The sequence below is a fragment of the Pongo abelii genome, chromosome 15 (genome assembly GCF_028885655.2).
Source record: "Pongo abelii isolate AG06213 chromosome 15, NHGRI_mPonAbe1-v2.0_pri, whole genome shotgun sequence".
NCBI lineage: Eukaryota > Metazoa > Chordata > Mammalia > Primates > Hominidae > Pongo > Pongo abelii.
In genome coordinates this window covers 95,234,027-95,810,742 of record NC_072000.2, presented here as the reverse complement: position 1 = coordinate 95,810,742, position 576,716 = coordinate 95,234,027, and the positions used below count along the sequence as shown (strand labels likewise).

The 576,716-nt window shown below is 45.3% G+C and overlaps 4 protein-coding genes, 2 long non-coding RNA genes and 2 other non-coding genes across 39 annotated transcripts; 4 read left to right on the top strand and 4 right to left on the bottom strand.

Moving 5' to 3' along the window:
* The first annotated feature begins 25,344 nt into the window (after positions 1–25,344).
* On the top strand, positions 25,345–170,912 carry CCDC88C (coiled-coil domain containing 88C). 4 transcript variants are annotated; one of them, XM_054530411.2, is made up of 30 exons: positions 25,345–25,577; positions 26,370–26,470; positions 34,471–34,579; positions 83,005–83,074; positions 98,995–99,053; positions 100,181–100,264; positions 102,615–102,755; positions 103,177–103,361; positions 104,069–104,150; positions 104,476–104,634; positions 116,532–116,678; positions 117,663–117,807; positions 121,282–121,466; positions 126,770–126,907; positions 128,421–129,491; positions 132,589–132,716; positions 134,083–134,224; positions 135,335–135,523; positions 136,634–136,795; positions 138,577–138,854; positions 142,622–142,765; positions 145,221–145,407; positions 148,408–148,553; positions 151,385–151,474; positions 153,123–153,361; positions 159,104–159,292; positions 161,098–161,166; positions 163,333–163,401; positions 164,377–164,666; positions 168,589–170,912. In XM_054530411.2, exons 1-30 carry the CDS (start codon positions 25,518–25,520, stop codon positions 169,615–169,617), a joined length of 6,087 nt encoding a protein of 2,028 aa, XP_054386386.1. In that variant the 5' UTR covers positions 25,345–25,517; the 3' UTR covers positions 169,618–170,912. The 4 variants fall into 4 exon arrangements, with proteins under 4 accessions (XP_054386386.1, XP_054386389.1, XP_054386387.1 ...); XM_054530412.2 differs by lacking the exon at positions 100,181–100,264 and having other exon boundaries at positions 25,376–25,577; XM_054530413.2 differs by lacking the exons at positions 25,345–25,577; positions 34,471–34,579 and having other exon boundaries at positions 26,401–26,470.
* An 18,829-nt stretch (positions 170,913–189,741) lies between these two features.
* On the bottom strand, positions 189,742–196,944 carry LOC129049819 (uncharacterized). Its single transcript, XR_008513176.2, has 3 exons — positions 196,814–196,944; positions 193,622–193,789; positions 189,742–190,520 (listed from the first exon to the last, which is right to left on the bottom strand). It is a non-coding gene; the product is annotated as an uncharacterized LOC129049819 (long non-coding RNA).
* On the top strand, positions 196,063–208,625 carry GPR68 (G protein-coupled receptor 68). Of its 4 annotated transcripts, none has more exons than XM_063715702.1 (3): positions 196,063–196,878; positions 202,420–202,521; positions 205,953–208,625. In XM_063715702.1, the coding sequence occupies exon 3, from the start codon at positions 206,052–206,054 to the stop codon at positions 207,177–207,179; it is 1,128 nt and encodes a 375-aa protein (XP_063571772.1). In that variant the 5' UTR covers positions 196,063–196,878; positions 202,420–202,521; positions 205,953–206,051; the 3' UTR covers positions 207,180–208,625. The 4 variants fall into 4 exon arrangements, with proteins under 4 accessions (XP_063571772.1, XP_009247675.1, XP_063571773.1 ...); XM_063715703.1 differs by having other exon boundaries at positions 196,418–197,016; XM_009249400.4 differs by lacking the exon at positions 202,420–202,521 and having other exon boundaries at positions 196,394–196,878.
* A 7,525-nt stretch (positions 208,626–216,150) lies between these two features.
* On the bottom strand, positions 216,151–379,955 carry DGLUCY (D-glutamate cyclase). Of its 21 annotated transcripts, none has more exons than XM_063715150.1 (16): positions 325,748–325,971; positions 308,917–309,017; positions 282,615–282,666; positions 281,328–281,444; positions 279,911–280,042; positions 272,935–273,088; positions 270,114–270,312; positions 266,860–267,010; positions 264,362–264,484; positions 258,808–259,011; positions 251,691–251,951; positions 244,410–244,509; positions 241,135–241,283; positions 236,234–236,353; positions 225,563–225,714; positions 216,151–216,815 (listed from the first exon to the last, which is right to left on the bottom strand). In XM_063715150.1, the coding sequence occupies exons 5-16, from the start codon at positions 280,011–280,013 to the stop codon at positions 216,666–216,668; spliced, it is 1,866 nt and encodes a 621-aa protein (XP_063571220.1). In that variant the 5' UTR covers positions 280,014–280,042; positions 281,328–281,444; positions 282,615–282,666; positions 308,917–309,017; positions 325,748–325,971; the 3' UTR covers positions 216,151–216,665.
* On the top strand, positions 311,582–317,851 carry LOC129049820 (uncharacterized). The gene is made up of 3 exons (XR_008513177.2): positions 311,582–311,916; positions 315,251–315,316; positions 317,585–317,851. It is a non-coding gene; the product is annotated as an uncharacterized LOC129049820 (long non-coding RNA).
* LOC112128939 (small nucleolar RNA SNORA11) lies at positions 313,451–313,579 on the bottom strand. Its single transcript, XR_002911383.1, has one exon. It is a non-coding gene; the product is annotated as a small nucleolar RNA SNORA11 (small nucleolar RNA).
* Positions 348,952–349,013, bottom strand: LOC112128866 (U7 small nuclear RNA). The gene has a single exon (XR_002911317.1). It is a non-coding gene; the product is annotated as a U7 small nuclear RNA (small nuclear RNA).
* RPS6KA5 (ribosomal protein S6 kinase A5) lies at positions 379,517–570,479 on the top strand. Of its 6 annotated transcripts, none has more exons than XM_024231295.3 (17): positions 379,517–379,912; positions 438,856–438,927; positions 461,737–461,955; positions 492,775–492,890; positions 497,116–497,223; positions 517,105–517,188; positions 519,994–520,097; positions 534,081–534,231; positions 537,359–537,520; positions 539,594–539,719; positions 540,089–540,222; positions 540,906–540,999; positions 545,691–545,861; positions 549,629–549,820; positions 564,821–564,959; positions 566,369–566,532; positions 567,840–570,479. In XM_024231295.3, exons 1-17 carry the CDS (start codon positions 379,528–379,530, stop codon positions 568,086–568,088), a joined length of 2,670 nt encoding a protein of 889 aa, XP_024087063.2. In that variant the 5' UTR covers positions 379,517–379,527; the 3' UTR covers positions 568,089–570,479.
* Positions 570,480–576,716: the final 6,237 nt, after the last annotated feature.

Below are 576,716 nucleotides of genomic sequence, written 5' to 3'. Positions count from 1 at the left end.
ATGTTGAAAAGCTGCTTCTAGAATTCATCTGGAACTGCAAAAGGTCTCAAAATAGCTGAAACAATCTTAAAAAAAAAAAAAAAAAAAAAAGAAGTAGGAGGACCCACACTTCCAAATTTCAAAATTTACTACAAAACAAGAGTAACCAAGACAGTGTCGTACTAGCATATAAAATAGAGATCAATTGAAATGGAAGAGAGAGTTCAGAAATAAAACCATGTGTCTATGGTCAACTGATTTGCAACATGGATATTGTTACAAGCTGAATTGAGCACACCTAAAATTCGTATGTTGAAGTCCTAACCCCCAGTCCCTCAGAATGTGATGGTATTTGGAGACAGGGTCTTTAAAGAGGTAACTAGTGGCGTGTGCCTGTAGTCCCAGCTACTCGGGAGGCTGAGGCAGGAGAATCGCTTGAACCCAGGAGGCAGAGGTTGCAGTGAGCCAAGATTGCGCCACTGCACTCCAGCCTGGCGAAAGAGCAAGACTCCGTCTCAAAAAAAAAAAAAAAAAGGTAACTAAGTTAAAATGAGTCATTGGGGTATACTTTTAAGAAGAGGAAATTAGGACACAGACAGACACAGAAGGAAGATTATGTGAAGACATAGGGAGGAGAAGCCGACCATCTAGAAGCCAACGAGAAAAGTCTCAGAAGAAACCAATCCTGGTAACACCTTGATCTTGGACTTCCAGACTCCAGATTTGTGAAGAAATACATTTCTGTTGTTTAACCCACCCAGTCTGTGGTATTTTGTTATGGTAGCTCTAGTAAACTAATACCTTTTTTTTTTTTTTTTTTTTGAGACAGAGTCTCACTCTGTCGCCCAAGCTGGAGTGCAGTGGCGCAATCTCGGCTCACTGTAAGCTCCGCCTCCCGGGTTCACGCCATTCTCCTGCCTCAGCCTCCCGAGGAGCTGGGACTACAGGCGCCCGCCACCACGCCCGGCTAATTTTTTGTATTTTTAGTAGAGATGGGGTTTCACCGTGTTAGCCAGGATGGTCTCGATCTCCTGACCTCGTGATCCGCCCGCCTCGGCCTCCCAAAGTGCTGGCATTACAGGCGTGAGACACCGCGCCCAGCCACTAATACCTATTTTAATACCAAGAGTAGATCTAGAGAACAGAATCTTTTTTTAAATTTTTAATTGTTATAGGTACATAGTAGGTATATATATTTATAGGGTATATGCAGGTATTTTGACACTGGCATAAAATATGTAATAATCACATCAGGGTAAATGGGGTATCATCACTTCAAACATTTATCCTTTGCGTTACAAACTATAGTCTTTTAGTTATTTTTAAATGTACAATTAAATTCATATTGAGTACGTCATCAAATGTTGTGCCATCAAATACTAGATCTTAGATCTTATTTTTTTTTTTGAGACAGGGTCTTGCTCTGTCACCCAGGCTGGAGTACAGTGGCGTGATCACAGTTCACTGCAGCCTCAATTTCTCGGGCTTAAGTGATCCTTCCACTTCAACCTCCCAAGTGGCTGGGACTAGAGGCGTGTGCCACCGTGCCCAACTAATTTTATGTTTTGTAGAGAGGGAGTCTCACTGTGTTGCCCAGGCTGGTCTTAAACTCCTGGGCTCAAGTGATTCTCCCACCTTGGCCTCCCAAAGTGCTAGGATTACAGGCATGAGCCACTGCACCCAGCCCCTAATTTTTTGTACCCATTAACCATCTCCACCCTCCCCACCCCGACCCCCTTACTACCCTTCCCAGCCTCTGGTAACCATCCTTCTACTCTCTTATCCATGTTCAAATGTTTTAATTCTTAGCTCCCACAAATAAGTGAGAACACGTGAAGTTTCTCTTTCCCTGCCTGGCTTATTTCACTTAATGACCTCCAGTTCCATCCATGTTGTTGCAAATGACAGGATCTCATTCCTTTTTACGACTGAAGAGTGCTCCATTGTGTATATGTATAGCACACTTTGCTTATCCATTTGTCTGTTGATGGACACTTAGGTTGCTTCCAAATCTTGGCTATTGTGAACACAGCTGCAACAAACATGGGAGTGCAGAGATCTCTTCATTATGCAAATTTCCTTTCTTTTGGGTATATACCCAGCAGTGGGATTGCCGGATCATATGCTAGCTCTATTTTTTGGTTTTAGGTTTTGTTTTGTTTTGAGACGGAGTTTCACTCTTGTCGCCCAGGCTGGAGTGCAGTGGCGCCGTCTCGGCTCACTGCAACTTCTGCCTCCTGGATTCAAGTGATTCTCCTGCCTCAGCCTCCTGAGTAGCTGGGATTACAGGTATGTGCCACCATGCCCAGCTAATTTTGTATTTTTAGTAGAGATGGGGTTTCACCATGTTGGCCAGGCTGGTCTTGAACTCCTGACGTCAGGTGATCCACACGCCTCGGCCTCCCAAAGTGCTAGATTACAGGTGGACCCACCACGCCTGGCCTTATTTTTAGTTTTTTGAGAAACCTCCAAACTGTCCTTCATAGTGTTTGCATGAATTTACAATCCCACCAACAGTGTACAAGGATTCCCATTTCTCCACATCCTTGCCAGCATTCATTATTGCCTGTCTTTTGGATAAAAGCCATTTTAACTGGGGTGAGATTATATCTCACTGCAGTTTAATTTGCATTTCTCTGATGATCAGTGATGTTGAACACCATATGTATATACGTAGAGAGAGACAGAGAAAGAGACTGGCTCTGTCACCCAGGCTGGAGTGCAGTGGTGTGATCATGGGTCACTGCAGCCTCCACCTCCCAGCTCAAGCGATCAGCTAGGACTACAGGCATGCACCACTATGCCCAACTAATGTTTTTTGTTTTCTTGTAGAGTTGGGAGTCTCACCATGTTGCCCAGACTGGTCTTGAACTCCTGGGCTCAAGTGATCTTCCTGCCTCGGCCTCCCAAAGTGTTGGTATTATAGGCATGAGCCACCATGCCCTGCCAAGCACCATTTCATATAACTGCTTACCATTTGTATGTCTTCTTTTGAGATACGTCTATTCAAATCTTTTGCCTATTTTTAAATTGGATTATTGGATTTTTTTTCCTATGGAGTTGTTTGAGCTCCTTATATATTCTGGTTATTAATCTCTTGTCAGATGTGTAGTTTGCAAATGTTTTCTCCCATTCTGTGTGTTGTCTCTTCACTTTGTTGTTTCTTTTGCTGTGCAGAAGCTCTTTAACTTGATGTGATCCTATTTGTCCATTTTTGCTTTGGTTGCCTGTACTTGTGGGTATTATTCAAGACATCTTTGCACAGTCCAATGTTTTGGAGAGTTTCCTCAATTTTGTTTTGCAGTAGTTTCATAGTTTGAGGCCTTAGATTTAAATCTTTAATCCATTTTGATTTTTGTACATGGCAAGAGATAGGGATCTAGTTTCATTCTTCTGCACATAGATAGCCAGTTTTCCCAGCATCATTTATTGAAGACTCTCTTTTCCCCAGTGTATGTTCTTGGCACCTTTGTAAAAAATGAGTTCACTTTGGATTTATGGATTTGTTTCTGGGTTCTCTATTCTGTTCCATTGGTCTATGTGTCTGTTTTTATGCCAGTACCATGCTGTTTGGTTATTATAGCTCTGTAGTATAATTTGAAGTCAGGTAATGTGATTCCTTCAGTTTTGTTCTTTTTGCTTAGAATAGCTTTGGCTATTCTGGGTCTTTGTAGTTCCATATAGATTTTAGGATTTTTTTTTCTACTTCTGCAGAGAATGTTGGTATTTTGATAGAGATTGCATTTAATATGTAGGTTGCTTTGCATAGTATGAACATTTTAACAATATTGATCCTTCCAATCTATGAATATGAAATATCTTTCCATTTTTTTTGCATCCTCTTTAATTTCTTCCATCACTGTTTTATAGTTTTCATTGTAGAGATCTTTCACTTCTTTGGTTAATTTCTAGATGTTTAATTTTATTTGTAGCTATTGTAAATGGAATTACTTTCTTGATTTCTTTTTCAGATTGTTTATTGTTGGCATATAGAAATGCTACTGATTTTTGTACATTGATTTTGTATCCTGTAGCTTTATTTATCAGTTTTAATAGCTTTTTAGTGGAGTCTTTAGGTTTTTCCAAATATAAGATCATATCATCTGCAAACAAGGATAATTTGACTTCTTCCTTTCCAATTTGCATGCTCATTATTTCTTTCTCTTGTCTGATTGCTCTAGCTGGGACTTCCAGTACTATGTTGAATAGCAGTGGTGACAGTGGTCATCCTTGTCATGTTCCAGATCTTAGAGAAAAGGCTTTAAGTTTTTCCCCATTCAGTATGATACTAGCTGTGGGTCAGTCATGTGTGGCTTCATTATATTAAAGTATGTTCCTCCTATACCCAGTTTTTTGAGGGTTTTTTTTAATCAGGAAGGGATGTTGAATTTTATCAAATGCTTTTTCAGCATCAATTAAAATGATCCTATGGTTTTTGTTCTTCATTCTGTTGATACGCTGTATCGTATTGACTGATTTGCGTATGTTGAACCATCTTCGCATCACTGGGGTAAATCCCATTTGGTCAGGATGAATGATCTTTTTAATCTGTTGTTGAATTCAGTCCTAGTATTTTGTTGAGGATTTTTGCATCAGTGTTCATCAGGGGTATTGGCCTGTAGTTGTCTTTCTTTCTTCTTTCTTCCTTCCTTCTTTTTTCTTCCTTTCTTTTTTTTTTTTAATGAGTCTTTGTCTGCTTTTGGTATCATGGTAATACTGGCCTCTTAGAATGAGTTTGGAAGTATTCCCTCCTCCTGTATTTTTCAGAATAGTTTGAGTGGTTGGTATCAGTTCTTCAAATGTTTGGTAAAATTTAACCGTGAAGCCACTGGGTTCTGGGCTTTTCTTTGCTGGGAGACTTTACTGCAGCTTTGATCTTGTTACTTGTTATTGGTGACCTGTTCACGTTTTGGATGTCTTCATGGTTCAGTCTTTGTAGGTTGTATGTATCTAGGAATTTATCCATTTCTTTTAGGTTTTCCAATTTATTGGCATATAGTCGATTATAGTAGCCTCTAATAATCCTGTGAATTTCTGCAGTATTAGTTGTAATGTCTCCTTTTTCATCTCTGATTTTATTTATTTGGATCTTCTCTCTTTTTTTCTTAGTCTGGTTAAAGGTTTGTCAAGTTTATCTTTTCAAAAAAATCAGCTTTTTGTTTCATTGATCTTTTGTGTTGTTTTCTTTGTTTCAATTCCATTTATTTCTGCTCTGATCTTTATTATTTCTTTCCTTCTCCCAACTTTGGGTTTGGTTTGCTCTTGCTCTTCTAGTTCTTTAAGATGCATCATTGGGTTGTGAAGTTTTTCTTCTTTTTTGATGTAGGCGCTCATAGCTATAAACTTCTCTCTTAACACTGCTTTTGCTGTATTGCATAGGTTTTGGTATGTTGTGTTTCCATTATCATTTGTTTCAAGAAATTTTTCAATTTCCTTCCTAATCTCTTCATTGACCCATTGGTCATTCAGGAACATATTGTTTAATTTTCACGTATTTGTATAGTTTCCTTAATTTCTTGTCATTGATTTCTATTTTTATCCTATTGTGGTCAGAGAAAATTGATATCATTTCAATTTTTTTGAATTTTTGTTGTTGTTATTGTTGTTTTTTGAGACAGAGTCTTGCTCTGCTGCCCAGGCTCTGGTATTTTGATAGAGATTGCATTTAATATGTAGGTTGCTTTGGATAGCATGAACATTTTAACAATATTGATCCTTCCAATCTATGAATATGAACTATCTGGAGTGCAATGGCGTGGTCTCAGCTCACTGCTACCTCCACCTCCCAGGTTCAAGCGATTCTCCTGCCTCAGCCTCCCAAGTAGCTGGGATTACAGGCACCTGCCACCACGCCTGGCTAATTTTTGTATTTTTAGTAGAGATGGGGTTTCGCCATGTTGTCCAGGCTGGTCTCAAATTCCTGACCTCGTTATCCACTCACCTCGGCCTCCCAAAGTGCTGGGATTACAGTCGTGAGCCACCACGCCCAGCCTTGAATGTTTTAAGACTTGTTTTGTGGCCTAACATATGGTATACTCTTGAGAATGATCCATGTGCTGAGAAGAATGTGTTCTGCAGCCACTGGATGAAATGTTCTCTGAATGTCTGTTAGGTCCATTGGTTCTACAGTGCAGATTCAGTTTGATGTTTCTTTGTTGATCGTTTCTGGCAGATTTATCCAATGGTGAAGGTGGAGCGTTGAAGTCTCTAGCTATTACTGTATTGGGGTCTATCTCTCTCTTTAGCTCTAACAACATTTGCTTTACATATCTGGGTGCTCCAGTGTTGGGTGCATATAATTAAAATTGTTATATCCTCTTGCTGAATTGATCCTTTTATCATTATATAATGATATATATATATATAATGATAAGGAGATAAAGGATAGACCTCCTTTGTCTCTTTTTATAGTTTCTGTCTTGAACTCTATTTTGCCTGATATAAGTATAGCTACTCCTGCTTTTTTTGTTGCTTCTGTTTTCATGGAATATATTTCTCCATCCCTTTATTTTCAGTCTGTGTGTGTATTAGAGGTGAAGTGTGTTTCTTGTAGGCAATAGATTATTGTGTCTTTTTTAAAAATCCTTTTAGCCACTCTATGTCTTTTGATTGGAGAGTTTAGTCCTTTTACATTCAATGTTATTATCAATAAGTAACAACTTAACTCCTGCCATTTAGTTATTTGTTTTCTGATAGTTTTGTGATCTTCTCTTCCTTCTTTCCTTCCTTCCAGTCTTGCTTTTAGTGAAGGTGATTTTCTCTGGTAATATGTTTTAATATTCTGCTTTTTATTTTTTGTCTATCATTGTATGTTTTTAGATTTGAGGCTATCATGAGGCTTGCAAGTATAACCCATTATTTTAAACTAATGACAAGTTAACACCAATTGCATAAACAAGCAAAAAGAAAAGTAATGAAACCTCTACACTTTTTTTTTTAAAACAGGGTCTCACTGTGTTGCCCAGGCTGGAATGCAGTGGTGCAATCCCAGCTCACTGCAGTCTCAAACTCCTGGGCTCAGGTAATTCTCTTGCCTCAGCTTCCCAAGTAGCTGCGACCACAGGTGTGCACCACCATGCCTGGCTAATTCTTGTATTTTTTGTAGAGACAGGGTTTTGCCATGCTGCCTGGGCTGGTCTCAAACTGCTAGGCTCAAGTGATCCACCTGCCTTGGCCTCCCAAAGTGCTAAGATTATAGATGTGAGTCACTGCACCTGACTTCTTGTTTTCTAACTTTTTGTTGTTTCTATTTATATATTATTGTACTAGCTATGTCTCAAAAAGTTGTTTAGTTATTATTTTTTGATTAGCTCATCTTTTCATCTTACTACGATTAACAGTGTTATAATATTCTGTGTTTTTCTGTGTACTTACTAATACTAGTGAGTTTTGTACCTTCAGATGATTTCTTATTGTTCATTAATGTCCTTTTCTCTGAGACTGGTGAACTCTTTTTAGCATTTCTTGTGATACAGGTCTGGTGTTGATGAAATCCCTTAGCTTTTGTTTGTCTGGGAAAGTCTTTATTTCTCCTTTACGTTTGAAGGATATATTTACTGGATATACTATTCGAGGATAAAAGTTTTTTTTCCGGCCAGGAGTGGTGGCTCATGCCTGTAATCCCAGAAATTTGGGAGGCTGAGGCGGGCGGATCACCTGAGGTCAGGAGTTCAAGACCAGCCTGGCCAACATGGTAAAACCCCATCTCTACAAAAATACAAAAATTAGCTGGGCATGATGGCGGGTGCCTGCAATCCCAGCTACTCGAGAGGCTGAGGCAGGAGAATCACTTGAACCCAGGAGGCAGAGGTTGCAGTGAGCCAAGATCACGCCACTGCATTCCAGCCTGGGTGATAGAGCAAGACTCTGTCTCAAAAAAAAAAAAAAAGGTTTTTTCCTTCAGCACTTTAAATATGTCAGAGAGTGGCCTATAAGGTTTCACTGAAAAGTCTGCTGCGACTACAGGTGCCTGCCACCACACCTGGTTAATTTTGTATTTTTAGTAGAGATGGAGTTTCACCATGTTGGCCAGGCTGGTCTTGAACTCCTGATCCCAGGTGATCCACCCTCCTCAGCCTCCCAAAGTGCTGGGATTACAAGCGTGAGCCACCACACCTGGCCAAAGTGTACACTTTAAATGTGTGAACTGTATAATATGTGATTGAGACAGAGTCTCACTCTGTTTCCCAGGGTGGAGTGCAGTGGTGCTATCTTGGCTCACTGCAGCCTCTGCCTCCTGGGTTCCAGTGATTCTCGTGCCTCAGCCTCCTGAGTAGCTAGGATTACAGGGGTACACCACCACACCTAGTTTGTGTATTTTTGGTAGAGACTGGGTTTTTCCATGTTGCCCAGGCTGTTCTCAAACCCCTGACCTCAGGTGATCCACCCACCTCGGCCTCCTAAAGTGCTAGGATTACAGGCATGAGCCACTGCACCCAGCCTTGAATTATATTTCAAAAAAGGTGTCTAAAAAAAACTAAAAGAAAGGTCTCAAAACAATTATATAAGTTTCCACTTTAAGAAACTAGAAGCCTAGGCAACATAGTAAGACCTCATCTCTAATACAAAGAATTTTAAAAATTAGCTGGGTGTGGTGGTGTGCACCTGTAGTCCCAACTATCTGTGAGGCTGAGGCAGGAGGATCACTTGAGCCTGGGAGATTGAGGCAGTAGTGAGCCATGAATGCACCACTGCACTCCAGCCTAGGTGACAGAGTGAGACTCTGTCTAAAAAAATAAAAAATAAAATAAATAAATTTAAAAGTAAGAAAGAAAGAAACTAGAAAAAGAAGAAATTAAACCAAACTCAGATAGAAGAAAATAAAGAACACAAATCAATGAAATTAAGAACAGAAAAATTAATAGAAACATCAATACACACTCTAAAGACATTAAAAGGACAATAAGGCAATGGTAGGAACAACTCTATGCCCATAAATTTGGATTTAGATAAAGGGGAGAAATTCCTGGAAAGACACAAGCTACCAAAGTGTTTTAGTCTGTTCTCACATTGCTATAAAGAACTACCCAAGACTGGGTAATTTATGAAGAAAAGAGGTCTAATTGACTCAGTTCTGCAGGCTGTACAAGAAGCATGGCTGGGAAGCCTCAGGAAACTTAAAATTGTGGCAGAAGGCAAAGGGGAATTAGGCACATCTTCACATGGTGGAGAAGGAGAGAGAGCAAAGGGGAAGGTGCCACACACTTTTAAACAATCAGATTTCACAAGAACTCACTCACTATCATGAGAACAGCAAGGGCGAAATCTGCCCCTGTGACACAAACACTTCCTACCGGATTCCTCCCCCAACACTGAGGATTACAATTCAACATGAGATTTAGGTAGGGACACAGAGCCAAACCATGTCATTCCACCCCAGAGCCCTCCCAAATCTCATGTCCTTCTCACATTTCAAAACACAATCATGCCTTTCAAACAGTCCATCAGTCTTAACTCATTCCATCAGTAACTCAAAAGTCCAAGTCCATAGTCTCATCTGAGACAAGGCAAGTCCCTTCTGCCTATGAGCCTGTAAAATCAAAAACAAGTTACTTCCAAGATACAATGGGTGTACCAACATTGGCTAAATGCTTCCATTTCAAATGGGATAAATTGGCCAAAACAAAGGGCCTACAGGCCCCATGCAAGTCTGAAACACAGCAGGGCAATCATTAGGTCTTAAAGCTCCAAAATAATCTTCTTTGACTCCATGTCTCACATCCAGGCCACACTGATGCAATGGGTGGGCTCCTAAGCCCTTGGGCAGCTCTGCCCCAGTGGCTGTGCAGAGTACAGCTACTGCATCTGCTTCCACAGGCTGGCATTGAGTGCCTGAAGCTTTTCAAGGTGCATGGTGCAAGCTGTCAGTGGATCTGCCATTCGGAGGTCTGGAGGGCAGTGGCCCTCTTCTCACAGCTCCACTAGACAGTGCCCCAGTGGGGACTCTGTGTGTGGGTTCCTACTCCACATTTCCCCTCTGCACTGCCCTAGTAAAGGTTCTACATGAGGGCTCTGCCCCTGTAACAGACTTCTGCCTGGACGTCCAGGTGTTTCCATACAACCTCTGAAACCTAGGCAGAGGCTCCCAAGCCTCAATTCTTGCCCTCTGTGCACCCTCAGGCTTAACACCATGTGGAAACCTTGGTGGTTTCCAGCTTGCACTCTCTGGAGCAGTGACCTGAGCCATATCTGGGGCCCTTTTAGCCACAGCTGAAGCTGGAGTGGCTGGGATGCAGGGCACCATGTCCTGAGTCTGCACAGAGCAGCAGGGCCCTCGGCCTGGCCCATGAAACCATTCTTCCCTCCTAGGCCTCCAGGCCTGTGATGGGAAGAGCTGCCATAAAGGTCTCTGAAATGGCTTTGAGGCATTTTCCCTATTGTCTTGGCTATTAACATTTGGCTCTTCTTTTCTTATGTGAATTTCTGCAGCTGGCTTGAATTCCTCCACAGAAAATAAGTTTTCTTTTCTATCACATGGTCAGGCTGCAAATTTTTCAAACTTCTCTGCTCTGCTTCCCCTTTTAAATATAAGTTTCAGTTTTAGACCATCTCTTTGCTCATGAATATAAGTATACACTGTTAGAAGCAGCCAGGCAGGGCCAGGTGCAGTGGCTCACGCCTGTAATTCCAGCACTTTGGGAGGCCAATGCAGGCAGATCATGAGATCAGGGGTTCGAGAGCAGTCTGGCCAACATAGTGAAACCTTGTCTCTACTAAAAATACAAAAAAATTAGCCAGGTGTGGTAGTGTGCACCTGTAATTCCAACTACTTGGGAGGTTATGGCAGGAGAATCATGTGAACCCGTGAGGCAGAGTTTGCAGTGAGCCGAGATCATGCCATTTTACTCCAGACCGGGCAATAGTGCGAGACTCTGTCTCAAAAAAAAAAAAAAGCAGCCAGGCCACATCTTGAAAGCTTTGCTGCTTAGATGTTTCTTCTGCCGGATACCCTAAATCATCTTTCTCAAGTTCAAAGTTCCACAGATACCTAGAGCAGGGGCACAATGCTCCATTCTATTTACTAAAGCATAGCAAGAGTGACCTTTACTCCAGTTCCCAATAAGCTCCTCATCTCCATCTAAGACCACCTCAGCCTGGACTTCATTTTCTATATCACTATCGGCATTTTGGTCACAACAATTTAATAAGTCTCTAGGAGGTTCCAAACTTTCTCTCATCATCCCTTTTCTTCTGAGCCCTCAAAAGTGTTCCAACCTCTGCTCATGACCCAACTTCAAAACTTCTTCCACATTTTCAGGTATCTTTATAGCAATGTCCCACTTCTCTGGTACCAATTTTCTTTTTCTTTTTTTTTTTTCCTGAGAAGGAGTCTCGCTCCGTTGCCCAGGCTGGAGTGCAGTGGCATGATCTTGGCTTACTGCAAGTCCCACCTCCTGGGTTCACACCATTCTCCTGTCTCAGCCTCCCGAGTAGCTGGGACTACAGGTGCCCGCCACCACACCTGGCTATTTTTTTTTTTTTTGTATTTTTAGTAGAGACGGGGTTTCACCATGTTAGCCAGGATGGTCTCGATCTCCTGACCTCATGATCCACCTGCCTTGGCCTCCCAAAGTGCTGGAATTACAGGCATGAGCCACCGCACCCGGCCCTCTGGTACCAATTTTCTGTATTAGTTCGTTCTCACGTTGCTACAAATAACTACCTGACTGGGTAATTTATGAAGAAAAGAGGTTTAATTGACTCACATTTCCACAGGCTGTATAAGAAGCACGGCTGGGGAGGCCTCAAGTAACTTACAACCATGGTGGTATGTGAAGCGGAGGCAGGCACATCTTCACACGGCGGAGCAGGACAGAGAGCAAAGGGGAAGGTGACACACACTTTTAAACAACAAGATCTTATGAGAACTCACTCACTATCATGAGAACAGCAAGGGGGAAGTCTGCCCCTGTGATCCAATTACCTCCCACTAGGCCCCTCCCCCAACACTGGGAATTACAATTCAACATGAGTTTTGGGTGGGGACACAGAGCCAAATCATATTATATAGCTTAAGAAAGATGAAATAACCTGGTTAGTTTGTATCTATTATAGAAATTGAATTTATAATTTAAAACCTTTTAGCAATAAAAACTACAGGTGCAGATATCTTCACTGGCAAATTCTACCAATTATTTAAGGAAAAATATCAAGTCTACACAAACTCTTTTAGGCTATAAAGAAGAAGAAACACTTCCCAATTCATTTGCTAAGGTCATCATTACCTGACACCAAGACCAAAAACATTACAGAAAAAGAAAACTAGAGGCCAATATCCCTCATAAATATAGATGTGAAAATTCTCAACGAATTACTAGAAAATTGAATCTAATTATACATGAAAAGAATAAATCGTCATGGCCAACTAAGGTTTATCCCAAGAATGTAAGGCTGGTTCAGCCTTTGAAAAGTCAATCAGTGTAATCCACCATATTGACAGGTATAAATATATAACAATACATTTTTGTAGCAAAAACAAAGTCAAAAGAAAAATGATAAACTGGCAGAAAATATGTGTGACATACATCACCAAGGGACAAAAATCCTAATTTATATGAAGAACTCTTTAAAATGTTGACAATGTCCAAAAATCCTACAGATAAATGGAAAAAAGATATTTGAACAGACAGTTCACAAATAGATTTTTTTTTTTTTTTTGAGACAGAGTTTCATTTGTCACTCAGGCTGCAGTGTAGTGGCATGATCTCAGCTCACTGCAACCTCCGCCTCCCAGGTTCAAGCAATTCTCCTGCCTCACCCTCCTGAGTACTGGGATTACAGGTGCCTGCCACCACATCCCACTAATTTTTGTGTTTTTAGTAGAGACACAGTTTTGCCATGTTGACCAGGCTGTTCTCAAACTGCTTACCTCAGATGATCTGCCCACATTGGCCTCCCAAAGTGCTGGGATTACAGGCATGAGCCACCACACCTGGCTGAGATATTAAAAGATGTACTAGAAACATGATGTTCAAGTTCACTTGCAATAAGAGAAAAGGCAAATTAAAACTACAATGAGACTCCATTTCTAATTGATCACATTGCAAAGATTCAAAAGTTTGACCGTCCCCTCTGGTGGTACAGTGGTGGGATAGAGAAACAAGCACTTTCACATATTGTTGGTGGTTCACTTAGGTCTTTTTTTTTTTGAGACAGAGTGTCACTCTGTTGCCCAGGCTGCAGTGCAGTAGCACGATCTTGGCTCACTGCAACCTCCACCTCCTGGGTTCAAGTGATTCTCCTGCCTCAGCCTCCTGAGTAGCTGGGATTATAGGCGTGGGCCACCATGCCTGGCTCATTTTTGTATTTTTAGTAGAGACGGGTATTCACTATATTGGTCAGGCTGGTCTCAAACTCCTGACCTCAAGTCATCCACCTGCCTTGGCCTCCCAAAGTGCTGGGATTACAGGTGTGAGCCACTGTGGCTGGCCTGGTCTTAACATTTAATCATAAAAAGGTGTTTTCAGAACCCCAGAGTTACAACACCCGTTCAAAGGCTGCATCGGGTCCTAAAAATGCTTTGTCCTGTTCTGCCTCAGTTACATGAGCAAAGATTATAGGAAACTTTTCAGTGACAAGGTCTCAAAGTCATTTCCCTGTTGATTTTTTAAAAATACCCTTAAACAAGTAAGCCATTGTTGAAAATGTGCTCACTCTTAGGTATTAAACAATAAATATTAGTCTTGCTTATTGACTGTTACACATGAAAACATGCTACAAGTTTAGAATTTGGAAACGAACCAGCAGAGTCTGGGGCTCAAAGAAATCTCCCTCTGCTTCCTCCTGCCAGCTATCCACTCTGTGTCACTTGGCTAGTCCTGTACATTTCAAACCTGTTTCTCTTCCATTACCCAGATACTTCTGGTGCCAGATGCTATTGAACACGGATATATTGTGATACGTCCTTTAATCCTGCACCTTTACAGTAAATCTATCTTTACCAAATTGAGGCTCCTGCTGGAGGCCAGCTGGCTGTGAAAGAGTGAATGAAAGCAATGCTTTCTTGAGCTCTGCTTCTTCAACTTAAAGGCGCCTAGGAATCAACTAGGGACCTTGTTCAAATGCAGATTCTTTTTTTTTCTTTTTGAGATGGACTCTCGCTCTGTTGCTCAGGCTGGAGTGCAGTGGCACAATCTTGGCTCACTCCCAAGTTCAAGCAATTCTCGTGCCTCAGCCTCCCAAGTAGCTGGGATGCCTGCCACCAAGCCTGGCTAATTTTATTTATTTATTTATTTATTTGTAGAGATGGGGTTTTACCATGTTGGCCAGACTGGTCTCAAACCCCTGACCTCAAATGATCTGCCTGCATTGGCCTCCCAAAGTGCTGGGATTACAGGCATGAGCCACTGCGCCCAGCCTCAAATGCAGATTCTGATTCAAGTAGGCCTTGGGAGGGTTCTGAGACTGCATTTTTACCAAGCTTGTGGCGGATCCACTGACTAGGCTTTGCCAAGCAAGGGGCCATGAAAGAAACTTGGGTAGGCTCCCCAAGGTTGGTGACACAACTCAGTCTTCCTACCCCATCCAAATTCCCCAAACCCTCCACATTCAATCACCAACCCTCCTCTCCACCTCCCCTGCTCTAGTTTGGACCCTGATCACCCTCACAGGAATTATTGCAAAACTCTCCTGATTTATCTCCTTGCCTTTTTTCCTCTTTAATCCTGTATTTGAGGTTGCACAGAGATCTTTCTAAGATGCAAACCTTGGCCAGGCATGGTGGCTCATGCCTGTAACCCCAGCACTTTGGGAGGCTGAGGTGGGTGGATCACCTGAGGCCAGGAGTTCGAGACCAGCCTGGCCAACATGGTACAACCCCTTCTAGTAAAAATACAAAAATTAGCCAGGTATGGTGACACACACCTGTAATCCCAGCTACTTGGGAGGCTGAGGCACGAGAATCACTTGAACCTGGGAGGTAGAGTATATTAGTCTGTTCTCACGCTGCTAATAAAGACATACCCAAGACTGGGTAATTTATACAGAAAAGAGGTTTAATTGACTTACAGTTCCACATGGTTGGGGAGGCCTCACAATCATGGAAGGTGAATGAGGAACAAAGTCACATCTTATATGGTGGCAGGCAAGAGAGCTTGTGCAGGGGAACTCCCATTTACAAAACCATCAGATCTCATGAGATTTATTCACTACTGTGAGAAGAGTATCGGGGGAACCAACCCCATGATTCAATTATCTCCACCTAGTCCTGCCCTTGACAAACATGGGAATTATTACAGTTCAAGGTGAGATTTGGGTGGGGACACAGAGCCAAACCATATCATTTTGCCCCGGCCCCTCCCAAATCTCATGTCTTCATATTTCAAAATTAATCATGCCTTCCCAACAGTCCTCCAAAGTCTTAACTCATTTTAGCATTAACCCAAAAGTCCAAGTCCAAAGTCTTATCTGAGACAAGGCAAGTTCCTTCTGTCTATGAGCCTGTAAAATCAAAAGCAAGTTAGTTACTTCCTAGATACGATGGGGGTACAGGCATTGGGTAGATACACCTGTTCCAAATGGGAGAAATTGGCCAAAATCAAGGCGCCATGCAAGTCCAAACTCCAGCAGGGCAGTCATTAAATCTTAAAGCTCCAAAATGATCTCCTTTGACTCCATGTCTCACATCCAGGTCACACTGATACAAGAGGTGGGTTTTTATGGTCTTAGGCAGCTCCACCCTGTGGCTTTGCAGGGTACAGCCCCACTCCTGGCTGCTTTCATTGGCTGGTGTTGAGTATATGTGGCTTTTCCAGGCCCACAGTCCAAGCTGTTGGTAGGTCGACCATTCTGTGATCTGGAGGACAGTGGCCCTCTTCTCACAGCTCCACTAGGTGGTGCCCTAGTGGGGACTCTGTGTGGGGACTCTGACCCCACGTTTCCCTTCCACACTGCACTAGCAGAGGTTCTTCATGAAGGCACCGCCTCTGCAGCACACCTCTACCTGGACATCCTGGCATTTCCATACATCCTCTGAAATCTAAGCAGAGGTTCCCAAACCTCAATTATTGACTCCTGTGCACCCACAGGCCTAATACCAGGTTGAAGCTGCCAAGGTTTGGGGCTTCACCCTCTGAAGCAATGGCTTGAGTTCTACATTGGCCCCTTTTAGCCACGGCTGGGATACAGGGCACTAAGTCTCCAGATTACACAAAGCAACGGGGCCCTGAATCTGGCCCAGGAAACCATGTTTTCCTCCTAGGCCTCCAGGCTTGTGATGGGAGGGGCTGCCATGAAGACCTCTGACATGTTCTGGAGACATTTTCTCCATTGCCTTAATGATTAACATTTGGCTCCTAGTTACTTACGCAAATTTCTGCAGTGGGTTGAATTTTCCCCTCAGAAAATGGGTTTTTCTTTTCTGTGGCATCATCAGGCTGCAAATTTTCCTAACTTTTATGCTCTGCTTCCCTTTTAAACAGAAGTTCCAATTCCAAACCATGTCTTTGTGAATACATAAAACTGAATTTTTTTTTTTCTGAGATGCTCACTTTTTTTAAATCTCACTTTTTTTTTTTTTTCCGAGACTGAGTCTCACCCAGGCTGGAGTGGCACAATCTCTGCTCACTGCAACCTCTGCCTCCCAGGTTCAAGCAATTCTTGTGCCTCAGCCTCCCACGTAGCTGGAATTACAGGTGCACACCACCTCACCTGGCTAATCTTTGTATTTTTAATAGAGACAGGATTTTGCTATGTTGGCCAGGCTGGTCTCGAATTCCTGACCTCAACTGATCACTTGGCCTCCCAAAGTGCTGAGATTACAGGTGTGAGCCACCACACCTAGCCAAGACTGAATGCTTTTAACGGCACTTAAATCACCTCTTGAATGCTTTGCTGCTTAGAAATTTCTTCTGAACAGATACCCTAAATCATCTCTCTCAAGTTCAAAGTTTCACAGATCTCTAGGGCAGGAGCAAAATGCTGCCAGTCTCTTAGTGCTAAAGTAACAAGAGTGACCTTTACTCCAGTTCCCAACAAGTTCCTCATCTGCGTCTGAGACCACCACAGCCTGGACCTTATTGTCCTTATCACTATCAGCATTTTGGTCAAAGCCATTCAGCAACTCTCTAGGAGTTCCAAACTTTCCCACATCTTCCTGTCTTCTGAGCCCTCCAACTCTCCAGGAAGTTCCAAACTTTCCCATATTTTCCTGTCTTCTTCTGAGATGTCCAAACTGTTCCAACCTCTATCTATTACCCAGTTCCAAAGTTGCTTCCAAATTTTTGAGTATCTTTACTGTAGCACCCCACTACCTGGTACCAATTTACTGTATTAGTCTGTTCTCACACTGCTAATAAAGACATACCCGAGACTGGGGAATTTATAAAGGAAAGAGGTTTAATGGACTCACAGTTCTACATGGCTGGGAGGTGGCACAATCGTGGCAGAAGGCAAGTGAGGAACAAAGCCACATCTCACATGGCAGGAGGCAAGAGAACTTGTGCGCAGGAACTCCCATTTATAAAACCATCAGATCTCGTGAGACTTCTTCACTACCATGAGAACTGTATGGGTGAAACCGCCTCCACGATTCAACTATCTCCACCTGGCCCCACCCTTGACATGTGGGGATTATTACAATTCAAGGTGATCATTTGGGCGGGGACACAAAGCCAAACCATACCATGGAGGTTGCAGTGAGCCAAGACTGCACCACTGCACTCCAGCCTGGGTGACAGAGTCTTTGTCTCAAAAAAAAAGAAAAAGAAAAGAAAGAAAGAAAAGCAAACCTAGTCAAGGCCCATTCCAGCTTTAGCCCTTTTGCTGGCTCCCACCTTTCCTTAAGATAAAGTCCAAACTCCTGGACTGGCCCATTGGCCCTCTCACAAGCTGGCCCCTGCCCACCTCCCCCATATCCCGGTAACATCACCTCCCTCTGTGTCTCGGCAATGTTGTGGTTCCCATATGCCTTTCCACACGGTGTGCCCTCTGCCTAGGATGTCCTTACTGTGAGTCCTAGTGAGGGAAAAGGAGCTAGGCTTGGCAGGACCAGGGGAAAGCAAAAAGAGAAAGCAGATAAGCTGTAAGTCAGTCTTTGTTTATGGTCCAGGACACACAGCCCTCCTTCACGAATAACTCATAATCTTCCTGCACCCAACTTATCAGCAGACCCTCGGCTAATAGAAAAATGCAAGTTAGCTCACTGCAACCTTGGCATTACCAGCACTGCACAAAGCTCTCTTCAGCACACAGTACAAGCAGCATACCGTAAAATCCCCAGCAAGCCTTCGTCTCTTTGCAGTCAGCTCTTCTCTTGCTGACCTGCCCATTGCTTCCTTGCAACAGGTTTTCCTAGTTTCTCTAATAAATCTGCCTTTCCTTACCTACAACTATCTTAGTAAAATTTTGTTATCACCCTCATAACAGCGGCCCCAGAAAATCGCCACGTGCAACATTTCCCAGCTATCTGCAGGACGAGCTTTTATTCAGCCTTAAGTACTCTGGCCAAATATCACATCCTCAGCGAAGCCTTTCACAATTCCCCAAAAGAAGTTAAGGTGTAAACACACTCTCCATTGTACTATTTCTGTACCTTATACATGCTTTCCAAGATGCTGTCCCTCCTATGCACGATCAAGCTCTTAAAGTCAAGGGTCACATCTAGTCTTCATTATGTTGTCACTGAAGACACAGTTCTGAGCTGACACATAGCTTTACAATACAGCTTATGTCTTCAGCGCCTGTGATCAGGAAGAGAGAGCATGGAACCATTCAGGATGCCTGGCTCTTAGTCCCAAATCTAAATTTGCTCAGCCAATTTAGGCAGATCACATTAATTAGACTCTCTTTTCCATTGAGATTTATGACAAATGACAGTATAAGTGAAAATGCTTTGAAAAATATCAAGTGCTATAAATGTAACAATTTAATAATTTCAACGATCAAAAAAGCCACTTTTCATTGAACACTTAGGCTATACCAGGCGCTTTACATAGATTGTTCCTCATTCTGACGGCATTCCTGGGAGGCAGGTAGCAGGAGCCACACTGTGTAGACAAGAAAACCTTTGCTAAGAGACATTAAGAATCTGTTTCAAGTCACACCGCTAGTAGATGGCACAGCCAGGACTCAAACCCATATCTCTGGTGACCCCAAATTTATGCATTTTCTAGAAAGGTTTCAGGCAAGGTTGTCTTATGACATAAAACTATATTGTATGGCCAGGCATGGTGGCTCACACCTGTAATCCCAGCACTTTGGGAGGCCAAGGCAGGTGTGTCAATTGAAGTCAGGAGTTCGAGACCAGCCTGGCCAACATGGTGAAACCCTGTCTCTACTAAAAATACAAAAATTAGCCGGGTGTGGTGGTGTATGCCTGTAGTCCCAGCTACTCAGACGGCTGAGGCAGAATTGCTTGAACCTGGAGTCTGAGGTTGCAGCAAGCTGAGATCACGCTAGAGCGAGACTCTGTCCTAAGAAAAAAAAAACAAAAAACTATATTGTATTATCCAGTTTCAGATGCATCTAGCATCATAATAAATGATTGAACTTTTATTATTTTTACTTGTCTGCACATAACTTCTAAAAATGCAAAAGGTTTAAATTTATCTGTGACTATTTCTTACTCCTTTTTTTTTTTTTTGAGACAGTGTCTTGCTGTGTTGCCCAGGCTGGAGTGCAATGGCATGATCATGGCTCACTGCAGCCTTGACGTCTTGAGCTCAAGTGATCCTCCCACCTCAGCCTCCCAAGTAGCTGGGACTACAGGTGCACACCACCACACCCAGCTAATTTTTAGATTTTTTGTAGAGATGGGGTCTCACTATATTTGCTCAGTCTGGTTTTGAACTGGGCTCAAGCAATCTCCTGCCTTGGCCTCCCAAAGTATTGGGATTACAAGCATGAGACACCACATCTGGCACTCTTACTATTTCTTGAGAGCAGGTTCATGTCTTGTTTAAAGTGCTTATCATAATGTTTAGCACTTAGCAGAAATTCTATAATGTTTATTTTTTAATTTTTAAATATTGTTAGTCTTTAGTTCCAACCATATGAAATTGCCATTTCTGTAGGCCCGAATTTGACAAATATCAGCAATTTCATAAGATTTAAGCTATATCTTTAAGAAAAAGTTAAAGGAAAAATAAATCAGTTGAAAATATGTTTACTTGAGCATCCTGGTTTCCAATATTACACGTATACTTTAGCATTTCCATGTTTTTTTTTTTTTTTTTTTTTTGAGATGAGGTCTCGCTCTGTTGCCCAGGCTGGAGTGCAATGGCGCGATCTCAGCTCACTGCAACCTCTGCCTCCTGGGTTCAAACAATTCTCCTGCCTCAGCCTCCCGAGTAGCTGGGACTACAGGTGTGTGCCACCACGCTTGGCTAATTTTTTTTGTATTTTTACTAGAAACGGAGTTTCAACGTGTTAGCCAAGATGGTCTTGAACTCCTGGCCTCGTGATCTGCCTGCCTTGGTCTCCCAAAGTGTTGGGATTACAGGCGTGAGACCACCACGCTCAGCTGCATTCCATGTTTTAGTGTATTGTTTCCTATTCTCTGAAAAAAAAATCTTTGAAATAGGTTGAAATTTTTCCCAAAATATCAGTCTCACATTAACAAGCAGCAGGTAGAAACACAGATACTCTCCTACGCTTTGCATCCCAAAGGACCCCAAATCCTTTATGTTTTTCCTGAATTTGACAATAATATTAATTCCCAATTTTTTTTTCTTTATTTTTAGATGGAGTCTCACTCTGTCACCCAGGCTGGAGTGCAGTGGCGCAATCTCAGTTCACTACAACCTCCGCCCCCAGGGTTCAAGCGATTCTCCTGCCTCAGCCTCCTGAGTAGATGGGATTACAGGTACACACCACCACACCTGGCTAAGTTTTGTATTTTTAGTAGAAATGAGGTTTCATCATGTTGGTCAGGCTGGTCTCGAACTCCTGACCTTGTGGTCTGCCCGCCTTGACCTCTCAAAGTGCTGGATTACAGGTGTGAGCCACCTCGCCCAGTCTAATTTCCAATATTTTAAGAATGTTCCAGCCCAGCATGGTGGCTCACACCTGTAATCCCAGCATTTTGGGAGGCCGAGGCAGGAGGATCACTTCAGATCAGGAGTTTGAGACCAGCCTGGGCAACATAGCAACCTCATCTCTATTAAGATTTAAAAAATTTAAAAAAAAATTATCCGGGCATGGTGGGGCTCACCTGTAGTCCCAGCTACTAAGAAGCCTGAGGCAGGAGGATCACTTGAGCCCAGGAGACTGAGGCTGCAGTGAGCTATGATTGCTCAGCCATTACACTTCTAGCCTGGGCAACAGAGCGAGAATCTGTCTCAAAAATAAATAAATAAATAAATAAATAAATAAAGTAAATAAAAGAATGTTCCAAAATGTCAGATCTGTGACAGAATATAAAACTATCATAGAATATAGTATTTTGTGGCCAGCCATGGTGGCTCACACCTGCAATCCCAGCGCTTTGGGAGGCCGAGGCGGGCAGATCACCTGAGGTCAGGAGTTTGAGAACAGCCTGGCCAACATGGCGAAACCTTGTCTCTACTAACAATACAAAAATTAGCTCAGCATGGTAGTGAGCTGAGGTAGCTTGACCCCTGGGAGACAGAAGTTGCAGTGAGCCAAGATTGCGCCACTGCACTCCAACCTGGGTGACAGAGCAAGACTCAGTCTCGAAAAGAAAAAAAAATAGCCATTCCCTCTCCCAACCCCAAATTGTAGGAACAATTTAAGCTACTGCTTCTATCAGGTGAAGTAGAAATGCCATTAGCTAACACTGCTGAGTCAGTATTTTCTGAGAGGGTAGAAAATTCCTTTATCAGAAGAACACAAAATACTGCTTCTATCCAGAAAGCAATGTATTAAGCAATAAATACATTTATATCCAGAGATTAACAAGGAAAAACTTAAAAATAAAGAGTTAAGGCTCAGATGGATGGAGTGAAAGCCAAAGGTGTTCTGGAAGGATGGAGGAAGGGCATTGGGACTCTCTGTGTAGTGGTCAGTGGAGGGTCTGTGTGTTTGCTCCTTGAAGCTTATGTCCCAGCCCAACGGAGACTTCGGGGAAGCGATTTTTATTAAAGCAAGGGTAGCAGAATGGGGCAGGAGACGAGGAAGAGAGTGATTATGTATCTCTATAAAGCTTTATGGCTTCCACAATCTTTTTACATGCATCACCTTGAGCTTTAATATTGTCAAGTCACATGGGGAAAATGGTCTTATCTTGATTTTGCAGATTAAGTGACTTCTAGGAGGAAACTTGTCCAGGCCACCCGGTCCTTTGAAGCCTTCCAACCTTGCTACACCTGGGGCACCATCCAGTTTGCCTGCCCCATTGCCTCCTAGGGAACAAGGGAGCTGAGTTAGTTCCTTTTAATCCCAGTGGCGTAGTCAAGCCAAGGCATGGTAGCAGATACGTCAATGATTATGAACCGACACAGCAGCTAACTGACCCCAAAGCAAACATTCCTGACATGGCTGTGGCCCAGGGCCTTGTCAATGTCCCCAGGGGAAAATTCCCTCGCCAGGATGGGAAAAGTCTCACAACTGTCAGAAGGAATTTGTTCACTGTATTTCTTAGTGTGAGAGAATAAGCTTACTCAATAAATGTTTTTTTTTTTTTTTTATACAGAGTCTTGCTCTGTCACCCAGGCTGGAGTACATTGGTGCAATAGCAGCTCCCTGAAACCTTCACCTCCTGGGTTCGAGTGATTCTCAGCCTCCAGAGTAGCTGGGATCACAGGTGTGCACCACCACACCCAGCTCATTTTTCTATTTTTTTTGGCCAGGCTGGTCTTAAACTCTTGGGCTGAAGTGATCCACCCACTTAGGCCTCCCAAAGTGCTGGGATTACAGGTGTGAGGCACTGCACCTGGCCTCAATAAATAACTTTAAAGATCCCCCATCCTTGTCTTTCCAAAAAAATTAGAAAAACAAATTTGGCCGCATCTGCATCCCTTACTTTTCAGAGGAGAGGCTTCCAAGCGAAGAGCGGTGTGTGTACACATACCTATTTTTGAACTAACTTACATTATGAGCAATTAAGGAATTTTTTTTAAATAAAAAATTCTTAGCTGGGCGCGATGGCTCACGCCTGTAATCCCAGCACTTTGGTAGGCCGAGGCAGGCGGATCACGAGGTCAGGAGATGGAGACCATCCTGGCTAACACGGTGAAACTCCGTCTCTACTAAAAAATACAAAAAATTAGCCGGGCGTGGTGGCGGGCGCCTGTAGTCCCAGCTACTCTGGAGGCTGAGGCAGGAGAATGGCGCGAATCCGGGAGGCGGAGCTTACAGTGAGCCGAGATCACGCCACTGCACTCCAGCCTGGGCAACAGAGCGAGGCTCTGTCTCAAAAAAAAAAAAAAGAAGAAAGAAAAGATTTTTATTTCAGATAAAATTAATATTTCCATAATTAGGATACACACATAATTAGCTAACACACATTCTTGAGTCCATTATTTAAGGTTTATTCTATAAACGACTTCCATGAATATTAGAGATCCTGAATGTCATCTGAATATTTGTCTACACACTTGTGGGTAGCTTCTTTTCTTTGTAGAAGTTCCAGTTTTTCTGAATTCTTCCTTTTCCTTCAGGTATTCCACTTTGCATTATTCATAAAAGGCTGGGTCATTATAGTGAGCTGTTAGACATTCTTTCAATGCAGAATTTTCTTTCCAGCATTTTACTATCATAAGGATTCCAGAGTTCTTGCAACATTTGGTAAAATCTTGAACTTGTCAGAAGACCTCTCTCTGGCCTTTTCTCTCATTATTTGAGGGATCAAAACATCTTTTCCGACACGTCTGAGATGCTGCTCCAAAAACCTGTAGTGTCTTCCCATTGTTTTTGGTATAAAAATCAAACTCCTTGAAATGGTTTACAGGACATTTCATGATTCACAACTGAAACTCCTCCACAGCGATGGCACACACTCCTCTTGGATCTCAAGTCTCCTTTCTTGTGGTCTTTGCTTAAACCACTGTTCTTCAAATTTCACAGAGCAACCATCAGAGTTGTTAAATTAATCCGCAGGGTCGAGTGCCATCGCGGCGGGCGGAGAAGCAATTAAGGAACTTTTCTAATGAACTTCTGGTGCACAACAAAACCATGTAGTCTCGAAATTTTAGTTCCTCTGCAGTCCCCCATTGTGTTTTATGCTACCCCGCCTTCCACAGTCTCTAGGGACCCCTAACCGCCCCCGTTGGCTCTCAGGCCATAATCTCACAACCCTCCCCAGCCCAACAGGGTCCGCCAGCGCTGGGCTGTAATACCACTCGCCACCAGCAGATGCCGCAGCCCCAACACTGCACAGAGCCAACTTTCAAAATTACCACCGAGCCTCTCGGCAGCCATTTAGTGCCTGCTGTATACTTGCCAAGCGCTACGCAGGGCGCTTCGGGTCAACCCTGTACCAGTTGGCCCAGCTGGGAAATGCGGCCATCGTTAGGGTTAAATTAGTAAAATGGTCTACAGTGCTTTGAACAATGACCGGCTGGTGGTGTGAAATTATTAGCAGGCCGAGACCAGCCTGGAGCCGACTCCTGCCTCGTGCCGTCCCGCACGGAGGTCCTGCCCCCGGGCTTGCCTTCCAGCCAGTTGGGGCCTTTGCCCTTTTTCCTGTCGCCTGCCACTAAGCTGCCGCTAGGAACCCCGGCTGGAATTTAGCTCGCCTCCGGCAAAGTGGTGGGGGCGGGCCGGGGTCGGGGAGGCCACATCACCTGCTTCCTGCAGGAACTTTTAGAAGGCAGGCAGCCCGGAACATGGCACGGTGGGGCACGGTAGGGCGCGAGGGGCCGCGCCCCTAAGGCCTAAACTCAACATAAAGTTTCTTCTTTGCCCTCCAGCCCGGCCCCAGGGTCGGGGCGCGTTTATCGCGCCGGGCACAACCGTGAGGAGTGGGGGTTTGCGGGGCCTCTTGACTGTACCTGGGGCTGCACCTGCCAGGAGTCCGGAAAGGCGCAGGGCCGAGCTCCCCAAGCCCAGAGCGGGCGGCGGCCTGCGGGCGACCTCGGAGGGCAGAGCAACCTCGGAGAGCAGGGCGTCCCACCTCCCGGCACGCACCAGTGCCCGCGCACCCCAGCTCGCACGTGGCCCTCGGGCCCCGGCTGCAGGCGCACGCGCGCAGGGATGCGCCACGTGCTGAGGCCCCACACGCGGGGAGGCTGCGCTCGGCGAGGGCGCGCGATCCCACGGGCGGGGAGCCAGGCCCCGCGACCCACCCGCCGCGGGCCACCAGTCCCCTCCCAGCGCCCCGCGTAGCCGCGTCCCGCGCCCGGGCTCCCGGGCTCCCGGGCTGGCACCGCGAGGCGGCGCGCCGGTCGCCCAGGGCCGCCGAGGGGCGGGGCCGCCCGCATTGTTCCTCCCCAAGCGGCGGGCCCTCCCCTTCCCCCAGACCCGGGCGGGGCGCGGGGCCGCCGAAGCTGCGGAACGTGGGCTCGCGCGCCCCGCCTTTGTCTCCCGGGCGCGAGCCGCCGCAGCCCCGCGCCCGCTGCTCGCTGCGGAGCCGTTTTGTGCCGCGGCGCGGGGGAACCGGGACGCGGGGCGGGGGGCGCGGAGCCGGCGGGCGCAGCCTCAGCATGGACGTGACAGTCTCGGAGCTCCTGGAGCTCTTCCTGCAGAGCCCGCTGGTGACCTGGGTGAGTGCGCCTGGCTCCCCGCCCCTTTGTTGGTGCACCGGCTCTTCTCTAGCCCGGCGAGGGGACGCCGCAGACCCGACCCAGCCGGGGCCCCGGGTGGCTCCGGGGCGCGAGGGACGCAGCAAGTGGCTCCCGGCCGGGGTTGGGGCCGCGTCCTGGAGTCCGGAGCTTTGTAACTCTGGAGCCGGCGCCCTCGTTGTGCGTCCGGCGCGGGACTCCGCCGCGCTTTCGGCCGGGCCAGGAGCCGGGCGGGTACACCTGTTCCCGCTGGGGCTCTAGGCTGGCGGCCTCGGGGCGGACCGGGTCCCAGTGGTCACTCCTGTCCCTGGGGTTTAGCCACTCCCGAAAAGGACCCCATTCTTCCCAACCAAGTATTTCATGTAGTTTTTCTGAATCCCTGAGACCAGCCGGTGGATGGCGGTGACGGGTGGGGAATGGGGGGCGCCGAATGGGAACGTGAACAGACTGGGGTGGGCGCACTGATTTACAATGTATTTGAGACGTGAGCCATTTATTGAAAAGTCCTTTTTATTTTTATTTTTTCCGCTCTGGAACGCGGGAGAAAAGTGGCGAGGAAGTTTTTCCTCCTGTCTCGTGTCTGTTGCCCGGCGCGGGGAGGGGAGAGAGGCCCTAGGAGAAGGCCGGGCTTGGTGCCTGCTGAAGGGTGGTGTGGGAGTGGGTGACCCCCTTGTGCTCACACTGACCCGGCCAGTCTCTGCCTGGGAGAGCTTTGGACCGTTTGTGCGCATGAGGTGACTTCCTGTCTTTCTCTCCTCGTCCCCCTCCCCGCAGGTGAAAACTTTTGGCCCGTTTGGAAGCGGCAACCAGGACAACCTGACTATGTACATGGATTTAGTGGACGGCATCTTTTTGAACCAAATCATGCTGCAAATGTAAGTTACCTTCTTCTCGGAGGAAGGAAAGAATGGTGCGTTAGAAAGTTTGAGAGTAGAAATGGAGTGGAAGGTTGCATGGCGGGGTGTGTGTGGGGTGGGGGGTAGTTCTCTGAAGGTGGAGACGCTGGTATCTCAGTATTAACATGCCTGTTGGACATTCGTAGGTGTTTGAAGAACTCCAGGACAGTGAGTCGGGCAGTTGGTTTGATGAAGGAAATTTGGAATTGAATGACTGTCATTTACGTGGTGTAGATAGTGCAATTGACTTCAAACTCAAGGACTTAATTGTGGTTTGAGCAGTGAAATGAAAAAGTCCCGTTTTGGAGGGCAGGGAACATGTAACGGAGAGTGTCTGGTTACAGGAAGTGTCGGGGTGGGCCCAGGCATCCGAGGGTTACTGTAAAGTTTCATTTTAGATGAGGTTGCCTGTGTTTCTGAGCTCCTTTACATTTCATCTTCCTTTTTCAGTTGCCCCAGAGCGAGTGCAATTGATTAAGTCCCACTGTATGGACTGAGTTTAAAGTCACAGTGTTAAGAGGGGCCCAGGGAGTCAGAGGCCGTGGTGCTGTTTGTTTGGAAGCATGCAGCCTGAACAGGGTCTTGGTAGAAGTTACTCTTGCCAGCGAGTACATCTGACCACATCCTTTCCTGTTGCTGAGCTCTGCACGGCCTGATTGACAGCTTGCCACAATGTAGGTGTTGGCTTCTACCTTTGCATTCTGTTTTTAACTCAGAAACTGCAGGGAACATTGGAACTGAGTGTCGGGATGATTCACAGGCACTTGAAGCAAAATAAAACATCCTAATGTTCTCTGTGGATCAGCCTCGTGTGCGCGCCTATTCACCTACGACTGAGCAAGTTGTCATACTGGAGCATAAATCTATTAGCTAATGAGAGATCAGCTTCGTTTGTGGCTCACAAAGGCAGAGGAGCAGTTTGCTTTGGCATATCCGGAAAGTGGCTTATATAGATTGCCTTAAACAGCCTGTTTAGAAAAAAGTAATTCAAGAACCTTGCTCTTTTTTTTTTTTTTTTTTTTTTTTTGGAGACGGAGTTTCCCTCTTGTTGCCCAGGCTGGAGTGCAATGGTGTGATCTTAGCTCACCACAACCTCCGCCTCCCGGGTTCAAGCGATTCTCCTACCTCAGCCTCCCTAGTAGCTGGGATTGCAGGCATGTGCCACCACGCCCAGCTAATTTTGTATTTTTAGTAGAGATGGGGTTTCTCCATGTTAGGCTGGTCTCGAACTCCCAACCTCAGGTGATCCGCCCACCTTGGCCTCCCAAAGTGCTGGGATTACAGGCATGAGCCACTGTGGTGCCCGGCCTCCTTTTATTTTAATAAGTCGTTTGATGTCATGCTGTTTAATGGTTTTTGCTTTTTTTTTTTGAAGGTTCACAGCTGTGGGTGTAGGGAAAAAAGTCACTACCAATCTTACCAATCTTCAGTGTCTGATTAGATTCAAAAACAGAAATTTGTTGCCAGCTTTGACAGCACTTCTTAGATAACTTTGTTGAAACTGAGTTTTCTGGGAGCTGTCTGGTGGCATATTCGAGTTCTGGCCACTCTCCCCTTATTCTGTTAGACCCTGAAAATTACTGGATTCCATTGGCGCAATGACCGGTGAAACTTCAACCTGTCCTTACCCAAGCCCAAGACTGTTTAATTAAAAAAACCAGCAGTATCCCCAGCCTTTTCATTCAGCTCCTACACCCAGGCAGAGGGGGGAACAAAAGCACTGGGACTGTTTCTCTTTCTTCCCTGACCTTTGGAATTCCTGAAGCGTTTCCCACTTGCTTGTAAATCAGGAAAGCCTGTTGGACCGTTCCTTTGAGAAACGCCAGCTCATCACTTGTTCTCATTTGGCCCGTGGCTAAATTCGGCTGGGGTGGTGGGGAGTGGGAGGGCTTCTCCCCTTCCCTGGGCAATTTTAGATGTTCTGTCTGTGGTATGCCAAGGTAATCATTCCAGAAGTGGGAACTGGTAAATTGTGGCTCTTAAGACTTCAAGAAGTGCTTCTGGGTCCCTCTGGATGGGTTGGGCACAGAGGAAGGGAGTGTGGGGAGGCTGAATGGCTGGCTTTCCAGAATGAGGAAAGAGAAGAGAGAGTGGGTGGGCATGATTTCCTGCATGGGTGATCAGAATCACCCAGTTCCAGGTGATAGAAGTCAGAATAGTATTTTTGCATCTGGAAGTGGTGAGGATTGACTGGAAAGGACCCGGGGGACCTTTTCAGGGTAGTTGAAATGTCCTGCAGAGTGGCTGGAGTATGTTTCATTTTCCAAAACTCCTCAAATTATAACTTTATGCATTTCATGCTATGTAGAATTACCTCAACTAAACAATGAACCGTGGCCCGTATCGGACAGCCTGCATAGCCAGCTGGGATTCAAACCCTTGGCCTCCCTCTTACCAGCAGTGTGACACTGGGCACGTCGCTCAGTGCCTTAGTTTCCTCATTTGTAAAATGGGGCGTAAAGTACCTTCCTTAAGAGATGGTTGTGAGGACAGAATGAAACTGTGTGTTCACATTTAGCTGTTTGCCTATGTAGGTGCCATCTTAATCCAGAAAGGATTTGAGGCACCAAGTAAAAGTTCTTTTTTTTCTGGGCTACCTTTTCCCCCACATTCTTCGATCCTTGGATTACCCCACAGTACTCAGCCCTTAGCCCTCTACCAATGAGGTCTAGGGCAACATTGGACCCTGGGACCCAAGTCCTAGCCCCCCATTTAGACTGTACTGCACGTAAGCCTCTGTTTTCACTCCTACCAAATGGCAACATGTCACTAGCCCGCAGGTAAGGGGTAAGGCTGTTCTGCCTCATCTCCCATGCCAGTAGCTCCTAGACTGTGCTATTTGCCTGTTTTGATTCCTTCACCCCAAGTTCGTAGGACCTGAGGAAATCGCGTTGCGCAGTACTGCTAACAGAGCTCAGATAAGAGGCTGTTACCTAACACCTGGGAGCCTTGTGGAGGTTCGCCGGGGGTCACGTGACTGCACCTGGCCATTGTCTCCGGCAACCGGAGAAGGCTGTTAGTAGTCTCTTGGCCCTGGTCTCCTTGTGACATCAGCACCTGGAAGCCGGGAAGCCCCACAGGTTCAGCTTTCTGGGGAGGCCCAGGGCTAGGAGAATTCATGAATGAAACTGAGGCTTTGAGTGGCCTGGATGGAGAGGCCTGGGAATGCCTGCTCAATAGCTCCTCTGTCAACATGGTGTCTCGGGTACCTACTAGCACCCAAGAGAAAACAAAGTTTGCTCTGGTTAACTTTGGACACGTTTTTCATTCTCTTGTAGGAAAATTATTTAAGAGCCTTAACCCTAGCATCAGACAGACAAGTTCAAATCCCCACTCTGCCACTTCCTAGTGTTATTATGTTGGGCAAATGACTGAAACTCTCTAAGCCTTGATTTCCTGATCTGTAATAAGGGGATGGTATTTTACCAATTTGGGGGAGGTTTAAATAAAACTGTATATAGAAAAAGCCTAACATACGTCTATCATTGTGCAGATGAGGCCCAGATCTGAGTTTGTGTGTGTACATACGTACGTGTACCCATGCCTTTAGTGCTGTACATCTGTACTTGTGAGAGTAAACCATCCGGTTTGACGCAGTGGCTGAAGTTGGAACTTGGTACTAGGGCTGAGAGCTCGTGCCCTTTAAGTTCAACCGTATTTGTTCAGGCTCCTTTGTGACCCCTGGTGCTAGCTGCAAAATTCAGGATACTGTGTTAATTATTCATAGGTTAGAAACATCCTCAGGGAAATAGAGTTTCTTTACCTCCCAAAAAGCATTTGAAGGATAACTTTTCCCCCAGTGCACTTGAAGGAGAGTTTATGTTTCCCTTTTGCAGATGTAGAAGCTTAGGATAAAAAGGGAACTTTTACTTGTTGGTTGAATGAATTTGTATTGGCGCAAAAATCTTGGGAAAAAACAATTTTTACCTGTGAACTTCAGTAATTTCCATCTTTTGGCTGCAGTATATGACACATGGGGGCTTTGAGTCCTTAAAAATTACACAAACAGGCTGGGCGCGGTGGCTCATGACTGTAAGCCCAGCACTTTGGGAGGCCGAGGTGGGCGGATCACGAGATCAGGAGGTCAAAACCATCCTGGCTAACGCGGTGAAACCCCGTCTCTACTAAAAATACAAAAAAATTAGCCGGGCGTGGTGGCGGGCGCCTGTAGTCCCAGCTACTGAGGAGGCTGAGGCAGGAGAATGGCGTGAACCCGGGAGGCGGAGCTTGCAGTGAGCCAAGATTGTGCCACTGCACTCCAGCCTGGGCGACAGAGCAAGACTCCATCTCAAAAAAAAAAAAAAATACGCAAACAATTTATGTTCATCCTAGGAGGATAGGAACATAGACAGATGAGCAAAATAAAAACTTGCCTGGGATTTTACCATGTGGAGGTAGCAATGTCAATATTCTAGTGCCTTCTGAATGTTATCTGTGATATATATTAATATGTGTCCTTAATGTATTAATATTTTTTTACAAATATGGACTCTTGCTATTGTTTTTTAGCATGGGTCCATATTTGTATAAAAATGCATTAAACATGTATAAAAACATTTAACATGTTTTTTAACCTGTGATAAATGAGGGACATCACTCTGTGTCAATACATAGTTTCTTGATTTAGCTTTAAATTTAGGAAGTTTTTGGAATATGACCAAAAGTTGGGGGCTGGCTTTCCCAAAGGAGGGGGGCAAGGTTACTGTAAGCCTAAATTATAACTCTCTTTAAAAGTCTAGCAAGAATTGGTTTCCTTTCTTCTTCTTCTTTTTTTTTTTTTTTTTTGAGACGGAGTCTCACTCTGTTGCACAGGCTGGAGTGTAGTGGCTTGATCTCAGCTCACTGCAACCTCTGCCTCCCAGGTTCAGGTGATTCTCCTGCCTCAGCCTCCCGATTAGCTAGGATTACAGGCTCATGCCACCATGTCTGGCTAATTTTTGTATTTTTAGTAGAGACAGGGTTTCACCATGTTGGCCAGGCTGGTCTCGAACTCCTGACCTCAAGTGATCCTCTCACTTCGGCCTCCCAAAGTGCTGGGGTTACAGGCATGAGCCACTGTGCTTGGCCAGTTTCTTTTTTTCTAGTTGGAAGTTTTTATGAAAAGGAATCCCTGGGGGCCCACACCTTAGACTTGGAACTTTTGGAACTCTCCAAGTTCCGACCAGCTACCATGTTTGTGTCCTGTCCTCTGAGATCCTGATACTAGAGTGTCGGCCTTTTATGTTTTAAGACTATCATGTAAAGATGATTGTTGTTCTGAATGACAACTTTTGGGGAAGTGCAGTTGTTTAACAGTTATAATAACATCTTCCTGTGGTACAGAAGCAAGTACAGTCCAAGTTTGCTAACGCAGATGTGGGCTTCATGGAACCATATAGCCTTTGAAGGCTGGGAGGATCCTGTAGCCATTTTGCAGATGAGCACACTGAAGCCTAGTGAACTTTGGCTAGGCTTGGGACCTGGACTAGAACCCATGTCTCCTGACTCCCATTTCCTACAGCATAGAAAGGTCGGAGTTACAGGGGTGCTGGGCAAAGTGGAGATTGAGATGTGCCTTCCTTAACTGTAGTTGAGGCTTTGTTTTGATTAGTGTCCTGATAGCCTCTCTACCCAGAGAGGCTTAGTTAAAGGAGGGAGTCCTAATAATCACGGTAAGTAGCTTAATTACTCATACAGTAAATGTCAGGGTTCTTTTAGAGTGTTGTTGCAGTGAGCTATTTCTTGCAAGAACTAGGGAGAACAATAGCAGGGATGGTCAGAGGCTTCTATGCTGTGATGTGAGGGGACTCCCAGGTTCCCGACCCTGAGTGTATGCTGTGCTTTTGCACGTGCTGGAGATGTCCACGATGTATACTGAGGCTTTCGGCTCCTGGCCACTCCTGGGGTGGTCCCGTCTGACTTCAATGAAAGATGGGACTACAATGACAAAGATGAAAGAAAGAAGAAACAAAAAACAAAACAGAAAAAGCGCTGCATGTTCTCTGAGTTCTGCTATTTTAAGAAGTGCATTTGTCACTGTGAAATTGATTTTCATCTTTTAAGGTATCTGCAGTAAAGGGAGGAGAATTGTACCTTTAAGTTAAATTACTTTATGCTGCTGGGAACACTTCTGTAGCTAAAAATGCCTTTGCAGTTTAAATTCTGAATGCCTCTTCTTTTCCTGAATTAATTTCCACAGAACTCTTAACCTTTATTTTCTCAGTTATGCACGACTCCAAGAGAAACATGTAACATGTAAATGACTTGGCCACACTCCATCACTGTACTTCCAGAAACATTTGAAACGATTTCGATTTGTAGGGTTTTTTTTTTTCTTTGTCAATTTTCTACTAATTATTGGCTTTGAATGAGCCAGATGGCATTGAGATTGATTTCCTTAACTCCCCACGCTAACCCCCAAGAGGCTTAGCACCTTCATCACGGGGTCTGGATGACAGAAGAAACTGTGAAGACAGGCCCTCCTTTGAATTAGCCATCCTTTGCGGTGTCTTGGGACTGTCAGATGGAAGGGAGGCCTTTGTTATGAAAAGCAGCGCACAGTCTGTGGAAGGGTGGAAGCGAACTCAGTAATGCTGAGTGCTCTCGTCTAATGGGGAACGTTTTCTGACACTGAGCATTTTGAGAAATGTCCTGTATATAGATGAGGGAGGGACATGATACATCACTTGATGTAGATTTCTAGTTTCATCACAACCAGACCTGACTTTTGACTGAGGTTGGAAAATAAATGACACTTTGGGGATTTCCCACATGAATTAATTGTGTCTCTTAGCATTTCTTACAGGGTGCATTGTACACCATAGAGTGTCATAGATTGATTATGCCAGTTTCTCAGGATTTTTGTCCCTGGAATTTGTAAATCACAGGGAGGACCAGCCCAAGACCAATTCGCATGACAGAGGGAGACCTGTGTTTAATGGAACATTATGATTTTATTGGCGTATTAAGTCAGAAAATGTACCATTTTGGCCTGGCACAGTGGCTCACACCTGTAATCCCAGCACTTTGGGAGGCCGAGGCGGGTGGATCACTTGAGGTCAAGAGTTCGAGACCAGCCTGGCGAACATGGTGAAACCCTGTCTTTACTAAAAATACAAAAATTAGCCGGGCATGGTGGCACGCACCTATAATCCCAGCTACTTGGGAGGCTGAGGTGGGAGAATCGCTTGAACCCAGGAGGCAAAGGTTGCAGTGAGCTGAGATTGCGCCACTGCACTCCAGCCTGGGCGAAAGAGCAAGACGCCGTCTCAAAAACAACAACAACAAAAAATACCATTTTAGGCTGGGCACAGTGGCTCACACCTGTCATCCCAGTGTTTTGGGAGTCTGAGGCAGGAGGATGGCTTGAGGAGTTCGAGACCAGCCTGGGCAACATAGTGAGACCCTGTCTCTATAAAAAATAAAAAAAAATTAGCTGGGCCTGTAGTCCTAGCTGCCTGGGAGGCTGAGACAGGAAGATCCCTTGAGCTTAGGAGTTCGAGGCTGTAGTGATCTGTGATGGTACCACTGCACGCCAGACTGGGTGACAAGAGTGAGACCTGTCTCTATTTAAAAAAAAAAAAACTACCATTTTTCTCCTTCTTTCTTGATATTTCACATATTTTTCTTTGTTCAGCTTTTAATTCTTCTAATCTTGAAATATATTTGGCTGGGTTAGTTTTATACAATATAACATTTGGGGTCTGCACTGATATGTGGTTGTTTTTTGTGGGTGCTAGGAATGGTGGGAATGGAAACAGCACTGACTGAGGGCCTGCAGTGAGCCAGGTGCTCGGGTCAAGGAGCAGAAAGGCTATGTGGCCCACCTGAGGTCCTGGCTTAGCAGTGGCAGGATTGGGATTTGACTTGAACCACAATTGCTGCAGCACAGCCTCATGGTCACCTAGGGACTGGAGGACAAGATGCTGGGTCGTGGCTGGGAAAGGAAGTGTGGCAGCTGCTGGGAGATGCAATTTCTGTTCTCGTGTTTCTTCCCCTAGAGATCCCAGGCCCACAAATCAACGCATCAATAAGCACGTCAACAATGATGTGAACCTTCGCATTCAGAATTTGACCATCTTGGTGAGAAACATTAAGACCTACTACCAGGTAAGGGCGGTTTTGCTGTCGGGAATTCTGATGTGTGTCCATCAGTATCGTCACTGTCACGGTTTTCCCACAGGAGGCCGGGAGGAAACGGTGCTTACGTTTAGGCCTCTACTTGTTGACAGTTGGTCTGCTTTCATGTGAACCCTTTGTTGGGGCATGTGTGAGGATGAGATGGTGCATTGATTTCCTTTGTTCAGTGAATGTTCTTTGAGCTGTGTGTAGCATTGTGCTGTATACTGTGAAGGTCCCAGAGAGGAGCCTCAGTTTGCAGCCTCTGCCCCGAGAATGCAGTTGAGTGGGGACTGGCTGGAATGGGCTTCCCGAAAGTGACCCTGATGTGGTTGTCCCCAGTCCCTGGCTCAGTGGCTCTTTATACAGGAGCCATTCAAGGGTTGAGGGAGAGGAGGAACCACTGGAGGGTTATGAAGATGAGACCAAGAACGTAATTAGCCCACCTCTAGCTGCAAGCAGGAGCACTGGGCTTAGGGAGTGTCTGTCTTTCAAGTGTTTACCGCATTTGCCATGTGTGGTCAATGGGACAGTCAAGCCAGCCTGATGGGAACTTGCTCTTTAATATCCCAGGCTGGGCGTGGTGACTCACGCCTGTAATCCCAGCACTTTGGGAGGTCGAGGTGGGCGGATCACGAGGTCAAGAGATCAAGACCATCCTGGCCAACGCGATGAAACCCCACCTCTACTAAAAATACAAAAATTAGCTGGGCGTGGTGCACGCCTGTAGTCCCAGCTACTCAGGAGGCTGAGGCAGGAGAATCGCTTGAACCTGGAAGGTGGAGGTTGCAGTGAGCCAAGGTCATGCCACTGTACTCCAGCCTGGTGACAGAGCACGACTCCGTCTCAAAAACAAACAAACAAAACCAAACCCAAAACCCATACCAGCCTTGGGAAGGCCAGTTGAGTCTTTGATGGTGTTAGTGATATCTGTATGGCCAACACGGATGGATATGGACTGAAACTGTGTACCTTGGAGCCCTGGTTTTCAAACCTTTTCTTAGCAGTGAAACTTTCCCCCCATATGATTTTTCTCGAGACCCCAGATGAAGCCCAGTGCACTGTGCTCAGCCGTCTCCTCGGCCTCCAGGGCATCTGTCTGGGTTCCTGGGACTCCAGGGGACACAGATTGGGAACTGCTCAAGAACAACTGCCTCCCAGATTCACGCCAGCGTTTCACTAAACATGTGACCAGACTCCGCCTGAGACCTGTGCCTCGCACTCGGCTTCCTGGGCTGTAACTTAGTCTTGGTTCTGGGATTCGGGAGCATCTTTGGATGTTGTGAGGCCTCTGTTGACATGAGGAAGCCAGCCGTCTGGCCAGCCGTGACTCCCCTTCTGCCCTTGTGCAGTGGTTGCTGGTTCTGGGGTCCGCTGAGGGCCTGCTGAGTGGGCTGCCAGGCGGAATGTGTGCTGTGGCATTGGGCTTTGTGCTGGGCCCAGTTCCTGTCGAGAGCTGTGGTTGCTGCAGGAGCCCTTGCTTCTGTTTCAACATGAATTTGAAACTGAACGTGAGAGGGAGGGAGTGGACAATGGCCTGGGTTTTCTGAGATAGTTGTTTCCATCCTCCTCCCGTTGGGTGGGGGGCTGTTGTGGTTTGCCTGTGTGGGCCAGTTCAGTGAGCCATCTGTGCTCAGTCCAGAGACCACTGGGAGAGGGGCACCGTGGGCTCTCTGGACATTGCATCTGGGAAGCTTAGAACCAGTCCCATCCCTTTAGTTCCAGATGTCTGAGGAGGGGGCCGAGGGTCAGGGAGAGGCCTGGAGGGCTGGTGTGGGAGCCTGTGAGAGTTGGCTCTGGGGAGTTGAAGGGGACCCACACTCACCATGGTGTATGCTATAGGCAGGGGCATTTCTGCTGGCGTCTCCCTCACGACAGCCATGCACGGGGCAGTGGGGTAAAAGCAATGGTGCTGTCAATGACCTGGACATCTGTGATGAGGGCCTGGTGGCTGTGCCGGCTGCTCAGCAGGTATGCAGGGCATGGGCCTTGTCTGAAGGTGCCATTTGTGACAGGCAGGTGCTTTCAGGACTGTGTGCTAAGTGCTAGGGGAAGCACATAGTGCTGAAAGTTCAAGAGGCAAGACCCCCTAACCCAGCCTGCATGCGGGGAGCTGGGGAAGGCTTCTTGGAGGAGGTGATACCTGAGTGGAGTTTCAGTTTCAATGGGCAACTGAGTTTCTAGTTTGGAGGGTCATGGGAGGGAATGGGCAGGTCTGGCCAGAGCCAATGGTATAGCACTGGGCAGATGTCTGCATCCCTGTCCTCTCTCCTCCTGCACTGTGAGCTCTTGGTCAGCTTGGATGTGATGAAGGTCTCAAATGGAGGTGAGGTTTCTGCAGGACTTTGTGAGTAGCATGGGGCAGTGAGGCCATAGAGATGCCATCCTCTGGCACTGCCAGTCCAGGAGGACTTCTGCTGTTGGTGACCAGCCACTCTGAGGGTCCATTCAGCTCTGGGCCGGGCAAAATGGACTTGACACTCACTTGAGACTGTGTGGGTTTGAGAAGCAGTTTGCTGTTCTTGGGGTACTGTGCAGAGTTCCAGAAGATGGGAAGTGGCCACACAAAGTAAAAGATGGCCAGCCCGCCCTCAGGGTCCAGAAGGACTTCCAGGTGGAAAGAGGACCCTGCATCCCTGCTCTCCCTCCTTTTGTGCTGGGAGCTCCTGGAGGACTGGGCTGGTGTGTGCTGGCAGTCTTGGCCCAGCTCAGAGCAAATGGTCAGTCAGTGTATGCTGACAGCACTTGCTGCTGACCAGGGAGTGGTCACTGCCTCTCAGTCCTGCCCGCTTGAAGGAAGCTGACAAGACGCTTGTGTTCAGGGCTGGCGCATTCCGTGTGGACGGTGTTCTGCTGTGTTTTTTTTTTCTTCCGATTTATGACAAAATAAAGTTCTTGTCATACAGGTTGTACTGTACGTGCTCTTTGTAAACAGCTTAGAAAACAGACAAGTAGCAAGAGAAAAGACCCACCCATCAGCCCAGCATCCAGCGACAATCGCTGTTAACGTTTGTAGTATTTCCTTTCAGTTCTTGAGTGAATAGTTTTTGTTTTATGCCATTGTGGTTGTGGCCATATATACAATTGCGTATCCTGCCTTTTTTCCCTCCCACCTAACATTATAGCACAAACACAACCGGTTATTATAGTAAAGCAGTATTCCAGAACGTTTCCGTAAAGCAGCCGCCCGGCCTTTTCTTGGGAAAGTAGCCCCGAAGGTCCTGAGGGCTTGGAATGAAGTGGGACAAACGTCGTTCCTTACTCTGACTGGGTTGCTGCGTGGGTGGGCCTCCGTCTCACCTGTGGCTTTTTGGTAGACACATCAAGGTCGCGCATTCCGGCTCTGGGTTTTGTTTGCCAGGAGATGGCTCTGTGCCCCTAACTGTCCCCTTCTTCTCTGCGGCACACTGGAGCAGTGACAGTCTGGAAGGCCAGGCCTTTCCTAAAGAGCATGGGCCGTGTCACTAGGACGTTCAAGTTGACCTCTGAACACCTGGGGAGGCATGTGGCTGAGATCTCATCCCACCACCGGCATCTAAGGCAGATTCTCCACCTTCCTGGCTTACTGCATTGGATTCTTCTGGGATTTGGGCCCTGGAATCTGCATTTTCAAAAGTTTCCCAACTGCTTGAGTCTCACCATTCCAACAGGATTGAGAATCAGTGGGTGAGAATGGTGGTTCTCAAAAGTGTGGTCCCCAGATCTGCAGCCTCGCTGGGAGCTTGTTAGAGATGCAGATTGTTGGGCCTGCGTGTAAGTCAGGAGTCTGTATTTTAACAGGCCCCCAGGTGCTTCTGACGCACATGCCCATGGGAACCACTGGAACCAATGGGTTAGAACATTTCTGGTGATTTCTAGAAGAGTCACGTTGAGCTGGATCTCCTGGGCAGAAGGAGCTCAGTCCTCACCAGGTGACCTTTCTCCATCACATACACCAGGTGCACGTCTCATCGCCCCAGGACAGAAAGGCAGGGTCTCAGACTGGAGGAGGGGAAGGAGAGGATGCGGTGACCAGGAGGTTACCAGAGGGAGCAGGCGGTGTTGAGGGAGTAGCTGGGAAGGGGCAGAGAAAGCCAGAGTAGGACAAAGCCTTGGACAGAGAGCACCTGGGTCAGTCTCTGCATTTTGGAGAAGAAAAGGCTGGCCTGTCCAAGGTGGGGATACTGGCTTTAGGACAGCACCCTCAAATGGGACATCTGCTGAGCAGCCTGAAGCTGCCTCGGCCTGGCTAGGCAGGGTTACCCTGTGTCCTCCGATGCTTGTTTTACTCATTCAACAGCCAACCTCCTTTTCATCTGGCTTTTTAAAAATTTAATTTAATTTTTTGAGACAGGGTCTCTCTCTGTCGCCCAGGCTAGAGTGCAGTGGCGTAGTCTTAGCTCACTGCAACCTCCCCCTCCACTGGGCTCAGGCGATCCTCCTACCTCAGCCTCCTGAGTAGCTGGGACCACCAGTGGGCACCACCACGCCTGGCTACTTTTTGTATTTTTAGTAGAGACAGGGTTTCACTATGTTGGCCAGGCTGGTCTCAAACTTGGGAGCTCAAGCAGTCCTCCTGCCTTGGCCTCCCAAAGTGCTGGGCTTATAGGCACGAGCCTGTAAGACTCACGGTGTCTGGCCCGTCTTTTGTTAAAATTAAATTTTGGATTTATGTAATGGTTCATTTTTTTCATTAAGAACCTTGAATATTTACATTAAATGCAGATAGTGGAGTCAGGCTGAAAGTGAGGCTGTTCCAGCAGAAGTCCGCCCTGTGCAGCAGCGGCTGGCCTGTCTGTGCTCCGGGGTTGTGCCTGGCATCCCATCCCCATTCCCTGCCCTGGACACCTTCAGTCCGGCGCCTTGTCTGGAAAGGGCCTCATTGTCATGTGAAGTTTCTGAGGTTTCTTTGGCTTTGTGTGGCGGGAAGCACTTCAGATGGTGGCCTGGATACATTCCCTGTGTGTTGTTGGAGACGTATGTCTTTGTCATCGAGTCCACATGTGGATATCTCACCCAGTTAGATCGGGACCCTTGGATGGATGTGGGGACTTACCCATAGGACTCACTCTGAAATGAGGAATTTGCTGTTTCTTCACGTGCCTCTCCTCGCCAGGTGCAGAGGCAGCAAGGCTGGGGTCCCGCCGTCTCTCTGGGTAGGCTGCTCTCCTTCTGAGCCTCCTGAGTGCCCTCCTTCAAACAAAGGCGGTGGGCCTGAAATGCTACAGTTGCATGGTGACCAGAAACTGCGAGATTTAGAGGCGATTTAGAGTTTACGATCCGCTCAAGGAAGTTTAGATTTCTGGGTTCCTTGAGCTCGGCTCTCTGACTTCTGGCCTCTAGCATGGGCACAAGGCCAGAAGTTTCCTTATCTCGAGTGAAACAGCAGAATAAATACAGCCCGGGTGCCTTAGCTTCTCCCAGCCCTTTTCTTTTTCCTTTATTGTTTTGAAGAATTAAAAATAAAACAGTACAAGTGGTCATAACGAACACTCACTTTTCCTTTTTTTAAGAAATAAAAATTTTCTGTTGAGATAGATGTTCTCAGCAGCCACTACTAAGCCCTGTTGTCCTTCTCTCCCTTCCTGGGGTTAACACCTCTCATTAATTGGGTGGTATCTACTTAACACTTTTATCCTCTTGCTGTGTATATGTGTGTGTGTTGTATATATATGCGTGTGTGCACACTATACACACTTGTGTACACACACACAGAGCTTTGTGTGATCTTTAGACGAGACTTTCATAAATGGCAGCACACTGCCTGTAACTTCTTCCTCTGCTCAGCCTTGTTTCTGAGATGTCAGCCTCTGTGGTAGTTGTATTAGATAAGTATGGTCTGTTTACTAAAAATTAGGATTATCTTTAAGAAATGTGGACATTTTGTTTGAAGAAGGAAAATCTTTTAATTTGTGTTTTTTTGCTTTTTGTTGTTGTTGCTGTTTGAGACAGAGTCTTGCTCTGTTTCCCAGGCCGAAGTGCAGTGGTATGATCATAGCTCACTGCAGCCTCAACCTCAAAGGCTCAAGCAGTTCTCCCACCTCAGCCTCCTGAGTAGCTGGGATCACAGGTGTGCACCACCATGTCTGGCTGCTTTTTTTGATTTTTAGTAGAAGCAAGGTCTCGCTAAGTTGCCCAGGCTGGTCTCAAACTCCTGGGCTCAAGCAATCCTCCCGCCTCAGCCTCTCAAAGTGCTGGGATTACAGGCATGATCCACCATGGAAAATCTTTTGTCAAAAGCAGGAATAGAAGGAAATGTCCATTTGACATTGTTGGTGGAAAGAATACATTAAACTTGTGGCTCTGTCTCATTTGTGTGGTCTAGAGGGTTTAGTCCACTTAACTGCTTTGATGGGCAGGGACAGGATTCAAGGGAACCTAGAGTCCACTCAGGCAATGGCTTCTGGTACAAGAGGCATTTGCTTTAGGAGTAATAATACGTTGTACAGAATTTGCAGAGGAGAAATTAGTTTCTCCACTTTTGACTTCAAAGGTTAAAGAGAAGGGCCATATTTTTTATTTTGTAGCTCATGTCCACATTGTGAGGAAATTAAAAATAACATTTTTGTTTATAAAAATATTTTCTGGCCGGGTGCGGTGGCTCACGCCTGTAATCCCAGCACTTTGGGAGGCCAAGGCAGACGGATCATAAGGTCAGGAGATAGAGACCATTCTGGCTAACATGGTGAAACCCTGTCTGTACTAAAAATACAAAAAATTAGCGTGGTGTGGTGGTGGGCGACTGTAGTCCCAGCTACTCAGGAGGTTGAGGCAGGAGAATGGCGTGATCCTGGGAGGCAGAGGTTGCGGTGAGCCGAGATTGCGCCACTACACTCCAGCCTGTGCGACAGAGTAAGACTCCATCTCAAAAAAAAAAAAAAAAAAAAAAATTTCTTACTATGGATTAGGAAATAGAAAGAAACTTAAGTTCACCTGTTATCTCAACACCTAGGTATACCACTGCCAGCATTTTGGTACTTGTGCTTGCTTTGTGTGTGTGTGTGTGTTTCTAAAGTATGGCTCGTATCATTATACTGTTTGTAACCTGCCTTTTTTTCATTTACCATGCAGTGAGCAAGCTTTTCCCCGCCATTAATTTTGGTGTCTGTGTAACATTTTATCGTGTGGGTGTAACTACTATCATTGTCTCAGAATTATAAACCATACCACTGTGAACATACTTGGTACATAAGTCATTCAACAAATGTTCTTATTTCCTTAGCAGGGAGTTCATAGGTCAAAGGACATGAATACTTTGAGAATTTTTGCTACTTACTGCCAAAATAGCCTTATTTATAGGTTTTTTCCTTTTTCTTTGGTCAGTTGCCCGTGTGTGTTTTCTTCACCCTTTGTGATTGTGTTGGTTAAAATGCAGCTATTTTAACAAATTGCTATTGCATGCTGAAGATTCTCGAGTTCCTGCCAGGCGGTGAGGCCCTGAGGTTGTGTTTGCGATGTCTGGGTGGGTGGACTTCGTTTGTGTTGGAAGATCTTGAGTGCCTTTTGGGGATCTCTCCAGCAGGACTGCCTGAGGGAATCGTAGAGGGGGTTAGAGAACAAGGCAGCCATTAGGGGCAGGGCCTGGCTGTGGCCAGGAGTCCAGCTCAGGCCTGGGCTCTGTCCCCATGTCGGCAGCGGGAGCTTTTGTGGACCCAGCCATCCAGAGGTCACAGTCAGCTTCCGTGTGAAGGTTTGCAGTCCGTTCAGTATTCAAGAGCGAACCTTCCAGACTGCTGGGAGATGTGCCTGAGGAGGGCAGTGGTCTGCGGGGGTCCCCTGTCCTCCTCCCGTTCCCCATTCCCTAGCTAGAGTTTGTATAATGGAAGAAGGAAATGCAGGATGTGGAAGCTCTGGTGGCCCAGAGGTGGGTGGGACTTGCCAGGTTACCAGCTCTTCCTCTTTCTGTTTCTCTTTCTTGTCCTCTCCATGCCCGAGATGCTCACGTTTTGTGGGGTGGGAGAGTGGCCAGGTAAATCAGCTGCAATAACACCTATGTACGCAGGACATGGGGATATGGCCAGACACAGGCCCGGGGAGCAGGGATCCTGGAGAGCTTTCTCGGGGGAAATGTCTGCCTGTGGCTGGCGGGGTTGACTGGCAGGGAAGGAGTGTCCTCTGGGAAGAGCGGCACCTGCAGAGCTTTGGAGACATAAAGCAGCCTGAAGGTTGGGGCGTCTCTTGGGGGTATGGGGGTGAGGCTCCAGGCTGTGCTTAGGTGCTTAGGAACCTGAACTTCTTTTTTTTTTTTTGAGACAGAGTCTCACTCTGTCGCCCAGGCTGGAGTGCAGTGGCTGATCTCAGCTCGCTGCAACCTCTGCCTCCCAGGTTCACGTGATGCCCCTGCCTCAGCCTCCTGAGTAGCTGGAATTACAGGCACCCGCCATCATGCCCGGCAAATATTTTGTATTTTTAGTAGAGATGGGGTTTCACCGTGTTGGCCAGGCTGGTCTTGAACTCCTGACCTCAGGTGATCCGCCCACCTCGGCCTCCCAAAGTGCTGGGATTACAGGCGTGAGCCACTGAGCCTGGCCTAGGAACCTGAACTTCTAAAAGAGAGACCTTAGGAAAGAAAACTCCTGCTCACATTTGGAGAATGCACAGGTTTTGGGAGGGGTTGGCAGGTCGCAGGGCCCTGGACTGAGGCCACAGCAGCAGAGAGAAGGATGAGCTCTAGGAGACTCCATGGAGATCCAGCCCGGATGTGGGAATCCAGGGGTGAGGGGTCCCTGGGTTCCTGGTGTGACTTGGGGGGTGGGGCATTGGTGCAGCTCTCTGGGTGGACCTGGGGCTCTGGGTGTGGAGAAGTGGGCTTAGTGGGGAGCAAGCCGGCTTGGTGTCACCGGTGTCGGGCAGGTGGATCTGAGCGTTCCCGGCTGGGAATGCAGATGGGAGCCATGGGGAAGTTGACTCGAGAGTCACAAGCAGGTGCGGGGGATGAGAACTGCCCACGGCCGAGGAGGTGGGAGCAGGCCCCAGGGTTAGGGCTGGGCAGAGCACATGGGACTCCCCAAGATGACAGTGAGGAGTCCCTCAAGTGGGAGGACCAGAGGGAGAGCGGGCCGCAGAGAGGAGGACCCCTGAGGAAAGAGGGCACCAGCACACAGGGCTGCCCGCAGCCCAGCAGACCACTCAGCTGTGGGCAGCTCAGTGCCCACCTGGAGCAAGCACCCTAGAGGAGCAGGAACGGCCGTCTGGGCCCAGGAAAGACGTGCTCTGCAGCAGACCTGTGCGCCCCTAGGGCTACAGGCTGGTGGCGGTAGCTTCCTGATCAGCCAGATAAGAGGGCTGCAACTCTCAGGGCCACTAGAATCCCCTTTTCCACACTTAACAAAAGGCCTGCACTCCCAGCCCATGGTGCTCCCTGTCCTGCTGGCTCCTGCTGCTTGTATTTCTTTCAATTATTTATTTTACCTTTTTATTTATTTTTGAGACAGAGTCTCACTCTGTCACCCACACTGGAGTGCAGTGGTGCGATCATGGCTCATTGTAACCTCAAACTCCTGGGCTGAAGCGATCCTCCGGCCTCAATCTACCAAGTAGCTAGGGCTACAGGTGCGCACCACCATGCCCAGCTAATTATTTTTGAATTTTTTGTTGAGATGGGGTCTCACTGTGTTGGCCAGGCTACTCAAACTCCTGGGCTCAAGCGTTGCTCCTGCGTTGGCCTCCCAAGGTTGGGGTTACAGGCGTGAGCCACCATGCCAGCCAGTGTTGGTGTTACAAGCTCAGTGGTTCGGCTGTTGGCCAGGGGTGGAGCAAACGGCCTGAGGACCTGGTGGTGTGCTGAACGCCCAAACCTCTTGGGAGGCAGGTTTGGTTTCTGTAAGCTGTTAGAGTGCCAGTTGGACTTGTTTTCCTTTCTTTTCTCTCCTTTTTGTTGTTAGAAGAAATGCTGTCCAGGCATATCAGATAGCAGCGAGGAACTGTGGGACTCAGATCTATGCCCAAATCAAAAGGCTGAGAGATGAATGGGAGGGAGCTTAACCTTTACTGAGTGCCTGTGCTGGGGGCTTTAGAGCCTCGTCATTTTTCACTGTTACTTCGGTATTATAAAGAAGAAATTACTGTCTCCATCCTACAGATTAGGAAACCAAGGCTCATCGAGCAAGATCAGGAAACAGCCCCAGAAAGCTGCAAGTTTTCTTCATCATCAGCTGCTTGGAGAAGCTTCTTTCTAAAAGCCAGGCTTTCTAGAATCATGTAGGCAGGTAACTTGCTGCAGGTGGACCTGCTGCCCTGTAAAGCCTGGCAGGGCCAGTCAGGATCTGCACCCGCAGTGGGGTGGGGGTGCTGCGTGTGGTGTGCCCCCCAGCTGGGAGTGTGGGTTCCCATGATAACCCGACTTCACACCAGCCTGGAGCCCAGAGGAAGGGACTGGGTTGCTTCAGGCACCTCTGAAACTTCCGGGGTTGGGCGGAGGGTGGAACAGGGAGCAGCTGGCCTCAGACTTCACCCCTCACCCCAGAGCTGCAGGAAGCAGAGATTCAGGGCTAATTGCAGGGGTTGCAGAGGGCGAAAGGTGGGTTTGATGTAATTAGCAGAGTTGGAGTTCAGCCAGGGCAAGGAGATGGAGAGAATGTGTGTGTGTGTTTGAGTATGAGTGTGAGAGTGTGTGTGTGTGAGAGAGTGTGTGTGTGTGTACACAGTCTTTCTATTCTCTGAGGGTTCCTTCTCTAGGACTTGAGTCAAGACCTTGATTTGCTGGGGCTTTTCTCCTATTTCAGGAGCGGCCATCCTTTCCTCAGCCTTTGCGGGAAGGAGGTTTGGCTCAGGAGTCTTGCTTTCGCTCTTGGTGTTGGGGATGCCACCCAGGCCCCTGTGGCTGTCCCCTTGCCTGGGCCTGTTGGGCACAGCACCAAGCCCAGATGCTCAGAACGTGCAGCCTCACAGGGTCTGCTCAGAGACCTGCCCACCTCTGGATATTGACACATCGGGACTTCCCCCAGGCCCCTCTCCCTCCACTATTGGTGTTTGTTCCAGAATCATGTTTCTGATACAGGTTATCTTACCATGTCAAGTATTGACTGTTTCACTGTTTGCTCAAGTTTTTTTCTTTCTTTCTTTCTTTCTTTTTTTTTTTTTTTTTTTTTTTTGGTGACAGGGTCTTGCTCTGTATAGCCCAGGCTGGAGTGTAGTGGTGCGATCACGGCTCACTGCAGCCTCGACCTTGATCTACCAGGCTCAAGCAATCCTCCTGCCTCAGCCCCTCAAGTAGCTGGGACTACAAGCATGCACCACCACTTCTGGCTAATTTATGTTTCTGATTTTTTGTAGAGACAGAGTCTCCCGTGTTGCCCAGGCTGGTCTCGAACTCCTGAAGTTGTTTCTTAATTCATGGCCATTTATTTACAGAGATGTGTGTTTATGAGCCCATCTTGGGAGCACAAAGTAAGCAATAAAGCTTCTGGGAGTGGAAGCTGAGTGATCCCCTGATCGGAGGGCAAGGGGTCTGAATTTGTGCTTCCAGAAAAATTATGGCTGAAACGATGAATGTTAAGCTTGCAGAAGCCACGAGTGAGCCGTGCTTGGTGTTCCGGTGCTTGTCGGGCTCATTCTTAGTTAGGTCTTGTTCAGCTCCGACTGAAAGCTGCGCTTGTGGGTGATGAGTGTTGTGGGAATCGAGTGATGCGGGCGTGAATGAAGGTTGGAAACACAGCTCACTTTATGGACATACCCTAAACGCCAGAGTGGGAGGAAGTGGCAGGAGGAACCAGTTCCTTTTGTGACAGAAAGGAGAGAAATGGATTTCTCAAGTCGTTAAAAAGAAAAAACAGAGGTTTCTCCTTTGCCTTGGGTTTGGTGTTAAATGCCAGGATCAGCATGTTTGATGTTCTCACTGGTTTGTCAAAAGGAGTTTCTGAAGAAGAACTTGCCCAGGCAGGCTCTGCCTCTCCATGAAGCCGGCTGCGTGGCTCCCCTCCAGGGCTCATAGCAGTTTTTGTTATTCAGCTCTTCTTTTGGGAACGGCAGAGATTCTCTGCTGCTTCGCCTTGGCATCCAGGGCCCCTCGATCCTTCGCGATATAATTGTCGTCTTATTTTTCTAGTAATGAGAGGAATGTCGAGGGAAGGAGGATGAGGAAGTGCTGGTCTTAAATTGGTGGTTTCAGCCAGTACTGTAAAAGTTGAAGGGGCCACACTCTGTACCCCCAGTTCTGAGTTGGTGGTATTTGGGGGGGGGGGGGCAGAGATTTCAGATAAAGAGTCAAGGCTGCCATGTTCCACTGCGAGGGTTCTATTGGTTTGGGACTGGGTTTTGGGGAGGCTAAGTGTTGAGGGGTGGTAATTCTACATGTAGGGGCATTCTGTAGGGGAAGAGATGGGGCACACTGCAGCTCCAGGGAGAAGCCTCCTGTTGCTTCCCTTAGCTGCAGCTGGGCAATCCTGGCTTGGGGTCTGGTGGCCTGGGGAGGGAGCAGGCAGGTTTGCCTTCTCGGTGGGGGGATGAGGTTAGCCACTGCCTGGTGGAAGTGGGTGAGCCAGCTCTGTGTGGTGACTTACTTGGTTACCCGAAGGCCAGAAAAGTGAAGCCAGAGAACAAGGTGGGATGGGAGGTGGGAAGGCAGGAATGACGAGAGCTCTGCCATTGTGTCAGCTTGGGTCCCTGAACGCTTTCCCTGGTCCAGAAGCTTGTGTTCACTGTTCCCAGCAGTGTGACTTAAGGTGCATCGTCCAACCTCACCTGTAGAGCAGGGGTAAAAATTACCTTATAGGTGGTTGTGAGGCTCAAATGAGATCACAAAACGTTTCTTGAATCAGTGAATAATAATAGCGACAGCTCTGGGTCCCAGGCTGACTCTGCAGGGGACGCACTTGTTCACCTGTATTCTGCAGGCGGAGGGGGCAGTTACTTGCAGATAGGGGTCTTGGGAGGCAGGAGACACAAATCCAAATAGAAATGGAAAAACAACCATGAGCCTCACCATCTGCAGAGGCACAAGGTTGAATGGTGGGTTCCTTTGAGTGCACCCCTCAGATTTGTGGCCTTGGGTAAGTTACTTCATCTCTGAGAGTCTTTCTTATTTGAAAAGTGGAGATATTAATAGTGCCAGCCTGGGAGGGTTGTAGGAGGGGTTCTACAAAGGCCTTGTACTTGGGGGACACGTGAGTGGGAGGGGAGGATGCCCACCCATCTGGCAGAGGGGTGGCAGGCAGGCCCCCCACCCAAGCCCCCTCCCCTGGCCACTCTGTGTTCATCTGTTACTGAGCGGATTATCCAAGGACCCCTCCCGGAGTAATGCACTCTGATTCATTTGGATTAATCTCACGCGTGTGCACGTGTGCCTGTCTCTAGCCCTGCGTGTTTTTCTCCTGTGTGATCGTTTTATTTTAAGCTGAGTGACTTACACATATTATCTCATCAAAGGAAGCCTCACGATTTTATCCCTCACCAGCAATAGAATTCCTTAAAAGCAGGCACTGAATCTTTTTGTCTGTCACTGCACCGGCATGGAAATGTGTCTGCCGTCAGTGAGCATGTGTTAATGACAAGATACATAACGATAGAGGCCACCATTCAGTGGAGTAAATAATTCAGAGAATAAGTCATTACAATCAGTGAACACGGTGTCACACCAGGCCTGGGCCCGGAATCCTGTCTCTAGGTTAAAATGACCCTGCAAAGTGGCCCCGACCTGCTGCCCTTTCTAGACTGTTGAGTAATTAGAGGATGGGACCTGCCTTGTTCCTCTGTGTCCCTGACACATGGCAGGGACCCAGGCCCTGACTGTTTAGGGGGTAAACCAGTATGGAGGTGCAATGCAGTGAGGGGGCTGGGCTGGAGCTTAGGGCTCCCCTACTGTTTTCACGCAGACCTGTAGGCTTTTCATGTGGTGTTTGCTTTGTTGATGGAAATGCCATATGTCAGGTACCGCGAGGCTCAGTCCCTGGGGGGTGGAAATTAAATTGATTGTTTTCAACTTTGTCTAGCCAGCTTGGCTCCCCTGAGCGTTCTAAGGTTTAGGCTGAATGACTTTAAAATTTTAAGACTAAAATTTTTGCCTTCTTTCCAAACCTTAATAACCAGACAGGCTCACCTTCTGCCCAGCAAGTCAGATTTACGTGCCTTTAAAGTGTGGAATTGTGACTACTTAAAGGACAGAAACTCCGGAGCAGCTGGCACTTTTTGTGCTCAGTTGGTCTTCTAGCACCCTGTTTTTAGGTGAGAATTTGTGGCATTCAAATTTTATGGAGTAGAACTCATGAAGTTGATTTCTTTTCTTTTTTTGAGACGGAGTTTCGCTCTGTCACCCAGGCTGGAGTGCAGTGGCGCGATCTCGGCTCACTGCAACCTCCGTCTCCCAGGTTCAAGCAATTCTCCTGCCTCAGCCTCCTGAGTAGCTGGGATTACAGGCATGGGCCACCATGCCCGGCTAATTTTGTATTTTTTAGTAGAGACGGGGTTTCACCATGTTGGTCAGGCTCGGAAGTTGAATATTTCAGATGGAAATGGACTAAGTTGCAGAGGCGAGTATCCCAAGCTTAGATGCCAGAAGAAAGAAGTGTTGGTGGTTTCTGAGAACTCTGGGCTATTTTGATAACCACCTGGGGCAGTTAATCCAAAACAGGTTGTCCATACCTTCGGAGGGAGCCAGATGGGGGCTGAGGCCATCTGGGAAGGCGCTTCTGTCTGTACCCCTTCTCCTACCTTACCCTTGTTTCTTCCTTCGGGAGGTAGAATTCACTCAGGTTGCCTCTGCCTCATCTGCCCTTCTGCCTGCAGGGCTGGGGGGTTAGGGGTTGGGGGGGCACTCCCATCCCACTTGCAGACGGAACAGCTGGCACCTGGACCTGTCATCTCCCAGCTCAGCCTCTCCCAGGGGCGGCTCCTCTTGTCCTCCAGGGCCGCCCTGACACTGGTGTGACCTGGGGCAAGTGGCCCAGCCCCTCCTAGCCTGTTCCTCTTTTGTCAGATGGGGGTGATGACTGCACTCCCCTCCCTGGGTTGCAGTGATTCCAAGAGAGCCAGTGAGCGATTGGTGCCTGGGAAATGCCCAGCCCAGTGCCCGGTGCCCATGGGCCGTTTCTGGGAGCGGACTCCGGTACTGTCTGTCCCTCTCCTGCTCCCTCACACGTCCTGTCCTTGCAGTTTCTCCTGCCCCAGCACCTTTCCTTTTTCCCTATGTGAGGCCTTGAGGACTCTCTGGAATTTAACATCATTATCGCCATCATCACACCCCTGGCCCTGACTTGTTTTCTCTGTGTCCCACCCCACATTGCAGACTCACTCAGGGCGGGGACTCCGGCAGCCTCTGCCTCTCCCGGGAAGCACAGTGAGGGGGCTCAGTGAGAGTGAGAGGTGCAGTGAGAGTGAGGGGCACGGTGAGAGTGAGGGGGTTGCAGTGAGGGGCCGCCCTTGCTGGGGTCCCTGGTGCTGCCTCCAAGAACTCCAAAGGGCCAGCTCCTCTGGCTGGGCTGGGCTTTAAAGTGTTCCTCCTTTTATGCATTGCTGGTGTGGAAACCCTGGGTCATTATCGGCTCTGGGTTTAAAAGATGAGGTAAATTGATTTCTAAAGGCAAAGCCACTTTGACAAGCCTTTTGATCTCATTCCTTTTGAACAGAAAGGAATTGGAAATGTGACCAGCTGAAGCCTCTCTCCTTTCTCTTTCCCCTTGAAAAGGTTCTCCTCCTCTAGTCCTAATTGAGGTGTCCTTCCCTGCTCTGGGTGGTTGAGGCCAGCCCCTCGGAGCTCCATGTCCATCGACTCCCACCTCTAGGTTTCCTGGATAGGGATTTTTGTTGTTGCTGTTGTTTTGTTTTGTTTTGGCAGGGTTGGGGGTGGCATGTGGTAGGAAAGGGTGGTCTGAAGCCAGAGTTTATAGAGCATGTTAAGTTCTGGGTCTGTTTGAACCCCTCCTAGGTACAGGTTCAGGAAGGGAGAGCTGGAACCACTGGAGGTGGCCGTGTTGTGGGAACAGGGTCAGTGGGAGCAGCTGTCATGGTGAGCCTGGGGGCTGCTACCCTGGAGGCCCCAGAGGCACCAGAGAGTCAGGAACAGCCAAATGGATCCTGGGAGTGAACTCATGAGGCAACTTTGAGATCCAAGTGTATGTTCAGATTTAGTTGGAAAGAGTTTAGAAAGTAGCTGGATTGTGTCACTGCACTCCAGCCTGGGTGACAGAGCAAGACTCCATCTCCAAAAAAAAAAAGAAACTAGCTGGAAAGCAGACTTTCAGCTCCAGAGTAGAGTAAAAATTTTAAAAACAAGGAAAAGGAATATAGTACACTCAGGAACATGTAACTTCTGGTCTTTTAGGAAGCTGCCTTGTTTTTTTTTTTCTTTTTGAGACAGAGTTGCTCTGTCACCCAGGCTGGAGTACAGTGGCATGATCTCAGCTCACTGCAGCCTCAGCCTCCTGGGATCAAGCGATTCTCCTGCCTCAGCCTCCCAAGTAGCTGGGATTACAGGCACACGCCACCACACCTGGATAATTTTTGTATTTTTGGTAGAGACGGGGTTTCACCATGTTGGCCAGGCTGGTCTCAAACTCCTGACCTCAAGTGATCTGCCCGCCTCGGCCTCCCAAAGTGCTGGGATTACAGGTGTGAGCCACTGTGCCCGGCCTACTTCTGGCTTTTAAAAAGCAAGAAACACAGGGAGTTATTTGTGTAAGGGGTACAGAATTTCATTTCTGCAAGATGAAAAGAATTCTAGAAATGGATGGTGGGGATGGTTGCACGACAGCATAAATGTATTTAATGCCGCTGAACTATACACTTAAAACTGAACCATTTTAAGCTTTTTTTTTTAGGTTATGCATATTTTACCACAATTAAAAACGGGCACCCAGTGGGTTTTTGTTTGTTTGTTTGTTTTTGGTTTTTTTTTTTTTTTTTTTTTTTTTTTTGCAGGAAGAGAGTTTGTACTGTGAGGATGATGGTAAACTAAAAGAACTGTGTTCTGCATTCCCTGGGTCCAGCATGAGGCTCAACACACAGGTGCCAGTGAATGGGCAAGCTTCTCAGGCTTCTAGAACATTCTGGTTTGTGGCTGCCATTGTGTTAAGCGCTTGGTGTTGAAGGCAGTGGGTGTTGGGACTGCTGCTAAGAATCCTTACTTCCTTCCCATTTCAGTCTTCACCTTCACTAGGTGGCATTTATTCTCATCTCAAAGATGAGGAGACGAAAGTTCAGAGAAACCAAGGACCCTGGGAACCTTGTCCCAGAGCCCAAGACCTTAAAACAAGGAAGTGGTGAGCCTGAGGACCGAATCCGTGTTCTTCCTTTCTGGAGACCCCTGTCCTCTGCGCTGTCTGGTTCTGATAGGTGATGGGAGAACAGGAGAAGGAAGTAGGATGTTTCCACCCCATTCTCTGGGCTTTGGAATCTGTTGTTTGGGTTTTTTTTTCTTTGTAACTCCCTTAGGCTCCGGGAATCCTGTAATAGAATGGGACCAGCCACTGGCTTTTCTTATGTATACCTGGAAGGCGACTTTGGTACGGCCACCGGCCACTGGGAGGGTGCAGTGGGCTGGCCATGGACTTTGCCTCCTGGTGACCCACAACACTGACTTGGAACAGTTAGTTAGAAAACCCAGAGGCTGGATGGGTGAGGGCCCTGTGGCAGCCTGTGCGTCACCGCCCCAGTGTTCTCTGTGATGGGAGGCTTTAGTGAACAGGAGCGCCTCTGAGATGCCAGCTTGGTTTTTCTTCATTTAGCACAGAGCACGGGGCATGCTTTCGGTGTTGCACTGAGTGAGAAGGGTCCCCACCCTCTCCAGTCTGATAACGAGGTGGAGATGCCAAAAGCATAAATTAAGCGGATGGAGGGTTTCTGTGGAACATATGGCTATGTGCCAGACGCCGTGCTTAAATCTGTGTCAAGGAGCAGAATCGGGCATTTACTAAGAATGTGTGTGATAGTCATCATAAGGGGTTTGGAACCCCAGCCCAGCCTTGAAAGTAGCAACTTGCTGCCCCACTGAGGGGGCAAAGTAACCATGGCTAGTTGAGCAGGACTTGTCAGCATTTCTTATGTTTTCTCTTTCTTTTTATCCTTTTTCTTTTTCCTTTTTTTGAAACAGAGTCTCACCCTGTTGCCCAGGCTGGAGTGCAGTGGCACAATCTCGGCTCACTGCAAGCTCCGCCTCCCAGGTTCATGCCATTCTCCTGCCTCAGCCTCCCGAGTAGCTGGGACTACAGGCACCTGCCACCACGCCCGGCTAATTTTTTGTATTTTTAGTAGAGACGGGGTTTCACTGTGTTAGCCAGGATGGTCTCGATCTCCTGACCTTGTGATCCACCCGCCTCGGCCTCCCAAAGTGCTGGGATTACAGCCGAGAAAAAGCTTTTCTCTTTTTTTTCTTTCTTTCGTTCTTTTTCTTTTTTATTTATTTTTATTTTTTAAATAGAGCCAGGGTCTTGCTGTGTTGCCTAGGCTAGTCTCGAACTCCTGTGCTCAAGTGATCCTCCTGCCTCAGCCTCTCAAAGTGCTGGGATTACAGGTGTGAGCCACCACGCCCGGCCAAAAACCTTTTTTCACTTGGAGTCAGCGAAGGGGTTTTTCCACATCAAAGCAATTCCTCTTAAGCCCCAGCAGCCAAGGTACTCCTGTTGATGATGGATAGTCCTAGGATAGCAAGGCTTTTTAGAAGCTCATGCTTAAATCAAGCAGGACTAAACTGTCAGACACGGAAGCATCCCTTTCTGCTTGAAGCCTTTGGGGTCAGTGACCTTGACTTTGAACTTGGAATCACATCTTCAAGAGCAGTTGTTGACTTTCCCCTGGGGAAGCCGGGAAGGCCAGGAGGAGGATGGAGCAGAGGTCAGAGCCCATGACCCTCTCTTCTCTTTTAACATTTGGACTCGGAGGAAGCCTGGATGGAGCCATTTTCCCTCCTCACTGTACCTGTCCCTCCCTGATTTGTAAACTACCCCCACTCCACTTGACTAGTAGCTGCTGAGGCCATAAGGGCCAGGCAGGTCTTCAGATGAACTAATTGGCTCCTCATTCAGGGGGGGACAGGAGCGTCTCTGTGTACTTCAGTTTCACTTGAACCTCGTGTTGGGCTGGCATGCAGACTAATATTCTGACAGGCTGAGCAGAATCAGGACCCTCGGTGCTTTATTTTCTGTCTTTTGTTTTTGTCACATGAATGATAGGGGTCTGAAGAAGACAGAGACTCATGCACCATCCTGTTACCTCAGCACGTTCAGGTGCTTCAGGGTTCCCTGCGGAGCCTGTGGCCCTTCCCTGGGAAGGGAATCTGTGGCTTTCGTGGGGACAGCTGAGGGCTATTAATACCCAGGGAAGCCCTTTCCACCAGCCCCAAAGGGAGAAGTTCACATCCCTCGCTGCAAGTGTGCTTGAATCATGGCCCACAGTTAGAGCGGATCTCAGTCTGTGTTTGGTTGAAACGTCACGTGTTTGAGTGTTTCGATCCTTTTTAAGTCATTCTCTGTGTTTTGCGAGTGGCTGACAGCTCGCTGTGTGTGTTTCTTGTTTATACATCAGTTTGAGAGCTTACTGTGAGCGTCTGAGTTAAGCCCTGGGCAGCAGACGTGGTCACTGTCTGCTCAAGGCTGCTATAGTTCAGATCACTCAGGAAAAGAGGGATCTAGTGTTGCTGTGGCAGACACCTTAGCCCTGGACATTTCCAGAACAGGCGCTACCTGGTACCTGCCTGGGCCTTGAGCGCCTGAGGCCTGGAGGCTGTAGCATCAGTGTCAAGAACGTTGAGAAGCTGGGCTGAGGCAGCCTAGAGCCAGGAGGCCCAGTCCCCTCATTTTACATGGGAGGTGGAGTCGGGGGGGTGGCTGAGGCCACATGGTGAGTTAATAGCAGAGCTGGAGCTCACTCCTGTGTGACAGATGACAGAAATCTGGTCATACATTGGTTAGGGCCCTTCACACCCTGGCTGTCTCCCACTTGCTGGCCACAGCACAGTGGGGATATCACTGGGGCGTGGTAACTGCTCCTCTGTGTTTAGGCTAATGGTGACTCTAAGGGAGGTGGTTTCAGAGCAAGTCCTGATGGTGTGTGGCTTCACTCAGCAGTGGAATGTTCAAGCTTGCAGGGACCTGAATCCCCAGCCGCAAGGCAGAACCAATGGGGAGCCCTTAAAATGCATTGTCCGGACCCCACCCCTTGTAGAGTGAGGGTTTCTGATTTAACTGGCCCAAGTGGGCTTGGCTGTCAGTATTATTTAAAAGCCGTTGTCTTAGATGATTCCCATGTGCAGCCAGGGTTGGGCACTGCTGATCCTGCCCAGGCTGCTCCTCGTTTAGCCAACAAGAAAACTGAAACATGGGCCATTAAGTGGTTTTTGTCCATGCCATCAGCATCTTGGATCTTGTCTCTCAGGGTGCTGCCTTGCCTCCTTTCCTTGTTTCCCTGTCAGGCATCAGCCAGGAATCTTCCTGCGGCTGCATAAAGCCTTGTGGAAAGTCCCTGGAGTGGCGACAGCTGGCCCGTGCACTTCTTATGGTCAGAGCAACAGGAGGAGGCCTGTCTAGTCTGCCTCCTAGTGCCTTTGTCCAGGGCCTAACCTAGCAGGCAAGAGAGTTCAGGTTTGTCAGTTTCCATCTGGCTTTGGAAATCTGGGGGCAACAGAAAGAGAGCTCTTATAGGCGGCAACTGTCATTGCCTTCCTGGGAGCAGTTTTGTCTATATCGTGTGTGGTTCCCGCCACACATGCTGCGGAGGTGGCTTGGCCTGACTGGGCCTTTGGAAGAAGACGCAGCGGAGTGTAACTGTCATCTGAGCCAATTCGCCAAACCTCCATGGCCCGGACGTTGGCACTCTCCATGACAACCCGTAGAGGTTCTGTGGTTGTGGGAACGGAGCTGAGACGTTCAGTAACACAGCTCAGCCCCTTGAAACTGACTGTCAGTTCTACAAAGGAGTTAAATTATCTTTGCATAAACATTGTGTGTTTAGAGCCCCATGGTTGATTTTCTTTTCCCAGAACAAGTCCTTGCGTTAGGCTGTGCATTTTGGATGTGGACAGTTGCGCCAAAAGCTGATTCCACTTTGAGCGAGTCACTCTGCATCTTTATGCCTCATTTTCCACATTCATAAAGTGGGAATCACAAAAAGGTTAGGTTAGACTGAGGATAAATAAGTTAATATATTTAAAATACTTAGAATGGTGCTGGGCGCTTAGTACACAAATATTAACAATTACCACCACTTTTGCATTTCATCACAGAGGATGCCCAGTACTACCTCATTGTAGTGGGTCCTGGCTACCTTCTCTGGCAGAGATGACTTAGTTGGTCCCAAGCCCCTAAAGTGGGGCTAGCCTGGGTCATAGGCTGTGAACGCAGATCCCAGGGTTGTTTTGTCGCTGGGCATGAGGAGAAAGTGTGCTGGCCTCTAAGATGGAATCCACAAGGCTTCCCTCCCATTTGAACAATCACGTCCAACACTGGGCTTGGCCATGGTGGAAAGTCTAAAAGGTGGCATGCAAGCTGCATGAGCAGAAAACACACAGATTGGCCCGAGCATGGAGACTGTCAGGTTCCAGAGCAGGGTCACACATCGGGGTGGCAAATGAGCCATGGCCACCGTGGCAGGTGTGTGTGTGGCATGCGCAGATGTGCACAGGCCCTGTCGGTTCTACCATTGGTCTGCTCTACTATTTATTTGTTTATTTATTTAGAGATGGAGTTTCACTCTTGTTGCCTGGGCTGGACTGCAAAGGTGTGATCTCGGCTTACTGCAACCTCTGCCTTCTGGGTTTGAGTGATTCTCCTGCCTCAGCCTCGTGAGTAGCTGGGATTACAGGCACCCACCACCATGCCCGGCTAGGTTTTTTTTTTTTTTTCGTATTTTTAGTAGAGACAGGGTTTCACCATGTTGGCCAGGCTGGTCTCGAACTCCTGTCCTCAAGTGATCCACCCACCTCGGCCTCCGAAAGTGCTGGGATTATAAGCGTGAGCCACCGCGCCCGGCCTGCTCTACTTCTTAAATTGTTGACTCATCATAGAAAGAGCTCAGTCATCACAGGATCTATAAAGAGTATGAAGTAGATGGTTCAGGAAGTATTGTCCCCATTTTACAGATAGGTAATGAGGCCCTGGGATGTTAACTGGCTTGCTCAGGGTCACACATGGCTAGTGAGTGTCAGACCTGAAATTGGAATACAGGCCTTTCTGCTCCTGGCCCAATGTTTTTCTCTGTACTGTGTGGCCTCTGATATAAAAATGCATGTGGACAATTCTCCTAGGAGGTGGAGATGTGTCATAGGCAGCAAGCCCTATGCCCCACCCAGGACAAAAGCAGGCTTTTAGTTTTAATTAATTAATTTTTTTTTTTAAAGAGGCAGGGTCTTGCTATGTTGCCCAGGCTGGTCTCGATCTTCTAGTTTCAAGCAGTCCTCCCACCTTGGCCTCCCAAAGTGCTAGGATTACAGGCGTGAGCCACCACGCCTGGTCAAAAGCAGGCTTTTAAAACCCTGGAATATCTAGCCCTCTGTTCAGCACACCCTGGACTACCAAAGAGGGGCAACCAGCTTTTGGTGTCCGAGTTTGGCCTTACCGCCCACCTTGTGACCTGAGGCCCTTCTCCAAACACAGGTTTTCTGTGGGCCAAGTGGGCCCTCCCAGGGCTGGGCAAGCTGTGAGACATCTGGCACTGTGTTAGCTCCTTCTCCTGGGAACCTTCTCACTGAGGCTGTAGGAGGCTCCCACGTTCGTAATATGTGTCAGGGTGCTGCTGTCTGTCAGAACCGAGGCCTGATGGGGTGGGGGTGGTGGGGAGTAGATGCCGTGAGGGCATTTCTTGTGCTAAAGTTACTTGTGGGGTGAGAGAACCCTGAGTCTGGGGTAGAGATGGAAAGGGGCCCTGGCTGTGGTGGGCTGGCATTCATTGGTAGACTTCTTAGGTAAACCTCCTGGCCAGTGGGTGACACTTTCCACGTGGGCTCCGTGTGCTTTGGGGTCTTGCAGAGCAGCACACCCAAACCTCAAAGCAGAACTACCTGAGCGTGCTGTGTCCTGGTGGACCTTGTCTGTCTTAGAAAAGGATTGGTAGTGCCGGTCTCACCATGTGGCTCATTAGAAAAGGCTTCCAGGGATCTAAGGGATCACACTGCATTTCTTCATGGGGAGAATGTGCTTTGAAAGGAGAAAGTTTGTCATCTTTAGAGGATAGGAACTGTAGTATCCTTTGCTGCTGGGTGGATGGTGCCCTAAGAACCACCCCCGAGCTGTGGATTTGAGGGTCAGGGTTTGGGGCATCACCAGTGGGCCTCATCCACCCTTAGGGCTGTCTATGGCCAGGAAGGGAGTGGGGGAGGACCCCAGGATCCGGAGTCCAGCAGCACACTGGGCTTGTTCACAGCACATTGACAAGCCTGGTTCCCCAACTGGCCCTGCACCATGGAGCAGCCACAAGTGTAGGAGAGAGCAGCTGATGGACGTCCCAGCTGTGCAGTTGAGGGTAGGCCGGCCACCCTTTCCTCCTGTGCCAGTGTGTAGTGTGCAGCACAATAGTGAAGGTCATAGTCTTTCCACCTGAGAATTTTTGGTTTATTATTATTATTTCTAAGAGATGGGGTGATGATTAATGATGAAGAAGGTGAAGAAGCAGATGACGAAGGGGAAGAAGAAGGAGATGAGGGAAATGATCCAGACTATGACCCAAAGAAGGATCAAAACCCAGCAGAGTGCAAGCAGCAGTGAAGCAGGATGCTCTACCTTCTGCTTCCCTGGAAAGGATGAATTTACATCATTTGACAAGCCTATTTTCAAGTTATTTGTCGTTTGTTTGCTTGTTTTTGTTTTTGCAGCCTAAAATAAAAATTTCAAATACACACACAAAAAAAGAGAGAGAGATGGGGGTCTCGCTATGTTGATCAGGCTGGTCTCGAACTCCTAGGCTCAAACGATCCTCCCACCTCAGCCTCCCAAAGTGCTAGGATTACAGGTGTGAGCCATCACGCCTAGCCTGCACCTGAGAGTTTTTGGATAATCTTCATGGCTTGGATGTTGATGCATTGGCTTTTGCACCTCGGTCTAATTGGATGCACCAGTCCTCTTGGTATCCAGGTGTGGTGCCCTAGGAACATCTTCCCGGCATGCACCAGTGTGCTGTGGTACCCAGGTGTGGCACTCCAGAAGGCGGTGCCCTCACACTGCCTGCAGAATGGGCCTTTATAGTAGAAACAGAGGGAGGCTGCTTTCTGCAGGTGTCACAGCATCACCCATTACTGGAAAAGTTTACATACAGATAAATTTGTTTCTGCCTCACGGTGAGAAAGAAGCCTCTTCTCTTCTGGGGCTATCACCTTCCAGTGCTAGGTCCTCTTCGTTGGAGACCCTCTCCATATCACAGCACAATGTGGGTAATAAAATGGTTTGTGGCCTGCGGGAGCGCTTGTGTCTTTTCCCAGGGCTTCCTTTCCCCAGGAATGGGGCTGTTCCCAGGGGTGTCTGGTTTCCAACCGGCCATTCAGCCGGCCCCACACTATTAAGCAGCAAGAACTGGTTTTGCAAAGTAAACCGATACCTCTATGGAGTATCCTCAGCCAGCAAGGAAGAGACGGTTTAATAAGTGCCTGGCGACCTCTGAGGAGGCAGAGTGTCCCTGGCTCCCCGCTTTCTCCTCCCCCTTCTCCTGCCTCCCGGACACCTGAGTGCCCAAGCAGAAAGAGGGAGGGGTTTTCTCATTCCTTGGTGCTGGGGAGGAGGCCTTGATCAAAGTAGTGGTGTTTGGTGGAAGCAAAGACAGTCTTGCTTGGGGGGTCCGTTCATGGCCCCCTGAGATTCCTGGCTGGACCCCTCACTGCAGCATGGCCAGCCTGGGCTTTGGGCAGTCTCCTTGGGAGATGAGCCTTTCTGTGGAATGGATTGCCCTGGGCACTCCAGGCCTGGCAGAGCCAGGGTGCGAGGGGGTGACTCTCTTACCTTTAAGAAGCAGCTTCCCCAGCTCCAAGTCTGCAGATGGTGAGAATAGGGCTCTATAAGAAAGCTGGAGGCTGCAGTGATGCAGGAAGGCACTGGGCTGGAAGGTGCTGGGAAGGGGTGCACTGGAGCTCTGGGGTCCTTCAGTAGGATCCGGCTTTAAGATGAGGCTTTGAGGGAGGCAGGAGCAACCCCAGCCTTGGAGGATGGAGGGAGGGATAGTGACTGACAGGCCCGTGCTTTGTGGCCTCCTGGGTAAGTAGGATGAGGGTCACAGCCCAGGGCTTTTCAGATTTCCGGGGCCTGTGGCACTGGTTGTTAAAGAGTCAGAATCAGATGACACCTGGGCTCTGAGAGGCCCTAGTCTTTATGTTGCAGGAGATAAAGCAGAGAATTTTAAAGCCTGGGTTTGGAGTGTTTGCTTGAGTCTGTGCCAAAAGTCCAAGAAGACAAGGTCATCCCTTGAATTTTCTGTAGGAGGCCAGGTAGTCCTTGGGAGCATCTATGCATGCCTGTACCTACTTCTTGGGCTGAGGTCAGATTTAATTTCATCCCCAGCTTTGGTGGTTGTGTATTTCTCCCTCTTCTCTGGGTCATCTCTGCCTCACCTGCTGGATGGTGTCTATAGGACCCATGTCCTATAGAACAAAGGGAAACACGCTGAGCTGGAGATGGAACAGCTTTGTTAGGGACCTGACTTTGAAGAACCTTTCAGGGTCTGTTATTCCTGACAAAGAAGGCCAATTTAGAGTCCAGATAAGCTGGGGAAAGATTGTGTTCTCATGTTTTGCATAATCTCCAAGGTGCTGTGTCATGGGGCCCGCCATGTTGAAAGGGTCCCTGGAAACCATCTGCTCCAGGGAGTGGCAGATAGGTTTAATCTTGAGTTGATTGGTTGTGGCTGCCCAGAGGGCTGTGTTGAGAAGGATTATGAGGCCTCCGCCTTGAGATTTGTGGAAAAGAGTGCTTCATCAATTAGTGATGTCTGCTGTGGGGGCAGGAGGTGGACAGTAACGCTCCATACACAGTGTTTGCTATCTCTCATCTTACAGATGAGAAAACCAGGGCCCAGAGAAATTGTGACTTGTCTCAGTATTTAATGGCAGGTCTGAAACTAAAACCTAAGGCTGAGATCCAACCCAGTGTTCTTTCTACTGCCCTGACATTACAGAACCCATCCTAGTAGAGGATGAGACAAAGTGTGAAACAATGAAGACAAGATGTCATGATAAAATGGGCTGTTCAGAAAATACACAGTGGAAGGCATCAGGAAGGAGGCAGGGAGGTGGGCTCGGACTGGAGAGAGGAGTGAGCTGAGTCTCGCAAGAAAAGGCCGGTTTTTTGTTGTTGTTGTTTTTGTTTTTTGAGACAGAGTCTTGCTCTGTTGCCCTGGCTGGCACGATCTTGGCTCACTGCAACCTCTGCCTCCTGGGTTCAAGCGATTCTCCTGCCTCAGCCTCCCAAGTACCTGGAATTACATGCACGCGCCACCATGCCCAGATAATTGTATTTTTAGTAGAGACGGGGTTTCACCAAGTTGGCCAGGCTGGTCTCAAACTCCTGACCTCAATTGATCCACCCAACTTGGCCTCCCAAAGTGCTGGGATTACAGGCATGAGCCACCGCACCCGGCCAAAAGGCCCGGTTTGGATGGAAGACAGGTCTGCAGTCCCCTGCAGGGGCCGCCTGGGGCAGAAAGTGTTGCTGCCCTCTCTCTTCTTGGGTCAAGTTTGAAAGCATTTTTCTTCAGTAGCAGGAAGAGGATGCAACTTCGTGGGCGTAGAGAATGTAGAGAAGATCACATCCTAAACCCAAAAAATTCCTCCCCAAGTTTGTGGGCTGGTTGGTCACATCTGTGTTCCCAGTACCCTGTGCTCAGGTTGTTTAAGATTTGGAGTTTCACCCCCGCAGAGGCATGAAGAGTCTGGTGGGTCACAGTCTCCTTCAGAGGACAAGCTGGGGGACAGAAGACTCAGACCGCACCAGGAAAGCCCCACACCTTTCAATTCTGCCCACCCACAGGTGCTTCTCTGGGAGCCCCTGAGTGATGGAGGTAACCTTTCCCATGATGGGACCAGTGGCTTTCAGTGGGTTAAACAGAGGGTGGACCAGGGCACACACTACTTCACAGCCCTGTGTGTAGCTCATTTTTCTTGCAGGAAGGGGCATCAGTTTGGCACTTAGAAGAGTTACTTAAATTTTTCCACCAGCAATGCTATTACACCCTTACCAGATTGGTGGGCCACGTTGTCAGCCTTCCAAGTTCCCATTCTCCTTGGCTGGTGGTTAGTGGTTATAGTCACAGAAGGGAGGACACGGGGTGTGCAAATCACAAACCCTCCCTGGGGGCTGCAGCTTCCACCAACACAGTTCTCTCTCCATGGTCTCCCCCGCCCCTTCCCTCTGTCCCCTACTTCTGGGCTGGCCTCCAAACACATACAGAGGCCTTCATTTTAAGAGGCACATAAGGGAAAAAAAAACAACTTCAGAGCATGTAATTGTGGTTATGTAAGAAAATGCCAATATTCTTTAGAGGCGCATTCTGATGGAGAAGTGGAATGACACGATGCTAGAGTTTGCTTTAAAATTCTTTCCCTTTACAGCAAAGGGAAAAAAGATAGATGGAGCCAATCTTGCTTGTTGTTGAATTGGAGGGTATACAGGGGCTTATTGTACTGTCTGCTTTTATTTGCATTTGAGACTTTTCACAATAAAAATGTTTTTAAAGTGTATAGAATTCTAATGACAACTTTTTGGCTTGCATGTAATTTTTGGCACTCTTTTAAAAACTGATTTACCTATTTAGAGATGCGGGCCTGACTCCTACACCAGCACTTTGTTCTTGGGACTTTGCTGCCGCCGCCTCCTAGCTGAACACTGGTGTGCTTTATGTAAGGTTTTCTGAAAAGCTGCAGTATGTCCAGCCGCCCCAAGATAGCTGAATCCTATTATTAACAGTTTTACAAAGGTTATTTGTACTCTTGCATAAATAGTAATGTGAGTTTTGTTTTTACTAGACAAATATTGATTGAGCATATATGTGTGAAAACAAATATGAGGAAATGAATGAGGTGGGGGAGGGACCCTGACTGTCTCAGGACCCTGCACCGGAAGCTGGCAAGGGAGACCCCTGTAAGGAGAAAGGACCTTCAGCGTGGAGGTGGTTCTCACGATGGGCTCGCCCAGTTCCCAACAGTTTTACCCCTTTTGATATCCCATAGTGAGCCTGTATTCAGCCCCCAAACCCCTTTTCCTTTAGTAAAATCTTCTCATCCTGTTTTCAGGATAGACCCTTTTTCCGGTAACTAAACTTGTTGCGGGCAGACACAGCGTTTGATTTTTCGCATTGGCTTCAAGCAAACCCGGTGGAAGTGGACAGTGAACAAGACACCCCCGCGGGAGGCCCGGGCACAGGATGTGGCTGCCAGGCCTGGCCATGGAAGGCCATCACTGTGGGCTATTCTGGGAGTGGCACTGACAGCCAGCAAGGAGAATGGGTGCTGGGGCGGAGGGGAAGGAGGCGAGCCCGAGGCCGGAGTTCCTTCCCCAGGAGACACCCTCAGCGTCCCGCTTCTGCTCTTGTGATCCCCTGGAGGCACGTGAATCAGGCAGTAAACATGGAGTGAGAAACACCGGAGTAGAAGACCTTGCAACAGCACATGTGTGGGCCTAGTTCCTAGCTGCCCCGGGTGGCCAAGGCCACATCCTGTACACACTGGTCTGGGAGTGTCTGCATTTCAGCCCTTGACCGTGAACTTGACCCTCTGGAGGTGTCCATCTTGATGTGATCCTCTGACTGCAACCTCATCCTCTGCCTCTCAGAGCTGCCTCCCCCTGTGGCTTCTTGCCCTGAGGCATGGGAGGCGTTGGTGCCAGGAGCTTGGGGTTTGAGTCAGGTTGGCTCGGGGACAAGACCCAGCCCTTCCACACATTAGTTTGTGATGCCGGGTCATAATGCGTCTGTTTGCTCCCTGTCAAGGGACCAGTAACACGAGGGGTCGGAGAAGGGATCAGAACTCTCGTGGGCCTCCAGTGTGTCGCAAGTTTTTGCTGTTCTGCTTTTCATCAGCTGCTGGTGGGAATGCAAATTGCTGTGCTCAATTTGGAAAAACTCTCCGGCAGTAATGCCTAAAGTTCCACATCCACACACCGTACTGTGGCCCAGCTGATTTCTCTCCTAGGGGTATCCTGGAGTAACTTCTGCACATGGATGCCCAGGACTTCACAGCCCTTCTGCGCACAATAACAGAAACCTGGAAGCTGCCCAGATGCCCATCAGTGGGAGAAGGGATGAATACACGAAGACACAGTCACACAATGGAATATTATACAGCTGTCCAAACAAATTAACTGCAGCATAACTCAGTGATGTAGGTGGATTCTGGCAATATCATAAATATTAGTAAAAATAGCATGTTCCCAATGATGACGTACAGCACTGTGCCTTTTAAAAATAAAGTTAAAAGCAACTACAATGACTGTACTCTCTAGGAAAATTTACAGATGCAATAAAACTGCGTAAAAAAGAGCATGGGAATGTGTACTTCTCATTTCGGTTTTGGTGTCTGGGGTGGGAGGAGGTGGCGGTGTGCTGGGGGCGCCATCTGGTTGGCTGTAGGTTATTGTCAAGGCCCTAGCCTTTGTTTCAGCTGGTGGGTGTGCAGGTGGTTATTACATTGTGAAAAGTGACTAAGTGGAAGTGGGCCATGTGCAAACCAAAGATGAGTGTCCCGAGCCAAGGACTGCCATGAACAATTAACCCAGTTCCGTGCGTGTCAGGCCCAGCGCTCCCCCGGCCCCGAGCTGGTTTAGCTGAGGCTGTGATGGCCTGGCGTTCACTGGGGGAGGGGGTGGAGTCTGCTTTTCTAGTTACTCTTTCCCCTGCTTCTCTTGTCACCCCCTGTCCCTCTATCTCAGGGCTCCCCACTTCAGGATGCCTGCTGGCTGTAGTGACCTCTGCCAGCTTGTGGCTTTGCACTTCCTCAACTACTGTTTCCTATCTGTGTCACACAATTAGTGCCTTGTTATAGATGGCCTCACCCACTAATAATTTCCACATGTGCGTGTGTCTTTTAATGAGCTGGTAATCTCCACAGGGCCAGAGGTCATGTTTTATCTCCTCTAATGTGGCAGATTTCTGCCCAATTCTGTACCTACTCTCCTCGTCTTCCTTACTTAAAGAACCCCCAGTCTCCCCTCAGCTAGGCACGGCCATGTGGCTGCATGGCATGTATGGAGCAGCGTCACGTGCTCCTGGGAAGCCTTCCTAGAAGGAGAAGGCAGCGCGCCTCCCTTCCCCCTTCCTCCTCCCTGCTGCACGCACTGCAGTGTAATGGCTGGAGGTCCAGTCCCCACAGAGGGGCAACCAGACAGAGACTGGTCCCTGACACCCGGCACTGGGGGGCTCGTATAGCAGCTTTGGGCTGCCTCCTGAGAAACTTCAATCTTGTGTAAGTCACAATTTTTAAGGTCTTTGTTACTCACAGATGAACATAATTCTCAGGGGTGCATCTTGTAACCCTCCCCACCATGGTTCTTAGCACTTCTGGGTACATAATGATTATACTGTGAATCCTGTGGGTTAAAAAAGTCAGAACCTTGAAGTGGCACTGAGGGGGACCATCTGCATTTAGCAAGAGATCTGGACTCTCAAGAACCGATGATGAGTCTCACGATGCGTCCCATGCTCGGGTGACCGGGGTGCATCCCTTAACCCCCTGAACTCCACTTGCTTGCTGGTTAAGGGAGTGAATAACCACGCTTGCCGACATCAGAGCTAAGTGGCATAGATCGTCAGCCATTCAGCACCATCACTCCGGCTCTCATGCGCGTGAACTGTCTGTCATCTTCACGGCAGGCCTCGGGCTGGGAGCTCCGCTATGGAAGAGTAAGCTCATTTCTCAGCCTGCCACACAGGAATAGGTTGAAGGGCTCCCGTGACACCCATGCCCTGTCCCTGGCAACTGATGCTGCCAGCCCTCAGTGGCCACTGCCACCCCCTCCTCCTGAGAAAAGCTCAGGGCAGACAGTCTGAGGTGGGATGAGCTTGTTTGTTCAGGTGAGGGTGCTTTTTCATGGCTTCGGTTTCTCTTCATTTTTTCTCCTTTCTTCAAGACAAGTGTCTCAGTGGACACAGGGTGGGAGCCACTTTGTGATAGTGGGCGGGGGGGGGGGCAGCGTTGCTCAGGTGGGTGTGGAGTGGCCAGTCTGCCCACCTGGAGCAGTTCTTCACGATGTACTGGGGCCAGCCCCGCTTTCCCAGGTCTGGGTGGCCGGGGCTGTGGCAGTCACTTTGGGATATTAACCTCAGGGGCTCGGCAGTGTGACTGAGGGACAGACATCCTTTCCTACCTCGGCAGGCCTGGGTGTCGTGGGCAGCCAGCTAGGGACTGAGCCAACACTGGGCTTACCTGGGGGTGCATGGCCCCTGTGGGAGGGCACCATCCAGGGGACTCCTGGGCCTCCCCACAGACAGCACCAGCCACTCTTCCGCATCTCTGCTCTCTGCCTCTGCTGCCAGGTGGGTCTCAGGATGCCCAGCTGCAGGCTTCCCGGCATTCCTTCTCACCTCTGCGTTCATGCAGGGAATGTTTGTTTAGAGCCTCCCTGTGCCGCACCAGGGCTGTGTTCCCACCTGCGGGCTCTCCAGAGACAGCGGTGGATAAAAGCCCCTCGCTACCTTGACCTTGACTATGGTCCCTGGGGGGGCGGGAGTCCTCTCTGCTTCCATTCACCATCACGTCCTGGCTCCTAGCACATGCCTTGAGGGGACGGGGGCTCAGTAAACGCTTGTTGGGTGAGTGAATGAACACATGAGTGGATATAAAATCGAGGCAGTCATGAGTGTGCAAAGCACAGAAGATGGCGACCAAGGTCGGGGAGCAGGAGCGGACAGCGCCCCCACCACCAGCCAGACATGCATACGCCCTGCGAGGAGCAGCTGGGTGTTTCAGGAGGCACTGAGCTCACAGGAGAGAAGCCTGGCCTGTGATTGTCACCCTGTCCTGGGGGCAGCAGTGGGAGTGACAAGTGTGGCCTTTCCTGGCCGCCACAGCCTAAAGAGTGCTCTGCACCTCCCAGTTCCTCAGGTCTCCTCTGCAGATACGTTTGGGCTGCTGGCTGTTGGCTGACTGGGTTCAAGCCTCTTCTCCTGTGAACTCACGGGGCTGGAAGGTCTACGTTTCCAGCCCCAGCCTTGCCACTTCTAGTCATGTGACCCCAGGACACATCCTTACTCTCTGTATCTCAGTTTATTCCTCTGTAAAATGGGCACAGTTACGGCACCTGCCCCATTGAATGCAAGAAGTTGCATGCCAGCTGGAAAGGGTCAGATCAGAAGGAGACATTTGCCCCCAACTCGTCCTGAGGAGCCTCGCACAGGGAAGGTGCTCCGGGCACGGACAGGGTTGAGTCTCCCCTCATCTCGTGGCTTGGGCTGGAAGAGTCCACTTGCTGCCGAGGCAGCGCTGGCACAGACTGCCATCCTGCTTGGCTTGGGCATGGGAACAGCTGGTGAGGGTGCTTTTATTTGCCTGAAGTGTGGGCTCTCGGCTGGCCCTGCGGTGAAGCCAGAGCAGCTGGTCTGCCTCGTGAGCAGGTGCCGGGGCGGGTCTGTGCGCCTGCCCTTCCCTACTTCCCCGAGAACGCTCTTTGATTCCACTGCCCACCCCCCTCTTCCCCACCTCACTCGCATCTGAAGAAAAGCTTCCCTACTTAAAGGAAAAAGGAAGGAAGAAAAAGCTTCATTTGATTTGATTTGATTTTTTTTGGAGTCCTCAGTTCGGAGCCTCACACAGCAGGGGTCCAGTTGGTCTAATTGAAGGGCATTGTTTCTGTCCCAGTCCTTTAGATTCAGGCTGTTCACACAGCCTGTCTCTCTCTCTCCCACATGCGCGCGCACACGCACACACACACACACACACACACACACACGCATGCTAACCCTGGGGCCTGTGGCCCTTCATTAGCTCGTTTGGCAAATGATGGCTGAGCCCTGCTGTGTGCCAGGCCCTGGGAGAGCCCTGGGGAGCGAGACCATCTAGATCGCCACCCTCAGGAGCCCACAGCCCAGGAAGGAGACTCAAAGGGTAAGGCTGGTTTAGCAGAGGACGTTTAGTCCGTAGCTTCGTAACTAGTGGAGAGAGTTCCTGGTGTTTTGCCCACATCCCCTCGGCATGTTGTATACCACATACGTGTTACAGCGCCTGTCCCATTGGGCTCTATAAGGGAGTGTCACCACATCTTCATTGCTGGCTCTGACAGGCACCATTGACCAATGTTGGCCCTCTTTGTCTCTGAGCCCAGATCTGCCCTCAGAATCCTTCTCAACACAGAACTCTAGGTAACCACTACCAGTCATCTGTGCCTAGGACCCATGCTTAAACTACCCCTGGGATCACAGTGAGTTACTTGTGTGAGAGCTCCTTGTGCCTCCTGAGGCTTCGGAATGAGCCTGACCGCAGAGACCACTGCAGACACTGCCAGACTGTTGGAATGGCCTCAAAGGTCAGCTGGGCCACCCCAGGCTCTGTGCCCAGCAGGACTGCACAGCCTGTCCTGGCTGCAACCCCTTGCCTCTGGCTGTTCCCTCTGCCTGGGATTCTCCAGTTCCACCTGTCCGCCTGGCTCACACCCTCCCTACACTCGCGTTTTGCTCAGCTGACGATTCATCGAGGGCCCTCTTTGACCACCTGTCTGTAAGAGCTATGTTTTCTGTCACTTCCTCCTATGTTCCTTTATTTTGCTTCTTAACACACACGTGACATATATTTACCTCTTTAGCCCTCTCATTTACTCCAATATCCCAAGCAATCAAAAATACCTGTTGATCAAGTGGACCTTGCATTAGCAGATACCTGGTGGGCTTAGCCCTGCTACTGCCTGCCAGAGTTAGGATGAGAGGTAATAGACACAGTGTGTCTAGCCGAGCTCCTGGTTTATGCAGCATGCTGATTTATTGCTGTTCGAAATAAAGTGTTCTTTACACTGTAGATGGGGGAGGGTGCATTTAGTTGGCGGTCCCAAAGCCTCTGTTCTCACCAGGGCCTTCCTCCCCGCAGCCAGTTCCATTTACCAGTAGCTGGCAGGCATCTGCTGTGGGCCACACTGTGCAGAGCCCTGGGGGGATTCAGAGGTGAGCATGTTCCAGCATCTGCCCCGAGGACCCTGAGGATCTCAGTTCCCTGTGTGGGACTCAGGCGGGGACACGAGAGAGGGGCCCGGGAGCACTGATTGCTGAGGAAGTGATCATTGCCGGCGGAGGGGTTTGAGGAAGGCATTGGAGGCAAGTGTTGCTGGACAGAGAGGATTTTGTCAGTGCGGGTGGGCAGGGGACCGGCTGGGCTGCCAGGTCACCTCCAACCCCTGCCCACCCCCGAACTTGGACAGCTGCTGCAAAGTCGATAACATCTTTTGAGATTTTCACTTCCTGCCGAGATATTAGTCATTAGAAACTTGTCGTTTCTGAACCTTCCCCCTCCCCGGCTTTTCAACTGTGTCCCGATGTGCCCTCCCCCAGTTTCCTGCTATAGAATACATTCTTGGTGATAGAATAGAGAGTTTCTTGCTCTCTAGATGAAGTCTGATCTTTTACTGTAAACTCCTGTAACGAAAAGTGACCAGTTTGCATGAAATGTCTGCTCTACTGTCTGTTTCCTCCAGAAAACTTTTTTGGAGGGGCGAATGGGGGCTAAGGAGGGGTAATTACAGTCTTAATTATCCACACTGGAGAGTCTTGGTTCCCGTGTGTGTAGAATTTCTCCTTCTCTTCATCCTTTGCCATTTGCCCAGCACAAGTTCTGCTTGGCCCCAGGCAGATGTCACTGATGAACCATGGCACACTTGCTCCCGGGGCCAGACCTGCCCCTAATGTTCTTAGCGTAGCGTCCAAGCCAGCGCTTGTGAGTCCAGACCACCATAGACCACCAGTATCGTGTGTGTTTTTCTTGGCCCTCCTGAGGCCAGAGGGAGAAGAGAGAAGGTGGCCCCAGCAGATGTCCTGGCTCAGTTCTTCCTCCTTGGTCCTGAGCCCGGGGGCTGGGGAGGGTTTGTGTGTTCCTGGGGATCTCTAGAATGGACCCCACTCCTCACACACACAGGTAGCTGGGACCATCTTCCTTTATGGGCTCACTGTGTTGACTGTGGCTTCCTGTGTTTGCCCCCTGCAGAGCTGCCCTGTGTTGAAGCAGGAGGGAGGACGGTGTGTCGCCCCTGAGCATGTTGAGAGCATAGTGCCCAGCAAAACCTGACGGTGTAGGAAAGGCCTCAGGTTCAGCCAGCACCTCTGGGGGCCTGATTTCATGCCAGGCACAGGCTTGATTGTCACTGGGTTAAGTGATGCCTGCCTGCCTGGCCACCTGGCAGGGGTTGATGCTGAGGCCCAGCAGTAACGTGGTGGTGGAGCTGGCAGAGGGGACTCCAAAGCTGCTGCTGTCACCGTTTAGATACGTGCAGACGGGGCTGGGTCTAGACTCCCTGAACGGTGGTTCCGTGCACATCTGGTTCTCAATTGTCCTTCATCGTGGGACTGTAGCCGGAGACACAAGGTGGGGGCACCTTCTGTGTCTTCCTTTTCCTTTATTCCTAGCCCTCCTTGAACTAACACATGCCCCCCGCCACCACTGCCATCTACCTGGATGGCACCTGCTCCTCGTTCTTTCCCATTTCAGCTTCCAGCCACCTCCTCCTTGGAGCTTTTCTGGATTCCCCGCTCTCCTCTGCTCCCAGTCCCCTAGTTCAGGTGCCTGCCATCCCTCTGTTAGGGTGCCAGACTTGCTGGTGGGATTTGCTGGTGGGATCAGGCTGTGAGCTCCCCAGGACAGGACCTGGCCCTGTAGCAAACACCCTGGGCCCCTCACTGTCCGCCATCCCACAGGCTTTGTCCTCCTTGTCTTTGTTTCCTGGCTCTGAGGGCAGCAGTCTTGGCTTCATACCCTCCACCTCCCAACTGGCATGCCATCAGACACCCAGCAGGTGCCCGGGAAATGTGGCATAAATGAGAGAGGGAATGGCTGCCCTTCCTCAAGGAGCTCTCCCTGCCCTCCAGATGCCTGCCCTGGGACACTGGACAAGGAGGCCTGGTCACTCGGGAATGCTGGTGCCTCTTGTGCTGTGGTGCTCGTGCCCTGAGGCCTGGGCTCAGGTTGGGGCATGGGGTTGGGGGCTGGCTGCCCCCACTGCCTGCCTTTCCCACCCGGCAGGCTGGGGTGGTCTGGGCTGCCATCTACTGCTGGAGGCTCCTAGGTGCCCTCCACCATCCCGCTCCAACTTGTGCCTAGGAGTGCAGCGGCATTGTCAGGCCACCGGGTGAGGGCTGCCAGGGTGTGGCGTGGCCCCAGCCCTGCCCTGGCATAGGTGCCTGTGGGCCTGGGTGGGTGAGCGGTGGAGTGGGACATGGGACACTGTGTGGGCAGGCGCCACGTTCCCCCAGCCCAGCTACTTGCTGGGACGAGGAAGGCCTTGCTTCTGCTGAGCTGGGGAGGGTGTGCCCAGGACAGATAGGTGCCCGCCCAGGAAATCAGCTAGAGCCACCTCTGACTGGAGGGTGCGGGAGGCAGTCTTGGTCCCAGTCTGTGACTCCACAGGCTCCTCGGGACCAAGACTGTGGTCTTGGTCTGTGCTGTACTCCTGCCACCGCCGGCCTCTGTACTTCTGCCACCGGCGGGGTGAGGCCGGCTGGGCCTGGACAGCACATAGCTCCTCCCATGGGACGGCTACACTCACTCTGGCTGGGGGGGGGTCATGCCTGTCCCAGCCCACCCTGCATGCATACCGTAGTTGCCTCTGGCCACACTTTCTCTGCCCCTTTCTTACTTATCCATCAGCAGAACTACTGACTTTTCCAGCCATCAGCAAAAATACTGACTTTGCCAAGAAGCTTAAAAAAAAAAAGGACTCTACCACCACGAAGTCACAGTCATACGATCCCTCACAGCCATAAAATCAGGGCCCTTATATCAACTCCAAGCACTGGAGCACCGATGCTGTCATTTTAGCCAGGAGGGGTGGACTTAGGGACAGAGGACAGGGCAGCCCAGAACTGCTGCAGATGCTGTCCTGTGGGGACAGGGCCCTGCTCTCCATCCCTAGCCTAATCCTTGAAGTCCTTCTGCCTCACCCCAAACACACACCTTAGGGCATGGCATGCACTCAGCAGACACCACTGAGTGGATACAAGCTTCCTGGTGTGGCATAAGGAGCCCTAGGGCAGAGTCCAAGGAGACCTGGGTTTCCAGACCCGAATGTGGGGCTACGCCTCTGTCATTTTTTGCTCCGGGCCTCAGTTTCCTGACTCTATGGATAATCTTGATGGTTCTTTTGGTTTTAAAATGCAGATTCTCAGCATCCCTCTGCTGTTGGGGTCTGTATGCACGGATGTGTCCACCTGCTGACCCGCCTTCCCCTCCCCTACCATCCACACCTGTGGTTGCTGAGGCATCACTGCAGCAGGTCATTCCTAAAGCCCGATGCAGAGACCCGGCTTGCATTCCTCTTGTAAAATGATTCCTGAACTACCGTTTATGGGCAAAGGTTCTCTTCCAAGGAGTCGAATGCCGTGTTCTGCCCGTGTTTCTGGGGCTGCCCCCCGCCCCCTTCTTTGGCTTGGGCTCAGAACAGGCCCTTCCTGGCATCAGATAAGACAAGTCGGCCCACAGAGCAATCCAGGGCATCACACAGCCCTAAAGGGAAGGTGGCAGGAGCTCCTGGGGGTACTTGAAACATCCTCTGGTTCCCTCCCTCCCGGGTTCCCTGAGTTCTTCTGGACGCGTGGGCACTTGCCTGCTGGTGAGAGCTGGCAGCCGAGTTAACGCCATAAAGATGTGCTGTGCCTCTCTTGCCAGCAGCGTCTCTTTTTCCAGCCCCTCCCTTCCCCCTTCTGAAGGAGACTGAAGTCCTTTAGAGACTGTGGAGTCCTGATCCTGGTACAGATGAGGGTGTGGCTCAGAGAGGGACTGTGACTTGCCTGAGGCCACACAGTAGGTTACAGGCAGAGGCAGGACTTAGTGGCTCTGCCCTCACATGGTAGTGTTTGAGTTTCTAGGTGCTCCTTCCCAGCGGTTCTCCTCCTCCTGGGTCAGCTCAAAGGAAATATTTGTTTTCCTTTCTGTGAACAAAGAACGGACTTATGTTTGTTTCTGTGAACACGGCCACGAGGACAGGCAGTTAGGAAGTGTTCCATGGGAGGGGGTTTTCTGATGACATGGTGGCCTCGGCCGGGCCGAGTTGGTCGCTGGGTATGGAGACACGGGTGGCCTTGTTAGGGGAGCCGGCGCTCCTGGGCTTGTGCAGATTGCAGTTGGTTTCAGGCCCTAGGGATCCCAGGATTAATCGAAATGAGGTGGAACAGATGGATTGAATCTATCAGCAGCTTTACATGACAGCCTCGTAACATAAAAGCACTTCATTGCCACTCGTTTTGCCAGGACTCCCCGCCCTGAAGAGGGACTGGGTGGAGAGGAGAACCTCTTGTGCAGATGGAGTTACAAGCATGTGGGCCCGGGCTTTGTGCAGGCAGCGAGGACAAACCACTGCTTGGGTTTTCCTCTCAGTGGCTATGTTAGAAAATGTGCTGTGTTCCAGAGGTTAAAAAAAAGAAAAATAATAATGAATAAAAAATAAGAAAATTGGCCGGGCGCGGTGGCTCACACCTGTGATCCCAGCACTTTGGGAGGCTGAGGCGGGTGGATCACCTGAGGTCAGGAGTTCAAGACCAGCCTGGCCAACATGATGAAACCCCGTCTCTACAAAAATACAAAAATCAGCCGGACATGATGGCAGGCGCCTGTAATCCCAGCTACTTGGGAAGCTGAGGCAGGAGAATTGCTTGAACCCAGGAGGTGGAGGTTGCAGTGAGCCGAGATTGCGCCATTGCACTCTAGCCTGGGTGACAGAACAAGACTCCATCTCAAAAAATAAGAAAGAAAAGAAAAAGAAAATTGTACTCCAGCTGTAGTTAGCAGCCCAGCCCAGACAGTGTTGGTTTTGGGGTCAAGTCCCTGTTGCCCTCCGATGGGGTGACACCGTGGCGGGTGTGATTGGCTGGGGTTGGGCCACAGGCTGTGTCGTGGGTTGTTATTGAAGGTTTGGGGCGGGCCTGTGCTGTAGAAAGTGCCCTGGCTTTGGGCATCAGGTGATGAAGACGGTGTCTATGAGGGAAGCTCTCCAGGCCTGAGGTTCCAACCCTGGTCTTGCTCCAGGCCCTGCTGGCAAACAATCAGCGACATTGTGCTGCGGCTGTTCCCTCCCACTGGAAATGCTCATAATTCTTGTCCTGGCCACCTCGCATGAATGTCAGGGAGGAAGGAGGAGAAAGGAGATGGAACCTCTTCACTGTCTGGTGTTTCTGCTAACAGAGCCTGAGGTTGGCTGGTTGCCAGTGCCAGGTCGTCAGGTGGCTTTTGTTTTGGCCATCAAGTTGTTGCGATGCATTCAGGGGCTGCTTCTGGCCAAATCCAGGAAGAGGTTGTGAGATGTGTCCTGCGGAGAGTTAATCAGTGGCATGAGCGTGGATGTTCCAACACCTGCAAAGGAGATCTGTGGAATATCCCTCCTGACTACAGGGTTCTCTTGGGGGCCCTCAAAAAGCATCCCGCCTGCCTGAAGCACAGCCAGCACCATGCCGTTTCTGGAAGTGTTAAATCGATGCAGGGTTTCGACACCCCTCCTAGAGCACTGGACTAGACATTGGGAACACTGGAATACGTGCGGGGCCTTTCCTGTCTGAAGTCACTTCTGTAGTTTAGGAATTTAAAATTAATTTAGTTTTGCTTAGTTTGCTCATAAAACTATTGCATTTGGGATTTTACAGTTTGAAAGCATGGTCTATTCAAGCCAGCATTACCAGTTCACTTTGGAATGTTTTTAAAAATCTATATTCAATCTTCCACTTATACAAGTTCTAATGGAAAATTCTAAAACAAATTCGAAGCTTTTTTTCCCACTCTGAAATGTTTTTAACTTTTGTTAACAGCTACAGGCTGTGAATCTTAAGGAATATGGTGTCAGATTTTCCAGGTTTCAAGGCACGGGAATTAGCTGAGAAACCACCCTCATTGCAGTGATAGAGCAGAACAGTCGGTTTTCAGATCTTGGTTCCCTTGTCAACATGGAAGAGACAGAGAAGACACCTCCTCCACAAAAGAGGTTTTTAAAAACTGTGTACTCAATATATATTTTGAGGAATATTTTCTGATTTAATTTTCCCAACTGTCACTATTAGCAGCTTTTTGCCACTTCGGAGTGGGGAGTTGATTGACATGGCACAGTGTAGAAAGTGCTACAGAAGGGGGCTGATGAAGCATTAGGAGTTCGGGGGAGAAAAAAATCATCAGGCATCAGGTGGCTGCCTAGAGGAGGGGGCGTTTTAGCTGAGCTTTGGAGGGCAAGTAGGGTCTGGCAGGTGGTAATCTGGTGGTGATGGGGCTGTGGGAGGAAGGGCACCCTCGTGGGAAGCGCAGAGAATGTAGATAGTTCAGTTTGATGCTTAGGGTAGCCGAAGGGTTGACTTGCTGCCGACACTTAGCAGTTAATACATTTCCTGGCTCTGTCCCTCACATGTCAGACTCTTAAGCATTCTCTACAGCCCAGCTCAGAAGCTGCCTCCTCTGGGAAGCCTTCCCAGACTTGCCTGGGCAGTTTGGCAGTACTCCCTGTGCTGTGCTGCCACTGTCTACCTCCCTCCCAGACAGGCCGAGAGTTCTCAGCTCGCTGCAAGGTGTACACAGTGCGTGTCTTCTGAATATCTGAACCCCAGACCAGACCTAAAGGTGTAGAAAATCCCCTGGCTTTGGGCACCAGAGAAGACGGTGTCTAGAGGTGTGCTGGGTGCACCTGCGAAGCCAACGTCACTCATGCTTCCGCTGTTTCAGTCTTGACTGTTAGCGTGTGTGGGTCAACAGTGGCATTCTTTGTGGTTTTGCTTTGGCTGTGTGGAAGGCTCTCTTTGCTGTTTGGACCATTTTGGTCTCCTTGGCAACCGTGAGCGTCACCTTCATCCTGGATGCCTGTGCCGGGCGTTCGTCTTAACTTTTCTGGGATTTCCCTCTCTTTTATTCTGCATTAGCAGCTCCCATTCATAGCCACATGGGGGGCATCCCCTGGGCCTAAACGCTTGGCTTTCGGCAGCGTTTATTCTTCCTTCTTGGTAAAATATCAAGCTGCGAGATTCAGTTTTACTTAGAAGGAGAAAAATAATTCTTCCCATTTCTTCGTGAAATCATTGTTCTTGGTCCAACCGTCCTAGTGTTTTCAGTGGATACTGAAGCTAACCTCTGCCACATGCACAGAACGGTGTTTCCACCTGCATCTTTCCCAGGACTGTAATGTTTCTCCCACCTGCGGAGAAAATAACCTTTTTGTTGGAGCAGGCACAGAGGTTGAGATGGCCCTGGCAGGATGTTAAGTCTTTTCAGGAGGCCCTTACTTTGCCTCAGGTGTTGAGTGGGCCTTTTCTGGGACCTCCGAGGCTCTGTCTTCACAGGGCTTGTACCCTGAGAGTCAGCCTTTCGCCCAGGACCCTGTCCCCCTTCACTGGTTACAGACCCCTTGGGTGCTCCTGGCTCCCATCCGTTCTTCCCAATCAAGAGGCTTTGCTTCTCCTGATGAGAAGATGCTTGAAGGTGCAGCTTGCTTTTCATGGCTGTTATTTAAAATGGCAATCTACTTTCATTCCTCATCTTGGATAGTTGGTGAATTGTCTCAGAGGAAAGAGTGGATATAGATATATAGATATAGATACAGATACATGTTTTTTGTTTGTTTCTTGTTTTTTTTTATTTATTTATTTTTTTAGACCGTCTCGCTCTGTTGCCGAGGCTGGAGGGCAGTGGTGCAATCTCGGCTCACTGCAATCTCTGCGTCCCAGGTTCAAGCAATTCTCCTGCCTCAGCCTCCCAAGTAGCTGGGATTACAGGCGCATGCCACTGTGCCTGGCTAGTTTTTGTATTTTTAGTAGAGGTGGGGCTTTGCCATGTTGGCCAGGCTGGTCTTGAACTCCTGACCTCAGGTGACCCACCTGCCTCGGCCTCCCAAAGTGCTGGGATTACAGGCGTGAGCCATCATGCCCAGCCCTGTGTGTGTGTGTGTGTGTGTGTGTGTGTGTGTGTGTGTATTTTTTAAGTGGGTCTGTCATGTTCACAGCTGAAATACCTAGTAAATAGATGCCTCTGACTATACGGTCTCTGTGAGAACCTTTACAGAATATTTAGAAAATGTTGAGGAAACTTGCTCTTGTCCTAATCACTCTAATAAAGAAAATTCTGTCATTTTAGTGTAATATAGTTCCTTTGAGGTTTTGTTTTCTTTTTTCAACATCCATTTCCTACTGTACATACAATTATGTATCTTTTTACACCTTTGAGCACTCTTTGCTGCCTTCCTAAATGGGATGAGTGGCCATAGCGTCCTGAACCGTTCCCCAGCGTTAGTTTGCAGCAAGACTGTTAAGAGTACTGTTCTCTAATCTCACACCTCTTTCATGCTTCCGTTTGAAGTTTTGGGGAAGTTTAGGGCCTTTAATAGTCTGTGGTTGACAGATTGCATAGTAGATGGTTGACTCAGAGTTGGGGTCTACATACTTGTTCTCAGAGTGGGGCTAAGGATGTCATTTAAGGTACTTGAGCTGAGTACCTTGTTGCCAAACCAAGGGAGGAGGTCCCAAAAGAAAGCACAGGCTCAGTTCAGGGCCTCCAAGACATTGAGCCCATGAGGAACATGGCTGAGTGGATGCACTATTTCTAAGTCCCAGACAGAGACTGGCTGAAAAGGAATGAGGCGGCCTGTCCCCCTAACAGTTTAATGGCCTCAACTGGACAAAACAGAAAATGAACCTCATCTACAAGCCCCAGAAGCCATACAGGATCATGTGGGGCGTGAGGGGCCATCATAGGTGGAGAAGGGAGGCGCTCAGGCCCCTTTCCTTGGGTCCTTCCCATCCCAGTCCCTTCCCGTCCTGATCCCTACCTGCTTGGAGGTGTCCTGATCCCTACCTGCTTGGAGGTGGATCCCGTCCTGATCCCTACCTGCTTGGAGGTGTCGGGCTCCAGACACCTGCCTGTCACTCATTCTGTCCTTCTGCCTCTCAGGAGGGCAGAAGCCCCAGCAAAGTGAACCCTGCCTGGGAGGGGTGAGGGGTGAGGGAGTTGGAGGAGAGGAGGAGAGCACTTAGGCTGGAGGGGACCATAGGGTGCCTGTGGCCTCCTGGAGCCAGCAGTGACAAGTGCTTAGCGTCAGACCATTGGTCTGGACGCTGGTCTTGTTTGCAGTGGCCCCACCACCCAGCATGGGTGTCACTCCCTAACCAGGCGCCTCTGTGATCTGATGTTGTCCTCCCCCGTCAGAGCTTCATCGCCTATGGAGCCTGGAGTGGGACACCTGTATCCTGTGCTTTGGGGACAGTCCCGGTTTCTCAACAGGTACATTCATGTTTGTCCCCAGCAGGTTCTAATAGAATCAGCTTTCTCTTTGGTTCTGTTCTTAGAACTCTATGCCTGTGACCTTGGAAAGCCACCGCTACAGGCTTTGAGATGCAGCATGCTCTGGGCCACCCTCAGTTTGCTTCCTGTGATCTGGGTCGGGAGCTGGGAATGGAGGCTTGTTGACACTGTGTGCAGACACAACTGCTGCCCCTGCCACCTTCCTGCCGGGGTGCCAGATGCTTCCTGAGGGGGTCCTGGCCCACCGCAACCCTCCCCCATGGGGTGACTGATAAGAGCCTAGATTTTAGATTTGAGGCCAGGGTAGTGTCAGGTGGGTGGGCCCTCTCCCCTTGTGAGATTACAAAGTGCTTTTCAGCCTTGCTCTCCCCCAACCCCTAGGGACTCCAGTGGCCCCTGCAGTATCCAAAACACAAATGCACCTGCCTCTGACCCTTTGTTCATTGACTTTTCTTTTTGTTTGTCTAAAGCATTTAATTGGCCGAGGAGTCATTCCAGGATGCAGTTGAAAAGCAAGTCATTTATGAAAAGCAAAATCTTATTTTAGGATCCGAAAGCAAACCTAAAGGAGAAGTGGGGAGGAGTGGGGAGGAGTGCAATCTACCCTGGATTGCGATGCCGCACCCCCACCATGTGCTCTGTGGAAGGGAGTTCCCTTGGAGGGCTGTGCGCCAAGCCTGACCCTCTTCTTCCCTGTCCATCTGACCACAAGGACCGGTGACAAGACAGAGGCCTCAGCGAGGCTGGTGTGTGTCGTTTGTCCCTCAAGCCTGCCTTGGCACTTGTTTCTGCCATTGCAAAGGCTAGAGTGGCACAAGGAGGACTCGCTGGCAAATGTGGGGGCCTGTCCGGAGCACCACTGGGCTTGCACTCTCCAGCCTGGTGTGGTCCTGCCTCACAGGTGGCTGGCTGGGGTGTGACCAGTTGCCCTGGCAGGACAGCATCAGCTGCAGCCTCCAAGTGAGCGGCTTTCTGTTCTGATGCCACGTGGGAGGGTCCCCTCGTCAGCAGCCTCCTCACGTCCCTGTCAGACTGAGGGCCAGCCCAGAGGCCCCTCACCCCACCACATTCCCCGAAGGGGAGGGCAAAGGTCTGGTGTTGGGGCCCGGTAGCCACCAGTCACATGTGGCCTTCAGGGCCTGGAGATACCTCAGTCTGACTGTGGAAATGAATTTTTTGTTTTAGTTCATTTAAATTTAAAAACTGGTACTCAGTTCAGTTGTAGGAAAACTTTTAAATGTGTTTGGAACAACCTGGGAATACAAGTCTATTTTTTCTTTCTTAAAAATTTTTTTTATTATTTTTTCTTAATCTCAGCATATTATACCTCCAACAAATGAACTTTTTCAACTCTAGATTTTGTGAAATCTGGAAACAGTCAAGTATTTCCAGTGAAAATTTAGCATCTGAATTGGGATGTGCTGTAAGTGTAACTAACATACACACTGATTTCAAAGACTGTATGGAAAAAGAATGCAAAGGCCAGGCGAGGTGACTCACACCTGTGATCCTAGCACTTTGGGAGGCCGAGGTGGGGGGATTGCCTGAGTCCAGGAGTTCAACACTAGCCTGGGCAACATGGTGAAACCCCCTCTCTACAAAAAAAAAAAAAAAGTAAAATATCTCAATACATTTTTATGTCAATTATGGGCTGAAATGATTATATTTTGATTATATTGGCTTAATTAAAGTTGAATATTTTCACCTGTTTCTTTTTACTTTTTTAAAGATTGCTAATAGAAAATTTGAAATTAATGTGTCTCAATTATGTATATTGCTGGACAGCCCTAGCATCTGAGCCAGTTTTTGCTGGAAATGTGATTGATGGTTCTTTAAGAGGACCAGTTAATGGCTTGAGAGTAGCTTTGGCCATAGGATTACATCTTAGGAGAACCATGGTGTTTTGAAAGGAACAACTCAGAAAGATATTGTCTGTTCTTAAAACATTATTTCTTTTTTTTTTTTTTTCTGAGACGGAGTCTCGCTCTGTTACCCAGGCTGGAGTGCAGTGGCACAATCTCGGCTCACTGCAAGCTCCACCTCCCGGGTTCACGCCATTCTCCTGCCTCAGCCTCCTGAGTAGCTGGGACTACAGGCACCCGCCACCACGCCCAGCTTATTTTTTGTATATTTAGTAGAGGCGGGGTTTCACCGTGTTAGCCAGGATGGTCTCGATCTCCTGACCTCATGATCCGCCCGCCTCGGCCTCCCAAAGTGCTGGGATTACAGGCATGAGCCACCGCGCCCGGCAAAACGTTATTTCTTAATTGCAGAAATGACACGTTTCTTGTGGGAAAACTAGAAAGTACTGATTAGACAAAATTAAACATCCTGTTTTGGAAGGAGAACACATACATTTTCTAGCAATATTTCCAGCAGTGTTTTGCTTAGATTAACATTCGCATAAAAATAACAATTTGCATCTTTTGCAGTGACCTTCAGATTATTTCAAAAAACAAAACAACAAAACAAGATGATTTCACATATTGCATCTCGCTTATAAACACATTCACCCTGATACAGGGCTGAGCTTGGACAAATGGCAGAAGAAAGCTAGCCAAGAGTTGGAAAGGGGACTGTGGCTGGTTTGCTGGTGATGACCTTTGTTTTTTGGGTTGACTGGAACACTGGAGTGTAGTCTTTTTTTTCTTTTTTTCTTTTTTTTGAGACGGAGTCTTGCTCTGTTGCCCAGGCTGGAGTGCAGTGGCGTGATCTCGGCTCCCTGCGACCTTTGCCTCCTGGGTTCAAGCAATTCTCCTGCCTCAGCCTCCCAAATAGCTGACATTACAGGCATGCGTCACCAGGCCTGGCTAATTTTTGTATTTTTAGTAGAGACGGGATTTCACCATGTTGGCCAGGCTGGTGTTGAACCCCTGACCTCAGGTGATCCGCCCACCTTGGCCTCCCAGAGTGCTAGGATTACAGGCGTGAGCCTCTGCGCCCAGCCTGGAGTGTAGTCTTGAGGCTGGGAGGGAGCTGTGTGATGGACAGGCTCATGTCGTTGGGCACTCTCCTTTCACTGAGTAAATTAGCTGGAAAGCAGATTTCACTGATTTTACTGGTATATTTTGCCGGGGGTGGTAGGGCAAGGGTGTTGGACCCCTTTGGCGAACTCATGCATTGAAGAGACAATTTTTTCACATTGACTTTTCCCAAGCCCTAAAGGAGGGCTGAGGCTGTTAAACAACTCACACTATTGTCCAACACGTACAGATATTTGCCAGCTGAGACATGTTTGAGAAAGCATTAGCTGACACGGTGACATGTGACCCTGGATAATGGAGAAATATGATTTCCAGCACTGAGTGGAGGGGGGCTGGTGTGTTCAGGAGTGGGGTACACCTCACGGTTTAACATCCCCTCCTGCAGTGTAGATAGGAGCATAGAAAGACAATAAGGAGGGACGAGAAAACCATCTTCTATGTTCTCTGCAGGTGCTGGCCTCTCCCGGCATGCGGCCTCGGCCCCCGTTCTAATCTGACTCAGAGATGGTCTGAGATACGCACCCAGGCCATGTGGGTTGTGTAATTATCCTCCTCTTCTTCTCGAGTGCTAGTTAGCGGCATACTGGATATAGAGATTCCGCATGTTATGCAATAGAGCGACTTACGAAACTAGTTGTGTCTCAACAGAAACACATTTTTAAAGGCCTAAGAGGAGCTTTCTTGGTGAAGAATTTCTATAGTGGCCACTTTTAGAGTAGTTATGAAACCCACCCTCTTTTTTGTCTTCCATAAAATTGGATTTTTTTTTTTTTTTTATAGACAGGGCTTTACTCTGTCACCCAGGCTGGAGTGCACTTGTGCAACATAGCTCACTGCAGCCTGGAACTCCTGGGCTCAAGCAATCCCCCCAGGTAGCTGGGACCACAAGGCCTCAGTGCCACACCTAGCTGATTCTTAATTTTTGTAGATCCGAGTTTTTTCTGTGTTGCCCAGGCTTGTCTTGAACTCCAGGCTCAAGCCTCCCACCTCAGCCTCTCAAAGTGCTGGGATTACAAGCGTGTCCACCGTGCCCCGCCAGAATTGGAATTTTAAAATCTCCTTATTTGTGAACGACGTGGTGCATCTAGGCACAGAAGACTGATCTGCCCCGAGAAATATTTAGGGGGATGTAAGTGGTAGGCTGGGCTGTGAGCCGGCACGCTGAGGAGAGCCTGTACCCAGACGAGCGGGCATGACTGATAGCTGATGCCTGGGCCTTCTCTCCAAGCCTGCTGGTGTGAGGGCAGGAAGGCAGCTCATCGCCTGTGGCCCACCTCTGGCTGGGCAGGGCAGCTCTGATGTATCCCTCGCTTAGGAAGCCCATGCTATAAATGAGAGAAGTCTCCTCATTTATAACTTGTACCAAAGACCTGCTTAGTGCTGGATCCTGAACCATCAGATTAGAAAGGCTCAGTAGCATCTCTTTAATCTTTATTTCTTCTTATTATTATTTTCTTTTTTGGAGACAGGATCTCCATCTGTTCCCCAGGCTGGAGTGCAGTGGTGTGATAGCTCACTGTATCCTCGACCACCCAGGTTCAAGCAATTGTTCCACCTCAGCCTCCCGAGTAGCAGGGATCCCAGGCACATACCACTATACCTGGCTAATTTAAGAGTGTGTGTGTGTGTGTGTGTGAAGATGGGGTCTTGCTATGTTGCCAGGCTTGGTCTCAAAATCCTGGCCTCAAGCTATCCTCTTGCCTCAGCCACCCAAAGCGTTGAGACTACAGGCATTAACCACTGTGCCTGGCCTCCTTATTTTTTAATTGCACAAGCCATACAATAAAAATAAGGGTATCTTTTAAAAAAGGAACATCATACTGCTGTCCTAGCATATCATCTATTGCCTTTTTTTCCAAGGCCTCTCTACCTATGCAGACATAACTTTAGCTTTCATTTTATTTTTTAAATATGCTTTTTCTTTTTTCATAACCCCATTAAATCTCTTGTAGACATACTTTTTATTTGCTAACCATCAAGACAGAAATACAGTTAGGCTTTGGCTTTCATGTTTGTTTGCATCTTACATGCTCCTTGCTGTCATTATTAGCACCTTCGTAGTCACCACGGGATGGCTGTGCACCCATCCGGGGGCTTCATTACTTGTAATTTACTTAATCCCTCTTTATTTTTGTTTCCGGTTCTTAATGGTATCTTTTCCCCCTTTGTTTCTGCAGGAAGTTCTCCAGCAGCTGATTGTAATGAATTTGCCCAATGTTTTGATGATTGGCAGAGATCCACTGTCTGGTGAGTGAAAGCCGCTCCCTTCTCCCCTGCGGTGCCCAGCCAGTGCCATGGCGTTGGGCAGCTGCTGGCCATCAAGCTCTGGCTGCCAGCTTGGGCCAGCACAGTGAAAACGTGTGATCGTTTTGGTGAGATTTTAAAGAGTGGGTTCATTACCCTGAGGCATTCAGCCAAGGGCACATTTCTTCCTTAAGAATGAAGCCTCCCAGGCCGGGCGTGGTGGCTCACGCCTGTAATCCCAGCACTTTGGGAGGCCGAGGCGGGCGGATCATGAGGTCAGGAGATCGAGACCATCCTGGCTAACACGGTGAAACCCCATCTCTACTAAAAATACAAAAAATTAGCTGGGTGTGGTGGCGGGCGCCTGTAGTCCCAGCTACTCAGGAGGCTGAGGCAGGAGAATGGCGTGAACCCGGGAGGTGGAGCTTGCAGTGAGCCGAGATTGTGCCACTGCACTCCAGCCTGGGTAACAGAGCGAGACTCTGTCTCAAAAAAAAAAAAGAAAAAGAATGAAGCCTCCCAACCGCTCAGATGTGTGTGCAGTGGCCGGCAAGGCCACCGCCTTGTTCCTCCTGGGAAGATGAGTCTGGGTTTAGGTATGTGAGTCATACCATCTGGTGGACTCACCTCCTCAGTAAGTGTGGAATCAGCTGACACCATCAGGGAGTGTGGTACCTTAGACAAGAGAGTAAGAATCTCTTTAGAGAACTGACATCTGTCTTCACGGGGGTCCTGTAAGGCTTCATTCATGCTCGGTGACGGAGCTTATTGATCTGTCTTATGTCTCCCTGCTGGACTCACCTCTCCTGGCAGGCACGGATTCTAGGTCCCCGCAGACTCTGATGCTCAGTGTGAGTTTGAAAGACTCAATGAGGCCGAGCGCAGTGGCTCATTCCTATAACCCCAAAACTTTGGGAGGCCGAGGCAGGAGGATTGCTTGAGCCCAAGAGTTTAAGACCAGCCTGGGCAACATAGTGAGACCTCATCTCTAATTATAAAATGAAAAAGACCAAATTAAATGTCCTCCTGGCATCTTACAGAAAGTCAGAACTTAATCTCTGCCTGTCAGATAACTTCCTGGGTGCATTAAATGGAGTGATGCTTTGTGTCCCTTTCACCTGTGTGTGTTTACCTGCACCCATAGCTCGTGGACAGAAGTCACAGGCCCCAGGGACAGACTTACTCGCTGGCTAGGACTTCCCTTGTTCTGATGGAAACCTTGTCATCATTTTGGAACCTTAGGTCTGGGGCCTCCTGGAGTAGGTGAGGGGTCAAGGAACACAGGAAAATCCACACCTGTAGGATGGTAATAGACCGTGAATCCTAAACATTAGAGACATTTCCAAAAGGGACTCAGGCTTCCCTCTGTTGGCGTCTCCTCAGCCTGGTCTCACTGCAGCCTGGCCATCCCCTCTCCTGTCCGTATGACAGTAGCTAGTGGCCTTGAGACTTTAGAAGAGTTCACTGAGTAACCAGGCGAGGACAAAGCTGGTGGGAGAGCAGTCTTCTTTTAGTGCCACCGCCCTGAGAACATGAGCAGCGGCTTCCTTGTTCTGTGGGGACGCTCTTTCTGGGCTCCAGCTGGCTGAGGTGTCCGCCTTTTCTCTGCATGAGCCAGAAGGAAGAGCATCCCTGGAACCCTGATAGTCTTCAGTGCTCTGGCCTGTGGGCACTCACCGCTTTACATGGAGACCCTGCAGAGGCCACCCCTGGTCCTCCTGGTGGCCCCTGGCAGCAAGCGCCCTCCCCTACTTCACGTGTTAGTAGCAGGGAGCCTTTGGTTCTGCTCCCTTGCTAGCTCTGCCATGGGGTCATGTGTGTTCCGGCTTTATTTTATGGCTCCCCCAGGGAACGGCGGGGACGCCAGATGCCGTCCATGCTGGCCACAGCCCTGGGCTCCGGGGACAGGGGGACTCTCATGATTTCTGGTAACTTCAGGGAAGTGGAGCCTGTTTTGCTGAGCAGAACTCTGCCGCCTTGCTAGTTTATTTGGGACTGGTTACGGGAGGAGATGAGAGTGATGTCTGTAGAGGTTGGCGGTAGCTTAGTCCTGTTGTTCCGTCTGCCCTGGAGACAGCGGAGGAGCAAGAGAGGGGGACAGCCACTCCTTAGCAAGCCCACCCTGTGCATAGCACTGAACATGCATTACAAATGGAATGAAAGACCGAGCGTGGTGGCGAGACACTAGCTCTACAAAAAATAAAAAAGTTAGCCAGGCATGGTGACACGCACTCATAGTCCTAGCTACTTTAGGAGGCTGAGGCAGAAGGATTGCTTAAGCCCAGGAGGTCGAGGCTGCAGTGAGCTGTGATTGTGCCACTGCACTCCAGCCTGGATGACAGGCAAGACTCCATCTTTAATTAGTTAATTAAAATTTGTATTTAAAGGAATGAAAACGTGCTTCTGTGGTGTGGCTGCGCCCATTTCTGTTTATAGGGAGAGAACTGAGGCTCCGAGGGCTTGGGTGCCATGCCCTTGACCAGTTGGCCTGTAAGCAGAGGGGCTGATTGGAAAGCTGCTCTGTCCGCCCCCAAACCTGAGCCTCTTCATCTGTCACACATGGACATCTAAGGGTTAGGTTTAACTGTAGGCGATTGCCAATATCTAGCCTTTTTTGACCTATAAAAATGGCATATGGTTGAACCTAATATTAAAGACATCCTTCTCCCCGCCTTTTCTCACCCCTCCCCTTTAGCTCCGATGTCACCTGCGTAGCTTGCCCACGTTCCTGCTGGTGCTCCCCCTCTTCTCATCCCTGCAGGTGTCTCCCCTTCCACTACCATCTGGAAGCCTGCCCTCTCTGCCCCGCTGCCATCAGGCACCTCCCAACACCACAGAGATTGTCCATGGGCAGAGAACATAGGTCCCCATCTCAGGTCTGCTGCCAAACAGAAACATCTGTAAAGATGTGGATGCTGATTTTTTTTTAACAGCTTTATTGAGGTATCATTTGCATGCTATGAAATACACCCATTGTAAGTGTATATTCAGTGATTTTTTTTCATAAATATACAAAGTTGTACAACCCTAACCACAATTCAGTTTTTAGAATGTTAAGGGGAAGCTGGTTTTAGACTGTTGACAGGTGAATTGAATGTCCCTGGGGCTCCCATGGTATATAATCAGCCCACATGGATCAGCTGGTCCCAGCTCTGAAGGTGGAGTTGGAGAAACTGGACAGTGAGCACTGGGAAAGTGAAGGACGGGAATAACCCTACCCATCACCGAGGGCTCAGGGGGCCCCGGGCCTCGCTGACTGACATGCTAGATGGTGGCCTCAGCAGGCTGCACGCAGAGGGCAATGTGTCAGGGCTGGGGGACCGGGAGCTGGGTGCACGGATGAGTAGGTTTGACAGGGGTCCCAGGGTGCTCTGAGAGCAGAGGAGGCTGGCAGGGGACATCCACCAGCAGGAAGATGCAGACACCAGTGCTGGGGGCAGAGAGATGTATTTATAAAATAGCATTTTCAGTTTTAAATTGTAAAAATAGATGTGTGAAGCTTTTTTCGTTTCTTTTTAAATAAAGAACAAAGTTGGTGTTTTTTTAATTTGTATGGTTGCCCGGGGTGGGGCGTGTGTGTGTTTTTTAACTAAATCTATCCCCCTCATGTGTGAGGGGCTTGCTTTGTACCCTTTTTTTGATGGATGCTGACACTGTACTGTTATTTATAACATTTTATAGTTTGGGGTAACTTTTCTGTTTTGGGCACATAGCATCACAAGCTCCCAGATTCCAGATCCCAACAGAACATCTGGTCCACCCGCTGTTCCCCAACACAATGATACTAAAAGACCCTGAGAGTCTACGCATTTGTCCCCTTTCTCTGACCTAAAAAAGGGAGGTGCCACAACTTACAGTTTTTCTGTATGTCTCACTTAACCCCCCACACCCATCAGACAGAAGGGTGTTCACTCTCTTCCTATCCTGGGTGGAAGTCAACGACAGTGCAGTGACTGTGAAACAGTACTTCGTATACTGAAAATTGCATTTGAAATCACTCCTCAGCATCTGCCCGTCCCGGCCCAAACTCCTCACTCCCTTACACTGTGTCCGCCCCAGGACCGTCTCTGGATTTCTGCTCTGATGGTGTTGTGGTTTTGCAGCTCACTCTCAGCTGCACTCACGTGCCTGGGGAGGGGAGGGTCTGTCTGGTGCTCACTGCTGTAGTCTCTGCATCTCCGAGCACAGCCTGAGCTCTGGCTGGACCCTGCTTGAACCCCGCCTCACTTTTATATGACAGCTCTTATAAGAGCTGGCCCCCATAGTGAGGCAGTGTGCAGGCTTCTGGGGCCTGAGTGCCGTAGAGCGTCCTTTGCTTTGTTTCCCCTCAGCCATCCTTATCCTTCCCTCTTACCCATGTCTGCACCATCGCCTGGCGTCCTGGGTCTACCCTCAGTGCACCCCCAGAAGCCGAGCTCTCCCCTGCAGCCCTCCTCACCACCACCAGCTACCCTGCTTCCGCCTGGCTGCTCCCCAGGGCAGTGTCCTCACCTCTGCCCCCTGCAGTCTGCTCCCAGCATGGCAGCCCGAGCAGCCCACTCCTCAGGTCAGCCGACTGTGACTTTGCAGCCCGCTCTGGGCACTAGAGCCTGTGCACCTGCCGGTCCCTCTGCCAGCGAGCTGTGTAAACACCTCCTGTGAGCCCCCGTTCAGTGTGGCCCCACCTGTCTCTCCTGCCACACACCCTGTCTTCTTTGTTCTGCTCTGCTTTCCCTTCTCCATACCTTTTGGCACCTGTGAATAGACTATACTGTTCATTTATTTTTTCCCCTCTGTGTCATTGCATACTTTTCCCCCGCTAGGGTGCACGCTCTCATGACAGCAGGAATCCTGGGGTTTTTTTTGTTGTTGTTGTCAGTGTATTTGAACGCCTAGATCAGTGCCTGGCATGTAGTAGGTGCTCAGTAAATACAGCATCCATGCAGGGGGCCCACCTTTCTCTCTTCCTCTCTCCACTTTGCTCTCCCGTCAAGCTGGGGCCCACGACAGGTGTTACCCACTTGCTCTCACAGATAAGAAGGCCAGTTGTCCGTGGTCAGGGTCAAGTGAGATTCATTCTCTGCCTAGTACCACATGTCTGTCTCCCCTGGGCCTGAGATGACTCCCTGAAAACCGCCTTCACCATCTTGCCAGCTGCACAGCTATTAAACATCTTCCGCGGTTACTGATGAGTGTTTTCTACAAGAAGCCTGTGAGAAGCAAGAGCTCACGTCTGTGCTGTCTGAGCAGTGAGGGAGGATGCTGGATGGAGCTAGACTAGCTCCGGGGTCCCTCCAGCTCTGGCTTCTCCGCATCTTCCTCAGCAGCCAGGCCTGTCACTGTGCCACACGCGCAAATAAAGACTAGATTTGTCTGACGGGAAGCCAGGGTGTTAGCAAATTACTTTCTGCGATGAATCACAGGACAGTTGCGCTGGAAGAGAGCATTGTTTTTTCTTCCAGGGTTTGTATCCAAGTATAGTAGTGGTTTCCAGACTCACACATGGCTGATCCCACCGAAGCCATTTAGAATGGAAGGGAACGAGCCATTTAGGTGCAGAAGCCCAGCCCAGAGAGCGGAGGAGCTCATTCAGAGGCACACAGCATGGAGGTCTCCATAGGTGCAAGACAGATTTCTCACCATAAATTGCACAGATGGTTACTTTTGTGGATAGTCAGCCACTGGTTCCAAGCAAGAAGGTTACCGTCACCGGTCTGCCCTGATGTTTCTTACATTCTAAATGCCAAGCAGGATTCCTGGGAGCCCTGGAGGAGCTGCGACTCCATATGCACACCCTACAGAGTCCTGTCTGAATACCCCTGGAACCTTTGAGAAGAGCCTTGGGGTTTTATTAATTGCTGTTCAGTGGCCTGGCCCTCTGTCCTATGTTTTCTCTCTCTTATGATGGTTACAGAGGGTGCGCATTCCAGCAGCAGAGGAAGCACCCCGAAGAGACAGGGTTCTGTGCACACAAAATGCTGTGACCGACCTTCCTTCTCAGCTGAGTGCAGGACTCTGCTCTATCTACTGCACCAGCTGAGGAAGCCAGAAGGCCCGACTTCTGACCTCCGCAAATAAAAGACTGGAGCACCTTTTCATCCTTCCTCATCTAAGCTGGCTGCCCCTCAGCCAGAGGCTCACAAAAGGAGCTCAGCCCAAGCCCCTTCTTTAGATCCTCTGTTGGTGAGATGAACAGGCCGCCTCTGCTCAGGAAGCCCCCAGTCTGGGCAGGAAGGGAATACAGAGTCCACTGCAACATTTATTCTAGGACAGAAGATGGTGCAAGAATGTGCTTCACAGCCAGTGCAAGGGGGCTGATGAGTTCTGCTTGGGCAGGCCAGGAAGGCTTCCTGGAGGAGGCAATATCTGGGTAAGCCACGGACAGAGAAAGCGAGGAAAGGTGTTCAGGTGGAACGAGCTCAGGGGAGTGCAAGCTGCTAGGAGTCTCATGAGGGGCAGCAAGCCTGGGGCAAGGAGGAGGCCTTCTGTGACAGCTGAGGTTTAGGTTTCATGGGCCAGAGGAAATAGACCTCCTGAAACTCCTTGGAATTTAATATTTAACCCTCTCAGTATTGATTTGCTCTCCTGCCAGTGTGTCCTTGGAGTGCTTTTCAGATGCCATGGAAACCTCTCTCTCATAGCCCACACGGCACAGCCCTGCCTTCCTTCAGGGGGCTCCCGGGAACTTGTGAGGGCTGGGTGTGCCCGAGGCTTGCTGACCTCCACCCTGGCAACCCAGGCACAGGCTCAGAGTCCGGCTTGTGGGGAGCAGTCCTCCTGCTGCAGAGATGGTGCTTTTAAAAATCAAAAGCCCTGTCTTCCCAGCCCTGCGGCCCTCCCAGTCCTGCGCCTGGCTCCATGCCTGCTCACCGTGTGGTGTGCAGGCTGAGGGTCAGCCACTCAGGCTTCATGAGCCATTCTTGTGTTCTTTTCCCCTACCCCCGTTGTTTTTATTTTATTTCTCCTGGCCATAATTCTCTAATCCTGTGTATAAATGTGTGTGTGTGTGTGTGTGTGTGTGTGTGTGTGTGTGTGTGTGTGTGTGTATATAATTTTCATATTTGCAAAAAGTTTTGGGCCTTTGAATGGGAGGGAAGAAATAAGAAAAAGCTAATCTTGCAGGCATTTCGATTGTTCTAAAATTTCCTCTTTCATCCTTGAGAGAGAAGGTTCAGAAAAGCAACCAAATGCTCTTTTAAACTACGCCGTTTCTATCCTCTTCTTTGCTTCTGTGCTGCTTGTTGGATCCAGAAATGAGGTCTCCAGTCCATGTGCAGTGCTGGGGCACTTGAGCCAGGAGCCGAGGCTTTCCTTTCCTAGGAAGGTGCAGAGTTTGGCTGACACCAAGCCCAGCCGAGCGTCACAGCGCGGCCCACATGCCGGCCTCCGAGCACCCGCGGATCTGCCTGGAGACCAGACTTTGTTAGTAAACTTCCTAGCGATGGCCCGGGCACACAGAGAACACGCCGCTGGCTGCAACAGCCACACCATGGCTTCCAGCAGCCCTACTCTCTGTGGCCGCCACTGTCTGCGGAGGAGGGAAGAGATGCTATTTGTCAAAGGTCTTTATGTTTGAGTTTTCCACCTGGTGGTTGGGAGGGACCCTTTCCCAGAGCGTCCCCTGCCTGCCCTAGCTCCTTGCCCCCTCCCAGGGCAAACTCGGGTCTCAAGCTGCAGGCTTGTGGCTGATTCTGCTTTTCTGGTCTTCAGTTGTTTGGTGCTGGGAAATGAATTTGCTCTCAGCTTCTGCAGTCGTGGCAGGCAGGTGGGGTAGGAGGTCATTTTTGGGGTGAGGGTGCTCCGAGGGGCTGATATTTCAGAGTGTTCTACATGACCTGGGGGCAGCTGTCATCTGTTGTGCGTGGTGGTGCTGGGGTATCTGTGGGGGTGGGACCGACTTGACACAGGCCGCAGAGAGACACTAGAGTAAAGGGCCACGAGTCAGAGTGCCCCCGGGAGGCTCCTGCACCATTCCACACAGGCATGCAGCTTAGTGCCTGCCAGAGTCCACGTTTGATAAATGTGTGTGCCTGGTTACGTTAATGCTGGGGGGCAGGGGCACGTGGTGACATGAGGATTCCACAGGGGCCGCTCCCCAGAATGTGAGCCCGTGCATAGAGGTGCCTGTCTCCTTCCCTGTGGGTGGGGACACATATAATGGAGCATCCCCGTGTGCCCACCCACGGGGAACTCTCCACCTCGAGTATTCCTCGGCAGTGCCTGGGAAGTACCCCAACTGTTAAAATAATAATAAACAGCTCTTCTCGTTGTAAGCTGAGCCCTCAGGAGGGCCCTCAGAGCCGTGCCCATGTGAGTGAGTGTTGGGATGTGCCTGTGTACTGAGGAGAGACAACAGGGTCGTGTTCAGTGCACTGCTGTTTTCAAATCACGTGACAGCCTCGTGAGCATCCTTATGAAATAACTGGTTTTTAAGTACAAAACCAGGGAAAGCAGTTAGTGGTTCACACCAGCATATAAGCCAGAAGAGAAGAGAATGTAGAATGAGTAAGCACACATATGTGCCGTAGAAGAGAGAAACTGAAACTGCTCTCTTTGCGGTTCTAATCCAGGTACTTGATGCTAACAGTTAACCTCACTCAGTCAGCAAACATGGTTAAACAACCTGCATGGGACCACCGGCATCAGAAGCGAAACCACATAGCTCCCTGCTTTGGAAGGAAACATAAATAAGTTGGTAGTAGGTGGTGGTGGACCCGGGAACAGATCTTAGTTCTGTGACTCAGCCTTTCTGAGCTGCATCCTTCTATTTCTAAGATGGAGTCATCATGCCATCTTCGGGGGATTGCTTTTGGAATTAAGTCACATGGTAGCATGCCGTGTATTAAGGTGCAGTAATGGTGGTCTATAGGAGGGAAGGGCAGAATTACTCTATGGAATATGGTCAGTCTTTCCAGGTTGTGAGGATTAAACCCTGAGCCTGGCTGGTCATTTGCAGGTGCTGTGCCTCTGTGGTTGTGGGGAGCTGAGTTAGCAAGACAGAGGAATCAGTTTCACTGCTTTATCTCTGACCCCTGTTCATCTATGGAGAGGCATCACTGTGCCTTTGACCCCAGCAAGGGCAGAGAGTGTGCAGTTTGGGGCAGGAAGGGCTGCCTCTTGGAAAGGGATGCTTACCTGCCATTGCTTAAATCCCCCGCTTCACACCTCAGTCATTGTTTATACACAACAAGATTTAGTTCCTGCATCCAGAAATCAGAAAGTGTCTTCTGTCTGCGCGTGGTGGCTCATACATGTAATCCCAGCACTTTGGGAGGCCAAGACGGATGAATCACTTGAGGTCAGGAGCTCGAGACCGGCCTGGCCAACATGGTGAAACCCTGTCTCTACTAAAAAATACAAAAATTAGCTAGGCCTGGTGGTGGGTGCCTGTAGTCCCAGCTACTTGGGAGGCTGAGGCAGAAGAATCGCTTGAACCCGGGAGGCGGAGCTTGCAGTGAGCCGAAATTGCACCACTGCACTCCAACCTGGGTGACAGAGTGAGACTCTGTCTCAAAAAAAAAAAAAAGGAAGTGTCTTCTGAACATGTGCACGACTACATCTTAAAGAACCAAAGAGTGGAGTCAAAAAGGACTCTACACATTATGTACCAGTCATGGAAGGAAGACAGGTTTTGTTCCATGTGTTAATTTCCATTAACTGGTAGTCTGTGGAGTGCTGTGTTCAGAAGGATTCTGAGGCCTAGTTCCACCCTAAGTCAGAAAGTGCTGTGATTGACTAATCATGTCTGCCATGGACTCAGAGCTAGCAAGTTGGGGAATTTTCAAACCTTGATATAATGCACATTTTAGAGGATGGTGTATTTTAATTGTGCAACTACTTTTCTATCCTCACCTCTGCCCTTAGAAACATGTGCTGTCAGGCAGTTTCCCTTCTGTTTTGGAAGCTATGACTGTTAACATCTGCAGCTTTCTATATAGCTTATGTTGGCCTGCCTGCATTGCATTTCTGCTAAGAAAGGCTGGGGTGAATTTCTTTGTGTCAAGACTCCAGGAAGCAGGTAGTAAGGTAAGGTTTTTCTTAGACTCAGCTATTGACTCAGGCCGTCCTGGGATTCCCCCGGGGGTTCTCCTATTCTCGACAGAGTGTAGTTGTGGTAAGTGTAGAGTGTGTCCGGTCTGATGTTTCTCGATCCCCACCCCCAGTGGTTGCTTGTGAGTTTTTTGGTGTAGAAATCCACGTCGTTTTATAACCTGCCCCCGTTTCTCCGTCTGAACAGCAGCTCAAGTAAGTGTAACCATAAAGCACTTATACTTTGACAAGCAGCGTGCTTTCTTACCTCTTGGCCTTCACACGTACTGTTCCCTGGGCCCAGAAAGCCCACACTTGCCTACCCAATAAGTCTGTCTCCTCCTCATCTGTGGAACTCAGCTCAAAGGTTATTCCCTTTAGAGTCCTTGCCCTGGGCCTTGCTGCAAATTAGAAGTTCCTTTCCCGGGTTCCCGTAGCATTTATCAGCTTTCAGATTGCTGGTTTGGCTCCCAGCACATAGTAGGTACTTGGCAGGGAGCTGTCTGTAGGTTTGTTTGATCTTGGCCTGCTTGACTATGTCACTGAGCCAGTCGTACTGGCAAGGACCCAGGAGGGAATCTTCTGCTGTGTTTTGAAACTATTCAAAACCCGCAATCTGGTAGATTTATGGAAATAGCGGTTTTTCTTACGACTGAAATCCTGAAAGAAATTGGGCATCGGCTTCTCATGAGAAATGAGGGAACTTTTGCTTCCCGCCCTGGGTGCTTTTTAAAAAAAAAAAAATTTGTAGGAATCCGTAGGGGTGGGGATCACAGGATGCTTTTGTTATAAGCAAATGTTTCTATTCACTCAGCCTGGTGACAGCGAGCATCGCTCTGCTTCATTTGAATGAGGGCAGAGGTGAATTTCTTAGTAACCTGTTCATCACCAAAGAGTTTATTTTTTTCATGAATATTTTTCTAAACGTAATTCTCTACCTTTAAAGCCTTTTTCCCTCCTGTTACAAACCTTAGCAAACAGGAATCCATACTCTTCTAACCTGTGCTGTGGGTCAGATTGAGTGTTTTCTTGATATCTGATGGGTGTTGGGATGAATGAGGGAATGAACGAACTCAGGGTTGTCATTGTGTGTGATTGCAGGGTGCTGAGGGAGTAGAACCCTTTGCTCTGTCACCGAACAGCCTCGGAGTGTTGTTTGTTTTTGTGGTGTTTTTTGTTTATTTGCTTGTTTTGGAGACAGGGTCTTGCTCTGTCACTCAGGCTGGAGTGCAGTAGCACAATCAAAGCTCACTGCAGCTTCACCCTCCCAGGCTCAGGCGATCCTCCTACCTCAGCCTCACAAATAGTGCACCACCAGGCCAGGCTAATTTTTTTTTTTTTTTTTTTAAATAGAGATAGGGTCTTGGCTGGGCACAGTGGCTCACACCTGTAATCCCAGCACTTTGGGAGGCCAAGGCAAGCAGATCACTTGAGGTCAGCAGTTCAAAACAAGCCTGGTCAACATGGCGAAACCCCATCTCTAATGAAAATACAAAAATTAGCTGGGCATGGTGGCATGCGCCTGTAATCCCAGCTACTCAGGAGGCTGAGGCAGGAGAATCTCTTGACCCCAGGAGGTAGAGGTTGCAGTGAGCTGAGCTTGCACCATTGCACTCTAGCCTGGGCGACAGAGCGAGACTCCATTTCAAAAAAAAAAAAAGACTCAGCACAAGTGGCTTTACGCCCGTAATCCCAGCACTTTGGGAGGCTGAGACGGGCAGATCACGAGGTCAAGAGATCAAGACCATCCTGGTCAACATGGTGAAACCCCATCTCTACTAAAAATACAAAAAGTAGCTGGGCATGGTGGTGCATGCCTATAGTCCCAGCTACTCGGGAGGCTGAGGCAGGAGAATTGCTTGAACCCGGGAGGCGGAGGTTGCAGTGAGCCAAGAGTGAGCCACTGCACTCCAGCCTGGCAACAGAGCGAAGACTCCATCTCAAAAAAAACAAAAACAAAAAACAAACAAACAAAAAAACAAAAAACAAGGATGATGGCTCCCTATGTTGCCCAGGCTGGTCTTGAACTCCTGAATGTAAGTGATCCTCCTGCCTCAGCCTCCCACAGTGCTGGGATTACAGGTGTGGGCCACTCACCTGGACTCAGAGTGTAGTTTTGAGCCCTCTGGTGTGTGTGCAAGGTTTCTGGTCTCTTCCTTGTTCTCAGAACACCATCAGTGAGCCTCTCCAGCACTTTCCTGCCTTTTAATTTGCTGTTGTAATCTGCTTTGGGCTGGGGAAATGGATCACCAGAGTTGTCTAAATGATTCTACAGTGTGATGTAATTAGTTCCTTTGGGGCCTTTGCTGTGAATAGGGTACATAAAGATTTTCTGTGCAAACCCTGACTTCTGTTTGGGCTGATCTCAGGCCCTTAAGTGCTTTCTTAGTGTTTCAGCTCCTCTGGTGGGTACAGTACCAGGTGAGTGGCCTTTCAAAGAGTGAGTCTTATTGTAGGAAGACAAGCCAGTGATGGCTGGGAAGGGTCTGTGCCTCTTATATCCAGCATGGGCATGCGATGAGCACTTGCCAGTGATCTGTGGGCCGACAAAAGGGAAAGGGGGAGGTGGGTGACTTGGGCTGAGCCGGCAAGCACTGTCAGAAAGACTGATTGGAGGCTTTGTTAACACTCATGTGGGGCATTCCCTTTTCTCTCTCTTTTTTTGAGACAGAGTCTTCCTTTGTCGCCCAGGCTGGAGTGCAGTGGAGCGATTTCAGCTCACTGCAACCTCTGCTTCCTGGGTTCAAGTGATTCTCCTGCCTCAACCTCCCAAGTAGCTGGGATTACAGACGCATGCCACCACGCCCGGCTAATTTTTGTACCTTTAGTAGAGTCGAGGTTTCACCATGTTGGCCAGGCTGGTCTCGAACCCCTGACCTCACCTCCCAGCTCGGCCTCCCAAAGTGCTGGGATTACAGGCATGAGCCACCGTGCCCAGCCCCTTTTCTCTTTATCGAAACTAAAATTAAGTGGCTGATGAGTAGCTCCATGTTAATAGGGAAGTGAGTCACTGTGGTGATATTTATTCTATGGATTAGAGTATCTTGGGCCAAATAAAAGATCTCAAGTAAAAAAAAAAATCCTAAGATTTTGAGAATTTTTCCATTTCAAATATTGACACATTTCTACACTTACTAGCAAAAGAAGGATTTAACCTTAGAAGATTGCTTTGCAACGCTGAGCCTTATTCTCAGGTGTGTCCTCCAGAGCAGGAAAGTGGCCTTAGACCCTGTGGTCCAGCCCACCAGTCTCTCCCTGCCCTGGCTTCAGGCTGGGGGGCGGGGTGTGTTTCTGGTTCAGTGAACCTCCAGTCCCAGTTCTGAGGCTTGACAGTGATGTCATTATCTCAAGGAAAGCCAATTTTAGCTATTTCTCAGTTGAGGGGTCTTAGGAGGAGGTCGCATATTCATTCACTACTTATACCCAGGGATCTGAAATGAACCGCAGCATTGGTTCTCAGGACGGCGGTTTGGTTTTTTCATCCCAGCAGTCTTTGACACTTTGGGCCACTGTAGCCCAGTGTGTGAGTTGGTTAAGTTTTTTAAGAGAAGAAAGCTATTTCTGGCATGTCCTTTCTTCCTCAATACAATAGAATATAACGAAAAAGACAGAACACATAGATTTTTTTTTTTTAAACCTCAAAGGGAACCCTGCACATTACCCAGGCCATTTTATAGATGTGGAAACTGAGGCTTGGACAGAGTATGGCTTGTCTGGGACACACAGTTCCTGGGTGACCAAGCCCATCGTCTAGGCCCAGGTGTTCTGCTGCTGTTTAAGTGTTTGAGATAGATAAACAGGTGAAGATGCATTCAGCCACAAGCACAATCAAAGAGACACAGCTCAGAATGACAAAATAGGATTTTTGGCCTGATTGACAAAGTTGGGAAAGAGTGGTGGGGTAAATGTTGGTCAAGGGTAGGAAAATGGGAATTACCACATATTTCCCAGGGTGAAATGGCAGAGCCTGTCTGCAGGGCAGTTTGTCAATTTGAAAAGCTTAAAAAGGGAATGCATAAAGAATTAGCTACCATGATATTCTTTATAACATTGTTTAGATTGAAATATTTTAAGGCCGGGCACAGTGGCTCACGTCTGTAATCCCAGCACTTTGGGAGGCTGAGGCAAGCAGATCACGAGGTCAGGAGTTCAAGACCAGCCTGGCCAACATGGTGAAACCCCATCCCTACTAAAAATTCAAAAATAGCAGAGCGTGGTGGCGAGCGCCTGTAATCCCAGCTCCTTGGGAGGCTGAGGCAGGATAATCGCTTGAACCCAGGAGACAGAGGTGGAAGTGAGCCAAAATTGTGCCACTGCACTCCAGCCTGGGTGACGGAGTGAGACTGTCTCAAAAAAAAAAAAAAAAAAAAAAAAAATATATATATATATATATATAAATTGAACCTCTGGAAGGGGATTGGTTAAATAAGTTAGTGGCCTTGATTTACAAAGTAAGTATGCAACCATCAAAAAGGTGCGGTGGCTCACACCTGTGATCCCAACACTTTGGGAGGCTGAGGCGAGAGGATCGCTTGAGCCCAGGAGTTCAAGACCAACCTGGGCAATATTATGAGACCCTGTCTACAAAAAATACAAAAGTTAGCCAGGTGTGGTGGTGTGCACCTGTAGTCTCAGCTACTCGGGAGGCTGAGGTGGAAGGATCACTTGAACCCAGGAGGTAGAAGCTGCAGTGAACTATGATTGCACCACTACACCCCAACCTGGGCAATAGAGTGGGAACCTGTATCAAAAAAAAAAAAGGTGGGGGCCGGGCACGGTGGTTCAAGCCTGTAATCCCAGCACTTTGGGAGGCCGAGGCGGGCGGATCACGAGGTCAGGAGATTGAGACCATGGTGAAACCCCGTCTCTACTAAAAATACAAAAAATTAGCCAGGCACGGTGGCGGGCCCCTGTAGTCCCAGCTACTCGGGAGGCTGAGGCAGGAGAATGGCGTGAATCTGGGAGGTGGAGCTTGCAGTGAGCCCAGATTGTGCCACTGCATGCCAGCCTGGGCGACAGAGCGAGACTCCATCTCAAAAAAAAAAAAAAGGATGGCTTTATGTTCTTATGGAATTTACTTGAGAATACTCCAGCCAAACAAACTTAAAAGGGGGAAGGAGGAGGCAGGTAGAGTGAGAGGTGCAGAATGTTGATAATGTGAGGCTGAGTGTATTGTGGAGGTTCATTATACTGTCCTCCCGTGTCTGTTTGGAATTTTGCATAATAAAAAGGGGAAGGTTGTATACAGCCTTATTTTAGCGTCAACTCAGTATTTCCTATGGGAGTTGTTCTCTCCCATTGTGTACTTTGCTTACCTGATGCGCTAAAAAGGGATGCTGATGTTATGGTTTGTTAATTTTCATGGGGAGATATTTATGACATATTTGAATGGAAGGGGCTTCAAATAGTTATGTACAGAATTCTCATTTGGTTTAAAAAGTAAATAAGGCTGGGTGTGGTGGCTCACACCTGTAATTCCAGCACCCTGGGAGGCTGAGGCGGGCGGATCACTTGAGTCCAGGAGTTTGAGACCAGCCTGGGCAACATGGCAAAAACCCATCTCTTCAAAAAATACAAAAATTAGCTGGGCATGGTGGTATGTGTCTATAGTCCCAGCTACTAGGGAGGCTGAGGTGAGAGGATCGCTTGAGCCTTAGGAGGTCAAGGCTGCAGTGAGCTGTGGGCCTGCCACTGCACTCCAGCCTGGGTGACAGAAGGAGACCCTGTCTCAAAATAAAATAAAAAGTAAATAAAGCCACCCACGGAAGATCGATGGAGTGTGTATACCTAAGTGAATGTCACAGAGTGGAGAGATGATTTTTTTGTTTATCTGATTTTTTTTCCCTACGGTAAACATGTCACTGAAATTATATCAGCAGTTGAGCTGAGTTAAATGTGTTGCTCTCTTGATCTAGGGAAGAGCATGGAGGAAATCAAGAAGGTGCTGCTGCTGGTGCTGGGCTGTGCCGTCCAGGTAGGGATTGGGCAGGGCTGCAGCAGAGGGACATACCCCAGCCATCTCATATTGGGTTTGTGGGACTCGAACGAGCCCTTAGCTTAGGTGGGAGGATGCTCCTTTCAGTCCAATATGACAGAAGGCCGCTGGGTTCCTGGAAGAGAGTGGCCATTGTTCTACGTGGCAGCTGTTTCTAGTACCAGGGCACCTTGGGCAGGAGGCGAGATGGGGATCCCTCAGGCCAGGGTACCATTAGCAAATTGTCCCCAGTGTAGGAACCACTAGAACAAGGATCTGCAAACTACAGCTTGTGGGCCAGATCTGACTTGCTGCCTATATTTGTAAATAAAGTTTTATTGGGCCGAGTGCAGTGGCTCATGCCTGTAATCTCAGCACTTTGGGAGGCTGAGGTGGGGGAGGATCGCTTGAGGTCGGGAGTTCAAGACCAGCCTGGGCAACATAATGAGACCTCGTCTTTACAAAAAATAGAAAACATTAGCTGGGTGTGGTGGCGCATGCCTGTGGTCCTGGCTACTTGGGAGGCTGAGGCGAGAGGATCACTTGAGTGCAGGAGTTTGAGGCTGCAGTGAGCCACAATCATGCCACTGCACTCCAGCCTGGGTGACAGCGAGACCCTCTCTCAAATAAAGTTTTATTGGAACACAGCCTCATGCCCGCCTTTACATATTGTCTGTGGCTGGTTTCCCACTACAACGACAGAGCTGAGTAGTTGTGACGGAGGCCAAATGGCCCACAGAGTCTAAAATATTTACCATCTGGCTTTTTACACATGAAGTTTGCCGCCCCTGGCCTAAACCAGGTGTCCCCCATCTTTACGTATTTAAGAATCACCTGGAGAGCTTGTTTAAAGCGTTCTGTGTTCCATCCTGGTCTTTTCAATCTGGGTGGGGGCTTACGGATTGGAGTTTTAAGAACAAGCTCCCCAGGTGATTCTGATGTAGGTGGTTCTGGCAACCACTAGAGACACATCAGCGTAAGGCTGGTAGGAGGACAAGAGCATTCTTAGTTATGAAGGAGAAGCCCGGGGTGGGTGGTTCCTTTTGAAACTCATTCCGTGGCCGTGGTGGACTCAGCTTTGCCCTCACTTGAACAGTGCTTCCATTAACACATGTAACCCTCCACAGTGTGAGAGGAAAGAGGAGTTCATTGAAAGAATCAAACAGCTGGACATTGAGACCCAGGCTGGCATCGTGGCCCATATCCAGGAGGTAGGTGCGTGGCCTCGTGGAGGGCTCAGCCGTGGACTGCTGCTCCCGTGGTAGCCAGGAGGCAAAACTTCTCTATGAATGGAAACGTTTAAAGAATACATCACCCATTACGATTTTGCTAATCTTAGGTTTCAGACACCACAGACACATTGATTCTATTTGGAAAGATAGCCATCAATCAGCCAGCTAAAATAAAGTGAGGGTAAAAATAAAAATTTAAAAAAAAAAAAAAACACCTCAATCAAGTCATCTTTTGTCTCCTTCTTTTTGCCTAATATGGACTCAGACTATTTTTAAGAGCTGTCAAGTGGTTGAGGCCCAGAATTTGATTTACAGGCCCTGAAAATGTATTCTGGCAAATGTCACCCTGCTTTGAATGGTTGATCTTTATAGAATAGAGAGATTCTCTGCTTCTGTCAGTGACATGGCAGAGACAAGCTGACACCACTTGGGAATCAAAACCAGCGAGTCCCACAAAGACCGCCTTGGGAGACTTGGCCCAGCCCCAACTCAAGCCCCCCAGTGAGGGGTCGGGAGGGCTCTGCACTGAGCGTCAGCAGAGTGGAGGAGGAGGAGCCCCTGGCCTTTGAGGCCTGACCTTCCCGGCCCTTTGCCATTGACGTTGGCAGAGGTGGTATCAGCTAAGGAGGCGGCCACCCTGGGGGGCAGTATCCAGGTGGAAATGTACTTTCCTGACCCTCCACTTCCACACTCCTTCTAAAATAAGCATTGTGTGCTTTAATTACCTTAGGGGTTATGGGTTCAGCAGTCAGTGTCATTGGACAGATGAGATAAATGCATGAAGATTTGCACGCATAGGAGCTGGTGTGTGATTGGCAGAGGCAGCTGAGCACAGGACTCCCTGGGTTGATATTGGGGAGAAGCTGTAGCTGGGCCTACCAGCTTCCATAGCTGGCTGGGGCTGTCGGGCCTGGGCTTCAGAATTCCCTGGGTGCTTTTTTAAAATTTGGGTGCTGGGCCCCATGAGAGACCCACTGAGTCAGACTCGGGGGAGGAGGGGGCATAAGCATTTCAATAAAAGCTCAGCAAGTGGCCATGGTGCAGCCAGGCTGAGCCCCTGAAGCCCAGCCACACCACCCTTTACAGAGGCCCCGAGATGTCCAAGGAGTTTCCCCAGCATTGGGTCTGGACCAGGCCTAGAACTGGCCTCTCAATCCTGTGCCCTCAGGGTGCTCTGAATCATGGGATACGATTTCTCCTAATTCTCAGATCACCTGTATCCAAACTTGGCCTTTTAAGGTGGGGAGAGGTAAGAAGGTGGTGTCTCTTCAAATTTTGAGAAATTGAAGGGCCTTTGTTGACACGGTTCTGTCTGCTTTTTATTTTATGGGTTTGTCTTTTTTTTTTTAGAGACAGGGTCTGTCCCTGTCACCCAGGCTGGAGTGCAGTGGTGTGATCATAGCTCACTGCAACCTCAAACTCCTGGCCTCAAGTGGTCCTCCTGCCCCAGCCTCCCAAGTAGCTGGGACCACAGGTGCATGCCACCTCGCCCGGCTAATTTTTAAATTTTTTGTAGAGATGGGGTCTTACTATGTTGCTCAAGCTTAGTTTTTTTGTTTTCTCTACCTCTGTTGATTGAATAAATACTTCTTTGGGTGTGTTTCAGAGTAGATACCCCTGATTTCATTGTTTTGTTTTCCTCTTTTGAGGCCTGAGCACTATGGTATCTTTCTTCCAAAACTGAGAGGAGAAGAGCTCGAAATAGATCCTGTCTCCTGTGGCAGATCTGGGGGTGTGCATCGAGAGGCTGTTTCACGTAGACAGCTGTGTATCTCCGCTCCCAGGCCAGGGAAAGGGGCACAAAGAGGCTGTCTTCTGTGGCCTGTGGGAATGAGATGCACCCTTACCTGAAAATTGTTTGATTATGAATAGTTCCAGAAAACAACCCAAGATTGCTTTGTACACAACATTCTGACATAAGATTAATATTTTTGCTCTGTTCGCATAGATTTTAAGAAGTAACATATAGTCCCTTTCCTCACTCTGTCACCCTGAAGCTTTCCTTCTTTGTGTTCTACATTGATGTATCTCCAATGAAGATATCTTATCCCAGTACCTTACAGGGAAATAATTGTAAGGCGTGCTTTCTGGTCCCCTTTGAAAATCAGCGTCCTCTTTGACCCAGTTCTGAAAGCAGAAGTGGTTTGTATGAACAGGGCTCTGCAGAAGAGTTTGGCCGCACTTGCGTAGGGCACCCTTTTGCTGGCCACAGTAAATTTGTCACTGAGGGATTGGTAAGGTTGATTGGAAGGAGATGCTGTTTGCAGTGTGAGGGAAGTAGGTGCCCGTCTCTGCCGCCCCTGCAGTGCCCTGCCATGTGTGCCCACAGGTGACTCACAACCAAGAGAACGTGTTTGACCTGCAGTGGCTGGAGCTGCCCGACGTGGCTCCGGAGGAGCTGGAGGCCCTGTCGAGGAGCATGGTGCTCCACCTGCGGAGGCTCATCGACCAGCGGGACGAGTGCACCGAGGTGCGTCTGCGGGTTGGCGGCCCGGTCAGCCTGGGAAGGGGCTCAGGCCCCTTCATCTCCTCTCCCTTCATCTTCAGCCTAGACGCCTCAGTCCTGCTGCTGAGGTTCTGGTTGGGGTGGGACGTGCGTGCTTTCCCTGGTTATGGCCCCTGCAGTGCATTCTCACCTCGGGCCTGTGGGAGGATACAGGGAATCAGGATGCGGAGCTTGGGGCCCTCCTCCTTTGTACACTCCCTTTTGTTTCACTAAATATTTCACCTCTTTTCAAAACCTACGCCAGCCTTCTCCCACCTTCCTCCTCGTTTCTTAGTCTCCGCTGAAATATCTGTCTTTTGGTGGTTTCTTCACCGTGTTCAAGCTCAGGTGTTGTGCTGGTTAACCCCATTTGTTCTCCTCCATCCCCCTCTCTGCCCGGCTGCAGCTGATCGTGGACCTCACTCAGGAACGGGACTACCTGCAGGCACAGCATCCACCCAGCCCCGTCAAGTCCTCCAGTGCTGACTCCACTCCCAGCCCCACCAGCAGCCTCTCCAGCGAAGACAAGCAGCACCTGGCCGTAGAGCTGGCCGACACCAAGGCCAGGCTGCGGCGCGTCAGGCAGGAGCTGTGAGTCCCCGGCTGCTTCTCCTACCTTTGTGTGTGTTGCAGACATGTTTCTGGTGTGGCGCCGACTCACATGTGTGGTGCTGCCAATGGCACAGCTCTGACGTGTGCCCCGGAGTCAGCTGGGGTCTGCCCTGAGCTTACTCTTTGACCTCGGACTAGCTGCCTCCCCTTCTGAGGCCTGCACAGGGATGGGGGCGGGGGTTCTTCCCGGTCTTCAGGGTTTCCTCCCGTCCAGACGGTGCAAGTTGTCCACAGAAGCAGCCTCCAGTCCACGCTCAGCTCCAGCTTGGGGCCAGGACGACCACACCTGATGTGTTTTCTTGGCTGGAGGGAGGAGGTGCCCCTCCTTCCCTCCAATCTGGTGGGCCTGTTCTCCCAGGTTTCCTGCAGCTGATGGATGTCACCTGTGGAGCCTGGCTGTGGGGTGGTACAGCTGCCGCTGGGGTCTCCTTACCTGCCCCACACACTTGAAGGGAGACCTGAGTGGCAGATGGACATAGTTTAAGGGCCGGTGTTGCAAACTTACGAAAAGAAAAGAATTTTGAGTCGGTAACATTTTTGCAGGCCTCATAAGCAGATCGCCTCCCCACCGCCCAAATCCCGGGTCCTTTCCTTTTCCCACTGGTCTTAGGAAGTGGCAGCCTGCTCCCAGGGCTGCTTGTTGAGGAAGCTGCCTCCCACACTCTTTCTCCTTACTGCCTCTGCAGGGAGGATAAGACAGAGCAGCTTGTAGATACCAGACATGAGGTGGACCAGCTGGTGCTGGAACTGCAGAAAGTTAAGCAGGAGGTGAGTCGGGGGCCTGAGCCTGTGTGTCCTGGGGGTGGCAGGGCTGGAGTGTCCAGTAATGGGGCCCGGAGGGTCAGGAGTGCAACAGCAGCGCTTTTAAGCCACACAAGAGCCACTTGTCCTGAGCACAGCTATGGGGATGACCCTGTTTCTTAGTGACAGCAGGTGGAGATCCTGTGTGGTGGTGGCACATGGAGGCCCCCAGCCACCAGGAGCTGGCTTGTCCTGAGCTGTCATGGAGACACCATGCAGGAGGGCAATGGCCTTTCTGCCCTTCCTAGAGGCTGCCCTAAGCTAGGTTCTCCTGCCTTTGTCCACCTTCCAGAACATCCAGCTAGCGGCAGACGCCCGGTCTGCTCGTGCCTATCGAGACGAGCTGGATTCCCTGCGGGAGAAGGCAAACCGCGTGGAGAGGCTGGAGCTAGAGCTGACCCGCTGCAAGGAGAAGCTGCACGATGTGGACTTCTACAAGGCCCGCATGGAGGTAGGCAGCCTTGCTGTGAGGCCCCTGGATGGGGCTGCTGGAAATTCCTCAGAAGCAGATTCAGACTGACCTGTCCTTGGGGGCTTGGGGGAGCGGAGCCACAGCTGTCTCAGCAGATGCTTCCCTGGCACCTCAGCCTGGGCTTCCCGGTGCCCCCCTCTTGCTCCTCATCATCCCCCAGTCAGTAGGGGAGGGGAAGGAGTGTCATTGATTGATGTAAGGCAGTGATTCCTTTCAGGGTTTCTCTTGCCCCCACCTCATGGCATTATGATCACCTTCTATCCATGTGCATCTTTTAAAAGACTTCTTGCAGTTTCTGTGGCTAATTTGCTAGGACTATTTCCTCATCTGTGGGAATAACGGGCAACCGGGCGCATCGGCTCATGCCTATATTCCCAGCACTTTGGGAGACCAAGGTGGGAGGATCGCTTGAGGCCAGGAGTTCAAGATTAGCTTGGGCAACATAGGAAGACTGTCTCTACAAAAAATAAATTTAGCCAGGCATAGTGCCACATGCCTGTAGTCCCAGCTACTCAGGAGGCTGAGGCAGGAGGATTGCTTGAACCTGGGATGCTGAGGCTGCAATGAGCTATGATTGCACTGCTGCCCTCCAGACTAGGTGGCAGAGAGGAACCCTGTCTCTAAAAATAAAATAGGAATTACTATTATGGCTCTATAAGGTTTCAAAGATGTAACTGGTGTTGGGCAAGCCCCATAGTAAGCCATCAGCCAGTGGAGGCTACTCTAACCATCTTCATTTTAAATCTTATCAACGTTCTGGGAAAAATGCAGGTGAAAGGGTCAAGGCTACATGGAGACCGAGACCCAGGTGAGGTCTCTGATGCTTTGACCACTCACCCTGACAACCTCATGTCAGTAGCAGCTTCCGGGACCCTCTTTTCTGAGGATTTAGGAATTTTCTCATGGCCTATTCCAACGGGGGCTGGAAGTGGTTAGAAAGCGTGAGCTGAGTGAAATCAGAATACTGGCACACATTGAGTGGACTTGTTCAAGGCTAAGAAATAATCCCAACGTCTCTCCTACCAGCCAGAAGGCTTCTTAGGCCACGGAGGGCAGAGCACCGTATTGCCCTCTCCCTGCCGTGGAGCTGTCGGGCTTGCTGGGGAAGGCTGTGGGCCCAGGATCTCCATGTGCTCTGTGCTGCAGCCGGGCCCTGGAGGCCCTGGGACTGGGCAAGGTGGGTTGGCTAGGCTATGGCGAGGGCCTGTCTGTTCCTCATACCCACTCAGGGAGTGTCCCCTGAGGAATGTGAGCCACACGCTAAGGCTCCTTACCTCCTGCTGAGGAGGCATTCTGGAGGCTGTGCAAAGCCAGCCCGCGCCTGGGTGAGGGGTGGGGAGGGTAGACCATTTCTCAGCTTTGTCCTGGAGATGGGCCACTGGCTCTGGGTTATGGGAGGCACGAATCCCCGGCACAGATGCATTCCGGGACATGGGCAGCTTCTGATGGCTGCACTGCTTACTGGAAATGCCCCGGGTGGGAGGGCTGGGGATTGTCAAGCACAAACCACCACCTCAGCAGCTCCTCCTGCACGTGGGATTATGGATGGAACGTGACTCCCACATCTCACCCCGTACCCTGATTTATGGAGGAGGGTGGGTTTGGGGATCCCGTCTCCGTGTTCATTCCTGGCCTTGTGGGAACATCCTTGCTCAGTCACATAGACGCGTCTGCCCAGCACCTGCCTGCATGGTAGCTGAGCCCTGCACCAGGAGCAGAGGATCTAGAAACACACGAGCTGTGCCCTCTGCATCAGGGAGTTCTTGGAGTTGTAGAGAGATTTCCATAGTCTCCAGTGTCATGCCTCTGTGAAGTGACAGAAGTATTTTTCACATTAACGACTTTCATAGTGGAAAATTACCATGAGATTTATAATGCCTTAGATTTCGTATTCATTTTATTAATCACAAGAGAAAGAGAAATAGTGTCTATCTGCATGAGACATTTACTCAGGGATAGGTAGTGACACAAATGTGGGTTTGCAGCCACTGAGCCGCCAACACAGGTGATGAACTGGGCATGGTCAGTTGAGTCCAGGCCACTGTTGAGAGGAGTGAGCTGTACTCCCTTCGGATGCCCATAGTGTCACGACTCAGATAAATGGTGGAGGATGCCAGTCCTCAGATTGGAATAGTTACAACAGCCTAGCAAACTGTCTTCAGTCCTCATAGGATGCTTAGAACAATTTGGGATTCCCTCCCTTGTCCCTCTTCCAGACTTGAAACCTTTCCAATTGTGAGTGACTTTGCCTTCTTTATGCAGTGACGTTAATTGAGCAGCATGGATATAGTCATGGAAGAGACAGCTGGACCCACAGGGCTTAGCCTCTGGGGAGGGAAGCAGGCGGGCAGCACATTGTTAGGACGCAGCACCATCAGTGCTGTGCTGGGGGTCACAGAGGAGGGCGCCTCACCCAAACATGGCTGGGGCCAGGGGTGGGGGTGCTGTTGAAAGTGAGGCCTGAAATAGCTAGGAGTTAACCAAGCAGGGAGAGCCAGGCAGCGGGAGGAGCAAAGGCCTGGAAGCCCGAGAAAGCAGCATGCAGGAGGGACACCTGAGGTCAGGGCCACAAGGTCCTGGTGTGTCCGGGTGGACGGTGAGAGGTGAGGCTGGAGGGGCTCTCAGGGCCCAGCCATGGAAGATGTGCAGCGTGCATCGTGCCCATCAAGCATTTTCACGAGGCGGGTGGTGTGGGGTGTTTCAGAACATTTAAGCACTCAGGCTACGTGGCCCTAAGTCTGCCTGATGTACGAGCCCTGCTTTCTACCACTGCTTCCCCGAGTCCCACCAGACGAGGAACCCTGGCCCAGGAGTTTGGTTTGTGTCTTCATGGGCATGTTCTCAGCATGTAGAGCAGTTCTGGCCCCTGGGAGGTGTTGGAGAGACGCTTGCTTAGTGAATCTGGAGCTGGCTTTGGGCAGTACTGCATTTGCAGAGCTGGTGGCTGCTCTGCTGCATTGGAGCCCCCACCTTCTCAGATACCTGCAGAAGCCGAGTATGGGAGCACAGGGCTCTTGGGGCGGGCCTCCCACCCGAGCACTCAGGTGTGTATTGGACTTAACTTGGAATGCAGCTCAGAAGCCTGGAGCTGAGCTGCTTTGAGATGGGAGCCAGGTACCATCTGAGCCCTGCTGGGGTTGAGGTGAACCCTTGCCCCCAGTGGCAGATGCCTGGGCCAGTCACTCCCTCCAGTGCTGAGTGGGCTTCATGTCAAGGCCCAGCGCTACCTTAATGCACAGGTGACTTTGATGGCCCGTGTTTGCTTTTAATAAATAAGCGTGTGCCCAGCTTTATATGAAAATCCATGGTTTTCAGAGTGTAGCGATGCACATTTCCAGGGAATTTGCCCTGAGATTCCTTAAGAACAGTTCCTATGCAATTAAAAGCAGACAGCACCATGAAGAAATGCATCTGTGGCCCAGGCATGGTGGCCTATGCCTATAATCTCAACACTTTGGGAGGACAAGGCAGGCAGATCTCTTGAGCCCAGGAATTCAAGACCAGCCTGGGCAACATGGTGAAACCCCATCTCTACAAGGAAATGCCAAAAATGTTAGCTGGCTCTGGTGGCAGGCAGCTGTGGTCCCAACTCTCGGGAGTCTGAAGTGGGAGGATTGCTTGAACCTTGGAGGAGGCTGAGGTTGTGGTGAGCCGAGATTGTGCCACTGCACTCCAGCCTGGGCGACAGAGTGAGAACCTCTCTCTCAAAAAAAAGAAATGCATCTGTGAATTGAGGTTGACCCGCAGGTGGTAAAGCCTTAGATTAGAAAAGACCCAAGTACGAGGTATGTTTACCCAGAAAATAAAAATGAAGTGGTTAGAGAGATGGATAGATGGATGGATATGTGATAAAGCACATATAGCAAAAATTCTAATTGTAGAATCTAGGTGGTGTGTGTATGGGTGTGTGTGATACAATTATTTCGACCTTTCAGGAAATTTTATATTTATTTTTTTTTCTTTTATTATTATTATTATTATTATTATTATACTTTTACGAGAAAATGTTAGTGTTAGAAGAGGTATTCCAAATAAAAGGTCAGTGGGACAACAGGCACTTTGCCTCAGCTCACACCTGGTCAACCATATCCATTGTGAAACAGTTAAAAATATTGATCAGTTTAAAGCTGTGAAGCAGCTTCCCATAAGTCTCAGCTCTTCATTTCTCAGTTTCTCAAGATGTGGTCTGTGTCTGCCTATATCAGGATCAGCCGAGGGTTTGTGTTTAAAATGCAGATTTCTGGGTCCCACCCTAGACCCTAGGGAGTAAGGGCAGGCCCTAGAAATCTGCATTTTACAGGCCCTCTCCCAGGCCATCTTGCCCCCCTTAAAAAAATAACCTTTACTTTTAAAAAATTAATATGTGCGTTATAGGAAACTGAAAAAGACAAGCAAAGAACAAAGTCCTCCAGAATCACAAGCAGTTTACAGTTTGCCGTGTCCTTCTGTGTCCTGTGTGTGCACACAGCATCGTTTTACATGGTTGAGAGCGTGCAGTATATGTCATGCTTTTTCACACATCATGAATATTTACCAATTCGAAATCCCAAAGCTGTATGAGTATTTTGATAACCAAGAATACACTACACCAACTCAATCTGTTAGGAAAAAATGTAATCTTGCCTTTCTTTGGACATAAATTTCACAGACGGCAAAAATGGCAACAGGCTTCTAGATAAAATTGTTGGCAGAGTTAATGTTAAAATACTATATTCCCTTAAGGCTCAGTTTAAAATAAGACATAAAGCAACAGGGTACACTAAGTATATGTTTCGAAGAGAATTCATTAGCATATCTATACCATTAAAATATTAGCAAGAAGGTTCTATTGAATTACTTAATGTATTCCTATAGTACAGCCAAAAGAGATGCACATACGTCAGTGGCCGTCATCCAAATGGAAATAGGAACACATCTGCGTGTGTCTCTCTCTTTATACTTCTTGGATTCCTCCCAAGCTGGAGGAATATGGTTGCAGATGAAGAGAGTCTTTTTTTTCCCCCCGAGGCTCTTCACTCGTGGATTCCCTCCGGAAAGGCAGGGTTTGCAGAGCCAAGGGCCAGTCTGTGGGTGGAGTGTGGCCAGAGGCTTTTTGTGTGGACCTTGAGCCCCAGCAGGCGGGACTCTCTTACTTGACTGCGTGTACACAGAGCCTGGCACACACAAGGCACTTGGTAATCACGCCACTCTTTGCTCTGCAGTTAAAAGGCTTGCAGTCTGGGGAGGAGGGAAGGGGAGGAATCATGAGTTTTTCGACTCCGTGGGATTGGAGACAGGGCTGTTAGGTGAGATGGGCAGGAGAGCAGAGAGGTTATTGCATTCGTGCCAGCTCGAATTGGTGCAGCACTTGCAGGTACAGTGGGAGAGACTGGTGGCCGGGTCTGCCCAGACAGGCTGTCCCGTCTAACCCGGAAAGCACATCGGTGTGCATCACCGAAGGGAGAGCGCGTCCTGCTGTGTGGTAGGACAAGATAAAGGACCCAGGCTTCAGGGCAAGGGCAGATTAATTTTGGTTACAAAAACATGGAACACAAATGTACATGGTTTGTTTTCAAAAGTCTGGCAGCTATTTTTGCTCCTAGCCTAGCTTACATAAGAGGTGAAAAAACAAAATGAACAGCAGAGTAGGTGTCCCTCGGTCCAGAAGGAAGCATGCAGGCGGGCGTGGGGTGTCCCTGACTTCCCTTTGTAAACAGTAGTTCTGCTCAGTGCTGTCCAGGGCACAGGGGTTGCCCTCAGGGCTGCAAGGGAGGAGGACGAAGGCAGAGAACTGGAAGGTTCTCTTTCCCCGTATTTTAAAATTGGCTGAAAGTTTCTACTGCAGGCAAAGAGCAGATGCATAGATGCTGTGTGCATCCTGAGCGGAGTGATGTGGCGCCTCTCTGCTCCTGTGTGATTTACGGCTCTCTAGGCAGCGCTGGCTCCCAAAGAGCCCGAGGGGCAGATACCTAGCTGGGCAGAGTCTACACCCAGGGGCAGAGACCTAGTTGGGCAGAGTCTGCACCCAGGGGCAGAGACCTAGCTGGGCAGAGTCTGCACCCAAGGGTAGAGACCTAGCTGGGCACAGTCTACACCCAGGGGCAGAGACCTAGCTGGGCACAGTCTATACCCAGCTTGCCAGGTGTTGGGCAAGTCTTGTCCCCATCTGTCAAAGTAGGGGGTGCTCTCGGGCATGTCTGTGATATAGGAGCATCCTGTGATATAGGAGCATGTTTGCAGTGGGCTTATCCTGGGGTGCACCTGTCCATGGGGAGCCTCCCCGACAGGGAGCTGCCCCAAGGAGGTGGGGACCGTGGAATAGATCTCTGCAGTGAGGGGTCAGCCAGAGGGACAGAAAGCGTTGTTGGCCAGCACCGGCCAGTGAGGAACTGGGCTAATGATCATTCTCAGAATGTGTGTCTTGTCTTTCTGTCTCCTCTCTCACATGCACACCCCCCACCCCCCACCCCACCATGGAGACCAGGAACGGGGTGGGGCGGGAGCTCTGCTGTGGCCTGGTCTGCCTTGGCCATGGGGCCTGGAGATAGGGCCCCAGCTCCTCTGCCCTCCTCCACCCTCCTCGGGCCCCAGGCAGCGTCTCCTGCAGCTCTCAGAGGTCTCAGTCATCTTCAGGAGGAAAAGGTGCTTGGGACATGTTTGTTGATTTGAGTCCAGTGTCTTAGGGCCCCTGAGGCTCTCCCATCTTTAACTTAAAACAGACCTTTCTACTTTCCTCTGATTCTCTCCAGCTGCCTCTCCTTGGGCTCAAAGACAGACCTGTGTGAAAGCAGTGTCAGCTGTGGGCCCATTTCCCCCAGTCTGGGGCCACCTGCCGTGCCTGTACCCTCCCCCACTCCACTTACCAAAGCCACTCTTGCCAGTGAAGGGCGCTCCTGACATGGACATATCCAGCAAGCACTCCTCAGCCCCAGCCCCTCCTACCACTTCCTCCCTGAGCTTCCACTCTCCCCACTCCTGGACTCACCCTCCCCTTGCAGGCCCACCCCTCAGTATCAGGGCCCTCATTCACCCCTCACCCTCTGCTCCTCCTCTGGGTTTTCTCCAGGGATGGCTCACCTGCCCTGCCGCCTTCCCTTAGCCCACTTGCATAGACCCTTGAGTCCCAGATCTTAATCCTTGGCTGAGGCTCTGTCTTGTGCTCCAGGCTTCAGGGTACCCGGGTTGTCTAGAGACATCTCAAGGCCAGTGTGTTCAGAGTCATTGTCTTTCCCTCCACACCTGCCTGTCCTGTCTCTGGTCTGGAGTCACATCCACTCGGGTGCTCAAGCCAGAGCACAGGGCCACCTTGGTTCTTTGTCTTCCTCCCCATCTCCCCCGTCCCAGGTCCAGGTGCCCCTCCTGTTTGTAAGCCTGTTTCTCACCTCCCAGCATGTCCTTGTCCGGAGGCGGGTGTTGAAGAGTGTGCCTCAGCCTCACTGGCATCCTCGCTCATATCACGCCAGAGTCGGCCCACGGAGTGCCTCCCTAATGGTCTGGACTGGCCAGTCTGCCTCTGTCTGTCCTGCTGCAGAGGCCTTTGCAGTCACTCTCCATGGCTCCTGGGTAAAATCCACACTGTACCCTCGTCTGCCACTCCCCCCTTTGGCTCCCCCAGGACTCCTGGTGCTTTTGCACAAGTGCTTCCTCAGCCCAGCCCCGCTCTCTCCTCCCAGCTCACTCCTCAGACTCTGGGGCCAGGTCAAGGGTGGGGCGCTGAGCTGTGCAGGCTGCGTCTCCCAGCCTCCTGCTCCAGGCTTCCTTGAAACCCCTCCTGACTGCAGGCAGTGCTCATCACGTGGCACTTTCCTGTCTGTTTCCCAACCAGAGTGGGAGCTCTTTGAACACAGGGTCTGTGCCTTACTGACCCCTGGTCCTCTGTGCCCCATGCACCTTCTGGCTCAGGGGTCAGCAGATGGCAGTCCCTGGGCAAACCCGGCCCCCGTGAGTTTTTATGAACACAGTTGTGTTGGAACACAGCTAACAACCATTTGTTGTCTCTTTTCGTGCTCCCTCTGTGGAGTTGAGTAGTTGTGATAGAGACTTAAAACCTGCAGAGCTGAAAACATTGCCTGACTGGGCCTTCACATTCTCAGGGTCTGGCCCAAATGAGGTACACAATCAGGTCTTTCAGTGAGTGGTAACGACCTTGTGTATCTGTGGAGTTTTCTCCGCCTGCTAGGAATGGTGTCAGGCCCTAACTGCATCCATGCACCAAAGCCTCATGGTGGCCCTGCAAGTTTAGCAGCCACTGTCAGTTCCTCCCCTCTTTTCAGATGAGGAAACTGACCATTGATTAATTAATAACTTGCCCAGCATGGCAGTTGCTAAGCAGGGGGACCTGGGATAGGAATGACTGCCTGCCTCCAGACCTTGATGCTTGCCTGTGAATGAACGTGAGCTTCAGCCTTCACAGGAAGGAAGAAATAAAGGGGGTGTGGGAAGTGCTGAAAGAGGGGTACTCCTAGGAGGGGTGAGGGGCTGCCACTGTCTCAGAGGCCGTGGAGGCCTGAGGAAGGGCCCCGGCCTCCAGCAGCTCACGTTAGAGCTGACATGTCACGTCATACTTAATCAGGGAATGTCAAGATTCAGGGCACTTACTAAGGACACCCTGAACACAGGGAAGTCTTCTGTTCCCACCTGGGACTTTGTGTCTCCCTTGTTCCTTAATAACTGCTGAGGAGTTGTGATGAGGTTCAGCACACTAAGACATTGAATAGGACAGACCTGACGTTTGGTTTAAGGTTTAAGTCCCCCATGCTTCTCAAAGTGGGTGAAGTTTAAAAACAGGCAGGTCTTCGGTGAAGTTCAAGGGATGTCCATGAAGCTGGATGAGCAGGTAGAGTTCAGAGCGGGGGTGATGTTTCCTGGGTGGGTAGGAGGTCTGCCTGCCCTGAGTCAGCTGACCCAGACCCTCCCCACTGAGGATGCCCTGGGCCAGCCTCCTGCTGCTGTGGCCCCCTTAGGGAACCATACGGCATCGTGGTTGCTACCGAGCTCCCTGGCGGAAGACTGCCTGTTTGTTTGATTCCGCACCCCCTCTGGTGCTGTGTGCTCCTCAGGGGTCAGGAGGCACCCTAGAAGCCAGTTTTTTCTGTTAACATGATAGGTGCTCCGCGGGGAGTGCTGGGGGTGCTCTGTTGGTGTGAGTTGGCGGTGATGGCAGCTGGCGAGTTTGTAGGTCTCAGGCACTGCGCGTGGAGTATTTCACACGTATCATCCGAGCTCCGCGTCACCCTGTCTTCAGGCCCATCGTGTAAAGGAGGACTCCGGGTTGAGAGTGTATGTAGCAGCCCTGGGAATCGGGGCCCGTTAGCTCCCATGCCTAATCACTGCCCCAAGTCGCAGTGGCAGATTAGAAGTGAGCTCTCGAGCCTCCTGGACCAGCCCTCAGGCCTGGCCTGTGACTTCATGAGTGTGGTCCCCTCAGCTGTTTGCTGGGCTGGGTCGGGCCTTTAAATAGCCTCCTAGGTCACTTGTGGTCAGGGCCATGGTGGGGCGTTCTGGCCTTGGACAGCTACCCAGAGGTGTGGAATCAGGCTTCCCACTCCTCACCAGGTGCCCGGGGGAGCTCTGGGCTGGCTTTTGGAGCTTGGACGCAGCTTCTGGATCTGGCTTCTCATTTCAGAGGTGGTGGTGGGGTGTGCAGGGCACTCGAGATGTTTCTGTTACCTTATATATAGTGGAGGTTGAAATGGCCAGAAAACCACGGCATGTTTGAGTAGCAGTTAGAAATCTTCTGTTCCATGCCATTTCCCACTCCTGGCCATCTCCATTCATTCCAGGAAGTCTCTGAGTTCTTTAAGGTCCACCTCACATGCCGCCTTTGATTCCTCCCTCCTTGTGGCATGATTTGGCCAAGTGGTGTTATTGAACACTTATGTGAGGCTCACAAGAGCAAAAGCACAACAGTCCTGCCTGGGGTTCCTGGTCTGGGGGAGGAACAGGCCGGCCTGCTGTGGCCTCAGAGCAGACCCAGAACACTAGGAGCCCAGAAGCCTGACTTGGGTGGGACACAGTGAATTCTCAAGCACTTCTCCTAGGGGACAACTCAGGCTGGGTCTTGAAGGCTGAATAGGAGTTGGTTGTGAGGGTGAAGCAGCGGGCAGCCTGTGCGGTGGTTGCCCAGGGCCTGAGGGTAGTGATGCTGGGGAGTGCTGGCGGTGGACCCTGCTGGAACGCTTGTCGGAACAGTGGGGGCAGTAGCCAGAGAGAAAAGGCCGGGCCTTCTTTCTGCTTTGAAGCCGGTCATTGTGCTCTGGCTCGTGTCATTAGTACAATAAGGGCCTCTCACCCACACAAGCCCCTCGAGGGTGGGCTTCAGGGAGCTGAGGGCAGTGAGGAGAGCACAGGGTCTGCAGCCTGTCAGGCCCCAGCTTTGTACCTCACTACGTTCGTGGCTTTGAGCTCATTTCTTATTTTTTCTGAGTTGATCTTTCATCTGCAGGAAGGGACTGTCCCTGCCTCCCTCTGAGGGCCACTGTGAGTAAGGCAGGACATGGATTGCCTGGGGCAGGGCCAGCCACATAGTAGATGTGGTCTCTGCTGGGGACAGGCCGAGAGAGGGCACGCAGGTGAATCCAGAGACTTAATGGCCAAGCCCCTTACCGCCTGCCAGGCTTTGATCAAAGCTGTGTCCGCTGGCCGGAAAGTGTGTGGCTTCCCCTCCACCAGGAGTCTTGGATTCTGGCCCACATAGGAAGATGAGCACATGGTGGATAAGCAGAAACTCCCAGCCTGGTTTCCAGTGTGACTCGTGAGTGGGACAAACCTCAGACAGCTCTGCCCACCGAAAGAAGCATACAGGCTCCTGGCGTGTGCTGTTTGTAACCTGTGAAGGCATTTGGGGGAAGCTCAGTTCCCCGCCAGATACCGAGCGGTGCTTGGAAGGGCCCAGGAGAAGAGAAACCAAGAAAGCCCTTAGCAAAGGAACAGTGGAGATGTGCACCCTGGACCGACTTCTTCCCTTGTGCACATCACTGCCTGTGTCAAAAATAGATCCAGCGGACCCCTCAACTGTATATATTTGTGGAGCTCATATTTATGTGGTTTGCTGTGCTGAAACTTAACTGTCTTAAAGACCCCCATTTCCAGGAAACTGCCAAGAACTTTTGTTATCTAAGAGTGTTTGTAAGATACTCAGATAGGAGCAGTGTATTGAATGAAAGTTTATCTGAATAGCTGCTTTTTTCCAGGCCCCACATCTGTAGAATGAATGTTGAATTAAGAGGTCTACTAGACTCAGACCTGGAACCCAGGATTGACTCTCGACCCCACTTCTTCCTTGTTAAGGAAATGGGCTCAGGGTCCCCTTGTCCATCCAGATGAGATTAGGCATGTCAAAGCCTTGGCACTATTCCCAGCCTATCTTGATTCATGGATTTTTTTTTTTTTTCTTATAGCAGAGAAAGTCCATTGACCTTGCCCGATTAAAAAGGGTGAAGATGGGCTGGGTGCAGTGGCTCACACCTGTAATCCCAGCACTTTAGGAGGCCAAGGCAGGTGGATCACCTGAGGTCAGGAATTCGAGACCAGCCTGGATGACATGATGAAAAGATACAAAAATTAGCTGGGCACAGTAGCAGGCGCCTGTAATCACAGCTACTTGGGAGGCTTAAGGCAGGAGAATTGCTGAACCCAGGAGGTGGAGGTTGCAGTGAGCTGAGATCGCGCCACTGCACCCCACCCTCGGCGACAGAGTGACATTCCATCTCAAAAAAAAAAAAAGCTGAAGATAATTAAAAAAAAAAAAAAGTAGAGGGAAAAACTTCCTGCCTCAGACTTCCCTCTAGATTGTTTGCTTGGGTCCAGATGCCTGAAAGAGTTTTGGTTTTAGAATTCCATCCTAATGACCCAGGTGCCTTTATCTGATGGTTCTCATGTATGTTTTTGCTAACCAGGAGCTGAGAGAAGATAATATCATTTTAATTGAAACCAAGGCCATGCTGGAGGAACAGCTGACTGCTGCTCGGGCCCGGGGCGATAGAGTCCATGAGCTGGAAAAGGAGAACCTGCAGCTGAAATCCAAGCTTCACGACCTGGAATTGGTACTGCAGGCTGTGTTGTTACTACATTGAAAACAGATTGGGCTCGCGCACAGTGGCTCATGCCTGTAATCCCAGCACTTTGGGAGGCTAAGGTGGGAGGATCCCTTGAGCCCAGGAGTTCTAGCCCTGGCAACCTAGCAAGGCCCCATCTCTACAAAAACTAAATAATTGGGCATGGTGGTGTGAGCCTGTAGTTCCATCTACTTGGGAGAGACTGAGGCAGGAGGGTTGCTTGAGCCTGGGAGGTTGAGGCTGCAATGAGCCGTGATCACACCATTGCATTCCATCCTGGGTGATAGAGCAAGACCCTGTCTCAGAAAAAAAAAAAAAGAAAAGAAAACTGATTGGGGCAGGTTCAGGTTTATGCTGTGCCCTTCTCTGATAGTTTAACTACTGAGTTTGTTGCTGCTACTGCCGCTGCTGCTGCCACTGCTACCACCAATGACTTGTTGACTGTGGGGAGTAGCTTGCTAAAATCAGCAGGCTTGAGTGGGTGCCACTTAACACCCACAAACAGAGAGCACTTGACTTCTGTATTGCTTTTCTGTAGGAATGAGTGTATGTGTGTGTCTTTTGCAAGAAAGGTCTTTGCTGGTGTTGATGGTGTGGGGTGAGCTGTGATTTGTTAGCCTCTTAACAGCTTTAGAGGCCTGTTAGGGCTTCACTAGAGCCACGAAGCTACCCATCACTGCACACTTGCTTTAAAGCCCTGTGCAATATGTCACTTTGTTCAGACAGCATTCAGTTAGGGACCTCGGGTCTCTCTTCATAACCTAGGTAGCCAGGTCAGGGTACCTTTGAGTGGCTTTACCTCTCATAGCAGGGCCCTGTGTTGGGATGTTTCTGTGCAGCTCTGTTTATTTGGAAGTGAGCCAGTACATCTTCATCCACAGCACATGACGGTAGCTGTACAGGGGCTGAGGCTTGTCCAGAGGGATCCCCAGCTGTGCAGCCTCACTTCTTGCCTCTTCTTGCTTGCCCCAGGACCGGGACACAGATAAGAAACGAATTGAGGAGCTGCTGGAAGAAAACATGGTCCTTGAGATTGCACAGAAGCAGAGCATGAACGAATCTGCCCACCTTGGCTGGGAGCTGGAGCAGCTGTCCAAGAACGCAGACTTGTCAGACGGTAGGTAGCGCCTGGTGCCGGGGAGCCCACCTGGCCGTGGCCACTGCTGCCTCCAGGGAGCTGAGTCCTGGGCTCTGAATCTGCCATGTTAGCCCATCCATTCATCCCAGGCAAACATGATTTCCTTCAGGCTCCACTTGGAACTGTTTCATTACAGTTCTCCCCAGGGAAGACACGAGAGGTCTGGCAGCCTTGATGTCAGGACGCAAAACACAAATTAAGTGTTGCCAGTTTTCCGAATTCCCATATGGACATTCCCAGGAGCTTCCAGATTATAGTGCACTGACACCCAGAGGCTCTCTTAGGCCATCTGTGGATGGCTGAAAGCCCTGGATGGCAGGAGCCATCACCAGTGGCCACGAATCCCTGCTATAAATGTACCCAGGGCGTCATTTCCTCCATTCATTTGCATAATCGGGCAAGATGGAGGCAGCCTGTTTTCTGTCTCCTGGGTGAGGAAGGTGCTGAGTGGCTGCTGCCCCCGAGACCCAGGTTCTCAGCGCCTCTGCCGGGCCTCTCCCTTTCCCTCTTCCCTCCTGGGCTTGCTCTGCTGCCCACTGCTCCGCGCCCCGAGAGGAGGTGTCGATCATGGGAAGCGTGGGCGGGGCCGCACTCAACCCCCCTGCGCAGGAAGCCTCAGCCCCGGCAAACAATGAGCCAGTTCCTGTGTTTGAAAATAGCACACGCTCACCGTTCCCGTGCACGTGATAGTGCAAGTTCATAGTTACTTAGACTTTCCAGGGTGTGATGGGGCTTTTGGCTTGTTTAGGGCGTGGCTTTAAAAAAATTCTGATAGACATCTAAGCATTCTGGAAAGGTTATTGCAAACAGGTGAATATTTCTTGTATTTGGGGGTTCCTATCAGTTCCGAACCTAAAACCAGTTTCACTGTGAATCTGTGTGAGAAGTTAGCTGTCTGTGCTTTGATATCTGTGCGTAGCTCTGGGGCCTGAGGGCTGCACAAGGGGGATCCCCCAAATCCCTTGCCTCTGGACGTCCAGGTTGGGGGCGCCCCCTGGTGGAGCAGAGAGGTGGTACAAGCAGCTAGGATGGTCTCCCATCAACTAAATATTTGTTAGAGACCATGGTGGCTGGTGAGAAGGCCTCACCGATTTAGACCATTTTGTATAATGTGTGAGCTCTTTAAAGTTAATACCTTGATTTATTCTTAGTGTTGTCAACTCCTAGTGCCTAGCTAGGAACTGACATCATTCTAGTGTTTGCTAGAATGATGGCATCGTGCAAGCAAAGCCTGAGTATATGGGGCAGTGGCTTCGAGAGCCAGAAAGACCTGGCATAAAGCCTTGGCTCCTCCGCTGGTTAGCTGGGTGACCTAGGGCAAGTACTTAACCTCTTAAAACTTTAGTTTCCTTACCTGCAAAATAGGGGTAATGAACCTGCCTCACAAGATGACTGTGAGGATGGGTGAGAGAAAACAGTGGAGCATGAACCCCAGCTCTGGCCCTTCGTGTGTTCTGTACAGCGCGGTCCTTCTTGTCTGTCTTACTAAGATATACCCAGTTACTCTGGTTGCTGAGGGGTGCTGACGAGATTTGCACTAGTAAAGAGACACTGGGCCGGGCGCAGCGGCTCATGCCTGCAATCCCAGCACTTTGGGAGATTAAGGCGGATAGATCACTTGAGGTCAGGAGTTCGAGACCAGCCTGACCAACATGGAGAAACCCCGCCTCTACTAAAAGTACAAAAATTAGCCAGGCGTGGTGGTGCATGCCTGTAATCCCAGCTACTCGGGAGGCTGAGGCAGGAGAATCGCTTGAACCTGAGAGGTGGAGGTTGCAGCGAGCCAAGATCACACCACTGCACTCCAGCCTGGGTGAGAGATTGAGACTCTGTCTCAAAAAAAAGAAAAAGAGAAACACTGGCATTTTAGTAGTAAACCATTGTGTCGTTTTAATAGTCTTCAAGGCACTGACTTTAATGGAAGAGGAAATGAAACATCGATTCCATTGTTTAACTCATAGAACCTTAAAAATTATTCTCTGTGGTCAGTTTGGGAAGGTGAAAAGGGATGGTGGTGATGGTTGCAGAAAAGTGTGCTGTACCTAATGCCACAGATCCAAACACTTTAAAATGGCTAAAATGGTACTTTTAAAATATATTTTTCTGTAATTTAAAAAATGGGATCCCCCCCATGAATTCTGCAGAGGCACTGTCCAGATGACCGCAGGTTGTGAAATAATGGAGGCTCATTATTTGAGGCTTGATGTTGAAGTTAGGTTAGTTTCATTTACAGCTTAGTTAGGACAGAGCCCTCCAAGCATCCTTGTATGTGGAGTGCGTGTGTGTTTATGTGTGTGTCAGCGCTGGGCTGGGGCCAGGGACACACTGTCCCCTCCACTTCTCGCCTGTTGTTGGTTTGGGTCTTTAGGGCGTGTTCTGGCCTGTTCGGTGGTCCGTGTCGTTATCCTTGGTAGAGGATGAAGACTCAGAGGGAAACGAGATGCTGTTCAGTCTTTATGATCACCCGAGGGATCTGAACACACACATTTGCAGATTTATGTGTTTGCTGTGAAAGCCATCTCCCCCCTGTACCCACAGCCCCTGGGGTGAAGAGGTGGGGGGAGGAATAGCTGTATTAGCAACAGTGTGGAAAGGCCCCAAGAGATGAGGACATGGCACTGGGTTGGGTAAATGACAGGGGGAAGAACCGGGCTCCCTTCTTAAGAGGGCTTTTGCATACCTTTTTTTTTTCCCCCTTCCCAAAACAACCCCATGACTTACCTAAAATCATGCACCTGCTTGTGGCAGGAGGGGGCCAGGAACTCCCATTCCTGACTCAAGACTGTTCCCTTCTCCATTTGCATCTGAGCTGTTTACAAGCAGAGTAGATAGTCTGCCTTTTACTATTTTTAGCTTATTTTTCATCTCACTTAGAATTTTAAAAGCAATTTGTGTATACTATCACAGTTTTCTTCAACATAATTGTGAAGTTACAGAAAGAAATCTCTGCATAGCGTCTTATCCAGGCTGACAAGTGCCCGACACATGTTCTGGTGTAGGATTCTGCCATCCGTGGCCAACGGGAGTGGTCAGTTACGTGCCCCTGCCTGCTGAGCAGCCGAGATGTCCACTCTGCTCTGGGGAGTATGGAAAATGTCACTTATGTGTCATATCTGTTAGCCTCTAAAATCCTTGATTGGACAGTTAGAATAGCAGCCTGATAGCCAAATGGTTCCCATAAGTGACACAGCCCTTGCATTGGCTCCTGGACTGTAACCTGCCGCCTTCTTGAGCCCTGGATTGCTGCCCTGACAGACCCCAGCAAAGCCTGCAGAGGAACCCTCGGGCACTGGGAGTGGAGGGGCAGGAGGAAGGGTCCCCAGCTGACCTGTGGGAGTTCTTCCCCAGCCCCTTAGACCCTGGACTCCAAGACTGATGACCGTCTCAGAGCTTGGGGCAGAGTGGAAGTGGAGGTCCACAGAACACTGGGCTCTGACTGGACTTTGTCTTCAGCCTCCAGGAAGTCGTTTGTGTTTGAGCTGAACGAATGTGCGTCCAGCCGCATCCTGAAGCTGGAGAAGGAGAACCAGAGCCTCCAGAGCACCATCCAGGGGCTGCGGGACGCATCCCTGGTGTTGGAGGAGAGCGGCCTCAAGTGCGGGGAGCTGGAGAAGGAGAACCACCAGCTCAGCAAGAAGGTACCTCAGCCTCCTTAGGTCACCGGGGAGGCACAGAGCCCTCGGGCATCCTCCCATCCTCCCCAGTGCTTGTCTGGAGCACAGACAAGGAGGGGGCCAGGTAGAGCATGCAGGTGTCAGGCAGTGGGCAGAATCCAGGCACAGTCACCACTGATTATAATAGGAACGGGAGTGAGGACTGGGGAGAGCCAGAGGGGGCGTGGCCCTGTCCCTGCTCCGCTGCCATTAGAGGATGACCCGGACATGTGACTTTCTTGTGCCTCGTTGTCTTCATCTGTGAAATGGGGTTGATGGGGTACCTGCCTGTAAAAAGAAAACTCCCTCGTTCTCTTCCACGCCACTGCTCCCAGTACCTCACTGCTTATACCAGGGGTGTGGGGTTTTCCCTATATCAAGCAGTTCTCAAGTTCTCGGGGGACACCAGCTGGGTATCCTACAATTTAACTCAATTCTGACACTACAGACCCCGCAGCCTAAGGGCTCGGTCCCACCAGACTGCCTCCCACTTCAGGTGCCAATCCAAGTCCGGATTGTCACCTGTGCTTCTGACCGACTGGCTGCAGATCAGAGGTTCCCACCGCCCCCTTCGTGGGCTCCGCTATTGCCTAGATGGCTTAGTATTCCTTGTTTATTACGAAGTATACAACGCACAGGCGGAACAGATGCACAGGGCGGTGGGTGCGGGGAGTGGTGCCACGCTACCCTGCCCTCTGCGGGTGCCCCTCCAGTACCTCCACATGTTCACCAGCCTGGACGCTTTTTGACCGAGTCCTTTTGGGTTTTTACGGAGGTTTCATTATATAGGCATGATTGATTACATCATTTGCCATTTGATTAGCTCAACCTCCAGGCCCTGTCTCCTCCCTGGAGGTAGGAGAGGCCTGAAAGTTTCAACTCTCTAATAACATGGTTGGTTCCCTTGGCAACCAGCCCCCATCCTGAGGCTCTCCAGGAGCCCCCAGTCCTCATTCATCTTACCATACAAGAAAGACAGCTATCCCTTTGGAGATTCCAAGGGTTTTTGAAACTTGTGCCAGGAAATTTAGCAGCAACCAAACACACATTTCTTTCCTTTTTTTTTTTGAGACTGAGTTTTGTTCTTGTTGCCCAGGCTGGAGTGCAATGGCACAATCTTGGCTCACTGCAACTCCGCCTCCCAGGTTCAAGTGATTCTCCTGCCTCAGCCTCCCGAGCAGCTGGGATTACAGGCACCTACCACCACGCCCAGCTAATTTTGTATTTTTAATAGAGACAGGGTTTCACCATGTTGGCCAGGCTGGTCTCGAACTCCCGACCTCAGGTGGCCCACCTGCCTTGGCTTCCCAAAGTGCTGGGATTACAAGTGTGAGCCACCATGCCCGGCCCCAAACACACATTTCTTATGCTGGCTGTTGTGGGGATTAGAAGAGGTAGTGTGTGTGACAGATTTGCCACATAGTGCTCAATAAAAAGAGAGCAGTGCACTGTTATAAAGCATGCAATCGGGACCCAGGGAGAAGAACCAGTAAGGTACTGAATACCAGACGTTGAGTTGTTGACTAAAGTGGTAATGAACATCCTTGGGGCTGCAAAGCCTAGGTATGTATGTGTGAGGCCACTGATGGAACACCTTAGGGTCTTGCTGTGGTAAAACAAGCAGGTCAGTGCTTTCTCCCTCCTCTGGGTTTATGGGATGGGGAAGAAGACATAGCTGAACTGTGTTCTGTTTTAATGACAGCTGTTAGGTCTTCCTGGGAGCAGAGTAGAAGCCAAACATCTGGGTGAACAGATGAGGGTTTGCAAGCCAGTCTTGTTCTACAGTTAAAAGGATCCCTGTCACATGGCAGATTCCATCTCAGGTGCAGGACAGGTCTTGCTCATTCCAGGTCAGAGGACCTCTCATCCACCTGCCTCAGACTGTGGAGGCACTGGTGTGTTGGGGGCTCTGAATGCACCAGCTGTCAGATTCCAGTCAAGGGAGGAGGCCAGAGTGTTCTTGCAGGCTGACTGCCATGCGGGATGGGCAACCCTCAGCCAGCTCAGCTCATCCTGAATTTCCCTCTCCAACCTCAGCCATCCAGCTGTGAGTCCTGGCAGTGTCATTTACTGAGGCATCACTGTGGCGGGAGACCTGGGTCCCCTGGCTCTGCAGGTTCTTTTTTTTTTTTTTGGACGGAGTCTCGCTCTGTTGTCCAGGCTGGAGTGCAGTGGTGCAATCTCAGCTTCCTTGCTATCTCCACCTCCTGGGTTCAAGCGATGCTCCTGTCTCAGCCTCCCAAGTAGCTGGGATTACAGGTATGTGCCACCATGCCCAGCTAATTTTTGTGTTTTTAGTGGAGATGAGGTTTCGCCATGTTGGCCAGGCTGGTCTCCTGACCTCAGGTGATCCTCCCACCTCAGCCTCCCAATGTGAGCCACTGCACCCAGCCACTCTGCAGGTTCATGATCTCTGAGGCTGGGAACAGGTCCCCCACTTCTGGGAACTGGTCCCTTGAGTTCCCTCATGGGACGTCTCCTACGTGGCTCCTCACTCTTGTCCCTTTGAACTTTGTGTGCCTTGCAGCATTTGAGCTGCCAGGTGGTTTTTCCTCTCTTTGTAGGACAACAGAAAACACCCCCATCTCATGCCACGTCTTCCGGTGCAGGGCAGCATGGGAAAGTGACTTGGTCTTTTGAGATAGGGTCTCGCTCTGTCATCCAGGCAGGAGTGCGGTGGTGTGACCATGGCTCACTGCAGCCTCGACCTCCAGAGCTCAAGTAATCCTCCCACATCAGCCTCCCGCATAGCTGGGACCACAGGCACGTACCACCATGCCCAGCTATTTTTTTTTTTTTTTTTTTGGAACTGGGGTCTCTTTGTGTTGCCCAGGCTGGTCTCAAACTCCTGGGCTCAAGCAGTCCTTCTGCCTCAGCCTCCCAAAGTGCTAGGATCACAGGTGTGAGCCACCACAGCTGGCTCAGTGTTTTGGTTTCTTAGATTCATGTGGGCCTAGCACGGGAAATGTCTTCATAAGTGGCAGCCCCACCTTGGCCATGATAAAAAAAAAAATTGCCCTTTAGGAAGATGAAAACCTCCAGCTCTGCAGGTCCTCACGATGCTGCCCCAGAAAGCCTGCAGTATTATCTCGCTGGTCTAGTGATATTTTGGGGCCCCTCCTGGCAGGTCACCAGGGTAGTGCCCAGGCATCTCTCTGCCCTGTCCTGTCTGCTGTGGCCCCTCGTCTATACAAACAGGACCTGGCGGGGGCGCCGCCCACCCATCACAACTCCTTATGCTGATCTTTCGGGCCCTATACCCACTGTCTCCCTGGCCCGACGCCAGCCTCTCCTGCCATGGCCCTAGGGAGGCCCTGTCTTGGCACACACTCTCTGGTCGCGGGGGGCGCCGGAAGGGAGGGGCTGCTGTTTGCAGGCAGAGCTGTCCTGTGTCTGAAGCCTGGAGCTCTCTCCTCCCTCTCGTCCTTGGCCTGCCCTGAGCCTGGCTGGAATCTGGCCCGACCCTGCAGGGTGGTTCTCCCTTCACCCTCTGTCCATGTCTCACTGACTGTTTTATTGGCCCCAGTGCCCAGCCCGGAGTCTGACACGTAAGGGGTGCCCGCCAGCGTTTGACAGGTGAACCCTTCAGCACCAGCAGGAGATAGGCTGTGCTTCGGGCCTGGCAACCCTCAGCCAGCTCAGCTCATCCCGAATTTCTCTCTCCAACCTCAGCCATCCAGCTGGCATTTCCTAGTCAGTAAGCAAGTCTGTTGGCCCTGCTGAGGCCCACAGGGGGGGCCCATACTGCCAACCTGGCTCTTCACCCCACCCTGAATGTAGCCCAGGCTGCATGCTTGCTTTGGTCTGGGACTTCTGGAAACAATAGTTCCCTGAAGTTAAAACATCTTTCTCTCTAACTCAAGGCACCTCCATGGGTCCTAGAGAAGCCCCCTCCCTCGTCTGTGTCTGTAGCTTTGTATTGAAGTCATAAGAGTTCATTCGTTGAGTCAAGAAGGAAAAAGAATCCTTATTTTTAGAGGAAGAGGGGCAGCCCTTTGGGGGCCTGTCATGAGAGGCAGGAGCAGCTCATGTGAAGACATGCAGCCTGGGGGCTGAGGGGCAGGGTCCTGGCACCCAGAACTCCCGGGAAAACCTAATGCTGCACCACATGAGACCGTTGCCCAAGCCAGCAGCTGCAGGGAGGACAGGAAACCCTCTGGGGGCCAGAAAGTCTGCAGCCATCCCATGTCTCAGCCCAGCAGGTCCATCAGGGGCATGGGTGTTCTTCGGGGATGGACTGGAGTATAGGACAAAGAACCACAGTACGAGAAAGAAGAGGGGTCCAGCAGGGGTAGGTAGGACCCAGGCAATCACACCTTTAGACCAGAAGCAACAGCAATCAGAAATGCAAAGGTTGGCTGGGTGCAGTAGCTCATGCCTGTAACCCCAGCACTTTGGGAGGCCGAGGCAGGTGGATCACCTGAAGTCAGGAGTTTGAGACCAGCCTGGCCAACACGGTGAAACCCCGTCTCTACTAAAAATATAAAAATTAGCTGGGCGTGGTGGCGGGATCCTGTAGTCCTAGTTACTCAGGAGGCTGAGGCAGGAAAATTGCCTGAATCTGGGAGGTGGAGGTTGCAATGAGCCGAGATCTTGCCATTGTACTCCATCCTGGGCGACAAGAGCAAACTCCATCTCAAAAAAAAAAGGTTGAGTCAGAATCTGCATTTCAGCAAGTCGGGCACTTGTGTGCAACGGGGAGCATGAGGACCTCTGTTTAGGTAGTTCATGTTTAGGAGGGCTGCGAACAGGTGGGTTCTGGCATAAGACCTTGATGTCAAGGAGATCACTGGGTGGCTGTCCAGGTCAGACAAAATGTGGCCTGGCCTGTGATGGAGATGGTGGAAGTGTGGAAGGGGCAGGAAGGACAGGGCTTGGTGACAAATGTCCATGGAGGTGAAAGAAGAAGAGATATAACAGAGGGCCACTTGAGCAGCCAGGTGACATCACCAGCTGAGGCAGGAAGTCTCTGGGAGGACAGGAAGATGGGTGCATTTGAAGCCCCCAAGGGCACCCAGCGGTGGTGGCCCAAGGCAGTGGAGCACATGGCAGCAAGGATGGGGCAGAGGGACACTGGGGGGATGGTGATGGGTTGCTGCCTGGTGACTTTCTGTCTTAAGAGTGACAGCTGTGGAGTGGGGAGGTTGCTACAGAATGATGCCAGGAGGTCTTCCCTTGAGAAAAGACCCATTAGTGCATTCTGTGGGGGCGGTTTCTGTTTTGTTTTAAATCATGGTTCACTTCGTAGGACTGACGTCTGCACTGGGCTGGGTCTTTTGGTTCTGCAGATTGAAAAGTTACAAACCCAGCTGGAGAGAGAAAAGCAGAGCAGCCAAGACCTGGAGACCCTCAGTGAGGAGCTGATCAGAGAGAAGGAGCAGCTGCAGAGTGACATGGAGACCCTGAAGGCTGACAAAGCCAGGCAGGTAGGTGCCTGCACCACTAACTCCTCTCCCAGAACCCCTGCCTGCAAGACAGAGAGCCAGGATTACAGCCATTCCTGGTACTGTATTGTGGATGCATGGATTATCCGTTACCTAGCTTAGCCGCAGCTTAAATCAGCAATTCTCAGTTTCCCAACTGGCAGTGGGAAAAGGTGGGGTGAATTTTGTCTCCCAAGGGACATTTGGCAATGTCTCAAGACATTTTTGATTGTCGTGACCCCGGGGGAAGAGAGGGGGTGGTGCTCCTGGCATGGAGTGGGTGGAGGCCAAGGATGTTGCTACACATTCTTCAGTGCGCAGGGCAGGAACAGTCCATCTGCAAATGTTTGTAGTGCCCCAGCTGAGAACCCTGGCAGACCCGTGTGGTTTTATTTGCCTCACACTACAGGCAGCCCCAGGGCAGGCAATCCAGGGCTGATGTAGTGGCTCAAGGATGCCATCAGAAACCAGACCTCTTGCCTATAGCTCTGACAGCCTTAGCAGTGGCTGCTGCACATCCCTAAGGTACAAGCAGGAGAAAGGTGGAGGGCTTAGCGGTGCTGGGAAACCCTCCCAAGGACGCTCCGTAGATGTCACGTTGGCCAGAACTAACGTTGTGACTACCTCAGCCTGCAAAGAATGCCAGGGTACCAAGTATTTTAGTTTTTTGTTTTTGTTTTGTTTTGTTTGTTTAATTTAATAGAGATGGGATCTTGCGATGTTGCCCAGGCTGGTCTCGAACTCCTGGGCTCAAGTGATCCTCCTGTCTTAGCTTCCCAAGGTGTTGGGATTATAGGCATGAGCCACCATTACCGGCCCCAAGTATTTTAGCTTTTTGGCATCTGTAGTAGAGGAATAAAAAGCCCGGAGAAGATGGTTGGAATGGCGCATGGTAAACAGACGGACAGGGCCCTGCCCAGATGTTGCTCACAGCCGGAAGGCACACTTCCAGGTGACAGGCAAGATGATCTCAGGAGGGTGCTACTGAGAGAATAGGGTGCTGAGGGAGAGAATACTGGGATACACGGCCACCTTAGAATCATCATGCCAGGATGTTTTGGGGAGCTGACCCCAAGTATGGGAAGGAGCCAGTGAGGCTGATAGCCAGAGGAAAGTACTCCAGGCAGAGGGATCAGCATATGCAAAGTGTTCACAGTCAGCTGGGCTAGGAGCAGTGAGCAGGAGGTGGAGAGTAATGTAAGCAGAGGCTGCAGAGGTGGGCAGGGCCCGGCCACCAGAGACCAAGAGAAACCACTGAAACTTAGGGAGAGAGATGTAGTTACATTTTAAAATCATTGTGGCTGCTCTCAGTGTATTCTGACTTGAACCATCTAAGTGGTGGTGTCCGTGCCCACTCATCCGTGTCTGTCAGGCCTCTGGGGAACACACAGGCAGTATCTGAGCACAGGTCGGACAGCCATTCAAGGCCTTCTCTCTCCCATCCCCAGTGTGAGCCCACGTCACTGAAATAGGTTCCTGCAGCAGCCTGGGTTGTGCCTGTTGTGTTTTCCCATAGATCAAGGACCTTGAGCAGGAAAAGGACCACCTCAACCGAGCCATGTGGTCGCTGCGGGAGAGGTCGCAGGTCAGCAGCGAGGCCCGCATGAAAGACGTGGAGAAGGAGAACAAAGCCCTCCACCAGACGGTGACGGAGGCCAATGGCAAGCTCAGCCAGTTGGAGTTTGAGAAGCGGCAGCTGCACAGGGACTTGGAGCAGGCCAAGGAGAAGGGGGAGCAGGCGGAGAAGCTGGAGAGGGAGCTGCAGCGACTCCAGGAGGAGAACGGGAGGCTGGCCAGGAAGGTGACCTCCCTGGAGACAGCCACCGAGAAAGTCGAGGCCCTGGAGCATGAGAGCCAGGGCCTGCAGCTGGAGAACCGGACGCTGAGGAAGTCTCTGGACACCTTGCAGAACGTGTCCCTGCAGCTTGAGGGCCTGGAGCGTGACAACAAGCAGCTGGACGCAGAGAACCTGGAGCTGCGCAGGCTGGTGGAGACCATGCGCTTCACCAGCACCAAGCTGGCACAGATGGAGAGGGAGAACCAGCAGCTGGAGCGTGAGAAGGAGGAGCTGAGGAAGAACGTGGAGCTGCTCAAGGCGCTGGGCAAGAAGTCAGAGCGCCTGGAGCTTAGCTACCAGAGTGTGAGCGCTGAGAACCTCAGGCTGCAGCAGAGCCTGGAGAGCAGCAGCCACAAGACACAGACCCTGGAGAGTGAGCTGGGCGAGCTGGAGGCCGAGCGCCAGGCGCTGCGGCGGGACCTGGAGGCCCTCCGGCTGGCCAATGCACAGCTGGAGGGGGCCGAGAAGGACAGGAAGGCCCTGGAGCAGGAGGTGGCCCAGCTCGAGAAGGATAAGAAGCTGCTGGAGAAGGAGACCAAGCGGCTGTGGCAGCAGGTGGAGCTCAAGGACGCGGTCTTGGATGATAGCACTGCCAAACTGTCCGCTGTCGAGAAGGAGAGCCGCGCACTGGACAAGGAGCTGGCCCGCTGCCGGGACGCGGCCGGCAAGCTGAAGGAGCTGGAGAAGGACAACCGGGACCTCACCAAGCAAGTCACCGTGCATGCGAGGACACTGACGACTCTGAGGGAGGTGAGTGGACACAGGCGGCCCCTGTAAGGGGATTGGCAGGTGGTGGTGGTGGTGGGTTCTGTGGTGCATGGTTTCAGGAGACAAGTAAGACTCTGTGTTCTCCTTAAATGCTTTATCTAATTCTAAACAGCAATACCTAAGGTCTAAGAACCCAGTAAATACCACGTATTACAATCTTACGACCCAGAGATAACGCTCCTCATAGTTTGGGTTGTTTCGTTTCATCATTTTCGCTTGTGTATACAGACACGTGCTTGATGTCATACACGCAGGTGAGCTGTTGTGGTTTTTATTTATTATGTTGTGGTTTTTGTTATTTTAGATTTCAAAGCCACAAATTCCCAATGGCTGTAAGATATTTGTTTATTTATTTGTTTTATTTATTTATTTATTTTTGAGACGGAGTCTCACTGTCGCCCAGGCTGGAGTGTTGTTGCGTGATCTTGGCTCATTGCAACCTCTGCCTCCCGGATTCAAGTGATTCTCGTGCCTCAGCATCCCATGTAGCTGGGACTACAGATGCACGCTACCACACCCATCTAATCTTTTTGTATTTTTAGTAGAGATGGGTTTTCACCATGTTGGCCAGGCTGGTCTCGAACGCCTGACCTCAGGTGACCCACCCGCCTCGGCCTCCCAAAGTCCTGGGATTACAGGCATGAGCCACCACACCCGACCCTTACTTATTTTTGAGACAGAATCTCGCTTTGTCGCCCAGGCTGGAGTGCAGTGGTGTCATCCCAGCTCACTGCAGGCTCCACCTCCTGGGTTCAAGCAATTCTCCTGCCTCAGCCTCCTGAGTACTGGGATTACAGACATGCACCACCACGCCTGGCTAATTTTTGTATTTTTAGTAGAGACGGGGTTTCGCCATCTTGGCCAGGCTGGTCTTGAACTCTTGACCTCAGGGGATCCATCCGCCTCAGCCTCCCAAAGTGCTGAGATTACAGGTATGGGCCACTGCACCTGGCCAAGATATTTAATCCTATAGGTTTACTGTAATTATTTTTTAGATGTTTAGATTGTCTTAGTGTTTTCCACTATTTTATTTTTATTTATTATTTTTTAAATTTTATTACTTTTTTTTTCCTAGAATCCTTTCCTGAAGTTTTTTTTTTAATTTATTTTTTAAATTTTATTACCTTTTTTCCTAGAATCCTATTTTCCACTATTTTAAATAATACTAGACATCTTGTATACACAGACCTTCATGAATCAAACTATTTTTAGGATATATTCTCAGAAATGGAATTACAGGGTCAAAGAGAGTGAATGTGTTAATCTCTTGAGGGATATAAAATCCTCCAGAATTCCATGTTGTCCTTACCCTGGTAAGTGTTGTTGGGCCACCTGGGCATTTGTTTAGTATGCTGGGGTGAGTAGATGGCTGCTCTGGGAAATGGCTACAGCAGCTGAGCGGCCCAGCACCGTTTATCTCACTCGTGAAGGGGTCTAGTGTGGGGGCCCTGCCCACATGGGAGAAGCCAGGCGCTGGAGTCACTGCACTTAAGGCCCAGTTCAGGCGCCTGGCTTCTGCCATCTTGAGGCTTGGGCACCCCCAGTGGAGTCCTCTTCTGGTTCCTCGGCGTGTGGTGGGTAGAGGAGGAAAAGAGAGAGTGAGGAAGATCACGCTGTATGGGTGGGGCTCAGCAGCACAGCCACACCCAACCACAGGGTGCACATGCCACATAAGAGAAGGAAATGGGTTTGGTGAACACTGAGCAGTCTCCACACTGGAAAGAGATGACTGACCATCCATGCAGGCAATTCCATGTGCTGTGGGGGAGAGATCCAAAATATGAACACAGGCAGAGCCCCGGCTTGTTAGCGTAGGTTAGTTAGGCTGTGCTACGATAGCCAACCCCAGCATCCCTGCAGCTCATCACAGCCAAGGCTTACCTCTTGCTCACCAGAGTCCAGGAGACCCTTCAGGCAGTCTGTCCTCTGCTTGACCCAGCAGTCCAGGCTGTTTTGATCTTATGGCTCCACCGTCTCAACACCAGGCTTGGGCGGTTGCCATGGCAGGCGAAAGAGCAGCTGAATGTCACACATAGGCTCTTCTGTGCTCCAGTCAGGAAGTCACCCACGTCACTCCCACCTACAGCCCCTTTGCCAGAGCTGGTGACTTGGCTTCAGCTGATACAGGGTGGCTGGGAAATTTGGGGAGTAGGTGGTGAGCATCACTGTCTCTGTCACACTGCCCTTCAGGTCTGAGGATTCGGTAGGAGGGTTAAGCATGCATGTGAATGACTGTGACACCAGGCAGAAAACGGTCACTACCTTGAGAGCTACAAAGAGGTGCTGACGTAAACTGGGGTGGAAGAAGTGAACCACCGACATGCATTCAACACCCATGTTTTGAAAAGTAGACCAAGGCTGGGTGCAGTGGCTCACGCCTGTAATCCCAGCACTTTGGAAGACCAATGTAGAAAGATTGCTTGAGGCCAGGAGTTCAAGACCAACCTGGCAATATAGCAAGACCCCCTCTCTACAAAAAATTTAAAAATTGGCCAGGTGTGCTGGTGCACACCTGTAATTCCAGCTACTGAGGAGGCTGAGGTGGAGGATCACTTGAGCCAGGAGTTCAAGGCTGCAGTGAGCTGTGATCACACCACTGCACTTCAGCCTGGGCAACCAAGCAAGACGCTGTCTCTAAAAAATGGAAAGTAAACCAGATCCAGCGTTTAAAATAAAATCTTTCCCCTCTTTACACATTTTCTGTTTCAAAGTGTCTACAAGGGCCCTTTAATTACTTGTTGCTTTGTTGAAAAGGCAGCCATATTATCAGAAATCAAACGTACTACTTAAAGGTCAACATAAGTGGCATTTCAAATACATGACTTAGAGAAGTGGCATATTAGATCCATCCTGACATGTAGCCACCTGGTCTGGTTGTTTTCAGCACCAGGAGGGCTGGACAAGTGCATCCATTGGCTTTCCTTGGGAAGAGCATCCCTGGGGTTCAGAGTCCCGTCGCTCCACACAGAGGCAGCCGTGGCCTGGGAGGACAGTTGCTCACACCCGGGCGGGACTGGCACCTGGCCTCCCTGCGTGTTTTGCTGAGCTCCTATCCCGTGCTCTCTCCCCATCATTCCAGGACCTGGTGCTCGAGAAGCTGAAGAGCCAGCAGCTCAGCAGTGAGCTGGACAAGCTGAGCCAGGAACTGGAGAAGGTCGGCCTCAACAGGGAGCTGCTGCTGCAGGAGGACGACAGCGGCAGTGACACGTGAGGGCCTCCTCTCCCTCTCCCCATCGTGGGAGCACTTCCTCTGCTGTTCAGTCTGCAGGCTCCTCACCCTCCCCTGAGACCTCCATGAACTCTCTACTGCCGAGGGCTGTGACCTGTGACCTCACGCGGTTCCTTGAACCCAGTGTTCCTTGGTCGTTTCTGTTCCAGCTCTTGTTCCTTGAGGTTCTCAGATAGGTGTGGAAGATTTTGTCGATGAAAAAGCTTCTTAATTTTTTTTTTTTTTTTTTTTTTTTGAGACAGGGTCTGGCTCTGTTGTCCAGGCTGGAGTGTAGTGTTATGATCTCGGCTTACCTCTATGTCCACCTCCCAGGTTCAAGCGATCCTCCAGCCCCAGCTGGAGACCACTACCTAGCTGGGACCACAGGCATGCACTGCCACACCTGGCTAATCTTTGTATTTTTTGTAGAGAGGGGGTTTCGCCATATTAGCCAGGCTGGTTTTGAACTCCTGAGCTCAAAGCGATCTGCCCACCTCAGCCTCCCAAAATGCTGGGATTACAGGTGTGAGCCACTGCTCCCAGCCACGCTTCTTAATTTTTTTAAAAAATTGGACTGTTACAGTTTTTCCCTGCAATGCTTGCTTAAATGATAATGGGTTTTGTTGTTGTTTTGAGACGAAGTGTCACTCTGTCACCCAGGCAGGAGTGCAGTGGCGCGATCCCGGCTCAGTGCAACCTCTGCTTCCTGGTTTTAAGTGATTCTCACACCTCAGCCTCCTGAGTAGCTGAGATTACAGACATGCACCACCATGCCCAGCTAATTTTTGTGTTTTTTTAGTAGAGACGGGGTTTCACCATGTTGGCCAGACTGGTCTCGAACGCCTGACCTCAAGTGATCCTCCCGCCTTGGCCTCCCAAAGTGCTGGGATTACAGGCATGAGCCACTGTGCTCAGCCTGATCTTGTTTTTTGGGAAATCGAACATCTTGGACTTTTCCTGGACTTATAACAGAGAAGATCCACATGTCTTATAGTAGGAGTCGTCTCTGGTGGAAAGGCCTTAGACTTACCACTTAACCTAGCACTGTGATCTTGGACAAATTGCTTAACCTTTCTGAGACTCAGTTACCCCTTCGGTAAAATAGCAATAATAATTCCTGCCTCAGACAGTGACTGTAAAACTGTAGCCGTGGTGTTGCCTTTGAAGGTGTCACAGGTGTTTCTACCCAGGGAACCCCCAAAGGGTTCTGGGAAGATGAGTTTTGGCTCGTGAGTTCTTCTGGACCAAAAGCTGCAGCTCCGTAACCCAGCCTAATGGAAGGAGTGGTGTGTTGGCAGCAAGGACACTGGGAAGTTGTGGAGAAGAAGTAGATAAGCGATACTATTGTATCTTTGTGTTTTCCAGAAAATACAAGATTTCGGAGGGCAGACATGAATCAGCATTAAAAACAACACTGGCCGTGAAAGAAGAAAAGATCGTGCTCTTGGAAGCACAGATGGAAGAGAAAGCAAGCCGAAATCGCCAGTTAGAGAGTGAGCTGCAGACGGTGAGCATAGAGGTTGCACTGTGGGCCCAGCTGCCCATTCTCAGCCTCACCCTTTCCAGCCCCTCACCTGTGTAGCAGTGGGGTGGCCTGGATACCCATTTTCTAGGGCAGGTGTAGATGCGCCACAGAGTGACTGAGGGAGCCACCCTCAGAATCACATGCACTGGGGCCAAACAGAACCAGAGTAAGAGCCACAGGCCTGCAGGTAGGCGGGCAGTGGCCTAGAGCAGCACCAAGTCCTCCAGGCAAGATATGGGAACACCCCTGAGAGCCCTCCATGAAACTGCATGTTGGGCACTGAGCAACGGCCTGCAGAGTCTCACGGGCACCCTCCAGTGAGACAGATGGGTGCACAGGGACTCGTGAGGACATGCACACGTCTACTTCTGGGTGCATGCATGCACACGTATTTGCCACGTGTTAACACACATTCCACACGCATATAGATGTGTGTTCTCCACACATACACACATATGTACATGCTCCTTACACGTACATGCATGCTCTCTACACACGTATTATACATGTGCCCACCACGTGTGTGCACACTCCACACACAAACACATGCTCCTCACACACAGGTGTACACACCCAACACGTGCTCTCAATGTGCACACTCTCACAGATGATCAGGTGTGCACACTCCCCCCTTCCACACATGCACTCGTCCAGCCTCAGTTTTGAACACATGCCATGCTTCTTGGCTACAGGATTGAATAGGAATCTGGATGAAGCTGCTCCAGTGCCAGCAGGGGCTTTGAGATCTCGTCCCTGTTCACCTCCTGTATCCTCAGCCTCACCTCTGTTTGAGGGAGTGGATAACTGAGGCTCAGGAAAGCAGGAAGCCACATAGCTAAAGCAGGGACTGAGGCAGGAACGGGTTGCAGGCCCCCGCCTCCCTGTCCTCTCTGGAAGGGAAGGGAAAATGTAGGGCAGAGGGTTGGTGCCTTCCCCTCAAAAGAGAAGGAGCGCGTCTGGCTTACACGGACCAGGGCTGGCGAGTATGGGGAGTGTGGAGGGTGTGGTGCAGGCTGCCCTCAGCCACTCACTTGGGGCTCCAGGCCAGGCTGCTTCCGCCTAAAGCCTCCTTGGTCATTGTCACACCTGTAGCTGAAGAAGGAGTGTGAGACCCTCAGGCAGAACCAGGAAGAGGGACAGCACTTGCAGAACTCTTTCAAGCACCCTGCGGGGAAGACAGCCACCAGTCACCAGGGGAAGGAGGCCTGGGGGCCCGGCCACAAGGAAGCCACCATGGAGCTTCTCCGAGTGAAGGACCGGGCCATCGAGCTGGAGCGGAATGTGAGTGGGCTGGCCTGGGCATGGTCCATTGGGGACAGAGAGAGAGACTGCCTTATCAGTAGTCCCATTGATGACTTGTTATTGCTGCAAAGAACACAGGAGATTTAGCCAGATCTAGTTGGACACGTCTTGAGTTGCAGGTCCCGTGGGCCCCTCTTCATTCGAGGTCCCTTCAGTGATTCTCACATCAGGGGTACACACAGTCTTCATGGCAATTCAGCCTTTTCCTGTAGTGTTGTGTCTTTCAGTGCCCAGTACCAGGGATTGGCAAACTCCAGCCCCCACCTGCTTTTGTAAATAAAGTTTTATTAGCAGACAGTCATGCCCATTGTTTACAGGTTGTCTGGGGCTGCTTCCCCTACAGTGACAGTGATTCTTTAGGTTGAGATGGAAACCCCATGGCTGGCAAACCCAAAAGTATTTCCTATCTGGCCCTTTCTAGAAAAAGTCTGCTGATGCATGTCCGTACCTCTGACTTTGATTCTCAACAATGACTTTATGAAGTTCAGAGTGGTGATTTTCATTATTTGATCGATGATAAAGCTAAAACAGAATTTCAGAGATTTGACCCAAAGCCACATGCTAATAAGGGATAGTAAAAGACTATGGGTCCTGGCCCTTAGCCCAGTTGGTGGCAAACTTTAACATGGTCTTTATTAGTCTCACGTAATGTAAAGTGCCTTATTCTACTTGCTGTCACCTCTGAGTAAGGCTGTAGCCTAAGGCTTTGACTCCCTGTCCTGTGAGATACTCAGGGCTGGAGTCAATGGGAGATGGAACCAGCTCACAGAAATGCACTCTTAGGGTGTTCAACAGAAAACAAAGGAAAGCATTAAAGAGACAAAGGAAGCGGCTTTAACTCCAGCATGCATTCACCTCCCACTCACATATGCAGGTCTCAGGCAGTGTCCCCATGATGTGTAGCCTTTTAAAAAAATCCTGCTGATTATCTTTTTCAAAGAGAGAAAATATACTGCCCTCATCCAGTGGACCCCTCGCTTTGGCCCCCAAAACATCAACTTCTGAGGGTTCATTACAACCCAAGTACCTGTGGCCAGTTAGCATTTACCCAGTTGGAGTTTGATTCGCTCATACCTCCCGATCTTCTAGAACGCAGCTCTGCAGGCTGAGAAGCAGCTGCTCAAGGAACAGCTGCAGCACCTGGAGACCCAGAACGTGACCTTCAGCAGCCAGATCTTGACTCTGCAGAAACAGAGCGCCTTCCTGCAGGAGCACAACACCACGCTGCAGACCCAGACTGCCAAGCTGCAGGTGAGCGGGGCTCCCAGCACCAGTGGTCACAAGCCCGGCGGGATGTTTATCTGTGGCTCCTGGGGACCAACTGGGGGCATTAGGACTCCTCAAAAGCAGCAGATCAAAACACAAAGCAGTTTGGGATTTTATTAATAGACTCGCTGTAAACAGTGATCAGTGAAGGGGGGTGATAGTTTTTAAGCCATTTTCAGTGATTGAGAAAATGGCTGCATGGGCAATTTTCATTTTATTTCTCTCCTTTTACTTGCATTCCTGTCCGTGTTTTCCAGTCTTTTCCTTGAGGTGTTACTAGGACTGACTTGGAAAAGAAGTTTCAGGATTAAGCTTGGTTTAACAAAGTTAACCAGGTTTCTTTACTGTAGAACCTGGCAGAACTCTTTCTTTTTAAGCTAATGTAAATTTTTAATTTCCAAGAGGGAAGTGTAGGATATTAAGTGGCTCCCAGACTGTTGAGAGCATCAAGCAGAACTAGGTTGTGTGCCACTTTGGATGCTTGTTTTCATTTATCGCCTATAGACTGTGGGGAAATAAATTATTTATTGCAGTTTTTGTTTGTTTTGAGATGGAGTCTCACTCTGTCACCCAGGCTGGAGTGCAGTGGTGCGATCTCGGCTCACTGCAAGCTCGACCTCCCCGGTTCAAGTGATTCTTGTGCCTTGGCTAATTTTTGTATTTTTAGTAGAGATAGGATTTCACTAAGTTAGCCAGGCTGGTCTTGAACTCCTGACCTCAAATGATCCACACCCGCCTCACCTCCCAAAGTGCTGGGATTACAGGTGTGTGAGCCACCACACCTGGCTTTTTATTGCAATTTCTGAGAAAAGTTTGAAAATATGTAACTTATGGGGTGAGGACAATCAACAGGAAACTGTTTGGCAAAGAAATTGGAATTTGTTCTGCTAACAAGAAAATAGTATATTGACTATTTTGAATTTTTCTTACAGTCTTAATCTGGTTTTAATATCAGGGTAATTCTGGCTTCATAAAATGATTTGGGAAGTATTCCCTCCTCTTCAGTTTTCTGATGATTTTGGATGTTGTTGGATGGAGAGGTATACAAATATCAATTATGTTAAGTAGGTTGATAGTATTGTTCAGGTATTCTATATCCTTATTTACAGATATTCTGTCTACTTGTTCTAGAAAATAGGTTTTGTTTTCATTGCAAGAGACAGGGTTTCACTCTGTCACCCAGGCTGGAGTGCAGTGCTGCAATCATAGCTCACTATAACCTCCAACTCCTGGGCTCAAGCAATCCTCCTGCCTCAGCCTCCCAAGTAGCTGGGACTATAGGCATACAACACCATGCCCAGCTAAGTTAAAAATACTTTTTTTTTGTAGAGATGGGGTCTCACTGTGTTGCTCAGGCTGGTCTTGAATTCTTTGGCTCAAGTGACCCTCCTGCTTCTGCTTCCTGAAGTCCTGAGATTACAAGTCTGAGACACCACGGTCAGCTGAAAAGAGGTTTTTAAAAAATAGTCAAAGAGGGCACAGCACACAAGGGAGTTATCCAGGGAAAGGACATCATCTGCCCCAGCAGCTCACATTTGTGGCAAGTGGCTCAGGACTGAAGCACCCTCTGAGTGCCCGTCTATGCGGTTTAGTCCCCTTCCCACAGCAGTTCCTTAAGTTCTGGAACAGCCATCCTGGGTACCCTCTGGGTCTTCTGCCCTGAGGGTCCCGGCTGTTTTCGTGTCTGCTCGAGCACTTGACCTGCTCCCCAGCCCTCCTCGCTGACTGTGGGGCCTGCGCCACGCCGCGCTTCTCCCTCTCGGCAGGTGGAGAACTCCACACTGAGCTCCCAGAGCGCCGCACTCACCGCGCAGTACACGCTGCTGCAGAACCACCACACGGCCAAGGAGACGGAGAACGAAAGCCTGCAGAGGCAGCAGGAGCAGCTTACGGCGGCCTACGAGGCCCTGCTGCAGGACCACGAGCACCTGGGCACGCTGCACGAGCGGCAATCGGCCGAGTACGAGGCCCTCATCCGCCAGCACAGCTGCCTGAAGACACTGCATCGGAACCTGGAGCTGGAGCACAAGGAGCTCGGGGAGAGGTGGGGCCTGGGGAAGGAAGGGGATCTGGGGAGGGGTAGAGTCCAGAGGAGAGGCTGGGCCCAGGGGGAAAGGTGGGGCCTGGGTAGATGGGTGGGACCTGGGGGAGAGGCAGGGCCTGGGGAAGATGGGTGGAGCCTGGAGGAGATGGGTGGGACCTGGGGGAGAGTGATGGAGCCTGGAGGAGAGGTGGGACCTGGGGAGAGGGGTGGAGCCTGGAGGAGAGGCAGGGTCTGGGGGAGATGGGTGGGACCTGTGGGAAAGGCGGGGCCTGGGGGAGATGAGTGGAGCCTGGAGGAGAGGCGGGGGCCTCATGAGAGGGGTGGAGCATGGAGAAGAGGTGGGGCCTGGGGAGAGGGGTGGAGCCCGGAGGAGAGGCAGAGCCTGGGGGGAGAGGTAGAGCCTGGAGAGAGGCGGGGTCTGGGGGAGATGGGTAGGACCTGTGGGAAAGGCAGGGTCTGGGGGAGATGGGTGGAGCCCGGATGAGAGGCGGGGGGGGGGGGGCTCGTGAGAGGGGTGGAGCCTGGAGGAGAGGCGGGATCTCAGGAGAGGGGTAGAGCCTGGAGGAGAGGCAGGGCTTTGGGGAAGTGGGCAGGGCTCGGGGGAGAGGCAGGGTGTGTGGGGAGGGGAGGTGAAGGAGGGTGGAGGTGGGGCCCCTGGGTAGGCCTGCAGCAGGGCCTGGGGCCAGGCCTGGGGAGTCTGTCAGGCTGCGCGGAGGACTGGGACTTCCCCGGCCCTCCCCTGCAGGAAATCTCTTGGCCAGCTGCTTCCCATTGTTGGGGCACCTGAGCTTTCCCAAAGGGAAGGAAATAAACATTACCTTCAGCAATTTGGAATTCGTGCAACTGGAGACAGTAGCAAGAGGGGGTCCTGTGTGGAGAAGGGGGTGCCTCTGCTACTTCCAGTGGGCCTTTGGGGCCCTGATCCCTAGGGGTTCTCTTCTCTCTCTTCTCCCCAAAGCAGAAATAAGGAGGGAATTCTCCACGGCTCCGTTTGTAGGGGTGTGCCTTCTCTGGCCTCCCAGCTCTTCTCTTTCATATCAAAGTCTCACTTGCTTTCTTTCATTTTTAACCTTTAATTATGGAATCTTATAGAAAGTAAGCAGAATCATATAGTGAAACTCTTGTGTATGCGTCATGCACTCTCGACAGTCATTTATGTCCTGCCGTTCTCATTTCATGTGCACCTCCCACTCTCCACCCCCTCACCCCATTTTTTACAGGTAAAACTTACTTACATTGAAATGCACACATCTTAACTTTGCACTCTTGACAGTTCATGGTCTTGGGTTTTGTATTCATTAAGTCAGCCAATCTGTGCTGGGATTGTCTCCTGCTAATCAGTGATGGTACCAGGCACCTGCGCAGGGCATGGCAGGATCCAGGGAGGGCTAGGAGAGGTAGGATGCTGCTCTCCAGAGTCTGAGGGGCAGGTGTGATGTGCACCTGAATCTGATGCATGAGAGAGACATGGCTAAAGAGAGGCTCTCAGATACTTGGAGTACAACAGAGGGAGCAAGTTCTACTTCCTTTGCCTGGGAAATGGCCCCGCTGATGGTATTTCCTTTGGAGCAGCCTCAACAACATGGCTGAGCGATCCTTGGTTCTTCAAGGTGGGAGTGGGGAGCATATCTCCACGGTCAGGAGCCACAAATGTCATTGAATCACAAAAGCCTTGTGTGGGCGCTGATGATGCTTGTGGGTTCATAGGTGGTGATGACATTCATTTATTCACTTACCAAGTGCTTCCTTTTTGTCTCTATCTGGAGTTCTTCACCCCTTTTATCCATCCAGATCTCCATCCTTCAGGGGCTGTTGAGGCATATGAAACTATAAAACTACTCCTTCTGGCCTAAAGTAGCATCTTCTGCCTCTTGGCACTTTGATCTCTCCCTCGTCTTCCCCCACCCATCTTGTTATTTGTGTGACATTTATTGTGTACGTGGTGCTGTGTCTAGACGTGGTAGGAGTTGCACCCAGCTGACAAACTAATGAAGCATTCGTGTAAGTCTGATACTAGCATGATGCCCAGCACTCACCAGGCACTCGCGTGCCTTATTCTTAGTGTTATGTTATGTCGTATTAAATAATGCCGTAGTGTATTCTTTCTTTCTTTCTTTCTTTTGAGATGGAGTCTCACTCTGTCGCCCAGGCTGGAGTGCAGTGGAGCAATCTTGGCTCACAGCAGCCTCCACCTCCTGGGTTCAAGCAATCCTCCTACCTCAGCCTCCCAAGTAGCTGAGACTACAGGCATGCACCACCACACCCGGCTAATTTTTGTATTTTTTAGTAGAGATGGGGTTTCACCATGTTGACCAGGCTGGTTTTGAACTCCCGACCTCAAGTGATCCACCTGTCTCAGCCTCCCAAAATGCTGGGATTATAGGCGTGAGCCACCGCACCTGGCCCCTTATTGTATTCTTAATGTGCATTCAGAGGGCAAAGGTTTTGGCAGGTGGAGTTTGGACTGTTGTTTTCTCTGCAGGTCCTTGCTCAGTACAGCTTGTGGTAGTTACTCAGTGCTTTTTGCTGGTTGGACAGATGACTAGAGGCTCCCTTGCTGTGTCTGCAGCAGGGCTACAGGTTTAGGAGTGTAGGTACATGGCACACAAGGATGATGGTTTTCTCTTCTTCTCATTTGACACTTAAATCGGAGACACTCACTCACTTATTGCTCTAACAAGCATTCACTACGTGTCATTCCTCACACGGGGATTCAGTGGTGAGTAAGAGTTATAAAGTTTCCGCCCTATAGTTGGGTCATTGCTAATGGTTAGAGACATGCTTGATGAATGTGCTTTTCCAACAAGGTGCACTGGAGTCCTGAAGAGAAAGGCCTGAAACCCCAGGGACACTGGCTAGCCTCTGTCAGATTGTCTTTGGGTGTGAGACACTCAGAAAGGGGTCTGTAGAGAAGAATTTGCCTGAATGGGGACGATCAGGAGACTGTGCCTCAGACTTCTCAACACTTCCAGTCTGCTAGGAGATCCTGGGTCACCCGTGAACACACGAGGTTGAAACAGGCTGGGAGGGGGAGGGGCCGGGGCCTATGGAGCTACATCATTGTACTCTGCCCCCCAGAGACGGCCAGTGCAGCTGACAAAGATAGATTAGAGCCTGGAAAACATTAGAGCCTTGAGGGTAAGGAGAAAGTTGTGGGGACGGTGAGGGCTGTGGCTAAGGGGCCAGAGGAGAGCTGCTGTGTGTATGTGACAACAGCTAGTCCCTGGCAGCTCCTGGGTGAGCCTCTGTCCCCTGGGGAAGGCCAGACTAAGAACAAGTGGATGCGGGCTCCTAAGGGGAGAGGGAGAGGCTTCTCCAGCCCTTGGAGGGTGGGATTAGCTGTGATTTGCAGTGGAATTCCACTGTTTGTTTTGTGGTTTCTCTTAGATTTATTTGTGCTTAGTGAACTACGTAGTAGCTTATTTATAATTCCCTAAAAGAGAAGGGCATGGAGCTCAGAAAATGTAGTCATCGCATTGTCAGGTGGCTAAAGGAAGAGCGACTGCTTTATCGGGGCATGGAGGGACTATGGAGACAGATCGGGCTGGAGGAAGAGGATTCTGGGCTCCGGGGCTTGGTGCTGGCCTTGACATGGCTCCCAGCGGCCACGCTCCCTGCCTGCTCCCTTCCCCACGCCCCTCACTCCTGCAGAGACTCTCCAGAGGAATCCCATTTTCTCACAGGAGGCACGCAGATCCTCTGGGGTGTGTTACCTGTAGGAAAAGAAGGCCCTGGCCAGACTCACAGCAGGTGTTTCCCTCCAACAGGCACGGTGACATGCTGAAGCGCAAGGCGGAGCTGGAGGAGCGGGAGAAGGTCTTGACCACTGAGCGAGAGGCGCTGCAGCAGGAGCAGAGGACAAATGCCCTTGCCATGGGTGAGAACCAGAGGCTGCGGGGCGAGCTGGACAGGTGAGCGCCGGCACCCAGCCCTGCACACAGCAGCACCCCGGATTCTGTTCAGACCCTCCTTGCATAGCAACCACCAAAAAGGTCGAGTCCCCCGCAATCGTGGATTTTTATCCCTTGCTATGCGAACAGCTGGGTGGGTAAAATAAGCTAAAGGGTAACTCTAGCTGGTTGCTGGCATGCGAGGACTCAGTTGACACCTGGGGATGGCGCGTCTTCTGAGTTAGGTGGTTCTCCCCTCCCTCCCTTGTGGTGAGGATTGCATCAGGCACAGGTGCATTCATCATCTGGCATAAGCCTGCCTCGTGCTCATGAAGGAGAAACTGCACATTCCTCATGATTCACAGAACCCCTATTTGTGAATCCACCTACTTGCTAAAGTTTTATTTACCGCCCCAAGACCAGTCTCCGTGGGGCTTTTGTGGACACGCACAGAATGGTGAATTGCGGGAGTCGCTGGATGCGCACCTTCCCAGCTGAGGGCACACACGACAACACACTGCCTTCTTGTTTCAGCTCCTACTGCAAACAAATGTCCCTTTCAGAATCTCTTCAGTACCACGGTTTTCATATTTTGTGCTTTCGGGAAGTGACTTTGCTGTTTAAAATGACCCACAATTGTAGTACTGAAGTGCTGTTTCATGTCCCTAAGCAGAAGGTGGCTGTGATGTGCCTTACAGAGAAAAAAGTCTTAGATAAGCTTTGTTCAGGCATGAGTTATAGTGCTGTTGGCTGTGAATATGTTACATAAGGTATCTTTAAACAGAAACCCACAGAAAACAAGGTTATGTATTGATCAAGTAACAAAAATGTGACCAGAGGCTCCCGGGAACCTAATTCTGTATTTTTTCCCTAGGCTGGATGCTTCGCTGTTCACTAATTCAGTGTTTACAGCAACTTTATAGAATGTGACTACCACACGTAATGAGAATCGATTATACGATTATTATCTTTTCGGCTTTTTTAAAAACAGATGAGGAAACAGGTTGCGAGAGATTAAATAACTTGTTCCAAGTCAGTGTTTCTAGTGAATAGCAGAGTCAGGATGGAATCCAGGTCCTGTCTCATTGCAAAGGCTTGACCATACGAAATTCTTCTTCCTCCCACATACTCGAGTTCGTGTATACAGGGGGTTAGAAACTCAGATACCGTGGCTCCCCAGGCAAATAAAGCACGTGGGTAAAACAGTACCAGACATAGACCACAGACCGTAGAACGGAGAATGCACATTGTCTGAAAGGGCAGCAGAGAATCCGCTCCAGCAAAGGCCACCAGCTGGAGGCAGGCCCGGGACTGCCTGGGCAGCCTTTTGTTTTTTATATTTTAAGAGAACCTGAATGTTTGGGTATTGATGTAAACTTCAAATTTTTTAATGCTGGCAACTACATTTTTTTTTTTTTTTTTTTTTGAGATGGGATTTTGCTCAGCCACTGAGGCTGGAGTGGCATGATCATGGCTCACTGCAGCCTCAACTCCCTGGGCCTAAGTGATCCTCCCAGCCCAGCCTCCCAAGTAGCTGGGAGCACAGGTGTGCATCACTATGCCCGGCAATGGTTTTTTTTTTTTTTTTTTTGAGACGGAGTCTCGCTTTGTCACCAGGCTGGAGTGCGGTGGCATGATCTCGGCTCACTGCAAGCTCCACCTCCCGGGTGCCTGGCAACTTTTTTCTACTTTTTGCAGAGATGGGGGTCTCACTATGTTGCCTAGGCTGGTGTAGAACTGGCCTCAAGCGATCCTCCCTCCTCAGCCTCCCAGAGTGCTGGGATTACAGGCGTGAGCCACCATACCTGGTCAACTAATTTGTTTTTAAAAAGTAAAATTGTACAGGCCAAATAAGACACGTCTGTGTCCAAATCAAGTCCACAAGACCCTGGTAATTTGAGCTTTCTGATACAAATCTCCAGAGAACTCCCAGTTGGATAATAGTTGTTTTGATGATAGCAATTTTAGTAGATTTACACAATACACACCATCTCACACTTTATCTCAGGAGCTGAAATTAGAAAGGGGCTTGGAATTGGGAAGAAGAGCTGGGCAGAGACATAGAATTTTAGAGCAAAAATGGTCTAGTTAGTAGTTTAAACATTTTTTTAAACAGCAGAATCCTGTTTTTCAAGTGTACACAGATACCAAAGCTGTAGCATAGAAGTGATCGTAGCAGTGATGCTGTGTTGAAACAGGTGTCTGAGCTTGCCTGCTCAGTCTCCCTGGAGGCTCAGTGTGGTGGCATCAGGGGTGCCCTCATGCATCCCCAAAGAACATAGTTTGCTGATGGACAGTTTTGTTCAAGCTCCTTATTTTATGCATGGAAGAAAAAAAAAAGCCCAGAGAGGTTGTGATTTTGTCTAAGGTTGCACAGCCTGCCACTGTCAGAGCTGGGACGTAGCCCAGGTCTCTGGGCCGTTACCTGTTTGGCAGGCTCTTCAGCTCCTTTGCCCTGTGACTCTTCTCCCTCCAGGGTCAATTTCCTGCACCACCAGCTGAAGGGGGAGTACGAGGAGCTGCACGCCCACACCAAGGAGCTGAAAACCTCACTGAACAACGCGCAGCTGGAGCTCAACCGCTGGCAGGCCCGCTTCGACGAGCTGAAGGAGCAGCACCAGACCATGGACATCTCGCTGACCAAGCTGGACAACCACTGCGAGGTGAGGCCCGCGCCAGGGGAGCCTCGGGAGACAGGGATGAGTCCCCCAAGGGGACAGCCCAGGGCTCAGCCAGGCTGTGAGGGGTCCTCATGGGCATTTGTGCTCGAAGACACAAATGTGTTGAGGTGGCACAGAGGCTGCGGTGAAGCTGGAGGTGCTGACGGGGGTCATTGTGGCTTCTGGTGGGATTGTATACGAAAACACCCCTGTCTGACCGTCACCTTTTGCAGGGTCAGGAGAGGCACGGTGGGGACGGTTGATGATGTTTTATCTCGATCCTCTTAGCTGTGTCTATACCGTCTTCCTGCATCTCTTCAGTTCGGTAGTCACACTGTCCTAGAGAAGTGGTGTGAATTTGCTCCATTTTGGGGTGTGGCTGCCTCTGGGACGGAGCTCACTCAGGAGTCCCCGGCTTCCAGAGCCGTCCCTTCTAGTACACAAGGTTGGAAATGGCCTCAAGCAGCAAGACCCTCTCCAGATGAGATCTTAACAGACCCCAGCACATGGAAGGCTGGTGAGGCAGGTGTGGCAGGGAGGAGCACGTAGGACTCACTCCACCTCCTAGACAGCCCCAGGGACAGCCGGCACCTCAGGACAAGGTTTGCTCTTTTATTGAGAAACAGTCTCAGACACCTTTTGCCCAGACCCCTCAGTAGCCCTGTAAGACATCACAAATGAGGAAACTGAGGTGCAGGGTGCCAAGATGCCTTGTCATGGCCACCCACCCAGATCTCGTGATGCCCCCTGAGAATGAGAGACCCTGGGACCCTGAGGGCCCCACCAGGGGTGGAGGCAGGATGGAGGCAAAGGCCACGGCACTGCCTGTGGAATCCTCGCCCCCAGAGGCTGTGCTGTCACAGGCAGGTGCGTCAGGATCTTCCAGGAGGTTTCAGGTCAGGGGCTGCAGCGGAGGCCCCGTGGAAAAGGTCACACTTACGAAGTGAAGGACTGGCAAGAGCTGGACATGTGTGGTAGGCTTTGCATGGGAAGGACTGATTTGCACAGAAATGGACGGGGGTACTTTTTGGAAGATGCTGATGATTCACTCAGGGTGGAACACAGGTCATGAGAGGGGACGAGGGAAGGGCTGTGGCCGGGATGGTGGCTTTTGGGGAGGGATTCAGCGGAACTCCAGGTCCAGCACAAACCAGTCCCCCCAAACAGGCCACACATGGAAGCCACGTTTGTCTCCCTGGGCTGGAGGAGCAAAAGACCTCAAGCCGGGTGGCTTAAGCAGCAGAAGTGGGTTTCTCCCGGTTGGGAGGCTGGACGTCCATGATCCGTGAACCGGCTGGGCTGTTTTCTCCTAAGGCCTCTCCCTGGCTCGCAGGCAGTGCTCTTTTCTCTGTGCGGGCTCATTCCCAGTATCTGTGTCGAAATTTCCTTTTCTTCAAAGGACATCAGTCAGATTGGATCAGAGCCCCACCTCACGGCAGCTTTATTTTAACTTAATGGCCTCTTTATGGACCCTGTCTCCAAATGCAGTCCCATGCTAGGGACTGGGGCTTAGGGCTTCACTGTATGAATTTTGGGGACGTGGTTCACCCTGTGGCAGAAGCAAAGCAGCATGAGCGAAGTGATGAGAGGGGGTGGCTGTGCTCGGAGCCGTGCTCGCCGCCCCTCCCACCCCACCTCTCTCCAGGAGCCCATATGCCTTACATTGGGTTGGTTTGTTGCCTGGCATCTAATGAGGTGGAAGAGCAGCTCCCCCATCGTTCCTGGGATGCACTGGCCCTCAGGATCATGGACTTGGGCTGAAGGGCGGGGCCTAGCCGGCTTGGTTCCCTGGGACCCCCTCCTCTGGCCACACAGGGTCTTTCCATTGGGCCAAAGCTGAGTTTCCAGGGATGGCCTTTCACCCTGCAGACCGCTGACTTGCCACGTTTGTGACGTGCCTGACTCCCAAGCCTCGTGCAGTTCTCTACACTGGGGAGACTAATGCTTTATTATGGTATTTGTTTTAATTGTTGCCCAAGCAATATAGCGGTGGCAATCACAGAAGTATTTTTAGTGAAAAAATGCCACAGCTTCACCTCCTTTTCCCTTCCAGTTCTTCTCACTGTATGCATAAATTATGTATAATTATATTAAAAACAGGTAGAATTTTGGTTTTTCTCTTAATGTTGAAGTCAAAGTTAGAATTGCTAATGGGGTGAAGAGGAGGAGACAGCCTGTGTTTCCCACCTCCGGTGTACCAGGCATTTTGCTGTGTTCTCCTCTATGTTACTCAATCCTTACGGTGGCCCCACGAGCCCATCCTCCTTTCTCATAGTTGCGCATTGGAATCCAAAGCCTGTGATTTTCCCATTGTACCCCAGTCATACTCTATAACAGAAGTTGGCAGACTTCAGGCCAGGCGCAGTGGCTCACGCCTGTAATCCCAGCACTTTGGGAGGCTGAAGTGATTGGATCACCTGAGGTCAGGAGTTCGAGACCAGCCTGGCCAACATGATGAAACCCCCGTCTCTACTAAAAATACAAAAAAACAGCTGGGTGTGGTGGCAGGCACCTGTAATCCCAGCTGAGACTCAGGAGGCTGAGGCAGGAGAACTGGTTGAACCCGGGAGGTGGAGGTTGCAGTGAGCCGAGATCATGCCACTCCACTCCAGCCTGGGCAACAAGAGCAAAACTCCGTCTCAAAACAAACAGAGGAAAACATTATTGATGAGATTTTTCATATTCTTTTTATTTGTATTAAGCCTTCAAAATCTGTTGTGTATTTTGCACTTGTGCATCATGATTGGTACTAGCTGCATTTTACTGCTCAGTAGCCACGTTGCCAGGGACATCTGGAACATCTGGATTGGACAGTGCAGCTGCAAAGGGAACTCAGCCATTCCCACGTTTTTGGCCGTTTGGCCCTTTCCGAGTTTCCACTGGCATAGACTATACTGCGTTGAACATCTTTGTGCAGTGGCTTTCTTCCTTTGGGAGCTAGGTTCCCAGCAGTGGGAACACCGGGTCACGTGGTGTCTGAGACGCTGTTGGTCTGTGTTCTAGCTGCTCTCCCGTCTCAAGGGGAACTTGGAGGAAGAAAATCATCACCTCCTGAGCCAGATCCAGCTGTTGAGCCAGCAGAACCAGATGCTTCTGGAGCAGAACATGGAGAACAAGGAGCAGTACCATGAGGAGCAGAAGCAGTACATGTAAGCAGGGAGTCCCTGAACCCCTCTCCGCACCCTCACCACAGCTGCAGGTCCTCAGTCTCTGGAGGTCCTGGCTTCCCATGCAGAGAGGAGCCCCTGTGCCCATTGGGATCCTGAGGGCAGGGCACAGACTGATCACCAACACGGACTGCCCTTAGTTTCCTGGAATGTTCTCAGTTTCTAGAATTCTCAGTTGGCTTTTGTTTGCTCTTTCAGAGGTGCTTTCCACCACCAGAAGCTTCTTTTCTCTGCTTCTAGAATTAAATTCACTTGAAAAAATCATGAGAACACTGAAGTATCTCAAGGGGGAGAATTCAAACTGAAGGCTGGGAATGAGTGCTGTGCACCTGCCTGTGTCCCCCTGGATGGAGGGAAGTGGGCTTGGTGGGCCCTGTGAGGTGCACAGAACAAGTTCCCTGGTAGCCAGGAACCAGTAGGGGGAGGTAAGATGTGAACAGAGCTTTGTCCATTACCAGCCAGATGTGAATGGTTACATGAAGCATGGAAAAAAACATAGAGGGAGTTGAAGTCCACAGCTACCCTGGGGGGTCTGGGGGAGGCCCACAGGAGGTGGGCCATGGCAGGCGAGGGGACAGGAGGTGGGCTGTGGCAGGCGAGGGGACAGGAAGGTGGACCGTGGCAGGTGAGGGGACAGGAAGGTGGACCGTGGCAGGTGAGGGGACAGGAAGGTGAGCTGTGGCAGGCAAGGGGACAGGAAGGTGGGCCGTGGCAGGCGAGGGGACAGGAAGGTGAGCTGTGGCAGGTGAGGACGGGAAGGTGGGCCATGGCAGGTGAGGGGACAGGAAGGTTGGCCGTGGCAGGTGAGGATGGGAAGGTGGGCTGTGGCAGGTGAGGGGACAAGAAGGTGAGCCGTGGCAGGTGAGGACGGGAAGGTGAGCTGTGGCAGGTGGTCTAAGTGCGGGGAATGTGCAGGGGGCATCCAGAGAGAAGGCTGGAAAAGGAGGTGGGCGCTCAGCTGTGGTAGCTTCCATGTCCAGCTAAAGATGTTGGATTCCTGGAGTTGTTTTGGAAGGGATACTAGTCTGGCGGGGCCAGGGAAGCTTCCAGAAATAGAAGGCAAGAGGACGAACCTTGGTGCCAGGAATCTCGTGGTTCAGAAGTCGAGGAATCAAGAATCTAGTGTGGTTTCTGGATCCTAGCCATGGTGGTTGGGCTGTCCTTCCACGTGATCGGGAATGGCTGGTATTGGCGTCCGGGCAGGCATTGGTGTGCTGGCATCAGTGTGGGGAAGGCAAGAAGGGACGTGCTTGTGGTGGGACGTGGTCACTGTGGCCACAGTGAACACTGGTGTGCTGTCCCAGCTCTCTGATGTAACGATGCTCCTTTGTTATTCTGTCGGCTTCACCTACGTGTCTAGGGCTGGCGTGCCACCTTGGGGAGGATGGTTTGTATGTAAAAGCACGCTATAATTATGGGGTGGAAATGACCCTGAAGTTGGCCCTCTATAATCCCAGTGATAAAAATCACCAGCAGAGGTTGGGCAGGTGCTAACTGGAAGAAGTATAGGAGCACTCAGGGGGATTATTTGATGACGTTTTTGCATTAGACAGTGTCTACTCCAGGCCAGCGGGTTGGCAGGCTTCCTGGGGCCTGCTCTGGGCCCTGGAGTTTGTGTGAGTCTGTGGGGCCAACCCCAGCCATGAAGTACTCAAGGCTTAAGGCTCAGCAGCACGGCCGTGAGCACAGAACACCAGCACACAGATGTCAAGTCAGGGGACTGGGAGCGGAGCGTGGCTGGGGTCACTTGTTACAGGGGCTCACCTCATCGTGAGCTCTTGGGATAGCCCTCATCTGGGGCAGGACCTTGGCAGCTTCGAGAATGAGCTGTTACCTCTCATGTAAGGCCTCGTTTTCAGACGAGGAAGCCAAGGGTCTGGGCTCTCAAGACCACCCAGCGCTGAGGCATGAGTGGGCAACAGAACTCAGTACCATGGGCAGCGTGGCTCCGAAGGCACTGTGGATGCAGCCCCGTGACTCCCTAAGTGCAAACAGAAACTTTCTGTTTGTATGAGGAAGGCCAAGGTCTCCCCGGTAAGCAGAGGTGCCTGAGCCCGCCCAAGATTCAAGAGATACCTCTTTGGTCCCTGGCAGAGTTTTTGAAAAGTGGCCCAATTTCCAATATTTAGAAATCAGGAAATTTGGCTTCATCATCTGGGCATCTGGTGTCTTGGGAAGTCCGCCCCGCCGTGCCCTGGTTCAGTCCCCTGCGGCAGTGGGGTCTGCCGGAGTTGGCAGCACAGGAGCTCACTGCAGTCCCCACCAGGGCCCCTGGTTTCTCCAGCCCTGCTGTGCTCATTAACTTCTCTTTCTGGCCCCTGAAAGCTTCTCAGTTTGCTTCTGAGTGGGAATGGGCCTGAGTCAGGCATCTGACTTTGCTGAGCTGACTTTTTCAACCTCACTGCCCAGGTGTTGTTAATATGTACCCCCCGAACCCCGCCCCCTCACCACTGCGGGGTAGGTTCTCCCTGACCCCGGGAGCATCCCACGTCTTGAACAACCTGGAAGGAGAATCCTTGCGTCTTCCGAGCATGAGTTTTCAGATTGTTAGAAGTTGGCTGCCTTGAGCTCGCTCACGGCTGGGTCCCAGGGGCTTCAGTAAATCTCAGGGTCATAGAGCTCCCCGAACCCATGGCACATGCCTCCATTCACATGTTCCAAACTCAGTGGCCATGACAGTGATGAGCACCCTCATCTCAATCCTGGAAAAATACCAGCCCCGGGTACACAAGGTTGCAGGCTGGGCCGATGAGTAAATTCACTTGTTTGATTTAAAACTGGATGGATAGGTTTTCTTTCTCCTGTATTCACAGAGACAAATTAAATGCCTTACGAAGACACAAGGAAAAGCTGGAAGAAAAAATCATGGATCAATACAAGTTCTATGATCCTCCTCCAAAGAAGTGAGTTGATTTAAGTGTAGTGACATAAAGACAGAACTTAAAAGCTTCCTTTTCTGTGCACAGGGTGAAAGCAGTCATCTAGGGCAGGCCCCGCACCATCCACTGTGTAGCGGATCACCTGTGCACAGATGTCTCCCACATCAGAGAGAGTTTAGAATCCTTTCAGCCTGCCTCTGTACTCTAGCTTGTCCTGTGAGGGGTGGCCAATGTCTGGTGACCCCGGTGAGACACAGGCTTCATTTAGCTATGAGCCTTTTTAAGGGGGCAGAGCATCCGTGGTCCTGGAGTCACTCAAGCAGGATGGCAGGGCTGTCTTGTCAGGTTTTTGTCTCAGGATTAAACATGACGTGGACACCCATGTTCCTGTTTTGGAGAGGATGCTTGGGCAGCACACTTGACCCAGCCCCCATGGTCTTCAAATGTGGGAACCTTTTGACCTTATGCAGATTTTTATGGATCCACAGAACCTCAGGGTGGCTTCATGGACATGTCTCTTCCCAGAGAGCAGCAGCTCCCGCCGAGTGGAGCTGGCCCAGCCTAGCAGTGCTGCCCCTTGTCCATGGCCTGAGCCCCAGGAATTGTCCCTTCAGATTGTCCTGGCCCAGCCTTGAAGTCAGAATCACTGCAAATCCCTTGAGGTGTCTGGGAATCCAGAACCACAGAATTTCCGAACCTCAGTCTGTTTTTGGTTTTTGTGTGTGTGCTTATTGTTTTGTTTTGTTTTGTTTTCTGAGACGGAGTCTCACTGTGACATGCAGGTTGGAGTGCAATGGCACAGTCTCAGTTCACTGCAACCTCCGTTTCTCAGGTTGAAGCCGTCCTCCTGCCTCATCCTCCCAAGTAGCTGGGATTACAGGCATGCGCCACCACGCCCAGCTAATTTTCGTATTTTTAGTAGAGATGGGGTTTCACCATGTTGGCCAGGCTGGTCTCGACCTCCTGACCTCAAGTGATCCACCCACCTCAGCCTCCCAAAGTGCTGGGGTTACAGGCGTGAACCACCATGCCTGGCCCAGAAGCTCGGTCTGAATCGTCTGTTTGACACAGTAATTGAAGCCAAGATGAGAAACTGGAGTGATAATATAAATAGGTGCTGTAGTTGGGGTGAGAGCCCAGGCGGGGTTCTCTTCATGTCACACCAGGATGCCCTCGGTGTCCAGCTCGCTGTGATGTTATTGCTTACTCTTTAAATGCACTGATTTTTAATCAAACAGCCTGCTCTCCTCTGCCCTCTCCCCCTCACCCAGATTACTCAGTGCCAGGGAGGAGTCAAGGGAATGCCAGCTTATTTCACTGATTATTAACTTTAGCAGAAAATGAGATTCATGGAAATGGCTTTTTGACAGAAAAATTGCCAACTAAATTAAGCATGGCATCACTTCCTTCATCCTGGGAAGCTAGAGTCGAGTTCTGTCACGATGCACGTGCTTCTACCATCCCCAGCCCTGTGCCAAACTGAGAATTAGGTTCTAGCTCCTGAGCCCCAAATATGATTACCATGGTCATGAGCGTCACTGTCCTGAACCCCACGTGAGTGGCCGAGCTTCCCAGACTGGGGAAGAACATCCCAGCCCATGTTAGGGAACCAGGGACCCCCTGGGGTTGTGTGGGAGGGCTGGCTATGTCCTAAACATCTACTTCTAACCAGGAAGAACCACTGGATTGGAGCCAAAGCCTTAGTCAAACTCATCAAACCAAAGAAAGAGGGTTCGAGGGAACGCTTAAAATCCACCGTGGACAGCCCTCCCTGGCAGCTGGAGTCTTCAGACCCCGCCTCGCCGGCGGCCTCTCAGCCGCTCAGATCACAGGCCGAGAACCCCGACACCCCCGCACTTGGCTCCAACTGTGCAGAAGAGCGCGACGCCCACAACGGGTCTGCGGGGAAAGGTAGGGGCGGCCGCCCTGGCCGTGGTCGGGTGAGGAAGGGGGTGTCCTGAAGGGTCCCGCGCTGGTGGCTGTGCACACGTGTGCAGGAACATGCCGGGGGTGGGTGACTGCACGTGCGCCTTCTGCTTAGGTGTGTTACGAGCCAAGTAGAAATTCAGCGTGGTGACCGTTTTGTCCCATAATGCTTTTGTTATTTTATTTTTTATATATATATATATATTTTTTTTTGAGACAGAGTTTCATTCTTGTTGCCCAGGCTGGAGTGCAGTGGCGTGATCTCAGCTCACTGCAAGCTCTGCCTCCCGGGTTCAAGTGATTCTCCTGCCTCAGCCTCCTACGTAGCTGGGATTATAGGCGCCCACCACCAGGTCTGGCTAATTTTTTGTATTTTTAGTAGAGACGGGGTTTCACCACGTTGGCCAGGCTGGTCTCGAACTCCTAACCTCAAGTGATCCACCCGCCTCAGCCTCCCAAACTGTTGGGATTACAGGCGTGAGCCACCACGCCCAGCCACTTTTGTTATTTTAGAACGAAAAGCATCGTTCATCACATAGCTGGGCAGATACTGGAATATCCAAAGCTGACATTCGTGCAGGTACCACAGAGACAAGTGAGGTAGCTTATTTTGGGCTCCCTCATATGTGCCAAAGATTTGTAGTAAGCTGCTTTGTGCAGGGAGATCCCAGGTGCACTCAACACGTTCTCCATGTATATAAGACCTCCCGAAAGCCTTGGGTGGTTTCATCTGTTACCACTTTGAAAGGTGGGTTAGGACTTCTTCAGCCTGATCTGGCCTTGTGTCCCACCAGCCATAGGACACACTGTGCCTTTTCCCTCAGGGCTGTCCTTTGGAGTTTGGCAGAGGTTCTGAGACAAGAACAGGATTTCTCGTCGTGTATGCTGTATTTCATCAACTCTCAGGAGCCGTGAAAGCTGCACAGTTACTTTATATACCACGAGGCAATCAAACGGTACAGGGCCCCCACTTCGAATTTTTATTACGCTCTTGTTGAAAGAGCTTTTCTAAATAAGAATTTGATTTTTGTACACACACGTAAGGAAACTAGGAGCAAGATGAGTTGGTTATGACCATGTCAGTTTTGTCACCGTGGCCACCTGGCCAGTGGTGACTGAGACATCATTGAAATTGCCTCCTAATTTCCAGGATGTTAAAGGTGTCTTAGAATCGATTAGACACAGCATTTACCTTACACATTGTTAAATTTTCAGCTTTACCTTTAAATATCATTTTGGGGAGATTATTTATCCCAGGCCTGCACCCCGAGTCATTTAAATTTTTACAAAGGACACCAGGACTTTCTGAAAACCCAGCCTATGCCTGAGACCCATGGGGTGTTGGAGGCGGAGGATATAACACTGAAGACCAGCGACAGGCTACCCTCTGAGTGTGGTGTGTGCACAAGCCTTTCAGGGGGCACATTCACAAGTACCTGTTGTGTCCCCTTCAGATGCAAAAAAAAGACCTGGTGCAGTGGCTCATGCCTATAATCCCAGCACTTTGAGGGGCCAAGGCAGGAGGATCACTTGAGGCCAGGAGTTTGGGACCAGCCTGGGCAACACAAGGAAACCCCCATCTCTACCAAAAAAAAAATATTTTTTTTATTTAGCCAGGTGTGGTGGCATGTACCTGTAGTCTCAGCTGCTCAGTAGACTTGAGTCCAGGAGGTCGCGGCTGCAGTGAGCTATGGTCATATCACTGTACTTCAGCCTGGGCGATAGAGTGACACCCCATCTCTAACAAAAATAATGTTCACGCACATTGTTCAGGGACTAACACACTGTCATTCTTTATGGGGATAAGATTAGATAGAGTCAGCACCGTAAGACAGGGTGAGAAAAAGAAAAAAATTAGAGGCCTGACATGCAAGTAAATGAGAAGCTTAACTTTTTTTAATCTAGAGGGGTTCTGTTGCCTCAGGTTTTTATATTGGCTCCTGTTTAATTTTTGAACATTTGTCATCTCAACTTGTATTACTCTTTAAGTGGAATTAATTAACTATAATCAGTCTGAGTTAGGAAAACTTTCAGAGAAAAAAATGCTTGACTGGTCCAAAGTGATCCGTGAGCCAGCAGGTCCATAACCATGATCACGATCACTAGCAGCCACCATGTCTTGGGTGCTCTCTCTGGGCCCAGCACCCTTTAACTACTTTATGTGCTTTATGCATCTCATTGAATCCTAACGACCCTGTTGAGGCAGGTGGAAGTGGCCTACCCTGTGTAGAGGTGAGAAAGTGAGGCTCAGCAGTGGGAAACACTTGCTTTGGGTAAGTGGGACCTAAACGCAGGTCAACCGCACTCTGGAGCCTGAGCTCTTTTTTTTTTTTTTGGTCATTGAGTTCTCACTTTAATGTTGTACATTAATTAAGTATATAAAGGTTAGTAAAGTGGGCAAGTTAAACCTGAGCTCTTAACTGCATGCACTTAACTGCACGGACTGTCTCCAGTTAAAGCTCTTTGGGTCCCTGAAGATGCCGAACAAGAGCTTAGCCCTGAAACGGCCACAAGGACACCAACCTTGAAGAAGTTGGTCCCTTATTCTCTGGTGTGAGCCACTGTGGCCACCAGGTGGTGCTGTGGAGGAAGAAATAATGGAAATCCTGGTATCAACTTTAATCTTACATCAGAAATCGGTTAGGTCGATTAATGTTACTATAAGACATGTTTAGGAAGTTAGCCCAATTGTCTGCTTTGTTAAGACACTAAAGGCTAAGGAGTGGAGGATTGGAGTGGAGGATGTATATAGAAGATCTAAAAGGAAATCATGGTTCTTGGTGTTGAAGGGTTTTTTTTAGTATGCAAAGGAGGTATTTAAATTATTTTAAAACTCATCCTGCCAAAAGATTATTTTAGAGATACAAAATCATTAGTGAATATTTCAGGTAGAGTATTTGATTACAGTGCCCTGAAACGGATCATTGAGTGTTCCCAAGGTCTTTGAGTGGAAACGGGAGGATTGTGTGAGCTGAGCTGTTAGGGACCCCGTCATTAAAATGGATGAGTAAGAGAAGTTGAGCCCTAAATTAATAAGCTTTCGTGTTTGATAATTTGGCACACTGAAACTGAAAAATCATCTAGACCATTGGCTCCTTGGGCAGTATGTAATTCTCCTCACACGCTGAGGAAATAAATTGTTGGCGTTCAGGTGCCTTTAAATTAATTGAGTCAGAGCACAGATGATTACCGAGCCCTGATTCTGGTCTTGAGTACTGTGTACTGTTTTCATCTTTCCTGGGCAAGACGGGATTCTGATTTCTTAAGTACATTTAGCTAATTTCGATTCATTTGTCATTATTGTTCATTTCATTTATTTGTGTTTTCTTTTTCCTTCCTCCTTTGGGTTATCCGATTGATAACAATTTAGCACCTCCGCGCAAAAAGAGTCCCTTTTTGAAAAGCAAAAACAAGGACAAAGACAAGTCTCCAACGACCCACCCAGCTCTCTCTAAACGCCTGCGGTTCTGGTCTTCCTCCGACATCCCATCCTCTCCTAACGAGCCTCTCTCTTTCTCTGACATTGGAGATTTCTAATCCCTTTCCTTTATCATGTGTCTGCATTGTGTACCCTCCTTCATTTCCGAAACTCAAACAAACAAAAAAAGCCAGCGTCTAAAAGGCCAGATGGCCGATAGCGGACCCCTCCTCCTGCCCCCAATTTCAAGCTTAAAGTAGCCATCGTGGATTCCGATTTCAAAATAGAAGATGAGTTGTCACACTCCCTGGACTGTTTCTTCAGCACAACACAGTTTTAGGGGGAGCCTCAGGATATACGTGCACATGTCCTTGGGCCAGGATGTCCGTACTAAGTAAGTCGAGTGGCCGTGCCCCTCTCCCGTCTCTTGCACCTGCGAGCTTATGTTTTGCCCGTGTGTCAAGCAGCACTGGCGGGTGGTTGCTGCACTTCCTAAAATGTACAGCCTCTGTCAAGTGAGGGTTTTTTTTAAGACTCATTTTTAAGCAGCTAAATTTAAAACTGCTGCCCTTTTCTCCTCTTCCTTTGTCAGAGCACTGAGTTGTGGGCCTTTTCCGGTAAGGCCCTTATAAAATGTGTTCTGTTTTGAAGGATTGATTGCTCCATTCAGGCATTTTGACTAATTGGATTGATTTTGCCCAGACAGAGTTCAGCCCAGAGTGAAGTTTTATGACTGTGCTGTGGTTTTATGACATCTTGGATGCTGAAGTTAAAACAGCAGGAGACAGAAAGAACATCAGCACACAAATCATGCCTCGAGCAAGGGAAAATGCCAGCCGGCCAGCTAGGCCATTACCTATGGAGCATTTCCTGTCTCTAGCCATCCCTGTACCATCTCCGTTATTTTTGTCATATCCTGATACCGTCTATGATTACCTACAAAAATATGATTACCTACATGTTTTCCCTTACATTGATTCACAGTTTGAGTTAAATATATTAAAAGGAAAGATTAGTATCAGTCCTGTAAGTGGAAAACACAAGTATCATCATAAAAACAAGGTAATCGTAAGAATAAACACATAACTACTAAAATACGAGAGTTGGTTAATGTGCCACTGACTTCATCTCATGAGCCTCACTCTGGGAACCCTGGGCTGCCATGGCACCGGGTCCTCCAGACCTGTCTTCCGCGCATGCTGTTGGAATTGTGCTTTCTCTGTCTGCTGCTCATGCTAACTGTTCACTCATCTCCGCCTCCCTTGTGGATCCTAATTTTAGCTTCACCTGTAGGATGATCTGTCCCAATTCATTCCACCTGTCCCGATTCATTCCACCTGTCCCAATTCAGGCAGACTTGAATCTTGCTTCTCATCAGGGTTATCTTTGAAAATCCAAATTTCCCTTTGATTTCAAATCATCAGCTCTGGGCACTTAAAACTGCACAGTGAGCCCAGACTTTGAGTGGCTGGGAGGGCAGACAGCTTGATGGGTGGAGAAGCCGAACCACAACAGCAAGTCCTGGCTCTGGGTCCATGCCATCAGGGCACACAGAGTGGGATGCTCTGCAAAGTGCTTTGTCAGCTCTTAGGAATGACAGCCATGTTCATTTTTATCTTGTGTTGGGGGAGCCTGTCCTCTTCCTGTAGGGTAGTTGGTTTTATGGGCTGTTTTTCTTTTATGATTTTATATATGTTGTTATTTAATTTTGACCAGAGTTTATGTTCATGGTAGAAAAGTTAGAGATTTCAGAAAAGCACAAGATACAAGGTAAAAATTTTCTTGCAGTTAGTCTCACCATGCAGAGATTAAGGCTTCCCTTTTTGAAAAAAACAGAATATTGTGAGGTTAGCAATAAACTTCTATTTGAAGTCCTTAGTGAGTCCAGTCAGCAGGACCTTCGGATCCTCAGCTACAGGCCTGGATCCTTGGAAGTCAGGGATTGGAGTTCCGGACAGTGTTACACAGGAGATGTGTCCTAGAGTGAATATGTGTGACTTTTACCAACAGTTTATCCTCTCAGGGGCTCCCTTTGTCTCCTCCCAGCCTCTCAGGGCTGGCAGTATGACCCCAGCATTAGAGCCAGAGCCATCCTCGTGGGGCCTCCGACACCCGCCTGAAGCCAAGCCCTCTTGCCCCCACCTGCCCCACCAGGCCCCATTGAAGTCGCAGTCCGAGAGCTGTGGCAGCCCCGCTTTTGTCTCTGTGGTCCTCGTGCCCTGCTGCCCTGCTTCTAGGCCATGGTGTGGTTTCCCAGCCTGGGCATAGGACTTGGCAGCCTCATTTCTCAATGTCCTCTTCTGCCTCAGGCCCTGGGGATCTAAAACCAAAGCGAGGCTCCCCACACAGAGGCAGCCTTGACCGCACAGATGCCTCCACCGATCTGGCCATGAGGTCCTGGCCCTCGGAGCTGGGCTCCCGGACCTGCTCAACTTCAGCCACCACTGCAGCCCCTTCCAGCTCCACCCCCATCACCCGGCACCCAGGCCGCACCAAAGGTGAGTCGCGGGCCCTTCCAGAGCCATGGGCGTCGGGCCTAGTGTCCTTCCTGAAGACCCCAGGCTCTCGGAAATCAGAGGGGTCGCTCTCCCTCTCAGTCTGAGAGGTGGTGAGCAGAGGGGTGAGGCTGCTGACAGGTTTTGGTGGCACAGATGCAGCTGTGCTTACCAGCCAAGGACTTTGGGCAGGAAACCCTCCAGAGGCCCAACTGCAATGGGGACTCAGAACCCATTGCCACCACCGGCATTCAGGAAGTGAAGGCACCAAATAGCTCCAGAAGGGAGGTGAAGGTGGGCTGAGAACCAGAGTTTGGGCTAAAACCAGGCAACTGCCATTGCCCTACCTTGGTAAAAGTTTGGGGTTTTTTTCTCGAGAGAAAATAAATTATATATTTTAAATTAGTGTGTGTGTGTATGTGTATTTTAAATTTTTTGTAGAGATGTGGTCTCATCATGTTGCCCAGGCTGGTCTCAACCTCCTGGCCTCAAGCAATGCTCTTGCCTTGGCCCTCTAAAGTGCTGGGAATACAGGTGTTGAGCCACTACACCTGGCCAAGAAAGGATAGAGTCTCTGAACTGGAAGTTCACTGACACAGTTGAGGCAGGTGTCCTGTATTGAAAACAAACGGGTTCAGTGAAGGATTTAGGAACTCCCTGTCTCCAGGGTGCCGGGAGTTCACATCTTTAGGCATGAGATTAAAATATTCTTTGAGTAATCTCATTAGCTTGAGAGAGTCCCAGCAGAATGGCTCAGTCAGATCTTGCCAGGTGACACTCAAATCAGAGATAAGAGAAATGATTGCACCTAAGAAACAAGAACAGGATGCTATAAAAAAGCAACAGGGAAGGGCGAAGCATTTGGAAATTTAAAATATGCAAAGAGAAAGGAAGAGATAATGCTTAAAACTGAAAAGGGCATTCCCCTTATAATTTAAGAGATAGGAAAATATCCAAAGAAACAGCTGAAGGAGTTGAAAGTGATTGCCTCTGGGGTGTTGGAAGTCTGACAGAGCAAGAAGGGGTTAATTTGCATAAATAAACCCACCCACCTGACTCTTGAAGCCATGGGCATGCGGAACCTTGAGTCTGAACAACAAAGCAACAGAGACGGGGTCCTGACCTCAAGGGACCCTCGCACTCCAGATATCTGTTGCAGGTGGGCATGTCACCATCTCCAAAATGGAGACCCTGTTGTCATTTTGGAGGGGATCCAGGGTCTGCTCTCAGGTAGAAACTAGCAGGATTGAGACGTGGGGCATTTTCCAGTCCTCAGGGAAAAGCCGAATGCTTGATGGCCGATGGATCCCAGGTCTGTTTCTGGTCAGGAGCTGTTAGTGCAAGGGTTAGTCCCCAGGAATTCAGCCTCTCCCCTCAAGGAGTAGATTCTGATTTTGCCTCTTTTTCTTCCTTCTTCCTCCTGCCACCTGAAGACAACTTGATTGCTGAAAGCGAATTGCTCTCAGGGCTGGCCTCTGAGACTGGAAAGGATTCCCCAGGATACTCAATATTCAGCTCTTTTTATATCATCCTTAGGCCAGAACACGCCTTTGGTCCACACGTCCCAGCCACAGCAGAGGTGGAAGTGTGATTTAAAGGGGATGGGAATCGGGAGTGTCAGGGTTGTCCCAGCAGGAGAAATAGTGGAGGGGTAGGAGAGGCAGGTCCCAAAGGCAGCATCTGCATTCCACTCCCTCATCCCCAAGAACTGGAGCTACTGGGATCCGGATGCCAGGCGAGGTGGCGGGGTTCCCTGTGGATGAGGCATGTTCTGTAACCGTGACTCACCAGCCTTATTTTCACCTTAGGCTATAACTCAGATGACAACCTCTGTGAACCATCCCTGGAGTTTGAGGTCCCCAACCACAGGCAGTACGGTGAGTAGGGAGGGTGCTGTGTCCTCCAGCCTGGGTTTCCAGACTGGTTTTTATCCACGGTACCTTTCCTTTAAGCTGAGTCCTATAGGGGAGTCCAACACCAAATGAAGGTTGAAATGGGGGACCCATTCTTCCTTCCCCTCCCCAGGGGGCTGAGTGTGTAGCTTCTACTTATATACCTCCAGTGGTGGGGAATTCGCTACTTCCCAAGCATCACAGTTCTGGAAGCACTGACCTCTCCTTTTCATGCCTTCAAGCGACCCTTCCAGGCTGGCCAGGAAGTTCCAGTGGCCCAGGTGGGGAGTGTTCATTTCAAGAAGGTCCCTTACTGTCCTCACTTGGCTGCAGTTGCCCATAGTAGCTCTGAGGTGTATTTAGTCTTGGAAATTGTTAGAAGCACTTGTCATTTGATTCGGGCATGTTATAAATTTCTGCAGAAGGGAGACAGTAAACAGTACCTGCCTTCTCAAAAATCAAAAGCTGCCTTGGTTTAATTTTTGAAAAGCAACCCTAGAAGGGTGAGAAAATAATCCTAAAAAGACCCCTCAAAGTTTACATCGATTTCGGTTTACTTGTGAAAGGCTCGGTAAGTGTAGGAGCTGGCATCACCTCCTTCCCCTATCCACGGTCTAAAAAGCTTGATGATGTTGACATTCTTACAGTCTTCTACTTGAGTAAAGAACTGTAATGAAACAATTGAATGAACGGGAGTCTTACATCTTTACGCTGAGTGGAGGCTAATCCAACAAAAGAAATCTGCCTCATGTGCTGGGTGCATCTCCCTGAGCAGCCAGGTTTGCGATCAGTCAGCTAACCGTAGGAGCTTTTTTCATAAATGTTCTGTTTCCTCTAGCTTCTTTTAGGAAAAAGAAGGGAAAAGGATTTGCGTTGCAATACTTAAATAAACAATGGTGCTTTCGGGCTGTTGATTGCTATCACGGTGTCCTTATACTGAAATTTACTTATTTTTTAAAGAGAGATGTGCATTTGTTTATTTCACATTTTCACTGCTCAGGGAGGGGACCAATTCTGTTTTTAGGCTATTCGTTATCACCAAGTATGTTTTTGGCTCAGTTTCAAACATGTTTGTTAACAGGTGTTTTCTGGACATCTGCTGTTTGCAGAGCACCTCAGCCCTTGGAACCAGGTGCCCTGTGGACCCAGGAAACCTGAGTGAACTTGCCTTTGTGGCACAGCGAGCAGAGGAACCCCAGGTGTCTCTTCTGCAGGCTCCTGAGGTGGCTCAGCTCAGCACCTGCTGGATGCTGGGGGTGGCAGGGACAACTGAAATGCCATCCCTGCCACGGGGGTTCATAGCACAGCAGCATAGACACGTTTGCTCTCGAGATAGGGCCGCTGGAGGAGCGGCTCAGGAGAGGCATGTGGGCCCTGGAAGGGATGGCCTGCCCTCTGTAGGGAATGGTGCCAGCCTTCCTGAAAGTCTGCAGTGGGGTGGCATGGCAGAGCCACACTCAGGCAAGCACCTATTGTGGCCAGGTGGGCAGGTGCCCTCAGCACCATAAACCTTGATTTTTTTCCTTTGGGGCAGATGTAAATTTTGAGGCAAATGACAAAAAGAAGCTGAAGAACAGCAAATATCCAGGAGAAGGGAGCACCCCTTTCCTTCCCAGGCCCCTGGCACCTGCTCCCTGTGGGTCCCCTGATGTGACACCTCCCTGGTTACAGGTGCACGCACTTACATGTGCGCACACATAGCCCTGAACAGCCCTCATCTCTCTTCCCGTGGCCTCGGCTGAGGCTGTCCACATGTGTTCCAGAAAGCTCTTTGCAGTAATAGAGGAGGGCCTCCCGCAACCTCAACCTCTGGTTCACCCAGCGCAGCCTTTTTTTGTCTGCCCTCTATACTGGCGTTCTGTGTGAGATTTCCTTTGTGAAGTTGTTTGAAGCTACAGCCCCAGGCCTCATAAATGTAGATAAGCAGAGTTATCATCTGTTGATGGCTACTTGTGCTGTGCCCAGCACTCCGTTGGTGAAGCGAGGCTTCCTCACTGGAGTGCAGAGGGAGTCCCAGAGTTCCTCCTTCCTGAGAGCGTTGGGCTTAGCTTTGGCACAGGATTGTTTTAGTGCATAGTTTTTCTCAGATGGCTAATCTGGGATATACCTGGTCATTGTTTTTTTAATTTTAACACTGCCATTTCCTTTCAGTGTCGCGGCCAAGTAGCTTAGAGAGCAGTAGAAACACATCCAGCAACAGCTCACCTCTTAACCTAAAAGGTAAGTGTTGTGCTTCTGTGTACTTTTAAAAATTGATTTGGGCCAGGCACAGTGGCTCAAGCCTATAATCAGCACTTTGGGAGGCCCAAGCAGGTGGATCGCTTGAGCCCAGGAGTTAGAAACCAGCCTGGGAAACATGGCGAAACCCCATCTTTACAAAAAATAAAAAACTAGCCAGGCATGGTGGCACATGCCTGTGGTCCCAGCTACTCAGGAGGCTGAGGTGGGAGGCTCGCTTGAGCCTGGGAGGTGAAGGTTGTAGTGGGCTGTGATCATGCTACTGCATTCCAGTCTGGAAAACAGAAATGAGACCCTATCTCAGGAAAAAAAAAAAAAAAAGTGTATTTGGTGGTTTCGCTCTGGGCTCATATTATTATAAATTTTGAAATACATGACTAGGGGTTCCAAATGCATTCTGACGCATTCAGAGGACACACAGTCCAGTTTCAGGCACAGGCTGGGAGTTGGAATGGGTTGGGGTTCAGCTCCCTTCTCCCCCGAGCAGCACTGAGAATGCAGGCATGGCACAGGTCCCGAGACTCATTTACTTCATCTGAAGAATGGGGAGAGTAACCCTAGTTCCATTCCCCTGTGGCCACAGAACAAATGTGGAGGATTTTGATTCTTGGAACATGTATGGTTTGTGTTAGGCACAGAATGTGGTCTTTCTTCATGAACCTTCCCTGTGCATTTAGCCATGAGCGAGCGCTGACAAGGGCAGTGCCTTACAGCCAGTAATAACTTAAACTTCAGCAGAAGCTTTCCACTTTTATCTCAAGCTATTTTGTTTTTAAAGCCAAAGTGAAATTCAAAAGGAGTCCAGACTTTCAGCCTGGTGGGAGGAAGCCCTGGGTTTTCAGGCAAGGGTTTTACTCTGATAGTTTGAAGTGGGCAAAGGCAGCACGAAGCCTCTAGAAGCCACCAGAGGGCTGCCAAGACTGATGAGGGTCCTCTGTCTCCTGCCCTGACACCCAGGCTCCTCCGAGCAGCTCCATGGCCGGTCCGAGAGTTTCAGCAGCGAAGACCTGATCCCCAGCAGGGACCTGGCCACTCTGCCCCGGGAGGCCAGCACACCGGGATGCAACGCCCTTGGCCGCCACGAGTACCCCTTGCCTTGGAACGGGCCTCTCCCACAGGAGGGTGCCCAGAAGAGGGGCACAGCCCCTCCGCACGTCGGAGTGCGGCCCTGCTCAGCCTCCCCCAGCAGTGAGATGGTCACCTTGGAGGAGTTCCTGGAGGAGAGCAACCGCAGCTCCCCCACCCATGTGAGTGATCTGGACGCAGACTTGGCCTGTCTCTCTTCCCTCTCTGTCTCTTCCTAGCTCAGGATCATAGCTGCAGAAAGGGATGGGGTGGGGGTGGCGTGGCCTAGGCACAGGACTGGCTTGGACATGAGAGGCTGACTAGAGCACTAGCTGGCAAGTCACCGCAAGCCAGCCGCCAGCCCCTGACCCTGGAGGCTGCTCTCCCCTGGGTCTGGGAAGTGAGCTGGCAGAGCTTGTGGCCGGCACCAAGGGCGCGTGGCCAGCACCTGACTTACAGGGCTAGGATCTCACACTGGGTTTCATGGCAGAGCTCTGAGTACCCGCTTCCCCTGCATTTTCTCCAGCAGGGGTTGGCAAACTTTTAAGGACCTTGAAAGGGCCAGAGAGGAATGATTTTAGGCTTTCTGGGCCTCACAGTCTCTGTTGTAGCTACTCAATTCTGCCACATTCGAGAAAGCAGACACTTGATCCTATGTCAATAGATGGACATGGCTGACATCCAATAAAGCTTTACTTATGGACACTGACATTTGAATTTCATATGATTTTCGCATGTTGTGAAATACATTTTTACAAAATTTCTTTTTGACCAATTAAAAATGTAGCAATTGGCCGGGTGCAGTGGCTCACGCCTGTAATCCCAGCCTTTGGGAGGCCAATGTGGGCAGATCACCTGAGTCCAGGAGTTTGAGACCAGCTTGGCCACCATCTCTACAAAAAATACACCCGTCTCTACAAAAGATAAGCAGAGTTGTAGAGACATCCGTCTCTACAAAAAATACAAAAATTAGCCAGGCATTGTGGCAGGCGCCTTTAATCCCAACTACTCGGGAGGCTGAGGCAGGAGAATCATTTGAAACCGGGAGGCAGAGGTTGCAGTGAGCTGAGATTGCACCACTGCACTCCATCATGAGCGACAGAGCGAGACTCTGTCTCAAGAAAAAATAAAATAAAAATAAAAATGTAGCAACTATTCTCACCTTACAGGATGTACAAAAACAGGCGGCTAGCTAGATTTGGCCCCAGCTCTGCAGCTCCTCACCCTAAACACTGCCTGTTGACAACCTCCTGCCACCTCTGTAGGTCTTCGTTTAGCTTTTTTGAAGCTGCACATACATCTTTAAAGTGCTCTGAATTTTGTCACGTGAGCTGTTGGGTTACTGAGTGAAGTTCATTGTCCGCAATTGAGCCCTTTTGAGGATTCTTAAAACTTCAGGCTTTTTCAGTCTTTCCGTCTCATTCCCCTTAAAGAAATACATTTGGATTTTGTCTAGCTCTCTGGTAAACCCTGTGACCTGCATTACTAGGGCACAGTGACGCAGAAAAGAAAGTGTGTGTTTGGTAGATATTTATTGAGCACCTACTGTCTTATGTTAAGCAGTATGCATGATGCCTGCTCTTGAAAAGCAAAGCAAACCAGTTCAGCAGCAGATTTTCTTTGCCTCCATGTGCTGTGCCCAGCCTTGCAGTTGACACGAGAGAAATATAAAACATGGCCCTGCCTTCCTTCATTTAAATATTTCTCTCTCCCAAGCACTTACTCTGTGCAAGGAGCTGGAGAAGCCAAAGCTGGAGAAAAACAAAGGAGGGCCTGCCCTCGAGAAGTTAGTGGTCTAATGTTGTGGTTCTCAAACTCAGGCGTGCGTTTGAATCGTCTGGGGGCCTTGCCAGACCGCAGAACCCATCCCCTGAGTTTCTGAATCAATGGGTCTGAGGTTGGGCTCGCTGAGAATTTGCATCTTTATAAATTCCAGATAATGGTCTTGCGGCTGGGTAGGCACCATGGTTTAAGAACCACTGGTCTAGGCCTGTCATCCCAGCACTTTGGGAGGCTGAGGTGGGTGGATCACTTGAGGTCAGGCGTTCGAGACCAGCCTGGCCAACATAGTGAAACCCCATCTCTACTAAAGATACAAAAATTAGCTGGGTCATGGTGGCAGATCCCTGTGATCCCAGCTACTCGGGAGGTTGAGGCAGGAGAATCTGTTGAACCTGAGAGGCTCAGGTTGCAGTGAACCGAGATTGTGCCACTGCACTCCAGCCTGGGCAACACAGTGAGACTCTGTCTCCAAAAAAAGAAAAAAGAACTGCTGGTCTAATGGACTGAAGAAGAACACTCCAGAAATTGGGGGGCTGGGGGGCCTACAGCTGGAAGGCTTTCCTTCTCAGTCTTTTTTTGTTATATGCCCCTTATGATGCTTTTCTTTCCCTTTGGAGATCTGGCAGGCAGGTCCTGAGCAAGGAGTGGGACCCCTCCCTGCTCAGCTCAGACTCGTCCTCACAGTCCCCATTCCCTATGCCCTGTACTGTTACCTTTCCATTTTTAGCTTAAATGAGACCAAAACAGTCTGGCTGTAGCAGTTTCTGTTGAAAGCTGATGGCTGGCATGCAGCGAGCCAGCCCCCTCTGTCTGCCTGGGATATTTAACCCCCTACCCCTGACACACCTGACTTCCCTCCTGGTACCCCTGACACACAAGGCCCCTAATGTACACAGGGGCTTCCCATTCCAGGGAAATGACAACCGTATGCCCACCGCGCCCCCACTCTCTGGGCGTCGATGATGCAGGGAGGGCGTGTCACAAGATGGGGCTCCCTGTGTGGCCAGGAAGGGTGGGTATCAAAGGCTCTGAGGTGTGCAGGGAGGAGTCTGGTGGAATGGAAAGCAGCTCTGGAGTAAGGCAGCCACAGGCTTTCATCTGGGTCTACCTCTCTCTGGACGCATGGCCTGCCAAACCTCCGTGACCTGTTTCTTTACCTTGACACAGCCTTTCAACAACCTTGCAAGGTCATTTTGAGAATTAAATGAGTTTCTTTGCAATTATACATGTGGTTCCCAGAACAGCACATGGCCCCACAGGTGATGAAAGGTACCTGTGGATATCATGGGTCTTACTGGACGCCCACCCAAGATGTGTAGTGTCAAACTACATAAAACAGCAGATGCATCTCTGTCCAGTGGCACCATGTCCAGATGTTTGTGTGGGACAGGAGTTGCTGGCAGGTGCAGATGGCTCCTGAGCTACCAACCCGCCTTCAGGCTGACACCTGCCGGCCTCTCATCCCCCATGAGCTGACTTCTCTTCCTCTTCATCCATGTCAGCCTCAGGAGAAGCTGTGCTTGCAGAAGGCTGCAGTTCCCTGAGGGGGCCATAGACCCTTGCCTCCGTGGTTCTGCCTATTCCCAAGGTAGTGGCAAATGACACCTGCTCCCTGGGCAGGGGAAGCACAGCCCAGGCGGCAGCTTAGCAGGGACAGCGTGGTGGCTGGGCCTTCCCGGTGTCTTCATTTCCCTGTGCAGCCCCACCATTCCCCCTTCTGGACCCTTGCGGACCCCATTTGTACCTCTCTGTCCCCCGCACCCTCTCTCTTTTCTCGGGCCCTTCTGCCTCTTCTCTTTCTCGGGCCCAGAGAGAGGTCTGAGTGGCAGTGAAGGTTCCGGCGTTTCAAGAGCTGCTCTTGTTCCTCTTGCTCTCGGTGGCGCAAGGTGAAGTCCTTATGATGTCCCGGGGTGACCGGGGAAGGAAGGCCCTGCTCACATCCGCCAGGGTTCTAGTTCCTGCTGTGCTTGGTGGAAACCAGACAGACCGAAGCAGTCGGCTGTAGTCAAGGTTTCTGGGAAACTTACTCACTTTGTAGGAAGTCATTTCCCTCTCTGGGTCCGTTTCCTTATCTGTAAAGTTAGGGGGCTGCCTGGGGGGAATCTGGGGTTCTCTCCTGGTGGTCCCATGCTGCCTCAGCCACCCTCACTGTCCTGCCCAGGGCTGGTGTGTGGCAGGGGCAGCACATGTGCCTCGGGAAAGGCAGGCAGGAACTGCAGTCCCAGCCCCGTGGGCTGCTCGGGGGCGTCCTGGGCAGGAGGAGGCTCCGAGGACCCGCCCAACCTTCATGCCCACCTCCAACCTTCACTCTCTTCCCCGTAGGACACTCCCAGTTGCCGGGATGACCTGCTGAGCGACTACTTCCGAAAGGCCAGCGATCCCCCAGCCAGCGGAGGCCAACCAGGACCACCTGCCAAGAAAGAAGGGGCCAAGATGCTCACCAACTTTGTGGCCCCCACCGTCAAAATGGCCGCCCCCACCTCGGAGGGGAGGCCGCTGAAGCCCGGGCAGTACGTAAAGCCAAACTTCAGACTGACTGAGGCCGAGGCCCCACCCAGCGTGGCCCCGAGACAGGCCCAGCCTCCCCAGAGCCTGTCTCTGGGCAGACCCCGGCAGGGTGCGGTGCCCCCCGCTTCCCATGCACCTGCCAGCCGCAGTGCCTCCTTGAGCCGGGCCTTCAGCCTGGCCTCAGCTGACCTTCTCCGGGCCAGCGGGCCAGAGGCCTGTAAACAGGAGTCCCCTCAGAAGCTGGGGGCTCCTGAGGCCTTAGGGGGCAGAGAGACAGGCAGCCACACCTTGCAAAGCCCCGCACCCCCAAGCTCCCACAGCCTGGCCCGGGAGCGGACCCCACTTGTGGGAAAGGCTGGCAGCTCCTGTCAGGGCCCAGGTCCCCGCAGCCGGCCGCTGGACACGAGGCACTTCTCCCTGGCTCCTCCAAAGGAGGAGAGGCTGGCCCCCCTGCATCAGTCTGCCACAGCCCCCGCCATTGCCACTGCAGGTGCTGGTGCTGCTGCTGCTGGCAGTGGCAGCAACTCCCAGCTCCCGCACTTCTCACCTGCTGCAGCCCCGGCTGCCAGGACCAAGCCCAAGGCGCCCCCACGCTCAGGGGAGGTGGCCACCATCGCCCCTGTCCGGGCAGGGCTCAGCCTCTCAGAGGGAGACGGGGTCCCGGGGCAGGGCTGCAGTGAGGGGCTCCCGGCCAAGAGCCCAGGTCGGTCTCCTGATTTGGCTCCCCACCCCAGCCGGGGCCCCGAGGACTGCAGTCGAGGGAGCGTCTCAAAGAGCAGTCCAGCCTCCCCGGAGCCCGGCGGGGACCCGCAGACCGTGTGGTATGAGTACGGCTGCGTGTGACTGTCTCGTGGTTGAGCTTGCAAACCTGAAAAGTACTGACGCGCCTTCCGACTCACGGCCTTTTCTCCTGCTTGCCTGCGGTGCCAGGAAAGGGTTTGGAATGAGGAAAGGGGTTCCCACGCATTTCTGCTGTTTGTTCTGTGAATGGAAACACTGTGCCAAGCCCCGAGAGGATTACGCTTCCAGGTGTGTAACGTGTCTTCTGTGTCTGCCGCTTCCAGCAGCTGATATCTTTGGAACAAATCCACGTCAGCATGGGGACCAATTAGGATGCAATGACAAACTGACTTCCCCCAAAGCAGACACTACTCCAGTATGTCCCAGTAGAACACTCATTTGCAATGTGTTGAGCTCCGTTAAGCACACACACACTCACACAACAGGCTCACGAGGCTCAGGCCTGGCGGGTCGAAAAGCCCACTCCCTCTCCCAAAGGCCACTGGATCCCAGGAGAAGCCCAGACTGGCGATACTACAAAGGTCTCCAGGGCCTGGCAGACCCCAGAGTCAGGCCTGCTGTGAAAAAGTGAGAGTGCTGCTGTTCATTCCTGGGGTTCCAAGCACTTCCCTTTACCCCAGGACCCACGGCAGCCTGCAGGGCAGCTGGCGGTGGCCTTGGCCATTTGCCTCCAGCCTCCAGCTGGCTCCTGAGCTGTGCACCAGGGGGTTTGGGGACCACACAGGCACCTGCCTTCCTAGATTTCCCTGGCTCACTTTTCTGCAAACACTGGATCTGCCAGGCCTGGGGATTGGGGGGCAGGACAGAGGCCCCCATCCAGCCCCCTCCAGGCCAGTGTGCACAGTGCACTGAGGAGCACCTGCACAGAGCGAGGTGCAAGCTCGATGTGTAACCTGGCTGCGGCACCCGACATCCCCGGTCTCGGGGTGTTGATTTATTTCTGAATAACTTTTTGGGTATAGAAACCAATTTTTTTTTAATATATGACATGTATATGTACACACTCATGTGAAATATGTATACTTTGGGGGGATCTATTTATGTTCCAGTGGGAGTCACTCTCTTCTGTCGGGAATCTTATCTGCTGCTTTGTGTCTTTGGTCAGATTCCTGACAATTTAGTTTCCTGTTGTAAAGGTGCTTTTCCTGGGGTGAACTAAACCTATTGATTTTTTTTTTAAGATTTTTTTTTCCTTTTGATTTAATATACTGAGAAAGAAATGGGAGACTTTTGAATGTTAACAAGATCCATTTTAGGAGTGTTTGGGGTTGTGTATTAAATAGCCATTCGTTCTGGAACTCAAGGACAGGATTGTAATAAAATGGAATGGAACCGAAGTGCGTTCTGGCTTTCCTCACTGCACATTTTTAGCATTGGGTGGGCCCCTGGGGACTTGGGGCTCCCTGCCCCTCCCTCTGCGCCCCTCCCTCTGCACCCCTTCCTCTGCGCCCCTCCACCCCTCCCTCCACGCCTCTCCACCCCTCCCTCCCTCCCTCTGCGCCCCTCCACCCCTCCCTCCACGCCTCTCCACCCCTCCCTCCCTCCCTCTGTGCCCCTCCACCCCTCCCTCTGCACCCCTCCCCATGCGCCCCTCCCCCTGCGCCCTTCCCCCGCGCCCCTCCCCGTGCACCCCGGGGACCCTTCCTCCACAGTTGGAATCCACCACTTTCCTTGCCACTAGGTGGGGGAAGCTGTTAACACGTGCAACCAGAGACAGATGTGAAGGACAAAGATTTCCTGTAAGGTGACAGCTTTCCACCCCTCCGCAGGTGTGTTTAAGTTGGCATCAATTGAATCCTATTTTATTTGTTTTTCTAATGGATCACCACCACCACAGGGGGCATGCAATGGGCTGGAGACCAGTCTGGGCAACATAGCAAGACATTGTCTACAAAAGAGAGAAAAATTAGCCAGGTGTGGTGGTGTATACCTGCAGTCCCAGCTACTTGGGAGGCTGAAGACAGAGGATCCCTTAAGCCCAGGGATGTCGAGGCTGCAGTGAGCACTGATGGTGCCACTGCACTCTAGCCTGGGAGACAGTGAGGCCCTGTCTCAAAAAAAAATAATAAAATAGCGGGGTGTGGTGGTGTGCACCTGTAGTACCAGCCACTAGGGAGGCTGAGGCGGGAGGATCACTTGAGCCCCAGCAGTCGAGGCTGCAGTGAACCAGGACTTGTGCCTCTGCACTCCAGCCTGGGCGACACAGCAAGACCCCATCTCAAAAATAGTTGAAGAATCCCATTTTGCTATGGCGTTCGTCTCATGTCGTGACAGGAGCTCAGCCTGAAGGGGCTCCTTATGATTTTCCCAAGGCTACTCAACCAGTAAATGCTGGATCTGGAATGTGGACCTTAGGGGCCGAAGATACTGAAATCGGATGCATGGTGGGGAGGAGGAAGAGAGGGAAGGAGGAGGCATGAAAATGGCCACGCCTGACCAAGGTTCTTCTGATGTTTTTCTGTCCAGCTGCCACCTCAGTGTCTCCTTCCTTCCCACCAAGCCTATTTTTTGGCTCTCTCCTCTTGCCTCCTTGCCCGTTCTCCCCGAGGCTCTGCAATCTGTCCTTGTATCTGGCCACTCCGCAGAAACTGCCATCCATGCTGTTTTGAGCCAGACTGAGCGGTGGCCACCCGCAGTCTTCATCTTGTGTGGCCTTTGCAATACTTGACAGCTGGCCAGGCACTTCTTGGCACCTTAGCCTCTGCTGCACGCTTCTTTGTCCCTCTGGGACAGCTCTGTGCTGCCTGCTCCTTCGTCCCTTCATTCATCCCTCCCGGGGACATCAGGGCTGCGGGCAGAGCCCTGGATTCTGCCTCCACCACTCTCCTGTCATGCATTCCCCCTTCAGGCCTGACCCTACCCTCCCTACAAAGGGAGCGCTTGTGGAGGTGACCTCCAGCCCAGCATCTCCCGACCTTCAGGCCGGGACTGCTGCTCTCATCAACCCAGCTCCCCTGTTCCCAGGACCATCTCTGCAGCCTCGGGAGCCTGAGATTCGAGCTGGCTCTAATCTCCTTTCCTCACATCCCACATTTCACAGGTCACATCCTGGACCTGAGGGTGGGGCAGGAATCTGGGCTGCTCCCCTCTGCCGGCTGTCTCTGCCCTAGGTCACACCCTCCAGCCGACTGGTCCCGCTGCCTCAGGCTCTCCCCCTACTCCTCCATCCACTCCAGCTGGCTTTTGGTCCCATTGGTCCCGTGGGAGAGCTCCTGCCAAGGTCGCTAATCCAGAGGCAACTTCTCAGCCCTCGTCACTTCTCAGGAGGTGCCCTGACTCGGGGGACCTTCCTATTTAGAACACTCCCCGCCACATTGGCCACACTTGTGAGCAGCGCGAGGTCAGGCATAACCAGGTCCACACACTTGTGTGTCTTTCCACAAGGTCAGACTTTTATTGACGCTGTTTCTTTTCTTTCTTTCTTTCTTTCTTTCTTTTTTTTTTTTTTTTGAGACAGAGTTTCGCTTTTGTTACCCAGGCTGGAGTGCAATGGCGCAGTCTCAGCTCACTGCATCCTCCACCTCCCGGGTTCAAGCGATTCTCCTGCCTCAGCCTCCTGAGTAGCTGGGATTACAGGTGCCCACCACCATGCCTGGCTAATTTTTGTATTTTTAGTAGAGATGGGGTTTCACCATTTTGGCCAGGATGGTCTCGATCTCCTGACTTCAGGTGATCTGCCCACCTCGGCCTCCCAAAGTGCTAGGATTACAGACGTGAGCCACCGCGCCTGGCCTCTTTTATTTTTAAATGTACAATAATTGACTGTAGTCATCCTCTTGTGCTATCAAATACTAGGTCTTATTCTATCTAACTATATGTTTGTTCCCGTTAACCGTCCTCACTCCCCTCCCACCCCATTACCCTGCCGAGCCTCTGGTAACCATCCTTCTACTCTCAACCTCCATGAGTTCAGTTGTTTTCATTGTTAGCTCCCTCAAATAAGTAAGGACACGTGAAGTTTCTCTTTCTGTGCCCGGCTTATTTCACTTAACATAATGAGCTCCAGTTCCATCCATGTTGCAAATGACAGCATCTCATTCTTTTTTATGGCTGAGTAGTACTCCGTTGTGTATATGTGCCACATTTTCTTCATTCATCTGTTGATGGACACTTTGGTTGCTTCCACATCTTGGCTGTTGTAAATAGCAGAGTCACTGATGTGGGCAGAGCCTTCGGTGGGAGATGCTGGGTGCTGATCACGAGTGACAGCAAGATGGTGTCAGTTGGGACGGCCGTTTCAAGCTGCTGAAGTCTTTCTTCTTTTATAGTCACAGAGTCTTCTGGTGAGGACTGATAGTGGAGAGTGTGCTTGGCTATGTCCTTATCTGGCTGGATGCAGTCTTTACTGATCAGGTAAAACATGCGGTCCCTGTTGGCGAAGTGCCATATTAAATGTAAGATGGAGTCTTTTTCTAAGATGGAGTTACTTATGTCGAAGGTGCTCTATACACACACCCAGCCCTTTGCAGACTAGGTCCTCTCTACAGGCTCCCCTCAAGGCACACCCAGCCCCCTGACCATACTTCATCAAGCCCAGGCATACCCACAACTTTAATTACCACCTATTCCCAGAAGGCCCAAACTTGTATCTCCAGCCTCCACCTCTCCTCCAAAACTCCAGATCTGGATTTCCAACTTGCATGTCCCAAACGCACCTCAAATTCAACATGCCCAACACAGCTCACCATCCTCCCCCTCCAAAGCGAGGCCTCTTTGTATTCCCACCCCACCTCCCAACCTGCCCCATCCAGAGGATGCTGGCCTTCCCCTCATTCTCCCCCGTGTCCTGTTACTCCATCAGCTGCTTTCAATGCTAAGACCCTGCTCACCTCCACACCAATCCCAAGCCCCAGCCCCCTTTAGCAGTACCATGGGATCCTGTGGCTAAGAGAGCACCCTGGATCACGCCCCCTCCTGAGTTCCAGGGCCCCACCCTCTGCGTTGGTGTGGTGTGTGACCTGGTGGCTGGGAAATACCAAAGTTGCAGCTGGATATTCTTTTTTTTCCTTCTGAGACAGGGTCTTACGCTGTCCCTCAGGCTGGAGTACAGTAGTATCACTATGGCTCACTGCAATCTCAAGTGATCCTCCTGCCTCAGCCTCCTGAGTAGCTGGGACTACAGGCACATGCCACCATACCTGGCTAATTTTTTATTTTTTGTAGAGACAGGGTCTTGCTACATTGCCCAGGCTGGTCTCAAACTCCTGACCTCAAGTGATCCCTCGACCTTGGCCTCCCAAAGTGTCAGGATTACAGGCGTGAGCCACCACGCCTGGCCAGAGTTTGACTCTTTATTATCAGTAACAATTTATAAATAATAAAACGTGCAATAACAATTATTGTAAAATCCATACAACCAATTGATTCTTGCAGAAAGCTCATTGATTTTTTGCAGGTGTATTTGTAGCCAACTGAGGCTTGCAACTGACAAATGAGCGTAGCTCCAACACAAATATGGTTGATAATTTCTTATACGTTAACATGTAAAATGAAAGGGAAACAAGTCAAAGATCTATGTCAGAACTTCACTGAAAACATGAGTAACTTTGTTTAATCAAGTGGTAGTTTCTGAATGCTGAACAAATACTTCCTCAATTTTTTGTACTATTCCTATTATAATGGCTACAGATGCAACACACTTTTTTAAAAATTGAGATATAATTTACATACCATAATATTGACCCAAGACATCTTCTCTATTATTCTTAAGTCTAGAGACACTAGACAATGAAAAAAACATAAATCAAGCCCAAGTTTATAACATTTACCAGTTTCTGTGGTATAAGTACTCTCAGCATGGCCGGCGTCAAGCTGCCAGCACTGAACACATCACTTAACACGGAACTGATCTCAGTCTTTGAGATTAAAAAAATCTCAATTTTTTTTATTTATTTATTTTTTTGAGATGGAGTCTCACTCTGTCGCCCAGGCTGGAGTACAGTGGCACGATCTCGGCTCACTGCAACCTCCGCCTCCTGGGTTCAAGCAATTCTCTGCTTCAGCCTCCCGAGTAGCTGGGATTACAGGTGCCCGCCACCACGCCAGGCTAATTTTTCTATTTTTAGTAGAGATGGGGTTTCACCATCTTGACTAGGCTGGTCTTGAACTCCTGACCTCATGATCCACCCGCCCCGGACTCCCAAAGTGCCAGGACTGTACAGTTGTGAGCCACTGTGCCTGGCCTCAATTTTTTAAAGATCGAGATATAATTTATATATCATAATATTCACCCAAGACATCTTCTCTATCATTCTTAACAGGTATACATGAGAGCCTTCAGAATAAAGACTAGACCCCCTCCAGTGAAGTCCAGAAACTTATATACTACCTCGAGGTTACAGACAGAATGGGGGCTGGGGTCCTGTCAGAACAGGTTATGGGAGAGGGAGAAGAATTCTGTTGAGGGATTATAAATGATTACTAGGGAGAATGATTGGATGGGGAACAGAAAGTAACTTGTAAAATTCTTTGGAATGTATATGATCCTTGGAAACAGTCACTGTCTCGAAAAAGGGTCTGTTCAGATGTGGTTACATTCTGGGTCTTCTTTGCTGTAAAGGGTAATGAGATAACGGGCGAACAAGAACAACTGTTCTCCTTGGTGATTCAGTCCTTTCTTTTTGTAGATAGGGGGAAAGTTTCTTCCAGTTTATTGATCTCTAAGGGTGTTGAATTCAAAATACTCACTATACCAGGGAGCCATATTTTGGGGTGAAATATTTTGGGATTTCCTTCACCAGAAAGAGATGTACCTCATGATATAATATCACCACCATACAGATACAATAGGTGTAACCTGAAAGCATGGGTAAAAGTAAAATAATTAGGAAGTGGGGAGTCTTGAGTGTTACCTTTGCTTTTCATGTAAGTTACTTGATGGTAGGTTTACATAAGTTAATTGTTAATGATGGCTGTGCTGAACAACTGGCTTGCACAATTCCTGGAAATTCACAGATGTGCTTTCACAAGCCAGCACAGGTCCGCTCGGCACAGGGAGCACCACCTCTTAGGGATGGGCTGCAGGAGAAGAGTCTGAATAATTGAGCAGAAGTAACCAAAGGTGAAGAAGGAACGAGAAGAGAAGAAAAGCTGGGGGCTTTGCGGAGCTCACCGTCCTAAGGTGCACGCAGCTATGCCAGCGGCTGGCTGTCTCCTAGGCCATTTCCCTCTCATTTCTGCCTTCCCAGCCCTAGGAAAGGCCTCAGAGAGAGGGGTACCAGGCGTGCAGGATGGTCACAGGGATCCGATTCCAAAGGTCTGCTGAGGCAGGCCCAGTGGCAGGCGCAGAGCAGAATAACCCAGCCGCCTCAGACTCCGCTGCCCCCAAACTCAGCCCTGGAAGAGCCTAGGTTTGAGAGACGTGGTCTTCCCGCGCAAGGCACAGAGAATGGCCACTCGGGCTTGTCTGGAGGCTGGGAAACTCTGTCCCGGCTTCTCCCTCACCTTCCACCCTCCCTCCTTGCCCTTCTCCAGAGACAGCAGAAAGAGTCCACCCGGGGAATGACAGACCCCAGGCCCGGGGGCAAGCCCGTCACCTCTCCATCCGTATGTGGTACAATGGTCTCCACCGGGCAGAGTCCATGGCCCGAAGTCAAGCGCAGCAATGTCCCCTCTCCAAGCTCCGGCCTTTTGGCCCAGCCCCACGAAGTTGGGTTCATCGTGTCCCATCTGAGAGCAGAGGCAGAACCAGCTACCTGCTCCCCATCTCCCCTCCCACAAAGAGACCACAAATAGATAGGGGCAGGGATCCAGCCAGCCTGGCTGCAGGGAGGGAAACCTGGGCCCCTCGAGCCCCGGGGGGAGGGAGGTGCCCTAGGAGCTGTCCTGGGAGCCGCACCCTCCCCAGGCCGGTGGGGGGTGCAGGTGCCCTGGTGTCCGGCGGGGCCTGGACTCTGTCCCCGTGGCAGGGTGGGCGGCGGAGCCTCCGCTTCCCGCCCGGGGACCCCGCACGGCGAGCTCCGCGCCGGTCCCGCCACGCCCCGCAGGCGCAGTCCCCGCGGCCACTCCCTCCCGCGGGCTCAGCCGAACTGCGGCCGCGCTTCCTGCACTCGGGACCCGACAGAGGTGAGTGCGCCGGGCGGCCGGGGCGAGGGTTGACGGCGGCGCCAGCGCGGGGACGCACCCGGGAACGGCTGACCTTCAGCGAGGCCGGCTCCCCGCCAGCTACTGGGGCGGAAAATTCAAATCCCATCTGTGGAATAAAGGCCTTCGGGGGAAGTGGAGCAGGAGAAGGACTGGGGTAGGTCTCTGTGCTAGGATAGGATACAAATGGATGGGGCTCTTGGGGCCCAGGGACTTCCCACCCTGAGGGTGTCATGGAGTGGTGTCTGGGGGGACGCGAGGCCAGAGGGGCTCTCTTGCCCAGGGTTCCTGGAGTGGGGGCAGATCTCAAAAGTCCAGCACTGTCCAGACCCGCTGAGGACATGACCTTTCATAGGTCAGCTGCAGCTGAGGCACCGAGAGGAACACTACGGGAGGAGTCCAAGGACCCGGGCCCAAGCTGGAGGTCTGGGCTCCGTCGCATCTCTTAAAGCTGGGGAAATGCTATTCCACCCCGGCCCAGAGAGAGGAGAGAGGGGAGAGGAGGAAGGAGAGGCACACTAATATTTACTGAATGCCCGCCTGGTGCCAGGTACTTCTCACGCATTATTTTATTTAACTGCCTCGTTTTATCCTTCCATCTATTCCCTCATTCATTTATTCAGCAAAACGGGCACTCTGCTGGGCTTTGGCCTGAGCTGGAGGGAGCTGGTCACTGCCCATGTAATTCACACTCTACATGGGAGACAGACTGTAATTCAGAGTGACCGCACTCGACATGGGAGACAGACTATAATTCAGAGTGACTGGTGGGAGGTTTGCACTGCTTCTCCTTCTTGCCCAAGATGATCAAAATCAAACTAAGTGACCCCCAGCAATACACCCCTGGACCAATGAGCCCCCACTATCAACATTCAAGGGCCCCTTCTGTATCCACAGCATCATACACACCAGTCACTGAGAGAAGTCCTAGGATACCTCTTAGTCACTTTTGCGTTTCAGTTCAGAAGCACCTCTTCCAGGAAGACTTCCCTGACTTCCCGCCCTCCAGACCAGGTGCTTTTTACTTTGGCTCCTGAGGCGTGGCTCCTCCCTGCCCATTTTCCTCCAATCATAGCTGTTATCAGAATGTTGTTCTTGCTGTATTCATCCTGGTTTTCCCTTCTAACCAGTTTCAAAAAATCTCAGCCCCCTCAAGTTCCATGTCTAGTATATACATAATGTTTTTATTTGAATATTTTACCTTGGGAGCTGGATTACCGTGGGACCTCCACTCAAAAAATGGAAACACGAAACTTATGTCTTACCACCACTATTTTCAGATTCCATCTGTGCTCCTCAACTTCCTGGGCAGAGTTCATCATTTCCAGGCCCCTGTGGTACAAATTCTGTTACCTCTGATTGACCCCTGGGGCTCCTGACTGAGGAGAGAGAGCAGATAGACCCACCTTCTAAAGAAAGTAGCCCCACTTCCAGCTCTCGAAGACTCTCAGCCTCCAAGTGCTCTTCCTCTAACCTCAGTTCCTACTCCCCACCCCGCCCCTCCCCGCTGCCCCTTACTGACAGTGTGTGTTGGGGGGTAGAGATTGCGAGGTGGAGGGGGCTGCTGTTGGTGGAAGTCCTGATTAGGGAGTGGAGTCAGGCCCCACCACTAAAGAGGACCTGGACCCAGTGGTCAATTCCAAGGCAAGGGGGAAAATCCCACTTTTGGTTCTATTACACAAATATATTATTTTTTAAAAAAGAAATTATAATCTACTTCCAGAAATAGAAAATCAGTACCTCTTGCCACAAAAGGAAGGTAATTAAACAAATAAAAGCAAGGGACTAGGCAGCAGTGTTATTAAACTTTAGCACCTGTGAACATACCTGAGGCCTGCTCTCTAGGCTAAAAAAGGAGATGAGCAAGAATGAGAGTGGTGTTAAAGGCATACTAGCACCCACGTGAGGCTTTCTCCTTAGTGTAATAAGACAGATTAAGAAAGGATTGGGGCCGGGTGTGGTGGCTCACGCCTGTAATCCCAGTTTTGGGATTACTCCCATTTTGGGAGGCCGAGGCAGGAGGATCACTTGAGGTCAGGAGTTCGAGACCAGCCTGACCAACATGGTGAAACCCTGTCTTTACTAAAAATACAAAATTAGCTGGGCGTGGTGGTACATGCCTGTAATCCAGCTACTCGGGAGGCTGAGGCAAGAGAATTGATTGAACCCGGGAGGCAGAGGTTGTGGTGAGCCAAGATCATGCCATTGCACTCCAGCCTGGGCAACAAGAGCAAAACTCCACCTCAAAAAAAAAAAAAAAAAAGAACAACCACTAGGTCTATCTTGTTCACCTCACTGTCCTGGCACCCGCTTCACCCTGGCCCCACAGCCTGGAGCACAGGTGTTAAATGAGCTGATGAACGAATAATGAATGAATAACTGAGTAAGCCTCCCTGACTTCCAATTATGTCTTTCTTTCCTTCTCCCTGCCCTCATCCCTGTCCTTATCCAAACCCTCCATCCTTCAAGGCCCTGCCAGGAGTCCAGCTTCTCCAGAGGCCTTTTTAAACCAACGGATCCCCCCAAGCCCTCTTGCCCCGGAATATTCCATCGCTGGCGATACGCATACCCAGGGCGCATTCAGTTCCATGGTCTGGTGTGTTCCCCACACCTCCAGAGGGCAGGGGCTGTGGGTGACATTTAAACCACAGGTGCTCAGGAAACACTGTGGAGTGACTCCGCATGGTCCAGCCTCCAAGTACAGAGCTGTGTTGGGTCTCAACAGCTGTATTAGTTTCCTGTTGCTGTGGAACAAATTACCACCAACTAACTTAGTATCTTAAAACAACACACATTCATTATTTTAGAATTCTAGAGGACAGAATAGAGTCTCACAGGGCTAAAACTAAGGTGTTGGCAGGGCCAGCCAGGTCCTTTATGGAGGTCCAGGGGAGACTCCATTTCCTTGCCTTTTTCGGTGTCTCAGGCCTGCCTGCATTTCTTGGCTTGTGGCCCCTCCCATCTTTAAAGCTGACAATGGATGGCGGAGCCCTCCCCTCTCTACATCACTCAAATTCTCTCTGCTGCCTCCTTTTTCCACCCTTGTGATGACATTGGGTCCACTTTGATAACCCAGGATCATCTCCCCATCTCAAAATCTCTATCACATTTGCAAAGTCCATTTAATGTGTAAGGTAACATGTTCACAGGTACCAGGGATTAGAATCCAGTCATCTTTTTTTTTTTTTTTTCTTTTTTTAACATAGTCTTGCTCTGTTGCCCAGACTGGAGTACAGTGGCACAATCTCGGCTCACTGCAACCTCCGCCTCCCGGATTCAAGCGATTCTCATGCCTCAGCCTCCTAAGTAGCTGGGACTACAGGCATGCACCACCATGCCCAGCTAATTTTTTTTTTTTTTTTTTTTAGTACAGACAGGATTTTGCCATGTTGGCCAGGCTGGTCTCGAACTCCTCACCCCAAGTGATCCGTGCATCTCGGCCTCCCAAAGTGCTGGGATTACAGGTGTGAGCCACTGCGTCCAGCCAAGGCCACGGTCATCTTTGAGGACTGTTGTTCTGCCTACCACAGTAGTAGCCGTCCGTCGTAGTCACAGGACACACTGGCTTGTGGAATATTCCTAGTAGCTGATATTTACTGCTCCAGGCACATTACATGACACTCCATGAGTTAGGTGCCATCATTGTGAGGAACAGAAGTTAAATAACTTGGCATGTGGCAGAGCTGGGATTTGAACCTAGGCAGTGGGGCTCCAGGGCGCACTTTCCTGGCCTCTTGGCTACACTGCCTCTCTGGCACCATTATTGCCCTCAAGATGCCTGGAACAGGCCAAGAAGATCTGAAGCCCAGCTCAGGAGAAGAATTTTCTCCAAGGTTTTCTAGGTAAGGCCCCTGTCTAGGCTACAGATTCTCTGCCAGTGCTCTCATTTCAGCCCTTTCTCACCCTCCCACACCATCCACACCCTATTATAGGCACCTAAGCCGTGATCCAAGAGGGCTGGAGGGAGAGCTGCCAATGGTTTTCTTCAGGGGTCCCAGGCAGTTAACGCTGGAAAAGTTTCTGTGTGCCAAATACCACTCACATCCATCCCTGTCCTCCCCCAGCATCCACACACGAAGTCATGTGAGCCCCACAGGAGGCAAATCTTATGTAGCAAATCAAAGAAAAGTAATCACCATTTAGCCAGCTCACTGCCACAAAGAAGCCTACACCCTTAAATGAGATTGGAACACATAGGACTTCCATGGGCATCGGGGGAAGAAGGGATGGCTTAACATTTATTAATTGAGCATTACTAGGGTCAGGCACAGTTCTAAGAGTTTTATACTTACTAACTCAGTTAATACAACAACCCTGTGCAGTACTGTTTGTTGTTGTTGTTGTTGTTTTGTTTTTGTTTTTGAGACGGAGTCTTGCTGTGTTGCCTAGGCTGGAGTGCAGTGGCACGATCTCGGCTCACTGCAACCTCCATCTCCTGGGTTCAGCGATTGTCCTGCCTCAGCCTCCCGAGTAGCTGGGATTACAAGCGGGCACCACCATGCCTGGCTAAGTTTTGTATTTTTAGTAGAGACAGGGTTTCACCATGTTGGCCAGGCTGGTCTTGAACTCCTGGCCTCAAGTGATATGCCCGCCTCAGCCTCCCAGTGTGCTGGGATTACAAGCATGAGCCACCGTGCCTGGCTCAGTACTATTATTATTCCCATTTTACATATCAGGAAACTAAGGCACGGAGAGAACGTCACTTGTTTATGGTCACATAACCAATAAGTGGAGGCGCCAGGATTGGGGCCATTCTCCCTAAGCAGGGAACCAAGGCAGAGGCTGACCAGAGCTGAACAGCCCCAGCCTGGGCCATGCTACTTCCGTCAGCAAAGCCCCCTCTTGTGCCTTCCCAGCATAACCTGTTGTTTTTGGACCCGGCAAGGCTGGTATCCTGGTTTCTATGTCAACCACACTTCCATTTAATTAATTTATTTCCATTCCTTTTTTCTTCTTCTTCTTTTTTAAATAGAGACAGATTCTTGCTATGGCTATAGCTACAGTCTTGCCCAAGCTCTTCTTGAAGCCCTGGCCTCAAGTGATCCTCCCACCTCAGCCTCCCAAGGTGCTGAGATTACAGGCTTGAGCCACCACGCCCAGCCTTCAACCAGATTTCTTGACAGCACCTTTATATGTGATTCTTACACCAATCTTCTTTGTTAACCCCATTTTAAAGAAGCAGAAACCAAGGCCCAGGGAGGCTACATAACTTGCCAGAGCTCTCAGAGCCAAAAAGCAACAGATGTGGAATTCAAACCCGGGTATTCAGATGCCCAAGTCCCCTGCACTCCCACTCTCCCAAACTGCCTCAGCCTGAGCAAGCCCAACCTGAAGCCTTCCTCCTGGAGTCCATAGTCCAGCCAGGAATGTGACATGGGCTCCCCAGCCCTCCAGATGTGTGTGCTCACACTTTGTCTGGACTTGTTCCTCCCTGGCCTTCGAATGTTCTGCCCTCAGATGTCCCCATTAGTCACAGTCTGTCTGAGAGCCCTCGGATTAGCTGGATAGGAGCAGACGCAACTTTGTGGTGGTCATCAGGTTGTCCCATTCATCAGCTCAGGCCCGAGCCTGCTGGAGTGTGGTTGTTGCCAGAAACAATAACTCTTAGGAAAGAAAACCAGCCTCTTTCTGCCTGAAACTGTCCTGAGAGGTGCTTGACTCAGCATCGGCAATTATTTCCCAGAAGGAAAGTTACCGACCTGATTCGGCAGCCACGTGCTCTGCTCTAGAAGGCTCATGGTGACGGGAAGCACAGGACAGGGGTGGATCAGCAAGAGAAGGCTTTGGGCCTGAGCAGAGACTGAGATGAGCTGGCGCTAGAACCGAGGGAGGAAGTAGGGACTCATTCTGTTGTTTAGGGGATAAAGAGAGATTTCCGCTAAGGCTAGCCAGCTGTGCTAATTGGAAGAACGAAGTGGAAAAACAGTAATTTTCAAAAGTAGATCATCTGAGCACATTCTGAAATATATGCACATTTTTCCATTAGTATGAGTTTGCAGTGAGGATGTATCTGATGCATCCGTTTCTGTATCAGTCAGACTCAGCAGGAAGCAGATGGCACCCTCAAGCAGGGTAACTGATAAGAGTTTAACACAAAGGTGTGGACAGGGCTAAGGGATGGTGCCACACGGTGGGACTGGCATGCCTCAGGAGCTGTTACTAGCCCTAGGCTTCCAGGAGGAAGGGAGAGAGAAGTGCAGGAAAGGGACTCCAACAGGAGCTGAGCTGACATCTTCAGCCGAGGGAGGCAGCCAACCTGAAGTGACCCTGGCAGAGTGGATAAATACCCCCGGGTCTTCACTCTCCTCCCATCCTCTGATCTCCAGTTAGTGCTTCCTATCACCCACATCTAACAGACGCTGGAAGGCAGGGTGCCGGGTGACATCATCCTTAGAGTAGGGGGATGGAGACTGGATCTGGATAGGTGGATAGAAAGTACGCAGCACATTGCTGGTGCGGGAGCCTCTTTCACACACTCCTTTGGCTGCCATTTTCTGGACACCTGCAGTGTGTCACTCTGGGTTTGACATTGGGGAAATGCAGGGAATGAGCTGTCCTCAGGCTCTGTGTAGAGATTCTGCCTTTACAGATGCCAAGATAAAAAGAAAAACCCACAAGTGACTGGAAAAGAAGAAATGGATGCAAACATCACTGGCACTGGGGGTGGTGAATTTCAGACCATGTCTCTGGAGCCCAGCCCAATGTGGGAGATAATTTCTGTGGGCGAGACAGATAGTTATTAGTGCAGCATTTCCAATCAGCATTTCAAAAGCATAGGTCATAATTTACATTCTCTAGGCTCAGGAAGGTTCTGGAAGACAATATGTGCTTAATTTACCATTAGTGAGCTGTTTTGTTGCTTGTAAAGCCAGGTTTTATTTACAAAACAACAAATTCTGCTGTCTTTGCCAAGGACTGGACATCTTGACACCAAGAAACATAGCAAAATCCAGTCAAAAGTGACTTTGCAAGCAGTATGATGAATTTCTATATGGTTCTCCAGCTCCATCATTTTCTTAGGGAAAGCACGGCCAGAAATGCCCAAGTCTGTATTTTGGCAACAGCCCAAGCTTCTCACACTCCACTGGCCAGTTCCAGATCTTTAAGTAACTATAATAAGAGCCATGCTGTCTGTCTCTAAAAAGTGAAGCATGAATCAAAAATGAGTTTGTTTTAATTTAACAGCATTGAGACTGTGAAAGGCACTGGATAAGTTTAGGCACCTGTAAACGGAGAATGTGGGGTGAAAAAAGAGAAGCATAGCCGGGCGCGATGGCTCACGCCTGTAATCCCAGTACTTTGGGAGGCTGAAGCAGGCGGATCACTTGAGGCCAGGAGTTTGAGACCAGCCTAGCCAACAGGGTAAAACCCCATCTCTACTAAAAATACTAAAAATTAGCTGGGCGTGGTGGCACATGTCTGTAATCCCAGCTACTTAGGAGGCTGAGGCATGAACATTGCTTGAACCCAGGGGGCCGAGGTTGCAGTGAGCCGAGATCATGCCATTGTACTCCAGCCTGGGTGACAGAGGGAGACTCTGTCTCAACAAAAGAAAAGAAAAGGAGAGGCAGGACACAGGGCCACCAAGTACTGGCACACTGTGCCAACTCCAGGGACCACCAACTGATGGGTTACAGCATGCGCGGCACCCTTGAGGTTGTGCAGTGTGGTAGCCCTGGCAGGATGCATTCTGTAATACATTTTCTACAGGGCATGCTCTGTACTCCTGATAGTCAGAGTCCTCGATCTAGCAACTGACAATAAGCTTTAAAACAGCCCACCTCTTTCCTAGAGAGATAAGATGAGGCAGAACAGAATCATTGGAAGAAACAGCTTCAGAGTCAGAACTCCTGTCAAGTCCTGGCTCAGTCACTTGGGAATTGAGTGGCCTCAGGCAATTTATGAAACCTCAGTTTCCTGATCTGTGAAATGGAGAGAATAAAACTACTTGTTTTGGAGATGAAAAGAGATCGTGCACAGGCACTAAGTACACAGGAAGCATTTACAAGATAAGAGCGATTGAGCCTGCAGTGAGCCGCCAGCCACTGTACTCCACTGTACACTGGGGGATGACAAAGTGAGACCCTGTTTCAAAAATAAATAAATAAATAATAAATGATAAGAGCCGCAAATAAGAGGATATTTGGAATATCCAATGACAGTGATAATAACAGCTAACATCTATTGAACCCTCATGTGTGCTGGGCATTGAGCTAAGGGCTTTACTTGGTTTAACTCATGTAATCATCTTAGCCCTCATTTGAAGATGTGTCTCCATTTCACAGATGGAAACGGTCACAGAGAGGTTAAAAGACTTGTCCAGGGTCACCCTACTAGTGCGTAGTACAACTGGGATTCAAATGCCAACACTGGCTTTCAACGCCAAACTCTTCACAACTACATTCGGTTTGGCAACTTTTAGAAAGCAGATGTGAATTTTTATGGCATAGTCAACCCAGAAAATTCCATTTGTGAGGACTTTCTAAGGAGGAATTTCAAAATGAAGACCAGCAGAGGAGGCTTATCCAGCCTCTTAGCCTGCTGGGATGTTGCTGGGGTAGTGTCCAGTGAGAAAAGCAAATCCCCCCGCCTCCACACTCCCTGTGCCTCTCTCTGCCTCCTCCTGCTCCCCAGCCTTCCACTGCCAGGGTACCTTCTGTCCTCTTACCCACTGTCCATCCTTCCGGAGACTCACCTAGAGGGCTAAGTCACACCGTGTGGAGCACTGAGCCACCCAGAGGGGTTAGCAGAAGGTGAGATGTTTGCTCTTTCTCCTTCTACCTCCCCTGCCTGAGGTTCCAATCACCCTTCGTCCCTAACCTGCAACCATCTGTCCTGACAACCGCCCAACCTTCTGCAGACTCTTGCAGTGACAGTTCCAGACATTCATTTCACAAATAGGAATGGGGGCACCCTGCTTTGAGCAGGATAACTGGGCTGAGAGCAAGGGCCCTGTAGAGAGACAGCTGTGTGCCAGCGACCCCAGCGGCAGTGCAATGCTGGGAAAGGGGCTAAGGGCACACAGCAGGGTTCAGCACACATTACCCGGGGCAACCAAGAATGCTCCCTAGGGGAAGTGATTTGGGGTCTTAAGATGGGGGCAGGAGTCCAGGAGGTGGGAAACAGGAGGTCTATGCAGTGAGGAGGGCCACAGGAGCCAACGTATGCAATTGTGAAAGAGCAGAAGGAAACAGCCAAGGGTGGCTTGGGACAGGATGTGGGTAGGAGGAGGGCTTCTGTACCCAACTGCCTGGATTTGAATCCCGAGGCCTCTACGTACCACCTGTGTGACCTTGGGCAAGTTGTTTGCCCTCTCTGTGCCTCATTCCCCAATGTATAAGATGGGAATAACAATACTATCTACATCACAGAGCCCTGAACGTCAAATGAGTTAATGCAATTAAGTACTTACAACAGTGCCCGGCACACAGCAGTGCTCAATAGATGTGGGCTGGGACTATTATTACTATTATCTGTGAGTATGTGGGGCAGAGGGGACTAAGTCCTCCCTGAATTATCAAGAAGGTCAGTAGGAGGTCCTCTAAGCCATCCCTGCGGCAGACAGGCTCCGGCTCTGAGGAGCACCGGGCAGGGACCCAGGAGGCTGCAAACCTAACTGCAGAGCCCCAGGCTGGGCTGGACAGGCTGAGGTCAGGGCAGGTGCAGAGAGGCCCAGAGCTGCAACACCGCACTTCATTTATTGCGTGGCTACTGATGTGCCCGTGCTGGGCACACGGACGTGGAAAAGGACAGAAAGGCTACTCCTGGACTGTTCTCTAGGCTTGTCACCCTGGGGTTGTGGTGAGAGGCTGCTGACAGCCAGGGCACCTGGGAGTGGACGTGGCTGGAGAAGGACCCTTGTCCTTTTACAGCCAGGCCCACTCTGAGCCCCACGCAGTGTTCTAGAACCTGTCCCCCAGGGCAGGATGGTAGCGGGGGCAGGAGTCTCTGAGCCATTGCGGCCCTTCCCGGCAGGCGCCGAGCCTAGGGGCTGTGGTCAGGGTGAAAGGCAGGGCATGGACCCTCACTCAGGGCTGCGTGTGCCCGACGTGGTGGGGGGTCGTGGAATCGGAGCACAACTTGGCCCTGCGTTCCCAGGAAGGAACCCGAAGACCTCCCCAGGCCACCCTGCCATCTGCGTGCGCGCTGGCAAGAGGAGGGGCGCGGGGTAATGGTGGCCGGCGCCACAGCCCCGTGCCGCGCAGGTAGGTGTCCCCGCGAGCCAACCTCTTTCTCTCGCCTCGCCTGTGGGTCCCCGGCGCGCCGGCCCCCGGAAACCGCGCGCGGGCCAAGGCCGGGTCTCTGCACCTCCCCCGGAGCGGCCCCGCGAGCGCGCGGGAACCGGGCGGGCCAGCGCGGGTGCAGGCGCGTGCGCGTGCGCGTGCGAGGCGGGGGCGCGCCCCGAGCGAGGCCGCCGGGGCGTGGCGGGGGCGAGAGACGCGGCCGCGGCCGGGACCGCGGGTGTCTGTCCGCTAGCGCCGGCGCGGCCCGGTCCCTCTCCCGGGCGGGGCGTCTCCGCCTGCGGTCGCCGCCCGGGTTAGCAGCCACCCCCTCGGCTGGCTCCGCGGCCACCTGGTAATTACTCCCGCCCCCACAAAAAGTGCGAGACACCGCGAGCCCTTCATTTCCCAGAGCCCGGCCGCACCGGCCATTCCGAGTCCGTTTGGGCCTTTACATCCCCCAGATCTGTGCGGCCCCTCAGGGCAGCCCTGAGACCCGGACAGCACCCGCTGCCACCGAGGAGGGGAGAGCTGGCTCACTGCTTGGTCGGCAGGGGCAGCGCCAGGTGGGGTCCCTGGTTGCAGGCCCACCACCCCCCGACTACTCCGCCAAGCAAATGGCCCAACGGAGGCAGCAGGGTCCAGGTGGTCTTCTGGGTGGTCCTCCAGCTGGAGAACAGGGGCTGCGGTGGCGAGAGGGCACAGGCAGGGGAAAGAGCCCTGCCTTGGAGCCAGAGGCTGTGTAGCTTTGCGCAGGTCACTTGCTGTGGCTGGGCCTCTGTAAAATATTAGCCATTGTCACCTCACTGAGGTGTGAGGCTGGTTTGAGAGTCTGCAAATCTGAGATGCTGTAGTTACGTTTGGCTTTACTCTCTCTGCCCCCACCTCCACACACAGGATCGCTTCCAAAAGGAGGGAGGGAAACAAATTCCTGAGCTCAACAGTGGAAGTGGGGCTGCACAGTGAGGATGCTGTGGACTGTATGACTAGGGTATTTTCACTTGCCAGCCCAGTTCCAGAACCAGATAGTCTAAGTCCAGTCCCAGCTCTTTCATATTTTAGAGCTATTACCTTGGGCAAGTCGCTTTTTTATTGTTGTTGTTGTTTGAGATGGAGTCTTGCTTTGTCGCCCAGGCTGGAGAGCAGTGGTGGAATCTTGGCTCACTGCAACCTCGACCTCCTGGGTTCAAGCGATTCCCCTGACTCAGCCTCCCAAGTAACTGGGACTACAGGTGCCCACCGCCATGCCTGGCTAATTTTTGTATTTTTAGTAGAGACGGGGTTTCACCATGTTGGTCAGGCTGGTCTCAAACTTCTGACCTCAAGTGATCCGCCTGCCTCAGCCTCCCAAAGTGCTGGGATTACAGGCATGAGCCACGACTGGTGACTGAAGACCCCGGAGGGAAGGAGGAGCACTTGGCACCAGCCACGATGAGGATGATGATGACAGTGGTAGAGGAATGAGCTTTAGCATCACAATTCCTGTTTCATCTTTCCTAGCTGGTTGGCCTCAAACAAGATATTTTAACTTTCTGAGTCTTAGTATCTCATAGGGAAAGTGGAGATGATAATACCTACACCTCAAGGAATTGTTATAAAAATTGAAATCAAATAATTATACGAATGAATCCAGCACATGATAGGCCCTAAAGTGATTTGGGGGGACAAATAATTTATGTTCCTGTTATCGCTGCATAACAAACCACATTTAAAGATATTAACTTAGACCGGGCGCAGTGGCTCACGCCTATAATCCCAGCACTTTGGGAGGCTGAGGCGGGCAGATCATGAGGTCAGGAGATTGAGACCATCCTGGCTAACACGATGAAACCCCGTCTCTACTAAAAATACAAAAATTAGCTGGGTATGGTGGCGGGCGCCTGTAATCCCAGCTACTCGGGAGGCTGAGGCAGGAGAATGGCGTGAACCCGGGGGGAGGAGCTTGCGGTGAGCAGAGATCGCGCCACTGCACTCCAGCCTGGGTGACAGAGCGAGACTCCGTCTCAAAAAAAAAAAAAAAAAAAAAAAAAGAGTAGTAGCTACATGTTTACATTTCAGTATACCCAACCCAACTTGCAAGTCTTCCTTCTGATTAGTTGGCAGTCTTTCTTGCAGGGCTTGGTGGGGGTGGCTCATCTCTGCTCCTTGGAGCATCAGCTGAGATGGCCCTACTGGGGCTGGGGGATCCTCCTCCAAGATGACATACTGGTATGCAAGACAAGTCGAACCTGGCTGTCAGCTAGGGGCGCAGCAGGGGCTGCTGGCCAGGGTTTGGTTCCGCTCAATGTGGGCCTGTCAACGAGGCTGCTTGGCTTCCTCACAGCATAGCACTTAGGTTTCAAGAACAATTATTCCCAGAAGACAGGAAGTGGGAACTGCCAGTCTCTTCAGACTTAGCCTCAAAAACTGGTACAGTGTCGCTTCCACGCTATTTCTGTTGGTCAGGCAGTCAGAGGGCCTGCCTAATTTCAAGGGAGGGGACTTAGACCCCCACCTCTCAACGAGGAAAATGTCAAACAGTTTGCAGCCACCTTGGGTTGGCCACAACTTGAGTCTTCTCTTTTGTGTTTTTTTTTCTGGGCACCATGGTGATGAATTAATGAATCTTTTGCAAAAGTTGAAGTGTTTCTCCCAGGAGAGGACCTGCAGAGACAGAGACATGGGCCTTATCACAGTCCATTTTGGTCAGAATCAGTATCTCTGGGCCTGACACAGGGCTGAGGGAGCAAGCATCCTACCCAGTGGCCTCTCTAGCATCATTTTCCCTGGAACCTCTTCAATCCCCAGCTTTGTCAACCCTGGGCCTTCAAAACAAGAGGGAGAAGCCAACGAGAGAGCAATTTGGATTCAAGAAAATAGATTTGAGCAGGTGGCCCGGAGTTGAGTGTAATGAGCATGTTTGAAGCTCTCAAGTCGCTGGAGAAGTCTGTTTGTTTTTCAAGAGGGCTGCTTCCTGTGTGTTTGGAGTGACTGTTGTCATACATTATTAGGTTATTAATTGATGGGCTGGAGCACTCTGCAGGCAGTGGGGGCAGTAGGCCCCAGGGGTTGCCATGGCAACCTTCAGGTCTGTGGTCTGTGCTGCGGCTGCAGACAGGAGAGATGCCCCAGGCAGCTCAGACCTTCTCAGACCACAGACTCTCCTGGCTGGAAGTCTCCGGTTCAGCACCAGGAAATGCACTTCCACGCAAGGCCACCCACTCACACCCTGAGAGTCCAAACCAACCCTCTTCTTGTTGCCTCATCCTATATCCTGACTGTTTCCCCCAGATTGTTAGTTTCTGACTTCAATTTTAGCCACGCTGGCCCTCCCAGCAGGCTACAGGAAGAAGTGGAATTTAGATTCATTTATTCACCCAAACATTCGGCATGTTTTTGGTGTGCACGGTCCCTAGCAAAGAACAAAATAGACCCAGCTCCTCCTTCCCCAGGCAGCTTCCTGTGTAAAGGGGAAGATAGGCATTAACCAACAGTCATACATATTTCCATGCATTACATCGGTAAATATTAAAATACAATGATGGACCAGGTGCGGTGGCTCATGCCTATAATCCCAGCACTTTGGGAGGCCAAGGTGGGCAGATGGCTTGAGCTCAGAAATTTGAGACCAGCATAAGCCACATGGTGAGACCCTGTCTCCACTAAAAATACAAAAATTAGCCGGGCATGTTGGCATGTGCCTGTAATCCCAGCTACTTGGGAGGCTGAAGCACAAGAATCACTTGAACTCAGGAGGTGGAGGTTGTAGTGAGCCAAGATCGTGCCACTGCACTCCAGCCTGGGCAACAGAGGGAGACTTGTTTCAAAAAATAAATAAATAAAAATAAATAAATACAATGATGGAACCAATCCCTTGCATATACTAAAAAATTTTAAAAAAATACAGTGAGCTGGGTGTGATGGCCCATACCTGAGTCCCAGCTACTGGGGAGACTGAGGTGGGAGGATTGCTTGAACCCAGACTTTCGAGGCTGCAGTGAGCTATGATCGCACCATTACACTCCAGCCTGGGTGATAGAACAGGGACCCCATCTCTAAAAATTAATTAATTAATTAAAAATGAAAACACAGTGAATTCAGGCCTTGAATTGAATCTCAGCACTGCTGCTTGCTTGCCAGCTGTGTGACCCTTGGTCTTGGATAGCCCTGAGCTTTCAGTGATAAAGCTGGGATGATATTTACCTGGCGGGTTGCTGTGAGGCATCAAGGCAGCCTATGGAAAGCTCAATGGCTTGCATATACTGGGAGCTCAAAGCAGGTGAGCACCCACCCTGCATCCCCTTGCTCAGCACCCGTTTGTCATTTAGAACCTCAGGCCACCTTCTTTCTGTGTGAAGCGTGTGTGACGAGCCCTTTTCCCAGCTCCCTTGTACCACAGTGATAAAAACACTCAGAGCTCAATTTTTCCTTCCTTCCTTCCCTCCCTCCTTTTCTCTTCCTTCTTTCCTTCCTTCCTTCCTCCCCTCCCCTCCCTCCCTTCCTCCCTTCCTTCCTTTGGGTTTTTCTCTGTTACCCAGGCTGGACACTACAGCCTCAAACTTTCAGGCTCAAGGGATCCTCCCTCCTTGGCCTCCCAACTAACTGGGACTACAGGTGCAGGCCACCACAACCAGCTAATATTTTAAATTTTTGTACAGACAGGGTCTCACTTTTTTGCCCAGGCTGGTCTCAAACTCCTGGCTTCAAGCAATCAATCCTGCTGCCTTGGCCTCCCAAAGTGCTGGAATTACAGGTGTGAGCCACCATGCCCGGCCCTTTCCATTATCAAGTATGTATTTAGTCCAAACACTTGTGCAGCATTATAGCAATTGCCATGGGGGTACAAGAGATAAAGGTGGTCCTCAGTTCATGTTAGAAGGGCAGAATCAGGCAGGGCGCGGTGGCTCATGCCTGTAATCCCAGCTCTTTGGGAGGCCGAGGAGGGCAGATCACGAGGTCAGGAGATCAAGACCATCCTGGCTAACACAGTGAAACCCCATCTCTACTAAAAATACAAAAAATTAGCTGGGTGCGGTGGCGGGCGCCTGTAGTCCCAGCTGCTCGGGAGGCTGAGGCAGGAGAATGGCGTGAACCCGGGAGACGGAGCTTGCAGTGAGCTGAAATCGTGCCACTGCATTCCAGCCTGGGCGACAGAGCGAGACTCCATCTCAAAAAAAAAAAAAGAAGGGAAGAATCTCGGGCCTTACCCCAGACCTACTGAACTGAACCAAAAGCTACACTAACAAGATTCCTGGGAGATGTATAACACATGCACACTAACATTCGAGAAGCAGCGCTGTACAGGGTTTTTGTTTTGTTTTGTTTTGCTTGAGACAGGTTTCACTCTAGCCGCCCATGTGATCTTGGCTCACTGCAACCTCCGCCTTCTGGGCTCAAGCAATTCCCCAGCCTCAGCCTCCTGAGTAGCTGGGACTACAGGCACATGCCACTGCACCCACCAATTTTTTGTATTTTTTGTAGAGACGGGGTTTCACCACGTTGCCCAGGTTGGTCTCAAACCCCTGAGTTCAAGCAATCCGCCCGTCTCAGCCTCTGAAAGTACTGGGATTATAGACATGAGTCACCTCACCCAGCCAGCACTACACAGGATTTTAAGTAAGTATCACATGGTGAGTGTGGGAAGCAGAATAATGCCCTCCCTAAAGAGGTCCAGTTCCTAATCCCCAGAACCTGCGACTGCGTTACCTTACATGGCAAAGGGGGATTAAGGCAGCAGGTGGAATTAAGACTCCTAATCAGCTGACCTTAAAGTAAGGAGATGGTCCAGCATTGTCACAAGGAAGGACGCTTCGAAGTGGAAGAGGGAACGTGAGAGTCAGAAGAGGAGATGTGATGTGAGGACTCAGTCGACTGCTGTAGGCTTTGAAGATGGAAGTTGTCACAAGCCAAGGTATGCTAGAAGTCTCTAGAAGCTGAAAAAGACAAGGAAATGGATTTTAGAGCCTCGAGAAAGAATGTGGCCCTGCAGACTGCAGTTTTGATTTTAGCCAGTAAGATCGACGTCATGCTTTTGACCTCCAGAACTGCAAGATAAGAAATCAATGTTGTTTCGGTCAGGCATGGTGGCTCACGCCTGTAATCTCAGCACTTTGGGAAGCCAAGACAGGTGGATCACTTGAGGCCAGTAGTTCGAGACCAGCCTGGCCAACATGGCAAAACCCCATCACTACTAAAAATATAAAAATTAGAGCCAAGCGCGGTGGCTCACGCCTGTAATCCCAGCACTTTGGGAGGCTGAGGCAGGAGGATCACCTGAGGTTGGGAGTTCAAGATCAGCCTGACCAACATGGAGAAACCCTATCTCTACTAAAAATACAAAATTAGCCAGGCATAGTGACACATGCCTGTAATCCCAGCTACTCAGGAGGCTGAGGCAGGAGAATTGCTTGAACCCAGGAGGTGGAGGTTGCCATGAGCCGAGATCACACCATTGCACTCCAGACTGGGCAACAAGAGCGAATCTCAAAAAAAAAAAAAAAAAAAAATTAGCCTGGTATGGTGGCGCATGCCTGTAATCCTAGCTACTTGGGAGGCTGAGGCAGGAAAATTGCTTGAACCCAGGAGGCGGAGGTTGCAGTGAGGTGAGGTGGTACCACTGCACTCCAGCCTGGGCAACAGGATAATGCCTGCCACACAGAGTTGATATAAGGATTAAACAAAGGATGGGGAAGGTGCTTAGCACAGCACCTGGTGCAAAGCAAATGCTCAGGAAATGGTAAAGGCAGCTGTTGGTACTGAGCCACTCCAGGCTATTTTCTAACCCCTTGAGGGCCAAGCACATGAGAGAGCATGGGCTCTTTTTTCTCTTACTGAGCTAGCATTTCACAAAGACCTGGGCTCAGCCAATTTGAGTAAAACCAAAGAAAGTTTCACCCCTCCTTCTTCATCCCAAAGGCATGGTCCTTACTCCAGGTGCAGTAGGGCACATGCCACCAGCAGAGGGGCTGGGGCAGCTTGCCAGCCCCTGGCAGGGCTGGAGGCGGGAGGGGACACCATGCCATTAGTGGCTCCTGCAGGTATAGATGATGATGGTGCAGACGGCCCGTGTGTGCACACCCTGTTAGGCCAGGCCACCCCGTAGAAGGCCAGAGGTGCTCTCTCTCTGGCAGGTTGTGTCCTAGGGGTAAGACAGGCAGTCACTGCTAAGTCAGTTCTGTGCTCCTAACCCCGCGTCCTCCTATATGACATCAGGGAAAGCCAGCCACACTTCCGCAACTCAGAAATAGCACGTGTGTCTAAATGAACACTACTGCACCACAACAAGTTGAAGCCTTTGCTTGTAACATAAGGCCTCCAAGAAGCAACTGACATAGGAAACTTTTTTTTTTTTTTTTTTTTGAGACGGAGTTTCGCTTTTGTCACCCAGTCTGGAGTGCAATAGTGCAATGGCATGATCTTGGCTCACTGCAACCTCCACCTCCCAGGTTCAAGTTATTCTCCTGCCTCAGCTTCCCGAGTAGCTGGGATTACAGGCATGCGCCACCACCCCCAGCAAATTTTTGTATTTTTAATAGAGATGGGGTTTCACCATGTTGACCAGGCTGGTCTCCAACGCCTGACCTCAGGTGATCCACCCGCTTCGGCTTCCCAAAGTGCTAGGATTCCAGGCGTGAGCCACCGCACCTGGCCGGAAATAGTTTTTAAAAGGTGTGCTATGTGGTAGCATTTGCTTGGAGGGCCCAGGCCCCACTGAAGGGGATTTCCTTAGACCCCCTACCAGCAGAGTGAGGGCAATGGAGCCAAGGGTCTTGGCATGAATAAGATGGGCATCAATGTTTTAAACTGTGTTGGTCCCCAGAGCAGGGACCAAGCACAGGGCTCTGGCCGCTTCCAAAAGGAAGGACTCGTGCCCCCAGTGGCCCCATGCACCGTGTCTGTTGGCTTCCTGGCTCTGGCAACATAGCTTATAATCAGCTTCCAAGGAGTCTGTCTTGGAGGGAGGTGGTTATGCCAAAATGCTGGGCCTTTCCATCCTCTGTGTTATGTGTGTAAGGGAGGGAGTTTAGTAAGTGCTCCTGAGAGCCAGAAGGGCCCCCAGGGCCAGAGCCCTGGGCTTGGTTCCTGCTCTGGGGACTGACACAGTTGAAAACATTGATGCCTGCCCTATCCTTACTCATGCCCAGAGCCTTAGCTCCACTGCCTTTGCTCTGCTGCTCTGCCAAACAGGATCCTACCTGCTTCACCACATCCATGGTTGCACACCTTCACTGCACTTTAGAGCAGTCCAGGGAGCTTTAGAGCCATTGATGATGCTGGCATGTCACTTCCAGGAAGCATGATTTAACCAGCCCTGGGTGGGGCCCGGGCATTGATATTTTTTTTGTAGGCTCCCAGGTATGTTCTTATGCACGTGGCCAGGGTTGAACCCCAGTGACCCAGATGTTGGCAGCTTCCCCCGCCTTTGCCTGGATCTTGGTATCCTGTAGGTGCTGAAAGGTGGCTAGAATTAGCCCACCCCCTCCTCCTTTATCGCCCCACCACAGTCCTGAGGGCACCCGCCCCTAGCTCAGGCTTTCACATTCCCGGCGAGGCTGCTCACTGACTCTGGGTTGCATGCAGAGCAGAGGAGGATGCGTGGAGAGAGCCATTCCGCCGCCCTCAGCCTCTGGCTGGCGAGTGGTTCCTCGGCAACCGCCCAGCCTGACACCAGATTGGAGTTCACATGATTCTGCCTCAGCTCGGGAATGGGCAGCCTCCAGCTGGGGATTTTCTAGCCGGAGCTGGGAGGTTCAGGCTGCGGGAAGTCGCTGGAGGGAGAGCTGGGATCGTGGCTGCAAGGGTGCCCAGGCTCCTGCAGAGCCTCTGCAGGAAGCCCAGCTGTTTGAGGTTTGAGGGGAGAGCCTAGCGGAGGCAGGCAGAGTCAGAGAGGACTCGTTTCAGACTCCCCTCTCAGAGGACTCCCTCCGTCCTGATTTCAGCAGCTGCCTGCTCCTCACCTGGCTGCAGAGACCACACTGCCTTCTTGGGGCCCTGAGGCTCTAGGAGAAACTGGAAAGCACAGGTGGGGGTCCATCCAGCTGTTTCCAAACTGCGGGTTGTGACCCATTCATGGGTCAGTAAATCAACTTTGTAGCTCATGACCTGCATTTAAAAGATTGAAATAGAATAGAAATGATCAGAGTGCGTGGCAAGAAGTAGGGTAAGTATTGCTTTGGGGAAGTTTGTTGCTTTGTACAGGTGAGTGTGTGTGTGTGTGTGTGCATGTGTGTCTGTGTCTGTGTGTTCTGGGTCGTGATGTCAGGTGTATTTCTTGCTATTGCTTGTGATCCAAAAAGCTCAAAGGCAGCAAGTTGGTGCCTAGACACATGGGTTCTGGATTCAGATCCACCCCAACTGACCGTGTGAGTTTGAGCCTCCCTGCGTTAGCCTCTCTGGGCTTCAGGTTCTGAGAAATGGCTTAGCAATGCCAGCCCACCTGACTTGCAGGGACTTTGTGAGCCCAGATGGGACTGACCTTTGAAACAGTGACAAGGGTTCTAGAAGTGAGATGCTATGGTCCACGTTGTTGCTGGAGTGAGGCGATCTGGGGGGAAAATGGGGACTAAGGAAAAATGCATCCTGATTTTTCCCCTCTCCTCAGAGGGAAAAATTAACACTTTCAGAAAATGAAACAGCCTTGCTTAAAGCATGCAGAGGTTTGGCCGGCTGAAGGAAAAGGAAGCTGGGCCCTGGGGAAACTCCCCAGCTCTTGTGGGTTTGGGGTTCCGTGAGCAGCCCTGGCACCATGAGTAACTGTCTGTGTGCGTGCCAATGTGTGCCGCACAAAAGCGGGGCGAGTTAGATCACTATTTATGTGCCAGCTGGAATCCAGCATTGAGGCACCTCCGCCTTCTGACTTGGGACATGCAAGAGACTCCTAGCTTAGTCAGAGAGGCCTTTCCTTCCTGTTGGGAGCTTAATTTCTCTTGGTCGTTAAAGTCCTCAGAGACTTCTATGCTGATTTGCATTTGCTAAAGATTTGCTTTCAGGCATTGAGTCACTCTATAGTTTTTCTCAATTTCTTAGCTGGGTAATAAAGTGTTATTTTGATTCTTTTCTCTAATGCCTTCCCAAACTACGGACTGGCCACGTGGCTGGTTTTCCTCAGTGGGCGTTGAAAACATGGTTGACCTGCTAAAGCATAGTCCGGGTGAAGGGGGCCAGCCCAGGACCAAGCCTGGTGGCCATTGCTGCAGCATCTGTGAGGATTGGAGGTTGGCCGAGCTGGGGGCTTGAGGGTGGTGGTTCCGGGATGATCATGATAGTCAGCACAGCATGAAGGAAAGTGTGGACCAGTCAGAGTTCCAGACCTGGCCTGCCGCATCTCAACTGCGGAGACTTCAGCAGGTTGGTTCATCTCTCTGAGCCTCAGTTTCTTTATCTGTAAAGTAGGAGCTGATGAGAGTGGTGTTGAAAGAGAGAACAGACATTCAGAAACTTGCCTGGCAAGTGCAGGGCCCTCGACAGATGTGGCTTAGTTCTTCTCTACGTCTACATTTTTCCGTTTACAGAATATTTTTGCATCCACTGTGTTCTTTGATTTTTGAGGAGCAAGGTTCCTGTGGAGATGAGGTAGAAGACAAGTCAGAGTTTCCATCTGGGGGTGCCTGTCCTCAGGGAACAGTAGAAGGGAAGGCACGGGTGAAAAATCAGGACCCTCAGACCAGCTCAGGCAGGCTAAGCAGAGAGAGGACCACAGTGATTCCTCCTCCTCACTTTCCTGTTTCTATTAATGATATCCTCACTCTCCCAGCACCCAGCCTCAACCCCCCACCATTTACCTATCCACTCACTCACCTACTCACCTACTTACCTACCCACCCACCCATAATCAATCTGCCACCCATTCCCTCATCCATCTATCCATCTTCCCCTCACCCGTGCATCCATTTACACATTTACCCATCCACTTATCCATCCACCCACCCATCTATCCACTCACCTCTCCAGCTGCCCATATATCCATCTGTCCAGCCATCCAGTCATCCATCTATCTGGCTACCCCTATCCCTCCATTTACTCATTCACCCTCCCACCTCTCCACCATCCATCCAACAAATAATTTTGTGGAGGCTATAAGGACCAGGCACCAAGAAAAATCTCCGATTTGCCCCGGTTGTTCCCCACCTCCCTTATAATTACTTGCCAGTTCTACAGCTTCACACTGTTTCCTCTCTCGCCCTGCCTACCTCTTATTTAGATCCAGTCACACCAACCTACTTTCAGTTCCGCAGAGCTGCCCCTTCTCTTCCTCTTGCATTTCGTCTGTTTCCACACATTTTCCACAGGTAGAAACTCTCCTCTGCTTGGGCAGCACTTCCTCTTTCTCCTGATCTTACTGTAACTGCCGATGCTCAGGAAGGCCTTTCCTGACAGGGTGAGGTCCCCACCCATGAACCCTCACAAAATCCTGCACTCTCTTTGTGAGCTTGTTTCACTTATCTTCTCTCCTCCCCTTTAAGACTAAAAGCCACTTGTTACTAGGGGCCAGTGTCTAGTGTTGTGCCTTCCGTATAATAGACACTTGGTGAGTATTTGTTGTATGAATGAATACTTGGGTGGATGGATGGATGAATGGATGATAGATATGTGAATGGATGGATGAACAGATGGATGGATGGGTGGATGATTGGAGAACCATGGAAGCGTTTGCAGCAGGGTGTGACTGGGTTAGATTTCTGTTTAGAGGATGGCTTTGAGGATAGTAAGATGGAGACAGGAAGCAGCCCAAGAGGAGGCTGTTGCACTGACTCTGGGAAGGAGCTTTTGACCAAGCCCATCTAGGGTGCTGGCAAGAGAGCTGAAGAGGAGGAGATGGACATAGGAAATACTTAGAGTTGAAAATGGTAGAACTTGGAAATTAACTGGATGCTGTGGATGAAGATGTGGGTGAAAGCTGAAGGCCAGCCATTGACATGAGTGATTGGGCAGGTGAGGAGGCCCCTTCCAAGAACAGACCAGTAGAGAAAATGATGGACCCAGCATGGGCCTCACTGAGCGTGTCCTGTGAGTGGCAGGAAGCCAGTTATGCCTTCATCCTGGGAAAGACCTGGGAGTCATCAGAGTGTAGATGGGGTTGAAACCACGGAGAAGCAGCCATCCCACAGGGAGTGCACAGGGAATAAAAAGGGCAAACCAGTGTTTAATGTGTGTGGGAGAGAGGCACACTGCACCCACCATACACTGCCTTGCATGCTAGTGATTTGTGCATGGGACATTCCTGTCTTTCGAGCTTGGAGGTTCCTTGAGACTGGGAGCCATTTCTTGCATTTTGTTTTGAGATGGGGGATCTCACTCTGTCACCCAGGCTGGAGTACAGTGGCATGAACATGGCTCACTGCGGCCTCGACCTCCTGGGCTCAAGCAATCCTCCCACTTCAGCCTTCTGATTAGCTGGGACTATAGGTGTGCACCACCATGCCTGGCTAATTTTTAAATTTTATGTAGAGACAGAGTCTTGCTGTGTTGCCCAGGCTGGTCTTGAATGTTGTGGGAAGTCAGGGACCCTGAATGGAGGGACTGGCTGAAGCCATGGCAGAAGAAGATAAATTGTGAAGATTTCATGGACATTTATTAGTTCCCCAAATTAATACTTTTATAATTTCTTATGCCTGTCTTTACTGCAATCTCAACATAAATTGTGAAGATTTCATGGACATTTATCACTTCCCTCATCAATACTCTTATGATTTCCTATGCCTGTCTTTAATCTCTTAATCCCATCATCTTCGTAAGCTGAGGATGCATGTTGCTTCAGGACCCTGTGATGATTGTGTTAACTGCACAAATTGTTCGTAAAGCATGTGTGTTTAAACAATATGAAATCTGGGCAGCTTGAAAGAACAGGATAACAGCAATGTTCAGGGAACAAGGGAGATAACCATTAGGTCTGGCTGCCTGAGAGCTGGGCAGAACAGAGCCATATTTCTCTTCTTTCAAAAGCATATAGGAGAAATATCGCTGAATTCTTTTTCTCAGCAAGGAACAGCCCTAAGAAAGAGAATGCATTCCCAGGGGTAGGTGTCTAAAATGGCTGCTCTGGGAATGTCTGTCTTATACGGTTGCAGATAAGAGATGAAATAAGCCCCAGTCTCCTGTAGCGCTCCCAAGCTGATTAGGATGAGGAAATTCCCGCCTAATAAATTTTGATCAGACTGGTTGTCTGCTCTCAAACTCTGTCTCCTGATAAGATGTTATCAATGACAATGTGTGCCCAGTGGGACATGAAACTTCATTAGCATTTTTAATTTCGCCTTGGTCCTGTGATCTCGCCCTGCCTCCATTTGCCTTGTGATATTTTATTACCTTGTGAAGCATGTGACCCACACCCTATTTGTACACTCCCTCCCCTTTGAAAATCACTAATAAAAACTTGCTGGTTTTGCGGCTTGAGGGGCATCATGGAACCTGCCGACATGTGATGTCTCCCCTGGACACCCAGCTTTAAAATTTCTCTCTTTTGTACTCTTTCCCTTTATTTCTCAGACCGGCTGACACTTAGGGAAATAGAACCTACATGAAAGTACGTTAAATTATCAGGGGTGATTCCCCCGATACTTGAACCCCTGGGCTCTCACCTCAGCTAGTGCTGAGATTACGGGCATGAGCCATCACACCTGGCCCATTTCTTGTTGACCTCTAGGTCCTCCATGTCTAGCTTGGTGCTATGAACATCGGAGATGCTCTACACACACTTGTGCAGTGACAGCCAGGGTACTGGATAGTTCAAGCTGCTTTATCTGTCTGACCTCAGTTTTCTCATCTCTAGAATGGACACATCTCTAAATGGCTGTTTTTAAAATTGGACAAGAGAACAGAAGTGAAAAGCTCTGTAAACTGTATTTTGCAAATAAAAGGTGTAAGTGCTCAGGTTTAATCGCCTTTTCTTGGGGCCTTGAATCAGCTGGGAGACATCCCAAGGGCTGCGACCTGGTTGTGCCCACAAGGTCCTGCTGGATCACATTCCCCTGCCAGCTTCCTCTGTTTCCCTGCCTTGGGAGCTCTTGTAGGGCATGCACTCAGGAGCTGAACCCTGGACCTTCCAGACTCTCCTAGCACCTTGCTACTCAAAGTGTGGTCCATGGGCTGGCAGCATCCGCATCACCTGGCAACTTGTTTGAAATGTAAAATTCCTGAGCCCCAGCCCAGACTCACTGAGTCTGAAACTCTGGAGGTGAGGCTTAGCGATCTGTCATAGCAAATTCCCCAGGGGATTCTAAAGTACCTAAGTTCAAGTACTGCAGCATTAGAATACCAAAACCCTCTTTTCTCTCCAAAATGAATGTAGGACATGTTTTCATCTAAACGGAGTAAATGTTTCTTCTTTGTTCTTTAGGCTTGAATGTTTCTGACTTTGGTTGCCAGAATTAGCTTATTGTTGGCCTAGGGAAGAGGAAGCACCACCCTACATGTATATACACCCACCACTCGTAAACCATAGCCTGATGATGCTCAGTGAATTTCCAAGACGACTGGTTGTGTTTTCATGGGGACTTCATTTGCCATTTGGGGGGAGCCTGGGGGCCTGTGCTTTTATGAATGGATTTTATCTTCCTGTGGGCAGATTTTATGTGGACTGTGGAGAACCTGAAGTAAATTCGGAAACAGGAACGGCCCTGGATAGGGGACCATTCGGGGACACGAGCTGCTGTGGATTTCCTCATATGTAAGCCTGGCAAAGCATTTGGCCCCACAGGTGTGAGCTTGCAATTCAGGGACAGGAGGGCTGGCAAGAGGAGGATGACTAGGGCTGAATTCTGATTCACTGGGCTGTGGGCAGAGTTTTGGGATCACGGACTTCAGCTGTTCCTTCTCCCCTTTTTCTCACCACCAAAACATACAAATGAAAACAAACAAACAAACAAACCCCAAACCCACTGTTGTGTATTGCCGGTGGAAATGTAAGATGGTGCAGCCAGTATGGAAAACGGTAGGGCGGTTCCTCAAAAAATTAAAAATAGAACTAACATATGATCCAGCAGTTCCAATTCTGAGTATATACCCAAAAGAACTGCAAGTGGGAACTTGAACAGATCTTTGTACACTCATGTTCATAGCAGCTTTATTCACAATAGCCAAATGGTAAAAACAATCCCAGTGTCCATCAATGCATGGATAAACCAAATGTGGGCTGTGCATACCATGGACTATTATTCAGCCTTAAAAAGGCAGGAAATTCTGACATGTGCTACAAGATGGATGAATCTTGAAGACATTATACTAAGTTAAATAAGCCAGACACAAAAGGACAAATACTGTCTGATTCCATTTATATGAGGTCCCTAGAACAGTCAAGTTCACAGAGACAGAAATGGTGGTTGCTAGGGGCTGGGAAGTTATTATTTAATGGGTACAGAGTTTTAATTTTGCAAGATGAAAAGAGTTCTGGAGATGGAGGGTGGTGATGGTTGCACAACAGTGTCGATATACTTAATGCCACTTGAAAGTGGCTAAAATGGGCCGGGTGCGGTGGCGCACGCCTCTAATCCCAGCACCTTGGGAGGCTGAGGTGAGTGGATCACCTGAGGTGGGGAGTTCGAGGCCAACCTGACCAACATGGAGAAACCCCATCTCTACTAAAAATACCAAATTAGCCGGGCATGGTGGTGCATGCCTGTAATCCCAACTACTCAGGAGGCTGAGGCAGGAGAATCGCTTGAACTTGGGAGGCGGAGGTTGCGGTGAGCCGAGATTGCGCCATTGCACTCTAGCCTGGGTAACAAGAGTGAAACTCCATCTAAAAAAAAAAAAAAAAAAAGTGGCTAAAATGGTAAATGTTATTTTATGTGTGTTTTACCACAATGAAAACAAGAAGCAACTCCCTCCCACCACCATCACTGGAATTCTAGGCCAGTGCCCTGAAGAGGATGGAAGAGGTGAGTCAGCGACTGGGAGTCCCTGTTTTCTGGGAACTGAGAGGTGGGGGAGCTGAGTCTCAGGCAGAGACTGTACGTGGCAGGGATGTGGAGCAAGGAGACCTGGATTCTAGCAGCAAAGCTTCCTTCCTCAGGCTGGCTTCAGGCAAGTCACTTGCCCTTTAGAACCACAGTTTCCTCACCTGGAAGATGGAAAGTGTCATTCACCTATTCATCCAAGAAGTTTTTTTTGTTTTTGAGACGGACTCTTGCTCTGTTACCCAGGCTGGGGTACAGTGGTATGATCTCAGTTCACTGCAACCTCTGCCTCCCAGGTTCAAGTGATTTTCATGCCTCAGCCTCCTGAGTAGCTGGGACTACAGGTACCCGCCATCACACCTGGCTACTTTTTGAATTTTTAGTAGAGACGGGGTTTCATCATGTTGGCCAGGCTGGTCTCGAACTCCTGACCTCAGGTGATCCACCTGCCTTTTCCTCCCAAAGTGCTGGGATTACAGGTGTGAGCCACTGCGCCCAACCAAAACATTGTATTCTATCTTGCTCAAACTTATTCATATATCTGGAATCTTCTTTGTTAAATTCTCAATAAGAACTTCTTTTTTTTGAGATGGAGTCTCACTCTGTCGCCCAGGCAGTGGTGCAATCTCGGCTTACCGCAAGCTCTGCCTCCCAGGTTCAAGGGATTCTCGTGCCTTAGCCTCCCGAGTAGCTGAGATTACAGGAGCCCGCCAGCATGCCTGGCTAATTTTCAGTAGAGACAGAGTTTTGCCACACTGGCCAGGCTGGTCTCAAACTCCTGACCTTAAGTGATCTGCCCACCTCAGCCTCCCAAAATGCTGGGATTATGGGTGTGAGCCACTGCACCCAGCCAATAAATAGGAACTTCTCACGAATTCCAGTAAGATTATAATCTCCTACTACTCCTCTTTGCTTCTGGAAAAACAATGCCCTGTGTTTGCATACCCATCATTTGATGTGGCCCTGATACTGACCCCCAAGGGCAGGTGTTTTTATCTCCATTTGTCAGGTGAGGAAACCTAGGCTGAGGCAAGGTAAGTGACTTGCAGTCTGTACGTGGCTGGCCCTGGCCTGGCGCTCATGTCCTGGGGCCTTGGTCCAGAGCTTTCCCGGAGCTCCATGGAGGAGAGGAGAGGTAGCTCTTGCTGGATGAATACCCAACAGTCCAGGCTGTGCTTGTGGGAAACTGGGTTTTTGTTTCTTGCCAGAACGTGGTAAAATGTAGACAAGGTTGGGCGTCTTCTGATGCTATCTGGAGAGGTCCCCATGAGGGGCAGTGGCTTCAGTGTAAATGGACCTAAGTAGTACATTCCTATGAGCAAGTAGGACAAATGTGAACGCTGCCTATTGCTGTGGATGAAGGTGGCCGGTGCTATCGCGTGTGAGTTAGAACTGATCTTTGCCCCAAGTCTCCCTGGGAGAGCAGGCTCAGGGTGGGCACATGCTCATAAGAACCTCTAGCCTTACTTGCTACACCAAGGGAGCAGGAAAATATATAAAGGATGGGGAATACATAGGCAAAGCCAGGGAATGGGGAGGGGAGACGTAAGCTACCCTGCAGCATCTTGGTATGTGACCCATTCGGATATATTCTTTTTTTTTTTTTTTTTCTATTGAGACAGAGTCTCCCCCTGTCACTCAGGCTGGAGTAGAGTGGCACAATCTTGGGTCACTGCAACCTCCGCCTCCCAGGTTCAAGCGAATCTCCTGCCTCAGCCTCCCGAGTAGCTGGGATTACAGATGCATGCCAACATGCCCAGCTAATTTTTGTATTTTTAGTAGAGACAGGGTTTTGCCATGTTGGCCAGGCCGGTCTCGAACTCCTGACCTCAAGTGATCTGCCCACCTTGGCCTCCCAAAGTGTTGGGAATACAGGTGTGAGCCACCTTGCCTGGGGCTCCCATTCAGATCTATTCTTCTTATTTATTTATTTATTTGTTAATTACAGAGACAACGGCTTGCCATGTTGCCCAGGCTGGTCTTGAACTCTTGAGCTTGAGCGATCTCCACCTCCCAAAGTGCTGGGCTTACAGGTGTAAGCCATCATGGCCAGCCGTTCAGATATTCTAGTTGAATTGGAGTTGGTGGGCTAGTACACCTTCTAAATTAAATGAGTAAAGGATTTAGAACGGTTCCTGACACACAGTAGGTGCCACATACACGTTAGCTACTATTATAAGCCTTTCCTGCCTCTGACTTTCAGGGTCTTGCCCACCACCAGCGATGCCCAGCCCTTGGTAGAGCTTGAACCACCTTCTATAAACAGGATGGCGGTGGAGAGACAGGCCCAGTCCCTGAACCCATGAGGAGTGTGGCCCCTTCAGGCCCAAAGATGGGGAACATCACTGCAGACAACTCCTCGATGAGCTGTACCATCGACCATACCATCCACCAGACGCTAGCCCCGGTGGTCTATGTTACGGTGCTGGTGGTGGGCTTCCCGGCCAACTGCCTGTCCCTCTACTTCGGCTACCTGCAGATCAAGGCCCGGAACGAGCTGGGCGTGTACCTGTGCAACCTGACGGTGGCCGACCTCTTCTACATCTGCTCGCTGCCCTTCTGGCTGCAGTACGTGCTGCAGCACGACAACTGGTCTCACGGCGACCTGTCCTGCCAGGTGTGCGGCATCCTCCTCTACGAGAACATCTACATCAGCGTGGGCTTCCTCTGCTGCATCTCCGTGGACCGCTACCTGGCTGTGGCCCATCCCTTCCGCTTCCACCAGTTCCGAACCCTGAAGGCGGCCGTCGGCGTCAGCGTGGTCATCTGGGCCAAGGAGCTGCTGACCAGCATCTACTTCCTGATGCACGAGGAGGTCATCGAGGACGAGAACCAGCACCGCGTGTGCTTTGAGCACTACCCCATCCAGGCATGGCAGCGTGCCATCAACTACTACCGCTTCCTGGTGGGCTTCCTCTTCCCCATCTGCCTGCTGCTGGCGTCCTACCAGGGCATCCTGCGCGCCGTGCGCCGGAGCCACGGCACCCAGAAGAGCCGCAAGGACCAGATCCAGCGGCTGGTGCTCAGCACCGTGGTCATCTTCCTGGCCTGCTTCCTGCCCTACCACGTGCTGCTGCTGGTGCGCAGCGTCTGGGAGGCCAGCTGCGACTTCGCCAAGGGCGTTTTCAACGCCTACCACTTCTCCCTCTTGCTCACCAGCTTCAACTGCGTCGCCGACCCCGTGCTCTACTGCTTCGTCAGCGAGACCACCCACCGGGACCTGGCCCGCCTCCGCGGGGCCTGCCTGGCCTTCCTCACCTGCTCCAGGACCGGCCGGGCCCGGGAGGCCTACCCGCTGGGTGCCCCCGAGGCCTCCGGGAAAAGCGGGGCCCAGGGGGAGGAGCCCGAGCTGTTGACCAAGCTCCACCCGGCCTTCCAGACCCCTAACTCGCCAGGGTCGGGCGGGTCCCCCACGGGCAGGTTGGCCTAGCCTGGGATCCCCGCGGGTGGGGCCATGTGAGGCCTGAACCTTCAGTCCATGGGCCTCAGGGCCGGCCGCCTCCTGCTTCCCCCAGCACCGGTGCCGCTTTCTGCGGAGGCAGCGAGGCCCCTGTGACTCTGGAAGCCTGCTCTGGCTTGCTGAGCCCGCTGGGACCGCCGAGGGTGGGAATAAGCCCCCGTTGGCTCATGGTGTCCTCTGCCGTGGCTGCGATGTGGCCAGGCTGGGGCTGCTGGTGGGGGGAAGACAGTGAACTGTGCTCCCTGGCCTGCTTCCTGCAGAGTTTGTGCATGGGGAGTGGGAGGACATGGAGGGTGGGAGGCTGGGTGTTCACCTGCCAGGGCCTTCCAATGCCACCGTTGTCACAGACAATGCCTGTCCAAATGTCCCGGTGGGATCAGCACTGGAGCCCACCCACAACAGGGTGGGAAGGGAAGACTGGAGGGGGAAGGCAGGCAGGAGGGGGAAGGCAGGCAGGAGGGGGAAGGCAGGCAGGAGGGGGAAGGAAGGGAAGAGAGGAAAGGAAAGAAAGAGGGGGAAGGAAAGGAGGAGGAGAGAAGGAAGGTAGAGGGTGTTGGGTTTGGGGAATTGAGGAAGTTATAGGCAGAGGAGGACCCTAGCTCCAGCCATAAGAACTGGGAGAGCCACCTGCTGCTCCAGAAGACCTGCCCACCTCCACAGAAATGCTAGCCCTTCAGACCTTCTGGTCAGTGGACTGGGACCAGCTCTGACTAGGGATGCCCTCCAAGGCCTGGGACTCGAGTTCTTCAGAACCAAGAGGCTACCTGGGCTTCCTCCAAGAAGGGACCAGGGGCTAGGAGCAGAAGTTGGCATCAGTAAACATTTCTGGAATCTACCAAAGGGAGGCCCAGGCAGAACCCCTTCCTCAGTCTCCCCCTCTTCCCCCCAGCCTCGAAGAGGTTGATCCTTTGTGCTGTGTCTCTTAGCCCTTTCACTGGGGATGCCTAGATGCAACAGCTCAGGCTCGTGGTGCCCCAGGGAAGGGTGCTCACAGCGGTCCCAGGGCTACACTTGGCTTTCACTGCACAGCCCCTGCTCAGATCCTTATGGAGGGTGTCCGATGACTTGGGGAGGTTCTCTTCCCCTTCCTAGAGGAGGAAGTGACCAAGTTTGAAGGTGGCAGAAATGACCACACAGCCAAGAAGAGCCCATGCAACTCAGTCCAGGATCTTACTGGGTCAATGACATTGGTGGAAGCCTCCATGCCTCCTCATTCCACAGCACTTCCTCCTATGTTGACCTTAAACACCAGCTTCCCACTGATACAGACTGGGATGAGCTGAGGGCAGTCTCATTTACTATCAAGAGTTGTATTTTTCTATTATCCTCTCTTTTTGCCAAGTCTACGTGTGTTGACTGTGCAGTGGATTTATGTAGCCAACTTCAGTCTGCAAATAAAAGTAACTGGACACCTTGGGAGTATGCTGCAGTCCTTATGGGGTAGGGAGTCTTCAACACCAGGGGGGTCTAGAGGGCCCTTGAAGAACCAAAGGAGTCAGGAAAAGGCAGAGGTTGACCTTCTCAGGGCAAACTCAAGCAGAGCGATTAGGGGATTTGCACTTGATTACCCAGCAAATGGTCAAGAAGGACACAGCCCTCGAGTGAAGTAGAGCCTTCTCTCTCTCCACTTGAGATTCATAAAGTACCACCCAGTTCTTCAGTGTGGTGTTGCAAATTCGCTCTGTGGTTTAACTTGGCCAACTCCCTTTTGAGGACAGAGCCCAGTCATGTGGTTTGGAGAATATCACCCACTCTGTCCTTGGCCACATGACCCCTTGTACCTGCTGGGTAGCTGCTCCCCACAGTGAGGGAGGGCTCCATCAGACCACCTCCTCCTCACTAGAGAAGAAGGGCCTGTTGCATTCATCTCTGTGGGGCTGTCCTCAGTGACGGGGCTTTGTTTGGAGAGGCCTACATTTGCTGACCTGCCTCTTTAGGCTGGAGCATCTTCTCAACGGTGGCATATGCCATGTTTATCACTGAGGATTAACTGCATCATATTAAAATGTAAATTTGATCTTGGTCACTTAATCCCTCTCTAGGTCAGGCTCCTAGAGTCCTGGAGTGTTCCAGAAGAGTAGATCCTTCTTCTAAACAGATTAAGTAAGGACAATATTGGGGATTATGACTCCTTTCTCTCCTGAGAGGATGGGTGGAAGAAAAAGTCCATCTGGTTTGGAAGGTGACAGAAGCCATTAGGATTTATTTCTTATTCACCAGAGTTGTTTAGTCAGATGAGGGCTCATCTTCCTGTTTACACACAGGGCTCATCTTCCTGTTACACACACTGGTCTGTGGGTTGGCCAGACAAGAGTGGGAGAAATTTTCAGCACGAAATACATCCCTATCTGCTGCTTTCCTCTGGCTGGTCCAACCAAAAGAGAGCCAAACTTTGACCCTCTTGGCTCATTGCTTTTCTGAAAAAGCCACTTCTTGTAGCTGGTGATCCTGAAGCCTCCATCCCTGGAATTCATCTGGCAAGACAGTGGTCTCTGATGATACTATGATTTGAATGTCCCCTCCAAAACTCATGCTGAAATTTCATTGCCATTGTAACTATGCAAAGAGGTGGGACCTTTAAGAGGTATTAGGTCATGGGTTAATGCCGTTATGGTGGGAGAGAGTTTGTTACTGGGGGAGTTCAGCCCCCTTTTTTTCTCTCTTCAGAGCTCGCTTGCCTTTCTGCTTTCTGCCAGGAGATGACCCCTGTCAGATGCTGGCACCATTCTCTTGGACTTCCCAGTCTCTAGAACCATAAGCCAAAGAAATGTCTGTTCTTTATAAATAACCTAGTCCGTGGTATTCTGTTTTAGCCATAGAAAATGGGTTAAGACAGATGGCATTAATCCTGAGGTTATAATGGTGCCCAGTACTCCTCTGGGGAAATGGGATTTCAATCCCATTTGCTTTAATTCAACAACTTTCAGAAGAATACTGCTAAATTACACGTTAGATATTAGTGCTGGCATATACCAGAGAGGTCATAATATTCAGTTCCCTCTCCATGAAGTCTCCCCTCTGCATTCCCCAAAAATGACAGTCCAGTCTGTCTACAAACACCACCAATGACAACTCACCACTACCCAAGATGAGTAATTTCAGGGTTGGGCAGAAAACTTCATGCAAAGTCCAACGAGAGGCTGCTTTCTGGCAAGTCTTTCCCAAAGTGATGGCAGTGATTCAGGATCCTCCCATCACCAGAGTCCATCATCTTGGGGTCTCCCTTTTCACCCACACAGGTAAGGGGATGCAGAAAAAAGAGAATCTCACAGGGGTTTTTGGCCAAGTGTGGAAATGGCAAATATCCCTGCTACTTACATTCCATTGGTCAGATCCCAGTCATGTGGCCTCAACCTAACTGCAAGGGAGGCTGGGAAAGGTAGTTTTCCTATGGATGCAGGAAAAAGAGGCAGAATTGGTGAGCATCTGGCCAGTCTCTGACAGGCAGCTCTTCAAGCCACCTCAACTTAACAGGTTTTTTGTTTTGTTTTGAGACAGAGCCTTGCTCTGTCACCCAGGCTGGAGTGCAGTGGCACAGTCTTGGCTCATTGCAACCTCTGCTTCTCAAGTTCAACCAATTCTCCTGCCTCAGCCTCCCAAGTAGCTGGGATTACAGGTGTGTGCCACCACAGCCAGCTAATTTTTGTATTTTTAGTAGAGAAGAGGGTTTCGCCATGTTGGCCAGGCTGGTCTCAAACTCCTGGCCTCAAGTGATCCACCTGCCTTGGCCTCCCCAGGATTAAAGGCATAAGCCACCACATCCAGCCCTAAACTTAAGAGGTTTTAAGCACCCACCCCTCTGTACCTTCATCTAAACAAAATCCACTTCTTCAAATGTGACGCCTGGAATGTGAAGTGAGACCAAGTCTGTCTGACCTGCCCCATGGAGAACAGGCCCATTTTCCTCTCTGCTTCTTTACTTCTGGTGAGAAATCTTATTGCTGACACACATTGAGTTTATGTGAATTGCTGGTAAGCCACATCCTCTCCACCTTGCCTAGAGGCAGTGGTTTTTTGAATCTAAGAGTTAGACCTCATTGTGCAGCCAGTGCAAGCCACATGGAGTGGGCAGGATGTAGCAGAATGCAGTGGGCTGGACCAAGTTGGGGCTGGTGGTCAGCAAAACCTGTGCAATGAGGCGCAAGGAACAACCTCAGAGGAATGCCTTTCCCTGCTGAGTGATGGAGGGGCCAGAGGACCTCCAGGGGACTAAGGAGCCCTGACCTGCTTAGCTGGCTCACTTGTCTTTGATCCACCTCCTGCAGGGTCTGTGTGGCTCATTCTTCCCTCAAGGTGCCAAGGTCTCCAGCCTGCCCTTGTTATCCATGGAGCATCCTATGCACTGTTCACCGGGATTACCTCCCCTCAATGTTCTTGGAAATGCCCAGCGATGCTCCTATGTCCCACAAATCCATTCTGGTCGGCACCAGGCCCATATCTCGCCTTAAATCACCCCATCACTCCCTGCATGTCATCCCCTATCCCCCTGTAACCAGCTTCTCCAGGCTGCAGCCACACTCACCATGGCCACCCCACGGATACAGGTGCTTCCTCAAAGCACAGTCAAGGCTAGGACAAAAGAGCAAAGCTGAGCAAAACTTTACGAAAGGTCTGAGCAGAAATCCTACAGTGGAATGGACAAGCATCAAAACTGGATCCTGGAATGCAGAGTTCCTGTGGTCCTTGGGCTGGGCCCTGCTAAGGGGTCTTCTCCCTTACATCAGAGCCCCTGATGTGGGACCACAGGCCTGCCTCTCCCTGTAGCGGGGTCAGGGGTTTGGATGTGTCACTGAGTCTAGGACCCTTATTCTCAGCTTTCTCTGGGCTCAACCTGGTGTCAGCCTCTTTCCCAAACAACTGAAATCCTCTCCCCATGAATTTCTGCCCACAGTGAAGACAACCCATTACATGGTTATGCCTCGGACTCCTCCATGCCAGAAGAGAATCCTGCTGTTACTACTGCAAAACCAAAGGCCCATTTGTGTCTTCCCCCAAAACATGAGTCAGAAGCGTGCTGGCAGCTTTACCATAGTGAGGGCTTCTCTCTTCTAGCCATCAAGATTGCAGAAACATTGGGGTACACTCTCAATCAGAGGCCCTCACTACATGGAACTCTGCAGTCCCAAATCAGGGACAAAAATCCTAATTGGAGGACATGTGGCCAGGGAGGCTGCAGAGCTGAGATGGCTTCACTGAGCCGTGAGATGCTGCAGATCCCCATTTGGCTGAGTTCTCAGGATGTCGGAGGTGTCAGCCCTGCTGCCGCACCAGCACTGAGCACAGCCCCTGCCGGTGGGAACTCCCCTAGAATGACAAAGGGAGACCTGGAGAGCCCCAGCCCCAGCAACTTCCGCCCAGGGCTGCATCATGCCCCTGCATAGGGAGAAATGAAGTCAGTCCCAGAACCACTGTGCTACATCCTCACGCTTAACTGCTGTGTGTACAATGTGGGGTTCATTTCTACGCTCTGTGTTCTATTCTCACAACTGTTGCTCCTTAAAGAATGAAACTAGACCTGTTTAAGGAAATGAATGAAAATTAAGCAGGTTCAACAAACATTTGGGGCCACGGCTGCGAAGCTGGATTCCCCTGATCCCAGTGAGTCAGCCATCACTCAGCAGTGCAACCAGCACAGGATATTGTAAGAGTGTAATGGGACACAGTCAGTGACTCAGTTTCTAATGTTCAGCACTGTGCAGTGGGAGCTTGTGAAAGAGATAAGGGCAAGTGATTGGAGTTGTTCAGGAGGACTCTGAGCCGCCTGAGCACTGGACGGGCCTGACCCACCCACAGGGTGAGGCTGCCCTCCTATGCAAGAGGTTAAAGGGTCCGGGCTCAGGGGGTGCAGGGGAGCAGACACAGAGGAGGTGGAATAGTGTTAGGGGTGAGGTGAGGGGCAGCAATGGTGATAAATGTTAGGCTCTTCAAAGGACCTTTTGCCTTAGTAAACAAAATGCTGTTCTTTTGCCTTAGTAAACAAAATGCTGTTCTTTTGCCTTAGTAAACAAAATGCTGTTCTTTTGCCTTAGTAAACAAAATGCTGTTTGGAAAAAAAAGCATTTCAAAGGTATAAATATTTTGGTGGTGGTAGGAGTAAATCTTCTGTAAAACCCAAGAACTTTGTAAATATATATTCCACATTTGTACATTTTACCATTTTCTTTTTTTCCTTTTTTGAGACAAGGTCTTGCTCTGTCACCCACGCTGGAGTGCAGTGGTGTGATCACAGCTCACTGCAGCCTCGAACTCCCGGGCTCCAGTGATCCTCCCACCTTAGCCCCATGAGTAGCAGCTGGGACTACTGGCGCATACCACCATGCCTGGCAAATTTTAAAAACTTTTTTTGTAGAGATGGGATTTCACTATGTTGTCCAAGCTGGTCTCAAACCTCTGGGCTCAAGGGATCCTCCCGCTTTGGCCTCCCAAGTGTTGAGATCACAGGTGTGAGCCACCATGCACGGCTGCTTGACTATGCCCTAATTATAATAGTACCCCCTCATCCTCACGGAATATGTTCCAAGATCCCCAGTGGATAGTACTGAACTCGACTGCTGTCAGTTGGAACATGTTTCTGGCCACGTCTTCCACCCACACATATAATGTCTTTTCCATCTTAACTAATCACTTACCACACATTGTGGCCAGAATTTTTGCAGCTTGAGGTTTGACAACAAAACTAGCACATATTTCTTTTTCCTTCTCAATTCTTTTTTTTCTTTTTTGTTTTGAGACAGAGACTCGCTCTGTCACCCAGGCTGGAGTGCAGTGGTGCAATCTCGGCTTACTGCAACCTCCATCTCCCAGTTTCAAGCGATTCTCCCACCTCAGTCTCCTGAGTAGCTGGATTATAGACGCCCACCACCATGCCCAGCTAATTTTTTCTATTTTTGGTAGAGACGGGGTTTTGCCATGTTGTCCAGGCCAGTCTTAAACTCCTGAGCTCAAGTGATCTGCCCACCTCGGCCTCCCGAAGTGCTGGGATTACAGGCGTGAGCCACCGCTCCCAGCCCTTTTTTTTTTTAGACAGTCTCGCTCTGTCACCCAGGCTGGAGTGCAGTAGCACGATCTTGGCTTAGTGCAACCTCCACTTCCAGGTTTCAAGCGATTCTCTCGCCTCAGTGTCCCGAGTAGCTGGGATTATAGACGCCCACCACCACATCCGGCTAATTTTTTCTATTTTTGGTAGAGATGGGGTTTTACCATGTTGCCCAGGCCAGTCTTAAAACTCCTGAGCTCAAGTGATCTGCCCTCCTCGGCCTCCCAAAGTGCTGGGAATACTTATAGGCATGAGCCACCATGCCCAGACTCCTTCTCAATTTCATGGATAGAAAATTCATTCTTACCATAGATCTTAGTAGCCTCAATATATGAACTTGTTCTTTATTAAGTCAAGAACTTTCACCTTTTTGGGTAAATATATATACAGTATGCTTACCTAGTCCTCCATGCCCATGCAGCAATATGGAGAGAAAGGGAATTCCTAACTTCCGAGGGAACACCTATCAAACATCAGGAAGCCATTAGGAGATTATTATTGGCTGTACAGAAACCTAAAGAGGTGGCAGTCTTACACTGCCGGGGTCACCAGAAAGGAAAGGAAAGGGAAATAGAAAGGAACCACCAAGTGGATATTGAAGCCAAAAGAGCCACAAGGCAAGACCCTCCATTAGAAATGCTTATAGAAGGACCCCTAGTATAGGGTAATCCCCTCAGGGAAACCAAGCCCCAGTACTCAGAAGAAGAAATGGAATGGGGAACCTCACGAGGACATAGTTTCCTCCCATCAGGATGGCTAGCCACCGAAGAAGGAAAAATACTTATGCCTGCAGCTAACCAATGGAAATTACTTAAAACCTTTCACTATATCTTTCTCTTAGGCATTAATAGCACCCATCAGATGGCCAAATTATTATTTACTAGACCAGGCCTTTTCAAAACTACCAAGCAGATAGTCAAGGCCTGTGAAGTGTGCCAAAGAAATAATCCCCTGCACTGCAGGCCACACATTTCAATCCCTTTATCTTTAACCTCCTTGTTAAGTTTGTCGCTTCCAGAATCCAAGCTGTAAAACTACAAATGGTTCTTCAAATGGAGCCCCAGATGCAGTCCATGACTAAGATCTACCATGGACCCCTGGACCGGCCTGTTAGCCCATGCTCCTTTGTTGATGACATTGAAGGCACCCCTCCCGAGGAAATCTCAACTGCACAACCCCTACTGTGCCCCAATTCAGCAGGAAGCAGTTAGAGTGGTCGTCAGCCAACCTCCCCAACAGCACTTGGGTTTTCCTGCTGAGAGGGGGGACTGAGAGACAGGACTAGCTGGATTTCCTAGGCTGACTAAGAATCCCTAAGCCTAGCTGGGAAGGTGACCATGTCCACCTTTAAACACGGGGCTTGCAACTTAGCTCACACCCGACCAATCAGAGAGCTCACTAAAATGCTAATTAGGCAAAAACAGGAGGTAAAGAAACAGCTAATCATCTATCGACTGAGAGCACAGCGGGAGGGACAATGATTGGGATATAAACCCAGGCATTTGAGCCAGCAATGGCTACCCTCTTTGGGTCCCCCTCCTTTGTATGGAAGCTCTGTTTTCACTCTATTTCACTCTATTAAATCTTGCAAATGCAAAAACAAACAACAACAAAAAAAACCTTTCACCTTTTCACTTAAAGGAAGCCCTTTATGGCCTCTCTTTGGCATATCCAAATTGCCAGCATCCCTGCTCCTGCACTTTAAGGACATTACTAAGTCAAATAAGAGGGACTTAAATATAAGCACTGCAATACCATGACAGTCGATCTGATCACCTGCTGAGTGACTAGCAGACGGGTGGTGTAGACAGCACAGGTACCCTGGACAAAGGGAGGATTCACGTCCTAGGTAGGATGGAGCAGGATGGTGTGAGATTTCATCATGATATTCCGAAGAGTACACAATTTAAAACTTAGGAGTTGTTTATTTCCGAAATTTTTCACTTAGTATTTTCGGTCTGCAGTTGGCCATGAGTAACTGAGACCATGAGTAACATAAACCACGGATGAGGAAGGATGATTGGAGTCTGGAGTATCCTACATGGCCTGGGAATGTTTGTTCTCATGCTCTGCCTGGCAGTTAATTGCTAACAAGTGTCTCCATAAGTAACTGTCGAGAAGATTCTCACAGGAGACCGTGGGTGGCCTGAAGAAGCCAGCGTGAAGGAGGGTTGAAATCAATGCCTTTAGAGTCTTAGGAATAAAAGTTAAAAAGCCCCAGAGAAATGTTGTCCTTTGTCCACGGCACCTGCACTAACCCCTCCCAGAAAGTGGGCATACAGTTTCCCAGGCCAGGTGAGTGTTCGTTGCTCACCAAAGACCAGTGTTTACTAGCAGGATTGTCTCCACAAACAGCTGCATTCTTCCCGGATGCAGACCTGCCCATTGGTAGGGACTCTGCTCACACGGAACATGGATGGTTACACCTGTGCCATGGTGACGTCCACCAGCTTCTGAATCATCTCGGCATGGGTGTTGTGGAAGGGCAATCCATCTACCTCCATGCCCACGATGCCCGAGACGCCACTCCGGACTTTGTGCTGCACCAAGATGCCCAGCATTTTTTCTTCCTGGAAAAAAAAAAGGGGCAGAAATAGAAGGAGTGGAGGGGGAGGAAAAAGAAATTTATTTTATACACATTTATAAGTGAGAAGGATCCTTTGCCTTGACATACTTGCTTTTTAAAAAAGTAAAATTTTGGTTTAAAATACTAATACCATTGGAAAAGTCATGAAAAATAACTGTCCTCCATCACAGCTCATTGGTCCCCAAATCTACTCCCCAGACACAATCACGGGAATAGTTTGGGCTGCTTCTTTTGGTAGTTACTGTTATGTAACTAAATAATATGCTTTAATGGAAACATAGTTTCTTAGTTTGATTGTCCGTTTTTAGAGATGGAGTCTTGCTATGTTGCCCAGACTGGTATCAAACTCCTGGCCTCAAGTGATTCTTCTGTCTCAACCTCCTGACTAGCTGGGACTATAGGTGCACATCACTGTGCCCGGCCAGCCTGCATTTCCTTAACAAACACTGAAGATTCACTCCTCCTGCAGGTGCAGTGCAGGCTACTTCCTGCCAATCAGTTCCTCCCAGCCGTGGATTGATTATCTGCCAATAGTCTTTGTGCCAAAGGCCCCATTTCTCCTGAGACCTCTGTTAGCCTAATGTGGGGCATGTGCCAAATCCTGCTGCTGTTGCCTTCTAGAAATGACCAGGGTGACTGTGGGAGTGGGAGCATCTAGGTGTAGCAGAGCCACAGAGAATACAAGCCCCAATCCTGAAGCTGCAGCCCAGGGCCTAGCAGGCAGAGTGGTTTGGGGATCAGACAGATCTGACTTGAGACTTTCCTGGCAGGAATTTTAACTGTTCTGTGCCTCAGTGTGCTTATCTGTAAAATGGGGAGGGTGATGATAAAAGTACTCATCACGCCTCCTTTAGAGGGTTGTTCTGAGGATTAAGTACAAGCAAAGCACTTAGCAGGGTCCTTGGCACACAACAGGTGTTCACAAAATGAGGTTGATTTTATTGGCAGGGCTAGGTCTTCTGGCCTTTAGCCTAGAGCTTTCTCCCTTTGCTCTCCTGCTGGTTAAAAAAAAAAAAAAAAAAAAAAGTGGTTTGATCCTCCTCCATCCCCCTTCCTTCCAAAAATAAAATCCCAAAGAACCACTTGCCTAAGCCACTAATGTGTCTGTCCCTAGTGAACAGCTCAGGTTCCCCTAAGGACAGTGAGTCTTAAGTGAAGGCATAAAGCAACTCAAACACATCCTTCCCTCTTCTTCTTCTTCCTCCTCCTCCTCTTCCTTCTCCCTGTCTTCTTCCTCCTCCACAAAGGCAGGAGGTGAGAGGAGGGGACCTAAGGAATCTAGAATAGGACATTAGGGCAGCTATAAGAAGGCTTTCTCCCTGCTCAGGCATTTGCTTATTCATCCCACCATTGATCAAAGGTTTACTGAACACCTGCTGTGTATGTGTCAGGCCCTGAACCAGGGATACAGTGGTGAATGTGATATGGTTCCTGCCCCCACGGGGTTCACAGTCTAGATGAGTAATCAGGTAGTCATAGTACAGGATGTCATAGCACAGAGCAGGGGCACCCAACCCAGCTTACTGGCATGGCTCAGGGAACATTTACTGGAGGAGGGGTGTTATGGACTCAATATGTACTCTCAAATTTTGTATGTTGAACCTAATCCTCAATTGTTGGAATTTGAAAGTGGGGTCTTTGGGAGGTAATAAGATTGAGATGAGGTCATGAGAGTGAGGCCTCATGATGTGATAACTGCTCTTATAAAAAAAAGAGAAACCAGAGCTCTCGCTCTCTCTACCATATGCGGACTCAGCAAGAAGGCGGCCATCTGTAAGCCAGGAAGAGAGTCCCCACCAGTGAATCAAAACTACTGGCACCTTGATGTTGGACTTCCCAACCTCTAGAACTGTGATAACTAAATTTCTGTTGTTCAAGCCACCTAGTCTATAGTGTTTTTTTTGTTTGTTTTTGTTTTTAAATAGCAGCTTGAGCTACAACAAGGGGCAACTAGGATCAGAGGTGATGAAAGAATAAAAATGAGCCAGCTGAGAGCCCTGGAGGGTCACTCACTGATAACTTTTTCTAAATAATAGAGAAAGCATTGGCAAATGTCAACTGCAAACTGTCTCTTCACAGCTGGCCTGAGAACCTGCATTTCTGTTCTGCCCTGGGGGCCAAGAAGGATGTTCCTCTGCAGGAGGGAGGCCCTAAATCATTTTCACTTTCACATGTGTCCTTTGTCCAACAGCTCCTTCTCAGGAGCTACGCACCCAGAATGGCATTTCCCGCCCTTTGTTTGGGCTTCTTCCTCTCGCTTCTCTTCTCCACTGGTCATATCCTCTCTTTATGGGGGAATGTTTCTGGGACTCCTGGGGCCATTTCCTCATAGCACACTGTTTCCCTCACCATTCTCATCCTTCTGGGCCCCAGGAAGGGCTGTGGGGTCCTCAGGGTGCATGCAATCAGCCAACAGGTTTGGAGCTGACTGGCACCCAGCCTCCAAGAGACACAGGGACCAGCTGGACCAACAGCTACTCCCTGCAAATTTCCAAGAATCACGGAATGACCATGCCATCTTCTAAGAGGCAGAGGTGGTAACAGTGGCAGAGAATTACCAGGGAGCAGCTGGAGGGCAGGGCGCCTGAAGGCCACTGCACCAGTCCAGGCTGAGACAACAGGGCAGGAGAGGAGGAATGGAGGACCCAAGTGAGGTAGAGTAGACAGGGCTTGGATGGGGACAGAGGCCCCAGGATGGCTGAGTGTGTGGATGCTGAGTGTGTAGAGGCTGAGTGTATGGGTGCTTGCTATTAAGTCACACTGGGAGCATGGTAGGCGGATATTTATGGGAGGTCATGATGCCGCTCAAAGTAGGGTGCCTTCTGGGAAGTTAGAACTGTTTTGTGTCTTAATCTTGGTGGTGGTTGCAAGGGTGTATACTTATGTAAAAATTCATCCAACTGTACACTTAAGGTGTACATACTTTATTGTATGTTAATTATACTTTAACAAAAATAAGTTATAAAGAATAGTAGGGTGAATGAAAGTGCTGAAAGAGAATGGGAGCCCAGAATGAGGCCCAAGGCTGTTCCTGCCTCTCTGCATCACCCATCCACCAAAGCATTCATCCTTCCATCTGCTCACCCATCTATCCATCCATCCATGCATGCATCCATCTATTATCCATCCATCCCTCCATCCCTCCATCCCTCCATCCACCCACCTACCCAACCATCTATCCATCCATCATCCATCCATCCATGCATCCATCCATCTATTATCCATGCATCCCTCCATCCACCCATACATCCACCATCCATCCATCCATGTATCCATCCATCTATTATCCATTCATCCATCCATCCATCCATCCATCCATCCATGCATCCATCATCTCTCCATCCAACATTTCCTGAGTGCCTTCCCTGGGCCAGGCTCTGAAGTAGGGACAAATAAGTCATCATTTGTTCCTCCAAGAGCTCTCACTCTTTGGCCCCTCACTCCCTACCTACCACTGGGCATGTAAATAATAGGGTCCTCTTCTGTTTCCCCAACGCACATGGTTGCTATGCTCTGTGCTGATGGAATATTGCACATCCATGCTCACCATGGGTGCTCAGTACCTGCCCTGGAGCAGAGATGGAGCAGAGAGGGGTTGGGAGGCTGGCCAGAGCCCTCAGGCAGCTCCCTCCAGCCTCCACTTCAAGGCAGTGATGCAAAACAGGCCCAGCTGCTGTGTTCCTCTTCCCCAAGTACTGGGTTGAGGTGGGGGAAGTCCAGGAAACCTTTCCTGGTGTTTGTTTATACCACAAGCCCCACGTCTCCTTAGCCTCTTTCCTGCCCAGGCATCAGCTTCCTGGCATTGGCTCGCCCCTCCCAGGGAGTGCCTCTTCTTTGTGATCTCTTGTAAAGGGCTGGCATGAAATGGGCCGGGATGTGAGGGAAGGCACTCCCTTGGCCCTGGGCTCTGGCACAGGCAATGACGAGGCAGGCGGGAACGTGGTGCTGAGGCTTCCCGTGGAGCAAGATGGGGCTGGTATAATCATGGTCTTATCTTGCAATAGGCAGGGGAGAGCTGGCTGCCTGGACCGGGATGGGGAGTGTGGCAGCGGAAGAAATGGCTACATCTGCCTCCCGGCCACACAGGGAAAGACAGACAGTCCCACATGACACCACATGGCATCTGGAGGCCCCAGCTCTGTCTTGGCCTTCACCTCCTTCTGCGCTGGCTGTGGGAGCTCTCCTTGGCATAGGCCACCTGCTGCCATCATCAAGCCTGGCTCAGGGACACGCTGACACCTGCCCTAGCCTGACTGAAAGTAAAGAAAGGACCTTGTCATGATAAGAAGGATGATGATGATGATGATAATGATGGCTGGCATTTATTGGACACTTGCTATTAATCCATGCCAGACACTATGCCAGGTGCTTTACACAAAGGGACTCATTTCATCTTCCAATCACCCAAAAAGTAGATCTGTTATGACCCTACTCGAGGAAACTGAGGAATGCTGAGGTTGGAGACTGCTCAAGGCTGAAGTGGGTGGAGCCAGGACTTGAACAAGGCAGCCGGCCAGGGCCTGTGACCTTCCTAACCACCCACTTCACTCACCCAAGGCAGGCTGGACGTTTTTACAAAGGACTTGGTCCTAGGAAACAGAGAAGTCCACAAACTACAGAAGTACAGAGAAGAGAGTGGCCCTAACCCAGACCAGCATCCAGGCAGAGTCGGCCTGGCTGGCTACTGTCTGAGGCCTCCATCGGGCTGAGGGGAAGATGGCCCCATGAGGGGGCTTCCCGAGGCTTCATCCTTGGAGGCCTTCAGTCCCTCCCAGGGACCCACCCCCTGCCCAGAGCTCTGTCACCCTGCCAAACTGCAGCACCTTGGCCCCCAAGCTGAGAAAGACCAAGTTCTCCAGCTCCTTAGCTCCAAGCCCTCCTCATCAGACCTTGCAGGTACCCCTGTAAAGTGTCATCAATTGGCTCTTGGCCCTTGATGACGTCTGAGGAATGCTTACCCTCAAGTACAACCCAAGGGCCTCTCCCTCACTTGAAGGTGCCCCTGGGCCAAGGGCCAGAGTGGGCAGGGTGTGCCCGGGTGGTGGTGTCCACCTTACCTGGCCTCCTTGGCATAGTGCCCACTTCTACCACACTCACAGTGAGATCCTTAAGAACCCCTGTCCCCAAATGCAACTCACTGAGCAGAGCTGTGGGACATTTCTCTGCCCCAACCAATCAAGCTTTGCCACTAGCTCAGGCCACAGCTCTGCCCAGCATCTCTGGATGACTCAAGGACCCCCACATAGTGACCCGCAGAACTCTAGTGTGTCGATTCTAGCTATTTCCCCTGCACACTGCACGGTTTCATGTCCCTGTACCTTTGCTTATGTGGGTTCTGCTGCCTAGAAGGCCTTTTCCACCCTTCCTTACTTGGCTACTTATATCCTACTCACTCCTCAAGACAGCTCAGTGCCACCTCCTCCAGGCAGCCTTTGCTGAACTCGCTGAGCTAAGTACTGCTTTCTCTGCTCCCACAGAAGCATTTTTTAATTTTTTTTTTTTTTTTGAGACAGAGTCTCACTCTGTCACCCAGGCTGGAGTGCAGTGGCATGATCTCGGCTCACTGCAACCTCCACCTCCCGAGTTCAAGTGATTCTCATGTCTCAGCCTCTCGAATAGCTGGGACTACAGGCGCCCGCCACCACGCCTGGCTAATTTTTGTATTTTCAGTAGAGATGGCATTTCACCATATTGGCCAGGCTGGTCTCAAACTCCTGGCCTCAAGTGATCTGCCTGCCTCAGCCTCCCAAAGTTCTGGGAATACAGGTGAGAGCCACCACGCCTGGCCTCCCACCAAAGCTTACTGTGAACATTCCATCTTGGCTCCTGAAATTGTGTAGCTTCCCCAGTGGACCCTGAGTCCCCCACCCAGGCAGACTCCTCATTGTCCCCTAGAGCAAGCCTGGGCCTGGCCCAGGGGAGGGGCTCAACAAACATGGGTTTGTACTTTTGCTTTGAAAAAAATCCCCATTTTAGGCCAGGTGTGGTGGCTCACACCTATATTCCTAGCACTTTGGGAGGCTGAGGCAGGTGGATCACTTGAAGTCAGGAGTTCAAGACCAGCCTGGCCAACATGGTGAAACCCTGTCACCACCAAAAATACAAAAATTAGCCGGGTGTGGTGGTGTGCGCCTGTAATCCCAGCTACTTGGGAGGCTGAAGCAGGAGAATCGCTCAAACCTGGGAGGTGGAGGTTGCAGTGAGCCGAGATTGCGCCTCTGCACTCCAGCCTGGGCGACAGAGCGAGACTCCATCTCAAAAAACAAAACAAAACAAAAAAATCCCCATTTTATGTTCTTTATAAGGGTGGTACATTATTGATTTATGAAGGACTGGGTAGAAATGCAGAAGGAAAAGTTTCCATCTGTGTGTTGGGCTGTGTGGATTTGTTTGGCTGGGTTCGTTCTTTTGTGTCTACGTGAATCAGGAATCATGTGTGAAGCAGCCCTTGCGTGTTTTTTTCCAGTTCAGATCCAGGAAGTATAAAGAAAGCACAAAAGGCCCTCTGGGCCCCTCTAGGGCAGACCATTTCCCTCTGAAAATGGTCACCACAGCTGCCTGAGCTCTCCCTCCCCCATCTCCCTTCCCTGGCACTACCAGGAACTGGGACACTTGTGAGTGGTATTGGGAAAAGCCCAGAGAACGGAGTCACAGAGACCTAGACTCAGATCCCAGCGCTGCCTCTCAGCTGGGTGATCTCAGGCAAGCCACTGGCTTCTCAGAGCCCCAGCTCCCTCGTCTGTAAAACGGGAATGACACCACCAATCCAGGCAGGTGCTGGAGAGAAACACAGGCCAGGGGTAGGAAGGAGAAAGACACCGAGAAACAGAGAGGGAGAAACAGACAGAAGGAAAAAGGGAAGAGACAGGGTGCAAGACAACAGAAAAGAAAGATGGAAAAGAGGCCGGGCGTGGTGGCTCACGCCTGGAATCCCAGCCCTTTGGGAGGCTGAGGCAGGTGGATCATCTGAGGTCAGGAGTTCAAGACCAGCCTCGCCAACTTGGTGAAATCCTGTCTCTGCTAAAAATACAAAAAAAATTAGCTGGGCATGGTGGCAGGCACCTGTAATCCCAGCTACTCGAGAGGCTAAGGCAGGAGAGTTGCTCGAACTTGGGGGGTGGAGGTTGCAGCAAGCCAAGATCGTGCCACTGTACTCCAGCCTGGGTGACAAGTCTGGTCCACCAGCTTCTCCTCCAGGAGGGTCAGGTCCCATCTCCTTGAGGAGCCCCAGAGGAGGCGGGTAAGAGCCTGGAATTGGTGTTGGGGGCGGAGCTTGCTCTAAGAGGGCCATGGAAATTGAGGCCCAGGGAAGGAAGGGCCAGTCCCGCCGCCACCTCGCTGCTCAGGCTCGGGCGCTGGGCGCTGGGCGCTGGCCCCCTCTCTTTTGCATTTTCCCCATATGCATGTGTGAGTTCACATTAACTTAGACAGGCACACATTGATGCCCTTCCTCTGCACTGGGCTACAGAGCATACCTAGAACTGCAAACAACACTTCAGAGCATGGGCTCTGCAGTCGGAGGAGCTCAGACAAAAGCCACCTGCTGCTGCCTCTCAGGGAGAGTCCTCAGGAGAAAGTCACAGTGTTCTTGGGTCCAGCTAATATGATCTGTCCTTTCCCAGGGACTCTTTTTTTTTTTGAGACAGGGTCTCCTTCTGCCTTCAAGGCTGGAGTGCAGTGAAGTAAACATAGCTCACTGCAGCCTTGGATTCCTGGGCTCAAGCAATTCTCCCACTTCAGCCTCCCAGGTAGCTGGGACCACAGGTGCATGCCACCAGGCCCAGCTAATTTTTAAAATTTTTTTCTAGAGATGAGGTCTCACCATGTTGTCCAGGCTGGTCTCAAACTTCTGGGCTCAGGTGATCCTCCTGCCTTGGCCTCCCAAAGTGCTGAGATTATAGGCATGAGTCACCACACTCAGCTGGACCATGGATTCTTAATGGCCTCAGACTACTTGAAGAATCTGATGAAACCACAGAGTCTTGCCCAGAAAAATACATGTACGGGAACAATTGTGCAAACAGCTTCAGGGGCTCATGGACCTCCTCCTTGTGGGCCCTGGGGTCTGAAGCCCTCTTCTACTTTTGTCTCACCCCCTACCCCCTGCTCTCCACCTCAAGAGCTGTCTCCCACAAGCCATCACTAAGCCTGTCCTCATCTCCCAAGCCCCTGCTCCCCGCATTCCTCCCGCTGGGATTCCTCTCCTTCTACCCGGTTTATTCCTTGCAGCTTCCAGCCCACAGGATTCTCTTCCCACCTTCTCTGTCTCCTTTAGCACTTTCCTTAGTATGGCTGATGGACTTACTCTGGAGGTTTTAGTGGCCTCGCTGGGTGGTGAATTCCTTGGAGGGGGCTGACAGGACACCTGCCCACCACTAATAGTATGAAGTACCCACCATGGGTGAGGCATTCGGTTCCTCCAACAACAATGCTGACCACCCCCATTTTACAGATGAAGAAAATGAGGCTCAGAGAAGCTAAGCAACTCACCCAAAGTCAAACTAGAAGGAAAATGGTCACTTGGATCAGGCCTGCCACACGATTCAGAACCGCGAGTAGCTTAAAGGGCACCACCCGATCTAGGAGACCTTTGCTTCAAGGCTGGCTCTGCCTCTGGCTTTTGAGGGGCAGCAGGGTGCCAGCCCTCAGCTTACGGCTTGGGACCTCAGGCCTGCTGCTCATCCAGGGTAAAAGCTGCTTCCAGGTGAGTGGCTGGCTGGGGTTTGTTACCTTAATGACCGACGGGAGGGCCTGCGTCCAGGCCTGATCTCCAGGTGCCCTGGAGGGTCCGACTGCTTTCCTCAGGTACTGACTGTGGACAGCACATGAGTACAGGATGTAGAGCGCACAGGCCAGGGCATAGCCTCCCCAGTTAGAAACACCTAGAACAGCAAAACAAGATTCCATCATGGAGTTGGAAAAGTCATGTGTCTGTCAGCCTGCCTGTAGGAAGCAGAACTATCTGCAGGACTGGTCCACAGTCCCGTAGCACCAGTATCATCTGGGAACTTGCTAGAAGCAAAAATTCTTTGGCCCCAGCCCAGAACTACTGAACAAAAAGCTCAGCAGGAGAGGAGAGGAAAGGAACAAGCTGAATTTTCTTTATTTGTATTTATTTATTTATTATTATTATTTTTTGAGATGAAGTCTTGCTCTGTTGCCCAGGCTGGAGTGTAGTGGTGCGATCTCGGCTCACTGCAACCTCCACCTCCTGGGTTCAAGAGATTCTCCTGCCTCAGCCTCCTGAGAAACTGGGACTACAGGTGTGTGCCACCACGCCCAGCTAATTTTTATATTTTTAGAAGGGATGGGGTTTCACCATATTGGCCAGGTTGGTCTTGAACTCCTGATCTTGTGATCCACCCATCTTGGCCTCCCAAAGTTCTGGGATTACACGCGTGAGCCACCGCACCTGGCCTATTTTTATTTTTAATTTTTTTTAGTGATGGGGTCTCCCTCTGTCCCCCAGGCTAGCACGATCATAGCTCATTGGGGTGGAGCCTCAAACTCCCGGGCTCAAGTGATCCTCCTGCCTCAGCCTCCCAAGTAGGTGGGATTATAGGTGCACCCTGGCTAACTGAGTTTTGATAAATCCTTTATGTGAGTCTGATTCAAGCCAAAGTTTGAAAACCCTTGCTCTAAACTACTTAATCCACTGCTAATGACCATCAGAAAAAAAGGTTTAGGCAATAACTGTAGAAACCCATTCCAAAACACTCAACATGAAGAAACTCTCCCCTCTGGCTGAGCTGAATCCCCCGTGCCACGTGGAAGTCCACCCTCAGAGGGCAGGAAACAGCCCTGTCGCGCTGGATCACATGGCCTCTTCATGTGCTCAAAGATCACTCCCAAATCAGCCTCAGACTTCCTTTCCTTTTCCACCACAGGCCCAAAGGGCTTATTCCCCAGTTTTGGGACCATCTCCTTGGCTCTTCCCTGAAACCTGCTTGAGTTCTCCATGCAGTTGAAGAAGAATTGATGAAGGGCCTGCTAAGCTCTAAGTGCTAGAGCACCACGAAAGAGAGGTCAGTCCCGCCCAGGAGAGGAGGGACTGTGCACACGGCCAGCCACGGGCCACTGTGACTGAGATGTTCACACAGGATTATGGGAGCATGAAGAGGGGGCACTCATTCTGACTGGTTTAGGAAAGATTCACAGAAAAGGGGTCATTTATTATGGGCCTTGTGGGTTGAGTAAAATTTTGCCAGAAGAGGGGTGGAGGAATGGGAGCAATTCCAGTTAAAAAAAAAAAGAAAAACAACAAAAAAATAACAAACAAAAAACCCCTTGGCTGGGCACGGTGGCTCACGCCTGTAATCCCAGCACTTTGGGAGGTCGAAATGGGCAGATCACCTGAGTTTAGGAGTTCCAGACCAGCCTGGCCAACATGGTGAAACCCCATCTCCACTAAAAATACAAAAATCAGCAGGGCGTGGTGGAGGGCGCCTGTAATCCCGGCTACTCAGGAGGCTGAGGCAGGAAAACCACTTGAACCCGGGAGGTGGAGGTTGCAGTGAGCCAAGATCATGCCATGGCACTCCAGTCTGGGCAACAGACCAAGACTCTGTAACAAACAAACAAACAAACAATCTTTAGTGAATACAAAGGCATGTGGCATGAAAATACAAAGCATATATCAAAATGTGGCAAGTAAAGACCATGTGATAAAAATAATACTGTATTCTACTGATTTTAAGATGTACTTTTGTTACACTTACATCTCTGAAATTGAGATGTATCTTACAATAGTATCTTACAGTTATAATTGGTTGTATTTTCCTTTCTTAGCAGTATGTAAATTATTGTTAATTCTTGTCATCAATTCTCTTTTTTTTTTTTTTTTTGAGACTGAGTCTTGCTCTGTTGCCCACGCTGGAGTGCAGTGGCATGATCTCATCTCACTGCAACCTCTGCTTCCTGGGTTCAAGCGATTCTCCTCCCTCAGCCTCCCGAGTAGCTGGGACTACAGGTGCACACCAACACGCCTGGCTAAGTTTTGTATTTTTAGTAGAGATGGAGTTTTACTGCATTGGCCAGGCTGGGCCTGAACTCCTGGCCTCAAATGATCCACCCGTCTTGGCCTCCCAAAGTGCTGGGATTACAGGTGTGAGCCACCGTGCCTGGCTTTTTTCGTTTTTTAATAAAGACAGGGTCTCACTCTGTCACCTAGGCCGGAGTGCAGTGGCACAATCATAGCTCACTGTAACCTGGAACTCTTGGACTCAAGTGATCCTCCTGCCTTGGCTTCCCAAAGTGCTGGGATTTTTTTTTTTTTTTTTTTTTTTTTTTAGAGATGGAGTCTTGCTCTGTCACCCAGGCTGGAGTGCAGTGGCACGATCCCGGCTTGCTGCAGGCTCTGCCTCCTGGGTTCACGCCATTCTCGTGCCTCAGCCTCCTGAGTAGCTGGGACTACAGGCACCTGCCACCATGCCCAGCTAATTTTTGTATTTTTAGTAGAGATGGGGTTTCACCATGTTAGCCAGGATGGTCTTGATCTCCTAACCTCATGATCCGCCTGCCTCGGCCTCCCAAAGTGCTGGGATTACAGGCGTGAGCCACCGCGCCCGGCCTTTTTTTCGTTTTTTAATAAAGACAGGGTCTCACTCTGTCACCCAGGCTGGAGTGCAGTGGCACAATCATAGCTCACTATAACCTGGAACTCGTGGACTCAAGTGATCCTCCTGCCTTGGCTTCCCAAAGTGCTGGGATTACAGGCATGAGCCACTATGCCTGGCCATCAATGACATCTTATAGTCAATGGAATACAGTATCTTCTTCGATTAAATATTTACAACATGTGGCACTGTTGTAAATGCCTTACACAGACTAGCTCCTGGAGTCCTTACAACAGGCTTGTGAGGTGGAAGTACTATTATTATCTCCATTTGAAAACTGGGAAACAGCCACAGAGATGCCACTAAGCCCAGCTAATATTTTAAAATGTTTTTGTAGAGACAAGTTCTCGCTACATTGCCCAGGCTGGTCTCAAACTCCTAGCGTCAAATGGTCCTTCTGCCTTGGTCTCCCAAAGTGTTAGGGTTATGGGTATGAGCCACTGCACCCAGCCTTCTCCTTCTCTTAACATTGTCGTTTGCAGGGCAGAAGTTTGAAACTTTAGTGAAGTCCAGCTTATCAACTGTTTCTTTCATGGATAATGCCTTTGGTGTTGTTATCTAAAAAGTCATAATCAGCCAGATATGGTGGCTCATGCCTGTAATCCCAGCACTTTCGCAGGCTGAGGCAGGTGGATCACTCGAGGTCAGGAGTTCGAGACCAGTGTGGCCAACATGGTGAAACCCCGTCTCTACTAAAAAAATACAAAAATTAGCCAGGCATGTTGGCGCGTGCCTGTAATCCCAGCTACTCAGGAGGCTGAGGCAGGAGAATCACTTGAACCCAGGAGGTGAAGGTTGCAGTGAGCTGAGTTCATGCCACTGCACTCCAGCCCGGGTGACAAGGCAAGACACGGTCTCAATCAATCAATCAAATTAAAATAAAAAGAAGTCATAATCATACTCATGCTCATCCAAATTTTCTCCTATGTTACCTTATAGGAGTTTTATAGTTTTGTGTTTTATGTTTAAGTCCATAATCCATTTTGAGTTTATTATTGTGAAGGATGTAAGGTCTATATGTCTAGATTGATTTTTTCTCATGTGGATGTGCAGTAGTTCCAGTTCCAGCACCATTTGTTGAAAAGACTACCTTTGCTCCATTGCATTGCTTTTGCTCCTTTGTCAAACATTGTGTGGCCCTATTTGTGTGGGTCTACTTTATGGGCTGTCTATTCTGTTCCATTGATCTATTTATCTATTCTTTCACCAATACCATACTGCCTTGATTACTGTAGCTTTATAGTAAGTCTTAAAGTCAGGTAGTGTCAGTCCTCTGATCTTGTTCTTCTTTTTCAATATTCAGTTTGTTATTCTGTATCTTTTGCCTCTTTATATAAACTTTAGAATCAGGTTGTTGATATCCACAAAATAACTTACTGGGATTTTGACTGGGACTATATCAAATTTATCGATCAAGTTGGGAGAACTGACATCTTGACAATATCGAGTCTTCTTATCCATGAACATGGAATATACCTCCATTGATATAGTTCTTTTTTGATACTTTTCATCAATGTTTTGTATTTTTCTTCATATTTTTAGATTTATTCCTAAGTATTTCATTTTGGGGGATTAATGTAAATGGTAATGTGTTTTTAATTTTAAATTCCACTTGTTCATTGCTGGCATACACAATTAAAGTATTTAACTTTGTATCTTGCAACCATGCTATAATCACTTATTAGTTCTGGGAGATTTTGTTGATTCTTTTGAATTTTCTACACAATCATGCCATCTGCAAACAAAGACAATTTTATTTATTCCTTCCCAATCTGTTTACATTATATTTCTTTTTCTTGTCTTATTGCACTAGGCAGCACTTCCAATACAATGTTGAAAATAGTGGTAAGAGGGAACATCATTGCCTTTTTCCTAATCTTAGTGGAAAAACTAGTTTCTCACCATTAATTATGATGTTAGCTGTAGGTTTTTTGTAGATGTTCTTTATCGAGTTCAGGAAGTTCCCCACTATTTCTAGTTTGCTGAAAGTTTTTATCATGAATGGGTGTTGCTTTTGTCAAATGCTTTTTCTGTATCTATTGACATGAACATGTGATTTTTCTTCCTTAGCCTATTGACATAATGGATTACATTACTTGATTTTTATTTTTTAATTAAAAAATTATTTTATTTTTATTTTTGAGAGACAGAGTCTCACTCTGTTGCCAAGGCTGGAGTGCAGTGGTACAACCACAGCAGACTGCAGCCTCCAACTCCTAAACTCAAGCAATCCTCCTGCCTCAGCCTCCTGAGAGGCTAGGACTACAAGTGCACACCACCATGCTCAGCTAATTTTTTGCTTTTTTTGTAGAGATATGGTCTTGTTATGTTGCCCAGGCTGATCTGCCCATTTCTGATACAGGGGTGTTGAAGTCTCCAACTGTAATAGTGAATTTGTCTATTTTTCCTTGCAGTTTTATCAGTTATGCTCCCCACCATCAACTTTTTTGGGGGCCATCTTGGCTCACTGCAACCTCTGCCTCTTCAAGTGATCCTCCCACCTCAGCCTCCTGAACAGCTGGGACTACAGGCATGTGCCTGTAGAGATGGGGTTTTTGTAGAGATGGGGTTTCACCATGTTGTCCAGGCTGGTCTTGAACTTCTAGGCTGAAGCAATCCACCTGCCTCAGCCTCTCCATGTGCTGGGATTACAGGCGTGCACCATTGTGCGTGGTGTGTTATGTCTTATTTGAATATTGGCCCCTTTATCATTATGCAATCCCCCTCTTTATCCTGATAACTTTCCCTGTTCTGAAGTCTGCTATGTCTGAAATTAATGTAGCTACTTCTGCTTTCTTTTTATTAGTGTTAACATGGCATATCTTTCTCTATCTCTTTATTGCTAATCTGTTTAAATATAAAGACACATATAGTGTCTTTACAGTTAAAGTGAATTTCTTGCAGACAATATACAGTTCAATCTTGGTTTGTTTTTTGTTTCTTGTTTTGTTTTGTTTTTTGTTTTTTGAGATGGAGTCTCGCTCTTTCACCCAGGCTGGAGTGCAGTGGTGCGATCTTGGCTCACTGCAAGCTCCGCCTCCCAGGTTAAAGCGATTATCCTGCCTCAGCCTGCTGAGTAGCTGGGACTACAGGTGCCCACCACCACGCCCAGCTAATTTTTTGATTTTTAGTAGAGACGGGATTTCACTGTGTTAGCCAGGATGGTCTCGATCTCCTGACCTCGTGATCCACCCAGCCTCGGCCTCCCAAAGTGCTGGGATTACAGGCGTGAGCCACCACACCCAGCCTCAATCTTGTTTTTTTAAGTTCACTGTGGCATTGACATTTATGGTAATTATTGATATAGTTGGATTAATAGCTACCATATTTGCTGCTGTTTTCTTTATTGTCTTTGTTCTTTATTCCATTTGTTTTGTTCTTTTGTTTTGTTGTTGTTGTTTTGAGACCGAATCTCACTCTGTTCCCCAGGTTGGAGTGCAGTGGCATTATCTCGGCTTACTGCAACCTCTGCCTCCCGGGTTCAAGTGATTCTCCTGCTAACTTTTGTATTTTTAGTAGAGATGGGAGTTCACCATGTTGGCAAGGCTGGTCTCGAACTCCTGACCTCAGGTGATCCACCCACCTCGGCCTCCCAAAGTGCTGGGATTACAGGTGTGAGCCATTGCGCCTGGCCCCATTTTTGTCTTCTACACTTTTTCTGCCTTTTGTGGTTTTAACTGAGTATTTTATATGATTCTATTTTCTCTCCTTTCTTAGCATGTAAATTCTACTTTTAAAATTAGTTTTTTAGTGGATGCCCTAGAGTTTGCAACATACATTTACAACAAAGTCTGCTTTGAAATAACAGTATACCACTTCATGAGTAGCACAAGCAACTTATAACAAAATATTGCTAATTCTTCCCTCTCACTCCATGTACCATTGCTGTCATTTGTGTCACTTATTCTATTTTTTTTTTTTTTTTTTGAGACAGGGTCTGACTCTGTCACCCAGGCTGTAGTATAATGGCACAATCATGGCTCACCACAGCCTCAACCTCCCAGGCTCAGGTGATCTGCCTATCTCAGCCTCCCAAGTAGCCAGGACTATAGGCGTCCACCACCATGCTCAGCTAATTCTTCTATTTTTTGTAGAGATGGGGTTTCCCCATGTTGCCCAGGCTGGTATCAAATTCCTAGGCTCAAGTGATCTGCCCCCCTCAGCCTCCCAAAGTGCTATGATTACAGGCGTGAGCCACTGTGCCTGGCCTGTCATTTGGGTCACTTATACACAAACATACATAAGCATATATATACATACAGCATACATAATGGAATGCACTGTTATCATTATTTTGTGCTGTTATTATTATTTTGAACTAACTGATATGTTAGGTCAAAAATAAATATGAAAGTTTTTATTTTACCCTCACTTATTTTATTCACTGATACTTTTCCTTTCTTTATGTAGATTCAAGTCTCTGACAGATATAATTTTCCTTCTCTCTGAAGAATTTCTTCTAACATTTCTTGCAAGGCAGTTGTGGCAACAAATTCTCTCAATTTTTATTTGTTTCATAGTCTTTATTTCTCCTTTATTTTTGAAGCTAATTTTGCAGGGCACAGAATTCTGCGTTGGTTGCTACCTCTCAATACTTTAAATAGTTCAGTAATGTAAAGATTAAAGGTGGCCGGGCGTGGTGGCTCTCTCCTGTAATCCCAGCACTTTGGGAGGCCAAGGCAGACGAATCACCTGAGGTCGGGAGTTTGAGACCAGCCTGACCAACATGGAGAAACTCCGTCTCTACTAAAAAAATACAAAATTAGCAGGGCGTGGTAGCGCATGCCTGTAATCCCAGCTACTCGGGAGGCTGAGGCAGGAGAATCGCTTGAACTCGGGAGGCGGAGGCTGCGGTGAGCCGAGATTGCGCCATTGCACTCCAGCCTCGGCAACAAGAGCAAAACTCCATCTCAAAAAAAAAAAAAAAAAAAAAAAAAAGAAAAAAGAATAAAAATAGTTCAGTCTCTTCATGCTTATAGGGTTTCTGTAGAGAAGTCAAATGAATGTAATTTTTACCTTTGTTCCTGTATAGGTAAAGGGTTTTCCCCATCTGCCTCTGGCTTCTTTCAGAATTCTTCCTCTATCTTTGGTTTTCTGAAGTTTGAATATGATATGTCTAGATGTAGCTTTTTGGCATTTATCCTCCTTAGTGTTCTCTCAGCTTCCCGGATCTATGGTTTGGTGTCTGACATTAATATGGGGCAAATTCTCATTTGCTATTGCTTCAAATGCTGCTATTTATTGCTCTCTTTCTTCTCCTTCTAGTATTCCCATTAGTCTAGGTTATACCTTTTGTAGTTGTCCCACAGTTCCTGGATCTTCTGATCTGTTATGGGGTTTTTTTTTCCCCCAGCACTTTTTCTCTTTGCTTTTTTTTCAGTTTTGGCAGCTTTTGTTGAGATATCTTGAAGCTCAGAGATTCTTTCCATAGCCATGTCCGGTCTACTAATGAGCCCATCAAAGGCATTCTGCATTTCTGTTACAGAGTTATTGATCTCTACCTACTTCCTCTTTTTTTTTTTTTTTTTCCTGAGACAATGTCTTGCTCTGTCATCCAGGCTGGAGTACAATGGCTCAATCACAGCTCACTGCAGCCTCAACTTCCTGGGCTCAAGTTATCCTCCCACCTCAGCCCCCCAAGTAGCCAGGCCTACAGGTATGCACCACCACACCTGGCTAATTTTTAAATTGTTTATAGAGACGGTATCTTGCCATGTTGCCCAGGCTGATCTACCACTTCTTATTTATTTTTTCTTAAAATTTCCATGTCTCTGCTTGCATTATCCATCTCTTCTTGCATGTTGCCTATTTTTTGCAGTTAAGACTTTATCATATTAATCATACTTTTAAAAGAATTCCCAGTCTGATAATCCCGTCATTTCTGACATGGCTGACTCTGTTTGTTCCTTCTCTTCAAATTGTGTTTTTGCTTATCGGTGTTTCTTCTAAATTTTTTTTGTTGTTGAAAGGTGGACATAATTTACTTGGTAAAAGGAACTGCAGCTGGGCCAGGCGCGGTGACTCACGCCTGTAATCCCAGCACTTTGGGAGGCTGTGGTGGGTGGATCACCTGAGGTCAGGAGTTCGAGACCAGTCTGGTCAACATGGCAAAACCCCGTCTCTACCAAAAACACTAAAATTAGCCAGGCGTGGTAGTGCACACCTGTAATTCCAGCTACTCAGGAGGCTGAGGCGTAAGAATTGCTTGAACCCGGGAGGCAGAAGTTGCAGTGAGCTGAGATCGTGCCACTGTACTCCAGCCTGGGTGATAGAGTGAGACTCTGTCTCAAAAAAAGAAAAAAAAAAGGAACTGTAGCAAATGGACCTTTAGTGATGGTGGTAAGATGTGTCAGGGAGGGGAAGGGCTCTGCAGTCCTATGATTAGGTCTCTGCCTTTTAGTAAGCCTGTGCCCTGGACTGTGAACTTCACCATTGCTTCTCAGTTTTGTCCTCTCCCCCTCATGTGGCACAGAGTGCTAGAGGGAGCTGGAATTGGGTATGTCCCTCTCCCACGTGGAAGGCTGAAGAAGGGTGGGGTTGGGTATTTCCCTTTCCCCAGGAAGATTTAAGGCCTGTAATCCCAGCACTTTGGGAGGCCGAGGTGGGCAGATCACTTGAAGGCAGGAGTTCGAGACCAGCCTGGCCAATATGGTGAAACCCTGTTTCTACTAAAAATACAAAAATTATCCAGGTGTGGTGGCATGTACCTGTAATCCCAGCTACTCGGGAGGCTGAGGCAGGAGAATCGCTTGAACCCGGGAGGCGGAGGTTGCAGTGACCAAGATGGCACCACTGCACTCCAGCCTGGGCGACAGAACACTCTCAAAAAAAAAAAAAAAAAAAAAAGAAGAAGAACAGAATGCCCTGGCCTACTTGAAAATGACTCATTTTTCCCTCCCCCTGATGCAAGCATGAGGGGATTTTTTTCTAATATTCATTGTGAGAACTTGGTTGAGCGCCCGGAGGCAAAACTCACAAGAGCATGAGGGCCCCCAGACCACTGGGTCCCCTGGAGTTTTAAACTCTCATACTTGCCCATACTGAGCCTCCAGCCATTTCTCAATTATGAGTCAGGTTTTCCCACCCTGGCACTGGTTCCCACGAGGTTCCATTCCTCTCCAGGCTATGATCATGAAGTGGGAGAGAGCCTTTTTCAGGGGTCTGCCAATTTTCTTGAAATGTGTGGTGAGGTCAAAGGAGGAGGCCACACCTAGACAGACCTGGACACAGGAAAGGTGGGTCCTGTGGGAGAGGAGCAACAGTGGGGAGGCGCAGGGCAGCCCAAGGCAGAAGTAGGTGAAAGGAAAGGTGGAAAGCTTCTTGCATCCTCCAAACACCTACCAGATAGTTTTCTGACTGTCCATGCAGATAAAAGCACACACTCTCTTCAGAAAAGCCCTTCCTGACCACTGATCTGAAGTGGCCCTCCCATCACCCTCTCTCAGCTACCTGTACTATCGCCCCCAAAGCTCTTATTACTCTTTAGAATCATCTGATGTGTTTATTTGTCAGGGCTCATTCTCTTATCTCCCAGTCCTAGAATGGGAGCTCTGTGGAGCAGGGTCATTGCAGCTATAACCCCAGTGCTCAGAACACTGCCTGGCACACCGTAAATGTTTGTTGAATGACTGAATGAAAGGTCAGAGGCTGAGCACCACCTCCCCTCCCTGCCCTGGTGCCCTCTGGATTAATTGCAGAGAAGAAGAGCTTCTGGCCTGGTCAGGCTCCAAGCCAGGTCGCTCACCCTGGGTAGCCGGCCGGACTGGGCGGCCATCTGAGTGCTCACCAGCAATGACGGCAAAGTCAGCCTCCACGTCGCATGCGATGACATCCCCGTGCCGTATGTGCCTCCTCACAGCCTCCTTGACTTTACCCATCCCAAGCTCGTTGCCTCCATCACCGACTCCTGAAGGGAAGGGGAGCTGAGTCAGTGCATGGGACCAGTGCAAAATGGGGGAGGCCTGAAGCAAGGCAGCCCTACATGTGCTTGTTGCCTTTGGGAGGGCAAAGAGGCTGGCTCTGGATATATTTTCAGACAACCAGGAGTTGTGGTACTTCCCCTTAGGCCTTCTAGAAACTTCTTTAGTTAAAAATGAGTCCACGTTTGGAACACACTACAGTGTGGGCATGTCCCCTTTTGGGTCACATTCTCCAGCAAAGATGGAGCACGTTCTATGCTCTTGGTGCCAGGCCCATGGAAGATGTGGGTATGGTGACACTCAGGACCTCCCTTCCAGTGGCTCCCGCTCACTGAACCCCCTGGGGGATCTGGTGCAAAGTCAGTTCTAGAACTTACTTTAAAGGCTTCTGCTGAAAGAATGTGAAATGTATGTGTTTTAGTTCATTTTAATCTATACAAGAGGGATACCTGGTTAACATCTGAAATATCCTAATCAGGAATACACACTCCAAGTGTGGTTAGTGAGCATTTGAAAGAGCCTATAGTCTTGAGGCCCATCTGATAGTCTGCATCAGAAAATTTGTTAATTAGCATAATAAATGAATGCTAGAATAAATACATATTAAAAATGATTTAATTCATTGGTGAAATGAATGGTGTTCAAGATAGGTGGATTGGCTAAAAATAACCAGCAGGTACCTCTACCCTTGTATGGGTAAGATTTAAAAATCTAGTCTGGGTGCAGTGGCTCATGCCTGTAATCCCAGTACTTTGGGAGGCCAAGGCAGGGAGATCACTTGAGATCAGGAGTTCGAGACCAGACTGGCCAATATGGCAAAACCTTGCCTCTTCTAAAAATACAAAAATTACCCAGACATGGTGCTGCATGCCTGTAGTCCCAGCTACTGTGGAGGCTGAGCCAGGAGAATCACTTGAAACTGGGAGGCAGAGGTTGTAGGGAGCTGAGATCACACCACTGCACTCCAGCCTAGGCGACAGAGCAAGACTCCATCTCGAAAAAACAACAACAACAACAAAAAAAACCTATTAAGCCCTGAAGCATGTACCCTTTGAGGTGGTGCTATAGATCTGGGGGACACAGCTCCTGTGTCCAGGTATTTATGGAGGATTCTGTTAACTAGATGTTCAGCTGAATCCACCTCTAGAAGAGGGTTACAGCTGTCTCAATAACCTTTCATGCAATGCATCTGTCTGAGTCTCTCAAGGCCAGAGGGCTGGACTCTCCAAGCTTATGGAACGGGTACATCACTGTTTTTGTGTCTGCTTCTATAAAGGCTTGGAAGATGTGGAAGAATTCTGTCAGAGGCTAGTGTTCTTTGTGGGATCTAGAGCTGATCCATCTCAAACATCAGGGAGTGAATTTGGCCAAAAGAATGACACAATTGTGAAGGACCAAACACCTTAGATTTATATCCTGATGGTTTTTCTCAGAACAATTCTCTAAATCTATGACAGCCCACTGAATGAGGAGAATAACACCCACCATGTAACACTGGTATCTGGTCTACAGCTGTCTCTTTTTAGCATCTTATGAATTCCATCTCGTTTGGGCTTCACATCAATCCTGTCATGGGCATCGTGATCCTCACTGTATAGAGCTGGCAGTCCCTGATGGGGGCAGTACCTGGGCAGTCAGTGGAAGGTGGAGACTTAAACCCAGGTGACTTGATTGTCAATTGAGCACTATGCCCATGACATGGCAGTTGCCCATGGAACCTGAGGAACAGGGGTTTTGAGGGAGAAGAAGAGAAAAAGGAAAATTCAGGAGGTAGCCTTGCTGGGCAGGAGGGTCTGGCCGGGGGCGGCCACAGGAGGAGACTGGGCTCCTGAGGCCGTGAGAAGGGCCCAAGGGTCTACAAAGGGGGCGGTTCAAAGCCATGAACGGCCAGCTCCACCTGCCTCCTCTGGGATCTCAGGGTCGTCACAGCACAGATGGGGTCCCACTGCGGGCGCGGGAGGATGGGATTGCTCTAGCAGCTCCCTCAGACCCTGTTTGCCCCTGTAGCCACAGAGATCTCTTTCTTCTCCACTCTGAGAACCCCTCCCCAACAGGCTGAGGTCCTCCGCCTGCCCAGCCGGAGGGACAGGAAGCTGGAAGCCACCCGCACTGTGTGCACCACACCCACAGCCTCTTCTGGGAAAGGCCAGGGCGATTTGCAGAAACATTCTAATCAGCCCAGAAGGCTCTCACTGTCTCATCAAAACCTCAAAAGCCAAAGGAGACTAATGAGTCTGGGAAACACTCGGAAACATGGAATGACAAACAAGCCTTCATTACCCCAGGGCCTAAGACCCACCCAGAGGGAAGAAAGGTTCTCCTCGGGGCTTACACTAAGCCTTTCCGCATTTCATAAAGGCATGATTCCCTGATAAAGGGCTGGGGCCTCAGGAGTCTGCAGTCTACTCCTAATGCTACCAGCAACACTAATTAGCTGGGCGATCTGGGAAAACCTCCTGGGACTCACCTTACCTGCCTCACAGGGTTTTCACAGAGGCTTAAACACTACAATGAATGTGAAGCCTCTTGGAAAAGTACAAAGTTTTGTGCAAACACAAATTATCACATTATTATTATTATTATTATTATTATTTATTTTTTTTTTTTTGAGACAGAGTCTTGCTCTTGTCGCCCAGGCTGGAGTGCAGTGGTGCGATCTTGGCTCACTGTAACTTCCACCTCCTGGGTTCAAGCAATTCTCTTGCCTCAGCCTCCCGAGGAGCTGGAATCACAGGTGCCCACCACCATGCCTGGTTAATTTTTTTATATATTTAGTAGAGACGGGGTTTTGCCACGTTGGCCAGGCTGGTCTGGAACTCCTGAGCTCAGGTGATCCACCTGCTTCGGCCTCCCAAAGTGCTGGAATTACAGGCGTAAGCCACCGCGCCCAGACCATATTATTATATTATTAACGACTGAAGGCCAGGCTCAGTGGCTCACGCCTGTAATTGAAACACTTTGGGAGGCTGAGGTGGGAAGATAGCTTGAGCTCAGGAGTTTGAGACCAGGCTGAGTAATATAGTGAGACCTCATCTCTACCAAAAAAATGTTTAAAAGTTAGCCAAGCGGCCGGGCATGGTGGCTCACACCTGTAATCCCAGCACTTTGGAAGGCCGAGGCAGGCGGATCACGAGGTCAAGAAATTGAGACCATCTTGGCCAACATGGTGAAACCCCATGTCTACTAAAAATACAAAAATTAGCTGGGCGTGGTAGCATGCGCCTATAGTCCTAGCTACTCGGGAAGCTGAGGCAGGGGAATCGCTTAAACCTGGGAGGCGGAGGTTTGCAGTGAGCCGGGATTGCACCACTGCATTCGAGACTGACAACAGAGCGGGACTCCGTCTCAAAAAAAAAAAAAAAAAACAAGTTACCTGTCAGGCCTCTGAGCCCAAGCTAAGCCATCATATCCCCTGTGACCTGCACGTATACATCCAGATGGCCTGAAGCAACTGAAGATCCACAAAAGAAGTGAAAATGTCAGTTCCTGCCTTAACTGATGATGTTCCAAGCATTGTGATTTGTTCCTGCACTACCCTAACTGATCAATTGACTTTGTGACAATACACCCTCCCTGCCCTTGCGATAATGTACTTTGTGATATTCCCCTGCCCTTGTGAATGTACTTTGTACGATACACCCTCCCCACCCTTGAGAAGGTACTTTGTAATATCCTCCCCAGCCCTGAAGAAGGTACTGTGTAATACTCTCCCTGCCCTTGAGAATGTACTTTGTGAGATCCACCCCCTGCCCGCAAAAAAATTGCTCCTAACTCCACCACCTATCCCAAACCTATAAGAACTAATGATAATCCCATGACCCTTCCCTGACTCCTTTTTCGGACTCAGCCTGCCTGCACCCAGGTGAAATAAACAGCCTTGTTGCTCACACAAAGCCTGTTTGTGGACTCTCTTCACACAGATGCACGTGACATTACCCAAGCATGGTAGCACACCCTGTAGTCCCAGCTACTTGGGAGGCTGAGATGGGAGGATTGCTTGAGCCCAGGAGGTGGAAGTTGCAGTGAGCTGAGATTGTACCACTGCACTCCAGCCTGGGCAACAGAGTGAGACTCTGTCTCAAAAAAAAAAAATCGAAATATTAATCATATATTAGATAATTTTTAAATTAACATGCTTCATAAAATAATATATGGTACATTCTGTCCTATATGACCAAAATAATATGCCATGCCTCAATTTTACTATTGATATTACTTTAATATTAGTTTTATTACTTTAGAGTCAGGCAAATAGAATATGCTTTCCCTCCCTTGCTTGTGCGGATGTTGGATTTCTAAATGGCAGTGTCATTAGTGTCTATACCAACTGTAATGAACAAAGACCGTCTTTGCAGTGGAAAATGATGGTCCCCACATAACTCTTTCTGGTCATGTGTTTAATAGTCAATAAAAAGACACTTAGGCTGAGCACGGTGGCTCACGCCTGTAATCCCAGCACTTTGGGAGGCTGAGGCGGGTAGATCACTTGAGGTCAGGAGTTCCAGACCAGCCTGGCCAACGTGGTGAAACCTCGTCTCTACCAAACATACAAAAATTAGCCAGGCGTGGTGGTGCATGCCTGTAATTCCAGCTACTTGGGAGGCTGAGGCAGGAGAATCGCTCGAACCCAGGAGGCGGAGGTTGCAGTGAGCCAAGATCGTGCCACTGCACTCCAGCCTGGGTGACAGAGCAAGACTCCATAACAACAACAACAAAAGACACTTCACGGGGCCACGTTCTTGGTGCATCCCCAGTACTCCATACTTACCAGTTGATGAGATTCCAGGAATCTTCTTCGCAGCAAGAAAAAGATCGTCAATGGGGTCAACCAAGTGCTTGATGTTCATCTTCCTTGCGTTGTAGTAATTGCCATCGGCAGCCCTTCCGGCACGCTCTATGGCCACCAGGTGGTCAAATCTGCCGGGAAGCAAAGGTCAGAGGATCCTTATGGAGAGGTGGCTGCTTTGCTGGGTCATACCTTCTTGTGTTTGTGAGAAGGACGCTTCTCTCTTTCTTTGATTCCTTCATTCCTGCAGAACTTGGTGGCACATCTACTCTGGGCCAGGACCTGTGCTGGAGGCTAGTCTATTAAATCAGTTTAAGATACAGCATTGGGGCTGGGCATGGTGGTTCATGCCTATAATTCCAGCACTTTGGGAGGCCGAAGCAGGTGGATCACTTGAGGTCAGGAGTTTGAGAACAGCCTGGCCAACACGGTGAAACCTCATCTCTACTAAAAAATTAGCTGGGCATGGTGGTGGGTGCTTGTAGTCCCAGCTACTCGGGAGGCTGATGCAGGAAAATCACTTGAACCCGGGAGGCGGAGGTTGCAGTGAGCTGAGATAGCACCACTGCACTCCAGCCTGGGCGACAGAGTAAGACTCTATCTCGAAAAAAAAAAAAAAATCCAGCATTGGAATCCTCAGCAATTTCTTTAGTAGGGTCAGAGGCTATAAAAGCAGGAGGCCAATGGTCAGGGTTGCTATGGGGATGGGAACATTGCTGGTGCCCACCCAGATCCCCTTTGTCCAGCAGGGACAGCCAGGCCAAGAGGCTGAGAGTATTGGCTGCTATCGGCCTGCTGCTGGCCCCTTCTAGGATTTGTTCAGTTTACAGACACAAAACAGAAGGAAAAGGGCTCAAAATACAAAAGGAATGAGTCTAACACAAAGATAAACTTCTTTAGATAGAAACAAAAATAAGGGGCACAGATGGCATAGCGGTCAGAATGTGGGCTGTGGCAGCAGATCATCTGGGTTCTGATTCCAGGTCCTCCTGTCACGGGCGTTGGGCAAATTGCTTAACCTCCCTAACCTTCATTTTCTGCATCTGTAAGGTGACATGACCACAGTGTGTACCTCACACAGTGTTCAAAGGGAAAAATGAGAAAATGCACAGGAGGCGCTTGTCATGAAGCCCTGAACCTACTCAGTGCTCAGTCAGTGTTGGTTACAGTGATTATTGTTGCTATTATTATTAGCAGGACTACTGTTTTGACAATCCAATTTAAGAACATGCAGCCTGGGCGCAGTGGCTCATACCTGTAATCCCAGCTCTTTGGGAGGCCGAGGCAGGCAGATCACTTGAGCCCAGGAGTTTGAGACCAGCCTGGGCAACATGGTGAAACCTCGTCTCTACTAAAAATACAGAAATTAGCCAGGTGTGGTGGCAGGTGCCTGTAGTCCCAGCTATCCTTGGCAGGCCGAGGTGGGAGAATCGCCTGAGCCCAGGAGGCAGAGGTTGCAGTGAGCCAAGATCACACCACTGCACTCCAGCCTGGGGTGACAGAGTGAGACCCTGTCTCAAGGAAAAAAAAAAAAAGGCTGGGCACAGTGGCTCATGCCTGCAATCTCAGCACTTCAGGAGGTCGAGGCAGGTGGATCACCTGAGGCCAGGAGTTCGAGACCAGCCTGGTCAACATGGTGAAACCCAGTCTCTACTAAAAATATAAAAAATTAGCCAGGTATGGTGGCGGGTGCCTATAATCCCAGCTTCTTGGGAGGCTGAGGCACGAGAATCACTTGAACCCGGGAGGCAGAGGCTGCAGTGAGCCAAGACTGTGCCACTGCACTATAGACTGGGCGACAGAGCAAGATTCTGTCTCAAAAAAAGAATATGCATATTGTACTTTTACATCTCAATCCTTCCAAGACAGTGTTCTTCAAAAATCTCAACTCTGCTATAAAAAATAGTATGGCCATTCCTCAAAAAATTAAAAATAGAACATACCATATGATCCAGCAATTTCACTTCTATGTGTATGTCCAGGAGAAGTGAAAGACTCAAGGAGATATTTGTCCACCCATGCTCATAGCAGCAGTATTCAGCATAGCCAAGAGCAGGAAGCAAACCCAGTGCCCACTGACGGATGAATGCAAAAACATAATGTGGTCTATACACACAAGGGAATGTTATTCAGCCTTAAAAAGGCAGGACATTCTGGCACATGCTGTGACATGAATGAACATTGAGGACATTATGCTAAGTGAAATAAGCAGTCACAAAAGGACAAATATTGGATGATTCCACTTATACAGGGTGCCTCGAATAGTCAGACTCACAAAGACAGTAAGTAGAATTGTGGTTGCCAGAGGCTGGGTTGAGGAGGAGATGGAGAATTATCTTTGAATGGAGCACAGACTTTCAGTTTAGCAAGATGAAAAGAGTTCTGCAGATGGATGGTGATGACGGCTGCACAGCAATGTGAGTGTAGTTTTACGCCATTGAAGTGTAAGCTTAAAAAATAGTTCAGAGAGGCCAGGTGCAGTGGCTCACACCTGTAATCCCAGCACTTTGGGAGGCTGAGACAGGTGGATCACCTGAGGCCAGGAGTTCCAGACCAGCCTGGCCAACATGGTGAAACCCCGTCTCTATTAAAAAATAGAAAAATTAGCTGGGTGTGATGGTGCGTGCCTGTAATCCCAGCTACTTGGGAGGCTGAGGCAGGAGAATCACTGGCACCTGGGAGGCGGAGGTTGTAGTGAGCAGAGATCATGCCACTGTACCCCAGCCTGGGCGACAGATAAAGACTCCATCCCCGCCCCCTAAAAAAAAAAGTTTGACCATAACACACAGTAAGAAATACACACACTTGCACATACACAGTCTTATGAGGGAGTACTCACCATTACTATACAAGATACACAATGATGCTGTATTTCTATTTCATTTTCCAAAGGTGCTGGATACCCTAACTGAAATGATTTCACTATTCTCTAACATGTCATGACCCATAGTTTGAGACTGAGAAACTTCTAGTCTTTTTTTTTTTTTAGTGCTATGTTTCCCCTCTATCAGGAAGATACGCTGTCTCTCTCTGCTGCCCAGGGACCTGTTACTTCCAGAGATGCTCTGTGAGGCCCCAGGACACCTTGAAACCCCCCAGCCTCATTTGTTAGTCTGGTTCATGAGAACCCATCTTCCTTGGCTCATGGCTTCACTCCCTCTGAAGGGCTTGGGTATGCAGACAACTTTGTTGGCTAAGTGAAGAGCATATGGGCGTTTCCACCATCCGCCACTTAAACTGGGATGCGACATACGTACCTAGGTGTCTGCGGGTCCCCATTTTTGCACAGGAATGCCTGAGCAGCTTCCACTGATCCACCTTGGTAAGTTAATATTGGGATCTGCATCTTCAGAACACCTTGAAAATAAAGGCAAGTGGGGCACACATCAGCTCTAGTGTTGGATTCTGGAAATTCACGTTGGCTTTTCAAAAGCTTCTTTGAAGGGTATCATTACTGTTATTGAACAACATCTATCCATAGAACATGTCAGGTAAGCCAAGGCCATGACACAGAGAATATTTAAGTTTACTTTTGGTCCTGGGTAAACTCTAGGGTTGACGGGAGTGGAGGGCAGAATCGGGCTAATACAGCCTAACAAATATGCTGCATGTAAGATGCCCATAATACTGTGGGAACAGCGGCCTGTTCTGGCCCACTGCTATCACGAGGGCTGAGCATACATTTATGTGCCCTCGGTGACAGTGTGCCAGCCCTCTGCTAAGCACTCAGTGTGAACATTCTTGATTTAATTTTTACAATTCCATGTGATAAAAACCATCATGGGCTGGGCACGGGTGCCTCATGCCTGTAATTCCAGCACTTTGGGAGGCCAAGGTGGGTGGATCACGAGGTCAGGAGATTGAGACCATCCCAGCTAACATGGTGAAACCCTGTCTCCACTAAAAACAGAAAAAATTTGCCTGGCGTGGTGGCACGCACCTATAGTCCCAGCTACTCAGGAGGCTGAGGCAGGAGAACCGCTTGAACCTGGGAGGCAGAGGTTGCAGTGAGCCGAGATCACACCACTGCACTCCAGCCTGGGCAACACAGTAAGACTCCATCTCAAAAAAAAACCAAAAACAAAAAACAAACCCAAAAAAACCATCATTATCCCCATTTTAAAGATGAGGAAAACTGAAGGTCAGAGATGCCAAACAACTTGGGCAAGGCCATGTATATATGTCAGTTTCATGGCTCCAATTCTCACCCCAAATTCTCACCCACTCCCTACCTCCGTGCATACCTTCAGGGAAGATCAAGAACAACTGAAGGAAATTCCCAGAGTCTGTGCCTTGGGATACTTACTTATATTGGAGTGATTTCCAAAAGTGAATCAAAGTGAATTTGACTCTTAAAAATAGGACCTTTTCTAATGACAAAAGAACACATATTGTTGTAGAATATGTGGGAAATACACAAAAATCCCAAAATAAGATAAAATGAACTTGGTTTTCATTAACCGATCTATCTCACAACAGGTTGGGGTAGAATCCCAGCATAGTCACTGGCCAAAGACAAAGTCTCCACACAGAGCTTAAGATGGCAAGGAGCCAGGAGCAGGGTGTCTTGGACCCACTGTTATGGTCTAGCTGGTCCTGCAGGAGCTCCCATACTGCTCTGTAGCCCAGGATGGCTGCCAAAGTAGCCTTGGAGGAGCTTCAGCCAGCTCCTCAATCTCTATCATCAGCCCCTCACACCCCTCACGTAGAGCCAGCCCAAGGAGGCACCGCACCCATGTTAAAACTGCATGCTTGTCCTGCAAATGCAGCTTCCAGACAGTGGCTCCCACCCCCACCTACTCCACCATGCTGCTGCCCCTGAGCTCTTTGGGAGCTGCCACTGCCACCCCAGTGGGTCAATGGGGCAAGTTGGGGTGAGGAACAAGAATCATTGTCAGAATCCTTAAATAATCCCTCACTGGCCAGGCACGGTGGCTCACACCTGTAATCTCAGCACCCTGGGAGTCTGAGGCGGGCAGATCACGAGGTCAGGAGATTGAGATCATCCTGGCCAATGTGGTGAAACCTGTCTCTACTAAAAATACAAAAATTAGCTGGGTATGGTGGCGGGCACCTGTAATCCCAGCTACTCGGGGGGCTGAGGCAGGAGAATCACTTGAATTCGGGAGTCGGAGGTTGCAGTGAGCCAAGATCGCGCCACTGCACTCCAGCCTGGCGACAAGGCAAAACTCTGTCTCAAAAAAAAAAAAGGATCCCTCACTGTGGCTCCTTCCCCATCCCCCTCCCTAACCTCAGCCCACATCTAAGTGGGGAAGGCAAGTAGCTGTTAGTCATCATGATGCTCACGGAACACATTCTACATGTGAAGCCATAAGGTGGCAATTTGGGGTTGGGGGACAGTCACAACAAAGGGGAATGACCCAGCCCTTCCCTGTGCTGTGAGGGGCAGCCTGCCAATCTGGAAAGGGGGCTGAACTTAGAGCTAAACAGCCCTCGGTGGGAACGTCACACCATTCCCTTGCTATGTGACCTTGGGCAAGCTATGCAAGCCATTGGTTACCTCCTCTACAAAATGGGGTAACACCCACCTCCCAGGACTACCGCGACAGGGCAATGACGTGCTGTGTGCTAAGTACCTGGCTGGCCGTTGTGCACACGGTCAGTGCTAAGTAAAGGATGTTTCTTTCTTATTGCCTCAAAATTGGATCAAGGATATAGGATACTAGTAAGAAGTACCAGGGAGTCCAGGAGGGCAGGGAACATAATGTATCCCAAAGTGGGGAACACACGAGAAAGGACACAGGAGAATCCCCAAAAAGGAAGGTCTAGGCAAGATGAGGTTCCCACTTCTGAGCTATGAAGAAAGAGCTATGGTCCGTCTATGCTCAAGACAGGAAAGAAATGACAATGCCTAGTCAGCTTTAAAACTCTTTTTTTTTTTCTAAGATGGAATATCACTCTGTCTCCCAGGCTGGAGTGCAGTGGTACAATTTCAGCTCACTGCAACCTCCACTTCCCAGGTTCAAGCGGTTCTCCTGCCTCAGCCTCCCTAGTAGCTAGGACTACAGGCGCGTGCTACCACACGCAGCTAATTTTTGTATTTTTTTCGGTAGAGACAGGGTTTCACCATGTTGGCCAGGCTGGTCTCAAACTCCTGAGCTCAGGTGATCTGCCTGCCTTGGCCTTCCAAAGTGCTGGGATTACAGGGGTGAGCCACTGCACCTAGCCTCTTTAAAACTTTTCCTAGGCTTTGGTTATTAGAAACGGAGCTGAAATAATTTTCATTAAAAGGCCAAATTGCTTTTACTTTCTTCATCCAAATGTAATGTAAGTTCTGTAAAATCCAATATAGCAAGTTTTACCCTCGAGCTCCCATGAGGACAAGAGACAAGACCCAGCTCTGAGTGGAGTCTGGTGGGCGTCTCCAAGCCAGGCTGTCAGGTGAGCACAGAGGGCAGAGTGACTTCTGGGAAGGGGGCAGCTGAAAATACCCAGCAACACCGTTGTCAGATGGAAATGAGGCTGGCCTGTGAGTGGTGCTCTACGCTGTCGCCAGCCCTTCCTCCCGAGGCCTCTCTCTGCTCTACGGAAACATGGCCCCTTGCCTTTCCTCTGGCCTCAGCGTCTCCCTCGCTGGCTGTTCTGCCCTTCTCCTCATCCTCTTAACACAGGGAGACCCAGGACGCAATCCTGGGTCCTTTGCTCTGCCTCCATTTATTTCCACAGTGATCTCACCCAGCAGTTTGACTTGAGAGCCCACCAACACGCCAACAGCCTCCCAATTTCTCCTTGCCCACACTGCTCTCCTGAACTCTTTATATATCACTAACTGCCTCCTTGACTTCTCCACTGTGTGTCTAATAGACACACCTCATACCTAACAGGGTCAAACCTGCATTCTTTTAAAAATCATGGTAAAATACGTGCAACATAAAATTTACCATTTTAGCCTTTTTATTTATTTATTTTGAGACAGTTTTACTCTGTCACCCAGGCTGGAGTGCATTGGTGCGATCTCGGCTAAATGCAACCTCCACATCCTGGGTTCAAGCGATTCTTGTGTCTCAGCCTTCCAGGTAGATGGGATTACAGGCGTGCACCAGCCACCACGCTTGGCTAATTTTTGTATTTTTAGTAGAAATGGGGTTTTGTTGGCCGGGCACGGTGGCTCACGCCTGTAATCCCAGCACTTTGGGAGGCCGAGGCAGGCGGATCATGAGGTCAGGAAATCAAGACCATCCTGGCTAACACAGTGAAACCCTGTCTCTACTAAAAATACAAAAGAATTATCTGGGTGTGGTGCTGGGCACCTGTAGTCCCAGCTACTCGGGAGGCAGGAGAATAGCGTGAACCCGGGAGGCGGAGCTTGCAGTGAACTGAGATCACGCCACTGCACTCCAGCCTGGGCGACAGCCAGACTCTGTCTCAAAAAAAAAAAAAAAAAAGAAATGGGGTTTTGTTATGAGACACACAGGTCCTGGTGGAAACATGGTTTTGGACAGGCTGGTCTTGAACTCCTGACCTCAAGCGATCCACCTGTCTCGGTCTCCCAAAGCGCTGGGATTACAGGCATGAGTCACTGTGCCTAGCCTGTTTTAGCCATTTTCAAGTGTATAGTTCAGTAGCATAAAGTATTTCACATTGTTGTGCAACCATCACCCCCATTCATCTCCAGAACTTTCTCATCATTCCAAACTGAACCCCTGTACCTATAAACAACTGCTCATTCCCCTCTCCTCCCAGCCACTGGCAACCACCATTCTACTTTCTGCCCTGTGAGTTTGCCTACTCTAGGCACGTCATATGCATGGAGTCATATAATATGACTGGCTTAATCCACTTCTCAAGATGTCCTCAAGGGTCATCCATGTTGTAGCATGTGTTGGAATTTCCTGCCTTTTTAAGGCTGAGTAATAATTATATACCACATTTTGTTTATCTATTCATCCATCGATGGGCACTTGGTTTGGTTCTGCCTCGTGACTGTCGCAAATAAAGTGCTATGAGCATTAGGGAACAAATATCTTGAGTCCCTGCTTTCCCTTTTCTGGGGTATATGCCTGGAAGTGGAATTACTAGACCATATGGTATTTTCTATTTTTAATTGTTTTAGCCACTGCCATCTGTTTTTCATAGCATCTGCACCATTTTACAATCCCTCCATCAGGGCGCAAATGTCAAACCTGGACTCGTGATTTACCCCTAAACCCGCTAGTCTTCCCCATCTCAGTTCACAGAAACTCCATCCTTCCAGTTATCAGGCTGAAAACCTTAGAGCAAGCCCTGATCCTTCTCCTCACACCCACATCCAATCCATCTGGAAATCATGTTGACTGTACCTGCAAAATAGATACAGCATCTGGCTACTTCTCACAATACCCCCTGCCCTCTGTATCTGTACTTTTTGTCTCTTTGGGTTTCTTTGAAACCAGAACTTGAGACGTGGGTGCAGATGGTCTCTTGGGAGATGGTGCCAAGAAGCAGGTGGGAGGGAACAGGGAGAGTGAGGCTGGGAAGGAGGGAACGTGTACCTTCAAGGTTGCTGCTCTAGGGAGTGGGGCCTCAGTTCCACCAGGAACTGTGTGTCTCCAAAAGACAAGGGACTGTCCAAAAGACAGTCACTGTGCTCGGCCTGTTTTAGCCATTTTCAGGTGTATAGTTCAGTAGCATAAAGTATTTCACATTGTTGTGCAACCATCACCCCCATTCATCTCCAGAACTTTCTCATCATCCCAAACTGAACCCCTGTACCTATAAACAACTCCCCATTCCCCTCTCCTCCCAGCCACTGGCAACCACCATTCTATCTGCCCTGTGAGTTTGCCTACTCTAGGCACGTCATATGCGTGGAGTCATACAATATGACTGGCTTAATCCACTTCTCAAGATGTCCTCGAGGGTCATCCATGTTGTAGAATGTGTCACTTATACCTCAGGTCCTGTCCCCCAGGGGTTGAGGGTGCCCTGGAATCATCAGCCAGTGATTCCACATGGCTTTGGAGAGGCCCTGCAGGGCCCTTGCTTGTGGCAGGGTCCAATCGGGTCAATGTGACTCAGAACATCCACCGCAGTGGCGGCTGAAATCAGAAGTGGGGCTGAAGGGATGTGCCATGAGGCACCCCCATGCCAAACCGTCCTCCTCTCCCACCTTCCATAACTCACCAGTCGCCCGTTTCCACCCTTGTCTCTGCACCCCAGTGATCGCTTACAACCCACACAGAACATGGCTGTCCCTGACTCAGAGAAATCCCAGGCTCCCCATCTTACCCAGAACAAAAGCCCAGCTGCCCACGGGGTCCTGCGAGATCCTGTCCCATCTGGTCCCTGTTACCTCTCTGTCCCTCGTTCCACTTCTCTTTTCCTCATTCATTCCAGGCCAGTCAGCCAGCATGTCATCCTTTCTTAAACCCACTGGGCCCCCACTCCACCTAATGGCCTCTGCCCCAGCCATTGCCACAATACAGGATGCCCTTCCCTCAGCCAGCCCAAGCCTCACACCCTCATCATCAACCTGAATTCTGGACTCAAAGGCCACCTCCTCCAGGAGGTCTTCCTGGCCATCCTGTGTAAAGTGACAGCTGCCCCCCACTGCTGCCACCGCCCAGCCCCTCACTCTCCAGTCTCCTCATCCTGGTCCATTTTCCCCACGGCATCATCACTTGAACACACTGATTCATCTTTCATGTCGTTTCTTGTCTGTCACACTACGCTGGAAGATACTCTCCGTGGGGGCAGGACTGTTGTCACTTTTGCTCATGGGTGGATCTCAAGAACCTAAGAGTGCCTGGCACATACTCGAGCTCAACACACATTTGTTGCATGAAATGGATTCTGCACGTACAGACACAGGCTTTTGGAAACTTCTGACATAATGGGTGCTTTAGGGTATGCCTTACTGGGTTTAAAGCCCTTTTTGAATGCTAAAAGGAAAAAACATACCTCTGAAGAATGCATTTTGAGGGACACAGAGCGATCAGTAGCGGGAGGCAGGTGAGATTCACCAGGCTTCCAGCTCATGCCTGATAACACTTCCTGCAGGGTGGAGGTGAGGTGAGCAGCGGTTGTTCACATTGAGCCCGAGGCTGATCTGGTTACACAGATAGTGGAATTACAGCCTCACGTCTCCAACACCTACAGCAATAACGCCCACCTGGGTGCTCCAGGTGCAGCCCTGCCCATCACGACCAGGTGGGACTGCTGTCTGAGCCTTTCAGCCACTTCATACTCCACTACCCTCCCCAGCTCTGGTGGTCCAGGGCTGCCCTGGGTTGCTAAGAATACTTGGCAGGTCATTCCCCGCATCACACAGGGAGAGCAGCAGGTGTGCAGGAAGGACCCCATGCTTTGGAGCCTGGTGGACCCAAGTTCAAATTCCAGCTCACCATTTCCACCTGGGAAAATCCCCTGGACCTCTCAGAGCCTCAGTCTCTTCGTCTATGAAATCAGGCTATGCAGCTTACAACGGAGTTGTTCTGAGCTGGAAGGAGAATGCTCTGTACTGCAGATGCTGATTCCCTCCAGCCTCCGTCCACAAAGCCCATTTGGGGAAAATGGACCAAGCCCATCTCACTGCTCACCTTGCTCAACAGCATCTTCGACAATCTTCTGGTGCAAGTTCCAGGCTCTCTGGTCAACGATTATGGCGACCTCCTTCTCCAAGGCCTGCAGGAAGGTGGCCAGAGCAACAGCTCCTGGTGGGCCGTCTGTCTCTTCTGGAGGCTCATGATTGAAATGCGTGGGGAACCCAGTGGTGATGAGCACTGAGCGGGCATGGGACAGTGAGAGAGAGGCCTTCAGCAGCTCATCTTTACAGAGCAGGTGCCCAATCCCCCGGTTCCCTGAAATGACAAAAATAAAATACAATGTAAAATAACTATATTTTTTAAATTGTTTTTATGTATGTATGTATGTATGTATGTATGTATGTCTGTATGTATGTATTTATGATAGGGTTCTGCTCTGTCATTTAGGCTGGAATGCAGTGGTGCAATCACAGCTCACTGCAGCCTCAAACTCCTGGGCTCAAGTGATCCTCCCGCCTCACCCTCCTGAATAGCTGGGCTACAGGCACGCACCACCACACCCCGCTAATTGTTTTTGTGGCATTTTTTAAAAAGACAGGACCTTGCTATGTTGCCCAGGCTGGTCTCAAACTCCCGGGCTCAAGCAATCTTCCCACCTTGGCCTCCCAAAGTGCTGGGATTACAGGCATTAGCCACCGCACCCAGCCAAAAAGTGATTATTTTTAAAGTAGAAACTTTATAGTAAGAGTAGTTTGGGTTTTTAGTTTGTTTGCTTTGTTTTTTGGAGGGCTGTGGCAGAGACTGCAAATTGCTCACCACAGTGTATTCCGCCCCCGCCCCCTGAATGCAGCAGTGAAGGAGAGAGGGGTAAATGGCCCAGGAGCCTCCCTTCAGTCAGGTGTGGCCGCGAGATTGGGTTCTCTCTACCGGATCGTGACGGAAGAGACGCATGCCACCTCTGGGCCTGGCATGCACCTCCCACACGCACCTCCAAGCTCGTTCCCTTTTCCCCACGGCTGGAGTATTGACAGCCAGAATCTCCTGGAGTACTGACAGCCAGAACCTCCTGGGGGGGGTCAGAGGATGTAATGGCAGACCTGCAGGGTCCCTGAGTGACTGAGTGGAGCAGATCCCCTTCTTGCTGACCCAGGACACTCACCCTGGAAGACCCACCCTGGCCTGCTATGTGAGAGAGGAACACACTTCTGTTGCATTTGAGCAAAGCATCCCAGGGCTTCTAGGTTACGGCACTCTAGCAAACCCTAACTAATACAGGGAATATATAAGAGGGAAGGGAAATGGTACAGACGGTACCATTAGTTGGGGATTCCCTCAAAGAAGACCGTGACACAAGGAGCTGGGCACGAGTATTTCAGTGGGAGGTGATCCCAGGAAAGGCAAGTGAGAAGAGGGGAAAGCGGAAAAAAAACAATAAAGGATTGTGAGCGAGGAAGTTAACTTCAAAGGCAACTGGGGCTCAGCACAGCTTGAGATTCTCTAAGAAACTGTGGGGTCCTCGGAGGACAGGGAGACTGGGCATTTACCCACCTGCCCATTAGGGCGTTGAGTCCTCTGCACTACCAGGCTGTGCCTGCTGTGATGAGGAAGACTCTGGAGGGACCGAGGGCATCCTCAGATGGAGCAGAGACCCGAGCCTATGGTAAGAGGCTGTCGTGCTGGGAGTCGCCCATAATTCCATGCAGATGAACCCAGGCGGCCCAGAGGATACGAGTAGGGAAGCTGCGGTGTGTGCTACAGATGCCCACCAGTGGCCACCAAGCCAGGCAGCTGCCCTCATGAGGTCCCACTGTGCCTTTGTCTACATTCAGGTCACCTCAGAGCAAAACAGTGCATGCAAAGGCAGAGTGTGGGACACAGAACTTCCACTCTGGCCGTGGCTGAAATCAGCAGTGGACTGAAGGGATGTGAGAGGATGCTGGCTTATAGTTGAGGTGCCTGGAGAATGTGAAAGACACGGGGTTGGCTGGGCAGGGTGGCTCACGCCTGTAATCCCAGCACTTTGGGAGGCCGAGGTGGGCGGATCACGAGGTCAGGAGTTCAAGACCAGCCTGGCCAACATAGTGAAACCCCGTCTCTACTAAAAATACAAAAATTAGCCAGGCATGGTGGCGGGCACCTGTTATCCCAGCTGAGGCAGGAGAATTGCTTCAACTCGGGAGGCAGAGGTTGCAGTGAGCCAAGATCGCACCACTGCACTCCAGCCTAGGTGACAGAGCAAGACTCTGTCTCAAAAAAACGGGGGGCGAGGAGAAGAAGAACAATATTTTTAAATAAAAAAATTGGGATGTAACCTACTTCTTAGGGCATGGTGAGCGCCAAAGGGAGAAGAGGAGAGTGAGAACTTGGTCAACTGTAAATTGGCAAATACATTTATGATGATTTTATCATCAGTGCAAAAATCATTACTATAAACCCTATATCCCTTCATATTCCCCAGGCACCTCAAATGCAAGCCAACATCCTCTCAAAAATGACTGACTGGGTCTATTGTTATGCCCAGTGAGTAATGCTCAAGATGCTGTTATGAATCTTCTATCTGCTTATTTAATATAGTGGGGATCAAAAGCATCTGTTATTCTTGAGGATTAAAGATGGTCCTTAACAGATGACATCAACACATCCAACAGTTGTAAATCTGCCTCCCCCAGCCTCATCCTTCAAGCTTCGTCTTGCAGTCTGCACAGCATTGATTGGTGGTGTTTGTGGCTGACCTCTTAGCTTGTTTTATTAAGCAATGGGTGCACCACATCTGCAATAAATTTACTTCCCAATTACTTTTTTTTTTTTAATCTGAGCTAATGGTAGAGTTAATAATTCATCTTCCCTCATGACTCTGTGCTAAATGGAGAGCCATCAGCTTGGGTAAGAATGTTTGTGAAGGAGAAGGTATGGCAGAAATTTTAAAGATATATCCACCCAGAGCACCAGGAGCAGTGGCTCATGCCTGTAATCTCAACACTTTGGGAGACTGAGGAGGGAGGATTGTTTGAACCCAGGGGTTCAAGACCAGCCTGGGCAACACAGGGAGACCCCATCTCTACAAAAAAAAATTAAAAATTAGCCCAGCATGGTGGTGTGTACCTGTAGTGCCAGGTACTTGGGAGGCTGAGGTGGGAGGGTACCTTGAGCCCTGGAGAGTGAGGCTGCAGTGATCTGTGATTGTACCACTGTACTCCAGCCTGGAGGACAGAACAAGAACCTGTCTCAAAAAAAAAAAAAATCCGGCTGGGCACAGTGGCTCACACCTGTAATCCCAGCACTTCGGGAGGCTGAGGTGGGCAGATTGCATGAGGCCAGGAGTTTGAGACAAGCCTGGCCAACATGGCAAAACCCCAGCTCTACTAAAATTACAAAATTAGCCAGACATGGTGGCACATGCCTGTAATCCCAGCTACGCTGAGAGGCTGAGGCACGAGAACTGCTTGAACCCAGGAGGTGGCGGTTGCAATGAGCCAAGATCACACCACTGCACTCCAGCCTGGGCAACAGAGCGAGACTACATCTCAAAAGAAAAAAAAAACCCACCCAGGGGATCACCTATGTAAGATACTTTATGTATACACAGTCATGAGCATAATCTACGAGGTGTATCTGTGGTGGGTTTATATCCTTAATTTACTATAGGATTATATGTAAAGGAAACCACATTCTCTACAGAATGAACTAATGCATGAACAACCTAACAGAAGACAAACAGGCAAAGAGCTATGTCCAGTGGTTCAGCAAGAAATGTAGTTACTACAGATGCCCCTGTCATTGGAAGACAACTTTTGCTCCTATGCCCAGGGAAGAGAATCAGACATTTCCCTCCCTGCCTCCCTCCCTCCCTCCCTCCCTTCCCTCTCTCCCTCCCTCCCTCCCTTCCTTCCTTCCTTCCTTCCTTCCAGAGTCAGACTCCTTCCTTCTTTCCTTCCTTCCTTCCTTCCTTCCAGAATCAGACTCCCTCCCTCTCTCCCTCCGTCCCTCCCTCCCTCCCTTCCTTCCTTCCTCCCTCCCTCTCTCTCTCTCTCTCTCTCTCTCTTTCTTTCTTTCACAGGGTATTGCTCTATGGCCCAGGCTGGAGTGCAGTGCTGCAATCATGGCTCACTGCAGCTTCAACTTCCTGAACTCAAGCGATCTGCACACCTCAGCCTCCCCAGTAGCTGGGACCACAGGCGTGTGACACCACCACACCTAGCTAATTTTTATTATTATTGTTTTTTCTAGAGATAGGATCTCTCTACATTGCCCAGGCTGGTCTTGAACTCCTGACCTCAAGTGATCCTCCCACCTCGGTCTCCCAAGAATTAGGTATTTCTAGGGCTGGTCTGCACTGTCAGATTCGTGACAGTGCTGGCCAGCAGGGGAAGGTCCCAGCCTGTCTGTTCTGGGGCTCTGCCCAGCTGCCGTAGGCTTTAAACTGGCGCTGGAATCAGTCCTGTCTGGGCCCTGGGAGTCCAGCCCAGAGAGCTGACCGCTGCTTTGCAGGCTGGCCTCACCCCTCAGCTCTCCACGGAGGTCGGCCACCATTGATCCAGGTAGCTACCTGAATCTTCCCACCGGCCCACCTGACTCTGGGGAATGAGAGTCAGGTGGGCCGGTGGGGAGGCCCCATATGCCTTCTCCTCTCTAGTCATTCCAGGTGCCAAGGGTGGTTTGTACCCCAGGTTTAGGAGCACGGCCCATGAGAAGGTCCAGAAGAGGGACTGGGGTGTGAACCAGGAGTTGCTGGAGCACTCTTTCAACTGCCCAGGCAAGACTGTGACTTACCGTTTACACTCAGATTCTAATTTAGCTGACATTTATAAATCATGGGCTTGAAGTCAGCAGACATGGGTTCAAGTTCTTCCCTGACCACCTACTAGGTATGTGGACTTTGGCAAGTCTTTGCACCTTATCTGCCTCAGTTTCCTCACCTGTTAAATGAAGTTGATCAACGTAGAGTCATTGGGAGAATTTAATAAGATGAAACGCATAAATGCTTGCAGCCTGTTGCCTGGCACAGTACAACTTGGTAGGTGACACCATTATCCTTATTATGCATCACAACCCAGAGAGGCAGGCATAATTGTCATCACTCCTGTTATGCTGATGAGGAAACTGAGGTATGGTCTACACCGTAATTCTCTCATGAGTGTTTGCCAACAAAGGGATTTACCACACACAATGGCGGGTGAAACTGCAGTCTCTGCTGGCCACCTGGGATTAGAAATTCAGCCCTTAAATGAAGACATAGCAGGAAGTTAAAATCCCCTCAACCAGCTTTCAGCAAACCTCTTTCTAACTGGAATCAGCAGGGCCAGGCATGGTGGCTCATGCCTGTAATCCCAGCACTTTGGGAGGCTGAGGTGGGAAGACCACTTGAGCTCAGGAGTTTGAGACCAGACTGGGTAACATGGCAAAATCCCGTCTCTACTAAAAATACAACAACAAATTAGCCAGGTATGGTGGTGCCAGCCTGTAGTCTTAGCTACTCAGGAGGCTGAGGTGGGAGGACTGCTTGAGCCTAGGAGGTGGAGGTTACAGTGAGCCAAGATTGCATCACTGCACTCCAGCCTGGGCAACAGAGTGAGATCTTGTCTCAAAAGATCGATGCGATGCGATGCGATGCGATGCGATGCGATGCGATGCAATGCGATAACTAATTGGAATCAGCAGGTCCCCTAGGGGATCCCTCCCATGTACAGAAGGCCAGTGGCTCCAAAGCCACAGAAGGGCTATCCTTCCCCTGAGATGCATTATACAATATACAAGTTGACTGCAAACTGTTGTGAGGCTGTGGCTATAGGGTCCTGCCCCACTGGGATCCCCAGAGAAGCAATCCCGCCCCTACCACTATCCCTGCTGTCCAGTATACAAATAATCTATTCCACGCCCAACCCCAGGGCAATGGCACAAAAGGGGGAGATTAGGGACATCATTAAATCCATAGAGGACAGGCTGGGTGGCTCATGCCTGTAGTCCCAGCACTTTGGGAGGCCAAGGCGGGAAAATCACTCAAGCCCAGGAGTTCAAGACCAACCTGGGCAACATAGTGAACCACCACACCCCCATCTCTAAATAATAATAATAAACTACATAAATAACTTTTTTTAAACGGTGGCAGTTGCCTACCTAGAAACCATTCTCTTTTTTTCTTACCTACCTAACCCCATCTGCTTCTGGCTGGCAACATGCCAAGCAAATAAACTCAATGAACTTCCTCACGTTTAGTGTTAAAGTTTAGAACAAGAAAAAGCCAAAAACGACTGGACGTGTTGGCTTACACCTGCAATCCTAGCCCTTTGGGAGGCCGAGATGGGTGGATTACCTGAGGTCAGGAGTTCAAGACCAGCCTGGCCAACATGGTGAAACCTCGACTCTACTAAAAATACAAAAATTAGCTGGGTGGGGTGGCACGTGCCTGTAGTCCTAGGTACTCAGGAGGCTGAGGCAGGAGAATCACTTGAACCTGGGAGATGGAGGTTGCAGTGAATTGAGACTGCACCACCACACTTCAGCCTGGGCGACAGAGCGAGACCCCATCTCAAAAAAAAAAAAAAAAAAAAAAGAAAGAAAGAAAGAAAGAAAAAGCCATAAAGAAGAAAGCAAGGCTGAGCACGGTGGCTCACGCCTGTAAACCCAGCACTTTGGGAGGCCAAGGTGGGCAGATCACGAGGTCAGCAGTTTAAGACCAGCCTGGCCAACATGGTGAAATCCTGTCTCTGCTAAAAATACAAAAATTAGCCGGGTGTGGTGGAGCGCGCCTGTAATCCCAGCTACTCAGGAGGCTGAGACAGGAGAATCACTTGAACCCGGGAGGCAGAGGTTGCAGTGAGCCAAGATCATGCCATTGCTCCAGCCTGGGCAATAGAGTAAGACTCTGTCTCAAAAAAAAAAAGAAAATAAATAAAAAAGAAAAGAAAAGAGAGAGAGAGAGAAAGAAAGACAGAAAGAAAGAAAGAGAAAGAAAGAAAGAAGAAAGAAAAAGAAAGTAAGCAAAAATCACTCATAATAGCACTACCTAGAGACCATCAATGTCAGTATTTTGGTGTTGTTCTAGTCTTTTTGAGATTTATATGCAGTATCAACATTTAAAAAATAACCTGTGGATACATTTTGCATCCCACCTTTTTCATGGAAAATTATGTCAGTGGTGATTTTCTCCAGGTGCAAATGTGTTGCTTCTTACCTGGGTCTATGCTGATCATAGACTCTAGCTCTCTGATCTTCTGAGAAGCAGAGACTGATGCGATGCTGTAGTGCAGAGGATCTTGGGAAATGTGATGGACCTCTGGAATTCTCTCTGGGGTGAGACAACCAGCTGGAGCCTTTGCATCCTTCAGGTCAGTCATAACTGTGCAGCCTGGGATGCTGGCAAAAGCCAGTGGGGTCTCTAAAACACACAACAGGAGGGTCTGAGCCCAGCCACTTCATCAAGTCCAGCCTACCCTCATCTAGCCCACTGTTGATAGGCAAGATAGCACCTGGCCATCAACTCAGCCTAAGCACTCCCTATACCACCTGCTGGCACCAAGGTCAGAATAAACTGGTTTATGGCTACATCAAATTCCATTTAAACAGTTGCCTCTCATCTCTAGGAAAGTAAAGATGAGTTGAATATGGGTTGAAAAGAGGTGAGATACAGCCACAGCTATAGCTAGAGCTCTAAGCGATTCCATCAATTTAACCCATGGATATCAGGAAGTGTTTACTGGATTCTTAAAACTCATGAAGCCATCTTGCTTTGCTTTCCAGCAAATGTTAGGTTTGGAACCCTCTGTGAGCATCATTTCTATTTTTCCTTATGGCATCGTTTCTATTTTTCCTTATGGCACTTACATTTTGCTTTGATTTATGTTAATTTTATTCTTTAAAGACTCTCCCTTGTTAGATTTCAGGCAATGTGAAACACTCCAGCATAGTTATTAAGAACTGGTTTTAGCATTGTGAATATACTGGAATTTGAGATGTGACTTTATTGACTCTATTCTTTTTTTTTTTGAGACGGAGTCTTGCTGTGTCACCCAGGCTGGAGTGCAGTGGTATGATCTCGGCTCACTGCAACCTTCGCCTCCTGGGTTCAAGCGACTCTCCCGCCTCAGCCTCCTGAGTAGCTGGGATTACAGGCACCCGCCACCATGCCTGGCTAATTTTTGTATTTTTAGTAGAGATGGGGTTTTACCATGTTATCCAGGCTTGTCTCCAACTCCTGACCTCAGGTGATCTGCCCACCTTGACCCCCAAAGTGCTGGGATTACAGGTGTGAGCCACCGCGCCCGGCCCGACTTTATTCTTTAAACCTGTTTCTTTGACTGTAAAGTAATGATAATGCCTCATACGGCTATTGTCAGAACGAAACTGGAAAATGTACATAAAAGTGTTTAGCAGGCCGGGCGCAGTGGCTCACGGCTGTAATCCCAACTCTTTGGGAGGCCAAGGAGGGTAGATCACCTGAGGTCAGGAGTTCAAGACCAGCCTGGTCAACATAGTGAAATACAAAATGTCTCTACTAAAAATACAAAAATTAGCCCAGCTTGGCGGTGCGTCTATAATCTCAGCTACTTGGGAGGCTGAGGTGGGAGAATTGCTTGAACCCGGGAGGCAGAGGCTGCAGTGAGTCGAGATCACGTCACTGCACTCCAGCCTAGGCAAGAGAGCAAGACCTCATCTCCAAAAAAAAAAAGGGTTTAGCATACTCATGTGGTTTAAAAATGTAAAAAATAAATAAATATTTTTAAAAGTGTTCAGCAAAGTGCTTGTTTCAGAGTAAGCCCTCAATCATGGTTTGCATAATTGAACAAGCACATTTTTTTTTGGAGACAGAACCTTGCTCTGTTGCCCAGGTTGGAGTGCAGTAGTGCGATCTCGGCTCACTGCAACGTCTGCCTCCCGGGTTCAAGCAATTCTCCTGTCTCAGCCTTCTGAGTAGCTGGGATTATAGGCGTGCACCACTACACCTGGCTAATTTTTGTATTTTTAGTAGAGACAGGGTTTTGCCATGTTGGGTAGGCTGGCTCGAACTCCTGACCTCAGGTGATCCTCCTGTCTCAGCCTCCCAGAGTGCTGGGATTACAGGCGTGAGCCACCGCGCCCAGCCTCATATATATATATTTTTAAAGAGATAAGGCCTTGCTCTGTTGCCCAGGCTGGAGTACAGTGGTGCAACGCAGCTCACTGTGGCCTCAAACTCCTGGGCTCAAGCAAGCCTCCTGCCTCAGCCTACCACAGTGCTGGGATTACAGGCACGAGCCACGGAGCCTGGCCTGAACCACGTAGTATCTTACTCTTAGTTTCTTATGCCTGGCTCATTAAGTGCTTAATACCATACTATTTATCTCTTCTGCCTTCCTCAGTGTCATTATTATCCTTGAGTACTCATCTCTACTCAGCTGTATGCTCCTGGAGAAGAGCGACCTTTGCTCATTCATCTCAGGATCCCACAGAGTGCCTTGCACATAATACGTGTTCAACAAATGCAGATGTGAATTGAGTAAATAAATCTTGGATTTCACAGAAACAATAAAGTTTCTTTTTTTTTTTTTTTTTTGAAACAGAGTCTCGCTCTATCACCCAGGCTGGAGTGCAGTGGTGTGATCTCAGCTCGCTGCAACCTTCGCCTCCGGGGTTCAAGCAATTCTCAGCCTCCCAGGTAGCTGGGATTATTGGTGTGTGCCATCACGCCTGGCTAATTTTCGTATTTTTAGTAGAGACGGGGTTTTACCATGTTGGCCAAGCTGGTCTTGAACTCCTGACCTCAAGTGATCCGACCACCTCAGCCTTCCAAAGTGCTGGGATTACAGGCCTGAGCCACCACACTTGGCTTAAAGTTTCATATTTAATAGAAAGCCAGAGTCAGCCAGCATTTCACAATAAAAATCTAATAGATACATAACTTTTAGATTTGATGTGTAAGGGGAAGAAGTCATGAATCTCATGATGAATGTAATTATTGTTTGTCTGTGTTTTGGATGGCACCTAAAACTGGTCACTCCAAAGCCAGGCAGACGTCAGAACAGTCAGCTCAGAGCATGACACAGGGTTTTGCCTCCATCAGTTGTGAGGTCTGCGGCAAATAATCAATTGCTAATCAAAGTTTAAATATTGAAGTTCAAGGTAGGCATGGTGGCTCATGAGTATAATCCCAGCACTTTGGGAAGCTGAGGTGGGAGGATTGCTTGAGCCCAGGAGTTCAAAACCAGCTTGGGCAACATAGTGAGACCCCACCTCCACAAAAATTTAAAAATTAGCTGAACACGATGGTGCATACCTGTAGTCCAGCTACTCCAGAGGCTCAGGTGGGAGGATTGCTCGAGCCTAGGAGGTCAAGGCTACAGTGAGCTGTGATCGTGCCACTGCACTCAGCCTGGGTGACAGAGCGAGACCTCGTCTCAAAAAAAAAAAAAAAAAAAAGCGGGGGGGGAATTTGAGAATGATTCAAGATTGTCCCTCTCTGATGTCATTTGTTCTCATCTACCATCAACTGTGCTATCACTGTCAGAACTAAAGGGCTGGAACATGCCATGCTGGGGTGCCCACAGCAGTGAGATCTCCTCTGCAGGGCACCTGCCACGGCCCATGGTGGGAAAGTGGTGAGGCCACTGGGCTGGGGGACGTTTACTGCACGTGGATGTGTGTGTCTACACACATACCCACACAGACACTCAGACAAGACCATGAGCGCCCAGAGGACTCCATCCTGTCCCATGGAGCACTGTACTCCTGAGGCCTGGGTGCATGCCTGGCACATAGCAGGTTCTCAACACATGTACTTAAATAAATGAACAAATGGAATCCTGTGGATCTTGGCAGCCATGCCTCATCACCACATTAGGGATGATCTTTGCCTTGCATGAGGCCATTCTGATAGCTGAACTCTCATGAATGCTTTCAAAATAAATCAAAGTAACACTAGATTATGTGCTTACAGCGCAAGTGTGGCTGGCCTGGCCAGAATTTTCCAGTGTCCATGACTATAGTCTGCAATAGCTGTTATTTTTCATGTTTCTGTCACCTTCCTATCTTACTGAGAGCTAGGGAGGGCGCCCTCGTGTGTCTCTTCATTGTAATATCACCTAGGCCTTGGAAAAAATGTACTGCTGCTGGCCTTGTTTATAATCACCTTGCAAATACCACGGGAAATGACTTGTTTAGTTATATTTCTTGGCTTCACCTTTGTTTTCAAGGCCCCATCAATCTCCAAAATGTCTCAAAAAGCCAAGCTAAAGGTTAGTCCTCCTGCTAGAATGGGCTGGGATGCTTCAGCAGATAAAAATATATATTTAATTAAAATGGCTGAAGCCGTGGCTCATGCCTGTTATCCCTATGACTCAGGAGGCTGGGGCAGGAGAATCACTTGAGCCCAGAACTTTGAGACCAGCCTGGACATTGTAGCAAGACCCCATCTCTACAAAAAATTTCTAAAAATTGGTTTGGTATGGTGGCGTATGCCTGTAGTCCCAGTACCTGGGAAGCTGAGATGGGAGGATGACTTGACCCCAGAGGGCCTGTAGTCCCAGTACCTGGGAAGCTGAGATGGGAGGATCACTTGACCCCAGAGGTTTGAGGCTGCAGTGAGCTATGATGATGCCACTGAACTCAAGCCTGGCCAACAGAGTGAGACGCTGTGAAAGAAAAGAAAGAAAGAAAGAAAGAAAAAAGAAAGAAAGAAAGAAAGAAAGAAAGAAAGAAAGAAAGAAAGAAAGAAAGAAAGAAAGAAAGAAAAGAAAGAAAGAAAGAAAGAAGGAAAGAAAGAAAGAGAAAGAAAGAGAGAGAGAGAGAAAGAAAGAAAGAAAGATAAGACAAGAAAGGAAGGAAGGGAGAGAGAGAGAAAGAAGAAAGAAAGAAGAAGGAAAGGAAGGAAGGAAGGAAATATATTTAATCAAAACATATTTGAGGCTGGACATGGTGGCTCATGCCTGCAATCCAAGCACTTTGGGAGGCTGAGGTGGGAGGATCACTTGAGGCCAGGAGTTCAAGACCAGCGTGGCCAACATGGCAAAACCTCGTCTCTACTAAAAATACAAAAATTAGCCAGGTGTGGTGGCATGCACCTGTAATTCCAGCTACTTGGGAGGCTGAGGCACACCTCCCTCGCTTGAGCCCAGGAGGCGGAGCTTGCAGTGAGCTGAGATCATGCCACTGCACTCCAGCCTGGGCGACAGAGTGAGACTGTGTCTCAACAAAACCAAAAAACTAACAACGACAAAAAAATTGAGTTGTAAGACAAAGTGCTGTGGTAAGGAGATCCAGCCCTGGGATTAAAAGAAGGAAACCAGGCCAGGCGCGATGACTCACACCTGTAATCCCAGCACTGTGGGAGGCCAAGGTGGGCAGATCACGAGGTCAGGAGATCAAGACCATCCTGGCCAACATGGTGAAACCCTGTCTCTACTAACAATACAAAAATTAGCTGGGCGTGGTGGCACGTGCCTGTAATCCCAGCTACTCAGGAGGCTGAGACTGAAAAATCGCTTGAACCAGGGAGTTGGAGGTTGCAGTGAACCGAGATCGCACCACAGCACTCTAGCCTGGCAACAGAGTGAGACTCTGTCTCAGAAAAATAAATAAATAAATAAAAGAAGGAAACCAGAGAGAGATTCACTGTAGCTGTAGGCCTCTGTTTTGTGTTTTGTTTTATGGCTTTATTTTTAAATCATTGTACTACGAGAATATGCTTTCAAGAACTAGACCCCAGTGGGCTCCATCCTAGGGCAGATCGATTGCCCCATTATCCCCCAACGTACCACAGCTGCTGACAGCTCCGAGACTGGTCAGCAGAGAAGGCCAGAACACTGGAACCTCCCCTGGGGGACACACCATGGCATCCCCGTAGGCAGGTTTGGAAAGCTCTTTGATTCCCAACAGTTCTGCAGATGGAAAAGGAAAATGTAATTCCCTCAGCAGGGAGCATCCAATTAGAACTGGTTGATTGGTTTATGGTTCTTTCTCTAAAACAGAAACTCAAATCGCAGGATTATTGTAAATGGTATTTGAGGAAGAGGTGAAGGAGAATAGGGATTGAGGCTTTGACAGCTCAGGGTACTCCATAATTTACAGTCCACGTGGAGTGCTGGTTTCAGAACACTGCGTGGCGTGATTTCTGGAAGGATCCTTGGGTGCACTGAGCCTAGTACTCTCATTGTGCAGATTGCTACCAAAGCCAGCCTTGGGGGTTGACCTTGGTCCAGGCTGGGTCACACCTCATGCACCTAACCTCAGCTGCTTGACTACCAGCAGCAACTTAATCCTGAAGACAGCAAAGATGGATGTGCTGGGCCCAATCCAACCCGGCTAATGATAAAGCTCCTCAGCAGACACCATCCTGGTGGGTGGCCCTGAATCATCCTCATGTGATGAAGCTAGCAAGTGCTGATTGCATTTTCACAAAAGGCTAGGTTCTGCCTAATGTTGTTGGTTATGCAGCTGAGCAAGTTCAGGTTATACCAAACTTGGACCCTCATCCAAGGCCCAGTCTCAAACTCTGATCAGGCCCTCTAAGAGGCCTGCACAGCTTCTTGATATTGGCTCTTCATCTTGGATCTGTTCACTCACTCTCAGATTGAGTTAATACACTGGGGATCAATGGATTTCAGCTCAAATTAACATATGGAACAAAGCCATCTCCTAACCAAATATACCAAAGAATAGCAGCCCAGATTAGATGTTGCTTCGAGCTCAAATCTCCAGACAAAGAGCCCTGCTGCCACCTTTGGCTTCCCCCAACCCCAGATTCATTGGAAGTTCATAGGAGCTTTACATTTATCAAAGATCCCCAGTGGGTGAGCGTGTAGAGAAAAAAAACTCTATCTAAATGGTGTGTTTCCTCTGCTCTCACACCACAGTAACAGTCATCAACACAGAAGACTCCTGTGACCAAATTTGTAGGGGTTTCTCCCCACCATCAAGCAGGAGGCACCAGCCGGGTGCCCTCCAATTCCATTCCACCTGGAGACACATCAGAACCCACAGGCTGAGGGCTCAGTCCCCAAGGCCACCCCCCTACAGACACCAGTTGCAAGTCTGGGCCTCCAGAACTTCTGACCAACTGGCCTCCAGTTTGATTAACCTTCTTTGGGTTTGATTAAACCCAAACTCTTTGAGTTTGATTAATTTCCTGGAGCAGCTCACAGACCTTGAGGAAACATTTACTTATGTTTACCAGTTTATTACAAAAAATATTGCAAACCAGGTGCGATGGCTCATACCTGTAATCCCAGCACTTTGGGAGGCCAAGACGGGCAGACCACTTGAGGCCAGGAGTTCAAGACTAGCCTGGCCAACATGGCAAAACCCCATCTCTCCTAAAAATACAAAAATTAGCTGGGCATGGTGTTGGGCACCTGTAATCCCAGCTACTTGGGAGGCTGAGGCAGGAGAATCGCTTGAACCCAGGAGACGGAGGTTGCAGTGAGCTGAGATTGCAACACTGCACTCCAGCCTGAGCGACAGAGGGAAACTGTGTCTCAAAAATAAATAAATTAATTAATTAAATAAAATAAAATAAAGGATATTGCAAAGGATACAGATAAAGAGATGCCCAGAGCAAGGTGTGGGGGAAGGGGTGCGGAGCTTCCATGCCCTCCCTAGGCACCACTCTCTAGGAACCTACATGTGTTCAGCTATGCAGAAGCTCACTGAAGCCTATCCTCTTGGGGTTTTACGGAGGCTTCATTACATGAGCATGATTGATTAAACCATCAGCCTTGACCTTTAGCCCCTCTTTTCTCCCTGGAGGTTGGGGGGAGGGGTGGAGCTGAAAGTCCCAACCCTCTAATCCTAGCTTAGTCTTTCCGGTGACCAGCCCCACCCTGAACCTATCAGACAAAATACAGCATTTTGGAGGTTCCAAGAATTTTAGGAGTTATAAGCCAGGAATTGTGGACAAAACCCAATATATATATTCATTATATATATATATATATATTTTTTTTTTTTCCTATGTATATATTATTAAGCCTCAGTAAAAACCCAAGAGGATATGATATATGTAAACTTACACCACAGTGAGACTGGCTATTCTGCCAAGGGTGTCACCTTTAAACCTGAGGGGCATCTGTAAGCCCAGCCCTGATACAGCTGCCGGAGCCTTTGAGCCTTGTTCAGGGCTTTTGCCCCTGGAGACCCCTGGTAAAAACAAAGACAAGCCGTGGGAGCTTAGGAACGTGGCAAGCTCCTGTCTGCTTCTCAGGCCCAACTCCAAGAGAGGCTGTCAGGATCATGGGCAGGAGCGAGAGACACTGACCTGGGTCGCCGATATGAACAGGTTGCCCCCGCTCACCCCCAAGGGAGCAGCAGGCCCGCACCAGCCTTTCCAGCTTGTCCTTGGGAATGGGCCTCATCGTGACCACCAGAGGGCAGCAGAAGCCAGCATGGGTAGCACAAGGCACTGTTGTCTGACCAAAAAAAAAAAAAAAATCAAGTGAAAATGTTAAAAAATGGAATTAGCACAGATCCAAGCTCTGAGCACCAAGAGTTCAAGGCAGCTAAATGAAGGAGGAGTAGCTGTTATAGAAATTAGCTTCTATTTTTATGTGACATAGAGAGAGGGAGTTTGCTGCTAATTACCGGTTTAAAATAGGGAATCTTAACTTTTTGTGTGCCACGGACCCCTTTGGTAGACTAGTACAGCTGTGGACCCCTGGTCAAAGTAATGCTTTTAACTGCATACAAGAACATGCACAGGATTCCAAAGGAAACCAATTATCCTGCAAGCACAGTTATCAAATAATAGAAAAATGTGGCCAGGTACAGTGGCTCACACCTGTAATCCCAGCACTTGGGAGGCTGAGGTGGGTGGATCATGAGGTTGAGAGTTTGAGACCAGCCTGGCCAGCATGGTGAAACCCCATCTCTATTAAAAATACAAAAGTTCGCCAGGCATGGTGGCACGCGCCTGTAGCCCCAGCTACTTGGGAGGCTGAGGCAGGAGAACTGCTTGAACTCAGGAGGCGGAGGTTGCAGTGAGCCGAAATCACACCATTGCACTCCAGCCTGGGTGACAGAGCGAGACTCCATCTCAAAGAAAAAAAAGGAAAAATGTGAGACAATATGCATGCTTCCTCAGTAGCAGCCTAAGAAACAAGATGCGAGTTCTACTATCATTGTAACTTTGAAGTAGTGATCAGCATATAGGATATTTTTGAGACATCAGGAAGAACTCTAACATGATATGAAGATATCTGTGATTTCCGTTGCCAGCCATGAAGTCACAGGGTCTGCTGATATGACAGCCGTTTGCTGCCTACATTCATAATTGAAGGAAATGCTAAATGTGAGTTGAGGTTATGAAAATAAAATTGAGGCTGGGCACAGTGGTTCGTGCCTGTAATACCAGCACTTTGGGAGGCCAAGAAGGTTGGATCGCTTGAGCCCAGAAGTTCAAGACCAGCCTGGGCAATACAGCGAAACTCTGTCTCTACCAAAAAAAAAAAAAACAAAAACAAAACATAAATTAGCTGGGTGTGCTGGCACATGCCTATAGTCCCAGCTACTCGGGAGACTGAGATGGGAGGATCTCTTGAACCCAGGAGGTTGAGGCTGCAGTGAGCTGTGACTGTGCCACTGCACCAGTCCGGCCTGGGCAACTGAGCAAGAACTGTCAAAAATAAAAATAAAATAAAATAAAATAAAATGAAGAAGGGAGGGAGGGAAGAAGGGAAAAGAAAAATGTACTTTTTTTCCCCATCCAATATCATGGAGCCTCTGAATTTCTCTAGGGACTGCAAGGGCCATGGACCACAGGTAAACAGCCTCTGGTGAATCACGGGCAGAGGGAGGCAAGGGAGAATATCACAGGAGGAGCTGGTGTTCACTCTGCCTCCTGAATCCACACAAGCAACAAGCCTGTCCCCAGACCCCATGGAGCACGGCCTGGTGCTTCCTGCCTTAACAGATGTTGCCCGGTTTGATCTGTGTGACTTTCACTGGTGTTCCGCTCCCCCACCCCACCTCCTGAATGGTTTCTGGTGCCTGCAATAGAGCTTATGAAAGATTTAGGACATGGCCAGGACTGTAATCCACTGTGACAGTCTTGGCCACCACCTAAAGAGCTTGCTATCACCACCCTGGCGGCAGCAGGATGGAACCTCCGTGTGCCTGCCAGCAGTGTCTGCATAACAGCACCCAGGAGAGGGGACGTGCTGCAGCCACTGGCAGAGCCAGGCAGCACTCCCCAAGGCTGAGACACATCCCGTCTTGGGGTGGCCAATGGAATCCCAGATGTCTGTCTGGCCATCTCTCCCTGGAGCCCAGGGGCAGAGGTGTCGATATTAGACTGAAAGCTATTTGATAAGCATCAGGGTCAGTGAAGCCGTGTTGAGCACTTATGATGGGCACTTACTTGCACCTTTGTAGGCAACAAACAGTTGCCATATCAGCAGACCCTGTGACTGAAAGCATCGTTTAATTGTCACATCTCTGCTACTGACACTGTACAGATAGATGGGAGCCAGGAGTTCTGGGTTCCCATCTGGCTTTGGGACTTGGGAAGTCCTTTTCTCTCCTTAGACCTCGGTTTCCTCACCTAAAATGAGAATCTGCATGTGACGAGCCATGGGGCCCTCTCAGCTCCCACCTCCTACAAAAGGTGGTGTGTTCCAGAGCCAGAGCCTGCCGTGGGTGCCCGCCAGCGGCTGAGGTCCCATTCCTACCCTTCCCTAGCTTCAAGAGAACCGCTCGGGCACACACTTCACCCATGAGGGCAGCACAGACTATGGGCAGCTTTGTTTCTGATCAGAGGCAGCTGGGGCCTCTCTGGCAGGACCCCAAACCAAGACATTTTAATAAATGTCCCAGAGTCCAAGACAAAATCTCTGATCCAAGTCCTCCATAAATAAAGAAATCTGGAGCCTGGCTGTTTATGCTGGCTGACCACTGATGGAGCAGAGTGAACTCTCAGACTTTACCAACAGATGTCCAGGAAGGGTCTGTGGAACCAGGGAATCGAGTGCACTCACCTTGACAAGTAGGGGCTGAAGAGGCACAGCAGGCACATCCCAGAGACGCCGGCTGTGCTGTGTTTGAGATTGCCAGAGGCCACCTCCGGCCAAGAACATGACCCGGCTTTCTGGACAGAGACCTAACCCAGGAGCTACTGCCTGGCTGAGACTCTGCCACAAATCCCTGGGTATTGAGAGAGCCAGGCTCATTCCCCCTGGCTGAGGCTCACCCGAGCCAGGGAGGATTTTTAAAAATCTCGCTGAGGTGCCTGAAGTTAAAGGAGCCAGAGAAATCCCAAGCGGGTTTGGTTTACGGCACTGACCCATGAAGAAGGGCCACACTGGGTGCTCACAGCGGTCCTAGAGGTGAGTGGGACTGAGGCTGGCTCAGAGAGATTGATCATTTCTCCTGGGTTGCACAGCTAGAAAGTGGCTGAGCTGGGGCTGGAGCTTAGGTTTTCCACCTCCCGTGCCCACGTTCTCCCCGCCCCAGGAATATGTAAGTTGATCTGCATTTTCAGGCCGTTCTGCCCTTGTGGGTTGTAGGCTGTGTCCCTACCTTGTATGCACCTGCCTGGCTGTGACCTGCTGGGTCTCTTCTGGGGAGCCCCGCTTTCTCCAAGGCCTCCTCCAGGGAGAAGCTGCAGCCCAGGAGGAAGGCCACCATGTCCTTCAGCTGCTCCGAGTACTGCTCCAGCGAAGCCAGGCTGCCGGTGCAGGCACCGAACTCGTATTTCCAGAACTGAGGATGGCCCATCCTGGGGACATAAGGGGAAAGCTGGCAGGGCCCCAGACTCTCACTGTGGCCCCTGATAATACATTACAAAAGGACTGCGGAGAGAGAAGAGGATGTCTAGTGCTGAAATTTCCAGCCCTGGCACCAGGGTAGGGAGCATAGTTTTCAGCAGGGGGCCTTGCTGGCATCCTTCAAATGTCCCCAGATCGGAAGCAATTAAATCAGCATGTATAGAACGCACCCCCACCTCCCACCCAGTGTGTCTCCTATACCCGCAATCCAAAACAAGCCAAACCACCGAGAAAAGTAAATGGTGGCCGGGCATGGTGGCTCATGCCTGTAATCCCAGCACTTTGGGAGGCGGAGGCGGGTGGGTCACTTGAACTCCGGAGTTCAAGACAAGCCTGGGCAACAAGGTGAAACCCCGTCTATACTAAAAATACAAAAATTAGCCAAGCATGGTGGCACACAGTTGTAATCTCAGCTACTCAGGAGGCTGAAGCAGGAGAATCGCTTGAACCTGGGAGGTGGAGGTTGTAGCAAGCCGAGATCGCGCCACTGCACTACTCCAGCCTGGGCAAGAGTGAGACTGTCTCAAAAAAAAAAAAAAAAAAAGAAGAAGAAGAAAAGTAACTGCTATGGAGGTAGGGCCAGTAGCCCAAAGGGGACAGAGAACATGTGTCTTGGGGAACCTCTCAGTGCCAGTAGTGGGTGAGGCCTTTCTCTTCCCTTAGAGGAAACTCTTCTGTAGGGCTGAAAGGCTTCTTTGGTTACAAGCTTATTCTTTACCCCCTCCAAACTCTTACTGAGCCATGCCTCCATGCCGGGCACATGCTGGGTGATGGGGCTAGAGTAATGGAGAGGACACTGTCCCAGTCTTTTTTTCTTTTTTTTAATGTTTATTTATTTACTTTTTATTTATTTATTTATTTTTTGAGACAGAGTCTCGCTCTGTCGCCCAGCCTGGAGCGCAGTGGTGCGATCTCGGCTCACTGCAACCTCTGCCTCCCAGGTTCAAGTGATTCTCCCACCTCAGCCTCCCAAATAGCTGAGATTATATGCCCGGGCCACCATGCCTGGCTAATTTTTGTATTTTTAGTAGAGACAGGGTTTCACCGCGTTGGCCAGGCTGGTCTCGAACTCCTGATCTCAGGTGATCTGCCCTCCTCGGCCTCCCAAAGTGCTGGGATTACAGGCGTGAGCCACTGTGCCCATCCCATCCCAGCATTTAAAGAGCTCGTAATCCTAATTGATAGGTGAGACTTCACTGAAAACAGATACTGGCAATACACAGCAGTGAATGTCAACCGTCTAGGTAGAGTGACACAGAGAAGGGAGAAATCAATTCTCTTCCACAAAGGAGTTTGGTGCTGGGTCTTGAGGCACGAATAGGAGTTTGCCAGTTGGGCAAGAAAGAAGGCATACCCAGGCAGAGGAAGTGGCACGTGGAAAGCTCACTGGGGGATGGGCTCTAGGAGTCTCCAAGTTGGCAACACAGGCAGCCCTGGGGAAAAATGTAAAGGTACAATCGTGGGCCCAGATGGGGTCTCCAAAGGACCTTCCCGTCCTAAAATGATCATGACAGAATGTTCCTGTGGGGTTTTCTGTCTCGGGAGCTGGCTGGGGATGACTGGTGTGTCAGGGGTCAGGGGAGAAACTGAGCTGGGGCCAGGTCACCATTGGTCTTGAGATCAGGCTGAGGTCCAAGCCATAAGAAGACGCTGAAGAATTTTATTTTATTTTTTATATATATTTTTTGAGACAGGGTCTTGCCCTGTTGCCTAGGCTGGAGTGCAGTGACATGATCTCAGCTCACTGCAGCCTCAAACTCCTGGTCTCAAGCAATCCTCCTCAGCCTCCCGAGTAGCTGGGACCACAGGTGTGCACCGCTATGCCCAGTTAATTTTTTAAAAAAATTTTGTAGAGACCAGGTCTTCCCTATGTTGCCCAGGCTGGTCTCAAACTCCTGGGCTCAAGCCATCCTCCTGCCTCAGCCTCCCAAAGTACTGGGATTACAGGCATGAACCACGGCACCCAGTCTGAAGGAGTTTTAAAAGGAGAGCCACATGATCGGGTTTAGCATTAGAAAGTCACTCTGCTGGGAAAGCAGATGATGACAGGGTGGGGGAAGAAAGGATGAGACTAGGGCTAGGCCAGGGAAGATGCCAGTCTGTGCTGGTGCCATAGGAAAGGTAGACTCGCGGGAGAGGTACACCGACCCAGCATCAGTGGGGCCATTTACTAGATAGGTTCTAGTTTAAAAGCCTGGGAGAACAGACACAATATCTCTGTCTCTGGGTGCTGGTAATGCAAGTGTTTTTTATTTTCTTCTTAATCCTGTGCAGGCGGGTTTCTGGCTTGGGCGATGGAGTGGACAGATGGCAGAGCCAGTGGGATTTCTCCAGGGCTGGACTTTCTCCATGATCCCAAAGATCTTAGCCAGGACAGGCGCCAGGTGATAGGGAAAGGGGTCAGAACAGTGGGGAGGGCAGCTCGTTCCTGAGTAACAGTCATGAGTGAGGTTCTGTGCCAGGCACTGTGAAGGTCCCTGAGGCTAGACAGAGAGGTCCCAGATGACAGAGACACCTGGCTACAGCACCTGGACACTCCCAAGCTTTAACCCACAGTAACCCAAGCTTTTTACCTGGTCTCTGAGATAGCATCTTGAGCGGGCAGCATCCACTTTTCTGGCTCACTCTGGCCCAGCAGGGGCAGAGGACCAGTGTTGGCCTGGCAGAATCTTTCAAAAGCTGGAGCAAGGGACCTGGGCATGACCACCAGGCTGGCTGGTCGGAGCTCTGGGTACGGTGGGGAGAAGGGAAAAATGTATAGTCAGCTATTCTTGGCAGACACTTTCTGATTTTCTTTTTTTTTTTTTGAGGTGGAGTTTTACTCTTGTTGCCCAGGCTGGAGAGCAATGGCACAATCTTGGCTTGCTGCAACCTCCACCTCCCGGGTTCAAGCAATTCTCCTGCCTCAGCCCCCCGAGTAGCTGGGATCACAGGCGTCTGCCACCATGCCTGGCTAATTGTTTGTATTTTTAGTAGAGACTAAAAATATACATGGGATATTTGTTGGCCCATGTTGGGCCAATTGGTCCATGTTGGACAGGCGGGTCTTGAACTCCTGACCTCAGGTGATCCACCTGCCTCAGCCTCCCAAAGTGCTGGGTTACAGGCATGAGCCATTGCACCCGGCCCCTTTCTGATTTTTTTAAAGTGGCAAGGTCTTGCTATTCAAGGCTGGCCTTGAATTCCTGGACTCAAGTGACTCTCCAGCTTCAGCCTGCCAAGCAGCTGGAACTACAGGTGCACACTACCATACCCAACTTCTAATGTAATTTTTTTTTTTTTTTTTCTGAGACAGAGTCTCGCTTTGTCACCCAGGCTGGAGTGCACTGGCTTGATCTTGGCTCACTGCAACCTGTGCCTCCTGGGTTCAAGTGATTCTCATGCCTCAGCCTCCCAAGTAGCTGAGACTATAGGTGTGCACCACTGCGCCCAGCTAATTTTTGTATTTTTAGTAGAGATGGGGTTTCACTATGGTGGCCAGGTTGGTCTCAAACACCTGGGCTCAAGTGATCTGCCTGTCTTGGCCTCCCAAAGTGCTGGGCTTACAGGCATGAGCCACCGCGACTGGCCTAATGTAAATTTTGATTGAAGCATTACCTACACTCAAAAAAGTGTACACCACTCTGCAGGGAAGGACACAGGCCTGGCTGGTTTTGCTACCTGCTAATTGCAGAGCCCCACTCAAAAAAGTGTAGGTAATGCTTCAATCAAACACACACAAACCTATAGCTTGATGAATTGCCGTGAAATGAATGCACCCATGTAACCAGCATCCAGATCAAGGAACAAGAGCCAACCATCCTGACTTCTAGCACCACATATGACTTTTGCTTATTCTTAGACTTCATATAATAGAATCGTACACTATGTGTCTTTTAAGTCTAGCTTCTCTCACTCAACAATATATTTTGAGATTCATTCATATCGTTGCATTTAACAACAGTTCATTCTCACTGCTGCCTAGTATATTCATGCAATGAGTATTTACCCAATCCCATTGCTGATGGACATCTGAGTAGTTTCCAATTTGGGGTTATTACAAATGGTGCTGCCACGAACATTTTAATGCCACAAACATGCATTTTGGAGTACATAAACGTGCATTTCTGGGGCGGTAAGGTATACACATGTGCAACTTTAACAGATACTGCCAAGCGGTTTTCCAAAGTGGTTGTGCCAATTGACACACCAGTGGTATGTGAGCATCTCCAATACTTCGTATTACCTGTCTTTTTCCTTTTAGCCATTCTTGTGGGTGGGCAGTGGTATCCATCACCTTGTGGTTTATTTGCGTTGTGTAGACTGCTAGTGTGGCTGACTGCCTTTTCATATGTCTTATTGGCCATTTGGGTATCTTTTTTGGGGGCAGATTCTTGCCTGAGCAGGCTCACAGTGTTCACAGAGCTACAGGAGAAGACCTCCTACTACACGCTGTAGCCTCCTCTGGGGGCAGTCAGCCTTCCTCCGCAATGGAAGTCCTTTGGCTTTGGTGGTAAACACACCTGGGCTTGAATCCTGATCCTGCCTCTGACCAGCTGTGTGACCCCGGGCTGTAGCTTTGCATGTCTCAGCCTCAGCTTCCCCATCTATAAGATGGCAGCAACCATACCTACCTCCAAGAGACCTCAGGGAGGTAATGTATGTAAATTATTGAGCACCTCGGTGTTCAGGAAGCAGGGACTGAAGTTATTGTTCAATGAAATCCTGTGTAGATGTTTAAAATTATGGTTACAGAAGAAATACGCAATGATTATGTTAAAAGATGTTTGTGATGTGTCATTAAAGGAAATATACTAGGTAATGAAACAATGTGTTGGACATATTCTCCTTTTTATAAAATCAGTGAGTGAAAGAACTAGAAGGAAAGGGGAGGGAAGAGTGGAAACGACTGTGTCTTGTAATTTGAGTGCCAGCTCAGCCGCAATACAATAGAACACTAGATAGGCATCTAAGGTTTTTGGCTGTAATCCCTGACTCCCAGGCTCTTCTGGACTCACCCAGGGCCTGGGGGAACTCACCACCCTGCAGGGAAGGACACAGGCCTGGCTGGTTTTGCTACCAGCTAATTGCAGAGCCCCACGGCCTTAAGCGAACATAGGCAGTTACCAGGGAGTGGTTATAGCAGGACTTGGGCAAGACCCAGTGCTATGCTGGCTTCAGGTCTGGCCCAGCACAGTCACAGTGGTGGTGGCTACAGGGGTGATTGTGTCATTCCACCCCCAGCTTTAGGTGGCTCAAAACAGAGAGATAGAGACTCTTCGGGAGAAAGTAAGGGAAGAGAACAAGAGTCTCTGCCTGGTAAACCAGAGAATTCTCCTAGATCTTGTCCAAGACCATCAAAGCCGTACCTGTACTGAGTCTGCAAGAATGACAGCGTTACTGGGCTTGAGGTGCCCCCTAAAGCAGAAACAGCTTAGATCACAACAACCAAATCCTTTCAAATAACTGGAAAGCCTTCCCAAAACAGAGGACTACAGATAAGCCCAGATAGCGAAGACTACAATAAATACCTAACCCTTGAATGCGGAGACACCAAAGAACATCTATTAGAACTAGAAGGAAGGACATTACAAGTTAATCACGGTTGTCGCCAGGTGACAGAGCTGTGCATGCTTGTCATTTGCTTCTCTGTGCTTTTCTCAATATTCTAAAATTAAGACCATCCCAAAGAAAAACATAATTATGTTCTATTGGGCCGGGTGTGGTGGCTCACATCTATAATCTCAGCACTTTGGGAGGCCGAGGTTGGCGGATCACTTGAGGTCAGAAGTTCGAGACCAGCCTGGCCAACATGGTGAAACCCCATCTCTACCAAAAATACAAAAATTAGCCAGGCATGGTGGCGTGCGCCTGTAATCCCAACTACTCGGGAGGCTGAGACAGGAGAATCACTTGAACCTGGGAGATGGAGGCTGCAGTGAGCCAAGATTGCGCCACTGCACTCCAGCCTGGGTGACAGAGCAAGAATCTGTCTCAAAAAAGAATAATTATTATGCTCTATTGGAGAAATACCCTTGAAGACAATTGCCCTGTCAGATTTGCTCTATCAACCCATGTCCCTTTCTCTCCTACAATAATCTTGTTGGCTAATATTTACCGGGCTTTATGTGCCGGGCTCCCCATGCCAAGTCATTTGCACAAGTAATTATATTTTATATATGAGGGGAACGAGGCTCAGAGAGATGAAATGACTTTCCCAGGGTCATACAGCTGCTGCACGGCACAGCTAGCATTTAAACCTGGGAGGGGTGCCCACGAGCTCGCTTCACTTCATCACGGAGTGGCCTCCGCTGGGCTGTAGGTACTGGGTTTCCCTAGGAGGGGAGCGCTGTCCTCCATGGGGAGTGGGGAGTGAAACAGATGCAACCATCTGCTGGGAATGTCCAGGACCGGCTCCTGCTCAAATTGCAGTGCCCGGAGCTCATTATCACAGTCGCTACAGTGCCTGCCAATGCTACAAGCAGATTTTCCAAATGAGGACACGTGAGACACCTCCAGCTGCCAAAAGCCCAAGGAACCTGATGCCGGTCTCAAGCAAGCCCAGCATGGCTCCGAAAGTGATCTGGAGCGAGGTGGGAGGGGATTTGGCTGGCTTAGAGGCCTCCCACTCCCTACTCACCCGCTTCTTACTGCCAAAGCCCCTTGTGAGAACAAACTGGATTTTTTTTTTTTTTTTTTTTGAGAGAGTCTCACTCTGTCGCTCAGGCTGGAGTGCAGTGGCACGATCTCGGTTCACTGCAAGCTCCACCTCCAGGGTTCTAGCAATTCCCCTGCCTCAGCCTCCTGAGTAGCTGGGATTAGAGGCGCATGCCACCACACCTGGCTAATTTTTTTGTATTTTTAGTAGAGATACGGTTTCACCATGTTGGGCAGGCTGATCTTGAACTCCTGACCTCAGGCAGTCCACCGTCCTCGGCCTCCCAAAGTGCTGGGATTACAGGTGTGAGCCACCATGCCCAGCACAAATTGTATTTTTAATACAATAAATCAGGATGGTATGTGTACAAAGCTTCTTTGTTTCCTTTTTTTTTTTCTTGAGACAGAGTTTCACTCTTGTTGCCCAGGCTGGAGTGCAATGGTGCGATCTCGGCTCACTGCAAGCTCCGCCTTCTGGGTTCAAGTGCTTCTCCTGCCTCAGCATCCCAAGTAACTGGGACTACAGGTGCACACCACCACGCTCAGCTAATTTTTGTATTTTTAGTAGAGATGGGATTTCTCCATGTTGGCCGGGCTGGTCTTGAATGCCTGACCTCAGGTGATCCACTTGCCTTGGCATCTCAAAGTGCTGGGATTACAGGCGTGCACCACCGCACCCGGCCCTTTGTTTCCTTTTTAATTAAATGAACTTTGCAGGTTTTGTTTTGGTTTGGTTTTGGTTTTGTTCATCTCCACAGCTGGAGATGAACAGAAAAGTCCCCAAGTTGTCCCCATTAGTAACAGGACACAGAATAGAAGCCTTCATGGTCTCTTTCTGGAGAGGATGGTGGACTCTGGAGGCCTCACCTTTTTGGAGGATACTTTATGGTCTAATGTGATTTGTGCATCCCCCAGCTGCCTTGAGCTCCATGGAAGACAGTGACACTTCTTTGTAGATAAACTGAGTGATTTGTCTGAGTCTTTTTACCTCAAAATCATTTTTTTTAACTTAATGACAAGAGACAGGAAAAAACACCCTTTAACATTTCTAATCTGATTGAAAGCCCCCAGAAGACAGCTCCAAGCTGGAGTTTCCCAGCTATTTGGTAAAATGAGCTTCTCTCCTTGAGGAGCATTTCACGGCAGCGGGGAACAGCTCAGGTGCCCCTCCCGACAGTCCCACTGGGAAGGTTCTGCTGCTACTTTCATTGTGTAGGTGAGGCTTAGAAAGGTCACAGTTTGCTAGTAAGGAGTGAAGCTGGGACTCACACTCAGGCTGTCTCCCTCCAGGCTCCAAGGCCCTGGCTGCTCCGCTCTGTTGCCTCCCCAGGGTCCTAGCAAGCAGTCGTCAACCTGGGGTTAAGCTGGTGTTCGCTGCTCGTATATAATGGGTTGCTGTAGACTAATACCTTGGTGGCTCTCTCTGTATATATTAGGTAGCGCAAAAGTAATTGCAGTTTTTGCCATTACTTTTATTTAAAAATGGCAAAAATCGCAATTACTTTTACACCAATTTATATAAACTATGCTCCCCAGTATTCACACCCCATTGTAGCCCCTTCCCCATTGACTCTGGCCTTGGCCGTGTGATTTGCTTTGGCCAATGGGACATCAGTAAGTGTGATGCAAGCAGAGGCTTGGTATGAGTTTGGGCATTAGGACTTATTCTCTTGGAATCTGTTTCATGGCGTCCCATGTAAAGAAGTTTGGCGACCACTATTGAAGAGGCTTCATGGAGAAGAAATGTTCAGCCAGTCTCAGATGTTCCAGCCATCCCACTGAATACCAGACATGTCAGGAAGAAGCCATCTTGGATGGTCTATCCCCAACAGACACCGCATGGAGCAGAAGCAGCGCCCTGCTAAGACCAGCCTTGATTGCAGAATTGTGAGATTAATGGTTTTAAGCCACTAAGTTTAAGAGTGCTTTGTTGCGCTGGGTGCGGTGGCTCACACCTGTAATTCCAGCACTTTGGGAGGCTGAGGCGGGCGGATCACAAAGTCAGGAGATGGAGACCATTCTGGCTAACATGGTGAAACCCCGTCTCTACTAAAAATACAAAAAATTAGCTGGGTGTGGTGGCGGGCACCTGTAGTCCCAGCTACTGGGAGGCTGAGGCAGGAGAATGGCATGAACCCGAATCTGGAAGGCGGAGCTTGCAGTGAGCCCAGATCGCGTCACTACACTCCAGCCTGGGCGACAGAGCGAGACTCTGTCTCAACAACAACAACAAAAAAGAGTGCTTTGTTATACAACAGTTAACTCTGTTAGCCCACATAGAGCAACAGAGGCCAGGCATGTTAATAAACTAAAGGAAAATGGTCTTGCTCTAGTACTTTAGACAGTGCTGAAGTATAAGTATGGTATAAGTCCTTGGGCACTTATACCATAACCAGAAGAGTCTTTTTTAATGTGAAATTTTGCCTGGACTTAGGTCAATGACAAATTTGGTATCTGTTTTCTCTTGCAGGACCTTTTAGAGCCTTCAGTGTCACTCCTGGGAGACAGTAGGGAGATGGGTGCCACCCAGAGAATAAGACCAGTCAAGGGTAGGAAGAATTGGTCTGAATCAAAATCTGGTTAAACTGCAGTGTAACCTGGGGGCACTTTTCCCGGAAGGGACAACCCTTTTCATCACCTGAGCCCACTGGTGGTTCTCCATATGGGGCTGAGGTGACCAAGCAGAACTGGGTGTCATTAGACCCATCTGATGGGTTTCCACACCTTGAGTCTAATCCAAGGTTCCAGTTTCTTCTGGGAAGTTAAGTAGTGACCGGAGCTAATATCATTCTGCTCTTATTTTCTGTTTCCTATGCAGAATCTAGAAGTCTCAGGAGTTTGCGGGCCCTACACAGCTGGTAATTCCCAGGAACTTTCTTCTTTTTTTTTTTTTAACTATCTGGTGCCACTTACCTCCAGCCATGCTGGATGTATTTCTGATGTTTGGTTTCTTTTGTCGAATCAAACTCCTTATGGCAGAGGGAAGGCGGGACCTCAGGTGGAGTGTGAAGGGCATCGTGTCACCTTGAATAAGTAGCAGGGAATCTGGGTGAGGGGAGGAAAGGGAATTAGAAAGGGTGACCCCCTGAAGGCAGCAGATTCAGCCTCACATAGCTTCACATACCACATCATACCCTACCCTTTGCTGGCCCTGTTCCTGGGCCTGCCTTGCAGTGGGCATTGTTTGGAACCCATTCTCCCCCGTCACATCTCCGTTTCTGATGAGAAATTCCTAACGCAAACTTCCCTGTGCCCCTCCCTTGGCCTGGAACGTCGTCCTTCCCTTCCCTAACAGCTTTCTGTTCCTCGGGAGCTGCAGAGTCTTCTCCAAAAGGCTGGTGCTGGGCTCCTTGGCCAGGAGGCACCGTGGCCTATTATTCTACTTCACTCTGAACTCCCTTCTCTCCCTAGGGCCTAGAAGGCAGGGACACATGTGAGACTTCTTCCACAGGCTCCAGAGCACCTATCGCAGCCTATGCACATAGCACGTGCCCAAAATACACACAATCAAATGAACAGACGAATGAATACCACCGCAATCGCAAATGAAATAAGACGCCGAGTTTCTGCCGACATGTGACTTCCGTTATTTAGATTTAGGTTTCTAGAAGGTATAGGGACTTTGTGCTTTCTTTGTGCTTCCCCTAACCCCACTCTAGGCACAGTGCCTTATACAATCTTTGGTGAGTAAATAGATATTATAGATTTTTTAAAGTAGAATGTGTTTTTTAAATCACAATTAAAAGTTAAAAAATATGATTTTTAAAAAATAGAGGTGGTCTCAAATCTCTAGGAAATTGTGCTCAGAAGGGAATCCTATAAGTTGACTTCTTTTTTGTTTGTTTGTTTTTCTTGAGGCAGAGTCTCACCACTCTGTCTCCCAGGCTGGAGTACAGTGACGCAATCTCAGCTCAGTGCAACTTCCACCTCCTGGCTTCAGGAGATTCTCATGCCTCAGCCACCTGAATATCTGGCATTACAGGTATGTGCCACGACACCTGGCTTGTTTTTGTATTTTTAGTAGAAGAGAGGTTTCACCATGTTGACCAGGCTGGTCTCAAACTCTTGGCCTCAAGTGATCAGCCCACCTTGGCCTCTCAAAGTGCTGGGATTATAGCGTGAGCCACCACACCTGGCCTAAATTGACTTCTTATGCTATAAAAAAAGAGGTTTTAGCCAGGTGTGGTGGCTCATGCCTGTAATCCCAGCACTTTGAGAGGCTGAGGCAGGAGGATTGCTTGAGGCCAGGAGTTTAAGACATGCCCGGGCAACATGGCAAAAACCCATGTCTACCAAAAAAAAAAAAATTGCCAGGCACGGTATTGCATACCTGTAGTCCTAGCTACTTGGGAGGTTGAGGTGGAAGGACCACTTGATCCCAGAAGGTCAAGGCTGCAGTGAGTCAAGATCACACCACTGCACTCCAGCCTGGGCAACAGAGTAAGACCTGTCTCAAAAAAAAAAAAAAAAAAAAAAGATAGGTTTTAGTATGTCAACAAAATCTAGAGCTAGATAACCACATTGTGTTGGTCTGTAAAGCATAGCCAAGGTCCTTTTCATCCAAATATACTCAGTGCCTAGCATAGTGGCACAAAGGTGGGAGTTCAGTAAGTGTTTGTTGTATGACTAGCTGACTGCAGAATGAATGAGAGCAGGATTCAAGGACAGTGCCCATAGTGAGGGTTCTGGACAAGCCTGACTTTCCACAATTCTATCTAAAGAGAAGAACTCAGTGGAATTCCACACCACCAATTTATGTTTTCAACTCTAATCTCCTAGATAGAAAATAATGTAAACCCCAGGGCCATTTTAACAAAGAATTTGAGATTGCATGAAATCTCCAGCAAACAAAACAAAAAGAATATTGCTTTGGAAGAAGGAGAGATGTACTTAGAGCCAACAGTGAGTACTTTAATAGCTGTGGGAACAAAGTGCCGTGGGGACACAGGGGAGAGAACACTTAGTCCCCGCGGGCTGCGGGGAGGGGGTGCTGGGAGGAGTCAGGTGAGGTAGGATTCCATTGCCCAGTGGAAGATTCTGAGGCTTAAAGCAGCTGTTTTGGCAGGTCAGGCCTGGGCTTGCCTAACGCCTGGGCCTGGCAAGCCTGACCCCCTTAGCCAAGCAACTGAGCTACCAGCCAGGGTCCTGAATGTCTGTGGTTCCCCAGGGTCACTGCACACTGCAGAGAGGACCTAGCACCTCTGCCTGGCACACAGCAAAGGCCAAAGAGAGAAGCTTTCCATAACCTTGTGGGGAATAGCATCCACCCCTCTGATAACCATCCTCATTTGCCCAAACCCACTGGAATGGGCCACCCCACAGGTACCTCCACCCACCCTCATTATTATGCTAGAGGGCAGCAGGTGCAAACTGTGTGCTGTTTTGCAAATACATTTTAGCCAGGAGACCAAAGTCTGAGGGTTATTGCCTTCTCTTTCCTTTATTTATGCATTGTTTTAATGTAAATGTAAGTTGATTCTAGGTTGCTTTCCTGGCCTGGAGAGAAATGAGTGTTGCCAGAAATCCTGCCCTGTGAAATGCATGCTGGGAGTGTGCCAGGCACCACAGTGTCACCCACCGTGCATGCTGGGAGGGAAAGAAAGCTGAGAGCCTCTACCTTACAGAGTCGTCCCTTTGAAGGCAGGGTTAAACAGGGTGTAACTTGGCTCCTGCAAAGTAAAAGAAAAAAAAAATGCCTTCAATATACACCAATCAGAGAATGCCCACTCACAGTAAATGATAGCAACTACCACCATATATGGGGACCCACAGTGTGCCAGGACCATGCTAGGGCCTTTACGTACATCATCTGTTAGTTTGTCACTATAGTCCCACACAAAAAAAAGGCATTGTTAATCCTATTACAGACAGAGGCTGAGGTCCAAGGAGCTCAAAGAAGTTACCTAATAATAAAGCAGGTCTAAGTTCATGTTTGTTTGATCACCATTTACCTTTCTATATGTATGAATCTATGTATGTATCCATCCATCCATCTATCCACCCATCCATTCATCCATCCATCCACCCATCCATCCATCCACCCATTCATTCATTCATTCATCCATCCATCCATCCATCCATCCATTCATCCATCCATCCATCCACCCATCCATCCATTCATCCATCCATCCACCCATTCATTCATCCATCCATCTATCCACCCATCCATCCATCTATCCATCCACCCATCTATCCATCCACCCATCCATCCATCCATCTACCCATTCATCCATCCATCCATCCCTCCACCCATTCATTCATCCATCTATCCATTCACCCATCCATCCATCCATTCACCCAGCCATTCATCCATTCACCCATCCACCCATTTTGTGGTGTTAGGAATCACATCCTCAGTATATTTTAAAAGTAACAGGGACCTTCCCACTATCCCCAACAAGGTGATTTCAGGGCCAGAGCCTCTTCAGCCCATATGTTTTTAGGGACTGAATCCTGAACTTCTCAGACTTTCTATCAGGGCACTGGGGAACCCACTGCTGCATGGTGCAGGTATCTTGTTTTCCCGAGTGGTCTTCCTCTAGAAGTGAGGTGAGATGGGATCCAATCAGTGAGCCCTGGCTAGAATCCAAAAAGCTACCTTTCTGCTCTGAGCTCTCTCTTTTCTCTTTAGAGAACAAACTATCAAACCCAGAAACATCATTCCCTAACATCAAATATATCAGAGAGGAGCCCTACAGACAGTCAACCCCTAGCAGGATCTGACAAGCCCCAAACATCAGTGTAAAAATATCTCATGTATGCTTGTCACAGATTTCTGAAATTCCACCTTCAGAAAGTAATTTCTCTGTTTACCCAAGCAATCCAATCCTAGGACTGTGTCCTACAGATGTGCTCAAACAGTGATAAAATGACTGAGTACACAGCAGCACTGTTTGTAATAGAAATGATTTAGAAACAGGCCGGGGACAGTGGCTCATGGCTGTAATCCCGGCACTTTGGGAGGCCAAGATGGGAGGATCGCCGGACCCCAGCAGTTTGAGACCAGCCTAGGCAACATGGCAAAACCCTGTCTCTACAAAAAATACAAAAATTAGCCAGATGTGGTGGTGCATGCCTGTAATCCCAGCTACCCGGGAGGCTGAGGCAGGAGAATCGCTTGAACCTGGGAGGCGGAGGTTGCAGTGAGCCGAGATCACGCCACTGCACTCCAGTCTGGGTGACAGAGCGAGACTCCATCTCAAAAAAAAAAAAAAAAAGAATGAGGCTACTCTACACACCTTATCTGAAACACTCTCCCAATGATGCAAAATTAACAAGGCAAGGTGGAGAATTCTCTATCAACTGACATGCCCATGTTCTGTTCACATTCACACAGACATCTGTGGAAGGATGGAGAAGAGCTTGGTATCAGTGGTGCCCTCAGAGGGGAAAGTGGGAGACTAGGGCCTGAGCAGGAGTGGCTGTCGCACTATATTTTATGTGAATGGCGCCCTCTGGAGTTGTGCCTTGGGGTGGCCCTGATGGAAGAGAGGCTTTCTGCTCTTTATCTTTTCTGTACTTTTTTTTTTTTTGGAAACAGGGTCTTGTTCTGTTGCCCAGGCTAGAGTGCAGTGGTGCAATCACAATTCACTGCAGCCTCAAACCTCCCGGGCTCAAGCAATCCTCCCACCTCAGTCCCCTGAGTAGCTGGGACTACAGGTGAGCACCACCACGCCCAGCTAATTTTTAAATTTTTCTTTTTGTAGAGACGGGGCCGGTCTTAAACTCTTGGGCTCAAATGATCGGTCAGCCTTTGCCTCTCAAAGTGCCGGGATTATAGGAGTAAGCCGCCGTGCAAGGCCAAAGCCACCACGCCTGGCCATCAGTCAACTCTCTAGCCTATAAAAACACGTTTATCTCTTTGGAGATTCCAAGGATTTTAGAAGTTGTATGCCAGGAAACCAGAGGAAGACCAAATACGTATCTCATAATATCACAGTACCTCACTGAGTGGTGGTAAGGGTTAAAGCTGTAAACACATGTAAGGCTCTCAGGACACTTCTGGCCGGTTCACAGCGCTGTGGAAGTGTTACCCATGTTTATTACTCTGGGCCCCGTGCCAAAAACACAGTGGTGAATAAGACAGTCACAGCCCACACTCACAGGGGTTTACCATCCCAGGAGACAGACATTAAACGCATAATTACCATCTACCATCGTGTCTGTCTTCCAGGAAAAGATAGAAAAGTAAATAGTTAACTATAACACCATGTGCTTAGCGCTCCCAGGCCTGTGGACTCTGGGTGGAGGAGAAGGGGCTGAGTCTAAAAGGAGAGTAGGGGTCAGACTAGAAGCAGGCTGGGGAGGGAGAAGGCCCTCTAGGCCCAGGGGCCAGCAGGAGCAAGGCAGGGAGGTATTGGGGGGGACCAGCTGTCTGTGCTGCAGAGCCTAACACAAGGCAGGAGGTGGCGGGAGCTGTGGCTGGAAGGGAAAGCAGAGGCCGGCTCATGGGGACCCACCTGTCATGTGAAGAAATCTGGATTTATCCCGGAGCCTCAGGAAATCACAGAAGGTACTGAGCAGTGAGTGATTTGTGAAACTTGCCTTTTAGGAAGCCAGTAGGGCTGCAGGTGGGGGACGGACGGCAGGGCAGCCAAAGTGCAAAGTTGGCAGATGAGATGAGAGCGCAGGGCAGAGACAGGAGCATCAGAAAGTCTCTCTCGCAGGTGTGAAAGGAAAATAAATCTTGAGACCCCAAAATCACTAAGCCAAAGGGAAAAGTCAAGCTGGGAACTGCGCATGCCTGCCTCCCATTTTGTTCCTAAATAAGATCGCTAAAAGATGAATTCCTTGCGGGCTTCAACATCCTTACCCTAAAACAGTTCTATTGAATTTCACCCTGGCAATGTAAATTGACAGCTTATTTTCATGGGTGCCTGATAAAGGATAGACAGAACCCAAAGTCATCCCTCTGAGGCTCACCTGAGACAAATGCATATCTGATTGCTTCCTCTGCCCTGTTGTTTATGTAAAAATGTAAATTCACTGAGCCAGACTAAGGCATAAGTGGCATTCCTCTACCCTCCTCTCACATGGAAATTGTGTATTCAGTGAAAGGCTGATCAATCTCACACACAGATTGATTTCTCATGTCTCCCTAAAATGTATAAAACCAAGCTGTGGCCAGGCATGGTGGTTCACGCCTGTAATCCCAGCACTTTGGCAGGCCAAGTTGGGCAGATCACCTGAGGTCAGGAGCTCAAGACCAGCCTGGCCAACATGGCAAAATCTCGTCTTTACTAAATATACAAAAATTAGCTGGGCATGGTGGTGCACACCTGTAATTCCAGCTACTTGGGAGGCTGAGGCAGGAGAACTGCTTGAACCTGGGAGGCAGAGGCTGCAGTGAGTCGAGATCGCACCACTGCACTCCAGCCTGGGTGACAGAGTGAGACCCTGTCTCAAAAAACAAACAAACAAACAAACAAAAATAATAAAAACCTGTACCCCGACCACCTTGGGTACATGTCCTCGGGACCTCCTGAGGCTGTGTGTTAAGGCTGTATGTTAACGCTGTGTCCTTAACTTTGGCAAAATAAACTTTCTAAGTTGACTGAGCTCTGTCTTAGATACTTTTGGGTTCACACAGGAAAGAACCTTGCAGGGGAGAGGCTGCCTTCATCCTTCATGGGCCCGGCAAGGCCTGCATGAGCAGGCAGTGCTCAGCACACCCTGGGGAGCAGCTGAGGTTGTTCCTGTGACGCAGAAACAAGGAAGCAGGCTCACACCCAAGGGAGGGGGTTTTCCTCGTTTCCTTTCAGTTCAGAGAAGACAAGGCTTTCCATCTGTTGTACTCACTGCTGGATGTGCAGCATCAACAGTGCCTGGCACATGGAAGGTGCCCAATAATGTTCACTGTCAGCCAGGTGCGGTGGCTCACGTCTGTAATCCCCAGCACTTTGAGAGGCCGAGATGGGCGGATCACTTGAGGACAGGAGTTTGAGATCAGCCTGGCCAACATGGTGAAACCCTGTCTCTACTAAAAATACAAAAATTAGCTGGGTGTGGTGGCGCATGTCTATAATCCCAGTTACTGGGGAGGCTGAGGCACGAGACTCGCTTGAACCAGGGAGGTGGAGGTTGCAGTGAGCCGAGATTTCACCACTGCACTCCAGCCTGGGTGACAGAGCGAGACTGTGTCTATAATAAATAAATAAATACATAAAGCTCACTGTCAGGAGGGATGGGCAGAGCATGTGGCTCACACAAAGGCAGCTGAGAAAAGGCAGCCAGGGAGGCAGGAGAGAAACTTTGTGATTCAGAAGCAAGTATTTCAAGGAGGAATTTACGGTCCAGGGAGGTCAAGGAAGATAAAACTCAAGAAGCATCCACTGAACTTTATAACCCAGGCTCCTTCTCCCAGTTTATCCCACTGAAGCCCTCACAGCTCCGCCAGCCCACAAGGACAGGAAACACCTTATATTCATGTAGCATCGTATTTAGAACCGTGAAGGATGCACACGAAAAACAGAAGACACAGTTTCCTTGAAGCCTCCAGTCCAGTCAAGAAGATCCTATTATTTACAAGAATAAACAACTCACAGTGTTACAAAACTCCATTTTTGGTTTCTGTAGATGTCCCCTGGATCACTTCCCCAGAGTCCCACAACTTGATAATGGAAGAACAAAATGAGTAGGTGTGCAGACCTTGTCTCTCTACTCATTAATTTTTGTGGTAGGAGTTGCTCAATGTTTGCCAAGAGAGTTGCTGGTGGTAGCCTAAATACAACTGCAAATTTGCAAAATAAGTGTTGCTGCAAGGAAGAAGGCATCCTAACTGTATATTTTATTTAAAAAATGGTATTATAATAGCAGAGACAAAAGATTGGGGAAATGCTGGTAGTCATAATTAAGATTTGTTTATTTAATAGGCTAAATACAAGGGCTCCCCACATGCAAAGAATTGTTAATGAAACAAGTATTTTCTTTCTTTCTTTTTTTTCTTGAGACAGGGTCTTGCTCTGTCATCAGACTGGAGTGCAGGTAGTGCAATGATGGCTCACTGCAGCCTCAACCTCTCAGGCTCAAGCCATCCTCCCGCCTAAGCCTCCTGAGTAGCTTGGGACCACCACAGGCATGCACCACCGTGCCCAGCTAATTTCTTTTCTTTTTTTGTAAAGATGGGGGTCTCACTATGCTACCCAGGCTGTATTTTCTGAACTCCTGGGCTCAAGCGATCCTCCTGCCTTGGACTCCCAAAGTGTTAGGATTACAGGCATGAGCCACAACACCTGGCCAAAACAAATATTTTCAATGAAAGCAGATGGTGGTCCCTTCTCCTCCCCTTTCTAAACAATTCAGTCCTAAAGCCACAAGGTGGAGCTGGGTAAGGTAGGACTCCGTGGTGGGGAATGGCGGGTAGCATCTCTTATGACATGAGACCCTGTCTATAAAGAAAAAAGAGAGGCTGGGTGGGGTGGCTCATGCCTGTAATCCCAGCACTTTGGGAGGCCGAGGCCAGGAGTTCAAGACCAGTCTGGCCAACATGGCAAAACCCCGTCTCTACTAAAAATACAAAAATGAGCCAGGTGTGGAGGCGCATGCCTGTAACTCCAGCTACTCAGGAGGCTGAGACAGGAGAATCTCTTGAACTCAGGAGGCAGAGGTTGCAGTGAGCCAAGATCGCACCACTGCACTCCAGTCTGGGCAACAGAGCAAGACTGCATCTCAAAAAAAAAAAAAAAAAAAAAAAGAAAAGACAAAATAAAAAAGATGAATAATGAGATATAAAAAAGATTTTCTTTAGTACCATTCTTGAAATGTTTTGTCACTTTGCAATTATTTTAAAATAAAAAAAATAGGCCAGGCATGGTGGCTCACGCCTGTAATCCCAGCACTTTGGGAGGCCGAGGCGGGCGGATCATGAGGTCAGGAGATCGAGACCATCCTGTCTAGCACAGTGAAACCCTGTCTCTACTAAATAATAAAAAAAAATTAGCCAAGTGTGGTGGTGGGCGCCGCCTGTAGTCCCAGCTACTCGGGAGGCTGAGGCAGAAGAATGGTGTGAACCTGGGAGGCGGAGCTTGCAGTGAGCCGAGATCACGCCACTGCACCCCAGCCTGGGCGACAGAGCGAGACTCCATCTCAAAAAAACAAAACAACAACAACAAAAAAATAAGAAACTATAGAAAAATTATGGATAAACAAAATGTGGTATATACATACAGTAGAATATTCTTCAGCCTTAAAAAGGAAGGAAATTCTGATGCATGCTACAACATGGGTGAACCCTGAGCATGTTATGCAAACTGAAATAAGTCAGACACAAGTGACAAATATTGTATGATTCCATTTCTACGAGGCACCCACAACGGACAGATGAACAGAGATGGAAAGCTGAATGGTGGTGACCACAGGCTGGGTCCAGGAGATGGGGTGGGGAATGGGGAGTTATGGTGTAATGGACAGAGAGTTTCAGTTTGGGAAGATGAAGAGAGTTCTAGAAATGGAAGGCGGTGATGGTTGCACAACAATGTGAATGTACTTAATGCCACAGAACTGTACACTTAAAAATGATTAAGATGGTAAACTGTATGTTATATATTTTTTACCATAATAAAAATTTTAAATTAAAATGTTAAAAATCAAGTTGTGATTGTTAAAAAACATTCAGATTAAGGCCAGGTGTGGTGGCTCATGCCTGGAATCTCAGCACTTTGGGACGCTGAGGCGGTAGGATCCCTTGAGTCCAGGAGTGCGAGACCCCCATCTCTACAAAAAATAAAAACTAAAAAAAATTAGCCAGCATGGTGGTGCGTGCCTGTAATCCCAGCTACTCAGGAGGCTGAGGCAGGAGGATTGCTTGAGCCCAGGAGGTCCAGACTGCTGTGAGCCACGATTGCACCACTGTACTCCAGCCTGGGGACAGTGAGACATTCTCTCAAAAAAAAAAGAAACATTCACATTAAATGTTTAGTTTCAAATTGTTGGTGTGAAAAGCAACAATTTTTCAATGTGTTGCTGAAAAGCACCACACCAGACTCAATGTGTGTCTTGAATATCAAATATGCTAGCCCCAGGGCCCCTGTTCCAGCTCCACAGGAAGGCGCTTATCTTGGGAAAGGAAGGTTTTGTGTGGGTGCTTCACACAGGCTAAACTGGATTTTTTTTTTTTTTTTTTTTTTTTTTGAGATGGAGTCTCACTCTGTCGCCCAGGCTGGAGTGCAGCGGCGCAATCTCCGCTCATTGCAACCTCCACCTGCGGGGTTCAAGCAATTCTCCTGCTGCAGCCTCCTGAGTAGCTGGGACTATAGGTGCCCACCACCACGCCTGGCTAATTTTTGTATTTTTAGTAGAGGCAGGGTTTCACCATATTGGCCAGGCTGGTCTCAAACTCCTGACCTTGTGATATGCCCGCCTTGGCCATCCAAAGTGTTGGGATTACGGGTGTGAGCCACCGCACCCAGCCCAAACATAAGCTTTATGACTCTGAAAATTTGGGAATAACTCTGTCTGCCCAGCATCACTGTGAATGTCCATTCTTAGAGAATTCTAGAATATTTGAGAGCCTCATTCTTCAAAGTAAATCTGCTTGTAGTTACTTAGCCAAATAAAACAACCCAACCAAGTGGCAAAAGTCCAAGGTATGACTGCTATGGGCAAGAAAGGCCAACCCTTCTGTTTCACAGTTTGCTTGGCCTGTAAAACTAGAGCACACGTGTTTGCTTATTTAGTACAGAGTTTCTGCAACGGGTCCGTCAGGCCAAATTCCTGTAATCACAAAATATGATGCACGAAATCTACATGCAGGTTGAGTGTATGATACTGCCAACAGTAAACGCTGAGTCATCGGTTCCATGGTTAGTCTTAACGATAAACCAGGCAGTTCCTTTAATGATGTTTAGCTACTTCTGGCACTGCACGGCTCAACCAACGGCCTGACCCACAAGCCTACTTCAAGGTCACCATGAGCACCACTCCCTGGTTGGAGAGACTGGGGGCTCCACACATCTCCATCACTGGGAAAGAACTTGCCAGAGTGATAACGACCTAGGGACACCACCTGCATACACAGAAGACATGCTGAACTAATAGCAAAGTATGTCAACTCTTTGGGCCTCAGTTTCTTTCCTTTTCTTTTTTTTTTTTTTTTTTTTTGAGATGGAGTTTCGCTCTTGTTGCCCAGGCTGGGGTGCAATGGCACAATCTCGGCTCACAGCAACCTCCGCCTCACGGGTTCAAGCGATTCTCCTGCCTCAGCCTCCCGAGTAGCTGGGATTATAGGCATGCCCCACCACACCTGGCTAATTTTGTATTTTTAGTAGAGACGGGGTTTCTCCATGTTGGTCAGGCTGATCTCAAACTCCCCACCTCAGGTGATCCACCCGCCTCAGCCTCCCAAAGTGCTGAAATTACAGGTATGAGCCACCGCGCCTGGCCTTTACTTTTCTTGAGACAGGGTCTCACTCTGTCACCCAGGCTGGGGTGCAGTGGCACAATCACGGCTTACTACAGCCTTGACCTCCTGGGATCAAGCGATCCTTCCTATCTCAGCTTCCTCAGTAGCTGCTACTACAGGTACACTGCACCATGCCTGGCTAACTTTTGTATTTTTTGGTAGAGACAAGGTTTCACCATCTTGCCCAAGGCTGGTCTTGAACTCTTGAGCTCAAGTGATCCTTCTGCCTTGGCCTCCCAAAGTGCTGGGGTTACAGGCATGAGCCACTGCGCCCAGCAAGGGCCTGTTTCTTCATGTCAAATGCCACACATGCAGGACAGATATTTTGTTAGCACCTTCTGGTTCTATCATTTTTGTAATCTGTAACTAAACAATAATTTATGAGTTAATGATGTTATTGATTTTTAAGTTTTTGGTTTTTAAAATAAATTCCTAGCCAGGCACAGTGGCTCATGCCTGTAATCCCAGCACTTTGAGAGGCCAAGGTGGGTGGATCGCTTGAACTCAGGAGTTCGAGACCAGCCTGAGCAAAATGGTGAGACCCTGTCTTTACTAAAAATACAAAAAAATAGCCAGGCATGGTGATACACACCTGTGGTCCCAGCAACTTGGGAGGCTGAGGTAGGAGTATCGCTTGAGCCTTCGGGGTGGAGGTTGCAGTGAGCTGAGATGCAGTGAGCCACTGCACTCCAGCCTGGGTGACGGAGACAGACCCTGTCTCAAGAAAAAAAAGTAAATCCTTTGTTAGAGATGTATGTTTCTTTCTTTTTTGAGACAGAGATTTACTCTGCCATCCAGGCTGGAGTGCAGCGGTGCGATCTTGGCTCACTGTAACCTCCACCGCCTTGGTTCAAACGATTCTCCCGCCTCACCCTCCCAAGTAGCTGGGATTACAGGTGCATGCCACCGCACCTGGCTAATTTTTGTATTTTTAGTAGAAATGGGGTTTCACTATATTGGCCAGGCTGGTCTCGAACTCCTGACCTTAAGTGATCCACCTGCCTCAGCCTCCCAAAGTGCTGGGACTACAGGCTCACGTGAGCCACTGCGCCCCATCTGTGTTTCTTTAATTGAGAATAAAATTATCTTCAGTTGGTTGGTGCTTAGAATGACCGGTCTCAGAGTCACACATTCATCCAGAATTACACTTGCCCTGCTCTGAAGAAGAATGCCACCTGAGAGCACAAATGTATAGAAAGAAACGTACATAATAAAGTCATCACAGAAGCAGATATGGTGGGACAGATGTAATAACAGATGCCCTTTAAACTTGATCCTCTCACGCTAGGCCTAAAATAAAAGTGTTAGATTTATTGTGTGTATATATGGGTTACGTTTCGGAATACATGAAATTGGTCTAAATCTAAATAAAAATGAGCTAAGCTCTGCCTAGGTTCATTTACATTCATCTATCAACAGCCTTGCAGAGATGGTTATGTAAGTGCTACGGGATGGTTCCAGCACTTGTTTCAAAGGGTCTTTCAGTCCATTCAAGCTGCATCCAAAAATATTTGAGGCTGGGCCCTATTCTGTACTGCCTGCAGCTTCACAAACTGAAAACCTCCGTATCAGACGTGGTTATGCCCTACCTTGCTCGGCTTTCTGGGTTAGATCCTCTGAAATTTCATTTTATGAGTATTCCTGATTACCAAATGCTCAGAACTCAGCTCCTGCCCTACAAATTCTTTATGACATTGCATAAAACCAGTGACAGTGCCACATCCAGGCAGGATGAGGACCATACACTCCTAACTATGGAGACAGGAATGCTGGCAGTGTTACTTTTGAGGTCACTGTTGGCCAAGATAATTGCTTCACTAGGCAAAGGCAAACCTCCTTAAGTGAGTTTCCTGGGAGGACTCAGAGAGGAAGGCCACAAGTGCTCCAGGAGGGAGGATGCACCATCAGGGACCTTGGACAATGACAGTGAGAAGCCTCTGGGGACCATTCTACAGGGGACTTCTTCCCTGGCCGTGCAGCTGACAGGCCCCAGGAAGCAGAATCCCTGGGCTCTCCCTGGCAGCTCTCGGTGCATTTCCAGGGGAACGGGTTGGCAGCCCCGTGCTGGGTGGTGCGCTCCATCCATTTCTATGGTACCTATCACCATGGTACCTACTTGCTCTGAAAAACACAGCTAAAAACAGAACATAAAGAATAGGAGCACAGTCCGCTTCCCTGCAGTCACCTTCTGCAGCTGTTGTTATGCCTCAAGATTGCTCTCATGGGCCTCTTCCATTCTGAGTTTCCATGTTTTTGTTGTATGTGACCTTCAAAAACAAGAGGCTTACTATCCGCATCAGCCTTGTCTTGGGGACAATGTGTGTGGCCTGAGGCTTCAAAAATGTCCCACTCGTCTTGCTGCAGGTGTACATTCCTCCGGGGGACACATTCACCCAGGAAGCAGCTCCTCCCAGGGCTTGCTCGGAGCCCCATATCAGATGTTTTCGGGAAAGGGGAAAAAGTGGGAGTGGAGGATGACTGTGACGTTAGTGGACATAGGTGCCCCGAGGAAGGACCTGCGCTTATTCCAACAAAGAGGATCCTAAGCTTTCTCAGGAACATGCTGGAAATTGTGCTCAGGGAAAGATCCACAAGGCCAAATCACTTCTCCAAAGGTTTTCTTTAACTCAACAATTATCCTTCACAGCAGTGCTCAGCCCAGCCATGGTAATCAGACAGAACTTGAGTTCAAATCCCAACTCAGCCACTTGTCAGCCATGTGAGATTAGTGGGCAACCTCTCGAAGGTTAAATTTACTCATTTTTAAAATGGGGCATGGGCCAGGCATGGTGGTACACGCCTTAATTCCAGCACTTTGGGAGGCTGAGGAGGGTGGATGGCTTGAGCTCAGGAGTTCGAGACAAGCCTGAGCAACATGGTGAGACCCTGTCTCTACAAAAAAATACAAAAATTAGCCAGGCATGGTGGTGCAGAGCTGTGGTCCCAGCTACTCGGGAGATTGATGTGGGAGGATTGCTTGAGCCTCAGAGGTCAAGGCTGCTGTGAGCCATGATCACGTCACCACACTCTAGCCTGGGCAACAGGGTGAGAGCCTGTCTCCAAAAATAAAAAAGAAAATTAAAGAGGGAAAAGGAAATGGGGATGAGTGTATAGACCTTACAGGGACAAGCCCCTTGCTGTGACCTCGGCCTCCACGGTCATTCCTTGGCTTTCCCATCTACAAAATGGGGAGGATAATGGCGCCTGCTTCAAAGAAGCTTTGGGATGGTTCCAGGAGATGATGTATGTAAAGTGCTGAGAGAGCACTGGGTACGTTGCAAGTGCTCAATAACTGCTGGAGATGCAGGTGTGAGGAGGAGGAGGAGGGGGATGGTGGTGACAGTCAGGACAAGGATGCTCTGTGGGTACCGTTTGTGTCAACCCCGTCTTGGTTCTCCTAGGCGTGACTTCCTGTCCTCAGTCCTGGTGGGGCGGGTACAAACAGGGCCTCAACTCACGAGTGGACCCCTCCCTCCAGACTCCCAGATGCATTCATCCGTGTCTCTGGGCATAGTGGATGTAGCTGAGGATAAGCTCAGGCTGCGAGGTGGGTACACCATGCAGAAGGGTCATCAGCCCAGGTGCTCGATGCAATACATAGGACAAAGGAATTCTCATGTCCTGGAGAAAACCCCAATGTGGTTACCTGCTTGTCAGCTTTGGAGTCAACAGCCCTGAGGACTCAAGTCCCCTTTTGACAGAGTGGCTCTGGACAAGTCACTTGCCTTTCCTTCTCCATCTGTGAAATGGGGCAAAGAGGGAGGTTGGGAGCATTAAAAGAGAAAATGTAGAAAAGCCTCCAGCCTAGAGTCAGCACATAGTGGGCTCTCAGCAGCTGTGGGTTCCCTTCTTTTCTAACCCCCCACGCTGAACATTTTAAGGCTGAGTAAATACTCCATTTAATGAATAAAGGATTAGGCTCTATAATAGGAGGAAACAGGCTCATTTCCTGAATTTGCTAGTAATCCAGTAAATGCTGCACTAAAACTCCCAGACTCACACAAAGCCTGAGGCCCCGCAGGCTCCCCACAAGGCCCCTTCCAGCATCCCCAACTCCCTCCCAAATGCTCCATTTCTCACAACTCACTTTCAAGAACAAAGAATGCTCTGCTCTAGCCAAACAAATCTGTGGGCTACAATCATATACTGCTTGTGCCTTCCTGCCTTTTTATTTCACAAAAGCAACTTTCCTGTTGTGATCTTTGTGGCTGTCTCCCTGACAAACCCCACTTCCCACGAGAGCTCCCAATTTTCATTTGAGGGTCCATGTGCCTCCAAGGACAAAGCATGCCACTTAAGCTAAGCCAGTCAGCTCATTCCATCCCTCCGGTAGGCAGGGATTCCTGAGATCTAAGCTGGTCCAATCAGGATGACTCCCATGACTCCTTTTTTCTGATACACAGTCTCGCTCTGTTGCTAAGGCTGGAGTGCAGTAGTGCCATCTCGGCTCACTGCAACCTCTGCCTCCTGGGTTCAAGCAATTCTTTTGTCTCAGCCTCCTGAGTAGCTGGGACTACAGGCACCCGCCACCATGCCCGGCTAATTTTTGTATGTTTAGTAGAGACAAAGTTTCACCATACTGGTCAGGCCGGTCTCAAACTCCTGACTTAAGGTGATCCACCTGCCTCAGCCTCCCAAAGTCCTGGTAGCCACTGCGCCCCGCCCTGCTCTTCCTGTTTTGACCATTTATATAGTTACTTGATAAATGTTTGTTACCAAATGGCCAATAGAATCTCCTGAAACCAGAAACACTCTGTCCCAGGGACCCTCCCACCCTGGCTGAACAGTCTGAAAAGTACCAGGCTCTGGGCTGAATGCTTGACATATGTCATCTCATTTTCAGAAAATGGCTCATTGCATTTATGTTATTCTTGGACCCAAGGGCTGGTGGCGTTTTTCCAAGGCTTGTGAGTGGAGCCTGTTTGGATTGGAAGAGGAGATCTTATACAGAGGAACTAACACAGAGAGCGGTGGCCCTACATGTTGGCACAGAGCTGGATGGAAAGGGCAAGGCCTTTAGGTTTAATTCTTGACTCTACTTATTACGTGGATGATCTTGGGCAAGTTACTTTGCATATTTGTGTCTCCGTTTTTTCATGTGGCAAAGGAAGATGGAATCCCAACACCTCTGTGGGTTATTGGAAGATTAAATCATGTTAGTCAAATACCCAGCACGACGTCTGGCATAGTCTTGCTCTTTCTCTACTATATTTCTCCTCTGCTGAACACTGACCAGTGGCTGGGCCCTCACAGGTGTATGTCGCCCCACTCTCTGTGGATGACCATCAACCCTACCCAGGAGCTGAAGGGTGATATAGAGGCTCCAGAAAACATTGGCCACCAGGTGGGAAGACATCTCCATCCCATACCTTGCCAAACATAGATTTGCTGTCAGAAAGGCAGAGCACGTGGAGAAACGATTGTAGACCAGGCCACTTGTTTCATTGCAAATCCATTGTATTTAGATTACACCTAAGTCTTTGTCTTCTTGTCTCTGCTCAGCAAGCCATGAACACTTCCAGATCTGACAGCCTGAGCAAACTGTTCCTCAGAACTGCCAAAACCGCCATTAGATCCTTTTTTTTTTTGAGAGGGAGTCTCGCTGTGTCACCCAGGCTGGAGTGCAGTAGCGCGATCTCAGCTCACTGCAACTTCCGCCTCTCCATTTCAAGTGATTCTCCTGCCTCAGCCTCCTGAGTAGTTGGGACTACAGGCGTGCACCACCATACCAGCTAATTTTTGTGTGTGTGTGTGTGTGTGTGTATGTGTGTGTGTGTGTCTGTGTGTTTTTAGTAGAGATGGGGTTTCACCATGTTGCCCAGGCTGGTCTCAAACTCCTGACTTCAGGTGATCTGCCTGCCTCAGCCTCCCAAAGTGCTGGGATTACAGGCATAAGCCACCGTGCCCAGCTACAATTAGACTTTTGAGTGTTACCAAATAACCAGTACATGTTTGCTCAGGGGTTTGTCAGCAAAGGGCAGTGTTATACCTCTTTAGGCAAATTCATTTGAGGTGCACTTTTCTGGGGATTAGGTGGGGGCAGAGAGGCCTGAGGGACAGTAAGAGATAAGAAATATTTGCATCTTATTACCCTCTTCTAACTTCCTCTTCTACTCAAAGAAGGAGGGAAAGCCCAGCATTTGGTCCACCCCAGAATAAGTCTTCTGTTGCTCAAGAGTTTCATCTTTCTACTGGAAGCCATGCAGTTTCTACTTGTGACAGGCAGTGTTCTCAAAGTGTAGCTCTCCAGGACCCTGGAGTGCTTGTCAAAAATGCAAATTTCTGGCACCATACTATTCCTATGAATTAGACTCTGAACAAATGATTGTGAACCTTGGGTAGCAATTCAGACCACAAGTTCTGGAGTCAGATAAATATGGACTGAATGCCAAGCTCCAGCTCTACCACCTGTGATCCTTGAGCGGTTAATTAACCTCTCTGGCCGGGCATGATGGCTCACCCCTGTAATCCCAGCACTTTGGGAGGCAGAGGCAGATGGATCACCTGAGGTCAGGAGTTCAAGACCAGCCTGGTCAACATGGTGAAACCCTGTCTCTACTAAAAATACAAAAATTAGCCAGGCGTGATGCTGCATACCTCTAGTCCCAGCTACTGAAGAGGCTGAGGCAGGAGAATCGCTTGAACCTGGGAGGCAGAGGTTGCAGTGGGCCGAGATCACACCACTGCACTCCAGCCTAGGTGACAGAGCAAGACTCTGTCCAAAAAAAAAAGGCCGGGAGTAGTGGCTCATGCCTGTAATCCCAGCACTTTGGGAGGCTGAGGCGGGTGGATCACCTGAGGTCAGGAGTTCAAGACCAGCCCGACCAACGTGGTGAAAGCCCGTCTCTACTAAAAATACAAAGTTAGCTGGGTGCAGTCGTGCATGCCTGTAATCCCAGCTACTGGTGAGGCTGAGGCAGGATAATCGCTTGAACCCAGGAGGCGGAGGTTGCAGTGAGCCAAAATTGCGCCATTGCACTCCAGCCTGGCGACAGAGTGAGACTCCATCTCAAAAAAAAAAAAAAAAAATTAACCTCTCTGAGTCTCCATTGTATCACCTGTGTGAAGGTAATGCTGAACAGTCAAGGGATATGGAGCTCATGTGATTGTTCTAAGGATGAAATGAAATAATATTTGTTTAGCAGTGTTTGGCACATAGTAAATGTTCAATATATGATAACTCCTTTTTTTCTTTTTTTTTTTTTTAGATGGCATCTCGCTTTGTCACCCAGGCTGGAGTGAAGTGGTGCAATCTCAGCTCACCGCAACCTCTGCCTCCCAGGTTCAACTGATTCTCCTGCCTTAGCCTCCTGAGTAGCTGGAACTACTACACCCGGCTAATTTTTGTATTTTTAGTAGAGACAGGGATTCACCATGTTGGCCAGGCTGGTCTTGAACTCCTGGCCTCAAGTGATCCACGTGCCTCAGCCTCCCGAAGTGCTGGGATTACAGGTGTGAGCCACTGTGCCCAGCCTGATAACTATTCTTTTTCTATAACACTTACACTCAAGAAAGTCGGAGCACCCTACAAGAAATAACAGACAAACTTGGCCATCATGACCAGCCTTAAGAACTATCCACTGGTAGAAATTTTGACAAGTCTACAGGTCAGCAATCAGACCTGAAGGTTTCCTGAGTCTCATGAAATCCTACAGGATTCACATCTGATTCTCAACAATAGACCAGCCAGGAGAGGGCAGCAAGAGAGAGCCTGAGTCTAACTGTTGCTGTTCGAATCACAACCCCTAGGTGTTGTGGGCACTTTACTTGGGAATGTCCAGGTTAATACTCATTTCAAAAGATGGCAGATCTGCTGGCTAGAGGTGTGGCAGCACAGATTACGAATGGGTGGTGATTGTTTATCAGGCTCTTGACTTTCATAAATTATTTTCTTGTTTGTTTGTTTTGGAAACGGGGTCTCACTCCGTCGCCCATGCTGGAGTGCAATGGCGCGATCTAAGCTCACTCCAACCTCCGCCTCCCAGATTCAAGAGATTCTCCCACCTCAGCCTCTCCAGTAGCTGGGATTACAGGCATGTGCCATCATGCCCGGCTAATTTTTGTATTTTAGTAGAGACGGGGTTTCACCACGTTGGCCAGGCTGCTCTTGAACTCCTGACTTCAGATGATCTGCCAGCCTCAGCCTCCCAAAGTGCTAGGATTACAGGATTGAGCCGCTGCACCCAACCCATAAATTATTTTCTTTAGATAATCACTCAAGCATCACTATATTGTAGGAAACAACAAAATGCCATTGACATAGATTCTGGGAGACAGTTTAAATCAAACTGGCAAACTTTTTTGTAAGGTTTGTGAGCTAAGAATAGGTTTTACATTTTTAGGAGTTGTGAAGAAGGAGGAGGAGGAGGAGGAGGAAAAGGAAGAGGAGAAACAACAGTATTGTGAAGGAAAAACAAAAACTTGAACCCTGGTTCACTCTGCCAGAAGGAAGAAAATGAAGCTGAAAGCTGAGTCATGCAAGAATCTGTCTTTCCTTTTGTTCCTAAGCAGGTAGCTACAGATAAAAGGTTAAAAGATCTCTGCAGGTAGCCACTCTATGTTCATCTTATCTTACGGAGAATGCTGACTTACTATTCCCCTACCTGCTCCCTTTCTCTTGCAACGTGTGGATTCAGTCATGTGACCACAGCCTCCCTGTTCCCCCTCCATCCTGCTTTCCCCCCTTTTAAATCCTGAAGTCCTCAAAATCATCTTTGGAGAAAGGCACAGACCCATCTCCTGGGCTTGCCCTTAACCTTGGCAAAATAAACTTCTAAATTGATTGAGACCTGTCTCAGGTACTTTTTGGTTTACAGTGTGATGGTTAATTTTATGTGTCACCTTGATTGTATCACAGGTTGCACAGACATTTGGTTAAACTTCGTTTTTTTTTTAGACAAAGCCTCGCTCTGTTGCCCAGGCTGGAGTGCAGTGGCACGATCTCGGCGCACTGCAACCTCTGCTTCCAGAGTTCAAGCTATTCTCCTGCCTCAGCCTCCTAAGTAGCTGGGATTATAGGCACGAGCCACCACATCCAGCTAATTTTTGTATTTTTAGTAGAGACGGGGTTTCACCATGTTGGCCAGGCAGGTCTCGAACTCCTGACCTCAAGTGATCCACCTGCCTTGGCTTCCCAAAGTGCTGAGATTACAGGCATGGGCCACCACGTCCAGTCTGGTTATTTCTGGGTATGTCTGTGAGGGTGTTTTGGGGTGAAATTAGCATTTGAATCAGTAGACTGAGTAAGGAGGATCCCATCCTTACCAATGGCAGTGGTCATCATGCAGTCTACGTAGGACTTGAAGAGAACAAGAAGGAGGAGGAAGGGAGCATTTGCTCTCTGCCTGGCTGACTGAGCTGGGCCTTTTCCTGTCCCTGTACTGGGATTTGCCCCATCAGCGCTCCTGGTCCTCAGGCCTTTGGACTCAGGCTGGAATTTAGTCCTTATCTCCAGCTTGCAGATGGCAGATCGTGGAACTTCTCAGCCTCCATAATCCTGTGAGCCAATTCTTTATACTAAATCTCTTTGTCTGTATCTGTATCTCCTATTGGTTCTGTTTCTCTGGAGAACAATGACTAATAGAAACAGAGATGCATGTGTCGCAGAAGCCTAAAATATTTAAAATATCTGGTTCTTTACCTAAAAGTTTGTTGAGCTCCTGCTCAGGAGCTGACTTTTGATTGAGCTCATGGTCTTGAAGGCCAATATAACTTAGATTCATGCCCCATCTGATATGGTCTGGCTCTGTGTCCCCATCCAAATCTCATCTCGAATTGTAATCATCATCATCCTCATGATGAGGAAGGGACCATGTGTGAGATGATTGGGCCATGGGGGTAGTTTCCAGGTTCTCATGATAGTGAGTGAGTTCTCACGAGATCTGATGGCTTAAAAGTGTGACATTTCCCCCCTCCCTCTTGCTCACTCTCTCCTGCCACCTTGTGGAGGTGCTTAAGTCTCCTTTGCCTTCTGCAATGAATTTAAGTTTCCTGAGGCCTCCCCAGCCATGTGGAACGGGGGATTAAACCTCTTTCCTTTATAAATTACCCAGTCTCAAATATTTCTTTTTTTCTTTTTCTTTTTTCTTTTTTTTTTTTTCAGACAAAATTTCACTCTTGTTGCCCAGGCTGGAGTGCAACGGCGCAATCTCGGCCCACCGCAACCTTTGCCTCCTGGGTTCAAGCGATTCTCCTGCCTCAGCTTCCTGAGTAGCTGGGATTACAGGCATGAGCCACTGCACCCGGCCAATTTTGTATTTTTAGTAGAGATGGGGTTTCTCCATGTTGATCAGGCTGGTCTCGAACTCCCGACCTCAGGTGATCCACCCACCTTCGCCTCCCAAAGTGCTGGGATTACAGGTGTGAGCCACCGCGCCCAGCTGCGTATTTCTTTATAGCAGTGTGAGAATGGTCTGATACCCCATGGTCTAGATAGGCAGGGGACACTACCTTAGTGCCCAGAACATTTATCTGGATCAACAAAAACCCTCAGGACCAGAAGATGACAAAGGCAGGACCAAAGAGGAAAGTGTCAGGTCAATGTAACTCATGAGTATAGATGTAAAAACTCTAAACAGAGTATTAGCAAACTGAATCAGGCAGTGTCTTTTTGGGGCTCAGAATATGATATCCTAAAGTTTGGTGCTTTGTCATGCTGAGTAGTTTGAACTGAAGGACATTGGGGGGCTCAGAAGCAAGATGTTACTGACCTTTTCCTGTCCCCATCTCTCCTGCTCCTCTCTCTCCCAAGGCAGGCCATAGAAACTAGAATTCCTCTTCCCTAAGGCAGGTGATAGAAACTAGAACTCCTCTCTCTCAAAGCCAGCCATAAAACCTAGAAATATTACTCTAACCTTCCCTTGCCTTTCTGTGTAAGAGCTGGCCATAAAGAAATTCTCAGACCAAGTACGGTGTCTCACGCCTATGATCCCAGCACTTTGGGAGGCTAAGGCAGGCGGATCATGAGGTCAGGAGATCAAGACCATCCTGGCCAACATGGTGAAACCCTGTCTCTACTAAAATACAAAAAAAAAAAAAAAAAAAATTAGCCGGGTGTGGTGGCCTGTAGTCCCAGCCACTCAGGAGGCTGAGGCAGGGGAATCGCTTGAACCTGGGAGGTGGAGGTTGCAGTGAGCGGAGATTGCGCCCTTGCATTCCAGCCTGGCAAGAGAGAAAGACTTCGTCTCAAAAAAAAAAAAAAAAGAAATTCTCTACCTTTTCTGACAGTAGGCCATAAGACCCTTTTTCCAAAAGAGGTCACATCCAGGTAAAAGAATGAGACACAGAGAGACCAAGAAGAATCTGAACAGGGCTGGGCATGGTAGCTCATGCCTGTAATCCTAGCAATTTGGGAACCTGGGGGTGGGAGGACCCCTTGAGGCCAGGAGTTGCAGACCAGCCTGGACAACATAGTGAGACCATGTCTCTACAGAAAAAAAAAAAACCTGAACAGACACATTCTGCTGGGCCTTCTCCTCCCATCAGTCTATGAGCATTAGATCACTCTCTTTTTCCAACCATATTTCTACACAGCTGGCCATTTTTCAGCGAACCTAAGCATAAAAATAGAGTTTTCCCTGAGGCTTGGGGGTCTGCATTTTTTTTTTTTTTTGAGACAAAGTTTCGCTTTTGTTGCCCAGGCTAGAGTGTAATGGCACAATATTGGCTCACTGCAACCTCCACCTCCCGGGTTCAAGCAATTCTCCTGCCTCAGCCTCCCCAGTAGCTGGGATTACAGGTATGCACCACCACGCCTGGCTAATTTTGTATTTTTAGTAGAGACGGAGTTTCTCCATGTTGGCCAGGCTGGTCTCAAACTCCTGACTTCAGGTAATCCACCTGCCTCAGCCTCCCAAAGTGCTGGGATTACAGGCACGAGCCACCGTGCCCTTTTTTTTTTTTTTTTTTTTTTTGAGACAGAGTCTTGCTCTGTTGCCCAGGCTGTAGGGCAGTGGCGCGTCTCGGCTCACTGCAACCGCTTCGTCCCAGATTCAAGCAATTCTCCTGCCTCAGCCTCCCGAGTAGCTGGGATTACAGGCTCCTACCACCATGCCTGGTTAATTTTTGTATTTTTAGTAGACAAGGGGTTTTCACCATGTTGGCCAGGCTGGTCTTGAACTCCTGACCTCAAGTGATCCGCCTGCCTTGGCCTCCCAAAGTGCTGGGGTTACAGGTGTAAGCCATAGCACCTGGCCTGGGTCTGAATTTCTAAAGGCTCTCGTGTCACATAAAACTTTCATTAAGAAAATCTGTTATGGTTTTCTCTTGTTAACTTGTCTTTTGTTTTAGGAGTACTGGCTTTAATGGGAAGGAAAGGTATCACACCTTTTCTTTTGCCCCTGTAGTATAAAAAAATGCTAATGTGGCCGGGCGCAGTGGCTCAACCCTGTAATCCCAGCACTTCGGGATTCCGAGGTGGGTGGATCACGAGGTCAGGAGATCGAGACCATCCTGGCTAACATGGTGAAACCCTGTCTCTACTAAAAATACAAAAATTAGCCGGGTGTAGTGGCGGGCGACTGTAGTCCCAGCTACTCGAGAGGCTGAGGCAGAAGAATGGCGTGAACCCGGGAGGCAGACCTTGCAGTGAGCCGAGATTGCAGCACTGCACTCCAGCCTGGGCGACAGAGCCAGACTCCATCTCAAAAAAAAAAAAAAAAAAAAAAAAAGCTAATGTATCCTAGCCAAGTTGGAATTACCCCAAGAATCCAAGATTGGTTTACTATTAGAAAAGTGATTCACGTAATTCATCATATTACCATATTAAAGGCAAAAAGATACTATCTCAATAAATGCAGAAAAAAATACTAGTAGCATTTAATATCTGTCAATAATAAAAACTCAACTAATTTGAACTAGAAGTTGATAAAGAACATCTAGTAGGGTTAAAAACAAAAACAACAAAAGCCTATACCATACTTGTTTTTTTTTTTTTTTAACGAGGCGGAGTTTCATTCTTGTTGCCCAGGCTGGAGTGCAGTGGCGCGATCTCGGCTCGCCGCAACCTCTGCCTCCAGGGTTCAAGTGATTCTCTTGCCTCAGCCTCCCGAGTAGCTGGGATTATAGGCATGCGCCATCAGGCCTGGCTAATTTTTGTATTTTTAGTAGAGACGGGGTTTCACCATATTGGCCAGGCTGGCCTCAAACTCCTGACCTCAGGTGATCCACCCGCTTTGGCCTCCCAAAGTTCTGGGATTACAGGCGTGAGCCACTGTGCCTGGACTGCCTATACCATACTTAATGGTGAATGTTGAAAGCATCCCCGTGAAGATCAGGAGCAAGGCCTAAGAACTCCCAAAACCATCATATTATACCAGCCTGTGTAGTAGAACAAGAATAAGAAAGCAAATAAAAATGTGTAAGGTGGCAGGGCACGGTGACTCATGCCTGTAATCCCAGCACTTTGGGAGGCTGAGGCAGGAGGATTGCTTGATCTCAGGAGTTCTCAAGACCAGCCTAGGAAATATAGAGAAACCCTGTCTCTACAAAAAATTAAAAAATTAGCTGGGCATGGTGGTGTGCGGCTGTAGTCCCAGCTACTTCGGGAGGCTAGTGGGAGGATTGCTTGAGCCTGGGAGGGGGAGGTTGCAATGAGCAGAGATCACACCAATGCACTCCAGCCTGGGCTACAGAGTGAGATCTTGTCACAAAAAGAAAAAGAAAAAAACGTGTAAAGGCTTGGAAAGGAAGAAAAACTTGCAGATATTATGATTGCGTGGAAAACCCAACATTATCTACAAATAAATTATTAAAATTAGTAAGTGAGTTCAGGAAGGTTTCTGTATATAAAATCAATATGTAAAAGTCAACCGCACTTCTATACACCAGTAACAGAAATGTAATTGTGAGGCCGGGCACCGTGGCTCATGCCTGTAATCCCAGCACTTTGGGTGGCCAAGGCGGGTGGATCATTTGAGGTCAGGAGCTTGAGAGCAGCCTGGGCAACATGGCAAAACCCTGTCTCTACTAAAAATACAAAAATTAGCCAAACGTGATGGCACATGCCTGTAGTCCCAGCTACTCAGGAGGCTGAGGCAGGAGAATCGCTTGAACCCGGGAAGCCAATGTTGCAGTGAGCTGAGAGGGCGCCACTGCACTCCAGCCTGGGTGACAGATGGAGACTCTATCCCAGAAAAAAAAAAAGAAATGTAATTTTGAATGATACCATCTATAATAGCATGAATAAATATCAATTACCCAGGAATAAATCTAACAAAATATGTGAAATCGTTTATGGAAAATACGGTAAAACTTTACTTAAAGACATTAAAGAAGAACTAATAAATGGAGAGACAGCATGTTCACGACAGAAAGACGCAATGTTGTAAATATATCTGTTCTCCCTAAATTGTATATTCTAGGCAATTCCAATCAAAATCCTAACAGGTTTTTAAAAAGGAACTGAACACGCTGATTCCAAAACTTATAGGGAAGGGTCAAGGGCCAAAAAAATAACAAATCGCTTTTAAACAAGAGCAACAGACAGGTGTGTGTCGGTGTTGGGGGCTTGTCCTCTACCAGATATTAAGACATAGAAAACTATGGTAATTAAGACGGAGTGAAAGAGCTCCCACAATTCAACCCAAAAAACAAATGAATATTCCAATTAAATGGGCAAAGGACTTGAATGGCCCTTTCTCCAAAGAAGCTATACAAATGGCCACTGAGCACATGAAAAGACGCTCAACCTCATTACAGAACTGCAAATCAAAACCACAGTGAGATACCACTTGACACACATTAGGATGGCTATTATCAAAGACAAAAGCAAAATTAGAAAAGAAGTATCGGTGAGGACATGGATTAATTGGAACCCTTGTACATTGCTGGTGTGATGGTAAAATGATGTAGCCCTCTGTGAAAACAGTATGGCCGTTCCTCAAAAAATTAACATCAGGCTATAGGCAGTGGCTCATGCCTGTAAACCCAGCACTTTGGGAGGCTGAGACGGGAGAATTGCTTGAGGCCAGGAGTATAAGACTATCCTAGGAAACATAGTAAGACCCCATCTCTAGAAAAAATATATACAATTTTTAAAAATTAAACACTGAACTACCATGTAATCCAGTAATTCCACTTCTGGTATATACCCAAAAGAACGGGAAGCAGAGATTCGAACAGATATTTGTATACCAATGTTCACAGCAGTATTATCCACAATAGCCGAAAGGTGGAAGCAAATGTCCACTGATGGATAAACAGATAAACAAATTTGGTATATACAGACAATGGAATGTTATTCAGCCTTTAAAAAGAATGAAATTCTTTGTTGTTGTTGTTGTTGTTGTTGAGACGGAGTCTTGCTATTGTCGCCCAGGCTGGAGTGCAGTGGCAAGATCTTGGCTCACTGCAACCTCCACCTGGGTTCAAGCAATTCTCCTGCCTCAGCCCCCCAAGTAGCTGGGATTACAGATGCCCACCAGCACGCCCGGCTAATTTTTGTATTTTTAGTAGAGACGGGGGTTTCACCATGTTGGCCAGGCTGGTCTCAAACTCCTGACCTCAGGTGATCCACCCACCTCAGCCTTCCAAAGTGCTGGGATTACACGCGTGAGCTACCGCACCCAGCCAAAAAAGAATGAAATTCTGATATATGCCATAACATGGGTGTACCTTGGAGACATGAAAGACATTATAAGTAAAAGAAACTAGACACAAAAGGACTAATATTACATGATTCCACTGATATGAGGGACCTGGAATGGTCAAATTCATAAAGATGGACAGTAAAATGGTAGTTGCCAGGGGCTGGGGGAAGGGAGGGATGACTGAGGAGTTGCAGTTTGGGAAGATGAAAAAGTTCTGGCTAGGCGCAGTGGCTCACGCCTGTAATCCCAGCACCTTGGGAGGCTGAGGCTGGCGGATCACCTAAGGTCAGGAGTTTGAGACTACCCTGGCCAACATGGCAAAACCCCATCTCTACTAAAATACAAAAATTAGCCGGGCGTAGTGGTGGGCGCCTGTAATCCCAGCTACTCGAGAGGCTGAGGCAAGAGAATCGTTTGAACTCAGGAGGCGGAGGTTGTGGTGAGCCAAGATCGCGCCACTGCACTCCAGCCTGGGTGACAGAGCAAGACTCTGTCTCAAGAAAAAAAAAAAAAAGAAAAAGTTATGGGTCTCCCAAGTATCTTGGACTACAGGCATGCACCACCATGCTAAGCTAATTGTTTTATTTTTTTGTAGAGATGGGATCTCACTATGTTGCCCTGCCTGGTCTTGAACTCCTAGGCTCAAGTGATCCTCCCGCCTTTACCTTCCAATGTGCTGGAATTATAGGAGTGAGGTACCACACCCTGCCCATAGTAATTAATATTTATTGTACTTAGAGAAATACTGGTCTACAATGAATTTTGGAAAAAAATGAAGTTCAACACAGGAAATTTGAGAGCTCAGGGAAAACAAGACAAAATAAAACCCATAGTCATGTCGGGAAACGTGATTTCTGACAGAGAAGGAATTGCAGACAAGTGGGTACAAAAGTGAAATTGGGGCCGGGTGTGGTGGTGCATGTCTGTAATCCCAGCACTTTGGGAGGCCAAGGTGGGCAGATCACCTGAGGTCAGGAGTTCAAGATTAGCCTGACCAACATGGAGAAACCCTGCCTCTACTAAAAATACAAAATTAGCTGGGTGTGGTGGCACAGCCTTGTAATCCCAGCTACTTGGGAGGCTGATGAAAGAGAATTACTTGAACCCAGGCAGAGGTTGCAGTAAGCTGAGATCGCGCCATTGCACTCCAGCCTGGGCAACAAGAGCGAAACTCTGTCTCAAAAAAATAAATAAATAAAAGTAAAATCGGAAGCTAATTATCAGTAACAAAAATCAAATCCAGGTAGATCAAATACTTAAATACGAAGTACAAAATATGAAGGATGAAATTAGAAGCTTTTATAAGATAATAGAAAAGAATATCTCAAGTTGGTGGACACAGGAAGGGGAATATCACACACCGGGGCCTGTGGTGGGGTGAGGGAAGCGGGGAGGGATAGCATTAGGAGATACACCTAATGTAAATGATGAGTTAATGGGTGCAGCACACCAACATGGCACATGTATACATATGTAACAAACCTGCACATTGTGCACATGTACCCTACAACTTGAAGTATAAGAGAAAAAAAAAAAAGATGTTAGGCTTATAACCAACTATATGAGTAATGACAATGAATGTAAATGGAATAAAATTGCCCATAAAAAGACAAAAAAAAAACAACAATATCTCAAGTTGGGAAAGGTTTCCTAGAGAAGATAAATTTGACATCAAATTAAGAACTTCTGTTCAAAAGTCACCATAAATAAAATGCAAAAGCATTCCCAAACTGCAAGTAGATATATGAACATATAACACTGGGACAGGCATGATATTCTGTGTCTATAATCCTAGCATTTTGGAAGGCCAAGACAGGAAGATCACTTGAGGCCAGGAGTTCCAGACCAGCCTGGCCAACATGGTAAAACCTCGTCTCTACTAAAAATACCAAACTTGTCCGGGCGTGGTGGTACGTGACTGTAATCCCACCTACTTGGGAGGGTGAGGCAGGAGGCTCACTTGAGCCAGGGAGGTTGAGGCTGCAGTAAGTCATGTTCTTGCCCCTGCACTCCAGCCTGAGCAACAAAGCGAGACCTGTCACAAAAACAAAAAAACATAAAACTGATATGGAATAATTACCATACAGAACATATAAAGAACTCTTATTAGTCAATAAGAAAAAGACTACCCATTCATTAAAAAAAGGGGGGAAAGATATAAACAGGCATTTACAGTACAGAAAAAAAAGTTGGTTTATAACTATGAAAAGATTATGCACTGTTAGCTGGGCGTGGTGGTGCACATCTGTGGTCCCAGCTACTTGAGAGGCTGAGGTGGTGAGATGGCTTGAGCCCAGGAGGTCGAGGCTGCGTGAGCTGTGACCGCACGACTGCACTCTAGCCTGGGTGACAGAATGAGACCCTGTCTCAAATAAAAATAAATAAATAAGAAAAGATTCTTGGCCAGGCGCGGTGGCTCACACCTATAATCCCAGCACTTTGCGAGGCCAAGGAGGGCGAATCACAAGGTCAAGAGATCGAGACCATCCTGGCCCACATGGTGAAACCCCGTCTCTACTAAAAATACAAAAAGTAGCTGGGCATGGTGGCTTGTGCCTGTAGTCCCAGCTACTCGGGAGGCTGAGGCAGGAGAATGGCTTGAACCCAGGAGGCGGAGGTTGCAGCTTGCTGAGATCACGCCACTGCACTCCAGCCTCCCGACAGAGCAAGACTCTGTCTGAAAAAAAAAAAAAAAGAAAGAAAAGATTCTTCACTTCAAGAGTAATTAAATACATGCAAATTATAACTATAATGAGACACAGGCCACACTCATGGGGCTGACAAAAATTAAAATTGACAAGAATGAGGTCAACCAAAACACTATTACTGACTTGTAGTGCAAGGGTTGATTGTTATAAACCACTTTGAGGAAAAAAATTCGCATTATCCCATACAGTGGAAGCACCTTTAAACCCAGCTAGCAATTCCATTCTTAGTTATACACTCTAAAGAGTACATGTAATGTGGGAAGATCATACAATGTAATACTATACAGTGGTGAAAAATAAACTATAGCTACCTGCATCAACACAAACGAAGCTCAAAAACATCATGCTGAGGCCGGGCGCGGTGGCTCATGCCTTTAATCCCAGCACTTTGGGAGGCCAAGGCAGACGGATCACCTGAGGTCGGGAGTTCAAGACCAGCCTGACCAATATGGAGAAACCCCCGTCTCTACTAAAAATACAAAATTAGCTGGGTGTAGTGGCACATGCCTATAATCTCAGCTACTAGGGAGGCTGAGGCAGGAGAATCGCTTGAACCTGGGAGGCAGAGGTTGCGGTGAGCCGAGATCGCACCATTGCACTCCAGCCTGGGCAACAAGAGTGAAACTTCGTCTCAGAAAAAAAAAAAAAAAAAAAAAATCATGTTGAATAAAAGTCACAGAAATATAGCATATTCTTTTTTTTAAAATTTTTTATTTTGTAGTGAAGGGGTCTCCCTATATTGCCCAGGCTGGTCTTGAATTCTTAGGCTTCAGCAACCCTCCTGCCACAGCCTCTCAAAGTCCTGGGATTACAGGTGTGAGTCACCATACCCGGCTAGCATATTCTTATATACAGCATTAAAATAGGCTTCTGGGCTTTGCAAAACCAAACCATACAGTACTTACAGGCTTAAGGGTATGTGTGTAAAGGAAAACTATAAAGAAAAGCATGAAATCTGTAATTTCCCTAGGGTAGAGACAGGAGAGCACACGACTGGGGAGAAGCACATATAGAAGCTTCTAAGAAACTGACTCTGATCTATTTCTTAACTTGGATCGTAGGGACACAGTTGTTTACTATTCTTTGAAGTTGAACATATGGCTTATATGTATATAGATTTCACAATTTTTAAAAACTTAAAAGAAAAGATAAAAAGCATGTAGATGATGGCTAAGGATGCAGGAATAGAACTGGGTCCCCTGAGGCTCAAGGCAGAGGCTAGGTGGACTGTCAGGCTTCTGACCCACTGGAGAATGCAAACCAAGAACATGCTGAGAGCCCAGCCCCTTAACATTTGATTTTGTCTCCCTAGCATTTTTTTTTTCTTTCAGAAACTGTCTTTCCCCCAACCCAGAAGGGCTGCCAATCATGTGGCCTTACCCATCAATAGTGCCATGTGACTCAGGCCAACTAACCAGGGTATTTCCACTCATCTGGCCTCGGTGGTTACTTAATACAGGGGGTGAGCAGAGGTCCCAAGCAAGTCCATTCAGAGCCCTTCCTGTGTCTTCTGTTGGAACAACTCAGAATCTAAGAGGATTGCTAGACCTAAATGCATTGTGAGCCTAGAGCTCTATGAAAATCGGCCTGAAATCCCATTAAAACCAGTAGAAAGGCAAGCAGAAAGCAGAAAGAAGGGCTGGAGAGTCACAGGGGGCAAAGCGGGTTGAGAAACAGACAAAATGCTTATCCTGTCATTTAGGTATCTGGATCCAGCCTTTCCTGCTTCCCAGTTATATAGGCTAATACAATCCCCTTTCTGGATCTTTCTTTTTTGTTTTATTTTATTTTTTTGGTTTGAGACAGAGTCTCGCTCTGTCACACAGGTGGGAGTCCAGTGGTGTGATCATGGCTCATTATGACCTCCATGCCTGAGCTCAAGTGATCCTCCCACTTCAGCCTCTCCAGTAGCTAAGACTACAGGCACATGCCACCACCCCCATGCCTGGCTAATATTTTTGCGGGTTGTTTTTTGTTTTTTTTTTTTTTTTTTGTAGAGACGGTGTTTCTCCATGTTGCCCCAGCTGGTCTTGAACTCCTCGGCTCAAGCACTCCACCTGCCTCAGCCTCCCAAAGTGCTGGGATTATAGGTGTGAGCCACCGCACCCGGCCTGGATCTTTCTTAACATCAATTGTAATCAAGTGTCCTAAGTAACTCAGAAATCTGTACCAGGAGCAGGGTTTTGCAAATGATAGACCCTAATATCTGGAATTTGCTCTGTTGAGGTGGGTATAAGGTGGGGTTCCCCTTCCTGACTCGGGGGTGAGCAACACCTATCAAGTGGTGCAAGCTAGCCAAAGCCTCTCCTGTTGAGCCCAGTGAGTCAGACCACATGCTCAGTGAGGCTGGAAATTGGTAGGACTTGTTAAAAAAAAAAAAAAAAAAGCCAGATGCCTGGGGTGTGCTGCCCCTTCTTCAGCCTTCAGTAAGCTCTGTGAGAAAAAGATGTACTTTAGTCCCAGTTGACCTTTCTGAAAGCAGGGAAGGAGAAAAGAAAGCCATGAGTTTCTCTTTCTGGCTGGGGCAAGTAATTCAACTGAGCTGAGAACCAGAAAATCATATTTCAGGATTGCAAAAGTCAGATTCCTTGCCCCAGGCTAGGAGCACAGGTAAAGGCTGGGAGAAGGACGACATAGTGTGAGAGGGGACAGAAACCGGAAGAAGCAGTTTCCCCTGGCTCCCTGCCAGCCGCTCCTGCCCTGCATTCCCTGCCTGGCCAAACCGCAAACAGCCTGAAGGCAAGGGCCAGACAGCCCGGCCTCATCCTTCTGGCCCCGGCCCAGTGTGTTGGGGCAGAGGCCAGAAGGCTGCAGCCTGAAGGAAGACTCAGGGAGAACAGGGTGTAGAGGGGGCAGGTGTAGCGAGGACAAGGTCCAGATTCTACAGCATGACTTGACTTGAGTTTCTAGCTCCAGTTGGCAGCTCACAGAGTTATCAGAAAATGGACTAAGGTCCTGGCATGGTGGCTTACGCCTGTAATCCCAGCACTTTGGAAGGCTGAGGCAGGATTGCTTGAGGCCAGGAGTTCGAGACCAGCCTGGGCAACACAGCAAGATCCCGTCTCTACAAAATATTTAAAAATTAGCCAGGCATGGTGGCACATGCCTGTGGTTCTAGCTACTTGGGAGGCTGAGGTGGGAGGATGGCTTGAGATTGGGAGGTAGAGGCTGTAGTGAGCCATACTTGTGCCACTGCACTTCAGCCTGGGTGACAGAGGGAAATTCTATCTCAAAAAAAAAAAAAAAAAAAAAGAGTAGCATCAAGGCCTGACTGAGAAGAATGTAGGTCGGCCAGCTTTGCTTGGATGTGGGCAGCCTGTACCACACTGGGGTGGTGCATTTCTGGAACTGTTTATGTGGAAAAGGCCATGGGTGGACGCCAGGCAGTCAAGGGGTGGAGTGCAGTGGCTATCTATTTATTTCTGCCCTACAGGGGGTGGAATTGTGGCCCCCAAAGAGATAAATCCAAATCCTAACCCTCACCCCATACCTGCAAATATGACTTTATTTGGAAAACGGGTCTTTGCAGATGCAATTAAGTGAAAGATCTTGAGATGAGATTATTATGGATTAATTGAGTGGACTCTAAAACCAGTAACACATTTTTTTGTGTGTGGTGGAGATGGGGTCTTGCTATATTGCCCAGGCTTGTCTCAAACTCCTGGGCTCAAGCAGTTCTCCCACCTTGGCCTCCCAAAGTGCTGGGATTACAGGCCTGAGCCACCGCACCTGGTCTGACACAGTTTTTTTTTTTTTTTTAATGTGTAGGGCATTTGTTTGTAGGGAGTTCACAAGCTCTGTGTCCCTTGTCACAATGACCCCAGATTCCTATTGGGTGTGTTGTAAACAGAGGAGGCATTCTTCGGGCCCCCTGCTCTGAGCACACCCCAACACATGTAATTATAAGAAAAGAAGGCACAGACATGACAGGAGAAACACAGAAGGGGCCATCCTGTGAAGATGGAGGCAGAGACTGGAGTGACGCAGCTACAGTCCAAGGAACTCCAAGGATTTCCTGGGGCCACAGAAACTGCAAGAGGCAAGGAAGGATCATTCCCTAGAGGCATCAGAGGGAATATAATTCCCCTAATACATTGATGTAGAACTCCTACCCCTCAGAGCTGTGAGATAAGAGATTTCTGTTGTTTTTAGCCACCAAGTAAGTTGGGATTCGTTGTGGCAGCCCTAAGAAACCATTACGTGCCCAGCAAATTGGAAAAGTGTCCCCCAGTACCCAGTGGGGCTGTCAGTCACTATCTCAGACCTAGGTGACAATCAAAATAGCCCATTCTCCTTAGCACAATGTTTGGGTTGAGGATGGTCACATGACCCCAGCTAGCCAACCAGAGTTATCCTTTGAATTTGTTTTGTTTTGTTTTGTTTTTTTGAGACTGTGTCCTGCTCTGTCACCCAGGCTACAGTGCAGTGGCAAGATCTCGGCTCACTACAGCCTCCACCTTCTCGGTTCAAGCAATTCTCCTGACTCAGCCTCCTGAGTAGCCCAGGCTCGGCTAATTTTTGTATTTTTAGTAGAGACAGGATTTCACCATGTTGGCCAAGCTGATCTTGAACTCCTGACCTCAGGTGATCCGCTTGCCTTGGTCTCCCAAAGTGCTGGGATTACAGGAGTGAGCCATAGCGCCCAGCCTTACCTTTTGTATTTATATAGCTGTTGGGAAAGAAGTATTTCTTACCTCTGAAATTGCTAGACACAGGGACAAGGTGAGCATAGTCTGCCAGTGGTCATTTGTCACCCCACAGAGAGAGCTGGCTCGAGAAGGAAGCCAACAGAGAAGAAAGCAGAGAGCCAAGAGTAAAAAGAGGCAGGGCTTGATGCTGTCATCCCTGGCCCTACAAGCAACCCTATCTAAACACAGTTCTATCTCTGGACAAACAACCTTATCTAAACACAGATCTATCTCTGGGCTTTTCTGCCAGTCACTTCCCCTTTTCTGCTCAAATCAATTTGAGACAGAATCGCAGCCATTCCAGAGGGCAGATTCTGCAGCAAGTATGTGTTTGAAATGCTTCTTCCCCGGTGCCGTAAAGAAATAGTACTTGAACGTAAATTTAATTTCCTCAGCAAGGCCATCTTTATACTTTCTGCAGAAAGGGTACACTCGCCAGTAGTTTTGCCCCATGAGTATATCGAACAAAAGAGACAGGGTCATTTATAACCTGACGTGTCCACCCTACTGCTGTATACAGTTTCCATTGGCTGGAATGGACCTCAGATTCTGTATTTGTCCCGATTGGCTGGCAACTTAGAATCTTTTAAAAGAGGCAAAGGCAGAGGAGAACAAAGGAAGGAGGAAGTAACTTGTGGAATGTTGAGAAAGGTAAAAACACCTTCAAATAAGGAAGAGGAACAGGCTATGACCTAATACTTGCTTGAACCAGTATAAGCATGCCAGAGCAAATATTCAGGTTAAATTGTGGGAGCTAAGAACATTAAAGTACATTGATTTCTTTATTACGGATAGCAGATATTTAAGAATGTTAGCACAGGTCTTTGAATAAATTTTGCTTCTAAGAGAAGTCACTATTTATTCCTAATTAGATGTGAAGGAAAGTCTTTGAAGAGGAACCTCTACTTCACTTTTTACTGATGTCTCAAGTATAGCAGGTAAAAATCTCATCAGAATAAACAACAAAGGCTTCTGTGAAACAGGCCGATTTGCTTGATTAACCACAGAATCAGAGTGAGTTACAACCAACCCCTGTGTAACAGGACATTTTCCTTGGCCCGGGCAACATGGCCTTCCACCAGCACTTTCTTCAGGCCTCAGAGAACTCGTGGTGGAAAAAAGTCATGCCATTCACAGAAAGCCTAATCTGCCATGAATTAACAAGCAGCTATGCCCACAGTGGACCTGTTTCCTACCTCCAGCCTGAAGTCCTGCTGAACTGTCAGCCCCATAGACCAAATGCAGTAATACGATAAATGTGGAAACCCCAGAGAGAAGAGGAGGCATCAGGAGGAGGGAGGATGGTGCTTCCATTTGCTCAGCTCCTTGACAGCAAATTAGTAAGGAGCAGCTGCTTCACTCCCAGTTGGCTGGGTCTGCTGCTTTTACAAGTCTGACTATTGGCCGGGCGTGGTGGCTCACGCCTGTAATCCCAGCACTTTGGGAGGCCAAGGTGGGTGGATCACGAGGTCAGGAGATCGAGACCATCCTGGCCAACGTGGTGAAACCCCGTCTCTACTAAAAATACAAAAATTAGCCAGGCACGATGGCGTGCGACTGTAGCCCCAGCTACTCAGGAAGTTGAGGTAGGAAAATCGCTTGAACCCGGGAGGCAGAGCTTGCAGTAAGCCGAGATTGCTCCACTGCACTCCAGCGTGGGTGACAGAGCGAGACTCCAACTCAAAAAAAAAAAAAAAAAAAGCCTGATTATTAAAGCCAAATGATGCGTTGTTAAAAAATTGAAAAAACAGGCTGGATGCAGTGGCTCATGCGTGTAATCCCAGCACTTTGGCAGGCCAAGGCAGGCGAACTGTTTGAGACCAGAAGTTCAAGACTAGCCTAGCAACATGGCGAAACCCTGTCTCTACAAAAAATCAGCTGGCTGTGGTGGTGCACACCTGTAGTCCCAGCTACCTGGGAAGCTGAGGTCAGAGGATCATCTAAACTCAGGGGGTTGAGGTTGCAGTGAGCCATGACTGTGCCATGCACTCCAGCCTGAGGGACAAAGTGAGACCCTGTCTTGAAAAAAATAATCAGAAACAACCTGAAGTGCTGTTACAATGGACCTAAACTTGATGCACTAGGCTCCATGAGTGAGAGTTTGTTTCTGGAGGCATACAGTTCATTCTTTTTTTTTTTTTTTAACTGTCTCTACCTCATCTCTCCCAACCTAGCGTGTCAGTATGACAGTTTTCCCAAACAGGGCTGCTCCGTTTCTAAATATTCACAAGTGCCATTTGCCAGGGCCTGCCAGGGCAGTGTTTATTGCTTCAAGATGTGCGCTAATATCAAGTGGCTTTGCAGCATGGGAATATGTTTGGCTGGGCCCCTCCGTTTACTGTCAAACTGATACCTTGGAATCCCGCTCTTATAAATGTTCTGTTGTGTGTTCGTTACTTGACATTTTTGGAAACACCCAAGTTAGACCTATAAAAATGGATTGATTCCTCTGTGATGATCCAGGTACTCGTGATGCTTCAAGTCTGGTGGCTGTCACTAGTAACTAAGGTGGTGTGGGCCAAACAGAGTTCTCCCCGAGCACAGGGAGCAATTCTTGATGGTCTCTGCGGTTCAGGTGCCTGTCTCCTGCGAAGCCTAAGTCCTCCAAGGACAGGGACTGTGTCTTATCTGTCTTTATAGCCCACAAACCCAGAGTAGTGCCAGCTACACAGTGAGTGCCTCTTTGTTGAATGAAATGCAGCCTTAAGAAAAGAAAGAACTAGCCAAGCGCCGTGGCTCACGCCTGTAATCCCAGCGCTTTGGGAGGCCGAGGCAGGCGGATCACAAGGTCAGGAGTTCGAGACCAGCCTGGCCAATATAGTGAAACTTCGTCTCTACTAAAAATACAAAAATTAGCCGGACGTGGTGGCAGGCGCCTATAGTCCCAGCTACTCCTACTCGGGAGGCTGAGGCAGGAGAATCACTTGAACCCAGGAGGCAGAGGTTGCAGTAAGCCGAGATTGAGCCACTGCACTCCAGCCTGGGCGACAGAGTGAGACTCCATCTCAGAAAAACAAAAAAAAAAAAAGAAAAAAAAAAAAGAAAGAACTTTTTTTGTTTTATTATAGTTAAAATACACGTAACATTGACCATCTTAATCATTTTAAAGTGTACAATTCAGTAACATTAAATACACTCACAGTGTTATGCAATGTCATACTTTTTAATTTAAAAGAAAAAAAATCTTTCTTTTTTTTCTTTTAAAGGTGCAATGGCTCACGCCTGTAATCCCAATACTTTTGGAGGCCAAGGCGGGAGGATTGACTGAGCCCAGAAGTTTGAGACCAGCCTGTGCAACACAGTGGAACCCCATCTCCACAAAAAATAAAAAATTAGCTGGGCAGGGTGGCACACACCTGCGTTCCCAGCTACTCAGGAGGCTGAGGTGGGAGCCCAGGAGGTCAAGGCTGAAGTGAGCTGTGGTTGTTGAACCACTGCACTCCAGCCTGAGGAACAGGGCGAGACCCTGTCTCAAAAAAAAAAAAAAAAAAAAAAAAAAGCTCCTTAATAAAATTACTCTAAATAGGTTAACAGTTTTTTCTAAGAAATTAAAAAAAAAAAACCAAAAGATATAATACAGAGCCTGATTTCAAGGCAATCTAGACAACAAGGTGTGAATACTGTTCTCCACTAAATACAACTGCTATCACTTCTTAGCTCTTCTGTGATCATCTCCCAGTGCTCAAAACGTATTCATCAAGCAAATGTGTTGAGCACTCTGTTAGATGATGGGAATAAACAGATGAGCAGACATGGCCAGTGCCTATGAGGTGCTTAAAGACCAGAGAAGAGACAGATGCTTATTTCTAATTCCCCATGCTATCCTGCGAACCTCTTAAGGGTAGGGGTTTTTGTCATTTTTTTTTTCCCCTGCTCTATCCCCAGTGTACTGAACAGTGCCTGGCACACTACAGGCATTTAAAAAATACTTGATGAATAGACAAATAATGAAAATCTGGCTGGGGAAGTAGGAGAAAGCTTCACTGAAGACATTAGTTGAGTTTGTTCTTGAAATTATTATTATTATTACTATTATTTTTGAGATGGAGTCTCACTCTGTCACCCAGGCTGGAGTGCAGTGGCGTGATCGCCACCACGTCTGGCTAATTTTTGTATTTTCAGTAGAGATGGGGTTTCGCCATGTTGGCCAGGCTGGTCTCAAACTCCTGACCTCAGGTGATCCACCCACCTCAGCCTCCCAACGTGCTGAGATTACAGGCATGAGCCACTGCGCCCAGCCAAAAATATTATTTCTTGAAGAAAGAGTTACAGACATCCCCACAGGAGAGAAGGGTCTTCTCAGAAGCTTGGGTACAGAGCAGGTGGCACAATTGGAGGTGGAGTAGGACATGGAAAGAGCCATACAGTTCACTCTTTTGCCATTTAGAGAGCACTTTCTGTGTATCGGGCAATGTGCTTAAGCGCTGGAGCTGCTAATGAGGAAGAGGCAAGGAAAACTGTGTTGACAGCGTCAGGCAGGTATGGTCTGGGAGGCACTGCATGAGCTTTGACAGATAGCTGGAAATCAGCACTAGGAGAAAGGTTGAAGAAGTCTCTGTAGGTGAAAGTGTGAGTGGTTGGCACACCTGGGGTAAAGAGGGAGAGGGGCTGGGAAGACAGACAAAGAGATGCTTGGGAAGGAGCATGTGAATAACATGAAGGAGTATGAGCTTCATCCAAGAGCCCCAGGAGCACTAAGGGTGTGAGGATCCCCTGAGCAGGCAGCACTTGGTGGAGGATGAATGTGAAGAAGAACATCCCTCAGAGACCCTTTGTCGTAGCTACTTGAGAAGCAATCAAGGCTTTCCCCAAAGTAAGAGAATGAGAGGAAGGGCTGATTTGAGGAACTGGAAGAGGTAGACTCGCCAGAACCTGATACCTGATTGAATGTATGCAAAAGGTGCAACGAAAGAAATGAATCACAAATAATTATCAGGGCTGGGTGGGGTGGCTCATGCTTGTAATCCTAGCACTTTGGGAGGCCGAGGCAGGTGGCTCACCTGAGGACAGAGTTCAAGACAGCATGGCCAACATGGTGAAACGCTGTCTCTACTAAAAATACAAAAATTAGCCAGGCGCGGTGGTGGGTGCCTGTAATCCCTGCTACTCAGGAGTCCGAGGCAGGAGAATGGCTTGGACCCAGGAGGTGGAGGCTGCAGGTTGCAGTGAGCTGAGATGGCGTCATTGCACTCCAGCCTGGGTGACAAGAGTGAAACTCCATCTCAAAAAATAATAATAATTATCAGATTTCTTTTTCCTGGGATGGGCAACTAGCTAACTGTGACATTCATGAAAATAAATACAAGAAGAGACTGACGAGGAATTTGGTTTTAGAATGCTAAGTAGGAGGAGCCTGTGAGACAGCCCCAGGCAGAGGTCCATGACAGGGTGGACATTCAACACCAGAAGTCAGGAGGGACACCTGCCTGGAGGAGGGAGAGCTGCGAGTCATCAGCTTCTGTGTGGCTGAGGACACTAAGTGTATTAGTCAGGGTTCTCTAGATGGGACAGGACCAACATATGAAGGGGAGTTTATTAAGGAGTGTTGACTCACACCATCACAAGGTAAAGTCCCACAATAGGCCGTCTGCAAGCCGAGGAGCAGGGAAGCCAGTCCAAGTCCCAAAATGTCAAAAGCAGGGAAGCCAACAATGCAGCCTTCAGTCTCAGGCCAAAGCCCCAAGAGCCCCTAGCAAACCACTGGTGTAAGTCCAAGAGTCCAAAGCTGAAGAACTTGGAGTCGGATGTTTGAGGGCAGGAAGCATCCAGCATGGGAGAAAGATGAAGACTGAAAGACTCGGCCAGTCTAGTCCTTCCATGTTCCTCTGCCTGCTTTTATCCTAGATGAGCTGGCAGCTGATTAGGTGGTGCCCACCCAGATTGAGGGCGGGTCTGCCTCTCCCAGTTCACTGACCCAAATGTTAATCTCCTTTTGGCAACACCCTTACAGGAACAAGACTTTACATCCTTCAATCCAATCCAGTTGACACTCAACATTAAGCCATCACACCGAGAGAGAGGGCAGAAGGCAAGAAGGGCCATGGGTGGAACACAGAGACCCAGGGGATATTTAGGGAGTGAGTGGAACAGGAGGTCTCTTTGAAGGAAATGGAAAAAAATGTCCAACAAAGTAGGGTGGGAACTTAGAAAGAGTAGCACTGCAGTGAGAAAGAGTCTTCAGGTATGGGAGCACAGCGGTACCAAAGGTCCAGAAAGACAAGGTCAGATCAAGGTAGAAAAGCCTGGGAAGTTTGGTCAGGGAAACAGAGTGGGTCAGGGAATATGAGTGAAAGGATATGTACAACTCTGAGGTATATCATTCAGAAGGGAGCTGTTTGCCCTCTAATTCCTCCCCTCTTCCCACTACAGGCAGGAACAGAAGGTGAAGGTGATGTTGAGTCAGTTTTGACTATGCAGAAAAGGGAGCAACAAGATGGAGGAAGCTGGGTTCCTGAATGACCCTGTGGAGCAGAGTTGTTTGCCTGTCCTGGACTGACCATTTACCTCTTAGCTATTATGTGAAAGAGGAAAAATCTTCTACCCTTTTTTGAGCAAATGTATTTTGGGATCTTTTTTACAATTTAGCCTGTACCCTAACTAATACAGAGTATCTCCCAAAGGTACAGATAATAATAATTTTAGTAGTAGTAGTATAATTTTAAAAAAATTTAACTTTTTAGGTAGACTTTTTAGGGTCTCACTATGTTGCCCAGGCTGGTTTCGAACTCCTGAGCTCAAGCAATCCTCCTGCCTTGGCCTCACAAAGTGCTGGGATTACAGGCATGAGCCACCATGCCTGGCCCCACTGATAGGAATATTTCTTGAAAGTATAAACCAAAGGTAAAATTCTAAGCCCTTCAACCAATTGAGTGGACCCCCTTTCAGCCAAGGGCATTCCAAAGAAACCTGAAAAACTAGTCCAAGCCATGATGGGAGGGGAATGGCTGAACATGCCTCATTATACCCCCTCCACTTGGGAGTTTAGATACAACTGACCAGCATTAACATTGAAACAGAGATCTTAGGACAGACAAAAGAGACTCTTTGTAGCCACAAGATACCAAATTCCAACCTGACTCTATCAAATCACAGATAAAGAAGGAAATCAAAATATCTTACCCCCAAATATGTTTCTTCACCATATTTTGAAACTGCTTTTTGCATCTGTAAAGAATCTATTAACTAGCTCTTTCCCCTTCCAAGTCTTCCCACCCTGAAGAGAGTAATGAAGAGTCTGGCACCTTTTAAGGCCTGATAAGAGAGATTTACTTGTAATCCCAGCACTTCAGGAGGCCGAGGCAGATGGATCACTTGAGGTCAGGAGTTCAAGACCAGCGTGGCCAACATGGTGAAACCTTGTTTCTACTAAAAATCTAAAAATACAAAAATTAGCCAAGCATGGTAGGGAGGGTAGTGCCTGTAATCCCAGCTACTCAGGAGGCTGAAGGAGGTGAATCGCTTGAACCCAGGAGGTGGAGGGTGCAGTGAGCCGATATCATCCCACTGTACTCTAGCCTGGGCAACGGAGTGAGACTCCATCTAAAAAAAAAAAAAAAAGGCGGGGCGGGGGAGGTGGTGCGGAGAATTTACCATCCATTCTCTCTGAAGCCTGCTACCTGGAAGCTTCATCAACATAACAAGAACTTTGGCTCTTGGCTTCCACAACCCCTTTTATCTTGAATCCCAGCATTTCTTCCTGCTAACTTCAACTTTAGGCAAAGCTTAACTCATTTAACTAATTACCAATTGGGAAATCTTTGAATCTACATATGACCTGAACACCTCAATTCTGGACTGAATCAATCAAACCAATAGGTACCTCACATGTACTGATTGATGTCTATGTCTTCCTAAACTGCATAAAACCAAGCTGTATCCCAACCATCTTAGGCATATGTTCTCAGGACCTCCGGGTCCTCATGTTTGCCTCAGAATAAGTCTCTTCAAATATTTTACAGAGTTTGGCGTGTGTGTGTGTGTGTGTGTGTGTGTGTGTGTGTGTCAACAAAAGCTTACTCTGTGCCAGGCAATGTTCTAAACACTTTTCATGGACTATGTCATTTAATCCATACAACACTCCCTAGATGAGGGCTGTTATCCCTATTTTACAGAAAAGGAAGCACAGGAAGATTCAGTACTTTGCCTAAAGACTCATAGGTATTGAGTGGCCAAACCAGCAGTCAAGCCCAAGTGTCAGAGGGTTTTGAACCAGAGCCACTCCATCTTGAATGGGGGTTGGGTAAAATAAGGCTGAGACTTACTGGGCTGCATTCCCAGGAACTTAGGCATTCCTAGTCACAGGATGAGATAGGAGGTAGGCACAAGATACGGGTCACAAAGACCTTGCTGATAAAACACTTTAGGGTAAAGAAACCAGCCAAAACCAAGATAGCAATGAAAGTGACCTCTGGTTGTCCTCACTGCTTATTATACACTAACCATAATGCATTAGCAGGCAAAAGACACTCCCACCAGCACCATGACAGTTTACAAATGCCATGGCAATGTCTGGAAATTACCCTATAGTAAAGAGGGGAGAAACCCTCAGTTCCAGGAATTGCCCACCGTTTCCTGGAACACTCATGATTAATCCATCCCTTGTTTAGCATATAATCAATAAATAACCGTAAGTATACTCAGTCGAGCAGCCCATGCCACTGCTCTACCTATGGAGTAGCCGTTCTTTTTTTTTTGAGACAGAGTCTCGCTCTGTCGCCAGGCTGGAGTGCAGTGGGGCGATTTCGGCGCACTGCGACCTCCGCCTCCCAGGTTCAAGCAATTCTCCTGCCTCAGCCTCCCAAGTAGCTGGGATTACAGGCGCATACCACCACACCCAGCTAATTTTTGTATTTTTAGTAGAGACGGGGTTTCACTATGTTGGCCAGGATGGTCTTGATCTCCTAACCTTGTGATCTGTCTGCCTTGGCCTCTCAAAGTGCTGGGATTACAGGCATGAGCCACCACGCCCGGCCTATTCCTTTACTTTCTTAATAAACTTGCTTTCACTTCCACTTTACTATGAACTTGCCCCCAGTTTCTTCTTGCACAAGGTCCAAGAACCCTCTCTGGGTCTGGTTTGGGGCCCCTTTCTGATAACACAAGTATTCTGGATTGAGATCATACTTTCAGTCACTATGCTTTTCAAAGCATAACTTTTTACAATTTCACACAGTCAAAAAGACACAGCTTGGTCTTCCGGAGAGCTGTGCCTGAATGTGAACCTCAACATTACTGAAGGACCAAGGGCAGTCATTTAGTTTCTCTACAATTCTGTTTCCTCCAAGACAGCATGAGGAGATCCAAATTACAGACTTCATGGAGCTTCTGGAAGTATAAAACAAATTCAAGTCTGTTTAAGAAATGCTTTGAAAGCTGTAACATGTGGCGTAAATGAAATATTGCCTTAAGGCAGGTTGGAAAATCCTTAAACCCAAAAAATAAGAAAATAAACTTTTTTTTTTTTTTTTAATGCAAATACCCTCTAGCAACTTGGCAGATCGCCTGGAAAGGCTGAGAAATCTGTCAAGGAGAGGGTTGGTTTTGTGTATCTATCATGCTCCACTGAAAAAGGGAGATATTAATTGAAATTAATTGAAAGAGCATATACCTGTGCACTTGGACGAGAATCATTATTATCAAACCAGGAGGAGCAGCAATCTGCACTGCCCACAGGAACCAGGCAGGTACAGAAGTTTTGGGGTGGGTCAAGGAATGCAAAGCTCATAGTGCAGGAGAGGTGGGGACTTTGGCAAACCAGCAGCTCCAGCGCCAGCCGCTCTGCAGAAACGTGAGCCCTTTCTTTCACAACGCGTGAAATTTCCCAAATTTCCAAGAGTCCTCACTCCTACAAATAAAACATGTCAGGGGCCACCAATTGGCCTCCTGGGATCTAGCTCTCAGCTGGAAGTGACATCTGACTCTTTTAAGATGCTTCCTGGCCAGGTGTGGTGGCTCACGCCTATAATCCCAGCACTTTGGTAGGCCACGCTGGATGGATGGCTTGAGCTCAGCCTGGCTACCATGGCAAAACCCTGTCTCTGCTAAAACTACAAAAATTAGCCAGACCTGGTGGCACGTGCCTGTAGTCCCTGCTACTTGGGAGGCTGAGGCAGGAGAATAGCTTGAACCCAGGAGATGGAGGTTGCAGTGAGCTGAGATCACACCACTGCACTCCAGCCTGGGCGACACAGCAAGACGCTGTCTCAATATGAAGGGGGAAAAAAAAAGGTGCTTCCTCATAATTATGTACAAGCCACAGTTTAGCCTTCTTTCAGTTAACTCCACCCTGCCCTGCCCTTCCCACCCATCCCCTCCTTCCCCTTCCTGCTTCCTCAGCTTCACTCCACCCCTCCAGCGAAGCCAGCTTTCCTTCTTCTTCCTACTCTCGGCCTCTCCTTTCCTTCTTTTTAGCTCATACTCAGTTACCTTTAAAGCACAAAGCAGCTCTCCTCCCCTGCGTGCCAATCAATGCCAACATTCTTCCTGCCAACATAATCTCAACCTGCTGCCCTCCTCCAGCACTGGGATAATTTTTGCAATTTAGAGTGGTTCTCATGAAGGAAGGTGGGTTATAGCTAGCTCGATCTCCCGTAGTAAAAGAGGACAGAGGGGAAGTACAGATAATCCTAGAAAAGAGACCCCCACAAAGTCACCTGGCTCTGCGTTTAGCCTTGGGTGGGTATACAGGTCCAAAGCACACCACTGCAGTCCCCTGTGCCATGTTGGTGTTGATGCTCCCAGAGGAGGCTGAGATGAGCTAACCAGTGGCCTGCAGAAAGACTTTGTGAGGATTTACGGAATTCTGCCTCCAGCCAACGTGGGGGTGATCAGCCTGGCCGCTACCTCACAGCCATCATTCACTCCTCAAAACAGGGAGGGACCTTTGGGCCCTGCAGGTATCCACCAAGCTCTGGCCTGTGTGCTTGCGGCAGCCCAGAACCCCTTCCCCCAACTGCCACCTCGATTAGCTTTGTCACCTCATCCCCAGCAAGCCTGTGGCTCAAAGGCAGTTTCAGTTTTACTTTCTTTGCTTTCACGTGACCTGGGAGTTCTCAAGGGCAGTGACAAGGACTGAAAGGGACTTGCAGGAGAGAGAACAGAGGAGAAACACTACCAATACCTGATGTGTTATGTCCGTCCTCAGGTGCTATCTGGCTTGAGCCAAGCCTTGACTTTTCAAGGAGAGGAACAGTTGGGCCTCAGTGGAGAATTTCAGGGAATTTTCTGCCTTGCTCACTGGTTTTGCCCTGCCATTGTCCTGGGGTGGGCTCCCAGAATACCCTTGGGCTCCTTAGGTGGGGCGGGGCAAGGTGGATGTTGCCTGGGGCAGAGGGAGGGACTATGCTGTGCTCTGTTCCCTTCTGACTTACTGTTTGTTTGGGGCGTCTGGACGAGGGCTACAAACAGTTCCTCCCTTTGTTTCCACGGCCTTGCAGAATGTGTGCTTCCCTCAAAAGGGCATAAAGGCCCCCTTTCTTCTGCTCGCCCGCGCCATGGGGGGTTGTTCTGCAGGGCTCGGGTCTACAAGCTGGGGCCAGCCCCAAGCGCTGACTGTGGCAGCTCCATCCGCTCCCACAGCCTGAGCTCACGTGGCCCATGCAGCAGCGTGGTCTCCTCTGCAGCCAGCCCGCCCCAGTTCTTAAAGCTGCAGAGCTGCTGGCAGCTGGCTGGACCCTACAAGCCTAGTTCTCCCTGCAAGAGTTAACCTGCTCTCCCCGGCTCAACAGAGGGGTAATTTTGAAAAATCCTGATGCCTAGGTGACAGACCCATAAATGCAGATGTAATTGATCTAGCGGTGTATGGCCTGGGCACTAAGGATTTTTGAAATCCTCAAGTGATTCCAATGTGCAGCCGATCTGGCGAATCGCCACCTGTGCTGTTCAAACTTCAGTGTGCACTGGGATCACTAGGGGATCCTGTGAAAGTGCAGGCTTGATCCAGAAAATCTGGGGTCAGGCAGAGATTCTGCATTTCTAAAAAGCTCCCACAAGATGCAGCTGCTGGTCCGTGGGCCACACTGTGAATAGCAAGGGTGATGTTTTGAGCTTGGATCTGCATTCTGCCACCCACATTTAGAGGTCTTGGTAAGTTTCTAGGCCTGTTTCCTCCTCACTTATCTTGCTTGGCTGCTCTGACGACTGACTGAGATAATAAGCATTATGCACTAGAACAGTAGCAGCACTCAGAAAGTGCTCAAAAGATAGTGACTATGACCATGATTTTCTCCTGATCTGTTTTTCTCCTGCTTCAAAGCCATCAGGACTTACCCTTGGACAAGGTGGAGCACTGAACCTCGTGCAGCCGAAAATTCATGTATAACTTCTGCTGTTGTTATTTTGAGACAGAGTCTTGCTCTGTCACCCAGGCTGGAGTGCAGTGGCGTGATCTCCGCTCACTGCAACCTCCGCCTCCTGGGTTCAAGCGATTCTTCTGCCTCAGCCTCCCCAGTAGCTGAGACTACAGGTGTGCGCCACCACGCCCAGCTAATTTTTGTATTTTTAGTAGACACGGGGTTTCACCATGCTGGCTGGGCTGATCTCGAACCCCTGCCCTTGTGATCCGCCTGCCTCAGCCTCCCAAAGTGCTGGGATTACAGGCATGAGCCATCGCACCCGGCCTATTTTTTTTTTTTTTAGATGGAGTCTCACTCTGTTGCCCAGGCTGGGAGCAGTGGTGCGATCTTGGCTCACTGCAATCTCCGCCTCCTGGGTTCACGCCATTCTCCTGCCTCAGCCTCCTGAGTGCCACCATGCCCGACTAATTTTTTGTATTTTTAGTAGAAATGGGTTTCACCGTGTTAGCCAGGATGGTCTCGATTTCCTGACCTCGTGATCTGCCCGCCTTGGCCTCCCAAAGTGCTGGGATTATAGGCATGAGTCACCGCACCCGGCCTATTTTTTTAAAATTTGTTCATTTTGGTTTTGGTTTTTTGTTTTTGCTTCTTTTTCTCTTTTATCATGCATCTTATTCTTTTTTTTTTTTTTTTTGGAAGTGTTCAATAATGTTGGAATGAATGAGTGAATGAATGAATAAATGAACGGGTTAAAGTGAAAAGTGAAAGATCTCTTTTATTATAGAATCAAAAACCCCATGTCATGCAGCCTCACCCACCCAGGGTGCCATCTCTGACCTGCTGGACCCTCAGGCATCGCTCTGCGAAGGTCCATAATGACCACAGCTACCCATCATGTGTGTTCTCCAGCCCCAGCTTTCCTGCAGAGCCCTGCTGTCTAAGTTGCTCTGTTTGGTGTCATGTTTCCAGAGAATGAAATAGAATTAATCAAAAGGTAGTTGTTAAATTGAGGCCAGGCTCGCAAAGGAGAGAGATCCCATCTGTTATGTTAAACTATTTTTTTTTTTTTTTTTTTTTTTGAGACAGAGTTTCTCTCTTGTTGCCCAGGCTGGAGTGCAATGGTGCGATGTCGGCTCACCGCAACCTTTGCCTCCTGGGTTCAACTGATACTCCTGCCTCAGCTTCCCGAGTAGCTGAGATTACAGGCATGTGCCACCACACTCAGCTAATTTTGTATTTTTTTTTTTTTTTTTTTTTTTTTTTTAGTAGAGATGGGGTTTCTCCATGTTGGTCAGGCTGGTCTCGAACTCCCGACCTCAGGTGATCCGCCTGCCTCAGCCTCCCAAAGTGCTGGGATTACAGGCGTGAGCCACCGTGCCAGGCCATGTTAAGCTTTATTAGACAAGAGCCAAAAGGTGGAAACAACTTGTGTCTATCAACAGATGAGTAGGTAAACAACAAGTGATACATACATACAGTGGAATACAATTCAGCCACAAAAAGGAATGAAATTCCTATACATGCTACAACATGGATGAAACTTGAAGGCTGTATGGTCTGAATGTTTGTATTCCTCCAAAATTCATACATTGACATTTATATGTTGAGCCCTAATGATGGCATTGAGGCCCCAAAGAACTGCCTTGTTTCTTCCATCTTGTGAGGACACAGCCAGAAGGCACCATCTATGAATCAGAAAGTAGGCCCTCGCTAAGATCTGAGAGTGATAGCCTAGTAACTTTTTAAAAATATAAATAAAGGCTGGGCACAGTGACTCATGCCTGTAATCCCAGCACTTTGGGAGGCCAAGGTGGGTGGATCACAAGGTCAGGAGATTGAGACCATCCTGGCCAACATGGTGAAACCCCGTCTCTACTAAAAATACAAAAATTACCTGGGTGTGGTAGTGTGCCCTTGTAATCCCAGCTACTTGAGAGGATGAGGCAGGAAAATCGCTTGAATCTGTAAGGCAGAGGTTGCAGTGAGCCGAGATGGTACCACTGCACTCCAGCCTGGCCACGGAGTGAGACTCCATCTCAAAAAAAAAAAAAAAATATATATATATATATATATATTTATACACACACACACACACATATATATATATATAAATAAAAAGAAAAGGGGCCCTCGCCAAACATATTATCTACTGGCGCCTTGATCCTGGACTTCTCAATCTCCAGAACAGTAAGAAATAAATTTCTGTTGTTTATAAGCCACCCTATTAATGGTATTTTGTTCTAGCAGCCTTAACAGACTGAGACAAAAACGTTAAGCCAAGTGAAATCAGCCAGACACACAAAAAAATATTGTACGATCTCACTTATATGAAGTACCTGGAGTTAGGCAAATTCATAGAGACAAAAGTAGAACAAAAAAAAGTAGACAAAAGTTACCAAGGGCTGGCAGAAGGAGAACGAGGAGTTACTGAAATGAAGAAATTCTAGAGATGGTTAGTGATGATGGTGGCATACCATTGTGAATGTACTTAATGCCACCAAATTTTACACTTAAAAATGATTCAATTTTATGTTATGCATATTTTACTGCAATGAAAAAACTTGATTAGAAACCCAAACTATTGGCTGGGCACAATGGCTCACACCTGTAATCTCAAAACTTTGGGAGGTTGAGGCAGGCGGATCGCTTGAGGTAAGATCAGGAGTTCGAGACCAGCCTGGCCAACATGGAGTACCCTCGTCTCTACTAAAAATACAAAAATTATCCGGGCATGGTGTCGGGCGCCTGTAGTCCCAGCTACCAGGGAGGCTGAGGCATGAGAATCTCTTGAACCCTGGAGGTGGAGGTTGCAGTGAACTGAGATTGCACCACTGCACTCAAGCCTGGGTGACAGAGCGAGACTGTCTCCAAAAAAAAAAAAAAAAAAAAAAAAGAAAAAGAAAGAAAGAAAAAGAAACCAAGCAGAGCTTGGAGGATTCCTTGAAACCAAGCAGGGCTTGCAACATGCCCTAGCTTTTCCTTTCCCATTTTTTCTTAAGGCTTAAAGATGAGATGCAGAGCCTCAGAAGGTTAAACTGTGTGTATGGCCAGAGGTGCAAGGAATGCCAAATATTAATATTTACAGTTGGTTTCTTCAGTGGGTGAGATCCAGGCAAAATTGCTCAGGAAGAGAAATATTACAATATTCAGCTGGTATCACAGCGTGCTTGGGAAGAGAAGCAATTGCTTGTGTCAAAAGAATGTAGAAGTATAATCAAGCTATTGTTTGCAATTGCTTAGCTGAAATGAGGCCCCCTCCAGGGGAAAAAAGGAAAAGAAATTAAACCTAGGTAACTATTGTATGCCAAGTAATCGTAGCTATTTAAAAGTTCAAAAAGAGAAGGCAATTGAAGGGATTCAGTGAGCCGATAGAAACAGGAACTCAAGATGTTTTTCCCAAAGAGGTTCCTCAACCTGAATTAGATATGAAGCCTCCAGACATGGTCGGCTCTGACAATGGGGAATATTATGGACTGAATGTTTATATCCCCTCCAAATTCCTGTGTTGAAGCTCTAACCCACAATGTGATGGGTTCTAGAGATGGGTTTTGGGGAGGGAGGTAGGGTTACATGAGCTCATGAATGTGAGGCCCTGGTCTGATGGGATCAGTACCTTTAGAGACCCCGGAGAGCTTCCTTTCTCTCTTTCTCTGCCCTGTGAGCACACAGTGATAAGGTGGCCATCTGGGAGCCAGGAAGAGGAACCTCATCAGAACCCAACCACCATATATGTTCTGACCCACTTCTGCCTCAGGGAATTACAGCTGTGTTCCCTGCAGCCTGTAGCCACTAACTACCGCTGATGAAAATGTTGATCTCAAAGCCTGGGGCAGGAGGGTTTCCTGTGACCTCCTCATAAATCATGCTGCCTTCACGGTGCCTGGTGGCACCCAGCCAGCCACTCTCCTCGACAGTGCCAGGCCCTCACTACCTTCCGTGAAAGGTGAAGCAACTTGTCCCCAGTCCTAGGAACACAGCGGTTCTTGAGTCCATGCTGCTGTTGGAGCAGAGGAAAGTCATGGCCCCTGTTGGAATGAAGCCCACCCAACAGGGAGACTCCAGAAGCCCAACTAGGCTTCAATGCAGGGGTTCCAGGGTTTGCAGCGTTTTCAAAAGTATATTTCTCAGCCACAAATAATACCATTGTCACGGCAGCACTTCCTGTTTTGCACAAATCAGTCATAATAAAAACAGAAAGAGGCACGAGGCCCGCATTCATTGTGTCTTTTCAGTTGTTTGGGAAATGATGAATTCTGGGGGTGGTTTAGAGGCAGGCGAAGACCCATGAAAGTCAAGGAGCAGCCAGCTTTCCTTCCCACACCTCTGTTCCTATACCATGGGCCTGGGGCATCACAATCCATTTCCTGACAGGTCCTTGCTCTCTGGTCCCTTTCCTCATCCTCCACACTGCTTCTAGACCAATTGTCCCCAATATTTTGGTTACATCATTTATTTGCTCAAGATTCTTCAAGGGGCTGGGAACGGTGGCTCATGCCTGTAATCCCAGCACTTTGGGAAGCCCAGATGGGTAGATCCCCTGAGGTCAGGAGTTCAAGACCAGCCTGGCCAACATGGTGAAACCTCATCTCTACTGAAAATACAAAAGTTAGCCAGGCATGGTGGCACACGCCTGTATTCCCAACTACTAGGGAGGCTGAGGCAGGAGGATCCATTGAACCTGAGAGGTGAAGTTGCAGTGAGCCAAGATAATGCCATTGTACTCCAGCCTGGGTGACAGAGCAAAACTCTGTCACATACACACACACACACACACACACACACACACACACACATACACACACACACACACAAAATTCTTCAAGGGCCTTTCCAGTGACCACAGAGTCAAGTCTAAAGACTTAGACGGCCCTCCTCTAGGGACTGTGAACTTATCGACACAGACTCTGCTCCAAGGGCTGAAACTAGGGTGAAATTAGTGCAAAGTTTAAGGGAGCACCAAACAACTCAGTAACCAATATGAGTGCTATTTTTTTTTTAATCAAAGTTAACACAAAAATTCCACGATGAACCCAATACCAAAATTTTAAACGAGGACAGGGACTGACCCTACACTTGTACACTCGACTCCCACCTGGCCCTATTGCTTCCTCACTGAGCTAATCAGCCAATCGACTCCTTGTTCCAGAACCACGAAGACACTCCACCTGCACACATTTGCTCCTACTGCCTTCTCCCCTGGCACCCCACAGAAGACCTGCACACATTTGCTCCTACTGCCTTCTCCCCTGGCACCCCACAGAAGACCTGCACACATTTGCTCCTACTGCCTTCTCCCCCGGCACCCCACAGAAGACCAACCCCGCTCCTCTGCTCACCAGAGCCTTTTTCTCTTCCTGCTCATATCTGCGTCACAAACCCTTCCCTTTGCTCTCGCTTCTCTGAGCTCCTCTCATTCTTATTGCCTTTCAAGGGCTTCAGGCTTCCTTGGCAGCAGCACCCGGCAAGCACAAAGCTCACTCCCTGATCTCCTTCACATCTTTGCTCCAAGTCCACATCCTCAGTGAGGCCTGGCCTGGCACCCTCCATAAAGTAGCTCCCTGTCTCGTGTCTCCCACCCCCGCCAGCTCCTCATCTCTCTGGACCCGCTTTAGTTTTCGCAGCACTTATCGCCATCTGATATACCATTCCATTGTTTTCTCTCTAGCTATTCTCCGTCTCCCTGCGCTGGAATCTAAGCTTCACAAGAGCAGGTCTTCATGTCTGCCTGTTCATGGCTGAGTTCCAGAGCTTCCAACAGAGCCTGACACATGGCATAGAGTCAGTAAACACGTGTCAAACAGAATCTCTTCACGCTCACTCTTAGCTGCAATCTCAATATATCAAGCAGATAAATGAAGGGTTTTTATTTTATTTTATTGTTTTTGAGATGGAGCCTCGCTCTGTTGCCCTGGCTGGAGTGCAGTGGCGCGATCTCAGCTCACTGCAACCTCTGCCTCCTGGGTTCAAGCGATTCTCCTGCCTCAGCCTCCCAAGTAGCTGGGATTACAGGTGTGAGCCACCACCCCGGCTAATTTTTGTATTTTTAGTAGAGACGGGGTTTCACCATGTTGGCCAGGCTAGTCTTGAACTCCTGCCCTCAGATGATCCACCCACCTCAGCTTGCCAGAGTGCCGGGATTACAGGTGTGAGCCACCACACCTAGCCAAATGAAGGGTTTTTAGTTAGTATGAAATAAGACATGAGAACATATAAAAACATTATATGTTCAAATGTATATGATTACTTAGAAAGGCAGCCAAATGAAATGTTTTAGCTCGCTTGTACATAAAAATTTGAAAATTGATGTTATGGACACTTGTGGACATCAGGTACCATCTCCTAGCATCCTCATTTCACTCTAAATTTGCATTTTTCTTTGCACAAACTCAAGAGAATCTTGATTCACTCAGATAAGCAATTGCAAATTGTAAGTGTTTAAAAACCAAAACTTTAAATGGGTAAATTGTATGGCATGTGGATTATATCTCAATAAAGCTGTAAAAAATAGTTTCTCTTGCAACTTTTATCTGGGTAAATCAAGATTTTCCTTTATTAAACAGAGAGGGAAGCAGATGCTTCATTACAGCCTGGACAAAAATCTATTAACCTGAAACAGAACTTAATGTGTTGATGATCTCCATTGTTTTGAAATTTCGCCTTCAATACATTCATAAGTGAGGTTTTTTTTTTGAGACAGAGTCTCGCTTTATTGCCCAGGCTGGAGTGCAGTGGCACAATCTGGGCTCACTGCAACCTCCACTTTCTGGGTTCAAGGGATTCTCATGCCTCAGCCTCCCGCGTAGCTGGGATTACAGGTGCACATCACCATGCCTGGCTAATTTTTGTATTTTCAGTAGAGATGGGGTTTCATTATGTTGGCCAGGCTGATCTCAAACTTCTGACCTCAGATGATCTGCCCACCTCGGCCTCCCAAAAGGCTGAGATTATAGGCATGAGCTACTGTGCCTGGCCAAAGTTAGTTTTTTAAACTACAGTTTTAAAATACAGTCATGTGCCATATAATGACAATTCAGTTAATGACAGACTGTATATACAACAGTGGTCCATAAGTTTTTTTGGGGGTAGGGAATGGAGTTTCTCTCTTGTTGCCCAGGCTGCAGTGCAATGGCAGATCTCGGCTCACTGCAACCTCCACCTCCCGGGTTCAAGCGATTCTCCTGCCTCAGCCTCCCCAGCGGCTGGGATTACAGGCGCACGTCACCACGCCGGGCTAATTTTTATATTTTTAGTAGAAACGGGCTTTCACCATGTTGGCCAGGCTGGTCTCAAACTCCTGACCTCAGGTGATCCATCCACCTCAGCCTCCTAAAGTGCTGGGATTACAGGCATGAGCCATTGCACCCGGCCCCATAAGGTTATAATGCCGTATTTTTACTTTTCTAGGTTTAGATATGTTTAGGTACACAAATGCTTATCACTGTGTTACAGTTGCTTACAGTAGCAACTGTAACACAGTCACATGCTGTACAGGTTTGTGGCCCAGGAGTAATAGACCATATCATATAGCCTAGATGTGTAGTAGCCTATGCCACCCAGGTTTGTGTAAGCACAGTCTATGACGTTTGCACAATGACGAAATTTCCTAATGATGCCTTTCTCAGAACTTATCCCTATTGTTAAGTCAGGAGTCTGACTGTAGTTTAAAACATACTTTAAAACAGAAATTGGAATTCAAGAGTTTGAGAACGCCCCTTGAAGTGTCTCTGAAGAATGAGTTTCATAGAATGCTATTTGGCAACTACTGGTCTCTTAATAATTGGGCACCTATTATAGCTGCCTGACTTTTCCACGTATTCCTCTATGTTGCTCTCCTGTTTATTCACCATAGGCAAGCTCTCTGGAGCAGAAATCCTGCTTTGCATGTTGGGAAAAAAACTTAGTACCAGGCCTGGCACAGGGCTCATGGTCAGCCAGTGGTTTGTTCTTGCTGTCATTTCAATGAAATAGAATTAAACACCTGTCTCGATGTGATCTGGTGAGTCCTCAGCACCTGTTCTTGAGTTGTCTGGTGAAAAGTAAAACGATAATGCGGTTTTTTTTCTTTTTTTGTGTGAGATGGAGTCTCACTCTGTCGCTCAGGCTGGAGTGCAGTGGTGCGATTTTGGCTCACTGCAACCTTCGCCTCCCAGGTTCAAGCAATTCTCCTGTCTCAGCCTCCTAAGTAGTGGGGATTACAGGCATGCACCACCATGTCCAGCTAATTTTCGTATTTTTAGGAGAGACAGGGTTTCAACATGTTGGCCAGGCTGGTCTCAAACTCTTGACCTCGAGTGATCCTCCCACCTCAGCTTCCCAAAGTGCTGGGATTATAGGCGTGAGCTACCATGCCCAGCCAGTAATGCAATTTTTATGTAATAGAAGTTATAAATAAAAATAACAGCTAATATGAATTAAACTCTGTGTCATAAGATGCACTTGGATTTCCTCATTGAATTATCACAACTCTATGCAGTAAGTGCTGTTATACCTCCATTTCACCAAAGGAAAAACTGAGGCTGCCAGATCACAGAAGAGAAATTGTGGCTATAGACAACAGCGGGGAAGCTGAGAGCTGGGACTCCAACCAGGCAGTCGGACTCCAGAGCCAGCTTAGAAATGATCTGAAGCCACTGGACAGGCCAATTTGGAAGACAAAGGAAAGAGAAATCTGAGAGCCCAGGACAGAGTCAGGCAGAGGAGGAACCTGCAAAGGAATGGCCACTGGACAGGAGGAAAACCAGAAGAGAGAAGTGTGTCATGGAAACCAAGAGAGATGAGCTAGGTGTGATGAGTGTGGAAAGTCGTTTCTCGGACTTGGCGTCAAGGACGCTCTTGGTAACCTTGACAAGAGCAGCCCCTACATCCAGGTTTCTCAAGTGCAACACTAGTGACATTTGGGGCCAGATAATTCCATGTTGTGGGGGGCTGTCCTATGCATTGTAGATGTTCAGCAGTATCCCTGGCCTCTGCTCACTTGATGCTGGTAGCAACACCCTTCCCCAGTCGCAACAATAAAGAATGTTCTCGGCCGGGCGCGGTGGCTCACGCCTGTAATCCCAGCACTTCGGGAGGCGGAGACGTGCGGATCACGAGGTCAGGAGATCAAGACCATCCTGGCTAACACGGTGAAACACTGTCTGTACTAAAAATACAAAAAAATTAGCCGGGCGTGGTGGTGGGCGCCTGTAGTCCCAGCTACTCGGGAGGCTGAGGCAGGAGAATGCCGTGAACCCGGGAGGCAGAGGTTGCCGTGAGCCGAGATCCCGCCACTGCACTCCAGCCTGGGTGACAGAGAGAGACTCCGTCCCAAGAAAAAAAAAAAAAAAAAAATTATGTTCTCAAACACTGCCAAATGTCCCCAGGTTCTCAAACACTGCCAAATGTCCCCAGGTTCTCAAACACTGCCAGATGTCCCCAGGTACAAAATCATCCTAGGTTGAGCACTACTGCTCTGTAGAGTGGTGGGCGGAAGCCAAATTGGAGTAGGCAGAGGAGGCAAGGGAGGCAAGGGAGAGGAGAAAGCTTCCACAGACATGCGCAGAAGTGGGAGCTGGAGGTGGGGGCGGGGACAAGGGAATGTTGTTCTAAAACTTTCATGTATGTGTGTGTATATATATGTGTGTGTGTGTGTTTCATATATGTGTTTGTGTGCGTGTTTATATACATGATAAGAGATAGCAGAAAAGGACTGTAGGTTGATGGCAATGACACAGGAGAGAGTGAACGTTTGCTGATTTGCTGATGAAGGAGAGAGATATATAAAGAGAGAAAGACAGAAACAGCAGGTGTGAATTTCTGGGGTAGGCAACAAGAAATGGGATCCAGACTACAAGTTGCGGGATTTGCCTTTGCAGGAGTAGAGACATTTGCTCTGGTATAAGAGAAGGAAGAGAGGCCCTATGCAGAAGTAGATGTAGGAAGGCGTGTGTATTTGGTGATGGGGAGAGGAGGGAGCTCCCATCTGTTGGCTTCTATTTTCCCAGCCAAGCCTGCGACAGGGTCATCGGCAGAGCTGGGATGGAGACGGAGGAGGAGGGAGGAAAAGGCACAGAATTCTTATCTTGGAGTGCAGCAAAGCAGGCTAAAAGGAGAAGGGGGAAGGATTGCTAGGCCGTGTTGATAGCCCATTTGCAGTCTGAGGCCAGGAATTTGAAATGAGGCCAGCCCATGTGGTGTGAGAATTTTCTCTGGCAACTTCATCTGCTCTGGGAGCAGCATGGAGTGCGTGGATGAAGCCTCGGTGACTGGCAGCAGCTCCCCAGGCAGCCTACGGGAGCAGGGTCCTCATTAAGGACCAATCATTAAGTTGCTCTCCTTTGGGCCTGAGAGAAACATGGGGGTACCTTTGCACTTTCAAGATCAAGAACAGAGGGGGTGCCAGGCACGGTGGCTCACACCTGTAATCCCAGCACGTTGGGAGGCTGAGACAGGTGGATCATTTGAGGTCAGGAGTTCGAGACCAGCCTTGCCAACACGGTGAAATCCCATCTCTACTAAAAATACAAAAATTAGCCAGTCATGATGAGGGGTACCTGCAATCTCAGCTACTTGGGAGGCTGAGGCAGGAGAATTGCTTGAACCTGGGAGGCCGAGGTTGCAGTGAGCTGAGATCATGCCACCGCTGGGTGATAGAGTGAGACTCAGTCTCAAAACACACACACACACACACACACACACACACACACACACACGCTGGAAGGGGTCCCAGCAGCATCCTCCCATCCCCAGAAGCAGATGCACAAATCTGCTAGGCCACATGCAATTCCCCATATCCATGCCCTGTAGAGCCTGGCAGCCCCTATTTTACCCTACCAACAAGAAAACCAAAGTCTGCTGACATTCCACAGTCTCTCCGTGGACACCACTGCTCCTCTGCCATTCACACCTGCCTCTACCCCCAATGACACTTTCCTTTCGGCTCCCATCGACAGTCCTGGGACGGGGCAGGGTGGGGGCACAGCAGGTATGAGCAATGAGACCAGGTGGAAATCAACGTGGAAAATTCTAGACATTATGATCTGCTTGTCTTAAAACGAGGGAAGTTCACTATTGGACATGAGACAAAAGGACACTTTCTCGAGAAGGATTTAAATTCACCCTAATACTGGACTTCATCCATCGCCTCACAGAGAACTTAAGAGTAAGACATTCCAGAAGCCTTGAACACTGATCACTTCATTGGAGCCTGAAAGTCAAATTAGAAAACGTCTGGTGATTTATTTTTTAAAACTATATTCACTTATTTAATATTTTTATAGTTTTTACTTTATTGATACATAATAGATATACATATTTTCGAGGCACATGTGATAATTTGATACATTCATATAACCAGATCAAGGTAACTGGGATATCTATCACCTTAAATATTTATCTCTTCTTTATGCTAGGAACATTTGAATTATTCTCTTCTGGCTCTTTTGAGATATACAATAAGGCCAGGCATAGTGGTTCACACCTCTAATTCCAACACTTTGGGAGGCCAAGGTGGGAGGACTGCTTGAGCCCAGGAGTTTGAGACCAGCCTGAGCAACATAGTAAGACCCCATCTCTAAAAAAATAAAAAATTAGCTGGACATGGTGGCACACATCTGTGGTTCCAGACACTTGAGAGGCTGAAATGGGAGGATCGCTTGAAGCTGCAGTGAACCGTGATCGTGCCACTGCATTCCAGCCTGGGTAACAGAGCAAGATCCTGTCCTCCCCAGAAAGAAATGTACAATAGATTGATGTTAATATAGTTACCCCATTGATCTATCAAATATCTGATGATTTACTTTGACTCGACTCAAGAATGCATCCATAAGCCAATTTTATGATTTGTGTGGCATTTGGAACATCCCTGAAGTGTTAGGGTGTGACCCAGCAGCAAAGGAGTGCACGACTTCCAATGTCCTGGTGGAAATGTCATATCATTGTAAGGGCATCAGGGATGCCTGCTTTCTGAGCATCTCCACAGTGTGGCGGCTGGCCAGGCTATTGCCAAGAGGCGGCCTAACCTCACACAGGGGCTCTCAAATGAAGTGAAAAAGACAAATACCACATGATTCCACTTACATAAGGTTTCTAAAAGAGTCAAATTTAGATAATTCAGTAGTAGATTGATGGTTGCTAGGGGTCGGGGAGGGGGCTAAGGGTGAAGAGTGGGCTCCTAACCAAGGAGCATGAAGTTTCAGTTAAGCAAGATGAATAAGCTATAGAATCTTCTGCCCAGCGTTGTACCTATAGCCAACAATGATGTTAACATAGTTACCCCACTGATCTATCAAATATCTTTATTGACACCCATAAAACTTTGTTAAGAGGACAGATCTCATGTTAAATGTTCTTACCACAATAAAATAATTTTTTTTTTTTTTTTTGGAGATGGAGTCTCGCTCTGTTGCCCAGGCTGGGGTGGAGCAGCATGATCTCGGCTCACTGCAACCTCTGCCTCACGAGTTCAAGACAGTATCCTGCTTCAGCCTCCTGAGCAGCTGGGACTATAGGTGTGCACCACCATGCCCAGCTAATTTTTGTATTTTTAGTAGAGACAGGGTTTCACCATGTTGGCCAGGCTGGTCTTGAACTCCTGGGCTCAAGTGATCCACCTGCCTCGGCTTCCCAAAGTGCTGGGATTACAGGCGTGAGCCACTGTGCCTGACCAAAATAAAATTTGTAAAAAAAAGCATTCACTGGAGAGCTTGTTAAAACACAGATTCCTAGATACTGGGGGTAAGGCCCCAAAATTAGCATTTCTCAGCTCCCCAGGAGGCTGGTGCTGCTGGTCTGGGGACCACACCTTATTACCACAGTGGAAGAAGATGGGATGCTGTCAGGTTGGAGTTTGAATTCCAGCCTCATCCAGCTTTGCAAGCTTGAGCAAGTGATGTCAATGCTCACCTGTAAAATGGGAATCAGAGTATGGTTCACCTTGAGAAGTTGTTTTGGAAATCAGAGAGAAGTCACGTTAAGTCCAATGTCCTAAGTACGCACCCAGTAAAAGAAAGCAGTTGCTATTTTTGTCACCATTTTAACACACCTCCACAACTCACAGCTGTTTGGATTAGGCATTCAAGACAAGCATTGACTTAGCCTCAAAAGTCGTGAGGAGGTTACTGAATTGGTAATCTCTCCACCCTCTCTTCCTCCTCTTCTGAACACCCAGGGACCAAAATAGCCCCTAACACCCACCAATGCACTGCCAGCAATGACATTTCTAAGCGGAGGAGATAACTGATCACTTTCAAATTTTGTAATATTTTAAGTACATTATCTTTGAAATCTGGGTCAGGATGAATATTGAACTCGGGCTCATCAAATGTTAGAGCTGAGAGGAAACTTCGAAACCATCTAATTTTCTTTTCTTTTCTTCTTCTTTTTTTTTTTTTTTTTTTTTTTTTTTTTGAGATGGAGTTTTGCTCTTGTTGCCCAGGCTGGAGTATAATGGCGCGATCTTGGCTCACTGCAACCTACTGCCTCTCGGGTTCAAGCGATTCTCCCGCCTCAGCTTCCTGAGTAGCTGGGATTACAGGCATGTGCCACCATGCTCAGCTAATTTTGTAGAAACCATCTAATTTTCTAGTTAAAGGTGAGGATGTCGAAGGTGAGGAAACTGAGACCTAGGGAGGGGTAGCAACTTGCCCAAGGTGGCACAGCAAGTGCAAGGGCAAGGGCAGACCTGGAAACCATGTGTGCTGCCTGCTGGCCCTGGCTCAGACTTTCACAGCCTGATTCTCAGCCCAACTGACCCAAAATGCTACGCTTTCCTAAATAAAACTGCAGATCCCCTGGGTTGGTGGGGATACCCAGAACTGAGTAGGAATAATTCTCATTCTATGGTGATATTCGCCTAAGGGAACAGATCAGAATCTCTAAGAAAAGAAGGGAGATTTTTATGCTTATCAGCAAAGGGCATTTTTTTTTTTTTTTTTTTTTTTGAGATTGGGTCTCTGTTGCCTAGGCTGGAGTACAGTGGTGCGATCGCAGCTCACTGCAGCCTCAACCTCCTGGGCTCAAACAGTCCTCCCACTTCGGCCTCTCCAGTAGCTGGGACTACACATGCATGCTCCCATGCCCGGCTAATTTTTGTATTTTTATTAGAGATGGGGTTTCACCATGTTGGCCAGGCTGGTCTCGAGCTCCTGACCTCAAGTGATCTGCCTGCCTCGGCCTCCCAAAGTACTGGGATTACAGGCCTGAGTCACTGTGCCTGGCCAGTGAAGGGTACTTGTTTAAAAGTGTTCGGAAACTCTGACCCTAAACCCTGTGACCTCCTTTCTTAAACTGCTGTTCTCTTCAGTAGGTTAGGAGGTAGTCCCATTTGTTGGCTTTAATTCTTCTAAAGCTACCTCCTGCATCAAGCAGCCTCCTTTCTTCTGCTCTTCATCTTCTCTCATTCTCCTTACACTGTACCCCAAATGCAGAGAGAGCTTGCTCTGTGCCCAGAGCAGAACAGACATCTTTTACCTTGACTTAACTCATAAAGATAAATAAGCTAAAGACCTACATGCATTAAATTTTCTTTTATTCCATTATTTTCCACTATTCAATCAGACAATATTTATAGGAGCTTGTTACTTGCTAAGCATTCATTAACTGTTGCTGTGCTTACAAAGAAAGTCCCTTACTCTCATTCCATAAATATGTACTGAGTGTACCCAGGATGTGCCATAGGCCACATGGGTTATTCAGTGATCAACAAGGTAACACAATCCCTGTCCTCATAGAGTATGCAGTCTGCCTTCTAAGAAATGACATCTTTTTGGCAAGAGGACAGACCTGCAGCAGTGGTCAGGTTGAGGCAGGTACTCATCCTGAGGCTGGAGGTGGCTCACACAAGCTTGTAGGAGCAGAGTGTTAAATTTTTGGGAAGTTTGTGAGCCAGTTGTTAAATACAGCCATGATTAGAAGTTAAATCATATAAACATAATTTAATAAGTTATATTAAAAAACAAAGGTAATACACACTCAAAGCTCATCACCTCCTAATTATTTTATTTTTTATTTTTGAGACAGAGTCTCACTCTGTCACCTAGGCTGGAGTGCAGTGGTGCCATCACAGCTCACTACAGCCTTGATCTCAAGCTCAAGCAATCATCCTGCCTCAGCCTCCTGAATAGCTGGGACTTACAGATGCGCACCACCAGGCCTGGCTAATTTTTGGTTTTGTTTTAGAGATGAGGTCCCACCATGTTGCCCAGGCTGGTCTCGAACTCCTGGGCTCAAGTGATCCTCCTGCCTCAGCCTGCTGAAGTGCTGGGATTATAGGTATGAGCCATGAACTATGGTGCCCAGCCATTTCCTAATTATTTTCTGATGTTTTACTATCATCTCTGCTCTTGGGGTCCTTCACACCTATATGGTAGAAATGCTACATAATGGTGGCCTGTGGGGCATTTCCTAGCTCTGCATTCAGTGCCATCAGGTTAACAGCTTGACATTGGCTGTAGTGGGGAATATTTATATTACGAACATCGGCAAATGCTACAAACTAGGATTTTTTTTTTCTTTTTCTTCCAGAAAGCTGGTTGTTAAACATTTACTAAAACACCACTGGATACAAGTGACATCATACAAGGTAGGAAGAGTCAAATGAGTAATTAACATTCGGAGGAGGAGGCAAAATTAGCTGGGCGTGGTGGCACACGCCTGTAATCCCAGCTACCAGGGAGGTTGACGCAGGAGAATTGCTTGAACCCAGGAGGTGGAGGTTGCAGTGAGCCAAGATCACGCCATTGCACTCCAGCCTGGGCAACAAGAGCGAAACTCCGTCTCAAAAAAAAAAAAAAAAAAAAAAAAAGGGAGGGGAGGGGGTCGTTGAACGCCAAGTAGAGAGAGACAGGGTCAAGGTGAGGGTGGGCAAGCTGTCTACAAGCCTGCCTTGTGGGGACTGTCTATGTTGAATTGTTTTTGGAGGGAAACATGAGGCTTAACAAATAGCTTTATTGAGATTTAATTCTCAAACATACATATTCACCTACTTAAAGTGTATAACTCAATAATTTTTCGCATATTCATGGAACTTTGCAACCTCACCACAATTTTAAAACATTTTCTTTGCTTTTTTTTTGTTTTTTTTTGAGACAGTGTCTCGCTCTGTCACCCAAGCTGGAGTCCAGTGAGGCAATCACAGTTCACTGCAACCTCCACCTCCTGGCCTCAAGCAACCCTCTCACCTCAGCCTCCCAAGTAGCTGGGACCACAGGCACGTGCCACACCCAGCTAATTTTTGTATTTTTTCGGTAGAGACAGGGTTTCACCATATTGCCCAGGCTGGTCTTGAACTCTTGGACTCAAGCAGTCCTCCTGCTTTGAACCCCTAAAGTGCTGGGATTACAGGCGTGAGCCACTGCCCCCAGCCTAAAACTTTTCATCACCCCAAAAGAAACTCCCAGACCTGTTAGCAGTCACTCCCCATTTACGCCAATCTCTTTTCTCCAGCCCAAGGCAACCGCCACCAATCTATTTTCTGCTTCTATAGATTTAAGGCTTTTTAAGCTGACACAGAAATCTGAAATTGTATGAGTTAATCTTGGAGAGTGTTTCATGGGCAGCATGCCCTGTGCCAACCCAGCAATTTCTCCAATTTTCCCAGTGCCAGCTCAGTAAAATTGCCTCTTGACCACAGCTGACCCACTCCCTCTCAGTGGGACAACTTGTTCCCTCCCCTGGGAAGGATCAAGGGAGAAAAGTTCCTACAGGTGAGCTGAGTGGTCAGCCTCAGGCTGAATGTACACACTGAAACCTTGGGAGGTGCAGAAGTCGGAGGAACAAGCCGGGGGGTGGGCTGGGGAAGGCGCTCAGCGGAACATGGGCCTAAGTGCAAGTGTGGACCCCGACACTCTAAGGGCAGACAAGCCTCTCTGGATAACTGTGCTGTGGTCAGTCCCCAGGCAATTTCAAGAAAAGTCACAACCTGTATGGCTGTACAAACTCCTCCATCCGTCACTGACTTGGCCCCAGGAGGAGTCACCAGTGAGAGGGTCTCACTCCCCAATTTTCAATAATGCATCTCCCTACGGGTTTTTCCTTCCCACCCCTGGCCCTGAGATGGAGTCTCGCTCTGTCACCCAGGCTGGAGTGCAGTGGCACAATCTTGGCTCACTGCAACCTCCACCTCCCAGCTTCAAGCAACCAAGCGATTCTCCTGCCTCAGCCTCCCAAGTAGCTGGGATTACAGGTGCGCATCACCACACCTGGCTAATTTTTGTATTTTTAGTAGAAATGGGGTTTTGCCATGTTGGCCAGGTTGGTCTCGAACTCCTGACCTCAGGTGATCTGCCCGCCTCAGCCTCCCAAAGTGCCACCACGCCCAGCTTCCCTACTGGTTCAATTGGCCACTTGTGCAATACAAAGTGAGGAGATGACAAAGACCCCCACCTACCTCAAAACATTCCCACTACCAAATGCTAGCATCTGAAATCCTTGTCATTCCTTTGAGTTATACCATTATCCCCAGAGGCCATGAGTGAAATTCTTGTTATAGGGGATTGGAAGGGGGTGGAAGGGCACTAGCACCTGGCTCAGGTCAGCAAGACTTTACCTTGGAAAGCAGGGGCTGGACTCTGTGTGCGGTGGGACACTGAAGATGTGAGCTTTGGATTGAGGCAGTGATGGTTCTAGATGACAAAGATATAGAAGATGTGTTTTGGGGAAAGGTGGGCCCAGACGGAAAGCTGGGGAGGGAGGGGTGGGCCAACGGAGAGTACCACTGAAGAGGTGTATAAAGGAGAGCTGCCATTTTTCTCCCCCCTATTTGCAGAGTCTTCTTCCACTCCATCTTTCTCTCTTCCCATCCCACACTATAAATAATTGCAAGTCTTTGTTCTTTGCCTTGGGAATAGCTTCTCCAGCTGTTGCCACATTTCTGAACCGAATAAAGCATCTCTTTTGAAATCCACAAAAGAAACAGATTGAACTATGGTGTATTCTTTTTAAGAGGCTTGACTCTACCAGGAAAAAAAGCTCCCTTACCAAAGAAAGAACATGGAGTGCATGTCATAGCCACTTGCCTTCACGTGTAAAGATGCGGTGACAAGCACCCTTATTCTTAGCCACTGGCCTTGTGGCAGGAAGCGAGCCAGGCAAGGACAGGGCATAGGCAGCCTCTGCCGACCCTGAGAACCAGCCTCCTCCTCCCTCCTGGTGCCCCTAGGAATCAGCATATCCCAACCATGACTCCTGGAAGTTCTTCAGCAGTGGACTAATTTCTCAGCAATAGTCATTGTTTTTGTGATATGAAGGAAAGCGGTTCTAGAAGGCAGGACCGCCGAGAAAGGACACCTGCTTTGCTGCCGCTGAGAAGAAAAGCAAGTGGGCACATGGTCTGCTTTCAGGGGCAAATGAACTGCCGGGTAGGGGGGGGGATTTTCTCATGGGTGCTGTCTCATGACCAGAGGAGATGGCTAGAGTTTTGTGTGGCTAGGAGAGGTGACCGGCTGCTGGAGGGCAGCTGCTGCTTTAGATCACCCATGCCTGGACCCAGAGTGAGCAGGTTCCATTCATCACAGCTTGTGTTGGATCCTTTTACAAAGTGGTATATCCTTAATATAGATGTCCACAGGCTGATGACAGCCCTGTCTCATGAGATCATGGCTTGATTTCTCACTCCAGGCCTGAAGACTTTTTTTTTTTTTTTTGAGACAGAGTTTTGCTCTTGTCGCCCAGGCTAGGGTGCAATGGCGAGATCTTGGCTCACTGCAACCTCTGCTTCCTGGGTTCAAGTGATTCTCCTGCCTCAGCCTCCCGAGTAGCTGGGATTACAGGCGCCCATCACCATACCCAGCTAATTTCTGTATTTTTAGTAGAGATGGGGTTTCACCATGTTGGCCAGAGTGGTCTCGAACTCCTGACCTCAGCCTCCCAAAGTGCTGGGATTACAGGAGTGAGCTATCGCACCCGGCCCAGGCCTGAAGGCATTCTGAAGCACTCCCACCTGTGTCTACAGGCTCCCAGCTTCTGTCTGCATGGTCACCTCTGCCTCTGGGATCCTGTTTCCACATGGGCTGTAGTTGCTTTTTTTTTTCTTTTTTTGGGAGAGAGTCTCACTCGGTCGCCCAGGCTAGAATGCAGTGGTGTGATCTTGGCTCACTGCAACCTCCACCTCCCAGGTTCAAGTGATTCTCCTGCCCCAGCCTCCTGAGTAGCTGGGATTACAGGCACCTGCCACCGTGCCCACTAATTTTTTGTATTTTTAGTAGAAACAGGGTTTCACTATATTGGCCAGGCTGGTCTCAAACTCCTGACCTCATGATTCACCCACCTCAGCCTCCCAAAGTGCTGGGATTACAGGCATGAGCCACCATGCCCAGCCTGTAGTTGCTCTTTTTGACTTTCATTGTAAATTGTGGTAAAATGCACATAACATAAGATGCACTCATTTTCAAGGGTACAATTTAGTGGTATTAAGTATCTGCATAGTGTTGGGCAACTATCAGCACTATCTAGTTCCAGAACTTTTCATCACCCCACATGGAAACCGTATACCTGTTAAGCAGTCACATCTCATTCCCCAGATCCAGTCCCTGCAACCACTGATCTGCCTCCTCCTTGGAACATTTCATGTAAATGGAACGATACAAGATGTGACTTTTTGTGACTGGCTTCTTTCACTTAGCATAATGGTTTTCTGTTTGTTTGTTTGTTTTGTTGCTCTGTCACCCAGGCTGGAGTGCAGTGGCTCAGTCTCAGCTCACTGTAACCTCCATCTCCTGGGTTCAAGCAATTCTCATGCCTCAGCCTCCCAAGAAGCTGGGATTACAGGCATGCACCAACACAACTGGCTCATTTTTGTATTTTTAGTAGAGATAGGGTTTTGCCATGTTGGCCAGGCTGGTCTCAAACTCCTGGTCTCAAGCAATCCACCCACCTTGGCCTCAAGCAATCTACCCACTTTGGCTTCCTAAAGCGCTGGGATTACAGGCATGAATCACCATGCCCAGCTAGCATAATGTTTTGAGGTTCATTCATATTGTTGCATACATCAGTCTTCAATTCCTTTTTATAGCTAGATAATATTCCATTTCATGGATCTACCACATTTCGTTTCTCTGCTGGTGCTGTTTTGTACCTCATCTACCCAAATACAAAACTTGCATTTCCATTTCCACAACGACCCCTGCTCACAGTTTCCTAATGGGGATAATCATACTTTATCGCATCCTGTAAGGGTTAAATAATACACAAGAAGTAAAGCAACCAAAAGCACCTAGCAACTAGTGCTCAATAATATATTATTAATTATATCATTATTATAGTCATTATGCAATCATTATGATCATATAAATTCTTCCAACCTCTTATTTTCTGTTGTATCTATTCATTTGTTTCACAAATTATCTTTTTTTTTTTTTTTTTGAGACTGAGTTTCACTGTGTGGCCCAGGCTGGAGTGCAGTGGCGCGATCTTGGCTCACTGCAACCTTTGTCTCCCGGATTCAAGCGAGTCTCCTGCCTCAGCCTCCCGAGTAGCTGGGACCATAGGCGCCCGCCACTGTGCTCGGCTAATTTTTGTATTTTTAGTAGAGACAGGGTTTCACCATGTTGGCCAGGCTGGTCTTGAACTCCTGACCTCAGGTGATCCACCTGCCTCAGCCTCCCAAAATGGTGAGATTACAGGCGTGAAGCACTGCACTTGGCCCAGAAAATATCTTAAATGCAATCATGGTTGGATAGCCACAGAGAGATGTCTGGATTAGGTACTTGCAAGGATTATGTTGAATTGCATACTCCTTTGGTTCCCTATCTGGGGCCATGAAGCCACGAGATCTCTATGATACCGTTACAGCAAGGAGTTCATGAACCACATCTCCAGCAACCATTTTCTAGCACTCAGTGGCTACCCTTTCTCTCCCACACATACAGGCACTACTGTTTCTCAAATGTGTGCAGTCTCTGTTGAGAATGAATAAAAGATAAGTCATATAAAAGCCTTTTATCATCAAGTGTCTTCTCAATCTAACCAATACTCAAGATACCACTTTTCTCATAGGGAGATCTTCATATTTGAGAAGATTAGAACCCACTAGCATACAGCAACACTAAAAGAAACCGAAACAATTCAACTCAGTATGGAAATCAAATGATTAACAAGAGTTTATTGAACACCTACTACAAGTTTGGTACTATTCTAAGCACCATGGTGGGTGAGTGTGGATATGAATATGCAGAAGATAGTTTCTGTCCTGCACACTCTGTAATTGGGAAGAGCAGCCGTAGGCCAGTACAGTAGTCAAGAATGTGTCAGCATAAGATCAAGCGTTAAATTAGTACTATGGTTAATACATGAAATTAACATGGGCTGAAGTCATCAGGAAAGGCTCCAAGGAAGAGTCTGGCTTGAAGCATAGGCATGTTTTTAAAGGGGCAGGGAGCTCCAGGTAGGTGGAGACAGGAATGAGCAAGGAATCTTAGAGTATAGATATTGGCCTGCCTGGAGTCAAGGGTTTGATTTGGAAGACATGGTCAATTTCCATGAGTAGGACATCAGAGGACAGAGCCCTAGAGATGCAAGGATGATTGAGGGGCAGTCAAAAGCCACTGACATTTTAGAGCAGAGGAGGGTTGAAGGAAGGCCGTGTCCCAAAATGCTCAGCCTGGCTGTGGCAGGAGAGTCTGTGTTCAGGGGACTTGGGTACGTTCATTCCCGGATACAGTCATTAAAGGGACTCCATAAGGGATGGAACAGGGGTCTCTGTGCTCAGACTGATCTCTTACGACAGCACCTGGGTGTCTTTGCCCTCTATACCAACTATCTTCCGCCCCAGACATGCACATGGGAATCGTCCAGACAGGCTATGGACCTTTGTCCAGTTGTCAGAACTTTTTGCATTATTTCCAGGTTCAGGAAAAGGCATATGTCCTCTGAGAATAGACAAACGGACAGAAGTTTTTATTTTTTATTTTATTTTTATTTATTTTATTTATTTATTTTTGTCGCCCAGGCTGGAGTGCAGTGGCGTGGTCTAGGCTCATTGCAACCTCTGCTGCCCAGGTTCAAGTGATTCTCCTTCTTCAGCCTCCCAAGTAGCTGGGATTACAGGCACCTGCCACCCGCGCCTGGCTAAGTTTTGTAGTTTTTAGTAAAGACGAGGTTTTACCATGTTGCCCAGGCTTGTCTTGAACTCCGGAGCTCAACTGACCCGCCCACCTCGGCCTCCCAAAGTGCTGAGATTACAGGTGTGAGCCACTGCGTCCGGCCGGAATTTTTTTTTTTGGGGGGGCTTTCTGGAAGAGGAATTTATGGAGAGGAATGTATTTTATTATATGTGGTATGGTATTGTATTGTATTGTATTTTTATTTGGGGCTTTTCAGTAAAGACCAGAAAACCTGCTAGACAAATTCTAAAAGAGTTGTAACACTGGACGGGGAATTTGCCAAGCTGGCTTAATAGATGTCTTCCCACCCTCAACACTCCTTAAAGCAATAGCCCTTCAGGGGTAAAGTCCACGCTGACCACACCTTCCTCCCTCTCTTGCAGAGAGCAAAGGGTAGAAGACCAAGAGGCTGAGGTGTTTGGAGAAGCCAGGAAAATGGGTGGATTCGCCCTGCAGAATGCAGCCTCTGAGCTGTAGGACTGCTCACCCCCAGTCACCCTGGAAGATGGAGCCATCCCCACCCTCCCTGTGCACATTTGCTGGGAGTCTGACAGAGACAGGGGAGACGGAACAGCCAAGGCTCCACCAGACGTCTTAGGCATCTTCCTCAGTGTCTCCTCCTTCCCATCAGTCTTGGAGAACCTACCTGTGACCAAATAGGGTCAGAGGGGAGCTGGATCATGTACCCCAAGGCTACCAGTGGACTTTCCTGACATCAGCAAGCTCCTGCCAGTGGCTCTTAGTTTGCTAACCAGGACAGAGCTCCCCTAGAGCCATGGCAGGAGGTACAGCATCCCTGCCCTTCATGACCAAACGCTGCCCGACCCTCAGGAACTCCCTGTTGTTTTCAGCCCAGGTGAGGAAGGATGCTTATGGCCAAAGTCATGCAGGAGGCTGGGAGAAGGTTTTAAAAACTCACAGAGGATGTAGCTTGTGGGGCAGTGGCATCTAAAACAAAAAAAACAGAGCATATGGAGGCAAATTCACTGTCATTCAACAGGTACCCTCACCACTCCTTTTTTTGGCTGAGGTCCAGGGAGAGTAAGTGGTCCTCACCGAGATCCATGACTGGGATGGAAGCCAGTTTACTTCCTCATCTGTGGGCTTTCCCCCATAAGAACCTGATGTAATTTTGGAACCTGTCTGGAACAAGGTGTTTTCCTCCCTATGGCAGTGCAATGAAAGCGTGCTCAGCCAGCAAGGAGAGAGGAATGGGTTTTAGGGCACATGTTTCTGCAGCCGCCAGCCAGATACCCGCACAGTCAGATGTTTCCTCCTTCGTCAGGGCCCCACTTGTGCACCTCAGTAGAGGTGGACAGACTGTCCCATGATTGGATCAGTGGGTTGTATGTAGGGTGCATAGAGGTTTTGGCTTGTATGAGATCATTCCAGGTTACACCTGTTGTCACAGAGTAATTACTAATAATGTCCCTTTTCATTCTTTTCTTTTTAAAAATTTTATTTTTAATTTTTGTGGGTACATAGTAGATGACCCTTTTCATGCTTTTTTTTTTTTTTTTTCATTTTTGAGACAGAGTCTCACTCTGTCGCCCAGGCTGGAGTATAGTGGCGTGATCTCGGCTCACTGCAAGCTCTGCCTCCAGGGTTCAAGTGATTCTCCTGCATCAGCCTCCCAAGTAGCTGGGATTATAGGCGTGTGCCGCCATGCCTGGTTAATTTTTGTATTTTTAGTAGAGACGGGATTTCACATGTTGGCCAGGCTGGTCTTGAACTCCTGATCTCAGGTGATCCGCTCGCCTCGGCCTCCCAAAGTGCTGGGATTACAGGTGCGAGCTACTGTGTCCCGCCACCCCTTTCATTCTTAAAATGTCTTAGTTTCGACAATGAATTGCTTGGTCACCCTAGTTTATAAAGCGACAGACTTACATAAAGCATGCAAAGCTGCTTAAGCCAAGAGAGGGTTTTATTGCCAGAACTACAAGAAAGTCGGACACGATGAGAACCAGAGACTCCCCCGAGGGGTCCCTCACCATCTCTCCTGCTTCTTTCTGCCCTGTGACTTTAGTTGCCTTTTCTCTCTGCACAGTCACCCTTTTCTTCCTGACAGAGCTGCCACCGGCTCCTGAGTTGGGCATTTGGCAGTTTCCATCATCAAAAGAGCCCTGACTTTCTCAGTTGCAATCCCCCAAAAATACCCAGGAAGAAACTTACTGTCCCATGGTGGGCAGGAGGGCAAGATGGTTCTAGAACCTTGCAGCTGTCTAGGGAAGCATGACGAGAATGGAGGAAGAGGCAGTTTTTAGAAGGGGCAACCGCTGCGGAATGGACAATTCCTTCAGTGTCTGGTACAATCAGCATCAAGTATTTACTGAGCGGGCCCTGTGGCATTGATCTAACCATTTGCTTGTTAAATGTGTACCAGAGCGAAGTCATATTCCCCTTTAGTCTCCACAGAGAGATGCCATTCATCCTGGGGACAGAGCTGGCCTTGGAACAGAAGAAAGGAACTTCCTTGCTTGGGAGGGTGGGGTCCCCAAGGAAAGATAGATGCTGCTTCCCAGAATACAAGTGGCTTCAGGTTGGCAGCCTCCCATCCCTGGGGGCGACTCTGGGTGTGTACACATGTCTGTGTTCACAGGATCTGAAATGGCTCGGGGCCAGTAGGCCAAGGCACTGGGAGTTGAGGTGACCGTGGCCTGCAGCAACCCCTGCTTAGGGGGACCCTATGGAAAAGGATCCTCTTCTCCCCTCTCTCCCTGACCACAAGCCCTATCTCTGTCCTGAAAGCACTTTCTTCCTTGGACAAGCTCTGCCCCAGGCTCTGAGGTCTCACCAGAGGCACTGCTGACAGCAACAGCAATAATAACAGCAGAGAACAAGACACTAACGGGGACTCATCGGCTTCTCTGATTTTTTTCTCACTAACAGGTAGAAGCTCTAGGACTGTCCTAGCGACTGAGTACAACCCTGTGGTTGTGGAACTTATCATGGAAGACTTCTTTCCAAGAAGGAAAGAAAAGTATTCTTATAATAGTGGGGTGGAAGCTCCAAATCACATTCAAACTGTAACCCCCAGGGAGGTGAAGCAAAACATGATGCTTTATATCATTATTTATTTCCCTTTTCACATATCTTTTACTGTAAATTCCTTGACGTCAGGGTCACTGTTTTCTAATTCCTTGGAGCTCCAAAACTGGACAAAGCACTTTGCACTTATACTGACTTCTCTACATTTACTTGCAATTTCCAATGGGGTCCTCTTCTCCCTGGCTCCCAGCTCACCTTCTCTGCCTGGAACATCTTCCTCTGACCCTTTGTCTGCCCAGCTCCTCCTCCTCCTTGGAGACTCCCCTCAGCTTTCACCTCCCCAAGATGCCTCCTCTGACCTACTGCTGGGTTAGAGGCTCCATCCCTGGGCTGTCTCATTGTAGCTGGCTATAGGTCTGTCTTCCCCATGTTAGAAAAGCATTTCTTGTTCCCCGGTGCTGTAAAGAAATAGCACTTGAACATAAATTTAATTTCCTTAGCAAGGCCATTTTTACTTTCTGCAGAAAGGGTACACTTGCCAGTAGTTTTGTCACGAGAGTACACTGAACAAAGGAGACAGGGTCATTTATAACCTGACTCGTCCACCCTACTGCTGTGCCCAGTTTCCATTGGCTGGAATGAGACCTCACATTCTGTATCTGTCCCGATTGGCTGGCAACTTAGAACTTTTTAAAAGAGGCAAAGGGCCGGGCGTGGTGGCTCACGCCTGTAATCCCAGCACTTTGGGAGGCCGAGGCGGGTGGACCACGAGGTCAGGAGATCGAGACCATCCTGGCTAACACGGTGAAACCCCGTCTCTACTAAAAATACAAAAAATTAGCCAGGCGTGGTGGTGAGTGCCTGTAGTCCCAGTTACTCAGAAGGCTGAGGCAGGAGAATGGTGTGAACCCGGGAGGTGGAGCTTGCAGTGAGCCGAGATCGCGCCACTGCACTCCAGCCTGGGCGACAGAGCGAGACTCCGTCTCAAAAAAAAAAAGAGGCAAAGGCAGAGGAGAACAAAGGAAGGAGGAAGTAACCTGTGGAATGTTGAGAAAGGTAAAAACACCTTCAAATAAGGAAGACGAACAGGCTATGACCTAATGCTTGCTTGGACCAGTATAAGCATGCCAGGGCAAATATTTAAGCTAAATTGTGGGAGCTAAGAACATAAAGTACATTGATTTCTTTATTACGGCTAGCAGATACTTAAGAATGTTAGCACAGGTCTTTGAATAAATTTTGCTTCTAAGAGAAGTTACTATTTATTTCTAATTAGATGGGGAGGAAAGTCTTTGAAGAGGAACCTCTACTTTATATACCCATCAGACAGGGGGCTTCTGTAGGGCAACACAATTCCTGGCATGCAATAGGTGATCAATAAATATTTTTTGAATGGACAAAGATGATTTTGTAAGCAGTGTCTGATTTGATTCTAGGCACAGAGAAGATGAATAAGACATTGGTTGAGTCCTTTGAACTTCTGGGGGGCTCGAATTTGTTAGTCTGTGGAGACCAGGGAACAAGACCAGCTGACATCGATCTTGTGGCAAACTTTTAGACTCCGCTCACCTTTGGCTTTCAAAGGTGGGTCCCATGAACTGCAGCCATCTGCAGATGCAGCCCTGATTTGGACCCTGGGGTCAGTCCTGTCCTTGTCCTGGGGGAATTTAGGGAAGTCTACAGCCTGGGCAACATGGTGAAACCCCATCTCTATCAAAAATACAAAAAATTAGCCAGGTGTGGTGGTGCACACCTGTGGTTTCAAACTTGGGAGGTTGAGGCAGGAGAATGGCTTGAGCCTTGGAGGTGGAGGCTGCAGTGAGCTGAGATCGAGCCACTGCACTCTAGCCTGGATGACAGAGTGAAACCCTGTCTCAAAATTAATTAATTAATTAAGTTAAAAAATGAAACATAAAAAGTGTTTATTGAGTGTCTAGCCCTCAAAGCTCACCTGATCTGATAGAGGATCTGAACAGGTAAAAAATACAGTCAGCCCTCTATATCTGTGGGTTCCACCTCTGTGGATTCAACCAACTATGGAGCAAAATTATTCGGAAAAAAAAATGAAAGGTTGTATCTGTACTGAACATGTACAGGCTTTTTTTTTCTTGTCATTATTCCCTAAACAATACAGTGTAACAACGGTCTATATAGCATTTACATTGTATTCGATATTATAAGTAATCTAGAAATGACTTAAAGTATACAGGGGGATATGCATAGGTCACATACAAATACTACACCATATCTTGTAAGGCAGCAGTCCCCAATTTTTTTGGCACCAGGGACTAGTTTCATGGAAGACAATTTTTCCATGGACCAGGCAGGGGGTTGGGGATGGTTTAGGGATAATTGAAGTGCATTATATTTATTGTGCACTTTATTTCTATTATTATTACATTGTAATATATAATGAAATAATTATACTCACCATAATGTAGAATCAGTGGGAGCCCTGACCTTGTTTTCCTGCAACTAGACAGTTCCATCTGGGGGTGATGGAAGAAAGTGACAGATCATCAGGCATTAGATTCTCATAAGGAGCACAAAACCTAGATCCCTCACATGCACAGCTCATAATAGGGTTCATGCTCCCCTGAGAATCTAATGCCACTACTGGGGCTGACAGGAGGCAGAGCTCAGGCGATGGGGAGTGACTGTAAACACAGATTGCTTGCTGCTCACCTCCTGTTGTGCAGCCCCGTTCCTAACAGGCCACAAACTGGTACCAGTACCGGTACACGGCCTGGGGGTTGGGAACCCCTGTTATAAGGGACTTGAGCAGGGCCAGGCACGGTGGCTCATGCCTGTAATCCCAGCACTTTGGGAGGCCAAGGCAGGTGGATCACCTGAGGTCAGGAGTTCGAGACCAGCCTGGGCAACATGGTGAAACCCCATCTCTACTAAAAATACAAAATTAACCAGGTATGGTGGTGCACGCCTGTGATCCCAGCTACTCGGGAGGCTGAGGCAGGAGAATCGCTTGAACCCAACCCGGGAGGTGAAGGTTGCAGTGAGCCGAGATCGTGCCACTGCACTCCAGCCTGGGGAATAGAGTGAGACACCGTCACACACATACTAAAAAAAAAAAACCAAAGGAACTTGAGCATTCATGGATTTTGGTATCTGCAAGGGGTCCTGGCACCAATCTTCCATGGATACTGAGGGACAACTGTACTGACTCATGAGAGCTATTGACACAGTGCTATGGGACCTAGGGGAGGGGAAAAAGATGTGGGGGGTCTGGAGAATGTGGCAGAGCCCAGGAGCGGCCTTTGAGTTGGCCCTTGAAGAGAGCAGGAGTTTCCCAGGCAGAGATCAGGAGGGAGGACCCACATGGGCAAAGGCACTAAGGGGTGAGGTTTACTTGTTTAGTGGAGAGAGCAATTAACAGCTCTCTTAACTTTTTTTTTTTTTTTTTGAGACAGGGTTTTGCTCTGTCACCCAGGCCAGAATGCAGTGGTGCAAACATGGCTCACTGAAGCCTCAACCTCCTGGGTTCAAGCAATCCTCCCACCTCAGCCTCTGGAGTAGCAGGAACCACAGGTGCACACCACCATGCTAAGCTAATTTTAAACATTTTTGTAGAGATGGGGTCTTGCTTGTTGCCCAGGCTGGTCTTGAACTCCTGGACTCAGGCTATACTACTGTTTTGCTCTTCCAAAGTGCTGGGATTACAGGCATGAGCCACCATGCCAAGCCTCTCTTAACTTTGAAAAATCACACCACCACCACCCTCCCTTGATAAACACAAAATCTCAGGCTCTCCTTTAACAATTTTGACACACAAAAATAAACATTGTGAGTACAAAACAAAAGTGCAGGCAGGAGAAGGCATTGCTTTGCTTCCAATCTGCACATCCTTACACCCACTTCAAGTCCAATGTATCTCCCCAGGGGTGCCTCTCTCCTTCTCCATGCTGGAAGTCAGTCCACTGGTTAGAGTGGAGCAGACCAAAGCTAAGAATTACAGAGAGGAAAGCACCCTGGTGAGATTCAGGAGGAACATTTGGTGACAGAATGGGCTAGAGATTGGTACAGACTGAGCAGTTACCACCACTGTAATTGCTTCAGGGCTTGAACGTTAGTGCTAGGGGGTGGGAGGGATGGAGAAGAAGAGATGCATAAGAGACAGATGGGCTGGGCATGATGGCTCATCCCTGTAATCCCAGCACTTTGGGAGGCCAAGACGGGTGGGTCACTTGAGGTCAGGAGTTCAAGACCAGCTTGACCAACATGGTGAAACCCCATCTCTACCAAAAATATAAAAAATTAGCCGAGCATGGTGGTGGGTGCCTGTAGTTCCAGCTACTCGAGAGGCTGAGGCACGAAAATCTCTTGAACCCAGGAGGTGGAGGTTGCAGAGAGCCGAGATCGGGCCACTGTACTCCAGCCCGGGTGACAGAGCAAGACTCCATCTCAAAAAAAAAAAAAAAAAAAAAAAAAAAAGAGACAGATGATGGTGGAGAGAACTACTAATGCTTGGAATCGAATAGATGGGGGGCATCCAGGAGCTCAGGCCTTGGCCAGGCAGCACCCCTCATTCATTCAACAACATGTACTGCCAGCCCTACTGTGTGCCAGAGACTATGCTAAGCACTGAGGACACAGCAAGAACAGGACAGAAAAACTCCCTATTTCCCAAAGGAGGAAGACCACCAGCAGCAAAGAAGAGAATACATAGATGAACAAGATCATTTTGGATAGTGGTCTATGCTACGAAGCCATTAAAGCAGAGAATGGAGATGAGACGAAGAGTAATAGGGGTGGGGTGGACAGAGGGAAGCTACATTAGATTGGTGGCCATGAAAGTGACTCCAAGAAGTGACAGCCAAGCTGAACCCTGAATGGTGCTTTAGCAACGAGCCATGGACGATCTAGAGGCCCCAAGGTGGAAACACATATTTCTGACACATTATTTAAAAAAAACAGAAAAACATTGCTGGCATCTCTGCTCTCAAGTTGACACAAAAGCAACAAATGCCTGCATCCCCTAGGAAGGAACCTCAAGGAATGTATTTTCTTGCTGCTTCTTCTCTTGCTTGCTGACAGTAGGACATCTGGGTCAGGCGTGGAGACTCGCTCTTTTACGGATCGTTCTCTTTTTTTTTTTTTTTTTTTTTTGAGAAGGAATCTCTCTCTGTCGCCCAGGCTTGGAGTGGAGTGGCACGATCTCAGCTCACTGCAAACCCTGCCTCCCAGGTTCCAGCAATTCTCCCACCTCAGCCTCCCAAGTAGCTGGGATTACAGGCATGCACCATCATGCTCAGCTAATTTTTGCATTTTTAGTATAAATAGTGTTTCACCATGTTGGCCAGGCTGGTCTCGAACTCCTGACCTCAGGTGATCCACTTGCCTTGGCCTCCCAAAGTGCTGGGATTACAGACGTGAGCCACTGCGCCCGGCCTTCTCTCTTTGTTCTTTAAGTGGGAGGCAGACCACTACCTCCGATGTGATAGAGATATAAGTGTGCTTAGGGCAGGCCACAAATGTGGCTCTTTTCCCTGCACTGTTCCCAACATGTAGGCATACTGTTGCAAGTTGGGGCAGGGCATGCAATGCCTGTAGATCTTTCTGAGATGTAAACTCTGATGGGCATGATGGCTTATACCGGTAACCTCAGCCTTTTTGGAGGCCAAGGCAGGAAGATCACTTGAGCTCAGGAGTTTGAGACCTGCCTGGGCAACATAGTGAGACCCCCATCTCTACCAAAAAAATTTATAAATCAACCAAGCATAGTCGCGCATGACTGTAATCCCAGCTACTCAGGAGGCTGAGGCAGGGGGATTTCTTGAGCCCAGGAGGTCGAGGCTGCAGTGAGTTGTGATCACACCACTGTACTCCAACCTGGGTGACAGAGCAAGACCTTGTCTCAAAAAACAAAACAAAACAAAAAAAAGATGTGCAACCTACATATCTAACACATTCACCAAAGGCCTGTGATAATGAAGCTGATACCAACAGGAACTTCATGAAGATCCTTCAGCCTGCCTTTAATCATTTTCCAACACTGAAAGGAAGAGGCTTGCAATTAATTGTCATCTTCAAACTTCTAACAGCTGGCTTCAACCTTACAGAACATGGTAAGGATTGGGAAATGTCCAATTATAAGAATCACCACCTCTGTAAGCCGAGAGCAAGCCATGTACTCAAGAATTGCTGGTATTCCTGGTATTGAGATGAGGTGGACTTTGTTCTCAACAATGTTCCTGAAGTAATCACAATAATAAGCTTCACGTGGCTGTTTCTGATAAGGCCTCCAAACACAAGCCCAAGAGCAACAGAGTAAAAGCGAAGACATTTGGTCAAAATGGTGATCAGAACATCATACTGGCTACACTTGGGTCAGGTACCTCTTTCATGGGAAGGGGGGGGTGTGGCTCACTTTTTATCTTGGAATTCCTCCCAAATAAGAAAGGGTGTTGCATGCAGTCAAACTGACAAATACCCTCTACATGCTCTATCACAATTTCCTCCTTCTTTGCTTTTCCAAATGTTACCCAGCTACAGTGGGCTGAATAATATGCCCCCACCTCCAACTCCAAAAGATGTCCACATCCTAATCCCCAGAGCCTGTGAATATGTTACTTTACGTGATGAAATTGAGGACCTTGAGGTGGCTTTATTATCTTCGATTTTCTGGGTGGGCCCAATGTAATCATGAAGGTCCTTATGAGTGGGATGACAGGAGGGTCAAAGAGGAGAGAGGAGATGTGACGACAGAAACAGAGGCTGGAGAGGCCAGGCGTGGTGGCACGCACCTGTGATCCCAGCTACTCGGGAGGCCAAGGCAGGAGAATCGCCTGAACATGGGAGGTGGAGGTTGCATGGGCTGAGATGGTGCCACTGCTCTCCAGCCTGGGTGATGTAGTGAGACTCTGTCTCAAAAAAATAATAATAAATAAATAAAATAAAATAAAAATAAAGAAACAGAGGCTGGAGAGATGGCCTTTGAAGATAGAGGAAGGAGCCACAAGGCAAGGAGTGCAGACAGCCTTTGGAATATGAAAAGGGCAAGGAAGCAGTCTCCCCTAGAGCCTCCAAATAGGAACACAGCCCTACTGATGCCTCGATCTTAGCCCATAAGACCCATTTTGGACTTCTGACTTCCAGAACTATAAGATGTCTTAAGCCACTTGTAGTAATTTATTTGCAACAGCAGTAGGAAACTAATATAGCTGCTAAAATATCACCCTTTGGAAAGGTCATGCTGGCCCTGGCCTATGGCCCTCAAGGTTTGTTCCCGTCTATGAATCCCTATTACTTATGATGAAGTCATTTGAAATTTAGTACCGTATTGCTGTGGGATGTGCCTCCTGTTTTTTCTTGAACATTTCTCTCAGCTTAGTTAACATGGCACTTGTACTTGTAGAACACAGAATAGGGCTTACTCATTATTATTCTCTTAATACATGCTTTTTTTTTTGAGACGGAGTCTCGCTCTGTCGCCCAGGCTGGAGTGCAGTGGCACGATCTCGGCTCGCTGCAAGCTCCGCCTCCCGGGTTCACACCATTCTCCTGCCTCAGCCTCCCCAGCAGCTGGGACTACAGGCGCATGCCGCCATGCCCGGCTAATTTTTTGTATTTTTAGTAGAGACAGGGTTTTGTCACGTTGGCCAGGTGGTCTCGAACTCCTGACCTCAGGTGACCACCGGCCTCGGCCTCCCAAAGTGCTGGGATTACAGGTGTGAGCCACCGTGCCTGGCCAATACATGCTTTTGAATAAATGAATGAAAAGGAGCTCTTTTTCTAGACTTCCTTGCTTTTTCTCAAAGGACTGGATGTTGCACAATGCACACAGAAGGCACTCATATTTGTTGAAGATTTTCCTAAAGTCTAAAGCACTCTTACTAGGACTCCACTTTTGCCCTGGTTTCACATGGACAGTTGAAGCTCTCTTACATGATGAGTTTGGGATGGTTGGTTAAAATGGGAAACCATTAAAAATTATATGTTCTGGGGCTGGGTGTGGTGGCTCATGCCTGTAATTCCAGCACTTTGGGAAGCCAAGGTGGGCGGATCGCAAGATCAGGAGTTCGAGAACAGCCTGACCAACATGGTGAAACCCCATCTCTTCTAAAAATACAAAAATTGGCTGGGAGTGGTGGCAGGTGCCTATAATCCCAGCTACTCAAGAGGCTGAGGTAGGAGAATCGCTTGAACCTGGGAGGTGGAGGTTGCAGTGCGCTGAGATTGCGCCATTGCACTCTAGCCTGGCAACAGAGTGAGACTCCGTCTCAAACAAAAAAAGAAAAAAGGTGTGAGTTTCCGCAAAAAGTTAAACATAGACTTACTGTATGATTCGGCAATCCTACTTCTAGGTGTATATCCACGAGAATTGAAAGCAGAGACTCAAACAGATACTTGTACACCAGTGTTCATCACAACATTATTTACAACAGTCAAAAGGTAGAAACAATCACAATGTCCATCCACAGATGAATAGACAAGCAGAATGTATGGTATATATACACAAGCCATAAAAAAGAATGAAAATTTGATATATGCTACAACACAGATGAACCTTGAAAACATGATGACAAGGGAAATAAGCCAGACACAGAAGAAAGAATATCGTATGATTCCACTTCTACGAAGTCCCTATAATAGGCAAATTCATAGGGACAGAAAGTGGAATACAGGTTACCTCGGGGAAAGGAAAAATGGGGATGTTATTGTTTAATGGGTCCGGAGGATGACGGAACGTTTTGGGTGTAGATAGGGTGATGGTGACACAACATTGTAAATGTATTTAATGCTACTGAATAGTACATTTGCAAATGGCTAAAATGATATATATCATGTTATATATATTTACCATAATTTTTTAACAGCCATAAAAGCATTCAAACCTTTTTTTTCTGAATCTTTTCTAGTACAACAATCTGACAGGAGAGCTATATTTTTTCTGCATAAAGCTCTTCCTCACAGTGTTGCTTATAATCATAAAATATTCTAAAGAACTTAAAAGTTTGTTAGTAGGTGATTTGTTAGGAAATTAGTGTAATCCAAATTATGGACTATCAGGCAGTCATTAGAAATCATGTTTATGTTCGTGACCAGCCCGGCCCATATGGTGAAACCCCGTCTCTACTAAAAATACAAAAACTAGCCGGGCGTGGTGGCAGGCGCCTGTAGTCCCAGCTACTTGGGAGGCTGAGGCAGGAGAATTGCTTGAACCTGGGAGGTGGAGGTTGCAGTGAGAGAGACTGCACCACTGCACTCCAGCCTGGCAACAGAGCGAGACTCTGCCTTAAAAAAAAAAAAAGAAAAGAAAAAGAAAAGAAAGAAATCATGTTTATGAAGATATTTTACTGATGTAGGGAAATGCTGATAATATCATGTGAAGCCAAAAAGGGCAGGGTATAATATTGTGCTTGGAATGATTCCCAAGTGTTAAAAATTTTTGAAAAAACACAAAATAAGGCTGGGCGTGGTGGCTCACACCTGTAATCCCTGCGCTTTGGGAGGCCAAGGCAGGCAGATCACTTGAGGTCAGGAGTTTGAGACCAGCCTGGCCAATATGGTGAAACACCGTCTCCACTAAAAATACAAAAATTAGCCAGGCGCGGTGGCGGGTGCCTGTAGTTCCAGCTACTTGGGAGGCTGAGGCAGGAGAATCGCTTGAATCCTGGAGGCGGAGGTTGCAGTGAGCTGAGATCGTGCCACTGCACTCCTGCCTGGGTGACCGAGTGAGATTCTGTCTCAAAAATAAATAAATAAATAAATAAATATTAAAAATAAATAAATAGACACAAAATAGAAATATTGGAAGAAAATATTCCAAAGTATTACCAGAGGTTGTCCCTGGACAGTTAAAGATCATTTTGCTCCATTTCTTTCTTAGTTTCCTGACTCTCCAGCTTTCTTCAGAGAAAATGAATTACTTTGAAGACCAAAAACCAAAACCCCAAAACTTCAATGTGGCACAGTTCTTGCTTATTTAGGGCTACCACATCCTCTAGGGTACAAGACTACGCTGTTTTCTAACAACTGCTACTTTAATCTTAGTTGTTGAGGTCACGCTAGTGTTTTCAAAATGAGGCACATGCTGGTTCACAGAAAGACAGTGAATGAAGGCGTGGGGGGATGGAGGGAGGAAAGAACTCAAAGGAGACCCGCTGCGGGGGAAAATTCTTCCTCACTGCAACCTCCCCATCAAATAGTAGCTTCTAAAACCACAAGTTTTCATTTTCAGGATAAAGGCAGACAACCAAGTTCCTTGAAAGTAAATGTAGGCCAAGGTTATTAAATCCAGTTTTTGAGGGAAACTCAATCTAATTGCTCATTAGCGTACCATTCAAAGTAGCTTTTATTAACACTGATTCATACTGCCTTTTAAAAATAATGGAAACAGTTCAAGATCAGCCTGGCCAACATGGCGAAACCCCGTCTCTACTAAACATACAAAAATTAGCCAGGCGTGGTGGTGGGCATCTGTAATTCCAGTTACTCGGGAGGCTGAGGCAGGAGAATCACTTGAACCCTGGAGGTGGAGGTTGCAGTGAGCTGAGACTGAGTCCCTGCACTCCAGCCTGGGCGACAGAGCAGCTGTCTCAAAAATAATAATAATAATAAAAACAAAATAGCTTAGTATTTTAAGGCCTGTTGATGTTTACTGCACCAGAAAGACACTACAAGCAGAGTCTGTTTGTGGGGACAGTTTGCTATGAAAAGAAAGTTATTTTAGTTAGTTAATATGATTGGAACTTCCTTCCTTTCCTTCCTTCCTTCCCTTCCCTTCCTTCCTTTCTTCCTTCATTCCTCTCTTTCTTCCTTCCTTCCTCTTTCTTTTTTTCTCTCTCTCCTTTCTTCTTTCCTTCCTCCTTCCCTTCCTCTCTTTCTTTCTCTCTTTTTCTTTCTTTCTCTCTTTCTCTCTCTCTCTCTTTTTTTTTTTGAGACCGAGTCTCGCTCTGTCACCAGGCTGGAGTACAGTGGCAAGATCTTGGCTCGCTGCAACCTCCACCTCCCAGGTTCAAGCGATTTGCCTGCCTCAGCCTACTGAGTAGCTGGGACTACAGGCGCGTGCCACTACACTCAGCTAATTTTTGTATTTTTAATAGAGACGGGGTTTTACCATGTTGGCCAGGATGGTCCCGATCTATTGACTTTGTGATCCTCCCACCTCAACCTCCCAAAGTGCTGGGATTACAGGTGTGAGCCACCGTGCCCAGCCTCTTTTTGCTTTTTCTTTTTTTTCTCTCTCTTCCTTCCTTCCTTCCTCCCTCCCTCTTTCTCTTTCTTTCTTTTCTTTCTCTCCTTCTTTCTTTCCTTCCTTCCTTCCTTTCTTCCTTCCTTCCTCCCTCCCTTCCTTCTCCTTTTTTTTTCCTCTGCCTGTCTCTCTCCTTCCTTCCTTCCTCCCTCGCTTTCTTCCTTCCTCTGTTTCTCTCTCTCTCTCTCTCTCTCCCCCACTCTTTGCTTGCTTGCTTGCTTGTCTTGCTCTGACACCCAGGCTGCAGTGGCACGATCATGGCTCACTGCAACCTCCACCTCCTTGGCTCAAGTGATCCTCACACCTCAGCCTCCTGAATAGCTGGGACCAGAGGCACACACACCACCACTCCCGGCTAATTTTATTCCTTTTTTTAGAGACAGGCTCTCACGATGTTGCTCAGGTTGATCTTACTCCTGGGCTCAGGTGATCCTTCCACCTTGGCCTCCCAGAGGCCTGGGATTACAAGCATGAGCAACTGTGCTAGCCTATTGGAACTTTCTGAAACAAAAACCTGATCATGGCACTGCCCTGTGTCCAGGCTATTAGTACTTCCCATTCCTGAGGAGTCATGCTGGCACCGTGACCCGGAACATAGGACACCATGGTCTGGCCCGTGACTCCCTCCCTCATGCAGCCTCATTGCTCTGGGGTTCTGGGAATTTGCAGTCCCCAGCACTCCTGGGATGGTGTCTTGCTTTTTTGTTTTTGCTCTCACTGCCCCCTCTGCCTGGAATCCTGGATTCCTACTCCATCCCTCACCCATGTCCACTCTTCTTTCAATCCTGACCCAAGTATCACCATCCCTGTGGAGTTTCCCAGATCCTTCCCAGTAGCTTTGAGCACTTGTGCTTTTCCACCTCCACCGGATCCTAAACAGGTTCCTATTGGAACACTCAAGACACTACTGCACACACAGTGGCCCTTCCTGTCTATGGCTTCTACATCTGCAGACTCAACCAACCTCGGATGGAAAAGATTCAGGAAGAAAAAAACAACAAAAAATACAAATAAAAAACCCATACAGTATAACAACTGCTTACCTAGCATTTACACTGTATTAGGTATTATAAGTAGCCTAGAGATTATAAAGTACATGAGAGGATGTGCACAGGTTACATGCAAATACTACATTTTATACATAGTGTAAAATGAGCATCTACAGATGCTACAAACTTGAGTATCCATGGATATTAGTATCCTTGGGGATCCTGGAATTAATCCCCCACAGATACAGAGGGAGACTGTATTTGTTTCTATGTCTGTCTTCTCTTACCCAGCTATGAGCTTCTTAAGGGCAGGCACTGTTTTCCATTTTTTTTTTTTTGAGACAGAGTCTCACTCTGTCACCCAGGCTGGAGTGCAGTGGCACAATCTTGGCTCACTGCAGCCTCCACCTCCCAGGTTCAAGCAATTCTCTTGCCTCAGTCTCCCAAGTAGCTAGGATTACAGGCACCCACCACCACGCCCAGCTAATTTTTGTATTTGTAGTAGAGATGGGGTTTCACCATGTTGGCCTGGCTGGTCTTGAACTCCCAACCTCAGGTGATCTGCCCACCTGGGCCTTCCAAAGTGTTGGGATTACAGGCGTGAGCCATCGCGCCCGGCCTGTTATCCATCTTTATAACCTCTGTAGCACTGGCACACAGAAAGGGTCCAGTAAAGATGCTGAATAAATAAGGAAATGAACCACCTGGGCTAATGCTGATTGCTTCTTTGGTGGCAGCAAACATTGACTTCAGGTATTGTAAGACGCATTTGGTCAAGAGGAAGGAGCAGCCCTTACTCCATTTCCTCTTGTCCTTTCTCACAGTCAGCCAGTTAGAAAGACTAAAGCAAGCAGGAAAATAAAACAACAACCCTGGAGGGCGCACTTATTTTGAGGAAAAGAACCCAAATCAAAGCAAACTAAACTAAAAACCTTCAATATAATATATTCAGAAAGATAGGATGCCCAACAAAGGACAAACAAGGGCTCTTATTAATTAAAAACATGACCCTAGGTAGGGTGCGGTGGCTCATGCCTGCCATCCCAGCACTTTGGGAGGCTGAGGTGGGCAGATCACTTGAGGTCAGGAGTTCGAAACCAGCCTGGCCAACATGGTGAAACCTTGTCTCTACTCTAAATACAAAAGACAATTGGCCCTGGAAAGCCATGAAAGTAAATGCTACTGTGACAACCCTGTAGGAGGAGGATGATGAGCCTCAGAGAGGAGGCCTTAAAAACTCAGCAAAATACCTAACTGGATAAACAAACTAGGGTAAAATGAACCATGATAAAGAAAAAATGCAAGAAAGGCAAATAGAAGATCCAAGGGGAAAGAAGTTTGTACAATAAAAAGAAAAGTAATTCTTTTTTTTTTTTGAGACAGAGTTTCTCTCTTATTGCCCGCACTGGAGTGCAATGGCGCGATCTTGGCTCACTGCAACTTCCGCCTCCTGGGTTCAAGTAATTCTCCTGCCTCAGCCTCCCGAATAGCTGGGATTACAGGCATGCGCCAACACAACCGGCTAATTTTGTATTTTTAGTAGAGATGGGGTTTCTCCATGTTGGTCAGGGCTGGTCTTGAACTCCTGAACTCAGGTGATCCGCCAGCCTCAGCCTCCCAAAGTGCTGGGATTACAGGCACGAGCCACCATGCCCAGCCAAGAAGAGCAATTCTTATAAACATTTTGCGTCTTCAGAGAAAAATATTAGAGAATACTGTAATATGGTTTTTGCCATTACTTTCAATGGCAAAAACGACAATACTTTTGCACCAACCTAATAAATGCTGTTTAAGTGATTTTCATGTTTTAGGGTCAGTCTGCGGAATACTTAATTATGGTTAAGAATAGAAGGTAAATGTTTTTTATCCATAAAATTATATGGGGCAGAAATTGGGAGGTAGATGTCAGAGAGAATCTGTCTGAAGAACAAAGATGCTGTTACCTTCATTCTTTTTTTTTTTTTTTGAGTCAGGTTCTCAATCTGTCACCCAGGCTAGAGTCCAATGAGACCATCATAGCTCACTGCAGCCTCGAACTCCTGGGTTCAAGTGATCCTCCCACCTCAGCCTTCTAAGTAGCTAGGACTACAGGTGCATGCCATCACACTCGGTTTATATATATATAATATATATATATATATATATTTTTTTGAGACAGGGTGTCACTCTGTTGCCCAGGCTGGAGTGGATGGCACAATCACAGCTCACTGCAGACTTGGCCTCCTAGGCTCATGTGATCTTCCCACCTCAGCCTCCCAAGTAGCTGACTATATATATATATATATTTTTTTTTTTTTTTGGTAGAGATGAGGTCTCACTACGTTGCCCAGCCTGGTCTCAAACTCCTGGGATCAAGCAATCTGCCCACCTCAACCTCCCAAGGTGCTGGGATTACAGGTGTGAGCCACCGTGCCAGGCAATTTTTAAATTTTTTTGTAGAGATGGGGGTTTGCTATATTGCCCGGGCTGGTCTTAAACTCCTGGCCTCACACGATTCTCCCACCTTGGCCTTGCTAACTTCATTTATCTTCAATTTATCTTGTGCAGTAAGACGGTCATAGCTCACTGCAGCCTCGAACTCCTGGGTTCAAGTGATCCTTCTGCCTTGCAGGTTCTTGACGGTATAGGGCTGAGGTCCTTGTTTCCTTGTTGGTTGTTGGCAAGGGAGTGGCTCTTAACTCCTAGAGGCTGCTCCTCAGGGCCTTTCCACTTGGTCCCCTCCATCTTCAAAGCCAGCAACCAGATAACCCTTTTGCATTAAAGATTTTTCATGCGGCCAGGAGCGGTGGCTCACACCTGTAATCCCGGCGGGGATGGATCACTTGAGGTCAGGAGTTTGAGGCCAGCCTGGCCAATATGGCAAAACCCTGTCTCTACTAAAAATACAAAAATCTCTACTAAAAACACAAACATTAGCCTGGATGACAGAGTTAATTTTTTAAAAATTTTTTTGAGATGGAATCTCACTCTGTCGCCCAGGCTGGAGTGCAGTGGCACGATCTTCGCTCACTCCAACCTGTGCCTCCCAGGTTTAAGCAGTTCTCGTGCCTCATCCTCCTGAGTAGCTGGGACTACAGGCATGTGCCACCACACCTGGCTAATTTTTGAACTTTTAGTAGAGATGGGGTTTCTCCATGTTGCCCAGGCTGGTCTCGAACTCCTGAACTCAGGCAATCCATCCGCCTCAGCCTCTCAAAGTGCTAGGCATGAACCACTGCACCTGGCCTGTAATTGACTTTTATGACATCTGCAAAATCCTTTTCACCACATAAATCACATAATCATGGGTATAACACCTGGTGACAAAAGGCATGGGAGCCATCTTATCCTTCTATTCCACACTACTCAAGAAAAATGACTGTTATTTTTATTTTATTTATTTTATTTTTTTTGCTCTGTCACCCAGGCTGGAGTGCAGTGGCGTGATCTTGGCTCACTGCAAGCTCCGCCTGCCGGGTTCATGCCATTCTCATGCCTCAGCCTCCCGAGTAGCTGGGATTACAGGTGCCCGCCACCGTGCCCAGCTAATTTTTTGTATTTTTAGTAGAGACAGGGTTTCACCATGGTCTCGATCTCCTGACCTTGTGATCTGCCCGCCTCGGCCTCCCAAAGTGCTGGGATTACAGGCATGAGCCACCGCACCCAGCAATGACTGTTAGTTTTATATAGAATGAGCTTTTCTAAAAAGCATTAAAAAGCACCATGAGGAAGTTTTTTGTTGATGTTGTTTTTTTTTGGTGTCTCAAATCTCACTTTCTGGAAACAGCCATCAATATTTGGTATATGTCATCTGAATTTGGGCATGCAGAGCAAAAAGATCAATAAAAGATCAATAGATAACAATGGAATTTTATTCTGCAAATTATTTTTAAGTAAAATTAAGTTTAATTTTACAGAAAACAAATAAAGTAAAATAGAAATAATTGCTGAACTTCAGCTAAATGTTTGTAAACCACAAAAATTCCTAAAATAATCCCCTTAAAGATAAGAAAAACGAACACAAAAATCAAGAAATTAGAATCGTGTTTGTTTAAAAAAGCTGCAGTTCATGGAGTTCTTCTTCTTCTTTTTTTTTTTTTTTGAGACAGAATCTCATTCTGTCACTCACGCTGGAGTGCAGTGGTGTGATCTCAGCTCACTGCAACCTCCAACTCCCACATTCAAGAGATTCTCGTGCCTCAGCCTCCCGAGTAGCTGGGATTACAGGTGCATGCCACTATGCCTGGTTAGTTTTTTGTATTTTTAGTAGATAAGGGGTTTCCCCAGGTTGCCCAGGCTGATTTTGAACTCGTGGGCTCACGCGATCCTCCTGCCTGGGCCTCCTAAAGTGCTGGGATTGTAGGCATGAGCCTGCACGCCTGGCTGGAGTTCATTTTTTAGACTGGATTATTTTCCAGCCATTAAAGATGAGTAAATTTACATGCTTAGAAATCTTCCAACTGCCCTTTCCCCTCACTTCCCCGTTTTTGTTAGGTATATAATTATGTTTACAGTATAAGAGTTTGGAATGTTTACATTTTGTTCTTTTTTTTTTTTTTTTTTTGAGATGGAGTCTCCCTCTGTTACCAGGCTGGAGTGCAGTGGCACGATCTTGGCTGACTGCAACCTCTGCCTCCTGGGTTCTGCCTCAGCCTCCTGAGTAGCTGGGACTACAGGCACCCACCACCACGCCCAACTAATTTTTGTGTTTTCAGTAGAGACAGGGTTTCACCATATTGGCCAGGCTGGTTACGAACTCCTGACCTCGTGATCCACCCGCCTTGGCCTCCCAAAGTGCTGGGATTACAGGCGTGAGCCACCACGCCCAGCCTACATTTTGTTCTTTAACCATAAATTCCACAGCTATTTATTCTTGGTTCTGTATTTAAAACAATTCAAAACTCATCTTCAGTATTTTTTTAAATCCTCAATTCTTTCCTTGATTCCTTTATTTTGATTCATCTCTTGGTTGAATAATTTCAACGTAAAAAACTTTTTTTTCAAGAATGTGGAAACTCTTGAGTTAATTCATGCTCAAGAATGACTGCCAACAGCCTTTAGATTTCTTTATTTTATTTTATTTTTTTGGTGGAATCTCGCTCTGTTGCCCAGGATGGAGTGCAGTGGTGCAATCTTGGCTTACTGCAACCTCTGCCTCCTCAGTTCACACCATTCTCCTGCCTCAGCCTCTTGAGTAGCCGGGAATACAGGCGCGTGCCACCACACCTCGCTGATTTTTTTTTTTTGTATTTTTAGTAGAGACGGGGTTTCACCGTGTTCACCAGGATGGTCTTTATCTCCTGACCTCGTGATCTGCCAGCCTCAGCCTCCCAAAGTACTGGGATTACAGGCATGAGCCACCACACCCGGTCAGCCTTTAGACTTCTTAAGGGACAATTTGGCAAAATATAAAATTGATGAGTCACATCTTCATGCCCTTAAGTTTTATAAACCTTGCTTCATTGTCCTTTAACATTGTGTTGCTCTTGATTTTTAAAAATCTGATGTATTTTGTTATTGATCACTCTGTACCCATTTTACCTTGACACAGTGTGTGCTTTCTACCTGCTGACTCAAGTCTTCATTTCGGTTAAGTTTCCTCCATTATTCTATTGTTTCATTTGTTCTGACTTGGTCTTCAGGAACGCCAATTATGCATCTATTGGATCTCTATTACTTATTTTCCATAACTATCAAATGTTTGTGATTATGTTTATTTCTTTGTTCTTTTCCATATTGTTCCGTTGTTTTCCCTTTTGTTCATTCTCTTTTGGTTGATTCCAAAGTGGCTTTCCTGTCTTTCTTTTCTTGAGATCTGCCACTCAGTTTTTTCCTCTTCTGTTGTTCTATAATTCCTTACTTTTACTTCTGAACCTCACCTTTGAGTATTTTTTTTTTATTTTAAAAAGAGAGAACTCTGTAATTTCTCTGATGTGATGGAGAATTATTTGTTAAATAGCATGGGTAGAGGAAGAAGAAGGACTTTGAGGCAATCAGCTGCTTCCCTTTAGTGTGTTTCCAAATCCGTTGACAGTATTTCCTCTCCATGAGAGAATGTTTCTGAGATTCTCAGGTTTTGGCTCTCAGGAGGTGCCAAGGCCCCCAGCAAAGCCCTGTCACTCTAGGCTCTCTGGGTTCTAATCTAGAAATTATTTCTCTACCCCCTTCACCCTCTCATCTCCAAGAGACTCTTTTGGCTTGGAGGCCAGGTCACAAAAAATAGAAATAAATAACCATCCTCCAGCTTCTCCCTAATTTCGACCCTCCCTACTATTACACTGGTTCTTCAAAGGAACACTACCAGTTTTTCCTGGGTCTTGTAACTCAAATATAAATTTCAGTCATTTGAGTACCACTTCCACAATTTTTGCATTAAAGATCACCTATACTAAAATCAATTTTTTTCTTTAAATTAATTCCCAGTTTTTTCAACTAAATGCCTTCTTATTTAAAAAGGAGGTATATTCAAAAATTAGCTGGGCATGGTGGCAGGTGCCTGTAATCCCAGCTACTTGGGAGGCTGAGGCAGGAGAATCACTTGAACCCAGGAGGGGGAGGTTGCAGTGAGCCAAGATTGCACCACTGCACTCCAGCCTGGGTGACAAAGACAAAAACAAAAACAAAACAAAAAAAAAAGAGGCATATCATTATCATAAGTGAAAGATATCAAGCTGGGCACAATGGAACTACATAATAGCTGTAGTTCCAGCTACTTGGAAGGCTGAGGTGGGAGGATGGCTTCAGCCCATGTGTTCTGTAATCCGGCCTGGGCACATTTCTTAAAAAAAAAGAAGGAAAAGTAAAGAAAGTATCACTTGCCATAAATAGAAAATAAATATTAAAATAAATGCAATGAGGCTGGGTGCAGTTGCTCACGCCTGTAATCCCAGCACTTTGGGAGGCTGAGGTGGGCGGATCACCTGAGGTCAGGAGTTCAAGACCAGCCTGGCCGACATGGTGAAACCTGTCTCTACTAAAAATACAAAAAAAAAATTAGCTGGGCATGGTGGTGGGCGCCTGTAATCCCAGCTACTTGGGAGGCTGAGGCAGGGGAATCACTTGAACCCGGAAGGTGGAGGTTGCAGTGAGCTGAGATCACGCCACTGCACTCCAGCCTGGGTGACAGAGCAAGACTCTGTCTCAAAAATGGAAAATAAACAATAAATAAGTGCAACGAAAACAAAACTTTAGTAAGTTCTAGCTAGATACAGTTGTCTGCTGGGAGCTGAGTCTGAGGTCTGCATTTTCCTTGTTAGAAAGAGTGATTAGGACAAATTAGAGAAAAGTTAAAGACTACTGGCACCAAACCAAAGCTTTCTTCTTGATATAATCACAAATGAAAGGGAACTAAAAAAAAGAAACACTTTTTCATTAGGTTATTTAATATAACTCGATGACTCTTCATGTACCACCTAAACTTAATTTCATTCTTCCCTAATAGCACAAGTCTCCTTTCCCCTTTGGGAAACACCCCACCAATCCAAGGATCAATGATTTGGTGCCTCTAAGGAACTTTATTTCCTGCTCAAGGATGTAGGCAGTGTACATCAACTCTTAGCATTTCATCAGTTTTAGTACAGACTTTGGAGTATTTGGCAGGCATACCTCATGGTTTGTGGTTTGAAGTTCTGAGAGTTTCCTTGTTTCATTAAAAATGGGTCCTTTTCTGTTTTTGCTTTGCTTTCTTTTTGTATTCCTTCCAGAAGATTCCAAGGGAGGAGAGAGGGAGTCAAAATATCTTTATTTTGTTTTATTTTTTTTTTTTGAGACGGAGTTTCGCTGTTGTTGCCCAGGCTGGAGTGCAATGGCATGATCTCGGCTCACTGTAACCTCCACCTCCCAGGTTCAAGCGATTCTCCTGCCTCAGCCTCCTGAGTAGCTGGGATCACAAGGCATGCACCACCACGCCTGGCTAATTTTGTACTTTTAGTACAGACGGGGTTTCTCCATGTTGGTCAGGCTGATCTCGAACTCCCAACCTCAGGTGATCCACCCTCCTCGGCCTCCCAAAGTGTTGGGATTATAGGTATGAGCCACCGTGCCCGGCCCCAAATATCTTTATATCTTTTAATTGGATATATATGTGATGTGCATCCCTCTGAAGTCTCTCACAGCTGTGTGCTGGTTGGCACAGGTTCAAACGGAGGTGGATGGAGCCACATCTTAAACTTGAATCTTCCCTTTCGTCCTAGTGCTCCTCATCTGCAATGCTAGGAAAGTTGCTAAGCTAGAAAGGTAGTATCTGGTGCATCAAAAGGTAAGGCAAGGACATTGCTTACTTGCTGCTGCCCCCTTCGCAAGACTGTCTCTCTGTTTGTGAATGCAAGAGGTGTTTGTGTGTGCGTGCGTGTGTGTGTGCCAGTACATTCGCAACCTTCTCACTTTGTAACTGTGGTGACATGTCAACTTCAGCAGTGGTGGGTGTCTTCAGTAAGTGTGAACTTCACACCACCCCCTAACTCTGTTGGTCTCTGTATCTTGCAGTGAGTCTCTTCAACTTACTGGCTCTATATCACATGGCAAAGGTACTGACAGGGTCAAAAATAGTATTAAGATATTGATAATGGGCCAGGTGCAGTGGCTCAGGCCTGTAATCCCAGCACTTTGGGAGGCCGAGGTGGGTGGATTGCTTGGGCCCAGGAGTTCGAGACCAGCCTGGGCAACAAGGTGAAACCCCATCTCTACAAAAAAATACAAAAATTAGTCGGGCCTGGTGGCATGTGCCTGTAGTCCCAACTACTTGGGAGACTGAGGTAGGAGGATTGTTTGAGCCCAGGAGGCAGAAGTTGCAGTGAGCCGAGATCGTGCCATTACACTTGTCTCAAAAAAAACACACACACAAAAAAGATATTGGTAATGTAGTTTTTGACTTTTTGAAAGATTTTCTTTCTTATCTATGTATACATTGAAGTGTTTTGATAGAGCCAGTTAAAGGAAAGTATGATGTGGTGGGCCTTGGGTGTTTCCCACTTCCTATAAATGCAAAGGTGAGGAACTTCCTGCTCACATTGCCTAAATGATAAGATTAATCAAGTCCTAGTGGCTTACACCAAGTGAGGCCCTCTCCCCCCTTGCTTACTTATATAACTAAATGACTGTCCATGTACCACCTAAACTTCTCATCTCTCCTAATGAAAAAGTGTTTTTTTTTTTTTTTGGTTCCCTTTCATTTGTGATTATACCAAGAAGCAAGTTTGGTGCCAGTAGTCTTTAGCTTTTCTCTAATTTTTACCAATCACTCTTCTTTTTTTCGTTCTTCCTCAATCTACTCAACATGAAATAAGTCTTTCTTTCTTTTTTTTTTTTTTTTTGAGATGGAGTCTCGCTCTGTCACTGAGGCTGAAGTGCAGTGGTGCAATCTCGGCTCACTGCAAGCTCCACCTCCCAGGTTCACACCATTCTGCTGTCTCAGCCTCCCAAGTAGCTGGGACTACTGGCACCCGCCACCATGCCCGGCTGATTTTTTGTATTTTTTTAGTAGAGATGGGGTTTCACCGTGTTAGCCAGGATAGTCTCGATCTCCTGACCTCGTGATTCACCCGCCTCGGCCTCCCAAAGTGCTGGGATTACAGGCGTGAGCCACCATGCTGGGCCGAAATAACTCTAACAAGGAAAGTATAGACTTCAGACTCAGCTACCAGCAGACAACTGTATCTAGCTAGAACTTACTATCATTTTGTTTTCATTGTATTTATTTTAATATTTACTTCCTGCTTCCTATTTATGGCAAGTGATAGTGGTTTTTTTTTTTCCTTTGGTTTAGAGATGGGGTCATGCTATGTGCCCGGGCTGGATTCAAGAACTCCTGGGCTCAGGTGATCCTCTCCGCTTCTCAGTGAAGAGACATAAAGCTAAGGATAGGTGAGACCACATAGAATGGTGCCACAGACACAGGCTTACAACAAAAGCGGGTGAGCGTGGACCCCGTTCTGGCAGCAGGTACCAAGCCAGCCTGGATAAGATCAGTTTCTTTTCTTTCCTTTTTTTTTTTTTTTTTTTTTGAGACGGGGTTTCACTCTGGTACCTAGCCTGGAGTGCAATGGCGCAATCTCGGCTGACTGCGACCTCCGCCTCCAGGGTTCAAGCGATTCTCCTGCTTCAGCCTCCCTGGTGGCTGGGATTACAGACACGTGCCACCACGCCCGGCTAATTTTTCTATTTTTAGTAGAGACAGGGTTTCACCATGTTAGCCAGGCTGGTCTCGAACTCCTGACCTCAGGTGATCCTCCTGCCTTGGCCTCCCAAAGTGCTGGGATTACAGGCGTGAGCCACTGTGCCCAATGGATAAAGTCAGTTTCTGAGAGGAAGAAACATATTTTCAAGGTCTTTTCTTGAATGCTCTTCTGGTCATAGCAGAAATCTGACCTTTTGCTGGACAATCTCTCTGTCTCAGCCTTTTCACGGACCCCACCCTCTCTAATTCTCCATCTCTCAGGGCAGGAGGGAGCAATGACGTTTTCCTCACTTCCAGCTGCTGCATCCTCCAGGCCATAGTCCATTATCTCACCCCAGTTCAACAGCTTTTCCTCAATTGACCCCAAGCTGTCCGGTCACATCACTAATCACTCAAACCCCCCACCCATTTAATTTGGTGTTTTCAGCTACTCATTTATAATTTTCCCTCCTATTCTCTCTAGTGTCATCACTACCTCTGAAAAGTTGCTGTTCTTTTCAAAACTCCAATTTGCTCTTATTTACCACTCTCTGCTCTAATAGTTGTGCAAGAGTTGTGCATTACAAACTTGGTTGTACAACATTAGGTTAACGATGTTGGGAGCTTTAAAAAAAATCCCAAAGTCCAGGCCCAACCCCAGACCAATTTAAGTCACATTCTTTTGGGGTAGGAGTGGTGGAGATTTTTTTTCTGTTTTGTTGTTATTTTTAAGTATCCCAGGTGATCCCGATGTTCAGCCAAGGTTGAGAACTCATCCATACTAGCGCCAACTCCTTGGACTCCATCCTATTCTTCCAGGCTAGCAGTTTATCCTGGCTTCATTGCCTTCTCACCCAGCTTGGGCCCCAGGGTCATTCATTTTAACGAGGTTGTTGCCCAACCGCTCATCTCCCACCCAGAGGGGATATGTAAGTTGCTAAAGAAAGACACTTCACTATCCTGATTCAGGCTTTCTAACTCCACTGGAGCCCTGTGCTAGTCAGCGTTTATACAAGCTGCCTGGATAGATCTATTTCTCATAGTGGCTGTTCCAACCTGTTTCCACTCTCCTCAGATCCCTAACCCATGCCCTCCCCTCCCTCCTATCACTGAGCACAGTGCTTAAGTCTCTGGAAGAAACTCTTCCTACATGTGTGCACATCTAAGTGATCATATGGCGTGCTTCTGCTTTACTAAGTTTACTAAGTTTTGCAACTCTTCTGCAATTTTAAAATTATTTGAGAATAAGATTAAAAAACAAAAAACCAAAAAACTCCCTGGATCCCTCCAGCTAGGACCTTTGTTCTCTATTTTCCTTTGGAGAAAAATATGTCCCCACACATGGTTACTACTTCCTCACTTTCCATTTGCCTTGCCAAAACTGCTCTGGATATTGTCATCAGTGGCACCCAAGTTGACAAATTCATTGGATCTTTCTCGACCTCATGTTATATGACATCTTAGGGTATCTGATACAGCTGACCATTCTCTTCTTCTGGAAATACTTTGGCTTCCAAGATACAAAACTCTCCAGGTTTTCCTCTTCTACCTCTAGCTCCACCTTCTTATTCCAACTTTTCTTTTTTTTTTTTTTTTTTTGAGACAGAGTCTGACTGTGTCACCCAGGCTGGAGTGCAGTGATGGGATCTCAGCTCACTGAAACCTCTGCCTCCTGGGTTCCAGTGATTTTCCTGCCTCAGCCTCCCGAGTAGCTTGGATTATAGGAATGCACCACCATGCCCGGCTAATTTTTGTATTTTTAGTAGACATAGGGTTTCACCTTGTTGACCAGGCTGGTCTTGAATTCAAGCGATCTGCCCATCTCGGCGTCCCAAAGTGCTGAGATTACAGGCGTGAACCACCATACCCAGGCTTCTCCCTAGGTAATCTTATTCATATCTCTGGCCTGAAATGTCATCTATGTGCCAGTGATTCCTAAGCTTACATCCCTATGCTAGACCTCTCTTCAGAGCTCTAGACTCATATATCCACATAGCTACTTAATTTTGGCCCTGGATGTCTCAAAATTAAATTCTTGATGTTCTCTCTCATATGTGCTCTTCCTTTAATTTGCCCCTTTCATTATTAAATGGTACTGCCATCCTCTTCCATCCACTAGCTGCTCATGCTAGAAACGCTGGTGTCATTTCAGATATTTCCATTTTTCTCACTAACCAAATCTAATCCTTCAAGTTCAAAATATAAACATAGAAATGTTCCATTTCTCTCCATCTCTACTGCACCCACTCTCATCTTTTGCCCAGATTACAGTGATAGTCTCCTAACTGGTCTCCTTGTATCCCATTTTGCCTTCTCTAGTGCAGTCTCCAAACACTAACTTCAGTGACCTTCTGAAAATACTACCACGATTATATCATTCCTGTGTTTAAATTCCTTCTATTGCTTCCCACTTCACACAGGATAAAGTCCAAAAATATTAATAACAGCAACCACATACTTCATGACTGGGCCTCTGTCTACCTCTCTAACCTCATCCCTTGCTTACTGCATTAAGGCTCCATTGACTTTCTCAGTCTCTCAACAGAATAGGATCTTTGCCTGCCTCAGGACATCTTCCAAAAATTTTGATCCCTCCATATTCCACATATGAAATAGTATAAGGCTAGATTATGCTTTGGTAGCAAATAATCCCATCTAACTAGCTTATGTCTAAAACGGTGTATGTATTGCTCACATCACAGTCTGATATAGGTCAGGTGGCTCCTTAAAGAATTAAGTGGAAACTCAGGGGTTCAGAGTCCTCCCAGTCTGTGGCAAACCCATATTAAAAATGTGGCCTTTGTTACAGCAGTTGAAAGAGAAGAGAGTGTGAGTGATTATGCAAGGAGTTTTCTGGTCAGGCCTGAAAATGTTATATATCATACCAATAAGATCTGCCCATACTCCACTGGCCAGATCATAGTCATATGACCCTAACCGAACTGCAAAGGAGGTAAGAAAAAAAAAAAAAGGCTTCTTGTGTGTCCAGGAAGAGGAAATGAGATTGGTGAACATCAGGCTACTTTTTGCCACATCCTGGTTAAAACCTACTCATTTTTAAAGTCTCAGCTTAAATAATACTTACTTACAAAGGTCTTCCAGCTCCTCCAACTTAAATTAGGTATCCCTGATACATTCTATTGTAGCACCCTGTAATTTTCCTTTATAGCATGATCACAATGGAAAGTTTATATTTCTTTATGTGATTAATATTTATATCTGTTGCTAGACTGTAGGCTCTATAGGAGCAAGGACTGCATCTGTTTTGCTCCCACTGTGTCTCTAGCACCTATTACAGTACTTGGTATATAACTGGTATAAAAGTTTTCGAGTGAACAAATGAAGACTTGCACACAGTCATTGCCTGGCTCCAAATAGCACATGACTTTTGCAGGAGAAAGACAAGTAAGTAGGCAGTCATGGTTTAGTGTGATGATAAATGTTCCAGGCAGGTAAGCCCAGGGAGCTGTGAAAGCAACCTGAAGGAACTTGCAAGGCTTCTGTGTTTTGTCTTTCACAGCAATCAAATCCAGTAGTCTGCAAACTATGGCCTGTAGGCCAAATCTGGCTCATTGCCTGTTTTTTAACGGCCCTCGAGCTAAGAATTGTTTTATATATATATGTATTTTTTAGACAGAGTCTCGCTCTGTTGCCCAGGCTGAAGTGCAATGGTGTGATCTCGGCTCACTGCAACCTCCGCCTGCCAGATTCAAGCAATTCTCCTGCCTCAGCTTCCTGAGTAGCTGGGATTACAGGCGCCCACCACCATGCCTGGCTAATTTTTTGTATTTTTAGTAGATTCAGGGTTTTGCCATGTTGGCCAGGCTGGTCTTGAACTCCTGACCTCAGGTGATCCATCTGTCTCAGCCTCCCACAGTGCTGGACTTACAGGTGCGAACCACCACGCCCGGCCTGTTTTTATATTTTTAAGTGATTCAAAAATAATTAAAAGAACAATATATTATGATACATGAAAACTATGTGAAATTCAAATTTCAATGTCCATAAAAAATATTCTATTGGAACATAGCTACGTCTTTTATTTATTGTCTATGACTGCTTTTGCGCTACAATGGCAGAGCTGAGTAGTTGTGAAAAAGGTCATACAGCTTGCAAATCCTAAAATATTTACTATCTGGCCCTTAATAGAAAAAAGTGTGCTGACTACTGATCCAATCCATGCTTAGTTTAAAAGATCACATCTATCTGAATTACGTCCAACTGTACATCTTTAAGTTTCTGTTTTTTCCCATTCTCGTGTCTGCTACTAGAAATCAGCTTCCCTTTAGTTCTATCCTTGCAGCAGGATTCCTGCCCTGCTATCTCTCTCCTCTTTTCAGTTCATCACTGTGTACTAAAAAAAATCTGCACGCTTCAGCACAGCATCCCTAGTTCCCCATTATCTTACCATACCTCACCTTGTCAGCTGTATCTCTTACATCATACTTTCATCTAACCTTATCAATCACTTAACCCACCCTTGCCTTCTCTGCTGTAGGCCAATGCTCACAGTTACTGTCTCTGTGTGAAATATCTATTGCTGGTATTTCTCTCTTATCCATCCTTTACGTTGGTTATCTCAAATGCCTCCTTGCCCAAAAGCTTATCCCAGTTCCTCGTCTGAGAATAATTACTGCCATCCGTGCGAGATTCTCTAACGCTTTGTACGACTGCTTTATTTCAAATTCTGCTTTATAATTCTTTTGTGTATACACACAGATTGTTTCTCACGTTCTATTGAAAGCTGCTTAGGGGAGGAATTGTACTCTATTTTGTTAATCTCTGCATCCTTTCGGCGCCTAGTAAGAGTCTTGTACGAAACAGAAATGTCTCTCCTTCGCAAAATTCCTCATCGGGAGCTGGGACTGTGAATTTTTGTAACGTTTAAGAACTATCTGTTATTTAAGAACAAACACTCTGCTTAACTTGTTTAGGGTTCACTAGAGCGAGTAAGACCTTTTTAGGGCACGCCGTCTCGCAGGTTGTCACACACCTATCGATCGCTGCCGGGACCCTCAGGTTTGTCTGCAAACACGTGGGTGATAAGCAGTACCCTCCAGGCCCCTCCTCTGTCCACGGTGATTGGCGGACCAAACGTTCCAATCATCCCTCCCCGCCTCTTTCCGCAGTAGCCAATCAGAGACCCCGAGCGCCTCCTGACTACTAGACACTGTTTACTAACAGATCGAAGCTGGGGAATAAGGGGTGTGACCGTTCTGGGGAGGTCAGGGAAGGGAAGGTCTTGACTGCGAGTGCGCACCAGAGGAAATGGGCGGGGCAGAGCTTTGGGTCTCACCAATCGGAGTGGCGGCGCTCCTCCCTCTCCTGCCTCCCCGCCAAGCAACAACAATTCGAGGAGCGGGGCGGGGAGGCTCGTGAAACGTCACAGCGTACTGCCCAACGGGAACCGGCGCTGGCAGACGCGCGCGCCCTGTGTCCAATCAGCGAAGGCGGCTCGAATGGCTCCCTTACCTTGCTGGCTGTGGGCGGAGCGGCCTGAGGAGGCGGCGGTGGAGCAGGGGGCGGTTTGGTTGCGCGGTACTAGCGGTGCCCGCCGAAGGGGGAGGAGGCGAGGAGCGAGCCGTGCGGCCAGAGCGGGAAAGAGACTCGTCTTTGCGTCCGAGTTCTGGAGCCGCCGCACCCCGGCTCCTGGGGCCGCGGCAGCGGCTGCGAGGGGACGGGCGTCCGCTGTCTCCTGGGTTCCCCTCGTAGCGACCCGCGGGATCGGAAAAAAGGAGAAGATGGAGGAGGAGGGTGGCAGCAGCGGTGGCGCCGCGGGGACCAGCGCGGACGGCGGCGACGGAGGAGAGCAGCTCCTCACTGTCAAGCACGAGCTGCGGACTGGTGAGCGACCCCGCCCTCTGCCGGCCGGGCCCGGCGCGGGGGCGCGCCTGAGGGCACGCGGGTGCCCGCGCGGGGCTGGGGGCGCGGGGCCGCAGCCGTGGGCGCGGAGGGGCGGGCCTGGGGCGGGGCGTCGCGGTCGGGGCGCGTGCCCCGGGGGTCCCGGGAGGTGGGGGCGCGCCTGGGGGGAGGCGGCCGAAAGTTTTCCCCAGCCCGGGAATGAGCGGCGGGCACCAGGCATCGGGGCCAGCGCAGCCGCCGACCGCTGCCCGTGGCACGCACCTCCGAGGATGTCGCTGCTCCCCCTTCCCGCACAGGTGACACATGTGTCTCTGCGTCCTGTCGGGGCGAAAGGTGCGCCTGCCTCAGCGTGGGGCGAGCGGCGCTTTGTTTTGGAGAGTAACTCCCTGCTCCGCCCCTCTGCTCCCCGCGATGGGGGTCCCAGTGGGGCTCTGTGGAGCCATCCCCTAAGGTGCTGGGGTCCCGTAGGATATAAACGGGAGGTTTCGCCTCGAGCTTTTACTGAGTCCAGTCTAGAGACAGGAACAGGAATCGCCGGCTCCAGGGATTGAGTGCCTTTATTCTCACTTATCATGAAATACTATACTTGGCCTTGAATTTCCTTCAGAGGTCTCTGGAGATGATGGCTCTAGAAATTTAAAGCTCCAGGTAAAAGGAACTAACGAGCAGGCTTCAGCGCTTACGTTTTAATGTTTGAGATCACTAGCGTTGTCCTAAGCTTTATAACTAATTAAATGTATTCGTTGTGTAGGTTCAGGTTGTTCATTTTGGAAAATGCTTATTCAGACCAATCAGTACAATTTGGATTTATATTCTTGGAGCCCAGTCTCATATTGTAGAAATATTAATACTTTTTTTCTCTGAAAAGATAGTACATTTTAATGAGTAGTTCGTTATTACTAGATATGTTTGTGAGCATTGAAGGTTTTTGACAGAGCTGCTTTGGCATATTGGGATTTTTTTTCTTCAGACGGAATTTCGCTCTTGTTGCTCAGGCTGGAGTGCAGTGGCATGATCTCGGCTCACCGCAGCCTCCGCCTCCCGGGTTCAAGCGATTCTCCTGCTGAGGCCTCCCGAGTAGCTGAGATTACAGGCATGCGCCACCACGCCCGGCTAATTTTGTATTTTTTGTGGGGGCGGGGAGGGCGGTCCTCTCCATGTTGGTCAGGCTGGTCGCGAACTCCCGACCTCAAGTGATCCGCCCGCCTCGGCCTCCCAAAGTGCTGGGATTACAGGCGTGAGCCACCGCGCCCAGCCGGGATATTATTTAATTGTGAAGGCACAAAGCTTAAACGGCAGGATTCAGGTGTTCACTAGTACATGTTGTTTCTGTTTTGAACAGATTGGAAAGTTAGCTCTGTCTGTCAGTTCTTTCAGTTTTTGTTATTTCTACTGAGATTGCCTATAAGCATTCCATTGGGTGCCAGTGTGGTGACTTAATTCAAGAGAGATGTCAAATTCATGCTTCTTAATTCAACATTTGTAAACATTGTTTTTTTGGTCATTGTAAATCTGTTATACCACTTGAGCCAGCTGTTCCATATTTTTGAGTTCCTAACATAACCTGTATGGATTCAGGTGATTTGGTTTTTCTTCTCTCAATTTCATAGACAACTGATATTTTCAAAAGACTCTGATATGGTTTACTCAGTATACATTTATTCGGATTTGTGCCACGCTCAGTGTCAGGTGCTTTCTGGTGTGAAGATTTTGAATTTTTTTCTTGTCTTACATAACGATCCACTGATTTATATGTATGGAATCCTACTGTATAGCAAAAGCTACTTGAAGTCATATGCTTCTCAGCCATCGACTGTGGTGCAACAAGCAGCTTTTTGCAAAATGACCAAGGAGCAACCTGCTTGTTATTAGTAGTTAACCAACTGCTCGGTTTCTGAATTTTGCAAACAGTGCTAGTTTTGTAGAAAACCATGAGTACTGCTTTATTTCCCCCTCTCTTCTGTGTGAATCATCAGCTTCAAGTTCGCATTTTAGAAATTTTTCTGATTGATGGTGGGATTATACTGAATTCATTAGTACTGTTAACTGTCAAAGGAAATGAACAATCATTTTGATTTATTACTGAACAGTGGAACAACTGACCGGATATAGTGGTCAAAAACACTGTTAAAATATAACTTGAAAGAGTTGCTCGTCTTCAGCCAACTGCACTTCTTTCAGCACGATGCTATAATAGGCACCAGAGTAATTTGATCTGATATGGTCCCGTCTCAGAATGTGGACAAGCATCTAGTTATATCAGGCTGGCAGTTGGTGGTTGCTCATTTGTGCAGAACACTTTATTGTATTCCGTAGGATGAATGAAAAAGCAAAAAATGTCCCATGAAAGGACATGGAGTTGGAAGACATGATTCTAAATCCCATCTCTGCAGCTTAATATGCAGACATGGGCAAGTCACTTCACCCTTTCAGATTCACATCTTTAATCTACAAAATGTGAGAATTGAATGAAACACTGTTGGAAAAGTGCTAAGCGGGTTGCTTGGCATATAGTAGGCCCTTAGGAAATGTTAGTTGAATGTATATGTAAAAATCATTCCATAATAGTATCTTATCTGGAAGTGTGTGAGTTAATCCAGTGTAATTTGGGAAACAAATCACTCATTTAGTGCTTAGCCTATGTCACATTGCCTGGCTGTTATCTTTTTCTGTATATGTCCAGTCTTCTCATGTAGAGTGTAAATTCGCCATAATCTTTGCGGCTGCTTAGCAGCCTGTGTGTATCTCTTCAGTAACATTTAACACGTGGTACTATAATAGTCCATTTACTTGTCTGTATTAGACTGTAAGGTCCCTGAGGGCAGGCAGGCAGGCACCATGTCCTTTGTTTATTTGCAGCCCCTGGCATATAGTAGGTACTTAATATTTGTTGAATGGATTCATTGAACGCATGAGAATCCAGGAGCAAGTCTAGTAAGTTTATTGTATTACCAGTGCCTTGCAGATGTTAGGTGGTTGATAAGTGGATGACAGTGACTGTAAAAGCTGAAGAATGCGGCGTATAGGATTCAACAGATCACTTAAACATACATTTCTTGAATGTATGTCTAAGAAAATGTCCTGCCCTCTAGTAGTAGGGGAGGAGGCCATATAAACCAGTAATTAAGATAATACTGCCTTGGGAGGCTGAGGCGAGTGGATCACGAGGTCAAGAGATGGAGACCATCCTGGACAACGTGGTGAAACCCCATCTCTACTAAAAATACAAAAAATTAGCTGGGCTTGGTGGCACGTACCTATAGTCCCAGCTACTCGGGAGGCTGAGGCAGAAGGTTCTCTTGAACCCAGGAGGCGGAGGTTGCAGTGAGCTGAGATCACGCCATTGCACTCCAGCCTGGCAACAGAGCGAGACTCCTTCTCCAAAAAAAAAAAAAAAAAGATAATACTGCCTTAAGTATAATAGTAAAGGGATATACAAGTATAAAGTTAGCAAAGAATGGGTTAGGACTTTTAGCTTTCAAATAATCAAATCTTCAACAACAGTAACAAAAAGGATATTATTGGAAGGAGATTGGGTTATCTTACCCACTTATTTAGTAAGTATTTCATTTGCTCTTACATACTGGGTGCGATTTTAGATGCTTGGATGACAGGACATGTATGGTCTGTCCACTGGAAGAACAGGGTTGCATCAGGAACCATTGGAACCAGAAACTTAGCATTGTCTGTATTTTGTCCACCTTGAATCTCTGCTTGTCCGTATGTGATGGCTTCATTCTTCCCCACTACTGTGCCACTTTTCCCACATGGGAAAGATCATGCTGTTGATAGACTGCAAGTTTTACATCCTACCGCTTCCACTACTGAAAAGACACCGCCTTCTTCTCAGCTTCAGTTATAAAGATCTCAGGGAAGGACTTTTTTGGCCTGCCTTTGGTGAGGTATCCACTTTTGGATCATTCACCTAAGGCCAGGGGATGGGATCATGTTTTTGTAACATGGCAGCAATTTCTGTAACATGGATAGGGATAAAACTAAAATCTAAGAAGAGAAGGAGTTGCTGGGAAGACATTTACTTAGATGCCTGTTATTAGGAGAGAGAGCCTAACATTGAGGAGAAGGTCGAGGAAGTTTATGTATTGTGGTGTAACAAATTACTCCAAACCTTAGTGGCTTAAACAACATGATTTGTGTGGGTCAGGAATTTAGGAGTGGCTTAGCTTGTTGGTTCTTTTTTTTAATCCTAAGTGAATTAACACAGGAAGCTTCTTGATTCTAACTCAGGGACTCTCATGAAGTTGAAGTCAAGGTGTTGGCCAGGACTGCAGTCACCTGAAGACTTGTCTGAGTCTAGTGATTCCCCTTCCGAGATGGCCCACTCACATGTTGGCAGGTTCCTTGCCATGTGGACCTCTCCATAGCGTGGCTTGAGCGTTCGCATGGCAGGCAGCTGGTTTCCCCAAGAACAAGTGATCTGAGAGAGAGCAAGGTGGAACCTACCATGCCATGTCTTTTGTTGTTGTTTTGTTTTTTAGAGATGGAATCTATCCAGGCTGGAGTGCAGTGGTGCGATCATGGCTCACTATAATCTCAAACTCCTAGGCTCAAGAGATCCTCCCGCCTCAGCCTCCTGAGTAACTCTGGGACTACAGGCATGCACCACCACACCTGGCTAATTTATTATTTTTTTGTAGAGACAGCATCTCATTATGCTCACACTGGTCTCCAACTCCTGGACTCAAGAGATCATCCCACCTGGGCCTCCCAAAGTACTGAGATTACAGGCGTGAGCCAACCTGCCTGGCAAAATTAATCCATTTGTAGCATGCATCAGTACTTCATTTTGTTGTTGTTGTTGATAAAGTGTGTTCCGTTGTGTAGATATACCAAGTTTTGTTTATCCATTCACCAGTTGTTTGAAATTTGGGTTGTTTCCACCTTTTGGCTATTGTAAATAATGCTGCTTTGCACATTTGTGGACAAGTTTTTGTGTGGACCTATGTTTATTTCTCTTGGGTATATAACAGCAGTAAAACTGCTGGATCACTTGTCAAAACAAAGCTAAACAAAGTCTGGGTTTACCTTTGTAAGAAACTGCCAAACTGTTGTCCAGAGTGGCTGTACCATTTTATATTCCCATCAGCAATGTATGAGGCCTCCAATTCCTTCACAGCCTAGCCAACATTGTCTGTCTTTTTGCTTATCATAGGGAGTGTGAAGTGATTTTCCATTTCCCTAATGCCTAATGACAAGCATCTTTTCATGTGCTTATTGGCCATTTGTATACCTTTGGAGAAATTTGATTCAGATCTTTTGCCCAGTTTAAAATGGGCTAGTTTGTCTTTTTTTATTATTGAGATATGAGAGTTCTTTATGTATTTTAGGTACATGTCTCTTATCAGGAATATGGATTTGCATGTATTTTCTTCCATAAATGAGTTGTCTTTTACTTTTTTGATGGTTTCCTTAGGAGCACAAAAGTCTTTAATTAAAAATTTTTTTTTTTTTTTTAAATAATAGAGATGGGTTCCTGCTATGTTGCCCAGGCTGGTCTCGAACTCCTGGGCTTAAGTGATTCTCCCTCCTCGGCCTCCCAAAGTGTTGGGATTATAGGTGTGAGCCACTGTGCCTGGCCTAAAAGTCTTTAATTTTTTTTTTTTTTTTTGAGACAGAATCTTGCTCTGTTGCCCAGGCGGAATGCAGTGGCATGATCTTGCCTCACTGCAACCTCTGCCTCCTGGGTTCAAGCAATTCTCATGCTTCAGCCACCTGAGTAGCTAGGATTACAGGCTAGTGCCACCATGCCTGGCTAATTTTTGTATTTTCAATAGAGACGGGGTTTCACCATGTTGGCCAGGCTGATCTTGAACTCCTGTCCTCAAGAGATCCACCTGCCTCGGCCTCCCAAAGTGTTGGGATTACAGGCGTGAGCCACCGCTCCTGGCCCTAAAAGTCGTTAATGTTGATGAAACCTTTTTTTTTTTTTTTCATTTTATTCTTGTGTCTAAGAAATCATTGACTAATTCAAGACTATGAAGATTGATGTCTCTGTTTTCTTCTAAGAGTTTATGGCTTTAGCTGTTACATTTAGATCATTGATCCATTTTAAGGTAATTGCTGGATATCATGTGAGGTAGTGATTCAGACTCATTCTTCTGCATGTAAATATCCAATTGTTCCAGCACCATTAGCTGAAAAGACTATTCTTTCTCCATTTTAATGTCTTGGCACCCTTATTGAAAATCAGTTAGATGTATGGGTTTATTTATTTTATGCTCTCAGTTCTCTTCCACTGATCTATATGTCTCTCCTTATAGCAGTACCGTGCTGTCTTGACTACTACAGTTTTTTAGTAAGTTTTGAAATTGAGAAGTGTGAGTCTTATTCTTATTGTTTTGGTTATTCTGGATTCCTTGTATTTCCATATGGATTCTAGGATCAGCTTGTTAGTGTCTGCAAAGAAGCCAACTCAGTGGCATTCTGATAGGGATCTCATTGAATTTTTAGTTAAACTTTGGGACTGTTGCCATCTTAGCAATGTTAAGTCCTCTGATCTGTGAACATGAGATGTCTTTCCATTTATTTAGGTTGTCTTCAATTTCTTTCAACAATGTTTTTCCGTTTTCAGAGTATAAATTTGCACTTTTGTTAAATTTATTTCTAAGTATTTTATAATTTTTTTTTTGATGCTATAGTAAAAGGAACTAATTTCTTACTTTTATTTTTGGATTGTTCATTCCAAGAGTATAGAGGTACAGTTTTTATCTTGTGTCCTGCAACCTTGGTGAACTAGTTTACTGGTTCTAATAGTTTAGTGGACACCTTAGGATTTTCTATTTATAAGATTGTGTTAGCCATGGATAGAGATAGTTTTACTTCTTTCTTTCCAATCCAGATGTCTTTTGTTTCAATTTCCTGCTTAATTGCCTTAGCCAGAACCTTCACTATGGTTCAATAGAATTGGCAAGAGCAGACATCCTTGTCTTATTCCTGATCCTAGGGTGAAAGCTTTAGTCTTCTACCACTGAGTATGGGGTTAGCTATGGGTTTTTCATAGATGTATTTTATCAAATTGAAGAATTTCACTTCTGCTCCTAGTTTGGGTGTTTTTTTAAATCATGAAAGAGTGCTGGATTTTGTCAGATGCTTTTTTCTGCATCTATTAAGGTGACCATTTTTTTTGTTCTGTTCACATGGTGTATTACATTAATTTTTGGATGTTAAGCCAACCTTGTATTCCTGGGATAAATCTTGTTTGTCATGGTATATAATCCTTTTTCTTTGTTGCTGGATTCAGTTTGCTTGTATTTTATTAAGGATTTGTGTCTATATTCATAAGAAATCTTTGTCTATAGTTTTCTTTTTTGGTGATACCTCTGTCTAGTCTCCCCAAAATATTCTTGATTGAGTTCTGCCACCAACTAAAGAACTAAAGATCTTTTTTTTTTTTTTTTTTGAGACAGAGTCTCGCTCTGTCGCCCAGGCTGGAGTACAGTGACGTGAACTCAGCTCACTGCCGTGAACTCCGCTCACTGCCAGCTACGCCTCCCGGGTTCACACCATTCTCCTGCCTCAGCCTCCTGAGTAGCTGGGACTACAGGCACCTGCCACCACGCCCAGCTAATTTTTTTTTTGTACTTTTAGTAGAGACGGGGTTTCATCATGTTAGCGAGGATGGTCTCAATCTCCTGACCTCGTGATCCATCCACCTCGGCCTCCCAAAGTGCTGGGATTACAGGCTTGAGCCACCGCACCCGGCCTAAAGATCTTATCTATTTGGTTACTGGTATCCATATTTACAGTCTTTTAAGTAAATCTTTTTTTTTTTTTTTTTTTTTAAGAGACAGTCTCCTCTGTTGCCCAGGCTGGAGTGTGGTACTGATCTCGGCTCACTGTAACCTCCGCCTCCCGGGTTCAAGTGATTCTCCTGCCTCAGTCTCCCAAGTAGCTGGGATTACAGGCACCCACTACCACACCCAGCTAATTTTTTTTTTTTTTTTTTTTTTTTTTGTAGAGATGGGGTTTTGCCATGTTGGCCAGGCTGGTCTTGAACTCCTTACCTCAGATGATCCACCTGCCTGGGCCTCCCAAAGTGCTGGGATTATAGGCATGAGCCACTGCATCTGGCCTTAAGTAAAGATTTAACAGAGGTAGGGAGTGGACTGTAGTTCTAAGTCAGCCCCTGATTTGCTATATGACCTGGGATAAGTCATTTTGCCTTTCTGAGCCCAAGTTTTTTGATTCATAAAGTAAAGGTGAAAGTAAAGGTGGTGGACTGAGTTATAATCAAAGTATTTACCAGCATTAAGGCTCTTCTGTGGCATTTCCTTGGAAATTCTGGTATAGACAAAGTTAGTTCCTTGTCTTTTCCTGATCCTAGGGGGAAGGCTTTAGTCTTCTACGACTGAGTATGAAGTTAGCTGTGAGTTTTTCATAGATGTTCTTTCTCAGGTTGACAAAGTTCTCTTCTATTCCTAGTTGGTTTGGGTGAGCTTTTTTTAAAAAAAATCATAAAAGGATGTTTCGGCCAGACACGGTGGCTCACGCCTGTAATCCCAGCACTTTGGGAGGCCGAGGCAGGTGGATCACCTGAGGTCAGGAGTTCGAGACCAGAGGTCAGGAGTTCGAGACCAGCCTAGCCAACATGGTGAAACCCCATCTTTAGTAAAAATACAAAAACTTAGGCTGGGCACAGTGGCGGGCACCTGTAATCCCAGCTACTTGGAAGCTGAGGCAGGAGAATTGCTTGAACTCGGGAGGCGGAGGTTGCAGTGAGCTGCGATCGCACCATTGCATTCCAGCCTGGGCAACAACAGCAAAACTCTGTCTCAAAAAAATAAAAAATAAAATAAAAGGATGTTTCATGATAAAAAGTCCAGAGTGGTGATTTACTTTATTGTTGTTGTATTTTAAAATTTCATTTTATTGAGACAGGATCTCACTATGTTGCCCAGGCTGGTCTTGAAGTCTTGGGCTCAAGCAGTCTTCCCATCTCTGCCTCCCAACATGTGGAGATTACAGGTATGAGCCACCATGCCCGGCTAGTGATTTACTTTATTTATTTATTTATTTATTTTTATTTATTTAGACAGGGTCCCACTCTGTCGCTCAGGCTGGAGTGCAATGGCGTGATCTCAGCTCACTGCAACCGCTGCCTCCTGGGTTCAAGTGATCCTCCCACCTCAGCCTCCCAAGTAGCTGGGACTGCAAGTGCGTGCCACCACACACCACCACGCTTAGCTTATTTTTGTATTTTTTGGTAGAGGTGGGGTTTCGCCATGTTGGCCAGGCTGGTCTCAAACTCCTGACCTCACGTGCTCCACCTGCCTCGACCTCCCAAATGGCTGGAATTACAGACATGAGCCACCTGACCCTATGATTTACTTTAAAAGATCATCCTGTTTTACCAAAGGATTCATGTTGGATCCGTTGAAAAACAACAGTTCCCTGCTGCTTTTTGAATGTGGTTCCATTAATAATGATTTGATTTGTAATTAGCTTTTAAGAAACATAACTATTAGTTCCAATAAGATACTTGCTTTTTTTTTAATTTTTATTTTTTTAAACAAACATAGCTTACAAAAGCAAGCCGGCTGGGTGCAGTGGTTCACGCCTGTAATCCCAGCACTTTGGGAGGCTGAGGCGGGTGTATCACCTGGGGTCAGGAGTTCGAGACCAGCCTGGCCAACATGGTGAAACCCCGTCTCTACTAAAAATACAAAAATTAGCCAGCCATGGTGGCAGATGCCTATAATCCCAGCTACTTGGGAGGCTCAGGCAAGAGAATTGCTTGAACCTGGGAGGCGGAAGTTGCAGTGAGCCGAGATTGCGCCACTACACTCCAGCCTGAGGGACAGAGTCAGACTGCGCCAAAAACAAACAAACAAAAAACAAACAAGCCAATAAGATGCTTTGTTTTTGTTTTTTTGTTTTGTTTTTGTTATTTTTGAAGATAAGGTCTTCCTCTGTTGCCCAGGCTAGAATACAGTGGTGATAATAGTTCACCACAGCTTCAAACTCTTGGGCTCAAGTGAACCTTCTGCCTCAGCCTCCCAAGTAGCTAGGACTGTAGGCACATACCACCACGCCTGGCTAATTTTCTTTTTCTTTTTTGTAGAGATAGGGTCTTGCTATGTTGCCCAGGCTGGCCTTGAACTTCTGGCCTCAAGCGATCCTCCTGCCTCAGCCTCCCAAAGTGCTGAGATTATAGGCAGCCCAGTAAGAAACTTTGAAAGATTTCAGTGACAGTTGTAGTTATGTATGAGTACAGTGCAGCTCTCCTTTTTATAATATACATGTGTAAATATATATATTCATGAGCTGCATAATGACATTTTGGTCACTGGCAGACTGCATATAGATTGTGGTCAATGAAATTGCGTTACTGTATTTTTACTACTTTTTCTCTGGTTGGATACACAAATACTTAAAATTGTTTTACAGTTGCCTATGGTATTCAGTACAGTAACATGCTGTACAGGCTTATAGCCTTGGAACAATAGGCTATATACCATATAGCAGGTGTGTAGTAACCTATACCGTCTAGGTTTGTGTAAGTAAACTCTATGGTGTTTGTGCAACCATGAAATCTCCTAATGATGTTTCTCAGAACATGTTCTCATTGTTAAGCAACACATAACTGAATATGTGTGTGTGTTTGTACTTTTTTTGTAGTACTTGTCTCTTTTTTCACATTTTCCTCACTTTGAGAAGAGTAGGAAGAACTTGTGCTCTATCTTTTGTTTATAGGATACATTGGGATGGTTAAAATATGAATAGATTATTAACAGTACTCTAATTTGGTTCCCTAGTGCCTAGACCTTAGAAGAAAATCCCTTCTTAACTTTCTACCATGAATTTTAGAGATTAAGAAAATGATCTAATGGGGCAAAGAAGGTGACATCTTATCCCTTCTGTCAAAGGGGATTCAGGTATAGTTTGTATTTGTAGTCTGTAGCGGGGAAAAGCCTCAGATGTTAAGTCTAATACTGTATCAGACCCAACATTAACCTCTGCTCCAAAGCAAGGAAATATTCTGAAGCCTCAGCTTCCGGGAGACACAAGTGGTTTGATGGACAGGATTGAATTCTTCCCTGTGAAAAAGAAGCTGATTCTTGGTGAAAACTGCTCTAGGGAAAATCTAACATAATAACATCATGTGTTAGTTGAAGCTTCACAATTAAATACACTGTTGAGAGATGTCAATCCTAAAGTGCTGTGGGAGGGAGGGGTTGTCACAGTTATCTCCTTTGAGCTCCCATCATGATTTACAGATCTCTCTGTGCACCTCAAAGGTATGATCACTCCTACATTCATCTTGTTTTTCAGGGAAGATGAATAGGGTCTAAAATAGAACCTTGGCCTCATTATGTTTGTTTCTAGCAGTGTCCCTCTCAGTTCAAGTGTAGCTAGCTATTCCTCCAAAAATCACACAAGTTCTATTTTATATACTCCTAAAGTTGTGAGTGAGCTGGCTGTCTCACTTTTTTCTTTCTTTTTTAAAAAAGGATTCAGTAGGCATCCTCCCCTGTGACTGCAGGGAGAATGAGGAAGTAAAGTTCCTGATTTTTAGTATAGTGCTTGGGGTATTGCAGTTATTTTATTTCACACTCAAGTTTTTGTGTAAGTGTGCTTCTTTTTATATAGTCAGTGTGTTTTTGGCAAAAACTGCGTAAATAATATTTTTGTATATCCTATTTTCTGGAATATAGAAAGTGAATTTGGTGCTTAAAATAATTATATCATTAATTCTTGTATTTTAAAAACTTTTTAAATTTTCCACTTGTGGCTCTTACTGTTATGCAGATTTTCCTAGTACTATTCTTACAATTTAGGTAGCTTCAAGCAAATAAGTGATGAAGTCTTGTGTGGTAGGCTGAATAATGACCACTCCCCCAAGATACCCACATCCTAATCCCTGGAACCCACAAATATGTTGTCTTACATGGCAAAAGAGACCTTGCAGATGTGATTAAGTATCCTGAGATGGGGAGATTATTTTGGGTAATCCATGTGGGCTCAATGAAATCACAAGAGTCCTTATAAGAGGGAGACAGGAGGACCAGAGTCAGAGAAGGTGATGTGAAGATGAAGCAGAGAAAAAGAGGAGGAGATATGATGAGGAAACAGATCAGAGTGATGCCATTGCTGGAAGGGAGGCCATGAGCTAAGGAATGCAGACAGCCTCTAGAAGCAGGGGAACAGATTTTCACCTAGAATATCCAAAAGGAACACATCTCTGCTGTCACCTTGATTTTAGCTCCATGAGATCCAGTTTCAGACTTTTGATCTCCAGAACTATAAGAAAACGAATTTGTGGTGTTAGTTAGCCGTCAGGTTTACGTTAATTTTCTACTGCAGTTACAGGAAACGAATACAACTTACTAAGATTGGATTAACCAGGAGATAATTTTGCCCCAAGATATGGGTGACTAAGGATGATAACAGAATGTGAAGCAGCCAGTTATTTAAACAACTATTTTGCCGGAAAATGGTAACAAGTGTCATTCTTTGTAGAAGTAGAATGGTGTCTTCTCTAATGAATCTCCACGAAGACATTCCTTTCTGATCTCAGCACCAAGGCTAGCTAGCTGTGCTGCTTTTGACCAGCTGTTCTGTTTTTCATAGGCATGCTCTGAAGTGGGTGGCTGAGCAGACCTCTTCCCAAGTTGGTGGTTAGAAAGCGTCAAATCTCAGGCCTACACCACTTAGAAGTATGGTTTGGCATGCATATTGAATCTTATCCTGGCAGTGTTTTGTGCCCTTGTTCTTTCTTCTTATTTTCTTATGGTTTAATTAATGCTGGTAATTTGCCTTACGTCTTTTCTGGACCAAGGCAAGGATTAGGTAAATATATAATTAAATAAGTACATTTATATATAAACATAAGTAGTAGGGAAAATATGGGAAGATATTTGACTTTATGTCCATATGTCCAGTGTTTTGCTTCTTCTTTTTTTTTTTTTGGAGACAGGGTCTTGTTCTGTTGCCCAGGCTGTAGTGTAGTGCAGTGACGTGATCACAGCTCACTACAGCCTCAACCTCCTGAGCTCAAGTGATCCACCTGCCTCGGCCTCCCAGAGAAGTACTGTGATTACAGGCATAAACCACCATGCCGGGCCTGTTTTGCTTCTTAAATAAAATCTTTGTCATATGGTGTTCATGCTATTTTTATATTTCTTTGAAAAAGAGTAGTAGTAAGGTCTCTGATTAATTAGAAGCACTTCTAATTTTAAAAAATACGTAATGATAAACAATAAAATGGGGCATACTTAAAAGAATGCTAGCGGTAAAAGGGTGGAGAATCATACACAGGTCTGTCTTTGTACCATGCGGTTTTCTATATAAGTAGAATTCTCCATCATTACCTGGAAAATCAGTCAACTGAAGCACTCTCTCTTCTAATCACATCATAATAATCTGAAGTGAGATTATGTGTTTTTTCTAAAGGAAATATTTAAGATGTGTAATAAGGATAGTGTCACACTTTCTATCTAAATATGATGCTGCATGAACACAGCATGAACAGAGTCTTAGCGGTAGGTTTGCACTAGCCCACTCCCATGATTTTACCTGTGTTTTTTACCTTTATACTAATGTTACTTGTGTGTATTGAAGCATCATAATTAAGGCTAAAATAGAACAAACATAATGGGGCCATATGCATATCAAACTCATAACTTTGACCCAATTTTGTCTCGTATAAGTTGGGCAAAACAGTCAGTTTTATTCACCCATAAGGGTTTATTGAATTCCTACTGTGTGTCTGGCACTGCACTAGATGCTGGGTTTTAGTAGGGAGCATATTAGACCTGGCTGCCACGCTTATTGTATAATACCTAAGAGAGAGACCTTAAATACATAATCACTAAATAACTAACCCTATGATTGCGATTATGATGAACTCAGTTAAGAAGTACAGAGTTCTGTGAGAGAACCCAAAAGGGATGATGACAAGCTTCTGGGAAGCAGTCGTGTTAAAGCTGAGGCCCTGGCTATTGTGGGGTGAAGAGCGGGGGGACAAAGCCTTTCTGTCAAAGGAAGCAACACAGATGGTCTTCCAACATAGTGAGAAATGGCTTGGCACACTGGAGTTACTGGAAGGAAGGTGTCTGGCTTGAGTGTGACATTCAAGCAGGAGAGTCACAGGAAATGGGGCTGAGAAGGGAGCCAGGGCCATTTCATGCAGGGGTTTCTAGAGTTTAGACATTGAGTGCGATGTGAAGCCATTGAAAGATTTCCAGTTGAAGAATGATGAGATTAGTTTTGCTTTGTAACAAGATGACTCCTATTTCTGTGAGGAGAGTGGGTATAGAGATTATATGAAGGGAAACCAGGTAGGAAACGACTGTGGAAGTTCAAATGGAATATAAAGGTTTAGAATAGGTAACAATTGAGATTAACAATTGTGAATGTGTTTGAGATTCACTTAGGAAATAAGAATCAGCAAAGGCCAGGTGCGGTGGCTCACGCCTGCAATCCCAGCACTTTGGGAGGCCAAGGCAGGCAGATCACCTGAGGTCAGAGATTTGAGACCAGCCTGGCCAACATGGCGAAACCCCATCTCTACTAAAAATACAAAAATTAGCCGGGCATGATGGCAGGTGCCTGTAATCCCAGTTACTCAGGAAGCTGAGTGGGAGAATCGCTTGAACCTGGGACGCAGAGGTTGCAGTGAGCCAAGATCACGCCATTGATTGCACTGCAGCCTGGGTGACTGAGCAAGACCCCATCTCAAAAAAAAAAAAAAAAAGAATCAGCAGAACTTGGTATTGTATTGACATGGGGTTTTGTGGCTGGAACAAATGTGTGTTTGAAGATGCTGTTTATTGAGATGGTGTAATTATTTTCTATTGCTGCATAACAAATTACCACAAATGTAGTGGCTTGTAATAGTATCCATTTATTAGCTATCAGTTTAGTGGATTATAAATCCTTATGAGGCCTAAATTATTGTGTTAGCCAGACTGAGTTCTTGTCTGGAGGCTGTGGGTAAAAATCTACTTCGAAACTCATTTTTGTTGGTGGAATTCAGTTCCTGTATTTGTTCCCCAAGGTTCCAGTTTCCTTGCTGGCTGTTAGCCGGGGGTTATCTTCATTCTTCTCATTTGGCTCTTCTATTTTTTTTTTTTTTTTTGAGACGAAGTCTCGCTCTGTTGCCCAGGCTGGAGTGCAATGGTGCGGTCTCGGCTCACTGCAACCTCTGCCTCCTGAGTTCAAGCGATTCTCCTGCCTCAGCTTCCCGAGTAGCTGGGATTACAGGCGCCTGCCACCACACCTGGCTAATTTTTATATAGTTTTACTACAGACGGGGTTTCACCATTTTGGCCAGGCTGGTCTCGAACTGCTGACCTCATGATTCGCCCGCCTTGGCCTCCAGAAGTGCTGGAATTACAGGCGTGAGCCACTGCACCCAGCCTGGCTCTTCCATCTTTAATCCAGTAAAAGTGTGTCAAATCCTTCCATACTTTAACTCTCTGACTTCTAAACTGCCTTCTGTCTGACCTCTGGGTCCAGATTTAAAGGGACTCATGTAATTAGGTTAGGCCTACTTGGGTAATTTATTCTTTCTTTCTTTTCTTTCTTTCTTTCTTTCTTTTTTCTTTCTCTCTGTCTCTCTTTCTCTCTCTCTCCCTCTCTCTCCCTCTCTCTCTCTCTCCCTCTCTCTCTCCCTCTCTCCCCCTCTCTCTCCCTCTCTCTCTCTCCCTCTCTCTCTCCCTCTCTCCCCCTCCCTCCCTCCCTCTCCCTCTCTCCCCCTCCCTCCCTCCCTCTCCCTCTCTCCCCCTCCCTCCCTCCCTCTCCCTCCCCCCCCTCCGTCCCTCTTCCTCCCCCTCCCTCCCTCCCTCTTCCTCCCCCTCCTTCCCTCCCTCTCCCTCTCTCTCCCCCTCTCTCCCCCTCTCTCCCCCTCTCTCCCCCTCTCTCCCCCTCTCTCCACCCTCTCCCCGTCTCTCCCCCTCTCTCCCACCATCTCTTTCTCTCTTTCGTTTTACTCTTGTCGCCCAGGCCAGAGTGCAATGGCGCGATCTCGAGTCACTGCAGACTCCACCTCCCGGGTTCAAGCGATTCTCCTGCCTGAGCTTCCCAAGTAGCTGGGATTACAAGTGCCCACCACCATGCCCAGCTAATTTTTGTATTTTTAGTAGAGATAGGGTTTCACCATATTGGCCAGGCTGATCTTGAACTTCTGACCTCAGGTGATCCACCCTCTTTGGCCGCCGAAAGTGCTGGTATTACAGGCGTGAGCCACTGCGCCCAGCCTACTTGGGTAATTTTCTTATCGTAAGGTCAGTTGATTTAGGACCATAATTACATCTGCAAAATCCCTTTATCATAAGTGTGAGATTTCGTAATATTCACTTACTCAAGGGGAGGAGATTATACAAAGGCTAGGGTCATTGGGGCCATCTAAGAATTCCTCCTTAGAATTCACAGAAGATAGTGAACCAGGGGAAATGCATATCGGGGTGGGCAGAAAAGATAGGATCCAGTTTTGTACCTATGAAAGTAAGTTTGAGATGCCTTTGACATATTCTGATGGACATCTATGGTAATAGTAATCATAGATAATGTGCTAGATAGTAGGTGCTTTCATCAACTCATTTAACCTAAACAGCAACCCAATGAAGTGAGAAGTATTATTATTATTCTTCCAATCTACATATAGGAAAACTGAGTCTTAGTGTGCTCACCAGCTTGTTCAGGGTTACTCAAGAAGGAAGTAGAAGAATCAGTTGTGAAACTGAAGCAGTTTGGCCACAAGGCCCATCTAAAGCTTTGTGCTTAGTGGGATCACTAGGATATGGGTCAGGAGCTTGTAAAGAGGTCTGGGTTGCAGATAAAAATCCTAGCATCATTGACCATTAGATGACATTTAAAGCCAAGGTAGTAGGTTAGGTCATCTTAGGAGAGGTTTTAGAGTGGAGAGGAAGAAGACTCAGAATTGAGTCCTGAAAAACTCCCAAAATTTAAGGAATTGATAGAAAAAGAGTTGCTAAGAAATGATACAAAGGAGGAACAGCCAGAAGAAAAACCAGGAGAAAACCTAGGAAAGTTGTGGTGTTTGGAAGCTAAGGAGAAAAGATGCTTTAGGGGGTGGCAGGGGATCAGTTTGACTGACCACCTAATGACCTCATCAAGAAAATTTTGGTGGAGATTTGGTGGGAGAAGCCAGATTGGAATGGATTGAGGAGTGAATGCAAGTAAAGATAACTTTTGAGAGACTTGGTTCTGGAGGATATTAAAGAGAGGGACTTAGCCAGAGAGCTATATGGGGTTCAGGAAGTGTTTGTTGTGTCCTTGTTTTAAGATGAGTGATGGTAGAGCATGCTTAAGTATTACTAGGTCGGACCTAGCCTAGTACTACAGTTTCATAGCTATTAAAACTATACAAGATGGGATAGACAATGGTGTCATGGTCCCTGAGAAGGGGGATGGGATGTTGTGCACCTGGGGGGTTAGGAGGTCCGATGAAAGACTTGCTTTTATTATTTAATGGGAAGGAAGAGGGAGAGGATACAGGTGCATTTGTAGATTTGGTGGCAGGAAGATATGGGAGTTTTGAGTTTCGAGCATGATTCTTTTTCTTCTCAAATTATGAAGAAAAGGCAATTCTTTATCCAAAAAGAGAAAAATAGCATCATTGTTTTTTAAAAATTGTGATTCTGGTCTTCAAAACAATTCTTTTGTTTTTTTTTTTTTTAGATGGAGTCTCACTGTGTGCCCAGGCTGGAGCGCGGTGGTGCAATCTCAGCTCACTGCAACCTCTGCCTCCCAGGTTTAAGAAATTCTCTGCCTCAGCCTCCGGAATAGCTGGGATTACAGGCGCGTGCCACCACGCCCAGCTAATTTTTTTTTTGTATTTTTAGTAGAAAACAGGTTTCAGCATCTTGGCCAGGCTGGTCTTGAACTCCTGACCTCGTGATCCACCCACCTCGGCCTCCCAAAGTGCTGGGATTACAGGCGTGAGCCACTGTGCCCAGCCAAAAAAATTCTTAGATATGGAAAAACACAGAAAGTTGACACAAAATGTATATGCTATAAGATGAAAGTTTATAGAATGTTATAGAACAACTTACTGAAAGAGGTTTTCAGGCATAACCATTGAAATGCTTCTGTGCTTTCCACAGAGGTCATTTCCCTGAATGTGTTCTCTGGATCATGCCAGAATTCTTAGTAAGCTTAATGTTCTCTTTCTCCTTTTTGAAGTGTTTTATATTTAGTTTAGTTCTTCTAAGTTAAATTTATTTGGTACACATATTGGGAAAAAAAAAGCCTGTTTGTTACTGCTTTATAAGCATTTGTTTTCTTATTGACTCAGCTTTCATACTGGCTCAATCATGTAATTCCAAAATCAGTTGGATATGTAAACACTGCCGTTTTATACACCAGAAGTACAGTGAGTCTTCAAGGTAAGTGACCCGACAATAAGAGAAAAGTGGGCAGCATTGTTTTAAAGTACACAGATATTAAATATAACTTTGTTCTGCCTCCAGCAGAATGCTGTCCAGAGACATGGTTTGAGGCCCAACCACAAATCTAAACAGCTTCAGAATAGTTTAGCACCTGGCAGTTAAAAGGACTTGAATGTGCTAGCTATTTAGCTTATTTTTAAGTTCTTATGTATGCCCTAGACTTGGGCTAATTGGACCCTGTAGACAGGAGTTAAAGATTTTAGATTTCAGAGTTATGTATGTGCTGTCAATACTATACTGGGCAACCCCTAAATTAGAGCTTATCTGGTAAATTGCTTTATAAATAATTTGTTTCCGCCTGACAAAAAGAAAAAAAAATCTCAAATAGCAGAAAAAGATTTTTTTCTCTCTGCATACAATTGTCACCTTTTGACTGAAGCTAAATTAGTCTAAGAAGCTTATGTTTTGTGATGTTGAGTAAAAAAGACAAGGGAAATGAAAAAAAGTTATTTCACAACTTTATGAGGTTGTCCCAGTAAACGAGAGACTAAATACGTATTTCCTAGTTGGCATATTAAAAGCAAATCCAAGCCTATTAAATAAGGATGATTGAGTCAGATTGTGCTTTGCACCTGTTTTTGAAATCTTCTGCTTCCTCAGAGACTTTACTCCATGTTGTTCTCCCCTTTTCCTGATCCTCAAGTTCTCCTTCCCACAAACACATTTGAGTCTTTTTGTAAAAAGAAAAAAGAAAAAAAAATTCTCTGTCGCCTCTAGTTATTTCTATTATCCCTCCTTCCACTAGTTTTTGCAAGAGCAGTTGATACCAGCTGTTTCTACTTCTTTATGCCCCATTCACTGGATGTGCTGGAAGATCAGGCTTCCATCTCAAGCACTCCACTGACACTGCTTTCACTAAAGTTACTAATGTCTCCCTGTTCCTAATCTGGTGGAAATGTCTCATTTTGAATCTAACCTAATTTCTGTAGAGCACTCAGTGCTTGGATATTGGTACTTTCCTCCCCTTGCCCAGTGACAAACTGCGCTCTTCTACCTGGTTCTTCTCAATCAGTGACTGCCTCATCTCCTTTCATTGGCTGCTATCTCTGCTTGCGCCTTAAATATTGGTACTCCATTGTCAGCCCTGTTTTTTTTGTAACTGTATGCATTCTTCCTGGGAGAGCAAATGTTATCATTGCTTGAACTAGTATCCAGGCCCTATTTTCAGCCTACATCTCTTTCAGGTTTTCAAGACCCTTTCTTGAGTTTCTTATCACTTCTAGCAGCCCACTAAACACAAAACATTTGGATAGTCCACAGGCATCTTAGACTCTGAGGTTAATAATACTTTTTCTTCCAGCTTTCCATGTTTTATTTTTTAATTTAATTTAATTTAATTTAATTTTAGAGGTGGACTTTCGCTCTTCTTGCCCAGGCTGGAGTGCAGTGGCATGATGTCGGCTCACTGGAACCTCCACCTCTCGGGTTCAAGCGATTCTCCGGCCTCAGCCTCCCAAGTAGCTGGGATTACAGGCATGCGTCACCACACCCACTAATTTTTGCATTTTTAGTAGAAATGGGGTTTCTCCATATTGGTTCCAGGCTGGTCTCAAACTCTTGACCTCAAGTGATCTGCCCGCCTCAGCCTCCCAAAGTGTTGGGATTACAGGCGTGCACCACCGCACCCGGCCCCATGTTTTATTTAGTGGCATGCCATTCACTATTCTGCCAAGACTCTAGTTAGAAACATCCAGACTTCTTCCTCTCTCTCACATTCTCCCCACCCACCAACTTACTCTCCTAATTGTGTCAGTTATAACTCTGAAATATTAATACCTCCTTTATTTGTTTCTTGCTCATCATTGCCATTACCATAGGCTAAGTTCAGTGTCTAATCTAATGATAATAGCTATCATTTATTTAGCTTTATGTGTCAGGCCTCTTCCAAGATTTTGCCTATCTTACTTAATTTTCACAGCACACCTATGTGATGGGTATTGTATTTGACACCTGTGGTGCACAACCTCATCCTTCTATCTGCCTTACTCTGGAGTCAAGCTGTGGCTATGGGCTGTGACAAACAGTTCTGTTTGGGCTTCAGCTCACTGCAAGGTGATGGCACCTGGTTTCAAGCACATATTGCTGCACATTGTTTACTTTCCATCCCAGGCTTTTGACTCCTCCAAGGCTTAGTTCTCTGGTGGGAACTGGCTCAGGAAGCATAAATGTGCATCTCAGAAACGTAAGGACCTTAATGTCCCACTGGGGCAACCTTCAACTAATGGAGTATGAGAGCTGAAAATAAATGCTTATTTGTATTGATCCGAGAGTAGAAAATTCTGAGGGGCATTCTATATGTTCCTCAAAGGATCTGGATCAGATTGAGTTGGTAATGCATTTTTGTATTGGTTTTTCTTTATTCTCGATTTCACTCTCAATTCCTCCTCACTTCTAATTGGGATTACCTTCCAAATCGCTTTCATGAATCCAGGCTAAGACATTTAGTATCTACCGTGGTTCCAGAAATTGACAATATCCACTGGGATCTCAGAGTGGATGACTCACTGGTGAGACTGCAACAAGGACCCCATTGCTGGTGGTAGTGGATACTAATAGCCCCCTGCATGCATCGCAGCACAGTTAATAAGACTCTTACCTTCAGGGGATTGGGACTAGAATTGAATGGAAGGCGAAGAGTTGGGTTAATTGATAGCTCTAGGACTTGAATGGTATGGGGATGGTGGAAATTAATAAGGACTTTGAGTTAATGGACCTCTTTTAGCTTTTGAAACCTTGAGGACAAGAGATCAGCCAGTTATCAATGCAGGGTACACTGTGAAAAGAGGGCCTATGGCAGCATTTGGAAAGATCCCCATTGCTTGTGACTATAGGACAGATTATGCTAAAAATCAGGCTGAAGATTTAATCATAAGGGTGAAAGAGCTGTATACCTTCTGTGGTGGGTTTGTACTGTGTCAACTGGGCTAAACTGGAATTATGTTTCCCAGAACTCCCTTCTAGGCTCTGGATTAGCACTGGCCATGAGACATTTTGAGTGAGATTTGGAAGACAGAAGTGAAGCAGCAGCAGCTGGATATATTTTATGGCTAAAGATTGGTGCTGGTACTAGGCACTGTTGTAGCTCCCACACATGATTGCTAATCTGCTGTGTCATATTGTTGGTTTGGAGCAGTAGCCAGGTCTGCGGCTCCTTCAGCTCTTGTTGCATCACTGCCATCAGCTTCTGGCAATTCTGGGCCAGTGTGTACAGCTTTTCTGCAGATTATCTGAATCGTTGAGGTTGGAAGCCTGAAGGTGGAGAGAGACAGACATGGATTCTTGTTTGTCCTCATGGGTTCCAGATTTTCTTTGGGATTCCAGTCTATTCTTGCTCTTTCCTATTTTGTATTAGTCTTTCCTTTCCAATTCCAGATGTGGAAGCAGTCTTATACAGACTCTTTAACCAACTCCCACACCTGTGTGAGGCCAAACTCCTATATAAGTCTCTTACTGTATATAATTCATAGTGGTCCTACCTCTCATACACCCTTGACAGGTGTTCAGGGCCAAAGTCCAACCCTAACATGGGAAGAGTAGGACCCTGATGAAATCTCACAAGGAGACTTCTAAGTGGATGACCTGAGAATCTTGAACTCCTGAATTTTCCTGAGTCCTCTGGATAGGCAGGATCAACATCTTGTTAGAGAGAATAACTTTTCCTTGTTTGGAAACTAGGCAGAGATCGCATAGAGATGGATTTCTTACAAGGTGATACTTGTTCTCCTTAAGCTCTGTCCCATCTCTCACCCCTATTTCCTCCAGAACAATAGCTAGACACAATCTCAGCATAGCCTAATCAGGGATGTTGTTCTTATTCTGGGAGAAAATACTCAAGCAACTAATCCCAGGACCTGGCTAATATGTACCAGTAGGAACAGAAGGAACATTTAGGGAGGTGGATCTTGCAGGTCTTGCCTGGAGTGGGCTGGCGGAATAATAAGGATGAATAAGGGAGAATTTATTAACATGGGAACGCTATTCGTAACTCAGGATTTGACATCCTAATAATTTGGTCCTAGGATACACTGGTGGGATGGTTTCTTGAAGCTTGGACATGAATATGACCTACAGTACATTAGATAAATATGCAAGAACTGCTTTGGCAGAGTATATTGAGATCAGAACTCACAGAGAAGAGTTTTAGAATGGATTTACTATATGAGACTGGAGAACACACTATCTGACCATGCTTCTTAGGAAGGTCCAAAGAAAACACTTCATTCACCAAGGTAATTAAGAATGCACTGGTGAGGGGACACAGGCTGGAGTTGATAGGAGATGCTTCCATGGAGCTGTGTTCCCTAGTATCCATAGCAATGATAGGATTTTGGAATGGCAGAGGCCAGATGGTGATACCATTAGGGCTAGGGTGGATGTAATTACCATAATGGGCCACAGTGGCATTCAGGGTGTCTTTATCCACAGAGATTTGGGGCAGTGACTAGGATAGGTCATGGTGCAAGAAAGATGACAGCCAACTAGGATGTTAGTTGACTTGTATGATTCAGACCTTCATCTCTGGGGGATCTTCTCTTGCCTTGCTGTTGTTGGGCTGTGGTTGTTTCCAGTGCCTGTTTAGAATTATTTACCAGGCATGGAAGCAATAAAAAACATTCCACTATATCCCTTGAGTTCAAGATAAGTTCTTTCCTGTCCCCATTAGGTAGTAGCTTCTCCTTGAAGACTCAGTGACCAAAGGCAGGAGGGGATTCAAGCTGTATTCTGTTAGCTCTCTCTTAAGCACCATTTGACATCATCTTCAAACTCCCTCATGCAAGCTTTGACTCATGTTATCCCAACAGTGTTTTGTCTTGAGCATGCTCACTGTGCATCTTTTCCTTTCTACTCCAAGGCGTCTCCATTGTCCACCCAGCAGAAGGTACAGGTGAGAGAGCATACAGGCATGTGCAGCCTGGAAGTGCTAGGAAGTTAATGCTCCCCTTGAGCAACCCTGAACTAGAGGGGGCAGGAGCCAGTAGGGAAATGCTTTTCCTTGTCCTTGCACAGACAATTGACAATTCTGAGAGCACTCTAATGGTTCCTTAGGGAATCCTGGCAAAATTGAGCTCCCGTTACCCACAGCAGTGACCTCGATAAAGGTAGCTTTTTATTGGCATGTGCTCCTTTCCAGTTTCACGTTCCTTGGTCCTTTACTTCACCTTCCAGCTAAATTATCTGCATGTAAATGTCGTTTTCTGATGTGCTGCTTTGGGGAAGAACCCAGGCTCATACAAGTACATTTGTTATTTGTGTGCATGGATCTGTTTGTCTACCTGCCTTCCTATTCATCCACCCACCCACCCACCCATCCATCCCATTACAGAGTACAAATAAAGGACTTAGAGTGGTAAAAAATACTTGATCAGCACAGCTTTAGTAAATGGTAGAGTTTAGTTCTAAACTGAGTTCAACTGAACCAAAACATACTCTCTTCTTCCTTCATTATACTGTCTTCCGACCTTTGAAGATGAAATCAGCAGGCCTTAGTTAGCTTGTCTTTCCAAGTCCTCAGTGGTCTGGAGCTTCTTAACTGTCCATACAGGTTGGTTATAGTTCACCAGTATACAAACTGGGCCATGCACATGCCCATCCATTTGTCAATAAATTCTTTTCCTTTTCCTGTGCTTCACTGTGGGGAGTTGCACCCCGCACAGTCTATTTTGAAAATGTCTGTGTACTTTTTTCTGTTTCTTTTTTGAGTCCTGTCAACTTATTTCGTTTCTTTCTTTTTTGTTTGTTTGCTCATTTCTGTTCTTAGTTTTTGTATTTCTGCTTCAGGATTTTTTTTTTTTTTTCATACCCTAAGTGCTTGCTTGAAGATACCTAATTCAATTTGGAGTGTTGTATTACCATATTCTTCAGCTTTGGGGTTTTGTTTTGTTTTGTTTTTTGGAGGGTGAGGGTTTCATCAGCTGAAATGCTTTGATTAGCATTTTCTGATTTTCTTTTTAAACAGTTTTCTATGTCTCTGTTTGGCTTTTTTGGGTGTATCTCTTCATTCTCTACTTAAAACATTCCATAGCCCCCTCCTGTGCAGTAGCTTTTATAGATGATGTTGGGGGAGGAGATGGGTTTGGTATATCTTGTTTCTCCTTCGTTTCTGTTGGATCCTTTCTGTTTTTCCTCTGTTTCTTTCTTTCCCTTTACTGCAGTGTTTCCAAATGTACCTATCCTTCTCTATCTGGTTTGCCCTCACAAGCTGTGCTTCTCCAAGGCTAACTATCACACCTGTTTCCTGGCTGGTGCTTTAAAGCACCCACGTCCTGACCTATGTATAATATTTTGGCTTTTGCGGCTGGACTCTTTCTGGGGGATGATTTTGTCTTGCTTTGTCTAAGTCCATGCCCCCTCTACTCATTTTTAGTGTCCCATAAGCCTCCCTTCCTGTCTCCAAACCTTTAGACTTGCCGTAGCAGCAGCTCTGTTGGAATTTGGTCTATTTTTCTATGACAGGTAATTTGAAGATTGTAATATTCTGTCTCCTGGTACTAGTATAGCGTGGTTCATATGCGGTCTTATTTGTTGGTTTTATGGTCTTTTTTTTTTTTTAAGGGTGAGTGGGGAGATTTGAAATAAGGCAGACTTCATTGATGCCCACATCCAGAAGTTTCTGTGTACTTTTAAAGGCTTAGCTCAAATTATCATCTTTCCTTTGAGGTCTTTCCATATAGCTTTCCAGTTTCCACGCTCAGATGTTGTTTCCTTGTGTTCTAACTACCTTACCTCTCCCTAATTACATTTGTTATATTGCATTGTAATTATATATTTGTCTCCCCTCCCCCCATCAAATTGTGAACACCTCTAAACCAGCAAACTGTTTTTTTTTTCATTTTTGTGGTACATACTATGTGCCCATTAAATGGATTGACTTAAAGCAGAATAGAGGAACAGTTAATGAATGTCACTGTGTCCGAAATTTATTCCTGCTGGTGGGTTCTTGGTCTCGCTGACTTCAAAAATGAAGCCACGGACCTCGTGGTGAGTGTTACACCTCTTAAAGGTGGTGCGTACCCAAAGAGTGCGCAGCAGCAAGATTTATTGTGAAGAGTGAAAGAACAAAGCTTCCACAGCATGAAAGGGGACCCGAGCAGGTTGCCACTGCTGGCTGGGGTGGCTGGCTTTTGTTCCCTTATTTGTCGCTGCCCATGTCATACTGATTGGTCCATTTTACAGAGTACTGATTGGTCCATTTTACAGAGTGCTGATTGGTGCGTTTACAATCCTTTAGCTAGACACAGAGCGCTGATTGGTGCGTTTACAATCCTCTAGCTAGACCCCACTCGACCCAGGAAGTCCAGCTGGCTTCACCTCTCATCACCTCAGACAGCTATGAATAATATGAATATTTTGGGATCAAATTTATCTTTTTTTTTTTTTTTTTTTTTTTTTGAGACAGGGTTTTTACTCCTGTCTCCCAGGCTGGAGTGCAATGGTGTGATCTTGGCTCACTGCAACCTCTGCCTCCCAGGTTCAAGCTATTCTCTTGCCTCAGCCTCCCAAGTAGCTGGGACTACAGATGTATATCACTGTGCCCAGCAAGTTTTTTTGTATTTTTATGTAAGGGTTTTGCTATGTTGCCCAGGCTGGTCTCGAACGCCTCGGCTCAGGTGATCTGCCTGCCTCAGCCTCTCAAAGTGTTGAGAATACAGGCATGAACCACTACGCGTGGCCTAAAAAGAATTCTTTATGCTGCATACAGCATAGCCTTATGTTCTTGGATTTATCTACATTGTTGTGTGTTAGGTGTATTGTATTCACTATCATAGATTTAAACTTATGTGTATGAAGACTATAATTGATCTACTTTACTGTCAATGAACATTTGAGTTGTTTTTCTTTTTCCCTATTAAAAACAATATTGCTGTAAACATTTTTTGTTTCATCTCTCCTGGTACAAATGTATAAGAGTTTCTTTCAGATACATGCCTACAAGTCAAATACTCTAGTGGTCATGGAGGTATACACATCTTCACCTGTACTAGATAATTCTGATTTTATCTCAAAATAGTTTTATTAATTTATACTCTTAACAGTACTGTGTAAGTAATCTGGTTGTTCTTCATTCTCTCCAACAGTTTTTATTTTTATTTTATTTTTGAGACAGTCTTGCTTTGTTGCCCAGGCTGGAGTGCAGTGGCGTGATCTCGGCTCATTGCAAACTCTGCCTCCCGGTTTCAAGTGATTCTCCTGCCTCAGCCTCCCGAGTAGCTGGGATTAAAGCCATGCACCACCACACCCAGCTAACTTTTTGTATTTTTAGTAGAGACAGGGTTTTGCCATGTTGGCCAGGCTGGTCTTGAACTCATGACCTCAAGTGATCTGCCCGCCTCGGCCTGAGCCAGCTGTGAGCCACAGTGCCCGGCCCGATAGTTCTTATTGTCACATTGAAAAAAAATCTTTGCCAATCTGGTAGGGATGAATCTTACTGTCATCTTATTGTGATTTTAAATTTACATTTTCCTTATTATTAGTGAGGTTGAACATTTTTCTTTTTTTTCTTTTTTTTTTTTTTTGAGACAGAGTCTCGCTCTGTCTGCCAGGCTGGAGTGCAGTGGCGCCCCAATGTCGGCTAACTGCAAGCTCCACCTCCCAGGTTCACACCATTCTCCTGCCTCAGCCTCCCGAGTAGCTGGGTCTACAGGTGCCTACCACCACGTCCAGCTAATTGTTTTTGTATTTTTAGTAGAGACGGAGTTTCACCATGTTAGCTAGGATGGTCTCGATCTCCTGGTCTCGATCTCCTGACCTCGATCTGCCCACCTCAGCCTCCCAAAGTGCTGGCATTACAGGTGTGAGCCACCGCGCCTGGCCAAGGTTGAACATTTTTCATATGTTTATTGGCTGTTTAGATTTCTTTTGTGAAGTGCTTATGTCTTTTTCCTATTTTTCTGTTGTATGATTTTTCTTTTTTTTTCTATGAATTCTGTGTAGCAGTTCTTTGTCGACTCAGAAGCCTTGCTTTTCTTGAAAGTGTTCTGTCTTTTCCCTGCATGTTTGCTTATGTTGTTTCTTTGATGTGGAATATGTATTCCTGTTAAAACTCACTCAGTTCTTCAGGACCCATAGCCATCAAGCATGAAGCTATCTCTGATGTTTCAACTAGATGTGCTGCCCCTGCCTCTTTGGAATTCATGCAGCACCACATTTTGGCTGTAGTGCATAGTTAGGTATTATAGTTTTTTTTTTAATTGATTCTGTTTACTCTAGCAGATAGTGTGCTTTGTGGGGAGGAACTGTTTCATCATCTTTGTTTCCCAGTGTCTATCATAGTAACTGTGTGTGTTTAGCTGCAAGTAAGAGAAAACTCAACTACGGTGGCTTAACTAGATAGGATTTTTAAAAACCTTGCGTAACAGGGAGTCTGGAGCCAGGAAGCCCAAGCCCCTAAGAACCTAGACTCTTTCTGCTCTGGCAGGCTTAAGTGTGTTTTAGGTTTTGTCCTCAAAAGCTAATTATTCACATTCACAAAAGAATATTGGAGAAGAGGAAAACAGTTTCAATTTGTGAAGCATTTTCTTTATATGTCGGTTTTGAAATCCTCTTCACTAGACTTTTCTGTATGTTGAATTTTTGGTCATGTGGTATCACATGGCCATCATTCTGCAAGGGAGGCTATGAAATCAGATATGAGCTTCCCAAGGGGAGAAGGTAGGTGAGAATGGTGTTTAAGTGGACCTGCCTATAATGTCGCCCACAAAGAGTACTCAATAAATATTCTTTGTTTAATTTTAAAATTTTTATTAAAACAATCCATATAAATACTTAGTCAAATAGTACAAGAGGGATTTTATTCCCAGTTTCTACTTTTTTCTAATATTTTCTACCAATTTCAAGTGGCATTTTAAAACTCTTGAGTCATCAATTTTAGACCTCTTTTATTTCCCTGCCTGTCTACTTAATGAAGTTATATTATAATTTTGGTTGAATCTACATTCAGTTTTTAATGGCTATATAAATATTCATTGCAGGGCCAAGTGTTTTATGTTTTTTTTTCCTTCCTTAAAGAAGTTTTTTTTGGTTGTTTTTCCCAGAGTTAAATTACCCCAGTCTTTTCATTCACTTAGCTTTCTTTGAGTCTCTTAAGTGTTTCTACATGTTTTAACAGCTTTGTAAAATACTTTTCATTATGATTTTCTGTAGGTTAGATAACCCATGAGTTCTTTTTTTCTTAAAGACAGTCCTTTCTGGAACTGTGTTCCGTCTCTTCCATTCTGGATTGGTTTCTTTCTCAACTTTGCGTAACTGTCATAATGGGATTTTCCTTCACTATCATCCTGGGAATTATGTGCTTAATCCTGTTTCCTGGATCCAATGGCTGTCCTCTTTTTTAGTATTATATCTGTGGCGCATCCTCCAGTAGATTACTGAGAAAGCTTGCATAGGAGATTTTTTTTGGAAAAGCTTTTTCAGATATTAAAATGTCTTCATTATGTTCTTATATTTGTGACAGGTTTGCTTGGTGTAAAGTTGCAGATTGAATTGTTACTTGGGATTTTGAAGGCATTATCCCATTGTCTTCTAGCTTCTAATGATGCTGATGAGAAGTTTGATGCCATTCTCATTTCCAGTGGTTTATATGTGACCTATTTTTTGAAATCTCTGGAAGATTTTAGGATCCTCTCTTTATCCCTGGTTTGGAATTTTGGAATTTTACATTTATATTTTAAAATTTATTTGCTAAGCACTGAGTGTGCCCATTAAAACTCCTTTAGTTCTGGGAATATCTTTTGAATTAGTCCTCCTCTGGGTTCTTCTGTTCCCTTTTTCTAAAATTCTCTTAGATACTGGATTTCCAAGATTATTCTGTGTTTTTAAATTTTTTTAATCTCCTGTTGTTTATCTCCTTGCATCTTTACTTTACATTTGGTCTCTTTCTTTAACTTTATTATCTAGACCTTTAATAGGCTCCCCCTGTACAGATTTAAAAATTTTCTAAGAGCTTGATTTTTTGTTTTATTTCTTCTTAATTGCTCTCTTTTTCTATTTTATGGTTGAACTATATACCTCCTTAAGGATAATTATACTTTTTATGAAGTTATTTTCCTAGTACCCTGGGTTGCCTCTCTTTCTTCTGAACTTCCTTTTCTTTTTTCCTGTTTATTTTGGTGTCTTGCATGTTAGGGATTTCTCTCAATTGTCTGGTGATCTTTGACTGTTAATGTGAATAAGACACCAAAATGCTGGCTAGAAACTCTGTCTTGCTGGTTGGAGGCTTACATGATATAGTTTTTCACTGGGAGCTCCATATGTCAATATCAACAACTTCTACCCAAGTTTGTTCATTTTTCCATAAAAGGATCCTCTGGACTTCTTGGGGAACATTAGCCTGGCTTTCTGCTTTCTGAAACCAACGGCACATTTGTAGACTTATATATTATTCTGCATTTTCCGTTCTTACCTCATCCTTGCTTCTCTGTATACCCAGTGACCACAAATCTGGTTCTTCTCCCGGGAAATTATTAATCCTAAGTGTTACGAGTGTGAGGACTTGGGGAATAAAACTCCTTAAATCCATTTCAGACATTTCCCCTGTTTGCATTCTTTATCTTGCCCTCCCCAGCCCTCAGCCTTTGGTGGTTACCGGTGCTTCTATAATTTGGAGCCTTTTGGGGTTCTCTGGGGGTGATTTAGCTTGCTCACATGAACAGTTTCCTCTGCAGGCATTTTAACTTGACCTTTTCCCATTCTGCTGAGTCATTTACGTTTCTTTCAAATGTTTTCTATCCTCATGCATTTTAGCTTAGGGTTATAAATGTCTTTGTGGGTTATTGAATGTGTTTCTGTTTCTTGTTTACCTTTATGTTTGGGGGTATGGAAATGTTTTTACCATTTTAAAATTGGAAGTCAATAAGTGACTTCCTTTTAGTGAATTATAGCAATATAATGTACATATGTTGTATAATTATTATATACTTGGCACCATTCTAAATGGTGTACATTTATTATCTTATTTAATCCTTACAATGTCTGGTTTGTGTCAGGCATTTACTTTCCTAAGATTTTTAAATTGTATTTTAAGTCTTCTTATCTCCACAACAAATCCTATAAGGCCAGTACCATCAGTAGTCTTATTTTACAGATGAGGGTACAGAGAGGCACAGAGGTTAAGTAACTTGCTTGAGAATGTATACGTTGTAGCTAGTAAATGGGTCCTATGCAATGAGACTCTAAGCCACTACCGTTTTAGATAGCTCTCTGCACAGTGCCTACATGCAATGTGAACTTGTTAAATATTTGTAGAATGAAAATTTTAAAGTATACTCTGGGTTTTATTTTTTTAATTAAGGTATCTTTGTAGATATGTCCTTTGGTTAGCTATTGCTTATTTGCTTTTTATTCTTTCATTATTTTCAGTCAATTTTAATATCATAAATAGGGACAGTTTAGTAAAGTGTAAGCTTTTTAAAAGGTAGTATGTTTTCACTCACATTTTTAAAAAGTTTTAGAAAATGGAAGACAATAATAAAGCAAATAGTGGGAAAGTAACATTGAATTTTTATGTCATTTTTAGTGAGTTTAAAATTCCCTTTTATGGGCACACAACAAAGAAAGAATAAGTGATTTTTTGTGGTTCGTTGTCTTTCTCTATGGATGTCCTTGAATTTTTTAATGTTTATGTTTATCAATATGCTATCATCCAGATATTATAGATACTTTAAAACTTGCCTTTTTACTTCCAGAGGTGTGACCCAAAGTAATAACTACTATAAATAAAAAATTAAATAGATATTTTTCTTTGTGTTTACTACTGCTTCAGATATATTACTTCAGATGTATTTGTGCTAAGTAAACAGGTAATTAATGACATCTAGGGCTATATGAAGATAAATACCTCTGTGTATATAAAGTAAACCCATGTGCGTGTATATTAGCGATTCTCTTTATTAAAAATAGGCCGGGTGTGGTGGCTCGCGTCTGTAATCCCAGCACTTTGGGAGGCAGAGGCGGGCAGATCGTGAGGTCAGGAGATTGAGACCATGCTGGTTAACATGGTGAAACCCCGACTCTACTAAAAATACAAAAAATTAGCAGGGCGCGGTGGCGGGCACCTGTAGTCCCAGTTGCTCGGGAGGCTGAGACAGGAGAATGGCGTGAACCCGGGAGTCGGAGCTTGCAGTGAGCTGAGATCACACCTCTGCACTCCAGCCTGGGCGACAGAGTGAGACTCTGTCTCAAAAAAAAAAAAAAAGAAAAAATCATTTAAGGCTGGGCATGGTGGCTCATGCCTGTAATCCCAACACTTTGGGAGGAGTGCTTGAGCCCAGGATTTGAGACCAGCCTGGGCAACGTAGGAAGACCTTGCCTCTACAAATAGTAAAAAATTATCCAGATGTGGTGGCGCAAGCCTGTAGTCCCCGCTACTCTGGAGGCTGAGGTGAAAGGGTTGCTTGAGCCTGGGAGGTCGAGGTGGCAGTGAACCCTGATTATGCCATTACACTCCAGTGCAAGACTCTTGTCTAAAAAAAAAAAACACACAAATTTTCTTTGTAAGGGTGTTATGGATACAGTCATCTTTCAAAATTTAAAGTTGGCAATAGCTCATTTTGGCAATAGCTAACTTTGTTTTCTGGGAACTCTAATTAAAGCATTTTAGTCTTCATCATTTGGCCAAATAAAATATTACATTTATTTGACAGGTCTTACTGCGTGTCATTTGAATTTCATTAGAACTTGATATGTTTGATTTTAATGTTGAGTCATTGTAGTTTTTATATGCTTTTATATGCTAAGTACATTACTGCAGCTAACAGAAATGTTTAGGAACATTTTAGGTTTAAGATATAGCTTCTATGGTGGAAATTCTGGCTCTCCATCTGACACAGGATAGGCCCATTTGTGGTTAGGTGATCAGTTCTTGCCAATGAAATTGAGCAGAGGTTACATGTAAGACTTCAGGGCTGGTGTATTTAACTGTCAGTGTAACTCCTTTCAAAGCTTTATTTCCACTACTTCATCAACTGGCGGTACTCTAGATGTCAGCTTCTCTTTAAACATAGGTTCTGTAGTGAAGAAGACATGTGACAGAACCCTAGACAAGCCACACTGGCCATGCAGAATGAGAGAGAAGTGAACTATTGTATTAAGCCACAGAAATTTTGGGGTAATATGTTACTGTAATATAATGCAGATAATTATGAGTGATAAAACCTCCTGTGTACAAAGTCTGGTATGAAGCCTCTCAGAATTTTTTTTAAGACTGTGGAGCTGCAAATAATCTACCATTTTTACAAAAACAGACACATAGACCAATAGAACAGCATGGAGAACCCAGAAATACAGCCTCTCACCTACAGCCATCTGATCTTTGGCAAAGTGGAAAAAAAACCAAGCAGTGGGGAAAGGTCTTCCTATTCAAGAAATGGTGCTGGGATAACTGGCTAGCCATATGCAGAAGCATGAAACTGGACCCCTACCTTTCACCATATATAAAAGTTAACTCAAGATGGATTAAAGATTTAAATGTAAGACCTCAAACTATAAAAATCCTAGAAGAAAACCCAGGAAATACCTCGGCCTTTGGAAAGAATTCCTAAGTCCTGAAAAAGCAATTGCAAGAAAAACAAAAATTGACAAATGGGATCTAATTAAACTGCAGAATTTCTGCACAGCAGAAGAAACTACCAGCAGAGTAAACAGCATACTCAATGGGAGAAAATATTTGCAACTATGTATCTGACAAAGGCCTAATATCCAGAATCTATAAAGAACTTAAACAATTCAACAAGCAAACAACAAATAACCCCATTAAAAAGTGGGCAAAAGACATGAACAGACGCTTCTCAAAGGAAGACATACAAGTGGCCAACAAACATGAAAAAATGCTCAACATCGCTAATCATCAGAGAAAGGCAAATCAAAACCACAGATACCATCTCACACCAGTCAGAATGGCTTTTATTAGAAAGTAAAAAAATAGCAGATGCTGGTGAGGCTGCACAGAAAAGGGAACACTTACACACAGTTGATGAGAATGTAAATTAGTTCAGCCACTGTGGAAAGCTGAAAAAACTTAGAACTACCATTTGATCCAGCAATCCCATTACTGAGTATATGCCTAAATGAATATCACAATAGACACATGCACTTGTATGTTCATCACAGTACTATTCACAATAGCAGAGACATGGAATTAGTGTGGGTGCCCATCATTGGTGGATTAGATAAAGAAAATGTGGTACGTATGTTGGGCATGGTGGCTCATGCCTGTAATCCCAGCATTTGGGAGGCTAAAGAGGAAAGATTGTTTGAGCTCAGGAGTTGGATTCTAGCCTAAGCAATGTTGTGAGACCTCATCTCTACTGGAAAAAAAAAAATTAGCTAGGTATGGTGGTATACACGCATTGTCTCAGCTGCTAGGGTAGCTGAGGTGAGAGGATCACTTGAGCCCAGGAGATGGAGGCTGCAGTGAGCTGTGGTCATGCCACTGCACTCCAACATGGGCACAGAGTGAGAACAAACAATCCTGGGCAACAGAGAACAAAATAAAAATGTGGTACGTATACACCATGGAATATTATGCAACTATAAAAAATAACAAAGTCACGTCCTTTGCAGCAACATGGATGCAGCTGGATGCCATTATACTAGAAGAGAATTTAATTCCGGAACAGAATTAACATCTAAACCTATATGAAGTTCTTACTTGTAAGTGGGAGCTAAACATTGGTACACAGGGACATAAGGTGGGAACAGTAGATACTGAGGACTACTAGATAGTGGAGAGAAAGAAGAGGGAAAAGGCTGAAAAACTACCTATTGGGTACTATGGTCACTGCCTGGGTGATGGAATCATTTGTACGCCAAATCTCAGCATTACACTGTATAACTCATATAACGAACCCACACAGGTACCCCCTGAATCTAAAATAAAAGTTCAAATTATATAAATTCATCTTTTTTTTTTTTAAGAGAAAAAGGATATTAGCATTTAGCTTTCCACTGAGGGCAGATGGAGATGGAGTTGGCAGGTTTTAAATCTTTAGAACACCTCTGAGAGACTCTCAGACCAACCTGGAAACTTCCCATTTGCCTTGACGATTTTTTTGCCTTTTTTTTTTTTTTTTTTTTTAGAACTTCAGAAATGATACTTTAACAGTGAGCAAGGACAGATATTGTAGGTCTGGAGGATAATGTCAGTCACCTGATTCCAAATTTTCATGTACATCTTTCCTGCCTCCTCCACAAAATAATATTAACAAGCTGAAAACCACACATGACCCATGTTTTCAGCATTGCTCAGAGATAGGGAGTATGATAATCTTCAGATTACATGTAATTAAGGAAAGGAAAACAAATTTCATAGGGCTCTTGCTGCAGTAGTCTTGTTGGGTATGGAATAGTGGAGAAAGGGAAACTTAAGAGACTCAATGAAAAAAGGAGACTGGGCGTGGTGGCTCACGCCTATAATCCCAGCACTTTGGGAGGCTGAGGCGGGCAGATCACCTGAGGTCAGGAGTTCAAGACCAGCCTGACCAACAAGGTAAAACCCTGTCTCTACTAAAAGTACAAAAATTAGCCGAGCGTGGTGGCAGGCGCCTGTAGTCCCAGCTACTCGGGAGGCTGAGACAGGAGAATTGCTTGAACCCTGGAGGCTGAGGTTGCAGTGAGCCGAGATCGTACCACTGCACTCCAGCCTGGGCGACTGAACGAGACTCCATCTCAAAAAAAAAAAAAGTTAGACTGGCATGGTGATGCGCATCTGTAGTCCCAGCTACTTGGGAAGCCGAGGCAGGAGAATCACTTGAACCCAGGAGGCAGAGGTTGCAGTGAGCTGAGATAACACCACTGTACTCCAGCCTGGGTGACAGAGCGAGACTTGTTCTCAAAAAATTTTTTTTTAAAAATTGGCTCTATGAAAAAAAAGAGAGAGTCCCCCAAACCTTAGACAAAACACATGCAGAAATCATTCTCAGAAAGAGAAAATGTCAACAATATGTGCCAAAATACAGAACCCTGGTCTGGGACTTGTTAGTTTACACCTGTGGCTAAGGAAAAAGGTGTTAAAGTGAGCAGAACCAGAAGGGGCAGCCTCTGAGAAGCCTTGCATTTAGAGGGGAATCAGATAAATAGAAAAGGGGTTGGCACCTTGGAGATGTGACCAGTGAAGAGAAAGAGAAAATTATATATTTTTGCAGAAACAGGAAAAATTACTAGTTTTTCTCTATCATTCATTAAACAAAGTGAACCTCACTAAACTGTTAGTGACCTTCTATACTTAGAATGCTGTGTAATAAATGCCTAGAAATAGAAAAAAATTACTACAAAACTACTGTAAAAGGAAAACAGAAAATGCAAATAAAAATATTCCTCCAAATCCAACCATTATGTAGAAAAAAAACAGGAATATAGTACTGCAAACTGAATAAATGTCCTGAGACAAGCATTAGATGATATAAAAAGAGAAACATAACACCTGGAATCAGGTATTAAAAATGAAGAAAGAAATCGACAAGAAAAGGGAGGAAATGGATTCTGGAAAAAAAATGACAATGACAATTGATTCTGGAAAAAAAGAAGGAAAAGACAGAATTGTATCAGAAATGATGAATATATTTACAAGTTCTCCAAGGAAGAATAGATTTAAATACAAATTTAATAAGGGCATTGAAGAAAAGCAGGGGAACACTTAAAAAAATTAAATACGGAAAGAAAAAATTTCAGAGAAAAAGTGGCAGAAATGGAGAACAGGCAAAGAAGATGTAACATATGTAGAACTGGAGTCCTTAAAGAAGAAAAATTATTCAGCAAATGTAATTCTGAGAATAAAAGAAGACTTGAGTATACACATTGAAATGGCTTACTAGGTACTGGGGAAAATTGATAATGATACAATTATCAGTTCTCATAATGAACAGCTCTGAGATATATCCTATTAATACTATTAGACTTCAATATTGAGTGATATTATTAGATTTTAATATTTTTAAAAATCCTCAGGGCTTCAGGCAAAAAGATAAAATAAATTATAAATGGAAGGATAGTTAGGTTGGCATCCAGCTTCTCAAAAGTGACATACAAAGCAAGGCAGCACTGGAGCAACTTTGTGGCGGTGTTTTTTTTTTAAAGAAACTTAGGGAAAGAAAGTACAAAGCAAGAGTTATATCCAACTAACTGCCTTCAAGATTAAGGCTATAAAAAAAGTTTGAGGTTGGGCACGGTGGCTCACGCCTGTAATCCCAGCACTTTGGGAGGCTGAGGCAGGTGGATCATGAGGTCAGAAGTTCAAGACCAGCCTGGCCAACGTGGTGAAACCCCGTCTCTACTAAAAACACAAAAATTAGCCAGGCGTGGTGGTGCACGCCTGTAGTCCTAGCCACTTGGGAGGCTGAGGCAGGAGAATCGCTTGAACCCAGGAGGCAGAGGTTGCAGTGAGGAGATCGCACCACTGCAGTCCAGCCTGGGCAACAGAGTGAGACTCTGTCTCCAAAAAAAAAAAAGAAAAAATTTGAGCACTCAAGAGCTCAGAGAATACCCTGCACAGGTAGTCTCCCTGAGGATCTACTAGACAATGAATTTCATCCAAACAGATTGAGGAAACGATCTGATGGTGAGCACTTAATATACTTATTTGTAGAGCTGAGACTAACGAACAAGGATGGGCCCATAGATAGAAGAGCAGTACACAAATCTTTTTTTTTTTTTTAGATAGAGTTTTACTCTGTTGCCAGGCTGGAGTGCAGTGGCATGATCTCAGCTCACTGCAACCTCCACCTCCTGGGTTCAAGTGATTCTCCTGCCCCAGCCTCCTGAGTAGCTGGGATTACAGGCGTGCGCCACCATGCCCAGCTAATTTTTACATTTTTAGTAGAGACGGGGTTTCACCATGCTGGCTAAGCTGGTCTTGAACTCCTGAACTGGTGATCTGCCTGCCTCAGCCTCCCAAAGTGCTGGGATTACATGTGTGAGCAACCACGCCCGGACAGTAGTACACAAATCTTAAATTATATTGAATATATATTTGTAATTACATAAGTATGCAAAGAGCATAAGTACATGTGCATACTTGTTCCCGATTTTAGTTTCAATTTCAATTTCACTTGAAGTCATAGCAAACATCAAGTTCCTTGAAATGTAACACACAGAAACAGAATCAGAAACCGTGCAAACCATGTAAACATTTTCAAATTCAGGCATTTATTTCCAGTCTAAAAATGTGGTAGGAAGCTGATATAGGACCTGAATTCTTAGATGCTCAACCTTTTTTTTCTGCTTTAACTGCCACCAACCATCCTCTAGTTGCTGCCACTCTGATATTTATTGGAAAGACACAGAGAAGTGAGCAGACAGGTTGTTTGATAAGTGGTTTAGTGATGGGTAGCAGGCCAGGCTTTTATACTAGGTAGAGACATGGACATTATTGATATACTTTACATTCCATTGGATCCCCATTATAATATTTGGGTTTCACCATTCAATTTGATCATTATTCTTGTACATCATATTCTTGTTCTGAGTAAGTTGGCTATATGCTTATTGGTTCATTTGGGATGACTTCAATCAGTAAACAAGTTTAAAGTCAGTTTCACATTCAAATAGTTTCCTGCATGAGGAAATTAAAAGCAAATGGTTACAAGTCAACTGAATAAGGCATTCCTTACAATATTATGAAACACGCATACCACATATGTATACAAGTTCATGTACAGCATAAATATGTGTGCAGCAGATTTAAATGTGTATAAAGTGACCTAAATATGCATAAATATATGATCTAAATATATATGTCCTAGCTCTGTTCATGAAAGAGCCTAGAAGGCAAGGTACCTCAGTAGCAAGCAGCATACCTGATGCCCAGATCTTGGTTTCTAATATTATTTCTCATTAAAAGGAATCAAGGCTACTTGTAAGAGAACAAATGAAGTTCTCAAAAACAGAAAGAGAGAAAGAAAAAGAAAAGAAAGGGGGCATGTCAGGACACAGAGCCGGCTTTTGAAAGTGCTTCCAGTGACCAAATCTGGGACAACTTGTGCATTAAAATGATTAGGGAAAGTCCGGGTGTGGTGGCTCATGCCTGTAATCCCAGCACTTTGGGAGGCTGAGGTGGGCGGATCACCTGAGGTCGGGAGTTCGAGACCAGCCTGACCAGTATGATGAAACCCTGTCTGTACTAAAAATACAAAAATTAACCAGGCATGGTGGCATGTGTCTGTAATCCCAGCTACTCAGGAGGCTGAGGCAGGAGAATTGCGTGAGCCACCATGCCTGGCTTATTTTTTTAAATTGAAATAGAGATGGATCTTACTATGTTGCCCAGCCTGGTCTTGAACTCCTGGGCTCAAGCAATCCTCCTGCTTCAGCCTCCCAAAGTGCTGGGATTTCAGGTGTGAGTCATTGTGCCTGACCAAGAATGAGTATTAAAGCATTGAAAAAAATGATGATTCATGAGTAGCCTAATAGGTAGATATCTAAGCAGGAATAAGGGAGGTCTCTTCTCTGTGGTGCAGTGCTGACTTATAAACTCGGAAGAAGTGGAAGAGTCAGAAAGTTACTCCATTGTAACCATTATAGTAAGGATTAGTTCAGACAAGAATTGTCAGTGAATGCTCAACCTAAATAGGACATTTTGATGCAGAACAGGGTATTTTTCATGGCCCTAAAATGTGTCCCTATGGATTGCTTATTGCAAAGGGAGAATTAGTACCTATACAGTGGATAAACTGGACATCACCTTAACTGGATGATAAATCTAATATTAATGAGGGACAGACTGATGTCGTATGCTTCGGGTTTGGATACCTGCAAAGCACACATCACTTAAGTATTGAACATGCATAACCTGAATGATGAAGAAGTGCCAGTGAAACAAAAAAAATATTTAAATAAAAAACAATATTCTTCAACAAAGTCAGTCCTAAAAGACAGAAATTGAGACACTTCCAGATGAAATGAGACCTAAGAGACATGACAAAGTAAAGGCAATATTTGATTATATACTGGATTTTATACTCAAGGAAAAAGTGCTGTAATAATGTATTAGGCTTCTCCAGAGACCAGAACCAATAGGATATATACATACACATACAGATATAAACACACACACACACACACACACACACACACGCGCACACACACACACACACACACACACACACACACAGTCATTCCTTAGCATCCATAGGAGATTGGTTTCAGGACCCCCTATAGATACCAAAATCTGCAGATGCTCAAGTCCCTTATATAAATTGGCATAGTATTTGCATATAATCTACACATCCTCCTACATACCTTAAATCATCTCTACATTACTTTAAATACCTAATACAATGTAAATTGTATGTAAATTATTGTTATACTGTATTATTTCTTATTGTTGTATCATTATGTTTCATCACTTTTTTTGAATATTTTAAATCCACAATTGGTTGAATCCACAGATTTGAAACCCATGGACATGGAGGGCCATACACACACATGTGTACATGCACACACACACACACACCCCCACATAAACACAAACGGTCATGTGCCACAATGACATTTCAGTCAGTGATGGACTGCTATACAACAGTGGTCCCATTAGATTATAATATGGTGGTGGTATTGTACCTTTTCTATGTTTAGATGTATTTAATTAGACAAATACTTGCCATTGTGCTCCAGTTGCCTACAGTATTCCTTACAGTCATATGCTGTACAGGGTTGTAGCCCAGGAGCAATAGGCTAGATCATCTAGCCTAGGTGTATAGTAGGCTGTACCATCTAGGTTTGTGTAAGCACACTCTGTGATATTCATACAATGACGAAGTTGCTTAATGACGCATTTCTTAGACCATATCTCCATTGTTAAGTGATGCATGACTGTATGTACAGATGCTACTTGACTTACAATGAGGTTGTGTTCCAATAACACCATTATAATTTGAAAATATCCTAAGATGAAAATGTCTGGCTGAGTGGGAACTGTGGCTTAGCGCTACTGCCAAGCATTGTGAGAGAAGTACCGTTTCTACTGTATGTGTATTACTTTTGCAGTGTTATGAAGTAAAAAAACTGTAAATAGAATCATTGTAAGTCAAGGACTATGTGTGTGTGTATAAATATAAAAAGATTTATTATAAGGAATTGGCTCCCGTGATTATGGAGACTGGCAGGTCCAAACTCTGCATGGTGGCCAGGCAGGGTGGAGACCCAGGAAAGTTAGTGTTCCCATTTGAGTCTGGAGACCTTCTACCATAGAATCAGGAAGAGCCAGTGTTGCATATAAAGTCTGAAGACTGTGCTGAAGAACTCTTTCTTGCTCAGGAGAGAACAGTCTTTTTGTTCTATTAAGGCCTTCAACTGATTGGATGACACTCACCCACATTATAGAGGGCAATCTGCTTTACTCAAAGTCCACTGATTTAAATGTTAATCTCATCCAGCAATGTCCCCACAGAAACACCCAGGATAGCGTTTGTTTGACCAAATATCTGGGTACCTCATGGCCTAGTCAAATTGACACATAAAATTAACTATCACAAGTCTACCCCTTTTCAACTCGGTACCCTTACACATCTCCTTAGGCCTTGCTTAATTTCCAAATAAAGTGACAACACAGACATAAATCTGCCTAACACGATACAGCTATCCTGTGTACAAAAATGCACTGACATTTTCCCTAGAAGAGGGTGCAGAACCTTTGGATAATGTTTATTCTTCTGCTTGATATCTTGTAATTTGTATGCTATGATATCCAGTTAATACATCTTATGTTACATGTTAAGGGGAAAAGAGAGGGTAGATGTGTTATAAGTCAGGGTTCTCCAGAGGAACAGAACTAATAGGCTATATGTATACATGATAGGGAGTTCATTAGGGAGAACTGGCACACACAATCACAAGGTGAAATCCCACGATAGGCCATCTTGCAAGCTGGGGAAGAAAGAAGCCAGTAGTAGTTCAGTCCAAGTCCAAAAGCCTCAAAAGCAGGGAAGCTGACTGTGCAGCCTTCAGTCTGTGGCTGAAGGCCTGAGAGCCCCCAGCAAACCACTGGTGTAAGTCCAAGAGTCCAAAGACCAAAGAACCTGGAGCCTTGATGTCCAAAGGCAGGAGGAACAGAAGGAAGAATCCAGCACAGGAGAAAGATGAAAGCCAGAAGATTCAGCAAGTCAGCTTATGCCACCTAATTCAGCCTGCTTTTGTTCTAGCCATGCTGGCAGCCAATTGGATGGTGGTGCCCACCTACATTGAGGGTAGGTCTTCCTCTCCCAGTCCACTGACTCAAATGTCAATCTTCTCAGGAAGCACCCTCACAGACATACCCAGAAACAATACGTTACCGGCTATCTAGGCAGCCTTCAATCCAATCAAGTTGACACCTGCTATTAGCCGTCACAGTAGAGAACAAAGACTTGATTAGTACGTATATTAATATATAGACACAAACATTTTTTAAACAAAATAAGGAAATACTCTTAACAACCATATTCCCCATTTCTGTGTCCTAGCTGGTATTTATAACTATCTCCTTCCATTACTCATTCTGTATGCCTTTGCCTTCAGCCAGCACCTGAGATGTTTGTGGTTTTTTACCTGGGAGGTGACCCAAACCTTTATTTCTGAAGGTTCTGGGCCATTAGTAGTGCTGCCTGAATTGGGTTGTTGTAGTTTTCCGTTGACTTTAATCACAAGGCATGGTAATACCAAGAGACATCCAAAAGAGATTGCCTGTATTTTAAGCATACTCTTCCTTACCTTTATTGCGGAGTAGCAGTCCAGGATCAGTCACCTGAGCCAACACTGTAACTCCCTTCTTTGCCTGGTGATTCAAAGGCATAAGGAGCCCAAAGTGGCCATGTGGTAGTCTTAACTTCCAGTTCAGTGGAATCATTGTTGTGTCTCCTGGTGGAAACATCTTGCCCTTGGAACTAAGACTCCTAAGCCAGCAGAGTATAAAGTTGTGGGAACAGGAAGCATACATTTTGCTAGTGGGCTACTAGGGTTAATAGTGAGTGGTGCCACTCACATTTCCACCCCTTTTTTCCTGAATCCATTAACTCTGGCTATGGGAGAAGTGGCACTATTTATTGGATGCTGATTCAGAGCATGTACAGCTTCTTGGAGAACCTTGCCCCAGCCCTGCAAGGAATTGGCATCCACCTGGTGCTGTACCTGAGTCTTCCAGAGGTCATTCCATCAAGCCACCTGCTTTAGGATGGTGGAGAACATGGTAAGACCAGTGAATTCCATGAATGTGGGCCTACTGCCACACTTCATTTGCTGTGAAGTTAGCTCCTTGATCACAGGCAATGCTGTGTGGAATACCATGACTGTGAATAAGGCTTTTTGTAATACCATGGATGGTAGTTGTGGCAGAAATATTGTGTGCAGGGAAGGCAAATCTGTATCCAGAGTAAGTGTCTGTTACAGCAAGAACAAAACACTGCCCCTTCCATGATAAAAGCAGTTCAGCGTTATCAACCTGGCCTGGTAGCTTGGCTTACTATTCTCAGCAATGATGCCATATATAGAGACCTAGTATTGGTCTCTGCTGCTGGCAGATTGGCACTGAGCATCAGCTGTAGCCAGATCAGCCTTGGTGAGTAGAAGTCCATGTTGCTGAGCCTATGCATAACCACCATCTCTGCTACCATGGCCACTATGTTCATGAGCCCACTGGGTGATGACAGTAGATAGGATGACAGGTGGGAAAGAGACTGGCTGGTATCCATAGAACAGGTCATCGTATCTACTTGATTATTAATATCCTTCTCTGCTGAGGTCATCCTTTGGTGGGCATTGACATAGGAGAATACAAATACCTTCAGTTTTTGTTTTTTTGTTTTTTTGTTTTTTTGCCTGTTTAGAGAGCTCTAGCCAAATACCTCTTCCTTACACTTTCTTGTCATCGATTTTCCAATCATGTTCCTTCTAAGTCCCTGACCATCCAACCAAACTATTGGTGATAGTTCATAAGTTTATGTGTAGTCCGATGTCTGGTCATTTTTCCTTCAAGCAAAGTGAAGAACTGAGTGTATACTACTTTCATTTGATGGTGGAATGCTGCTGTGCCTCCATCACTTTATCGAGGGAGTCTGCTTAAAGCCCAGTGATTTCAATATTGATCTCATCCAAAAAGCCTCACAGAAACACACAACACACACATAACTAAATATCTGGGTACCCTAGAACCAAAAAAATAAGTAGTATGTAGTATGTGTGAGTGTATTAATAAGATAGAAAAATATGACAGAATGTTAAAAATTGGTGATTATGAACAAAGGGTTATTTTGAATAAGCAAAAAGATTATGAATATGACAGTTGTCTTATTTTGGCAACTTTGGATTTTAAATCATTTAAAAATGAAATTTAAAAAATTAATTGACTGCTTGGGAGGCTGAGGCAGGAGGATCTCTTGAGCCCAGGAGTTCAAGGCCAGCGTGGGCAATGTAGTAAGACCCCGTCTCTAAAGAAAAGAAAAAAAAAATTAGTTTACCAGTGAGCACTGTAATTGTGTTTATAGGCACTAAATATCTGACTTTTATATGACAACATAATTGTGCTGATACCCTTGCCATAAAATTAGAAGCATTAATTGCTTAACTTGGTTTCAGGGGAGTGAGTTATGCACTTCATGTTTGAAATGAGAGCAGGAGGGGACACCAGGGCTGCACACTGCTCTAGCTCTCTAGTGCCTCTAAGTCCCACCACAGCACCCCTGGACTTTTTTCTTCTACATTCAGAATTGGGGTTGGAGGACAGTTGTGGTTGATTAAACAGTTAGAATGAGGTAAGAAAGGGAAGCTGAAGGCTGGGACAAGACAAGGTGAATCTAGTTTCTTTGGTCACCAGTTTTCATAGCATTAGATTATATAGCTCACTGAGTTAACATTTTTTTAAAAAGTAGGATTATTCTTGAAAAATGAGTTGGCTGTAGTACTATGAAAGTTTACTGCTGTAAGAACAAGTTATTACAAACTGTTATTTGATGTAAGGCTGCCACATTTATGTGCTAATAGAAACCAAATTGGCACTGTTAGCAGCATGTAGCCTGGAAAACAGAAAAAGGAAAAGGTGTTGATAAAGTACTTTCTCACAATAGAATTAAGTGTAGAAGTGACAATAGAACTGCAGTGGAAAAATGAGGTTATGACTTAGGAGGAACAAAGTGCTGCTATATTTTCTTACATCAAATTGAAATCTTATCCTTGGAAATAGTACTTTGGACTATAAGAAACTATATCTTGTATGAAAAGTGTAATTCAAAACATAATAAACAAAATAAATTTGGTAGCACTTTGGAAGCTGGAATGTTTGCCTTGCTGTAATGGTTTAATTTTTTTTTTTTATCATTCACAAGTTATCTAATTTTTGCTTGCAAAAATACTGAAGCAAGACTTCTATTGTAAATGAAGGTATACCTTAATTTGAGGATAAGGAATGCTGTGCTGAGTGTAGATAGAATGTATCTGTTCTTTACATGTCTAGATTCGTGTTCCAGGCGTGATTGTCTCCAACCTGTCAAATAGTTAATGATTTATAAACTAACACTGAGGGAACTAGCTTTTGAAAGTAAATCTTAAAAACCTCTGTGCAATCCTTTTGATTTACTCTATTGCTCCCTAAATCTTTTTCTTCACATTTTTGTGTACATTAATTTCAGACATATGACATGGTCAGGAAATGAAGTATTTGAATTAACCATTCTTTTAATTAAAACTATTTGTTTTATAATAATAGTAAATTTTCAAATAATTTGACTACAATAAATTAGTGTTCCTTGGCCATCTTCATTTGGAAATCCCATAGATATTTCATATACTTTTAAAACATTTTATAAAGTTTATGGTCATCAAATATAAACTATAAAGCTGCACATGAAAAAGTAATGTGCTATTAAATCACATTATTAAAGCAAAGACGTAAAAACTTGAAATATTTAACAATAGTGCATTAATACATGTTTTTTATAAAAATGAGGAATTTTTTTAGAGGATGTAGTATAAGATGTATCAAAAATATGTGCGTTTAGAAAAATAAGCCTTAGGAACTTTATATCGCTATTTAGAAATAAGCAGTTTTTCTAATAAGTAAGGATTAACTTTGATAAGTAAATAATATGCTTGCAAAATTATAACCAAATAAACATTAAGAAAATCCTGATTGAGTCTGAAAATTTCTTTATAATACTCATTTTTTTTGTTTTTTGTTTTTTTTTTTTTGAGATGGAGTCTATCTCAGTTCCCCAGGCTGGAGTGCAGTGGCATGATCTCGGCTCACTGCAACCTCTACCTTCCAGGTTCAAGTGACTCTCCTGCCTCAGCCTCCCGAGTAGCTGGGACTACAGGCGCATGCCACCATGCCCAGCTAATTTTTGTATTTTAAATAGAGACCAGGGTTTCACCGTGTTGGCTAGGGTGGTCTCGACCTCTTGACCTCGTGATCCGCCCGCCTTGGCCTCCCAAAGTGCTGGGATTACAGGCATGAGCCACCGCACCCTGGCCTTACAATACTCATGTTTTAAAAATATGTTCATGTTTTTTACTTTAAAGCCCTAATTTTTTCTTTTGAGTTATAATTTGCATGCAATAAAGTTCACTCTTTTTGGCATATGGTTCTGTGAGTTTTAACAGATGCTAACAGTTCATGCACAGCATTTGGAAAGTTGATCTTATTTTTTATCCCTAGTACTTTATGACATCGTGGTCACCAGGATTATCATTGTGAACTTTAATGATTGCACTGCAACTATTCAGAATAGATTAATTTTAGTACTTTCCAATGTTTTCTCTTTGTGCTGAGTAGAATTAGTGAATACATATTAAGGAATTTACTTTTTCCTCCCTTTCCCTACCTTCAGTGGCTTAGTGTAGCCTTTATGAATTTTGGCCTTGACTGTTGTTTCAACCTGTGCATTGGCTTCGCTGTTTTCCATCTCAATTCCTTTCTAGTTTGTTTTCCACACTGCTGCTGCTGCTGGTCTTTCTAAGATGCAGAACTGATAATCTTCTCCTTAAAATATTTTATTGCCTCTCCTTTGTCTTCTTCAGATGGGAAGAAATAAAATACTACTTTTTCTTATCAAACACAGATTCTTTTGTGAGCTGGCTCCTGCCTGGTGTCTTGCAGTGCCTTTTTTCCCTTTCCTTCCCATGCATCTGCCTGTCTGTACTAATTGCAGATTCTCAGATATGCCATGTTCTCTGTTGTTTTGGTGGTTTTCTGTATGCTTTTCCTTCCTACTCGCAGCTTTTTTTTTCTACCCTGCTGTTCCTTAGCTGCCTAACTTCTCCAAACCTTCAGATGGGCTGAGATGCTCTCTTATGCTCTTCTGGTACTGTTTACCTCATTTCTCTTTAATAGTGCTTGTTCCTTGGACTTGGTCACCTGCCTAAGTGTCCCCTCTGGACCCTGAGCTGCTTGGGGTCAGGGAGTATGTCTGTTCCAGTCTTGTCAGTGCTTTGCACAATGTTGGATATAAGTAAGCATTCAAGATGTTTGTTCAATTAATATACTATAGCTTACATGTAGAGTCTGGTGACTACATGAAACCTATGAAATAGGGAAAGAGAAGAAAAATGTCTTATGGCATCAGTGGACACCAGAATTCCTTATATGAAGGAAGGTACACTGGGGGCATTGCCTTGACATCAAACTCACTTAAGGATAGGGAATCCTGTGAGGATGGATGTTCACAGAGTCTGAGAGGTCAGAAGTAGAGCAAACAAGGGGATGGGATTGCTGGTCTTATTCCTAATAGGGAAGAGGAGAGAGAAAACAAGTCAGAAAAGTGATGTAAGGTCAGGGATAGGGGAGATAAAGATCCCCTTCCCCACGGTTGGATGATGGAAAGACAGATTGAGAAGGTTCCTTCCTCCAGCTCCTTTTGAGGGGGTTGTTTTAACTGTTGCCTGGTGTACCACTCTTTTGCCTAGCTTCAGAAATCTTCACTGAAGTCTGGTATGCTAAGGAATGCTTTTTGAACATGTTTGGTTTTCGTTTATCTTGTGTAGAAGTTGGTGAGCTGTGTCCTCACTGGATTATTGCAGTGCATAAAAGCGTTGGTGACCAAGTAGCTCTAAGAGTTCTGAGAAGGTCAGCTCTCCCAGTAATTGAGGGAAACGTTGGCAGACAGGGGAGGCTTTGGACTTGCACAGGCCTTGGCACTGCAGATTTGAGTATTGAGTCTAGATTATAAGGGGCTGGTAAGCCCAATGTAACAACTAGAGTACACATACAACAAGAAAAGACTGGAATTGAACATATGAAAATGAGAGTAGCTAGTGTTCGGAAGATAGGATTACCATATATAGTTGTTTTTTTTCCCCTGGAGACTTTCTTTGTTATAGTTCATAACATAGAAACAGTTTTAAAAAGACAAAAATATGTGGAATACAGTGTCATAATCTTATTCATACCAGAACTTGAAAATTAGAGGTTAGGATTGAGATTTCATTAATACCGAAAGTGTTGGAACGGAAAAAGTGAAACTGTTTATTGAAGAATAGGGAATAAGGGCTAGGACTGAAACTCCTTTCTTTGCCAAAAGTAGGAACTTTCTTATTAATATATTAGGCTTTGTTTCCCTCTTTTTTTGTTTTAATTGATGAACTGATGTCTCAAAGAAAAAAAAAATCTGTCAAGTAACTGAAAATTGGATAAGGTTTTGAACAAAATTTAAGTTTTAGAAATTGATGTTCTGTAGATCATTTATAATAAATTGTGGCTTATTTAAGTTTAGCTGCAACAAACTATACGTTTCTATCCTTTCTGTTGCATTCACTACTAAATCTTACAATGTTACTTTTTATAATTGTTCTCCTTTTTTTCTGAAATAAAAAAATTAGAAAATAATTGAGTAGGTCATGGTTTACTTACTGCAGTATTATGTATATATTGCTGCTAATTAAATGTGCCTTGATAGTGGCAAATAGGATTCATTCAACACTGAATCATTATGCTATTCGTCTTTTCATATTTTGATTTCATGCTTACAGCTATAGTTATAAGCAAAGGACGGAAGGACTCAAATGATACCTTTCCATGGTGAGAATGGAATTAGAAAAAAGGAATTGGTCAAGTGGTCTAATAAGACAGTAAGGCTTGAGAGCATGATGCAGCCATTTCCATGATCGGGAACCTGATGTTTGAATGGACAGGTTAGATTGTCCCATGGATAGTGCTAGAAACACATTGCTCAATTTGGAATTCTGTTTTTTAGTTTTCTTTTCTTTTTTTCTTTTTTTTTTGGGGGGGGGACAGAGTCTTACTCTGTCGTCAAGCTGGAGTGCAGTGGCGCGATCTCAGCTCAGTGCAACCTCTGCCTCCCAGGTTCAAGCGATTCTCCTGCCTCAGCCCCCTAAGTAGCTGGGACTACAGGCGCCTGCCACCACACCTGACTAATTTTTGTGTTTTTAGTAGAGACGGGGTTTCACCATGTTGGCCAGGATGGTCTCGATCTCTTGACCTCGTGATCCACCCGCCTCAGCCTCCCAAAGTGCTTGGATTACAGGCGTGAGCCACTCCACCTGGCCTGTTTTTTAGTTTCCATTTTGTCCAGTCTATCTTTTGTTGTCCATTCTTTTATACATTTTTTTTCTTTTGATTAGGAAAGTTCAAGTTCTTCTAATCTGCATACAGTGATTTGTGTTTTGTAAGGTGACTTTGCATAGATCTCATTTCATCTTCTGAGGTGTGTTTTTAGCCAAGCTGACTGCTGAGGCATTCTATTGTTGCTCCAGGATACTGCTTCTCTGGTACTTCCTTCAGAGACAGTTTGTGTTGGTGAGAAAGCCTATGTTTTGTTTTTTTCCTGCCCTTCACACCTTAACATATCCTTCTGTCTGTTCTTGAATTCTTGAGTCCCTTCTGTCCCGGATCCCATTATTTATCACTGCCTGAAGAACCTGCTCCCTTAGGAACCACTCCTCCCATCTCTACTTTTTCTAGCCTTTCCTACATTCCGTTTTTCCATGGGTTTTCTCTGTCATCTGTCTTAAGTTGGAAAAAAGTTTCATATGATTCTTTCCCATTTCCTCTGTATTCCTTTTCATTATACCCTCATTCCTTGAACAGAATTGTTATTGTTTTGTTTTTCCATCCACACCCCTATAATACAAACTTCCTGTGTAAATTTTAGGCTCAAGCTTTTCTATTCACATACTTTTATGCTGAGGCTTGGATTTTTATTGTGGGCTGTTAGATGCCCATTTTGACATTGACATTAGGGGTTTCAAACCATCCTTAAAAGGTTAGATGTGACTTGCAATGTTATTGAACAATTTGATGATCCAGGATATTATGGCTCTATGAAATCTCCTTGTAAAACCCATGGTTCTTGGAGCTAGCTTGTTTTTATTCTGGGAAGAATTTTCTAGCTCCTCAGCTTATGGCCTGAATGGTTAGAGTCCAGCCAGTGCTGTTTGACTTTATAGTTCAAAGGGGGTCATTTCTGTGGTCACTATCCTATTTAACAGTCCTGTCATGGTATGTCAAGGTAGGTCATAATCTGCATTCTGCTTTGACTGTTTTATTTTTAAAAATAATACCTCCTTTTAAACTTTAAAAAATTTAGTAAAGTTTAGTAAACTTTCAAAGATTTAGTAAAAAATGTAGTAAAAATTCACTTCCTTCATTATGCTTTTTGAAATCTGGCTTTTTTTCTCATTCTTCCCCTATTAATGGTTCTTAAAAAAAAAATCGCTGTTGACCTAACCAGATTAGAGTGTTTCAGTCTTCATGCACTTCCACCTTCTTGCTGCATTGATCCTTCTTTTTTGATGTTCTTTCTTTGAATTTCATGCATGGTTAGTTGAACCACTTCTCTGGCTCTTTTTCTTCTTGCTTCATAACTCTAGGTAATCATCAAGACTTGCCTTTCCTTTCGTGTGGTCTCTTGAAGGGCATTCGTCTTAAAGCTTTAGCCGTTGCCTTTCTCCTAGTAACTCTGTGCATGATGTCTCTGCAGAACTTTAGTTCCTTGTCTAGAGCTGCCTACATGAAAGCTCTTTTGGGATTTTTCTGCCATTACTTCAAAATCAGTGTTGAAACCAAAAAACTTCCCCTTTTGACTTCCTTATTCTGTTGGCAACACTACCATTCACCAGACTTGCATTTCTTATGCTTTAGATATAGGGCTGTCTTAGTCTGTTCAGGCTACAATAATTAAAATACCTTAGACAAGGCCAGGCATCATGCCTGTAATTCCAGCACTTTGGGAAGCCAAGGAGGGAGGGTTGCATGAGCCAGGAGTTTGAGACCAGCTTGGGCAACATAGTGAGACTCTGTCTCTATTAAAAGAAAAAGCCCAGCAACCCTGGCTTAGGTAATTTATAAACAACAGAAATTTGTTTTTCACAGTTCTAGGCACCAGGAGGTTCAGTGTCTGGTGAGGGCTCTCTGCTTCATAGATGATGCTTTCTAGCTGTGTCCTCACATGGTGGAAGGGGCCAGCAGGCTCGCTCTAGCCTCTTTTATAAGAGCACTAATCCCATCCATGAGGGCTCTGCCCTAGTGACCTAATCACTTTCCAGTGGCCCCACCTCTTAATGTCAACACACTGGGGATTAGATTTCAACATACAATTTTGAAGAGAAACATTCAGACCATGGCAGGGGCCAATAGGGAAAAAAATGGAACAGAAATTGAGTTAAGTTATCTTTGAAAGTGAGGACCCTGTCCTGTGCCTTTTGTAGTTTAAGCACCCAAGAACAGGTATTCAATGGATGTTTCTTAAACTGAGCATTACAGTGATTCTTGGGTTCACTCTTTCCTCTAGTTTTTACTCAGACCAGACCCTCATTAGTACACATCTTTTGTACTGCAATACCTCATCGTTTTTTAGCAATCATTTTTCCTTGCTTCTATGCACATTGTACATTACTGCTAGGAGAATTTTTCTAAAACATTACTTTTATCTAGTGAAGAGCCATTATTGCTTATGGATTCAATTAAAACTAGTTAGTCTGGCATTCCAGGTTTTGAGCCAGCTAGTTCCATGTACCTATTTTATGTTATGTTTTTCTCACATAAATTCATTATAGCTAGTTAGAACAGTCTTTTTATTATTCTCTCGTAGGAACATAGTTATTTCTACTTATACCTTTGCCCCAGCTGTTCTTCCAGTCCAGAATTTCCCAGCCATCCTCTCATTTTTTTGCCAGTACAAATCCTGTACTTCTTAGCTAAAGACCTAACAGGTAGCCCAGAACATTGGCCTTTAGTAGGCACTCTTGACTGTTGAGTAAATGGGGACCTGTATTCTCAATGAGCTTTTCTAACCAGCTTCACATGATATTCTCCTTCATGTCCACATACTCCACAGGCCTGTTTATTAACTTACATTTCTCATATCTTACTTCAAGTTTAATAAATGATAAATTCATTGAATAAAATCTGGCATATGAGTGCCTTAGTCATATACTGTGAAATGTATTTGAAATGGTTTCAAAAGCATTATTGTTCTCTTTATTTCTACCTTAATTGTAAAAGTGCTTTTAAATTAAGCCTTTAACATAAGTGAATCATTGGATCTAATCAAATGATTTCAGCACATGCTCTGTGCAATTACATTTGTGCAGCTTAGCTGAAACTATGGCAACAGAGTGAAAAATGCGTTTTTACTGATCATTTTCCTCCATAGGAGTGGGAAGTTCCAAGTTAAACATCTCACAACTTTAAAAAATTATTATACAAATTATACTTACAATAGAATTGCTTAGAAAGTTAAGAAGCCATTTATCAATCATAGGTTTGTGGCTGAAATCCTGGAAGACTATGCCAAGGGTTAACAATAGTTACCTTTGAGTGCTGGGATTATGGGAGATTTTTAAGGTCTGCTTTAGGCCTATTTTTTCAAAAAACAGTGAACCTGGATAATTTTATGAAGAAAACAACAACAAAGTTATTTAAATCTGAAGGAAAAGACAATTTTCCTTTTATCCTTAAGTTTACTGTTTTTAAAATTACATCAATCACCACCTCATATCTACTAGGATGGCTACTATCAAAAAAAAAAAAAAACAGAAAATAGTAAGTATTGGACAGAATGTGGAGAAATTAGAACCCTCTTGCACTGTTGATGGGAATGTGAAAAGGTACATGTGAGGGGATTTCACAAAATTCATGGAAAAATTGGTTAAAATTGTTTTGTGAGAGCATTAAAACTGTTTACACCTCTTTTTCCCTAAATGATTAAACTTAACCATTAATATAAAAAAATTATAAGAGCTTTTGAGAGGAGCATGATTTAAGCTGATTCACAACAGAGATAAGCCTGAAGTAGACCTTGAAAAGATTTAAAATATTTATTGATTTAGTCCAAATTTACTAATATTTAACAACTCATGTGGTCATCAGAATTGACACCAGAAACAAATAACTGATATGGTTGTACTCCTGTGTACCAGTTGATTAGCTCTATTCTAAGTTTTTAGTTTGTTGATACTCTTTGTTGTTTTGTATATTTGTCAAAAGTTTTCATAAGGCATTCTTTCTATGGGAAGGAGTTACTATTTTTCTAAGTTAGGATTTAGAGGCTGAAGGTAAGGTTTTGGTGCCACTATGCTGTTATAGTCAGACATCCACAAATGCCCAAACTCTGCTCTCCCAGGCCCGTCTTTTCTCTCAGGAGTCATGAGTGATCCATCTGCAAGGCACAAGTAGCTGGTGGGAATCAGAGTAACAAATTTAATAAGAGTTGTGCAAACATCCAACACACCAATGTAAAACTCTTCTGTAGAAGCTGCATTGGTGCAATAGTTTAGGTTTAAGGCCTAAGTGAGGCGTCCTACTTCCCTTACAACTATATCTAATTATAATCTGAGACCAGCATGTTCAGGTGTGTGACTTAGAAGGTTAGAATGGGCCGGATGCGATGGCTCATGCCCATAATCCCAGCACTTTGGGAGGCTGAGGCAAGCGGACTGCCTGAGGTCAGGAGTTCGAGACCAGCCTGGCCAACATGGTGAAACCCTGTTTCTACTTAAAAAAAAAAAAAAAAAAAAAGGTTAGAATGGAGAAGAAACACCAGGTGTCTTAGTTTCAGGTTTCTTTAACAAAGATACCATATACTAGCTGGTTTAAACAACAAACATTTATTTTTCACAGTTCTGGAGGCTGGGAATTCCAAGATTAAGGTGCTGGCAGCTCCAGTGTCTGGTGAGGGCCCATTTCCTGTTTTGCAGATGGCAGTCTTCTTGTGTCTTTGCATGGGGAAAGCAGAGAGAGAGGAAGCATAGTCTCTCCTGTCTCTTCTTGTAGGGCACTAAATCCATCATGAGAGTTTCACCCTAATGACCTGATTACCTCCCAAAGGCCCCATCTCTAAATATCATCACATTGGAGATTAGGATTTTAACATATGAATTTTGGAGAATACAAACATTCAGGTCATAAAACCAGGTCCCAGGAGAACCCCTGAATCTGCTTAGCTAACTGCTGTGTATGTTGAAGGGAGAAGTGCAAGAGAATGGCCAATCTGTCAGGCCATGGAAGAAATTTGAGGCAAAAAACCAAAGAGACCTTGTGGGGAGGCTGATCTTTTAACACAGTGAGTCTACCTATTAATTGTGCCCATCTGGAGTTTTGGACTCTTGAATAAATGAATTAGTCACGTTTCTTACCTTTGGGGAGAACTAGAAAGGGGGTTGGGCAAAGGCATGCCTGGCATGGGAGAAGGAGCAAAAGTCCTTTTTTCTTACAACTAGACTAAAGTACCATCTCCTTCTGAGTGTGAAGAAAGACAGTGTACAATTCTAACAGGTCTGTTTCTGGTACAGTCTGGTCCTAGACATGCAGGTAGCTCCACATCATCTGAGCAGCATATTTTGGACTTTACTAAAGCATGTGAATGACTCACACATACAGATTTCAGCAATTGGTTGATGTTTTATTTCACCTGTAGGGTGAAATAAATGTGTAAATATTATGTCTTGTTCTAATACTGTTAATATTATTGTAGAGAAGTTTGAGCTCTTGTTCTTAGGTTAACAATTAAGAGAAATGTGATTTATTTTTAGACTTTCATGCACAAAAGCTTTAATCACAATGACAAAATAATAGCATAGGAATGAAAACTATTTAGACACCTAGACTCACATGCTCAAATATGTGTTTTTTATTGCTTAGGATTCTATATAATATGATATTTACCATTTCTTCTTATGTGTTTTGTCATTAACACAGTGAAAAAAGTCTTTATAATGGACAAATACTCCCCCATGCCTAAATATGATGCTACTTACTACTGTTTGCTCTCATACGTGTGTTTACTTACTTTGCCAGTAGATGTAGTGGAAAAGACTCAGAGTCAGGAAGACGAGCAAAAAACAACAACAACAACAAAAAACATGTGGTTACTAAGTTCAAGAGCTCTGAGATGGGCCTATATCATATCACCTTTTAAATTTTTATTTTACTCTTTTAATTTATGATGGCAGTAGTTGAAGTAAAGTAAAGGCTAAGTACAGCCCACACTGTGAAGATTCTGGTGGAAAAATAGTAGACTGTCAAAAACCTGGATGAAACTCAAAGACTGTAGGCTAAGTAAATGAAGTTGAAAGCCAAGAAAGTATGTGTTGCATGATTTCATTTATATGAAATTCTAGGAAAGCTAAAACTGTAATGACTGGAATTAGATTATTAGTTACCCGGGAAGTGATTGCCTTCAAAAGGACATCCAGAAACTTTTCAGGGTGATGGAACTGTTTTTTGTTTTGTTTTGTTTTGTTTTTTGAGACGGATTCTTGCTCTGTCGCCCAGGCTGGAGTGCAGTGGCGCACGATCTCGGCTTACTGCAAGCTCCGCCTCCCGGGTTCACGCCATTCTCTTGCCTCAGCCTCCCGAGGAGCTGGGACTACAGGCAACCGCCACCACGCCCAGCTAATTTTTTTTGTATTTTTAGTAGAGACGGGGTTTCACTGTGTTATCCAGGGTGGTCTGGATCTCCTGACCTCGTGATCCGCCTGCCTCGGCCTCCCAAAGTGCTGGGATTACAGGCGTGAGCCACCGCGCCCGGCCTGGAACTGTTTTATATCATGCTTGTGGTGGTGGCTCCATGACTATGTACAATTACCAAAATTCATCAAACTGTTCATTTAAGTAAGTGAATTTTATTGTATGTAAGTTGTACCTTAGTAAAACTTAAAAATATGTTAACTATAGATTTTTGGTGCTCAAATGTCTTTAATTTTTCCTTTGAGCAAAGACAAGAACCAAAGGAATGTTATCTGACAGTCTCAGACAATAGCTTTGAGGACTATTGTAAGGATTAAGATTTCTGTATCTTACCCTATCATAGTTTCAACTGCGTGGTTCCCAGGTGAGATTAAGAAAGTGAAGGCGCGGTGGCTCACGCCTGTAATCCCAGCACTTTGGGAGGCTGAGGCGGGTGGATCACGAGGTCAGGAGATCGAGACCATCCTGGCTAACACGGTGAAACCCTGTCTCTACTAAAAATACAAAAAATTAGCCGGGCGTGGTGGCGGGTCGCCTGTAGTCTCAGCTACTCAGGAGGCTGAGGCAGGAGAATGGCGTGAACCCGGGAGGCGGAGCTTGCAGTGAGCCGAGATCGCGCCACTGCACTCCAGCCTGGGCGACAGAGCGAGACTCCGTCTCAAAAAAATCAAAAAACAAAACAAAGAACAAGAAAATGAAGACAAAATAAAGGAGTACATGATAGCAAGCTTGATCTTTGGTTCTGTACCCCAAACTGAAACCTTGACCTTGATGGGCTGGGCTGGATCACATGGACCTGCTTAAGGACTGACTTGTCCCTTTGCCCTATGCAGATACCCTTTAAGATTGTTTACTGGAATCTTGCCATTCTTAAGAAAATTCCAAGAAATCTAAACTCTAGCAGCAACTTGAGGTGGAAGAGAGTGGTTTTTCTTCATAAGCCCAGGGCTAAGCTCTTTTCAGGACCAGCATTCTTGAGTTTTCCTAAGACCTAGGACTTCAGGTATGGGAGAAAGAAGAGCTCTGCCTTACCTGCCAGCCACCTGGGAACAGTATTGGTGGAAAAGCAGTACAAAGAGTAAATGAAATTCTCAGCTGCTAAATTAATGAGAGGAGGAGCCAGAGAGAACATACCTTGAGCTGCTTCTCATCACCTGGAAACTTTCAACCCTGAGTACAGAAGGCACTGACGCCCTTCATCTGGAGCCCTTGGGGGTAGGAGGTTGGAGAAGACTTGAGCTCCTGTAGCAGCCAAAGTGTTAATTTATGTCAGAAACAAAATAATAGAGGTAATAGATTATGAACAAAAACAGCCCTTCACAGATCATCTGAACAACCTTTGTGAATGACTAGGGTTTCCTGGGTACTATACTTTGTAAAAGAAAGTGTAATTAATTTATAACCTCTTTTAATTTCCTATGAAAGTTAATTCTGTGTATCAAGAAATAATTCCTTATCTTCTTAGTGTAGCAGCAAATATAGATAAGTAATATATAAATATAAAGCAAATATAAATATAGATATAATCTAGTATATGAACAATGCTTTTGGAAAGCTGGGCTTGTACATATCTCAGTAAATAAAAAAGGATTCCTAATAGTAAGAACCAGGAGTAATTATTTTTGACACATGACTCTTTAATAATGTCTTAAGCTTTTTTACATAATAAAATAATAGAATTTAACATTAGAAGAGAGCCAAATCATTATTTCAAAAGTGGTTGTCTCTTATGAGTTTGGCTTTTTATAAAATCTACTTGACATATTAAAGATAAGCCATTGTTTATTTTAGAATACTACCTATGTTTTTGATATTCATTTTAGATCTATACTGATGTCAATGTGAACTCTAGGCTGGGCCATGTACATTGACTTGTTCTTAACGATAAAATTATACATTGATAGTAAAACTCTTAAAAATAGAAAATAGAATGGTAGTTCCCAGGGCTACCAGAGAAGAGGGAAGAGGGCAATTGTTGTTGAATGGATATAGTTTATTTTGCAGGATGAAAAGATTCTAAAGATCCGTTGCATAACAACGTACATATGGTTAACAATACTGTGTATTTAAAAATGGTTAAGATGGTAAATTTTATGTTATGTATTTTTGACCACAATTTTTAAAAATTTTAAATTATGAGTTTAGTTAAACTTTGGAAAGACATTGAAATTATTTATGCCCCGAAGCTTTTAATTCTAAAAGTTCTTAGTTGAGTTTTATTTTCTTAAAGTTGTAGTCCCAAAGTATTAATTTATTTACAAACACTTATACTGCTTATTGGCACACAGCAAGCACCGTATAAATTTAATTCATTTAATCCTCATTAAATTCTATGTGGTGGGTATTACTTTGTTGTCTGTCATTTTATAATGGCCATTTTGTAATTACAGAGAATTTGAAAGAATTGTATGTTGAATACCCTTATACTCACTACCTAAATTCTACAATTAATATTTTGCTGTATTTGCTTTTGACGTATGTGTTCATAGCTATATTTATTTATAAATTTATCTTATTTTAAAAAATGCATTTCAAAGTAAATCACAGATATCAGTGTGCTTTGAGGATGGGTGTTTTTATGCCCATTTTACATTATTGGGAACTGAGACACAGACAGGTGATTTGTCAAGGTCACACAGCTTTTAAGTGGCATAATTAGGATTTGGATCAAGCCTTTCTTAACCACTTCTACAGAGTACTAGTTCACATAATATTAATAGATACTACCTTAAAAAGTAATTTTGTGGTTAAATCCACAAATGTAGTATCTTAGTCTTGATCTACCTGCATATTTTCATAATACAGGATCTGTAAGGTTCAGCAGTAAAGAAATCGTTTAACTTTGTTTAAGCCAACCGTTTCCACATTTATTCTACCAAAGCACTCTGCTCCCCACATCTCCCCCAAACAGAACACCTATTATAGGATAGGACTAGAATTCAATGGAATATGTTATGGAAAATGCTAATTTATAAGATATCCTAATTTTATTTATTCAAGACAGAATACATTTTTGAAGAGTTTATATTTTTAAACATATTCCTAGAATTTTAGAGCTGACAGGGATCCTAGAGTTCATTGAGACCAACACTTTCATTTCAGAGATGTAGTAATGGAGACATAGAGTATTGAAGTGACGAATGCATACTATATTGTGTCTAGGTATTTAGCGGCAGAAATGGAAGTAGAACTTTCCCTAGAACCTGGGGATGGCATTTAATAGATACTCAATCAATGTTTGTTGAATCATTAATACATCTTCTCAGTCCATCCAGTTTTTTCCCACTATGTATCTATCTACATATTAGAATTTTTGTTTATTTTTGGAGTATATTGGTCAGTAGAGAGTCTAATATACACTTTAATTTATGTTAATCTTTGGTACAAATGATATATATAGTTCCTAAATTCCAAAAAAAGTTTTATTGTAATGCATAACATACAGAAATTTATGCAAAATATGCTATACCGTTTAACAAATAATTATAAAGCAAACCCTGGTTAATCACTCAAGTCAAGAAATAGAGCACCGCTGGTACACACCAGAAGCCCCCAGGAGCCTCCTTCTATTGCTGACCCTCTTAATTGTTTTTTTTTTTTTCCCTCTTTTTTTCTTTTAGCTAATTTGACAGGACATGCTGAGAAGGTGGGAATAGAAAATTTTGAGCTCCTGAAGGTCCTAGGAACTGGAGGTAAGTCTTAATTATATTTAAGGAAAAAAAAAGTACTTATTATTCCTATGATGAAGGATTGATATCCCCAATACAGAAATTAAAATTTAAAAAGCATGAGGAATCCATTAGGAGAACTGTCAAAGAACATGAACGGACCATTCATAGAAGCACAAAAGGCAAAAATAAAAAGAATTGGCAAGGATTTAGGGAAACCAATCCCTTTTACCCTGCTCTTGGGAATGTAAATTAGTTCATCCTTTACACAGGACACAATATTTTATTTTATTTTTATTTTTTTGAGACGGAGTCTAGCTCTGTCACCCAGGCTGGGGTGTGGTGGCGTGATCTCGGCTCACTGCAACCTCTGCTTCCTGGGTTCAAGTGATTCTCCTGCCTCAGCCTCCTGAGTAGCTGGGATTACAGGCGCCTTCTACCATGCCTGGCTAATTTTGCATTTTTAGTAGAGACGGGGTTTCACCATGTTGGCCAGGCTGGTCTCGAACTCCTGACCTCAAGAAATCTGCCCTCTTCGGCCTCCCAGAGTGCTGGGATTATAGGCGTGAGCCACCGCGCCCGGCCAGGACACAATATTTTAAAAAATCACTAACATTGATAGAGTGCTTGTTAGATGCCAAGTACTCTGTGGAGGGCTTTGTATTGATTGACTTATTCAATCTTCGTTCAACTCAGTTGATACTCAATGAACGTAATTTGTAATAATGAAAAACCTAAGACTGTTTAGAAACCCAACAATAGGGCTTTGGTTAAATGGAACATGGATCTCTATGTTCTATAATGTATATAACAGATTAAAATGATCTACTTTTATTTAATATTTTGGAAAGCTTTCCAAAATAAGTTTTAAAAAAGCTACAGAAGAGAAAGTACAATATACAAAACATTTTATGAATAAATATCTACATGTATATATGGATATGGAAAATATCTGCATGTATATATGTATGCAGAAAAATCTCTAGGTGCCCGGGCGTGGTGGCTTATGCCACCACAGCACTTTGGGAGGTACTTTGGATTCTCAAGATGGGAGAATCCCTTGAGGCCAGGAGTTCAAGACCAGCTTGGGAAACATAATGAGACCTCATCTCAACAAAAAATAAAGAAAATTCTCTGGGAAGTACATGGTTATATAGACTAAAATCTTAGTGGTAGCGGGATTTTACATGATCTTGGTTTTCTGCTTTGTAACTTTCCTTTGCTTTCTGAATTTTTGCTACCACTGCTTTTGCTGCTTAGAAATCAGGGCTGACTTAAGGGGGATGTGACCTGTGCAGTTGTAGAGATCCCTGCATGTAGAAGAGCCCCATGTTTGGTGTAATGCTCTGCTGTCACTGTTCTGAAATTATTAGTAATTCATGAACAAGGCACCCGCATTTTCATTTTACACTAGGCCTTGCCAGTTATGCAGCTTCTCGTCATGTGTATGTTTCCTATTTAGTTCTCTCCCTGTCCTGGATTGTGTTGCTCTGCAGCCACCGCTGCTGTGAGAACTGGCTTCTGTCATTTTTCTCCCATCAGGTCAAGATACAAAGGAGGCCTTTAACTCTTCCCCTCCCTCTCCCCATTCTCAGCAGGCCTAGATCTCTTTTCCTGGAAGACCAGGGAGAGCATCAGAGGACAGACCATTTTTCTTCCCCGCTGCAGTTTAGCTTCACACTCTCAGGGACCTCAGTGTTCTAGCCCCTGACAGGATGGATTACACCTGTCCATATAAGGGTATCTGCCCATCCCTTCCAAAATGTCAAACATTATAGCAAGAAAAAAAGCCTTTCTCTTGGGGCCTCTGTAATCAATACCAGCCACTTCTCTAGCCTCATGTCTGTTTTTTGTTTTGTTTTGTTTTGTTTTTTTTTGGTTTTTTTTGAGACGAAGTCTAGCTGTGTCGCCCAGGCTGGAGTGCAGTGACTCGATCTTGGCTCACTGCAACTTCTGCCTCCTGGGTTCAAGCGATTCTTCTGCCTCAGCCTCCTGAGTAGCTGGAATTACAGGCATGCACCACCATGCCCAGCTAATTCGGGTTTCACCATTTTGACTAGGCTGGTCTCGAACTCCTGACCTCGTGATCTGCCAGCCTCAGCCTCCCAGAAGTGCTGGGATTACAGACGTGAGCCACCACGCCCGGCCTGCCTCATGTCTGTTTAAGTTCACTCATGTAAGCTGTCTTTAGGTCATTTAGTAATGAGCCTTCATGTCTACGGCCCTGCTGTATGAGGTCTTTATAACCTCCCTGAGTAGTTTAGCATGCCATATAGGCCCAATCTTCACAGCTACCAGTGAATAAGCAAAATGAATAGTTTATTCCCATCAACTAAGCATGTTGTCGGAAATTTAGTGTAACTGTCAACTTGGAGATGTTATTGTACATTCCACCTTCAGATAATTTGTTCAGATGTATTTTTTAAAAATCCAAGCTCTACCCCACCGTATTCCTAAGAAATCATGCTTTCAAAATATCAAAATAATACCCTTTATTCCTACCTTTGTTTCCTGTTTCAAAGGCAATATCTACTCAAAGGGGAAAGAGGGTCACAGTTCTGTGGTGACTCAGTTCCCTTAAAAATAGTGCTTTGTGACATCTGGTCAAAAGTTCTTAAGGTTGATATATATTATAGATTGTTTTTATAATATCTGTTTTATCTTCATGTTTTTATCTGTTTTATTTGTATGTGGCTTTTTTTCTTGGTAACGACTTTATTGAGATATAACTCACGTACCATATTGTTCCATCATTTAAAGTGTGCAATTCAGTGGTTTTAGTATATTTACAAAGTTGTGCAGCAATTTTATAACAGTCAATTTTATAACATTTTCCTTACCTCGGAAAGAAACCCTGAACCATTTAGCTATTAATGCCCAAGCAAGCTCACCATCCTCCCCAGTCCTAAACAACCACTAACTGACTTTTTGTATCTATATATTTGCCTCTTCTGGGCATTTCATATAAAGGTAAACATACAAGTGTATAGTCCCTGGTGACCAGCTTCTTTCACTTAACATAATGTTTTCTACGTTCATTCATGTTGAAGTACACATCAGTACTTCATACTTTTTTTTTTTTCTTTGAGATGGAGTCTCGCTGTGCCGCCCAGGTTGGAGTGCAGTGGCGCAATCTCACTGCAGCCTCCACCTCCCTGGTTCAAGTAATTCTCCTGCCTCAGCCTCCGGAGTAGCTGAGATTACAGGCACACACCACCACGCTCGGCTAATTTTTTTGTATTTTTAATAGAGACGGAGTTTCACTATGTTGGCCAGATTGGTCTCAAACTCCTAACCTCAGGCAGTCTGCCCGCCTTGGCCTCCCAAAGGGCTGGAATTAACAGGTGTGAGCCACCCTGCCCGGCCAGTACTTCATACTTTTTATGACTTACTATTTCATTGTACAGATATACCACATTTTGTTTCTCTGTTCATCAGGGGATGGACATTTGGGTTGTTTCCATCTTTTGGCTGTTATAAATAATGCTGCTTTGGAGACTAGCCTGAGCAAAATAGTGAGACCCCCCCATCTTGACAAAATTAAAAAATTGGTTGGACATGGTGTGATATGTGCCTGTATTCCTAGCTACTTGGGAGGCTGAGGTGGGAGGATTGCTTGAACAGGAGTTTGAGGCTGCAGTGGGCCATGATTGTGCCACTGTACTCCACCCTAGGCAACAGAGCAAGACCCTCTCTCTGAAAAATAAACAAATACATGAATATAATGCTGCTATGAACATTCATGTATAAGTTTTTGTATGAACATATGTTTTTGTTTTTCATTTTCAGGTACTTTATAAAAAGTCATGCACACTTTTAAATATTTCGAATACAAGGTTCTGTAAATTCTCTCAAGTTCTGTTTAAAGTAATCCTTGATGTGAGAATGATCTTCTTCCTTTTTTACTACAGGTTAGGTTAAATAATTTTAAAACAGGAAGAAATCTGTGAATGGTCTTCTTCCTTTTTTACTACAGGTTAGGTTAAACAATTTTAAAACAGGCAGAAGTCTGTGATAGAAAAATATTATATGCTTATACTTTAATCATAATCTATATTGCCTGAAGAGTTCATAGTGTCTTGGCATGTTTCCTGCCATCTGCCATTTATTTAGATGGCAGAATTCCATCTAACTCCTCTATAATTCAGTAATGTAAAATTGCCAGAAAAATAGGATTTGGGTAAACAAATTTTCTTAGTGGGTAACTTATGCATAGAAGTTTCTCAAATATTTTTGAATGAATGGATGAGTATACTTATTCCATATAATAAGGGATCTCTGTAAAGATCCTTGAAAATTTGAAAACAAATTGCTATTCTTATTTGCAATGTTTACCTGACTTTCCATGTTTTAGAGATTCTTTTTTCATATTAAAGTTTTAGAAATGTCAGTTTTTATGTTTTTTATCAAAAGCAAAACTTAGTAAAAATATTAATATAATTGATCAAATGAAACTACTGTTTATATACTTTTGATTAACCCAATTATTTATTTTATTTTAAAAATAGATTTATAGCAGTTTTTAAAAGAAAACGTTATCTCAGACTGAGATGATGTTTTATTCTAGATATGGTCAAAGCTAAACAACTTTAATCTGTAATAACAGATAACTTCTCTATAGCAAAATAGACATAGCATCTACAGAACCTTCTCAAGGACACTATTAAAATGTAATATTAATGATTAATTTCACCATTGAATTTTATAGTACATAACAAGAACCATGAGACTAATCCTATTCATTGGTCTGTTAATTTAATGCATGCAGTATATTTCAAATACAGAAGCAGAAAGAAAAAGGCAATCTTAGGGCCTGGTGCAGTGGCTCATGCCTGTAATCTCAGCACTTTGAGAGGCTGAGGTGGGAGGATCACTTGAGCCCAGGAGTTCAAGACCAGCCTGGGCAACATAGTGAGACTTCATCTCTACTGAAAATAAAATAAAAAAAAAATTAGCCTGGGGTGTTGTGACATTCACTTATAGTCCCAGCTACTAGGGATGCTGAGGCAGGAGTATCTCTTGAGTCTGGAAGGTTGAGGCTACAGTGAGCCATGATTGTGCCATTGCTCTCCAGCCTGGGAGATAGAGCGACACCCTGTCTCACTATGTTTTGAACTTCTGGGCTCAAGCAATCCTTTCACTTCCACCTCATGAGTAGCTGGGACTGCAAGAATGTGCCACCACACCCAGCTTGCTTGCTTATTTATTTAGTAGAGACAGGGTCTTGTTATGTTGCCCAGGCTGGCTTCAAACTCCTGGGCCCAAGTAATCCTCCTGCCTTGGCTTCCCAAAGTGCTGGGATTACAGGCATGAGTCACTGCATGTGGCCACAATCATTATTAAACCTCTAAAGTGCTAGATAAGGAATTTTCCTTACTCTTGCCAGGTAATCTAAGCAGTTGAGTAGTCTTTCTATCAACTGCTTAGATTACCTGGCAAGAGTAAGGAAAATTCTTAAGCTTGAAAAAATAAAATGGGAGCAGGAATTTAGAGAAGCAAATAAGCTGCCTGAGGGCAGAAGTTACGCTGGAGAAATCCACCAGTGAATTCTGAGCTAGTTCTTTGGGTTTACCATTTTCATGCTTCATATATAGGAGACAGCCTCTAAGGCACTCAAGAGGTAGAGAAGGCTACTGCTCAGTAATACAGTAAATGAGAAAATAAAAATTTAGCCTGCAAAGGGAGATAGAGGGGAAACTTTTCTGGCTTAGCATTGGCTTCGGGTGAAGGAAACAAATAAGCAGTAAAAGCCTTCCCTGAGTCACAACCTTAAACCAAACATCATACAGGTTTGCAACTTCAGTTTGTTATCCACTTATGTGATTTAAAAAAAAAATCCTGGCCAGGCATGGTGGCTCATGCCTGTAATCACAGCACTTTGGGAGGCTGAGGCCAGCATGGGAACACCCCATCTCTACTAAAAATACAAAAATTAGCCAGGCATGGTGGCGGGCGCCTGTAATCCCAGCTACTGTGGAGGCCGAGGCAGGGAGAATTGCTTGAATCCGGGAGGTGGAGGTTGCAGTGAGCCACTGCACAGAGCAAGACTCCGTCTTATATTAAAAACAAAACAAAACAAAAAACCACACACAAGCATGAATTTAGTTTATTCTACTTATGAGTTGGTAGTGTTCCCAACAGCACTAGCAAAGCAAATGTAAATCTTCTCTGGAGGATTTACTTAGATCTTAAGGAAATACCAAAGAAAGTTTTACAGACTTGATTTTACTGTCAAAAATTACAAACACCAGCTGGGCGCGGTGGCTCACGCCTGTAATCCCAGCACTTTGGGAGGCCGAGGCAGGCGGATCATGAGGTCAGGAGATCGAGACCATCTTGGCTAACACGGTTAAACCGCATCTCTACTAAAAATTAAAAAAAATTAGCCGGGCGTGGTGGCAGGCACCTGTAGTCCCAGCTAGTTGGGAGGCTGAGACAGGAGAATGGCATGAACCCAGCAGGTGGAGCTTGCAGTGAGCCGAGATCACACCACTGCACTCCAGCCTGGGTGACAGAGCGAGACTCAGTCTCAAAAAAAATAAAAATAAAAAAATCACAAACATTCAAGAAGCAAAGCACTATGAGTGAAAGAAGTGGAAACAACAAATAGAATTAGACCTAAAGAGATTGTTGGAATTATTAGATATAAAATATAAATGTGTATTTTTTTAATTAAAAAGAGATTTGATTATAATATTACGGAATAATACATGCTAAAAAATCACCAGACAGATCGGAGAAAGAACCAGTAGTCCTTCTAGGAGTGAAAAAAACAATTCAAAGTATAAACTTAATGGATGCTTTACTAGTAGATGAGATATAGCTAAAGAGAAAATTATTGTGGATTGGAACATAGATTTGAAGAAAATATGCAGAATATAGAATGGAGAAAAAAGAGATAGCATATGAGAGGACTATTAAGATATAGAGGATAGGCCAGGTGTGGTGGCTCACAACTATAATCCCAGCACTTTGGGAAGCTGAGGTGGGAGGATCCCCTTCTGTCTGGGCAACATAGTGAGACCTTACCTCTAGAAAAACAAACTAACTTAGCTGGGCATGGTGGTGCATGCATGACGGTAGTCCTAGCCATTCAGGAGGCTGAGGTGAGAGGGTTGTCTGAGCCTGGGAGGTCAAGGCCACAGGGAGTTATGATCACATCACTACACTCCAGCCTGGGTTGTCTCAAAAAGAAAAAAAATTAGAGAATAGATAGAGAAGATACATTTTTCTAATCAGACTTTCAGAAGGAGCTTATAGAATGAGTAGAGGCACTGTTCAAAGAAGTAATAGCTGGAAGTTTACAGGATTAAATGTGAATTTGCAGAGAGCAAATACAAGTACTTGCATACAAGTATTAAGAAATTCTTATGTAGATACGTCAGAGAGAAACTGATGAACGTAAGAGACAGAGAAATACCTGAAAAGCAGTGAAAGAGAAAAGACTTATTTATAAAGGAACAACAATTAGTTTAACAGTGGACTTTACAACAGCAACCCTGGAAGCCGTGTAAAGTGGAATAATATCTTCAAAATGCCCAGAGAAAATAACTGTTAATCTACACTTGTATACTCAGCAAAACTGTTTTCCCTAAGTGTGGGCAAAAAGACACTTGTTTTTTTGTTGTTGTTGTTGTCGTTGTTTTTGAGATGGAGTCTTGCTCTGTCTTGTTTTTTTTCAGACGGAGTCTTGCTCTGTCACCCAGGCTGGAGTGCAGTGGCACAATCTTAGCTCACTGTAACCTCCGCCTCCTGGGTTCAAGTGATTCTCCTGCCTCAGCTCCCTGAGTAGCTGGGACTACAGGCTCATGCCACCACGGCTGGCTAATTTTTGTATTTTTAGTAAAGATGGGGTTTCACCATATTAGCCAGGCTGATCTCGAACTCCTGACCTCATGATCTGCCCGCCTCGGCCTCCCAAAGTGCTGGGATTACAGGTATGAGCCACCACGCCCAGCCAACATTTTCAAACATACAAAAGCTGAGTGAGTTTTCTACCAATAGGTCCCCTATGAGAATTTTAAAAGAAGTAGTTTTAGGAAGAAGGAAAATAATCCCTGGAGAATTTTCCGAGACGCAAAAAGAATTACTGAACAAACAGTCTAAAGCATACTGACTGTGTAAAGCTCTGGTCACGATGTCTCATTTGTGGAGTTGAAAAAAGAAAACTGAAAAATTGGACAAAATAGCATTTAATTTGGGAGGTGACAGGAGTTAGTTTCCTGAAGTAATGTTCCTCAAAGTTTAACATGCACAGTAATCTTGAAATGTGTAAATTACCAAACTGATTGAAAAAGGTGTGAGAAACCTGCATAGTCCTATAACTGTTAAAGAGATTGGTCAGTAAGCAAAAATCCTCCTACTGGGAAGACACTCAGTACAGTTTTAAGAATGAGTTCTGCCACATATTCAAGGCATAGATAATTCTGATCTTCCACAAACTCTTTCAGAGAACAGGAAAAGGGGGATTATTTCCTCCAACTCATTGTATGAGTCCAGTATAACCTTGATTCCAAAAAATACACTAGGACAGTATAAAGAAGGCAGATTATCAGCCCATTTTGTATATGTGAAATTTTTAATATCAAATTTGTATAGTCAAACCTTGTGTGTATTTTCTTTCAACACATTGAATACTTTGACTCATTATCTATTATACCTCTGCACTGAGTAGTTTGGTTACAGGCCTTGAAGACAATTCTACAAAGGTAAGGAAACAGTTTACCTGTAATGTTTTGCCTTTGTATTTCCATTTCGTGCATCTGCACTGTTTTACAATGGATTAGTTGTCAGCCATGGAGACACTTTTCCTTTTTGCCAGCTGACAGTGTAGTCTCTTATGAGAAGATGGGATAACTAAGAAATATCATTATAAGTATATCTGTCTTTAAAAAATCACAGTTTTGATGACTAAATGGAGTAGGTGGAAGCTTTTATTGTGAATATAATAAAATCTCAATTTTTATTCAAAAATTTTACCACTAATCTTTCAGTTTCATTACCTTTTTAAGATAATTTTTTTTCAGCACTACTTAGAATAATAGGAAAGCCTCATCAGATGTCTTCATGTGTCATGTAAGGTTTTCTTTGGAAATGAAACTGAAAACTCTTCTGATGAATTAATTTCTATATATTTAAACTAGAAAAAATGCTATTCATCAAATGTCTTGAAGACTTTGTGGAATATTTGAATATCAAAGATTTACTTTTTGACACTTAAATACATGTAATATGCATAAAACTCTTTTTTACTCAGATTGACTTGCTTCTCTTGAACTGTCTAGTTTCCTTTGGCCTATCACTAATCTTCTTGATCAGTTTTCTGAGCTAGAAAGTTTTAAATAATTTTGGATTCTTTTTGGATTCTTCTCTATTTCGACCTCTTTCTCTCTCTTTTTTTTTTTTTTTTTTTTTTTTTTGAGATGGAGTCTCACTCTGTCACCCAGGCTGGAGTACAGTGGTGTGATCTCAGCTTACTGCAACCTCTGCCTCCCAGGTTCAAGCTGTTCTCCTGCCTCAGCCTCCTGAGTAGCTGGGATTACAAATGTGCACCACTGTGCCCGGATAATTTTTGTATTTTTAGTAGAGACGGGGTTTCACCATGTTAGCCAGGCTGGTCTCAAACTCCTGACCTCAAGTGACCCATCTGCCTTGGCCTTCCAAAGTGCTAGGATTACAGGTATCAGCCGCTGTGCCCAGCCCGGCCTCTTCTATTTTCTCACAAAGTGCTATAATTTTCCCTTTAAAGTGATCCTTGGATTTACCTTTTCTGGGCCTAAGAAGGGAAAGTGCCATCACTCATTTTACCTTATGTATGAATTCTTTCAAGGGGTATCTTAACCTGTCTGCCTTTCTGTAGGCTCTCTCTTCCATTTATGCAGTTTAATATCATATGCTGTTATACGTAATATACAGTCTTACTAAAATACAACATTTTCGTGCAGTTTTCCTGTTTAAGAACATATACTGCATTTTTTCCCAGTTAACTATTCAAGCCCAAATTCTTGCCTTGCTTTCAGTTTCCCCTGTCTTTTTTTGCCCAGCTTACCCTGATATTCTGCCTACTTTCTATTTTTTCCCCAACATTTATTTTAGGTTTGGGGGTACATGTTCAGGTTTGTTACCTGAGTAAATTGCCTGTTGCTGGTGTTTGGTGTAAAAATGATTTTGTCACCTAAGTAGTGAGCATAGTACCCTATATGTAGTTTTTCAACCATCACCCTCCTCCTACCCTCTCCCCTCAAGTAGGCCCTGTTCTTTCCATTTTTATTTCCATGTGTACTCAATATTTAGCTCCCACTTATAAGTGAGATCATTTTCTTTTCCTACATCAGTTTGCTTAGGAAAATGGCCTCCAGCTGTATCCATGTTGCTGCAAAGGACATGATTTCATTTTTTAAAATGGCTGCATAGTATTCTGTGGTGTATATGTACCATATTTTCTTTATCCAGTCCACCATTGATGGGCATCTAGGTTGATTCCATGTCTTTGCTATTTTGAATAGTGCCACAGTGAACATGCAATGAACATATGAGTACATGTGTCTTTTTGGTAGAATGATTTATATTCCTTTGTGTATATACCCAGTAATGGGATTTCTGGGTTGAGTGGTATTTCTTTTTTAAGTTCTTTGAGAAATTTCAACTGCTTTCCACAGTGGCTGATGTAATTTACATTCCCACTTGCAATGTATAAACGTTCTGTTTTCTCCACAACCTCACCAGTATCTGTTATTTTTTGACTTTTGAATAATAGCCCTTCTGACTGGTGTGAGATGGTATCTCATTGTGGTTTTTATTTGCGTTTCTCTGATGATTAGTGATGTTGAACATTTTTTCATATGCTTGTTGGCCGTGTGTATGTTTTCTTTTGAGAAGGATCTATTCATATCCTTTGCCCATTTTTTAATGGCATCGTTTGTTTTTTGCTTGTTGATTTGTCCACCTACTTTCTAGTCCAGTTTATTTTCCTTCACTTGCCTACAATTATGTGTACTTTTCCACCCTCTGATGCCCTGCCTTATCTTGTTCCCCCATTGGTAGTGCTCATCTTTTTTTCCACCTGTCCAAATCCTGCCCAAATTGCTTTATTCTCTGAATTGTTGCACTGAGAGCCCTCCATAGAGAGCATAGCGCTGACTTGTTCTCTGAATTTTCCTTCACATCTGCAATCTTTCCTCTAGATTGTAAGCTCTTAAGATCATCCCTGTATATTTTTCCAACCCTGTTGCCCTGTCCCCCTACCTGCCCATAATCCAGCATTGTGTGAAGTATAATAATAGTCTATCAAGTATGTCATTTATGCTGTTGTCTCTAGCATTATTCTTCAGATTGATACCCAAAAGCCTAGGAAATATCTTTGGCTCATCTTTTAGAATTTGTTTGATGATGAAATTTTGGGTTATTTTGGGGAATAATGATTATATTTTTATTTCTTTTTTAATCTCTTCTGCTGCCTTCCTTTTGACCATTTTGCCTTTTTTGAGATATCTGTCCAAGTGTGGGAGAAGCAAGTGTTTAAATGTACCTGTGGGTGTGCATTATCAGTAATTCTAATAATGAAGTGCAGCATGAAGGTCTCAGCTAAAGACTTTAGTATTCTCTGAATTTTTTTTTTTTATCATATATGGTCATGTACTTTGAAGAGCTGAAGTCTTTTTTTTTTTTTTTTTTTTTTTTTTGAGATGGAGTCTTGCTCTGTCACCCAGGCTGGAGTGCAGTGGCGCGATCTGGGCTCACTGCAAGCTCCGCCTCCCGGGTTCACGCCATTCTCCTGCCTCAGCCTCCCGAGTAGCTGGGACTACAGGCACCCGCCACCACGCCCGGCTAATTTTTTGTATTTTTAGTAGAGACGGGGTTTCACCGTGTTAGCCAGGATGGTCTTGATCTCCTGACCTCGTGATCCACCCGCCTCGGCCTCCCAAAGTGCCGGGATTACAGGCGTGAGCCACTGCGCCTGGCCTGAAGAGCTGAAGTCTTGTCTTACCATGACAAAAAGGAAAAAAGAAAAATTTTGCCATGTAAGAGTAAAGGATGCAGCTGAGTTGATTCACTCTTCTGGTTTTGGTGCTTTCACACGGTTGTAGAGTACTTGAGTATCAAGGATGACGTAGAAGACTCAGGTTTGCATCTTGACACTGTTGTTGCTTACTTGAGTTTCTTGAGTTAATCATATGAACTCTGTGAGCCCAAGTCCCTTTGGCATAAGTTATTATAATAATACCTATCTCACAATGTTGTTATAAGATTAATGAAATGATGGATATGAATTGCCAATTACTAGATAACCATGGGTTGTGGTTATTTATTGAACAGGGAACTCCATTGTAAAGCTGTAACCTAAATTGAAAAAGCAAAATTATTTAGGACTTACTCATAAGAAGAGATTATTTATTTATTATTTTATATAGTCACTTTATTAGCATCTCTGGGAGTAATTTCAACTAAAGTGATATTTTTAATAATAAAAATTTAACAAGTGAGAAAATACCTCATAAATGAGATGTTGTTAATTGCAATTTTGTTAGCATTTATAAGAAGTTGATTTGTATGTTACCTTAAGCATAACATGTCAAATGGAAAGATTATATTTCTTTGTTATTTATTTTCTTTTTTTTTTTTGAGACAGAGTATTGCTCTGTTGCCCAGACTGGAGTGCAGTGGCACGATCTCAGCTCACTGCAACCTCCGCCTTCTGGATTGAAGCAATTCTCCTGCCTCAGCCTCCTAAGTAGCTAGGATTACAGGCACCTGCCACCATGCCTGGCTAATTTTTGTATTTTTATTAGAGACGGCGTTTCACCAAGTTGGCCAGGCTGGTCTCAAACATCTGACCTCAGGTGATGCACCCGCCTCGGCCTCCCAAAGTGCTGGGATTACAGGTGTGAGCCACCATGCCCAGCCTCTTATTTGTATCAAACAAACGTATTCAAACATCTTAGATTCTGAACCATCTTAGCGTAGTATAGGTTAACATTCCTCTCCTAAGATATACATGATATGAGTAATAAAATGTTTTGATTGCCTGACACATAATAAATGCTATGTAAGTTTTAGCTGTTTTGTTTTTCAGTTTTAGCTATTATTGGGGAAGCTGAACGGGAATGTAGTTCAGCTTCTAAAAGAGCTAATGTAATACATTACCAAGCTTTCAGCTTAGCTTTATACATAAGTGAATGTCATTTCTTAATGAGTGTTTTTGTAAAGCCTAAAATGTGTCCTGCAGTAAATAGAGAAATAACAACCACCAAAGGTCTTCCTGGTTTCAGGCCTTGCTGATGCATTTATTTCCATTCTAGAGCCAGAATGATTTTTCTGATGGGCAAATTTGATTATGTCACTTTTCAATTTAAAACTCAGTTCATTCCCGTTGGTCTTGGGATTCATTCACTCATTTGTATTTACCAAGAGGCAGACACTGTTCTGGGTGCTGGAGATAAGAGTAGTGAGTATTAAATATGTATATATTATACACACACACACACACCATACAACATAAAACCTTGTAAATAGAATAGTATGGAGCTGATCTTCATGTAATGCAGAGTTATTTGTGAGTTTATGAAACCTTGGAGTGAGTGCTGGCAAAGTATGGAGTTCAGAGGGCCTTGCTTATGATAGCGTCTAATGAGCAATAACCATTTGTGCCTACCTTGGTCCCTGGTGTCCTCTTAAGAAGTTCACTTTTTCCTTATGTGGATATCCTTTGTTGTTGTTGTTGCTGCTGCTGCTGTCATCTAATCAACAGTAGATCTTGTAAGTTTGCTCTGTGGAAATACTGTTTTTCCAGTTGAGGCGGTCTTTGGGCTGCTTTCCCCAGCCTTCAGTGCCATCTTGAAATGTAATTTGTGATATTTCTTTACTCATTGGTCCCAGACTCTATGAATATTCCTGATAAGATAGCTTTTTTTCCCTCCAATCTTTTTTTACTTCAGATTTACAGTAACACATTTCATTTATTAAATGAGACATGCTTGTTTCTCATGGGTAATTTGTTACTAGAGGATGCTGTAAATTGCACTAGGCAACTTAAAGACATTGCTACTTTTTGATGACATGATAGAGGGAAAAATACTTCGGTTGAGTCATTTAAAAGACAGTTTTAAAAAGTACGATGACTTAGTCATCATTTGTCATTTTATTCTTTTAAGTGTTTGGAAAGTATCCGTATTAAAATAATACCTTTAAAAGCATGTATTCATTAAATTGTCAAAATTGTCATTCAAAAAATTTATAATTTTGCATTTGTGTATGTGTATACCCACTATACCTTATGCTTCAGTGTAAGCCTACAATGTTTATGTAAGTTTTGGAGGTTAAATGTTTGTGATGTTTTATGCCATAATAAAAAGATGACTCCATATGAAGGTGTCACATGACATTGTCTCTCTAGTGTAAATACAATTTTATTTATTATTGGTACTATGTTAGGTCATGTTAGCTAGAAGCAGATCCCGGGACATGGACTTGGATTTATGTGATTTACTGCAGGAGCACTCTCAGGAGAACAAGAGCGAGCGAACGAGGGTGGTCAGGGGAGGAGCCTAAACAGGCATGTGGTCTAAGCAGTGGTCTGGATTCAGCCTGGACTTATGGGAAGTTTTGGAGCAAGAGCAAAGAGGCAGGCCTTTTATACCTGTGTTAGTCAGTGGAGTAGAGAATGATGGCATGTAACCTTCCGGGTGTGGCGGCCCCTGTCTACCTGAGGCCTTTCTCCAGCAGCCAACACTCACAGTAGCTGGAGAACAGATGCACCGGCCTGTAAAGGGGACCTGGCAGAACACCATCAGCACCCACTACAGATGGTCATTAACTCCAGCAGTTAAGACATCACTATTTAGTTAGGCAAACAACTTGTCTTTTGAGATATAAATAGAGAATCATTTATGAATATGCTTCTTAGTCTTCTTTTGATACTTATTTTAACGTATTTTTTTTTTTAGTAAGATGCACTGGTAATCATGTTTACCAGATTGAAATAAGCATGCCAGGAGGCATAGCTAGTGTGGTGGATGACCAAGTCACCATTTCACAAGATTGCAATAATCTGGAAAGATTAATTTTAGGAGTGATTAATATGATTCTTCAGTTAGTAGAAATTCTCTCGTATGACACAGTTGGTATGTGTAGGTAATTTTAAAAAGTTGGTTCAAGTGGGAATCATTTAAAAATCATTATATATTTTTTGAACATTTTTTACTTAAAATGTATAAGAGTACTTCACTTGTGAATCTTTGGATGTAAGCACAGGACTCTGAGTATAGGTTAATAAACAGTTTATTTTGCATAAACCACGGTTGAATCCATCATCTAAAAATAACAGTTTCAGATTCTTTAGAGTGAGAACTAGACAGATTTTAAGTAGTCTGAGTACAAAATCCTTTTAGATTTTCACAGTTTCCCCCTAGCCTTTTATAGTTGTTTCACTCACACCTAATTTTTCAGCAGTTCCTTTCTTTAAAGTGTTTTGCTTTTATCTAGTCCTTTCAAAGCATTCATCCTCATTGTTCTCTTTTGCATGCACATTTCAGTGGTTCATGTAATATTTAATGAATTTACATAATAAGAATAAGAGATACAACAAGTAGAAATAGGCAAAGCAACAAGTATCAGTGACTGGCATGGAACTGCATGGGTGCAGAAATGCACATGTAAACTAGTCGTAGATTGTCAGTGTGCAGTGGGTGTTTTCAGAGGGAAAGGGGAGTATAAGACTAAGTTGGTCTTAGGAGCTGGCTAAGTGTGAGTCACTTAAGAGCATTTCTACTGTATTTTTTAAGTGGTAGTTCAAGTTCAATAGTTAATAAGTTTGTTATGAACCCAAAGTACAGCATGGCTAGTAAACATTCTATTCAAGGTATAATTTTAAGCTGCATTAACAAAAGTTTGAGTGAAAGAAAACATTGCTCTCACCTTGGTTGAGCCTTTCAGGTCCTAGTGAGAACAGCATGTCCAAGTTCAGCACCATAAGAAAGGACATAAAGCAGGGGCCCCTGAACAATGGCTCTTCTTCCTGGCTCGTGGTTGCTTCCTTCAGAATAATGCATGTAAACGTGTACACACACAAAATTTTGCATGCATTTGTTACATTTTAAATTGATTGTTTTTACAAATAAAAAATATTTTTTAACCAATTAACCTCATACCATTTTAATGTAAAAATTAAAGGTGGCCGGACACAGTGGCTCACACCTGTAATCCCAGCACTTTGGGAGGCGGAGGTGGGCAGATCACCTGAGGTAGGTAGTTCGAGACCAGCCTGACCAACATGGAAAAACCTCATTTCTACTAAAAATACAAAATTAGCTGGGTGTGGTGGCGCATGCGTTGTAATCCCAGCTACTTGGGAGGCTGAGGCAGGAGAATTGCTTGAACCCAGAAGGTGGAGGTTGTGGTGAGCCAAGATCGTGCCATTGCACTCCAGCCTGGGCAACAGGAGCAAAACTCCGTCTCAAAAAAGAAAAAGATTAAAGGCTACTTATGAACATATTTAATAAATTCAAATTTTGCAAATAAAGTGAAAAGATAAGTTTATGCTCAAGAAGACTACTTTGGCTTGGCTTAAAAAATAAGTTGGAACTGTGCAGTGGTTTCTGACATGGCAGCATGGATGTCTTCTTGTTTTAAAACTGTCAGTCATTTTTAACTTTTCTTTATTATAGCAATAAGTGCTTAAAACCTGGTTCACAATAATTGTGGCAAATGGAATAAGAGCCACACATTTAGAAAAGCAAGCTGAAAAGAAACCTACTCCAAGGAACCAGAAATTTTTCTATGACACCTCCATTGGTTCAGTATATATTATTTCTTCTCATCAAGCCACTGAAATCATTATCAACAAAGATTGTCAACGTTTTGCTGTCTACATCAGGTAGAATAGAATTATAAATCCACATTTCAGTTTGAACAGAAGTGACCTTCATAAGATATCTGCAGTGTTCTTCCAACCTATAGAAATCTATGTCCAGCTTTGGAAAAATTTACATAGTTGATCCAGTTCTCTCTTCTGAAATGGCTGTTTAGCTAAAAGAGCACGTAGGTTTTCAGCAGCATTCAAAATGGTGTCTGTAGGGCCATGAATTGAAAGATTTACCTCATTCATGTGGTCTCAAATATCAGCCAAGCTAAATCAGTAAGTAATCCTTCCTGTCATTTGTTCTTAGAATGTACTTTCCCTCAATCTCAAAAAGTAGAACCTCTACCTCAAGTTCAGTCAAACGCTGCAGGACTAGTCCTTTGGAATACCAGTGAACTTCATGATCTCAGGCTGAGTGCAGTGGCTCACGCCTGTAATCCCAGCACTTTGGGAAGCCAAGGCGGGTGGATCACCGGAGGTCAGGAGTTTGAGACCAGCCTGGCCAACATGGTGAAACCCCATCTCTACTAAAAATACAAAAATTAGCTGGGCGTGGTCGTGGGCACCTGTAGTCCCAGCTAATCGGGAGGCTGGGACGGGAGAATCGCTTGAACCCAGAAGGAAGAGGTTGCAGTGAGCCAAGATCACGCCGCTGCACTCCGACCTGGGCAACAGAGCAAGACTTGGTCATAAATAAATAAATAAATTGTGTTTAGAATTTCATGTTCTCTTTTGCTCTTCATTTCCCCATTCCTCTTTCCCGATGCCCCTTTTCCCTCCCCTCCCCTTCCCTTTTCTTTCCTTCTTCCTTTTTCTTTTTCTTTCTCCCTTTCTTTCTCTCTCTCTTCTTTCTTCTTCTTTTCTTTTTTTTTTTTTTTTTTTTCCTGAGACAGAGTTTTGCCCTGTTGCCCAGGCTGGAGTGCAGTGGCACGATCTCAGCTCTCTGCAACTTCTGCCTCGTGGGTTCCAGCAATTCTCCCACTTAAGCCTTCTAAGTAGCTGGGACCACAGGCATGCCCCACCACACCCACATAATTTTTGTGTTCTCTGTAGAGTCGGGTTCTCCCTGTGTTGCCCAGGTTCGTCTTAAACTCCTGGGCTCAAGTGATTTGCCTGCCTCTGCTTCTCAAAGTTCTGAGATTATCACATGAGCCACTGTGCCAGTACTTTGCTCATATTTCTTTCTTTTTTTTTTTTTTTGAGTCGGAGTCTTGCTCTGTCCCCCAGGCTGGAGTGCAATGGCGCAACCTTGGCTCACTGCAACCTTTGCCTCCTGGGTTAAAGCGATTCTCCTGCCTTAGCCTCCCGTGTAGCTGGGATTACAGGCACCCGCCACCAGGCCTGGCTAATTTTTTTTTTCTTTTTTTTTTTTTTTTGAGATGGAGTCTCACTCTGTTGCCCAGGCTGGAGTGCAGTGGCACGATCTCGGCTCACTGCAAGCTCCACCTCCTGGGTTCACACCATCCTCCTGTGTCAGCCTCCCGAGCAGCTGGGACCACAGGTGCCCACCATGACCCCTGGCTAATTTTTTGCATTTTTAGTAGAGATGGGGTTTCACTGTGTTAGCCAGGATGGTCTCCATCTCCTGACCTCATGATCTGCCCGCCTCGGCCTCCCAAAGTGCTGGGATTACAGGCATAAGCCACTGCGCCTGGCCAACTTTTGTATTTTTAATAGAGACGGGGTTTCACCATGTTGGTGAGGCTGATCTCCAACTCCTGACCTCATGTGATCCACCCGCCCCAGTCTCCTAAAGTGCCGGGATTACAGGCGTGAGCCACTGTGCCTGGTCCCCTTGCTTATATTTCTTAACAGAATATCTCGAAAAGACCTTAGCTCTGATGTAGTTGATAAGATTAACAGCGGTAGACACGACTTCTGTGAGGATTGCTAATTGAGCATTTGATGCCATAGCATGTTGATGCAGAAATTAAGAGAGTCATACCTATTAAGGCATGAATGTAGTTTCTTTAAGCAGCTCCATCCAAGCAGGAAGTACTATTGTTTTATCTTTTTTTTCTTCCTTTGGAGACAGGATCATGCTCTGTCACACAGGCTGTAGTGCAGTGGTGCAATCATGGCTCACTGCTGTCTCAAACTTCTAGCCTCAAGTGATCCTTCTATCTCAGATCCCCAAAGTATTGGCATTACAGGCATGAGCCACTGAACCCAGTCCCTATTTTGTTTATCTTTTTTTTTTTTTTTTTGCCAAAGGAATTTTCATTATGGTAGTCTTTGCAGTTTCTTAAAATTACTTTAAAAATAAGATTACTCTAATAATGTCAGGGCACACATAGTGAATGAAAGGCCGGAGTTGGCTGCACTTGCAGGCAGTCATTCATCCAGTTCCAAACTAAAAGAAAAGAATATTGCCACCAATTCCAGTTTCAATGGCCACTCTTGAAATATTGGAGAACAAAAAGGTGGTTCTGGAATAGATAGCATTATTCAACAGAAGGACTACTTTACTTTCTTTCTCTGCTCTGAGCTATAAACCAGCTTAACCAGGTCAGGTGGCTTCAAGATCTCTCCAGTATGGAATGTGTTTTCTTCCCATTTGGCAATGTGATAAACAGCTTTATGGGTGCTTCAAAAACAAAACTGTTTGGAGGCAACTATGTTTTAGTTACACAGCCTTCTTAGAAGTAAGATCGTTATCTGAAATACTTATTGTTTGGAATGTTGTAAGGCACTCCTTGAATGTTGTTGATAATAAGCACCCACTGGCACTTACCATGTGATGAAGCATTGTAGCTTAAATGTTAATCATGGCAATTATAAAAGTAAAAACAAAATATTTGTGAGCTTCATTATAGTTTTTCCCTGACATTGTCTGATAGACGAACACAATTGCGTTGGCAGAGTACGTGGTCTTTAATTCATATTATTGAGAAACTTCTTGATGTTATCACATGGCAAGGATGATTTCGTATTATTTGACCATATAGATTGTAACATAGCAATCAGGATGATTTTATATTATTTGATCATATATATTGACATCCTATGCTACTTCATGCATATTTTGAGTGAAATACAATAGTTTTTAAAGTAACGGAAAGAAATCAAAGAAAAAAATATTTACAACCCCACAGAACATATCAGTGGAACCTCCTAGTGGTGAGAGGTCTCGGAGTCATCTTACTTTGAAATTGATTTAAGAAGGAAAGAGTATGGAGATTACATGATAGTGCTTTTAAATATTTAAAAGATTATCTTATAGAAGAAGAGTGATACTCTTTTTTAAGTCCAGAGGATATAGAAGGACAAATGAAAATTATAAAATGGCCTGCTTCCAGTCAATATAAAGAAGATTTTCTTTCAGACTAAGTTTCACTCTTGTTGCCCAGGCTGCAGTGCAATGGCACGCTCTCGGCTCACTGCAACCTCCACCTCCCAGGTTCAAGCGATTCTCCTGCCTCAGCCTCTCAAGTAGCTGGGATTACAGGCATGGGCCACCATGCCCGGCTAATTTTGTGTTTTTAGTAGAGACAGGGTTTCTCCATGTTGATCAAGCTGTTCTCAAACTCCCAACCTCAGGTGATCCACTCGCCTCAGCCTCCCAAAGTGCTGAGATTACAGGCGTGAGCCACCACGCCTGGCAACATAAGGAAGATTTTCAAACAGAGCCTCCCATCAATAAAATGGGCCGTTTTGCAAAACTTCCTCCTCTTGGAAGAAGGAGCACTGGGTCCATTCACTGTTAAAACACCTAACTTGCATTGTGACTTCTATTTAATCTCTGATTCCCTATTTATTTGCCTATGAGGTCATTCACTTAAGTGAAGCAGGTAGACCACAGGTAAGACTGTGGGCCCAGGAGTCAGACTAAATGGCAAGTGTGACCTTGGACAAGTGACTCAACTCTTCTATACTTCAGTTTCTTCATTTATAAAATGGAGATAATAGCTCTCACCTACTTATAGGAATGTTGTAAGAATCGAATGAGTTTATATATATCATAAGTGCCTGACAAGTACTCAGATGTTAGGTTCGAACACCCAGCAGCCTGTGTGTCACATGGTCAACCCCTACGTTGCGGACAGATGTGCTAGGAAGAAGCTGAACAGCCATGTTTCGGTGATCTTGTGGAAAGAATTCCTGGTTTTGAGAGCATAGATGGATTCCCTAATTTCTAAAAACCATGATGCTCTGGAGTTAGGAACCTAGGATAACAAGAATTTAGGGTAAGTGCCATGTGTATGTAAGGAACACAGAAGTTTCAGGGCTGCTTGTGGAAGACTTTACCTTCTCCTGAGTTTATATAGTGGCTTACCCTGTTGGAAGGTGTAGTGCATAGTATTTTCTAGCTTCATTTTGTTGATTCTGAATAGATAAACTTTTTTTATTTGTATACACTAATTTGTTAGGTTCCAAAAGTTGTCATTTCATCTTGTTGATTCACTTCTGCCTTACTAAGCTCTCAACCTATAATTATTGGATTTCCGATGAGCTAATACGCAAACCTTTGTGAACTTTTTCTGTGCCCTGGAATGTGTTCAGTATGTTTACAGTACTGGTTATATTAAGATCCAGAATGTCTGATTACTAGCACTTGTGAGGAATCACTTTTTTGTTCATTTATGGTTCAGAGTGTGGTCCCTGGAGTCACACTCCTTGCATTTGAATCAGTTCTACTGCCTCTTGCCTCAGTCTTTGGGCCAGTTCTGTAACTATTCTGAACACATTTCCTCATGGGTGAAATAGAATTGCTAAAAGCACCAGCCTCACTGGCTGTTTTTGAGGATTAAGTGAATCGATATGTTTAGTGCAGCACCGGGCATCGGCAAGTCCTTAATAAATGTTGGTGCTCTTTCTCAGGATTATTAGTCTTTCACTGATCTCTTGCACATTGTGTGTTGGTATTAATCCAGTTCCCAGAGTACTGAACTGAATAACATACGGAGTACAAGAGCCCTTCCCTTAAAGCTCCCTTCTTCTAGTGGGTGGATTACAATAGAATTAGGTGGTAAATGCCATAGAGTGTGATATTGATCTCAGCCAGAATTCAAACTAACTCAATAATGGTCTGATTAAAGCATTTAACAGAGAGACTGGACTTAAACATCCCAGAAAGCATTTGCCTTTTTAAACAGATTAACTGTAGAGAATTGATACCTTGTAGGGATGAAGTAGGGGACTCACCTTTTCATTCCCAAAGTGTTTTTGTTTTTTTGTCTTCCCTTCTTCCTCCCTCTTCCTTCCACTCTTCCTGCCCTAGCCCACTTCTCTAAGAAAATAAATGCAGAGAACCTGCTCTGCCCACAGGCACAGTGCCCACATGGCCCCAATTCCTCCACCTGGAGGAGGGGCACCACACATAGGATCATGCCCAACAGAGTCCTTATTATGAAAAGTGTGGCAAGGTTGACCTAGTAAGCTGTAAATTATTGCCCAGAGATACAAAAGGGCTTCTGTCGTATTGTATGCAATTTAGGATCTTTTCATGTTTTAAGTCTGAAGATCTCTTTTGTTAATATAATGTCAGCTTATGTTGCTTTAGGCTTTTTTTTTTAATAAGTATAGAGGAATAATTGAGGCATTTGATTTATATATATATGAAATTCTTATTAAGAACTGCCTTCATTTGTCTACATCAGTAACAAATATATATATACCTAGAAGTTTTATCTGATGTCTAAAATGTCCTGGTTGTTCCAGAATTAGATTGTGGTTAGTTGACCATAATAACAGCTAGTTTCCTACAGCTAAAAATATTGAGGAGAGAATAACAGTAAAAGAGTAAAAGCATAATTTTGTCAGCAGTGGCTAGATATGTAAACATTGAGGGTTAGACCTAGAAATATATTTGGTATAAAATTGAAGAAATCTATCAAAGAACTATTTGAACTGGTACCAAGGGTACTTTTTCCTTTAAAGAGTGTATTTTTTGTGCATTAAATAAATTTAGTTCCACTAAATTACGATTTTGCCTGTGTAGCATTTTAATTCTTTTTATTTTTTCTTTTCATTTTCAGCTTATGGAAAAGTATTTCTAGTTCGTAAAATAAGTGGCCATGATACTGGAAAGCTGTATGCCATGAAAGTTTTGAAAAAGGCAACAATAGTTCAAAAGGCCAAAACCACAGAGCATACAAGGACAGAACGACAAGTCCTGGAGCACATTAGGCAGTCGCCATTTTTGGTGACATTACATTATGCTTTCCAGACAGAAACCAAACTTCATCTCATTTTAGGTAAGTGTCAGTTGTTATCAGACTTTTTATGGAAACACTTTTCTTTGGGTCTTAAGTTATAATGTACTTAAAGGGCAAGATACTATGGACTTAGAAGAAGTGAAATATTTTGATTCTCATTCTTTCTGGTGGCATCTCCTGGAATATCATGCATTGCTCTGGATTTGAGGCATCCCATTATGGAAGAATTTACCTGCTTCTATTCCACACTCTTTTCTTAGTCTTTTTTTCTTTTTCTTTTTTTTTTGAGACAGAGTCTGGCTCTGTCACCCAGGCTGGAGTGCAGTGGCGCAATCTCAGCTCATTGCAACCGCCGTCTCCCAGGTTCAGGTGATTCTCCTGCCTCAGCCTCCTGAGTAGCTGGGACTACAAGCATGCACCACCATGCCCAGCTAATTTTTGTATTTTAAGTAGAGATGGGGTTTTGCCATATTGGCCAGCCTGCTCTCGAACTCCGGACCTCAAGTGATCTGCCCGCCTTGGCCTCCCAAAGTGCTGGGATTACAGCTGTGAACTGTCACTTCCAGCCCTTCCTTTATTAATGTTAAGAAACATTTGAATTGTTAGCAGTATCTACCTCCCTGGGCAGTATGCTTCCATTCAAATGTGAGGAACTGATTGGTGAAGTGGGCCAGTTTCTGCTTTAGGAGTTCTCAGAATGAACAGGTTTAGGCTGACAAGGGGATGGACGTTCATGGAAACCAGTAATGGAGAAAAACAAAAAAGAAAGAAAAGACTTCTGTTCTTAGAGATGCTTTGCATTCCTAGTGAAAAACTTGATTAGCTACTAATCAGTCAGCGCTTTACACTCCCATTTCCACCCTAGGCACTTTCTGAATCCATTCCTTTATCAAATAGAGCTGGACCTTTATATATGATCTTTGGGAAAGTCCTCAGCACACATTCCCAGACTGCTTTGCAGAAAAGTTCCACCATCTTCTGTTCCCACTAGAGAAATGGCAGTGCTTCTAGTATTCTACCGTCGTTGAAGATTTTATCTGTTACCATTTTGGTCCCATGCTTGTTTTAATTTGCATGTATGTGATATAACTCTCTCCTAGAATTATGGTAAGGATTAAATGAGCTAGAATTTCACATAGTGCTTTGCAAGCATTAGCTATTTCTTGAGTGCCTACAGTATGCCAGCCATTATACTAGGTGTATTCCATAATATCACTGACCCACACAAAGGCACTGCAGGATCTCCTCATTAGTGATGTCAGCATTCTGGAAGCTGTATGTCCTGAAGTTACATATCTTGTGTATACTTGAAGATTGGAGCTCAAGTCTGACTCGTTCCAATGTCTGTCTTCTGTTTCCCTAAATTGCTGCCTGTATTCTTTGATTATTGGTAATACAAAGTGGTTTTTTAATATATATTTGGCCATTTTATTGAATGCTTTTATATTAGGAATTATATTTTTATTAATGATACCTAAGATTGCATTCACCTTTTGAGCCATGATGTTACACTTCATGCTCATTTTGCAATGCTTACCATCAATTAACAATTCTAAATCTTTATTCATGTAGGCCACACTTTCTTCTTTCCTCTTACAGTCCCCATTAATGTTATCATTTGCCTATTGTTCCAGTGAGTCAATATCATCTGGCCCTTCGTTCTGCCTCCTGTGTGTATCTGCTATGTTATTGATTTTTTTGATATATATGTCTTCAGTGTCTACCCACATGAACATAAGACTGTTGTAGGTGACAGAGCATTCTAATACAGCGGTTTCAAACATTTTTAGTGCAGGACCCTTCCCTCAAATGAACACACAGAAATTCAAATGGAAAACAAATGGAAAGGAGTAGCTCTGCTTGTATCTGGGCCTAAGGGTACCAAGCCCTACCAGTTTATTTCTATTCTTTACCCTAGAAGAATTTCCAGGAAAGCTTTAGGAAGTCCATGAGGACTGTTTGATAAATGATTGTCTTTTCAAGTTTCTCCCTGACAATAAACTCATAAAAGTTAAATCATGTGTCTAAGGTTGTCCGAGTCAGAAGCTGGTAAGAAAACAGGTTTCTGGACTCTGCATCATTATGCTCTAGCCTGCCCCCGCCCTTTCTGTCTCCTCTCTTCTTCTTTTTTTTTTTTCTGTTCTCTTAACTATGCTCAATATGCTTTTTAAAATTATTTAAAATTGTAATTTTTATAAAACATTTTAAATTTAGAAGTAGATAGATATGAGTGAAATATTTTGTATTTGACTAGAAAACAGTAGTCCTTAATCATGTTGCTTTTTCGTTGTTGGCTCTCCATTACTTTTGGTCTTTGTCATTGGCCCTAAATAAACAAATCCAAAACAAAACAAGAAAACCCTTTTTTTTTATGCTAAGTCAAGAATGGAACGTGAACTAGACAACATATTCATTCCACAGTGAGTGAGGCATTGCATTTAGAAATCATGCCCTTCTATCTTCTGTTCACATTAATTTATTTAACACAGTTATTCTTTGTGCCTGTTTCAGCAGTTGACTTTTAAAGATGAAAACTTTTCAGGAATTTAGAAGAGGAGCATAAACTGTTTTTATGGTTCAGTTATTTGTTTGCAGTGCCCTAATGCACACTAGGTCAGTTTCCCAAATATCGTGCTATACACTTGGTCCCTGTATTAGTTTGCTAGGGCTGGGTGGCTTAAACAATAGACATTTATTTTCTCATAGTACTGGAGGCTGGAAGTCCAAGATCAGTGTGCCACTAGGATTGGTTTCTCCCACGGCCTCTTTCCTTGGCTGGCAGGTGGCCACTGTCTTATCACCTTTTCACATGTTGTCCCCCTATGCATGTGTGCCCCTGGTATCTCTTTTTGTGCTCAAATTTCTTCCTCCTGTAAGGACACCAGTCAGATTGCTTTGGGGTCCACCCTAGGGGCCTCATTTTAACTCCATTTACAGTCACATTCTAAGGTATTGGAGGCTAGGACTTCAACATAATGAGTTTTGGGAAGATACAGTTCAGCCTATAACAGTCCCAAAAGGTTTATTGATTGACTGACTTTATCCAGCTTTTTGTGAGGTATTAGCAAGAACTTACATGTCTAGCTCTTCAGGGACCTTGCTAACAGTTTGTGTGATGACTAAGTAAATACTATAAACCTTTTTTTAAAAAAAATATATGTTTTCTTAAAGTTTTATTACTGCAAAAGCAGTATATATGCATACAGAAGATACAGGACAGCAAAAATAAGAAAATAAAAACTTATTTTCACTACCCAGCGTGAACCTTATTATATACCCCTCTGTTATCAGTATATATTCTTCTGGGTATTTTTGTCTGTATGTCTATGTGTGTGTTTTATCAAAATGAGTTTGTCCCGTATATGATTTGTAAGCAGATCTTTCCATTAATGATATCTACCTTTCCCAGCTAATAAATTTTCATTTAAAACCCAGTTGTACAAGTTATTTATTGCTGTATAACAAACCACCTAAAATTTTATAGCTTAAACAATGATTTATTTTCTCATGATCCGATGGGTTGGCTGAGCAGTTCTCTAATGGTTAGCCTGGGCTCACTCACCTGGTGTTCAGATGGAGAGTTGGCTGGGCTGTGAGGTCCAAGATGGTTTCATTCTCATGTCTGGTAATTGGTGCTAGCTGTTGGCTGGGCCACCTCTTTTCTCCTCCATATGGCCTCTCATCCTCCAGTACAGTACATCAGCTTTTTCATAGCATGGTAGTATCAGGGCAGCTAGCAACTACTGCCAAGAGGGCAAAAGTGGAGGCTGCAGGGCCTCCTGAGCCTGGACACTGGAACTCACATAGCCTCACTCTCAACACAAGACCAGCCTGGATTCACGGGATGCGGAAATAGACTTCACCTCTTGAAGAGGGGAACTGGAAAGAATTCATGGCCATTTGTCACACAAGTCCATTTTCATATTTTACTAATTGTAACATAATTATGCTTTACAGCTGTTTGTCCAATCCAGGAACGCTCACTTGGTTGTGTCCTTGTAGTATCTTTTAACTTATTCCTGCCTCTGCTGAATTATAGTAGTAATTGGGAAGCTAGATCTAAAGGCTCAGTAGGTTAAACTTAAACGTTTTGAGCTGGAATATACGATAAATGTTGTTATATATTTCATGTTATATCACGTTAGGAGAAACCTATTATCCGATTTTTCCCAATTAGTGATTCTAAGATTAGATTACATAGTGACAGCCTGATCCCTTCATCATAAGGTTATATTTTTTCTCCTAGAAGTGAAAATATTCTGTGTGGTGTTTGGTGTTTGGACCCTGTGTTTGTTTGGTTTTTTTTTTTTTTGAGATGGAGTCTCACTCTGTCACCTTGACTGTAGTGCAGTGGTGCAATCTTGGCCAACTGCAGCCTCCACCTCCTGGGTTCAAGTGATTCTCATGCCTCAGCCTCCCGAGTAGCTGGGATTATAGGCACCTGCCACCATGCCTGGCTAATTTTTGTATTTTTAGTAGAGACAGGGTTTCACCGTGTTGGCCAGGCTGGTCTTGAACTCCTGACCCTCAGGTGATCCGCACGCCTTGGCCTCCCAAAGTGCTGGGATTACAGGCGTGAACCACCACGCCCGCCCTGATACTGGTTTTAACATAATATAACATGTGGTTATAATGTAACGTAACATATGAACATCATATAATTCATAAAGATCTTCCTTGTTCTTTTTTTTATTCCTGCACAATCCTTCGTTCCATTCCATTGTGTACCTAACTGGTTCCCTGTGAAGGGATCCTTGGGTTATTATTTCTTTTCTTTTCTTACGAGGATGCTTCAGGGATAACTTGCACATATGTCATTTTTAATTGTTTGGGGGAAAATACCTGTAGGCTTGATGAAGGGAGATTGCTGGGTCTGTGTTTTCACCGTCTCGCTCTGTTGCCCAGGCTGGAGCGCAGTGATATTGATCTCGGCTCACCGCAACCTCCACCTCCTGGGTTCAAGTGATTCTCCTGACTCAGCCTCCTGAGTAGCTGGGACTACAGGTGCATGCCACCACACCTGGCTAATTTTTGTATTTTTTCAGTAGAGACAGGGTTTCACCATGTTGGCTAGGCTGGTCTCCAACTCCTGACCTCAAGTGATCTGCCCACCTCGGCCTCCAAAAGTGCTGGGATGACAGGCGTGGGCCACCGCACCCATCCTTTTTTGCCATCTCTAATTTTGCCAAATACACTTCCATAGAAGTTGTACCATTTTACATTCCCATCAGCATTGTTTGAGAGTGCCTGTTTCTCCACAGAACGTATTCTCAAACTTCTGGGCATTTGCCTGTCTCATAGGTGAGTAGTAGTGTCTCATTGTAGAGTTACTTTTCTTTTTTTTTTTTTACTGAATGAGGCCGAACATCTGTTCACATGCTTAAAAAGCCATATGTATTTTTTCCGAGAATTATCTATTTGTACCCTTTGCCTCTTTTTTCCCCTCAATTTATAGGAGCTCATAAAGTAATTAATCATTTCTGGTATGCATTGTAAATACTTTCCCGTTTCCCACGTATTTTTTTGAGTTTGGTTATGATGCATTTAGCATGCAAAAATTTATGTATAGTAAAATTTATTTTTAAAATTATTTTTATGGCTTGTGATTTTGAGTCATAGTCAGAAGACCTCCTCTACTCCTCTACTGAGTTTATAAAGGAATTAACTGATGTCTTCTTCCAGTACTTGCATGGTTTTATTTTTTGCATAGAGAACTTGGATCCATGTGGATGGTGTATGACATGAAATAAGGATCCAACTTATCTTTTTCAAATAGCTAATTTTCCCAACACTGTTTAGTTAAAAGTCCACATTTACATTGACTTGAGGTGCTTCCTTTTTCCTCTGTGAAATTCTCATATATGTTTGGGTCTATCTGATTTTTTTCTGTTTGGTTTGTTAAGTCATGTGCCAGTACTATACTGTTTTAATTTATCAAGGTTTTACAATGTATTTTAATTCTTGGTAAGGTTAGTTGCCCTCTGCCCCTGATCTTTCATTGCCTTTATTTTTCAGAGCTTTTTGGAGGACTCTTCCTGTTGGTTTATTTTTCAGCATGAACTTTAGAATCACATTGTCTGGTTTTGGGGGATAAAAACTTAAGGTATTTTCATTGGAATTGCTGTAAATTAAAAAATTAATTTAGGGAGACTTGACATTTTTATGATATTGGTTATTCCTATTCAAGAACATGGTATGTTTGCTCATGTTGAAATCCTTCTAAGACCTTCAGATGTGTTTTAGCATTTACTCCTCCTAGCCATGTTTCTTAACTGAATCTTAGATATTCTGTCATCTGTTGCTTTTGTAAATGGGGTCTTCTCTTCCACCATACCTTCTAGCTGAAAGCTATTACTTTTATGTATTAGTTTTATATCCTGCTATCTTACTACATTTTCCTACCTTCCCACATTGCTCATGTCTTGCCCAGTTCCTTCTTAGCCTGCCCTGAAGCATGTTGTTCGGTGTATATGGGTTTTGTTTCTCTCAGTTTTGCTGAAGGAGTAGGTCATGGAGGTTTACAGCTTTTCTTGCTGTTTTTAAAGATGTTTTAGGAGCAGATGTGGAGATTCATGTCTAGGCTGCCATCATGTGCCTACTAGTATTTATGGCTCACTGTAGACTACTTGATGGGGCTTGTTCCATTGGGATTAAATTTGCCTTGTTTGCACAGGCTTCTTCAAATGATAAGATTATTACAATGTTAGTATTATCTTGCCATTTGCTTACCTGTGACATTTTGCTTTTAGTAACCAGATACGGAATAGACTAGCATTTCTACTTGAACTGAGTATGTGTGATTGTTTCCTACAATATGCTGTATTTGCTGGTAATTGCCTTCTGTTTATTTATATTGTATCTGTCATCTTGTAAATCAGGCATCAGGACTTTGACCAGTGAAGGGCTAGATGGTAAATATTTTAGGCTTTGCAAGCCTTAAGGTCTCTTTGACCATAGGCAGTAGTGAATAAATAGGCATGGCAGGGTTCCAATAATTTTTTTTTTTTTTTTTTTTTTGAGATGCAGTTCACTGTCGCCTAGGCTGGAGTGCAGTGGTGTGATCTCAGCTCATTGCAACCTCTGCCTTCCAGGTTCAAGCGATTCTCCTGCCTCAGCCTCCCGAGTAGCTGGGTTTACAGGCATGTGCCACCTCACCTGGCTAATTTCTGTATTTTTAGTAGGGACAGGGTTTCACCATGCTGGCCAGGCTGGTCTTGAACTCCTGGCGTCAGTAATCTGCTCGCCCTGGCCTCCCAAAGTGGTGAGATTACAGGCATGAGCCACCACGTCTGGCCAACTTCGAATAAAATTTTATTTATAAAAATGGTGGTGGACTAGATTTGGCCTCTGGTCGTAATTTGTTGACCCCTGCTTTAAAGTCATCTATTGTTAAGTCACATTTCTGTTTTTTTTTTTAATTCTACAACATTAATATCTTTTAAGCCTCTGATTTATATCTAATGATATTGGATTTGATGGATTTTTCCCTTTATATTTCTTTTACTTTTTCCAAATCTTGAAACGTGGAGATCACGTCTCCTTTTATAACTTTTTCTCTACCTGTGCATGGTTACAACAAGAGATATAAAAATATTTTTATCTTTTCTCTCTCTTAAAACTCCTATTTATTTCAACTAACACTGGGAGGGAATTCTATGTGGAAAATAATCTGTAAAAATAATTTTTCTTTTGATGTTTTCTGGTTTCTGTTAGTGGTGATTTTGTTAAAACACCAGCTGATCTATGACTGTAATAAATTGTTACATTAATCAGTAGAATTCACAAGATGTTAAATAAGCAAATCACTAAAGTGTTTGTAAAGGTAATGCCAAGGATCATTCCCAATAATGAATGCCATCCCAGCCTTGTAGACAGTTCTGTGATCATTAGTCATTCTTTCAATGGAGTTAAGAAGTATTTAAAAATTAAAGTTTCACTTTTGAGTATTGGTTTCATCTCAATAATTGTAAGGGTGAGGATGCTTGCTGAGATGGTAACAAAATGGTTCATGATATATTACAGTCACTGTAATTACAGTCACTGATTATATATCAGTCATGATATATTACAGATATATTACAGTATGACAAAATAGACTAACTGAAAACACTTCCTTGCTTTGAAGTAAATATGACTAATTCACAAGATTGATAGATGTTCTTAGTCAGAACTTTGTAATGATTTTGATAAGCTGAAATGCATTTATAGAGTGTACTATTAGAATGTTGAGCTAAAACCAAACAAAAATAAACTGAGATGGTTTTGGCATGACATTAAAAAGAAATGACTTTCAGGTTTGTGTGGCATGTCACGTTAAGACTATTTTTTAGATAGAAGATAAGAAAAGGGAACTATCAAGAGAGATTTAGGTGGTCCAGAGGAGAAAGAGTAGGTAGAAATGAGAACAGGAGGTATGAGAGTTCATGGAAGTGAAGCATATCTGAAGGAAGAGGAAAATTTGTAGGAAAAAAATAAAAAGAAGACCAAGTAACAGTGCAGAGAGAGAGAGAGAAAAAGAGAGAAGTGGTCTGAATCATAGGGGGCATGTGGGAATTAATAACAGCTCTATGGAAGGTGCCACCATTTAAGAAGAAATATGAGAGAGAGAAATTCTAAGTAGGAGAATTTGAAATAGAAAGCTTAGATGTCTAGAGGTCAGCCAGAGTATTACTGGAAATAAGTAGGTGTTTGGGTGTTTGGAGAGTGAAAGCAGAACAGAATCTTTCCTTGAAAGCAGGAGATGTAGGATTTCTGTTAACTCTGCGACTTCCCCTCCTACAAGCTGACTTCCATGCAATTGCACGAGCAAGGCATAGCCTTAAAATAAGCCTGCTAGCCCTTTCTGTGGTTATCCTTTTGCATCTTAAATGGAAAATGGGCTATTTAGGCTGTAGTTTTTAGTAATACTTTAAAGCTTATGTAACCCAATGTCTCTGTGAATTTCACTTTCTCCATCTGCTAATAAAAGTGTATGAACTGCAGAACAATGGAGAGATTTCTGGGTTCAACATTAAGTCAAATCAGATGTGCAAAGACGAGCAGCCTGAAACTGTGCAACAGTATGTACTTAGAAAGTCAGAATTTTGATTGAGAGCACGTGCTGTTTTACCCTAACGTTAATCCCATAAGGTATTAATTGTCAGAATGATATGAGTTGCTTAAGAATGTTGGAAATTTTGTAGAGATCTTCAGTTCAAATTCTCAGAATTAATTTACTGTTTTAAGAAACAAATTTACTGGTTTAAAGGCTATTTTTCTCTCCTCCATTCTCTACCTGCCTTTCCATATACATACAAACACACATAACACACACACGGCTTGCTATTCTGAATCCAAGAAGGAAATATTATTTCGTAATAACAAAGTGAAATCTACTTGCTACTGTTAAATATCTGCATAAATTATGTGTCATTGAAATGAAATATAAATTGTTTTCCTAATATGAAAGATGTGTGACCTAAATTAAAGGGCTATTATTCTGCTAAAATAAAAAGATTGTTTTGGTTATTAACTGTGTGATCTTGAACAAGACACTAAGTTATAAGCATGATCTACAAGTTGCTAATATATCAGTTGTCTTTTTCTGCATAACTAACCCAAAATTCAGTGGGTTAACATAACCATTTTTGAGGGGCTCAATTTGGGCTGATCCATAGAGGCAGTTTTTGTGCTACTTTGCTGCCTTTGAAACACTCTTTTCCTTTTTGCCCTTTGCAAAGGGCATAAAGTTAAGTAATATGAGGACTGAAAAGTATTCATTGACTCTAGTAACAAGAGGTTATTTTTAGCTTTAGGTTATGGTGTTATCATGGAGGTGGAAGTTGTACTGTAGTATGTTAAGGAATGAATAGAGGCTGTAGTAGACAGAATAATGGCCTCCCAGAGATGCCCACATTCTAATCCCCCAGGACCTGTCAGTTTGTTGAGCTACATGGTAAAGAAGAATTAAGATTACAGATGAAATTAAGACCACTAATCAGCTGACCCTAAAATCGAGAGATTATTCTGAATTATCTGGGTGGATTCTGAATTATCTGGGTGGGGCCAATGTAACCACAAGGGTCCTTACACAATAGGAAGAGGGAGGGAGGGAGGGAGGAGAGAGGAGGGTGAGAGGGAGATGTGTCTACAGAGAAGGTCAGGTGATGTGATGTGAGAAGTGACTCAGCTGCCATAGCTGCCTTTTAGGATGAGGGAAGGGGCCAGAAGCCAAGGAATGTGGGTGGCCTGTATCTAGAAGCTAGAAAAGGCCAGGAAACAGATTTTTCCCTGGAGCCCCAGAAGAAACGCAGTCCTGCTGACACCTTGATTTTAGTCCAGTGATGTCCATGTCAGACTTCAAATGTACAAAATTATAAAATAATAAATTCATGGTGTTTATGCCACTAAGTCTGTGGTAACTTCCTATAGCAGCAATGTGAAGGGAACAGTGGGTAAGGAGCATCAGCCATGTAGACCACGCTTTAAAGAAGTTTGGCAGTAAAATAAAGAAGAAAGACAAGATGGGACACGTGGGATTTAGGGAGGATGGTAGTGTGTTTTAAAATGGGAGAAATTTTATGTTTTTGAATTTTCACATTATTTGTGTGATTTCTGTGTTATTTTTATGCTTCTTAGAGACACAGTATCAGAGTGCTTCATCTGGCATTCCAAATACCAGAACATAAAAATCTTTAAAAGCAAGTTAATTGCACTTGAATAAAAACCAGATATCTCTGCAATTTTAAAACTTAGGATTGCACTGAAATATCAGTTATATAAGAAAATCTCTCTTTAGCTTAATACTAAGTGATTAGACCCTGGTAGTACTTTATGGAAATACATGTTAAACATTCATAAGTCTTAAAATTATGACCACATTGAGTTTGTAAGTCAGGACACAATAAATTTGATTTTTATATTTAAGTCATTATAATTAAGCTTGACAGTATTTTTCAAGTCTATAAATTGTAATTGATGCCTGTAAATAATAATAGGAGCTATTAGTTATTATTTAACAAATGCCTACTGTATGCGTGGCTCATAATCCTCAGTAGCTCATTTAATACTCATGACAATCTTATGTGGAAGTTAGAATTATTTATAATAATATTTTGCAGTTAAAGAATATTAGTCATCCTACATATAAAGAAGACCATTTAAGAAATACAAAGGAATTAAGATATAATCATTTACATGACAAATTTCTTTTAATCAAGAAACAAATCATTGGCACAAGGATCATATAAGGTATTCCATTGTATGGACTGTAAGTCAATTTCAATGGGATGATAAATGTTTTTTGGAAGAGTCACATTAATGAAATTTGCCTGACAGCTTCTGAGAACATCTATTAAAGTTAGCTCTACCTATTTATTTTTAATTATTGTCATAAAGACGGACTATTGATAGTTTTCTTTTGTTCTTCAGTTGTAAACAGAATAAGTCTGAAGACTTATCCTGAATTTATCTCTTGGAAGAGCTCAGAACTTGAGACATGGCCATCAAGAAAGATGTTCTTACTATTATTACCAGTTCCCTTTTGCTTTCTCTCCTTTTCTGTTTCTTTCTACTCTTTATCAATGCTGAAACTTGAGGTGAAGAATCTACCTTAATATTCATGTGGCTACGGCAGTTAGTTACTGCAATATTTCATGTTTATTTATTCCTTGCAACTAGTATTAGTGCCTTGTATTTGATAGGGCTAGACCCTGTGCCTGGCAGAGAGAAAATTGTCCTTGGACTTTAGTCTACCTCTTTGGTGCCAGATCCCAACTTGACTTTCTGGCAGAATACATGTAAATTAGCTTTTAGAATAAAATGTACAATATGTAAATAAAGAGGTATGACTCCGTTGGTACACTGTACTCTCTAAAGCTTAATTTTGTATGTGCCTACTATTTTAGAAGCTTTGGAGATATTTTTTATGTCTTAGGAATTTTGTGTTCTTCCCCCTACTCAAACATCTCTTCATCTTCCTCTACTAACAGAAAGGGTTAGTATTCTATGAGTAACTGTGTGCATAAACTCCTGAAATGCTTTATTTATCCTTTCCCCTAAAGTAAAACCTTCTGTTTTTGGAGGATGTTGCTTCTCTAGCAGCCCCTGTCACAGAAGACCACCTTCCTGTACTCAACAACATGATGATAGTTAAACATCATTTTAAAAAATCATTTCTCAACAGAGTCTTGTTTTTCAAAGAGCTTTTCTAAGCCACTTCCCTCAGTTCTGTAGCTGATTGACTCCCAGGACACATATCTGCGTTTCCAGTGACATTCATCAGACTTAGTTTCCCTTTCCTCCAGTTTCGTCCCATCACTTTCTACAAATTTAGTACCAGTATTGATAACCAGTTCAATACCATGCCAAACCTCTTTCACTTCTTTTGCTTCATTTACAAGTATAGCTGCACATTAGGCCTTATCAGTCAAACCAGTTGCACCTCTAAGACCTCAAAGTCTTTAACCAAATCTTCCATCATTTTCCTTTCTCATACTCCCTGAGCATTTTTTAAATCCCCTCTGTGCCCTGCCTTCTTTTGAGCCTTTCCTATTCTCCTACTTCCTTTGGGTTCCATCTGTGCCCTTACTAACCTGGAATCTGCCTTGGCTGGCACACTGGCATTGCTTGCCCTCTTCACCTTCCTCCTTGCCTGACATTGCAGTCACTTTGATTACTCTCTGAACTTGTCTTCCCAATACTAGATTGCTAAGCTTTCCTCGTGTGTCAACAAAATGTGTCACCTGGGTCTGGCATGAAACTCATGCTGTCAGTCTCAGCAGAGCTTCACAGGTTAGCAAGCATTTTACCCCTCTCTCGTGAACTGCATGTGAACTTTCCCAGCCTCTTATTACTTCTCAAACCCACAGTCCCATTACTGTCTTCCTCTCTGTCTGAGATGATCAGGTCCAGTTGCTGCAAGCTCTCAAGTTTTCTTCCTTTCTCCTTTCTTCTGCACCTTAAAATCCTCTGTATCTTGGAAATGCATATCAGATTGGCAAAAATTTAAGGTATTTGATATGAGAACTCTTTTTTTTTTTTTGAGACAGAGTCTCGCTCTGTCGCTCAGGCTGTAGTGCCATGGTGTGATCTCGGCTCACTGCAATCTCCGCCTCCCGGGTTCAAGCCTCAGCCCCCCGAGTACCTGGGATTACAGGTGCCCGTCACCACACCCAGCTAATTTTTGTGTTTGTAGTAGAGACTGGGTTTCACCATGTTGGCCAGGCTGGTCTCGACCTGACCTCGTGATCTGCCCGCCTTACAAAGTGCTGGGATTACAGGCGTGAGCCACAGTGCCCGGCCGATACGAGAACTTTTTAAGAGGTATTTACTCACTGTTGGTGGGTGATATAAATGGCTTCAGCCTTTTTGTGGAGGTACTTACCAAAAATTGGCAACAGTTATCAAAATTTAATATGTGTGTTTGTTGTGACTTGCCAATCCAAGTTTGTTTGTTTGTTTGTTGTGGTTTTTTGGGGGTCTTTTTTTTTTGAGACAGGGTCTCACTTTCTTGCCCAGGCTGGAGTGCAGTGGCACTATCATGACCCACTGCAGCCTTGACTTCCTGGGCTCAAATGATCTTCCTGCCTCAGCCTCCCAAGTAGCTGGGACTATAGGTGCACACCACCACTCCTGGCTAGTTTTTTTTGTATTTTGCAGAGTCAGAGCCTCACTATGTTGCCCAGGCTGGTTGCGAACTCCTGGGCTCAAGTGATCCTCCCATCTCAGTCTCCCAAAGTGCTGTGATTACAGGTGTGAGCCACCACGTGCAGCCTCAGCAATCAGATTTTAGGAATCCATCCTACCAATTTACGCCTGCCTAAGTAGATAAAAAATATGTACAAGGTTGTTTCTTGTGGCACTATTATTAGAATGAGAATGTCAGTACAAGCTAAGGTTGTCTGTAGGCCAGAAAATCCTACACTTCTGTGCTCACAGTCAAAAAGCATTTTAGATAAAGGTGGCAAATATTTTTATTGTAATATTTATGTTTTGTAGTACTTATTTGTTATCAGACACTACTCTTGGCATTTTTTTATATGTTATTTTTTTCGGTCTTTGAAAGCAACCCTTGGAGAAATAGATTATCATCTTTGTTTTATAGATGAGGTATCTGAGGCCCAGGGAATAAAAAAAGGCGCCCAAGGCTTCATAGCCGGTATGTGGAGGAGCCATGCGACTTGATTGCTGTACACAGCTTAGCCACATGTGTTGCCTTCTTTGTTTTATCAGGAGAAGCAGCATTATTTTTGTTATCAGAAAATTAGAAATAGTGCTAATGTCTATTTTTTGACCCCTTTCAATCCTTTCCAGTCCATTTTTTGCATTAATATTTAATTAGTCTTCTTACAACATAGCCATGATTGGGTCATTCCACTGCTTGACATCTCTCAGTGACTTCCATTTACTTGAAGAGGATATATTCTAAAGTCCCTTGTAAGGCTCTCAGAACAATCTGACCCCAGCCTCAGCTTGTCTTTCCCTCCCAGTCTCCCACTACTGTGCTCTGATACCTGTGCACCAGCCAAGCCAAATAACCTACCCCTCGGTGAACATGTATTTTTCTCTATTTTACTTAAGTACTAACTTGGCTCAACTCTGGGTTTCTGGATTTCAATATATCCTAGCTGCAGGATCCTAGGCAAGTCGCCTAATCTCTCTGATACTCTGCTATCCCATTTACCTGGAGTTGATTGGCTTAAATGGAATGATCTATGTAAAGTGTGTCATATCGCCCCTGGCAGATAGTGATCCATGAGTGGTGGTGATATTAAAATAAAGCCTTGAAAAGTACAAGATGAAACTAGAACATCTTGTTATGCTAGAAAGTAAGAAAGTGCAATACATTGGGGGCGAAGGGAAAGCTCTTCCTTATGGGAGAATGCCAACTAACATAGAGGAATGATGGAGTTGGAAAATCATCACTTGATGCTAAAATGAGTGGGTGACATGAAGAGGAGGAGATTTTTACATAGTCTCAATTCCTCTCCCTACAATTTACCAGTTAATTATAAAGGGAAACATAGTAACTTCATAGTGGAGAAACGTAGCAAACTGCACTTTAGTGACTCCACATTAATGATGTGATCAAAGTTAACACCAATGTTGGGTAAACTAACATCCATGCTTCCTGAGATGTCGTAGTGAGGGTAACATCATTTTATTGCTATTCCTTCCAAGAATGCATAACCTGCATCATGAGAAAACAAAAGATAAAACCCAGATTCACAGTTAGTCCACAAAATATCAGGTCTGTCCTCTTCAAAGATATCAAGAAAGACAGACCATGGATTCCAGACTAAAGAGATGTGATTTCTAATGCATTGTGTGAACTTGAACTAGAAACTGGACCGGAAAAAAGTAGCCACAAAGAGCATTATTGGGGTAAATGGCAAAATTTGAATAGGGAGTTCAGACTAGGAAATGGTATTTTTATCGTGGTTAGTGGCTCTGATATTTACAATTATACTGTGGTTATATGCAGGAATGTCCTTGTTCTTAGGAAATGTACACTGAAATGTTTAGGAATAGAGGAGCATGATATCTCCAATGTATTCTCAACTGGTTCAGGAAAAATGCACATATATGAAAACAGAAAGAATGCTAAAGCAAATGAAACAAAATGTAAACAATTAGTGAATTTTCATAGTGAGCATATAGGGATTCTTTGTATTGTTCTTACAATTTTGGAATCGTGCCAAAATTTTATACTACATTAAAGGTATAGTACTTTTTTCGAGAAAACCGCCCAGGGTTCATACTGCACTCCAGCCTGGGCAACAGAGCGAGACCCTATCTCAAAAAAAAATCTAGGCCGGGCATGGTGGCTCACTCCTGTAATCCCAGCACTTTGGGAGGCCAAGGAGGGCAGATCACCTGAGGTCAGGAGTTCGAGACCAGCCAGGCTAACATGGTGAAACCCGTCTCTACTAAAAGTACAAAATTTTGCACCTATAGTCCCAGCTACTTGGGAGGCTGAGGCAGGAGGATCATTTGAGCCCAGGAAGTCAAGGCTGCAGTGAGCCGTGATAGTGCCACTGCACTCCAGCCTGGGCAAGAGAGTGAGACCCTGTCTCCAAAAAAAAATTGTGCCAAAATAAGTTTTTTGTAAAAAAAACCCTTAGGAAAAAATTCTTTAATAGGGCTTCATTTAGGAACCACTATGTTCTTCCTAGACTAACGATAATAAGAAGTTTCATGCCACTCTTCAGGCTTCATAATGTAAGCCTGTGGAACACAAGGGGAGAGTATAATTTTTCCAAAACAGTGTAATTTGTGTTTATAGCTTTCTGCTGCTCTTGGTCCAAAGTCATAATATAGCATATCAAGAGAGATGTATTGATCATATGCATTGTCCTTTGTATGTATTATTTCTAACAACTGAACATTTAATGATATTTGGTCTGCAGATACTTTGAGGTTCTAATCTCTGGCAAGAACCATGAATGTAGCTCTTCTATGTTGCCAAATTCAGATCCTCTGCCTTAACAGCCAGGTGGGTTAAGTGATAACCTCTTAGGAAAAATTAAGGAACTTTTTGCAAGGTTGTAGATATTCCTCCATTCAAGGTACAGTACTTTTTTCGAGAAAACAGCCCAGGGTTCACTACTACAAGATGTAAATTGCTGTACTTAAGTTCTGTGCCATAAAATCTATGAGCGATAATTTTAGCTTGGCAGTCTAAAAAAAGATTTAAACTGATTGTTTACTGTAGCCATTAAAAAAAAATCTCAGTAGACATAGAATGTCTACTTTTGATTATTGTGACATTCAGACAAGCCCTCCAAAATTTAACCGGAAAAAGCATGTAAGACAGCAAAATTATATGGTAAGATATATAGAATTATTGGTTCTAAGTCATTTAAATACTTGGAAGCTGTCTTCCAAAGAATAGTTGATCTTAAGGCAATATTTCTGAGAAAAATTATCAAGTCCGACTGCCTGATGAGGCTGCTCTTCATAACCAGTGGGAAAACCAAGTTGAAGAGGGGAAAAGAGCAGCTCTAAGACAACGTCTAAACCCACTGTCTTCAGAGTCAGACACGTTCATCACCCTTACTCTCCCCCTTCATAAGATGTACAACTCTGGAAAATTTACTTAACCACTCTCAGTTTTACTTTTCTCTGGAGATTCCTATTTTCTCTGGGGATTATATGATTATTTTAATAGTACCTACTTCATGGCATTATTTATTGGGATCAGATTCATCATATCTAACTAGAACAGGCATGAAAGAAGGGCCTAAAATCTATAGTTGCTATTGTTATTCTTTGTCTGGTCTCAGAAGCAGTGGGCTGTGTTCAGATACAAATTTTTAAGAAGGGCCACCCAAGTCATTGTTTTACATCTGGATTCTTGTCTGTCGGGAGCCCTTTCCCACTTCCCCTGCCTATGTGGTTATTACGCTACTTCCGTGCAAACGTCAGTAGCCAGGAGTGTATATGAATAGTACCACTTAGCCCATTTTCATTGTTTGTCCACAGAGGCAAAAAGCTGAAGGAGTATCAATAAAAATTGAGCAATCTCAATTTATCTTCTGATAGTTTTCTTATAATAAAGGGAAGAAAAACAATATTGGCTTTAAAAATTCAAGAATGCTCAAGCTTACAATTTTTTGTGGAAGAAATGGCAGAGACTTGAGAAGGAATTTTCAGAAATCTAATGGATCATAATTTTGGCAGAAAAGTTATTCAGGGTAGATAAGCTGGCATGGATCAAGAGTCCACCAGGTAGATTGGACCGTAAATTCTAGCAGTAGACAGTTTTCAAGTGCTTTATTCTACCCGAGCTGTTTAATATGTATTTTATATGAGGAAATGTAATTTATGCCCAGTTGAAAAGGGGCTGGGGATCTAAAAGGTCTGGAGGTTTTCCTTAGGCTATAAAGCTGAGAAGACTCCTCCTTTCAGATGTCAGTGAGGATCTGGGTGGTCATGATATCACTGACCACTTTGATGCCACTGCTAACTCTAGCCCAGAATCCGCCACATTCCTTTTGAGAGAATAACAATTTGAAAATTCAACTCAAATTTAATGATATCCCTGATAGTCTTACATATTTTGTCGTTTCGCTGCCTGGCTAAGTTGTTTTTACTTTCAGGGACAAGCCTGAGCCCTATCCTAACAGAGTTGATAGATCTCTTGATAAACAAAGAGGCGTAAAGACATCAGAAATGCAGTTTTAGCACATTCTCGGTAGTCAGAGCTCTTGTTGAAATGAAAATCCCTTGCTCCGTCTCACTTTTCTTAAGCTCTGAACCCCACTGGTCCAAATGTGAATACAAAGAATCTCTAGGATAGTTATGCCAAGCAGGGGTAAAATTCAGGGAGAACTAATCCAAACGCTGAGAGGGAGTGTGGCACTGGTGGGCATGCTGGGCGTGATCAAGTTGGTGGTGTGGGCTCTCAGGGCAGAGCTATGGCACCTGTTCTCAGAGGTTTCCCATGTGCTGTCAGTACTTGCTGGTTTGTTTGTAAATAAACTTGATAGGAACCTTTCCATTCAGATTTATAATGCTGTCTTTAAGGTGATGTTCCTTAAATTTTTGGCTAACAACTCCTTGGCAAATCTCACAAAAGCTGTGGATTCTCTCTTCTCAGAAGAATGTGTGTAGGCCTACATATACCCAAACAGTTGACATAATTTCAAGGAATTAGCATGAAGCACTTTCACGATGGTTCATGGAAGCTACTCTTAATGCTCTACAACTGGCCACAAGATGGTGGTGGTGATGACTACCATTTATTTAGCTTGTACTATTAGTCAGGCACTCTTCATTCTTCATATCCAAAATGAACTCTGGATAGCCCCTTCCAAACTGTTCTTCCCCCATCCTTACTCATCTCAGGTAACACCCACTCCATCTCTTTAGTTGCTCAGTTATGCTGAGTCCTTATCACTACTACTGTTGTCACCTTCCTCCTAGCCAGTCATCTCTTGCCTTATTACCTTATTTATTATTGCAAGTGATCTCCCTACTTCTACCCTTTCTATTCTCAATACAGTAGCCAGAGTCATTGCTTCTATTAAAATGAAAGTCATATCACACTACTATCCTACTCAGAACTCTGCAGAGTCTTCCCATTTCATTCACAGTAAAAGATGATGGCCAGGGCCTCTGCGCTGCACAGCTGCAAGGGCAACTGTTCACATAGATGACAATATGTTGTGCAGTAGATGATGTACACAACAGCTCCAGTAAAGGTCCATAAGCCCTGTACAGTCTGTCCCACCCCCCTAATTCAGTTACTTCTGTGACCTTGACTCTCCTACTGCTTTTCCCTCATTCACTCTGTTCTAGCCACTTGATCTGCTTTATGACCTTCAAATACACCAGGCCTGCTCTGCCTCAGGATCTTTGTACTGGATGTTACTTCTGCTTGGAACAGTCTTTCCTCAAATATGTGCTCAGCTCATGTTCTTGCCCTTTTAAAGTCATTGCTCAAAAGTCACCTCGCTGAGGCCTGTACTAGCCATCCTTATTTAAACACAATCCTCATCTCTGCCCTAGACCTTTGTATCTATGCTACTTTTTCCATAGTAATCATGACCTTCCAACTTATTAATAATATCTAATTTACTTATTTTTTTTCCTGAATGGAATGCAAGCTTCACTAGGATCCTCACTGGAATGCAAGCTTCACTAGGTTGGAGATTTTTGTCTGTTTTGTTCAATGCTGTGTGTGCAGTGCCTAGAAGAGTGGCTGATACATAATAAGAGCTCAGATATCTGTTGAATAAAATGAACAAACCTTAGGAAGATATATTCTTCTAAAACACAGATTTAGATTCAGAGAGATTAAACATCTTGCTCAAAGTCACATAGTTGATAAAAGGTATAGCTAAGATTTTTGGACTTTCTGACACCAAAGATGTGCTTAACTACTGCATCAGTCTTCCTTTCTAAAGATAAAAATATTCATTTCTAAGGATATGCAAAATCAGAGATCAAAATGTAGTCCAGAAGTAGGAGTCTTATTCTGTAGATTATAATGCGTTGCTAAGAGAAATGAAAGAAAAGTGATTATTGGAGATACACCATATTTATGGGTTGGAAAACGCAATATTTAAAAAATGTCAGTTCTCCTAAGTTGAACTATGGATGCAAAATTGTCCAAATAAAAATCCAAGCAGACTTTTTTGTAGAGATTGGCAAACTGACTGTAAAATTCCTATGCAAATATAAAGGAACTCAAATAGCCCCATCTAGTTCTTTATTCATTATTATTATTATTATCTTGAGACAGGGTTTTGCTCTGTTGCCCAGGCTGGAGTGCAGTAGCACAGTCATGGTTCACTGCAGCCTTGACCTCCTGGGCTCAAGCGATCCTCCTGGCTCAGCCTCCTGAGTAACTGGAACTACATGCCTGGCTATTTTTATTTTTTATTTGTATTTTTTTTCTAGAGATGAGGTCTAGCTATGTTGCCTGGGTTTGTCTCGAACTCCTGGCCTCAAGCTATCCTCCTACCTCGGCCTTTCCAAGTGCTGAGATTTCATGCATGAGTCACCACACCTGACCTAAAACTAAGGGTGCTTTTGGAAAAAGGAAAACAAAAACAAAGGAAATTATGGTGGTAAGCAATTGAAGAGGAAGCCAGTAGCTCCATTAGAGCAACAAGCTTAGCTCTGTCCTATGCGGACAACTAAGAAGGGTCCCTCCTGAGGTCAGAACAAACTTTAAACACTGTCCTCAAAAGCTACTCCTGCAAATGGGCCTGAATTTATTGGACTAGACCATGGAGTAATTTATGCTCCAGAGCATTATTGAAAACAATAGAGCGACCAGCCAGCAATTAGTGGGTCCTAACAGCTGGGTGTAATACCAGCAAGAGGCAGACAGCCTAACAGATCGGGGAAAGAAAGTACAAAGAGAGCCCTGCTAGAACCATTGTTCGAATGCCCAAGGCTCTGCTCTCTGAGGAGCAACATTGGAGGCTTCACACTGCAGATAAAATACTTTACTAAAATAGTCAAGCCAATTTATTAAATAAAGAAAAAATAACTAGAAAAACAGTCTGGGTGCAGTGGCTCATGTTGGTAATCCCAGCACTTTGGGAGGCCGTGGGAGGCAGATCACTAGAGGCCAGCAGTTTGAGAGCAGCCTGGCCAACATGGCAAAACCCTGTCTCTACTAAAAATACAAAAGTTAACCAGGCGTGGTGGTGCGCACCTGTAATTCCAGCTACTGAGAAGGCTGAGGCACAAGAATCGCTTGAACCCAGGAGGTGGAAGTTGCAGTGAGCCGAGTTTGTACCACTGTACTTCAGTGTGGGTGACAGAGTGAGACTCTGTCTCAAAAAAACAAAACAAAACAAAAAAACACTGAAACAAAACACCAGGGATGGGGACAGAAGTAGGGGGTTGGAATCAGATTATAACTCGAATTCAATGGGAAAAAAGAAAACAGAAAAACGGTAAGTAGGAAGGCTAATATAACAAACTACAAGTATGTATTTGCCCTTCTATCTTGTCTCAGCTTCTTTGAAAGACAAAATTATGTAAAGTTATAGAAATGTATTATTAGGTTTTCAACGTATGTATTTGTACTGTATATTACAATAATAGCACAAAACAGGAAGAGAATATAGATACATAGAATTAATGTTTGTATATATAACCAGAAGTTGGTATAAATCCAAAGCTGTTATGATAAGTTAATATTGTATGGCAAGTTGCAGAGCAACCACTAAGAAATTAAGTAAAAAAAAAAAAAAAGTAAGGTGAGAAAGTATTAAAGGAATTAAAATGTTACACTAGAAAATATTCAGTTAACAAAAAAGGAGTAAAGAAAGACTAGACTAGAGGAACAAAAAAGATATGAGATATATAGAAAACAAAAAAGTAAAATTGCAGATATTATGTTAATAACAATAAATGTGAATGGATTAAACATTTTAATCAAAAGGCAGAGATTGTCAGACTGGGGGAGATCTCACTATGTGCTGTTTACAAAAGATATACTATCAAAGATACAAATAGATTAAAGGGAAAAATGATTAAAAAGATAAACTATGGAAACAGCAACCACAAGAAAGCTGGAGTGATTATGCTGATATCAGACAAAACAGATATTTTTAAATGCTAGTAGAGATTTAAAAGGACACTTCATAATGATAAAAAAAAAGGCCAATCCATGAAGATATAACAATTGTAAATATATATCATTATCCCTCATTATCTGCAGGGAATTGGTTCCAGGACACCCTACGAATAAAAAAAAACTTCGGATGTTCAAGTTTGTTATATTAAATGGGATAATATTTGCATATAACTTATATACATCCCCCTGTATACTTTGTCATCTCTGTATTACTTCTGATACTTAATACAATGTAAATGGTAATATAAATAGTTGTTAAACGGTTTTCTTCTTTGCATTATTTTCTATTGTTGTATTGTTGTATTTCTGAATATTTTTGACCCATGGTTCGTTGAATTTGTGGATGCAGAACCCACAGAGATCAAGGGCCTAACAACATAGAGCCTAACGTGGATGTACCTAACAACATAGATCCAAAATACATAAAGCAAAAACTGAAAGAAATGGAGGAAGAAATAGACAATTCAGCAATAATATCCCATTCTCAATAATGCAAAAAGATTTAGCAAGAAAATAGAAGACCCAAACAACACAATAAACCACCTAGACATAATAGACATCTATGGAACTCTAAATAGTAATTGCAGGATACATATACAGATGGAACATTCTCTAGGGTAGATCACATGCCAGCCCATTTTTAAAGAACTTGATTAATTTTAAAACATTAAAATCATAAAAATTATGTTTCCTCTCCACAATGGAATGAGAAAAGAAATCAATAACAAAAAGAAATTTGGGGTATTCACAACCATATGAAACAATGTACTCCTAAATATCCAATGTGTCAAAGATGAAATAGGAGGAATCAAAAAATACTTTTTGACAGCCTGGGCAACAAAGTGAGACCCCCGTCTCCACAAAAAAATAATTTTAACCAGGCATGGTGGCACACACCTGTAATCCTAGCTACTCAGGAAAATCTCTTGAGCTCAGAAGTTAGAAGCTGCAGTAAGCTATGATCACACCACTGCACTGCAGCCTGAGTGTCAGAGTGAGACCTTGTCTTGAGGTTTAAAAAAAAATTTTTTTTTGATAAGAGACAAGACACTACATACTAAAACTTACAGAATGAAGCTAAAGCAGTGCTTGGTGGGAAATTTATAGCTGTAATCGCTGAAATCAAAACAGCAAGAAACATTTGAAATCAGTAACCCAGTCTTCCACCTTAAGATACATAAAAAGAAGAGCAAACTAAACCGAAAGCAACCAGAAAGGAGGGACATACAAAGATTAGAAATTAGTCAAATATGGAATATGAAAACAAGAGAAAATCAATGAAACCAAAAGATTATTCTTTTGAGACGATCAACAAATTGACAAACCTTGGGTAGACTGACCAGGAAAAAAGAAGACTCAAATTGGTAAAATCAAGAATGAAAGAAAGGACATTACTATTGACCTTACAGAATTAGAAAGGATCATCATGAACAACTGTATACCAACATACAGTTTTGTTATTTATGTTATTTCATGTTGGATAACTTATATGAAATAAAGACATTCCAAGAAAGACACAAACTACTAGAACTTACTCAAGAAATACAACTTCTGAATAGACAAGTAAAGAAATTGAACTATTGCTACTGTTACCACCACCACCACTACCCACAGGCCAGGTGCGGTGGCTCATGCCTGCAATCCCAGCACTTGGGGAGGCTGAGGCTCTGGATCACTTGAGGTCAGGAGTTCAAGACCAGCCTGGCTAACATGGTGAAACCTCCTCTCTACTAAAAATACAAAAATTAACTGGGCGTGGTGATGGGTGCCTGTAAGCCCAGCTACTTGGGATGCTGAGGCAGGAGAATCACTTGAACCCGGGAGGCAGAGGTTTCAGGGAGCCGAGATCATGCCACTGCACTCCAATCTGGGTGACAGAGGGAGACTTTCTCTCAAACAAAACAAAATGAAACAAAAAACAAACAAAACTACACATAAAGAAAAGCCCAGCCCCAGATGGCTTCACTAGTAAATGTTACCAAACATTTAAAGAAGAATTACCAGTTCTTCACAAACTCTTCCAAAACATAGAAGAGAAAGAAACACTAACTTATCTTATGAGGCCAGTATTATGCCAATACCAACTCCAGATAAAAACATCACAAGAATATCAGGGGAACCTGTCCCCAATATTTCAACGTAGGTTCTTTCTATTTTCCATAAGTGTTGACTGGCTGAGAAATAAAGAGAAAGAGTGCAAAGAGAGGAATTTTACAGCTGGGCCTCCGGGGGTGACATCACATATCGGTAGGACCGTGATGCCCACCTGAGCCTTAAAGCCAGCAAGTTTTATTAAGGATTTCAAAAGGGGAGGGGGTGTAAGAAAAGAGAGTAGGTCACAAAGATCACATGCTTCAAAGGGCAAAAAGGAGAACAAAGATCACATGCTTTTGAGGAAACAGGACAAGGGCAAAATCAGAACTACTGATAAGGGTCTATGTTCAGCTGTGCACGTATTGTCTTGATAAACATTTTAAACAAAAGAAAACAGGGTTTGAGAGCAGAGAACCGGTCTGACCACAAATTTACCAGGGTGGAGTTTCCCAATCCTAGTATGCCTGAGGGTACTGCAGGAGACCAGGGCGTATTTCAGTCCTTATCTCAACCGCATAAGACAGACACTCCCAGAGTGGCCATTTATAGACCTCATCCCAGGAATGCATTCCTTCCCCAGGGTATTAATTACTAATATTCCTTGCTAGGAAAAGAATTTAGCGATATCTTCCCTACTTGCACGTCCGTTTATAGGCTCTTTGCAAGAAGAAAATATGGCTCTATTTTGCCCGACCCTGCAGGCAGTCAGACCTTATAGTTGTCTTCCCTTGTTCCTTGAAAATCGCTGTTATTCTGTTCTTTTTCAAGGTGCACTGATTTCATATTGTTCAAACACACATGTTTTACAATCAATTTGTGCAGTTAACACAAATACCATAGTAGTCCTGAGGTGATGTACATCCTCAGCTTACAAAGATAACAGGATTAAGAGATTAAAGTAAGACAGGCATAAGAAATTATAAGAGTATTATTTGGGAACTGGTAAATGTCCATGAAATCTTCACAATTTATGTTCAGAGATTGAAGTAAAGACAGGCATAAGAAATTATAAAAGTATTATTTGGGAACTGATATATGTCCATATTAAAATGAAATCTTCACAATTTATGTTCCTCTGCCGCGGCTCCAGCTGGTCCCTCCATTCGGGGTCCCTGACTTCTCACGACGTCTCTCCCTTTCTTTTTATATAAATGTGCCATGGTGCTGAAGGCTTGTTCGTTTTCTTGGTTTTGACGCAGGATTCTTTGACTGGTCGGGCACACTAAAAACAAGCTGATTAAACAGAGAAACATAATTCCAAAATTTACTACAGTGGAGCTCCCGATAGACTTAATCCAAGTCGTGGGGTTTATTCCAGAAAGACTTTGTGCCACCTGATCTAATGCCTCAGCTCCAGGCACAATGGATAAATGAGCTTGAGAGGCTTCAAAAATTTGTTTCTTTAATTTAGTTATGTCCAAGGATAAATTATCTTCCCTACCCACAAGGTGTCCTTTGACCATTTCCCATGAATGATCAGTCTTGTTGTAGGAATATGGTGTGATACAGAAATCAGAAGTATTCCAATCGCACTGCATTTGCATGCGATGTTTGAGACTCATTAGCCGATCCCCAAGCCAAATAATAGACTGTCTTAAATCATTAATTTGATTAGCTAATTTTTGATCAATGCCTTGTTGAGAATTCCACATTTTGGTGGAATTGGCTTGCCAATCATTAACAAAATGAGCCATTTGAATAGATTGATGTAATGCCATTCCAGCAGTGGTGGCCAGTGCAATGACTGTAGTTAGGCCCATGATCACAGTGATTAAAGTGAAAACAAATCTCTTAGATCTTTTGAGAATTCATTGTAACACTTCATTAATTAAATGTACTGAGGGGGAAGATTCCCAAGGTCTGGGTAAAGTTACCGACATCCAGATTCCTTCTTGAACTCGAACCAACATTTTACTTTTCCTGGAGTCAAAATGGGAGTTAACACAAGTGTATAAATGACAGGTAATGCATTGGACAGTTTGATTGTTTGTCCAAATTTTGATATTTCCCACTAATAGCATGTAAGGAGGCTTAACACAACTCTGTATAGGAAGAGTCAGGTTGGAGGTAAACAAAGCATAATGTTTGAATGTACATTGATACTGAAGGAGACGAGCGGCGGTGGCAATGCCCGATGTTCTCCGCTGTAAAGAAGCAATCCAAGGTGCCCAGGAATGCCAAAGAGGTAGAGGGGCATACCTGGGTTGAGAAGAATTATCATAATGCCATTTGAAGTCCCGTAATGGGGGATCAGCATCAAAAAGAGGAAAAGGTTTCAAAGGGGATTTATCCTGGTGGTCAGAATCATGGATGCAAGGGGCAGTAGTGGGGACAACAGACAGAAAAGTTTCCTCTTCCCATACTCACAGTCCAGACATGGCAATAGCCAATTTCCAAAGGTCTGGGTGTTCTGGGCTCAGAATGGGGAATATCATAGAAGGCCTCTGGGGGTAATGCCCTTATCTTCCCATTTTAAGGGAAAGAATGAGTGGAACCTTCTGTGCAAAATAGGATGATGATCCTCTTCCTCCCAGTAAGAAATAAAATAAGTAGCCTCCAGACATTCCCTTCTGCCAGAGGAGCAGTTGTTTTTTAAATAGCCCTCTGGTGCCCAGTCTATCATTAAACCATATGAGTCATTTTTTAATAGTAGTGCATGTGAGTTAACACAGTCTTCCCAAATTAAAGTTTTAGATGGGCCCTCAAAATTTTTAGGACATGGTTTTCCTACAGATTTTTTGTTTTTTGTTTTTTTTATTGTTGAGATATGGAGTCTCACTGTCGCCCAGGCTGGAGTGCAGTGGCACAGTCTTGGCTCACTGCAAGCTCCGCCTCCCAGGTTCACACCATTCTCCTGCCTCAGCCTCCCGAGTGGCTGAGACTACAGGCGCTTGCCACCATGCCTGGCTAATTTTGTTTTGTATTTTTAGTAGAGAAGGGGTTTCACCATGTTAGCCAGGATGGTCTTGATCTCCTGACCTCGTGACCCGCCTGCCTTGGCCTCGCAAAGTGCTGGGATTACAGGTGTGAGCCACAGCGCCCAGCCTTCCTACAAGTTTATATTGAAAGTATGGGGTATCGACTACAGACCATTCTCTCTCCTTCTTTTTTTTTTTTTTTTTTTTTTTGAGACTGACTCTCTCTGTGGCCCAGCCTGGAGTTCAGTGGAGTGATCTCGGCCAACTGCAACCTCTGCCTCCCGGTTCAAGCAATTCTCCTGCCTCAGCCTCCTGAGTAGCTGGGATTACAAGTGTGCACCACCACGCCTGGCTAATTTTGTATTTTTAGTAGAGACAGGGTTTCACCATGTTGGCCAGGCTAGTCTCAAACTCCTGCCCTCAAGTGATCTGCCTGCCTCAGCCTCCCAAAGTGCTGGGATTACAGGCATGAGACACCATGGCAGGCCCAGATCATTATCTCTTATGAATATAAATGCAAAATTCTCAATGACATTCTATCAAACCAAATCCAGTAACAAAGATAATTATATGCCATGGCCAGGTGGAATCTGTCCCAGTAGTGCAAGATTGGTTTACCAACCAAAAGTCAATCAATTTAATATATCATATCAGCAGAATAAAGAACACAAAGCATATGATCCTCCCAATAGATGTAGAAAAACAGTATTTGCTGAAATTCAACTCCTTCATGATAACGCTCAACAAAATAGGAATGGATGTGAACTTCTTAACCTGATAAAGGCATCTGTGGAAAAACCAAGAGCCAACATAATGCTTAATGGTTAAAGACTGAATGCTTTCCCCCGAATATCAGGAACATGGACAGAATATCCACTTTCCCACTTTATTCAACATTGTACGCAAGAAAAGGAACAAAAGGCCTTCAGATTGGAAAGGAAGAAGAAAAATTCTTATCTAAAGATGACATCTTATAAATAGAAAGTCCTAAGGAATCTACTCAGAAACTACTCGAACTAATATATAAGTTCAGCAGAATTGCAGTATGTAAGATCAACATACAAAAATCAATTATATTTCTATACATTTGGAATAAACAATCTGAAAATGAAGTTAAAACCATTTACTTTAGGATCAACAGGAATAAAATATTTGAGAATAAATTTAACAAAAGAAGTACAAAAACATACACTCTGAAAACTACAAAACATTGTTGAAAGAATGAAAGAAGACCTAAATAAATGGAAAGATATCCCCCATGTTCGTGGATTCAAGGCAGCTATGCTCACCACTGCATCACCCATGTATTCCCAAGTTCATAGAGTTTGCTGTTCAACTTACAAAGTATACAACCCATAACTGCCCCCTCAAAATTAAATAACTTATTTTATGATGCCAAGTCTTTACCTTGGGCTGTCAAGTCAATCCATCCCAAAAGTAGGAATTAGGTCATTTGATATTTTAGGTCTCCTTAGATTTATAGTTAGTTTTTCACAATCTCCCAGTAAATGGAAAATAAAGCACTTTGTCCCAAGTAACAATAATTCATAAGTAGTTATTATTCCTGTTTTATAGATAAAGAACTGAAACTCAGAGAGGCTTAATTTGCTTAAGGAAAGACAGCTGTGGAGCCATTGTCTAGTTCAGGTCCATCAGTTACAAAGCCCTGTTTCTTTTGACTATGCCATGTTGCATTTGAAACAGGAGTACATTAGATTTTTTAAATAGTAGACTGGTCTCTTAAGTTTCAGAGTGGTTTTGTTCAGAGACCCTGTTTATAATATATTCCAGTATTAAGAATTTGTGTGCAAATGTTAATACCATAAATATCTATTTTGTGCTTACTGCATGCAGGCACTATGATGACTAAATAGTGATGAATATATTAATCCTTACTTTAGCAGAGAAAGTATGCAAATAAACAATTGCAGTATAGCAAGATAACTGCAGTGCTGGAAGTCTTAAGTAAGTACAATGGTAACATAGAAGAAAGTAATCAGCTCTGCTGGAGCGGCCATAGAAAATGAGATGATTGAATTGGACATTCAAGGCTATGTAGGAGTTTGTCAATTGATAGGTGCGTGCTTCTTTCTGTGTCATGACTAACTATGGAAAGTGTTTATGTATAAACATGAGTATTGAGTTTTTAAGTAAATAACTAAGGTAGGAAAAAAGTTCATTATTAGTTTGCAGGAATGCTGTGTTCCTTTACACCTTTTTAATAATTAGCTTTGTGTTCAGGTATAATTAAAACTCCTTCGCAAAATACAGAAGCCTGAGAAGGGAAATGCTTTTTGCTGTCATGTGGTTTGTAAATGCATTGCAAAACAACTAGCTATTAGAGTTCTTTAATTCTGTTGTATCTGCTTTTTGGAATTTAAAGTTAAATGGACAAAGTAAAAGAAAAATTTGTGAGTTTATGAAGAATTTCATTCTTTTATCAAATTGTGGTAAACTCAACAAGTGAATATACTTGGGATATATGCTTTTCAAATTTTTCAGGAGAAAAAGCTTTAAATTGCATTTGTGACTTTTCTAGTTGTCAGTGGTTTCTCATGCACAAATACTGTGTGTTAATGTATCAGTGGTTTCTTTTGTTGTTGTGTTTTTTGTTGTTTTTTTTTGAGACGGAGTCTCACTCTTTCGCCCAGGCTGGAGTGCAGTGGCATGATCTCGGCTCACTGCAACTTCCGCCTCCCAGGTTCACGCCATTCTCCTGCCTCAGCCTCCCGAGTAGCTGGGACTACAGGCAACCGCCACCACGCCCGATTAATTTTTGTATTTTTAGTAGAGATGGGGTTTCACCATGTTAGCCAGGATGGTCTTGATCTCCTGACCTCGTGATCGGCCGCCTCGGCCTCCCAAAGTGCTGGGATTACAGGCATGAGCCACTGCGCCCAGCTCAGTGGTTTCTGATGAAAGTATAATTTAAAGCTTTTTTGCAACACTTATTTGGTAAAAAGTTTATTCTATAGGATTTTGAGCAGTTTCTAATATTAATTTGTATAGTTACCTAAAATAATGAATGATAAATAAGTTCTTCGTTTATGAAGAAATATCTTATTAGAGCCATGTATCAACATAACTATTTTGGTTTTTTAAAAAATTAACCAGCTCCTCTATTTATGTCTTAATGTAGCCTTTTGGTCACCTATTTCATTATCCCCCTTGGGATAAATAGAGAAAATTGAAAGGGAAATGGGAATCTTCTACTTTTAGAATCTTTGATTTGACCAAGTTGTAATACTTATACTATTGGGCTAAATAAAAGGGTATCTATTACCTAATATAGATTTTTGGAAGTGCATGTAGACAATTCTGGAAAATAGGGAATCTGTTTACAGGTGACTGGCAATTATTACAAATGAAAGGATGGGACTTTGTGTTTTGTTTTGGTTTTGGTTATTGCGGTGGCTGATGTTTTGGTACTCCAGAGTAGGTTAAGTATGCATTATATGGTGATGGCAGAGGTTTCTGATATGCTGTATTTGAGAAAACATATTTAAATATATGCAGATTTTAGTAATAGTTTTAATGGCTATACTCTTTGCAAACTCATTTGATTATATTTAAGGTAATCATTATTTTGTGAAACTGTATTGCTATCTGAATCTAGAAATCTGTCTACATGATACTGTATGCTAAATTGTATATAGCAGTATATTAAAATCAGTGCCTTATGGTGAATCCAAAGTGATTAAAAGGAAACACTGCTTTTCATTTATGAATACATGTTTAAGAAAGAAAAATGTATTTCATTTTTAGATTATATAAACGGTGGTGAACTTTTTACTCATCTTTCTCAAAGAGAGCGTTTCACAGAGCACGAGGTGCAGATTTATGTTGGAGAGATTGTGCTTGCCCTTGAACATCTCCACAAGGTAAGACACTTCATTTTTCAAGTTTCTTTTCTGAAGTCTGTTAACTAAGGTAATAATGGAGCTAGAAGAGCTAATGTTTTTACATGTTATTGTCTTAGTGGAGATTATGAAAGCACACTTACAGAACATTACCAATTTTCTCAATTTCAATACTTTCCAATTGTACTTGCTATGATAGAGATTAAAAAGAACCTAAGCAGGTTTTGGGTTTTATCATGAAAAATCTTAATGCTTATTTGTTACAAACTGTCATTATAATAAAAGCTTTTAATTATTAAAATAACCAATAAAATGAAACCATCAGTCATAATATGTATTACCTTCGTTGTAATTTACTGCATTGCAGACTCTGCCTGTACCTCTTCAGGGTGTGTCCCGATGAGGTTGGAGAATAAGAGTTATTTCCCACTCTCGCACTCTGGCTTTCTTTTCCATTTGTTTTGTCCCTGACACCGTCTCTTGCTCCCACCCCCTCTCTCCTCCATTGTCCCCAGGTAGGATGAACTCTTACTAAAAAACTTTAAATGGAATTCATGTCTGTGACCCTATGCAAACTGTAACAATCAGTTTAAACTTTAAGAAATGTTATTGCAGATAACCATTAATCTTGAGCCAAGAAATTTTGACTCAGTTTTTTGTTTTACTTAATGAGGAAACATTATAGAAGCAGTCATTATGTAGACTGGGCTTGTGTTTTTCCTCAGAGACAGAAAGTACTCAAGTAATTTTTAAATTAGGACAATTCAGGTACATCATGAAGCCACCCTTCCTTGTCATGTTGTATTCAGGTCCTATACTAGTTTAAGATAGAGACTGAAGTGCTGATTATGGAACATAGAAAAGAAAGGAGACAATTGAAGGGAAAAGGAAGGACGAAGGATGACATTTCTAAAGGGGCAGGCAGCAAGGTGGAGGTAACAGATGGGTGAGGCTGTGAGAATAAGTTATGGTAAGATGTAAGAAAAAAAGAGATCAGGAAAAGGGCAGATCCAGCCCAGAGCAGAAACAAGACCTGCCAGGTGAAGGGAGTTGGTTCAAGGGTAGGAATCTTAGGGAGACTGAATGAAAAATGTGTGGGAACAAGGAGGGAAAGAAACCTTTGGCAATGGGGGGTTGAGGAGCAGGGCTGCAGCACAATGGAGAGGAAGGAGAACGAGGTGCAGTCAAGTAGGCACTCAAACTGAGGTAGCAGAACAGACACTTGGACTTCTTTTGATAGAATTACTGATATGGTAACAAGCTTTAAGATGATTTTTGTGGGATGTAAGATAGTTAAGACATTTTCATACAAGAAACTATTGGACCCAGGAATATGCTGCAAAGAAAGACCTTTGAAATTTATGATTTAGGGCAATTAGTTTATAATATAAAAATGATGGTAGAAATCATTATAAATATGAATAAGAAACAAAATGAATAGCTCTAGTGAGTAAGCTAGAAAGTCCAATGTAGTGGTACAATCTCGGCTCACTGCAGCCTCCACCGTCCCAGGCTCAGGTGATCCTCTCATGTCAACCTCCCGAGTAGCTGGGACCACAGGCATGTGCCACCACACCCGGCTAATTTTTGTATTTTTTATAGAGATGAGGTTTTGCCATATTGCCTCGGTTGGTGTTGAACTAGACTCAAGCAATCTGCCCGCCTCAGCCTCCCAAATTACAGGCATGAGCCACTGTGCTTGTCCAAAAATCCAGTTTTTAATTTATGTAAAACTTGCTCATTGTCAAACACAGAAGTAAATAAAACAATGAATATTGGATATAACTGTAATTGATATGGAATGAGAATAATATAGCAAATGAAATCTCGGTTAACCTTCTCTTAATCTTACTACCCTAAAAAGATACAGATAAATATAACGCAAAGCCAGCAATGTTAATCTTGATAAAGCTACTAACATTGGGTTTCACAGGAAGAGGCAGAAATGGATGTTTACTTGCAAGTGATGAGGTGACACAGATAGTAAATTATTTGTTTCTAAAATCTTTTCCAAAGAGGTTGTTTTTTAGGAAAAAGCATCTCCTGGTTGTTAGATGCATATAATTCTCCAAGTCAATGTCTGTTCAGTATAAGCTCTAGACATTTTCCTTCCTGTCTGTCTTGTAGAACACTGGGGCTCTTAAAGGAAAATTGCCTAGTACTTTTGTGTTTTGTTGTGTTGTGTTGTGTTGATACAGGGTCTTACTCTGTTGCCCAGGCTGGAGTGCAGTGGCACGATCACAGCTCACTGCAGCCTCAACCTGCTTGGCTGAGGTGATCCTCCTACCTCAGCCTCCTGAGTAGCTGGAACAACAGGCATGCGCCACCACACCTGGCTAATTTTTGTATTTTTTGTAGAGACAGGGTTTTGCCATGTTGCCCAGGCTAGTTTCAAACTCCTGAGCTCAAGTGATCCTCCCATCTTGGCTTCCCAAACTGCTGGAATTACAGGCATGGGCCACCCACACTTGTCCCTTTTTTGTTCTGTTCTTTAAAAAAAAAAAAATAGAGACATAGGGTCTAAAAATAGACATAGGGTCTCGCTCTGTTGCCCAGGCTGGAATGCTATCATAGGTCGCTGTGGCCTCAAACACCCTGAGCTCAAGTGATCCTCCTGCCTCAGCTTCCCAAGTAGCTCTAGGACTACATGTGTGCCACCACACCCAGCTAATTTTTTTTTTTTTTGAGATGGAGTTTTGCTCTTTTTGCCCAGGCTGAAGTGCAGTGGCACGATCTCACCTCACCATAACCTCCACCTCCCGGGTTCAAGTGATTCTCCTGCCTCAGCCTCACAAGTAGCTGGGATTACAGGCATGCGCCACCACGCCTGGCTAACTTTGTATTTTTAGTAGAGTTGGGGTTTCTCCATGTTGGTCAGGCTGGTCTTGAACTCTCGACCTCAGGTGATCTGCCCACCTCGGCCTCCCAAAATGTTGGGATTACAGGCGTAAGCCACCATTCCTGGCCCAGCTAATTTTTAAAATTTTTTGTAGAGATGGGTCTCACTGTGTTGCCCAGACTGGTCTTAAACTCCTGGATTCAAGTGACCCTCCTGCCTCAGCCTTCCAAAGTACCAGGGTTACAGGCATGAGCCACTGTGCCTGGCCCCTAGTGTTTTTCTGTATGCAATTTTGATTTCCATTTTAAGAGATTATTAAGAACTTTCTCATATTCTTAGCATTGAGGAAAACAATATTTCTAAGTTTAGAAACATTTAATTCAGGCTGACATAACTGAAAACATGAAACAGAATTCAGCAGATCAAGCACCTCTTATATGAGTTGGATAGATTTATTTGTTATATAGCTGAAGTGTTTTGCTGTAGAACTTACAAAAAAGTAAGTTTTATAAATGCAAAGTAAAACATTGGGATCTATAAATGTTACTTAATTGATTTTCTTTGCTTATTTAGAATTAAAGTTTGAGCCTAGTGCAGTGGCTCACACCTGTAATCCCAGCTACTCTGGAGGCTGAAGTGGGAGGATGGCTTTAGCCCAGAAGTTTGAAGTTGCAGTGAGCTAGGACGACGCCACTGCACTCCAGCCTGAGTGACAGAGTGAGACCCTATCTCAAAAAAACAAAAACAACAACAACAGAAAACAACTAAAGTTTGAGTAAAATTAACCTGTGATCTTCAATCTTTATGTTCAAGAGCCTGTTAATCAACAATTCTTTATGAATTTCCTATTTTATACATGGTGTGCTGCACAAATACCTATAAATACATAAAAAGTGAAAAACAGAGTTAGAGTATAGGTATATAAAGACAAATAGGAAATAGCTAGAAAATATCAGTCATGTATAGATACGTACAATGTAAACATAGGTGTTGTAGGATGAAAAACAAGGAAATGACAGGGGATCTGGTTAGTCAGGAAAGTCTTCTGAAGCCATTAGGAAGTGATGGACAAGAACTGGCTACAAAGGCACCTGAAAGTCATCTAGAGTGAGAGTGAACTAGGAAGAATAGAGACATGAAGAAGCACGAGTCAAGAGGGAGGCCTTAAAGAAGCTGACCCAACAAGGTAGACCCTGTGCACAAGGAGAACAAAGACATGGTTGGAGAGGTCCAGGGAACGCAGCAGATAAAAGAATTTCCATGTGCCCTGACCAATCACCAAGAGCCATTACAGGATCCTGAGGAGGGGAATGCCTTAAAAAAAAAAAAAAAATGTAGACAAGAAAGACTGCCCTAATTCATTTTTTTGTAAATTATTTTAAAATTTATATTTCTTTGTTTTTGCAGTTGGGGATTATATATCGTGATATTAAGCTTGAGAATATTCTACTTGATTCTAATGGCCATGTGATGCTGACAGATTTTGGTCTGAGTAAGGAGTTTGTGGCTGATGAAGTGAGTATGATATTTTAATTTGAAGTTAGTAATAACAGAATGTAAACAAGGGTGAAAACTTAGCTGTAGAATAAACATTTAGCAGAAAACTGCCCTATGAATTCTGAACTTTTGTGCAGGTTTGTCCATGGGAAATGTAGAGATTTTTAGTTTAAAATTAGTATGGAGCTGTCCTGTTAAAATTGCGGTAAACCTTGATGGGTATATCAGAATTCCTATTTATTTAAAAAAGAAAAAAGACACTATGCATTTAACTTTCCCCATAAAATATATAAAATATAACTGAAAAATTAAATAACTCTTTTGGCCGTTCAGGAGAATTTTGGCTTTGATAGTGGCCAATAAAGAATCATAAAGCAAAGTACATACAGTTTACATTGTGATAACAAAGTAGGACATGCTATGAAGGCCCTTTGAATTCGCTTGACAAAAATGACAGAGATCTACTAGACCCAATTTTTAAATAATATTGCTTGTTTTTGCTCAACATGAATTAAAATATGGTGGCTAATGTGCAGATTTTACATTTGGAGGACTTTAATTTTCAGTATTAATTAGAATTTGTTTAATATTACAAATGCATTTAATGACACTTAAAATTGTACATCTATTAGTTGTAATTAAATACTGTTTATGTAATGGTTGTAATAGAAGTTACATTTATTTCTGCACTACTAGTTATTCAAGATAACTAAGTAAATTTGAATGTCAGTTTCATTTCTATCTAGGAAATTGTTGGTATAGAATATGAAATCATAGTAAAATTTTTGTAGTGAAAGACTTTGTTGTTATAAAATACATCATTCTTGGATTCCAAATTAGGTAAATCTATTTCTGATTGCTTTTTGGAATATTGCTAAAGCAATCCTAGGTGAGTGAGATAAGTGCTGAAATTATAAAAATTAAAGATCCTAAATTTTTAATCACATCTATATTCGTTCAGTTTACTTATAAAATAAATATTTATTGATCACCTCTACTATGCTGGGTACTGGACAATACAATAATAAAGTGGAAATGATCTCTGCCTTCATGAAGCTGAAGTTATTACAGTAAATTGATCATCTTTGATACAAATATAGTTATAAAATAGATGAATTTTGAGTTTACTTCTAAATTTGATTTTTAAAACTTTTTATGCCTTTGTAAAAATTTTAGTGGTGACTTCAGCAAATTGTAGCAGATTAAATCTGTTTACCATTGCCTCCTTAATAAATCCCACAAGGATAAAAGGAAAGGGATAAGATAGACATGCACTCAAAAGGGAAAAGAGAAAATAGCAACTACATTTTAGAAGATGGATGACAGTAACATGGGAAGCCTAAAAGCAGGCTCTCTGTACTTCTGATCCCCTAAAAAGTTTCAATAACTGGAGGCAGCAGGTATCCCTCGAAGTAGGAATGCAGTTGATGCAGGACCCAGGAGGATTGATTGAAAGTCTGTGTAAGAAACGGGTAACCCCCAGATCCTATCTCTGCCCCTGTTCACATAGGCAGCTGTGCCTTCCTCACCCTAAAGGAAGACTGAAAAGTCTGTGCATTCAGGGACAATGGGCACAGCTAAGGATGAGGATACCATACAGAAAATGGCAGGTATGGTGAAAATGGACACACAGAACTGTGCAGACTCCTTCGGCGGCTTTCTACCATTTCACTGAGCACAGTGGCTTCCCAGGCAGGAGTTTGGAGGAGTTTTCTCTGAGAAACCGAGAACAAAATCTCTATAGATGTTGTCAGTAATTTTGCCACTGAACTGGCCCAGCCAAATCTCTCTACAGAGAAGCCTGGGGCTTGGCAAGCCCACCTGGTGCCACAGAAGCATGTTTGTGATGATGTCACATTTAAAAAAAATAGTTTCGTAACTGTATTTCACTATAATTAATTTCCTCTATAATGCTATCTATTTTAAAATATTATTTTGAGAAGGGGTCCACAGGCTTCAACAGACTGCCAAAGGGGTCCTTGGTTTGTAAATGTGTAAAGCTCCCCCTGCATAGAGAGATTTGATGATCACTTTTATTTGCTCATTCCATTGATATTTGTTGAGGGCCTTCTATGTGCTAGATCAGCAGTCCCCAACTTTCTTGGCACCAGGGACTGGTTTCCTGAGAGACAGTTTTCCCAAAGACCAGGGTGGGGGTATGGTTTTGGGATGATTCAAGCACATTACATTTATCATAGATTCTTATAAGGAATGTGCAACCTAGATCCCTTGCATGCACACTTCACAATAGGGTTGGCACTCCTAGAAGAATCTGATGCCACCACTGATCTGACAGAAGGCAGAGCTCAGGTGGCAATGCTTGTCTCCTGCTCACCTCCTGCTGTGTGCCCCGGTTCCTAACAGGCCACGGACCAGTACTTGTCCATGGCCTGGGGGTTAGGGGCCCATGTGCTAGATGGTAGGCTAGGTTCTGGTAGTACACTCATGAAAAGAATCACTTAATAATTCCTCTGTTTATAGGTATGTGTGGCAGATCATTTGGCAATAGATAGAAACAGACTTTGGCCCTGGGGAACAGCAAAATGTTAGGACTCAAAACTAAAACAAATAAAAATCAAGGTTGACCAGAGTTGCTAGGTCTTAATACAGTAATAAGCATTAGTCAGAAATGCTGTGTGACTGAATCAGCCAGGTCACTCTTCACAAGAGGAGAGTTTTCTGCTAGTCGTGTCAACAGCCACCCTTCAAGGGGATGATGGAGATCCAGTCAAATACCATCATCTTTGAGCATTTAGTGGTCTGGGTGCAAAAATGAAATAGGAGAGTTGAAGCTGAAGTAGAGGAGTAATTAGTAGGCGCCCTTATTTACTGAATACAGCCTCACTCTAGGTTATGTTAATAGTTTAACATTACTATTAAGCTTTAAGGGTTGCATATCTCTTTGATCCTTAGATTGTCTGCTCATTCTTCCTCTTAGCCCTAGAGGACACACTATTATGCTTGGCTTCAGGTTTAACTCTCAGGGCTCAGGTAGGAATTTTCCTTTGCTGAGTCCTCTGAAACTTGATCTAATGGTTCTTTGCTCCTCTGATTCCACCCAGCACCTATTTAGGAAATTTCTCTATCTAGACCCTTTCTTACCTTAAAAATATTCCCATGAAACCATTTCTATTTTGATTAGCTTGCATTCCTTTTTGGTTTCACATGTCAGCCCCAGTTTTGGTTTCACATGTCATCCCCAACTCATATCAAAATACCATATTTTTTGGAACAAGCTTCTTTCTGCTCCATCGCTAATCTGCCTCCTTGGTTTCCAGGTCAAATGTGTATCTTTATGGTATGGTTTGGCTGTGTCCCCACCCAGATCTCATCTTGAATTCCCACATGTTGTGGGAAGAACCTGGTGGGAGGTAACTGAATCATGGGGGCAGGTTTTTCCCATGCTATTCTTGTGATAGTGAATAAGTCTCACGAGATCTAATGGTTTTAAAAACAGGAGTTTCCCTGCAACAAGTTCTCTCTCTCTTTGTCTCCTGCTATCCATGTAAGACATGACTTGCTCCTTCTTGCCTTCCACCATGATTGTGAGACCTCCCCCATCCACATGGAACTGTAAGTCCATTAAACCTCTTTCTTTTGTAAATTGCCTAGTCTTGGATATATCTTTATCAGCAGTATGAAAACGGACTAATACAGTAAATTGTTACCACGATTGGGGTGCTGCTGAAAATGTGAAAGCAACTTTGGAACTGGGTAACAGGCAGAGGTTGGAACAGTTTGGAGGGCTCAGAAGAAGACAGGAAAATGTGGGAAGGTTTGGACCTTCCTAGAGACTTGTTGAATGGCTTTGACTAAAATGCTGATAATGATATGGACAATGAAATCCAGCCTGAGGTGATATCAGATGGAGATGAGGAACTTGTTGGGAAGTGGAACAAAGGTAACTCTTGTAATGTTTTAGCAAAGAGACTGGTGGCATTTTGCCCCTGCCCTAGAGATTTGTGGAACTTTGAACTTGAGAGAGGTGATTTAGGGTATCTGGCAGAAGAAATTACTAAGCAGCAAAGCATTTAAGAGATGACTTGGGTGCTATTAAAGGTTTTCAGTTTTAAGAGGGAAACAGCATAAAAGTTTGGAAAATTTGCAGCCTGACAATGCAATAGAAAAGAAAATCCTGTTTTCTGAGGAGAAATTCAAGCCAGCTGCAGAAATTTGCATAAGTAAGAAGGAGCTGGATGTTAATCACTATAACAAGGGGGGAAAATGGCTCCAGGGCATGCCAGAGACCTTTGTGGCAGCCCCTCCCATCATAGGCCTGGAGGTTTAGGAGGAAAAAATGGTTTTGTGGGCCAGGCACAGGGCCCCTCTGCTGCGTGCAGTCTAGGGACTTGGTGCCCTGCTTCCCAGCTGCTACAGCCATGACTAAAAGGAGCCAAGGTACAGCTCAGGCTGTTGCTTCAGAGGATGGAAGCCTCAAGCCTTGGCAGCTTCCATTTGATAGTGAGCCTGTGGGTGCACAGAAGTCAAAAAGTAAGGTTTGGGAACCTCCAGCTAGATTTCAAAGGATGTGTGGAAACACCTGGATGCCCAGGCAGAAGTTTGCTGCAGGAATGGGGCCCTCATGGAGAACCTCTGCTAGGGCAGTGCAGAAGGGAAATGTGAAGTCGGATCCCCTACACAGAGTTCCTACTGGGGCACTGCCTGGTGGAGCTATGAGAAGAGGGCCACAGTCCTTTAAACCTCAAAATGGTAGATCCACCAACAGCTTGCACTGTGCACCTGGAAAAGCCACAGACACTCAACGCCAGCCTGTGAAAGCAGCCAGGAGGGGGACTGTACCCTGCAAAGCCACAGGGGTGGAGCTGCCCAAGGCCATGGGAGCCTACCTCTTGCATCAGCGTGACCTGGGTGTGAGACATGGAGTCAAAGGAGATCATTTTGGAGCTTTAAGGTTTGACTGCCCTGCTGGATTTTGGACTTGCATGGGGCCTGTAGCCCCTTTGTTTTGGCCAATTTCTCCCGTTTGGAGTGGCTGTATTTAACCAATGCCTGTACTCCTGTTGTATTTAAGAAGTAACTAACTTGCTTTTGATTTTAGAGGCTCGTAGGTGGAAGGGACTTGCATTGTCTCAGATGAGACTTTGGACTGTGGACTTTTGAGTTAATGCTGAAATGAGTTAAGACTTTGGGGGACTGATGGGAAGGCATGATTGGCTTTGAAATGTGAGTACATGCCAGAGGTGGAATGATATGGTTTGGCTGTGTCCCCACCCAAATCTCATCTTGAATTCCCACATGTTGTGGGAGGGACCTGGTGGGAGGTAATTGAATCATGGGGGCAAGTTTTTCCCATGCTGTTCCCATGATAATGAATAAGTCTTACGTGATCTGACAGTTTAAAAAAACGGGAGTTTTCCTGCACAAGTTCTCTCTCTCTTTATCTCCTTCCATCCATGTAAGATGTGACTTGCTCCTCCTTTCCTTCCACAATGATTGCAAGACCTCCCCAGCCACGTGGAACTGTGAGCCCATTAAACCTCTTTGTTTTGTGAATTTCCCAGTCTCGGATATGTATTTATCAGCAGTGTGAGAATGGACTGATACACTCTGCCTGCCTTCTCTTCTCTTTAACCTCTTCCTCTTTGACCATTTCTGTCACTGTTTAAGCAGACATAGTCTTTCCGTCTTAAAATTTTAAAAATGGGGAGATGAATGGACTGATAAATAAAAAGCAAAAAAAATCTCAGAATACCATATTCCTACCTAGCTATTGTCTCATTGTTCTCTTTGTCAGTATTTGTCTCTACTTACTCACATGTCCCTTACTCCTTATCAATTCCAGTTCTGCTTGTACCTCTTTGCCCCCCTACCCCGCCACCATCTACTGAGGCTGTTCTTGCCAGTGATACCATTGATGTGCATATTAATACTTTTTAGTTACCTTATTTGACTGCCTGATAGTATTGAACTAGAAATCACCTCTCAGCTTGGCTCTGTGACACAACACCCACCTGACTTTCCTTCTCTCTCTCACTGCCTTTTGTAGGCTCTTCCTCTTCTACCTGAGGGTTCCCCTCAGCTCAGTCCTAGGTACTCTTCTTTTTTTATGCTGTACTCGTCTTACATGCTGCTCATTCCCAGCCTTCTCTTGGCTAACCTTCTTTTCTGGGCTCAAGACCCAAATATGTGAATGTTGTATCTCCACTTGACTCTTTCACAGATTCCTCAAACTGAAAATTTTCAAAACGTAAGTAATCTTCCACCAAAATCTGCTTCTTTATCAGTATATCACAATTTTATATTATAAATTCTGGCCTCATTTGGTCTGGGAAATATATTTAATCTTCAGGAATTTACTTTTTATGTATGTTTGATGTTTCTGCTCATGATATTATACTTATCTCTGTATATATATTAATTTAGTATTTCAAAAAATCTTGGCGTACTTACCATTGCCAGGTATTGCACTAAACCGTAGAAATATAATGATGAACATAACAAATTCCTTACCCTCCTGAGCCTGTATTCTAGAGATATTTGTCAAATATTCATATAATTATTTCTGGGTTTTTTGTTTTTGTATTGTTCTTTTTTAAGATGGGGTCTTGTTCTGTCGCCCAGGGTAGCAAGATCTCGGCTCACTGCAACTTCTGCCTCCTGGGGTCAAGCCATCCTCCCACCTCAGACTCCCAAGTAGCTGGGACTCCAGGCGCATGCCACTATGCCCAGCTAATTTTTGTATTTTTTGCAGAGACTAGGTTTCACCATGTTGCCCAGGTTGGTCTTGGACTGATCTCAAATAATCCGCCTGCCTTGCTTTCCCAAAGTGCTGGGATTATAGGCATGAGCCACCATGCCCAGCCCATGTAATTATTTCTAGATGATGGTTTGCAGCCTAGATTACATACAGGTTAAAGTAAATTTATTTTAGAAACTTTAAAAATATTTTATGATAATAAATATTTGCTACTTTTACTGTTCTGTACTCAACCAGAAAATTCGATCAAGCTCTTGAGATTCTGAAAATAACAAAACATTTCTAATTTTCAGGCTAATATATATCTTCCATAGAATTTTTTTGGTAGTACAGTTTTACAAAATTTGTTGAGTTCTTACTTCAAGTCAGAGAATCTGGTAGTTATTGGATATTTGATTTTAATGTTGACAACTTTAAAGACAGTTTTAAAAAAAGTGTTGGTAAAGTGATGATAGCTTCAAAATTGTGTCTGTTCATATTTATAAGCAAATGTCAAAAAGGACACATTCATGTTTATGCTTAAATATGGTATATACATTCTGTTTTTATAATTTAACAGTGAGTGTTTGAAAATTTTCAAAACAGATCATTAACACGAATCCCCAGGTAGATAAATACAACTTTAAGGTTCAGTCAAGAAAAATAATATGTTGACTGAACAGTACAGAGTTTCTGTACTTAAAGAGAAAAGCCTATGGATTTATGACTGTTTTTGTCTTTCCAGAAGTAGAAAAATCTAACCTTGCTCAATTCAGATGATGTTATTTATTGATTAATTCTTTGAACAATGTAAGAGGCATTTCAGTTAGGGGGATCTTTTTCTGGTTCTCTATTTCCTAGCTTTGGGACATGAGGCAAGTCACTTAGTCATTAACCTCTCTGAGTCTTAATTTCGTCATCTGTAGAATAATATTTATCATACTGAATTTATAGAATTGTCATACAGTCGCAATGAATTAATGCTTGTGAAAGTACTTTTTAAAGTATAAAGCACTATATCCGTTCTATTTCTGAGAAGTACTGTTTACATTTCAGATTACTGTGAGCAAAATTAAAATACACCATTGAGAATTTAAAATTATTCTCTTTATTTTCTTATTTGTAGTTTTAAATTACATCTTTCTCTAATAAATGTCTAGCTAATAGTGCCACTTTCAAGTTTCTGCTGTTATAATGTACGTATCTCAAGATGTGTAGGTAAGGGTCGGGTTCCATAAAGAGCGTGTTTGCATTGAGAATCAGATAACCTAACCCTAAAGCAGCTTTTTAGTTACCTCTGTCTCCCTTCCTAATTGATTTGTACTGACATGTAGTCATGATTTTTTTTTATTTGCATGCGTCCTGAAAATCTATTAGGTCTCTGATAATAAGCTCTATCAGTCATTTGCCAAAATCAGTGACTCTAGGATAACTTAGTTATTTTAAGGTAAACATTGAGTTGGAGGTGTTGGGAAAATAGGAGACCTAGAAACCAAAGTGTTACCCTGTTGCCCCAGTTCTTCCTTTCCTAAAACACTATTACACAGTATTCAGATGCTAACACATTAGCTTGAGCCATTCATTAGTGAGATTTTTTTCCCCCAGATATCTGAGCAGACCTTTGATTCCCCTCCAAAGGATGGGGGGTAAACAGGGATTGCCTGCCAGCTGTCTGCTTCACAGATCCCTTTATAATTATTCTTATGGCAGAAATGTTTGGCTCTAGTAAAGTTTATTCATAATACGATTTTTTTTAAGGTAGATTCAATGTGAGTAACAACAAAGAACAAGCCAGGACAACTTTTGAAATGAGATTATTTTCATAGAAAGTTCCAAGTATATATTTCATTTGTTCAAATAATGTTAAATATGTATTTTTAAATTTACTTGATAACTATATTTAGCAGTCACAGTTTATTTTTATCTATTTTCTAAGAAAGAAAGGAAGATGATTCAGAACTATGCTGAGTATCAGGGACTTTAAAGCCCATAAGGGCAAAAGATATCCTAGAATAATAAGAATGCATAAATGTGAATAATAAATGTTTATATTTTCCAAATTTCTCTTTAAATTTTTATGCTGTAAAACACAATAAAAATAGAAAATAATATAACTGAGTTTATGTGCCCACTTTTCACGTTTTCAGTTATGAAAATTATATAATTTTTTCTATTAATTCAGTGAATATTCATTGAATGTCTCCTGTGATCCAGGCACTGTTCTATCTCAGTGTTGAGATCTTGCAATGAATGAGCAAAATGGACACAAATTCTTCCTTTACACGGGGAGGCAGACAATAACAAATAAGTATTTCTGTAGTATGTTAGATAGCAATAAGTTGCAAGAAGACAAGTATAGTAGGGAACAGGAATAGGGAATAGGGTGAGAAGTGGCTACACTTTGAAATCAGGTGGTCAGGAAAGGCCTCACCAAGGTGATAGTGCAGTAGAGACATGAAGGAAGTGAGAGAGTGAGCCATGTAGATATCTCAGGAAGGAGATTTCTAGGTAGAGGGATCAGCCAATATTAAGGCCCTTTAAGGTGGGGTTATGGAATGAATGAGGGTTAGAGGCCATTGTGGGCATACAGAATGAGTGAGAGTTACAGTAGTAGGAAAGAAGGACGTGGAGGTGATCATATGGAAGAAGGATTGTACAGATCACTCAGGGCATTGAAGATCATTGTAAGGACTATGGCTTCTTCCCTGCACAAAATGGGGAGCCATTGGTGAGTTTTGAGTAGAAGAGTAGCGATCTCCTATTTTGGAAGAATAATTCTGGTTGATAACTGTGATAATCCTGTAGTGGGACAAGTGTGGAAACTTGTCCCTGTAGTGGGACAAGTGTGGCATCTTGTCCCTGTAGTGGGACAAGATAGAAAACTGTTGAAGTAATCCCAGCAAGAGATGGAACTGGCCTAGACTATGGAGTAGCAGATTTTAGGACTATTTTGACATTAGATCTAATGGAATTTTTTGATAAGTTAGATGTGGGGTATGAGAATTCAGAAGAAATCTAGTGTGGCCCCAAGGTTTTTGGCCAGAACAGCTGGAGGGATGAAATTTCCATCAACTAATATGGGGTAGGCTGCTGATGGGGAGCTATCTGGGGTTACGAGAGGAGAAGTTCAGCTGGACAGGTTAAGTTTGAGACATTTATTAGACACACAGCAGAGATGTTAAGCAGTGGGCTATATGAGTCTGGAATTTGGGAGAGAAGTCTGGTCTGGATCTATGAATTTGGAATTTGGAAAACAAGATGGATTGTCTCAGAAGACAAGCGAAAAAATATTTCAAGGATGAAAATGATTAACTGTGTCAAATGCTATTGCTAGGTTAAATAAGATGGGGACTGAAGATTGAGCATTGATTGGCTCAGTTTTAACCTTAGGAAAGAGAATAGCAGTAGCCTTATTGTCATCGACATATGTAGACAACTTGGGGTTTTCTGTTAAAAGGAATAGTGAAATTCTGTGAAGAGCATAGCAGAGGATGAAGTGAGGATGAAAAGAGGGTTTTTTTCCCTAAGATGGGAGAAATTACAGATGTCATACACTAGTTAGAATAGTCCTCAAAAGGAAGTGGGGTAGATACACTGATATTTACTACCCAAACCCAGATATCTATCTCCTATAATAATACAGCAGATAAGGTGGGAAATTGCTGGAACACTGTCCTTGAGAAGGATAACGTCAGACGCACAAGTGAGTTTGTGCATGAGCGTGCTACTAGTGCTTAACGAGTAGCATGGTCAGTTCATGCTTAGGAACTGAAAGTTGAGTTACTAGGCACACATGTGGGTGGAGGTTAAGTGGTGTGTACTGGCAGCTTATAGAAGGTCTTGTTTTCTCACTGAGTATGAGGAAGGGAGTGGACACATCGAGGTTTTAGGAGAAAGGAGATGATATAAAATAACCAACTAACAATGTGGGAGAATGAATGGATTAGGGAAATGAATGTGTTTGCTGGGCACTGTTAAGACCCATGTGAGATTCCTGATCATGAATTTAAAGTGAAATTGGCTGGGCTCATGCCTGTAATCCCAGCACTTTGGGAGGCCGAGGTAGGAGGATCACTTGAGCCCAGGAGTTTGAGACTAGTCTGGGCAACAGTGAGACCTCATTCCTATAAAAAAATTAAAAAATGAGCCGAGCATGGTGGCACACGCCTGTATTCCTAGCTACTTGGGAGGCTGAGCTGGGAGGATTGCTTGAATCTGGGAGGTGGAGGGTGCAGTGAGCCAAGATCATGCCACTGCACTCCAGCCTGGATGACAGAATGAGACCCTGTCTCGAATGAATGAATGAATGAATGAATGATTGAATGAATAAAATTGGCCAACCTGATTATATGGTTTTCTCCAACAACGTGTAGCTGCACTGGTGCAGGTAAAGAGTATGTGGTGGATTAAATTTAATTGTGTTTTAGTACCCTTACTTCATGTGTGTATATCCATAAACAATATATACTATTACCATGTTTTTTAAATGTACATATATGATATATTCTATTGCAGATTGTTTTTTATTTGACCTATTCTTGAAATTTATCCAAGTTGATAAATGGGATGTTTCATTTATTTTAACTGTTATATAATAATCCTTTATGTTAGTTATCCAGTCTACATTTTCTCCTACTGAGGTACATTTAGGTTGTTTCTATGTTTTCTCTATCACAGTGTTGCATTTTTTCCCCTGATGTTATTGATTTGTTGGAGTTCGTTAAGTATTATAGATACCAACCCTTTATAACTATATGTTTTGTAAATTTCTTTTCTAAAATTTTAACTTGTTTTTAATTTTGTTTAATGATCTTTTTTGCCATTTAACATTTTAATATCCAATGTACTAATCTTTTCTTTTAAGGCTTTTTTTTTTTAATTAAAAAATATTTTAATTGTGGTTTAAAAAACACAAAACAAAAATTTCCATCTTAACTGTTTGTAAATATATGGTTCAGCAGCTTTAATAATACTCATTTTGTTGTGTAACAGATCTCTAGCACTTTTTCACCTTGTAAAATTGAAACTCTATACCTTTTCCCCCGTCCCCTAATCCCCGGCAGCCACCGTTCTACTTTCTATTTCTGTGAGTTTGACTACTTATGATATCCCATGTCAGTGGAGTTGTACAGTATTTATTTTATTTTTGTGACTATTTCACTTAGCATAGTTCTCAATGTTCATTCATGCTGTAGCATGTGACAAGATTTCCTTCTTTATTAAGGCTGAATAATATTCCATGGTATTTATATGCCACATTTTGTTTATTCATTTATCTGTTGATGGACATTTGGGTTGCTCCCACCTCTTGGCTATTGTGAATAATACAGTGAATGTGGTTGTGCAAATATTTCTTCAAGAGGCCTGCCTTCAATTCTTTTGGATATATACCCACAAGGGGGATTGCTGGATCATATGGTAATTCTACTTTTAATTTTTTGAGGAGCATTTATACCATTTTCCATAGCAGCTGCACCATTTTACATTCTCACCAGCAGTGCTAAAAAGTTCCAGGTTCTCCGTGTCTTTGCCACGCTTGTTATGTTGGTGTTTTTGTTATTATAGTGGCTATCCTAATGAGTGTAAGGTGAAATCTCATTGTAATTCTGATTCGCGTTTATCTCTAATCATTAGTGATGTTGAGCATCTTTTCATATGCTGTTAACCATTTGTATGTTATCTTTGGAGAAATGTCTGTTAGAGTCCTTTGCTCATTTTAAAATCAGGTTATTTGTGGGTTTTGTTGTTTTTAGGTGTCTTTATATATTCTAGATATTAACTCCTTATCAGATATATGATTTGCAAATATTTTCTCCCATTCTGTAGGTTGCCTTTCATTCTGTTTGTTTCCTTTGATTTTCAGAAGTTTTTAAATTTGATATAGTCCCATTTGTCTATTTTTGCTTTTGTTGCCTGTGCTTTTGGTGTCATATCTAAGAAATCATTGCCAGATCCAATGTCATGAAGCTTTTCCCATGTATTTTCTTCTAGGAGTTTTACAGTTTTAGGTCTTACATTTAGGGTATAAAATCAGGTGGAAATATTTTATATTTTTAATACAGATAACCCAATTACCTTTTAAGTATTTGTTGACTAGTCAGTTAATCTTTTCTCTGCTTATTTGAAATGCAACTTCTGTCATATAACTAAGTTCCCAAGCATACTTACGAGTCTGTTTTTAGGCTCTTCATTGAATTCCATTTGTCTGTTTGCCTCGTTCTGTATCAGAACCAAAATATCTTAAAGCATCTGGCTGGCCAGGTGTGGTGGCTCACGCCTGTAATCTCAGCACTGTGGGAAGCTGAGGCAGGAAGATCGCTTGAGGCCAGGAGTTCAAGACCAGCCTGGGCAGTATAGCAAGAATTCATCTCTACAAAACATTAAAAAAATTAGTTGAGTGTGTTGGTGCATCCCTTTAGTCCCAGCTACTTGGGAAGCTGAGGCAGGAGGTTCACTTGAACCCAGGAATTTGAGGTTGCAGTGAGCTGCGATCATGCCGCTGCACTCCAGCCTAGACAACAGAGCAAGACTTTATCTCAAAAAAGAAAAGAAAAAAAAAAGCCTATCACTTTATAGTAAGTCTTGATTCTGAAAAGGTGAGGTCTTTTTCCTCTTCACCCTCACCCTACCTCCCTCTCCTTTCCCCTGACCTTCGTCCTCCCTCTTCACTGTCTTCTCTATTCTTGGCTTTTTGTGTTCCTCCACATGAATTGTGGAATCGAATATATAAATTAATTTGGAGGGAACTGCGATTTTTGGATATTGACCCTTCCAATCAATGAATTTGCATCAGTGAATGTTCAGATCTTCCCATTTATTTAGTTTTTTATGTCTTTCAAAAATATTTTGTACTATTATCTGTAATATTTTATACATATATTATTAGACTTATTTCTATTTATACTTTTTGTTTCAATTGTAAGAATTACCTTTAAAAACTGGAATATTTGTGTTTTTCTTGCCAGAGCATAGGAATGCTGTTGACCTTATACATAAAACATTGAATTCTTACTAGGTGCACAAATTTATAGATTGACTTGGATTTTTGTATAGATGACTACATTAAAAAGAAAAAAGTCAGAACCATTATTTGTAAGTAATAATGGCTTTGTTTCTTTTCATTTCTCATACCTTTTAGTTTCTGTGTGTTTGGGGATGGTTATTTTGTTTGGGTTTGGCTTGGTTTTATTGCTTTGTCTACCAAATTTTATCTGTATATGTATTTTTTACATTAAAGAACATGTATTTTAGTCATTTAGTATGGTATTTGCTGTAGGTTTTTGGTAGGTAAATTATATTTTTAGTATCTCTATTGTTGTAAGGAAATTCTTATGGTTTTTCTCTTTAACCACATAATGATGTGAATTATATGAATAGATTTTTGTTTTCTTTTTCAGTGTTAGACCATCTTTCAATTCCTGGGACAAACTTAACTTTCCATGATATATATTTTTTATACATTGCTAGATTTTATTTGCTAATATTTTACTTAGGATTTTATTTTCTAAGTTGACCTATAATTTTCCTGTATAAAATTGCATTTGTCACATTTTAGTGTCAAGGTTGTCCTAGCACCATGAAATGGATTTAGAATGGTTTATGTAAGATAAAGATACATTTCCTCTAAAGGTTTGTGTGGATTCACTTTAAAATCTGCCAGAGTGTGTTTTTTTCCTTTTTTTTTTTTTTCATTTTAAATGAGTACAAGTAGCTTTTCAAATACTGTTTTAATTTTTAAAATATTTACAAGTATATTTAGAGTTTTTATTTCTTTTTGAATGTTACATTTTTATAGAAAATGGTATTATCTTTTTAAATTCTTTGACATCAGTTTCTTCAGAATTTCCTTACTTTTAAAAATCTCTGTAACTATAATAATGTTTTATTTTAAATTACTGATATTATTCATTTGTTACTTTTCTTGATCCTTTGTTAGAAGTGTCCATTTTATTAGTCTTTTGTAAGAAAGAGCTTTTGTCAAGCCTTCCATTTTTTTTTCTCTGTCTTTGATGAGGTTTATTATTTTGTGCATTTTACTTTCTATAAGCTTCTTTCATATTCTTTTTCTAAGCTTTTAATTTGGACATCTAGCTCACTAATATTTAATCTTTTTAAAATAAAACTGTGAATTTTTAAAAATAGCTCTAGCTGCATCCCACAAGTTCTTATATATAGTATTTTTATTATTACTGTAATATTTATTGTCACTTTTTCTTTGAGTGGTGGCTCATACCTGTATCCAAGCACTTTAAGAGTCTGAGGCGGGTGGATCACTTGAGCTCAGGAGCTTGAGACCAGCCTGGACAACATAGCAAAACTGCATCTCTCTATGTACAAAATTAGCCAGGTACAAAAATTAGCCAGGTGTGGTAGCAAGAGCCCAGCTACTTGGGAGGCTGAGGCAAGAGGATCACTTGAGCCTGGGAGATCAAAACTGCAGTGAGCTGTGATCATACCACTGCACTCCAGCCTGGATGACAGAATGAGACCTTGTCTCCAAAAAAAAAGAAAGGAAAAAAAAAAGACATATGCCTGAAAGACTATGTGTGTATTCTCTAATTGATGGATACAGGATTTTGTATATTTTCATGAATATCATTCAAATCTTGAATATCTTTACTAATATTTTTCCTTCTTGATCTGTCAGTTATAAGAAACATATGTTAAAATACCCATGATGATTGTGGATTTGTCCATTTCTCCTTGAAGATCTCTCAATTTTTATTTTATATATTTTTAAGGCTTTTCACAAATTTTTGAGGATATTCAAGCTTGGGATAGAGTTATTTCCCTAGTGAAATGTTCCTTTTATTATTTTGTAATGTACATAATTTTAATAATTCTTTTGCCTTAAAGTTCATTTCTCCTCCTATTAATAAAGATACTCCAGCTTTCTGTTGGTTAGTGCTGTCTGATACAACTTTTTTCATCTCTTTACTTTCAATCTTTCTTTGTCATTATGTTTTAGGTGTGCCTTTTATAAATAACATATAACTGGATTTTATTTTTTGATCGAGAGTTTCTGTCTTTTAACTGGTGAGTTATGATACCTGTATATTATGATTACTGATATACTTTTATTTATTTCTCTTATCTTGCCTTGTGTTTTTCTTTGCTTCTGTTTTCCCTTTTTCCTGTCTTCTATTTAAATGATTAAGATCTTTTTATTTCATGTCCGCCTAATGGTCTAGAAGTTATATATATGCTATTTCTGTTCTTTTAGTAGTTATTACCCTGATTTTATTTACTTATTTATTTTTATACACAAGGCATTTCTGTAATATTACCCTGATTTTAAACTTGTGCTCTGACTTAACAGAGTCTGAAATTATCCATTATCTCTCAGACGATCATGACCACTACAAGAGCATTAGAATCTTCAACTTCAGTTATTATTATTTAGTATTTTAGTCCTACCTGCTAAATTTCCAGAAATTAATCATTACTGTGCAGTTACTACTTTTATTTTATAAATTCAATGCTTGTTTATATTTACTTACACATTTGTTTTCTCTGCTTATTCTTGCTTCTTGCATCTGAGTTTTTTCTTTCAAGTTCAATTTATTAATTTCTGAAATACATACTTTAGATATCTTTTTAGCAAGGATCAATGATTAATAAATTCTGTCTTTGTCTTAAAATGCTTTATTTTGCCCTGCGTATTAACTGATAGCTGCTGGGTATAAATAGATCTAGGAATGGACCTGTGAGATATACATATATAGATATATAGGTATATATATACACACACACATACACACACTTACATATATATACACATACATATATATGTCTCTCTTTTTATTGTAAAGTAAAACAGATTCAAAAACAAAATAAATGTATGGCGCAGTGAATTATTATAAGACAGCACCCTTGTAACCACCTCTCAAGTGAAGAAATAGAATGTGGCCACTCAGGAATATATTTTTATTTAATCTGCTTAGGACTTTTGCAACATTCTGGATAATTTTCTCAAATTTACTAAGGCTTTTCTTTTTTTTTCTTTTTTTTTTTTTTTGAGACAGAGTCTCACTCTGTGGCCCACGTTGGAGTTTAATGGTGTGATCTCTGCTCACTGCAACCTCCACCTCCCAGGTTCAAGCAGTTCTCCTGCCTCAGCCTCCTGAGTAGCTGGGACTACAGGCATGTGCCACCATGCATTTTTAGTAGAGACAGGGTTTGAGCTATGTTGGCCAGGCTGTTCTCGAACTCCTGACCTCAAGTGATCTGCTCACCTTAGCCTCCCAGAGTGCTGGGATTACAGGTGTGAGCCACCATGCTCAGCAATTTTACTAAGTCTTGAGAAAATTATCCAGAATGTTGCGAAAGTATCCTCTAATTTACTGTCTTTCTTTAGCTGTATCTAATACGTTTAGTCTGCCTTTTTTATTGCCTCGTTTCTTTATTTGCACAGCTCTATTTGATTCTTTTTCTTCTTTTTCCTTTTTTTTTTTGTATCAGGGTCTCACTCTATTGCCCAGGCTGGAGTGCAGTGGTGCGATCATGGCTCACTGCAGCCTCGATCTCTTGCTCTCAGGTGATCCTCTTGCCTCAGTCTCCCAAGTAGCTGGGACTACAGGCATGCGCCACTATGCCCTGCTAGGTTTTTTTTTTTTTTTTTTTTTGTAGAGACAGGGTTTCACCATCTTGCCCAAGCTGTCTTATTTTATGTCTTTTATCTTTTACAACATACTGGTCATTTACAGATTATTTTTCTACTGTTTCAAGTAATCCTTCGGTTTGTTGTGTCTGTGGAGTCTAGTTCACTTATTTAGTAATATCAAGACATCAGGGCTTTATAGGAATTCTGGGCAGGCTAAGTTGTGAGAATATCTCTGGTTCTATCATGTGTCCCAGGGTGTCACCATGTTTAGCCAGATTTTCCTACTTCTCCATACCATGCAGAAGAGTAAATTCAGATCTCAAATCTAAGAAGCATAAGCCTAGGCATTTAAGATCACAGGAGGAACTTTGTTCAGCTAGGGCCTAGACAGAAACAAATGAGTGCTAGCAGGTGAATTTATTTTTCTGTAGTTTGTTTTCACTGAGGTTTAGCTTTCTTTGGTTTTAAGGTTTATATAAGAGTGGTAACTCTAGCCCATCTCATCTGAGCTGACAGCCTCATCGTTTATCCTCACAGGGTATTAAAACTCAAGTTTCTGGATTGCTGAGACCTGTAACAACTCACCTTTCCTCCTTTGTGCAGCCACAGCACTAGGTCATATGCCTACCTCTCTGGTTTTCTGTACCCACATCCTGGCTGGCACCCAGGAATTCCCCTTTCTTTCTTGTGAGCCCGGTCTTTGGCAATTACCAATGGAATATGTAATCCTTTTTGAAAATGAATCAAACATTTCTAGATATTTGTGTGGAGATTTGCTAACATTAAGAGTCTTTCTAAATATGGGATGAGAAAAAAACCTGTTTTCATTGATGATTTTACACCAGAATTTATCTGTTACAGGCAGATATGATTAGGACAAAACATTGGCAAATAAAAGCTAGGAATTATTTCATCAAAGTCTTTATTGAGAAATACTTAAGTCTGGCATTTGAGTTGCTATTGGGATTCCTCCCTAGAAGGAAACCAGCTTTTTATCCAGTGTTATCTGATCCTTTTCTCTAAGGAGCAATGAAGCCTCCTTGATTGGCTAATCACTTAAAACACATGAGTATTCCATATTATCTGCTAGTATGTTGCACACATCCCACTCCTGCTATTTTTGTTCATAATCAAGTAAATTTTCATTCACATTTTTTTTTAACTGTGATAACTAATGTTGCTTATAGTATGGGCATAAATGTCAAATAGGTTGTCTCCTTGAGAAAATTGTTACTTGAGAAAATTATTGTATTTTGAACAAATAAACCATAATCATAGTAGAACTGTTACCTTGAAGTCTTTCCTGCACCTATCAGAGACTCTGGAATATATTTTATGGTGCATCCTTCCCCTGTCAAATCTCATCAGTTTGTCTTCTTGGTAGAATTATTTTAAGGCATTATGCATCTTCATAGGCAAATAAATACAAATTCAAAAGTTACAATTGGTGATATTTTTACAAATAGAAGATAAACTCTTAGGAAGTTTAGGCAGAGACCTAAAAGTTAGAACCCAGAGGGAATAACACAGGAGGAAGCAAATGTAGATTTAGAACTGGGTAAGATGGCAAGGGTTTAAAATAATTGAGAGAATTAAGAGATGTTTGTCTTTATTTACTACTCTTCTCAGTGATTAGAACTTCTCAACACTTAGGCTTTAATTTTTCTATATTCTGGAATTTCTATCAAATAATTATTTATTAATGTATACCCTATCAACTTCTCCCCCAAAGCACCAGATAAGCTAAAATGAATTATAAGAGAGGCCAAAAATTACATGGAAAAGGTAGAAGAAAAATCTTTTAAGCACTTAACTTGGGGTGGTTGTGAGCTTCCTCTAAGTTGAGATAATAAATGAGCTACATAATTGATCATCTAAAAAATAATTTTTTAGGTTAACTTTCAGGCATGATATATTAGCCCTTTTGAATTTTTAAAATTCTATAAAAAGGAAACATCTATCTTTAAGAAATAATCTTTTTTAAAGACAGTTTTGTTTACCATTGTTAAACATAACATTAGCGTTGTCAAACCTAACAAGATGGTAAGGCAGAAAAAAAAAATTTTTATTCTTTTTTATCTTTGGGTTTATTAGTCCCCCGCTTAGAATTTGGTCTTTCCTCCCCCTTCAAGTTACCCAGTGTTTTCTCAATCTTGCCTAATAAAGTCATTCATACTAATGTGTTAGACAGTTCATGTTGCCTTACTAGGACTATTTTCATTCTTAAAAAAAAAAAAGGGTTAAATCAACAACTGAAATATACATGCATACAAAAAGTGAACAAGAATAAATAAATGGATTCATGGAAAGGGTGGGTGGATGGATGGATGGATGGATGGATGGATGGATGGATGGATGGATGGATGGATGGTATGGTACCATTTCATGCATGAGAAGTCTTTCTGATGGGATGACATATACCCAGGACTCATATTATGTAGACGGTGGTCTGTTCCAGTGAAGAGTAGGTCTGTCAAGTAGATTCTACCACTACTTTGCCACTATAGTGTATCTCAACCACTAACATGTATTACTTTCTTCTTTTGTCACTTGTCATACTAGCTTGAAATCAAATCCCTTTTTTGTTTGTTTGTTCAAGACTGAAAGAGCATATTCCTTTTGTGGAACTATTGAATACATGGCACCAGATATTGTCAGAGGGGGAGATTCAGGACATGACAAGGTATGTTCTAGTTTTGATGCTTCTTTATGTATTTCTATAAAATGTACTATAAGAATCCTAGTTAACAACTTAGGTCATCTCTTCAACAGAGCCGTCTTTCTGGTGTTGATTGTCTTACCTTCCTTTTTTTCTCTTTTGCTTTGTATTCCTGCACACATTATGATATCTAGTATTTTGGAGGAAAAAGATAATACAAAGGTTAGGACATTCTAGATTTCCCTTTGTAAAGGTTTTATTGGTGAGAATTGTGTTTTATTTTATAGAGTAACACTCTTGTTAAAGTTGAGACCTCAAAACTAGTCAAATAATTTTTATTTTATTTCTGTTGAGAGAGCCTATTTCTTAGAGTACAAACTATGACTCCATTTTTTTAAAAAATTAAGGGCCTGTAATCCCAGCACTTTGAGAGGCCAAGGTGGGTGGATCACCTGAGGTCAGGAGTTCGAGACCAACCTGGCCAACATGGCGAAACCCCATCTCTACTAAAAATACAAAAAATTAGCTGGGCGTGGTGGCAAGCGCCTGTAATTTCAGCTACTCGGAAGGCTGAGGCAGGAGAATGTTTCAACCCGGGAGGCAGAGGTTGCAGTGAGCAGAAATCGCACCATTGCACTCCAGCCTGGGCAACAAGAGTGAGACAGCGACTCGAAAAAAAATTACTTACTTATTTTTGCATGAGACCCTGGCCTTTTAGGATACAAGTGAACCACAATGCAATACAGAAGTGTCACGGCGTGTAAAACTGCACATTGTTCCTGTTTGAGCCGTGATGAATGGTTTTGGACAGTATTTCTTGGCATTTTTAATTTCTGCTAGAAAAACATTCGGAAACATATAGTCATGTGTATCACCTTTAGTTAATATTGGCTTTTGAAGCTGTCACTAAGAAGTCAATGAAAAGGGAATCACTGATATTTTCTTATTCCCAGTTTCTGCCTTTAACTTTCCAGAGACACTGGAGACTGTTGATTATCTTCCCAACAGAAATAAATATTTTAACAACCCTTGGAGAAAGAAAAAATCCTGAGTTCTAGATAGTTTAAGTTTGTTTTCCTAAGCCCTCTAAAAAGCTCAATTTTTTTGGCCTCCTCTCTTGCCTTTGTATGTGCAAAATGAAAATTCTAGAAGAAACTTTCTAAGTAATTATGTTATAAAATCTAGGTCATGGTTTTTTTTCTGTATTAAAGGGTACAAAATTTATTCATTTTTAACACTTCTGTTTTATTAATAGCTTTATCCAAATAAGGTATTCTATTTTTTGTTCCCCATCTTTCCTTCTTCTTCATTCCCTTTCAGAGTCCCACATATGCAGTTCAGATATCTGGCTGTGGAGAATCTTTGGTCTCTTTCCTGATGACTAATCATATATTTAGAAGCATGTTCTTCAAGTTTGTGTGTTACTGGTTTTGGAACCCAGGGCTAAAAATCTGATTACTGATCTCCATCAGTTGAAGAACGTGGTTTCAAATCCAACAGCAAAACATTCTGAGGGTTCTGACTCAAATGGCAGTCAAACTGCTTGTATAAATAGAAGAGTTTAATTGCTGGCTTAGTTTGCTTCTTGATATTCTTTGAAGCTGTTGGGGAATTTGGTAGGAATTTATACCTGTTAATTTGAAAATTATCTTCAGAGACCTAATGGAACCAATTTTCACATAAGAAAATCTTATATTACTCCTAGAATTTCTACATACCTAAGGTGCCGAATATACCTAGTCAATAAATATTTTTTCCCACACCTGGAACAACCTGACAATTATTAAATGAGATAATGTATGCAAAATGCTCATCATAGCCTGGCATGAGGAAAATATTCAGTAAATACCTTTGCTCTCACGATTTTAGTCTGCCTGATGTGTTTTGTATGTCAGCACTCTGTATTTTCTTAATAGCTCTAGGCTCATAAATTTTGTCACCTCTCTGAAACTTAGGCCCTGGAAATTGGAAGCAAATAGTTTGAAATTTTAACATCTGGTTAATATTTCTCATTGGTGTACACTCATTTGTTCAGCAGTTATTAAAATTCTGATTTGCCTAATTACAAAAGAAGTAATTTTCAATACATCAAGATTCTTTAGGCCAGGCTTGGTGGCTCACGCCTATAAGCCCAGCACTTTGGGAGGCTGAGGTGGGCAGATTGCTTGACCACAAGAGTTCGAGACCAGCCTGAGCAACATAGTGAGACCCCATCTCAAACAAAATAAAATAAAAGATTCTTTAAATTATATATAATTTTCTATGTTCTCAGTTCAGGTAACTGCATGTATAAATTGGTTTCCAAATTAGAACACATTTTATTTTATATTATTTTAGATCTTCCCATCAGTGAAGACTCTGAGGTTTATGTGTGATAAGTTCTATAAGAAAAATTGATTTAGGCAGTTAGGAAAAAATAACATACTCTTAGATGTGGTATTTTTTTTTCATTTTTTGTTCTTTGATTTTTAGACATTTCATAAGGCTCACTGGAGCTGAATACTTTAGTTCCCGATCATAAACCCAAAGAAATATCACCTACTTAAAATTTTAAAAATTTATATAAAGTTTAAATTTTTTAAATTACCAAGGTAAATGGTTACTAGTTTAAGAAATAACATGCTTTCTGTGCTGAGGATACTTGGATATTTGTTCTCTAAATGTCTTTCTTGCATGTGTTAATTTAATACTCCTTACATAGAAGGAGGTGTACAAAATCATTTTTAAAAACATTTTCCTAATAGATAGCTTTCTTTTATTCATTTTTTTCTTTCTTATAAAATATTTTAGTTGCTAATTCTATAAAATGAAATTATTGTTGTTTTATAGGCAGTTGACTGGTGGAGTTTAGGTGTTCTAATGTATGAATTACTAACTGGAGCATCTCCTTTCACTGTTGATGGAGAAAAAAATTCCCAAGCTGAGATATCTAGGTAAGATTTGACAAAATAAAATAAATGCATTGTTTTCTCAAAGGAACTGATCACATTTCTGCGGTTAGGCTGATGTAAACAATAATTTTTTTAAATGAGGATAGACAAAGTGATGTCTATGTGGTAAATTTTCATTTCTATCATATAGCATATAGATATGTTACCTTTATATTTCTTTATACTGATTTTATGTGCCCAGTTGAATCTGAAGTTTAACTTATGATCTATAGTGTCATGATTTTGGTGTGCCCCAGAGCACTTAGCATATTGTCTTACGCTTAGTAGATACGTCATATATTGAGAAGTTTATTTAATGGATACTTTTCCCTCCACTGTATATGTAATTTATTTCTTTGTGACTTTAACATGGAGAAACAGTAATGATATTTTTGAACTCATGAATGTAGGCTCAATAGAAACAAATATCGTAAAATTATCCTCTTGTAGGTCTCAGAGCATTATTCTCTTCTTTTCTTTCATAGCAGCTATCACAGTTGCAGTGTTACATTTTTGTTTATAATTATTTGATTAATGTCTATCTGTCACACTAGATTGTAAGCTCTGTGAGAGTAAGAGACATGTCTGGCTTTGATTCTCAGTACTTGCTATATAGAACTCCGTAAATATTTGAGGGATAAAATGGGTTAATGAACAAATAAGTGAATAGTGACCAACATTATACTAATTACTAGTTATGTTTTTGTCCTGTTTTTACTTGAATTTTATAACTTTGAGAACAGATTTGACATTAAAAATTAAAAATTGAGATTCCACTTCCAAAGAAGATGGAATAACAGGGACCAGATTTACTTTCCTGCCTGAAACAATTTTAACAATGGGCAAAATATATGAAACAACATATTTGAAGACATTGGACATCTGGAAGTGAAGGACAGTGATCTTTGAGAGGCGGAAAAATAAATGAGGTGAGCCCTATGATTGCCCCAGCTTACTGCCTTGAGAGCATTTCCAGGCCGCAAAACCCAGACGCAGTTGAGGAGGTGGGTCCCAAGAAGATCAAGACAGGTAGAGTTTGCAGGCCAGAGTGTGGGAGAGGAGAGTGGCACCCAGAGGGAAGTCCAGAGGTTTGCAGAGGTATTCAGTTGAGTATTGGTAAGCACACAGTGAGGGAACTATTCTATATAGTGAAGATGTTATTTCTTGCCAAATTGAACTGTAGATTCAATGCAGTCACATTTCCAGCAGGCATTTTTTTTCTTGAAATTGACAACCTGGGTCTAAAATTCATTATGAAAATGCAGAGGACCTAGAATAGCCAAATTATCTTTGAAGAAATATAAGTCTTGAAATAAACTTTGTTCTAAGTTACAGTAAGACATTGTAAGTCTTACTTAAGTAAGATATTGTACTTAAGTAAGTAAGACATTGTGGTATTGGTGTCAAGATAGACAAATGATCAGTGGCAAATGATTTTTGACAAAGATGCAAAGTCACTTCTGTAAAGATAGTTTGAACAAATGGTGCTGGAACCACTGGCTATCCAGATGGAAAAAAGTGAACTTCAAGAAATACTTCATACCATATAGAAAAATTAACTCAAAATGGATTATAGACCTAAATGTAAAACCTAAAATTATAAAACTTCTGGAAGGAAACATACAGGAAAACCGTTGTGAGCTTGGTTTAGGTAAAGATTTCTTAGATATGACACAAAAAGTGCAATCCATAAAACATTAATAAATTGGACTTCATCAAAATTAAGTATTTCTGCTCTTCAAAACTGTTAAGAGAATGAAAAGCCAAGCCACAGACTAGGATAAAATCTTAAATCATATGTCTGCTGAAGGACTGGTATCCAGAATGTATAAAGAATTCTTAAAACTCAAGAAAACAAACAACTGCATTTAAAAATGGGCAAAAAATTTGAACAGACAGTTCATCAGAGAAGATGTGTAGGTGGCAAATTAGCACATGAAAAGACTATCAACACCTTTAGTCTTTAGGGAAATGCGAATTAAAACATCAATGAAATACCACTATATACTCAACTAGTATGGCTAAAAATAAAGAGACTGATAATACCAAGTGCTGATAAAGACTTAGAGGAACTGGAACTTTCATACACTGCAAGGGGAAATGTAAAGTGGTACAAAAACTTTGGAAAATAGGCAATTTCTTAAAAAGTTAAACGTTACTCACTGTCTAATCTGTCCATTCCACTCCTGGGTAATTACCAAGGGAAATGAAAACATATGTCTGTATAAAAACTTGTACATGAATGTTAATGACAACTTCATTTGTAATAACTGAAAACTGGAAATAACCCAGGTATCTGTCAACAAGTAAGTGGTTAAACAAATTGTGGTTTATTCATACAAATGGAATACTTCTTAGCAATGAAAAGGAATTTATCTAAGACGTGTGGTAGTGCATCTGTAGTCGCAGTTGCTGAAGGGGGAGAGGTGGGGGCATTCCTTGAGCCCAGGAGTTTGAGGTCAGCCTGGGCAATGTAGCAAGACCCTGTCTCTTTTAAAAAAAGGAATGATTTGTTTATACACTTGCAAATGGATGAATCTCAAAATAATTACACCGAGTGAAAGAAGCGAGAAAATATAGAATATATACCATATGATTCCATTTCTGGAAAATGCAAACTAATCTACTGTGACAAAAAGCAGAATAGCAGTTGCCTGGGGACTAGGATTGGGGGAAGTCAGGAGAGATTACGTAGGAAAACTTTGGAAGGTGATGAGTATGTTTGTTATCTCGATTGTGGCAGTGGTTTCACAGGTGTATACATGTGTCAAAACTTATCAAACTTAGAACATTTTCTTCCATGAAATTAAAAAAACATAAAATTGTGCACTTTGTATATGGGAATTTTATTGTACATCAATTGTACTTCAATAAAACTGTTAACAATTTAAAGCGTACCTTTTCCAGGACAGGCTAGGAAGTAAATGATTTCTCACTGTTTCAATTTATTTAATGCCAAAGTTAAGTGAGCAGTACTTCTTTTTAAAATCAGGGTGAGTTAAAATCTCACCTCTTATGAAAAATTATAAATATGACTTTATTTATTTTAAATTGATTTTTTGGCAGTTTGCAAATACCTCAGACTACAGGAAACCGTGGCCACCGTCCTGAGAATTTGGGTCCAGTTGCAAGATCATACCTGTCATGGTGACAGGTACTAAGGGTGGCCTTAACCTGACAACATTAAGTGGTGGCTTCTCTAATTCCCCTCTTTCTGATTCCACATATACAGGCAATCTTTATAAAATAATTTTCCTTTCCACTGTAGGTCTGAGTGTGGAGAGAGGTATATTGCTTATGATGGCAAGAATACTCTGAACAAAGTAATGTTCACATTTAAATTGCTTTTATTCCCTTTATATCAATCAATTGGCATTCTTGTTTTAGAAAGAGAAAGAGAGCCTGAATCAGATTGTCTAAAACCTTACAACTAAAGCAAATAGACTTTTCAAGAATTTAAATAGGATTCCTTCCCTTTAATCAATTAATTATCCACTTTGTCATGGTGTCAACCTGTAACTTCATGGTTTGTGTGTGTGTGTGTGTGTGTGTGTGTGTGTGTGTGTGACAGAAATTTACAAACAATGTGATAACTAAATTATCCTACACTAAATTTTCCTTTCAAAATAATCATTCTGAGTATCTTTCCTGGCGTAAATCTTGCATGTATCATTTAGATATCATGTGTCATTATCTGTCCCCAGTATCTTAATTAGCTCAGGCTTTTTATCATCATTGAATTTTTCCATTCATTAATTATTATGATCTTCCCTGAACTCTGCATACTTTCCGTATTTTTTGTTTGAAATTATTCAAAGTAATGTATTATCTAAGTTATCTGTTTGCCATTTTTGTCTACAGGTAGCCTAGAATAAAAATGTTTTTCTAGTATATCAAATTTCAAGATATGCTAAGAACTTAGAATGAGAAGAAACTTAAGAGTCCAGCTTTTCCCCTGACATAAGAATCCCTTTGTCTGTAAGAATCCCTGATAGTTGTGCCGTCATGGAAAGGATGGAGCTTCTGTAAGGTGTTTTTAAGGAAGCCATGTTCATTAATGGACAACTTTAGTTGTATAGAGTTTTCCCCCCCTTAAACTGAAATTATTATTTTCTCATTTCTGAATGTTAATTTTGGTCCTGCCTGCCCAAGAACATGGAATAATTCTATTATTTCTTTCCAGACATTTCTTTAAGGATAGTTTTATCTAGGATAAATCTTTTAGCTATTCATTAGAAATCATTTCTAGATTTCTCATATCCTGATACTATTTTGGACAAATATTAAATTATCAGTATTATTGATTGGAATGATTGGTTTTTAGCTTTTCTGTGAGTCTGTTTCTTATTTTTTTAAATATATGTACATGTGCTTTTCTTACGTCTCTTACACTAGCTTTTATTTTATAAATTTATTTTATTTTTTTATTTTTTTAATGTTGAGACAGAGTCTCACTCTGTCACCACAGCTGGATATAGTGGCATGATCTCGGTTCCCAAGAGCCGAGTTCTCCCAAGTTAAAGTGCAACCTCCAACTGCAACCTCCGCCTCCCAAGTTAAAGTGATTTTCCTGCCTCATCCTCCCCAGTTGCTCGATTACAGGCACATGCCACCACGCCCACCTAATTTTTGTATTTTTAGTAGAGATGGGGTTTCACCATGTTGGCCAGGCTGGTCTCAAACTCCTGACCTCAAGTGATCCGCCTGCCTCAGCCTCCCAAAGTGCTGGGATTACAGGATGAGCCACTGTGCCTGGCTTCCATTAGCTCTTATTGCCTTTCTGTATAGAACATCTTTTAGGCCAGTGGCCACTCTCAGTTCCTTGCAATGTGGGCCACTCTAACCTGACAACTCTCTTTGTCAGAGCCTGTGAGCTGGAAAGGCAGTAGAGTCCACTAGGAAGATGGGATGCCTTGTAACCTAATCATGCAGTTGACATCCTGTCATCTTTCTGTACCCAGTATTGGTTATAAGGAAGGCACTAGGTCCAACCCACAGGTAAGAGGCTGTGAATGCAAATATACAGTGATCACTGGGGCCATCTTCAAAGTCTGCCTACCATGAGCCCTTTACACAAAAGATTGCCAACCCTTGGTCTAGGTAATTAATTTTGAGATATGTTGCTTTTGGAGTCATGTATAGAATAACTACAAGTATCATTTTTTTTACCCTGTTTTAAGAAGAAATCAAATGTATTATTTTTCTTGGCTTTCTTAGGTCTTTATGATAAAATCCTTTATTGGCATATTTTATAAAGCCTCCTTGATTCTCAATTTGCTGAGGGTTTATTCTTTTCTTCCTCATTTTAGGTATTTCTGTACCCAATATGAGCATCTATGTTTCCCAGGGTATTTTGACTAGTTAACCAAAAACTTTTTAAAGTTTCTCACAGTAGCTACTCGTCTACACATTCATCTACACGAGGCAATTGCAGCAGCTCCGGACTAGAGTCCAGCAGCAGGAGGGGATGGCAAGGAGAGGACAGGGTCAAATGGCCCTTCCCTTGGCACTCATACTCCTCAGCTTTACATCTTCTTTCCTTTCTTCATTTGTTTTGCACTGCTTCACTCTACAACCTGTTGGGGTGAATCATACTTCGTTATTAATTGCTCTGAGGCACTCTCTAGTGGGGTGGAGCATTTGGAATCCTGAATAAAACCTAGGGATAGAACGGGTGCAGTGGCTCACTCTTGTAATCCTAGCACTTGGGGAGGCCGAGGCAGGTGGATCACCTGAAGTCAAGAGTTTGAGACCAGCCTGGCCAACATGGCAAAACCCCATCTCTACTAAAGATAAAAAAATTAGCTAGGCATGGTGATGGGTGCCTGTAATTCCAGCTATTTGGGAGGCTGAGGCAGGAGAATCGTTGGAACCCTGGGGGCGGAGGTTGCAGTGAGCCGAGATTGCACTACTGCACTCCAACCTGGGTGAAAGAGTGAAATCTCAAAAAAAAAAAAAAAACCCTAGGGATCATTCTTCCAACTGTGGAAAGGGTCCATCAGAAACATCATCAGTCTGCCTATTGTTTCCCAGGCCTTCTTAGTCTCTCACCCTCGGAGACCTGGCCCTCTGTCGTTTCCCTGATGATGCTGCAGTGTAGATTCTTTGCCGCCACCTCTGTGCACCACCCCAGCCAGTTCTCTACTGCTACAGTCAACCCAGAGTCTAAAAGGCCAGCCTCATACATACTGGAAAGGGCCGTGAAAGGAAGAAGGTATCTTTCTATATTCACGACTGTCACACATTTTGATCTCTGGATCACCTGCTGTTTCTCATGTACTCATGGTTCTCCATGGCCTCCCAAAGAAGGTCTCATCATTTTGGGTGATAATCTTGGCTCTATAGTCTGGCTGTTGCTCTCTGCCTCTAGCTCTTTTCAGTTTAGCTTTCTCTTTGGAATTCCTTGCATTGAAGTCTGCTTCTGAGTGTCTTAGTTTTATTGTCACGTGCAGCCACCTGGCTCCAAGGAACCCCCAAGGTCTGAGTTTACCCCTTTCTTCCATCACTATCATCCTCCCCCTGTTAGGGAAAGGTAGTCTAAGGGCCATCATGGAATGATGGAGAAGTAAAGGTTTAACAGCATTGTGTGGGCTACAGAAAAAAAAGTGTACAAAGGAAGAGAGACAGGAAAAGGTCTGGCAATAAAAGTCATACTAAGTAACTTCTAAATCTTATTTAAGACACTTCCAGGCACGTCTAACAAGCCAGTCTAGTAGCCCCACCAGCAATCTAACTGTAAAAGAGTGGTGAGGACCCCCAGCAGACCAGCTTGGTTCACTAAGGAAGCCTTAACCATTGAGAGGAAGGGCAATTTTTGGTGTAATATCTATCACTTTTAGATAGAAGATGCTATAAATTAAAAAGAAAGCTCTTTTCAGCAAAATCTTTGCAGTATCATGCATTCATCTTTGGTTCCCCTAACTTTGTAAGAAACAAGTTTTTTCCTTCAGTCCCAGAAGCAATGGCCGGAGTGTGCACCTCTCAGATGGCTTCCCAGGCAGTGTGGTAGGAGACCTGGTTAGTGTACTGGGCAGAAGAGGGAAATAAGATGCTTTATGTGGCCAGCCGCAGTGGCTCACGCCTATAATCCTGGCACTTTGGGAGACTAAGGAGGGTGGATCACTTGAGGTCAGGAGTTCGAGACCAGCCTGGCCAACATGGTGAAACCTTGTCTCTACTAAAAATACAAAAATTAGCTGGGTGTGGTGGCGAGTGCCTGTAATCCCAGCTACTTGGGAGGCTGAGGCAAGAGACTCACTTGAAATCAGGAGGCGGAGGTTGCAGTGAGCCAAGATTGCACCAGTGTACTACAGCCTGGGCAACAGAGGGAGACTCCACCAAAAAAAAAAAAAAAAAAAAAAAAAAAAAAAAAAAAAGATGCTTTATGTGACAGTGAAGAAGAGTATTTATAGCTTACGTAAGACATGCCCTGGGGACAACTCCAAGAGTTACTGGGTGGGTGAGACTTTTGAGTGCAGTCACAGGTTGCACAGAAGCAGATAAGGATACCAGCCAAATAATCTCAATTTATTATTATTAATGACCTGGCTGATGTGGCCTAGGGAAACACAGGTTAAGTGGATCAAGGAAGAATTCAGTAACACCAAAAGTGAAGTGACAGCCTGTCTCATAGCTAAAGGAAGACAGACTACTATAGAGTGACATCAACAGCACCGTTCACCTGGGGACCGCTGTGTGCCAGCCTCTGTGCTGAGAAGTCACCCACATTGTATTCTGGAATCCTCAGAACCCTGAAAAATAAGTGGTAGCATATGCAGTTTTACAGATGAAGAAACTAGGATGTAACTTGCTTGGGACTCAATGCTACTGTGAGGTTGGACTGGGATCAAATACAGAGTTGCTGGAAAGTTACTCCACGCTGTCTTCATGGGTAACACTTGTTTCCATGCTGCTGTTTTCTTTCCGAGTCTGGCAGGTCCTTATTTCAGGTAAAAGACTGGGAAGTACTGGCCCACGGACTGCGGGGAATTGATTTCATTAATCAGTGGAGTATTTGTTGAATAATTCTTTACTCCTAAGGAGAAAGAGAAATAGAGGGCAAAGTCCTTGTCCTAAGAACATTTATATAGCATTTGGGAGGATATGGAATAAATACATGAAAATTCATAGTATCAGGGAGTTTTGACAAATGTCTGAGTGCTTTTAGGTAAGAAGAATGCTGGGGGAGGACAAAGGAGGTTTGGTTCCCTGGGGCTGGGCTGTCAGGGAAGCATTCATGATGGAGATGCGGACTGGGTTGGGTAGAAGACAAAAGATGATGGGGAAGTACCCACAGTGGCACACGGGAGGTTCAGGACTCCATTGCCTCCTTGCCACTCTGTGTACTCCTGCCAGTGGGTTCATGATCTTGTAAGTGAAACTCATTTTATTGTTCCCACTCTAAATGTCATGTTCATTATAGTTTAAGATATGCATGTGGGGTAAAGAGTCAATAATAACACCCAGAGACATATACTATTAATGTTTTGATATATTTTGTTTTATTCTTTTTTATTTGTATAATGTTGTACTCATACTAGAAATAAAATTTTATATTTTTCAGTTTTTGCTGAAATTTATGTCATAAACATTTTGTTCTCTAATTACAAACTCTCTGTAAACATAATTTTGTAATGGTTGCATAATGTACTATTGAGTGGATACACCATAATGTTTAACTTTTCCCCTAGTGTTGGACAAAAATGTAGAGTAAGTGAAGTTTACTGAGAGCTGTTTCTAACTCAGGCAGGCACATAAATAATTTTATAATTCTGGGACCACATGGGAACCAGGAAGTAAAAGTCAAGAACGTTAAGTCATGAAATGGAAAAGATTGTGAACTTTTAAATGGAGGACAAATAGAAATAAACAAACAACCCATGAGAATGCATGCCATCTGCAGAAAAGCAAAAGAGTTATTGCAGGCATCTCATTGAAACTGTGAGGAAGAAAGGTCCTGAGTGGGCAAGATACAGTAAGTAGAAAACAATTTGACATTTATTTATTCACTAAATATTTGTTGAGGAGTTGCTATGTGCTAAGCAATGTTCTAGGCCCTGGGAATAAAGCAGTGAACAAAACAAAGAGAATTCTTACTCCATTAGAGCTTGTGTTTTAGTTGAGAGAGATAAATAATAGACAAATAAACATATGGTATGCATGAAGAAAAATAAAACAGATTCAAGGGATAAGGAGTATGGGGGTAACGGCTATTCTTGATAGGATGGTTAGAGCAAGCTTCTCTGAAAAGTTGACACTTGAACAAAGACTTCGGTGGGTTTAAGAAGTGAGCATCCCCAGGCACGGTGGCTCACGCCTGTAATCCCAGCACTTTGGGAGGCCAAGGTGGGTGGATCACGAGGTCAGGAGATCGAGACCATCCTGGCTAACACGGTGAAACCCCGTCTCTACTAAAAATACAAAAAATTAGCCAGGTGAGGTGGCGGGCGCCTGTAGTCCCAGCTACTTGGGAGGCTGAGGCAGGAGAATGGTGTGAACCCGGGAGGCGGAGCTTGCAGTGAGCTGAGATCGCGCCATTGCACTCCAGCCTGGTCGACAGGGCGAGACGCCGTCTCAAAAAAAAAAAAAAAATAATAATAATAATAATAATAAAAGAAGTGAGCATTGCCCATTGTTATTAAGACTGTTGTGCTTAAAGGTCAGTTATTTTTTTTTTTGAGACAGGTCTTTGTTATATTTTAGTGAACACACAAAAACACATGTACAAAGCTTCATAGGTTTACTTTTTCTAAAACATATTATTATAAAAGTTTTCAAACATTTGTTACAGTGGACACTCACACACACTCTCTACCTAAATTCTACCATGAATATTTTATCATCCTTGCTTATTTCCTGTCTGCCTGTGTATCTGTACCTCTCCCATCATAGGTTTAATTTTAATTTTGGTGTCTACCCTTTATTCTGTACATTGTGAAGCTAATCACTTGTGATTTCCTTTCACCACAGAGGTTTCCAGAAACTTAATTCATGAGTAGGAAGAAATTTTATATTCATTTTTATATTACTGGTGTGTATTTTAATTTTATTTCATTTGGTTTTTTACATGCAGTTCCTCAATCCATTTGGAATTCATTTGTGTTGTAATATAAGGCAAGGGTCTTGCTTTTGTTTGTTTATTTCCTGTACAGCTGGTTTCCCCAACATTTGTGCCTTTTGCTATGTGATCTGGTCATTTTTTTTTTAAATAATGCAAGTTTTTGGCCGGGCACGGTGGCTTACGCCTGTAATCCCAACACTTTGGGAGGCCGAGGCAGGCAGATCACCTGAGGTCAGGAGTTCAAGACCAGTCTGGCCAATATGGCAAAACCCCATCTCTACTGAAAATACGAAAATTAGCCAGGCATGGTGGTGGGTGCCTGTAATCCCAGCTACCCGGGAGGCTGAGGCAAGATAATTGCTTGAACCTGAGGCAGGAGAATTGTGCCACTGCACTGCAACCTGGCGACAGAGCGAGAATCTGTCTCAAAAAAATAATAATAATAATAATTCAAGTTTTTATATAAGCTTGGTTATTTTTCACAATGTGTCATCCACGTTCACTTGATTTGGCTATTAATTTATTTTGCTAGCACCTCACTGTAACAATTTCATTTCATGATACACTGTAATATGTGGTTAGGCAATCAACCCAATTTTCTTTCTTAGAATTTTCTTACTTGTGCTGTATATTTTGCAAATGAATATTAAAGTCACCCATGTTCTGAGGCCTTGTTGCAAGTTTAATTAATATTCATATTTCTTGCTTTTTTGAAAGGAGTCTTTCCGTATCTGTAAAAGAAGGATAAAAATAGCAGTCTTTTGATAGGATTATTATATGGATTAAATAACATACACGTGAAGTGTTTAATATGGCTTATCAACTCAGAGCTTTTTCTGACTTTACAGAAGGCTCTAAGATTTATTTGGGCTCTACCTAATTGTAATTCATTTCTGGAGTTTCCCAGATCCATTTTTAAGCAAGAAAAAGATAACTTTGGGATATTACCAATTCAGAAATCAAGCACATTGGAGGAGGAGAAGTGACAGCAACACCCAAGAAATGTCTCCCTGCAGGATCTTCTAGTATTGTCATGACTAAATGTCCCACAGAATCGTCTGCCCTCAGCCCCACTTCTGCAGTGCCCATTCTGCATAGCCAGCAGTGGTCTGGGGTTCAGGTTGACGTTCACACTCACATGTCACAATAGACTGGAATCTGGCACCAGTTTTATGTAGCTTTATATAAGGATGCAGGACAGGAAACAGTGTATCGACATTACAGCATCAAACACATCTTCATCGGGGACCTTCCCACCACCTATGCGTGGCTTCCCAGCCCACAGAAGACACACTTAACCATTGGTGATGAGAATAAGGGGGAGCTTGTGGACCACCCCAGCATGGGAAGCTCAGAGCAGCAACTGTCCCTTGTAACAGCCTGTGAGCATGGCTTCCAGGGGCCTGCATGCCTGCTCACACCTCTCAGTCCAGATGCAGCTCACTTCCAGGAGGAGCTTTCACAGCACCTGACCCAGCTGCCATGCCAGTTATCTTAACCCAGTACATTTCAAGGGTATGGTATAAGAAATAGTTACATCTGGGATCACCTTCTTATGGAGAAAGGATGTAACCTACTATAGGCCGTTTCTCCTCACCACGCCACTCCCAGTGTCTGGTTGTCTTCCTGTCACTGCAGTTTTCTAGCAGGAATAGGCTTTAGAACCTCCTCACATCACTGAGGAAAGCCCGTGGCACTCTGTTTACCAAGACAACAGGGAGCCTAAGTGATATTCCTTCCACATATCTTCTGTTTTCACAGGGTGGGGCAAGATATTCCTCGTCATCTGCTAGGGTCTCCTGCTGCTGCTTCTGGCCATAGGATTTTCACTCAGGAATGGGAGGGGTTTAGGCTATCACTGGTGGTTCTCCAAGCTCCCACATCAGCACTGTTTTCCACCGACATGCTTTCAGATTTGTACTCAATTTCTCCCAATGTGGTCCCTGCCTCATCTGAATTTAAAATTCTAGCTCCCTGCATGTGGTCTCCTTGTGTTCTTCTTTCCAGACTTGGCATCTCAGCAGAGCCATTTCTGTTTTTGGGTACTCCTCCTTTTGAGGATGAACTCACCATGGTGGACATTTCTCCTTTCTGCCTTCAGAGGACTGACTGTTCTTTCCCCAGCACCTGATATTGAGTAGATTTCCAATACAAGTTGAAATGTTCTTAAGGTTTAAGAAGTAATAAGATGGTGCAGAGTCAGTATGCTAAGATGTTGTCAGCCAAAGTGCATATATTTCTACCCTGATTCAACAAAAGTAAATGTCACAATTTGCTTATCTTGACCCTGATCCTTTATGCAAAGTTTTTTTCCTGCAAAAAGTACAGTAGAGGTGGAGAAAATGGGAAAAGCTATGCTTATTTTCCCCCAAGAAACAGGATTCCCAGTTTCTCTCTCAGACATGCCTGTGTCTGATCTGAGAAGAGGATTGTCTATTAATGCCGAAAATCCAGACAAACAGTGAGCAATGGGAGCGTATTAAAGAATCAAAAAGCAGAGAGGTTGTTGCTTGTTTCCTTTCTTTCCTTGTTTTACCAACATTTTCTTGGATTCCCAGAATTAAGTGCTAGAGGTAGAATTAACTTTGAGATTAACAACGCTGCTGGAATCTTTTGTAAAAAATTACGGTTTCATTATCATTTCACTGATTCTCAGTGGCTATTTGATAGAGCGTCTAGGCCTATTTTCTATATGGTTGCCTTGGAATGAGGGAGTATAACAGTAGCTCACATTGATTGAGCATTTGCTATGCGCTAGGTACTATGTTAAGCACTCTACAGGTCTTATTTAAGCATCATAATACCTCTTTTAGGTAGGTACTGATGTTATGCCCATTTTACAGGTGAGAAAACTGAGGTACAGAGGTTAGTTATCTCAAGGACACACAAGGTCCAGGCAGAGCCAACGTTGGGCTCATTCTGGCTCCAAAGTCTATATTCTAACTCACCACACTATACTGTCTCTTATATATTAATTATCTATTTTTGTTCCATAATGGTTATTAATATTTTAATGCACAATAGGGAATCTTTTTGCAAACCCAATTAATGGAGTAACTGTCTTCATATATATTGTGTTAAGGTTCTTAATTTCAGTCAGTCCTTTCAGTATTTCTTACTAAATTATTGATCTGGATGTTAAGAGGGAGAAAGGTACACTTGGATTGGATTGATTTCTTCTGTAACCTTAGAATAATTTTCTCATCAAGAAACTTTATTACCATCTTATGTTTTTATTTTCCATTATAAATTGTGGATTTTACTCCATCTCTGAGCTCTACCTGCCTCATAGGGCTTGTCTGGCTGTTTTATAGCAGCAAACATTGAAGCAGGCACTTTTACCCCATGGAAATCCCCAGCTGTAGTGCCCATTTCCAGATATCAAGAGTTGAACCGTCTCCAAGTGGGTCTGACCCCACTTGTCTCGGTGGACTTCCCTCTGCATTCTTATGGGCCCCTTAGGTTTGCTGGCACTCGGGGGAAGAGGAGTGAGGTAAAGATGGTTGTTCTCTTTTGTCCTTTTAAATCTGAGTGCTCAATTCCCTTACCTGAATTTGTTAAGAGTGTTTTATGTTGTGAAGTCTTTAATCATAGAGTCTAGTCTATATATGGGAGGTCTAATCTAGCCCCAGGCTTTTCCTTTTTTCCCCCTAGTGAAATATTTGGGATGTTAGCCTCCCACCAGGATTGACTTATACTGAAAAATGAGCCAACATTTTTTGTTACTGCTCATTTGAGTTTCAGAAATTTGACTTTATGGTATCTCATTCTAAATATTTTTTGAACAGTGTTGAGGTATTATTGATTCATGTTAAGTATTTATCTCTCTCTTTCACATGTGATTCAGTTTCAAAGTGTATTTCACCATGCTTTTTTTTTTTTGTCATCCTCTGTTTGTTTTAACAGCAAGTTTTGTCTGCCTACAGGAGAATATTAAAAAGTGAGCCTCCATATCCCCAAGAAATGAGTGCTTTAGCTAAAGACCTAATTCAGCATCTTTTGATGAAAGATCCCAAGAAGAGATTGGGATGTGGTCCACGTGATGCAGATGAAATCAAAGAACATCTCTTCTTTCAGGTGAAATTATTGAATAGATAAATGGTTTCATACTCCTTGGCGTTTTCAGGGTCCTTGGCGTTCTTGGTGAAATTAGTGAACACAGTCCCCTTTGGGATCATTTTCCACTGGCATTTTCACATACATTGCACCTTTTTTTTTGTTTTGTTTTTAATGATAGGGACCCTTTAGGTAGGGCCAAAATTCTACTTGTATAAACATAAATGGTCTTTTTCTCCCTCAATGGAGTGGAAGTGGGGAGGATCATAATAGCATTCAATTTTCTACATACTGATTCATTAGAGTTTCTAGGTGGTGGTTTCCATTTATGATCTTGAGATCTAGCCATATGGACTGAGACTTTTACTGTACTTTTCACTTCTGTCTCAGTTCATGAGCTGTTACTGCCACTATGTTTCACCTTTTAGATAGTAATTTCATCACTTCCTCTTTTCCCAGAAGTAATCTTTAAAAATTTTAAATTTACCTATTTCTCAGTTACGTATTCATGACACATAGAGAGTTATTCATTTATTTCCTTTGTCCTGTGACAGTGCTTCTCTTATTCTGAAAAAGCCTAATGAGACCATTCTACCGAGGACCAACATATCTGCTCAGTTTAGTACCAAAAAAACACCAAAATATTAAACAACTGAAAAAAAAACATTTAAATTAACTGAGTTGGCTAGTTATTTCCAGCCTCAGTCGTCAAACTGGGGATGCCACAGCTTTGATTTCTAAAACTCTGGAGATATGACTTTTACATAACTTCATCATATCAGTAAGCCTGACCTAAATATTTATGGTCTAAAGGGACCATCTATGTTTTATTTTTTATTCTGTAAATTAAGCTTTTACATTATTATCACCAAAACAAATGAAAATAATAGAGCAAAATGAAGAAAAACTCTTCTATTAAGCTTCATGTTGTTATTTATTTTTTAAATATATAAAAACAAATATTGATTAGAAGTGAGAGTTATCTCTGCACTTCTGTGCTCAAAAAAAGGCATATTTCTCTTACTCTCTCAATATAATTATTTTTTAAAATACTACTGCACATCTTACAGAAGTTCAGTAACATAATGATAAATACATTTAGAATAAAAGAAACTTCTCATTACATGCATTTCATAGATTCACATGGCTTGGAAGGATTACTCTTTGAACAGACTTTCAAATATCTTCTTCAGAAGTTTATCTCAAAAGTTAACAGTAAAATTTAAGAAACAAGTCGAGCAAAGTACCCCCAATCATATTTTCCTAGGATCTTTTTCTCCATTGCTCCCTCTATTTGGGAATATTGCAGTATGTCTTTCATATTAGAGAAATTTCTCTTTTCAGTAGCTTGGAATAGTAATTTTAGATTACTTAATTGCCTTGACTTTTTAAATGATAGGGACACTTGGAAAGACCAGAATTCTACTTGTAAAGGCCTAAATGGCCTTTTTCTCTGTAAATGGAACAGAGGTGGAAAGGATCATAATAGCATTCCATTTTCTACATATTAAACATTCTCCTGCTAACAACATGTTTCTTTAAATTACCCCTTTCCTCTAGAAGTTTATTTTAATATATGTACAATGGCCAAGCCCAAGTTATGTGCTTATAATGGAAAACATTACAGCTTCAGAGAGAAAAAAACACTAAAAAGTCAAGAGACTGTGTTCAAATCCTGACTCTTCCACCAACTGGTGTTTGAGTGAAAAGGTTATTTCTTATTTCTTGGCCTCAGTTTCACTGGATCAAATAAAAGAGATGAACTAAATGATCTCAATTCCATTTTAGCTGAGAAATTTGAAGATCTGTGATTTAATTATTTTGTTTCTATTGCATCTACAAGACAGCATAATAAAAACATTTTATGGGCTGGGTGCAGTGGCTCACGTCTGTAATCCCAGCACTTCGGGAGGCCGAGGTGGGCGGATCACTAGGTCAGGAGATCGAGACCATCGTGGCTAACACAGTGAAACCCCGTCTCTACTAAAAATACAAAAAATTAGCCAGGTGTGGTGGCGGGCACCTGTAGTCCCAGCTACTCGGGAGGCTGAGGCAGGAGAATGGCGTGAACCCGGGAGGTGGAGCTTGCAGTGAGCCGAGATCGTGCCACTGCACTCCAGCCTGGGCAACAGAGCGAGACTTCGTCTCAAAAAAAAAAAAAAACATTTTATGGTAGTTGATTAAACTTACTAAATTTTATCAACAAAGAAGTTCACATTTTCATATTTTACTGTCACTGAAATCAGTATGCATGTTACAGTGGCCATCATCTTATATTCTTATGATTAATACTTTTTTCTTCTTAATGATACATAAAATTATTGTGTATCTTACTATCAGTAATGGCATCTTAGATTTGAAGAAATATGGTAGTAGGAGACCTGTAGGATTTAATTCAGTAAGTGTTATCTGAGATTGTTTTAAATGATAGAAGGAGCACAAAGAAACAGAGCAAAGGGTTGAATTTCAGTAATATAACTCAGTAAGTGACCTAGAGGGAAAAGGGGCTTGCATTATTCTATGGGGGACATAAGAGGCAGTGTTTAAAATGCTTGAACACAGTTGAATAAGAAGAGTGATCACATCCATATGATGGTATCATTTGAACTTCTAGACATAAGCACATGCATGATTTACAGTGGATTTATTTTCCAGTATGTCTGGATGCCCAGGAGGAAAAACAAGTGCAGGCAGAGAGCTAAGTAACACTGCCTCTAGAAAATAGGAATATTCCTTCAGAGCTAATATCCACATCCGTAGAGCATTTGGAAACCCTTTATTTCAGTTTTTTATTTTGTTTTGAGTTTTTTGTTTGTTTTCTTTGTGGCTTAACACCTTTCTGAAGAGGCTCAGGACAAAAGTATTTTTCTGTTATCTTTAAAGGTAAACTAGGGTGTCTTGGTGCCCCCCAGAGGACACTCTGAGATTCAACAGCGATAGTCTCATCTTTGAGGCACAGCATTGGTTGGAGCTATAAACTGCTGCGATCTTGCTTGGAGAAAATATGTTTTTTATTATTGATGTGAAATATGTTCCCTTATTTTTATCCTCTCTCCCTACCAGTCAGACTCCTAATTTATCTTTGTTATTCTTAGAAAATACATCTTGACTATTGATTTCTACTTTGTACCAACTTTCTTTGTTTTAGAAAATAAATTGGGATGATTTAGCCGCCAAAAAAGTGCCTGCACCATTTAAGCCAGTCATTCGAGATGAATTAGATGTGAGTAACTTTGCAGAAGAGTTCACAGAAATGGATCCCACTTATTCTCCCGCAGCCCTGCCCCAGAGCTCTGAGAAGCTGTTTCAGGTAATTTCCCATCCTGTGCACATGTACGTTGGCCATATGTCCTTTGAAAGAAAAGATTAAATTTCCCATATTAAAGTAGTTTTGTTGGCATCATAAAAATGGGATTCTCTAATATCTTCTAAATTATTAAATGCAGAAATATTGCAGATTGTTAACCGAAGCTTATAGTTTGCTCAATAGCAGATATTGTTTATGTGTTTATTTTTGATATAAGGAAAGTTTTAATTTTATACCTGAAATTTTATTTTTGTTCAGATTCTTTTATGGAAAATACAATAATCTTTTATTTTACCTCTATTCATATTTAAAAATTTTTCTTTATATAGATAGGGTCTCACTCTGATGCCCAGACTGGAGTGCAGCAGTGCTGTCCTAGCTCACTGCAGCCTCAGACTCCTGGGCTCAAGTGATCCTCTCACCTTAGCCTCTGGGATAGCTGAGAACACAGGTGCAAACCAGCACACCCAGCTAGTTTTTCTATTTTTTGCAGAGATAGGTCTTGCTATGTTGCCTAAGCTGGTCTTGAACTCCTGGCCTCAAGTGATCCTCCTGCCTTGGCCTCCCAAAGTGCTGGGATTACAGGCATGAGCCACCACGTCCAGCCAAAAAAAATTTTTTTTTTAAGAAAGAAGGTCTCACTCTGTCACCCAGGCTGGAGTGCAGTGGCACGATCATAGTTCACTGCAGCCTTTAACTGCTTGGCTCAGGGGATCCTCTTGCCTCAGCCTCCTGAATAGCTGGGACCACAGGTGCATGCCACCACACCCACCTAATTAAAAACAAAATTTGTAGAAACATCGTCTTACTTTGTTGCCTAAGCTGGTCTTGAACCCTGGCCTCAAGCGATCCTCCTGCCTTGGCCTCCCAAAGTGCTGGGATTCTAGGCATGAGCCACCGTGCCCCCCAACCCCCGTATAAAAACATTCTTTAGTTTACAATGTTACCTTATTCTTTACCTTCAGTAACTAATCTTAACTGCTAACTCTTAAAAACGATTTAGATTTTATATTTAGAAAAGGGCATTTGTCACACAAGATAAAATATTCTAACTATTAAATGGCATCAGAGCTTTGCTTCTTTGACCTCTATAAGTATACCTTTAGTATGGCTTAATCTGGCCATCCAGACAATGTGTTTTCTTCTTTGCTTATCACTGTCTAGTATGTGACTGGGCACTTATTGAACATTTTTTTAAATGTTTGTTGATTAGTGAATGTTCTAGCTTGAACAGATTAATCATCCATCTTTGCACCACTTAGCTCAGAGCATCATTCTGCCATTAGACTTTGTTCCTTTCCAAAACTCAATTTTAAATTTAATTATTCTGAAGATATTAATAAGAATCAAATAATTGCTAAATTACAAACTAACTTTAATGAGACTTGCCATTTTTCCAGTTTGAAAAACAATAGCATTTAAAGACCACTTTGTGGCTGGGTCTGGTGGCTCAGGCCTTTAATCCCAGCACTTTTGGAGGCCGAGGCGGGTTGATCACTTGAGGTCAGGGATTCGAGACCAGTTCGAGACATGGTGAAACCCTGTCAGGCATGGTGGCATGCGCCTATAATCCCAGCTACTTGAGAGACTGAGTCAGGAGAATGGCTTGAACGCAAGGGGCAGAAGTTGCAGTGAGCCAAGATGGCACCACTGCACTCCAGCCTGGGCAACAGAGCCAGACCCAGTCTCAAAAAAAAAGACCAGTTTGTTTAATACCTTGACTATATCCTTTTTTGAGAAGTTACTTATGTTTATAAACAAATTTTTATCAGCAAACCAGGAGTATTTCATCTATGAGTCTGATTTTGGGGGTGGAATAGAGAAGAAGTCTTTTTCTACCTTTATTTTTGAATTGGTTTAGTTCTACCAGAAGATGGCATTATATCCTTCTGAACAGCATTTTTCAAATGATTTGAAATAACCTTGCATTTTAGATTGCAAATAAAATAAAATTAGACTCATCTCAACAAATATTTGAGTGTTTTTCTAAGAAAAAAAAAGTCATTACAATCTAATCTGTGTTAAACTGGAAAACTGCAAGTTGTTTTTCTTTATCTTTCTTTGTCTTGTTTTTAGGGCTATTCCTTTGTTGCTCCTTCCATCCTGTTCAAGCGTAATGCAGCTGTCATAGACCCTCTTCAGTTTCACATGGAAGTTGAACGTCCTGGAGTGACAAATGTTGCCAGGAGTGCAATGATGAAGGTATATAGATGTGGTAACTTACATGACATATTTGTAGGTTTTGTGAGTGTTTAAATACCAACTCTAATTAATGTTCTTAAGTCTAGTAATTCAACTAAAGTGCAATTTTAAAAGTGGGATATAGCAATATTTTCCTTAGAGAATTAACGTCAAGTTGAATGAACTTCTTTTTACAATTATAGAGAATTATGTATCTTAAATAATTATTTAGATGAAAATAGAAATTACCTATAAAGATGAATTGTAGATTATAATTGTATTCTATTCCTGTTTATTAATATTAATAATTTTATTTTACTCTACAATTTTATTGATCCTTTGTGTATTGCTGACATTTTCTGAAGTTAAATGATGTTGATTTCTTGACAGGACTCTCCATTCTATCAACACTATGACCTAGATTTGAAGGACAAACCCCTGGGAGAAGGTAGTTTTTCCATTTGTCGAAAGTGCGTGCATAAAAAAAGTAACCAAGCTTTTGCAGTCAAAATAATCAGCAAAAGGTATGACCATTTTTAATATAATATTCTTTCTTAGGTAATCATGAATTCTGTAAATTAAGAGATATTTATTTAAAATGAAACCAGTATTATATTGTAAGGCTTTTTTACCCAAAGGTTTAACCACTTGGCTCATCAGTTGGTCCATTATACTTTTAGCTCTAATTGATATTTTCTGATAAAGTAATCCATTTTAGACATAAATCATAGTCTTATTTGCTTTTGAGTTTATCTAGAGAAAACGTCTTCGTGACAGTGACATATTTAATCAGGCTCACTTAGTGATTTTGGCTGCCGTTGCCATTTCTACTAGTTGTGTATTTGAAATATTTGTCTCTAAAATTATTTAGCAAGCTACTGATAGCTTTGAGAGCCATCTAGTTGTTTTGATAACTGATGATTATTGTTAAGATTGCGTATTCTTATTACTAAATTGTCAGGAAAGTAGAGCATTCATTTCCTCATATGATTTGTACTTTTCTGACTCGGAAATAATAATTTTCTCCAGAATATTACTTTTTCTAGTGTGTGGTATAATTCATTACTTTCATGGAAACCTCATTACGGTATACTGTAACATGTATATTCTGAATGCACTGTAAATAAAACAAAATTAGTCTTGGGGCAGTACTGATATAAAAACTTTTTTGAAGAGACATGTGGACGCTAAGTGTCTCATCTTGCAGGATGGAAGCCAATACTCAGAAGGAAATAACAGCTCTAAAACTCTGTGAAGGACACCCCAATATTGTGAAGTTGCATGAAGTTTTTCATGATCAGGTATCCTACTTTTTTTTTTTTTCCGTGTGTACTAATTCACTTACAGGGTTGTACTTTTCACCTGTTTTGTTGGTGCTGCTGAGTCAGAGTCAGGGATGTGGAACATCACCCAGCCACCAGAAAGGGCAGAGAAACAACCCTCTCAAACCCCTCCCCAACCACACACTGTTTCCCAACCCCAAATCAGGTTATCCCTTCACTTCTCATGCTTTTCTCACTCAGCAGTTACCACCTATGACAGGAAGACGGAGGGGCAGGAGCTCAGTGGTGCAGTCACTAGCTACAGTGTGCTTGTTGCCAATGCTGCTTCTACCCACCATCATTTAATCCTGGAATACCTCTCAGGACTCAGGAATTTTGAGCCTCCAACTTCCCTTTCACTTCTAGAGTAAAACTGAGAGAGCCTGGAGCCTAATTAATGCAAGCTAAAGGACAAATAGGAAGCAGAAAGCAAAGATACTCCTTTTATCTTCTAGGTCCAGGTGGTAAATTCTGCTCAGAACCCTGGCCAGATCATGCTGCCCCCTCTTCTGCTCTCAGTCCTGCTTTGCAGCAGGAACTATGGGAGGATGCCAGTGTGTCCAGTTCATGTCTGCTCACCTCACACATGACAGAAATTGCTCCATTACACTTCTCTGCCCCTGAGACCAGGTGAGGTGATACAGTCCTACTTAAGACAACTTGGAGGCACAAGAGCACAAACCAATCCTGAATGTGCTTTGCCCTAATTTTACCAATAAAGAAACAGATTTTGAATGGTCATAAAACTTGTCCAAGGTCACATAGCATGTCAATGTGAATCTAATAAGGAGAACCTGTACTCCAGTTCTGGGCTCTCTTTGTTGTGCTGTTGTAATATCTGTGACCTAGGATCGATGGGGCCCAGTTCTCTACCACATTGAAATATCCTCGAGTGCTATTGCCAGGAATGATATATCATGGTGAGACCAGGCAGCAGCAGCAGTAGCACCATAACCATAATAGCTGCTGCCATTTATTATCACATATCTTGTGTGGTCTAGGTCCTGTACCAGGCACTCTGCATGTATTATCTTATTCAGTCCTTACCATAGGTCCATGAGGTGAGAAAATGGACACTCATAGAAGTTAAGTAACAGGTCTTACAGTTGGTAAGTGTGGTAAGGCTGGGATCTGAATCTACACAGTCCAACTTCAGAGCCCAACAAGCTTTTATTTACTTTAAACTACTGCCTTAGGGAAGGCAGAATCACACCTGGCAGTAAGCATCCCAAAATGGCATCATCCTCTACTCACTCTTTGGTTCTTGTAGTCAGAAAAGAAATGCCACTGAAGCAAGGACTCAGGGGGAACCGCTCTCCCTGATCCTCTCCCTCCTCTTGCCTCATCAAGCCACTTGACACGAGAGGAGGTAATGAGTCCCCTGGCCACGAAGGTGCTTAAGAAGAGGCTCACTAGACAGTCTCCTGTTGAAGATGACATAGAGGAAATTCACATCATTCAAGGAATCAGTGGGTGATCTTAGATGCTCTCCTCTGGGTTTGCAGCTGTGCCCCTAACTACATCCCAGACAAGATATTTGATCTCTGACCTTCAGACTAATGTCAGGTCCCACGAACAACATTTCTAATTTTTTATTTGTGTCACAAATTAAGTAGATGTTTCGCTATTTATATATTCAGGAGTTACTAAATATAAATTGTCACCCGATATAATCCTATACAAACTAGTATAAATACATTATCAATCTAATATGCAGTTGTATCTTGGGTTTTCTCATAATGGTGGCACAGTTGCCTAGATCATCCCTGTATCCAGTTGTTTCTTCAACTAATGGGTGAAATTGGTTATGGTGGGTCTTCAGCCTTTGTGCAATAGCGTAGTTCATTTTGTGTGCCATGATATGCGTTTCACATACTCCATGAGTTTGCTATTGCTGCTGCAACAAATCACCACAAACTTAAAACAATACAAATATATTATCCTGCAGTCTGGAGGTCAGAAGTCCAAAATCAGGCCCATTGGCTTAAAGTCAAGCTGTCACCAGAGCTGGTTCCCTCTTGAGCAGAACCAGGTGCACAGCAGGAGGTGAGTGGCAGGTGAGCCAGCATTACCGCCTGAGCTCCACCTCTTGGCAGATCAGCAACAGCCTTAGATTCTCACTGGAGTACGAACCCTATTGTGAACTGCGCATGGCGAGGGATCAGAGTTGCAGCACTCCTTATGAGAATCTAATGCCTGTCCCACCCCGCTACTGCCTCCCCTCGTCCATGGAAAAATTGCCTTCCATGAAACCATTTCCTGGTGCCAAAAAAGTTGCGGACCTGGCTCATGCCTGTAATTCCAGCACTTTGGGAAGGCGAGGCAGGTGGATCACTTGAGGTCAGGAGTTTGAGACCAGTCTGGCCAACATGGTGAGACCCTATCTCTACGAAAAAATACAAAAAATTAGTCAGGCGTGGTGTTGTGTGCCTGTAGTCCTAGCTGCTCTGGAAACTGAGGTGGGATAATCCGTTGAACCTGGGAGGCAGAGGTTGCAGTGAGCCAAGACTGCACCACTGCCCTCCAGCGTGGGTGATAGAGTAAGACCCTGTCTCAAAAAAATAAGAAAGGAAAAAAGAAAAAAAATGTTGGGGACCACTGCTCTGGAGGCTCTAAGGGACAACCCATTTACTTACCTTTTGTAGCTTCTAGACACCCCCCAACATTTCCTTGGCTGTGAGCCTTCCATGCATCACTCTAAGATCTTGCCTCCAGGGTCTCATCTCATACTGCTAACTCTGATGAATAATTCAGGATAATCTCACATCTCAAGCTCCTTAATTTAGTAATCACATCTCAAAAGGCCCTTTTGCCATCCTTCTAAGGTAACAACCACAGGTTCTGGGCATTAGGACATGAACATCTTTGGAGGGCCATCATTCAAGCTCTACCGTGCATACATTTTCTCATTGCTATCTGCATATTATTGATAAGGATCCTAGAATTAATAAGATAAAGTAGCATCCCAAGATCATGAATAAATAACAGAACTGACCTTCAAATCCAGGTTGAACTCTAAATCTATTAGTACACCACTACAAGTATTGCCTTACATCTTTTTTAAAGCTCACCAGCCTACAGTTGTAGCAGACCTGCAAGCTCGACTTTATCTGATGTAGAAACTCAAGTTAGCTTGATGTCTAGTAGGCTGGGAGCAATTATCTTGTTAGAAGGGTTGTTCACTCTGCAATTTGTCTAATGTGTTCAGGATAATGTACTTATAATTATCTTTTTTATGAAGCAGTTTATTCTGAGTTTTGCTAATACAGAAAGAAACATTTTGTTTGTGAAGTGATGTTGGCCATATAATGCATAGCACCTGAATTCAGTATATTGCCATGATATCTTTTTCTAAACCATTTGTGTTCATTTGAGAGCTGATTAAGTCCTTTGCTTTTTTTCTTTTTTGAGATAGGGTCTCTGTCACCCAGGCTAGAGTGCAGTGACACAATGATGGCTCCCTGCAGCCTTGACCTCCCGAGCTCAAGTGATTCTCCCACCTCAGCCTCCTGAGTAGCTGGGACTATAGGCGTGTGCCACCATGTCTGGCTAATTTTTGTTATTATTTTTTGTAGAGATGAGGTCTCACTGTGTTGCCTAGGCTGGTCTTGAGCTCCTGGGCTCAAGCAGTCCTCTCACCCTGGCCTCTAAAAGTGCTGGGATTTATAGCCCTTTGCTTTTTGATAATTCCTATATTATTTTTTGGAAATTATGCATTCTGACAGAAAAGGGCCAGGGGTGGAGAAGAAGAGAAAGGATGGTAAAATATAACTTACAAAGTAACTATTAAGATAATACTGTTGGGATTAAAGCAAAAACCCATAATGAGTTATGGGTATTTGTAATGAATATCAATGGGAACCCTGAAACTAATCTGTTGAGTCCTAACAGGAGGTTCAAAATGACAATATCAAACAATACCTTTTTAAACTTTTGTGTTTTAATTTTTTTTGTAGAGACGGAGTCTTACTGTGTTGACCAAGCTGGTCTTGAACTCCAAGCAGTCCTCCCACCTCAGCCTCCCAAAGTGCTGGGATTACAGGTGTGAGCCACTGAGCCCAGCCTCATTACCCTTTTAAAAAGATTAATTTGCCATTGGATGGGTGTGCCAGGCCTCACGTGGGCAGTTGCCCATTCTACTCTGTCAGTATTCAGATTCTGTATTATTTAAAGCAAGTGACTTCACATTATTGTCACATTATTGTCAGCAGTTTAAAAAGAAAGATGTGTAAACTTGATGGAGAGGGTTGGAGTGGAATTCAAATGAAAGAATTAGCTGGATGCAATTGCACACCTATAGCCCCAGCTCATCGGGAGGCCTGAGATGAGAGAATCCCTTGAGCCCAAGAGTTCAAGGGCAGATTTCTTTTTAGAGACTTCATCTCTTACAACAAAACACTGCAAATGAAAGAATTCATCACAGAAGGGAAAAAGGATATACAGTATAAAGATTTCACTGCAGTACTTGAAACTTTCCATTACCAAAATAGAATTATAAAACAGCTGCATTATCTTTCTCCCCTTTTCTCTAAGATATGAGGATTGCCACTGATTATTTTAACAAGGGATTATTTAAACGTATTGGTGGTAGATAGTCAATAAATGTTTTATATGTTAATAGACTTCTGTGCTTCAGGAAGGCCCTCCACATTATTCTTTTTCTTTTCTAGCTTCACACATTTCTAGTGATGGAACTTCTGAATGGAGGAGAACTGTTTGAACGCATTAAGAAAAAGAAGCACTTCAGTGAGACGGAAGCCAGCTACATCATGAGGAAGCTTGTTTCAGCTGTAAGCCACATGCATGATGTTGGAGTGGTGCACAGGGATCTGAAACCTGAGGTATAAAATCACTGGATCTCTTACGTAATTCAGTCTAGCACCATTATTAAAGATCTCGCAAACATGGGGGAAGTTTCTGGGGAGGTTTCCTTATTCTTTTACTTTTCAAGGCTGTTAAATAGATAATTGAAAATAGGTGTCTTTGATTTTTTTTCTTCTATATTTCAGTCTAAAATAAATTTGTCTTTGTTTATTTTTTGCCAGCTGATCATCTTGAGGTTATATTTGTAAGTGTGAGAACCTTTTATGGAAAAAATACTTTATGCAACAGTTGTGGACTAAAAATAGCAATGGAAATTTTTATAGCAGAAAATAATAGCTCTTACATATAATTTTAGAGGGGTTTTTTTCCAAATGATGTATTTTGAAAACTTATTTTTTACATTTGTAATCAAATTGGTTAGCTCATGAATAAAAATGTATATAATTCTATTCTGAATACTTAAAGAATTGTCTTGGTTTAATTAGTTATGCCATCTTTCTATGTGCTTTTCTATGATCGTGCTATAATATTTATAGAATTATATGTAGCAATGCAAAAGTAACAGCTATTTGTGTATCTCCTCTTATGCAAGTTTAATAAAGAACATTCTAACTCTTAGAATGATCCCTTTTTAGTATCAAAAATATGAAAATTCCCTCCTTTTAGAAAATCAACAAAATAATGAAAATTGAAAAACGAAAATCAATACTATATAAAAAGATAATGATGACTCATCCTTTACCATATACAAGATTATACATATTCTCTCCAAAATAGAACTTTGTTTAATTATCATGTGATTATAATACGTTCTCGAGTATGTATAAAATACTAACTTATTTGATGTTCCTTTTGTGATTAAGCCACAAAAGACTATTTCTCTAAAAGCACTATTTTTGCCTTTTACTTAAGTATCTTGAATTATTAGAAGAGGATGTTTTAAAAATGGAATTCTTTTCTTCTCTACTTCACATGGAAAAGAAAATTTTTAAAATGAAATTCTGTGCATTAAAATATATTTGGTTTGTTCGTTTCGTGTATTTAAACTTCTATGTATTTTCTATTACCATTATTCACTACTAGTAATTAATCAAAAGTAAAATCTGTTTTACCAACTTGCAACTATGATAGTTCCCCCTGCTTCCTTCATCAGAGTTCTCACTCTCCTACATAACGCCCACTGAAAATATGGTGCTCTGTACATGGGAGATTAGCTGTCTATTTTTAAATGTGAAAGCACACCACTTAAATGTTTTCTTGATAGACAAGGAACAAGCATGTAGTTTTTTTTAATTGAAAAGATCTGTTCCATGACTGTATAGAATTCATTTTCACATGTTTTATTCTTTGATAACTGGCCATCTGTCACCTCATGAGTCTCAAATGAGGCAACTGTCCTCTCTTGCAGAATTTAGATTTGCATTCCTCCTTTCCTGATAAAAAGATACTTATGTAGCTTAATTCTTCTTATTTGTTATAAGGCTTTTCTTTCAAATACTCACTTGAAATGGGGCAGAACTATCAGATTATGTAGAACATTCTACTGCAATCATAGTCCTAAATCAAACTAGATTTTGGAGAAATGAAAATGGACCTTTGAACTAACATTTTCATAATAAAATGTCTTTCACTTTGACTTTTAAATGGCAGTGTATATTATTTCTAAACTAAAAGTTTAATATTTTTCCCATGTGGCACTTTAAGGTCTGATTATCTATCTTTTGGTAGGTAGCTATGTGGATTCATTTTCTGCATAGGCAGAATCCTAAGTCTAGGTAAGAGTCAGATAAATTTAGAAGCTGGCTGACATTCTTAGTAAGCTGCCTTGTATTTTTCAAACTTGTCCCATACTCTTCTGAGATTAAGAAAAGTTGCATACATCCAATTTGTTTCAGGCAGAACTTGAGATGAGGATAAAAGGGGATTGAATGGTTACTTCCCACCATTCCTGACTAGGCACACCCTCCTCCATGTAGAACTGTCTCTAACCTTGAGCTTTGAGAGAAGAGGTAGGCAAGTGAGCAGTGTTTCTCAATTTTACATATTCAGGAATAGGAGGAATGAATTAAAGTCACCAAATTAAAGTGATTGCCACATCCTCTCATTTCTTCTGCTTTAAGAACTGAAATTGGCCGAGCGCAGTGGCTCACACCTGTAATCCCAGCACTTTGGGAGGCTGAGGCAAGCTGATCACTTGAGGACAGGAGTTTGAGACCAGTCTGGCCAACATGGCAAAACCCCATCTCTATTAAAAATACAAAAAAAGTTAGCCAGGCATGGTGGCGGGCACCTGTAATCCCAGGTACTTGGGAGGCTGAGGCACCAGAATAACTTGAATCCAGGAGGTGGAGGTTGCAGTGAGCCGAGATCGCACCACTGTATGCCAGCCTGGGCCACAGAGCAAGACTGTCTGTCTCAAAAAAAAAAAAAGAACTAAAATCAAGGAAGCCCTTTTCCAATCTTAGTATAGAATAAACATAGTCATTTCCAAAGACTTAGCAGGCTCAATGAAGACGAGGCCAGCTGTGGTTCATTCAGCTGTTCTGTGTGGACAGTGCCTTGCACTGCAAAGGAGCTCAGGTGTTACTTGCTGAAAGACTTCTCCCAAGCACACATCCATCAACCCCAGCTGTGGCTTCAGTGTCACAAATTCAAGATTAAACACTGTATGCTAGAAAATTTAAGACAATTTTTAGTTAATTTTTTTGTTTTTCTTTCCACCCACTTTATTGACTTTCAGATGGAAGACTTAGGAGATTTTTCTTCTTTGCATCAATGATACCTTCTATAATGTGTTTTATTTCAGCTAGAATAGTATTAACAAAGCTAATGATATTCCAGAGCGGGGAATAATTTAATGATTATAAAGGCATAATGGATTTTGTTAGGATGCCTAAAGACGATATAATCAGATTTCACTTACTTTCAGTACTAGCTTAATGTACTTATTAAAATAATTTGTGCATCAGTAAGTATTAAGCATGTGATAAATACAAAAAGTAGTACTACAGAGTCTTAGTGATCAAGAAGCCTTGGTGGATGAATGATTCAAAATAATAATGTTTTCTGAATATTTGAGGGATAATATCCCTAAGTATCAAAATATGTTTAAGTATTAGCTGTTGGAGAAAATATTTCTGAAATGTAATGGATATCTCCACCATGTCTTCTTCAATAGGCAATACTAGATATTATATAGCTATTTTATTTATGACTTTGTTCAATGAACACATGTTTACCAAAGCACCTACTCTATGTCTGTGCCAGGCCCTGGGGGAGGGTCAAAAATAAGGTAGACACATAGTCCCCGTCCTTATGGAATTATGACATAATGGGGATGAAGACATTAAGCTAGCAATACAGAGGTGGTAAGTGCCAGAAAGGAAAGGTAAATAGTGTTAGGAAAAAATATTAAACGTTTTAACTTCAGTGTGGTAGGACAGTTAGGATGGTATCTCTAAATGAGGAGTAGATGGGGGGAGGTAGATTGGTGGAGGAAGCAGAAGACAAACACAAGCAGAGGCAAAAGCTCAGAAAAAGGGTCTGACATCAGAAGAGGCATGGTGCAGTTGAAAAATGTTTCACATGACATGGTAAAATTGAAATAATACCAAAAAGCATCAAGCAGAGAGCAGCAGTGCATTGATGTCCTGCCCTCAAGCCTCCCCATGAGACCTCTCTGCACATGAATCAACTATCAATATACAAAGTGTTACATAAATAGTACCAGCAATTCCCGAGACATGCCTAATGAGAAACTAATGTAAGCGTTGATATCTTGCAGAATTTATTGTTCACCGATGAAAATGACAATTTGGAAATTAAAATAATTGATTTTGGATTTGCACGGCTAAAGCCACCGGATAATCAGCCCCTGAAGACTCCATGCTTCACCCTTCATTATGCGGCCCCAGAGCTCTTGAATCAGAATGGCTACGATGAGTCCTGTGACCTGTGGAGCTTGGGCGTCATTTTGGTAAGTTCTTTTCAATACAGTCATTAAACCTGCTTATTTCTTTGGTGGTTTCTCTCCTTATCTCGCTCTTCACTGTTTCCTTACATTCATGAAAAAATTGGCAAAGTGGTTTCTTTTCTGTACAGCCAGTTAGAGGCCTGACCGAATAGTATTTCCCTGTCTTAAAATGCATATTAAAGAAAATGTAGGAATTTCTATTTTGGTTTATTTTGAAATATTTAAGTTAGCTGTGTTTTATATCAGTGAGAGTTAAAGGAACTATAGTATATATTTTTAAAGACACATATTATATTGGACGTAATGTGAAAATAGCAAAGTGATTCATCAATAGAAAAACATTTTTAAAAAGCAATTCTGTGAAGTTTCAGACTAAAATGTAATTAAAGAATACCATTTAAGCTAAATTAACAAATAAATAGATAAAATTAGAAGTATTTCTACTACGTAACTTAAAGTAACGTGAGCATGTTTTTCACAAAATGTCCTTGGCTGCTGTGATTAGAAACAGAACATTAAGCTAGAAAAATCTTGTGTTTTTTTTCTCCAAATATCATTACTTTTTCTGCATATAATTTGTAACGCATGATCTTGGGAAATTTTCAGACAGTACAGAAAGAAGGAACAAGGTGAAAATTACTCATAATCTTCTCGTTGAGAGGTGATATACCTCAAGCTTTCTCTCTCCCTTCAGCCCCTCCTCCCCTGTAGATATGTAGGCTTTACATCTTTCCACAAGTTTTCTATACATGTATACATATTTGAATTTTTTAACAAATAAGATTATATTATACCTGTATTTTGAGTCTCTGAAACTTATTTAACCATTTATTTACTAATAAGCAATTAGCTTTTTTTCACTTTTTCACTAATTATAAGCTACACAAATGAATTTTTTTATATATGTGTTTGTGTTTGTCTCACCATTTCCTTAGGATAGATTCCCAGAAGAAGGGTATGCACAACTTTCCTGTAACATGTGTGCCTGGATTTCCTTCTAAAAGATTTATCAGATTATGTTCTCATCAACTGTATGGGAGTACATTGGCTATCAATTTTCATCTGAAATGATATCCCGTTGTGATAATTTGCATGTGTTTCTTTGATGAATATTTAGTTTGAGCATCTTTTCATGCATTTGAACATTAGTATTTTCTCTTTTATGAATTACTCTCTTTCTCTTTTTTTTTTTTTGGAGACAAAGTCTTGCTCTGTCTCCCAGGCTGGAGTGCAATGGCACAATCTTGGCTCACTGCAACCTCCACCTCCCAGATTCAAGCGATTCTCCTGCCTCAGCCTCCTGAGTAGCTGGGATTACAAGTGCACACCAACATGCCTGGCTAATTTTTGTATTTTTAGTAGAGACGAGGTTTTACCATGTTGGTCAGACTGGTCTCAAACTCCTGACCTCAGGTGATCCGCCTGGGATTACAGGCGAGAGCCACTGTGCCCAGCCTCTTTTATGAATTGCTCTTTATGAGCTTTGCCCATTTTCCTATGGGGAGATTTTTCTTACTGCATTTTAAAGCTCTATTAAAGACTTTCATTCTTTGACATTAATATTGGAAATGTTTTTTCTGGTGTGTCACTTGTTTTAAAACTTTGTTTATGGTAATACAGGATTTTGATTTTGTTTTTAGAAGGATTTAAACAGAAGATTCTTAAATGTCTATGTAGTAAGATATGTCAGTCTTTTTCTTTATGATATCTGACTTTTATGTCAGATTGTCACTCCATTCCTATGCCCGACTCAAGTTTATGAAAATATTGTCCTAAATTTTTCTCTAGAATTATTTTATTCTTATACTTCAGTCTGGAATTTATTTTAGTGTCAGTTGTTTTCCTCCAATGACTAGTCAGTTGTCCCTGCAGGATGGTTCTTAAGTTTTATATAGTTTTTATCTCGTCGGTTTTCAGTCATCATTTATAATTTTCAAACTAAACTTACATATTTGTGAATAACATTTTAAACAAAAATAAACTGACTTGTAGATCTGAGTTTCGTTGAAGGACTTAAATTGAAGGCATTTTTATTAGTAGCATGTCTTAAAGATTAATCTAAATAAAAAAGAGACTTTCATTTTTAGTAATTTCTTTTCTCTTGCTAAAGGCCAATTATGTCCATCAAGCTCTTTAAGGTTTTAAAAGGCAGTCTTAAACATGCAGCAGGGTATTTTGGAGCCTCTGAATTCCTTAACTATAGAAATAACTTTGTGTAATGACATGGATGGAAGCCATGCTTCTCTCTAAATCTAATTGTCAAATTTTTAAGAGAAATAGGACAAAAAAACAGATTAAATGTTATCACAGGATAATCACAATATCCAGTCTGCGGGAAGTTCTACTGAACAAACAACCCAGTTTCTTCAACAAATAAATGGTAAAAAAAAAAAACTGAGAACTTACAGATGAAAAGACACATAAGAAACAATATTTGCATCTTACTGAAATCCTGATTCAAGCACTTTCTAATTTAGATTCTTTTTTTTTTTTTTCTGCGATAGCCTCCCTGTGTCGCCCAGGCTTGAGTGCAGTGGCACCGTCATAGCTCACTGCAGCCTCAAGTGATCCTCCTACCTCAGCCTCCTGAGTAGCTGGGACCACAGGCACATGCCACCATACCCCAGCTAATTTTTTTTTTTTTTTAAATAGAAACGAAGTCTTGCTTGTTGCCCAGGCTGGTCTCAAATTCCTAGCTTCAAGTGATCCTCCTGCCTTGGCTTCTCAAAATGCTGGGATTACAGGCATGAGCCACAGTGCCCAGCTTAATTTAAATTCTATTTATTAAATTCAAATTAAATGTAATTCATATAGATCTAATTTATATACTATGTATATACCACAGCTAGGGAAATTTGAATATTGATTAGATGTTGAATGATACAAAGGAATTACTACTAATTTTTTTTAGATGTGATACTGATATTGTGGTTGTGGTTTTAAAGGTGCTTGCCTTTTATGGAGAGACACAGTCTGTAATCCCAGCACTTTGGGAGGCCAAGGTAGGAAGATTGTTTAAGCCCAGGAGCTCAAGACCAGCCAGGGCAACACAGTGGGACCCAGTCTCTAAAAGAAAAAAAAAAAATTTTAATTAGCTGGGCATGGTGGCTCATGCCAGTAGTCCCAGCTACTTGGGAGGCTGAGGTGAGAGGCTCACTTGAGCCCAGAGGTTGAGACTGCAGTGAGCTGTGATCACACTACCACACTCCACAGTGGGTGACAGAGCAAGACCCTGTCTCCAAAAAACAAAAGTCCTTTCTTTTTAGAGGTACATGATAAAATACAGATGAAAATGAACAAAAATAATACCTTCATTAAACTATCCGAAAAAAAGAGTGCTTTGCTAACTTTTCTATATGTGCATAGAACTATCCGAAAAAACTTTTCTATATGTGCATTAAACTATCCGAAAAAAAGAATGCTTTGCTAACTTTTCTATATGTGCATATCTAGATACAAAGGCTGAATTATCCCATAACAAGCACAAAATTTATTTGAAGTCTCCTGATTTGTTTTAGAAATAAATGGAAGTTTTGTATTTTACATCTAATAAACATGTATGTGGATATTTTAATATGAAAACAAGTTATATTGTCCTCATTGAATAAAATAAATACTCCAGGAAGATACATCGTGTAGTATTATGAGGTTTTGATTACAACCCATTATACCTGATGGATATACAATCCCTATCTGAAATGTATAGGACTTTAATAAAAATAGAGCTTACACGATATATTAATCTGCTTAGGCTGCTGTAACAGAATACCACAAATTAGGCAGCTTAAACAACAGAAGTTTATTTTCTCACAGTTCTTGATGCTGGGTAGTCTTACGAACCAGATGCCAGCAGTATTGGTGTCTGGTGAGGGCCCTCTCTTTGGGTTACAGATGGCCACCTGCTTGCTGTGTCCGCACATAGCCTTTCCTTGGTCTGCACACTCACAAAGTGTCTGTCCCTTTAAGGACACTGATTCTCTTGGATCAGAGGCCTACCCATATAACGTCATTTAACCTTAGTTACCTCCCTAAAGGCACTGTCTCCAAATACAGTCACATGGAGAGCTGGGGCTTCAATGTGTGAATCCCCAGGGGGCGCAAGGAGAATACAGACATTCAGTCCACAGTACACAGTATTTAGAGAAAGTAGGATAAGATATATAACATACCTGTGAAGTGTTATAAAATTTTGTTTGAAGTGTTTTATTCTCAAGACCTTATTTTTAAATTTTTTTCCCACAATTTTATTTTGAAAATTTTAATGCTAAAGAAAATATGAGAGAATATTACTATGAACATCTGACATTTTGCTGCATTTCCTTTTTCTTTCTAATTATTTCTAGTGTGCATGCTCTCTCTATATGTATGAGTATATGTATATATGTCAGTATATATAATACATATATACAGACATACATATATATCTTTATGTAGAGATAGAGCTATACCTTGCTACAGTATTTGCAAACAATTTGCAGACACAAAGTTATCCTTAACAGATATTTCTAGATAATCAACTAAAATTTTAAGAGCTTGAAACTGAGAGGATCCTAAAGTTTGTTTAATTCTACCTCTTCCAGAAAAGGGATCTTTTATATTATCACCAGTATCCTCTCCAATACTTACAAAGTTGGAAAGTTAGTTTTTTCACCCAACAACCTATTGCATTATTACATGCCAGAAAACAAGAAAACTTTATTTATAAAGATTGGTTTCTTTTTTTTTCTTTTTTCTTTTTTTTTTTTTTTTTGAGATGGAGTCTTGCTCTGTCACCCAGGCTGGAGTGCAGTGGCGCGATCTCCGCTCACTGCAAGCTCCACCTCCTAGGTTCATGCCATTCTCCTGCCTCAGTCTCCGGAGTAGCTGGGACTACAGGCGCCCGCCACCTCGCCCATCTAATTTTTTTTTTTGTATTTCTAGTAGAGACGAGATTTCACCATGTTGGCCAGGATGGTCTCGATCTCCTGACCTCATGATCTGCCCACCTCGGCCTCCCAAAGTGCTGGGATTACAGGCGTGAGCCACCGTGCCCAGCCCTTTTTTTTTTTTTTTTTTTTTGAGACAAGATCCTGCTCTGTTGCCCAGGCTGAAGTGCAGTTGCATGTTCGTGGCTCACTGCAGCCTCGACCTCCCAGGCTGAGGTGATCCTCTTGCTTCAGTCTTCCAAGTAGCTGGGATTACCGGCACACACCACCATGCCCAGCTAATTTTTGTATTTTTTGTAGAGGCGGGGTTTTGGTATGTTGCCCAGGCTAGTCTCAAACTCCTGGGCTGAAGCAGTCCACCCATCTCAGCCTCCCAAAGTTCTGGGATTGCAGGTGTGAGCCACCGTTCCCTGCCCTGCTTTCTTATATTTAGCCACAGATATACCTGTTAAGAAGTGGGGCAGGACAAAGAAGTAGAGCAGACTTTAGAAAACTATTTGGCAGTATCTACTGAACATATGCAGACCAAATAACCCAGCAATTCCAATTCAGGAATATATCCAACAGAAATATGTATATTTCTGTAACAAAGACATGTATAAGAAGATATATAACAGCATGATTCAAAATTCCCTACACTGGAAACAACCCAATATTCATCAACAATAGAAGGATATTTTAAAGAGAGGATGCTGGGAAGACAGTGCAGCAGGAAGCACCAGGAATCTATCTCACCACCAACTGCAGTGGCAGAATCTCTCTGACGTAACTATTTTGGAACTCTGAAGTCCACTGAAAGTTTTCAACTTCCAGGGAAAGGCTTGGACAGTAAAGTGCAGTTAATTTTGGTCAATTTTAGCTCTTAGCACAGTATAGGTCGAGTATCCCTTATTCAAAATGCTTGGGACCAGAAGTATTTTGGATTTCGGATTTCTTTGGATTTCGGCATATTTGTAGAATACATACTGGTTGAGCATCCCTAATCTGAAAATTCAAAATGCAAAGTGCTCCCGTGAGCATTTCCATTGAGCATGTTGGCACTCAAAAAGTTTGTTTTGGGGGCATTTTGGATTTTGGATTTACAAGTTAGGGATGCTCAACTTACAGCAGCCACCCATTCCTCACCCTCAACCCTGTAGCAGACAGCCATGCACGTATTCCTAAAACAACCTACACACAGCTTGTGGGAGCCAGGATGGGCAAAAAGGACCTTGTCCTCCAAATATAGAGCATCTGTGATCTGAATTGCTGTAATTGCTGCTTCTCATTATAGAGGTGCAAAGAGGGCAGTGGTCGTTGTTGTGCCTGCCACCATTACTGCAAGCCCCTCCTCCTCCTCTGGATGAAGTGATTTCCAGGAGTACTTAAAGGACCAGTCGCCCTTTTTCCCTTTGGGAGCCAGACATTCAGTTCTCATACATTCCAAAGCAACTGCTTATACAGGGAAAATTAGAAAGCTACCAAGCATGCCCAGGCAAAGCCACAGGCTCATCAAAGACCTGAGAAGACCTGAAGTTTGTACTCCATGCTGATCCTCAGCACAGAGACAGCCTATAACAATCAAAAAACAAAAAGCAATAAACAAAAACAAAAAAAGCAAACCCTAGGGAAGGAGGAGAATTTGGATTCCCAGAGGTATCACATCATTAAGTTCAAGTTCCCATTTTCAACAAGAATCACAAGGTATGTAAAGAAACAAAGTATGGCCCACTCAAAGAAAAAAATAAATCAACAGAAACTGTTTCTGAAAAAGGCCTCATGATAAATTTGCCTAGACAAAGACTTAAAACAACTATATTAAAGACATTGAAAGACCTAAAGGAGTATGTGGGGAACATCAAGACAAAATGTATTAACAAAATGGAAATAACAGTAAAGAGATAGAAAATCTGAAAAGAAAATGAAAAGGAATTCTGGAGCTGAAAAGTACAATAACTAAAATGAAAAATTCAGTAGAGGGTTTCAGAGGCAGATTTGGCAGGCAGAAGAAGGAATCAGTGAAATTGAAGTTAGGACAATTAAAATTATTGAGAGTGAGGAACAGACAGAAAAATGAAAAAAGCAAACAGAGCCTAAGGGACCATAGGATGCCATCAAGAGGACCAACATATGCATTGTCGGAGTTTCAGAAGGAGAAGAAAGAGAAAGGGACAGAGAGAATATTGGAAGAAATATTCTATTGGATTGGTGGAAAACTTTCCAATTTTGATGAAAGACAATATAAACAACTAAGAAATTCAACAAAATTCAAGTAAGACTAACTGAAAGAGACCCACACTGAAACACATTATAATGAAACACCTGTAATCCCAGCACTTTGGGAGGCCTAGGCGGGCTGATCACTTGAGGTGAGGAGTTCAAGACCACCCTGGCCAACATGGCGAAACCCCATCTCTACTAAAAATACACAAATTAGCCGGGCGTGGTGGCGCACACCTGTAATCCCAGCTACTCGGGAGGCTGAGGCAGGAGAATTGTTTGAACCTGGGGGGCGGAGGTTGCAGTGCGCTGAGATGGTGACAGAGTGAGACTCAGTCTCAAAAAAAAAAAAAAATAGAATCTTGAAAGCAACAAGAGAAAAGCGATTCCACACATACAAGTGATCTTCAGTTAGATCAGCAGATTTCTCATCAGAAAGTGGCTCAGAAGGCAGTGGAGTGATACATTCAAAGCACTAAAAGGAAAAAAAAAAAACTGTCAACCAAGAATCCTATCTCTGGCAAAGCTGCCCTTCAAAGGTGAGGGAGAAGTTAACATATTTCTAGATCCGTAAGAAGCTGAGGGAGTTCATTACTTCATTACCACTAACGCCGCTCCGTAAGAAATGCTCAAGGGAGTCCTGCAGGCTGACAAGAAAGGACACTAGACAGTTAATTCAAAGCCTTATGAAGAAATAAAGATGTCAGTAAAGGTAAATACATGGCCAGTTGTAAAAAACTAGCATTATTGTGACAACAGTTTATAACTTCACTTTTTGTTTTCTGCGTGACATAAGAGACGAATGCATTTAAAAGAATTATCAGTTTGTTTTGGGCCACACGATGTATAAAGATGTAGTTTTGTAACATAAACAACCAAAAGAAGTTGGGTAGAACTGTTAGAGGAGCAAAGGTTTTTCTACATTATTAAAGTTAAACTGATATAAATTCAAGTTAGAGTGTTATAACTTTAGGATAGTAAATGTAATCCCTTGGGAACCACAAAGAAAATAGCTATAGAATATATACAAAAAGAAAGAAGAAAGGAATTTAAATGTTTTATTACAAAAAAATAAACTAAACCTAAAAGAAGGCAGTAATGCAGAATATGAAAGACAAAAAAGCTATCAAGCATATAGAAAACGAATAGCAAAATGACAGAAGTTAGTTCCTTTTTATCAGTAATTACTTTAAATGCAAATGGATTAAACTCTAATCAAAGGACAGAGATTGGCATAATGGATTTAAAAACATGATTAACTATATGCTGTCTGCAAAAGAATCGCTTTAAATCCAAAGAGACAAATAGATTGAAAGTGAAACTATGGGAAAAGATATTCCATGCAAATAGTAATCAAAAGAGATCAGGGCTGAGTGCAGTGGCTCATGCCTGTAATCCCAGCACTTTGGGAAGCCGAAGCGGGCAGGTCGCTTGAGGTCAGAAGTTCAAGACCAGCCTGGCCAACATGGTGAAACCCCATCTCTACTAAAAATACAAAAGTTATCCAGGCGTGGTGGTGTGTGCCTGTAATCCCAGCTACTCAGGAGGCTAAGGCAGGAGACTCACTTGAACCCAGGAGGCAGAGGTTGCAGTGAGCCAACATTGTGCCATTGCACTCTGGCCTAGGTGACAAGAGCAAAACTCTGTCTCAGAAACAAACAAACAAAAAAGAGATCAGGAGTGGCTACACTAAAATAGACTTTTTTTTTTTTTTTTTGAGACAGAGTCTTGCTGTGTTGCCCAGGCTGGAGTGCAGTGGCACAATCTCAGCTCACTGCAACCTCTGCCTCCTGAGTTCAGGCAATTCTCATGCCTCAGCCTCCCAAGTAGCTGGGATTACAGGCACATACCATGACACCCAGCTAATTTTTGTATTTTTAGTAGAGATGGGGTTTCGCCATATTGGCCACACTGGTCTCAAACTCCTGGACTCAAGCAATCTGACTGCCTCAGCCTCCCAAAGTGCTGGGATTACAGGCATGAGCCACCACTCCTGGCCACAAAATAGACTTTAAATCAAAAAAGTTTATAAGAGGCTGGGCATGGTGGCTCACAGCTGTAATCCCAGCACTTTGGAGGCTGAGGCAGGAGGATCACTTGAGCCCAGGAGTTTGAGACTAGCCTGGACAACATAGTGAGACCTCATTTCTACAAAAAATTTAGAAATTAACCAGATGTAGTAGCATGTGCCTATAGCCTCAGATACTCAGAAGGCTGAGGTGGAAGGATCTCGTGAGCCTGGGGAGGTCAAGGCTGCAGTGAGTCGTGATTATGCCACTGCACTCTGACCTTGGCAACAGAGCGACACCTTGTCTCAAAAAAAAAAAAAAGTTTACAAAAGACAAAGAAGGTCAGAGGGTCCTCATATATTAATAAAATATCCAATTCAACAGGAAGACATAATAATTACAAACACTTGTACACCTAATGTAGACCAGTGAAGTAAATGAAGCAAAAACTGACAGAACTGAAGGGAGAAGTAGATAGTCCTGTAATAATTATTGGAGACTTCAATACCCAACTCTCAATAATGGATAAAACAACCGGCCAGAAGATAAGAAGGAAATAGAGGAATTAACCAACTAGATCTAATGGACACATACAGAGTTAAAATGTGGATGCAATCTGAGTTTCCATGGATAGATGATAGACAAGCAAAATGTGCTGTATACATACACTGGAATATTATTCAGCCTTGAAAATGGAGGAAATTCTCACATGTACAACAACATAGATGATTATTGAGGATATTATGCTAAAGAAGCCAGTTACAAACAGACAAATAGTGTATGTTCAAAAAAGATACTTAGGGTATTCAAAATCATAGAGACAGAAAGTAAAATGGTGGTTGCCGGGGTTGTGGGGGAAAGGAGAATGGGGAGTTATTATTTAATGGGTATAGAGTTTTAGTTTTACAAGATGAAAAGAGTTCTAGAGATGGATGGTGATGATGGTTGCATACCGTGAAGATATTTAATACCATCGAACTATACACTTAAAAATGGTTAACATAGTACATTTTGTTAAATGTATTTTAACACAATAAAAAATTAGGAGTGGTGGCCAGGCGCAGTGGCTCATGCTTGTAATCCCAGCCCTTTGGGAGGCCGAGGCGGGCAGATCACAAGGTCGGGAGTTCGAGACCAGCCTTGCCAAGAGACAAGCCTGACCAATATGGTGAAACCCCATCTCTACTAAAAACACAAAAGTTAGCTGCGCATGGTGGCAGGCGCCTGTAATCCCAGCTACTTGAGAGGGTGAGGCAGGAGAATTGCTTGAACTCGGGAGGCAGAGGTTGCAGTGAGCCGAAGATCGTGCCACTGCACTCTAGCCTGGGCGACAGAGTGAGACTCCAACTCAAAAAAAAAAAAAAAAAAATCAGGAGTGGAGAGAAAGATATTCTATTCTGTGTTCCCCGGAAAGCGAAACCTGAAGCTAATACTTATGTCATATTATGTTATTAAAGAGCATAATCCCAAGGGTGCAGGACTGAGGAAAAGAGAGCAGAGCATGTGCTACTGGGCTGGCCGCGTGCCATCACCAAGTGCAGCTGATCACTTGAGCTCATGGAACAGATCTCTGAGCAGAGCCAGGAAGCATGAGTTCTGTAAGTGGGTCATGCACCCATAGAATCTAGATGCGGAGGACCTGGACCCATCAGCCGTTGGTTCAGCACAGCTCTCAGAGACAGCACCCCGACCCCACAAGGTATTATCCTGAGCCAGTTGGTATCTTTGCTGAGTCTGTCATGTTCTACAGGCCGGCTGCACTTAAGTGAACCATCTGTCAACCAGGCTCATCAGTTGATCATAGGGAACCTCCTCCAGTGAGGCCATAGTGTGAGTTAAGGAAGAAGTGTTAGTGCATCCAAGACAGGTGACATGCGTGTAAGCACGTCATTTACTCATGCCTTCTGGACTGCCCAGGGCAGATTCTGAGTGTGCCATTTCTATAGTGCATTGGTTTGTTGCTGTACCTACCTGACTTGGTGAATCAAGGCATCTGCTGATCTTAGCAGATGATGCACTGCTCTTGGGATTGCATGTTGAGGCACTCAGAGCCTGCCAGGGTCTGGTAACATCTCAGGAGCTGTTATTTGGAAAATAGTTATCTGCCACAGAAGGCCCCACCTTGCACCAGAATACTTCAGGTCTGCTCTGAGAGTCTCCTGTTGTGGCTGCGAGAGAGTCTCATCTTTCATAGATACCTATAGTACAATCAGAGCAACTGAATCCTATGGCCCAAGTAGCTTCCTGCTAATTGGCAGGATTGGACCTATAACAAAAGCCTATGCTAGGCCCCACTTGAAACAGGTAGCCTTCCGAGTCACTTGATAAATTTCTTAGAGCAGTATTCTCAAGTGCAATGTATGCTACCTCCAAAATGCAAAGAAGCCCACTAAGTTCTATTCCTGTTTCTTAGTGGTACAAGGTACAGTAGGTTGTCTTTTAGAGGAGGAGGTTTCATTATGCCCCTGACCACTGGAGCCCCAGTTTTCTGCTCTGCAGAATGAGAATTATATCATTCCACTTCTGGGGAATGAGGAAAATACCCTATAATGGTGCCTAATCGCATTAACAGGACTAACTTTGCTCTGCTTTCCTTTCTTTCCTTCACTGTAGATATTAGAAGAGCTTTTGTTCCATGTTTGGGGAGGTAAACTTGCAGCTAGAAAGGCAAGACCTGGGGAAACTATATTCTATTCAATAGCAAGAGTCAGGGAAATAGGATTCTAGAAACTTAGGGAAAAGGAGCGGAATTCCTGGCATCCGAGGAAGGGGAGGGGGGATCTGGAACACATGTGACACAAGTTCCACAGACTCATCAGAGCTGTCATTTGGTGGCATCCCTCTGTTTAATCAAGACCACAGTACAGTCTCTATCATATCACTGTCTTAAGTGTTCTTAAAGGGTTCTTACTCATTCAGGAAATAAGCATGGGATAGCAAATTCTGGCACTATGCAAGGTTCAGGGGATACAGTGATACATAAGACATAGTTCTGCTTCTAGAGAGCTCATAGTTTAGCAATGTGGACAGTTGTATTGAGTTACCCCACAAAGTGATAGGGCATCTACAGGTGTGCACACCAGTTCAGTGGCTGTGTAGATAGCACTGTGGATACGGTAGTGGAGGATAAGATCATGAAGAAAGAATTCTTTCCATAGAGGGGAAGCATTAAGAGACTTATTAACCATTTGCTGAGCACCTGCTGTGTGCCAGGCACAATACTAGGTATGTTAAATGTATGATTTCATATAACCTTATAATATCACTTGTTACTTTTACCCATGAAGAAATGGTCTAAGAGAAGTTAACGTATTTGCCCATCCCGAAGCTAGTTATTGACAAAGCAGTTGTTTGCAGCCAGGTGTGACCCTAATACTCATTTCCTCTGCTTCTGTGCCACATGTCTTCTCTCTGGAGTAGAGGACTGCAGAGTTCCCAGTTACCCAAACTGGGTAACTGGGTTACACTAGGATGCATGGGACTTTGCCAGCTGAAGAAAAAAAATGGCATTCTAAGGAGACCAAACAGCATGTGGAAAGTCCCAGAGCCCTGAGAACTGTTGTTGGGAGCACAGGATTGGAATATGGGGAACTGCAGAAGCTGAGGCTGAAAAAGAGAGGCAAGAGTCAGAGACTGAAGGAAGCCAGTGAAGGGATTTGGATAGGGGAATGTTGTAAGATTTAAGTTGCATGACTGTTACTCTGGTGTCTGCATGAAGGATACAGGAGGGAAGAAGTCAGGTGAGGGGCAGGTGGAGGCACGGTATCAGTTGTGAGACTCCAGTTAATCTTGGACAGTTACTGCCAGCCTGTGGACTGGCTCACTCAGACCTAGTCGTAGCCTGCCTTCAAGCTACATCAAGGATTTAGGGAGTTTTGTCTGCCTTCTACAGACGTTCTGACATTGCCCTTCTTAGAGCAATTAATCTTCCTCGTTAGGTTGCTCCAAATTAGAAACTGAGGTTCCTTCTCCATGTCTTCAATTTTCAAACTCTGCGCATTCTGATGCATATAGTTTTTATTCTTCTCAGGCACAATTTTCTATTACAGAAAATCCAAACTTGTCCAAAGCCTTATAGTCTCTTGTAACCTCGGAGGTGTCAAGTTTCTCTTCCTGCTGCATCTGGGTCTTATTCCTGTCTTCTCCATCCTTCTTACTCATGTTTTGTTTATTACCTTACCTTATTGGATCTCCTGGTTGTCCTTTTTATGTTATTTTTATTAGCCTGTCTAGGAGTTTCCATCTTTTCTGAAGAGCCAGTGTGTAAGAGCTGTTTCACCATCTTGCCATAGTGAGGGTGAGCCCACTTGTCAGAAACGTGACCAGAAAAGAAAGATGGCATATTGTTTCTAGATCACCAGAGCATCCTGTGGCTTCCATGTCTCCTAATTAGGGCTGGGGTTGACACTGAGCCTCCCCTCTGTGTCCCTTTCTAAGTGCCAGGATGAGCACGCTTCCCTCAGCCCAGGCTCCTGCCGACACCACTGCTCCCTTCTCACACCATCCGGTAGGGCCGCCTTTTGGTCCTCTCTGGTCCATACCCAGACACAGCTACTTAACACCAGCCAAGCCACCACCATTGATGACCAACCCGCCATCTCTGCAAGACCGAAAATCAGTGAGCAGAGAAAAACCCTCCCAAGAATTTTAAAGGATCACTTTTCTAAAATGCAATCTCTGCTACAAAGATAAGCCTTGGCTTGTTTGTTATTCTGTTAACTTTATAAAGGGGAAAATCTTAAACATAGATTTCAAACATATGGCTACAATGAAAACAGGTGGCTGTAGATAATTCACTGTATTTAAGACAACAGTGAGAAAAATAAAATAAAAACAGGGGTAATTACAGATCAAATAGGAAGGCCTATATAAAGTTTTTCAAGTCCTTAACCATAGTTACATGTCCTGGGGAAAGGATGGTGGAAATGGAATAGAAAAACATAGTTATTCAGGAGTTCTGCTATCTCTCTATTTTCTGTTAACATCAGTACCATCTTTTCTGAAGCAGTTGGATTATCCTTTTCTGTTCTTATTGCTCTGAGTATAGTCATAAATGTGATTTTAAATCTATATTATAACAAGCCATGCCACTGGTTTACAAGTCTTTGAGATGTATTCACTGCCTCAGTGATAGAAGTCACGTAATCTTTTTTTTTTTTTATACTTTAAGTTTTAGGGTACATGTGCACAACGTGCAGGTTTGTTACATGTGTATACATGTGCCATGTTGGTGTGCTGCACCCATTAACTCGTCATTTAGCATTAGGTATATCTCCTAATGCTATCCCTCCCCACTCCCCCTACCCCACAACAGTCCCCGGTGTGTGATGTTCCCCTTCCTGTGTCCATGTGTTCTCATTGCTCAATTCCCACCTATGAGTGAGAACATGTGGTATTTGGTTTTTTGTCCTTGCGATAGTTTGCTGAGAATGATGGTTTCCAGCTTCATCCATGTCTCTACAAAGGACATGAACTCATCATTTTTTATGGCTGCATAGTATTCCATGGTGTATATGTGCCACATTTTCTTAATCCAGTCTGTCTTTGTTGGACATTTGGGTTGGTTCCAAGTCTTTGCTATTGTGAATAGTGCCGCAATAAACATACATGTGCATGTGTCTTTATAGCAGCATGATTTATAATCCTTTGGATATATACCCAGTGATGGGATGGCTGGGTCAAATGGTATTTCTAGTTCTAGATCCCTGAGGAATCATGTAATCTTTTAAACTCAATCATGCTAGTTGTAGCAATTGGTAAATTACACCAATTATGTTACTATTAGGATTATTAGAGTGGCTTTAACAGATCTGGGTAGTCATTCTGTTTTGTTACTTTTCCCCTGATAGTACACAATGTTGTCAGGACAGGTTCCCTTCCAATCTCATGACCGAAGTTTGACGTGTACCAGCGCAGTGGAAATCATGAAGAAAATTAAAAAGGGAGATTTCTCCTTTGAAGGAGAAGCCTGGAAGAATGTATCCCAAGAGGCTAAAGATTTGATCCAAGGTAAGAATCTAATGAAATTTTACATTTTATATGATGTGTAGTGATTGAAGTAGAATCATGCCCATTACACATACATTTGCATGTTAATTACTCAAGGAATCCATGTGTATTCTAAAAGGCTTCCAGGCTACTCTCTTCAGCCTTGTCTTCTTATCAGAACATTCTCTTTAGTAATGGTATCCACATTTCTAACATGAGCTAGCACTTGACTTCCACTGGCATCTCAGTCAAACACATCTAAAACAAACCAATACTTTTTGACTGTCCTTTCCCTCAGACACACTCCTCCTCCTGTCTTTCCTCCTGTCAACAGTGGCATTGCTAAGAAGCCAGATCACCAAAACAGAAACCTAGGCGTCCTCCTGGATACCTGCACCTGCCTTGCCTTCTACAGCCAGTCACAGAGTTCTACAGATTCAGCAGCGCTTCTAGCAGTCCGGTCCCTTCCTTCCCATTCACATGCCATTGCGTTTGTTCTCATCACCATTTCTCTCCCGAAATCCTGCAACATCCTTTCACCTTGCCTCACTTCCTCTGACTTAAGCTGTTCATCATCTGTCAATAGAGGGACTTTTCTAGAATCCAAATGTGATTATGCCTCTTTTCTGCCAAAAATCCTTTGGAGACTCTCTGTTTGCTTCAGGTCAGACTCCTTAACCTAGCATTTAACATTCAAAGCCCCTCATGACCTGGTCCTGTCTGCCTTTGCTTCCTCCTCACCCCAGCTCTGCCGTTGCAGGATATTTGAATTCCTCAGGTATGCTGAGCTTTCAGATCCCTCCGTGTCTTTACACGCTCTTCTTAATCCTCTTCCCTAGCCACTTCTCCTTATCCTACAGGATTCATCTCCTAGAAGCCTTCCAGGACGCCCTCACTCCCTAGGCTACACTCTCCCTTGGGCCTGCTAACACACTGTGCCTGTGTATCTTGCTATCGCACTTGTCCCTGCTGTTGTAATAGCTGGGGTTTTGCCTGTGTCTCGTCTAATATTAATAGCTCCTCTCTGCATCTCCATCTCCATATCTCTAGTGCCTTACTGCACTCCCTGACCTATAGAAGATGGCCAGTAAATGTTTGGTACATGGATGAAGTAGATCTGTGTGCTTTTTGCTCATTTGGAGCTTACCAAGTCACCAGTAGGAATCTTTGTTTTGGATGTTTATTTTCTCCTGATTGAAAAGCCACTTCGCCTGGAGCTTCCTAGAAATAGGCTACTGTGACTTTATCATTAGAATCCAGCATTCACAAAAGAATTTAAATGAATAGGAAAATCTAATTATCTTTGTAGGAGGTTAAAACTATATAGAAACCATTATGTCATGTGAACATAGCTGAGATTTATTTCTGAGTTTGTTTTTAAACCATGTTTAAAATGACAAGTCATAAAATAAAAATATCTATTCCCACAGGACTTCTCACAGTAGATCCAAACAAAAGGCTTAAAATGTCTGGCTTGAGGTACAATGAATGGCTTCAAGATGGCAGTCAGCTGTCCTCCAATCCTCTGATGACTCCGGATATTCTAGGATCTTCCGGAGCTGCCGTGCATACCTGTGTGAAAGCAACCTTCCACGTAAGGCCCTGTGCTCTGTACATGTTGGGCGGTTTGAGTAGGAATCATAATCAAATGTTCTTACTCTGTAGCCTCAGATACGTTTTCTTTGTTTCACATTTAAAATAATATGTGTCCTTTTACTTTTAGGTATGTTTTTATAAATTGCTTCATGGTTATAAACACTTTATAACAAAAAGTGCACAGGGGACCGGAGTCACTGCTAACCCACAAAATACATATTTAATTTTTAGAATGACCTTATGAGATGAGATAATAGAACTTTTTCCTCTCAAATAGACTAAATAATTTTCTTTAAAAACCATAATAAACATTAGGAACTAAGGCACATTTGAAAGTCCATTCATTTTACAACCATTTAGTACATCACACATTCTTAAAACTGGGAGGGATATGAAGTAAGTTCATTGGTATTAAGTATAGATTGTATGTTTGAAAGACTGAGACTATCCGGTAGAAACTGTGGATTATGCACATTTGTGCCAAGCAGATGCAAATACATTAAGATAATTCATGTGAAGTATAGTATAAGATGAGTTAGGGAAACAGAAAGTCACCTTCAAAGGGATTATTTCGAGAAAGGAGAAGGTATAGGGATAGTGCTTCTTCAGCAGCAGAAATGTATTTAAAAAGTAATAAACTAGGAAATGTCGAGATGGTAAAGAGATTAACTGCAAGAATTTCTATCAGATGATCCAAATCTTCTCAGTGACATAGATTGCAAGGTGACAACTACAAGGTGTAACTGCAGCGTTGTCCAAGCCTAGGCTAAGGAGAGTGAAGACAGGCTGCAGGAGGAGAAAGCCAGGGCAAGGCTGTAGAGCTGTGCTTCTCTGTGCGTGTAAATGTCCAGTATATATCCAATGACATTGAATGGGAGTGAAGAGCAAAGACTCAGAATGTGTCGAGTCTGCTTGCATTGGGACTTTGTGTTCAGAATTTTAAATCTTAGACACAGAACCAGTAAAAGCAATGGGGATAGTTTAGATTACTGATGGTCTTCAGGAATTTCCAGTCAATTGTTTCATATTAGGATGTAGTACTAACGTCTTCAAAAGATTTATTAGAATTGTGACTCTCAGACCGCCTAGCTAGTTTCATTTAAACAGAGCCCTCAGAATTTTTTTCCCATGAACTTCTCCACCCTGCCAATAGGCTTAGATATAAAGGTTTTAAGAGCTTTGTTCCCTTAAAACAACTTGGGGCTGCAGTTGCCAATGGAAAGTTGTCTTCTGCCGTTAAGTCATAACTGCTAGGAAAGCTTCAGTACTTTTACCTTCACAGGGGTTCCCTTTTTTCCCCCCTAGGCCTTTAACAAATACAAGAGAGAGGGGTTTTGCCTTCAGAATGTCGATAAGGCCCCTTTGGCTAAGAGAAGAAAAATGAAAAAGACTAGCACCAGTACCGAGACGCGCAGCAGTTCCAGTGAGAGTTCCCATTCTTCTTCCTCTCATTCTCACGGTAAAACTACACCCACCAAGACACTGCAGCCCAGCAATCCTGCCGACAGCAATAACCCGGAGACCCTCTTCCAGTTCTCGGACTCAGTAGCTTAGGCATGGTAGGAGTGTATCAGTGATCCATTGCACCTTTATTCCCTCAGCATATGCCTGAGGCGATCTTTTACGCTTTTAAAAATGTTTCCCGTTGGTCTCATTGGAATCTGCCTCCTAATGATTTTTTTCAGGAAAACCTGTTTGGTTATCCTCATCCAAAAGCACTGGACAGAGAATGTTACTGTGAATAGAGCACATATTACTCTTTTTAGCAACCTAGCATGATGCCAACAAGACTATTCTTGAAAGAGCAAAGATTCCTGTAAATTTAATTAGGGCTAGATTTGAGCTGCTTGTAAGTCACAGGTTTTCCAGATGTCTGCCAACAAGAAATGACTCATACTGTGATGATACCTTTTGCTTTGCCTTGTGGACAATGTGGGTTTTTGAAATTTGCACCCTTCAAACTATGATTTATCAGAGAAAGGGGTCTGTTTTCAAAAAAGATTCTGTAATGAATTTTATGTGTGGCATATACTTACTTCTTGAGAGAAGATTTTAACTTATTGTTTTTATTTTATTGTTACATATGATGATAACCTGCTATTATTAAACTTTTTCTAAAAAGTGAAAAAAAAAAAAGATATAAGAACTCAAGGTCCCATACTCTGTATTCGGGATCCATCTGAGATGCATGCTAAGCTATGTGTATGTTTTTAATTTTGCACTGCTCTTTCCTGGCAATTTGTTTTAATGGTTATTGCAGAATATTAAGGTACATGTCTCTCTGTTTTAAGTAATATTGCACTTTATAAAAAAGTATGAATAAAGCAAACTATTTTATAAAGTGCACTGTTTAAAGCATTTGCACTGTATTTTTGCCATTTATTTTCATTTTCTACTTTAAATTTGTCCTCACATCCCTCTTCTACTTTGTATGCAACAAGTAGAATGGGGCATGTTGTGTCATGTAGTCAGCCACTTATGCACCAATGTGAGGAAAACCTAAAGGGAAATTAAACTAAACACTGTGCTTCATATTTGTACACTGTGTTGTACTACAGTGAGGAATTTCCTCCTGTAGTCATATATTATGTACATAATATTTTAGAATCATACCTATGACTGGTTTGGAAATTTTTCTGTTGAATTTTAAATCCAGAAAGCATATTTTATAAACTTATGCAGAGCACTTTTATTGCTCAAAAGTTCTGAATTCATACAGAAAACAAGTACTATGTGATGAAAACATTTCATTAAAAGATTGCTGCATTTAAAAATACAATTAATTCGTTCCCTATGCAAAAAAAAAAGAAGTGATAGGGTTTGTATGTTATATTTTCTTTTAAAGCCATCATGTGAAATGTCAGGGCTGAGAAAAGTGATTTTTTTGCTTTGGTTACAGGAATCATGCTTAAAGAGATAATGCCCAACATGTTTATTTTATAGTTTTTGTTAATGCTAACCTTTTGAGCATTAGTTTGGAATTTGGACATGGTATTTATTTATTCCTTTCTTGAGGTTATAGCAGCATTAATTTCAACCAGTTATGAATACTAAAAATATTGCACTCTGTAATAGTAGTATATTTATTACTAAATCAATGTATATATTAATAGCACAGGCAAAAAATGGCAAATATTAAAATATTTTCAAAATATTATATTATTCTGTTCACATTTTTATCCACAGTGGTTATTGGGAATAATATTTTACACTTTTTGCTGGCCCAAATGGCTACATAATATTGAGTTAATGAAAGTTTTATACTCCCAGCTTTCAGTTATTCCTAGTAATTATGGGGAATTTTGTGTGAATTATTACCAAACTATTGCTAATTCACAAAATGTGATTCCATCAGGCACAGATCTCTAGTAATCAAGAAAATGACCATATTTATAATTATATTGGACGTATTTGGAACATACTTGGCTCTTCAAGCCATTTTTTAAACTGTGCATCCTGGTAGAAAATACTAGTTGTAAAGTACAAACTAAAGGGACTATGTTGCTAATAGAAAATGATCCAGAAAAATGGTCAGACAGTATACAGATTGATGACACGATTGATTTCATTGTGAATATTGGAAATTAATGGGTTTCATTTTCATTTATTTCCCTTGCCTCTTCTTCTTGAGGAGGATTTGACAGGCAATGAAATGGGTAAAAAGGCAGTCAGACTAACAGGAAGAAGGAAAGATAGGCTAGCCGTCAACTGATGAGCCTGCCTGAATAATCTCAAATGGGCTTTTGAAAAGACCTTAACAAACACTGTTGTGCTCTTGTCAAATATCTTTATCTACACCCTACTTATAAGTGCCAAAAAGACAGCATTTGATGCCAAGTTTGAAGCAGTTAGGTCATATGCAGGCTGTGTATTAACATACAGTGAATTGCACTTTAAAATTCAGAAACCTTTCATTTGGTCACATCAAAAATAAACACTACAAAATATATAAAAATGTTAAGTGATAGGACTCTTTTTGGGTATTAAGAGTAAAATAGAAGAAGATCTAAGAAATACAAATACTTACATTATTTCTCTTTATGACATTAACTTTGGGACTAGAGCCACACCACCCCCTCCCTTCTTCACTTATTGATTGTATTGCATATAATTTTCATGCCAACATAAATCCTGATTCATATATTTTGTAACTGTGTATGACAAATTAAGAGGCAAGAATAAGAAAAGGAAGATAATAGAGGAAAGATGTTAAGAAAGGTCAGTTTCTTCTAATTACTCTGCCACATCCTGTGTCTGAAAGAGGTTAATTAGCACTTTGAAATTGATTGGCTGAGTGTGGTGGCTCGGGCCTGTAATCCTTGTGCTTTGGGAGTACAAGACTGGAGAATCACTTGAAACCAGGAGTTAGAGACCAACCTGGGCAACATAGTGAGACACTGTCTCTCCAAAAATAAAAATAAAAATTAGCTGAGCATGGTGGCTCATGCCTGTAGCCCTAGTTACTCAGGAGGCCAACATGTGGAGGATTGCTTCCCCCCAGGAGTTCGAGGCTGCAGTGAGCTGTGATCACACCACTGCACTCCAGCCTGGGCAACAGAGTGAGACCCTGTCTTAAGAAAAAAAGAAATTCATTAATTCTTCCAAACCTTTATAAAGTAAAAAACCACTGAATTACTAGAATAGAAAGTCAGTCTCCTAAGTTAATTTCCACATTGTTGTCTGTCTTGGAGTCACAGGTTCATTACCCAAGAAAACTGCCTTTTAATTTTTTTAGATTGCTGCTGATTTCTTAAGTATGTAAATGACTAACTTTTAAATATAAGGTAAGTTATTTTAAAGAAATCTACTAACATAGAAGTCACTTTTTTTAAAGTAAGGAAATTCCTTTTGTATCTCAGTTTATGTTCTCAAATACACTACTTTATAAAAGTATACAATTTACTGGGTACTTATTCACCTTGCCCCCATTTCAAGCGCCTGTTATTGTCATATTTATTAAAAACAGGGTACCTCATAATGGTGAAAATTTATAAATTATTGGGTCTATATGTGCCTTAGACTGCCTGATTACTTTGGCTGTTCTCCCAGTGACTGATAATAATAGCATGATTTGAGTGTTCATGTGAAAATACATCTAATATTCCTTAAGATCTAAGTAAATAAGTTAAATTCTGATATGCCACTTATGTCAAAGTAATTGTTATATAGATGAATTATTACTGTAACATCATGAAGTATCTTAAAATTATATGACTTTTGGCCTCTCAAATGTCTTACATGATAATACCCCAATTTCCAGTCTTTAATTGATTGTGTACCTCACATAAGTGTCTGTCATCACTTGATACCTGTATTTGGCACTAAAACAAATGTAGCCGGCTCTAATGAAATTTGAAGTTTGGATAGGAGACATTGTAAAACTCAAGAATGGGAAAAAAACATTTTTAACAGAAGTATGTATGAAGGAAATATTTTAAGTATAATCTACCCAAAGAAAATAACTGCTACAGCCAACATAAAGGTTTTATTCCCTGTTTTGTTAAGTAACTTCACTCCAAATTGTGACATTCTTTAGAGAAAATATTTTCCTTAAGAGTAGTTATTTACGTGTTTTATTGGGGGAGCATATTTTCAGGGGGGCAACATCTTCCTAAGAACATTTGATTAGCCTCACTTCTGTCCTCAGTTTCCATATTGCTTACTTTTCAAGATATTTCTTCTGAGCCCTTTTCTTTGTATGCCCAGCTCCCCATTATGTAATTAAGTAGTTGATTACCATTCCAAATGCTTCCCCTACTCAAGGCTGTTGTCCACCCTGTTTCATGAATTTCTGAATTAAGTAGGTGCCTAATGTTTTCCTACTATTTGGCTGAAAAGGGGTAAGAAACTAAAGTGGCTTCCAAATATTTGTGTCTTGGCTTCTTCACCCTAGTGCAAAATAAGAAATGTTTATTGGCAGTCATTTCCTTTCCATTACTCCTTTTAACCACATTACAAAAAGCTAGGATTTTGTGTCTAGAAGGAGACTTGTATTAAAAGACAAGATTCTTAGTAGTTATTCATCAGGCTTAAGTTTCCTGGTGTATTTCTTGTGGGACAGGTAAAAGGACATTTTGTAGTATTATTCTAACTATTAATATAATGCTGCTTGGGTTATCAGAAAATATTGAATACTTCAGATAAGTCAAGTTAGTATTTAGTATAGCAGCTGTTCTTCAGAGCACAGGAAACTGGGATAGTATGTGGCATTATGCTGTTTCCATTATTGTTTCTCATTGCATAACATTTTTAATTTGTATGGTGGTATACAATTTGCCCCTTTACTAAAAAAAAATCTAGTTTCATTCTTGTTCCTTGCCACATTAAGCAGTTTTTTCATTTACGTTTTAAATTTTCTTAATATTAGAAGAAAAATAAAACAGAAGAAAAGAGAAATGTCTTGACTTAGAAAAGGAAATTTAAGTTGTATGGAATACTGTAGCATTATTTTCTGGCATTTCTGCTTGTAGATAGATTAGAAAATGCTTGTCTCTTTTGTTTGCTTTGTTTTAAAATCCAGTAAGGTTGAGGAGCTTGACATTTTAAAACTGCAATTTTATTTTTAACTACATAAGAGGCTGGTCATGTGAAATGTGCACTGCTATGTTGGAATGGATATGTATGTGACAATTAACCTCATTAAAGCTCTGTTGCTGTGGTAGGCATTCATTTCTTCCTAATAGTTTATTTTAGTTACTATACTGCTATCCTGTTTGCTGAAATTATAAATACTAGCAATGTACAATAATTCTCATTCTTTGGGTGAATAAAAACAGAAATTTAAAGGTGGTGTATCACATAAAAAGTTAATGCCTCAGTACTAAAGTTTTGAAAAATATTCCTAAAAACTTCACAGGCATGAATTTTTGAAAAGAAGAAACCACATATACACATAGAGGAATTTTTAAAGACTGGCATTTTAAAGTATAGCTGGTAAAAATGGTATGTATCCTTATGTGTAGAATTTAAACTTCTTGAAAATCATCTAAGCTGCAACAATCTATGTAACTGTTCTTCCACAGTTTTACATAAAGATAATTTGTCTTACTAAAAGGTAAATGGAAGATTAAAAAAGATGAAAAACATTGTTTTTCCTCTATTCTATGTGGACAATTAAAAGTATAGCCAAGCCTCAGCTCAAATGAGTTGCCTTTGTGTGAGACAGGGTCTCACTCTGTCACCTGGGCTGGAGTGCAGTGGCACAATCACAGCTCACTGCAACCTCCACCTCCTGGGCTCAAGCAATCCTTGTACCTCAGCCTCCTAAGTAGCTGGCTAAGTAGACTACAGGCATGAGCCACCATGCCCAGCTAATTTTTTTTAATAGCTGCAAGGTCTCAGTATGGTGCCCAGGCTAGTCTCAAACTCCTGGCCTCAAGCAATCCTCCCGCCTCAGCCTCCCAGCTTTGCCCAGCCATGAGTTGCTTTTTGAGTTGTCTTCCTTAACTGCATCAATTCATCCCATACTCCGTACATGCACTTTTTCTCGTATTGTTTTTTTGTTTTTCTATGGTGTGTCCACACTCATTTGTGTATTTCTACACTGGTATTTCACTCACTACTTATTAAGATGCCTGCATGTGGACCTACATTTATAAATTGTAATTCCATTCAGAGAAATAAGAATTTAATTGGGACAGAGCTGGGAAATGTTTGTGGTGAAAATTATTAGGAATAAGAAAATAATGATGCTGTGTGAGAAAGCAAGTAGACTTACAATTCTGAGATAGAAACATCTGCGATCAACATAGAGAAGGCTACTTTACAAAAATGTTATTTCAGTGCCCATATGGACAAATCTCTTTAAAAGGCTTTGTCTACTGTATACATAAAGGAACTTATAAGCTTCATAAAGTGCTTATTTTTCTCTAGGAAGCCCATGTGATAGCTCTGTCCTCTGTTTTCCCACTCCTTCCCCAGCTTTTCCTGCTGCCCACTGCTCCAAACACTGACATCCAGTGGCCAGAGTCCAGTCCAAATGGAGCATTAAGACTACATGTAGATAGTGATCATATTGTTAGCAATGTTATTGCAACATGGTATGTAAAGTGCACAGGTCTTAAGAATACAGCTCAATAAATGTTTACATATGTATGCACCCATATAACCATCATTCAGATCAAGATGAGGCTCCCAGTCAATCCTCAGACATAACCACCACTCTGACCTCTGTCACTGTTGTTCACATTCCTATACATGGAATTATACAGTCTATAGGTTTTTGTGTCTGGTTAATTTGATCAGCATTATGTCTGTGAAATGCATCTATGTTGTTGCATGTAGCAATAACAATAACTTGTTCTTTTTCATTGCTCTGTAGTATTCCATCAGATAAATACATCACGATTTATCCATTCTCCCACTGATAGACATTTTGGTTGTTTGTAATTTTTAGCTTTTATGTTTAAAGCAGCCATAAGCATTCTTGTACATATCTTTTAATGGACATGTACACTCATTTCTCTTGTGTGTCCACTTAAAAGTGAAACAGCTGGCTGCAGTGAGCCGTGATCGCACCGCTGCATTCCATCCTGGGTGACAGAGTGAGACCCTGTCTCAAAAAAAGACAAAAAAAAGGAGTGAAACTACTGAGTCATAAGATGAATATATATTTAGCTGTGGAAGATATTACCAAATAGTTTTCAACAATGGTTGTACCAATTTACATACCACCAATAATGTATAAGTGTTCTAGTTGTTCCACATCCTCATCAGTACTTGGTACCATCAGCCCTAGTAGTTTAGCCATTCTGACAAATGTGTATATTTGATTGTGGTTTTAGCCATTCTGGTGATTTTGTATTTCACTGAGGTTTTAAGGTGTATTTTCCTGATAAGTAGTGATGTGTGGAACACCTTTTTACATTTTTATTAGTCATTTGGCTATCCTCAGTTGTTAAGTGCCTGTTCAAGTCATTTATTCATATTTATTGGGTTGTCTTTTTTCTTACTGACTTGCAGGAGTCTTTTATATTTTATGGATATGAGGGCTTTTGTCTGGTGTATTATCATAAATGTCTTCTCTTTAGTTTGCTTTTCTACTTTCTAAGTGCTTTCCTTTGATGACCAAAAATTTTATGAAGTCCAATATACCAATCTTTTATTTAATTGCTAATAATTTTGCATCGTATTTAATAAATGTTCACAGCAAGGTTATGAAGATATTCTTAATATTCTTCCAAAAGCTTTATTGGCCGGGTGAGGTGGCTCATGCCTGTAATCCTAGTGCTTTGGGAGGCCGAGCCGGGTGGATCACTGGAGGTCAGGAGTTGGGAGACCAGCCTGGCCAACATGGTGAAACCCTGTCTCTACTAAAAATACAACAATTAGCCCGGCATGGTGGTGCATGCCTGTAATCCCAGCTACATGGGAGGCTGAGGCAGGAGAATCGCTTGAACCCAGGAGGCAGAGGTTGCAGTGAGCCAAGGTCATGCCACTACACTCCAGCCTAGGCAACAGAGCGAGACTCTGTCTCAAAAAATAAAACTAAAAGCTTTACTGTTTTACCATCCACATTAGGTTTACAGTCCATCTACGCTGATATTTGTATATGATGTGGAATAGTAGCCAAAGTTTATGTATTTCCATATGAGTATTACCTTGACCCAGCACAATGTATTGAAAAGCTGAGTTGTAATTTTTATGAAGTCTTCATATCTGGTAGTGTAAGACCTCTAACTTTTAGCTAATAGTTCTAATAGTTTTGGCTATTCTTAATCCTTTGCATTTCCATATACATTTTAGAATCACCTTGTTAGTTTTGGGGGCAGAGGATGTTAGGATTTAATTGGTATTGCATTGAATATATACATCAATTTCAGGAGAAATTATATCTTACCAATTTTGAGTTTTCCAATCCATGGACATGGTATATCCCTCTGTTTACTTAGGTATTTAATTTGTCTCACCAATGTTTTATAGATTTACATGTAGAGGTTAGATTTATATCTAGGTTTTTGACAGTTTTACTTTAATATCAAATTGTTTTTAATTAGTTTATAGAAATACAGTTTTTTTGGTGTATTACCCTTTCACTTAGAAATCTTGCTAAATTCAATTTTTAATTCAATAATTCTGTATATTATTTTAGATTTCTTTAAGTCTACAGATATATCGTCTGTAAATAATGACAGTTTCATTTCTGTCTTTTCAATTTTTATTTTTCTTGCCTTATTGAGCTGA

Bases quoted from the DNA above. Each gene is read 5' to 3' on its own strand.
- CCDC88C (XM_054530411.2), top strand. From the start codon at position 25,518: ATGGACGTGACAGTCTCGGAGCTCCTGGAGCTCTTCCTGCAGAGCCCG. The intron at 25,578-26,369 runs GTGAGTGCGCCT...CCCTCCCCGCAG, and splicing joins AGAGCCCGCTGGTGACCTGG to GTGAAAACTTTTGGCCCGTT. The intron at 163,402-164,376 runs GTAAGTGTTGTG...CCTGACACCCAG, and splicing joins CTCACCTCTTAACCTAAAAG to GCTCCTCCGAGCAGCTCCAT.
- GPR68 (XM_063715702.1), top strand. From the start codon at position 206,052: ATGAGGAGTGTGGCCCCTTCAGGCCCAAAGATGGGGAACATCACTGCA.
- DGLUCY (XM_054529645.2), bottom strand. From the start codon at position 280,013: ATGCCCTTCACACTCCACCTGAGGTCCCGCCTTCCCTCTGCCATAAGG. The intron at 273,089-279,910 runs GTAAGTGGCACC...CACCGTACCCAG, and splicing joins TACATCCAGCATGGCTGGAG to AGCTCCGACCAGCCAGCCTG. The intron at 270,313-272,934 runs GTAAAAAGCTTG...TTATGTCCCCAG, and splicing joins GATGCTATCTCAGAGACCAG to GATGGGCCATCCTCAGTTCT.
- RPS6KA5 (XM_024231295.3), top strand. From the start codon at position 379,528: ATGGCTCCCTTACCTTGCTGGCTGTGGGCGGAGCGGCCTGAGGAGGCG. The intron at 517,189-519,993 runs GTATGTTCTAGT...GTTGTTTTATAG, and splicing joins GAGATTCAGGACATGACAAG to GCAGTTGACTGGTGGAGTTT. The intron at 541,000-545,690 runs GTATCCTACTTT...TTTCTTTTCTAG, and splicing joins ATGAAGTTTTTCATGATCAG to CTTCACACATTTCTAGTGAT.